Source organism: Leptodactylus fuscus, chromosome 5, assembly GCF_031893055.1.
Source record: "Leptodactylus fuscus isolate aLepFus1 chromosome 5, aLepFus1.hap2, whole genome shotgun sequence".
In the NCBI taxonomy this organism is placed as follows: Eukaryota; Metazoa; Chordata; class Amphibia; order Anura; family Leptodactylidae; genus Leptodactylus; species Leptodactylus fuscus.
The window spans coordinates 196,848,988-197,425,703 of NC_134269.1; the positions used below are offsets into that span (position 1 = coordinate 196,848,988).

The 576,716-nt window shown below is 41.5% G+C and overlaps 2 protein-coding genes and 1 non-coding gene across 3 annotated transcripts; 1 reads left to right on the forward strand and 2 right to left on the reverse strand.

Annotated features, from left to right (window-relative positions):
* Positions 1-202,542: 202,542 nt before the first annotated feature.
* LOC142205368 (U6 spliceosomal RNA) lies at positions 202,543-202,649 on the reverse strand. The gene has a single exon (XR_012716380.1). It is a non-coding gene; the product is annotated as a U6 spliceosomal RNA (small nuclear RNA).
* Positions 202,650-205,774: 3,125 nt separating this feature from the next.
* On the reverse strand, positions 205,775-449,041 carry GABRB2 (gamma-aminobutyric acid type A receptor subunit beta2). Its single transcript, XM_075275026.1, has 9 exons — positions 448,606-449,041; positions 448,422-448,513; positions 447,877-447,944; positions 348,170-348,390; positions 281,240-281,322; positions 215,470-215,607; positions 213,457-213,609; positions 211,300-211,544; positions 205,775-206,533 (listed from the first exon to the last, which is right to left on the reverse strand). Exons 1-9 carry the CDS (start codon positions 448,680-448,682, stop codon positions 206,186-206,188), a joined length of 1,425 nt encoding a protein of 474 aa, XP_075131127.1. The 5' UTR covers positions 448,683-449,041; the 3' UTR covers positions 205,775-206,185.
* A 93,006-nt stretch (positions 449,042-542,047) lies between these two features.
* Positions 542,048-560,644, forward strand: GABRA6 (gamma-aminobutyric acid type A receptor subunit alpha6). Its single transcript, XM_075274992.1, has 9 exons — positions 542,048-542,335; positions 542,522-542,640; positions 542,956-543,023; positions 546,167-546,387; positions 547,745-547,827; positions 550,836-550,979; positions 554,475-554,627; positions 556,159-556,412; positions 560,276-560,644. Exons 1-9 carry the CDS (start codon positions 542,295-542,297, stop codon positions 560,564-560,566), a joined length of 1,374 nt encoding a protein of 457 aa, XP_075131093.1. The 5' UTR covers positions 542,048-542,294; the 3' UTR covers positions 560,567-560,644.
* Positions 560,645-576,716: the final 16,072 nt, after the last annotated feature.

Here is a 576,716-nt window from a genome sequence, read left to right on the forward strand (position 1 = left end):
TGCTGGGACTTCATTGTGATATCTGTCTGTTTCTAAGCTATGGCTTCTGCGGTCTTCAAGATATTTTGTATTTTTGAGTATTTCTTTCTCTTTTATGCCAAATATCTGCTAGTCCTATTATTTTTCTATTTCTACAAAGGGCTGAATGATCTATGCTATTACTATCTTGAAAATAAGGCACAACTTGTCACTGCCAAAAATGTTGTCTTCATGTCTATTGTCAAGAGATAGATTTTAATGACTGTACTCCATCTCATTATTATTAGTCAACCCCTGAAGAAGAGCGGGGCATTCTGGCATTTATCAATCTGTCAGGTCATAAGAAATCAAGAAATATATTTAACTGAATACGTTTCAAATCCTTCCGAAGCCGATTTTATGACCGTTACATCATTTCACATTTTATTTTATCACACATAGGTCAAAGTGGATAATATGTAAAAGTTTAAACTCCCTTATTGATTGTTCAGGATACGATGATATGCAGTATGTCTTCTTGTATATTTAACATATCAGCGTATCTTTTGAAACACGGCTATAGAGTGGTAACAGGAGTTTTAAATGTTATATAGAGAAAGTATAATACTTAAAGGGGTTCTCCCATCTCAAGGATCCTATTTATACTGGTAGCTTATGTAAATTGAAGACTTTTCCTAAATATATTTGCTTTAGAAATTCTGCTTCCTTTGCCTGCAATGTGACCTTATTCCTTCCATTGTTTGCACAGTGTTACTATAACCACGGACCTGGGAGATAGGACAAGTGATGTCACTTACTCAGTGTCAGCAGGACAATCCGTTCAGCTAATTGCACTTTGCTGATAAAGCAGAGTCTGTTATCTCTCTATGTAAATACACAGATAACATTGAGTCCATTGTGCACAAGTATCTGCATATTATCTGATCTGCAGAAAGAGTGTGTGTCCTGTTCAGCAAGGGGAAGGGAGGAGAAATACAGGAAGTGAGAAGCAGACACTGCAGGCAAAGCTGAAACAAGGAGATGGGAAAACCCCTTTAAGTCAGAAGGATTGGGGTGGTGGATTCTGAATATTTTGGTCTATATTAAAACCCCTAAAGTGACAGGGCAACACGGTGGCTCAGTGGTAAGCTGGAGTCCTGGGTTCAAATCCCGTCAGGAACAACATCTGCAAGGAGTTTGTATGTTCTCCCCGTGTTTGCGTGGACTTCCTCCCATTCTACAAAGACATATTGATTGGAAAAAAAATGTACATTGTGGTCCCTATATGGGGCTCACAATCTACATAAAAAAAAACAAAAAAAAACCTAGAGTGGAGGCATACCAGATCAAAATTATTAAGTTAGGCAGCTGCAATAAAATGCGTGGGCAGGCAGCAGCTCATGGACCCACCATGGTAACAAACTGGTTTGACTTGAGTCACCCTCTAAAAGCATTATCCAAGCAGACTCCCCAGTCTTCAACCTCTGTCCTCTGTATGGGGTCCTGGTCTTCACTGCAAAGAGCCCACAGAACTGTAGTGCAGAAACAAGATACAATACATAATGTGTACACAGACCAAAAACAGGACAGACTGGGATAAAGGCAGTTAGCACGCAGCAACAAGTGGAGAAAGGCATGCAGCGACAGGCAGCAGAATAATACTTCACAAAGCTCAAGGCCTAACAGAGATAACAGGCACAGAGAAACAGATATAAAAGGAACAACAAAAAAAGATAGACAAAGAAAGTGGCAACGAAACAACCGAGCACCAGGTATGCAAACAGAACTCAGACACAGAACTACCAAACAGGACATGTAGGCACCAGAATAAAACATGCATGCATGGAAAAACACATCATATTACTCAGCCAAAGAGGGACTAAAGACATGACTTAGATACAAAGATGCAGGCATTGGTAGGAGGAAGTTTAGCAGATGCAACACTAATTTAAGAGACAGGAGCAGGAACAGAACACAGAGATAGAAAAATTAGCAAGATCTCTTAAAAAAAGGCAAAATGACAGCAATGTGTCATCAGATTTGCTCTAGAATGGATAAATATCTTATCTTTCAGTGCCAACATCATCAGTAAGTTAAGAGAAGTCAAATTTTTTTTTTTTTTTTTGCACTTTTTTTACAACTCCCTTTTTATGTAACCATTGCTTTTAACGCTAAAGCCCCACATTGCGGAAACGCAGCTTTATTTGTTGCAGATTTTGCTCCGGTTTTATGAGTCAAAGCCAGGATCGGATTGAGTAGAAAATAGAAGTATAAAAACTTCCTATATATTTCCCATTTATTTTGTAGCCTTTCTTAGTTTTGGCTCAAAAAAATGCAACAAAAGAAGCTGCGTTTCCGCAACATCGGGCCTCAGACAAAAGCTGGGTTCACACACTATGAACTTTGTTTGCAATCTTTAACAAATTAGACATGTGCGAATTATGTCTAAAGGTTTTCGTTAAACCATAAAAAGCACTTACACTTGACTGTCGTCTGGGACATTTCTGGAAAAGTAATGTCCTACCGCTAATGTTTGTCCTTTCGAAATGCATTGCTGTACACCTGATAGAATACACCTTTTAGCAATTGGCATGGCCCAGTGTTAAGTGCTCTATTGATTTAACAGTATACATTGTATCATTCAATTTATTACAGCAATGCATGCCTATCATTCATAGATATTACTAAAGACCGGAGAGAATTTCATCTCCGAACCTGACTTTGTATATCTAACCACTTCATCATCAGATTCTGGATACAGTTGTATCTATTCTAAATAAACTCAGCCATGAAGGGGTTACCAACAATGTTTGGCTCCGTTTATGGCAATGTCACCGTTACACAGTTTACGCCACTAATGGTTTACAAATTTCTAGGCCTCTCTGCAAAAATTTTTTTTTATAGGCTTGATCAATAAATGCCTGTAGAGTTTATTGGCTTCCCATCATATTTTACTGCACTCTAATGTAGGATGATAAAAGTGGCCACAAAAAATAAGATGAGAATAAGTGATCTGAAACAAAAGCTACATTCAAAAATCCATAGAGTTTAGTCTGTTAACGGTGTCATTTTTATGCATTATTACATATCTATTATTCCCGTCATATGGCTCCTTCGAATACCGCCAGTTCATTTCCAGAATAAGAACATTTTTACAAGCTATGTTTTAGATCAAATGAATGAGGAATTTTGCACTGATAGAACAATCAATTTCTAGACTTCTTATTTAGTTGGTGGAAGAATTAAAAAAATCCCACTTATGGTATTTACTACCGTGTTTCCCCTGAAAGTAGGACACCCTCGAAAGTAAGGCATGCGGGATGGGGGTGTGTGTGTGTGCTTCTGTTGAATTGCCTAATATAAGGCACCCCCGAAAATAAGGCATGTCTGGCAGTGGTGGGCGGGGCTTAGTGACGCTTTCATGGGCGGGGGTGGGGCTTAGCGATCCCCACTTCACTGACAAAGCCGGCTGCTGCCTCTGCTGTTGTGTCCACTGTCCCTGCTGCTGTAGGATGAGCTCTCCCAGCTCATCCAAGAGGCAGCAGCCGGTATACAGAAGAGGCAGCAGCCGGCTTTCCTGTGCACACGGAGCACAGAGCACGGCTGCTGTGTCAGTGAAATGGGGATCGCTAAGCCCCGCCCCCCGAAGCCTCGCTAAGCCTTGCCCACCACTGCCGGGACGAACAGCAGCACCAGCGCTGCTAGGAAGATGGGAAAGGTAAGTAGGATACCTTCCCCCCCTCTTCTACACTACCTACAACCGGCAGTTATGCTGACGCTCCGCTAAGGAAGTGCCGGTATGACTGCCGGTTGTAATAAGACGTCCCCCGAAAATAAGACAGGTCCTATATTTAGGGCGACAATTTAATATAAGAAACTGTCTTATTTTCGGGGAAACGCGGTATGTGATTATCGAATCTGGCAGAAAATTCTTTGTGACCCCACCACAGCCTGAAAATGACCATTACGGAAATAAATTACGCTTTTTCACAAAAATTCCGCATTGCTCCTCTTATAGGGAAAACACTAGCATTTACGTAGGTATAATTGATGATTTTCAAAAATGCTAACCTTTTTTTAAGGCTAAGGCCCCACGTTGCGAAAAAGCAGCTTTTTTTTTTCAGATTTTGTTGTATCTTTTGAGCCAAAGCCAGGAGTGGATTGAGCAAAAGGTAGAAGTATAAGAACTTCCTATACATTTCCCATTCCTTTTGTAACCACTCTTGGCTTTGACTAAAAAAAACGCAACAAATTCTGCAACAAAAAAGCCGCATATCCGCAACGTGGGGCCTTAGCCTTAAAATGCAGAATTTCCACTGCAGGTTTTTTTTCTACAGTGTGTGGATGGGATTAACCACAATCCCATGCACTTCACAAGTAATGTTAAATGCAGAGTTTATTTTGCTACAGAATTTCCGCTGCCGACAATACACTGATTTTTTGCCCGGGCCATACATAGTAAATACATAGCAAAATGGACATGATGGTTATGTAAACTATTTTGTTGGCCTTGAGAACATGGGAATTTATTTGCAATTTTTTAATTCCATACATTTTCAATTTTTCTATCCATGTAATCACATTAAGACTTGTTTTTAGTGGGCCAAATCACTTTTTTTTAATGACACCCTATATAATGTATTAAAATATTGTCTTAAAGTGGGATGAAAAGAAAGGGCTAGTTTGCAATATTTTGCAAGATTACGACGATGACAATATGGTATGAATTGCATGTTCACTTTATTCTGCAAGACAATAAGGCCTCGTACACATCTGCATTGATATTCTGCCCACATGAGGAACCCCCCTCCCCAAATGGAATACCGAATGCAACTGCAAAGTGGTGTGCAGTGCAAGCACATGGACCGCATGGACTATAATGGAGTCCGTGTGCTTGCCGCCAGATCTCCGCAGGGATCATGCGGACAGGAAAGTAGTTCACAATCTACTTTTCTTTCTGCATGATTGATGCGGGCAGCACGTGGCAAGCACACGGACCCCATTATAGTCTATGGGGTCTGTGTGCTTTCACTGGCACACCGCCTGCAGTTGCATTCGATATTCCGTTCGGAGGGTCCCCATGCAGACTCCCCCGGATGGAATACCAACGCAGATGTTAACGAAGGGTCGGGTTGTGGCAATTCCATATTTTTATGTTTCAATACTTTTGCATATTTTTTTTTTTTTTTTAGAAAAACATTTGTTCATCTTATTCTGAGGGTCACAACTGTTTTTGCCAGCAATCTCTCCTTTTTTCTTGGTACCATTCTGAGGTACAAATTTGTTAAATTTGAGTTACAAAATTGAATGCATGCTATGAACAACCTTAAACTACAATTCACACCCCATTGGAAAAAATACATTGCATATACCATATACTTGAGTATAAGCCGACCCGAATATAAGCCGAGACCCCTAATTTTACCACAAAACACTGGGAAAACTTATTGACTCGAGTATAAGCCTAGGGGGGAAATGCAGCAGCTACTGGAAAATTTCAAAAATTAAAATGGTCGGAGTTTTTGGGTGCAGTAAATGCTGGGGAAGGGGAGGGGGTGTTTTGGTTGTCTGTCTGCCCCTTCCCTGAGCTTGAGGACTGTTTTTTTCCCCCACTTGGAATTCAGTCTGGCTGAATATAGGGTATCTGCAGTGCTCCTATTAACCCCTTTCCGACGGAACAGGAGCACTGCAGATCCCCTATATTCAGTAGACCGGGCACTGTCAGACACAGGGATACCTAATGTGTATGTGTGTTACAGTCATTTTCCACTTTTATATGTATTCTAGGGAAAGGAGGGATTTACAACTTTTTTTTTTTTTTTAAACTGCTTTTTCCCCCCACTATTTTATCAGAGATTCTATACATTACTATTGCGGCTGGTCATAGACCCCCCCCCCCCCCTTCCAAATTTTTATTTTTTTTTGATGACTCGAGTATAAGCCGACGGGGGCTTTTTCAGCACAAAAACTGTGCTGAAAAATTCGGCTTATACTCAAGTATATACAGTACATCCCTCAACAGAACATTGCAAAACCAAGGGTCTTTTTTGTTCTGTTTTTCTTAAAGCTGCCCTTTTCTTGACATACATCTTGCCATATATATATATATATATATATATATATATATATATATATATATATATATATATATGGTAAAGAGGACACATATAGACTAATTGCACATAAACAGAAAAATAATATACATATCTTAACAAGGGACAGGGGCAGTTTAAGGAAAAATGGAGCCCTGGGCAAGATTAAACATGGGGTCCCCAAATGCTAAAATATTGCACCATTGTCACAGTTACATAATTGTGTCACTACACAAACATATTACCATCATCATCACTAGACTAGGTTTAAATAATACTATAGCGCCATGACCACTACAAGAGGATTTATAAGACCTCTATACTACTACTGAATAAAACCAAAATACAAAGACAAATATTATCAACATTTTGTAACCATATGTTGCAAACTCCCCACCCTGCTGCTAATACTAAATATGTGCTTATTGCTCTGCCCAGTTATTGGCGTTAAGTTCCACATTGACCCCCAAATGCTTTAGAAATAATTGTTTTACAAATACAAGATTAGCACCAAAAGAACCCCCAAAATGGTGTCAAACAATAATTGTGGCCCAGGCACTTATAGAACATCACATAGTAAAAGTGCCCATTATTGCACCTTATTTAACACAATAATAATGACCCTTCTTGTGCACACTACACTATAAAAATGAGCACCCTAATAATAATTAAGGAGGCTGGGGGGTTTTTTGTGTTGGGTTCCAAATGGCATTGTTAAGGGGGCTCAGGACCGCTGCCAGGCCCAGTATCACAGCACAGTCACTGCTTCCAGCTCTGTACATTGTATAGTATCGGCCACAACAGCAGTTCTGAAAAGCTGATCTATGTACTGCCCCAATGTAATGCCCTCCATACAAAAAAAAAAAAAAAAAAAACTATCTTTCCCATTTTCCTAACAGGAAAATAATATATATATATATATATATATATATATATATATATATATATATATATATATATATATATATATATATTTAGCTACACTATCACTATAGCTACATATTTGGATACAGACAGAAAACAACTCAATCTGATCCGAAGTCTCCTAATCTTACCGGCTGGCGGTATTAATGCCACCAACTATGTTGTTGTTTTTATTGCTCTTATTTTGAAGTCTGATAATTACCCAAATTAACGTAATGAAATGTAATTATAAGAACAATAATGTGCGAGGCAATAAAAAAAAGTTCAATATGAATACTTTAAAGACTCGTCTCTTTGCTGCTAAACAGAATATATTAAATACTTTTATCTCATTTGGCAACGCTGCATCTTAATCCTATTTCCACAATAGAATTCTTCATCCACCGCGCAGCTAATATAACAAGTACACATTGAAATGCGGAATTTTCTAAACATTTTGTTCCGAGCACCACTAGAAAGTGACTTCCCCACAGAATAGACTGTTCATATCACAGTGTATAATTCTCATTTGCATGCGTTCAGTGGACTAGACCCACTGTGATCACAAGCGTACGTGAGAAGAAAGCCCTGGTGTGCCGCTTCACTTACCGCATTGCCTAGATTTTCCAATGAATTTGGAAGCAGCGGGAACATTTTTAAGCTGATTGATGCCTTCCCTCAAAGTTTCCATATTGGTTTTATCTATAATACGTTTCGGATTTTTAATTTTATCTGACTTCTATTTAATTAATATTATGTACTGTTAAAAACGATTAGATAAGTTTAATATACACTTGTAAGGAAGAATTCAAAAGTTCCTTTAAGACGTCTATTAGGTCAAAAATGCCTCCCGAACTAAAAATAGCGCTTTGTAGAGACCGTTAATAGGAGCAGAAACATACTGTTGTGTCCACAAATCAATGAAGTCATCCAGAATTAGTCATCGTTTTATGTAACAATGTAACAGAAGAAAGGGTAGTAGCTCAATTCTAGAACCTCTTCACAACTATCCTGTCTTACCACTCACATCTAGTTCACTACTCAACAGGACAAAACTAAGTGCAACACTCAGGAGGGCCAGGGCTGGTATCACGGGTGATATATATCTGATGTGGTCAGATTTCAGGGGGTCCCTGGGTCCCGAAAGTGCACAAAATTTCCTTTTTGATGTCCCCGACTACCCTCCCGCACATGATATCTGACAGTGACAACAGACAACCAGGCTTCGGGGGTAATCGTTGCTTTTTTTTACTAGCAGGACAAAGTAATACAAATGTACATATGGAGGAATTCTTCACATACAATACAGCAATCTTTGTAGGCAGTGTCCAATTAAGCAGGTGATGGAGCTTAGAGCGGGGATGCTTTGGATAGATTAATTAATAGTTGCTTGAGTAGTAACCTTGTATATACTTGTAAAGATGGCCTGTATCCAGGGGGTTAGACCTCAACAACTGGGTACACGTATGTAGAAGAGCAAATACAATTTTTCTTAGCAGCGGGAGATTCTCGATTTCTGCCAGACTAGCTATGGGCTTCTTAAATATAGATTTGTCCCAAAGACTTACTTGGATAGAGATATACATGTAGACGTCCCAGATGTGTGGATAAAACAGGTCCGTAAGCTTAGTGCTTGTAAGATTGGAGCTTCAGAGGAAAACACTCTCTGAGAAAGATCTCGAGTACAGAGGGAGAGACATCTCTGTTTGCAGGGCTGTGGGAGCTGGCGGCCATTTCTCCATGTGCTCAGTCTGCTGGCTGTTTCTCTACACAAAAGCCCAAAGCAAAGCTCCCTACCCTCCTCGAGGGGGTTCTAACTCTACCCCTCTTCCAGGCCAAATCAAGGGAGCTTGATTGATCCGGGAGGCCACCTGATTATAATGGACACACCCTCACATTGACAACTCAAATTACAATGGCAAAGTATAGGCAGGTGTAGTTCACAAAAACATCCACAAGATGGCGCATGCTCTGGAAAAATAGAAATGAAGGAATGAAGGGGGAGTAAATCTTTACCTTATATGCAAATGTCCATACTATCTCGGTCTGCAAGGACTGTTAGAGGGAATTGGACTAGCAGTGTAGCAGTGGTGGCCGTGCGCTCAGCTTGGCTGCATCTCCGGAGTAGCCGAACTGAGCGCACGGCCAGCTCTGCTTCATCTCCGGTGTAGCAGTGCTGGCCATGCACTCAGCTCAGCTGCATCTCCGGAGTAGTCGAGCTGAGTGCACGGCCAGCACTGCTACATCTCAGCATAGGAATGTATTGACCAACGTTAATTGGCTGAATGCCATACAGAGTACAGCATTCGGCCATTCAACGCTGGTTCTGCCGGAGGAGGCAGAGTCTAAGATCGGGCCACAGCAGTCTCCATTCTGGTACGATCTTAGACTCTGCCTCCTCACAGATGAGCCTCCAGAAGAACCAGTGTTGATTGACTGAATGCAGGGATCCTGACGTAATACAGTGACTTGGGCATGTTAGATGCCCCCAGGCATGCTTGCCCTGCTGTCCCAGTTGCATTCCAGGGTGTTCCATCATTTCCTGGGGTGTCATAGTGGACTTGGTGTCTCTCCTGAGTCGAAGAGTGGGATCCCCTGAAATGAGCATTTTTTCCCCATAGACTATGATGGGGTTCGATATTCGTTTGAATAGTCGAATATTGAAGGGCTATTCAAAACGAATATCGAATATTTTACTGTTCGCTCATCTCTAGTCTTGGGCAGTATCTCCACGTTCTCTGGCTCAAACAAACAACACAGTCAAAAGTATCTCAATAAACCTTTTTATTATAGCAGAACGTCATGCATCCGGCCCGACAGATTCAGTTGGTTGTACTTGATAAAGGGCTCTTTAAAACTAGAAACGAGTTGTACTGTTCTGCTATTGAAAAGAATTATCAAGATACTTTCGATTGTGTCATGTGTTTGAGTCAGAGAGCACGGAGGTACTGGCAAGACCTTTCGTCTTCCTATGCTTTTTTTTTTTTTTTCCTTCTTTTTTTTTAAAATGTAGATTGTGAGCCCCACATAGAGCTCACAATGTACATTTTTCCTATCAGTATGTCTTTGGAATATGGGATGGAAATCCAAGCAAACACGGGGAGAACATACAAACTCCTTGCAGATGGTATTTTGCCCTTGGCGGGATTTGAACACCAGGACTCCAGCACTGCAAGGCTGCAGTGCTAACCACTGAGCCACCGTGAGTCTCCCAGTCTTCCTATTCTTGCTGTCTTCTTGTTCTGTTGGTGTATGCCGGTATCTGTGCTACCACTCTCACCTGGGATTCCTGAGTCAACGCAGTGATTGGTGTTGTGACATATTCACAACACCGAAAGGCCAGGGGCTGTCTGGTCTGATCATTGGATCTATACAATTGCTTTTCCTACAATACTACACCATAGTGTGCTTGGTATCTCTTTGGATGTGTTGCGAAACAGACCTGTTACAGTGTCTTTGCTCATTGTCTTTAAAGAGGAACTTTCACCACTTGGGGCACATGCGGTTTTATATACCACTAGAAAGCCGACAGTGCACTGAATTCAGCGCACTATTGGTTTTCACGTTCTGTTTCTTGGTGAAAAGCTATTGTTGCCGATACTGTAGCTCTTCACTGTCAGAAGGGCATTTCTGACAGTCATTCAGGAACGCCCTTCCTCACAACAGCGTCTATAGCGCTGAACTGTGAGAGTGGTGAGGAATATGAATACTGGGGGAAGGGGGGGGGGGGGCGTTCCTCACCGCTCTGCGTCATCGCTGGGTGGTAAACTAGGTGAAAATATTCATTAGAAAATATTCCTTTTTTTAGACTAAAAATACCTAGAAATAATTGTTATCCAGGCAATATAATTGCAGGGAATAATAATCTGAAGATATTAACTTTACGCTAATTGTAGGAGACCATTGTAACCCGGGCAAGTGTGGTGAAGAGCAGTTTCAATTGTCCTGTGTGCGATAGTGTGGCCTTTCACCTGCCGCAATGAAGAAGAATGTTTGTTGAGGTTTTCAGTTTTAATAATGTCATTTAGCATCGCTTGCACGGTGCAAACATTCCTACAGCGTCCTCCTTTGTGACTACAAGCAAATTAGAAATTAACAGGTAAAAAGATGAACTTCAAATTAGGTCTTATAAAATATTCAGAATTAATTTGCTTTCTAGACTTTTTTTTTTTTTATTAGTGGCGAGATGATAAACCACAACAGAATGTAAATTACAAAACTTTTAATTTTGTTCCTGATGAAGCAAATAGGTCCTCTCCCGTGTTCATTAAGATATTACTGAACAGTTAGATATATTCTATGTAGTACTAAAATTCTAAACAGATTGGATGGGGAGTTACACAATTCCCTACAATACAGTGTTTGCTCATGAATTCGCATTTTCTAGATGCCTTGAATACCTGACTTGAAACATATATTGCGTCCCAATATACCCATAAACCTGGCATTCCACAAACAATTCACAACTAACAACTTAGCCCCTTTAATGCCTCTGGGCTTATTTCTTAGGACATTCTATCCCTTTGTCTTTTTTTCGTACTTATGTAACGTCTTGGCTGCACATATGGCTTTTCTAAAGTTGTGGCATTTGATGTTATCTTGTGTAAGTTGTAAAAAAAAAAAAAGTAATTGGTTATATAACAGCTGTATTAGTTACTAGAGATGAGCGAACAGTGTTCTATCGAACTCATGTTCGATCGGATATTAGGCTGTTCGGCATGTTCGAATCGAATCGAACACCGCGTGGTAAAGTGCGCCATTACTCGATTCCCCTCCCACCTTCCCTGGCGCCTTTTTTGCTCCAATAACAGCGCAGGGTAGGTGGGACAGGAACTACGACACCGGTGACGTTGAAAAAAGTAGGCAAAACCCATTGGCTGCCGAAAACATGTGACCTCTAATTTAAAAGAACAGCGCCGCCCAGCTTCGCGTCATTCTGAGCTTGCAATTCACCGAGGACGGAGGTTTCCGTCCAGTTAGCTAGGGGTTAGATTCTGGGTAGGCAGGGACAGGCTAGGATAGGAAGGAGAAGACAACCAACAGCTCTTATAAGAGCTAAATTCCAGGGAGACGCTTGTCAGTGTAACGTGGCACTGACGGGCTCAATCGCCGCAACCCAGCTTTCCCAGGATCCTGAATGGAATACACTGTCAGTGTATTCCCGTATACCCGATATATACCCCCGATACCCGTTCCAACGGTGTGCCCCCCCACCTTCACCCCAGAAATACCCTGCAAGTCCCCTAGCAATAGAATTGGGGCTATATACACCCACTATTTTTGCTACTGCCATATAGTGCCATTGTCTCACTGGGAATTCAAAGAATATATTGGGCTTACATATAACTTCAATTCCAGGGAGAAGCTTGTCAGTGTAACGTGGCACTGACGGGCTCAATCGCCGCAACCCAGCTTTCCCAGGATCCTGAATGGAACACACTGACAGTGTATTCCCGTATACCCCATATATACACCCCAAATCCCCGTTCCAACGGTGTGCCCCCCCACCTTCACCTCAGAAATACCCTTCAAGTCCCCTAGCAATAGAATTGGGGCTATATACACCCACAATTTTTGCTACTGGTATATAGTGCCATTGTCTGACTGGGAATTCAAAGAATATATTGGGGTGACGTGCACCCACAATTTTTGCTACTGCTATACAGTGCCATTGTCTCACTGGGAATTCAAAGAATATATGGGGGTTATGTGCACCCACAATTTTTAATACTGGTATACAGTGCCATTGTCTGACTGGGAATTCAAAGAATATATTGGGGTTATGTGCACCCACAATTTTTACTACTGGTATACAGTGCCATTGTCTGACTGGGAATTCAAAGAATATATGGGGGTTACGTGCACCCACAATTTTTAATACTGCTATACAGTTCCTTTGTCTCACTGGGAATTCAAAGAATATATGGGGGTTACGTGCACCCACAATTTTTAATACTGGTATACAGTGCCATTGTCTGACTGGGAATTCAAAGAATATATGGGGGTTATGTGCACCCACAATTTTTAATACTGGTATACAGTGCCATTGTCTCACTGGGAATTCAAAGAATATATTGGGGTTATGTGCACCCACAATTTTTACTACTGGTATACAGTGCCATTGTCTGACTGGGAATTCAAAGAATATATGGGGGTTATGTGCACCCACAATTTTTAATACTGGTATACAGTGCCATTGTCTGACTGGGAATTCAAAGAATATATTGGGGTTATGTGCACCCACAATTTTTACTACTGGTATACAGTGCCATTGTCTGACTGGGAATTCAAAGAATATATTGGGGTGACGTGCACCCACAATTTTTGCTACTGCTATACAGTGCCATTGTCTCACTGGGAATTCAAAGAATATATGGGGGTTATGTGCACCCACAATTTTTAATACTGGTATACAGTGCCATTGTCTGACTGGGAATTCAAAGAATATATTGGGGTTATGTGCACCCACAATTTTTACTACTGGTATACAGTGCCATTGTCTGACTGGGAATTCAAAGAATATATGGGGGTTATGTGCACCCACAATTTTTAATACTGGTATACAGTGCCATTGTCTGACTGGGAATTCAAAGAATATATGGGGGTTATGTGCACCCACAATTTTTAATACTGGTATACAGTGCCATTGTCTGACTGGGAATTCAAAGAATATATGGGGGTTATGTGCACCCACAATTTTTACTACTGGTATACAGTGCCATTGTCTGACTGGGAATTCAAAGAATATATGGGGGTTATGTGCACCCACAATTTTTAATACTGGTATACAGTGCCATTGTCTGACTGGGAATTCAAAGAATATATGGGGGTTATGTGCACCCACAATTTTTAATACTGGTATACAGTGCCATTGTCTCACTGGGAATTCAAAGAATATATTGGGGTTATGTGCACCCACAATTTTTACTACTGGTATACAGTGCCATTGTCTGACTGGGAATTCAAAGAATATATGGGGGTTATGTGCACCCACAATTTTTAATACTGGTATACAGTGCCATTGTCTGACTGGGAATTCAAAGAATATATTGGGGTTATGTGCACCCACAATTTTTACTACTGGTATACAGTGCCATTGTCTGACTGGGAATTCAAAGAATATATTGGGGTGACGTGCACCCACAATTTTTGCTACTGCTATACAGTGCCATTGTCTCACTGGGAATTCAAAGAATATATGGGGGTTATGTGCACCCACAATTTTTAATACTGGTATACAGTGCCATTGTCTGACTGGGAATTCAAAGAATATATTGGGGTTATGTGCACCCACAATTTTTACTACTGGTATACAGTGCCATTGTCTGACTGGGAATTCAAAGAATATATGGGGGTTATGTGCACCCACAATTTTTAATACTGGTATACAGTGCCATTGTCTGACTGGGAATTCAAAGAATATATGGGGGTTATGTGCACCCACAATTTTTAATACTGGTATACAGTGCCATTGTCTGACTGGGAATTCAAAGAATATATGGGGGTTATGTGCACCCACAATTTTTACTACTGGTATACAGTGCCATTGTCTGACTGGGAATTCAAAGAATATATGGGGGTTATGTGCACCCACAATTTTTAATACTGGTATACAGTGCCATTGTCTGACTGGGAATTCAAAGAATATATGGGGGTTATGTGCACCCACAATTTTTAATACTGGTATACAGTGCCATTGTCTGACTGGGAATTCAAAGAATATATGGGGGTTATGTGCACCCACAATTTTTACTACTGGTATACAGTGCCATTGTCTGACTGGGAATTCAAAGAATATATTGGGGTGACGTGCACCCACAATTTTTGCTACTACAATACAGTGCCATTGACTCACTGGGAATTCAAAGAATATATGGGGGTTATGTGCACCCACAATTTTTAATACTGGTATACAGTGCCATTGTCTGACTGGGAATTCAAAGAATATATGGGGGTTACGTGCACCCACAATTTTTAATACTGCTATACAGTTCCATTGTCTCACTGGGAATTCAAAGAATATATGGGGGTTATGTGCACCCACAATTTTTAATACTGGTATACAGTGCCATTGTCTGACTGGGAATTCAAAGAATATATTGGGGTTATGTGCACCCACAATTTTTACTACTGGTATACAGTGCCATTGTCTGACTGGGAATTCAAAGAATATATTGGGGTGACGTGCACCCACAATTTTTGCTACTGCTATACAGTGCCATTGTCTCACTGGGAATTCAAAGAATATATGGGGGTTATGTGCACCCACAATTTTTAATACTGGTATACAGTGCCATTGTCTGACTGGGAATTCAAAGAATATATTGGGGTTATGTGCACCCACAATTTTTACTACTGGTATACAGTGCCATTGTCTGACTGGGAATTCAAAGAATATATGGGGGTTATGTGCACCCACAATTTTTAATACTGGTATACAGTGCCATTGTCTGACTGGGAATTCAAAGAATATATGGGGGTTATGTGCACCCACAATTTTTAATACTGGTATACAGTGCCATTGTCTGACTGGGAATTCAAAGAATATATGGGGGTTATGTGCACCCACAATTTTTACTACTGGTATACAGTGCCATTGTCTGACTGGGAATTCAAAGAATATATTGGGGTGACGTGCACCCACAATTTTTGCTACTGCTATACAGTGCCATTGTCTCACTGGGAATTCAAAGAATATATGGGGGTTATGTGCACCCACAATTTTTAATACTGGTATACAGTGCCATTGTCTGACTGGGAATTCAAAGAATATATGGGGGTTATGTGCACCCACAATTTTTAATACTGGTATACAGTGCCATTGTCTCACTGGGAATTCAAAGAATATATTGGGGTTATGTGCACCCACAATTTTTACTACTGGTATATAGTGCCATTGTCTGACTGGGAATTCAAAGAATATATGGGGGTTATGTGCACCCACAATTTTTAATACTGGTATACAGTGCCATTGTCTGACTGGGAATTCAAAGAATATATGGGGGTTATGTGCACCCACAATTTTTAATACTGGTATACAGTGCCATTGTCTGACTGGGAATTCAAAGAATATATGGGGGTTATGTGCACCCACAATTTTTAATACTGGTATACAGTGCCATTGTCTGACTGGGAATTCAAAGAATATATTGGGGTTATGTGCACCCACAATTTTTACTACTGGTATACAGTGCCATTGTCTGACTGGGAATTCAAAGAATATATTGGGGTGACGTGCACCCACAATTTTTGCTACTGCTATACAGTGCCATTGTCTCACTGGGAATTCAAAGAATATATGGGGGTTATGTGCACCCACAATTTTTAATACTGGTATACAGTGCCATTGTCTGACTGGGAATTCAAAGAATATATGGGGGTTACGTGCACCCACAATTTTTAATACTGCTATACAGTTCCATTGTCTCACTGGGAATTCAAAGAATATATAGGGGTTATGTGCACCCACAATTTTTAATACTGGTATACAGTGCCATTGTCTGACTGGGAATTCAAAGAATATATTGGGGTTATGTGCACCCACAATTTTTACTACTGGTATACAGTGCCATTGTCTGACTGGGAATTCAAAGAATATATTGGGGTTATGTGCACCCACAATTTTTGCTACTGCTATACAGTGCCATTGTCTCACTGGGAATTCAAAGAATATATGGGGGTTATGTGCACCCACAATTTTTAATACTGGTATACAGTGCCATTGTCTGACTGGGAATTCAAAGAATATATGGGGGTTATGTGCACCCACAATTTTTAATACTGGTATACAGTGCCATTGTCTGACTGGGAATTCAAAGAATATATTGGGGTTATGTGCACCCACAATTTTTACTACTGGTATATAGTGCCATTGTCTGACTGGGAATTCAAAAAATATAGGGGGGTTATGTGCACCCACAATTTTTAATACTGGTATACAGTGCCATTGTCTGACTGGGAATTCAAAGAATATATGGGGGTTATGTGCACCCACAATTTTTAATACTGGTATACAGTGCCATTGTCTGACTGGGAATTCAAAGAATATATGGGGGTTATGTGCACCCACAATTTTTACTACTGGTATACAGTGCCATTGTCTGACTGGGAATTCAAAGAATATATGGGGGTTATGTGCACCCACAATTTTTAATACTGGTATACAGTGCCATTGTCTGACTGGGAATTCAAAGAATATATTGGGGTTATGTGCACCCACAATTTTTACTACTGGTATACAGTGCCATTGTCTGACTGGGAATTCAAAGAATATATTGGGGTTATGTGCACCCACAATTTTTGCTACTGCTATACAGTGCCATTGTCTCACTGGGAATTCAAAGAATATATGGGGGTTATGTGCACCCACAATTTTTAATACTGGTATACAGTGCCATTGTCTGACTGGGAATTCAAAGAATATATTGGGGTTATGTGCACCCACAATTTTTACTACTGGTATACAGTGCCATTGTCTGACTGGGAATTCAAAGAATATATGGGGGTTACGTGCACCCACAATTTTTAATACTGGTATACAGTGCCATTGTCTGACTGGGAATTCAAAGAATATATGGGGGTTACGTGCACCCACAATTTTTAATACTGCTATACAGTTCCTTTGTCTCACTGGGAATTCAAAGAATATATGGGGGTTACGTGCACCCACAATTTTTAATACTGGTATACAGTGCCATTGTCTGACTGGGAATTCAAAGAATATATGGGGGTTATGTGCACCCACAATTTTTAATACTGGTATACAGTGCCATTGTCTGACTGGGAATTCAAAGAATATATGGGGGTTATGTGCACCCACAATTTTTAATACTGGTATACAGTGCCATTGTCTGACTGGGAATTCAAAGAATATATGGGGGTTATGTGCACCCACAATTTTTACTACTGGTATACAGTGCCATTGTCTGACTGGGAATTCAAAGAATATATTGGGGTGACGTGCACCCACCATTTTTGCTACTGCAATACAGTGCCATTGTCTCACTGGGAATTCAAAGAATATATGGGGGTTATGTGCACCCACAATTTTTAATACTGGTATACAGTGCCATTGTCTGACTGGGAATTCAAAGAATATATGGGGGTTACGTGCACCCACAATTTTTAATACTGCTATACAGTTCCATTGTCTCACTGGGAATTCAAAGAATATATGGGGGTTATGTGCACCCACAATTTTTAATACTGGTATACAGTGCCATTGTCTGACTGGGAATTCAAAGAATATATTGGGGTTATGTGCACCCACAATTTTTACTACTGGTATACAGTGCCATTGTCTGACTGGGAATTCAAAGAATATATTGGGGTGACGTGCACCCACAATTTTTAATACTGGTATACAGTGCCATTGTCTGACTGGGAATTCAAAGAATATATGGGGGTTACGTGCACCCACAATTTTTAATACTGCTATACAGTTCCATTGTCTCACTGGGAATTCAAAGAATATATGGGGGTTATGTGCACCCACAATTTTTAATACTGGTACACAGTGCCATTGTCTGACTGGGAATTCAAAGAATATATTGGGGTTATGTGCACCCACAATTTTTGCTACTGCTATACAGTGCCATTGTCTCACTGGGAATTCAAAGAATATATGGGGGTTATGTGCACCCACAATTTTTAATACTGGTATACAGTGCCATTGTCTGACTGGGAATTCAAAGAATATATGGGGGTTATGTGCACCCACAATTTTTAATACTGGTATACAGTGCCATTGTCTGACTGGGAATTCAAAGAATATATTGGGGTTATGTGCACCCACAATTTTTACTACTGGTATACAGTGCCATTGTCTGACTGGGAATTCAAAGAATATATGGGGGTTACGTGCACCCACAATTTTTAATACTGGTATACAGTGCCATTGTCTGACTGGGAATTCAAAGAATATATGGGGGTTACGTGCACCCACAATTTTTAATACTGCTATACAGTTCCTTTGTCTCACTGGGAATTCAAAGAATATATGGGGGTTACGTGCACCCACAATTTTTAATACTGGTATACAGTGCCATTGTCTGACTGGGAATTCAAAGAATATATGGGGGTTATGTGCACCCACAATTTTTAATACTGGTATACAGTGCCATTGTCTGACTGGGAATTCAAAGAATATATGGGGGTTATGTGCACCCACAATTTTTAATACTGGTATACAGTGCCATTGTCTGACTGGGAATTCAAAGAATATATGGGGGTTATGTGCACCCACAATTTTTACTACTGGTATACAGTGCCATTGTCTGACTGGGAATTCAAAGAATATATTGGGGTGACGTGCACCCACCATTTTTGCTACTGCAATACAGTGCCATTGTCTCACTGGGAATTCAAAGAATATATGGGGGTTATGTGCACCCACAATTTTTAATACTGGTATACAGTGCCATTGTCTGACTGGGAATTCAAAGAATATATGGGGGTTACGTGCACCCACAATTTTTAATACTGCTATACAGTTCCATTGTCTCACTGGGAATTCAAAGAATATATGGGGGTTATGTGCACCCACAATTTTTAATACTGGTATACAGTGCCATTGTCTGACTGGGAATTCAAAGAATATATTGGGGTTATGTGCACCCACAATTTTTACTACTGGTATACAGTGCCATTGTCTGACTGGGAATTCAAAGAATATATTGGGGTGACGTGCACCCACAATTTTTAATACTGGTATACAGTGCCATTGTCTGACTGGGAATTCAAAGAATATATGGGGGTTACGTGCACCCACAATTTTTAATACTGCTATACAGTTCCATTGTCTCACTGGGAATTCAAAGAATATATGGGGGTTATGTGCACCCACAATTTTTAATACTGGTACACAGTGCCATTGTCTGACTGGGAATTCAAAGAATATATTGGGGTTATGTGCACCCACAATTTTTGCTACTGCTATACAGTGCCATTGTCTCACTGGGAATTCAAAGAATATATGGGGGTTATGTGCACCCACAATTTTTAATACTGGTATACAGTGCCATTGTCTGACTGGGAATTCAAAGAATATATGGGGGTTATGTGCACCCACAATTTTTAATACTGGTATACAGTGCCATTGTCTGACTGGGAATTCAAAGAATATATGGGGGTTATGTGCACCCACAATTTTTAATACTGGTATACAGTGCCATTGTCTGACTGGGAATTCAAAGAATATATGGGGGTTATGTGCACCCACAATTTTTAATACTGGTATACAGTGCCATTGTCTGACTGGGAATTCAAAGAATATATTGGGGTTATGTGCACCCACAATTTTTACTACTGGTATACAGTGCCATTGTCTGACTGGGAATTCAAAGAATATATTGGGGTTATGTGCACCCACAATTTTTGCTACTGCTATACAGTGCCATTGTCTCACTGGGAATTCAAAGAATATATGGGGGTTATGTGCACCCACAATTTTTAATACTGGTATACAGTGCCATTGTCTGACTGGGAATTCAAAGAATATATTGGGGTTATGTGCACCCACAATTTTTACTACTGGTATACAGTGCCATTGTCTGACTGGGAATTCAAAGAATATATGGGGGTTACGTGCACCCACAATTTTTAATACTGGTATACAGTGCCATTGTCTGACTGGGAATTCAAAGAATATATGGGGGTTACGTGCACCCACAATTTTTAATACTGCTATACAGTTCCTTTGTCTCACTGGGAATTCAAAGAATATATGGGGGTTACGTGCACCCACAATTTTTAATACTGGTATACAGTGCCATTGTCTGACTGGGAATTCAAAGAATATATGGGGGTTATGTGCACCCACAATTTTTAATACTGGTATACAGTGCCATTGTCTGACTGGGAATTCAAAGAATATATTGGGGTTATGTGCACCCACAATTTTTACTACTGGTATATAGTGCCATTGTCTGACTGGGAATTCAAAGAATATATGGGGGTTATGTGCACCCACAATTTTTAATACTGGTATACAGTGCCATTGTCTGACTGGGAATTCAAAGAATATATGGGGGTTATGTGCACCCACAATTTTTAATACTGGTATACAGTGCCATTGTCTGACTGGGAATTCAAAGAATATATTGGGGTTATGTGCACCCACAATTTTTACTACTGGTATACAGTGCCATTGTCTGACTGGGAATTCAAAGAATATATTGGGGTGACGTGCACCCACAATTTTTGCTACTACAATACAGTGCCATTGACTCACTGGGAATTCAAAGAATATATGGGGGTTATGTGCACCCACAATTTTTAATACTGGTATACAGTGCCATTGTCTGACTGGGAATTCAAAGAATATATGGGGGTTACGTGCACCCACAATTTTTAATACTGCTATACAGTTCCATTGTCTCACTGGGAATTCAAAGAATATATGGGGGTTATGTGCACCCACAATTTTTAATACTGGTATACAGTGCCATTGTCTGACTGGGAATTCAAAGAATATATTGGGGTTATGTGCACCCACAATTTTTACTACTGGTATACAGTGCCATTGTCTGACTGGGAATTCAAAGAATATATTGGGGTGACGTGCACCCACAATTTTTGCTACTGCTATACAGTGCCATTGTCTCACTGGGAATTCAAAGAATATATGGGGGTTATGTGCACCCACAATTTTTAATACTGGTATACAGTGCCATTGTCTGACTGGGAATTCAAAGAATATATTGGGGTTATGTGCACCCACAATTTTTACTACTGGTATACAGTGCCATTGTCTGACTGGGAATTCAAAGAATATATGGGGGTTATGTGCACCCACAATTTTTAATACTGGTATACAGTGCCATTGTCTGACTGGGAATTCAAAGAATATATGGGGGTTATGTGCACCCACAATTTTTAATACTGGTATACAGTGCCATTGTCTGACTGGGAATTCAAAGAATATATGGGGGTTATGTGCACCCACAATTTTTACTACTGGTATACAGTGCCATTGTCTGACTGGGAATTCAAAGAATATATTGGGGTGACGTGCACCCACAATTTTTGCTACTGCTATACAGTGCCATTGTCTCACTGGGAATTCAAAGAATATATGGGGGTTATGTGCACCCACACTTTTTAATACTGGTATACAGTGCCATTGTCTGACTGGGAATTCAAAGAATATATGGGGGTTATGTGCACCCACAATTTTTAATACTGGTATACAGTGCCATTGTCTCACTGGGAATTCAAAGAATATATTGGGGTTATGTGCACCCACAATTTTTACTACTGGTATATAGTGCCATTGTCTGACTGGGAATTCAAAGAATATATGGGGGTTATGTGCACCCACAATTTTTAATACTGGTATACAGTGCCATTGTCTGACTGGGAATTCAAAGAATATATGGGGGTTATGTGCACCCACAATTTTTAATACTGGTATACAGTGCCATTGTCTGACTGGGAATTCAAAGAATATATGGGGGTTATGTGCACCCACAATTTTTAATACTGGTATACAGTGCCATTGTCTGACTGGGAATTCAAAGAATATATTGGGGTTATGTGCACCCACAATTTTTACTACTGGTATACAGTGCCATTGTCTGACTGGGAATTCAAAGAATATATTGGGGTGACGTGCACCCACAATTTTTGCTACTGCTATACAGTGCCATTGTCTCACTGGGAATTCAAAGAATATATGGGGGTTATGTGCACCCACAATTTTTAATACTGGTATACAGTGCCATTGTCTGACTGGGAATTCAAAGAATATATGGGGGTTACGTGCACCCACAATTTTTAATACTGCTATACAGTTCCATTGTCTCACTGGGAATTCAAAGAATATATAGGGGTTATGTGCACCCACAATTTTTAATACTGGTATACAGTGCCATTGTCTGACTGGGAATTCAAAGAATATATTGGGGTTATGTGCACCCACAATTTTTACTACTGGTATACAGTGCCATTGTCTGACTGGGAATTCAAAGAATATATTGGGGTTATGTGCACCCACAATTTTTGCTACTGCTATACAGTGCCATTGTCTCACTGGGAATTCAAAGAATATATGGGGGTTATGTGCACCCACAATTTTTAATACTGGTATACAGTGCCATTGTCTGACTGGGAATTCAAAGAATATATGGGGGTTATGTGCACCCACAATTTTTAATACTGGTATACAGTGCCATTGTCTGACTGGGAATTCAAAGAATATATTGGGGTTATGTGCACCCACAATTTTTACTACTGGTATATAGTGCCATTGTCTGACTGGGAATTCAAAGAATATATGGGGGTTATGTGCACCCACAATTTTTAATACTGGTATACAGTGCCATTGTCTGACTGGGAATTCAAAGAATATATGGGGGTTATGTGCACCCACAATTTTTAATACTGGTATACAGTGCCATTGTCTGACTGGGAATTCAAAGAATATATGGGGGTTATGTGCACCCACAATTTTTAATACTGGTATACAGTGCCATTGTCTGACTGGGAATTCAAAGAATATTTTGGGGTTATGTGCACCCACAATTTTTACTACTGGTATACAGTGCCATTGTCTGACTGGGAATTCAAAGAATATATTGGGGTGACGTGCACCCACAATTTTTGCTACTGCTATACAGTGCCATTGTCTCACTGGGAATTCAAAGAATATATGGGGGTTATGTGCACCCACAATTTTTAATACTGGTATACAGTGCCATTGTCTGACTGGGAATTCAAAGAATATATGGGGGTTACGTGCACCCACAATTTTTAATACTGCTATACAGTTCCATTGTCTCACTGGGAATTCAAAGAATATATGGGGGTTATGTGCACCCACAATTTTTAATACTGGTATACAGTGCCATTGTCTGACTGGGAATTCAAAGAATATATTGGGGTTATGTGCACCCACAATTTTTAATACTGGTATACAGTGTTATTGTCTGACTGGGAATTCAAAGAATATATGGGGGTTATGTGCACCCACAATTTTTAATACTGGTATACAGTGCCATTGTCTCACTGGGAATTCAAAGAATATATTGGGGTTATGTGCACCCACAATTTTTACTACTGGTATATAGTGCCATTGTCTGACTGGGAATTCAAAGAATATATGGGGGTTATGTGCACCCACAATTTTTAATACTGGTATACAGTGCCATTGTCTGACTGGGAATTCAAAGAATATATGGGGGTTATGTGCACCCACAATTTTTAATACTGGTATACAGTGCCATTGTCTCACTGGGAATTCAAAGAATATATGGGGGTTATGTGCACCCACAATTTTTAATACTGGTATACAGTGCCATTGTCTCACTGGGAATTCCACAAATAATTTGGGGATTCATTCACCCTACATCTCAGGCTCTTGCCATATTCACCCAGGTTGTCAGTGCTGCACCAGCTCGTTCCCAGACAGCTCGGCCCGAAAAACACGTTACCTATATAGAGGATTTGGACAATGAAGACAACATGTTCTAAATCTAATGTCTGCACCTTCTCCAGAATTAAAATAAAGGCAGCGTTTAACTTTCAAATAGCACTGCACAAAGGAAGAGCTTATCAGCTTGTCTCATGACATGCTACTGAAAAGTTTCATTTGTGTATCTTAATGTAAATATAGTTGTATAAGCTTTTTGGGTTTTAGGCACTGCCAAGTTATTTATTACCACCCGCTCCCTTATAATGATGATGACGCCAAAGTCACTGTGGGTGTTCAGAGCTCACAGCTTTGGGTGACATTTGTCTTGCTCTCTGTCGGTACCAGCTGTCTTTTTGGATACCGTAAAGTTATGTTGACTTTATTAACAGCTATAGAAGCTTTAGCCAGGTTGTGACGGTGTGTAACCCTAACAACACTAAGTGGGATACACATTAATAGTCAGTCTATGTACGCTAAACGTATCACTGAAGTAATTTTTTTTCCCTCTCCCCTAATATAAGAAAGGAACAGACATTAGACCTAGACCGGGGTTCGAGGCTTGAAAAAATCCAGTATTATTTGTTCTTCATGATGTGAAATATGTGTTGAAAAGCAACCCAAGATGAAGTCAGCCATGTGTGCCAGTGTGTTACTTGGCATGCCTTTGCTGGCCCCAACTGTAAGGGTCACTCTCCATTTCCTCCATTTTCCACTCCCCTTCACACCATTTGTGGTGAAGCAATGGGATGCACTGAAGTGCACCCTCTAGCCTCGTGTGGGATAGGGACATCAGATGCCACTCCAACCCCCTCGTCTTCCTCCGCCAGCCAACGGTGCGAAGATGAGAGGAGTGTGCTCTGAATGTTTTCTGCCTAGCAGAGGCTAGTTCTCACTTACGAAAATGGCCCCACTTTGACCTGTATATCAGGCACAATGGTGTAGGTTTCAAAGAAACATGGCACCAACAAGTTGGAAAACGTGGGCCATGCGTGGACCGTGTTTGAGTCTGGCAAGCTCCAGATCTGCTACCAGGTTCCAGCCATTATCACAGGCGCAAAAATGCCAGGCCCCAGGTGTAGCAGGGAAAAAAAAATGCCATCTCAGCCAGGATGGCATCCCTGACCTCGGAGGCACTGTGCTGTCTGTCCCCCAAGCTGATCAGTTTCAGCACGGCCTACTGACATCTCCCCATGCCAGTGTTACAGTGTTTTCCGCTAGTAGCTGGGGTGGAGGTTGCAGCTTCGTAGGGTTTCAGTCTACTCCTGCCATGAATTTTGGCCTGGGAGAGGAGATAGGCCACCCCAGTTTGCACCCGGGGAACAGACTCCACCACATTCACCCTGCCTGTCATTAAAGATAAGCACTGCAGCATCCCTGACCACAGGCGCTTGTCCATGTGTCGGTGGTCAAGTGGACCTTGCAGCAAAGCGCAGAGCTCTGGGCCCGACTGATGTTATGGGACACATGCAGGCGCAAGGCAGAGACAGCACACCAAGAGAAGTAGTAACGGCTAGGCCCAGCATAGGGAGGTGCCCCAGCTGCCATCTGCTGACGGAAGGCCTGGGTCTCCAGAAGCATAAACAAACACCAACATCTCCAGGGCCAGCAGTTTATCGATGAGGCTGTTACAGGCTTGGGCATGGGGGTGGGTTGTATTGTACTTCTGCCTGCAATGAAAAGCTTGGGAAATGTGGAGTGGCTGGGAAGAGGCGCATGATGGTGCAGGCCAAAAGGGCGCATGAGGGTGAACTCCCCAATGTGTCAGAGATAGGTGTGTAGGTGTCCTTGCATCATATACTTGCACCATATTTGGCTTTGGAAGTTAATTTTGTGCCAAAAAGTGGTTAAGACAGCGATCCCTCAGCTACTCCCGTTACACTGTCTATTGAAGTTACCATCTGTGGAAGTGGACCACCATTTCTAAGATCCCAAAGGAAGCAGGCAAGAGATGTGCAGTTCAGAAAAAAAGATGAGAAAATAAGTTTAGGCTGTAGAGCACAGAGGGATCGGAGAGGACAGAGCTGGTGTCGGCCAGGTATTCCCACAACATGCGCCTATACTTGTCCCTCCTGGTGACACTAGGCCCCTGAGTGGCAGTAATTTGTCCAGGGGGGCCATTAACGTGTTCCAGACCTAGGAATAAGTCTTCCAACAGGGTAGAGTTTTGCATGCCTTTGCTTCTACCCACTGTTTTTGCTGCTTAGCTTCCCTCCACATCTACTCTGCTTTCACCCCTAAACATCATCCCAGTTTATGCCTTTGCTTCTACCCAGGTTTTTTGTTGATTTAGCTTCCCTCTACATCTACACTGCTTTAGCCCCTAGACATCACCCCTGTCCATGTGGGGTCGGTGGCCTCGTCATCCACCAACTCCTCTTCCAATTGCGCACTGCCCCCTTACTGCAAACCGCACATGACCACAGCTTGCCTTGATGGCAACTGTGTCTCATGATCCCCACTTAGGTCCAGACAAGTCGGTGGCGGGTCCAAAACCCCAAAATTGGAAGGAAATGGCAGATGCTGCAGTATTTCTAACACCTGTTCCTGGTGCTCGGGCCTGGTCTGTGTTGTACCCTGCACCCTGCTTAACGCATCTGCCATATCCGAAGTTGTGCTGAGCGCATGCTAATGTTTCGTGTCCAGTGCAATGGATGGGATGGGATTTCACATAAGTCTGCCACCCATGGCCACTCATGGTTGAGCAACTGAGGGAGTTGACTTTGACGAACCCGAGGGTTTTGGAGTTGGAACTACATCAAAGGTCTGTGCTGCTCACACACTCTGCTCAACACATGATATGTTTAGTGCCAGCAGTGTGGAGACGTCGCACAACAGCCGTTGTTCCAGCAGGTACAGGCGTTGTAGGAGTGCATAGAGGCTAGCAGCGGCAACTATACACTTTAAAAACTATCCGCACAAGCGCCACACTTTCACCAGTAGCTCAGGAACATTGGGGTACCTTTTTCAAAAGATTAGCAGCAATGAGTTAAAAACGTGGCCCAGGCATGGAATATGTTGCAGGCTGCCAAGCTACAGAGCCAATCCCAGGTTACGGCCATTATCACACATGACAACATGCCTGGGCCCAGGTGCAGTGGCAAAAACCACATTGCCGTCTCATCGAGGATGGCATGACTCACTTTGTAGGCAGTGTGCTGTCTGGCCCCCAAGCTGATGAGCTTCAGCACGGCCCGCTGACGTCTCCCCACACCAGTGTTGCAGCGTTTCCAGCTCGTAGCTGGGGTCAATTTAACAGCGGAGGAGGGTGGTGTTTCAGCCCTCCTCCCAGGAATGTTGTGTGGGGAGACAAGTCAGGCCACCACATTTTGCGACCCGGTCCACGCCTCAACTACATTCAACCACTGTGCCCAAATTGAAAGGTAGCGTCCCTGTCCGCATGCACTTGTCCATTCGTAACTGGTCACATGGAACTTTAGGGCTAAGCGCTGAATTTAGGGACCGCCTCATGTTTGGGGGAAAGTGCTGGTGTGGACGGCACAGTGCGGTGGCGCAGTAGACACTCTGCCCAAAAAGGGCAGAGTGTCCCCCAGCCGGGATTCCAACATCTCCTGGGCCAGATTTCTTGAGATGAGGCCGTTGAAGCCTTGGGCATGTGGGTGGGTTGCGCTGTACTTTAGCATGAAATGAAAGGCTTGGGAGATGGGGAGTTGCTGGGAAGAGGCGCATGATGGCGCGGGCAAAAGGAGAAATGGCAGGAAAAGGTGAGGATAAGGGTGAACTCCCCAAAGTGTCAGAGGCAGATGTGGAGGTGTCCTGGCTCCTGGTCTGGACTGCAGCGCCAGCCCTGTCAACAGTGGAAGAGGCAGTGGCCGCCAGGCCAAACGACGATTATCCTGCGCTTGCTCTCACCCACTGAGCCCAGGGCTTGCCTTCCAAATGATGGCACCCGCAAGAGGTGGTGAGATTCCTCTCCGCAGATCTCCAAACCATCTTGGACTTGCAAATTGCACTAAATTTGTCATGTAACTGACATGTATATGATGAGTCTATCCATTGTCTGTTCATTTTGGTGAAAGTCAGCCTGTCAGCTGACAGACAGCTGTGCTTGTCAGTGATGATGTCACCGGCTGCTTGTACCCCCAGTTTTTGCTGCTTAGCTTGCCTCCACATCCACACTGCTTTTGCCCCTACACATCACCCCTATCCATGCCTGTGCCTCTAGCCATAAGTCTGCCACCCATGGAAACTCATGGTGCAGAAAGTGAGGGAGCTGACTCTGAGGAACCCTTGGGTTTTGTAGCTGGTACTCCATCAAAGGTCTCTGCTGCTCACACACCCTGCTGAACATACGGTATCTAGGGTTAGAGCGTGTGGTGACCTCGCACAACAGTAGGTGCTTCAGGCAGATGTAGGCCTTGCTGGAGTGTATTGCGGCTAGCTCCAGGTACTGTAGACTTGGGAAAGTGGGTGTCCAAGTGCCGCACTTTCACCCTTAGCTCAGCTAATTTGGGGTATGTTTTTAAAAATCATTGCACCACTACATTGAACATGTGGGCCAGGCATGGAACGTGTTGGAGGCTGGCAAGCTCCAGAGCCCTCCAACAAGCTAAAAAACCTGGCCCCAGGGGCAGCGGGGATAAACAAATTGCCATCTCATCCAGGATGGCATCCCTGACCTCAGAGGCAGTGTGCTGTCCGTCTCCCAAGTTGATGAGCTTCAGCCCAGCCTGCTGACGCCTCCCCACACCAGTGTTGCAGCGTTTTCAGCTTGTAGCTGGGGTAAATCTAACAGCGGAGGAGGAGGAGGGTGGTGTTTCAGCCCTCCTCCCAGGAATGTTTTGTGGGGAAACAAGTCAGGAAAATTCTTGAAACGGGAGAGTTTTGCATCTTTGCCCTTGCTGCCTATGGACATCCCTTTGCCTCTAGCCACCATTTTCCCTGCTTTGCTTGCCTCCACATCCACACTGCTTTTGCCCCTAGACATCACCCCAGTCCATGCCTTAGCTTGTACCCCCAGTTTTTCCTGCTTAGCTTGCCTCCACATCCACACTGCTTTTGCCCCTAGACATCACCCCAGTCCATGCCTTAGCTTGTACCCCCAGTTTTTCCTGCTTAGCTTGCCTCCACATCCACACTGCTTTTGCCCCTAGACATCACCCCAGTCCATGCCTTAGCTTGTACCCCCAGTTTTTCCTGCTTAGCTTGCCTCCACATCCACACTGCTTTTGCCCCTAGACATCACCCCAGTCCATGCCTTAGCTTGTACCCCCAGTTTTTCCTGCTTAGCTTGCCTCCACATCCACACTGCTTTTGCCCCTAGACATCACCCCAGTCCATGCCTTAGCTTGTATCCCCAGTTTTTCCTGCTTAGCTTGCCTCCACATCCACACTGCTTTTGCCCCTAGACATCACCCCAGTCCATGCCTTAGCTTGTACCCCCAGTTTTTCCTGCTTAGCTTGCCTCCACATCCACACTGCTTTTGCCCCTAGACATCATCCCTATCCATGCCTCTTCCCCTAGCCATAACTCTGCCACCCCTGGAAACTCATGGTGCAGAAACTTTGGTTGCTGACTTTGAGGAACCCTTGGGTTTTGTAGATGGAACTCCATCAAAGGTCTGTGCAGCTCACACACCCTGCTCAAGATATGGTATTGTAGGGTTTCAGCGTGTGTGAATGACGGACAACAGCCTGTGTTTGGACAGATGTAGGCCTTGCTAGAGTGTTTTTAGGCTAGCAGCGACTCCTGTGCACTTGCAAAAGTGGGCGCACAAGCGCCGCATTTTCAACAGTAGCTTCGGTACATTTGGGTATGTTTTTAAAAAAACTTTGCACCACTAGGTTAGACGTGGGCCAAACATGGAACGTGTTGGAGGCTGGCAAGCTCCAGAGCCGCTACCAGGTTCCAGCCATTATCACAGGCGTAAAAATGCCAGGCCCCAGGTGTAGCAGGGAAAAAAAAATGCCATCTCAGCCAGGATGGCATCCCTGACCTCGGAGGCACTGTGCTGTCTGTCCCCCAAGCTGATGAGCTTCAGCACCGCCTGCTGACGTCTCCCCACACCAGTGTTTTAGCGTTTGCCGCTAGTAGCTGTGGTGGAGGTTGCAGCGTCGTAGGGTTTCAGTCTACTCCTGCCATGAATTTTGGCCTGGGAGAGGAGATAGGCCACCCCAGTTTGCACCCGGGGAACAGACTCCACCACATTCACCCTGCCTGTCATTAAAGATAAGCACTGCAGCATCCCTGACCACAGGCGCTTGTCCAAGTGTCGGTGGTCAAGTGGACCTTGCAGCAAAGCACGGAACTAAGGGCCCACCTGATGTTGAGTGACACGTGCTGGTGCAAGGCGGGGACGCCACACCGGGAGAAGTTGAGACGGCTAGGGACGGCATAGTGAGGTGCCACAGTTGCCATCAGGTCCGGGAAGGCGGGAGTTTCAACAAGCCGGAACGCCAACCTCTCCTGGGCCAGCAGTTTAGCGATGTTGGCGTTCTAGGCTTGCGTGGGTGGGTGGTTAGCGGTGTATTTCTGCCGGCGCTCCAATGTCTGAGAGATGGTGGGTTGTTGTAAAGAAGCGCCTGATGGTGCCTTTGATGGTGCAGGAGAAGGAGATAAGACAGAAACAGGGGAGGATGAGGGAGAAGTCAACAAAGTGGCGGAGGCAGATGAAGTGATGTCCTGGCTCGTCCTCTGGAGTGCATCGCCAGCACTGTGAGCAGAGGCAGTGGCATGAACGGCGGGCGACGTTTGTCCTGCCGTTGCTGCCTGCCACTGATTCCATTGCTTGGATTCCAAATGACGGTGCATTGAAGTGGTGGACAGGTTGCTCTTCTCAGGGCCCCTACTCGATTTCGAGAGGCAAATTGTGTAGACGACACTATATCTGTCCTCGGCGCATTCCTTGAAAAAACTCTACACCTTCAAGAAACGTGCCCTCGATGGGGGAGTTTTTCTGGGCTGGGTACAAAAGGGAACATCTTCGGACATTCCGGGTCTGGCCTGGCTTCGGCAAAGCAGCTGACCTCTGCCTCTGGACATGTCTCTGCCTCTAGCTACCCTTTTTGGTGCTGCACCTGCCTCAACATCCACACTACTTTCCCAGCTTGACATCTGCCTTGTCCAGGTGGGGTCGGTGTCCTCGTCGTCCACCACCTCCTCTTCCAACTCCTGTCTCGCCTCCTCCTCCTGCACAATGCGCATGTCAACTGGCTGCCCTGACAGCAACTGCGTCTCATCGTCGTCGATGAGGGTGGGTTGCTGGTCATCCGCCACCAAATCGACCGGAGATGGAATGGAGGAGACTCTAGTGTTTGAGCATCTGGACACAGATACTCGTCTGTTAGGTCCGTGGAATCGCGAAATGGAGGGGCAGGTTGCGGTACAGTCAAAGGAAGGGAGAACAGCTCTGGGGAGCAGGGACAGTTGGGGTTATTGTTCTGAGAAGATTGGGAATTTTGGGTGGAAGGAGGACAAGACTGTTGGGTAAGAGGAGGTAGAGGCTGACTGGCTGGTGGACAATGTGCTTTAAGCGTTATCCGACAGCCATTGCAAGACCTGTTCCTGGTTCTCAGGCCTACTAATCTTTGTACCATTCAGCCTAGTTAATGTGGAACTTTTGTGCAAAGCGCAGAACTTAGGGCCCGCCTGATGTTAAGGGACACACGCTGGTACAAGGCTCAACTCACCCTAAGTGCCAAAAACACTGCTGGTGCAAGGCTCTACTCATGCCAAGGGCCTCAATCTCTGCTGGTAGCTCAGCTTAAGGTCATGTAACTTTGTTTGGAAGGGCTCATGTTAAGGGCTAGAAAAGTGAATTTTGGAAGGTCTTACCACATCACACACACACACACACACACACACACACACACTCAAAATGACAGTTAAGGGTGAGGGCTTTTGGAATTCCCATTGCCTATTCCATTTGTGGTTGTCATGGGGAACGTGATTTAAAGGGGTGGTTGTTACTGTTTGTTGAGCTTAAATTGGGGTTTGTGTCCATCCATTTGGGGAGTAAAGAAGGTTTCCAGGTATTTTCCCACTTTGATAGAGGTTTTTTTGAATGTGGAAAGTGTGTAGTTGTTAGGCAGTGATGTTGGGGTAATAGAGGGTCTTTGGTGTGTTAGATGCCCCCAGGCATGCTTCCCCTGCTGTCCCAGTGTCATTCCAGAGGTGTTGGCATCATTTCCTGGGGTGTCATAGTGGACTTGGTGACCCTCCAGACACGGATTTGGGTTTCCCCCTTAACGAGTATCTGTTCCCCATAGACTATAATGGGGTTCGAAACCCGTTCGAACACACGAACATTGAGCGGCTGTTCGAATCGAATTTCGAACCTCGAACATTTTAGTGTTCGCTCATCTCTATTAGTTACCTTTGTTTCTGGGGAAAAAAAACTAAATTTGCAACTTTTGTTTAGTGCAACAGCAACCAAAAAATTCCAATGCAGACATCTAGGGTAACCTTTACAGTGTTGGACAAAAGTATTGGCACCCCTGTAATTCTGTCAGATACTACTCATGTTCTTCCAGAAAAAAAGTCAAATCATTGATCATTTTACACAAAACTCCAAAAATGGGCCGGACAGAAGTATTGGCCCCCTCAGCCTAATACTTGGTAGCACACACTTTAAACAAAATAACTGTGAACAACCGCTTCCGGTAACCATCAATGAGTTTCTTACAAGGCTCTGCTGGAATTTTAGACCATTCTTCTTTGGCAAACGGCTCCAGGTCCCTGAGATGTGAAGGGGGCCTTCTCCAAACGTCCATCAAGAGATCTCTCCCCCACAGGTGTTCTATGGGATTCAGGTCTGGACTCATTGCTGGCCACTTTAGAAGTCTCCAGTGCTTTCTTTTAAACCATTTTCTAGTGCTTTTTGAAGTGTGTTTTGGGTCATTGCCACCACCTGTTAGGTGCCTCAGGTAAGTAACAGGTGCTGTTAATTACACAAATTAGAGAAGCATCACATGATTTTTCAAACAGTGCCAATACTTTTGTCTACCTTCTTTTTTATGTTTTCTGTGGAATTATATCCAATGTGGCTTTTTGACAATTCTTTTTGTGGTTTTCCATTGAAGACAAATTAAATGAAGATAATAATACCATTTCTGGAAGAAAATGAGTATTATCTGACAGAATTGCAGGGGTGCCAATACTTTTGGTCAACACTGTATAGCTCCGTGGCTAAGACTGCACACAGACCAGCAGCGGAGCAAAGCAAAGTGAGAATCATTGTTTTTAATGTTAAATTGAGGACATATTGATGGGAACATGATGAAGAGGGGCCATGAAACTAGGGGCAGATTAAGGAGGATATTAAACTGCTGGCAGAGAAAGGGGGGGGGGGAATAAGAGGGAACATGAAACTGGGGGCAGATGGAGGGGGGACGTGAAACTGGGGGCAGGGATGGAGGGGGACATTAAACTGGAGGCAGATGAAGGAGGGGCCTTAAATGGGGGCAGGTGAAAAGGGGCACTTAAACTGGGGAGTACATTAAGAGGGACATTAAATAATGGGGGGTCACTGGAAAAGGACATTAAACCGTGGGAGTTGGCTGGGGTGGGGCTGTACAGCTGATGGGACCATCAGTAATACCTACGGAACAAGTATTTATGGCCTATCCTGAGCATATGCCGTAAAAAAGAATAACCCTGGACAACCCCTTTAATATGCATCGCACGTTTTTTTTTTTTAACTGTAATTTTTATTGAAAGGATTTTTGTAAAATACAATACAACACAAGAGTTTAAAAAATAAAAAACATGAACGTGAAGCAATGCATATGCCATCAAATAGACTGGGAATGTATACACATCACAAAAACCTGAGAGTGGAAATGAGGGGGTGGGGGGGGGGAGAAGGGGAGGGAGTCAGAGACCATTCAAAATACAGTATGCGTCCCAAGATGACCATATAGCCTGGAACACCTCAACAGTAAGGTTAAGTGTGGCTGTCAAGTTTTCCATGCTATGAACATCTTTAACTCGGGCTGCAAGATCAGAGCCAGAGGGAGGAGAGGCACTCTTCCATCGGTGAGCGATGAGAGTTTTGGCTGGGGTACAGAGATAAAGAAACAATTTAGATTGACAAAATATTTTACAACAATTTTCACCTAACACCCCCAGACACAAGGGCAAACAAATTATTAAAATGGGAATAACACTAAGTTTGGTTCCACCTAAGCCTCATAGGAAAAATCATGTGCGGTAAATTTAGCCATTTTTCCCCATGTGAGTGCCCCCTTAGGCGGCGCTGTACCTCTCATGGTGCAACCTGAAGCGACCGCTAGGGCCCCGGGGGAAGGGGGCGCGGCATTTTTGCTGACCTAAGCCAGTCCAGGACAAGCTGTCCTGGACTAGCTTAGTGTCACCGTCTCGGCAGTCCGGCACGGGAAGCGAGCAGTGGATTGAGGAGGCCCTGTGGACGCAGCGCTGTTCCAGCAGCCTCCCCTCACGCTTAGGAGACAGCAGGTCCGCTCTCTGCCTGCTAACGTCGCCCCGCCCCCTTCTCCCTTTCTGTCGTCCGCCTCCGGCGGCAAAAAAGCTAGGTTCACCCCTGCCCTTAGGGTATGTTCACATGGTGGAAAATGAAGAGAAATTTCTCTTTACTTTCTGCCGCCTGATTTTTTGCCGCTGTCTAGACGTAGCCCCCTGAAGATATGGGTCAAATATAATCCTTTAGATGGATTACTTTGTAATTTCCTAATAATTTTAATACATCACAATTCTGAGACTTCCATGTATAGAAATCTCAATGGAAATAAGCCATCAGGGACTTGTTTATCAGAATATTCCATTTCCCAGATATTATAAAACAGCAAATACTTGATGTTCTAGTATCTCACTGATCCAGCTAGGTTTAAGATTATGTACATCAAGAAAATCTTGTTTTTTCAGCACAATAAACAATCTCAAAGATCTATCCAGTTCTTACAGAATCTTACATTTTATACACAGGCTTAAAATACTGCAGTAAAGGTAATGAATCCGAAAAGCTGCATTATATCATCCCTAGTACCCTGTGGTCCAGGTGTTAAGTGTTTTGCTAAATTCTACCAAACTAAAGGGCAATTACCAAATAAATTATTTAAAAAAAAAACCTTTCCCTTCATTCAATATGTACTGGATTTCCTGTCCTAAATCCAATAGAGTCATTTTCCTGCAAGGTTCAATGAAACTGCTCAGAATTCATATTTCAAATGCTTTTTTTCACGTTAGTCAAGGTCATTGATTTTCTTGCAAGACACAAAGCCTTTGATCCATGTCTGTAGAACATCAATGCACTGCAGACATCACACTTCTCTCTGTATGAATAGGTAGTTATACAGCACTCGCATTATGGAATTTCACTGGTCATTTGATAAAAAACCCTATTAACATCAGTCAGGAGTTAACATGCCAAGTGGCGACTATAAGCTAAAATACGACTTAAAGATCTACTTAATCTAAAATACATACTGTTCTGTATAGAAAAGGATCTAAAGAATAGTACAGAGCTGATGGTAACCAGAAGGCGGATGAAAAACCAAGCGATGCTGAAGGTTAGTGGGACTGTCAAACACATACCAGGAACCACAAACTAATACACCGATTAGCCATAGTATTAAAGCTACTGATAGGGATTAGATATATTAGGGTCAGTTCACATTTTGGGAATAATATCACTCCTTAAGGAAGGAGAGATCACCTTCTCAGGTGTATGCAGTCTTACAAACAGCCTTCTTAGCTCCACTGGGGGAGATTATAGGAAAAATATGCAAATCTGTTTCCCAAGATGTAAAAAGTAAAACAGTGTCTATTTTTGCTGCCCTCTAAGGGTAGCTCCCTAGAACATCATGCACGACTTTTTCAACAAGCCTCTGTTCGCGGGAATTACCCATAGAGGGCAGCAAACATAGGCACCTTTTTCCTATTTAAATCTTGGGAAACAGATTTGCATATTTTCCCACAATCCCCCCCAGTGGAGTTAAAAAGGCTTTTTGTAAGACTCCATACTCCTGAGAAGGTGATCTCTCCTTAGGGAGTGAAATTATCCCCAAAACCTGATCTAGAAGTCTTTCTTCTTTGCCAAATCAATTTTACCTATGCTGTGCTGAAGAGATCCAACCAGATCAAAACAGCGCTGTCCACAGCTGGGGTATTGATTTGGCTAAATTTCACATCATGCAACAAAGGCTTGTTGAAAAAGTCGGGCATGATGTTCAAAGGAGCTATCCATACAGGGCAGCAAACAGAGGCACTGTTTTCCTATTTACATCTTGGGAAACAGATTTGCATATTTTTCCCATGGTCAGTTCACAGGGAATTTTTGAAGGCAGATTTTGATGCAGAATCTGCTTCCCATTCAATTCAATGCCACAAGCAGTTTTTTTCCGCTAGCGTTTTTCTTTTCAGCTAGCAGAAAAATAAAGCAACATGACCCATCTTCATGTGGATTCTGCGGTTGAGTCAACTGCAGCGTCCGCGGCTCAAGACTCCCCCATAATTAGACCCATTCAGTCAGACCTAATCAGGAGCGGGATGCCGCAACAGAATGCTAGTGCACTGCATCGGCATCCTCTCGCGGCTACCCGCGCAAAAAAGCCAGCGGCGGAAAAAGAAGAGGAATTTCTTCTTCCTTTTTCGCCTTGTGAACTGACCCTTAGGTGTCAGGTGTGCATTCAGTTCTTAAAGTTGATGGGTTGGAAACAGTATAAAAATGTGAAAGGACAGTCTTTCCATATTAAGTGGCTAGTACATAGCAAGAGACGTCCAAGAATGGAGAACTAGCATATGGGTGACTAAATCATGAGCAACCAAGGCTTATTGAAGAGTGTGGGGAGCGAAGGGTAGCCATTAAGGTTTGCTCCCAAAAGAAAGTATCCATAGCAGGCTTTGCAAAAAAAACACCAAAAAACCTTATAGCGGTTACTCTGTTTCCTTAGGATAGGCCATCAATATTAGACCAGTGGGGGTTCAACACCCAGGACCTATACCGGTCACTACTATCAAGACAGCACGGTTTGCAATATTGTTGACAAATACCATTGAAATCTATGCGTCAGTGCTGCAATACCCTACACTCAACGCTACAGTTTATATGGCGAGTGAGTAGCCTGACTTGCGGTATTTAAAGAATACTGCGAACCATGCTGTCTCGATACCATTGACCTAATATTATTAGACATCTTCTATCAAAGACAATATTGAATGGGTTATTAAAGTTTCTGAACACACAGACCATTACAGTTTACTGCTTAGAAGGCTCCGCAGCCGCAGAGAGGTCAGAGTGACTATATTGACCCCGTTTCATCACCAAAATCCTACAGGAGGTCATGTAGATCGGGGAAATTGAATGACTGGGTGGACATGTTTCACTAACCTAGAAAAGATGCAATTCTTTATAGGCAAAAGGCAATATAGCAGAGAAAGTGAAATGGTTTGAATACTTTTGGTCCTGGCATTCACCTATAAGTTACTTTGTCCCATACGATCTACCTAAACATTGTGTAGGCCATATACACCCCTTGGATTGCAGAAATATTCCTTAATGGTAGTGGTCTTCTTCAGCAGTATAAAATGATTTGCTTTCCTTTACACAGTCAAATTGTTAAATGACAAAATTCATGCTGCTCGCCGCTTCCACTAGAGGGCAGCTTATTGTATTTGAATGCTATACAGCTACAAGGAGTAATCCAGAGGGGATTCCAACATGTATACATGTCAAATCCTTTATTTAGAACATGGTTAAAGTAAATAGCCCAGATCATGGCTGTAGAGTCACTTACATGATTCAGACTAACGATAAGTTCATAGTCATAGGGCTGCTATGAGTATGGTAATTGTTAAGTTTAATCCATTCAATTATATGGCATATTATACAGTTTCTTCTTTGCCATTTGCATTTTTTATTAGATCAGAGAAACCTACACACATTCATGATTAAGTTTTGCTATATTTTAGTAGTATTAAAGTTTTTTTATTTTAAAGAAAAACTATTTTAGTTTATTGGTCTGCTTTAGAAATATTCTAGTATCAAATGCCTAATGAGTAGGGTTGAGCCGATCTTGTCTTTTCAGGATCGATTTTAAAATCCGATTTCCGATCATTTTTCATTCAAACCCGATCTCGATCCCAATTCCGATCCCAATGCAAGTCAATGGGATTTTTTTAATTAATTGGAGATCGGATTTTAAAAGCAATCCTACTCACTATACAACATGGAATATAACAATTGTTAGAATCCACGCTGTGTAGTGAATCACTAAAGTAGCCAGAAGATTTTTTTTAATCCTCTGGCTACTTAGTCCCCCCCTGGTGTCCAGAGATGGCTGGTCCTGTGCCCCGTGCCTTCCTTCTTCGCCTCGCTGCTGCTCCACGCCGCTTTTCTTCCTTCGCTGCCCCCTCCCTGCCAGGTTAGGAGAGTGTGGGCGGGTACTGGGAGGGCAGACGTCACGCCTCCCCGCCCTGTACACGCCCACACTGTCCTAAGTCACAAGCCCCGCCTACCTAGTGCTTTAAACACTAACCTGGCAGGTGGGGCAGCGAGGCAAGAAGAAGGAGGGCACCGGAGCAGCCATCTCTAGAGGTAAGTAGCTGCTAGAGATGTTTAGTTTAGCCTCCCATTTGAATGAATGGAGGCAGCCGGCGCGCAGGGGGTTAAGGCTGTGTGCCAGCTGCTTCCATTCATTCCTATGGAACTGCAACGGAGTCTTCACACTGAGTATACAGCGTATACTCAGTGTGAAGGCTAAGCAAAGCATTGTGGGAAAAGATCACCGATCTCGATCCCACATAAAAAGATCGTGTTTGGAATTCCGATGGCGATTGTGAAATTTTCTCGATCGCCGATCGGAATTTGATCTTTTCCGAACACGATCGCTCACCCCTACTAATGAGATAATGAAGGGAAGGAGAACTCTTCCCCACAGGACAGGCATTTACCCAATAGCTACTGTATCTTATCTGAAACACAGATCTGCTTATTTATCAGCTCAGGGGTCATCGGATTGCTCAAGAAAGACAACCACCATAACGTGTCGTCAAGTGCAGACATAATTGCTTTCTATACTTCACCTTCCGCTCTTACTTTCACATGCAATTAATGAAGACAGTCTAATTATTGCCAACCAGAAGTCAAGCTCCAAGTAAGTGATAATAGTATCAGACTCCGAAGTTTGGAATATCGTGCGTAAAATGAAACTTCAGGACAGAAAAGATAAGTGTAGAAAAAGGCTTAACAAGCTGCATATATCATTTGTCTCATCCATCAAAGAAAGCCACAAAGCTCAAGGATAAGAAGGTACATTATCAGCACCTATTATATGGACAACTTAATTATCATGCAAGTAGAGCGCTGAAGGTTATTGAATTGCCTCGTTCTTGCAGGTTCTCACTGTCAGATAGAGACAGACAAATTGTCAATGTTGCTCCAGAGACACCAAGGATCATAAGTTTTGTTTCAGAGAGTTCCTCAAAAAGAATATAGAAAGCAGATTATTCTGTGTTTCGTCTAGCAGTAAATATCCGGTTATTTATTTGCAAGCATGAGACCACAGTCACAATTTCATTTTATACAGTTTTCTTTCCTCTGTTCTCTTTCGATAAGACAATGATGAAATAGATTGTTGGTGTGGACTTGGAACGTATTCACACAACAGTGAAAAATGACCGTGTCGTGGCTGTTTTTTTGTTTTTAAAGGCTATCAAACAGCCATTATACAAACAATGACAGCAAATGAGCATATGCAGGAATCCATTTCTGCAAAGGGCACAAAAAACAAGTTGTACATTTGTCTGTTTTGATGGACACATGGACCCAATAGAAATCGATGAGCCAGTTTTAACAGACATAAAAATGGGTTGGGTCAAAAAAAGGCCGATGAAATTTATCAGATTTTTAATGGCCTAATAAAAACAAAGGCAAAATGGATAACACAATAAATAAGCACAAAAACAGTCCACAGCCAAATGCTCAAAGATACACAATGGATCTCCAAATGCACGAATATGGTCTACCGGGCAAAGACAAGACCATGGATAATGAAAGCAAGTTGGAATATTCCAATTAAAACGTAACCTTTAATGCTGAAACCATGTAATCCATAAAAAATCTTTCACAAGACACCGAGTATGTATGAAAAAATAAAATTCACAGAAACATACCGGACTGACAAGATTAACAAGACATACTGACCCGCTGACGCGTTTCAGGGCAAAGCTCCTTAGTCATAGCTATAACAAATAACAATAATAGGGTATATATACTCTGGACTTGGCACGTCCATGATTAACCGGTTAAGGACCGCTGGCCGTAAAATTACGGCCAGTGATCCTGGTAACTAAAGACCGGCCGATTGTAAAAATACGGCCGGTCTTTAGACTCCATTTTAGAGGGGATCGCGCGTCCCCCCAGCGACAGTCCCGCCCCCACTACCGGCGCGGGACTTGGTGAACATGCCGGGGACCGATCTGATTGGTCCCCAGTCATGTGATCGCTGTGACAGCAAGTCACAGCGATCCGTTCTATTTACAGTAGTGACGGCTGCTTCTAAGTCTCCTCCTTCTCCTCTTCTTCTTACACTTAGTTTCTTTTGTGAGGAGAAGAGAAGAAGAAGCGATATCTTAGAGCAGCAGCTGTCACAAAACACTATACTTTGTTTCCACTGCCCAAAAACCCATCGATCACCCCATCCACTGCCCAAAAACCCCTAATTCCCACCCCATATCACCATATATATATATATATATATATATATATAAAAAATAAATATATATATATATATATCTCTGTATATCAGATCTAGATAGGGAGATATATCTATATATATATACCCGCCATATAGGTATATATGTATATATATATATATATATATATATATATATATATATATATATCTGTCCCCTGTATAGCGCTAACATATTCTGCGGCGCTTTACAGCCACTGTGCCAAAGAGGGCTAGCAATAATCAGCTCTCTAGTTAAATACATATATATATATATCTACCGTATAAAATATATATATATATATATATATATATATATATATATATATATATATACAGTCCTATGAAAAAGTTTGGGCACCCCTATTAATCTTAATCATTTTTTGTTCTAAATATTTTGGTGTTTGCAACAGTTATTTCAGTTTGATATATCTAATAACTGATGGACACAGTAATATTTCAGGATTGAAATGAGGTTTATTGTACTAACAGAAAATGTGCAATATGCATTAAACCAAAATTTGACCGGTGCAAAAGTATGGGCACCCTTATCATTTTATTGATTTGAATTCCCCTAACTACTTTTTACTGACTTACTGAAGCACAAAATTGGTTTTGTAACCTCAGTGAGCTTTGAACTTCATAGCCAGATGTATCCAATCATAAGAAAAGGTATTTAAGGTGGCCAATTGCAAGTTGATCTCCTATTTGAATCTCCTCTGAAGAGTGGCATCATGGGCTACTCAAAACAACTCTCAAATGATCTGAAAACAAAGATTGTTCAACATAGTTGTTCAGGGGAAGGATACAAAAAGTTGTCTCAGAGATTTAACCTGTCAGTTTCCACTGTGAGGAACATAGTAAGGAAATGGAAGACCACAGGGACAGTTCTTGTTAAGCCCAGAAGTGGCGGGCCAAGAAAAATATCAGAAAGGCAGAGAAGAAGAATGGTAAGAACAGTCAAGGACAATCCACAGACCACCTCCAAAGAGCTGCAGCATCATCTTGCTGCAGATGGTGTCACTGTGCATCGGTCAACTATACAGCGCACTTTGCACAAATAGAAGCTGTATGGGAGAGTGATGAGAAAGAAGCCGTTTCTGCACGTACGCCACAAATAGAGTTGCCTGAGGTATGAAAAAGCACATTTGGACAAGGCAGCTTCATTTTGGAAACAAAGATTGAGTTGTTTGGTTATAAAAAAAGGTGTTATGCATGGCGTCCAAAAAGAAACAGCATTCCAAGAAAAACACATGCTACCCACTGTAAAATTTGGTGGAGGTTCCATCATGCTTTGGGGCTGTGTAGCCAATGCCGGCATCGGGAATCTTGTTAAAGTTGAGAGTCGCATGGATTCCACTCAGTATCAGCAGATTCTTGAGAATAATGTTCAAGAATCAGTGACGAAGTTGAAGTTACGCCGGGGATGGATATTTCAGCAAGACAATGATCCAAAACACCGCTCCAAATCCTCAGGCATTCATGCAGAGGAACAATTACAATGTTCTGGAATGGCCATCCCAGTCCCCAGACCTGAATATCATTGAACATCTGTGGGATGATTTGAAGCGGGCTGTCCATGCTCGGCGACCATCTAACTTAACTGAACTTGAATTGTTTGTCCAAAATACCTTTATCCAGGATCCAGGAACTGATTAAAAGCTACAGGAAGCGACTAGAGGCTGTTATCTTTGCAAAAGGAGGATCTACTAAATATTAATGTCACTTTTCTGTTGAGGTGCCCATACTTTTGCACCGGTCAAATTTTGGTTTAATGCATATTGCACATTTTCTGTTAGTACAATAAACCTCATTTCAATCCTGAAATATTACTGTGTCCATCAGTTATTAGATATATCAAACTGAAATGGCTGTTATAAACACCAAAATATTTAGAACTAAAAATGATTAAGATTAATAGGGGTGCCCAAACTTTTTCATAGGACTGTATATATATACCCGCCATATAGGTATATATATATATATATATATATATATATATATATATATATATATATATATATATCTGTCCCCTGTATAGTGCTAACATATTCTGTGGCGCTTTACAGACATTGTCAGCCAAAGTGTCAAAGAGGGCTCGCAGTAATCAGCTCTCTAGCTAAATACATATATATATATATATATATATCATATAAAATATATATATATATATATATATATATATACCCGCCATATAGGTATATATATCTGTCCCCTGTATAGCGATTATGGCGAGGAGGTTTTATACTAGTGAGGAGGCATACGCCATTCTTTGGTCAGATGCATCAGATGCGTCTGACACTGAAACATTTGCAGACAATGAAAATGACAATATAAGTGTCAATTCCGATATGTCTTCAGGGGACGTTCTCCCTGATGACATTGACTCTTCAGATGGTGAAGGTGCAGGAACTAGCAGTGCGGCAGCACACAGTGACACTTTCCCACTAATTGATGTGCGTTCCCTCCAGTGGGCACCTGCTCCATCTTTTGCCCCTAGAGTCCACCCATTTACTGCATCTCCTGGCATAACAGTGGATGATTCCCAATTTACCCACATGAATTATTTTAGTTTATTCATAAGCGACGACCTCCTCAATGAAATTGTCCTTCAAACGAATTTATATGCCACCCAGTACATAACCCAAAAACCTTCCTCTGCCCATGCCAAAGATTGGACACCCACAGATCTAGTGGAAATGAAAAAATTTTGGGGCCTCACCCTAAATATGGGTATTGTAAAAAAGCCCTCAATCAGATCATATTGGTCAAAAAGTCCCGCACAGTCAACCCCAATATATTCGGCAGTCATGTCCAGGCTTCGCTATGAGCAAATAATGAGGTTCCTTCACTTCAGTGATAATTCACAGGCCCCCCCAAGTGATGATCCAAACCGTGATCGGTTATTCAAACTGAGACCCCTCATAAATTATTTGAACCACTCCTTTTTACAACATTACACCCCAGAGCAAAACGTCAGTGTGGACGAATCCCTCCTTAGTTTTCACGGCAGACTGAGCTTTCGCCAATATCTCCCTTCCAAACGGGCAAGATATGGCATAAAGCTATATAAGCTTTGCGAAAGCAGTTCTGGCTACACCGCCGCCTTCAGAATATATGAGGGACGAGATAAAAAAATTAATTCCCCAGGATGCCCCCCAAATTTTCCCATCAGTAGTAAAATAGTGGTGGAGATAATGCAGCCCCTGCTACACAAAGGGTACCACTTGTATTGTGACAACTTTTATTCAGGTGTGGCCCTATTTAGACACTTGCATTGTGCAAACACAGGAGCATGTGGAACCATGCGCAAAAACTGAATTGGTTTTCCGCAGCAGCTAGTGGGGAAGGGCATACAAAAGGGGGAGTCCTGTTCTTATTCTTGTGAGGAGCTGTTGGCGGTGAAATACAGAGATAGGAGAGATGTATATATGTTGAGCACAATACACCCCACAGGAACAGTGGCAGTGAGGGAAAGAGGGGCCACAGCAGACAAGCATAAGCCAATAAGTGTGTCCGAGTATAACAAACACATGGGGGGGGTGGATTTAAGTGATCAAATCTTACAGCCCTATTTGATAAAAAGGAAAACCAAAACCTGGTACAAAAAAGTGGCCATCTACCTAATACAAATTGGAATTCACAATGCCTTTTTACTTTATAAAAAGAAGGGAGGCACCGACAAATATCTGGATTTCCAGGAAAAAATAATTCACAACCTCCTTTTTGACCCTCAGGACCCCATAGAGAACCCCCAGTCTGAAAATGTCAAACGACTAACTGAAAGGCATTTTATCAGTCTAATTCCCTCCACAACAACACGAGCTAACGTGCAAAAAAAATGCCGTGTCTGCGCCAAAAATGGGCGACGCAGAGATACCCGTTACTTTTGTCCCTCATGCCCCTCACAACCAGGCCTGTGTATTTCTTGTTTTGAGAGATACCACACTGTTGTTCATTATTAGAGCTCTTCCCCAGAAAATATTCCACTTCTAATTTTGTGGTTGCCACCAAGCCCCATTTTTTGCATAAACCTGCAAATTCCTATTGTTATAAACTCTAAATTCCCTAAATTATACCCCTAGATGAATACATTGGGGAACAAAAATACTAATTACATTTTTTGCATCTTTTTCAACATTTCACAAAAAATCTGGATACTCTAAGAAGATGCTAAAGCACTTATTGAATGCCTGCAAACTATTCTAGCAAAATCTGGCCTACAAAATCCAATTAGCGCTCCATCCGTTCTGAGAGCGACCGTGTGCCCGTACATTCGGGTACCAGCACATATGGGGTATTGTCACGTTCGGGAGAAATTGGGTAACAAAATGTGGGGTGCAATTTCTCCTTTAACCCCTTGTGGAAATGCAAAATTTGGGGTAAAGCAACATTTTATAGCAAAAAATGTCATTTTCCCATTTGCTGGGCCAATTCTGTGAAACAACTGTAGGGTCAAAGTGCTCAATATACCCCTTGATAAATTCCTTGAAGGGTCTAGTTTCCAAAATGGGGTGATATTTTGGGGGTTTCCACTGTTTTGGCACTTTGGGGGCTCTGCAAAAGGGACATGATGCCTGCAAACTATTCTAGCAAAATCTGGCCTACAAAATCCAATTAGCGCTCCATCCGTTCGTACATTAGATTACCAGCACATATGGGGTATTGTCACGTTCGGGATGAATTGGGTAACAAAATGTGGGGTGCAATTTCTCCTTTAACCCCTTGTGGAAATGCAAAATTTGGGGTTAAAACAACATTTTATAGCAAAAAATGTCATTTTCCAATTTGCTGGGCCAATTCTGTGAAACTCCTGTAGGGTCAAAGTGCTCACTATACCCCTTGATAAATTCCTTGAGGGGTCTAGTTTCCAAAATGGGGTCATTTTGGGGATGTTTCTACTGTTCTGGCACTTCAAGGGCTCTCCAAATGCAACATGGTGCCTGAAAGATATTCCAGCTAAATTTGCCCGCCAAAATCCCAACAGCGCTCTTTCTGCTCTGGACCTTACAGTGTACCCATACATCACTTTACAGCCACATGTGGGGCATTTCTGTAGTTGGGGGAAAATGCGTAACAAATTGTGGGGTGCATTTTCTCCTTTAACCCCTTGTGGAAATGCAAAATTTTGGGTTAAAGCAACATTTTATAGCAAAAAATGTAATTTTCCAATTTGCTGGGCCAATTCTGTGAAACTCCTGTAGGGTCAAAGTGCTCACTATACCCCTTGATAAATTCCTTGAAGGGTCTAGTTTCCAAAATGGGGTCACATTTTGGGGGTTTCCACTATTTTGGCACCTTGGGAGCTCTGCAAATGGGACATGGTGCCTGCAAACTATTTTATCAAAATCTGGCCTACAAAATCCAATTAGCGCTCCATCTGTTCTGAGAGCGACCGTGTGCCCGTACATTAGGGTAACAGCACATATGTGGTATTGTCGTGTTCGGGAGAAATTGTTTAACAAAATATGGGGTGCGGTTTCTCCTTTAACCCCTTGTAAAGATGAAAAATTTAGGGCTACAGTAACATTTTATTACGAAAAAAGTAATTTTTCATTTTCACGTCTCAATGGTAAAAAAATCTGTGAGACACCTGTAGGGTCAAAGGGCTCACTATACCCCTTGATAAATTCCTTGAAGGGTCTAGTTTCCAAAATGGGGTCACATTTTGGGGGTTTCCACTATTTTGGCACCTTGGGAGCTCTGCAAATGGGACATGGTGCCTGCAAACTATTTTATCAAAATCTGGTCTACAAAATCCAATTAGCGCTCCATCCGTTCTGAGAGCGACCGTGTGCCCGTACATTAGGGTAACAGCACATATGTGATATTGTCGTGTTCGGAAGAAATTGTGCAACAAAATGTGGGGTGCATTTCCACTTTTAACCCTTAGTAAATGTGTAAATTCTAGGGCTAAATGAATATATTAGTGATAGAAATTGAAAAATGTAAATTTGACCTCCATTTTGTTTTAATTGCTGTGAAATGCTGAAAGGGTTAAAAAACTTTCTACCTGCTGTTTTGGATTCTTTCAGGAGTGCAGTTTTTAGAATGGGGTGACTTATGGGGGGTTTTATTACAGAGGCCTTTCAAGTTCCCTTCTGAACTGAACTGGTCCCTTGAAAATTGTGTTTTGGAAATATTCTTGAAAATTTGGAAAATTACTGCTTGACTTGTAAGCCTTATAATATCTGAAAAAATTTAAAGAGTGATTAAAATTTGATTGCAACATAAATGAAAGACATGGTTAATTAGATTTATGAAAAAAATTGGTTGGTATGACTTTCTATTTGGAAGACTTGCAATTTCAAAGTTTGAAAACTGCATTTTTTTCGAAATTTTCGCCAAATTTCATATTTTTTAATAATCAAAGACATAACATACCGACCAAAATTTACTATTGACATGAAGTACAATGTGTTACGAAAAAACAATCTCAGAATCACTTGTCTATGTTAAAGCGTCTCAAAGTTATTGCCATTTAAAGTGACACATGTCAGTTTTGAAAAAAAAGGCCTGGTCTTTAACATACTTTTGGGCCCGGTCCTTAACCGGTTAAACGTAATTGGTACACTTGGTTCAAGAAACAGTTCCACGTCAACAAACATATAAAGGCATGTAAACATATAAATCTAAATATCTACACATTATATACATATAAACATAATGTATGTCCCCTATACACATGCAATTTGTAAATATACATAAATATAAAATGAACGAAATTCATAATAACACAGAAAGAACTCCAGGAAGACAATGATGGACATATACTTTCTATAACCAAATTGGACTCACCAGGAATGAGTTCCACAGAAGAAAAGATTATAAGACGGTGTTGCCGAATTGCATATTAAAAGAGAGCTCAAATCCCCGTTGCTAATGGATAACACTTGGCTATCGAAAACAGACATGGAACAGAATCAAAATGGTTTTAACAATGGACAATTGACCAACCATGTACGCGATGACTTTAACACCATAGGTCCTCAGATTTGGAATCCAATATGAGAGGCAACCAACTTAGTTGTAATGCAGAATATATAATACTTTGAGAAAATCTACAGGGTGTTCCATAATTATGGATACAGCCAGGGTGGGCCATTGAAGATACCCAGTAAAATTTATGTTTCCATTGATGAAGTTGAATCATGGCAGCCTTTGCAGAAGGCTGCCATGGGCGTCACCCAACCTCAAATGTTTCCCCCCTCCCATGTACTAATATGCCATAAACGGTAAGGAGATATCAGCAACCACTTCCAGTTTAGCTGGGTGAATCCATACTTATGGTCCAACCTGGGATTATCCATACTTATGGTCCAACCTGGGATTATCCATACTTATGGTCCAACCTGGGATTATCCATACTTATGGCCCACCCTGTATTGAACCGTGTCTGAAAAGAGTTGCACGGTACCTCAAGAGTGAGCAAAGCAGTAAGGTGGACTATCATGGAGAAAAGTCAGCAGATGTAGAGTTTGCAAAATCATGCATAGTTAGATATATAAAGACTTTAGAAACCGGATTTGGAGATTAGTAGGAGTAGGGGAACTACTGACAAACTAGAATTATCAAACATAGGGCGTAAAACGCTTTGAGACCCTATAACCCAGTATACTTAGTGTGACTGTAGGCCTCAATTCTCAAAGTGTTACAAAACTCTAGACTATAGAAGTTAACTGGACATCACAGTCAGAAACCACATTGTCACTTTCTGGATCCATGGTTGGCATAAACCTTCTTTAGTAGACTTCGGGCATGTGCAAGTCATTTTCAATTAGAACTAGATGGATCTGAAATCATGATCTGATCAGATTGACCCATGTGCTAATAAGAAAAACTCCATCCATACAGTAAGCATAAACAGATGAGCGGCCTCTTTACTTTTGCGTTCACATCCATGAAAAATAACACAGCTATTACAGATGAAATTATGCCACTTTTATCAAAGAATACATTATAAATGAGTCTCTAGTGTTTCTATCATCATACTTTAACAGCACAAATCCAAACAACATTGAGTTGGTTAAGATAACAGTTTCCATAAAATATTCATAAGACATATTTGAAGACATTTGGGAATCGCTGCACAGAGAAAACATATAGCAAGAACTCTTCAGTAGGAAATCAATAGAGGTTCACGAAATTACAGACTCACTAACTGAAGAGAATGAAACAGAAAATAGTATTAGAATGACACGATGATGGCTGTTTTATAATAGTGTCAAAGAATTCAGGAATTTATAAATTGTGAAAATTGTACAAATTTTACAAGACACCATCATTTAGCATAGATATATATATAAGTTATGTTGAATTTAATTCTCTTAATGTTTTAGCTATTAGAAAAAAAAAAGAAAACAAATGCTCCAATGCTCTATTTGCTCCAAAAATGTAAGTTTTTACATGAAAAGGTACAGTCAATATTGTTCATAAATGTGGAATACAGCAAACCACTGGAGCCCAACTAAACTATGACTTGGGGCTTCTGATGTCTCACAACGGGGGTAACTAGCAAAAATTGGCTCAATTCCACCCCAATATAGCGTAGTAACCCCATTGCTGGTCCCATCTTGGTATAAAGCCCCATTTACACACAATATAATGCTCCACAGTGTCCCTTCATACAGTATAAAGTCCCATAATGGCCTACGTACTGTGTAATGTATCATAGTAGCTCGTCCACACAGTATAGAGTATGCTAAAGTGGCACTTCCACATGTTAGGACATCCCTGAGTGGCCCCTATGGTGTTCATTACAAATTTCGCAAAAATTTTGGTTAAACAAAGCCTGAAATCTTTGGGATTTATCCCCCACCCCCCATGAACTATTATTATACTCTAGACTCTTCAAAATCCAAAGTATAGTTAGTAGAGGCCCAGGGGAGGTGACCAAACATAAAAACAGTGTTACTCAGCTCTCCTAGGCTTCAGTTCTCATCTTTGGGCCTCTTCAATGACATCACAGACAGATAAGGCCTATAATTGGGCCTCAGTGATCCCGTGGGTTATACAGGTCTAGTTATAGGCATCAGAGGTTTGTGGCATCATTGAAGAGGATCAAAGCCTGGTTATGGAGACTAGGTTGAGGTCTTTATGCTTTATTACCTGCCCTGGGCCTCTACTTATTTTATTCTGAGGTCTAAAGGGAACCCAGAGTATAATAATAGCAGTTAATTTCAGATGTGTTTGGTTCGAACCTCTAGTTCTCCCACCACCCTACAGTGTAGAGGCCCTCCTTAAAGTGAGGGTGAGGCAAGTATGAGTGTGTACTAATTATCTGCACTTCCTCTGTGGCTAGGTAACTCTAGGGTATGAAAACCCCCCAAAAATATATTATAAATATATTATTCTTCCAATAGGAGAGTTATAACCATCATTTACCAGACATTTTATTGGATGTTTTAAAGGGGTATTCCCACATCGCATACTCACCAGTCTTCACTGCTGTAAAATCTTCTTCCAACCTGCAGTTTAGCCCCGCCCCCAAATTAGTGTGTAGCTCCGCCCACCGCATAGCGTGATCCCGGGGGTGAACCTACCCCTTTCGCAGCCTATTGGGTTTCCATTTTTTAGGTTCCAAGTGGACCTGAGGAATGGAAACCCAATCTCAGGTATAAACCTAGGGTCAATCTGCCTCAAATGGACACTAACAACATATTTAGGCAGAGTGATACTTTATCATAGAACTAGGGTTGAGCGATCGGGATCGGAAAAAAATGGATTCTGATCAGCGATCGAGTAAATTTCACAATCCGGATCGGGATCGGATGGAAAATGATCGAAAATCGGATTTTAAAATCGATCCTGAAATCTCAAGATTGACTCAACCCTACTCCATAAACATAAAGTAACTAGGGTGGAGCGATAGGGATCAGAAAAAATCAGATTACAATCGATGATCGAGTAAACTTCACAATCAGGATTGGCATCAGGATCGGATGGAAAATGATCGGAAACCGGATTTTAAAAACGATCCTGAAATCTCAAGATCGGCTCATCCCTACATCCATCCTGCGTCACCGTGTTTTTAGTGAGTAACGTGTGCGCTGTCCGGTGAAGTCTGTATACAGACACCTAAAGATCTCCTATTCCTTTTACACCAAAGTAAAAGCATAAAACAAATGCAAGTAAATATAAAAAATACAATGTTCTCATGATATTCATAGAGCCATGCAGAAGTGATTGTAAATAGGGCAGATCACGTGCTGTTCCGGCATCTGTATTTAATGGCGTGCAAAATATCCTCCAGCAGGGAAAGCACTCACTACAGTAAATAGCGAAGAATAGGCAGCAGCGGGGCAGCTAATACAAAGAGCACAGAATGACTTTGTTTCAGAAAACTTTGGTATTGATATTTCAGTTAAATGTCAGAAGTATTATGATACAGCTCTTGGTACATAACTAGTGTGACTTATTTTCTGTACAGCATATTGCATAGTGCTATAGGGTTTGGTGATTTCACAGTTTACCGCTTTCTCTGTTGTGTTTTTATCCTTTTACAACCCATTAGGAAATAAGTAACGTATTCACACACATGCAACACATATATAGTGCTCAGAACGTTGTTGCTGCAATGTAAAGTGTCAATATAAGGAAGCAGTTGCAGGATGGTTATTTCAGAGAGTAACTGGAATGTACGGTATGGAGATAATCCACCGTTCAAACATGTTTTGTCAAGGGGGCCACACTGTGGCTCAGTGGTTAGCACTGCAGCCTTGCAACACTGGTGTCTTGGTGTTCAAATCCCGCCAAGGGCAAAAAACCATCTGCAAGGAGTTTGTATGTTCTCCCCATGTGTGCATGGATTTCCATCCCATATTCCAAAGACATACTGATAGGGGGGAAAAAAAAGTACGCTATGACCTCTATGTGGGGCTCACAATCTATAGTATATTAAAAAAAAAAAAACATGTTTTGTCGGGTCTGCTATATTATTAAAACACAGATTAAAGTTGTCTGGGTACCAAGCATTATACCACCTCATACTTACCCATGTAATGTGAAAGTCTAGTCATGGTGTTGCCCACATGCTCTCCAGACCGATCTCTGGCTACCATTGCATCCAAGACAAAGCATGACTTATCACTGAAGAGCATTAGTATCTTGCTGTACAGAGTGACGTAACTAGGAATGGTGGGGCCCGTGGTGAACGTTTGACATGCCCCCTCCCCCCTCCGGGATTCCTGCACACAGTATTATCCCCCATAGTGGCCCCTGTGCACAGTATTATCCCCCATAGTGGCCCCTGCACACAGTATTATGCCCCATAGTGGCCCCTTCACACAGTATGATGCCCCATAGTGGCCCTTTCACACAGTATGATGTCCCATAGTGGCCCCTGCACACACTATTATGTCCCATAGTGGCCCCTGCACGCAATATTATGCTTCATTGTAAACCACCCATGAACAATTATTTTCAGACCCCAGAGTATAATGATTGGAGACCCAGGGGAAGACACAAACATAAAAATCACTGTTACTTACATCTCTTAGGCTTTGGTGCACTCCCCATTGATGTCGTCCATCTTCAATGATGGACCAGATGTCATGTTAGCTGGCTCTGCGTCACGACGCATAATAGGACATCTGGGACATCACCAAATAAGCCAAAAGTCTTCCGGAGCCCAGGAGAAGTAAGTTACAGTGTTTTTTTTACGATCCACTCACCTCTCCTAGTCTTCCGATCATTATACTCAGGAGACTGAAAAGACCCGCAAGTATAATGATAGCAGTGATTGTAGGGTTCATGGGCCTCACTTACCAATCGTGCTTCTGCTCACAGCTCCCTCCGCAGAAGGGGAAATGCTGACAGCCATGAGCAGGAGCGAGGAATGGAAAGTAAATAGGACCCGTCACCAGCTGGAGTTACCACTGCTACCCCAGTAGTTATGTCCTTGTCTGTGACCTGTACTCAAGTCACTGTACAATGGGGGGGATATGAGATGTGGCTATCACTTATTGTCAGAGGAGGACCCTTGGTTGTCTGTTTCCAGCTTTATAATAGAGGCGTAACCTCTTATTATAACCGTACCTGGAATGATACTAAGATTACGGCAAAGAACGGGTCTCTAGAGTAGAGTAAGCCTATTTTGAAATTCACGCGAGAGATGGAGAGCACTCCAGTTTAAAATTGAGCTTGCTTATTTTATTACAAAAGTGATACAATTCATCATAGTCACATACTGTAGAATATATAGTAGAAAAATTCATACATGAATAGGTGCAATGTTTTGGGCAACACCTTTGCCCTTCATCAAGTAAATGCAGTAATGGATGCAGCTTGAAGTGGGCCATATAGATGGGGTCTAAAAGTCGAGCATCGGACCTGGAGGTGGTGGTATGTGTGCTAGGTGATAGATGTACTATATGAATTTTTCTACTGTTTGTATTGCACCTATTCATCTATGTATTTTTCTACTGTACTTATATGTTCTTTGCGCCTTTGATGAATTCTAACTATCACTTTTGTAGAAATTAAAAAAGCAAGCTCAATTTGAAACTATCTGGAGCCCTGTCCATATCTATACCTACAGTATACACCTACTATATTTGGAATATTTGGCGTTCAGCCAGTCCTCCTTGGAATTGTGCACCCAACAAGTTCTCCACCATGAGTGCTGCCTATTGTCCTCTTTTATTGTGAGGCTCAGTGGGAAAATTGCAAGTTTTTAGGATTTTTTTAATATACTGACTTACAACTGACGTGAATAGAAGTAAACCAAAGCTTTGCATATGTTGTGAAAATCACATAGTTATTAAAGGGGTTGTCACCCTCTGATATTGCTAGCCATTTCTGTTGGCCACATGTCAGGCCAGGTTGTTACTCTAGAAGAAGTCTCCATTATCAACCGATGATGTGACCTGATCAGAGGTCATTGGTGGAAGAGAACAGTCACAGCAGTCAGGCAGAGATCAAGAAAAGCTGCACATGGGAATAACAGATCATATTTACAAGCACGGTCAGTAACAATAATGTCAGGTACAAACACCTTAGTGAACTGTATTAACCAAATAGATCTAACTTCAGTGCACAAGACGTTGGGGAAGAGATCTTAAGAAGCCTGTGCCAAGCTAGACATTGGTTTGGAAACAAGACAGAAAAGGCAATGTGGAGGATGCCAAGCCTTGAGACCAGGGCTGGCATCAGCACCCAAGCAACTGCTGGGGCCCCAAGTTCCTGAGGGGTTCCACTCGGAAGTGGTGTAGGGTACGGGGCCAGCTGGAAATAATAGCACTAGCTCTAGGGAGATCTTGGGAGCATAAAATACTGTGTGGGCCACTGCAGAGCATATAATACTGTGTAGGGGCCAGTGCGGAGCATATAATACTGTGTGGAGGTCAGTGCTGAGCATATAATGTTATGTGGGGGCCAATGCGGAATATATAATACTATGTGTGGGCCACTGCAGAGCATATATTGCTGTGTAGGAGCCACTGCAGAGTATATAATACTGTATGGGGGCCACTGCAGAGCATATAATGGATATAATGTTGTGTGGGGTCTACTGCGAGCACATAATGCTGTGTGGAGGCCACTATGGAGCATATAATACTGTGTGGGGGTCATTGTGGAGATTCCTCTCTCATTCTGCCTCCTATTGAATTTAATTTCAGTAGAAAGCTGGGAAAAAAGTGTCCTGCTGGATCTTGCTGATTTAGAGGCCGCAGCTTGAGACTCCCCACTGGTTAGACTCATTCATTTGGGCCTAATCATTGGTGGAAAACCGCAACAGAATGCTGATGTTCTGCCCCGTGAGCTGGGGGAAGAAAATAAAGAATAATCTTTGGCAGATATCCACCTCAAATTCCTCTTTACTTTCCGATGTCCGAACAGGTTGAATCTACTTCTCCTGGAGTGGACTGTAATACAGCAAAAAACACCCAATTTTGATTGTTTTTTGGTGCAGTGAGCATGAGTTACCCTAAAATGGGTTCACTGGGGCTATGTTGCCCAAGGGCCCACACAATCCTGGAGCCAGCCTTGCTTAAGGCCCTAGGCAGAAGGAACTCTTGGACTCTGTCCATGGAAGCACCTCAACAGGGAACTGCAGAAGAGAGCCAGATGGCAACGACAAAGTGAGCAACAATTTGTACTCTCTCATTCTAAATATTGCGATGTACTGATATTTTTGCAATTAAAGAAAAAACATAGAAGAAGGAAATAAAGTAGCATGCAGTATAAACTTGTATCCATTTTACTTTCCAAGTTCTCTGCCCTGTTCCTCAATATAAGAACATAAGTCAAATAAGTTCAGAGAGAACAGATCCCAATAGAATACTGGTGTTTGTCTCCATGCTGGGATAACATTAGTCCATGCAACTTGTAGCTCACCAGGTGCTGTATTGCTGAACGAGAAATCCCAGTATGCCACAGTACAGCAACAGCTGGAGAGCAGCTTTCCGAGCCAATGTTAAAAAGAGAAAACAAAGAAGAAAAGCCCAGTACATCTTTTATTCTTTATTAAGTTATTTATTGATTCCTTTTTGAAATATTATTTTGTGTATTTAATTATAGAACAAGGAATCTCGGAGTGTTCCAGAAGGGCATTGCTTTTCTTACTCTTTGTAATTAGAGAAAATATATGTTCTAGTATGAGGCCTATAGTAAAATCTATTCTGCTAAATATATTTGTTTCTAGGTTAAAAGGTGGCACAATAATTCAGATATGCTAAACAACTGTCATAGACGTAACAGATTAGGTACTCTTCTGAGTATTCTGGTTTCCCAAATTGATGGCCTAGCTAGAATGGAGCAAAGCCATTTAGAGCCCGCGGCTTGAGACTCCCCACTATTTGCCTCCGTTTTTCACATCCGTTAACCGTGTGAGCTATATTGATGCAGAAACGTGTTCTGATTTTCCGCTAAAAACAATCTACTATGTGTGTGATGCATGAACGTTTTGAGTGCTCTAAAGAGGGAGAAACTCTTTGTAATAGAATTTTTCAAAGCAGTGTACTAAATAGGACACATCGACTAGAGTATGTCTGATTTAAAAACTCAATCTAGCTATGCCACAGTAGCTGTGCCACCAGATAGGTCAAGTGCCCTCAATCTAACTCCCCAGTACACTGCCTAGGCTGGACACTGACAAGAGGGGCCTGCTGTGCCACCGGATGGTGTTGGTAAGTAGTTTTCCCCAGGGCACTTCTAGTTGTAGAAGGATTCTCTCTCATCATGAGTCAGTGTGATGGTGTTTGCAATGGCCATGATGGTAATACAGGACCAGGCAGCAATGCAGTTGAAACAGGTTCAACTTTACTCAGCAAACTATAACTCTAACCTTGCAGCTTCCTAATGGGGGTAGTAGTCTCTCACTGTTAAGTAGCAGTTAAAGGGTTGTACCATTTCAAGGATCCTATCTATACTATCTATAGCTTATGTAAATTGAATGCTTTTCCTAAATACACTCACCGGCCACTTTATTAGGTACACCATGCTAGTAACGGGTTGGACCCCCTTTTGCCTTCAGAACTGCCTCAATTCTTCATGGCATAGATTCAACAAGGTGCTGGAAGCATTCCTCAGAGATTTTGGTCCATATTGACATGATGGCATCACACAGTTGCCGCAGATTTGTCGGCTGCACATCCATGATGCGAATCTCCCGTTCCACCACATCCCAAAGATGCTCTATTGGATTGAGATCTGGTGACTGTGGAGGCCATTGGAGTACAGTGAACTCATTGTCATGTTCAAGAAACCAGTCTGAGATGATTCCAGCTTTATGACATGGCGCATTATCCTGCTGAAAGTAGCCATCAGATGTTGGGTACATTGTGGTCATAAAGGGATGGACATGGTCAGCAACAATACTCAGGTAGGCTTTGGCATTGCAACGATGCTCAATTGGTACCAAGGGGCCCAAAGAGTGCCAAGAAAATATTCCCCACACCATGACACCACCACCACCAGCCTGAACCGTTGATACAAGGCAGGATGGATCCATGCTTTCATGTTGTTGACGCCAAATTCTGACCCTACCATCCGAATGTCGCAGCAGAAATCGAGACTCATCAGACCAGGCAACGTTTTTCCAATCTTCAATTGTCCAATTTCGATGAGCTTGTGCAAATTGTAGCCTCAGTTTCCTGTTCTTAGCTGAAAGGAGTGGCACCCGGTGTGGTCTTCTGCTGCTGTAGCCCATCTGCCTCAAAGTTCGACGTACTGTGCGGCGTTCAGAGATGCTCTTCTGGCTACCTTGGTTGTAACGGGTGGCTATTTGAGTCACTGTTGCCTTTCTATCAGCTCGAACCAGTCTGGCCATTCTCCTCTGACCTCTGGCATCAACAACGCATTTCCACCCACAGAACTGCCGCTCACTGGATGTTTTTTCTTTTTCGGACCATTCTCTGTAAACCCTAGAGATGGTTGTGCGTGAAAATTCCAGTAGATCAGCAGTTTCTGAAATACTCAGACCAGCCCTTCTGGCACCAACAACCATGCCACGTTCAAAGGCACTCAAATCACCTTTCTTCCCCATACTGATGCTCGGTTTGAACTGCAGGAGATTGTCTTGACCATGTCTACATGCCTAAATGCACGCCATGTGATTGGCTGATTAGAAATTAAGTGTTAACGAGCAGTTGGACAGGTGTACCTAATAAAGTGGCCGGTGAGTGTATATTGCTTTAGAAATGCTGCTTTGTTTGCCTGCTATGTGAACTTATTCCTCCCATTGTTCACAAAGTGTTGCTATAACCATGTTCTATGTAGTCAGTAACCTGCAGCTTGGCTCTTGTTTTGAACTGGGGCCAAGTTTTAGAACTTGAACTACTGGCCAATCCTGACTACGGCAACCAACTTGGGCATTTACCTGAACCAGTCTGAGCCTTCTCATACAAATAACACTACAAAAATATACAGTAGAAAGAATTTTGGTAATTTTGGTAAATAAAAAACAGTACAAAAAATAAAGGTGCTGGGGTGGAGCAGGCTAAATCATGTTAAGCCAAGGTGATACAATAAATTAGTGTATTATAATTTACTGTGCCAGTGTCTACATGCTGTTCCCTTCACGCCACACACCTTGAACTTCCCGGAGCTTTATTTTCTTCCCTTCTAATGGTTATATTTACTCTTCAGACCTGCCTCCCCCCTGTCACTTGAGATTGGAGGTAGAGAGAGATGAAAGCTTCCATTTGTGCGGCATTTCTGACTTCATGTGCTGTTCAGAACAGGAATCCATTTACTCTAATGTTGTCCCTAATACGCTAGCTGCAGTATTTAACATGATGTATTTTTCTTACTTTTTCTTATCTAACATGTACTAGGGATAACTTATTCCAAGAATTCTATGTACTGTACAAACTGTTGCACAAGGCACTCAAGTGGCTGAAATTATCAGTTTAAGAAGTAGGCTAAGGAAAATTGTCTATTCTATATCCATTCCATTAATTTAATGACATGGAAATGAGCTTTTCCAGTGTGTTACAATGCAATAAAACTAAACCGAATTAGTCATAGCTAGAATAGCTGTTAAAATAAGCTGTATGTTAACCAGTTCATTTCTTAAAAAAAAAAAATCAGTCACCGCTATTAGACACCAATAGATAAAGATTCCCAAAGCCAATCCCATTATTCCTCAAGATTACCTACAGTACAGTGGTTTTTAACCAGGGTTCGATCGAACCCTAGGCCATATGCATGGTTCATTTTGTGTACCAGTAAAAAAAACATATACCTGCCCAGCATAGGGAGGTGCCCCAGCTGCCATCTGGTGACGGAAGGTCTGGGTATCCAGAAGCATAAACGCCAACATCTCCAGGGCCAGCAGTTTTTAGATGAGGCTGTTAAAGGCTTGGGCATGTGGGTGGCTTGCGCTGTACTTCTGCCTGCAATGAAACGCCTGGGAGATGGGGAGTGGTGCAGGCCAAAAGGGCGGATAAGGGTGAACTCCCCAATGTGTCAGAGACAAATGTGTAGGTGTCCAGTATGGTGTAAACAGTGGAAGAGGCAGTGTTGGCAACGCCGGGCGACGATTGTCCTGCGTTTGCTCTCTCCCACTGAGCCCAGGGATTGTCTTCCAAATGACAGTGCATGCAAAAGGTGGTAAGGTTGCTCTTTTCAGAGCCCCTACTCAGTTTAGACTTGCAAAGTGTGCATTAGTAGGCACCTCAGTGGCGGTAGTTTGGCCAGGGGGTGCCGCTAGCCTCCTGTGTGACAATGAAATCATCTTCCACTTCGTCATCCTCCTCTTCCTCCATCAATATATGCTGTGAAGCGGACAGGAGTGTGCACTAACTATCCTGCTGGAATGGTTCTGCTCTTATACCCGACTCCTCAGCGTACAATGTGTTATCCCTGATGGTGATAAAGGATTCTTGCATCACACACAGGAGCGGGATTGTTAAAATCAGTAATGCATTGTCAAAGCTGACCCTCTTGGTGAACTCCTGAAAGACAGGGAGAGATCTCGCATAAGTCTGGCAACATGGAAGAATTTTGCATGAGTGGCTATTACATGGAAAGTCTTTGGCCTTGCTGCCTCTAGACATGCCTCTGCCTCTAGCCACCTTTTTTCCTGCTTAGCTCGCCTCCACATCTACACTGCTTTCCCCGCTATACATCACCCCTGTCTATGCCTCTGCCTGTAGCCACCTTTTTTGCTGCTTAGCCTGCCTCCATATTTATATATCATTTGTGAGTTTTTTTCCTCTCCTGTACCAGAACAAAGGATGAGATTTTTAACTTATACTGGGGGTCAAGGATTGCAAAAATCCTTTATTGTTTGCTTTCCATGATGTGAACTATGCCTTTGTCTCTTGAAAAGCAACCTAACATGAAGTCAGCCATGTGTGCCACTGTGTTACTTGGCATGACTTATGATGAGCTTCTAACCAGCACAGTTAGGGGAATCAGGGTGGATTGAGCCTCTAACCAGAAGAGTTTGGGGGCATTAGTGTGAATTGAACCTAGTAGGAGCAGAACTGTGCAACGCTGATGGTGGAGGAGTATGAAGAGGAAGAATTGTAGAGGGTGAGCACACACATCAAACTTCATGTCAGGGTGCTTGACACTGCTGGACATGAAAATGATGGGTCTATCCAGTGGCTGTTCATTTTGATCAGCATCAGCCGGTCAGCACTGACAGCTGACAGGTGGCTGTGCTTATCTGTGATGATGCCATCGGCTGCGCTGAAGGCATTTTCCGATAGCACGCTGGCATCAAGGCAGGAAAGGACCTCCAATGTGTAGAGTGCAAGTTCCAGCCACAAATTCTACTTGGAGACCCACTAAATGTAGGGCACAGAGGGATTGGAGAGGACAGGGCTGGGGTCAGCCAGGTACTCCCGCAACAAGCCCCTATACTTGTCCCTCCTGGTGACACTAGGACCCTCACTGGTGGTAGTTTGGCCAGGGGGTGCCATTAATGTGTCGCAGACCTTGGAGAGTGTGCCCCTGGTGGGTGTGAACCGTTTGGCAGTTGTTAGCCTGTTGGAGGAATTAGTCTGGCAACATGGGCGAGTTTTGCATGAGTGGCTAGTACATGGAAAATCTTTGGCCTTGCTGCCTCTGGACATACCTCTGCCTATAGCCACCTTTTTTCCTGCTTAGCTTGCCTACACATGTACACTGCTTTCCCCGCTATACATCACCCCTGTCCATTTAGGGTTGGTGGCCTCGTCGTCCACCAACTCCTCTTCCAATTGCTCACTCTCTTCTTACTGCAAACCGCACATGACAACAGCATGCCCTGATGGCAACTTTGTCTCATCATCATCACTGAGGATGGAAAATGCTGGTTGCAGGTCCACAACCACAAAATCATCAGGTGATGGTGGATTCTCCAGTGTTTGGGCATCAGTACACACAAAGTCATCTTGTAGCTCCTGGGATTCAGGAAGAGGTTCAACAGAGGGAGAGACAGTAAAAGGCCCCGAAAAGAGATCCTGGGAGTGGGCAAGGGTGGGATGTCTCTGTTGGGAGGATTGTGCATGTTGGGAGGAAGGAGGGGCAGACTCTTGGGTATGAACACGACTGCAGGTAGTTGCTGACCGGCTGCTGGAAAAGCAGCTGGAAGCATTATCCACTAGCCATTGAAACACCTGTTCCTAGTGCTCGGGCCTGGTCTGCATTGTACCCTGCACCCTGCTTAACGCAGCTGTCACATCAGGAATTGTGATGAGCACATGCTAATGTTTCTTGTCCAGTGGAAAGGATGGGATAGGATTTCACATAAGTCTGCCACCCATGGAAACTCATGGTGCAGAAACTGAGGGATCTTACTTTGATGAACCCTTGGGTTTTGGAGATGGAACTCCATCAAAGGTCTCTGCTGCTCACACACCCTGCTCAATATACGGTATCTAGGGTTTCAGTGTGTGGTGACCTTGCACAACAGCCGGTGCCTCAGGCAGATGTAGGCGTTGCTGGAGTGTATTGAAGCTAGCACCAGGTACTGTAGACTTGCCAAAATGGGAGTCTGGTAAGCTCCAAATCTGCTAACAGGTTCTGGCCATTATCACATACGCCAACCTGAACCTGGGCCCAGGTGCAGTGGTACAAAAAACATTTCCATCTCATCCAGGATGGCATCCCTGACCTCAGAGGCACTGTGCTGTCTGTCCCCCAAGCTGATGAGCTTCAGCACGGCCTGCTGACGTCTCCCCACACCAGTGTTGCAGCGTTTCCAGCTTGTAGCTGGGGTCGATTTAATGGTGGAGGAGGAGGAGGGTGGGGTTTCAGCACTCCTGCCAGGAATATTGGGCGGGGAGACAAGGCAGGCCGCCACAGTTTGCGACCTGGTCCCAGCCTCAACTACATTCAGCCAGTGTGCCGCCATTGAGATGCAGCGTCCCTTGCCATATACACTTGTCCACGCGTCGGTGGTCAAGTGGAACTTTATGCAACTCAGCGCAGAACTTAGGGCCCGCCTCATGTTATGGGACACATGCTGGTACAAGGCTCAACTCACCCTAAGGGCCAAAAACACTGCTGGTGAATTTTGTTCAGTTCCAAAGGACTCTGTGTTTAGATCTGGCTCAGTCGCAGCTCCAAAACATGCCTTTGAAGGCAAGGTTTCCTTTAGTGGCTCCATCTCAGCAGGATGATGATGGTGAAGCTTGGTTAAATCTGGTGTCGGAAGGGAAAGTGGTTTCTGATCTACATCTAAAGTACTGGAGCATGTTGTTTGGACTATTAACACCTGATCAGAGCCCTGTAGAGGTAATGTAGTGTCCGATATTAGAGGACCATTACCAGTAGTAGTAGTTGCAGCCATTTCTCCACCTTTGTGATCCTCTAAATAAAAGTTACCCCCAGGACTTGATGTTTTCCTTTAAATGTTATCAATTTCCCAATTAAAATCAAGGTCAATGTCTGGGTCCTCAGTCCAATCCACTGCATCAATCCAACACTATGAGAGTGATGGTTCTGGAACCACCGTTTTAGGGGCTAAGAATTTTAAAGGGGCTAACACTCTGTTGGTGCAAGGCTCAACTCACCCAAAGGGCAAAAAACTCTGCTGGTGCAAGGTTGAACTAAGTTAAAGGGCCTAAAACTCTGCTGGTAAGAGGCTGAAGTCACCTAAAAGGCCTCAATCTCTGCTGGTAGCTCAGCTTAAGGGCCTCTAACTTAATTTGGAAGGGCTTTAAAGGGGTGCTTGTTAATGTTTCTTTCGCTTAAATTTGGGTTTCTGTCCATCCATTTGGGGAAGAAAGAAGGTTTCCAGGTATTTTCCCACTTTGATATAGGTTTTTTTGAGTGTGAAAAGTGTGTAGTTAATAGGCTGTGATGGTGGGGTAAAACAGTGACTTGGGCTTGTTAGATGCCCCCAGGCATGCTTCCCCTGCTGTCCCAGTTGCATTCCAGAGGTGTTGTCATCATTTGCTGAGGTGTGATAGTGGACTTGGTGACTCTCCTGAGTCGAATGGTGGGTTCCCCTGAAACGAAGCATTTTTCCCCATAGACTATAATAGGGTTTGATATTCGATCAAATAGTCAAATATTGAGTGGCTATTTGAAACAAATAACAAATATCGAATATTTTACTGTTCGCTCATCTCTAATCTTCAGTTGTGTGTTTTCAAGACTTCCACCATTAAAAAATTACCCAAAAATGGGTATTTCTTGCCATATTCACCTGCATATTTGTTGCCGATCTTCCACAGCTTTGCATTTAAAACCTGCAGAGGCAGCCATATGGGGCTAAAATTTGCTTAAATCTAATCCACAATGGTGTTACTATAGATAACCAGAGGTTGGGTAATACTCTTTCTGAGTTGTTGCTCTACCTTGGTACATTGCAGATCTTTGGCGCCTATGCGGGATGTGTGTGCTGGCCCACAAAGAGCCATCATTTCTAAATTCCTACTAGACACATGGTCATATTAACTTAAAAGTTTGCACCACATTAGCACATTGCCCCTCGGTGTATTGAATTTGGCAACTGGCACTCAAGCAATGTAACAAAAAGTTAAATAATGGAGAAGTGTACGACGGGGGAAGCTAATTATTTTGCACTTCAGGCGTATTAGGATTTTATTCAATCTTCTGTTATTTTTATACACACAGTGTGAAGTCTTAATATGGAACTGGGTCATTTGGTACAATAAACAGTATGATTCTACATGAACAAAATCTCTTAACTTCCTTTGGAAAACGGACACTACATTAATCATTTCTATTGCATAGATATAATGGAAATTAAATGGACTACAGATGAAATGGTGCTAAGAGAGTCTTAGGATTTCGGTATTAGGGTGGTTATTGCCAACATTCACTTATATGAACACAACGGCATGTAACATAATAGAGCTTTGAGGCTAGATAATAAATCAACTCAACCAGTAATAGCAATAAACACTCCAAACCCAAATAAAGCAACATTGTGACAAATTGAGTCATCTACATTCTTCATCCTCAGGGATAATGTTCTTATTTCATTGAAGAGCCCTAAACATTCAATGATAAATGGAGACATAAAAAACAAGTCAAATTAATTTTAAGCAGCGTTGGAATGTGTCTAGAAATTAGAATATTGCAAGTAGACATCCACAGCTCTGAAATATCTACTTTATTCATGTGGAAAGATGAACTTTGGCTTGAGTTTAGGATGGTAGATAATACTGATTATGAAAGCGTTCATGAATGATGATCATAAAAGACGTTATGGTTTTCCTATAAAGTGCTGTTTGGCTTAAGGAAAGGCTGTTATTAGATAAATATCTATTTATTTTTGCTCAAAAGACAGACATTCAATGACAATGATTTCAAATTTGGTTAAAAACCTCAATTTGTTTTGAAACTAATTTAATGTTATTTACCCTGCAATTTACTCTCCCCCACTGGGGGTCACTTATAGGCACCAGGGGATATGGGGTAGTTAGCATATTGCTTTATGATAGCTTGCCATAAAACCTTGTTGTGTTTAGAAATCAGCTTAAAGGGACAGTGAATCCTGAAAAGCAAGAATAAACTTGAAATATGCATGATATACACAGTCCAGTCCCATTAATGTGACCACCTGTCAAAATCCAGAATAACCACCTTTGGCAGAGCGGACCGCTGCGAGACGTGCAGGAAGAGAGGGGATGTGATGATGTTCACTGGGATGTTGAGCCATGCCGACTCCAGTGCCGTAGCCAGTTGGGGCATCGATGGTGCGAACAACCTGATCGAGGTGGCCACATAGATTCTCGATTAGGTTCAAGTCCAGGGAATTTGCTGGCCAAGGGAATACAGTAAACTCATCCTGGTGCTCCTCGAACCACCCACGTACAGTGCGAGCTTTACGATACATCGCATTGTTCTGCTGGTAGATGCCATTAACCTAAGGAAAAACAATTCACATGTAGGGGTGAACATGGTCCGCAAGGATAGATGCATACTTGTGTTGATCCATCGTGCCTTCCACAAAGATGAGTGCACCCAGACGGTTGATAACACATGCCTTCTGCCATTGGTTATTTAACATTGACGTCAAAAGTAGGTGGAGTACAGGAGTCACCGAAATTGCAGTTGCTGCCGTACCCTCTTTTTACTCTAATCTGTAGATCATATAGTAGAGATGAGCGAGTAGTGTTCGATCAAGTAGGTGTTCGATCGAATACTATGTTATTCGAAATACTCGTACTCAATCGAACACTACTCGCTGTTCGAAGTTTAAGGTTCGATGCAGAACCAGCGTTGATTGGCAGAATGCTATACATTCTGCCAATCAACGCTGGTTCTTTTCTTACCTTTAGAAGTCTTCTCCGCGCTGCGTCCCCGCGTCTTCTTCCCGGTGGAATTTACTCTGTCTAGGCATCCGGCCTAGGCAGAGCCGACTGCGCATGCGCGGGCATGCCCTCGCATGCAAAGTCGGCTCTGCTCAGGCGTCGGGCCGGGCAGAGCCGACTGCGCATGCGCAGTCGGCTCTGCCTAGGCCCCGATGCCTAGGCAGAGTGAATTGCAGCCGAAAGACACTGCGGGGGCGCTGCGCCGGGAGAAGACTTCAAGGGGAATGCAGCCCGACCGTCACTCGTGGACTTGGTAAGTATAATTGTATTGAATTTTGCCTACCACTGAAACGAGCATTTCCCCCCATAGACTATAATGGGGTTCGAAATCTGTTCAAACAGCCGAACAGTGTGCGGCTGTTCGAATCGGATTTTGAACCTCGGACATTTTAGTGTTCGCTCATCTCTACCATATAGCGCTCAGGTCTGTGGCCTACAAGGTACTGTGATTTGTGTCCTGCTAGAGATAAGTCATCATTCCTGTCCGTGTGGGGATGTACTGTAGACGTGTTGCAGTCATGGTGCCTTGTAGGCTGCCGACATGAAGAGGTTTGGATCCTATAAGTTAAGAACGTTAGTGGAGGAAGCCAGTGGCTTCCTTTTCTACAGTGCATTGCAGATGCTGATACAGTTTGAATTGTCGGTGGATGTTTTTGGCAGCCCCTCTATCCCCCGCTAGCTACTTCTTTGCTTGCAATGCGCCTGGTATAGCCACTCATGCAGAAAATTATATACAATCTTAACTTGGGGTCCCATGTAAACTGTACACCTTTGTAAAATGAATAAACAAGTGAGCTTTAAACAGGACTGGCATCCTAACTAAAAATCCCATTGGTCTACAAACATCCGACTGATTTGTGAAACAAGAAGCTGGAAATTATTAGTTCCCAGAGATTCTAAATCCTAACTCATATTACTTATATCTATGTTGCTAGAGGAAAAACTCCATTTGTCATGCAGAGAGCACCCCATGGCACCCGCTCATCATTCCTTGTTGCATAACTAATCATCAAGAACTGTAGAGCAAATGTAGTCATTTGTGGCCTTTAATTTAGATTAGATGTTAATACATTTCCTATTAATGTTTAATTAATACACATTATACATTTTATTACATTTCAGTCCCCTGGCATGTCATTTATAAACCATGCTATGTTTGACATTTCACAATAAAATCACAAACTCATATCTAGATTGATATATAATGCAAATGTCTTATTAAAAAGTTTCAAAAATAAATTAGTAAATGGTCACAATTAAAGGGAAGGTGTAGTTGGTTGGTTTGGAGACCTTAAAGACACAAATATATCCTATATATCCTACAGTATTTATAGAACATAGGGAGCAATTATATACCTAGTGTAGATATGAGAGATGAGCGAGTAGTTAAATACTCGATATTCGATATTCATTTCGAGTAGCCCCGCAATATTCGACTACTCAAATTGAATATCGAACCCTATTATACTCTATGGGGGGAAAATGCTCGTTTCAGGGGTAGGCAACATTCGATCAAATTGAACTTACCAAGTCCACGAGTGAGGGTCGGGCTGGATTCTCCGAGAAGTCTTCTCCGCGCAGCGTCCCCGCGGCGTCCTCCGGCTCTGAATTCACTATGCCAGGCATCGCACTACAAGAAAATGGCCGCTTACAGTCAAAGCAGCCATTTTCTTGTAGCGTGGGCATGCACAGTCAGCTCTGCCCAGGCCCAATGCCTGGCAGAGGGAATTCAGAGCCAGAGGATGCCGCGGGGATGCTGCGCGGAGAAGACTTCTCGGAGAATCCAGCCCGACCCTCACTCGTGGACTTGGTAAGTTCAATTTGATCAATTGACCAGGTAGGAGAAGAACCAGCGTTGATTGGCCGACTGTATAGCATTCGGCCAATCAACGCTGGTTCTGCATCAAATTTTTCCATTCGATTAGCGAGTGGTATTCGATCGAGTACAAGTATTTCGAATACCGTAGTATTCAATCGAATACCTACTCAATCGAATACTACTCACTCATCTCTAGTAGATATACCTGCACAACACATGCAGCTTTAACGTCCAATGGCATTTCTGGCAACTCTGTGTTTTATGTATTACTAGTAGAATACCCGGCGGCTTTGCTCGCGGAAAACATGTTAAATTTTTGGTTATGGTAAAGTAAAATTTTCAGTATCGCACTGAATTTGACATACTCAGAGCGCTACAGTAAATCTTTTTTCCACTTTAAATATATTATTTTGGCATTTTATTAATTTGTCGTAACAATGATGTGAACAACAACTTATTTTTTTATTTCAACATTTTTATTGATGTTACATATCCAGGACATATTATGTAGTATAAACTATTGCAACTATTTTTTGAACTATTTTTTAGCAAAAATTAAAATTTCTACCCCTTACACAAACATAAAATGTTTACACCAGGGATGTAACCACCGGGGTAGCAGCGGTAGTGGACGCCACAGGGCCCGGGACATTAGGAGTCTCGGCGACATCTGCTACCGCTGCATTTTATTATTTTTTTTAATAGGCCGTTACTGGCTGGAGTTTCTCCAGATGTTAACAGGCACTACTTACTTACTGATCCTGGCCAAACAAACATTATTATACTTGAGGGTCTGAAAAGACCCCCAAGTATAATGACCAGAGCGGCAGAGAGGTAAGGGAACATAAAAAACTGTGTAACTTACCTCTACGGGCAGGCTTCAAGCCTTATTGTGTGACATCCCTGACTTCACATGACCAGGGCCTGCATCCTTTGCGTTGCGAACCAGGCGCTCCGGGTCACTTGACATCCTGGACGTCTTTGAAGATTGTCGCCATCAGTGGAAATTATAGAGAAGCCAGGGATAGGTAAGTAACAGTGGTTTTTTTATGTTTGTATTCCTCCTGGGTCTCCAATTATTGTCCTCTGGGGTCTGAAAAGCCCCCAGAGTATAATAATTGTTCACGGTTGTCCACAATAGGGAATAATGCTGGGTGAAGGGGCCACTATGAGGTATAATACTGTGTGCAGGGCCACTATGGGGCATAATACTGTGTGCAGGGGCCACTATGGGGTATAATAGTGGATGCAGGAATGCGGGGAGGGGGGGCAGGTTGGTCGGGGTCTTTAGCGTGGGGGAGGGCATCTCAAAAGTTTGCGACAGGGTCCCTCCATTCCTAGTTATGCCACTGATTTACGCCCAATTAACAACATAGTGCAACCCTTTACCCTCCCTCCAGTGTAATCTATAAGTAGTTCATGGGCAAAATAATAAAATTGGTTTCCAGTTACACAACTATCTATTGTAGGGCTTCAGTGTTGAAAGCTCCCGGTATAGTCAGCAATAATGACAGTCTTACTATAAGGCAGTTTTCGCCTGACCAGTAAGGCTGCTTGCACACTACATTAACACTACAGTCTACCGTGCCAGGGATTCTACAGCTCCGTAGACTTCTATGGAATCTGCAAAATTCACAGCTTTATGCACAAAGCAGTCTATGGAACAGTTAAATCCATGGCCTGGAGGCTCAAGAAATATACTATAGTGTGCAAGTAGCCACTACGGATACCAGACATGTTGTATTAGTGTATGCGCACGTGTACATGTGTGTGATCCATGTGTATGTATGTGTGTGTGCATGCACGTGTGTGGTTCGGTGTATATGTATGTGTGTGTGTGCGTGTGTGTGTGTATGTGTGTGCATGCATGTGATCCCTGTGTATGTATGCATGTGTGGTTCGTGTATATGTATGTGTGTGTGTGCACGTGCGTGTATTTGTATGTGTGTGCACACATATGATCCATTTGTATGTATGCATGTGTGCATGCACGTGTGTGGTCCGTGTATATGTATGTGTGTATGTGTGCATGTGATCCATGTGTTTCTGCATGCACAGACAAATGTCCACGCGTGCGGTAGTTGTGTGTGAGTATGCATTAGCTCTGTTCATTCATGTGCACAGTGTGCATTCATCTGAGTGTGTTTGCAAGCATGTGTGGTCCATGCATGTGTGGTCTGTGCATGTGTATGTGGTATTTATGGGGTGGCATTGTGGTATTTGTGGGGTGGGGTTTGTGTTGTGTGTGTCTAGAGTGGTCTAGTGTGTGTTGTCTGTGTGATGTTTATATGGTGTCTGTGAAATGTTTGTGTGTTGTGTGTGGTGGTGCAGCCCCTTCAGCAACGACTCTTTGGTGCCGTCGCTATAATCCATCCCTGTCAGTCACAACTGTTATTTTTCCCTCATCACTTTCACTTTTCCCCATTATATGTATAGGGCCTAAATTTAGGGGCCCCAATTTCATGACGAGGGGACGCTAGCAAGATGTAACATGCGCAGTATTCTGCTCCTGTGGGTGGAGAAGCGACGTGTCAAATTTCACCCAAATCGGGTGAGAATTGTGGATTTTTATAGAGCAGACTACTACAGATTTTGAGTTTTATATATATAGACTAGAAGGCATTCTCTTAATTTTGCAAGGGCTTGTATTTACATTTCTGACAATATGTAGGTCTGTATAGTACGGTATGTCCTCACTATGCATTTACATTATGGGGGATAACTGAACAATCATTAAACAATAGATGAGTTTGTGTGTAATAATTGTCAATCATCGCTCTCCTTATATTTAGTAAGTATTTTATAGAACAGGTGGCTGAATTATCATTATATGGGAACTACACAGTCCAGTCACATTAATGTGACCACCTGTCAAAATCCAGAATAATGGGGCCTACACGGTGGCTCAGTGGTTAGCCTTGCAGCGCTGGAATCCTTGGTTCGAATCCCGCCAAGGGCAAAAAACCATCTGCAAGGAGTTTGTATGTTCTCCCCGTGTTTGCATGGATTTCCATCCCATACTCCAAAGACATACTGATAGGGAAAAATGTACATTGTGAGCTCTACGTGGGCTCACAATCTACATTTAGGAAAAAAAAAAAAAAATCCAGAATAACCACCATTGGCAGAGCAGACCGCTGCGAGACGTGCAGGAAGAGAGGAGATGATGTTCACTGGGATGTTGAGCCATGCCAACTCCAGTGCCGTGTCCAGCTGCGCTAGGTTACACGGTTGAGCATCCATGGCACGAAAAATCCGATGGAGGTGGTCCCACAGATTCTTGATTGGGTTCAAGTCCTGGAAATTCGCTGGCCAAGGGAGTGCGGTAAACTCATCCTGGTGCTCTTCAAACCACACATGCACTGCGACCTTTATGACATGTCACGTCCTGCTGGTAGATGCCATCACATGTAGGGGTGAACATGGTCCACAAGGATAGATGCATACTTGTGCTGATCCATCGTGCCTTCCACAATGATGAGTGCACCCAGATGGCTGATGACACGTGCCTTCTGCAATTGGTTATTTAACGTTGACGTCAAAAGTAGGCAGTGGTCACATTAATATGACTGGACTGTGTACTTTGTTTAAATAGATTTTTTCACAATAAAATGTAATGCCTACAATTTGTACATTAAAAGTGATAAATGTAATATTGGTGGTGGTCAAGGTGCTCTGATTTATAGAACTGGAGAAGCCTGTTTCTTCCTATTAGGATAGCTGCTATCTGCGGTCTCCATATTTTCCATACAGATTTATCATGTGGTAGCTTACATGCTCTGCACTGTCTTCTTTACATTCAGTTTCCTAGTGAAGAGGCCCTCCAACGTAAGTTAATACACAGTAGATATACAGTGTACGTATATGTATAATTTTGTTTTTTGCTTCAGAACTAGAGCTACATGTAAGGGAATGTAGATCATGCAGAGATAAATGTTTATGCACTTCTTACCACTAAGCTTAGTGAGGAATTCTACACTCAGTCTTCTAAAGAAAATCTGAAATCTCAATGTATAAACGATGAATATTGTGGACTCCAAGGGATGCATACTAGAGATGGGCGAATCGTATTTGAAACTGCGGTTTTGGAATGAATGGGAGCGGCCGCGTGCCAGCCGGCGCCGGCAGCCGGCACTTAACCCCTTGCAGTTCGCCGGCTCCCATTCATTCCTATGGGAGCGAGGTATTCGAAACTAGAGTTTCGAATAGTATTCACTCATCTGTATTATCTACCTATTAGCAGATTCCCTCTAATCTGCCTATTTACCCCACTCTATCTGATGCCCGATGCTGCAGTCACGTTATTTAAAGTCACACACTTGTGATTTAGAGATGCTTCTGTAGGATTGATAAGTGCCAGCATCTCCATGTTGACATTATTGTCCGGGAGTTACACTGTGATAAGAGAAGCTTTTAGGATTTTTATCATCACTTTTTTTTTTTCACAAAATTGAACTCTTTATAGTGATCATAGTAAAGTGAAACTGTCTTTCCATTCACATTTGCACTAGCAGAACTCGCTCCCCTACCACCCCCTCCCATCTCCTCCTCCTTCCTGGATGTTTGCTCTGTCTCGGCAGGGAGCCTAGCTAGAGATAACACCAGCAGTTTACAGCCCTCTACTATACTAAACAACTGGTTAATTTGCACATGGACTAGAGGTCCAGAAAATAAGCCATATTGAATATCTAACCATATAAAACCTCATTTTTTGTTGAAAAACTTTAGAAATGTGTAGTCCCTGTCATCAGAAGAACTAGGAAAGCAAAGTTTGGTATGTTTACGTGCAATAATATATATATAAAAACAAAAGCAAATTTTAAATTTTTTAAAATTTGATACCATTCTTCTACTTCTAGTGAAAAAAAATATTTTGACAAATAAAGCTAGTTCTTTCAAGTCTTATGTGTCCTGAAAAAAACATTGTCCAAATAGTTGAGAAATGCGAGGCCATTAAAAAGATATTGATGTGTAATGCAATGCATACAAAAGTGCTATATCTGCCCAGGGCATTGGGGCATTAATGATGCTTGGTCTTGAAATGGTTAATGTTCAAGAAAGTTTTGCTATTGGATATTGGAGATTGTCCTATATTTATATTTAAAGGGATATTTCTTCCCGTCTCGTTAGATCATGAAATACAGCTAATAGAAACCATTTGTATGTTAAGGCGCCTAATACATAATCTTATAACGAAATCTAGGAACTTAGCCAACTCATTTGGCAAATAACTGACTATTGCACTAGGGTATAACTTGAAATCAATCTTTAATCATTATACTATAAAAACTAGGAAAAAATTGAAACAAAACCTTGATGACATTCAGTAGGAAGACATTAATGTGTGAAGTGGAAAATAGATAAAAATGAGATAAGTAACTGTCTATTTGGTGTAATTAAAAATGAAAAAGAAGGATGTCAATGGATATTTTTTTATATAGAGGGTAATTCAGACCTCAATTATAATACACTTGCATTGCCCAGGATCTGGTGATATGTCCTCCTTCTTCCTAAAGTCAAGTTTACTCTGTTTCACTAGATAGCTCAATTTTCTCCTGTTATGTCATCTGTACTTTCGGGAGAGTTTTTAGTGGATTTTGTTACATTCTGTGATATCCCACAGAAGATGTTATCAGCTTACATGGTTAGGGCCGGTTCTCACTGCGCCCGGTCTCCGCTTTGCAGGTTTCCGTCTTCTGCCCGAGACACTGGACAGGAGACGGAAACCAGCAGTTAGTTTTCAAATCCATTCATTTGAATGGATTTGTAAAGTGTCCGCCTGTGAGCGCCCATGAGCATCTTCTGCCCTCCATGGCGAAACCGTTTTTTTTTTAACCAGACACAAACTCGGACATGCAGGACTTTGTGTCTGGTTAAAAAAGAAACGGTTTTGCCGCAGAGACCAGAAGACACTGACTGCCGGGTTTCCGTCTCCTGTCCAGCTTCTCGGGCAGAAGATGAAAACCCACAAAGTGGAGACCGGGCATAGGTGTGAACCTGCCCTTAGCTGTCATTGTCTCACCCAAGAAAAGATGGCAATATAAATAACAGGCGATATTGAGGCGATTTTCTTCACTTCAAAAATAACTATTTGCCCAATTTACTCAAAAAGTATTGTGTGGCCCTCCACATCTACTACTGAAGAAGAATTTCAAGAATAGTTGAGGTAGGATGCGCATTTATTGGGTAATAATAATAATAATAATAATAATAATAATAATTATTATTATTATTATTATTATTATTATTATTATTATTATTATTATTATTATTATTATTATTATTATTATATAAAATAAAAATAATAACATACTCGAGTATAAGCCAAATTTTTCAGCACAGTTTTTGTGCTGAAAAAGCCCCCCTTGGCTTATACTCGAGTCAGCAAAAAAAATAAAAATAAATAAAAATATTATTTTTTAAGGGGTGGGGGGTCTATGACCAGTGACTGGGGGGGGGGGTGTCTATGACTACTGAATATAGGGGATCTGCAGTGCTCCTGTTTTGTCAGGAAGGGGTTAATAGGAGCACTGTAGATACCCTATATTCAGCCAGGCTGAATTCCAAGTGGGGAAAAAAAAAAACAGTCCTCAAGCTCAGGGAAGGGACAGACAGACAACCAAAACACCCCCTCCCCTTCCCCTGTACCCAGCAACTACTGCATCCAAAAATTCCGACCATTTTAATTTTTGAAATTTTTCAGTAGCTGCTGCATTTCCCTCCCTTATACTTGAGTCAATAAGATTTCCCAGTTTTTTGTGGTAAAATTAGGGATCTCGGCTTATATTCGGGTCGGCTTATACTCAAGTATATACGGTAATATTTGTACTTAAATTGTGCCAATATATTCCACAACACCTTACAAATAAAAGGAAATATGAACAGACAATATTTGACATTTTCATGACAAAAAAAAATTTGATATCAAACAAGAAGAGTGAGGGTCTTACTCACAAAAGCTTATCATCTATGAGAAAATAGGAGACGTAAGAGGTATTGTTTGGTACAATGATCCAGCCATCTTTTAATAATTCAAGTCATATAACTGGACATATGTCTCAGATAGAAAAGAAAAAAAAAGTTATAGCCATGATACAGTATAACATAATAACTAAACAATTCACATACAACTGTAGAATACATGGACTATCTTGAAAAGAGTTAAAAGGGTTTGCCCACAATTGCAACTTATCCCCTATGCACAGAATATGGGATATGCTTTAGACTGGTGGGGGTCCAACTGTTGGAACCCTACAGATCATGAGAACATGGGTCAGACAATCTACAAGTTATCCTCTCTCCTTTGGATAAGAGATAAGTTACAGTTGTTTTGTTTTGTTTTTTTGTTTTTTTATCCAGGAGTGGATTCAGCAGAAGGTAGAAGTATAAAAACTTCCTTATATATTTCCCTTTTCTGTTGTAGCCATTCTTGGCTTTGGCACCATAATCTCTGCAACGTGGGGCCTCAGCCTTAAATTGTCTCCTATTAGCCAGTTAGTAATAAAGAGACAATAATAACAGAAGTAGTAAACTTAGGGCTAGTTCACACAGAGTTTTTGGCAGCGGATTTTGAGGAGCCTCAAAATCAGTCTGCCAAAACGGCTCCCATTGACTTCAAAGGGAGCCACGTGATTCTTTTTTCCGCTAGCCAGTAGCGTAAAAAAGAAATGAGATGACCTATCTTGCTGCGGATTCCAGGGCTGACTCGTCCGCTGGGCTGAGACTGCCTCCCCCTGGTATGTTCACATGTGGAATTCATTTTCCACCGTATGAACATACCCTTTTTGTCCATTGTAGCTGACATCTTGAATCCAGTATATACGGGGGAATAAATTATACCGCTCGCTTTCAAATCAAATTAAATCAAATCAAACAGGCTTTATTGGCACGTCCGAATAGATATTTGGGATTGCCAAAGCTAATAAAGTATGGGGGGGGGGGGGGGTTGGAGTCAGGGGGGAGTGGTGATTTGGGGTATAACAGTCCGTGGAGTCTCATCTTCCTCTTAGTTGGTGGCCGCTATATGGGGAGGTGGGGTGGGGTTGGTGGTTTGGGGTATAACAGTCCCTGGGGTCTCATCTTCCTCTTAGTTGGTGACCGCTATATGGGGAGGTGGGGTGGTTGATTTGGGGTATAACAGTCCGTGGAGTCTCATCTTCCTCTTAGTTGGTGGCCGCTATATGGGGGTGGTGGTTTGGGGTATAACAGTTCGTGGGGTCTCATCTTCCTCTTGTTTGGTGACAGCTGGACATGTATTGGGCAGCGATCTCCACAGTGGCCTCTTCTTCTCCCAGTAGGATGTAGAGTTTATTACTTGGTGTGTTACGTCTACATAGTGCTTGGATTACAGACCACTGAACCAGGTATTTAGGACATCTTGTTAAGTCACAATGCTGCACAACTTCCATGTCTGTGCCCCATTGTGTTTATTTAGTGATACAGAATATTCCCATAAAAAATTAGACTATAACATAATAAACAGCGTATGTTGTTATGTTGTTGACTAGATGTTTTATGAGTGAAAATCCTCACAATATAATCGTTTTATTACTTTCATTTGCCGCAACGCATTCTTTTCGCTCAGATTTCCAGGGTGTTTTTCGATATTTTCATCCATATTCATTAGTTTCCTCTGTTTTTATTATGTAACTGAATTGTCTATGATTGTAAAGTTAAGCAGCTTTTCCAGGCAAAAAGACACAGCTCATCTGACACAACGCTTATTAAAGATTTATTAAATGAACCTTCTTCTCTGGCTGGGATGTGTTCGTAAATGATCCGTTTACCTGTAAAACAGAAATCCTTTATCTTCTGTTCATAAAAAATATTACAGTATAATAACAACAGTCTTGTGTTATGGCTATGTAATATGCATTGCGACATTATGTTTAGTGAAATATGGACTCACTTCAAATAATAACCTTCTACATACTTTACATGAATAACCAAGCTCTGAAACATAAAGCAAATATCATCCAAGTTCTAGATTTGTTAACTGTATTTGCCTATCTGCATATCAAAAACTAAGTACACACGGGGTTTTTTGGTCAGGATTTTGAGGCTGTATTCACCTCAAAATCCTGACCAAAAAGATGGCTCCCATTGAAATCAAGTTCTTTTTCTGTTTGTTCCATTTGTTCCAAAGTGCTCATTTTTTCAGGCAGATTCGCCTCGCGAAGACGCTACCTCCCGACTAGGCCCATTCATTTGGGCCTAATCTGGAGCGGAGTGTGCACTGCACCGGCATCCAGTCGCAGCTACCCGTATGTTGGTCCTCAATGTTATGTGTATTCATAACTGTGTTGTTCTCTAGTAACTGGGTCTAAGAAGTTATAGCTGACATTTGTATTGCCAAAGAACCAGACAACTATGAGTTAGGTGGAATCTCATCAGCTTGATATCTCTCGTATTGAGGCTTTATTCACACCTCTCCTGCCTTTCTAACCCTATAGATATCAATCAGGGATCTCTCAAAATAAATCAGCGATTCCCTGACTACTCAGGATATAGTATATGTTGCAGATATATGGTGAACTCTGGTGTTCTCAGACCCTCAGGGATTAACTTGGAAATTCCAGTGAGGATCAGCCAGACAACTCAACTCAACTGGTCTGCCCAATCGTTCCTTCCCGGGTCTATGAATCATCTACAGTTGCTTTTTTATCTTCAGAAAAAAACCAGTTCACTATTGTCTCACATAGCCAGTAGCCACAACCTCCAACCTCCTGGATGTGAAGAAATATTACCCACTGAAGGCAGCTTCCCCATGTCCAGTGTGGAGTTGCTTAAGGCCGGGGCCCCACGGGCCGAAAACGCCGCGATTTGCACTCGGCAGAGACGCTGTGGGAAAAATTGCAGCGTTTTACAGTAACTGCAAAGAGGATGGGATTCTTGCAAACCCCACACCCACTTCGTGGTAGAAACCACAGCGCAAACACGCTGCGATTTCCAAAACCGGCCCAGGTTTGCAAATCGCAGTTTGTCAATTATATCGACGGAAATGCTGGCAGTTTACCCGTAGATATAATTGTAAAGGAAAGTCCACGGAGGAAAACTCTTCAAACTTTCTGTTTAAAGCACTGCATGAAGAACCGTGATGCGTTCCTGCCATGGTTTTTCCCGCAGTGCTTTATAGCTGCTGGTCGTCTGTGGGGACTTAGCCTAATTGGAATTTCTGCTGATATTCTTTTGTATGCTTAGAAAGCTTTTGTCTTGAAATGAGCTAGGTATGATGTAAAAGTACCAATTTATCATTTCCAAACATCAATTTTGGGGTCTCTTTGCTGCATTGATCTACACATGAAACTTAATTATTTAAAAAGACCTAAGTAACTAAACATGTACTATATACAGTAGTTTAGAGGAAAGTAAAGTGATAACATTTGAATCTTTCAGTCTTGCAGCAATATTATAAAGCAATTCAGTTGGGATGGTGGACGTCTTTAGTGGCACCTTTACATGCATCACCTTTTTTCAGGAATAGACAGCTTCTTACTTCATTATGGCTTCCCTCTCGAGTTCTGAGAACGCCTGATTTGAAAGCCCCTTTGTTCAAGGGAGCGGTTGAGACATGGAGAGAGTCGACCCATTCACTAGCACATTCCCCCTCACCTCTTCTTCCTGCAGGTCTATTGCCATCCTTGTTAAGTGAATCCACAAAGTTTTGGGTTTTTTTTGTTTTTTTTTTGTAAATTTTGAGCCCCACATAGAGCTCACAATGTACATTTTTCCCTATCTGTATGTCTTTTGGAATATGGGATGGAAATCCATGCAAACACGGGGAGAACATACAAACTCCTTGCAGATGGTTTTTTGCCCTTGGTGGGATTTGAACAACAGGACCTCAGCACTGCAGGGCTGCAGTGCTAACCACTGAGCCACTGTGTCACCCCTTGAATCCATGAAGTTGAGCTGTCACATTTGGAATACTTTGACACAACTTACTCTTTCATCTGACAACGTTAGGGTCCATTCACACAGAGGAAAATGGTGAAGAATTTGGTGTGGAATTTCAGCGCTGAAAAAAAATTTGAAATTTCAAACCAAATTCCTCACCATTTTCTTCCGTGTGAATGGACCCTTAGTCTCTCTTGAGAAAAATGCAGAGATTTATTACCTGAGCTTAGACTTTCTTTTCTCCATCAGCGACATCTCAAACATGTCAAAGACAGATTCACCTCTACCTTTTGTTTGCAAAAATACTAAGGGCCCCTTCACACGGAGTATACGCTGGCTGCTTCTGAACGTGTAAATGTTCCGAATCAGTGGCGTTTAAAACAGGTCCCATTTCTTTCTATAACAAAAAGTAGACACCGAGCACACTCATAGTGCAGATAATCATAAATATTCTGTGGCAATTTGAAAAACCCACAAGTGACAAATAGACCTGATTGGCCTCTCACCTAATGTGACTGTGATCCCGTTCACAGTTACGTTTAGAAGATTGATGACTAGGTGGAGGGAGCAGCACGTCACAGGAACACCAATAGGAAAGGACCAGGTGTGAAAGAAATGTAAAAAACCAAAAGGACCGCGCTCACAGGTCAATAGATTTTATTACTATTATTATTAATAGATCTATTGACCTGTGAGCGCGGTCCTTTTGGTTTTTTACATTCCATTTCTTTCTATGGGAGCCGTCATACGTGCGCTCCCCATAGAAATGAATGGAAAAAAGCAGCCTATTCATTTCTATGGGGAAGGCGTGTCCGATGGGAAATAGTGCTTGTGGGGCTCGCTGCGTCACTTACCGATCCCAGCCCCTGCCAGGATGGGTAAGTACGTAGGGCCCATTACCGGCTGGAGTAACTCCAGCCGGTAACAGCCTATTAAAAAAATAAAAAAACGCAGTGGTAGCGGTTGTCACCGGGCCCCGGTAGTTACGCCACTAATAATAATAATAACAATAATAATAATAATAACAAACTATTACATATTAAATTACAAACTTAAAAAAGAGGCTTTTGAGCCGCAGAGGAATCCTCAGTATTTTTAGTGAATTTCGAGTGGTGGGTATAATAATATACAAGCATTTACTGCTGCTTTAAATTAAAATTATTCACAGTGAAATTTCTGTATATGAGAACTTTGGTAAATAGAAAGGCGATTAGTACAGAAATGGTAGTGGATGTTTATGTAATGAACATGATATGAATAAGCAAAGAAGCGTAACGTATATATTAAATATGGAATATTACATCAGTTATTATACATATTATGCAGCTTTGAAGGCTATAGCATACTTTGTATAATTTAGTTTAACAATTTTTGTGTCTTTTTATAGCACACTACTACTAAATGTTTTTCACATTTCATATTCTTTTTTATTTTAATTTTATTTTTTTCTTTATTTTTTACATTGCATATGTGACAATATGGTTTAGGACAAAAAGAAAAGCTATACAGAATAGAGGGGGCAACTCACCTGGACATAAGGCTATAGAAAAGGCCTGCCTAAATTCTTAAAATGTCAAATTCAGAATATATTATCAATAGGTTGTAAGAAAGACTAGAACATAGTTTGCAGATTGAATTTAAGGGATTTTTATTACTGTCATAAATCTATCTATCTATCTATCTATCTATCTATCTATCTATCTATCCATCTATCCATACAGAGGCATATGATGGCACATTTTGACTTCTTACTGGTGACCACAGCTGGATAGGATGCAGTAGAATAACTTTATATCTGGTCATTGGTTGTATTTGTGTAATTCTACCTGTTATATTGCTACAGGGAATTCAAAGACTTGGTTCTATGACCCTCATAAAGTGGGGGAGATGATCAGTGGCGGACCTGACATCACATCAGTTGCCTAAGCAATTTATTGTCACCTCCAACAAAATGGCCGTGTCCAAAGCTGACAAATAGAGAAGAGCGAACAGTAAAATATTCAATATTCGTTATTCGTTTCGAATAGCATCTCAATATTCAACTATTCGAAGGAATATCGAACCCCATTATAGTCTATGGGGAAAAATGCTTTGTTTCAGGGGAACCCACCATTCAACTCAAGAGGGTCACCAAGTCCACTATGACACCTCAGCAAATGATGCCAACACCTCTGCAATGCAACTGGGACAGCAAGGGAAGCATGCCTGGGGGCATCTAACATTCCCCAATTGGATGGACAGAACCCCAAATTTAAGCTAAATAAACATCAACAAGCACCCCTTTAAATCACATTGCCCATGACAACCACAGATGGAATAGGCAATGGGAAATCCAACAGTACCCACCCTTAACTGTCATTGTGGATGTGTGTGTGTGTGTGTGTGTGTGTGTGTGTGTGTGTGTGTGTGATGTGGTAAGACCTTCCAAAATTCACTTTTCTGGCCCTTAACGTGAGCCCTTACAAATTAAGTTAGAGGCCCTTAAGTTGAGCTACCAGCAGAGATTGAGGCCCTTCAGGTGACTTCATTATTCTACCTGCAGAGTTTTAGGCCCTTTAACTTAGTTCAGCCTTGCAGAAGCAGAGATTTGTTGGTCCTTTGGGTGAGTTGAGCCTTTAAACAGCAGAGATTTAGTTTCTGGCCCTTTGGGTGAGTTGAGCCTTTAAACAGCAGAAGTTTAGTTTTTGGCCCTTAGAGTGAATTGAGCCTTTAAACAGCAGTGTTTTTGGCCCTTGGAGTGAGTAGAGCCTTGCACTGGCAGTGTTTCTGGCCCTTGGAGTGAGTAGAGCCTTTAAAAAGCAGTGTTTTTAGCCCTTGGAGTGAGTAGAGCCTTGCACCGGCAGTGTTTTTGGCCCTTGGAGTGACTAGAGCCTTGTACTGGCAGTGTTTCTGGCCCTTGGAGTGAGTAGAGCCTTTAAAAAGCAGTGTTTTTGGCCCTTGGAGTGACTAGAGCCTTGTACCAGCAGTGATTTTGGCCCTTGGAGTAAGTAGAGCCTTGCACTGGCAGTGTTTTTGGCCCCCAAGGGCTCACTCCAAAGTCAGTAGAGCCTTGCACCTGCAGTGTTTTTGGCCCTTGGAGTGAGTAGAGCCTTTAAAAAGCAGTGTTTTTGGCCCTTGGAGTGAGTAGAGCCTTTAAAAAGCAGTGTTTTTGGCCCTTGGAGTGAGTTGAGCCTCTACCCAGCAGAGTTTGGGGAAATCAGGGTGGATTGAGACTCTAACCAACAGAGTTTGGGGGAATCAGGGTGGATTGAGGCTCTAACCAGCAGAGTTTGGGGGAATAAGGATGGATTGAGACTCTAAGCAGCAGAGTTGGGGGGAATCAGGGTAGATTGAGTCTAGTAGGAGCAGAATTGTGCAATGCTGGTGGTGGAGGAGTAGAATGAGGAGGAATTGTAGAGGGTGAGCACACACATGAAACTTCATGTTGGGGTGCTTGACTTGGGTGGACATGAAAATGATAAGTCTATCCAGTGGCTGTTCATTTTGATCAGCATCAGCCAGTCAGCACTGTCAGCTGACAGCCGGCTGCGCTTATCTGTAATTATGCCACCGGCTGCGCTGAAGACCCTTTCCGAAAGCACGCAGGCGACAGGGCAAGAAAGGACCTCTAATGCGTACAGCACAAGTTCCAGCCACAAATCCAACTTGGAGACCCAATAATCATAGGGCGCAGACGGATCGGAGAGGACAGGGCTGGGGTCGGCCAGGTACTCCCGCAACATGCGCCTATACTTGAACCAGACTGTTGGTTAGGAGGAGGAGTTGAGGTAGAGCTTGACTGGCTGGTGGAGAATGTGCTGGAAGCATTGTCCGCCAGCCATTGTAACACCTCTTCCTGGTGCTCAGGCCTGGTTAGTGTTGTACCCTGCACCCTACTTAATGTGGCCATCAAGCTGGGGACTGTGGGAAGCGCAATGTTTGCTGCCACAGAGCAGTAGGCAAGGTAGACGCTGTTGGTTGAGCGCAACCTTGCTCCACATCTGCATTTCCACGCCCCTGTCCTCATCCCGTCCTCGTCCCCATCCCCTTGCGCTAGCCTTATGCATTTTTAGATGTATAGTAATGCCCTTTTTATGGTCTATACACCGAGGAAAGCTGGTTTGCACGTATATAGCCGGAACTAACTGTTCTGTATTCCTGCTATTTTGTGGGGGGACACCCCTTGAAAAGCTGGTTTGCACGTACATAGCCGGAACTAATAGCTCTGTATTCCTGTTTTGAGGGACACACCGTCCGTGGAAAGCTGGACTCCTCTCCCTGCAGTGTATAGCTCTGAAAAGAGCTGTTGTTTTTCTTCCGTTTTTCCCTACCTACTAGAAGCTAATGCTTATCTAGCCCTGAGCAGATATCTTTCTCTCCCTATCTCTCACTGCAAATCTGACGAATATGGCGGCCGCTGTTCTTATAAATGGAAGGTCACATGTTTTTGGCAGCCAATGGGTTTTTTCTATTTTTTTTTTTCAATGCCTACGTTGTCGTAGTTCCTGTCTCACCTCCCCTGCACAGTTATTGGTGCAAAAAACGCACCAGGGAAGGTGTTCGCTCATATCTACTGACAAATCCTTTAAAGATAATCTCCTTGAATAGTCCTTACAAAGGCTCAATAGTCTCAGTATATACTGGAGTTACCGATTCACTTATTCGGAGTGTAAGGATGATGCAGATGATGAAGTCTAGAAAGAAGTTGAATTAACATTCAGTGCCTTAGTGTACTTTGATTTATTTGTAATGTTACATTTTGCTACATCTTTAGGTTTTTTGCAGTTGTTCTTGTTTGTCATGAAAGTATATTTGGATCACTTGCTCAAGGTTTCTGTCAAAACTTACAAGGAATTAGGGTATCATTGTGGGTATGTACCTCACCCAAATGTAATTATCTGGTTAGTCCTGTGGGTTTTACTGGGTGGTATCCTTTGACATTTCCGATTCATGTAGTAGAGGTGTCTCTGAGCTGGTTGTAAAGGTGCAGTTTGTCAGCAAATATTTGATACTCTGAGGATTTCTGGTTTTTATGTTTATGGTTGTGTGTTTTTTTTTTGTTTTTGTTTTTTTTTTTTGGGGGGGGGGGTTTAGTGCCCATTGAATAGTATTATGCTCTCATTTATTGTTGTCTTTTTTTCTACATTTTGGTTTAATCATTCACATCATGACTAGACCACTTAAATGAACAGGCTGTAGAGCTGGTTCTTGTGTCCTTATGGGAGGGGGGTAGTATTTTAAACCCCAAAGGCACTTTAGAACTGGTCCCTATAAAAATAAGTTTGGGAAATTTTCTTGAAAATTTGAAAAACTGTAAACTTATAAGCCTTCTAGCATCCTAAAATCTAAAATGTGCAAAAATTTCTGCCAACATATAGTATAATAGATGGAGGACCAGGGGATGTGAAAAAAAATAAATTCATTTTTGAGAAGGTGACAGGCAGAGTACTAGAGTCCAGATATATCAGCCCCAGGTTTCTGACATGTGTGGTCCAGGGTGGATCTGGAGTAGGTCTCAGCCCAGGTGTAGATCCTTGGCTCGTTACTGGGCCAGAAAAGGCTGAAGTTTCTGCATTGTGTGCAGTTCCATGAGGTGAAAGGAGGTGTATGGTTCTGTCCTGTAACCCTGAGTCTGGTGAGACAACATTGTGATTGTTTGATTCTTGTGGCTGGTAGTGCGCCACACATATAGTTAGGTTATCAGTTCCATTTAGCTAGTGGCTCAGACGAGCAGGATTTTTTATTTTGTTTTTGCTTGCAGTTAAGGCTGTTTTGCTCATTTTGTGCCTAAAATCAAAGTTTATTTTCTATTTTTTTTCTAAATAAACCAGTTTGCTGCCCATATTGTGTCCCTGTCTTGACTGTTTGGGTCCAAGCCACCGCTTCAACCGAGCCAATTTCCCCACAATACTCATCTCTAGTCAAACATTTACCACTAATAGTCTTTCACAAAAAAAAAGTTCACAGTATCGCATGAAAAAATAGAAGCATTCCGAAGTTATTGCTATATTGAGTGCAACGTGTCAGATTGGAAAATGCGTCTCATCGTTTCAAGTGTCTATGTAGTAGTTGAAGTTGTATTAGTCGGTTAATAGGGCCTTGACTAACTCAAGTCATGCAGATTTAAGGGCACGGCGCACTGTTTGACAACATTGGAAATTATGCAAGAGAAAAATTAAAAATCAAATACTATTTATAGGCCTAAGCTCTTTCTGCAAAATGTGATTACTGGTATAGCAATGGCAAATTGATTCTTCCTTCTCTAATCCTTGGTATTATCATCAGTTTATAACAGGTTGCCGGGTCATCAGTGTGAAATTACAGTATGTGAGGACTGGAATATTAGAAAAGGAAACACACACAGTTGAAAAAAACATACACACAATACAATCTCAGTGCTATTTCCTGCTCCTGCGCTAACTACGGAAGAATTATTTCAAATTTCTAGGATATTGCCAGCATTTGAGATTTTTTTTTCTATAAAATTTCTATAATGTTTTCCTTTCCTTGGCTGCTTTTGAAAAATATAGCTGCCAACATTTATTCAGCCAGCATGAAACATCAAGAGGGTTTCAGAATGTGCTATAGCAGTGAAGTCTGTAATCAAATCCTCTGAACCCTGATGAAACAACGGCTTGAATGCAAACATTTGCAATGCACACAGAATTAGCAAGATTCTCTGCTGGCAGAGATAGGGGATTGTGTCACAGTCACCTCTACTGATGAAGTAACCAAATGACAAAAAGGAAAATGTTCACTTTACTGGAGAATGGAAATACTGGTACTCAGTATAGTATTCTGCGCTGGCTATTAGGACTTAGCGGAAATACAATAAAGCCATTATGACATCTGCCGAGTCATTATTTATATTCTAACAAAATGTACTGATGTTGTTAACGTTGTTTTTGGTCATTGTTTTATGTGCAGATAAAAGCCGACATTGATAAGAACTAAAATCTGGAGTTGAAAAGGAAGAGAGTGCCTGACCGTGTTTATAACGCATCTGCGGGACAGATTTATTCGTCATATTCAGAGTAGGACTATAGGATAGCTAAAAAAAAAAAAAAAGCACATAAAAAATTGTGTGTTTGTGCCATTGTAATTTTACCATTTTTCTAACAACAAAAAACTTTTTTTCAAGGTGCTTTAATATATACATTCCACATAGGCCTCCATTACTTGATTTCTGTCTGCATTTGTGGCACAGACAAGTGTAGGGATCATAATCCACCTCCGCCCGTTCAACATCGGCCGCTCCCCTCTGCCAGTCCCTTCATGGTTACCCATAGCCCAGCAAATAGAGTTCAAAATAATAACTCTAACATACAAAGCCATCTAAACTCTGTCCCCTCCATATATCTATGACCTAATCTCCCACTACCTGCCCACACGTAACGTCAGATCCTCTAAAGACCTCCTACTCCGCTCTGCTCTCATCCGCTCCTCACACAACCGTCTCCAAGAATTATCCCGTGCATCTCCCATACTCTGGAACCTATTGCCAAGACACATAAGACTGACCCCCACAATCACAAGCTTCAAGAAGGCCCTGAAGACTCCCCTATTCAGGAAGGCCTACAACCTCCAATAACACTACTGTCACCACATCACCATCTGTACAGTCCAGTCTCTCCTCCCACCTTCTGTCTCCATCCCTCTTCCCTCATAGACTGTAAGCCCTTGTGGGCAGGGCCCTCTAGCCCACTGTGCCAGTCGGTCATTGTTAGTATTATATTTGTTTTGTGTATCATATGTAAACCCTCAAATGTAAAGCACCATAGAATTAATATAATAATGAAAAGCACCATGGAATTAATATAATAATATACAGCACTATGGAATTAAAATAATAACGTACAGCACCAGAGAATTAATATAATAATGAAAAGCACCATGGAATTAATATAATAACGTACAGCACCAGAGAATTAATATAATAATATACAGCACTATGGAATTAAAATAATAACGTACAGCACCATGGAAATAATATAATAATGTACATCACCATAGAATTATTATTACAGCACCATGTAATTAATAAAATAATGTACAGCAGCATGTAATATTATACAGCTCCATTGAATTAATACAATAATGTATAGCACCATGGAATTGATATAATAATGTACAGCTCATTGAATTAATACAATAATGTATAGCACCATGGAATTAATATAATAATGTACAGCACCATGGAATTAATATAATAATGTACAGCACATGTAATTAATATAATAATGTACAGCACCATGGAATTTATGGTACTATATAAAAAGGCAATAATAATACAAATCTTTTTGCAGAAGATTTGTGTTTACGGACAAGTTTTTTTGTTAACAGTAAAAACCACTATGGTTGTGTGCTGGAGGCCTTTGTGTCTTCTGATCTTATTTAACCACGTCTAATTGATCTCAATTTGTCTGTTGTCTTATATAAATATTTATATTCTATTTCTATTCTATTCTATTCTATTCTATTTCTTATATAGATATTTCTATGAAAGAATGTTATATCATTTTTCTAGGCAATTTTGGTGTGGTCAGACCTTTGGGACCCTGATGAATTAGGTTAATGGACTAAGGTGGCTGGAATGTTATTTTTCAGATTTTTTTTTATTATTTCTTGTTGCTGATGTAGCACCATTGTATTCCACTGCATTGTACAGAGTTAGCCATTATTCATATCAATCCCTGTCCCCAGGTGGGCTTAGCATCTTATATTATTATATCAGATCTAAACAATATATTAACGTATTAGTATACAGGGCCGGCTCCAGGTTTTTATGGGCCCTTGGGCGACACAGCCTCAGTGGGCCCCGTTGTAAAGGAGGTGGGGGAGTTGAGACACTGTGCATCGCAGATGAAGCGAGTGACGTCACGCAGGAGTGTGGCGTCACCAACGCCATACCTCCCAATTTTTAAAGAGTAGAAAGGGGTAAAATGTGCGGCCCCCCCCTCCATCTCTCCCCCAGTTTCATATACACCCTTCATCTGCCCTCAGTTTCATGTCCCCCCTCCATCTCTGTCCCCAGTTTCATCACGTTCTCCCCCTTCATCTGCCCACAGTTTCATGTCCCCCTGTCTCTGCCCCAGTGCCATGCTGTTCCACACCCCCATCTGCCCCAGTGTCATGCCATTCCCCCCCTCCCCTTCATTTGCCCCCCCCAGTTTCATTGGGCCCCCTCCTTCTCTGTCCCCAGTTTCTTGCCATTCTCTCCCCACCCCCTTCATCTTCCACAGTGTCATGCCCCCCCTCCCCTTCATTTTCCCCCCAGTTTCATAGGGCCCCCTCCATCTCTGTGCCCAGTTTCATGCCGTTCTCTCCCCACCCCCTTCATCTTCCCCAGTGTCATGCCGTCCCCCCCTCCCCTTCATTTTCCCCCCAGTTTCATAGGGCCCCCTTCATTATGTTCCAACTGAATTTTTTTTTTTTTTTTTTAAATGTAGATTGTGAGCCCCACATAGAGCTCACAATGTACATTTTTCCCTATCAGTATGTCTTTTTTTGGAATATGGGATGGAAATCCATGCAAACACGGGGAGAACATACAAACTCCTTGCAGATGTTTTTTTGCCCTTGGCGGGATTTGAACACCAGGACTCCAGCGCTGCAAGGCTGCAGTGCTAACCACTGAGCCACCGTGTGGCCCCTCCAACTGAATATTTAATACAAAACAAACACACTCACCTTCCATCACTCACCTTCCATCGCTCCCGACGCTCCTCTCTCCACTCTCTCACTCCATTCATATAAGCTGTGCTCAGCTCCTGCTTTAAAGCTGCGGCCCGGCTTGCGTGTGTAAGCGCGATGTGATGACGTCATCGCGTCTACACACGCACGCCAGGCCGCAGCTTTAAAGCAGGAGCTGAGCTCACAGCTCCTGCTTTAATCGCTTATGTATTCAGCTCATTGGTGTACGACGGGACAGGCAAGTGCTGGGGCGGGCAATTCCCGGGGGGCCCCCAGAGGCTCTGTGGGCCCCGGCACTTGCCCGACTATGCCGTGTGCTGACGCCGGCCCTGTTAGTATATATTGTGGTCTGGGAGGAAATTAGAGAACTGTTAGGAAACCCACAAGGGAGAATACACAGCACAGCATTATATAAGATTCAAGCCCTGGTCCCCAATTCTGCAAGGCATCAGTATTAACCACTGAGCTCACCTGGGATTTGCTTAACTGTAGTTTCACTACTTCTACATGTATTCCTCTAAAACTAGACAAACTAATAGCAAACAAGGAGCTATAGCAACTACTGTACACCTAATGAAACATATATACCTATTCCCTATATAGTCCGTAACTTCTTAGAATGTAATGAAGAATGTAATCTTTTATTAATCCTCCTAATTTAATCATCTAAAGGGCAGAATTGTTTATTACAGGTCATATTAACAATACAATATTCTTGGATTATTGTATCAAATCTTGTAATTTTTTATGGGGTTTTTTTTACGTATAGGAAATAAACTTGATTTTATGTAATTAGAAATGGATTGTGTCTTGCTTTTTATGGACAAAGAGTAAAAAACATGAATGTCAAAATTGTGATAGATTACATTATATGGAAGTAGAGTAGAAAATTATACATTCTATTCCCTTCTTTCCATTCTGTAACAAGAATAAAGGAAATTTCTACTTTACAAAAATTAGTAGTCAATGTGTGAAAAAAGAAGACATTTTGTGATTTATATTATAAAGTATATCATTTAGAACTTGTACTGAATTCATGGTGTGCTGTTAGTGTTAAATACTTTATTAAAATTTGATAGGGTAGTCTGGTTTAGAAACCCTATTTTCAAGTACACTATTTAACCAAGATGTGTAAGGCGCACCTATTAGAGATGAGCGAGTAGTTAAATACTCGATATTCGATATTCGTTTCGAGTAACCCCTCAATATTTGACTACTCGAATCGAATATCGAATCCTATTATACTCTATGGGGGAAAAATACTCGTTTCAGGGGTAGGCAACATTCGATCAAATTGAACTTAACAAGTTCACGAGTGAGGGTCGGGCTGGATCCTCCGAGAAGTAGAGTATTCGATCAAGTAGGCATTCGATCGAATACCACGGTATTCGAAATACTCATACTCGATCGAGTACCACTCGCTATTCGAATGGAAAAATTTGATGCAGAACCAGCGTAGATTGGACGAATGCTATACAGTCGGCTAATCAACGCTGGTTCTTTTCCTACCTTTAGAAGTCTTCTCCTCGTTGCGTCCCCGCGGCATCTTCTGGCTCTGAATTCACTCTGCTAGGCATCAGGCCTGGGCAGAGCCAACTGCGCATGCCTGCGCTACAAGAAAAAGGCCAATTTGACTGTAAGCGGCCATTTTCTTGTAGTGCAGTCAGTTGTCTCTGCCCAGGCCCGATGCCTAGCAGAGTGAATTCATTGCCGGATGACAAGGCGGGGACACCTCATTGGTGTGCATCCTAATTACATCATGGAAGTCAGATTTGCATATTCTTCCCATGTTCGTTTGCAGTGGAGCACTCATGGCTTAATAAGACTCCACACCCTATATGGTGGTCTCTCCCTGTGGAGTGACGATATCCCCTTAACCCTTTTTAGGCTGGTGATAGCATTATGGCATATAAAATCCCTTCACTACCACTACTTCATTGTTACTTAATGGAATGCAGTATGGAAGTTGCTTACACAATGGTGACATTCTATGTATGGATATATCCACTTACCTGATTTCCAGATTGTTTAAGGATTCCAATTTATCTTCAAACCAATTCAACACAATAATAAAACATTCTAAAAAAAATTTTTTTTTCAAAGGTTGCAAATTGCCCTTCCCAAATGGTCAGCCTCACACAGTAAAACAGGATGGTTACCACATCACTTTGTGATACTGATAACTTTTCGTGAAGCCTTGTTATGTTAAGAAAAGCAGCTGAAATTGTTAGTACATACCATCCATTGGTTCCAAAAAAACATCAATATGAGAGGAAACACTGGTCAATTTTGACAAAAGCGCCTCCCACTACAAAAAAAAAAAAAAAAATCCACAACATGGTGATTGAAATATAGAATTTTTAGAAATGTGGTGCACTGAAATTACATAAGCTATTCATCTAGCAGAGAGTTCTGACCATTTTATAAATGAAAATATAAAACCGAGTATTTTCAAGTACAAGACAATGGAGTTCTATTAAAAGGAATGTGCCATGTGAAGTGGGGCCCGCTACTTTTCTATTTAGTGGGAAATGAAGGACGCATGTTTTCTTGACTTAGTCATCTATTTTATAATGCTACAAATCTCATATCAATTCTGGTTGAAAAAAATGCAGTACGTCCAAGTATTTTAGCGAACGATAGAAAATAACAGATCGTTTTTCTCAACTCTGCACTGAGACACAAAATAGACAGCTGGAGAAAACATGAAGGAAATTAAGCTCAGCACAGGCACCGCGGGGCTATAAAGTCTACACCAAAAAGAACAAAAACATAACAGTGGCATTAAAAAAATGCAAAGATTTAGGCACCAGGCAGCAGTAAAAAGAAGCTCTTCAAAATTGTGACCCCTGTGGCCAATGCCATCTGCCACAACAGAGAACCTAAACCTACTAAGAATTACTGGAACCATTTACAGAAATACTTCCGGTCTATAATTATGAACATTAAGATTGACAACAAGATAAAAACATAATACAGCTAGTCCTTTCAGATCCCCGAGCACAGTGGTTTTAAGTGGTCTGGAGTTTTTGTGAACTGCCACAGTATTTTTTATATGCATGGGTTTGATTGAAATTATTTAAAGTATCTTTCCTTTTCTTAGAAACAGTGCCACTCTAAGGGCTAGTACACACAGGGAAAAATGGTTAGGATTTGGACGCAGAATACGCATCAAAATCCTGCCGCCTCCCATTGAAATCAATGTTCCTGTTCCTGTTTGTTCCTGCTCATGGGAAAAAAGAAGTGAGCTGCCCTCCGTACTAGGCTGATTCATTTGGGCCTAATCCAGAGTGGAAAGCCGCAAAGGGATGTCAGTGCACTGCACCAGCATCCCGTCATGGCAGCCAAGATGGAATGCGTTCACGCGGAACCCCGTATGAACTAGTCCTAAGGGTCCATGCACACAGAGTTTTTGGTGAGGATTTTGGCAAGGAAAAAATCTGCTTCAGGAATTAGGAAATTTGACAATTCCACGTTGATTTTCTGCCTCCCTTTGACTTCGGGGGTTTTTTTGCCTGAAGGAAGCTTTTTTTCCACCAGCAGAAAAAATCCGCTAGTGGGAAAAAAAAAGCTAACAGAACCCATAGAACTCTATGGGGAGGCTTTTTTTTTTTTTTTTTTTCCATGTGGATTCTGACATGGATTCAGCGGCAAAATCCTTGCCAAAAAACTCAGTGAGAATGGGCACTTAGATGTAGGTGGCAGCTCAGCCTTCTCTCAAGAGTTCTATTTTTGGCAATAAAACGACCCTTTTTCAACAAAAAATTTAGTAATGCAAGAAAATGTATTCCTTATATTAATAAACAAAGTAAAATAATGACAATTGCATTGCTTTTTAGCTAAATTTGCTGAATCAAGAATAGATAAAGGGGTATTCCCATCTCAAGCATCCTCTCTATACTGCTAGCTTATGTAAATTCAAGAGGTTTCCAAAATACATTGTTACTTTATTTGTCTGGTATGTGAAATTATTTCTCCCATTGTTTACATAGCAGGTCCCTGTCCTGTCCTGTGAGAACAGCTCAGAAGGATGACTCACTGTTCTCTATGAGGGTGAGATTTCGCACTGTTATGCACAACTCTGGGGTCAGGACAATCAGGTTAGCTAGTTGCAGTTTGTTGATAAAGGCCATCTTTATCTCTATATGAAAGCATGAAGATAACAATGAGTTTACTGCAAGTCTGCTCTCTGTGTAAGTATTCTATACAAACCTTTGTAATGTAATATACATTAACTGTGCATAATCTGCATCTATATTAGATATCTAGTAATCATAATAAATTATCTCACTTGGTAAAGGCAATGTCTTTATCTAGTTAGGTACTTCATGGTGTCCTGTTCATCAAACAGTCAAAGCCCATCCACCAGCTTGAAGAATACAGGAAGAAGAAGAAACAGTAGGCACAAGGGGGCAGCGTTTTACAGACCCTGCAGAGTGTATCGGATTCTAGTGAATCCCATCTTCACATTGCAGTGGAAATGATGTGATTTCTACAATCATCATGTTTTAGGAAATCGGATCATGTCAATTATACCTATGAAAATGCAGGTGGTTTCCCTATAGGTATAATTCAAGCAGAAACTTCACAAAAGAAAACTCTGTGAAAAGCACTATGAGAAAAAACACAACTTATTTTTCCCAGTAAACTTTTTTGCCTCATTATGAAGCAGCTTAGTTTCTAATTATGGACTTGGTAACTTCTCTTGTTCTCTCATTGCCACATTCATTCTATGATGGGAATGGATACATTAACAAAGCTGGCATTGTTTTTATATGAATTTAATTTTCTGCCATTCATCCTGTGACATCCATAAAATAAATAAAATAGAACATGTTACATTTATTTTGTGGCTCAGTTTAATTATAGTTTTGAAAAATTATTATTTTTTAAATATAATCCTGTGTGCAGCAATATTTTGAGAGCCAAAACTCTTAAATTTCCCATGTAAGGGCTCTTATTTGCAAGAAAAACTGTAGTATGTTACAACATTTTAAAAAAATAAAAATAAATAAATCTATTTAGTCAGAATATTTTTTTAGTGTTTGGTATATGATTTTTTTTTTTTGATCCATTTTTTTAAGGACCATTTAAGGACCATCGTTACCGATAGAAGAAGAAATCTATCAGGAAAAATAACAATAGATTTGCAATATATTTGGCACAATGAAGATGAGATATCTAACAAAATTTAAATATTTCTAAAATTAAAAAAAATCAAAGATTATAAGAGATCTTCGCTGACTGGCAATGAGCTGGACAGCAGAGTAGTGAGATAAGAGAATTATTAATGACTTTTCTTTGAAGTAGGGCAAAGACCATTGCAATAAAAATGGACTTTAGGGAAAGCAAACAAGTTGATCTTTGATCAGATCAAGCCAGTTGTATGTTTGAAGCCCAAATGATAACTTTAAAGAGATATTCTTAATTGTGTAGAAGAGGATGAAATATACTACATTTTTATTTTAACAGTGCAAGGGTCTGTCATATATTGTGGTCCGATCATACATCAGTGAAATGTATCAGTTTGAGAACTGAACATGATGTCAGCAATATGTGACTCTCACACAGATTATGTGACCCCTGGCATTCAATATAGGTCCTATAGGTCCGTGTTTATAGCACTGCTGTGTAAACAATGGGAGGAATAAAATTCACATAGCAGGCAAACAAAGCAGAATTTCTAAAGCAATATATTTAGGAAAAGTCTTCAATTTACATAAGCTACCAGTATATATAGGATCCTTGATGGATCCTATGGGATAACACCTTTAAGTAACTATGAACATTCTGTTCATGTGTTTTGAATACAGTGAGAGCCTAACTGCGACTGCACAATTACCTTCCTAACACTTCTCTGACCCAGGCAGCGCCGCACCTCCCATGAGGCGACCTGAAGCAAGCGCTTCAGGCGGCGCTATGCCAGCGCCTCAGGGAGGGCGGCATTTTTGGTTACCTTAAGCCAGTCCAGGACAAGCTGTCCTGGACTGGCTTAGCACCGAGCGGTGGTTTGGGGAGGCCACTGGAGCAGTGCTGCTCCAGCAGCCTCCTCTCAAGCTCAGGCAGAGAGCAGGTCGTCTCTGTGCCTGCTCTCTGTCGGCGAATGGCGCTAAGCCCCACCCCCTGCACTTCACCACGCCCCCTCCGCTCCACCACGGGGGAGACTTTCTGTAGTTCGCCTCGGGCGGCGAAAGGGGCAAGTTTGCCCCTGGACCCAGGGTCAACAATTTTGTCTGGCTCTCTTGCTTATCAACCTGAAATAAAATGTTTTCCTATTTGGAATTTACACACAGAAAAGGGGACCATGAAAGACTGAAATGTGGCCCTCCCATATGTGAAGAGGAGGAATGTGGCTAGACACATCCATTTTATCAACAATACTACTGATTTCGGATGGTTTTGTCAATTACATGTTTTGTATATAGGGGGGACTTAACAATCCTTATTGAATTCTATATATATAACTCAAAGATGTTTTCCAGAGCTTGGTTTTTTCACTATCCTACAACTTCTCACAGATCAACTCTTTGGACACCATGAACTATCAAACATTTGGATGGTTCACTGACATTTGATCTCTAGGTATAATAACTAGAGATGAGCGAACAGTGTTCTATCGAACTCATGTTCGATCGGATATTAGGCTGTTCGGCATGTTCGAATCGAATCGAACACCGCGTGGTAAAGTGCGCCATTACTCGATTCCCCTCCCACCTTCCCTGGCGCCTTTTTTGCTCCAATAACAGCGCTGGGTAGGTGGGACAGGAACTACGACACCGGTGACGTTGAAAAAAGTAGGCAAAACCCATTGGCTGCCGAAAACATGTGACCTCTAATTTAAAAGAACAGCGACGCCCAGCTTCGCGTCATTCTGAGCTTGCAATTCACCGAGGACGGAGGTTTCCGTCCAGCTAGCTAGGGCTTAGATTCTGGGTAGGCAGGGACAGGCTAGGATAGGAAGGAGAAGACAACCAACAGCTCTTGTAAGAGCTAAATTCCAGGGAGAAGCTTGTCAGTGTAACGTGGCACTGACGGGCTCAATCGCCGCAACCCAGCTTTCCCAGGATCCTGAATGGAATACACTGTCAGTGTATTCCCGTATACCCGATATATACCCCGATACCCGTTCCAACGGTGTGCCCCCCCACCTTCACCCCAGAAATACCCTGCAAGTCCCCTAGCAATAGAATTGGGGCTATATACACCCACAATTTTTACTACTGGTATACAGTGCCATTGTCTGACTGGGAATTCAAAGAATATATTGGGAATACAAATACCCTCATTTCTTGCTACTGCCATATAGTGCCAGTTTCTGACTGGTAATTCAAAGAATATATTGGGGTTACGTGCACCCACAATTTTTACTACTGGTATACAGTGCCATTGTCTGACTGGGAATTCAAAGAATATATTGGGAATACAAATACCCTCATTTCTTGCTGCTGCCATATAGTGCCAGTTTCTGACTGGGAATTCAAAGAATATATTGGGGTTACGTGCACCCACAATTTTTACTACTGGTATACAGTGCCATTGTCTGACTGGGAATTCAAAGAGTATATTGGGAATACAAATACCCTCATTTCTTGCTACTGCCATATAGTGCCAGTGTCTGACTGGGAATTCAAAGAATATATTGGGGTTACGTGCACCCACAATTTTTACTACTGGTATACAGTGCCATTGTCTGACTGGGAATTCAAAGAGTATATTGGGAATACAAATACCCTCATTTCTTGCTACTGCCATATAGTGCCAGTTTCTGACTGGGAATTCAAAGAATATATTGGGGTTACGTGCACCCACAATTTTTACTACTGGTATACAGTGCCATTGTCTGACTGGGAATTCAAAGAATATATTGGGGTTATAAATACCCTCATTTCTTGCTACTGCCATATAGTGCCAGTTTCTGACTGGGAATTCAAAGAATATATTGGGGTTACGTGCACCCACAATTTTTACTACTGGTATACAGTGCCATTGTCTGACTGGGAATTCAAAGAATATATTGGGGTTATAAATACCCTCATTTCTTGCTACTGCCATATAGTGCCAGTTTCTGACTGGTAATTCAAAGAATATATTGGGGTTACGTGCACCCACAATTTTTACTACTGGTATACAGTGCCATTGTCTGACTGGGAATTCAAAGAGTATATTGGGAATACAAATACCCTCATTTCTTGCTACTGCCATATAGTGCCAGTGTCTGACTGGGAATTCAAAGAATATATTGGGGTTACGTGCACCCACAATTTTTACTACTGGTATACAGTGCCATTGTCTGACTGGGAATTCAAAGAGTATATTGGGAATACAAATACCCTCATTTCTTGCTACTGCCATATAGTGCCAGTTTCTGACTGGGAATTCAAAGAATATATTGGGGTTACGTGCACCCACAATTTTTACTACTGGTATACAGTGCCATTGTCTGACTGGGAATTCAAAGAGTATATTGGGAATACAAATACCCTCATTTCTTGCTACTGCCATATAGTGCCAGTGTCTGACTGGGAATTCAAAGAATATATTGGGGTTACGTGCACCCACAATTTTTACTACTGGTATACAGTGCCATTGTCTGACTGGGAATTCAAAGAGTATATTGGGAATACAAATACCCTCATTTCTTGCTACTGCCATATAGTGCCAGTTTCTGACTGGGAATTCAAAGAATATATTGGGGTTACGTGCACCCACAATTTTTACTACTGGTATACAGTGCCATTGTCTGACTGGGAATTCAAAGAGTATATTGGGAATACAAATACCCTCATTTCTTGCTACTGCCATATAGTGCCAGTGTCTGACTGGGAATTCAAAGAATATATTGGGGTTACGTGCACCCACAATTTTTACTACTGGTATACAGTGCCATTGTCTGACTGGGAATTCAAAGAGTATATTGGGAATACAAATACCCTCATTTCTTGCTACTGCCATATAGTGCCAGTTTCTGACTGGGAATTCAAAGAATATATTGGGGTTACGTGCACCCACAATTTTTACTACTGGTATACAGTGCCATTGTCTGACTGGGAATTCAAAGAGTATATTGGGAATACAAATACCCTCATTTCTTGCTACTGCCATATAGTGCCAGTGTCTGACTGGGAATTCAAAGAATATATTGGGGTTACGTGCACCCACAATTTTTACTACTGGTATACAGTGCCATTGTCTGACTGGGAATTCAAAGAGTATATTGGGAATACAAATACCCTCATTTCTTGCTACTGCCATATAGTGCCAGTTTCTGACTGGGAATTCAAAGAATATATTGGGGTTACGTGCACCCACAATTTTTACTACTGGTATACAGTGCCATTGTCTGACTGGGAATTCAAAGAGTATATTGGGAATACAAATACCCTCATTTCTTGCTACTGCCATATAGTGCCAGTGTCTGACTGGGAATTCAAAGAATATATTGGGGTTACGTGCACCCACAATTTTTACTACTGGTATACAGTGCCATTGTCTGACTGGGAATTCAAAGAGTATATTGGGAATACAAATACCCTCATTTCTTGCTACTGCCATATAGTGCCAGTTTCTGACTGGGAATTCAAAGAATATATTGGGGTTACGTGCACCCACAATTTTTACTACTGGTATACAGTGCCATTGTCTGACTGGGAATTCAAAGAGTATATTGGGAATACAAATACCCTCATTTCTTGCTACTGCCATATAGTGCCAGTGTCTGACTGGGAATTCAAAGAATATATTGGGGTTACGTGCACCCACAATTTTTACTACTGGTATACAGTGCCATTGTCTGACTGGGAATTCAAAGAGTATATTGGGAATACAAATACCCTCATTTCTTGCTACTGCCATATAGTGCCAGTTTCTGACTGGGAATTCAAAGAATATATTGGGGTTACGTGCACCCACAATTTTTACTACTGGTATACAGTGCCATTGTCTGACTGGGAATTCAAAGAGTATATTGGGAATACAAATACCCTCATTTCTTGCTACTGCCATATAGTGCCAGTGTCTGACTGGGAATTCAAAGAATATATTGGGGTTACGTGCACCCACAATTTTTACTACTGGTATACAGTGCCATTGTCTGACTGGGAATTCAAAGAGTATATTGGGAATACAAATACCCTCATTTCTTGCTACTGCCATATAGTGCCAGTTTCTGACTGGGAATTCAAAGAATATATTGGGGTTACGTGCACCCACAATTTTTACTACTGGTATACAGTGCCATTGTCTGACTGGGAATTCAAAGAGTATATTGGGAATACAAATACCCTCATTTCTTGCTACTGCCATATAGTGCCAGTGTCTGACTGGGAATTCAAAGAATATATTGGGGTTACGTGCACCCACAATTTTTACTACTGGTATACAGTGCCAATTTCTAACTAGGAATTCAAAATGCGCAAGGCTCCCGGAAAGGGACGTGGACGAGGCCGTGGGCGAGGTCGGGGGAATGGTTCTGGGGAGCAAGGTAGCAGTGAAGCCACAGGGCGTCCCGTGCCTACTCCTGTGGGGCAGCAAGCATTGCGCCACTCCACAGTGCCAGGGTTGCTTGCCACATTAACTAAACTGCAGGGTACAAACCTTAGTAGGCCCGAGAACCAGGAACAGGTCTTGCAATGGCTGTCAGAGAACGCTTACAGCACATTGTCCAGCAGCCAGTCAGACTCTGCCTCCTCTCCTCCTATTACCCAACAGTCTTGTCTTCCTTCCTCCCAAAATTCCGAAGCTTTACAGAACAATAACCCAAACTGTCCCTGCTCCCCAGAGCTGTTCTCCGCTCCTTTCATTGTCCCTCAACCTGCCTCTCCACGTCACGATTCCACGAACCTAACAGAGGAGCATCTGTATCCAGATGCTCAAACACTAGAGTCTCCTCCATCTCCGTTCGATTTGGTGGTGGATGACCAGCAACCCACCCTCATCGACGATGATGTGACGCAGTTGCCGTCAGGGCATCCAGTTGACCGGCGCATTGTGCGGGAGGAGGAGATGAGACAGGAGTTGGAAGAGGAAGTGGTGGATGATGAGGACACTGACCCGACCTGGACAGGGGGGATGTCAAGCGGGGAAAGTAGTGTGGATGTTGAGGCAGGTGCAGCACCAAAAAGGGTAGCTAGAGGCAGAGGCAGAGGTCAGCAGCTTAGGCGAAGCCAGGCCACACCCGGAATCTCCCAAGATGTTCCAGTTCGTACCCAGCCCCGAAAAACTCCCACCTCGAGGGCACGTTTCTCGAAGGTGTGGAGTTTTTTCAAGGAATGCGCCGAGGACAGATATAGTGTTGTCTGCACAATTTGCCTCTCGAAATTGATTAGGGGCTCTGAGAAGAGCAACCTGTCCACCACTTCAATGCGCCGTCATTTGGAATCCAAGCACTGGAATCAGTGGCAGGCAGCAACGGCAGGACAAAGGCCGACTGCCGTTCACGCCACTGCCACTGCCTCTGCCTCTGCCTCTGCCACTGCCACTGCTGACTGTGCTGGCGATGCACTCCAGAGGACGAGCCAGGACACCACTTCATCTGCCTCCGCCACTTTGTTGACTTCTACCTCATCCTCCCCTGGTCCTGTCTTATCTCCTTCTCCTGCACCATCAAAGGCACCATCAGGCGTTTCTTTACAACAACCCACCATCTCTCAGACATTGGAGCGGCGGCAGAAATACACTGCTAACCACCCACACGCGCAAGCCTTGAACGCCAACATCGCTAAACTGCTGGCCCAGGAGATGTTGGCGTTCCGGCTTGTTGAAACTCCCGCCTTCCTGGACCTGATGGCAACTGCGGCACCTCGCTATGCCGTCCCTAGCCGTCACTACTTCTCCCGGTGTGCCGTCCCCGCCTTGCACCAGCACGTGTCACTCAACATCAGGCGGGCCCTTAGTTCCGCGCTTTGCACAAAGGTCCACTTGACCACCGACGCGTGGACAAGTGCATGCGGACAGGGACGCTACATTTCACTGACGGCACACTGGGTGAATGTAGTTGAGGCTGGGACTGCTTCCCAAACTGGCCCGGTGTACCTCGTCTCCCCGCCTAACATTCCTGGCAGGGACACGAGAAGAACACCCCCCTCCTCCTCCTCCTCCTCTACCGCCTCCTCCTCCGCCACCGCCTCCTCCTCCGCCACCGCCTCCTCCTCCGCTGTTAGATTGACCCCAGCTACGAGTTGGAAACGTTGCAGCACTGGCGTTGGTAGACGTCAGCAGGCTGTGCTGAAGCTGATCAGCTTGGGGGACAGACAGCACACTGCCTCCGAGGTGAGGGATGCCCTCCTCGATGAGACGGCAATATGGTTTGAGCCGCTGCACCTGGGCCCAGGCATGGTCGTTTGTGATAACGGCCGGAACCTGGTAGCAGCTCTGGAGCTTGCCGGACTCCAACATGTTCCATGCCTGGCCCACGTCTTCAACCTAGTGGTGCAACGTTTCCTAAAGAGCTACCCCAATGTTCCAGAGCTACTGGTGAAAGTGCGGCGCATGTGCGCCCACTTTCGCAAGTCGACAGTAGCCGCTGCTAGCTTAAAATCTCTCCAGCAACGCCTGCATGTGCCACAACACCGGCTTTTGTGCGACGTCCCCACACGCTGGAACTCAACGTTTCAGATGTTGAATAGAGTGGTTGAGCAGCAGAGACCTTTGATGGAATACCAGCTACAAAACCCTAGGGTGCCACAAAGTCAGCTGCCTCAGTTTCACATCCATGAGTGGCCATGGATGAGAGACCTTTGTGACATCCTACGGGTCTTTGAGGAGTCCACAAGGAGGGTGAGCTCTGAGGATGCGATGGTGAGCCTTACAATCCCGCTCTTGTGTGTTCTGAGAGAATCCCTGATTGACATCAGGGATAACTCAGATCACACAGAGGAGTTAGGGATAGCATCCGATCCGTCACAGCTGGAGAGTAGGTCCACACATCTGTCCGCTTCACTGCGTTTAATGGAGGAGGAGGAGGAGGAGGAGGAGGAAGAAGAGTTGTCCGATGATGTGATGGTGATACAGGAGGCTTCCGGGCAACTTCGAATCGTCCCATTGTTGCAGCGCGGATGGGTAGACATGGAGGATGAGGAGGAAATGGAGATTGAACTTTCCGGTGGGGCCAGAGGAGTCATGCCAACTAACACTGTGGCAGACATGGCTGAGTTCATGTTGGGGTGCTTTACAACCGACAAGCGTATTGTCAAAATCATGGAGGACAACCAGTACTGGATCTTTGCTATCCTTGACCCCCGGTATAAAAACAACATCTCGTCTTTTATTCCGGTAGAGGGGAGGGCCAATCGCATCAATGCTTGCCACAGGCAATTGGTGCAGAATATGATGGAGATGTTTCCAGCATGTGACGTTGGCGGCAGGGAGGGCAGTTCCTCCAGTAGGCAACCAAGTTCTCACCGGTCCACACAAACGAGGGGCACACTGTCTAAGGTCTGGGACACCTTGATGGCACCCCCTCGCCAAAGTGCCGCCACGGAGGGTCCTAGTGTCACCAGGCGTGAGAAGTATAGGCGCATGTTGCGGGAATACCTTTCCGACCACAGCCCTGTCCTCTCCGACCCCTCTGCGCCCTACACGTATTGGGTGTCGAAGTTGGACCTGTGGCTTGAACTTGCCCTATATGCCTTGGAGGTGCTGTCCTGTCCTGCCGCCAGCGTCCTATCTGAGAGGGTGTTCAGTGCAGCCGGTGGCATCATCACTGACAAGCGCACCCGTCTGTCAGCTGAGAGTGCCGACCGGCTCACTTTGATAAAAATGAACCACCACTGGGTAGAGCCGTCATTTTTGTGCCCACCTGTGTAAAGCACCCCAACATGAAACTCCATGTCTGTACTCAACCTCTCCAATTCCTCCGCATCCTCATACTCATCCACCATAAGCGTTGCACAATTCTGCTAATACTAGGCTCCCTCCACCCTGATTTCCCCCAACTCTGCTGGTTAGAGGCTCCCTCCACCATGAATTTGCCCAAACTGGGCTGTTTAGAGGCTCCCTCCACCATGAATTGGTCCAAACTGGGTTTTTTAGAGGCTCCCTCCACCATGAATTTGCCCAAACTGGGCTGTTTAGAGGCTCCCTCCACCATGAATTGGTCCAAACTGGGCTGGTTAGAGGCTCCCTCCACCATGAATTTCCCAAAACTTGGCTGTTTAGAGGCTCCCTCCACCATGAATTTGCCCAAACTGGGCTGTTTAGAGGCTCCCTCCACCATTAATTGGTCCAAACTGGGCTGGTTAGAGGCTCCCTCCACCATGAATTTGCCCAAACTGGGGTGGTTAGAGGCTCCCTCCACCATTAATTGGTCCAAACTGGGCTGGTTAGAGGCTCCCTCCACCATGAATTTCCCAAAACTTGGCTGTTTAGAGGCTCCCTCCACCATTAATTGGTCCAAACTGGGCTGGTTAGAGGCTCCCTCCACCATGAATTTGCCCAAACTGGGCTGTTTAGAGGCTCCCTCCACCATTAATTGGTCCAAACTGGGCTGGTTAGAGGCTCCCTCCACCATGAATTTGCCCAAACTGGGCTGTTTAGAGGCTCCCTCCACCATGAATTGGTCCAAACTGGGGTGGTTAGAGGCTCCCTCCACCATGAATTGGTCCAAACTGGGGTGGTTAGAGGCTCCCTCCACCATTAATTGGTCCAAACTGGGCTGGTTAGAGGCTCCCTCCACAATTAATTGGTCCAAACTGGGCTAATTAGAGGCTCCCTCCACCATGAATTGGTCCAAACTGGGTTTTTTAGAGGCTCCCTCCACCATGAATTTGCCCAAACTGGGCTGTTTAGAGGCTCCCTCCACCATGAATTGGTCCAAACTGGGCTGGTTAGAGGCTCCCTCCACCATGAATTGGTCCAAACTGGGGTGGTTAGAGGCTCCCTCCACCATTAATTGGTCCAAACTGGGCTGGTTAGAGGCTCCCTCCACCATTAATTGGTCCAAACTGGGCTGGTTAGAGGCTCCCTCCACCATGAATTTGCCCAAACTGGGGTGGTTAGAGGCTCCCTCCACCATTAATTGGTCCAAACTGGGCTGGTTAGAGGCTCCCTCCACAATTAATTGGTCCAAACTGGGCTAATTAGAGGCTCCCTCCACCATGAATTGGTCCAAACTGGGTTTTTTAGAGGCTCCCTCCACCATGAATTTGCCCAAACTGGGCTGTTTAGAGGCTCCCTCCACCATGAATTGGTCCAAACTGGGCTGGTTAGAGGCTCCCTCCACCATGAATTTCCCAAAACTTGGCTGTTTAGAGGCTCCCTCCACCATTAATTGGTCCAAACTGGGCTGGTTAGAGGCTCCCTCCACCATTAATTGGTCCAAACTGGGCTGGTTAGAGGCTCCCTCCACCATTAATTGGTCCAAACTGGGCTGGTTAGAGGCTCCCTCCACCATGAATTTCCCAAAACTTGGCTGTTTAGAGGCTCCCTCCACCATTAATTGGTCCAAACTGGGCTGGTTAGAGGCTCCCTCCACCATGAATTTGCCCAAACTGGGCTGTTTAGAGGCTCCCTCCACCATGAATTGGTCCAAACTGGGTTTTTTAGAGGCTCCCTCCACCATTAATTGGTCCAAACTGGGCTGGTTAGAGGCTCCCTCCACAATTAATTGGTCCAAACTGGGCTAATTAGAGGCTCCCTCCACCATGAATTGGTCCAAACTGGGTTTTTTAGAGGCTCCCTCCACCATGAATTTGCCCAAACTGGGCTGTTTAGAGGCTCCCTCCACCATGAATTGGTCCAAACTGGGCTGGTTAGAGGCTCCCTCCACCATGAATTGGTCCAAACTGGGGTGGTTAGAGGCTCCCTCCACCATTAATTGGTCCAAACTGGGCTGGTTAGAGGCTCCCTCCACCATTAATTGGTCCAAACTGGGCTGGTTAGAGGCTCCCTCCACCATGAATTTGCCCAAACTGGGGTGGTTAGAGGCTCCCTCCACCATTAATTGGTCCAAACTGGGCTGGTTAGAGGCTCCCTCCACAATTAATTGGTCCAAACTGGGCTAATTAGAGGCTCCCTCCACCATGAATTGGTCCAAACTGGGTTTTTTAGAGGCTCCCTCCACCATGAATTTGCCCAAACTGGGCTGTTTAGAGGCTCCCTCCACCATGAATTGGTCCAAACTGGGCTGGTTAGAGGCTCCCTCCACCATGAATTTCCCAAAACTTGGCTGTTTAGAGGCTCCCTCCACCATGAATTTGCCCAAACTGGGCTGTTTAGAGGCTCCCTCCACCATTAATTGGTCCAAACTGGGCTGGTTAGAGGCTCCCTCCACCATGAATTTGCCCAAACTGGGGTGGTTAGAGGCTCCCTCCACCATTAATTGGTCCAAACTGGGCTGGTTAGAGGCTCCCTCCACCATGAATTTCCCAAAACTTGGCTGTTTAGAGGCTCCCTCCACCATTAATTGGTCCAAACTGGGCTGGTTAGAGGCTCCCTCCACCATGAATTTGCCCAAACTGGGCTGTTTAGAGGCTCCCTCCACCATTAATTGGTCCAAACTGGGCTGGTTAGAGGCTCCCTCCACCATGAATTTGCCCAAACTGGGCTGTTTAGAGGCTCCCTCCACCATGAATTGGTCCAAACTGGGGTGGTTAGAGGCTCCCTCCACCATGAATTGGTCCAAACTGGGGTGGTTAGAGGCTCCCTCCACCATTAATTGGTCCAAACTGGGCTGGTTAGAGGCTCCCTCCACAATTAATTGGTCCAAACTGGGCTAATTAGAGGCTCCCTCCACCATGAATTGGTCCAAACTGGGTTTTTTAGAGGCTCCCTCCACCATTAATTGGTCCAAACTGGGCTGGTTAGAGGCTCCCTCCACAATTAATTGGTCCAAACTGGGCTAATTAGAGGCTCCCTCCACCATGAATTGGTCCAAACTGGGTTTTTTAGAGGCTCCCTCCACCATGAATTTGCCCAAACTGGGCTGTTTAGAGGCTCCCTCCACCATTAATTGGTCCAAACTTGGCTGTTTAGAGGTCCCTCCACCATGAATTTGCCCAAACTGGGCTGTTTAGAGGCTCCCTCCACCATTAATTGGTCCAAACTGGGCTGGTTAGAGGCTCCCTCCACCATGAATTTGCCCAAACTGGGGTGGTTAGAGGCTCCCTCCACCATTAATTGGTCCAAACTGGGCTGGTTAGAGGCTCCCTCCACCATTAATTGGTCCAAACTGGGCTGGTTAGAGGCTCCCTCCACCATGAATTTGCCCAAACTGGGCTGTTTAGAGGCTCCCTCCACCATGAATTGGTCCAAACTGGGCTGGTTAGAGGCTCCCTCCACCATGAATTTCCCAAAACTTGGCTGTTTAGAGGCTCCCTCCACCATTAATTGGTCCAAACTGGGCTGGTTAGAGGCTCCCTCCACCATGAATTGGTCCAAACTGGGGTTTTTAGAGGCTCCCTCCACCATGAATTGGTCCAAACTGGGGTTTTTAGAGTCTCCCTCCACCATGAATTGGTCCAAACTGGGGTTTTTAGAGTCTCCCTCCACCATGAATTGGTCCAAACTGGGGTTTTTAGAGGCTCCCTCCACCATGAATTTGCCCAAACTCTGCTGGTTAGAGGCTCAATCCACCCTGATTTTCAAAACAAATGTTGGTGCCAACCTCAACTTACTACAAGGGCCAAATTCACTGCTGGTGACAAGCTCTCCTCACTGCAAGTGCCAAATACACATGTTTCAAGGTGTTTTCCTACTGTCAGAGAGGTGGTATTGAGTGTGTAAAGTGTGTAGTTGTTAGGCTGTGATGTTGGGGTAATAGAGGGTCTTTGGTGTGTTAGATGCCCCCAGACATGCTTCCCCTGCTGTCCCAGTGTCATTCCAGAGGTGTTGGCATCATTTCCTGGGGTGTCATAGTGGACTTGGTGACCCTCCAGACACGGATTTGGGTTTCCCCCTTAACGAGTATCTGTTCCCCATAGACTATAATGGGGTTCGAAACCCGTTCGAACACACGAACATTGAGCGGCTGTTCGAATCGAATTTCGAACCTCGAACATTTTAGTGTTCGCTCATCTCTAATAATAACCCAACTGACTGTATCAGTTTGCTTCACTATTCCAGCTTCCATGACAGCGCCACCAAAAACTCGCTTACCCACTCCCAGTTCTTGCAGGACTTGACAAGACGTTTGACAAACTGAAAACGTAAGGTTGCCCTAAATAATTGGGGACCATGGAAGTTAAGAGGACTAGGGTTGAGACAATCTTGAGATTTCAGGATCAATTTTAAAATCAAATTTCCGATCATTTTCCAGCTGATCCCCTTCCCGATCACGTTTGTGAAATTTGCTCGATCGCCAATCGGAATCCGATCTTTTCCAATCCCGATCGCTCAACCCCAGTCAATGCTTTTCTATGGGAAAAGTCACTTTTGGGATTGAGCCGATCTTGAGATAACCTCCGACCTCGATCCCACTGGAAAAGATCTGGATCGGAATTCCGATCACGATCGTGAAATTTACTCAATCGCCGATCAGAATTTGATCTTTTCCAATCCCAATCATTCAACCCTAAACAGGACATATCCACACTCACTGTCAAATCTAAAAGGATTATATTGGTGATTCAAGCACACATATTCGCTGTCAATTAATTACCGCAACCATCACATTGGGCAGTTATGATGTAACATACCTTCGAGTTACCCTGTTGCTACATAATGACAAATGTATATGTAAACGCAGACCTGGATGTTGAAGACCATATTCTCAGTAAAATGCAAATAAAGCTCAGATTCCATATAATACAAAGTCCAAATACAGTCTGTACTTTATTCTTCATTTTTAAGATCTCTTCTTACACGCAGAAGCTGAAAACCTCAGTTTTAATGAGACTTCTCCCTGTACCATTACCATGACCCATGTCAATGTACACTTAATATGTAACTGTCTATGGTGCAGATTAGATCTAACTACTAAGAATCTGCTTGTCACAATAATACAAAGAAAAGCACGCTACATTTATATTCAAGTGGCGAATGGAGTTCTGTTTAAAACCTAAAAATGTAGATTATATGCATAGAAATGCTTCTTTTAATAACATTGTCTTAACACTGAACATAATCCTAAGGATTTTCACCTCTTCATAAGCCAAATGCATTCCTTTCTGTTAGAAAATTATAATTAAAGACAAGCAAAAGTAGAATAGACACGCCATGATTTCAACGAAACAATTCCATTCTGCAACCTATTAATTGCAGAAAATGCCTTTCTATTAATCTGGTCATTCATTGTTAATTTCTTCCGCACCCAAAGTTGATGTTTATTCCAAATTGTGACCAAGGATAATGAACTATATAGTGGATATCTAAATTAGAAAACCCATTTTATAACCCATTTTCGAAACCTATAATGAAGCAAAGTCAGATAATAGATTGGGGTCTCTTACTTGGAACCTCCATCAATCACCTAGAATAGACAGGTCTGCAAAGAACATCTCCGTCTACTTCACAGACTGCCCATTAAATTCACTGGGTATTTTGCAATTCTATATTTCCCCTGTGGTGGTGGTGCGGTTAGATTGATCACATGATGCTCTGTTCCTTGTCAGGTTACAGTTGAATACTGGCAGTCCATGCAGGTCAAGGACGGCTTGGGATCCACTTCTGTTGCTTTTAATAAAAAGGGATTGTAAAATGACTTCAATTGTTTTTGTATACGTTGGTTGGTTGGAGGACAAGAACTCTTCAGTCCACATTAGGAGTTGGGCTGAATGAAACAATATGTGCAAATGTTTTAGGCAAATATGTGAGTTGCCCCGGCTCGGCCTATGTAGATTCACAGTGCGAGCAGGCCCGACACCGGGGGCGGCAGCGCCTTGAAAAAGGGGAGTTTTAAGCAAAAATGGATGAAAGAAAAATAAAGAAAAATAAAAGTTTGTCGTGACGCCAGTTGGGGTTTCGGCTTGAGGTGAAGCCGGGAACTGTAGGCAGGGCCTCTGGGAATAGGTGGTGATGCAGTGCCAGATGTTATACCCTCCCCAACCAGGGCAGGTCCCAGGGCCGGATGATATATGATATAGGTGAAGAAGGGGAGATTTCCAGGAGGAGTAACAGAGGATCAATGCAAGAATACAGTCCAGACAGGGGTTAACCAAACACTTACAGTTTACTTCTGTAGTCAGCAGGAGATAACAGATGTTACAGGAGGATTCACCTTGCTCCAGTATAGTGAGATGCCAGTCTTTCCTCTTACCACTAGTATGATTCAGCCTTCCATTGCTGCTCAAACTCTCTAATACGTTTCCTCTGGTCCTGGGTTCCAGGAGCTCAGAAGTTAAGTACAACCGGGTAGATCCCCCTTCCGGACAGCAGGTAACACGAGTTCTTTGGGATGCTGGATACACTCACCCCAACTCTGTATGTTACTGAGCCTCCAGGAATCTTGCATTCACTAGGCCTCGGTCCAGTGAGTTTCTCAATTTTCTAAGTGTTTCTCACACTAGTTAGGAATTGATGGTCCTATAACTGTGAGGTCTCATCTCACCTCTGCAGGTCTCCGGCCTCCTGTGCTGTTCCATCACACCATGCGGCTGCAGCACACACTGCACCTCCACACACCTGCTCCTCTCTCCTGCACTCTCTGATCTGGAACTGAAAGAGAGACCCTCTTCCAGTCTGTAGCTCCACCCCTTTTCTCAAAGGGAAGGGATAATGGCTGTGGAACTTTGTGTATGCTGACAGGTTGACTGGATCTCACTATACCTTCACAGTACACAGTGTAGATCACATAAGATGACATTTGCAGTGACCCACTCTGTGGGGCGCTACATATGGAAAAAATTCCGCCCAGTAAGAACTCTTTAAATAATAGAAGTGTCAATAGATTACAAAATGAAAAGAATGAACAAAAAAGAAATCAAAATCAAATTAATATTTGGTGTGACCACTCTCTGGAAGAGGAGAATTCCTAGAAGTGATGATATGACCCCCGTAGAGTCCTGATCTCTGTCTGGGATTACATGAAGAGACAGGCCAGGCCTACATTAACAGATTATGGTTAGTTCTCCAAGATGCTTGTAACAACCTCCTTGTCAGATTCCTTCAAAAATTGTTAAATCTTCTATTTTTAAAGGGATTCTATCATTAGAATTCCCTTTTAAAACTAAATACATAAATACTTAAGAAAGGCTATTCTTTATTATATTATTATTATACCATTATTATTCTGATCCGCACCACTGTTCCTTAGAAATATCTTCTTTCTTCCTTATGCTAATGAGTTTCATCTGTCTTCTTCTCCGTCTCCACCTCTTATCTCACGCTCCTGTTCTCTTCTTCAAAAAGTGCCGACTGCGCATGTCCACCTGCCATTTTTCCTGTGGCCAAACGGGAGAAGCCACAGGAAAATGGCTGACTGTGCATGTCCGTCTCCAAAGGGAGATGAGGAAAAATAACATCACCCGAAAGCTGAAAGAGGTCTGAAGAGGATACTGGAGACCACTGGACACCACGAACTTGTTCAGGAATATTAATATTTCCTGGGTGATGAACCCCAAAAGTTTCATTTTTGGGAAAACTATAATTGGTTAGCTCATCTCTAGGGTTGAGCGATCGGGATCGGAAGAGATCGGATTCCGATCGGTGATCAAGTAAATTTCAGGATCGCGATCAAAATTCCGACCTGATCTTTTCCAGTGGGATCGAGATCGGAGGTTATCTCAAGATTGGCTCAACCCTAAAAGTGACTTTTCCCATAGAGAAGCAATGACTAGGGTTGAGGATTGGGATCGGAAAAGATCGGATTCCGATCGGCGATCGAGCAAATTTCACGATCGAGACAAGGATCGAGATCGGCTGGAAAATGATCAGAAATCGGATTTTAAAATCGATCTTGAAATCTCAAAATCGGCTCAACCCCACTCATCTCTATTAAAGACAGTGCAATTTCTGATGAGTTTAGATAAGACTATAGTCACCTAATTTTAAGATCTTCTTAGGGCCAGATTTTTTTGTATTTTTTTTTTTTTTGTATTATATCCTGATACATAAAACCATAGAAGTCAAAGATGTATATTTAGTTTTTTTCTCATGGCTGTAGACCCATAGCAAGATTAGAATACAAGTCATAGCAAAAGACCACATTGCCTGCCTATGAAATACTCCATCTATTAAGGTGTAGGTGAACTTATCTAGTATATATTATTCTAACAGCAGATGGCAGATAGAAGTGATTTTATTCTTTAGAAAGTCCTTTATGTTTGCATCTCATTGGATCAATGCAGTATTTCCATGATTGAAGCGTCAAGTCGAACTATATAGCTCCAGCCTCTTCTTATCTAATACCTCCGAGGCCTAACATTTAGTGTTTTTTTTTCTAGTACAAGAAAGTAAATCTAGCAGTGAGTATGCCTTATCCTTCTCAGATTCTTAAAATCCTGCAGCAGAAGATTTTACATTTCAAAGGCAATGTACTGTATTTTTCCTTCTCATTTAAGGCGTTTGAACTGTAACTTACATCATGATGGATGGACCTCATTCATGGAAATTAGATAGGGGAACAATGCAATATTTTCTGCCCGTGAAAAATGGATAGATTGTGTCATAATGTGCAGGAATTATATCAGTTCATACTAGGGTTAAAAGGGTTAACAGACATGAAGAATGGGATAACGTTTGGACTGTAGCATACAGCATTGCAGATAGGATATGTTACCATTATTAGGATTTAAAGCTACAATGTAACCACTTCCGTACCGGGCCAATTTGGGTCCACGACCAGACATTTTATTTTATTTTTTTTTGTATGTGCGGTTTTGAGGGCTTTATTTCTGCATCTTTTTTCGGTGACACATAAGGCTTTATTTTTATGTTTTTTTGGTTTTTTTTTGTATGTGTTTGAATTTTTTTATATCCAAAAAAATATAAACAAAATAGGAGGGAAATTGTGTCTGTTTTTCACTTTTTTAAAAATTCAATAACACAAAGTGCTACTGAAAAACTTTATAATATAGTTTTTCTTCTCCGTTACGGAAATTTTTATTTTCTATGGTGTTGTCGGGGGTGGAGCTATAACCTTTAATAATGGATTTTATTGGCATATTATTTTATTTCTTTTTTAAATTATTTTATTTACATTTTTTTAAACTTTTCTATAATTTTTTTTGTCCCCATAATAACAGACCTTTGGGGACATCTGATCACTTTTTTCATTGTTAGGGAGGCTGATTTCCCCTGCAACTGGGGATGGTGTGTTTAGTCTCAGTTGCAGGAGAAATACAGCCTCCTGCACGCTACTATACATCTTATAGAGCTGATCTGGGTTCTTTAGGTTCCAGGAGCTCTTAAAAGATGCTGACACTGGTGAATCATGTGACTGCCGGGTCAGAGGGCATCCGCATCATGGCGGCGCCCATAGCTGTGTATACAGTGTGGACGTAAAAACCCAATGGGTGGTCTGGAACTGGTTGCACTCATCATTTTGAAAGGCACGATGGATCAACATAAGTTTGCATCTATCCTTGTGGACCATGTTCACCCCTACATGTGAATTGTTTATCCTCAGGATGATGGCATGTACCAGCAGGACAATGCAACGTGTCATAAAGCTCGCAGTGTACATGCGTGGTTAGAGGAGCACCAGGATGAGGTTACCGTTCTCCCTTGGTCAGCAAATTCCCTGAACTTGAACCCAATTGAGAATCTGTGGGACCACCTCGATTGGGTTGTTCGCGCCATGGATGCTCAACCGCGTAACCTAGCAGCTGGCCACGGCCCTGGAGTCATCATGGCTCAACATCCCAGTGATCATCATCACAACATCCCCTCTCTTCCTGCATGTCTCGTAGTGGTCTGCTCTGCAAAAGATGGTTATTCTGGATTTTACAGGTGGTCACATTAATGTGACTGGACTCTGTAGAATTACTATTTGACCTGCCTCAACTATAGTGAAATTTGGTCATTCAGCTGGACAGTTCAACCCATAGATGCTGGTTGGTCCATAGATAAGACCATTTTTTTTTCTTTTTACTTTCCATTGATGATTGTTGCATTCTAACAAACTAGATGGCTAGTCTTTCCACATAACATAAGCCAGTATTTTTTATGAGGAATACTCAGGCTGAATGGTCATTTCATCTTTCATCATGTAATCATATGCTCTTTTATGATGCAGAAAATTAACAAATAATTTGCATTTGTTACAGATTTAATTCAACAGAAATATGTACATCTTGGTCTATAAAATCTTTCAGCCATATGAAGGGACATTATTTGTATGGAATTGAAAACAATTTAATCCACATCTCATATTCTTCCTATAGTATCGAAATATGGCTTTGCATATTAAGTATAATAAATACAGTTTTTATATCTCTACAAGACCATCAACCGCAAGTCATTTGCTGAACTAGTAGCTAAATTGTTGAGCATTTTTGGAATATAGACAATCACTCTGTGACTGATCAGAATTAATATCAAATTTTATTTGACCAATGTCCTTATTGTTTCTTTATTGTTATTAAGAGTATTCTGTACAAGCACTGTAGTGCGAACTGTATCTTAACAGAATTGTCTGCGTCAGGCTAATAATTGAAGCCAATGAGCGTTATCATTGGCAACTTGCAAACGAATACCGTCAAGGGGCCACTAGAGCTTCTACACTAGATCAGTGGGGGACTGAATTGGTGATTTGGCAACTTGCAAACAAATACCGTCAAGGGGCCACTAGAGCTTCTACACTAGATCAGTGGGGGACTGAATTGGTGATTTGGCAACTTGCAAACAAATACTGTCAAGGGGCCACTAGAGCTTCTACACTAGATCAGTGGGGGACTGAATTGGTGATTTGGCAACTTGCAAACGAATACCGTCAAGGGGCCACTAGAGCTTCTACACTAGATCAGTGGGGGACTGAATTGGTAGTTTCTGTTTTTGGCAATTAAAGCATTTTCTGTTCCTTTTTTTCTTTACAAAGTTAGACAACCCCTTAAAGGGGCTCTAGCAGCAAAATTATGCCGTATGAGCCCCACATAGTCCCAGCACCGCTAATCTTATTTTAAAAGCTCCCCCCGTTTTAAATAATACCGGAAAAACAATTATAAAATCATACTTACCCATGCACGGTGGGCGGTTCGTGCACTGGTGGACGTCATCTTGCTGTCACGCCTTCCTTTTCTTTCTTCTTTCAGCGATGTCCTCCTGTCCTCGCTCTACCATGCCTTAATCATCTTTTCTTCTGGTGGGTTGTGTTCAAATTCCACACGTGCACAGTAGCGCTCCCTCCGGAGTGCTGCTGCGCACACTCCGGCACCATTTTTGTTATAGTTCTATGTCTCCCTTTTAGAACTCTGCGAGTGTACTGTGCATGCGCAGTACACTCGCAATCTTCTTCATTCCGGAAGAAAAGAAGATCAAGGCGTGGAAGAGCGAGGACAGGAGGACATCGCTGGAAGAAGAAAGAAAAGGAAGGCGTGACAGTAAGATGACGTCCACTAGTGCATGAACCGCCCACCGTGCACGGTTAAGTATGGTTTTATAATCATTTTTAGGGTATTATTTTAAAACGGAGGGAACTTTTAAAATAAGATTAGCGGTGCCTGAATAGCCTTCTTAAAGGCTATTCAGGCATATGTGGAGCTCATACAGCATAATTTTGCTGATTGAGCCCTTTAAAATAATTGTAGACTTGTAGAATTGAAGACTCATGCATAAAAATAGTTGAGGCAAAAAGGGGGTCAAATGACTTTTTCCACTAATGGAAAGAAAGTTTTTGAAGTCAGATTCCACTTTTTGTCTGCAGTAACTCTGTACATGATGCACAAGGTTGTCAAATTTTTTAAATTTTTTTTTACTTCAACAATGAATAAAGCAAAACATCCATCAATTGAAAGAAGAATCATTGGAAAGAAAACCATTATGTTGGGTAGGACAGGCTAGTAATAGGTTCTTTATGTTTACATTTTTTTTCCTTTCATGATCAGAACATCTTGCTAGATTAGGGATGGTTCACACTTGCACCCGGTGTCCAGTTTGTGCATTCTGTCGGGTTTCCGTCCTCAGCCCTGGCAAAACTGGACAGAGGACGGAAATCCAGCAGTCAGTTTTAAAACCTATTCACTTGAATGAGTTTGTAAAGGCGACCGCCGGTGTGCGCCTTCTGCCTGTCAGTGGGGAAACCTTTTTTTTCCAGCCGGACACATAATCCTGCATGTCTGACTTTGTGTCCAGCTAAAATAAACGGTTTTCCCGTGGACAGACAGAAGACGGACAGCGGCAGTCACCTTTATAAACCCATTTCAAGTGAATGGTTTTAAAACTGACCACCGGGTTTGCGTCCCCTGTCCAGTTTCACCGGCGCTGAAGACAGAAACCCGGCGGAATACACATACCGGACACCGAAGACAAGTGTGAACCCCGCTTAACTGGGGCTCCTCCAATGGCGAAATCTCTATCACAATAACTGGTCTCTAGGTCACTTTTTCCTCTATCTGGTTCAGTTTCAAAATGACAGACCACATTTAACAGTTTGCCTATCCATTGTCCTCATCCTTCGACAGACCATAACAACAGAGGGGTGATGATAGTGTCAACCTAGCTTAAAATTATGTCACTACTGTAAATGTATGGCCTTAGCCATCAGTGATTCACCAGCCATGAGGTCATGAGTGTGGAGGAACACACTTCATTATAAGAAGTATTTCCTGCTGGTCCTCAGCAGTGTCACATGACCAGCAATAAGATAGCAGGAACCTATTCCTGTGACAGCCTCAATGTAAGTCTCATAGGAATGAACACTGACTTGTCCATCGATCTGCAGAGGAGGAGGCTCACAGGGACTGAGGATGGCTAAGTGGGATAAATCTTGCACTTGAGAGAGTGCGCATGCTTGCCTGAAACGCGTTGTGCCAATAAAGAAGTTTGTTTGTGAACCTGGGTGAGCGCTGCTTTCTTGCCTGTTCCTTGGAGGAGGCTGGTCCATCCTTGTTGTTGTCCACAAATAAGTGCTGAATTAGGACTATATGGCTGTACATGCCATCTCCATACTATGACATAAACTTATTCTTTAGTGGTTGTGCCACTGACTTTTACAAAAATTAACTCACAAATGCAGCCACTGGTACAATAGCCTTCATTACAGTATATACCATGTACCAATCTAATGGTCCACAGAATCACATTATTTATTAGAATTGCTCCTTTAACATATAGAAGGGTAACGCCCAGCTGTAAATGTATTCATACATACGGAAGAACTCCAGCTCTCTTGTTTTATGGGGAATTCAACTATATAACATGTAAGAAGAGTCGGCGGGTCCTTACTTCATCTAGTTGCCACTTCCATTAGGTTGTACAATATCTTAGCAACAATATCAGGAAGAATCTAAAGATGGAGCCAAGTATTGTGTGTTCTGTGAAGCATTACTTCTTCCTACAGCACTTATTAGCTGAATAGTCTCTTATCACACATATTTGCCTTACCGAAGAATAAAACAGCCATTCATTTCTGAATCACCAAGTAGATATATTTACATACAAATACTATGTCATTTCTTGCTCTCAGCATTCAAGGACTGAATCCTCCTCAGTATTGTATATCAACGTATCAACGGCAGCCATCCAACTAGACAATACTTTATTCATACAATTGACTGTATTTACAGTGGAATGAACATGGTATAGTATCCGAGAATAATTGTCTCCTTACATACACAGAATTGGTTGAGTGAGATTCTTGCATTAAATACACAATTTACATCTAAATTCTATACTGACATTAGCAAGTTATTGTATTTTTTTTCCAGCAACTCTGTGTGTAAGTAATGTGTATTGGCACATTTCTTAGTAGCAATGTATACATATAGGGGGTTTTCTGTTTTTTTAATTTTTTTATTTTTTTTTAATTGGAGATTATTTTATGGAAGAACAAAAGTATCAGAGGATCAAAATAGAACAACCCCCCACACACACACTAAATCTTGGTACATACTATACAAAGATGGATCAGATAGATACAAAGATTCTGTTCAAAAGCAATAACTGGAAGGCATAGAAGATCATAGCAACTTTGATCACGGGGAGATTATCACCATTGGGACACCCAGTGATCAGGAATCTGGAGACCAGCAACTTGCTCTAGGTACTTGAGGGAAATGAAGTGGCTATGTGCATGTGTAGCGCTGTGCTCCATTTATTCTATGAAAATTGCTTGAGATATCTGTTCTAGGAACATCGAAGTTGTCAATGGAACAATTATTATTGTTATTATTATTATTATTTATTTATATAGCACCATTAATTCCATGGTGCTTTACATTTGGGGGTTACATACAGTACACAGAATATACAGGTAGATATAATACTAACAGTGACCGACTGGCACAGTGGGGTAGAGGGCCCTGCCCGCGAGGGCTGACAGTCTATGAGGGAAGGGGGGTAGAGACAGAAGGAGAGGGGGAGACTGTACAGATGGCGGTGAGGTGATAGTGTTATTGGAGGTTGTAGGCCTTCCTGAATAGGTGAGTCTTCAGGGCCTTCTTGAAGCCTGTGATTGTGGGGGTCAGTCTTATGTGTCTTGGTAAGGAGTTCCAGAGTATGGGGGATGCACGGGAGAAATCTTGGAGACGGTTGTGTGAGGAGTGGATGAGAGCAGAGCGGAGTAGGAGATCATTGGAGGATCTGAGGTTACGTGTGGCCAGGTAGCTGGAGATTAGTTCAGAGATATATGGAGGGGAAAGGTTGTGGATGGCTTTGTATGTTAGCGTTAGTAGCTTGAATTCAATTCGCTGGGCTATGGGTAGCCAGTGGAGGGACTGGCAGAGGGGAGCAGCCGATGAAGATTGGGGGGAGAGGTGGATTAAGCGAGCAGCACAGTTTAAGGTGGACTGGAGGGGGGCGAGGGTGTTTGCTGGGAGTCCATGGAGAAGGGTATTGCAGTAGTCTAAGCGGGAGATTATGAGGGCCTGGACGAGCATCTTAGTAGTTTCAGGGGTGTGGAAGGAGCGGATTCGGTGGATGTTTTTGAGTTGGAGGCGGCAGGAAGTGTTGAGGGTTTGAATGTGTGACTTGAAGGATAGATCGGAGTCCAGGGTTACCCCAAGGCATCGGGCTTGTGAGACAGGGGTAATTGTGGTTCCGTTAACTTTGATAGATGGGTCAGGTGGAGGAGCCATACGGGGTGGGGTGAGGATGTTTTCTCCATGTTGAGTTTGAGAAAGCGGGAGGAGAGGAAGGAGGCTACAGCCGCTAAGCAATCTGGAACTCTGGCCAGCAGGTAGGTAATGTCTGGTCCAGAGATGTATATTTGGGTGTCATTGGCATAGCAATGTTATTGAAAACCATGAGATTCTATGAGTTGGCCCAGGCCGAGGGTGTAGATGGAGAACAGGAGGGGTCCTAGGATGGAGCCTTGGGGGACACCTACAGAGAGAGGGCGAGGTGAGGAGGTGGCGTGCGAGTGGGAGACGCTGAATGTGCGGTCAGTGAGGTATGAGAAGATGCAGGAAAGGGCCAGGTCTGAGATACCAAGGGATGAGAGAATTTCTAACCGGAGGGAGTGGTCAACTCTGTCAAAGGCAGAGGAGAGGTCAAGGGCCCACATGTGCCCACATGTGCAATAATGCTCGATAAACATTTAAGGGAACCTTCTGGTCCTTATTCTTGTGATTGCTGGGGGAGCCCCACCACTTGGCCCCCTATCCAGTAGATATTGTATTCTAACAACCCCTTTAGGCTGAGGCTCCATGTTGCAGAAACGCAGCTTCTTTTGTTGCAGATTTTGTTGTGTTTTTTTTTTAGCCAAAGCTAGGAGTGGTTTGAGCAGAAGGGAGAAGTATCAGAACTTCCTATATATGTCCCATTCCTTCTGCAGCCATTCTTGGCTTTGGCTCAAAAATCCACAGCAAAATCGGCAACAAAAGAAGCTGCGTTTCTGCAACGTGGGGCCTCAGCCTTAAAGTTTGGGCCAATTTTTCTTTTTTACTTCATCTTTAGCATTTTTGAGTTGTTATTTTTACCTTTCAATGCTCCTAATATAATATTACTCACTGATTAAAAAAAAATAGCTTATGAGATGCAATGGGAAAAATACAATAAATTTTGTTTGTGTCGTACAAGTGACATGTTATTTGTAATTTGTGGGTCAGTATGATTATATCAATATGGAATTTATACGGTTGTTCTTCCCCCAACCACAGTCAGGCTGTATAATCAACATCAGACTAAGCAAAGATCACTCTGCACAGAGAACTAAATGATCCTGAGTCTTTCTTTTTCTTCTTATTTGCTATGACTCCTAGTATCTTTCTCTATCTGCTATTCTGAGCTTGTATGTGTTCTTTCTTGAAATATATACCTACGGAAACAATGACAGGGCAGAAAGTCTGTAGAGGAAAACTCTGCGGACTTTCTGTGAAAAATGCTGCAGAAAAAGCATGATATGTTTCCGCCACGATCTTTTCCGCAGTGTCTTTTACAGCGATTTGCTGCCTAGGGTTTTAGCCTTAAAAGGATTCTACCATTAATGAACTTTTTTTTCTAATTTCCACATCGGAATAGCCTTAAGAAAGGCTATTCGTCTCCTACCTTTAGATGTGGTCTCCGTCGTGCCGTTCCTTAGAAATACCGGTACTTACCGGTATGCTAATGAGGTCTCGGCAGCAATGGGGGCGTCCTTCTTCTTCATCTGCTTCCTCCCCTTGTCTGTCGTCTTTTTTCTTCGTCATGTCTGCAATTGCGCGCATGTGCAGTACACTCCTCACATCTTTGCCGAACAGAGTGTACTGCGCATGCTCAGTAAGGTCCGTACAGCCCTCCGACGCCTGGATGATTTCACTCACGCGTCGGAGGGCTGTACGGACCTTACTGAGCATGTGCAGTACACTCTGTTCGGGCCCGCAATATTGGGCCTTTAGCCTTACTTGTACTATACTTTCCACCATGACTAGCCATAGCCTAACGCTAAAGCCCCACATTGCAGAAACACAGCTTTTTTTGTTGCAGTTTTTTGAGACAAAGCCAGGAATGGATTAGCAAAAGGTGGAAGTATAAGAGTTTCCTATATATATCCCCATTTCTTTTGTAGTCATTCTTGGCTTTGGCTCAAAAAAACAGCAATAAAATCTGCAGCAAAAAAAGCTGCGTTTTCGCACCATGGGGCCTTAGCCTAAAACTTTTTTAAAAATTTAATTTTAGTCTCCCTAGGTGGAGGAATATACAATTGTTTAATCTCTCATGATATATTGCAATAATTCTCTGTTGCATTATATTATGACATTATTGTTATTTTATTGCAGGTTACCAGAGACTCCCGAGTCATAGACATCCGATTCCCGTAGAGTAGAACTTCTGTACATCAGTCTCAATAGAAGCCTTTGTGCCGTAAAACGTCTGTGTTGCCTTGTTTTGGGTCAAGCATATCCCTGATATTTCCAATTGCTTTGAATGGACTCGGAAGACCATAACTGTGAACAAAATAATTGTATTTGTGTGCAGACACTTTTCATTATTGCTAATTAAAGAGAGTAAATAAAATGTAAGATATAACCGGGATGTTATTAGCCACTGGGGTCGATTCAATTCCGTATCATAATCCAGTAAGGGACATTTCTACTTAATAGGAGTAAATTGCGCTAAGTTAATACACAGGTTTAATAGATACAGATAATTGTATAGATTCTTCCAGCTTTAAAATGACATATATAAGAGAAGTAATACTGGGAGAGGAATAGAGTGTAGGAAAATGTATTTTTAGTGCATTTTATTATGCTAGCTGAAAGCACTATTACATTCGGCTCCTCCACACTATACTAGTAGCCGCAACAGATTCTTAAATGATTGGATGAATTTTTGGCCTCTGGCTATAAATTACTATTTTAACAAAGCTCCATAAAAAACAAATGCATTTTACATAGCAGTATTGAACAGTCACCATGCCCTCAACAAGCTGTTTTATGGAAAAATATGACAGGTGAATGTTAGTCATTTGGAATAATATGACTTTTCTCCATATCAATAACCTATTAGTTTATGCCCTCAAATATATCATTAGAATATCTCAGCAATCTAAAAAATGCAAAATGTGTTACTATAAAATCACACGAATGCAAGGTGGTAGAACCAACCTTCGATGATGTATCGGGGGGCCGTACCCCTTCCTCATGTACGGTGATGCTGACCCTTTTAAGACACTCATTCCATAAGTAGATTATTTATCCATTTACATACTTGGTAATAGCACACAAATAAAATAAGATCATAAATACAACAATAACACACCAATAATATTAGCAATATACAACACTGGAGAAAAGCAATCGTTTATTTCCCACCAGAAACACTGTATCCAATGTAATGATCCATCCAATTTTTTTATTTTGCTGTTCTCAGTAATTCTTTATGCATTATGTTCATCTAATTGAAGTTTAATTTGTCAAGAATTTGTCCCACATACCCCTTCCACCATGACCTTTTCCCCATCACATTGTATCACATGTATAGAAGCCTTTTATGAGCATCTTTGTTCCCTTGGGGGCATAATGTGTGTGATCACCCCAAATTATGGAATTATGACATCCATAATTGAGATAAGCAAAGGTACCCCTTTGCTGATGGTCAATCATATGTCTCCATCTGGGACATCATGTCTCACTCCATCCACCAACACACCACAGACTGTCCAGGAGTTGGCAGATGCTTTAGTCCAGGTCTGAGAGGAGATCCCTCAGGAGACCATCCGCAACCTCATCAGGAGCATGCCCAGGCATTGTAGGGAGGTCATACTGGCATATGGAGGACACACACACTACTCAGCCTCATTTTGACATGTTTTAAGGACATTACATCAAAGTTGGATCAGGCTGTAGTGTGTTTTTCCACTTTAATTTTGGGGGTGACTCCAAATCCAGGCCTCCATTGGTTAATCAATTTGACTTCCATTGATGATTTTTGTGTGATTTTGCTGTCATCACATTCAACTTTGTACAGAAGAAAGTATTCAATGAGAATATTTCATTCATTTAGATTTAGGATGTGTTATTTGAGTCTTCCCTTTATTTTTTTGAGCAGTGTATCTAGAAGTGTAAACCAGTTTTCTATGCTCCTTCTTTTCGTCTTTGCCAAAGTTAGTCCCTTCTTCTTTAATTTTCTCACCTTGATATAGGATCTTATCTCAAGTATGCTTTAAGAAAACGTCTTTGCTGTTTCTTTACATTATGAACATGTAAGAGAATTGCTAGAGGAGCAATTTTCCAGTAGCTGCTGGTGAACCCTGGGGGGAGGGGCACGACAAGACAGTGAGGCCTAAGCTGAATCCACTCATGTCCCTTCCTACCTCTCTTGTCCTAAGCTATTGGTGACAACTGGTCGACAAGCCCTTCCTAGATACATGTGATGACACAGAATTCAGAAAAGACAAACCACAACAAATGGAGGTCAGCTAGCCAAGGGTCAAAACCAGAGAGACAAAGAAGTATGAAATGCACGGCAATGTGCAAGCAGAGGGTGGTGCAGAGACCCGAACAGGCAGAGACGATACACATCATAAGCCTCATATAAACTACAAATCCTTCTTGCACTTTTTAATTGGCTCCTATGAAAACTTCTGAATGTGTGTGGGGCATGAAAACCTTTACAATGTAACATATTGTGTTTGGCGGTGTGTTTGGTATACATTGTGGTCACAAACCCTTCATAGGTGTTCATAAATACGTTTGCACAACTTGGAGCTATGGTTAAACCCATTAAAATCCCCCCCAAGAATTGAATCATCTCATTTGATAAAGAGGTATCCTTTCTTGAATGTAGCAAATCCTTTCTCACGAGGGATATTGTTTATAAACTACCTACACCAAGGATACACCAAAATATACACTTATCTGTTGATCTTCCTCTAATACATGTCCAATAATGATTAGTGTCCTTCAAACTTCTATTATGTTTCTAAACAATTCCCTAAAGTGAGGTGTCCGCATATCTGGCAAGAAGTATGAACAAATAATTAATTGCCAAAACTATGGGATGACAAGATGGATTCCACAACCTTTTATCTATTTTTGGAAGTAAATAAAAATAAATAATATGCTGTCTTTATATGTTGGGAGCAAAGTCCCATCTTTTGTTAGGGAGAGATAATAATAATAATAATAATAATAATAATAATAATAATAATAATAATAATAATAAATTATATAGCACCAACATATTCCGCAGCGCTGTACACTTTGTAGGGTTCAAATACAGACAAGAAAGAGACATTACAAAGAAATATTCACTTCTCACAATGGGACTTAGGTCCTGCTTGCAAGAGCTTACAGTTTAAGAGGTGGAGGGGGTGACGCAAGAAGTAGCAGGGACAGCATCGGAGGTAGTACTGATATACAGTGGTCTGGCCATTTCTGTGATAGAAGTGACTTTCATTACACACATTTAAAGCCTGTATGAGCCATCACTAGTCGTGTCCTTTAACGTGCAGATGGGCCATGGACTTATAAAGCTAGTCTGAAACGGTGTCATACCCTGCGTGGTAATGCTGGAGAGTGAACAGAGAAAGGTTTGTTTTCTAACTGCATGTATGTATCAAGCACTGATGCACAAATATAAAACTTAGCTTTAAATATAATACCCCTAATAAATGTCACCAGGAAAATTATTTAACCTGAGAACATGAATAAAACATGGCCGATTTCACATACCACAAAACCAAACATAGTAATCCCACAGGTGCAGATGGGAAAAAGACACAGCGTGTGACCAAAGTAGATAATACAATAGATAAATGGTTGGATCTTACCAAATCTATGATCATGGACACCAGCTGAGAAGAGGATTATTCCAAGTGATGAGAGGGCTGGTACTGTCCCTATTACACCCTCTACACAATGTCCCTGTATTCCCCAATAACTCGGCCCTAACAAGGGCAGTCTCAAACTGTCCCTGGTAAAAAATGTTGACCCTAAATAGTCCCGCTGTTTAATCTGTCAGATACAGCATGCTAGAGAAGTGGTGCAGCTTAGGATAATTCTTGGATACAGGATTGGGCGATAAACAGAGATAAGGGAGGAAATCTAGGGAGGTGCAACATTAAGAAGAGCCTTGTGGATGAGGGTGATAAGTTTATATTATATTATGGATTGAATAGGCAGCCAGTGTAGTGACTGACGCAGACCGGAGGCATCGCTGCAGCACCTAGACTGATAGATGAGCCTGGCCGCTGCATTCAGAATAGATTGTAGAGAGGAGAGTTTAGTAAGTAGTTACAGTAGTCAAGAACCGATGTGCAAAGGGGCCACACAGTGGCTTATTGGTTAGCACTGTAGCCTTGCAGCGCTGGAGTCCTGGTGTTCAAATCCTGCCATGGGCAAAGAAACCATCTGCAAGGAGTTTGTACGTTCTCCCCATGTACGTTGTGTATCAAAACCACCATTCTGCAGACACGACCCTGATCTATATCATGGAGCATATGATGCAAAGTTTAACTTAACATTCAGTGGCTTTTGTTGACTTCTGTGATAAGATATCAGTTATCAAACTGCAGCACTTTATTACATTAGTACAGTCCAATACTGTATATGACTGTATCTACCAAAGGACCAAAACCCTAAGACAATATTACTGAGCCCTCCATTAACCCACCTCTGATCTGAACTATCATTTTGTATAGCGGGAGAGAACTGATCATCCATGCGGTTTGACTAAAGTAAATCTTTCTTCTTTTTTTTTTCTTTACAGCTGAGGTTTGATGAGCCAAATCATTGTGACATTTCGGAGTAATAACAGACTTACAGAAAGGGCACTTAATTTTAAAGCGCTTTGTCTCTGTCAATACTATAAAATGTTATGTACATTTTCATTGAAATAGTCTTGTAAATAAAGATCCCGAGGGCTGTGAATTATTACTACTTCATCTAAAATATTCAAATGCGTGTTAGATTTTATTGCAGCAGCAAATCTGCAAATATATTATGAGTGCTATTGGTCGTCAATGATAATTCCTAAGAAAGAGAATATTTACCTTCAGCTTCTCCTGGCCAGAAAACTAATTAAGACGTCTTCTGTATTGCGTTACCAGTTAAATAATAACTTTACATTAACAATGATTAGAAAAAGATTGAAAGAACATTCCAGGCAAAACTGATACAATGTAGAAGATTTACCAAACAGAATGCGCCAGAAATATAGCTTAATTTTAAAGGAGGTGTACATTCCTTGACGCAGATTTGTTATGTCTTTAAATATGCACCTTACTAGAGAGTGACTTAGCTTTGCAAAAAGGGGCATGTCCCAAAATGTAGCACGCTGCACTAAGCATACTGTACTGTTTATACTGTATCTATTCCAAAAAAAAAAACACACTATCCGTCCGGTCATCCCCTTCTCCTCTATAATTTTCCGCATGCAGATTGGACAAAATTTTCCATGCAACTGGTTCTCTGTAGATGAGAAAGTCAGAATACAGGGGCATCTCAACTTTCAAAAGTTTATTTCAGTAAAAAAGTTAAGCCCTATAATTTATAGATTCATTTCACATAGACTGATCTATTTCAAGTGTTTATTTCTTTCAATGTTGAGGACTATGACTTACAGCTTATGAAAACTCAAACATTATTCTATCCAAAAATTAGAATATTGTTAAAAAGTTCAATACTGTAGACTCCTGATGTCAAAGTTACAGTCAAAGCGGCCATTTTCTTGTAGCGCGGGCATGCGCAGTCGGCTCTGCCCAGGCCCGATGCCTGGCAGAGTGAATTCAGAGCCAGAAGACGCTGCGGGGAAGCTGCACGGAGAAGACTTCTAAAGGTAGGAGAAGAACCAGCATTAATTGGCCGACTGTATAGCATTCGGCCAATCAATGCTGGTTCTGCATCGAATCTTTCCATTCAAATAGCGAGTGGTACTCGATCGAGTACGAGTATTTCGAATACCGTAGTATTCGATCAAATACCTACTCGATCCAATACTACTCGCTCATCTCTATTCAAGACCCATCACACACAGACGTATCCAGGAATTGGCCTACAACTGTCACACTCCTTGTATCAAGTCACTCATGACCGATAGTCAGAAATGGTCTTACCTGGATTAAGAAGGACTGGACTGTTGCTCAATGGTCCAAAGTCCTGTCTGGAGATGAAATTAAATTTAGCATTTAATTTGGAAACCCAAGTCCCAGAGTCTGGAGGAAAAGTGTAAAGGCATACAATCAAGTTGGTTGAGGTGCAGTGTAAAGATTTCATTCAGTAATGGTTTGGGGAGCCATGCCAGCTGCTGGTGGTGTTGTACAAGTTAAGCCAAATATCCCAAGTCAATATAGCCATCTACCTGGACATTTTAGAGCATTTCCAGCAGGATTTGGCTCCTCTCTAGGGTTGAGCTGATCTTGAGATTTCAGGATCGTTTTTAAAATCCGATTTTCGATCATTTTCCAGCAGATCCCGATCGTGAAATTTGCTCGGTCGCTGATCAGGATCCGATCTTTCCTGATCCCGGTTGTTCAACTCTACTCCTCTCTACTCTGCCAGAAGTACCAATACTAGAGATGAGCGAGTAGTACTCGATCGAGTAGGTATTTGATTGAATACTACGGTATTCGAAATACTCGTACTCGATCGAACACTACTAGCTGTTCGAAGTTAGGATTCGATGCAGAACCAGCGTTGATTGGCAGAATGCTATACATTGCCAATCAATGCTGGTTCTTCTCTTACCTTTAGAAGTCTTCTCCCTGCGCAGCGTTCCCGCGTCCTCTTCCAGGTCTGAATTCACTCTGCTTAGGCATCCGGCCTGGGCAGAGCCGACTGCGCATGTCCGCACATGCACAGTCGGCTCTGCCTAGGCCTGATGCCTAGTATAGTGAATTCAAGGAAGGAAGAGGACGCGGGGACACTGCGCAGGGAGAAGAATCCAGCCCGACCCTCACTCGTGGACTTGGTAAGTAGAATTTGATCGAATGTTGCCTACCCCTGAAACGAGCATTTCCCCCCTTAGACTATAATCGGGTTCGAAACCCGTTCGAACAGTCGAACAGTGTGCGGTTGTTCGAATTGGATTTCGAACCTCAAAACATTTTAGTGTTCGCTCATCTCTAACCAATACCCAGTATCATTCTATCACAGCAATTTACCTGAAGATCAGTTTGGAAAAAACTTTTAGCAAAACTGTAATATTACTGTCTTGGTTTTTACTCTTTATTTAGAAAGAAATGAAATATCTGGGAACACTTTACAATTGAATGGGTCCGCACCCCCGAGCTACCTTCCCCACATAATATATATATATATATATATATATATATATATATATATATATATATATATATATACTATAGCAAACTTTAGGTGCCCCATAATTTCATGCTGAGAGCCCGCAATGAATGAATGACCCTAGGTTAGTGACTCCGACCTAAAAATAATCCACAATACTCAAATTCAGCTAATCTGCTCATACAGTCGTCTTGTGTTCGGGGAGACTTTAGACATTTGTAATCCCATGCTATGTATGACGATGTGAACCTGGGTCACAAAGCCTCTAGTGCTCTGTAATGCCTTGGAAATAACAAATGACTACTGAGGGAGTAGAACTCTTATGATCAGCAGAAAATGCCACAAACAAATCAACATTCTTCAACGTATGAGAATTGAGCAAATGGTATGAAATGAACAGTGACGTCCCTTGTTTTACTCTTGAGAGAACTTGCTGCCGTGATAGACAAACATCTAGGACATTGAAAAAGTATTAATTTGTTTATTTTTAGGCAGAGTGGAAAGAATTATAGAGAACCCAATTATATTTCCATAAGCATGAATGATTAGAAACAGCCAACGCAGAAAATAGATTTTGTGACAAGCAATATAGCTATCAGCGTTCTCTCCATTGCTTCAATCTTGACATAATGGAAGTTATGAAAAATGGGATGTTTTACTGTAGCTTTTGTCTGCCATACCAGCGTTTACAGTCATCTGAATAATAATAATTTTTACAAAGAGCAGAAAGATAAAATACTTTGGAGAGAAAACTTATGTCCCTGACAACAGCTCCGTCTGTGTTATTAAGTTTTACAGTTTTTTTTCTTCATTTTGCCTTTGTATGAGTTTTTCTTCTTGCTGTTGGAAAATTGAACAACTGTAGAGTTTGAGATTTTTTTGTTGCCCTTTTTCATGCCGTGTTTTTCTATGTGATTAATTTACTTAAAAGGTTAAAATATGGCACAAAAATTGTAATTCCTTTGCTGTCAGATATTAGTTTTTTTGGGTTTTTTACATTACCCATGTTCAGGACTTTTACGTTACCCATGTACTTGTCTCATGTTTGTCATCTCCTTGGCACTACATTGTCCACTCCTGGTCCTTTTTCAATCATGTGATGGGACTTGCACTACCTATAGCCATCAGGCTCACATGACCAATGAGACCAATCAGTGAACTGCGTTGCAGGTATGGATCAGTGATATATGTGAGACTGATCCTTCGTTCACATCTGAGTTCGGTATTCCGTTCGGGGAGTCCGCATGGGGACCCCCCAAACGGAATACTGAATGCAAATGCAAGCGGTGTGCTGTGAAAGCACTTGGACCCCATAGACTATAATGTGGTCCGTGTGCTTGCCACCCGCTGTCCGCACAAATCATGCAGACTAGAAAGTAGATTGTGAACTACTTTCCTGTCCCCATGATCCCTGTGGTGATCTAGCGGCAAGCACATGGACCCCATTATAGTTTATGGGGTCCATGTGCTTTCACTTGCACACTGCTTGCAGTTGCGTTCAGTATTCCATTCGGGGGGTCCTCATGCGGACTACCCTGGATAGAATACCGAACGCAGATGTGAACAAGGCCCCTGATTGATTTCAGCAGTCATGTAAGCCTCATGGCTTCAGGTGGTGTAAGCCCCAGTATGTGACAAAGGAGAGAGGGAGTGGACAATGGAGCCCCTGGAGACAAGTGATTATGCCTTTTTATTTTCTTTTACACCTTGCCTGGATGCCCCACGGGTTGCTCCAAATTGTGGACATCCACTATGATAGCTACTGAAATTGAAGATGGACAGGCATGTACTGTTGTGTTTCATTCTCTGCACTATTCTGGGTCTCTTTGCGAATCCCTCTGACCCTGTTTTTCAGAAGTGCTGGTGAGAAAATCACTTTTGATCTATCATTCCCACTTTTATTCTCTCATGTACATTTACTAACGTGCTTGCACCTAGAATGGTGCTCAATGTGCCCCAAATGTACATTGCTTTAGTTGGACTAGTGTGCATCAGAATTTTGGCAAATTTCTGAAGCAAAATGTTACATCTTGTCTTAGGTTAAGGCCCCACATTGTGCAAGTGCAGCATCTTTGACTGCTGAAAAAACGATGCATGATATGGTACCAGCAATGTGAATAAGGTCTTGTTAATCTCATCCACACATTCTGTAAATAAAGGTGAGAAATACTGCGTTTTGAAAAACAATGCAGAGATTTTTTTCTTTATTCCATGTATTAAATCATGTGTAGAGTTGGGCTAAACTTTAAAGTTTTGTTTTTTCTTGGCCTAAAACATAGTGTAGAACATTGGGATCTGTGTGTAAGCTAACCCAATCCACTTTCTGTGTGTGAGTTCTCAATTCGCTAGGGTACATCCCCCATAGAACACTAGATGAACACTTGTTTGCTCAAGAAGGTCACTGAATATAAAACCTCCCAGCTGATTCATCACATAACCCACACACTGATAGGTATAGCTTTCCTATACTGGATCTGCAGCTGCCAGATCCAGCACTAAACTAGTTAACCAGAGATGGTGCCTGTAACTTCATTAAGAAAGGCAAGGAGGTCATATGTACAAACTCGGGCAAGAAGTTTAGAGTGAACCAGTTTATCAACTGTCGGTCACAAGGTCTTGTTTATGTCATCACGTGCTCCTGCGGACTCCAATATGTGGGGAGAACCACAAGGGAGTTCCACAGGAGGATCAGAGAACATGTCAATGACATTGCTAGAAAGGAAGATACATCTGTAGCACGACACATCTGGGAGAGGCATGGAGGGGATAGTAGCAATCTACGTTTCCAGGGTATTGAGGTGGTCACACGCCAGGCTAGAGGGGGAGATTTTGACCGTAAAGTCCTCCAAAGGGAAGCTCGCTGGACCTTTATCATGGATACAGTTGCCCCTAGAGGAATGAATGAATTCATTTCCTATGCCTCTTTTTTATAAGTGCACATCCTACTAGTTCTAGCTGGGTTTGATACTGTGCATTAGGAGTAAGGGGTCCCCTTTCCCTTTAAATCAAAGTTGTTGTGTCATGCTTTACCCTTAAGGCTACCCCCATCATCCGGTTGTTGTATCTATGGGGGGGGGGGATGCCTGGTAGGTAAACGATATGTGCTGTCAGATTGACCCTTAATATAATTTATCTTGTCATTGTCGCTCTGATTAATTGTTGAGTGTCTCTGTATATTCTCTGTGGAGTCCTTTGGTATCACTGGTGTCACTGTCATTGATTGTCACTGAACCAGAGGGAGTTAGATCCGCGATGTTATCCATGTTTGGTGCCGAGAGCGAGTGGCATCTGTGTTATGACAGGGAGTTCCTTTCTCTCCCTGTCATCTGCTAGGGCAGCGTGCGAGAGGGGGCAGAGCCTGTAGGGGTCTGCCGCTCTTGGCGGTCTGTCATTGGCTGGCGTCGGGATGTGGGGCGTGTCTGCTGTGTTAGACACGCCCACCGATGACGCGAAAGAGGGCGGTTCTCCTCCTTTATCAAGAGGGGATCGAGCGCCGGCGCTTCGCGGCTACACATCACAGCCGGCCGGGCGCTCGAATGTACTAGGAGCGTACCTGCTATGCGGTGTTGTCCCAGCAGCTGGGAAACACCGTTTTAAGACAAAAAAAGGAATATTTAGCCTCTGAAGAACCGGCAAGAACCGGTGAAACGCGTCAGAAAATTCCAGCAAATGGCCCTGTATGCCTCTGTATACATTTAGGTGGATGTGTGTGTGTGTGTGTGTTAGGTTAACCAGTTAAGCACCATCTCTGGTTAACTAGTTTAGTGCTGGATCTGGCAGCTGCAGATCCAGTATAGGAAAGCTATACCTATCAGTGTGTGGGTTATGTGATGAATCAGCTGGAAGGTTTTATATTCAGTGACCTTCTTGAGCAAACAAGTGTTCATCTAGTGTTCTATGGGGGATGTACCCTAGCGAATTGAGAACTCACACACAGAAAGTGGATTGGGTTAGCTTACACACAGATCCCAATTAGCCCTTATTGAATTGATCATTTTTATTGTGTGGTTATTTAGGCTTTTAGCTTTATTAATAAAAGTTATATTTTAGTGCACTTTTTCATTTTTTGTTTTGAACTACCCTGGTGCATAACCTTTATATATCAGTTACTCCACTTTACTACTTTTTGATAGCATAGAACATTCCCTAAGTTCTCTGGGACCGGGCAGAGGCCACGAGGGTACGCGTGTGACTTGCAATTGCAGTGCTTTCCCTGAACCTTGACGTAAGCTGGGTATACAAAATATGCAGACAATATTCAAATTTTTCATTCTTTTGGGAAGTAGTGAAAAATTCCCTATTTGAACAATGTTATCATGATCTTCCCCACTTTTTTCACACATCATAGCCAAATCATGGCCATCCACACCATGAATTTCTACCTCCAAATTTCCTCCTAGCTCCCATACCAGAATGAATACCAGTAGTAGTACAAGACACCCTGCCACTACTAACACCACCACCACCAGTTATGTCTTCCTCCTCTGCTTGCACACAATGCTGACTGTATTCATCCATCTCATCAAAAAGAGGAGGAACACTACGCTAACGAGGAAAATAGATTTTTCAGCAAGTGCCCCATCACTACCAGACATCAGTCTGTGAAGGAGACATGGTTGACAGTCCAGAAAGGCCATGCTGTAAAAATGATGTATTATGTAGGAGAAAGAGGAAAACACAGAACCTGGCTGAAGATCACATCACTCTCCAATGCAATATCCTCCTGTGGCTGAGAAGAGTTAGTTAAGTAATCAATAACTTCATCTTCATTATTAGGAAGTACAACAATCCCGCGGCTACTGGCAGTGCCACAAAGACCAGAAGTAGGGTTGCTGTTGCCACCCACATTCTTATTGTTAGTAGTACTTGTACATGTGTTTTCCTTGCCCCCCTACTTTTTCCTGTCCTCTGACCTGTTTTTTTCCAGTCATTTTTTTTACTGCACACACTGTAATTCAAGAAAAGTTATTTTATAGATTAATATATATTAATTAATGCAGATTAATGCATAACGTGACAAAAAAACCTTAAGAAATTATTTGAATATCTTTTTTCAAGTTAACATGCCAGTGTGTATTCGAACAGAGTAGAAAGTAAAAAAAAAAAACATTTAAAAAAATTTCTGAACACAACAACAAAAAAACAAACAAAAAAAAACACTTAAATGGCGGGTATTCTTTTTTGGAGGCTGCAATGCTGTAAATATGAACAGCAGAAAAAAAGAGAAATTATTTGATTTTTTTTCTGATTAACGACACTCCGTTACACTGCGTATTTCATGGTGAGCAGAGTATATAATACAAAACCAGCTAAATAACAAGGTCATTTTTTTTTCAGATTTCTGCAGGTAGAATCAGCGCTTTACTGCTATAACAGCAGTATGAATTTAACTCTTGCTCAAAAAAGCCATTAAAGGGATCCTATCATTCATACTCATTTTTTTCTCACTAATACGTCGGAATAGTCTTAAGAAAGGCTATTCTTCTCCTACCTTTTGATATCTTCTTCACGTCGCCGTTCGCTTGAAATCCCGGTTTTTGTTGGTATGTAAATGAGTTTGAATGATAGGATCCCTTTAATAAAAGATGGTTTTGTCAGTGAATATACTGTGTATACAGATGCTGCTGCTCTATTGCACAACATGCTTAGACAAAATTAGATTTTGACAGGGTTCACTATCCTGTCTGTATATCTGTAAATCTGTATTAGAACAGGAACGCAGCAGTCTCAAGCTCAAACAGCAGCAACAGCTGTATCCTCAGTCTTATCGATTTCTATCACTAATCTGCCTGTGTAATTGCTTGAATCTGACTAAATTCTTATTATTTACAAGCTTTCAGAATGGTCAGCCTGGCTCATCTATGTAAACCCGGGTCTCTAACATGTGAAAATCACTGCATTGGTTGAGTATTTACTGTATAATTCAATCCAACTCTAACGTACATGATGCCAAATATTTGCAAGTCCCTTTTATGCCCTTATACATTTATAACTTCATTTTGCTGCAACAGAAAGATTAAAGAGGGTCAGCAAGGTAAAGGTCAATACTAGGATCCTAGAGGTGAGAAGTCAACTTTATGGTGGAAAAACACCTGCCAGGTTCCCTTTAATGGTCTCTATCAGCAAAAATGATGCTGTATGAGCCCCATATATGCCTGAATAGCCTTTAAAAAGGTTATTCAGGCACCGCTAATCACCGGCATCTTGCTGTCACGCCTTCCCCTTCTTTTTTCTTCCAGCGATGCCCTCCTGTCCTGGCTCTTCCACGCCTTGATCTTCTTTTTTTTTTGGAATGAAGAAGTTTGCTCACGTAGTTCTAAGGGATACTTAGAACTACAACAAAAATGGCGCACGCACGGAATTTGAACACAACGACAGCCGCAGTAGCAGCTGCCGCCAGGCCCACTAATGTCCTGGGCCCTGTGGCAGATGCTACCTCGGCTATCCAGCCCCTGAAGAGCTTATACATCCATCTCCCACTCCTGACTTTGGCTCAAAAAATACAGCAAAATCTAAAACAAAAAATACTGCTTTTACACAACATGGGGCATCGGCTTAGAGCCCTTTACATATGACTATATGAAAGGTTTTTCCCAGATAGCACACTGACCCATTCATTTGTATGGGCCACTACACATGACCGTGAATTATACAGTCACGAGTGCGTGCCGACAACCTGGGCTATAAAATATGGAACAGGTTCAACTTTGTGGCCCTGCTTCCACGTCTCCTATTTAGTGAAGCACGGCCGGTGCACATGGATGACATCTGTGTGTGTCACCCATGTGCCGCTCATTCAGAGCCGCCGGTTAGGATGGTCATGTGCAACTGGTTTTAATCTGCTTCAAGTGGCAACAAAGATGTTCCTGGACATCCCCTTACTGCGAGTGCAATTGGTTCTTGCTAGAGATGAGCGAGTAGTACTTGATCGAGTAGGTATTCGATCGAATACTACAGTATTCGAAATATTCGTACTCGATCGAGTACCACTTGCTATTCGAATGGAAAAGTTTGATGCAGAACCAGCATTGATTGGCTGAATGCTATACAGTCAACCAATCAATGCTGGTTCTTCTCCTACCTTTAGAAGTCTTCTCCGTGCAGTGTCCCCGCGGCGTCTTCCGGCTCTGAATTCTCTCTGCCAGGCATCGCTTGTAGTGCGGGCATGCGCAGTCGGCTCTGCCCAGGCCCGATGCCTGACAGAGTGAATTCAGAACCGGAAGATGCCGCGGGGACGCTGCAAGGAGAAGACTTCTCGGAGGATCCAGCCCGACCCTCACTCGTGGACTTGGTAAGTATAATTTGATCGAACGTTGCCTACCCCTGAAACGAGCATTCCCCCCCCCTCCCCCATAGACTATAATAGGGTTCAATATTCGATTCGAGTAGTCAAATATTGAGGAGCTGCTCGAAACGAACATCGAACCTCGAACATTTTACTATTCGCTCATCTCTAGTTCTTGCCAACCGCTCCCTCTGTTTGAGTGACAGTTCTAGAATCTTCCGGGATACATGCTGGGGTGTTAGGGGTATTGGAAAGCGTTGGCTACAGAGTCGTCTCATTTCAATATTTTGCCTTTAAAAAAAGTGTAATGAGGATTAATTCATTTTACTTTTGAAGTCATTTGTGTTATCTTAAACCATTTGAATCCTTTTATTGTGTTTGTCTCAAAGACAAAATGATGGAACCTAAAGTGCTCAAAAGATACTTTTCAGAAGTTTTCTAAGCTTCTATATGGATACAGTTACTAAGGAAACCCAACTCCTTGGCAACCATGATACATTCTCATCACGTCTGCATTTCAGTTTGTCTCTCACTCAGAAGAGAGATACTGCTGTTTAGCTCAGAGAACAAATGTACAATAGAAATGGTTAGAACCGTCACAAATTTGAAAATAAAATGAGTTTCCTGCATCAATCTTGTCGGAATCTGTTATTACGGTTGTATTTATAATTCTAACACTGGCCTTGAGGATGTCTACAAACTCGCCTCATTGCTAACTACAAACAAGCATTTTGGTTACATCGCTTGTTTGCTGATCTGCAATGCAGCAAACATTCACGAGCAGAAACGGTGTCATCGCGGAACTAGATTTTTTGATCAATGCCCTTCATTGGAAGAGACCGGTTCAAGGTGACATCTATCAAGTCCAAGGCGCGAGTTGATGCCGCTACTGTTATTATATATTTATTAGGCTTTTATATATATTCCTCTCAGTTGGAGATATAGGTCACATATAGATGTGTTGTAGATAGGAGTGTAGCATGTGGGGGATAAACACATTTGAGTGGACCCCCAACCCAGGTATACCAATGAAATCATTACACAGTGACTATATACAGAATCGCAACAGGCACGGCTATATTTAGTCTTGTATGTATTATATTATATTTAAGTTTTTCAGATTATTTTTGTCCCCCCCCCCCTTCCTATTTGGAGCAGTCCTGTCATGACCTGGTTGTTTGTGTATTTTGTTTCAGTTGGGGATTTGATCTGGGCTCCTATTTTCTGCTGGTGGTTGCTTTGCCACTGGACCATCTGGTTATTGGGGTCAGTCCTCTTAGCAGACTTGAGGTTCCAGGAATCGAACCTCAGGTGTTTAATATTGCCATCATCCTATGGGAGGATTCTGGGGCCTTTTTAAGGAAGAGGGCTGGCCCCACATGTTGACGGTTTTCGTGGTTTACACCTTAGGATTCTTGGCTCTAGGAGGAGGATTGTTTTTGGTGAAAGTTCCAACTGATTAGGAAGTGGTGTGAGAGTTGCCTGTTGTGTGTATCTGGTTTGTTCCCTCACACTTCATCTCCACCATATCTTTCTGCTCTGTTTGCCTGGCACTTTCTTGTGGTTTGAGAGGTTTTGGGTTCCAGTGTTCTCCCAGTCTCGTGTTTACCCTTTCCTCACCTCTCCACTGTACCTCTCCTCATTCTCTTGTTTGTTTTTTGTTGTGCTGCGTGTCCGTTGTCCAGCACCTCCCAGCCCGTTTGTCTGTCTGCAGCTGCACCTGGATTTCCGTAGGGGTCACCACTTTAGAAACCCCAGTCCCTAGCTCTCCTATAGCTCTTGCCCTATCTGTCTACTAGGTCTTCGTGCTAGAGAGCCAGGAGTTGTCGGGGCCAAGACTAGCTTGGGGACAGCTGACCACCACCCGTAGGCAGGGCCTAGCTAGCCACCGTAGTGCCAGGGATAGTCTCCCTCCCCTGTTTCCTTAGCGGTGCAACCTACAATCCGGAATCTGGGTCTGGACTCAGACACGAACGTAACAAGTCCACTGTGGAGAGAAGTATAGCCCTCCTTTGGACAAAATGGACCAATCCAACCAATCTTTGGCTTGGGGCAAGAGGAGGAGATGTAGAGCCCCCAGAGCACATCAGAGTAGTCTATATGAGGTCTCATATAGGCGAGTTTGCCATTGCTGAGAGAGTGACTGTTACAGCCTCCGAGGAAAGAGTGGTGGGTTCTTCTAGTAGACTGAGTATATCGCTAAGGCCCTGAGACAGGGAAGAATTGTTGTTAGAACATACAGTCCTATGAAAAAGTTTGGGCACCCCTATTAATCTTAATCATTTTTTGTTCTAAATATTTTGGTGTTTGCAACAGCCATTTCAGTTTGATATATCTAATAACTGATGGACACAGTAATATTTCAGGATTGAAATGATGTTTATTGTACTAACAGAAAATGTGCAATATGCATTAAACCAAAATTTGACCGGTGCAAAAGTATAGGCACCCTTATCATTTTATTGATTTGAATTCCCCTAACTACTTTTTACTGACTTACTGAAGCACAAAATTGGTTTTGTAACCTCAGTGAGCTTTGAACTTCATAGCCAGATGTATCCAATCATAAGAAAAGGTATTTAAGGTGGCCAATTGCAAGTTGATCTCCTATTTGAATCTCCTCTGAAGAGTGGCATCATGGGCTACTCAAAACAACTCTCAAATGATCTGAAAACAAAGATTGTTCAACATAGTTGTTCAGGGGAAGGATACAAAACGTTGTCTCAGAGATTTAACCTGTCAGTTTCCACTGTGAGGAACATAGTAAGGAAATGGAAGACCACAGGGACAGTTCTTGTTAAGCCCAGAAGTGGCAGGCCAAGAAAAATATCAGAAAGGCAGAGAAGAAGAATGGTGAGAACAGTTAGGGCTAGTTCACACGTGGGCAAAGGGGAGGTTTTTGACAGCGGAATTCGCTTCAAAAACCTCTCCTTTAACATGGTGGTCTATGTAGACCACTAGCTTTTTTTTTCCTCCTAGCGTTTTCCGCCTGAAGAAGCGACATGACCTTTCTTCAGGCGGAAAACGCCTGAAGAATTGCATAGAAGTGAATGGGAGGCGAAAACCGCGCGGTTTTCGCCTGCAGTTTCTATAGCACATATAGGAAAAAAAAACCTAGCGAAAACCGCTAGCGAAAACCGCGTCAAAAACCTCGTCAAAAACCGCGTGGAATGCAAAAAACAGCGTCAAAAAAACTCCTCGAGGTTTTTTACCTCGCACAAATAAGCTAGGCGGTTTTCACGTGTGAACTGACCCTAAAGGACAATCCACAGACCACCTCCAAAGAGCTGCAGCATCATCTTGCTGCAGATGGTGTCACTGTGCATCGGTAACAATACAGCGCACTTTGCACAAATAGAAGCTGTATGGGAGAGTGATGAGAAAGAAGCCGTTTCTGCACGTACGCCACAAATAGAGTTGCCTGAGGTATGAAAAAGCACATATGGACAAGCCAGCTTCATTTTGGAAACAAAAATTGAGTTGTTTGGTTATAAAAAAAGGCGTTATGCATGGCGTCCAAAAAGAAACAGCATTCCAAGAAAAACACATGCTACCCACTGTAAAATTTGGTGGAGGTTCCATCATGCTTTGGGGCTGTGTGGCCAATGCCGGCATCGGGAATCTTGTTAAAGTTGAGGGTCGCATGGATTCCACTCAGTATCAGCAGATTCTTGAGAATAATGTTCAAGAATCAGTGACGAAGTTGAAGTTACGCCGGGGATGGATATTTCAGCAAGACAATGATCCAAAACACCGCTCCAAATCCTCAGGCATTCATGCAGAGGAACAATTACAATGTTCTGGAATGGCCATCCCAGTCCCCAGACCTGAATATCATTGAACATCTGTGGGATGATTTGAAGCGGGCTGTCCATGCTCGGCGACCATCAAGCTTAACTGAACTTGAATTGTTTGTCCAAAATACCTTTATCCAGGATCCAGGAACTGATTAAAAGCTACAGGAAGCGACTAGAGGCTGTTATCTTTGCAAAAGGAGGATGTACTAAATATTAATGTCACTTTTCTGTTGAGGTGCCCATACTTTTGCACCGGTCAAATTTTGGTTTAATGCATATTGCGCATTTTCTGTTAGTACAATAAACCTCATTTCAATCCTGAAATATTACTGTGTCCATCAGTTATTAGATATATCAAACTGAAATGGCTGTTGCAAATACCAAAATATTTAGAACTAAAAATGATTAAGATTAATAGGGGTGCCCAAACTTTTTCATAGGACTGTAGAAGAGACAAAAGTGCCCATGAGAAGTTAAGGGGTATCAGAGCCTCAAAACCTAGACCCTACGGTACATGGGTATATAGGGTACCATTTGAGATTTAAGGAGGATTTAATAATTCCCCCGTGTGCACCCTGAAATTAAACCCCCAGATGCCCCTTTAACTTAATAATTAATAATTGCCCCTTTGTGCTTCCTTTGTGCCTCTAACTGCCCCTTAAATTAACTTTGGTCCATTCCCCAGAGATTAATAATACATCATAATGCGCCCTGTATTAATTATGCCCCTGATGCCCCTTCCATCAATATTGCCCCTAAAGTCTCTTCTATTAATATTGCCCCCTTATGTCCTCTTGTATTAATAATGCCCCAATGACCCCTGAGTTCAGTAAGGAACATTAATAGGTGGCCAATACTTATATGACCAATATGAACAATATGAATATAAGTGGGCATTGGGCTAGTAACCCCAAATGCTTTCTTATATTCATATAAGTATTGCCCACCTATTAAACCCTTTAAGGCCCCCTAGTATTAACTATGCCCTAATGTTTCGTAAATATTAGTCCCATGCCTCTAGCGACTTTAGCCCTACAAGGACCCATGACCTCAGACAAAAGCCTCAGTATGCCAGTACAGGAGGCACAATGCAGTAATGTCATTGACACACATCTATGCCAGGATTTAGGTGTCTGAACTGTGGTCAAGGCACCTTGTATGCTACGTAATGGCAATGGCAATGTAGGAAGTAGGAAGTCAATGGCTTTATCCTCTACCATGTTCTCCAACTGTCCTTAGGACACCGGCTTATACAGTTGAAATTGTAGCTTAAGGTTTATGGTTGCCCCTGGCCTACTGACTTTCTGTGGCCCAACCCAGGGCTACCCTCCTCCATTTTTTTTATTTTTTTTTTGACGAAGCGAAGAGAAGCGAAGAAAAGCCATTTTAAGCTATGTAACTTAACCCTTACCATTCCTTACACTTGATGTTTGGTGCATAGTGTAGCAGATTTACATTACTGGTAGATGTATCCAGTGTGCCACGGTATAGCTTGGTCTAGGAGGTCTTTTTTTGTGCTCTAGAATTTCAATTATTATATTATTATTAAAATGATAATAAAACATTATGGCTACCTAGGGGATGGATATGTAGGGCCGTTATTAGAGTAGGGGTTTAGAATAGGGTAGGCTAGGGTATGGCGCTTAATGAATATGTCATTTTAGCAATATTCTGAGTATTTATGTTTTTTATTTATAATTGTAATTATGTTTCGTTGTTACTGTAAATATGATTCTCATTGTGATCATGTTTGTATTTTAGAATTTTTATGAACATGTTAATTTCCCTTTTGGGCTTAATAAGTTTACATGTTATCTTTTTTTAGTCTTAGAAAATGAAATATGTTATGTAATTCTAATTTTTTCTTACTCTATGGCCCTTCCTTTGTTCATACTAATCTGGTGCCATAGGGTTCCTTCGAGTGTGTATATGTATATTGTACCTACTGTGTTTTTACAGTATATTCACATGACACCAGTGGTGTAGCTAGGAATGGCGGGGCCCCGTGGCGAACTTTTGGCATGCCTCCTCCCCCCCCCGACACTGACGCCAAAAACCTTGACCGACCCCCTCCTATGCATTCCTGCGCACTCTATTATGCCCCATAGTGGCCCCTGCACACAGTATTAAACCCCATAGTGGCCCCTGCACACAGTATTATGTCCCTTAGTGGCCCCTGCACACAGTATTATCCCCCATAGTGGCCCCTGCACACAGTATTATCCCCCATAGTGGCTCCTGTACACAGTATTATGTCCCTCAGTGGCCCCTCCACACAGTATTATCCCCCATATTGGCCCCTCCACACAGTATTATCCTCTATAGTGCCCCCTGCACACAGTATTATCCCCCATAGTGGCCCCTCCACACAGTATTATTCCCCATAGTGGCCCCTCTGCATGGTATTATCTCCCATAGTGGCCCTTGCACACAGTATTGTACCCCATGGTGGCCCCTGCACACAGTATTATGTCCCACTGTGGACACCAATAAACAATTATTATAATCTGGGGTCTTTTCAGACCTCAGAGTATAATAATCGGAGACCCAGGGGGAGAAACACATTAAAAAAAAACTCTGTTACTCACCTACAGTCGTATGAAAAAGTTTGGGCACCCCTATTAATCTTAATCATTTTTAGTTCTAAATATTTTGGTGTTTGCAACAGCCATTTCAGTTTGATATATCTAATAACTGATGGACACAGTAATATTTCAGGATTGAAATGAGGTTTATTGTACTAACAGAAAATGTGCAATATGCATTAAACCAAAATTTGACCGGTGCAAAAGTATGGGCACCTCAACAGAAAAGTGACATTAATATTTAGTAGATCCTCCTTTTGCAAAGATAACAGCCTCTAGTCGCTTCCTGTAGCTTTTAATCAGTTCCTGGATCCTGGATAAAGGTATTTTGGACCAACAATTCAAGTTCAGTTAAGCTTGATGGTCGCCGAGCATGGACAGCCCGCTTCAAATCATCACAGATGTTCAATGATATTCAGGTCTGGGGACTGGGATGGCCATTCCAGAACATTGTAATTGTTCCTCTGCATGAATGCCTGAGTCGATTTGGAGCGGTGTTTTGGATCATTGTCTTGCTGAAATATCCATCCCCGGCGTAACTTCAACTTCGTCACTGATTCTTGAACATTATTCTCAAGAATCTGCTGATACTGAGTGGAATCCATGCGACCCTCAACTTTAACAAGATTCCCGATGCCGGCATTGGCCACACAGCTCCAAAGCATGATGGAACCTCCACCAAATTTTACAGTGGGTAGCAAGTGTTTTTCTTGGAATGCTGTTTTTTTGGACGCCATGCATAAAGCCTTTTTGTATGACCAAACAACTCAATCTTTGTTTCCTCAGTCCACAGGACCTTCTTCCAAAATGAAGCTGGCTTGTCCAAATGTGCTTTTGCATACCTCAGGCGACTCTGTTTGTGGTGTGCTTGCAGAAACGGCTTCTTTCTCATCACTCTCCCATACAGCTTCTCCTTGTGCAAAGTGCGCCGTATTGTTGACCGATGCACAGTGACACCATCTGCAGCAAGATGATGCTGCAGCTCTTTGGAGGTGGTCTGTGGATTGTCCTTGACTCTTCTCACCATTCTTCTTCTCTGCCTTTCTGATATTTTTCTTGGTCTGCCACTTCTGGGCTTAACAAGAACTGTCCCCGTGGTCTTCCATTTCCTTACTATGTTCCTCAGTGGAAACTGACAGGTTAAATCTCTGAGACAACGTTTTGTATCCTTCCGCTGAACAACTATGTTGAACAATCTTTGTTTTCAGATCATTTGAGAGCGGGCTGTCCATGCTCGGTGACCATCAAACTTAACTGAACTTGAATTGTTTTTTAACCCCTTAGCAACCTTTGACGTACTATTACGTCATGGACGCGAGGTACTTCGCGCACCATGAAGTAATTGTACGTCATGGTGATTCAGCTAGTGAGCGGGCGGAATCGGAACTGGGTGATGGCTGTTACTGACAGCTATCACCCTTTTCCATAACCTCCGGTCAGTACTTTTACCGATCGGAGGTTTTAACCCTTTGATTGCGATGGTCAAACATGACCACCGCAAACAAAGGGTGCCGCGATCTCCCCCCCCCCCCCCGCCGGCACCCCCCGCGGCGAGATCGGGGGGTGCCGGTATCTGTAATATGTAGTCTGGGGTCTGGTTAGTGACCCCAGACAGCCCTGAGCACTCACTTACCTGGTGATGCTCCCGGCGTCTTCTGGAAGTGAGTCTGTGCCGTCCGCACAGCTCACTTCCTGTTTCTCGAGTGAGACACGTGCAGGCTGTCACTGCAGCCTGTGTCTCAGTCTACAGTAGAGAATCAGTGATTGCATGCATACATGCAATCACTGATCCATGTGTCCCATAGGGACACAAGAACAAGTAAAAAAAAAGTGTAAAAAAAAAATAAAGTATTTGAAAACAATTAATAAAGTTATAAAGTCCCAAAAATCCCTTTTTTCTATAAAAAATTAATTATGTAAAAAAAACACAAAAAATTAATAAAAACAATACATATTTTTTATTGTCGCGTCCGTAACAACCTGTACAACAAAACTGAAACAATATTTAATGTACACAGTGAACGGCGGTAAAAAATAACGGAAAAAACCCGCCGGAAGTAGTGATTTTTCGCCATATCACCTTACAAAATGTGCTATAAAAAGTGATCAAAAAGTCATATGCACCCCAAAATAGTACCAATAAAATGCACAGGTTGTCCCGCAAAAAATTAGCCCTCAACCAACACTGTCAAGCGAAAAATAAAAATGTTACGCCTCTCAGAAGATGGCGATGCAAAAATCACTGATTTATGTCCCCAAATCTGTTTTTGTTCTGCAGACTTAGTATCGCATAAAAAAGTAACATAAATGAGGTATCGCCATAACCGTACCGACCCACAGAATAAAGGTCACATGTTACTTATACTGTACGCTGCATGGCGAAAAATGTAAAAGGTAAAACTCAATACCAGAATTGATTTTTTCTCTTTTAAATCCAGCAAAAAAAAGAGTTAATAAAATGTAATCAGTAAGTTTTAGGCACCCCAAGATGGTGTCATTACAAAATACATCGCATCCCGCAAACAACAAGCCCTTATATGGCCACATCAGCAGAAAAATAAAGAAAATATAGCCTCTACCAATGTGAAGACAAAAACCCGCAAAATCGCCAAATCATTAGAACACAACTGGGTGCGGCAGGCAGGGAATGTATAAGCTGTGCAAGCGAATATCAGGGGACACCCCGGATTTAGAGCTTACGAGGGAAAATATACCAGAAGTGACCCCAGTGTGACTTCCCCAATCATAGGAGCTACTGGGGGTACAGTAGGGAATTTAATGTCTGCAATGTCCTCCGCACCGCTTATATATTCCCTCTTCGCCATCCGCTGTGCAGTCACGTCCGGGATACTAATACTCACTACACCCCCTGATAAATTCTTTTAGGGGTGCAGTTTTCAAACTGCGCTCACTTCTTTGGGGAATCCACTTTTCTGGTACCTTACAGGCTCTACAAACATGACATGGCGTCTAGATACCAAACATCTGAATCTGTACTCCAAAAGCCGCATCGCGCTCCTTCCCTTCTGACCCCCGGCTGTGTGCCGAAACTGCAGTTTATGCCACATGTATGACACATGTATGACACTGGTGTAACCGGGGTAATGTCATATGTGGGTATAAACTGATATTAGGGCCCAGCCAGACACAGAAGGGAAGAAGGTTATTTGGTTTTTGGAGCACAGACTTAGACGGTTTGGTTTTTGGATGTCATGGCACTTTTGCAGAGACTCTAAAATTTCCCCTACAAAATGGGGTCACTTCTTGGGGAATTCCAGTTTACTGGCACCTCCAGGGCTCTGCAAAAACAACATGGCACCCAGAAAGTCCCTCTAAATCTGTACCCCAAAAGCTATAAAGCGCAGTGCTCCTTCCCTTCTGAGCCCTGCTGTGCGCCCAAGCAGCAGTTTATACCCACATATACAATTTTTTTGCCCCTCGGGATCGCCCACTTAATAGTTTTAGGAGTGCAGGTCTCTGACAATACAAAGTGGGTGCAATGCATTGGATACCAAAATGGCATATTTCTTTAAAAATTTCAAATTTTGGGAAGCATTTTTAGTCTCAAAATCATAATACCACTTGATACATTCCTTGACGGGTGTAGTTTCTAAAATGGGGTCACTTTTGAGGGGTTTCTATTGTATTGATACTTTAGGGGCTCAGCAAATGCGACATGGCACCTCAAAACTATTCCAGCAATATATGCCCTCCAAAATCCAAATAGCGCTCTTTCCATTCTGAGCCACAACATGTACCCATACAGCAGATTATGATCCCATATGGGGTATTGCCGTGTTCAGGGGAAATTGTGGGGGGCTCTTAATTCTCTAAGTACTTGCAAAAATTAAAAATATGGCGCTAAATGGACGATTTATTGGAAAAAAAGTAATTTTTCATTTTCACATCTCAATGGTAAAAAAATCTGTGAAACACCTGTAGGGTCCAAGTGCTCACTAAACTCCTTGATAAATTCCTTGAGGGGTCTAGTTTTCAAAATGGGGTCGTTTTTGGGGAGGGGGTTTCCACTGTTCTAGCACTTCAGGGGCTCTCCAAATGCAACATGGTGCCTGAAACAGATTTCAGCTAAATTTGCCCTCCAAAATCCCAATAGCGATCCTTCAGCTCTGGACTTTACAGTGTGCCCATACATCACTTTACATCCACATGTGGGGCATTTCTGTAGTTGGGGCAAAGTGCTTGACAATTTGTGGGGTGCATTTTTTTTTTTAACCCGTTGTGGAAATGCATAATTTGGGGTTAAAGCTACATTTTATAGCAAAAAATGTCACTTTTCCTTTTGTTGGGCCAATTCTGTTACACTCCTGTAGGGTCAAAGGGCTCAGTAACCCCTTGGTAAATTCCTTGAGGGGTATAGTTTCCAAAATGGGGTGACATTTTGGGGGTTTCCACTGTTTTGACACATTGGGGGCTCTGCAAAAGGGACATGGTGCCTGAAAAGTATTCTAGTAAAATCTGGCCTACAAAATCCAATTAGCGCTCTATCCGTTCTGAGAGCGACCGTGTGCCCGTACATTAGGGTACCAGCACATATGGGGTATTGTCGTGTTCAGGAGAAATTGTGTAACAAAATGTGGGGTGCAGTTTCTCCTTTAACCCTTTGTGAAGATGAAAAATTTGGGGCTACAGTGACATTTTATTATAAAAAAAGTAATTTTTCATTTTCACATCTCAATGGTAAAAAAATCTGTGAAACACCTGTAGGGTCCAAGTGCTCACTATACCCCTTGATAAATTCCTTGAGGGGTCTAGTTTCCAAAATGGGGTGACATTTTGGGGTTTTCCACTGTTTTGGCACCTTGGGGGCTTTGCAATCGGGGCATGGCGCCTGAAAAATATTCTAGCAAAATCTGGCCTACAAAATCCAATTAGTGCTCCATCTGTTCTGAGAGCGACCGTGTGCCCGTACATTAGGGTACCAGCACATATGGGGTATTGTCGTGTTCGGGAGAAATTGTGTAACAAAATGTGGGGTGCAGTTTCTCCTTTAAACCTTAGTAAATGTGTAAATTCTAGGGCTAAATGAATATATTAGTGACAGAAATTGAAAAATGTAAATTTGACTTCCATTTTGTTTTAATTGTTGTGAAATGCTGAAAGGGTTAAGAAACTTTCTAACTGCTGTTTTAGATTCTTTCAGGAGTGCAGTTTTTAGAATGGGGTGACTTTTGGGGGGTTTTATTAGAGAGGCCTTTCAAGTTCCCTTCAGAACTGAACTGGTCCCTTGAAAAATGTGTTTTGGAAATTTTCTTGAAAATTTGGAAAATTACTGCTTGACTTGTAAGCCTTATAATATCTGAAAAAAATGAAAGGGTGCTTAAAATTTGATTGCTACATAAATCAGAGACATGGTTAATTATATTTATGAAAAAATTCGGGTAGTATGACTTTCTATTTGAAAGGCTTGCAATTTCAAAGTTTGAAAACTGCATTTTTTTCAAAATTTTCACCAAATTTCCTATTTTTTCATAATTAAAGACAAAACATATCGACGAAAATTTACTACTGACATGAAGTACAATGTGTTACGAAAAAACAATCTCAGAATCACTTGTGTAAGTTAAAGCGTCTCAAAGTTATCGCCATTTAAAGTGACACATGTCAGATTTGAAAAAAGAGGCCTGGTCCTTAAGTCACTTTTGGGCTGTGTCTCTATGGGGTTAAAGAGGAATGGTCCAAAATACCTTCATCCAGGATCCAGGAACTGATTAAAAGCTACAGGAAGCGACTAGAGGCTGTTATCTTTGCAAAAGGAGGATCTACTAAATATTAAGGTCACTTTTCTGTTGAGGTGCCCATACTTTTGCACCAGTCAAATTTTGGTTTAATGCATATTGCACATTTTCTGTTAGTACAATAAACCTCATTTCAATCCTGAAATATTACTGTGTCCATCAGTTATTAGATATATCAAACTGAAATGGCTGCTGCAAACACCAAAATATTTAGAACTAAAAATTATTAAGATTAATAGGGGTGCCCAAACTTTTTCATAGGACTGTATCTCCTGGCTACTACACTATTGGCCTCCGAAGTAGTCCATCTTCAATGACGTCAGACGTCACATGACCCGGGACGCAGGCCGGGGTAATGAGACGTCAGATGACTAGGCCTATGCCTGCCTGGATCGTGGAGAGGTAAGTAACAGTGTTTTTTATGTTTCTTACCTCTCCTGGGCTGCCGATCATTATACTTGGGGGTCTGAAAAGATCCCCGAGTATAATGATAGCAGCGGTAGCGGCTGTCACCAGGCCCCTAATGTCCCGAGCCGTGTGGCAGCTGCCTCTGCTGCTACGGTGGTAGTTACAATCATATGTTCCTATGTAAAACTCCCCTAAATTGAGATGAGCGAATAGTATTTGATCGAATACCTCGCTCCCATAGGAATGCGTGTAAGTGGCCGAACACCTAGGGGTTAAGCACAGTGAATATTTGATGCACTTAACTCCTTGGTGTTCAGCCGCTTACACGCATTCCTATGGGAGCGATGTATTCGACGAATACTATTCGCTACCCCTAAACATTAAATATAAAATTTATCATCAATTTTTTTTTGTAAATTGCGAGAACACAAACAAACACAATCGTGCCAATAAAAGATGGTTTAGGCAAGTGGATATTTTTATCCTAAATGATCCTTTTATGTGATGCACAATGGTCAGCTTGACACTGTCAGTATTACCAGATGAGTTCCTTTTCTCTATTGGATAAAAACGCGTTTAGATTTTTTTTTGAAGGCTTTTCTATTCAGTTCTATTCTAATTGGAATTTTGTATGCCGTCCTTTTGGTTTGTTCTTTTTGTAAAGTGTGCTCAAGATGAATTTACAGCAGGTGTTGGATTGTAGTCATATTTCTTCTACTGCATTAAGCTCAGTCAAGTGGAATGAAGTAAGCATTATCCCCATAGGGTTCACTTGAGGATGTAGCATACAGTAGATATTTCACCATATGGGATCACAGATTTTATATATACTTCTCAGAAGCATCCTAAGATTTTAGCAGCTCAGTGAAAACTAGAAAATACACATCCAAATACATTATTTACCAAAGTAAAATGCTTTCATATGGCTTTGCATGCTTACACTGGTATTCATGTCTGTTTTCTGGCTCATAGAACTTTATAGGATATTGAATATAGGTATATTTGAAGAGGTTGACAAAGACCCTTTATGGATCAGAGCGTAGCAACATGTTTTGGAAGCAGCAATACATTTATAGGATATTTTCACCTGTTTGGATGCCTCTATCCAGGGGCGTAACTTGAGGGGGTGCAGAGGGTGTAGTCACACAGGGGCCCAGGAGCCTTAGGAGGAGCCATAAGCACTGGCATCAGTATTGAGACTGCAGTTTCAACCTGGCCCATAAGCCAAGGAGACCCACAGATTACCCTAACCACAATAAGGTTGGTTAAACTCCTTAGCACCCATAACCATCACTATCGAGAATTCACTATAGGGATGAGGTAGGGAGCCCCGGACAAACGATTGCACCGGGGTACACAAGACTTTAGTTACGTCACTGCCTCTGTATTTTTATTAATGCTATGTCAGACCAGGATTTTCAGATGTATGCATTCCCATATGGATGCATTACTGTTTTAAAGGGGTTATTTCATCTCAATGTTTCAGCAGTCTGTCTGCAGTCTCTTCTTCTCACTTCCTGTATTTCTTCTCCCCCCAGCTTGTTGAACTGGCATGAGAAGTATCATAATACTTATGCAGATCAGATAATATTCAGATGCTTGTAGAGAATGGACTCAGTGTTATCTGTGTGTTTACATACAGAGATAACAGACTTGGCTTTATCAGCAAACTGCAATTAGCTGAACAGATTGTGCTGCTAGCACTAAGTGACATCACTTGTCCTATCTCACAGGTTCATGGTTATAGCAAAGCTGTGTAAACAATGGGAGGAATACGTTCACATAGCAGGCAAACAAAGTAGCATTTCTAAAGCAATATATTTAGGAAAAGTCTTCAATTTACATAAGCTACCAGTATAGATAGGATCCTTGAGATGAGACAACCCCTTTAAGTGTACTTCAAGATACCAAGATACCACATGTTCAAAGTGAGCAGCACATGTCTTAAAATAAAATAAAAAAAAGTCTGTTTTTGCATTTTCAATTCTCAAGCTATCCAGTGCATTACTGGAGTAGCTGCCCACCAGTCGTTATTAAAAGCTCTCAGTGATGAAATGGTATAGAAGTATATGATCTCTGGCCTCGATAGTCATATGTCATACTCAGTGACGCACTGAGCAGTAATGTAGTAGGCTTGACACATGAGTACTGAGATAATTGATAAGCTGCAACGACACATACACTACAGCTGGCGGCACTAAGAAAGACTGACAGGTGGCCATTGGAGCATCTAGGGAGCATTAAGGAGATAAGCACTGATTATTATTATTATTTTATTCATATTTTAATTTTTTTTTTATTTTCTCCAGTGTCTAATTTTAGTTTTGTTAATTATATTTTATTATGTGGAAGAAAAATAACCAAAAAATAAAATATTTACAATTTTTTTAAATTATCTGAGCAAATGCTATAGACTAAAAGGAATAATTTTTGGAAAAAGATTCATTATGTCATATTAAATTACATTATCCTGAGCTTATTTGTCAAGTAGGTGTGGTCTCTCTGTGAATATAGATAGCTGAGCAACTCACTTGACTAGTAAGGCTAGAAACGCGTTAGAGACAAAAATAAAAATCAATGCCTAGTACAGCAAATTGGCGGATTATTTGGAAGATTCATTACCGACGAGGAGTGTGTAACCCAGTGAAATTTTTTCTGGAACTATACCAGCTCCATAAGACAAGGCTAGAATTATTATAGACTTATTGAATGAAATTTAGCTATACAGAATCTTTACCCCTAAAGCTGTATATCAATTTGTCTTTCCAGCCCCAAAGTTTTTGGTTTCTGGATTGTGCTGTATTTAGATGGTGACAGATGATATTTAGCCTATAGGACTCACTGGAAATTCTGCATGTAAGCAATAAATGAAAGCTCAAGCAATGTTATGTGTTGCTGTAAATCATCAGTGATGTGAAAATAATACATGAATTACCGTATATACTCGAGTATAAGCCGAATTCTTCAGCCCAGTTTTTGTGCTGAAAAAGCCCCCCTCGGCTTATACTTGAGTCAGTAATTATTTTCTTTTTATTTTTTTTTTTTTTTTGGGGGGGGGGTTATGACCAGCCACAATATTAATGTATAGAATCTCCCATAATATAGTGCAAAAAAAAAAAAAAAAAAAGATTTAAAAAAAAATAAATAAAAATAAAAGTTCTAAATCACTCCTTTCTCTAGAATACATACAAAAGTAGAAAATGACTGTGAAACACATACACATTAGGTATCCGAGTGTCTGAAAGTTCCCGGTCTACTGAATATAGGGGATCTGCAGTGCTCCTGTTCTGTCGGGAAGGGGTTAAGAGGAGCACCGCAGATACCCTATATACAGCCAGGCTGAATTCCAAGTGGGGGAAGATAAAACAGTCTTCAAGCTCAGGGAAGGGGCAGACAGACAACCAAAACACCCCCTCCCCTTTCCCAGCACCTACTGTACCCAAAAACTCCGACCATTTTTGAAATTTTCCAGTAGCTGCTGCATTTCCCCCCTTCGGCTTATACTCAAGTCAATAAGTTTTCCCAGTTTTTTGTGGTAAAATTAGGGGCCTCGGCTTATATTCGGGTCGGCTTATACTCGAGCATATACGGTAGTCTAGTGCCATGAAGCTTTGAGGAAGACATATGTAAAAATACCAAATTCTACTAATATATGTGCGGAAGAAAATCCAAAATTCTGTCAGCTGATGAGAGATCATTAGCAGAACTCGAATATAATTGGACTGGTGCAACCTAATTTCTGTATCCTAAAATACTAAATTTAGGCTAAAATATTGCACAGTACACAATTTCTAAAATAGTACTGTCGTACAAAATATAATATCATCATCATTGTGACAGCAATGGCAAATCTTATGTGTGTCAATGCAGATGATGACAGTAACTTGGCAAATACTCGGCAGTAAGCTAGCCAATAATACATAAGGACAAATTTAAGTAAAGATGTCATTTCTCCAAATGCAGACAACTCAGTCTAAATTTTTGTTACCCCAGACTCCCGTCAGCTAAGGTTAAGTGATAATGAAGTAAGGGGTTCCTGGGCCAACGGGCTAAGCATATTACTTGAGTGCGATGACTAATGAGAGAAGTCTATTAAGTACAGATCTGCCACATTTATCTCACAGGACTCCATAAAATTTATGTTAATATACATACTGCAGAAACAGACAGAATTGCGCATGCAGGAGATGAAGTGAGAGAGGCGAGGGAAGAAACTAACAGAGTAGCTGGAGGAACTGGCCGACCCTACTCAAGTATTGTAGTCAGACCTACATTGAAAATTGCATAATGGTGAAGGGATCTTAATAAAACTTAGAACAATAGGGATCAGAAATAAAGGAGCATTCTGAATCCCTGTTTTGGGCACCACCAGGTCTAGACTTTTCGAAAAACACAGCTTTATTGGCAAACACAACACCCATCTGGGCCAGGGATAAAGCTATTTACACTTGAAGAAGGGCTTCCCAAAGCCTGAAACGCGTTGTTTGTTGGATAAACACAGCTTTATTGGCAATCGTGGTGGAGCGCAATTCCTTATTGTCCACAACTCCTGGTGTGAGTTTGGTCTTGGTCCATGCATATGTATCTGTCCACACCCTAGGGTGTCAGGGATTTTTCCGCTGTTAACCACTCAGAAAGGAACCCTCTGAATAATCAGTTCCACCATTGTCAACACCATTGGCTGTTTCACAACTCAATAAGGTGATGACCTTTATGGTACGCACTTTATTGGTTTCTTTTAGGTCTAGACTTTGGGAAACTAGAAGATAGTGAGTTCTGGTATAAGTGTAATTGGCTGACTGGTAACAGTTTTTCTAGGAGACCAACGTAGTTCAGTGAAAGTCTCCAGTATTTCCCCTGTATCATTATTATTATTATTATTATTATTATTATTATTATTATTATTATTATTATTTATATAGCACCATTAATTCCATGGTGCTTTACATTTGGGGGTTACATATAATACACAGAATATACAGGTAGATATAATACTAACAATGACCGACTGGCACAGTGGGGTAGAGGGCCCTGCCCGCGAGGGCTTACAATCTATGAGGGTATTATAGGGTATTATAGACCCTACAGAATAGAATGCAATTAAAAACAGTTATTCAAGTGCAGAGCAATAGTTGGGCTGCCGCTAGGCACTCTCAATGGTAAACTACAGTTCGATGGACTACATGCATTTCCCTCCCTTTCCCCTATACTTGATCTGACTAGGTTGCTGGGAAATGTGTGATGTTCTGTGCACCTATCACTTAATGGCATACAATCAGGACATTTCTTGTTTACTTGAATTGCTTGTGTTCATAGATTTTAGACTTCACCTTTTATGCAGGCTCATACTACAACCCCCTGTCTATAGACCAGCTGTTCATTTCCATCCTAGCTACCCACTTCCCTTTCCTACCCCACACTACATGGCACCATGAGTAGTCCACCTTGGGAACTAATGGCACTATACTACTGCAACACTCATGGCTGAAACCACAGCAACCATCTTTAAAGGGGTTGGCCACTTTCAGACCTATATTGAGAGACAAATCTTACCAAATCTCATTGCTTGTATAATAAAAACAGATCTTTGCTTTCTTTATTCATTCTTACTCCCGGTGAATAAACATCAGTCCATGGTCATGTGATATACAGTCCATGGACTCCAGTGCTGCAAGACTAACCACTGAGCCACCGTGCTGCCCCATTATTATTTACTACTCCATTATTTTTTCTGTGAATAAATTGACAAGTGGGTGTTACCTTCCACCTTGTCAAGAGGTTACTTGCCTAGACTGTGTGACACAATTAGAATTTATTGGACAAGGCAGACTGTGTAGGCTAAGACAAATAGAGAGCCATACAAGGATCACCAACCAACTGTGTAAAATAATAATATCAACTTGTCAATGTATTCTTAAACTTCTACTAGAAATAACATAGGAAAGAAACAACACACAGTTCTAAGAAAATATGATCCATGAATGTTAGAGCAGGAATGACTTGTAAGTCTTCGTACTGCCTATGTAGGCACACTCTCTCCCTGATGTGTACGATTATCCCCTGACCCTGGTCTATAGTCTCTCACTCTGTCAAATCAGTATCCCTGCGCTATGCTGAGGAGGTCCAAAAGACCGAAACAGCGCTGCCCATAGCTGGGAATCTGTTCCTTTTGGGATAGAAATACTAATTTGGCAATTAAATCCACATCATGATTAAAAAGACTTTTTAACTGAGTCATGCATGATGTTAAGGATGCTGCCCTCTATAGGGTGGCGTACAGAGTGCACTGTTCTCCTAATTACATCCTGGAGAATAGATTTGCATAATTTTACCCTGTTATCTCATGGGGAATACAATTATTTACTAACACAGATATAGCAGTAGTCGTGACAGGTTCTCTTATACTTAGGTACAGTTATGGGTATATACATGTATGGATCATCAGTTGTGACTGGATACCCCCTTTAAATGAAAATGCCCATTGGATTCTAAATATGAAGCTTGAATGGAAAATACACAGCGATACACAATGTATTACAGCCATCTCCTACGGCTAATTTTACGTCTGTACTGTCAACTGTTTGAGAACAACAGGAGATTGCAGCTGTATAAAAAAATTTAATGTGATCATGCATGAGGAAACATTCATATTTTGGTATCTTGCCCACAAAACACTTGTTTTCTCCTGAATTTTATTATTTAATATTAAAAAAAAAAAAAAACCTAATTTAAATGAATAGAAAGTTTAGAACACCTAAGCCAGAAAAAAAATATTTATACATGTTTATGGAATAGGAATGTCTTCATTTATATTATCGAAAAAACGACCTTGTATAAGTAGTCTTATTATTAAAAAGTTAAAGACTTGGAAAATACAGAACTACAAGAGAGAAGTCACGAGAAGCATAAATACAACCTCATTATTTTCTTAAGATGTCTTGCTTCCCTTCATACAGCCTCATCACTACAGGATTATTACTTCATATGTGTTTACAACTTCAGTTTAATTCAATAATAAAGCCAATGCTTAATTTACCCTGTAGGGGCACTGTAGGAACATGTTACACTTACTGAAATGATTATTAAAGAAAAAAAAATTAAGGTGTGATGCACAGAGGCTGCTGGCCACTCTGCTTCACACACCATGTCTGGTGCTTCCTGTCCCTGGAGGAGGAGGGCCGGAACCTCTGCAATAATCTGCAGGGAATTCCGGTCTCCCCCTGGAACTGGAATGGCACTTCCAGGGTCAGGGGGGTCAGTGGCAGGCTGAAGGCTATTTAGGCCTCATTTTGGCTCCAGCTCTGGGAATCAGCTCTCCTGCACCTCTACTCCTGCCTGTCTGCCTTTTCCCTGCCTTCCTGTGTTGTTCTTGTTTTTGGCCTCTGTGTATGACCCTGCTTGCTTCCTAGACCACCTCTCCTTAACCTGTGATTTGGATACCTCATGATCTCCAGTATATGACCTGGCTCTTCTGATTACTCTTCTGCTGCACCCTCTGTTGCCTCGTGACATCCTGTGTACCGACCTGGCCTATACGACTTTCTTGAGGTGCTTCCGCCATCCCCTGACAATTAATCGTGCTGCACTCATCCCTGCTGACCAGTTCTCCTGTTTCTTCACCCACTTAGGTGAGTGGTTTTCGGGTTTTCTGTACCAATGATACTTGGGGTGTGCTGAGTGTGTGATGCTCTCTGGGCGGCTGCAGTTCTGGGTCCCAGAATTTACCAAGTCCAATTCCACCATCAGGAGCTCTGGCAAAGACCTCTGGGACGTGCTTCCGCTCCGGTTTGGAGAACGTTGAACACTCATTGCTGTTTTGCCTCAGTTTGCAGGGGAGTCTGCTTGTCCGGGACTATTGACTAGAAATGAGCGAGTAGTATTCGATCGAGTAGGTATTCGATCGAATACTACGGTATTCGAAATACTTGTACTCGATCGAGTACCACTCGCTATTCGAATGGAAAAGTTCAATGCAGAACCAGCATTGATCGGCCGAATGCTATACAGTCGGCCAATCAACGCTGGTTCTTCTCCTACCTGTAGAAGTCTTCTCCGTGCAGCTTCCCCGCGGCGTCTTCCGGCTCTGAATTCACTCTGCCAGGCATCGGGCCTGGGCAGAGCTGACTGCGCATGTCCGCTTGTAGTGCGGGCATGTGCAGTCGGCTCTTCCCAGGCTCTATGCCTGGCAGAGTGAATTCAGAGCCGGAAGACGCCGCGGGGATGCTGCACGGAGAAGACTTCTCGGAGGATCCAGCCCGACCCTCACTCGTGGACTTGTTAAGTATAATTTGATCGAATGTTGCCTACCCCTGAATCAAGCATTTTCCCCCCATAGACTATAATAGGATTCGATATTCGATTTGAGTAGTCGAATATTGAGGGGCTACTCGAAACGAATATCGAACCTCAAACATTTTACTGTTCGCTCATCTCTACTATTGACCCATTGTTATTGTACTAGGTTCCTAACAAAAATAAAGAGTATGAAAAAGACTGGTGTATTTCCAAATTTATTTATTTATTTATTTTTTACTCCAAGTAATCCAAAATCGAATAAATATTTAACTATTCTTTGGTTTGTGTGTCTGTAAAATCAAGACAACTAGATTCCAAGAAATTGTGTGAAAGAAAAATGGTGTTAATATAAAAGAGTTAATATACATGATTATTATCAGGAAAATATAAAGAGGTAATATTTGGATATTCGTCATAAAAGATTAACTCGAGAATGTAAAGTCAGTTTCCTGTTGATATAGATTCACTACACGGAAATGGGATCAAAGACCTTATGATGTTCTTGCCGTATTGATAATGCTTTTTTAAAAGACATACTACAGCGCCACAGAAATATTTAACAAACAAAATGATTTCCTGAATACTTTCCCCTTCTTTGTCACGCTTGCAGTGGTGAAACATAAAAGAACTGTAGAAGGCAAACATATGCCTGCTAAGAATAATCACTTTCTACGAGATCTGAACAGGCATCTGGATCTCTCGAAAAAATTAAATAACATTTTCAAAAAAAGAGTGTGCCAAAGTTTAACTTATCTGAAAGCACCAGGATTTCTTTTTCACGGTAATTTCATGACTGCGATACTGTACAAGATGTAGACGACATACCCGGAAAGTTAACAAGTAGAAGTTGCTGATCCTGTGATACAAATATTTAAGCAAATTCATTTTTTAATATATGGAATATTAAATGTCCATGTTATGTACTTTTTTTTTTCTTCATTATATTATCCTATTTCTGGTGAGTATCTACAGTATATTTTCCAATGTTATACAAAGTTTCATAACAGCAATAGATTGTATCAGTGGAGATGAGTGAACCACTTTGGACCAAAAATTTCAATTTCTAAACCAGGAAGTTCAAATTACCTTAAAGGGGTTTTCTGGGTATATATATATATATATATATATATATATATATATATATATATATATATATATATATGGTCTGTTAGTGCAATTAATGGGTTAATAAATGCACATATATACCTTTAGCTGTGTTTTGAGTGATTTCTGGGTGTCTCTGGGAGCTCCTGGTATCTTCTGCATTTGTTTACTAGGTTCGGCTTCCTTCTATGTAACTTCCACACTAACCCCTCTCACCTCACTCCTTCATTCCTATCTCTCTCCCTCTTCCCTCCCTCTATCCCTCCCTCCCATACACAACCCTGTCTGTCTCTCTAGCTATCCCACCCACTATTAGCTCTTTCCAATCTACTCAGCTTAACCCCCGTCCCCATTATCATATCATTACATCCATTCCTTTCTTTCAAACTTCTTCCTGCGGGTGGCCTGTCCTTCTTTTATGACTACCAGTGCGTGCTCTTGTCCCAGCACTGGTGCAAGAGCACGCACGCACGCTCTTAGGAATCCATTAACCTCCTTTATAGCTTTCTAATACAAACACAGCATTAGTAATGTCAAAGTGACAGCAATAGATATGGCTATAGGTAAAATAATTATAATGTGTGGTTAAAAAAAATAAAATAAAACCTAAAAACAAAACAAAGAAAACCTTCTGTTTAAAAACACCCTGCACTAGAGACGAGCGAGTAGGTATTCGATCGAATACTACGGTATTCGAAATACTCGTACTCGATCGAGTACCACTCGCTATTCGAATGGAAGTTTGATGCAGAACCAGCATTGATTGGCTGAATGCTATACAGTCGGCCAATCAACGCTGGTTCTTCTCTTACCTTTAGAAGTCTTCTCCGTGCAGCTTCCCCGCGGCGTCTTCCGGCTCTGAATTCACTCTGCCAGGCATCGGGCCTGGGCAGAGCCGACTGGGCATGTCCGCTTGTAGTGCGGGCATGCGCAGTCGGCTCTGCCCAGGTCCGATGCCTGGCAGAGTGAATTCATAGCCGGAACATGCCGCGGGGACGCTGCACAGAGAAGACTTCTCGGAGGATCCAGCCCGACCCTCACTCGTGGACTTGGTAAGTATAATTTGATCGAACGTTGCCTACCCCTGAAACGAGCATTTTCCCCCCATAGACTATAATAGGGTTCGATATTCGATTCGAGTAGTCGAATATTGAGGGGCTACTCGAAACGAATATCGAACCTCGAACATTTTACTGTTCACTCATCTCTACCTTGCACTATTGGAAATGTTATGCCTATGCAGCATGAACTCAATTATAACACAGAGGAACACCAACCATACTATTAGTGTTGACTATCCCTTATTTAACAAATATCAATGCAATTAAAAGGTCAATTTTTAATGAACTAGACTTATACAAAGGAAAATAGGTAGCGTTGTTAAAAACTTACTTTTGTCAAAGTAATAAAAGCCAAATTATGCCAGAAACATGGCTCTGTTCTTAGTCTGCTTGGACAAACACAGTACAGATTGAGATTATTTGACTCTGAGAATTGGGATTGATTCATGTAGCTGCTGCACAGGTTAGCACAATAGTACACAGAACACAAACTGGATTTGAACTGGACTCTAACAACTTGTGATTGTTTGATGCCGCTGCTATACACATCACTAGCTACACAGAGTCCAATGTAGCTGCTATCTTTAATTGAACAAGTTTCCTTATCAAATTCTTCAAGGGTTGAGCATGACATAAGCAGACTTGTTGGCCTTCGTTAGGTTCCACATCCCAATATTATTAGAGATGAGCGAACACTAAAATGTTCGAGGTTCGAAATTCGATTCGAACAGCCGCTCACTGTTCGAGTGTTCGAATGGGTTTCGAACCCCATTATAGTCTATGGGGAACATAAACTCGTTAAGGGGGAAACCCAAATTCGTGTCTGGAGGGTCACCAAGTCCACTATGACACCCCAGGAAATGATACCAACACCCTGGAATGACACTGGGACAGCAGGGGAAGCATGTCTGGGGGCATAAAAGTCACTTTATTTCATGGAAATCCCTGTCAGTTTGCGATTTTCGCAAGCTAACTTTTCCCCATAGAAATGCATTGGCCAGTGCTGATTGGCCAGAGTACGGAATTCGGCCAATCAGCGCTGGCTCTGCTGGAGGAGGCGGAGTCTAAGATCGCTCCACACCAGTCTCCATTCAGGTCCGACCTTAGACTCCGCCTCCTCCGGCAGAGCCAGCGCTGATTGGCCGAAGGCTGGCCAATGCATTCCTATGCGAATGCAGACTTAGCAGTGCTGAGTCAGTTTTGCTCAACTACACATCTGATGCACACTCGGCACTGCTACATCAGATGTAGCAATCTGATGTAGCAGAGCCGAGGGTGCACTAGAACCCCTGTGCAAACTCAGTTCACGCTAATAGAATGCATTGGCCAGCGCTGATTGGCCAATGCATTCTATTAGCCCGATGAAGTAGAGCTGAATGTGTGTGCTAAGCACACACATTCAGCACTGCTTCATCAAGCCAATACAATGCATTAGCCAGTGCTGATTGGCCAGAGTACGGAATTCGGCCAATCAGCGCTGGCTCTGCTGGAGGAGGCGGAGTCTAAGGTCGGACCTGAATGGAGACTGGTGTGGAGCGATCTTAGACTCCGCCTCCTCCAGCAGAGCCAGCGCTGATTGGCCGAATTCCGTACTCTGGCCAATCAGCACTGGCTAATGCATTGTATTGGCGTGATGAAGCAGTGCTGAATGTGTGTGCTTAGCACACACATTCAGCTCTACTTCATCGGGCTAATAGAATGCATTGGCCAATCAGCGCTGGCCAATGCATTCTATTAGCGTGAACTGAGTTTGCACAGGGGTTCTAGTGCACCCTCGGCTCTGCTACATCAGATTGCTACATCTGATGTAGCAGTGCCGAGTGTGCATCAGATGTGTAGTTGAGCAAAACTGACTCAGCACTGCTAAGTCTCTGCATTCGCATAGGAATGCATTGGCCAGCCTTCGGCCAATCAGCGCTGGCTCTGCCGGAGGAGGCGGAGTCTAAGGTCGGACCTGAATGGAGACTGGTGTGGAGCGATCTTAGACTCCGCCTCCTCCAGCAGAGCCAGCGCTGATTGGTCGAGTTCCGTACTCTGGCCAATCAGCGCTGGCCAATGCATTCTATTAGCCCGATGAAGTAGAGCTGAATGTGTGTGCTTAGCACACACATTCAGCTCTACTTCATCGGGCTAATAGAATGCATTGGCCAATCAGCGCTGGCCAATGCATTCTATTAGCGTGAACTGAGTTTGCACAGGGGTTCTAGTGCACCCTCGGCTCTGCTACATCAGATTGCTACATCTGATGTAGCAGTGCCGAGTGTGCATCAGATGTGTAGTTGAGCAAAACTGACTCAGCACTGCTAAGTCTCTGCATTCGCATAGGAATGCATTGGCCAGCCTTCGGCCAATCAGCGCTGGCTCTGCCGGAGGAGGCGGAGTCTAAGGTCGGACCTGAATGGAGACTGGTGTGGAGCGATCTTAGACTCCGCCTCCTCCAGCAGAGCCAGCGCTGATTGGTCGAGTTCCGTACTCTGGCCAATCAGCGCTGGCCAATGCATTCTATTAGCCCGATGAAGTAGAGCTGAATGTGTGTGCTTAGCACACACATTCAGCTCTACTTCATCAGGCTAATAGAATACATTGGCCAATCAGCGCTGGCCAATGCATTCTATTAGCTTGATGAAGCAGAGTGTGCACAAGGGTTCAAGCGCACCCTCGGCTCTGATGTAGCAGAGCTGAGGGTGCACAAGGGTTCAAGTGCACCCTCGGCTCTCCTACATCAGAGCCGAGGGTGCGCTTGAACCCTTGTGCAGCCTCGGCTCTGCTACATCAGAGCCGAGGGTGCGCTTGAACCCTTGTGCACACTCTGCTTCATCAAGCTAATAGAATGCATTGGCCAGCACTGATTGGCCAGAGTACGGAATTCGGCCAATCAGCGCTGGCCAATGCATCCCTATGGGAAAAAGTTTATCTCACAAAAATCACAATTACACACCCGATAGAGCCCCAAAAAGTTATTTTTAATAACATTCCCCCCTAAATAAAGGTTATCCCTAGCTATCCCTGCCTGTACAGCTATCCCTGTCTCATAGTCACAAAGTTCACATTCTCATATGACCCGGATTTGAAATCCACTATTCGTCTAAAATGGAGGTCACCTGATTTCGGCAGCCAATGACTTTTTCCAATTTTTTTCAATGCCCCCAGTGTCGTAGTTCCTGTCCCACCTCCCCTGCGCTGTTATTGGTGCAAAAAAGGCGCCAGGGAAGGTGGGAGGGGAATCGAATTTTGGCGCACTTTACCACGTGGTGTTCGATTCGATTCGAACATGGCGAACACCCTGATATCCGATCGAACATGTGTTCGATAGAACACTGTTCGCTCATCTCTAAATATTATACATGATCTAGCATCTCAGTAAAATTTACAAAAGCGATCATGTTCTTAGTATACATTTTCATCAACATGCATAAATCCATTAGCCACTTCACAGCAACTTATGTATAATGGGCCACTACTCTACTGGCTGAAGCATCACATGGCTTGGGCTGGAGGTGCCATTTGGGCTCCTCCCTTGCTCTTCCTTGAGGTTGTTCACTATCAAGCACCATTTTAAAGTCTCTCCTTTAATTTAGTATGTGACACATTAGTCAAGAAGATTCATGGATCAAAGAAAATATTAGCAGGTTTATGTTGAGTCTTATAAAGTGATGATTCCATCAAAGTAAAGCTAATGGGCTGAAGCACCACATGGCTTAGGCCAACGTGACTAATGTGTCACATGCTGAATTAAAGGAGGGTCCGTAAAACCATATAATGGTGCTTGATAGATCATGCTTACTTTGTACTATGATGTGCAAAAACTGCTCTTTATAATTTTTATCATCTGCAGCAGAAGAGAAGGATATAGCCCTCCTTATTATTGGACTGCTAGTTCCCTGTCCTTTCCTCCCCAGTAACATGCCCCATTCTAATGCCTCCCAGTATAATTCCCCCACACATCATTTACATTAACAGTGGCTGGGAGTTTACAGATCCCTCAATAGATCGGAGGAGGGACAGGGGGTGGGAGACAAAGGTATGTGTATCACACATTCACTCGATGAACCCTCTTACCTTCCATAAAAGAACATTTTATATGATGAAATTGAGAAACGGTATATTAAGAATAATTCTCAGAATTAAATTGTCTAAAAATATGAACAGCATGTGCAGTAATAATTGTACCTGCAGCATTAGTCATCCGCTTTATCAAGGAGATGGCTCCAAATGTTCTCACGGCAATCTATATATTCCTCGAGGCTCTCCTTGTCAAATTCTATCTTTGTTACTTTTACATACATGAAATAATATGTGCCCTACAAGATGAGAAATAAATTATATGATGGGGTAATTAATCAAGTATGTTCCATTTTATCGTGCCCACTTTAGTTAGTCGTAATTCTCACTGGAGTTAAACAAGTCTAAACCAGAACAGCTTTATTAGGAAAGAAGGTGTTTCAAAAATATCCTAAGAGTCTTGCTTTAAGGGAAGACAGATCCAGAGAGGATGAGAGATTCTTATTTTAATGCGTATGCAAATTGGCTTTAACACTATATGTTAATGTATTGTAATCTGTATGTAATATAATGTAGTATAACTCCTTCATTTTTCAAGATCACAGTAAACATATGATTACGGTTGAGCCGATCTTGACTTTTCAAGATCGATTTTGAAATCCGATTTCCCGATCATTTTCATTCGAACCCGATCTCGATCCCAATGCAAGTCAATGGGATTTTTTACTAATCGGAGATCGGATTTTAAAAACAATCCTATTCACTATACAGCATGGAATCTAACAATTGAAAGCTTTAATTGTTAGAATCCATGCTGTGTAGTGATTAAAAAATCCCCCGGCTACCTAAGTCCCCCCTGTTGTCTACTTACCAGCTGCCGCTACTGATTCGCGCTGTCCTCGCTCCTCTTCTTTCTACTGCGCATGTCTTCAAAGCACCGTATGTGCCCCCACCTCTCAGGCTAGTGTTACTGATGCTGGGAGTAGGCGGGGCTTTTTGTGGCTTAGGAGAGTGTGGGAAGATACAGTACCCGCCCACACTCTCCTAAGCCACAAGCCCCGCCTTCTTCCTAGTTCTGTAACAGTAACGTGGGAGCTAAGGGCGTGCACGGACCAAGAAAAGGCAAGAGAATTTTTTTTCAGCTTCCTAATACATTGTACAGAATAATAAATGGCGGCATCATGAAGAAACATTTGTCCCGCAAACATTAAGACCTCATATGGCTCTGAGAGTGGAAAAATAAAAAAGTTATGGGGTTTGGAGGGGGGGGGGGATCAAAAATGAAAATCGAAAAATGCCTGTGGTGTGAAGGGGTTAAATAAATAAATAAATACATGGATTGAATGGTTATGGGTAGAAATGACAAATCCTAGGATCTGTTCCCATAATTAGGCAGAATTGGAGCATGGGCGTCAAACTTGACTTTAGGTTGATAAGAATAGCTAGATATAGATTCATTGATGTTTTCTTTAAATTGCTTTGACTATTTTAATGATGGCAATATACAACCCAGCAGGATTTAGACATATAATGTAATTTAAGATTACCCACCGCAGCACTAAAGGGATTAAAAAGCATCCTGTGAAATCCAGCATCAGATATCAGCATCTTTCTTACAAACTTAATATTCTGCGCGAGTTGGTGAGTCTTTAAAGTGTTATCTTTGTTTACCGTAGTAAACACATTCCGCTTAACATTTCTATTCCTTTAAAGTTCTCCTAAAACATCTAACAGGTATTTAAGTCATTGGATTCCTATAAAATGTAAGCTATTTCACTATGAAAAGAGAATATGTGACATTTGCAGAATGTATACTAATATATTAGAGAATTGTATAAATATCAGGGCTCTCTAATATACTTCGCATACCCTTTACAAGTGAAAGTTTTCCGATTATAGAGCAGGTGGGAAATTGCTGGGAATTCACATTTGCACATATCATAAAACTTCTACTAGCAAAGGGAATCATTCCAGAATATACTGAAAAAACGCAAAAGTGTTCGAAAATTGTAGAAACCGGTTTTCTGTCTTTTGTGCTTCAATGACAATTATTATTCAGATTTGTTATCATTGGGGGGTCTGAAATCTCATTGGTTTTATACAAAATATTTAGAGATTATTTACTTAAAAATATCCCTATATTATTAGGTTCGCAGGATTTAATGGAAATAACAGACTTTTTTTTGGTTTTCCCTAAATTTTGTGTTTCTTATGGCAAATTGTGAACCATTGCATTGTTGCACCATTAGCGCATTGAGGATGCAGCTACAAGCGCCTAAGGCCTGGTTCACATTTGCGTTCAGTATTCCGTTCAGGGAGTGTGCATTGAGACCCCGTGAATGGAATACCGAATGCATTGACAAGTGGTGAGCTTATGGAAGCACACGGACCCCATACGGTAGGCTATAATGGAGCCAGTGTGCTTTCCACACAGTGTCCGCACTAGTCATGCGGAGAGGAAATAGTTCATGAAATACTTTCCTCTCTGCATGACTCGTAAGGAGACCGCGCGGAAAACACATGGACCCCATTATAGTCTATGGGGTCCTTGTGCTTTCATTGCTCACCATTGTCAATCCATTCAGTAATTCCGTTCGAGGGGGTCCCCAAATGGAATACCATTGATCTTTGGGTTCCCACGATGCCACTGCTACTTCTGTACATCTGACCTGTGCGTGTATGAGCACTGTCATTTTTTGCCATCTTCCCAGGAATTCTGCAAATTCTCTATCTCCAATGTATTGTTTCAGATATAAAAAGAAGACATTTTGTGCTATAATATGGAAAATAGGCTCCACATTATAAATGAGCTATAAAGAAAAGTACAATTCTTTTCTGTAGAGAGCAATGGTAGGATAGTGTAGAATAGTCATAAGGTTTTGGATGAAGAAGAACAGAATTCGGGTAGAGTACGACTATCCAAAGAAGTACAAAGTACCATCTTAAGGATGAGGCCTCCAGGGGCAAAATCGCCTTTCTTCATATCTGGTAAGACATTGTTGGCCTCCAAATTTATTGATATTGTTTAATGAAGTCTAAAACTATGGACTCTACTGTTAGGAGGGGCGTTCCTCACAGACTGTCAGAAACGCCCTTCTGACACTGAAGAGCTATGGTACTGGCACCGATAGCTCTCCACCAGGGGCATATAATGGCACTGTCGACTTTCTAGCAGTATTTAATACCACATATGCCCAAGGACATGAAAGGCCTTCTTTAATCCCTCCTGAGCCAGGGTTGAATAGCAATTTAATAAAGTAAGCCTTTCAAATGATGTGGTCAAATCTAACCATGGCGTATAAAAGGTTAATTGTCCCTGTTCAGAGTTGTCTCCAATAACAGGCAATGCTTGCGGGTTGAATAGAAGGTAAAAGGAATCCAGCTCCACTCCAATTCCGTAAAACATAGCTTTTATTCACGTCGACTTAAAATCCAGGGTGAAATGTAGAAACCCTTATATTCACAAAAAATCCATATCAAATGAAAGGAAGAAACAGCTGACGCGTTTTGAGGTTGTCCTCAAGGTAGTCCTCTTAGCTATGACAAAAAGGTCCTTTACAACCTCGAAACGCGTCAGCTGTTTCTTCCTTTCATTTGATATGGATTTTTTGTGAATATAAGGGTTTCTACATTTCACCCTGGATTTTAAGTCGATGTGAATAAAAGCTATGTTTTACGGAATTGGAGTGGAGCTGGATTCCTTTTACCTTCTATTCAACTTTGAACTCGTCCCATAGCCGATGGGCTTCACTCACGTGCATCACCCATATCAAGTATCTGATATCATATCCAGTTGGACTTTATTTATCTACAGAAGTCTCAAGTAAGTGGGCTGTATATCCTCCCTCCCCTCAATGCTTCTTTTTTGGCAATGCTTGTGGGTCCCTGCTATGGTGCTATGGTGCTATGGTGCTATTTCAGGGTGTACGATGAATATTTGCAAACTCTTTTACAGCTCTATACATAATAATTAGAGATGAGCGAAGACTAAAATGTCCGAGGTTCAAAATCCGATTCGAACAGCCGCTCACTGTTCCACTCTTCGAACGGATTTTGAACCCTATTATAGTCTATGGGGGGAAATGCTCCTTTCAGGGGTACGCAAAATTCGATAAAATTATACTTAGCAAGTCCACCAGTGACGGTCGGGCTGGATTCTCCTTGAAGTCTTCTCCCGGCGCAGCGTCCCCGCGGCGTCTTCTTCCAGTTGGAATTAGTTGGATTCAACAAAATGCTGCTGGAATGAATTTTTAAAGTACACTATGAAGTTTTCATGCGGCGTCTCAGATATACAACACAATATTACAGAGCCAATTGAAGGAAGAGGCAATAACAGAAACAGAGAATTACAGATCTGGGGAGAGTTTAACCTTTTACCTTCCTACAGTATCTGAATTATTGATCTTTGAGAAATTCTCAACCAGGAATAAAAGACATCAGAGCACACGGCTGCTTTTAAAGGAATATTAAATCGCACCGTAACAGCACATGGCAAAGCCGTGTCATAATAGCATGTGAACCCGAGTGAACCCGGTGCCCTTCCTTATTGCTAAGGACTTTATTTATCATCCAACTGGAACAAAGGCCAATGCAAGAGTTAAAGAGCAGCATCTCTATCGAAGGAGACATTCTGAAGGATTTATGAAGCTAGGGGCATCATTTAAAGCTACAGTAACATGTGACCTCTTCTCCGCAGAAGGAGGGTCTTAAATACAGGGGGGAGGCTCATACAGTAGGAAAGTGGGAACTATGCTTATTGCACATAATTCTATATTTTTTTATACTTGTCTTTATTGAAATTTTCAAATTTTCCATGTAAACATATTAACAAGAATTGCATAGAATATTGCACTATGGCCTTGCAGCGCTGGAGTCCTGGGTTCAAATCCTCCCACGTAAAACATCTGCAAGGAGTTTGTACAGTATATTTTCATGTTTGCGTGGATTTCCTCCCATACTCAAAAGACATACTGATAGGGAAAAATGTAGATTGCGAGGCCCACATAGGGCTCACATAGGGCCCACATAGGGCTCACACTCTACATTAAAATTAAAAAAAACAAAACAAAAACACTTGTGTCTTCCCGCTGGGTGTCTGTCCTATTCCACAGGGAAACTGCATAGGGGAATGGGTTTTAAAACTGAAGTCCCCTGTCCAGTTTCCCGGGAAATCCAGTTTCCCGGCGGGCAGACACGGGCGCAAGAATGAACGCCACCTAAGTATTCCAGTATATTTAAAGGGATCCTATCACTCAGACCTAATTTTTTGTAGGTACCACGTCGGAATAGCCTTAAGAAAGGCTATTCGTCTCCTACCTTTCGTCGTCTTCTCCGTGCTGCCGTTCACCTACAATCCCGGTTCTTGTCGGTATGTAAATTAGCTTTCTCACAGCGCTGGGGGCGGGTTCCAGCACTCAGACAGCACTGGGGGCATCCCCAATGCTGCAAGAGAACTCTCTCCAGTGCCGCATCCTCTTCTTCAGCAGCGTCATCTTCAGCATCTTCTTCTGGCAGTGGCTGGTAACTTCTAAGGCCTCAGGCCTTAGGCACAGCAGACTGTGCATGCCCACAGGCCACGAGAAAATGGCCGCTTACAATACTGTGCAGGCGGCCATTTTTCGTTTTGAATGTAGGGTCCAATTCATTGGTAGTTAAAAGAGCTCTATCAGCAAAATTATGGCGTATGAGTCCCACATATGTCTGAATAGACTTTAAAAAGGCTATTCAAGCATCGCTAATGGTATGTTAAAAGCCCCCCCCCACCCCCGTTTTAAACTAAGACCGTAAAATCATATATGCAAATTATACTTACCGTGCACAGTGGGCGGTTTGGGCACTGGTGGTCGTCATCTTCAGTCCCGCCTTCCTCTGGTCTCTTCTTCCAGCGACATCCTCTATCCACATCTTCTTCTTCTTATCACCAGCGGGTAATTTTTAAATCCTGCGCGTGCGCAGTAGCGCTACTGCGCACACTCCGGTGTCATTTTTGTCAATGGCAGTTCGCGATTATACTGCACATGCGCAGTATGCTCATGTAGTTCTAAGGGGAACTGAGCATGCTCAGTATGCTCATTTCCCCTTAGAACTATGACAAAAATGGCACCAGAGCATGCGCAGTAGCTCTCCAGACAGAGTGCTACTGCACACGCGCGGGATTTAAATAATCCCAGCCCATACAGTGGATAGCCCCTCCTAATGTCTGGAATGCAAAACAATGCAACATATAATGTGTGGGTTGGGTTAGTTTGCTTGAGTCTGCAATTTCTTTTCCATTCTTTCCACACAAAAATAAGGAGTGGGTTATCTTCCATAGGGCCTATCAAATTGCCATGAGTTTGGAAGTGAGAGGGTTTGAGCCATCTGTTGGTTGAAATAAGTGTATGTGTAATAGTCCGTAATTGCATCTGTAATTCTACAATTTTTCACAGCTGTACTGTAAAGTAGAGATGAGCGAACACTAAAATGTTCGAGGTTCGAAATTCGATTCGAACAGCCGCTCAATGTTCGTGTGTTCGAACGGGTTTCGAACCCCATTATAGTCTATGGGGAACAGATACTCGTTAAGGGGGAAACCCAAATCCGTGTCTGGAGGGTCACCAAGTCCACTATGACACCCCAGGAAATGATGCCAACACCTCTGGAATGACACTTGGACAGCAGGGGAAGCATGTCTGGGGGCATCTAACACACCAAAGACCCTCTATTACCCCAACATCACAGCCTAACAACTACACACTTTACACACTCAATACCACCTCTCTGACAGTAGGAAAACACCTTGAAACATGTGTATTTGGCACTTGCAGTGAGGAGAGCTTGTCACCAGCAGTGAATTTGGCCCTTGTAGTAAGTTGAGGTTGGCACCAACATTTGTTTTGAAAATCAGGGTGGATTGAGCCTCTAACCAGCAGAGTTTGGGCAAATTCATGGTGGAGGGAGCCTCTAAAAACCCCAGTCTGGACCAATTCATGGTGGAGGGAGACTCTAAAAACCCCAGTTTGGACCAATTCATGGTGGAGGGAGACTCTAAAAACCCCAGTTTGGACCAATTCATGGTGGAGGGAGCCTCTAAAAACCCCAGTTTGGACCAATTCATGGTGGAGGGAGCCTCTAACCAGCCCAGTTTGGACCAATTAATGGTGGAGGGAGCCTCTAAACAGCCAAGTTTTGGGAAATTCATGGTGGAGGGAGCCTCTAACCAGCCCAGTTTGGACCAATTCATGGTGGAGGGAGCCTCTAAACAGCCCAGTTTGGGCAAATTCATGGTGGAGGGAGCCTCTAACCAGCCCAGTTTGGACCAATTAATGGTGGAGGGAGCCTCTAACCAGCCCAGTTTGGACCAATTAATGGTGGAGGGAGCCTCTAACCAGCCCAGTTTGGACCAATTAATGGTGGAGGGAGCCTCTAACCAGCCCAGTTTGGACCAATTAATGGTGGAGGGAGCCTCTAACCAGCCCAGTTTGGACCAATTAATGGTGGAGGGAGCCTCTAAACAGCCAAGTTTTGGGAAATTCATGGTGGAGGGAGCCTCTAACCAGCCCAGTTTGGACCAATTCATGGTGGAGGGAGCCTCTAAACAGCCCAGTTTGGGCAAATTCATGGTGGAGGGAGCCTCTAAAAAACCCAGTTTGGACCAATTCATGGTGGAGGGAGCCTCTAATTAGCCCAGTTTGGACCAATTAATTGTGGAGGGAGCCTCTAACCAGCCCAGTTTGGACCAATTAATGGTGGAGGGAGCCTCTAACCACCCCAGTTTGGACCAATTCATGGTGGAGGGAGCCTCTAACCAGCCCAGTTTGGACCAATTCATGGTGGAGGGAGCCTCTAAACAGCCAAGTTTTGGGAAATTCATGGTGGAGGGAGCCTCTAACCAGCCCAGTTTGGACCAATTCATGGTGGAGGGAGCCTCTAAACAGCCCAGTTTGGGCAAATTCATGGTGGAGGGAGCCTCTAACCAGCCCAGTTTGGACCAATTAATGGTGGAGGGAGCCTCTAAACAGCCAAGTTTTGGGAAATTCATGGTGGAGGGAGCCTCTAACCAGCCCAGTTTGGACCAATTAATGGTGGAGGGAGCCTCTAACCAGCCCAGTTTGGACCAATTAATGGTGGAGGGAGCCTCTAACCAGCCCAGTTTGGACCAATTAATGGTGGAGGGAGCCTCTAAACAGCCAAGTTTTGGGAAATTCATGGTGGAGGGAGCCTCTAACCAGCCCAGTTTGGACCAATTCATGGTGGAGGGAGCCTCTAAACAGCCCAGTTTGGGCAAATTCATGGTGGAGGGAGCCTCTAAAAAACCCAGTTTGGACCAATTCATGGTGGAGGGAGCCTCTAATTAGCCCAGTTTGGACCAATTAATTGTGGAGGGAGCCTCTAACCAGCCCAGTTTGGACCAATTAATGGTGGAGGGAGCCTCTAAAAAACCCAGTTTGGACCAATTCATGGTGGAGGGAGCCTCTAATTAGCCCAGTTTGGACCAATTAATTGTGGAGGGAGCCTCTAACCAGCCCAGTTTGGACCAATTAATGGTGGAGGGAGCCTCTAACCACCCCAGTTTGGACCAATTCATGGTGGAGGGAGCCTCTAACCACCCCAGTTTGGACCAATTCATGGTGGAGGGAGCCTCTAAACAGCCCAGTTTGGGCAAATTCATGGTGGAGGGAGCCTCTAACCAGCCCAGTTTGGACCAATTAATGGTGGAGGGAGCCTCTAAACAGCCCAGTTTGGGCAAATTCATGGTGGAGGGAGCCTCTAACCAGCCCAGTTTGGACCAATTAATGGTGGAGGGAGCCTCTAAACAGCCAAGTTTTGGGAAATTCATGGTGGAGGGAGCCTCTAACCAGCCCAGTTTGGACCAATTAATGGTGGAGGGAGCCTCTAACCACCCCAGTTTGGGCAAATTCATGGTGGAGGGAGACTCTAACCAGCCCAGTTTGGACCAATTAATGGTGGAGGGAGCCTCTAAACAGCCCAGTTTGGGCAAATTCATGGTGGAGGGAGCCTCTAAACAGCCAAGTTTTGGGAAATTCATGGTGGAGGGAGCCTCTAACCAGCCCAGTTTGGACCAATTCATGGTGGAGGGAGCCTCTAAACAGCCCAGTTTGGGCAAATTCATGGTGGAGGGAGCCTCTAAAAAACCCAGTTTGGACCAATTCATGGTGGAGGGAGCCTCTAATTAGCCCAGTTTGGACCAATTAATTGTGGAGGGAGCCTCTAACCAGCCCAGTTTGGACCAATTAATGGTGGAGGGAGCCTCTAACCACCCCAGTTTGGGCAAATTCATGGTGGAGGGAGCCTCTAACCAGCCCAGTTTGGACCAATTAATGGTGGAGGGAGCCTCTAACCAGCCCAGTTTGGACCAATTAATGGTGGAGGGAGCCTCTAACCACCCCAGTTTGGACCAATTCATGGTGGAGGGAGCCTCTAACCAGCCCAGTTTGGACCAATTCATGGTGGAGGGAGCCTCTAAACAGCCCAGTTTGGGCAAATTCATGGTGGAGGGAGCCTCTAAAAAACCCAGTTTGGACCAATTCATGGTGGAGGGAGCCTCTAATTAGCCCAGTTTGGACCAATTAATTGTGGAGGGAGCCTCTAACCAGCCCAGTTTGGACCAATTAATGGTGGAGGGAGCCTCTAAAAAACCCAGTTTGGACCAATTCATGGTGGAGGGAGCCTCTAATTAGCCCAGTTTGGACCAATTAATTGTGGAGGGAGCCTCTAACCAGCCCAGTTTGGACCAATTAATGGTGGAGGGAGCCTCTAACCACCCCAGTTTGGACCAATTCATGGTGGAGGGAGCCTCTAACCACCCCAGTTTGGACCAATTCATGGTGGAGGGAGCCTCTAAACAGCCCAGTTTGGGCAAATTCATGGTGGAGGGAGCCTCTAACCAGCCCAGTTTGGACCAATTAATGGTGGAGGGAGCCTCTAAACAGCCCAGTTTGGGCAAATTCATGGTGGAGGGAGCCTCTAACCAGCCCAGTTTGGACCAATTAATGGTGGAGGGAGCCTCTAAACAGCCAAGTTTTGGGAAATTCATGGTGGAGGGAGCCTCTAACCAGCCCAGTTTGGACCAATTAATGGTGGAGGGAGCCTCTAACCACCCCAGTTTGGGCAAATTCATGGTGGAGGGAGCCTCTAACCAGCCCAGTTTGGACCAATTAATGGTGGAGGGAGCCTCTAACCACCCCAGTTTGGACCAATTCATGGTGGAGGGAGCCTCTAACCAGCCCAGTTTGGACCAATTCATGGTGGAGGGAGCCTCTAAACAGCCAAGTTTTGGGAAATTCATGGTGGAGGGAGCCTCTAACCAGCCCAGTTTGGACCAATTCATGGTGGAGGGAGCCTCTAAACAGCCCAGTTTGGGCAAATTCATGGTGGAGGGAGCCTCTAACCAGCCCAGTTTGGACCAATTAATGGTGGAGGGAGCCTCTAAACAGCCAAGTTTTGGGAAATTCATGGTGGAGGGAGCCTCTAACCAGCCCAGTTTGGACCAATTAATGGTGGAGGGAGCCTCTAACCACCCCAGTTTGGGCAAATTCATGGTGGAGGGAGCCTCTAACCAGCCCAGTTTGGACCAATTAATGGTGGAGGGAGCCTCTAACCACCCCAGTTTGGGCAAATTCATGGTGGAGGGAGCCTCTAACCAGCCCAGTTTGGACCAATTAATGGTGGAGGGAGCCTCTAAACAGCCCAGTTTGGGCAAATTCATGGTGGAGGGAGCCTCTAAACAGCCAAGTTTTGGGAAATTCATGGTGGAGGGAGCCTCTAACCACCCCAGTTTGGACCAATTCATGGTGGAGGGAGCCTCTAACCAGCCCAGTTTGGACCAATTAATGGTGGAGGGAGCCTCTAAAAAACCCAGTTTGGACCAATTCATGGTGGAGGGAGCCTCTAATTAGCCCAGTTTGGACCAATTAATTGTGGAGGGAGCCTCTAACCAGCCCAGTTTGGACCAATTAATGGTGGAGGGAGCCTCTAAACAGCCAAGTTTTGGGAAATTCATGGTGGAGGGAGCCTCTAACCAGCCCAGTTTGGACCAATTCATGGTGGAGGGAGCCTCTAAACAGCAGAGTTGGGGGAAATCAGGGTGGAGGGAGCCTAGTATTAGCAGAATTGTGCAACGCTTATGGTGGATGAGTATGAGGATGCGGAGGAATTGGAGAGGTTGAGTACAGACATGGAGTTTCATGTTGGGGTGCTTTACACAGGTGGGCACAAAAATGACGGCTCTACCCAGTGGTGGTTCATTTTTATCAAAGTGAGCCGGTCGGCACTCTCAGCTGACAGACGGGTGCGCTTGTCAGTGATGATGCCACCGGCTGCACTGAACACCCTCTCAGATAGGACGCTGGCGGCAGGACAGGACAGCACCTCCAAGGCATATAGGGCAAGTTCAAGCCACAGGTCCAACTTCGACACCCAATACGTGTAGGGCGCAGAGGGGTCGGAGAGGACAGGGCTGTGGTCGGAAAGGTATTCCCGCAACATGCGCCTATACTTCTCACGCCTGGTGACACTAGGACCCTCCGTGGCGGCACTTTGGCGAGGGGGTGCCATCAAGGTGTCCCAGACCTTAGACAGTGTGCCCCTCGTTTGTGTGGACCGGTGAGAACTTGGTTGCCTACTGGAGGAACTGCCCTCCCTGCCGCCAACGTCACATGCTGGAAACATCTCCATCATATTCTGCACCAATTGCCTGTGGCAAGCATTGATGCGATTGGCCCTCCCCTCTACCGGAATAAAAGACGAGATGTTGTTTTTATACCGGGGGTCAAGGATAGCAAAGATCCAGTACTGGTTGTCCTCCATGATTTTGACAATACGCTTGTCGGTTGTAAAGCACCCCAACATGAACTCAGCCATGTCTGCCACAGTGTTAGTTGGCATGACTCCTCTGGCCCCACCGGAAAGTTCAATCTCCATTTCCTCCTCATCCTCCATGTCTACCCATCCGCGCTGCAACAATGGGACGATTCGAAGTTGCCCGGAAGCCTCCTGTATCACCATCACATCATCGGACAACTCTTCTTCCTCCTCCTCCTCCTCCTCCTCCTCCATTAAACGCAGTGAAGCGGACAGATGTGTGGACCTACTCTCCAGCTGTGACGGATCGGATGCTATCCCTAACTCCTCTGTGTGATCTGAGTTATCCCTGATGTCAATCAGGGATTCTCTCAGAACACACAAGAGCGGGATTGTAAGGCTCACCATCGCATCCTCAGAGCTCACCCTCCTTGTGGACTCCTCAAAGACCCGTAGGATGTCACAAAGGTCTCTCATCCATGGCCACTCATGGATGTGAAACTGAGGCAGCTGACTTTGTGGCACCCTAGGGTTTTGTAGCTGGTATTCCATCAAAGGTCTCTGCTGCTCAACCACTCTATTCAACATCTGAAACGTTGAGTTCCAGCGTGTGGGGACGTCGCACAAAAGCCGGTGTTGTGGCACATGCAGGCGTTGCTGGAGAGATTTTAAGCTAGCAGCGGCTACTGTCGACTTGCGAAAGTGGGCGCACATGCGCCGCACTTTCACCAGTAGCTCTGGAACATTGGGGTAGCTCTTTAGGAAACGTTGCACCACTAGGTTGAAGACGTGGGCCAGGCATGGAACATGTTGGAGTCCGGCAAGCTCCAGAGCTGCTACCAGGTTCCGGCCGTTATCACAAACGACCATGCCTGGGCCCAGGTGCAGCGGCTCAAACCATATTGCCGTCTCATCGAGGAGGGCATCCCTCACCTCGGAGGCAGTGTGCTGTCTGTCCCCCAAGCTGATCAGCTTCAGCACAGCCTGCTGACGTCTACCAACGCCAGTGCTGCAACGTTTCCAACTCGTAGCTGGGGTCAATCTAACAGCGGAGGAGGAGGCGGTGGCGGAGGAGGAGGCGGTGGCGGAGGAGGAGGCGGTGGCGGAGGAGGAGGCGGTAGAGGAGGAGGAGGGGGGTGTTCTTCTCGTGTCCCTGCCAGGAATGTTAGGCGGGGAGACGAGGTACACCGGGCCAGTTTGGGAAGCAGTCCCAGCCTCAACTACATTCACCCAGTGTGCCGTCAGTGAAATGTAGCGTCCCTGTCCGCATGCACTTGTCCACGCGTCGGTGGTCAAGTGGACCTTTGTGCAAAGCGCGGAACTAAGGGCCCGCCTGATGTTGAGTGACACGTGCTGGTGCAAGGCGGGGACGGCACACCGGGAGAAGTAGTGACGGCTAGGGACGGCATAGCGAGGTGCCGCAGTTGCCATCAGGTCCAGGAAGGCGGGAGTTTCAACAAGCCGGAACGCCAACATCTCCTGGGCCAGCAGTTTAGCGATGTTGGCGTTCAAGGCTTGCGCGTGTGGGTGGTTAGCAGTGTATTTCTGCCGCCACTCCAATGTCTGAGAGATGGTGGGTTGTTGTAAAGAAACGCCTGATGGTGCCTTTGATGGTGCAGGAGAAGGAGATAAGACAGGACCAGGGGAGGATGAGGTAGAAGTCAACAAAGTGGCGGAGGCAGATGAAGTGGTGTCCTGGCTCGTCCTCTGGAGTGCATCGCCAGCACAGTCAGCAGTGGCAGTGGCAGAGGCAGAGGCAGAGGCAGTGGCAGTGGCGTGAACGGCAGTCGGCCTTTGTCCTGCCGTTGCTGCCTGCCACTGATTCCAGTGCTTGGATTCCAAATGACGGCGCATTGAAGTGGTGGACAGGTTGCTCTTCTCAGAGCCCCTAATCAATTTCGAGAGGCAAATTGTGCAGACAACACTATATCTGTCCTCGGCGCATTCCTTGAAAAAACTCCACACCTTCGAGAAACGTGCCCTCGAGGTGGGAGTTTTTCGGGGCTGGGTACGAACTGGAACATCTTGGGAGATTCCGGGTGTGGCCTGGCTTCGCCTAAGCTGCTGACCTCTGCCTCTGCCTCTAGCTACCCTTTTTGGTGCTGCACCTGCCTCAACATCCACACTACTTTCCCCGCTTGACATCCCCCCTGTCCAGGTCGGGTCAGTGTCCTCATCATCCACCACTTCCTCTTCCAACTCCTGTCTCATCTCCTCCTCCCGCACAATGCGCCGGTCAACTGGATGCCCTGACGGCAACTGCGTCACATCATCGTCGATGAGGGTGGGTTGCTGGTCATCCACCACCAAATCGAACGGAGATGGAGGAGACTCTAGTGTTTGAGCATCTGGATACAGATGCTCCTCTGTTAGGTTCGTGGAATCGTGACGTGGAGAGGCAGGTTGAGGGACAATGAAAGGAGCGGAGAACAGCTCTGGGGAGCAGGGACAGTTTGGGTTATTGTTCTGTAAAGCTTCGGAATTTTGGGAGGAAGGAAGACAAGACTGTTGGGTAATAGGAGGAGAGGAGGCAGAGTCTGACTGGCTGCTGGACAATGTGCTGTAAGCGTTCTCTGACAGCCATTGCAAGACCTGTTCCTGGTTCTCGGGCCTACTAAGGTTTGTACCCTGCAGTTTAGTTAATGTGGCAAGCAACCCTGGCACTGTGGAGTGGCGCAATGCTTGCTGCCCCACAGGAGTAGGCACGGGACGCCCTGTGGCTTCACTGCTACCTTGCTCCCCAGAACCATTCCCCCGACCTCGCCCACGGCCTCGTCCACGTCCCTTTCCGGGAGCCTTGCGCATTTTGAATTCCTAGTTAGAAATTGGCACTGTATACCAGTAGTAAAAATTGTGGGTGCACGTAACCCCAATATATTCTTTGAATTCCCAGTCAGACACTGGCACTATATGGCAGTAGCAAGAAATGAGGGTATTTGTATTCCCAATATATTCTTTGAATTCCCAGTCAGACAATGGCACTGTATACCAGTAGTAAAAATTGTGGGTGCACGTAACCCCAATATATTCTTTGAATTCCCAGTCAGACACTGGCACTATATGGCAGTAGCAAGAAATGAGGGTATTTGTATTCCCAATATATTCTTTGAATTCCCAGTCAGACAATGGCACTGTATACCAGTAGTAAAAATTGTGGGTGCACGTAACCCCAATATATTCTTTGAATTACCAGTCAGAAACTGGCACTATATGGCAGTAGCAAGAAATGAGGGTATTTATAACCCCAATATATTCTTTGAATTCCCAGTCAGACAATGGCACTGTATACCAGTAGTAAAAATTGTGGGTGCACGTAACCCCAATATATTCTTTGAATTCCCAGTCAGAAACTGGCACTATATGGCAGTAGCAAGAAATGAGGGTATTTATAACCCCAATATATTCTTTGAATTCCCAGTCAGACAATGGCACTGTATACCAGTAGTAAAAATTGTGGGTGCACGTAACCCCAATATATTCTTTGAATTCCCAGTCAGAAACTGGCACTATATGGCAGTAGCAAGAAATGAGGGTATTTGTATTCCCAATATACTCTTTGAATTCCCAGTCAGACAATGGCACTGTATACCAGTAGTAAAAATTGTGGGTGCACGTAACCCCAATATATTCTTTGAATTCCCAGTCAGAAACTGGCACTATATGGCAGTAGCAAGAAATGAGGGTATTTGTATTCCCAATATACTCTTTGAATTCCCAGTCAGACAATGGCACTGTATACCAGTAGTAAAAATTGTGGGTGCACGTAACCCCAATATATTCTTTGAATTCCCAGTCAGAAACTGGCACTATATGGCAGTAGCAAGAAATGAGGGTATTTGTATTCCCAATATACTCTTTGAATTCCCAGTCAGACAATGGCACTGTATACCAGTAGTAAAAATTGTGGGTGCACGTAACCCCAATATATTCTTTGAATTCCCAGTCAGAAACTGGCACTATATGGCAGTAGCAAGAAATGAGGGTATTTGTATTCCCAATATACTCTTTGAATTCCCAGTCAGACAATGGCACTGTATACCAGTAGTAAAAATTGTGGGTGCACGTAACCCCAATATATTCTTTGAATTCCCAGTCAGAAACTGGCACTATATGGCAGTAGCAAGAAATGAGGGTATTTATAACCCCAATATATTCTTTGAATTCCCAGTCAGACAATGGCACTGTATACCAGTAGTAAAAATTGTGGGTGCACGTAACCCCAATATATTCTTTGAATTCCCAGTCAGAAACTGGCACTATATGGCAGTAGCAAGAAATGAGGGTATTTGTATTCCCAATATACTCTTTGAATTCCCAGTCAGACAATGGCACTGTATACCAGTAGTAAAAATTGTGGGTGCACGTAACCCCAATATATTCTTTGAATTCCCAGTCAGAAACTGGCACTATATGGCAGTAGCAAGAAATGAGGGTATTTGTATTCCCAATATACTCTTTGAATTCCCAGTCAGACAATGGCACTGTATACCAGTAGTAAAAATTGTGGGTGCACGTAACCCCAATATATTCTTTGAATTCCCAGTCAGAAACTGGCACTATATGGCAGTAGCAAGAAATGAGGGTATTTGTATTCCCAATATACTCTTTGAATTCCCAGTCAGACAATGGCACTGTATACCAGTAGTAAAAATTGTGGGTGCACGTAACCCCAATATATTCTTTGAATTCCCAGTCAGACACTGGCACTATATGGCAGTAGCAAGAAATGAGGGTATTTGTATTCCCAATATATTCTTTGAATTCCCAGTCAGACAATGGCACTGTATACCAGTAGTAAAAATTGTGGGTGCACGTAACCCCAATATATTCTTTGAATTACCAGTCAGAAACTGGCACTATATGGCAGTAGCAAGAAATGAGGGTATTTGTATTCCCAATATATTCTTTGAATTCCCAGTCAGACAATGGCACTGTATACCAGTAGTAAAAATTGTGGGTGTATATAGCCCCAATTCTATTGCTAGGGGACTTGCAGGGTATTTCTGGGGTGAAGGTGGGGGGGCACACCGTTGGAACGGGTATCGGGGTATATATCGGGTATACGGGAATACACTGACAGTGTATTCCATTCAGGATCCTGGGAAAGCTGGGTTGCGGCGATTGAGCCCGTCAGTGCCACGTTACACTGACAAGCTTCTCCCTGGAATTTAGCTCTTACAAGAGCTGTTGGTTGTCTTCTCCTTCCTATCCTAGCCTGTCCCTGCCTACCCAGAATCTAAGCCCTAGCTAGCTGGACGGAAACCTCCGTCCTCGGTGAATTGCAAGCTCAGAATGACGCGAAGCTGGGCGTCGCTGTTCTTTTAAATTAGAGGTCACATGTTTTCGGCAGCCAATGGGTTTTGCCTACTTTTTTCAACGTCACCGGTGTCGTAGTTCCTGTCCCACCTACCCAGCGCTGTTATTGGAGCAAAAAAGGCGCCAGGGAAGGTGGGAGGGGAATCGAGTAATGGCGCACTTTACCACGCGGTGTTCGATTCGATTCGAACATGCCGAACAGCCTAATATCCGATCGAACATGAGTTCGATAGAACACTGTTCGCTCATCTCTACTGTAAAGCACTGCAAGCGACAGAGCAATAATAATATTAATAATCAGAAATAATGTTAGAGATCTTTAAGCCGTTATACATGCACATTGATGTCTCAAGTCGTTTGTGCCAAGCATAATCTTAGATTTGGATAGTAATCTTATTAATTTTTAGCAAGTGCCATTTCAGTTTCACCAATTATCAGCAATTTTTTCATTTTAACTAGTTCATGGCAAATTTTTTTTTCATTTCCCTATTAGTTATCACATTACAGTTGACACAATTTAGGATTTGTTAGTACAGGCAAATTTAGCAACTTTTCCATTTGTTTTTCAAAGCCTTAAGGCATATAGCAAACTCCAAGGCCGGGTTCACACGGAGTATTGTGGCTCGTCATTTGGTACGTACACCAAAATAGCAAAAATAGCGCCGCGTGTACGGTACCGGCTCCCATTGAAAACAATGGGAGCGTAAACGGCCTGCAAAAGATCCCGCGGCGTGTACGTACCAAATGACGAGCCACAATACTCCGTGTGAACCCGGCCTAAAGCAGAAACTACACTGATAATGCCAGCCCTGTGTTATCAGTGCAGTGTGTGAGGCATGAAGGGGTGAAAGATCTGGGGTAACAGTGGTACAACAGAAGTCTACAGAGAAGGTTAAAGAAGAACTCTTCTGACTTTTTTATATCAATCATCCTTTAGTCTCTACCTTCTGCTGCCAGTCTATGAAAAGGTAGTCAGGACATAGTCAAACAAGTCGAGTCGGTACACAGGAGGTCACGAGATAACAGAGGGTGGAGCAGAAGAGCTATCAGAAGAGCCAGGTCATACACTGGAGGTCACGAGGTATCCAAATCATAGGTCAAGGAGAGGTGGTCTAGGATGCAAGTAGGGTCATACAGGGAGGCCAAAACACCGGAACACAGTAGGAGGCAGGAGAAGAGGGAGGAATTGACAGAGGCGTGGGGTGAGCTGATCCCAGTGGAAACTGAATAACCAGTGGCGAGCCAAAATGAGGCCTAAAGAGTCTCTGGCCCACCACTCACCCCCTGACACCAGAAGCACCAGTTCTGGTCCCAGGAGGAGACCAGAATCCCCTGCAGACTATTGTGGAGGTTCCAACCCTCCTCCTCCAGGGACTGAACATGTCACCTGAAGCAGAGTGGGCTGGCAGCCTCCATGCATCGCAGCGGAGGCTCCGACCCCACTTTAACAGTTTCTGCCCCTAAACATGTGATTTCTAATGTGCCAATCTGGGGTTGCCACTAATAACAGAACCTCTCTAAAGGAAATGCATTGTCAGAAAATGGCCTAATGCAGTTTTCGCATTGGCCACTAAACCTACTGACACTTCTTGGCATGTACCCTACAAACTATTCCATTCACTTTTCAGCTCATTATCACCACAGACAGGGTTACAATGAAATATAACACCTCTCTTACAGGATTCACAATAGGTGATTGATTTGTGACTATCACTCCCTGTCTCTGCTGAATGACCTAATATATATAATATAATGACCTGATATATATATCAAAGGCAGAGTACTGGAGTCCAGATATATTAGCCCCAGGTTTCTGACATATGTGGTCCAAAGTGGATCTGGAGTAGGCCTCAACCCAGGTGGTTCATTACTGGGCTAGAAAAGGCTGCAGAACCTGCATTGCAGTGCAGTTCCATGGGGTGAAAGGACATTATGTATGGTTCTGTCCTGTAACCCTGAGTCTGGTGAAATTATATTGCGCCTGTTTTGTCCGTGTGGCTGGTTGTAAGCCACATGTATAGTTAGGTATCAGTTCTGTTTAGTTAGTCGCTCAGACGAGCAGGATTATATTTTGTTTTTGCCTGAAGTTAAGGCTGTATTTTGTTTTATTTTGTGCCTGAAGTCAGAGTTTATTTATTTTCCTGTTTTTTCTAAATAAACCAGTTTGTTGCATATTTTGTGTCCCTGTCTTGACTGTTTGGGTCCGTACCACTACTTCTACCAAGCTAATTTCCCCACAATATATACATAGATACATTCCCTTTAAGGAAAAAATGTAAAACTTGCATGGAGCTGAAATATCTAATGTTCTGTGTTATGACACCAATAATATATGGAGCAAATGCACCAATTATTTCTATTCTTGTCTGATAACCAAACATGTTAAAAAGAAGAATAAATGTTGACAATATATTACACGACAATACATTTTGTTCTAAAATAATTCGGAGAACTGTACAATTAGGGTCTCTGCATCTGTTGACAGGTAGAGAGTATCATCGTACAGAGGAGGTTTTACAGGGCCCTGCTCATGGGAAATTACATTCATTCCACAGCATCTACAGACCCTCCAGGAATAAACACAATGTGAAATAAATAGCCTTTAATAACAGTATAGATTCTCTTCTAAACAAGCGGAAAGTAAATCTGGGTCAACGATGGAAAGTGCTGAACATTTTTAGAAAAAAATGTAAATGTAGTAACTCTTTATGGCTTTACATGACAAATTTCCAGAGCAGGAGAGCCCCGGGAGATTCAGTGTAATTTATAGTGGCCTAAATATAATAAATGATCGCCTTTAGCAAACAAACTGCTTTTTATGTGATATGTTGTTGGATTATTCCTCTGTTAGCGGTGCGTGGCAGGTAGAAAAAGTACATGCCGTTAATTGATAATGGGGGAAAAAGTTTCGCTTCGAGTGATATGCAACTATAAATCCTGACATGCCATTTAAAGATTACCATACCATCCCTAGGCAAGGTGTCCATTATAAGCTCGAAAGGAAATGCAGGCTTAATTGTACAGGAAATATTTTTTAAAGGTTGACCAAACTGTCACCAAGCTTTGCATTTCCGAGATGATCAAAGTTCAACTTCTTCTTAAATTTGCAAATTTTCAGATCCACCTAAATAGCCTTTCCCATAAATATGTCCTTGCCCATATGCCCTACTTAAAGGGGTATTCCCACGTTGCATACTCACCAGTCTTCACTGCTGTAAAATCTTCTTTCTTCCTGGTTTCTTGCGTTATTTAGTGGGCAGGGTTTCACATGCAACCTGCCGTTTAGCTCCGCCCCCAAATTAGTGTGTAGCTCTGCCCACTGCATAGCGTGATCCTATGGGGCGGCTGAAGGGCCTGTGATGTCTTCAAAGGTCCTCAAACAACACTATATGCACAATATTGGACTATGAAGTACAGGCAGGAGCAACTCCATTCTGTGTTACATACAGAGACTGCCTGTCTCTGCCATAATGAACACAATTGAATTAGCTAGCCTGATAACTGGGAGAACAGAAGAAATGAAAGCAGCTCCTCTCCCCTATCTGGTACCAGGAATCTAGGTCACGTGGTGCAGACACAAGAATAGCTATAAACACAGGCTGGCTCCCGTGCACTTAGCCTTAGCACTTATTAGACAAAGAAGTGCAATACTGTAATGATCAGCTTTTGGTAAAGGTAATCGAATAAGCCAATACTCTAGTAATGTGTGCAGGTCAATATAATAATATCTATTGATGACAAAGGTATTGATATTCTCTTGAAGTTTATTGGGCACATGAAATGTGCCCTAATGCCATCCTGGCAACTTTGTTAGGCCTAATTTATATTCCATACAAATTCAAGTATATTGAGTGAAAAAAAGCATATCTAAAGAATTTATCTGATCTTTTGGCTAGACTTGTTGACAATATGTGTTTTTATTTTGGTGATCAAAGTGATGATAAAGGACTTAAAGCTGCTATTATCAAACTCCTGGACAATAACTTCAGCATGGAGAATCTTATCACTCAAGGTCCCCATACATGGGGTGGGATTTGTTCTCCCACATGGAGCTCACCACGGACAGTATCCTTCTGTCACCCACCACCTGTACTGGGTCCAGGGGGCTCCGCAGGACAGAGTCTATTTCTGTCCCTGGTTAATATACTGCTCCCCCAGCAGGCCACACCAAAAAAGATGGCTGAACTGCACAGTTGAAAAAGGCCCTAAGAAGTGGCCCCTGGACCCCAAAGGTAGGGTGTGCTGTGACCCTTTCGCCTCCAGGTGATCAACCCAGTCCAGTTTATTATTGAGGAGCACACTCAGGTACTTATAGGTCTTGACTATCTCAATGCATGTCCCTTGGATCTCCACCAGGATCGGAGCACTCATGTGACTCCAGTTGACCTGGGGCAACCACCGTATTATAGCATTTTAATTTTACTCATTAAGGTCATTCTCTTTGCGTAAACTGTTAAGCCATGATTGGAATTTTGAGTAACTCTTTAGTAGACAGCTGGTAGAGGTACACTGTAAGGGGCCTTGTACTTGTGTAATGCACCTTTTGGGGCTTGGTGCAAGATCATCTTAATTTGCAATATGCTTACGTCTTGTTTTCTGTTGCTATAGGGCCCCTTATGGGTAAGAGCGATCACTAGTGCACTAATCTTTCTAATAGTTTTATGGGTTTGGATCAGAGTCCAGAGTGTTACCCATTGCTATAACTGCTGTATGTATGTAAATATGTCATTAATTATTACTCAGTAGGAGCCGATTTACTTACTTGTCATATACTCTGCATATTATTGAGATGATATACAGGTCATACTCCCCTTATTATTATGACCCTGCTTCTTCTATTGAGGCTCATACATGACTATGTTCAACAGCTTTGCAGGTAGTTCTGTCACTGCACAATAGCAATACATAGATACCAGGAATGGCACAACTTCACTTTTTGACCATAAATGTTGAACATATTCTAATGTATATATCACAGCTGCTTATTTATTGATAATGGCGATTGATTATTTATGGACTTTAAGGTTTTTCACTTACTTTATTGAGTATGTATGTGACTAATAAGAGTGTGCTGCTGTGATAAATATCTATTTATGACTGACACTAATTAATTAATCTTAATCTTATGATGACAATTAGGTAACTACTGAAAGTAATATCTACATAAAAAGTGGTCTAAGAACTGTTCGTTATACTGTAAAGCTGTGTCAAAATCTGAAGATTTTTTTTTTTTAAATCCAGATACTGAGCTGAAAATAAAAAATATCAATAAGAAATTTTTAAATTCAACAAAATCAATTTAAGCAAATGATTGGCCAAATGCTATACAGTCGGCCAATCAACGCTGGTTCTTCTCCTACCTTTAGAAGTCTTCTCCGTGCAGCTTCCCCGCGGCGTCTTCCGGCTCTTCATTCACTCTGCCAGGCATCGGGCCTGGGCAGAGCCGACTGCACATGTCCGCTTGTAGTGCAGGCATGCGCAGTCGGCTCTGCCCAGGCCCGATGCCTGGCAGAGTGAATTCAGAGTCGGAAGATGCCGCGGGGACGCTGCACAGAGAAGACCTCTCGGAGGATCCAGCCCGACCCTCACTCGTGGACTTGGTAAGTATAATTTGATCAAATGTTGCCTACCCCTGAAACGAGCATTTTCCCCTCATAGACTATAATAGGGTTCGATATTCGATTCAAGTAGTCGAATATTGAGGGGCTATTGAAAACATTTTACTGTTCGCTCATCTCTAGTCTTTAACACTTTTAACAAAGGATGCTTAATACTTGTATGGATGTCTACCATGTTAATAGACAAATAACTGTAACCAGAAAAACAGTCAGTGGTTCACGGGGCCACACGGTGGCTCAGTGGTTAGCACTGCAGCCTTGCAGCGCTGGAGTCCTGGTGTTCAAATCCCGCCAAGGGCATAAAACCATCTGCAAGGAGCTTGTATGTTCTCCCCGTGTTTACATGGATTTCCATCCCATATTCCAAAAAAAAGACATACTGTTAGGGAAAAAATGTACATTGTGATCTCTATGTGGGGCTCACAATCTACATTTAAAAAAAAAAAAAAAAAAAAAAAAAAACAGTCAGTGGCTAAATACAGTCCTTCCCTGTCCTATCCACGGTCCAGCCTGTGACCGCTATCCTTACTTATGTTATTTTGCAGTATTTTGATGTAGAGTTGTGCAGATACAGGCAGCACAAACTAAAAACTAAATGGACATAGAGACATAGCGCCGATATAGTGAACTCCCACGGGTCAGAAACACCACAATTTGCAGTAAATACAAAGTAGATGGTATTCTTGCAAATCCCATGACCACTCTGCGGTAAAAACCGTGGCGCGAACATGCTGCGTTTTCCAAAACCGGCATGATTTTGGAAATCGCAACATGTCAATTATATCTATAGAAATGCCAGTGATTTCCCCATAGATATAATTGTAACGGAAAGTCTGCGGAAGAAAACTCTATGAACTTTGTTTAAAGCGCTGCGGGAAGAACCGCGATGTGTTGCTGCCGCAGTCGTCCCGTGGGGCCTTAGCCTAATACTCACAAGCTGCTCTTCTAATTGGCTAATGCTCTTCTTATTGGTTAGTGTTCAGATCACAATGGAGATAATATGCCATATCTGTCAGTAAGCAATTTGAAGGCAGTAGAAATGAGCGAACAGTAAAATTTTTGAGATTCGATATTCGTTTCGAGTAGCCCCTCAATATTCGACTACTCGAATCGAATATCGAACCCTATTATATTCTATGGGGGGAAAATTCTCGTTTCAGGGGTAGGCAACGTTCGATCAAATTATACTTACCAAGTTCACGAGTGAGGGTCGGGCTGGATCCTCCGAGAAGTCTTCTCTGTGCAGCGTCCCAGGGGCCCAATAGCACAGTCTGAACCCATCACCTTTACTCCATTGTGACTATTACATCTGTTTCTAACAAGTATATTTTTTTACCTGGCGCCTCATAACATCTGACAGGAGGATGTACGGTACAGTATGATAAATCTGCACATCCACCTTGCATCACCTTTGAGATTAATTAAAAAATTCATCTATCAACAGCTTGCATATACCAGAAAAAAGTACAGCGCCTCCATATCTAAAAATAAATGTACTAATCTCAAGATAAATGAAAGGTCTTATTGCATTTCATTGCAACAGGCGATTCCTTTTTGGGAGAGTAATGCTACTTATTGAGTAATGTGACAGAAGCTCTGACGTATGCGCGGTGCCTTCTAACCTACGGTACATTAGCGCGACACTCCTATTTAGAGACACACAATGATGTCAATGGACTTGTTGGGCAGCAATTAAAATGATGTAGTGCATTCACTTATCAGGATTCGGCTGCAGATAGAACTACGGAGGAAATGTTTAGTATATGAAAGCAGATTACAGCACTGAGAAGCAATTTGGTGATAACATCATGTGCTATTTATGATACGGTCCTGCTACGTATCAGGCATTGATGAAGCAATCTGCAATATGTTACCTTGTATGACATCTCTTACATAGACTAATGAGCCGCTAATTAAAGATCATTGAGTCACATCACATACATAACACACAACCTATCGGAGTTATGTGACGGTACCCACTTAGTTACATTATTTTACATATATCTACGCTGGATTTTGCGTCTTACTAACTTTCCTATAATTAAAAAGAAATCACAGTCATCCAAAGTCACAGTCAACAGCAGTAGTCACGTACAAGCAGTGTAGCCGAAACATATAAGTAATGTATACTTAGGATCTTCTGATGAAAAACTCAGAGGCTGAGAGGAGTGTTAGTTGAATCAGCACTCTTCACAGTGACTTGCCTAACAGTTCCTCCAACTCATCTCCTGGGCTGGTGCAGAGCTGCGGGGGCCTTAGGTGTAACTGATGGTCTTCAACCTCATGGTCTTCAGCCCTTGTTAGCCATGGGGCAAGACTTGTAGTTACAAGGAACAGATCAAATGTAACTTTCCAGTTTACTCAATGCAATAAGGAAACCAACAGCTTCCACAATGATGGAGGGACAGTAGGGTTGAGCCGGTCTTGAAATTTCAGGATCGTTTTTAAAATCCGATTTTCGATCATTTTCCAGCCGATCCCGATCGTGAAATTTGCTCGATCACCGATCAGGGTCCTTTCCTGATCACGATCGCTCAACCCTATTAATGATATATAGATGAATGGGGTTGAGCCGATCTTGAGATAACCTCTGACCTTGATTCCACCAGAAAAGATTGGGATCGAAATTCCGATCGTGATTGTGAAATTTACTCGATCGCCTATCGGAATCCGATCTTTTCCGATCCCAACCGCTCAACCCTAAGGTACAGTTCTTACATATAGGTCCACTGTAAGTATGAGGTGTGCTTTATAGATGGTAGTTCTAGCATCCTGTGCCTTGGTCTCTCATGCTCTTCCTCTGTCTCTTTATAGATGCCAGTTCATGCTCTCTCAACCCAGGATGCCCTTTCCAACCTGTGGCTCGACAGGGTCAGTACTGTGAGCTGTTGCTGCAAAAAATGTTTCTAGTTTCAAAACATAAGATATAGATAGAAGCAGTCACATAACAGTGCAAATATTGAAGTAAAGACCACCAGGATGCTACAAATATGCTGTTTATTTTTTCTCTTAATGCTTATTGAGTGGACAAGGTCTTCTGATCTTCTGAGTTCTGCTTTAGCCCATCAGATGTCTTCTCTTTGCCACTTCCCCTTCCTTCTCAAATCAGTCACACATACACATGGAGGGAGAGAAGCTGAAGTTGCAGCCTCTTAAAATTTTTGAACTTGCCAGTACTAAACAAAAGTTTGTAATTTGTGTAGGACAACCTGTGCTCGGAAGATCTGGACCAGAAGAAAGTATGATGGGATGGAGGGTGGGGGTGGGGGGTTGGTATAGGTGACGTTCCATTTCCCCCCTTCCAGAAATAGAACCTCACTGGATAATCAGGAATTGTGCCTGGGGAAGTCAAGTAATTTATTAGGGGGGGGGGGGGTTAGCTTCGAGTAGAAATAGTAATTTATGTTGGACAACATTGTTAAATACAACATGTGCCACTGCTAAAAATTTTGTCTTTTCACTCTTGGTTAACATGGAACATAATAGTTCATTCCATCATTTGCACATGTTGTTGAAGCTTAATGGTATGCATATGCATTGGAATTTGTTGCTGAATTTAAGGCATATTCTGGTTTGTGTAGGCAGGTGGTGGTAGTGTAAGAATGTAAGGAGGGAATTGCTCATCAGTATAGAAGTCCCAGCAAGTCGTGAGCGGGGCTTTAGGCATAGCATTCCAAGTACTATTGCACTGGCTCCAGACCTTGTCCTGTGTCATGACATGTACTGCACATAATGTACTGACACTGGATGGCATAAGGGATATGTTTCCCCATAGACTAAAATGGAGTCCGAGTGCTTTCCACACGGTGTCCACACAAATCATACAGACAGAAAAGTATGTAACAATCTACTTTCCTGACCACATGACTCGAGTGGAAACCCCATGTAAAGCACACGGACCCCATTATGGTCTATGGGGTCCATGTGCTTTCTCTGCACACTGCTTGCCAATGCGTTTGGTAATCCGCTCAGGGGGTCCCCATGGATTACCAAATGCAGATGTGAACCGGGCCTCACATGGGCTGGATTTTTTGGACTGGAGGACAGGTTGGTAGTGGGAGTTTTTCAGTTACACCACTAATCCACTATGGGTTTTTCCCTAGTCCCAGGTGCCCCCAGGTGAGGCTTCCTAATGTTCATTACTAAGGAAGGAAGCCTGTTTAAAAAAAAAAAAAGGGGGGGGGGCTGACAGAGAGACAAAGCACCCCTGGGATGGTTGGCACAGTTTTGCAGATACTTTTGGTGACATTCTAGTTTGACCTGCTCTAGGTTAGTTAGGTATGCTGGTGTATAGTTAGAGCCGGACAGGCTTAGGTTTTCTTTTGTTTTATTTGCACCTTGTTTTTTCTGCAGAAGCCACTGAAAAAAAGTTTTACTTTCCTACGTTCCTCTCCGTGCAAGGCAGACGTTAAATCACATTCAAATCCGAAGAAGGTTTTCTGCTGTTCTCTTATTAGGATTAAAAGGAGGACAAATGAAGTGAGCTGTGTCACATTATTGTTGTAGTAAATATCGTAAGAGCAGCCAAGGAGATAAGGAATAGCTTTTAGATGTTACATCTAATATATCACAAACTACACAGTAGACATGATTGTCCTTGGGACACATAGCAAAGCTGAGCGTTGGCTAAATAAACTGCTGATTCTGACATGGTTGTTTCCAGTTCAGTAAGTGTGTGTAAATGCCTGCAGAAAATTAAACAAGATGTTAAGAATTTTGATTTCCAGGTCCCAACAGATGGGACATGTTATCCTAATTATAAAGGGCAACTGGGAGGGTATGAGGGAGTTTATCTTATGGAAATGTGTGACAGCTAAGTGAAGCGCATCTTTTCAATTGTGATAGATTTGCATCCAGTGCAAGCAAGCTGTTTTACTGTTGTCTGAATCTCTAGTATATGAACTTCCAACAGTTTGAATTGTCATGTGCTCTAGTCTCAGCATCTAATTCTAGATCAGAAAGCACTGCTGGAATTGGCTCCTATAGATTTTTCTTATCAATAAAATGAAATAATTTTTCAAGGATTAAAAATTGTGCACAAAATATGTTTTGACTCTTAGTTAAGGTATGTTTTGTCCTTAAGCTTTTGATTTACAGAGACACTAAGACCTCCTATTGCACCTTTGGTTAAACATGGCTGCTCTTGTCTATCAGTCTTTTGCAGTTTTTCATGTGGCTCTGGATGGTAACTTGTATCACAATGTGTTGCTATGGACATGGAATTTTTGGAAATGTTCTGTGGTGGTTATCAAGACCTTAAGACAGCAGTAGACTCTTGTTTGCACCTTCTCCTTTTGGCTATATGAGGTAGACATTGGAAAGGTAATGGAGCACAAATTAGTGGGACATTTGATGTAATTGAAGGGAGATGTGAAGGTGGACTCTTCACCTGACCCCCTGCAATTCTGCTATAGGAAAGTGAGACAAATGAATGAAAATTTTGCCACACTTGAACTGAATCCTGGAGCTTACCAGTATGTTTGGATCAATGTAATAATGGAAGTTTTACCTGCAGATTTAAAGGAATTTTACCACTAGAGTCCCTTTTTTTCAGGCCTACCATATTGGAATACCTTTAAGAAAGGCTATTCTTCCCCTACCTTTAGAATTTTTCTCCGTGCCGCCATTCTGGTGATATTCCCAGTTTTCTCCATATGTAACTGAGTCTCCAAACATAACAGGGGGCATCCCCTGTGCTGCCTGAAAACTCTCCAGCCTGCCCTTCTTCTACAGCTGCACGTCCTCCTGCGTCTTCTTCCGTGTAAATGATGCCAGTACATAGCTACTGAGCATGCTCTCTATGCTCTGTACTCCATAGAACTACACAAGCATACCGCGCATGTGCAGTATGCTCATGTAGAAGCCACAGAAAAATGGCCGACAAGACGTGCGGCAACTGCGCATGTCTTCTTGACTATTTCTGTGGCTGCTACACGAGTGAAGTAAGTCTCGCCGGAAGAACACGCAGGACGACGCGCACAACTGTAGAAGAAGAAAGGCATTGTTAGCTAGTCTTCAGACAACACAGGGGACTCAGTTTACATACAGAGAAGACTGGGAATATCACTGGAATGGCGGCGCAGAGAAGAATTCTAAAGGTAGGGGAAAAATAGCCTTTCTTAAGGCTATTGTTCATATCCAGGTATCCATTAAGTGGTGAGATCTGATCTGTTATATAGCTTCAGCTTTAGAAGAGTTACTGAAAAACTAACATGCAAGAGAAACATGGTGGGCATAAAAAGGAAAATATCACCAAATTAATTAATTAATTAAGATCAGATGAAATCTACCACTCTTTTGCAATCTGTGCTTATTCTGAGATTGAAGTTTTTTTTAGTCTAGTTTCTATCATGGGGGCTGCCATCGTGCCCGAGCCTCACCTCTGTTATCAATACTAAGCAATATGCTTTAGAGCATAATCTTGGCCATAGGCAGTAATAGTTTGAACCCACTCATTGTATCTATTGGAGAATGTTCTAGGCATGTTCTGCACAGGGTAGTGGAGTAGATAAGCTATGATATCTCTGTTGTCAACAGATGGCTGATTATGGGTGTTACCTGGAGAGGTATAATCTTCTATTGTAATCCTGTCTGTCTTCTTTATAATGAAAATTCTGCATTGAACTGGCAGGTATCCATCTCTTATTATGCTTAGAGACAATAGTAAAAATTGTAGAATATAGTACTTTTTGAAAAAAAAAAATATATATATATATATATATATAGTGACATGGGAAATTAAAAATAAAATAATCCAAAATTCTTAAAAAAGTAAAGTTTTTTTATGGTGACACAACAAGGCAGTCCAACAGTTGGCACTATATAAGTCTTCACAACTTCCCGCAGAAAGATTCTCTTTAATTTTTTTAGAGGTCCTGCTACAATTGTTCATTCACTTCATTCATCTATAGGTTACCAGTCACACGCAGTTCAGACTTCCGTCTTCAGCTCCATTGTCAGCCACTATACATCTGTAAAAGGTTCAATGGTCTTGTAGAGAATAGCTTTCTGTAAATCCATCTCAACAAACAAGTCACGTTAGACTTCGTGGTCCTTGCCGTCCTTGACTGCCACAGAAGGCTACTCCACTGGTGGCTCACACTGGATCACAACATCTCAACCCCAACTAATCGAATCCATGAGATCAACGCACACCAAACTGTAGTATGGATTCCTTAACTCCAAAATGACTTCCCAAGAACATAATGATCTTCAATGGATTAAGAGTTTTCTTTCCTGTGCCATCCTCTCTAAAATTGAACCCAACAGACAGAGAGCTGGACATGTAGTCTGGATGGAAGACCCAAAAAAGGGGGAAATTTCCATATTTTATATGATAGGTTTCCTGCCCAATATGAGGACAAGGTTGAGGTCTGCGCATAAAGACTGTACATCAAGTGGTGCCAAAGAAATACCATCCAGCCAATTGGTGCAAGTAGGTATTGCCTGTTTGGAGAATAATCGTTCTACCCTCTTCGAGAAAGTACCAGATAAAGGTGGACATAACAGGAAAGTGTGTTGGCGTAATTTGCACCAAATGTATTACGTTTGATAGATTAGATTAGTCTGCTTTGCCCCTATTTTATTCCGCAATTCTCAAATGCAGGGTTTAATATATATCCTCAGTGAACCTGCAGCAAAACAGAATTAAAGTGAAAGAGCTACATTATACTGTGAAATAAGTCATCAGCATATTCAGTGCAATACACATCATCAAATGCACATTAAGGCATATAGGTATATTTAAGTGAGTTTTTTGTGGAAGAACTTGACTGATGGGGTTCATGGTAGGAATCTGTCACCCTTCATTCACATCTGCGTTTGGTATTCCATTTGGGGAGTCCGCATGGGGTTCACACAGAGGTTTTGGTCAGGATTTTGAGGCAAATATATGAAATCAATGGGAGCCGCTCCAGAGTTTTTTTTTTCCGGGAGCCGGTTTGTTCTGGCTCCTGGAAAAAGAAGCAAGGTGCTCATTATTCAGGCCAATTCGCTTCGCGATTCGGCCTGAAGACACTCCCTCCTCCGGACTAGGCCTATTCATTGGGCCTAATCCGCAGTGGAGTGCACGGCTGGATGCCAGTGCAGTGCACCAGCTTTCAGTCAAGGCTACCCGGTTGTTGGTCCAGAACCTGAGGTAGCCTCCGCCTCAGGTTACAGACCAGAAAATCCTGTCTGAACTTACTCTTAGGTTCCGTACTCACGGAGTAACGCGCCGCTCATTTAGACACGTAAACACGTGTTAGAACGCGGTGCTTCAAAACAGATTCCATTGACTTCAATGGGTGCCGGCTTATGCGCGCTACATATTGAAATCAATGGGAGGCTTTGTAACGCCGCTCATTTAGACACGTAAACACGTGTCAGAGCGCGGCGCTTCAAAACAGATCCCATTGACTTCAATTGGTGTCAGCTTACGTGCACTACACATTGAAATCAATGAGAGGCTTTGTAACCCATTGATTTCAATGTGTAGTGCACGTAAGCCGGCACCAATTGAAGTCAATGGGATCTGTTTTGAAGTGCTGCGCTCTGACATGTGTTTACGTGTCTAAATAAGTGGCACGTTACTCCGTGAGAATGGAGCTTTACACTTATACCATTGCAGTGAGGGACCTCTAATGCTTGAGAAAGGGTGTGGTCTTCCAAGATTTTTTACTGACATTGTCCTGGCACTCAGTCCTCTCCTTGCGGTGCATTCTTTCCACACTGATCTGCTTTTTCATATCGTAACTTTTTGATGGATTATTGCTTATTGACACTATGAATAACTGTTGCTCACGTGCTTGTCTAAAACTACAAGAAATATTATGATTTACAACTAAACATTTGTGTTTTTATTCCATCTCATTGGAATAATCTGTTCAGATCCTTCTGCTGGATCTACATACATGTATTCCAGGTTCCAGGTTTGTTTTGTAGGTTCGATATCATTGGCTTGACTACTATAAGTAGCATAATGAAATTTAAAGACATGTTTTTATGTTGCAGAAAAATGAAAGCCTCCTTTAGGCTAAGGCCTCACAGGACAAACGCATTGTGGTTCCTCCCGTAGCACTTTAGACAGAAAGTTCGCTAAGTTTTCCTCCGCAGACTTTTTGTTGCAATCATACCTGTGGGAAACCGCTGGCGTAGATAGAATTGACATACTGCGATTTCCAAAACTGTGCCGGTTTTGGAAATCGTGGCATTTCCTCACAGTGGTTTTTACCGCAAAGTGGGCATGGTATTTGCTAGAATCAGATTCACTTTTCCCGTACTGTAAAATGCCACCATTTTTCCACCATGGCCAAATTGCGGCGTTTCTGTCCCATGGGGCTCTGGCCATAAGCTAAGAGCCCACGTTGCAGAAACACATCTTTTTTGTTGCAGATTTTGTTGCATTTTTTTTAGCCAAAGCCGTGGGTGGATTGAGCAGAAGGAAGAACTACAAGTACTTACTAAAAACTGAAACAAATAAAACTGCGATTCTGCAATGTAGGGCCTCAGCCTTAGGCAGGGTTCACACCAGCGCATAAACTCCATTCAGGGTTTCCATCCCTGAACCCATTTAAAAAATGCAGAGAGAAAAGCGCTGCATGCAGTACCTCTCTCTCCCCAGTTTTTGCCCTTTTCAAGTAGAAACCTGACAACCCCAATTATAGTCTATGGGGTCTGCGAGTTTCCGCAGGTAACCACTTTTATAAGCAGACTAGGTTTTGCAGGTGAGAACCTAGCATAAATGTACAAAAATTGTAGGTAAACATGGTCTTCTTAATGGGGCGATTGGCTCAAAGAAGAAGACTACATTTGATAGATCAAGGGATCGTTAAATTTCATCACTGAAAAAAAAAGTTTTTGATCCAACTCAAACTACAAGGTACTTTATTTGAGCCCTGTGTCAGCCCATGAACTCTAAACAGACCAAACCAACTTTACTATAGACATCATTGGCGTACAGTAAGATACGATTCAGAAATGGTTTGATGTAAAGTTGATGCCAAGTTGGGTTTCTTAAGTAACTCCATTTTATATTTCAATAAATGACATCACAATGTTTGTTTGTTTTTGTTTGTTTTTTTTATTTACTTCTTTATTTGTATCTTTGAATTCAAGAATTACACACTAGCCAACATTGTTATATATTTACATGCTGCAACTGTCTGCAATAAATTCAAGAAAATATCTTTTTATGCGCTACTCATTTACAATCATAGGTTTACTACCCCATTCCTTAGGAGGCTGGCAGTCTCTTTATGAAGACTAAATTGGAATCTAGCTTCTGTTAGCTTTTCGTCTTATCACACCATTGGCGAAAAAGAAAAAAACAACGTTAAGTGCATGTAAGAAAAATGAAAACGTAACCTATAAGGCAATGAGTGCTGCGATACAGAAAAGCTCTGTGGATGCAAATTATTTCCAAAATTTTATTTGTTATTTTTGGAGGCAATAGTGTCAGAGAGGTTATTTAATCTTTCCATGACACAGGAAATCACTTGTGTGTGTTTTTAATCATTGCATAAATAAATGAGGAGTTATTGTATGGAATATTAATAAGTACATTTATAAGGCGCCTATCATCAGAATCCAGCATATCAACCCAGCTCAGCAAAAAGATACTTTAGGGTCTCCTAAAATAAAATGTTGGTTTTTATTTGTGAACTGGTGCCTCTGTTGCTGACCCCCGATTCACATCTGCGTTTGGGGAGACCCCCCCCCCAATTGGACTACCGAACGCATTGGCAAGCGGTTAGGAATGAAAGCACACGGACCCCATAGACTATAATGGGGTCCATGTGCTTTCCATGCGGTCTCCACACGAGTCATGCAAACAGGAAAGTAGATCGTGAACAGACACCGCACAGAAACCACCCGAACCCCATTATAGCCTATGGGGTCCGTGTGCTTTCATAAGCTCACCGCTTGCAGTTGCGTTCGGTATTCCATTTGGGGGTCCCCATGCAGACTCCCAGAACAGATTAATGAATTAAGATGTGAACCAGGCCTGAGATCTCATCTTTTTTGTTAATATGCAAATAAGCTCTTTGGAGCAACACCCTTATAGACTATGACAGCAAAGGAGGCAACATTTGATTCTGGTGATCCTAAACAATCTTTCTGCAGGGCTGGGTGATATGCTGCGTTCTGGTGATAGACTCCCTTTAAAGTTATGGGAAATATTTTTGAAAAAAAAAATTGTGAGACGACTCATCATGGTGAATATTAAGGATTTCTGTATCTAAAAATCTTATTTCCAAGTAGGGGTAAAAATATATAAAATATGGAAGCCCTTATCAGTAACACATTTTAAATGTACTATTGCTTTTTCATCGTATGTAGAGATATATTAAATTTCTAAAAAAAAAATTAAAAAATACTGGAGGTGATTATTTTTTATGCAATCACTCCTGTGCACTGGATATTACTTATATATGTACAATAACACCCTCAGACATAAATACTTGGTGCGAATTCCCCTACTCCTTGCAGACATATATTCACCATAAAATCCTTCAGTAAAAACAGGCAAAATGACTCATTATTATCATCCCAAAATGTTGCTGTATAACTTATGGGGGCATCACAAGAGTAGAATTTTTCAATCACATCTATGTTGTACTGTATATCCAGCATAAGGCTTGGTTCACATCAGCGTTCGGGGTGTCCGCTAAGGAAAAACCGAATGTATTAAACAGCGGTTAGCTAAGAAACCATACAGACCCCATAGACTATAATTGGGTCCGTGTGGTTTCTGTTCTATTTCTGCACAAAACATGTGGAAAGAAAAGTGGTGCTTGCAGTACGGGCCCCATTATAGTCTATGGGGTCCGTGTGGTTTCTTAGCTAACCACTTTTTAATGCATTCGGTGTTCTGTTCTGGGGGTTCCCCAAGCAGACTCCCCGAACGCAGATGTGAACCAGGCCTAAGAAAGGTTTTGCAGTACAAATCCTTACTGCTTCATGCTATATTATCTAAATCAAGTTGGAAACTGAGTTTGGTTACATTTGAGTTTCAAAATTACATGTAAGATTTAGGTGGAATCCACCTTAACTTATATTGAAACATAGTGTTCAGGAAAAAAAATGGTGTTCATCACCATATTCTATCCAGTCCTTGCATCAATATTTACAACGCTCACAAAACCTTCATTGGTGCTAGAAGAAACAGGGCACATGAATTTCTAGTAGTACACTATGCAAAAGATTTAGGAAGAATTTCCATAAATTTTCTGTTCCGAAAATTGTTCAATAGACATGTGCCATGATGGACCACAAGATATTACAATAACAGGTCCAGTTCATATCTGCGTTTAGTAATCCGTCATGCGGACAGGAAAGTAAATTTCTGTCCACATGTTCCGTGCAAACACTGCAACGAAAGCACACGGATCCCATTATAGTCTATGGGGTCTATGTGCTTTCATAAGCTCACCGTTGGTCAATGTGTTCAGTTTTCCATTCGGGGGTAGTTCCTCTGTCCAAACATGTTTGTATTATTAGTATGTTTTATGACGTTTCAACGGACACCATCAAAACATACAAATATCAAAAGCACCTTCAAAAATGTTTTACATTCTATAAGATTTAAAGGAAGGAAGACTTAATAGAAGAAGAAATGCATTGATGAAAATATAAACTTTTTAAGATACACAGGACCATGTTGTATCAAGTGACATATTGTGTGTTAGGTTCTATTTCTGGCTTTAGTTGGTTTAACTTTAATCATTTTAAGGTTTCTTTGAAATACAGTAAGGTGTTTTTTGTTTTTTTTTTTGGGGGGGGGGGGTACAGAAATTTCGAAATGTAAGATTTGAAAACATGTTAATCTGGAAATATTTTACATCCACAAAATACAGGATCCTACTTATATAAAGTTTGAAACAGAAAAATGTATACCACCTAATGAGCATTTTCACCATAAACATTCATGCGGATACAACATAAAAAGCGAAAGATAAAAAATTGCGAGCTTAAAAGTTTCCATCATGTGTTAGTAAAAATATAAATGTATAGAACAAACAAACTTCCTTCTTATTTTAGGAGTTTCATAAATTAAAAAAAAAAAAACTTGTTAAAATAAACCGAACTAAAGAAAACAATACCCAGGACCCCCAACATATAAGTGAGTGCTGCAGCAGCTGATTTGTAAGGGTCTCAGATATTGGACCCCCATAATCTGATACTGATGGCCTATCCTAAGGAAATATCCTAAGTATCAATATTTAATATTAATATTCAACTCCCTTGCATTTATGTTCCAATATTAAACATAAATAAATAAATAAATTAAATTAATTAATTAATTGATTATTGAAATATTATATTTCCATACAAGTTAATTATGTGAGTTACTCTTATAGTTATTTAATTTGTGATGCAATACAATGATAAGGGAGTTTAAGGGAGTTTGAATGAATAAAATAAAAAAAATTAATATTGGTGTACAAGGGCCTATAATAGCAATTAGTATCAACAAAGTGATAGGCCGGTGCCCCAAATCTGCAGATCTGGTGAAACCATTGAAAAAAAATGCTGAGTTTTACAGTCTCAGCAAAGTGGATATGGGATTATAGCGAATCACTTCCCATCTTTGCGGTAAATTCCGTGCAGCAGACGCGCTGCGATTTCCTAAACCATTGCGTTTTGGAAATCACAGCATGTCAATTATACCTATGGAAATACCAGCGGTTTCCCTATAGGTATAAATGAAGCAGAAGGTCTGCTATATGAGGCCTTAGCCATAATCAGCTTTTTTAGGGAAATGCAAATCAGCCTTAAGTGAATGGGAGGCAGCACTGATTTGTGCAGCACTATAGATAGTTATAATTGCTCTGAACATCCTCTAGAATGGCTGTACAATGTTTCCCCTTTAGCAGTGGATGATATTTTTAGCCTCTGCCAATGTAAGCCCACCACCAATGCAACAGAGGATGATTTACATATCCGTAAATAGATAATTATCCCTGCATTGCTCCAATGGTTTAAGGTTACAAATGTATGTTGCTACTCATATTAAAGGGGTTGTCCCATCTCAAGGATCTATCTATACTGGTAGCTTATGAAAATTGAAGACTTTTCCAAAATATATTGCTTTAGAAATGCTGCTTTGTTTGCCTGCTATGTGAACTTATTCCTCCCATTGTTTACACACCGTTGCTATAACAATGGACCTATAGGAAAAGTGAGGTCACTCACTCAGGTTTCTGGTATCATTTCAACTAATTGCAGCTTTCTGATAAAGAGGAGTCTGTTATCTCTATATGTAAACACACAGATAACACTGAGCCTGTTCTGTACAAGCATCTGCAGATTATCTGATCTGCTTAAGTATTGTGATCCTTCTTCAGCAAGAGGGTGGGGATACAAGTAGTGAGAAGAAGAGACTGCAGGCAGCCTGCTGAAACACTGAGATGGGAAAACCCCTATACTATACAATTATTGGTTTGGAAAGTATTTTGGATCTGACAGACTTCTTTTAAATGTTGGGATTGTACAATGAGAAACAATGAAAAAAATAAAACCCAAAACACTAGTGATAAATTACAAAATGTTAGAATTAGATAAAGTAAATTGAGAAATGACTATTTTAGATTTGTGTTCTTATGTATTTACTTCATTTCTATTTAAATATTATTGAATTATTAATAATTATTTTATCATGTGTTTACTTTATATGTATTTAATTATTGCATTATTAATAATTATTTAAAAATTAATCATTAATTATTATGGAAAGGAAGATATAGGTCGTAAAACATGTATCTGTTTGTAGTATATTTCAGTGGGAATCTTTCAGGCTCACAGTTTCGTCTGCTAAATTATTATTAAATTATTAAAAATTAATTGTTTAATTATTAATCACTAATAATGAATAATTTAATTAAAGGGGTATTCCCATAACCCTTGTTCACCAACCTGCAGACTCTGTGCTCTGTTCACTTCCTGGTTTTCTCGGCACATTGGTGGGCGGGGTTTCACTTGCTCTGCTATGTTTGCAATCAGTAATGAGGGATTGGTTGTAAATGCATTACCACAGTATGAAGCTGATGTAGCAGAGCTGGATTTGAGTCAGCTTGCATTACATACAGAGGTAATGGACTCCTTATCTCAGCCCTTATCAGCCAAATTCAATTAAACCAGTGTCAGAAATGCCGGAGCTCTCACCTCCCCCTCCCCTATCTGAAGAGCTCCGTTATTTGTCAGACATACACAGCTCAGAGCTGCTGCTGAGCACTCAGCCCCTCCTTCCCCCCTGAGAGCAGGCAGCTATGTCACTTGGGAACTGAGCAGATAAATCCCGTGGTCATAGACACTAAGTGTAAACAATGAAGTGAATAAATTAAGATAGCGACCAAACAAAGCAGTTTTGATAAAGCAATGCATTTAGGAAAAGTCTTAAATCCACATAAACTAGCAGTATAGATAGGATCCTTTTCATGGGACAATCCCTTTAATTATTAATTATTATTGGAAAGGAAGATATAGGTTGTAAAAAAAATAATAGAATTTGTTTGCAGTCTATTTCAGTGGAAATCTTTTAGGCTCACAGTTTTGTCTGCTTATACCCGCCGACATACATATGGGGTACAAAAGACAGAAAGGTTATGTTATAGACCAGCTTAAATTCCACTAGGAAAGTGGGGTAAATTGAGGTAACAAATAATCTGTGGCTTTATAACAAAAGTTGGGTTCTAATTAAAAAAAAAAAAAAAAAAGCCAATACTAAACCAAACCAGACGAAGGTGAAAACACAAAACCATTATTCAATAAATGAAAGTGCTTTTCATTATATACAATTAAGCTAGAACACTTGAACCGTACTATAGTATATTTCGCCTCGCCAGTAAGTACAAATAAGAAGTTAAAAATGTCTTAAGAAATCTTTGATCCTATTTACAAATGGTCAGCATAAATGGATGCCCACATTGTATGACCTATATACATATAGCAAAATGTAATGCGTCACTACACTTACAGTGTATCTTGATCTATAGAACGCTTTTACCTAGTTTCTAAAAATCGTCATATTTTTGCTTCTCTTGGTAGTTTAAGAAGTTTTTCTGTATTGTTTATTTCACCGGTTATCAGCATTGTTATAAAAATAGGAAACAAACAAGCAATGAATAGTCTATTCTAATGACCGATGCGATGGAAATCCTATAATCCTAAAGTATCTCTTATTGGTTTTTTTTTCTTAATGGGATGTCGAATGCCCAATTTACAAGACATGATAATAGATTTCTTTTAACTCCTATATCACAAACCAAAAATGTTCCTGTATTTTTTATTTTTTTTTAGCCATATAAAATTATTGTTTATTAGCTTATTCCTGTGATCAGCCACCGTTTTGATACATATACGCACTTGGATATGTATAGATTATTTACCTAGCTACATGTCAAGTACTGCGCTAGTAGTTGAGATGCGACATTGTATTTTATGCCCTTCTGGAGCTGTATACAAATCAGTTATGATACGTCTATGGGGTTGGTGTATTAGGTAATAATGATCTATTTGTTGCTATGTAGTTTGTGCTTTTTTTATTCATAAATTAAATAAATGTTCTATATATCTTTAATGTAAAAAAATGTTCTATCATTTTATAACCTCTTTACATACATTTATATCTCTATATATAGTTAAGAAGGTGAAAGGATATAACTATAGACATTGTAAAATAAGTTAACCAGTAATACCCTGCATTTGTATTCAATAGAAACAGAACATTCTTCATGGAAACACGGACACGGGATGATGGGATTTTTCGGTCGGGAGATGCATACTATCATACTTGCTAGCAGTCATTTACAATAAGTATTTACAGACACATCTTAAAGGTTTCTTTAAAGCTGTACCATAAAATAAGTTTACTTTTGGAAAGGTCCTCAGCACATTGCCCTGCAACATGTCGCAAACCTGCTAACAACGACAAAGGTTACCTTAAACTCCGCTCCGACCTTCTAACCATGAAAAACACCTTATTTGCTGGATTGTCAGATTTTATACATTTGTGTTAGCAATTGTATTGGCAATGCGTTTTTTTTTTTTTTTTTCAATACGTCTCGTTTTGCCTGAATGGTTCAGGAAACAGTACGTGCGACTTGTTTCCTGCAGAATATGGCTGTGTCTTTATGTCTAAATTGTGATTGATCCAGCTTTAGTGTAAAGCACATAGTGGCCCCAAACTAAATTCCCACTCTTTAGATGGACACTATAGTCTCATTTTTAAGGCCTGCTATAGTTCTATGCATTTCTAAGTTCAATACGTTCATGTTAAAGGAACACAAAACACAACGGGAAGAAAATATCCCAGTCCTACTTCCCCCAATGTCCTTCTTCTCTTTAATCCTAGTTGGTTTCATATTAAAAAAGAGAAGTATATATATAAAAAATTTTATGTATGTCCAATGGTCCCTCTTCCTCCTTCTTGTAAGACAACTAGCTGGACCAGACACCTCACTTCTAGGCCCTTTCTGCAGTAAGACAAGAGATTGTCAAGCCCCAAACCCTTGCCCATCCATTGGGTAGTCAGTCGAAGATGACACTGGTTAGCAGGAGATTTACCCCGTGTTCTCTGCAGTTTTCCTACAAGACTATTTGTTTCAGCAACATTGTTGCAGACTATCTAAGGGGGCATTCACATGGAGTAAAGCGGCGCTGATTCTTGCACGATAACTCGCGTAAGAACCAGCGCTGCAAAACAGAATCCCATTGAGTACAATGGGTTTCGTTAAACACGCCTAACACATTGAAATCAATGGGATTCTGTTTTGCAGCACTGATTCTTAGGTGAGTTATTGTGCAAGAATCAGCACCGTATTACTCCATGTGAATGTCCTCTAACAGTGAGGGCAATGATACTTCTAGTTTAGTTTTATCATCCATTTTTTAGGTTTAGTGTTCCTTTAAGGCTCCATGCACGTAACAGCATTGCAGATCCATATAATGTTTAAGGTGTAAGTTTAAGCTAAGGATCTGTGCTCCAATGGACAACACATTACACAATAAAGTGGAATGCAAATGTCACAGGGGATGTGACATCGCCTTGTAAAGCTCCTGCCTTTGCCTTACTTGCATAATGATTTAATATCTTCAGTCCCAACAAATACTTTTTTGGAAGCCGCCATTTTGTGATTGTAATCTAAAACAAAGCTAATCACTAAAAAAAAAATCATATGTATAAATGGATATAAATTAGAAATATTGTATAGATCCTATTTGAAAATAGGAAATAGAGAATCTGCCCATTGAAATACTTTCCTTTAAATAAATGGCAAAAATTGATGGGCAGGTTCTGTATAGAAAACAAGTCCAGTTTAATTATATTTAATGGCATCCAACTAGACATCCATAAATATACTGTATGTGTGATATGTAGTTATCAGCTATAAAGTTAACAGTAATATATTAAATATTATTATATAATTAATTCATTAATATTATTAATATATATTTATATATAAATATATATAAATGTATTATTATATTATATTATTAATGAATTAATATTATTATATTATAATATTACACATATGTTTTATATATATACATATATATATATATATATATATATATATATATATATATAAAATATTAATACACATATATATATATATATATATATATATATATATATATATATATATATATATATATATAACAAAATAAATAAATATATATATATATATATATATATATATATATATATATATGCAAAAGAAATAAAAAAAATCAGGTAGAATACATTGAATTTCAAATCTATCTATCCAATATTGCATTTCTATTAGAATAATTCTAATTTAACTCTAGGATTTTGTGCACAAATTTATGGGAATTAATATTTTTAAATAAATAGTTAAATCCATCGACACAAAGTAACAATCTTCCTTTCAGCACTTTAAGAATAGATTTGACTTAACACAAAATATACAAATATGTTTTTATGCAGCAGAAAAATATAGCATGCCTTAATATTCCTTTTGCAATTTCCTTTAATGTGTCTATGGAAGAAGTTGAGATGAAACTAGAAGCCTGTATTAAAGATGATCCCGAATCTTGATCGTGATGCTCTCGAATAATAAACTTGTTACAAAATGTACCCTATGCACAGAGCCCTGCAATAATTCTAGCATGCAATATGTAAGGAGCTGATACAGCCCCTTATCTTAATAAAGCAGGCAAAGCTGATAAATGTGGCACTTGGTTAAGGAAACAGAGAAGCTACAACATGTACATTCTATTCATGAGTTTACATTCCGCCTTTTTTTTCCTATCTAACTTCACATTCTAGTGTACAGTGAATACATGCAGTCCATGAACAGTATGATTCTCAAGCACGTTGCAATACAAGTCAATATTTCATGTTTAATAAAGAAGATGACAATAAGCTGTTTAACGTTGAATCATCTTTAGAATACCATGACCAAAAGCTACAATGTCCACATGCAGAGCGTGAGCTGCCTAATGGTGCGAATAGAATTGGACTAGGTAGGAAATCTGTTTGATAAGGTCACAAATTCATGGCAGCTATTCATAATCTTATTTCTGCTTCGAGTTCAGGAGAATCTGTGACGTTAACGGTATAAAAGACTTACGGAAAAGATTTCACTTCGGACATTGGTCTGACATTGTTGAGATTAAATTACATAAGGTATACTGTATAAAGTGTAGATTATATAATTGGATTGGAAAGATTTTTTTATTTTTTTTTAAATATGGAACACTTCACAAATTTGCAAGTCATCCTTGTGCAGGGACCAGGCTAGTCTTCTCTGTGTTGTTCCTATTTTAGTATCTATGCTGATACAGCGAGCACAGATTGGCATGAATTTAGGCAGTTTTTAACATCTTGGCTCATATAGGGCACACAATCTACATTTTTCCCTATCAGCTTGTATTTGGAGTGTGGGGGGAAATCCATGCAAACACGGGGAGAACATACAAACTCCTTGCACATGTTTTGTCCTTGGCAGGATTCAAACCCAGGGCTCCAGCGCTAACCACTGGGCCACTGTGTTGCGCCCCCCCCCATCTTGTTTTCTTTTGACACTTGGCATATATATTGGGAAAACATTTTGAACAAATGTATGATTCTGACATGTTATGCATATGCCATACAGCTCAAGAAACAAAATTAGCACTGCCAAACAACATGAACTGTACATGCAGGTGTATGCTACCATATCCGCAGTACAAATGCAAAAAAAAAAGTTACAACTGGTGTATATATAAATACACAAAAATTAGGTGCTTAGCCTGAATTTTCATCAAATTGTGAGAGCCTATGTATCAGCGCCAAGGCAAAATCTTTGGAAAAACCCTCCATGATGAAGACTGGTTTCTGTATGCTAGAACTTTCCATATGTTGCTCATTGAATCCTCCCCTTTTTTTTAGGATTTTCTGTATTTTAGAAGCGTAGTATTTAGTCCTATATATTTATCATCCAATTTAAGAAATTCTCCCAGCATAGACACCAAGTATGCATCACACATTTACCATAACGCTGGACAACACGGTGGCTCAGTGGTTAGCCGTGCAAAGCTGGAGTCCTGGGTTCAAATCCTACCAAGGACACAACATCTGCAAGGAGTTTGTATGTTCTCCCTGTGTTTGTGTGGCCTTTCCCCCACACTCCAAAGACATACTGATAGGGAAAAATGTACATTATGAGCCATATATAGCGCTCACAATCTACATACAAAAAAATTACCATAACTCTATTTATTGGGTTATACGGTTCATTATCAACAAGTTACGGTTAATTTTTTTCTTCACCTTATTCCCTTTTATAAAGCAATTCACCAAAACAAAAAACATGTGTTTGCTGTCCAGCATAGGGACATCATATATTTTTGGTTCCTCCATAGGAAATAATTTCGATGAGTTGACTTTCATGTACCAAAAATATGTCTATCCATTCTTGGCCCTTTTAAGATGGTCTATGTTTTCGGTTAAACCTATGGGACCTATTATTGAGTTAGAGTCTGAGCCCCAAAATAGGATTTTATGGTGCCCTGACACCTAAGGTCATCCCTATCCCACAAAAGGATCCTATGGCACCCTGACACCTAAGGTCATCCCTGTCCCACAAAAGGATCTTATGGCGCCCTGACACCTAAGGTCATCCCAATCCCATAAAAGGATCTTATGGCGCCCTGACACCTAAGGTCATCCCTATCCCACAAAAGGATCTCATGGCACCCTGACACCTAAGGTCATCCCTATCCCACAAAAGGATCTTATGGCACCCTGACACCTAAGGTCATTCCTATCCCACAAAAGGATCTTATGGCACCCTGACACCTAAGGTCATCCCTATCCTGATTGTCTTTAAGCAGAATGAATCCTAACATCAATTGCTACAAGTAGGCAGTTGGAGGGTCAACCATTGCCCTTGATGCCTTTTTTAGTGACCTGCCATCTAAATAATACTTTAGGATTATGATATACAATATGGCTTGAGGAACATTTACAGTCGTCTTTAAGTAAATATAACAAGCTAAAAAAAAAAAAAAAATAACGCTAGCAATAATTATCATCTTTCTCAACATATATATATTGTTTTCCGTAACTACCCATAAAAACTATACAACTGCCCTAAAAAAATAAGTTCTCACCATCCAGTTATTTTTTGGTATAGATTATTGATATAAAATTGTTTCATGGGAGGGAGGAAAATATGGAAAATAAAATTAGCGGTGCGGTAGATTTTGGTCTCTGGTATTGAAAAGAAAGTCAATGAGAGGCACAACATTTTTCAAGTTTATGAGTGTAGAAAAAAAGGAAAGCAAGAATGGAAATAAAATATCCTTTAGAACAAATGAATGTGCAATTTTGCAGGCATAGATATGACATTTTTTTTCCGTAGAGAAGGTTGACATTGAACTTAATGAAGGAAAAGTCGTCAATTTCCTTTTAAAGGACAAAAAAAACAACAGTTTGGATCGGGTCAACGTTAATGTTGAACGTGAAACAATAGCGAATATGGATTCACCATTAGCTGCGTTAGTCCTCCATCGCTATAATACCATTGACCAGTATTTTTGCATGTTGTTCTATCGATGCTTTCTCCATTGTTTTTCATCCCGTCGAGCTTTGTTTTCTTTCTTGCTAAACAACCTTTATCGAAATAAACCGATTTTGACCTTTTGACTCGAGATCAACTTTTTCCGAATTAAAAGCTGATATAAAAAAAGCAGCAAAGTCAAATATGTACTCGTATATCTGAAGCAGGATTATATTTCACTTAAGTTCCTTGTAAGACCATAATAAAAACTTGCTTGGATTCTGCTTTTGCCTTCATTGTATCTTTCCTTTTCATTGGATACGCTTTGTGTTTTTTCTGCATTAGGATCGTGTGATTTTTTTTAATTTTTTTTTATGGACTGCGCCACAATGATTGTAAATGTAAATTTCACATCTCATTATGCATTATTATTTATTACAGGCCTGTGATTTCATGCATTTCTGTCTCCATAGAATTTTTAGACAAAAAGACACAGTGAAATAGGAACTCAACTTGATCCCCGTTGAGTCATCGAATGCCAATGGGCGCTAAGGAATACAGATCTCATCGGAGACTACTGCATTTATTACAAAGAGCCGTCCTATTTCATAAGATGATAATCCACATGACATCCGGAGGGTAGTTATAGGGGGACTGGTGCCTGAGAGACCCCAAAAGGCCCTTTTCCATTGAAAAGACACCAAAAACATAAATGGCGCATGATGCTTCGGTTACAGTTTTGCATTAGAGCCGATGAGCTTCAGGTTATACCGCCGTATCAGACTATATTCCTTTGCCAAAAAATAAACAAGAGAAAGGCCGATTTGATCGCATTTGTTCAAAGTCGGAGAGACGAGTATGGGGGGACCATGACGTTAGATCCTTCATGACCTCAGTCAACTCTGGGTAATAGCATAACTTTTCAATTCCAATACTTTCCATTTACAATTATTAGATTTTCAGATGAAAAATCTTCAAAAGCATCAATCAAACCATGCAATGTATGGATGAGTCTGGATAAGTTTAGAAATGACCAATTGCCTTAACAACTCGTTTCAATGCACTTGTGTGTACACCAGGGAAAGCCTTACGTAAAATAATCTTTTCACCAAAAAAAAAAAAAATAAATAAATTTAAAAAAATGAAATAAATAATGGAAGGGTGTTGTCCTAGTTCTAATGAGCCTAGAATGGATCTATACAGCATACAGTAGGATGGTGAGTGCCAGCAACTAAGGTGTTTTAAAATAGCTTGTGTCCTGAATGTTATTTTCTAAGCCCCACTTCTGGTTTCCATATAATCTGAACAGACATCCAGTTCTTGTCTACTGTATGGCTTTTTAGTCTTAGTTCACATAATAGAGCCAGTAGACTACATTGAAGAATGAAAAAACCACTGGAAAGATCATGCGTGACCATCTGTCTATAGCATTTACATCAGTCAAGTCAGGTATGGTTATTTTCAACTGAGATGCACGCCTCCGTAGTCTGCTTTTTTTTTGGACCACGTGTCGTTCTAAGGCATTCCTTCCAAAGCTGTGTCGCGGTAATCCAGCTTTCCGATACTGGATACTGGAGGTATCATAGGCCAGCATAGTGCTTCTTGGATCACCAAGCCCCATTACGGCTTCGGATGCTGCCATCTCGTTTTTAATTTCAAGTGTGCTTAATAAAATATTTTCATGTGGATCCATCTGTAAGTAAGGAGAAAAATAGATTAATTCCAAGGTTGTGTCAATTTCACGTACAAGTCAAGAGGCAAGCAGCTGGCAGGACACCAGGACAAAAGCAATTGGGGCAGGGACTATGCAGCAAGCAAGCAATGTTCAGACAAACAGATCCATCAGATTGGTCCAAACCAACTCTAGTAGTACTGGACGTAAAAACCAGAGCCAGCCTCTAGAACTCTTGGCGTGCCCATGTCACGGCTGAGGCCCTACCACAGATCTCAGTAGTGACTCCGGGTGCATGATGTCACAGAAGAGCGCCAGAGCACCTGGAAAAGGAAGACACAGCGCTCTGGATGCTGCAAGGAGGCCCTAAAGAGATGAGGGAAGGTGAATATAATTGATTTATTTTTATACCTCCCTTGGGCCTACACTTATTATACTTTAGGGTCTGAAGAGTCCCCAGAGTATAATAATTTACTGCAAATGATGTTGCGAGGCGGCTCTTTTATTTAAATCCCAAATTGCCCTGTTTAGTAAAAACCTGAACAATTTGGAATATTCGGGTCAAATCTGATTCATTATGAACTGGTTTGCCCAATACTAATAGCCGCACATCTGATCCTGCATGTCCCAGCAGATGAAATCACCACCAATCCTGCATACACAGATTAATGTTAATGGCAGTAGTAAGGGGGTAAGCTCTTATTTCAGATGGTTCTATAGCTTTCATATAAGTGTACATATATCGAGCGGCAGTGTGCATTTTTGCGCAAAAACTAACGGACCCCATTATAGTTTATGGGGTCCATGTGCTTTCACTTCTCACCGCTTGTCAATGTGTTCGGTAGTCCATTCAGGGAGTCCCCATGCGGAGTTCCCGAACGGATTACCGAACACAGAAGTGAACCAGGCCTGAGATGGCTAAAGGGGTGAAAGGAGGAAGTCAAGCAATTTCTGTCAAACAGCTGGTGTAAAAACAAATCAACGCCTAATACAATCCCAGTTCTCTGAGTTATGTTTCCAAATGTACAACTTGTCATTCCTTAGCTCGGACTATAACAGCAGATGACCTGTTTATGTGTCATCGTGGTCTAAGGGAAATGGAAAGGTGAGACTCCAGTGGTCACAGGAGCACAAAAACTGGGGCACTGGAAATTGAACGTTGCCTGCTTAGAAAAATCTGAATTTTGCACCATGCTGAATGTACAGTCAGAAATTGATGCAAGCAGCAGGAATCAATAAACCCTTCCTGTCAAGTGTCAATGATTCAGTATGGCGGAGGTACAGTTATGACGTGGAGATTAGAGATGAGCGAGTAGTGTTCGATCGAGTAGGTGTTCGATCGAATACTACGGTATTCTAAATACTCGTACTAGATCGAACACTACTAGCTGTTCGAAGTTTAAGGTTCGATGCAGAACGAGCGTTGATTGGCAGAATGCTATACATTCTGCCAATCAACGCTGGTTCTTCTCTTACCTTTAGAAGGCTTCACCGTGCAGCGTCCCCGCAGCGTCTTCCGGCTGGAATTCACTCTGCCTAGGCATCCGGCCTAGGCAGAGCCGACTGCGCATGCGCGGGCATGCCCTCGCATGCGCAGTCGGCTCTGCTCAGGTGACGGGCCGGGCAGAGCCGACCGCGCATGCGCAGTCGGCTCTGCCTAGAACCCGATGCCTAGGCAGAGTGAATTCCAGCCGGAAGACGCGGCGGGGGCGCTGCGCCGGGAGAAGACTTCAAGGAGAATCCAGCCCGACCGTCACTCGTGGACTTGGTAAGTATAATTTTATCGAATTTTGCGTACCTCTGAAACGAGCATTTCCTCCCATAGACTATAATGGGGTTCAAAATCCGTTCGAATAGTCAAACAGTGTGCGGCTGTTCGAATCAAATTTCGAACCTCGGACATTTTAGTGTTCGCTCATCTCTAGTGGAGATGTTTCTTGACACACTGTGGGTCCTCTGATACCTATACATAGGTGTACAAACAATAGAGCTTACCTAAGAAGATCCAACGCACTACTAGATGGTTCCCTCCAGCTAGTTACTAATATATATATATATATATATATATATATATATATATATATATATATATATATATACCCTTACTTACTACAATGGATGGAAACATAAATGGATTAGGTGTTTTACTTCAGTAACTTTTCACTTTTCCAGAGCCCAAATGACTGTATTTTACTAGTTTTCTAACTTTAGAAAACATCCCAGGGGAGATAAATGAAACATTTGCAAATATAATGCTAAGCACATACCCACAGTATTTTTGGTCATGAATACAGATTTAACTGTGTGAAGTGAATAATTCATCTGGCTTGATGAGAATGATAAGGGAGTGTTATGCAGTCAGTGGGTCAGACTTGTTAGCAGAATATTTTGGTATGATTCACCAAGACCCACATGCTAATTTGACGTGAGCACAATCTGCGCTAATTAGACTTAGGAAGAAGTTGCAATATGTACACCAGCACTAAGCTACTGGAAGTATGATGATATGCGGACAGAATTAGAATGCAATATGGTAGTTGTTCGCAGGTGGTGTATTTATACCAATGAATAATGTATTTGTGAATATCCATGAATGGTGTGAAACAAAATAAGTTTGTTTAAACAGGATATGAAGCACGATGTTCCAACACAATTGAATGGCGCCAAGCACAACCAAAGCAAAATATTATAATAGGTTGTAATATGTAGTCCCATTAGATTGCAGTAAATGATAGAATCGTTGTAATGTCTCTGCCTGTTCAGGTCTCAGCCCCACCCTCCGCTCACATGCACGGTACAGGTGGTGTGTGCAGTTTGATTCTTTGCTTAGTGTTTTTTGTTGCACTGTGTGGATACCGCTCTATTACCTATGTAATTGAATTTCCACCACACCCATCTCCTGCATCTTCTTTCCCATTGTTTACCATTGTTAATTCTAGCCTTTCCTGTGTAATTGACAGCCTGTCTTCCAATCAAGCCCAGGGTGAGTCTTTGGCTTCCTTTAAATAGGCCATGAGCCAAACAGGCCATCAGCCCAACAGTGTTGCTGGCTGTTGTGACTCTGTCCTTAGACTTTTTCCCTGCTAAGCTCCTCTTTCTGCAACTATTGTATTACTAAACTCTGACCTTTGGCTTCCCTTGAGGCTATTCTCTTGGATTACTATTTTGTACTGCATTGCTTGACTGTTACCGGACCCTTGGCTAGCTGACCTCCCTTTGTTGTTGTTTGTCTTGTCTGCATTCTGTGTTGTCACTTCTATAGGAAGGGTTTGTTGACCAGTTGTCCTCTGCCGCCTAAGACAGTGAGGCAAGCAGGTGGCGGCAGTGGTGGGTTCAGCTTCAGGCTCACTGTCTTGTTGTGCACCTCCCCCCAGGGTTCCAGGAGCTACTGAGAATTGCTCCTCTAACAATTCCCTTACAACCATTACTGACATTGTAATAAATATTTGAAAGAAGCTGATACAGGTTCTACAACTAAAATAACGCAACAGAAGAAAATAAAATTTTATTGGAGGAATTTAATTTTTGCACAGAACTTAACCTCCAGCCTTATACAGACTATAGATGGCTTCTGCACAGACTACAAAGACTACTATCACAATACACAAAACCCTATTAGAATAGGATGTTCAGCTCCTCATGATAGTAAGAGTAGGCCCAGTCCTGCAGTTCTTACAAGTGGATGTATTTACTTAAATTTACAGAAAAGTAAAGTAAAAAGTGGAACTGTAGCTCGGAAGTTTACAATCAAAAGTAGACAATCACTTATTTTACAATAGGAAGATAAGAGCCTATTGTGATACCAACATCTTACTAAAGGACAACAATATCAATCTCCACTTCCTCTTCTCAGTCACTGACATTAGGAGGAATTTATCATTCCCTCTATGCCGTAAAAATGCCACAATCTGTAGGGACATCTCGGCCCAGCTGATTTCCTAAAGCTTACATCAATTTCCTGGCATGGGTTGGAACAGAGACCTATGTTATCTTCTTTCTGGCGTAGATTTTCCTTCTGTTGAATGGGACCTCTGACATATGAGGCCGCAGCTTCTTTATAAAACTCTAGGCCCCTGCGTCAATTGGTTATTTATTAAGAATTGCGTACAATACACTAATTTTAATAAATTTATCCCATCATGTCTATGGATGATATGGTCATGCTCAGCTCAGTCCTATTGAAATGAATACGATACCGAGCATAGACAAGACAACGTATGGCACTGTCCTTGATAGGTAGTGAAGAAGCCAAAACAATCAATATCAGACTATCCCAAACCCTTTAATCGCTCCTTAGGAAAATTCAGGAGATATAAAAGGATAATGGGGTAGCCCTCCTCTTTGGGACACACACATCTGTATAGAGATGAGCGAACACTGTTCGGATCAGCCGTTCCGAACAGCACGTTCCCATAGAAATGAATGGAAGCACCTGGCACGGCGACCGGCCGCCGGCAAAGTGTACATGCCAGGTGCTTCCATTCTTTTCTAAGGGAGCGTGCTGTTCGGAACGGCTGATTTTAACAGTGTTCCCTCATCTCTAATCTGTACATCAATCACACTATGGTTAGTCTATTCTTTTTTTCTGTGGTTTCTATTGAGTTGAGGGTCGACTTCTACATAGCGGCAGTCGCACAGGACGAAACAGAGTTTCGTCCGCATGCAGTTGCTTCTACATTGGAAATCTAAAACATGTCATTTTAGTTCAATATATATGTAAGTTAAAAAATTCTAGTTAAGTTGATTTAGTTCTGCATCTAGCTTCATTCACTCATAGTATTACATACCTTATTAACTTCCATACGCATCTGTTCGTTGTTGGCACTTGCAGCTCGTTCTGCTGCCTTTTTTTGCCTCTGAGGTCCTCTCCCAAAAAAGATGTAGTTGACCAATGCATATTCCAGCAAGGCCATAAAGACAAACACAAAGCAACCCATGAGGTACATATCAATGGCTTTTACATATGGGATTTTAGGTAGCGTTTCACGAAGGTGAGTGTTGATGGTGGTCATGGTCAGGACAGTTGTGATTCCTAGAAAACAAGATATCAGATTATTTCTCTGGAACGGACCGCTATATAAAGGTCAGAAATGATCAACACAGACAAATCTTTAGTTAGTTAATGGACTAACGTACACTCTAAACTGTAAGTGACCGAACATGTCATTGAGTTTCCACTTCATCACGAGTGGAGAAATAAATATAGATGTCATAGACCCATTACAATTTCATCTTGGATGTTAAATGTCGGAGTAGCAGATAAATTCATCATTACAACAGAATGGTCTAACTTTTATAAGATGTATTAATGAAATTCATTACGCTATAATTGATAAACTTTTTACTTTTATTAACCTACAGCAAGTCTTCACTATACACAGTCCAATCATATTAATGTGACCACCACCTACTTTTGATATCAATGTTAAATAACCAATCGCAGAAGGCACGTGTCATCATCCATCTGGGTGCACTCATCTTTGTGAAAGGCACGATGGATCAACACAAGTTTGCATCTATCCTTGCCGACCATGTTCACCCCTACATGCGAATTGGTTTTCCTCAGGATGATGGCATCTACCAGCAGGACAATGCGACATGTCATAAAGCTCGCAGTGTACGTGCGTGGTTTGAGGAGTATGAGGATGAGTTTACCGTACTCCCTTGGCTAGCAAATTCCCTGGACTTGAACCCAATTGAGATTCTGTGGGACCACCTCGATCGGGTTGTTCGCGCCATGGATGCTCAACCACGTAACCTAGCGCAGCTGGCTATGGCGCTGGAATTGGCATGGCTCAACATCCCAGTGACATCATCACCACATCCCCTCTCTTCCTGCATGTCTCGCAGCGGTCCGCTCTGCCAAAGGTGGTTATTCTGGATTTTGACAGGTGGTCACATTAATGTTACTGGACTGTGTATAACAGTCTGTATCTTAAGTATGCCTTGACTAATGTCTTTCCTTACAGATTTTTCCACCCTAACACTAGGTTCACACTAGTGTTGGAGTTTCCATTCTTCTGGTCTGCTTGGGGACCCCAAAAACCAAAACTCAATCAACTTACAAAATGGTTACCCTCTGAAACACACGGACCCCATAGACTGGGTTTGCGGCAGATTTTTCAACCCAAAAAATTCAAAAACTGCATTTTTGGAGTGGAATGGGGGATGTAATCCTTGAATGCTCACCGAATGCTAATGTGACCTTAACTCAAATTCGGTCAAGTACTTCATTTTTTTTTTTTTTTTTTTTTTTTTTTTTTTTTAATAAAACCATTCAATAAAAATCAAAACGTGGGAAAAATTCTTGGGAGTTTTGCTAATATAATAATACATAACTTTCATTTAAAAAAAATCTCATAATAAAAGCTATCAGGACATTTGTTATAAAGAAAAACAGTCATTATGTTTATATCTAACATAAACGAGTATCCCTGTTGAATAAAGTGACATAAGTCCATCACAATATTGTTTTCTTTAGCTTATGGTCATCAGTTATCACAAGTGGTTGGTGATCCAACCACTGGCGCCAAACACTTATATAACAGTGCTCAATGTTGTTTGCTGCATGGTACCATCGGCATACAAGGACTATCCTCAACCCTTGATATGCCATTTAAAAGTCCCTTACATCTGCAGAAGGGAGATAAAAGTGCCCTCAATAGACTCCATTCTTGATGATGGACTGAGAGCAGGTATTACAGTAGCACCTACATATGAGATAGTCTACAGTCTGATTTGCCGAATGCTTATACACTGTATACCATTCGGCCAATCAACGCTGGTTCTGAATCAAATCTTTACTGCAAATAGGAGTAGTATTCGATCGAGTACGAGTATTTCGAATACCGTAGTATTCTATTGAATACCTACTCGATCGACTACTACTCACTCATCTCTAATCGTAACTATATCTGAAATACGTTCTCATGAACTTTACTTACCTAAGGCAACCCGAGCAGCTGATGCATCATAGTTGATCCAGAAAGAAACCCATGACAGAATTGTGATCAAAATGGAAGGCATGTACGTCTGCAAGATGAAATATCCAATGTTTCTTTTCAGTTTAAAACTAAGCGATAATCGTGGATAGGAACCTGAAACAACCAAACAACACCAATGTGAGTATGACCTGTGTCCGGGACAATAACAGTCAGAAATTCTGGATCGATCCGAATTTGAACCAATATTTAAACCAATGAAAACTACTACAAAAATGGTCAAAATATTACATTATATTATTACTAAGACAAGAAGTGAGCAATATAGTAGGGTGTTGTTTCTTTGTAGTAATCCATAGAGATAGAAATTGGACTTGTGTGTTATCTATTTATTGGCTGATAGTAAGTAAATGTCCTGAGCAAATGAAAACAATATTGTGTCAAATTGTGCAAAAATTTGTGATATTTCACTTTCTCCTCCAAAATAAAAAAGATAGAGAAAGTAAGATAAGAAAACAAACTTCTCTTCTTAATAAATTGCTACTGTGATAAGAATAATGAATGGAGTTGACTGTAACAGTCAAACAGTGCTGGTCTACGCTGTTCATACACAGCCATAGAGCAGAATGGGAGCTACAGAAACAGTGTAGCTCAGCTGTGACACTGTTTCCCTAGCTCCCATTGTTCTCTATGAGAGACATGAACAGCATGACATGAACAGCATAGAGTGCTGTTTAATTATTCCTTTAAGTCCCGCCCTGAAGTTTGGGATAGGGAGCAGTTATCCTCCTTACAATCTCCCTAGATAGGAATACTCTTTTAAGGCTAAGTTCCTATTTTTCAGAAATGCAGCTTTTTTGTTGCAGATTTTGCTGCAGTTTTTTAAGCCAAAGCCAGGAGTGGATTGAGCTGTAGGTAGAAGTACAAGAACTTTATATATATATTTCCCATTCCATTTGTAGCCATTCTTAGCTTTGGCTAAAAAAAAATCACACAGTTGGAATTTTTTCTCTAGATCCCACCATTGCTGAGCAATCAATGCAATTATTTTTGGTTCTCTACTGTCAGGTGGGCGGTGTCAGGAGCCAGCAAGGGACGTAATTCAGAAGTCCACTCAGAGGCGGATAGTGTAGGAGTTCAGAATCACACATCCTGTCATTTCAGGCACCAAAGCTTACTGCATTGATTGCTCACGAACACTGAGGGCTAGATGAAAAATTCCAACTGCAGCAGAAAGAGCAGAGCAATGGCTATTAAATGATGCAAATTACTGGAGTAGGCAAATTTGAAAAGTTATGCCCTACTACACCTGGCATAGAAAGAAATTCACCCAGCGAATAATAATCAACTTTATTATCTTTCATGGTAATAATAGTAGGCTAGGCTTATTAATGTAAATCGTCAACACTATTATAATAATATAATAAAATAATAATAATTATTATTATAATCTACCACATTGCAATATGAAATACTACAATGATTGTACATAATGAAATTGTGAAGTTAGATGACATTTTATTTTTCATCTAACTTTTTAACTTTTAATTTTTCTTTTAAAATTATCAGATTTTTTTTTTTTTTTATAAATTACAAGGTTTTTAGTATTTTGCACTATGATTTTTCTTGCATTTTTCTTACAGTCAACATTAAGGATAAGGTACCGGTAGCTTAAAAAAAAAAAAAAAAAAAAAAAAGCTGCAATAATAATTGCAGCAGAAACGCCATGCGTTTTGTTCCACAGTGTTTTTCATTGCATTTTTGCATAGTTTCCTCCACGTACCAATGTATATATTATTGTTAGCATGAACAAATATATAAGGAAAGTGTGGAAAAACATCATTTTATGGATTTTATCGAAACCTAGGACCACTGGAGTTCTCATTTTTGCTTCCATAACACAATATAAACATATTTTATTTTCACGTTTGTGTTATTCTCCAAAGTATTACATATCATAGTAAAGTATAAATGACAATATAACTGAAAAATACAATATTTAGATTTATGGTATACCTGTGGAGAAAACAACATTTTTGGAGAGCAGCTTGTAGTCAACAATGGAAAATTGTGGCAATTCAATTCTATCAACACCCGTGACAGCATGGTTGCCTCCACGCCAGTAAAACTCAATATCATCAGTAGTGTAGCCATCTGAAATATAAAAATGTATAAATAAAAATATTATTAATTATTATTTATTAATAATAATCAAAACAGATGATAGTACTAGCAATAATACTAAATAGTCCTAAACATCAAACACAATGATATGGTCATTATATATAATATTATATAAGTATTAGGTTGTATATTACAGGGTGGTCCGCAGGTATGGAGACACCTGAATAAATGGAAAATTGTGTTTCGGAGCCCCATCCTTTGTGTGGCTAAGGAGCTGCTGTGTCCAACATGGTGGCCATTTTGAAAACCTTTATCCTGGAAACAAGACTAATTTTTTAAATGGAAAGGGGTGGCAAATTGCACATTGTAGCCCCCATCTTGCAGCCTTTGTCTTTAACAAAAAATAAATTGATAATCCATTTTTTTTCTGTATGTTGTCATGTCATAGTGTACACAGTGATCTTTTTGTGTGCATTATCCCAGTGCTGATATTATAGTGTCCATTATCCAGGTACTATGACATATCTGCATTTATGTAATCTATCCTGTGATATCACAGTATGTATTATCCTGGTAGTGTGGCATCACTGTGTGCATTGTTCTTCTGCTATGACATCATTGTGTATATTATTTCTATACTGTGGCATCACTGTGAGCATTATCTATTGTGAAATCACTCTACGCATTTTCACTGTGTATAAACCAGTGAACCATAAGCCACTCTTCAAGTTCTGAAGTTCCTGTTGAAGGCCATCATGGTAAAGTTTTGGTATGGTACCCAATGGTTACTTGTAGTATTATATCTGCACAGTCTATTGAACCAGGAGCATATGGTTCAGTAGTAGTGGTGTAACTAAAGTCTTGTGGGCCCCGGTGCAATCTTTTGTCTGGGGCCCCCTACCTCATCCCTACAGCGAATTCTTGATAGTGATGGTTACGAGTGCTAAGGAGTTTACTCCCCCTTAGTGTGGTCAGTGTAATCCGTGGGTCTCCTTGGTTTATGGGCCAGATGGAAGCTGCAGTCCCAATACTGATGCCAGTGCTTATGGGCCCCCCTAAGGCTCCTGGGCTCAGGTGCAATTGCATCCTCTGCACCACCTCAATTTACAACCCTTTGTAGCAGTAACGCTACTATTCACATGAATGGGAAATGAGCTGCAATAATATTTGCATATAATTTTGTGAGTCAAATATTGCTATATATGTCATGTATTTTTTTGGGGAAAAAAATTGTATATGTTTTTAAAAAAAAATCTATGAAGAATAAAGCCAAGTCGAATTTTATGCCATTTGAGATTGCTGGTTTTCCTTGAAAGAAATTCCTTTTAACCCCTGCAATAATATAACCCTTTCCTAAAAACAAACCCTTTTAGTGAATTTAATTTCAATTTACAAATTTCAGTAGATATCGGCATATTTTATGTTAAGGTCGTGTTGCCACCACAATAGTAAATTCACCCCCAATGTGGGTATGGCCATTGTCATGGATACATGTACCTATACAAAATTGGAACATTGTAGCCTAATTCTATTTAATGGATTCTTCTATAAATACAGTTTAGCATAATATGACGGTATTATCACTTTACAACCAGTGTAGGTTTCCTATGAATAAAAGCGAGTGAGTCGATAAGTTTATTCACCGCATTACATGGAGAGAATAGCTATTACGAGAGCTATTGTTCTTCATATTTTATGTCAAGCCACTATTACCATTTCTAAAAAGACAGAGCATCCAGCCCAAAAATTGGGTCAGGTTAGTTCTGCATAATTTGTAATGCTGCGTACTATTTGCCAAGACTAATAGCTCTCGCTGGCACATATACATTTAATTTTCAGGTTTCACTCGTGTTAATAAGAAAATGCTTGTTGACTAGAGATCTTCGACAAGACTGTAGCACTTGCTGATTTATTTGTTTTCGGTTTTGTCTTAAGCATGGTATGATGTGCTCCATTGAATTTACAACCCATGCTGCGTTTTATAACAATGAAATTTAAATAGAAAGTACTTTTGCATCTGGCTTGTTCTGACACTTCAGATCTGTGAATCTGTAAAGCTTTATAGCTTGCTGTTTAACATGAGGTAAATCAGATGATGTGACTAGACTTGTCTGCGGTATGCCGATATCCAACATTGTGGGCCTTTCTCAATGAAGGAAAAAGCCATTTTAGGAATATTAGCCCAGGAGCGAAATAACACCATCATTCTATCGTGATAAACTGGATATACAGTATATCCAGGGTTTTCTTACTCTTCTGACTCCTCTCTACTCCACTTTCCGCATGCACCAGGCTTGGTGAAAATGATCCAGTTATTTCTGGACGTCCATACATAGGCCCTGGTGAAGGAACGGTTCTAGGCCTTATCAAGGTTCAACAACTGAAAGCACTTTGCATAGAAAGAGAAGAGAATATATGTGGCCAGAAACAGGGACTGTATTTGATTGCACAGTGTTTTTTTTTTTTTTTTTTTTTTTTGTGCATGCGCTATTTTCATATATTATTATTATTATTATTATTATTAACATTATTTGCACATTTTTAAGTTCTTATCTTATGCATACTTTACACTTTGATGGTGGGTGTCCATGTGTTTGAATGGACTGCAGTGATAAACATATACCTATCCCAATTTTATTTTATGGACTCAGGATTTCAACTGATTTAACTTTAATTTTGTTTTCATTTACATGTTCCTTATTTATCTGCTCCCTTAGCAATAATTCTGCACATGTGGCCGAGGTCCCACTGGCCGGAAACACCACGATTTGCCTGTGGCGGAAATGTCGCGTTAAAAATCGTGGCGTTTTACAGTACATGGGAATACCATGCCCACTTTGCAGAAAATATCGCAGCGTGGACACACTGCAATTTCCAAAACTGTTGCGGTTTCCTATAGATATAATTGTAACAGAAAGTCAGCGGAGGAAAACTCTGTGAACTTTCAGTTGAAAGTGCTGCGGGAAGAACCGTGATGTGTTCACACTGCAGTTCTTCCCGCTGCCCTTTGTTTCCGCCCAGTGGGGCCTTAGCCTAAGAGTTTCAATCCTTCAAATTCATGCATTAAAGGGGTTGTCCCATCACAAGGATCCTATCTATACCTCTTGTTAATGTGGATGTAAGACTTTTCCTAAATACACTGCTTCAGCAAAACTGCTTTGTTTGTCCACTATCTTACTTTATTCAATTCATTGTGGCCACAGCCCTGACTTATCTGCTCAAAAGTCAAGTGATGTATCTGCTGCTCTCAGGGGGAGGGAGGAGGGGCTAAGTGAATGGGAGCCAGCCTGTGTATCTAGCTATTCCTGGGTCTACACCATGTGACCTAGCTTTCTGCTCTCAGATAGAGGAGGGGGAGCTGCTTGCATTTCTGAACTTGTCTTCTGTTCTCACAGTTATCAGGCTAGCTAATTCAATTGTGTTTATTATGGCAGAGACAGGCAGTATTGTGCATATAGTGTTTGAGGACCTTTGATGACATCACACACCCTTCAGCCGCCTCATAGGATCACGCTATGCGGTGGACGGAGCTACACACTAATTTAGAGGCAGAGCTAAACGGCATTTTGCGTGAAACCCCGCCCACCAAATGACGCAAGAAACCAGGAAGAAAGAAGATTTTACAGCAATGAAGACTGGTGAGTATGCGACGTGTGAATACCCCTTCAAGCTAATACATGCCCCCCAAACAGCATTTGATGTCTTTTTGAGGCCCCCCACAGTATTTGACCCTTTTTATAGCTTCCACCCAGTATATGACCCCCTTTTATTTTTTTCTATCAGGATGTCTTTGGAGTATGGGATTACCCAGAGGAAACCCATGCAAACATGGGGAGAACATACTCCTTGGTTAGATTTGAACCCATGACTCCAGCACTGCAAGGCTGCAGTGCTAGCCACTGAGCCACCGTGCCACCTTTGATGCCCTTTTATAAACCCCCCGCCCCAGTATAAAACTACTTTTTAAAGCTCACCTGCTCTCTATGACCCCCTTTTCTTAGCCCACCCCTGCATAGAGTAGTTCCAGTCCTGGACCCCCTCCGCTGCCACCTCCTCCGCTGGTGCTGAAAAATCATTGGGATGTGGTACGTTGAGTCCTGGTGTGCTTCAGCATTGTGAAGTGTAACACCGCCCAGAGGAGGCAGCGGAAAACCAATGGGACATAAACGTGTAAAGGTGAGTAAAATTTATCAGCGGCTTCTTATTGCGTTGACACAATAAGTAGCTTCCGATTACCAAAAACGCTGCCATACACGCGTGTCATAGATTGGCCATCCATGCTCTAGACTAAAGTTGAGGGTACTATAGTTTACATGACAAATTATTTTATATTAATTCTGTCTACATAGTTACATAGAAGATGTAATTTTGCCCCTTTGTCCCTAGATAAAGGATAGGTAAGATCTTACATTATGCCATAAGGAAAAGCTTTATATTCAACAAAATGTAAATAAATTTGTCTTGGATAAGATGCATATGAGATTAGTCATGTGAATCTGATGCATATTACAACCTAATTATATAGACACTTTCCGGTGAGGTTTACACAAAGCAGTAGGCAAGGTTTTCATTTTCACACATTACCTGCTGTCATCTGGTTTCTCATATTAAAAATATACCTTAAGGGCAATTTCTTCCGTAAAACTATTATGGTTTACATGAATAAAGTTGGATCTGGATTTCGGGGGGCAGTTGATATAATAACAGCCAGCTCTAACTTTAGGCTTTGTAGAAAATTTCATGTACAATATAACTAGAAAAAAATATCAAGTTGAAGATCCAGAACAATATTCAATTGTCCTTCCATACAATATTTAATTTGTCTCCAAGTCTAATGACATATCCTGAATATCAAGCATTTACTGTCTCGCATCCAGATATAGTCATGAGAAAAACAAAGTCAACCCTCAGTAAGTTCTAGGATTTAAAAAAAAATCTGGTCCTTAGGTCAATCTCAGATGAACCACAACTGGTATTGGCGGCCGTTTGCTTAGGTTTAGTTCTCTTAAAGTTTCAGCACGGCATTTCATTTGGGTTAAGGTCTGGACTTTGGGCCATTGTGTTACCTTGACTCACTTTTATTTTTGTAGATGATTTAATGTTGTGCTTAGGATCACTGTCCTCTTCAGCCAAGCTATAGCTGTTAAATCAATGACCTCACATTTGGACTCTAGAATACTTTGAGTTCACCATGAACTCCTCCGCCCAAAACATCATCCCTCCCTTTGCTTAGTCTGGTCTTCACTAGAGATGAGCGAACACTAAAATATCCGAGGTTCGAAATCCGATTCGAACAGCCGCACACTGTTCGGCTGTTCGAACGGATTTCGAACCCCATGATAGTCTATGGGGGGAAATGCTCGTTTCAGGGGTACGCAAAATTCGATAACATTATACTTACCAAGTCCAAGAGTGATGGTCGGACTGGATTCCCCTTGAAGTCTTCTCCCGGCTCATCGCCCCCGCGGCGTCTTCCAGCTGGAATCCACTCTGCCTAGGCATCGGGGCCTAGGCAGAGCCGACTGCACATGCGCGGTCGGCTCTGCCCGGCCCGACGCCTGAGCAGAGCCGACTGCGCATGCAAGGGCATGCCCGCGCATGCGCAGTCAGCTCTGCCTAGGTCGGATGCCTAGGCAGAGTGAATTCCAGCCGGGAGATGCCACGGGGACGCTGCACGGAGAAGACTTCTAAAGGTAAGAGAAGAACCAGCGTTTATTGGCAGAATGTATAGCATTCGGCCAATCATTGCTGGTTCTGCATCGAACCTTAAACTTTGAACAGCTAGTAGTGTTCGATCGAGTACGAGTATTTTGAATACCATAGTGTTCGATCGAACACCTACTCGATCAAACACTACTCGCTCATCTCTAGACTTCGCCAAACACGTGCAGTATATTATAAGATAAGATAAGATAATCCTTTAATAGTCCCACAGTGGGGAAATTTCAGTATGTTAAAGCAGTATAGTAATACAGATACAGGATAATACAAAGTAATATATTATGGAAGGAGACATAAGCTGAGAAGAGAAGATATACTAGGAGTCCATAGCAGCTAAGGAACAGAAGAAGAAAGAAGGAAGACTTCATAGTCATAATCATTATTTTATGGTCAAATATCTCCATTTTGTTCCATAGAACATTGTACTAGAATTATTTTAGTTTGTTCAGATGCAATTTTACAAACTAAGCCATACTGTGATGTAATTTTTAGAAATAAGAATAAGCCATACTTATTCAATCAAACTGTGGAAGAGGAAAAATTTCTACTCGGACCTCGCATGAATCCCATTCACTTTGCTGTTACTGTATAACGCCACTGGCAAATCACGGTGTTTCCAACCCATGGGGCCCCGGCCTAACTTGTGAAAAACATATCTGAACATGGCCTTCCAAGGGGACAGGTAAGTTATATATTATTTATGTGTAATTGAAGCAGTCGGTATCCATTCCAGATGAGAATTCACAGAACTCTCATAAAGTTGCAAGTCTTTATTACACCTCATTTATCCAGGCAATAATGAAACCAAACAAATTAATATGGATGATACAACAGTGAGCTGGATCTGGACAGCCAAGGGATAATAGTAGTGCCTGGAGAGAGGACAGTAATGGACAGAGGCATGTTGAACTCGCTATCCATTTTCGTCATGATACCATATCCTGACCTGTTGATGTTTCCTTAAGAATAAGCAACTGGCAATGATCCCAAGATTCCCAGTAAGGTTACCCAACATGTCTTGCCATAAGGCACACATGAATAATAATAGGATTTTTCCTTGACTCACAGGACACTCCATGTCTCTGTCCTAACCACAGGTCAATTTCAAACGAGAGGTCCAACCGCTGGTATCTTGACCCAAAATCTCAATATTGTAGGAAACTATGAGCCTGTCCTAGGACTTTTGACTTTACTAAAAGTGTACAAATGCCCTGTGTGATATCCATTAGGTGGGCACACGATTATCCAGAAAGCAAGGGTAGTGGGCCTTATGGTTGACCAACATGTTTTTGTCCCAAACATTAACCAGCGAGGTACAGTATGAGGTACACGTATGGCCAGTATGCTCTTGAAGGTCAATGCCTAAGGGCTAGTTCACATGGGGTCTTTTGGCAGCAGATTTTGACGCGTAATCCACCTCAAAATCCACTGCCATTAATGGCTCCCATTGTCTTCAATGGGAGCCGCTCACTTCTTTTTTCCGCCAGCTAGTAGGGGAAAAAAGAAGCGAGCTTCCCTATCTTGCCGCAGATTCCGTGGATGAATCAGCTGTGGCGTCCGCAGCACGAAGCTCTGGCCCATTCATCCGGAGCGGAATGCCACGACGGGATCACAGTGCACTGCTGAAAAAAAGTATGAAGAGACAAAATGGCTTTTGCAGTTCTTGCAATAAGGAAGATACAAAAAGAGAGTTCCATTGTTTACTGCGATGTGTCTAAGCATGGAAAGAAGTATCGGACAATACGTGTTATCTGACGTCCCCCCATGCGGCTTATTCCATATACTATTCATCTTTTTGTACAATATGTCCTGAACGGCACAATTCTCAATATGCATATTGTTGCTTATATATATATATATATATATATATATATATATATATATATATATATATACAAAGACAGTAGGATGAGTAGAATATAATAATGAAATGCAGCTCTCATACAGTACCCTGACCCTTTGTTCATTGGATTTGTCACTTTTCAGGGGGTAGAGAGTTATAGCCAACAGTAAAGTAATTGTATTTTACCGCACAATCACAAGCGTTAGGGACGTTTGTTTTTGCTATTACTTAAAAAGCATGTAGGGCAAGAAGCATACGAACACAGTAAGTGGTGTTAGCACACAGTTGTTCCTGAGCAGCTCGAAGCTGTCACTTTAGAAGTAACACTGAGCGGTGTTGAGAGAAAGATGACACATAATAACATCACACTGGATTCATATAGTTATGTGTCATTTGCCATTTATTTGTCATATTGTTATTCTTACTTTACGTTTTTTGTTGTTTTTTTATTAAAATTTCACATATTCTAAAATTTACATTATATATATATATATATATATATATATATAGTGTGTGCGATGGTGACAGGCAGACTGCTGGAATCACAGTATATCTCCCCCAGGTTTCTGACCTATGTGTTGTCCGGAGCAGGTCTTGAGTAAACCTCAGCCCAGGTGTGGGTCCTGGGCCTGTTACTTGGCCATAAAAGGCAGGGCAGATCCTGGGAGCAAGAGGATGAGTCTGGGTTTGTCCTGAAATACTGAGAGTCTGGTGAGACTATACTGTGTCATTTTGATTGTTCATGTGGTTGGTAGTAAGCCACACGTATAGTTAGCTTTTAGCTGTTTAGTTAGTGCTCGGACGAGCAGGGTTTTGTTTGACATTTTGCTTGAAGTTAAGGCTGTTTTTTTTTTTTTTTTTTGCTTGTTCTGTACTTGAAGTGACGGTTTATTTATTTTGCTGTTTTTCCAAATAAATCTGTTTGCACCAGACATTGTGTCCCTGTCTCTGACTGATTAGGTCCGCACCATTGCTGCTACCGAACTACTTGTCCCACAACATAGTTATACTTAATTGTGTCATGCTAATATAGTTAGCATATAGTTAGCTTTTAGCTGTTTAGTTAGTGCTCGGACGAGCAGGGTTTTGTTTGACATTTTGCTTGAAGTTAAGGGGGCATTCACACTACGTATACTGAAACTTATTCTGAACGTAAAACACGTTCAGAATAAGCGGCGTATAAAGCAGCTCCATTCATTTCTATGGGATCCGGCATACGAGCGCTCCCCATAGAAATGAATGGGCTGCTTCTTTCACTATGAGCAGTCCCATTGAAGTAAATGGGAAGTGCCGGCGTGTACGGCTCGGCATGAGCAGAGCTTGTTTTTAGCTGTTTTTCACCATGTGGGGCCTTAGCCTAAGGGATCAAACCATTTTGGCTGAGAGTAGAGCAGGTGGTACAACCTATGACTTACCAGTCTCTGTAGGAAGTAGGAGGAGGCAGTTGTTCTCTTCCTCCCTGTGTTTTGTAAGGAACAGAGTTAGCAACCCCTACATTTAAAGGGTCTGTGAGGAGACTGAGCTAGAGCCCGTTGTGGCTTTAATCCAGTTCCATGAAGTGTTTGGTTCTGTCCTGTAACCCTGAGTCCGGTGAGACTATATTGCTCCTGTTTTGTTTGTGTGGCTGGTAGTAAGCCACATGTATAGTTATGTTATCAGTTCTGTTTAGTTAGTTGCTCCGACGAGCAGGTATTTATTTTGTTTTTGCCTGAAGTTAAGGCTGTATTTTGTTTTGTTTATTTTTTGACTGCAGTCAAAGTTTATTTTCCTGTTTTTCTTTTTCTAAATAAACCAGTTTGTTGCACATTTTGTGTCGCTGTCTTTGACTGTTTGGGTCCGCACCACTGCTTCTACCGAGCTAACTTCCCCACACTATCTACATTCATTACAAGAGGAATTCTGAAAATAGCTGAGCAGACAGATAGACATGCTATGGGATGAGAAAACCCCTTTAATAACACGGTTCCCAACAATTTGCTTTGAAACTGCATAAAAAATTGTGAATTTTTGTTACAAAATCCCCTGAAATCTCTTAATATAATAGGCATGGTATGAATGTGAACATCTGGAATTCACATGTTGTTATGGATTTTACAACAGAATCAGCCATGTATATACACAGCCTTACAGTAAAGAAACCCTTTCTATTTTATGTAAAAGAAGTTTTCAATTCAATAGCTATAGTGGATTGCTATAGTTACAGTCCTGGATATAAATAGATCATTAAATCTATGTAATAATCTTTGATTGATGCTCATTTACATTTTATGTTGTGGCTTATGTTTATAATGTTAGTGTCAAGAGCTTGTTTTGTTTAATAAAAGTTGGTGTTTTCTGTTGGAGTTTTGATCCAGTGGTCTGGGGTCTTATGGTGGTTTCCTTGCTATTAGGCCATCTGCTTGGGCATTTGGTATCAGCCTTTTGAGTGTACCTGAGGTTCTATGGATCAAACCTCAGGTGTGGGTCATTATCATTATCCTATGGGACTATCCTGGGGCCTTTATTAGGAGGAGGGCTGGCTTCCCCAGTCTCAGGGAGGAATATTGTTTGGTAGAATTACAACTGACTAGGAAGCGGTGTGAGTGTTGCCTTATGTGTGAGTCCGGTTTGTCCCTCCACACTTCTACTCTGCCCTGTCCTTCAGTTCTGATTGCCTGGCATTATCTGGTTATTTGTGAGTTTTGGGTTCCAGTTTGTTTTGCCCCAGTCCTGCGTTAACCCTTTCCTTACCTCTCCACTGTTCCTCTCCTCATTCTCTTGTTGTGTATTGTGTTGTGCTGAGTGTCTGTTGTCTAGCACATCCCATCCTGTTTGTTTTGTCTGCACCTTGGTTTCTGTAGGGGTGACCACCTTAGTATCCCCAGCCGCTAACTCTCTTGTAGCTCTCGCCCTATCTATCGGCTAGGCCTTCGTGTTAGAGAGAAAGGAGTTGTCGGGGCCAAGGCTAGCTTGGGTACAGCTGACGACCACCCACAGGTAGGGTCTAGCTAGCCGCCGTAGTGTCAGGGAAAGTCTCGTTCCCCTGTTTCCTTTAGCGGTGCAGTCTGCAGTCCAGATTCTGGGTCTGGGCATAGACACAAACGTAAGAGTTAGCTAAGACTATACCGATTTCCTATGATTTATAGCAGGGCATTTGTAGTCCTGTCATTGGTACTTGACAGTGAAAGTTTTTGCAGTTATTAGCATTGTTGTATTCTGACATCTGTAACGTTGTCATATTTCCATCTAGGGCAGGGGTCAGCAACTCTCCCTAGAAATGAAAAAAATGGTCATTTTGCCATTTTGATTTTTTAATCAATTATGTTCTCCAATGTGTTTAACCTAATGGCAAATTATTTATATTTTAATGATTTTTTTTCCCTTTATTTTTTATTTTTTTTATTTGTATCTCGTATGATCAATAGATAACATATACCTTATGCTACAATATAAATAGAATACAATCTTTAAAATATGCTAGAATATATTACATCCATAAGGCCCTGGCTGCCATAGTAGCGAAACACCCGCAGTTGACCTAACGATTAGCCTTTGCATCTGACAGGTTAAAGGAACATGATAAGACTTTGATCATAGAAACTGTCTGGGCACTTTGAGTAGACTAGCCGCCATGAGCTGTACACAATGGGGCACTTTTATTAATACTGTCTGTCTTTGCACTGTCTTACACTATGAATCCCGTTGTAGATTTATGAATCTTTCATACAGAACTTCATAAATATGGAGCGTTTTTAGAAGCTCCAAAATTCTAAGCCATTTGCTACAGTTCGCCAATAAGCAGTTTTTTATGTTTTTTTTTAAGTTCTTTATTTAATTTTAAACAAAAAGTTACAAGTAGAAAGTATGAACCAGAAGGGAACATCATAGCATGACAAAAAGAGGATAAACATTAATTTATAAGATTAACAAGGACTATTAGAAGAGATAGAAAAATAGGGAGGGTAGAAAACGAGGTATAAAAGAGAGAAAAAATGGGGGGGGACCCCAGGTGATGGTGATGCATGAGTATCAAGGTTCCGCAGCAGGAGGAACACTAGAAGATCAACATCGATGCATATCTCTCTAGATACCACCGATGTGGACCTGATCAAGGAGTGGCAGAGCCAAAAAGTACTCGGTATTCACGAGAGGACTGCAAGTCCATCCAGTACTACCATGTATTGTAGAATGACTCATTAGTCTATTTGTAAAAAATACATACATTTTTTCCATATGTATGAGTTCATTAACCTTAGATATCCAAAGAGCAAGAGAAGGAGACCCAACTTATCTCCATCAGTGCAGGATACAAGCATGGGCAGTCAAAAGTAAAGAGTGTTTATATGGACACACCAGTGATAGAGGAACAGGGCAGGGCCTAGCTGGTGTGACATTTTCAGAACCTGAAGAATAACTCACTTCACTTCGTCCCAAAATAGAGTGAGGGCCTTAATGTACCAAAAGATAGAGAATAGTACTCTCCCCATCTCCGCAACACTAACAGATCGCATCAGTCTGAGGAATCGAGGCATGTACATGGCACACAGTTCCACTGAGAGAACATCTTGAAACTGGCTCCTCGTAGCAGGAGTTGAGGCTTAGTGGGTCAAATCGGTTAAATCTACAAATGTGTTGACCTGATTGCGTCAGGTATAGGCCGTAGTTATATTCCCAATGAGGTAAAAATGGCAAGGACAAGAGTCGGGGGGGGGGGGGGGGGGGTAATAAGAAGCTTAGAGATTACGGAAAGAGAGTGATGGGGAAGGCCAGTACCTGTGCCAGAGATGTTAGTAGTTGTCCTTTTTTCATCTTTCCTTATCTGGATTCATTCCAAGTTCAAGCAAACCCTTTAAACCTTAATGTTACTAGATATTAAAGGTTCATTAGTTGATCAGCTTTTTTTTGTTGCATATTTTATTGTGCCTTTTTGAGCCAAAGCCAAGGTTTGCTACAAAAGGATAAGGGAGATATATAGAAGGCAATTCTACTTCTAACTTTTGTCCAATTCACTTCTGGCTTTGGCTCAAAAAAACGCAACAAAATCTGCAACAAAAAAAAGCTGTGTTTCCACAATGTGGTACTTAAGCCTTAATGCTGAAGTTACTACTTACCACGGGAACCAGGGATTGTGCGCTGATTCCTCTGTTATTGGTATGGTAATGTAGCATATGGCTGTACTTTCTTCTGCTTCCATACTTTCTCCCTTTTCACTATCATGTCTGGATTGATTGTTCATCTTTGGCAGTGTAGTTTATATGGATACCTTGTGTTATTATTTTGAGTATCCCACACTCTCGTACCTTTTATATGTAAGATAAGATAAGATAATCCTTTAATAGTTCCACCATGGGGAAATTTTGTGTGTTACAGCTACATGGATAATACAGTAAGTTCTGCAACATGTTTTTTCTAGCAGACAGCATATTAGATAAATCTAATATGTTCCAATTAAAAGTTACTTTCCTGCTAGTGATAAGGTCAAAGGCCGTGTTTATGACCAAATGACCAGTAATCCTCGGTAACTGTCGTCGTCCTAATTAGTAAGGCTGAGTGCCAGCAGTAAGGAAATGACACCGCTCACAATGTTGGCATTAGTTCCTCTCTTAGCCAAGGAGGAGAAACACTGACGCAGTTTATTTAAGACACCGTGGGGTTAAATAGCAGCAGACAAAGGAAGAGAGATAAGAACAAGTGCTTGTGTTCGTTCCTGATTGGTGTAGTACATCTCAATCACACAAAGAGAGGAAGTTTAAGCAGTTCCATATATCTTCTGGCAGCGAGTCAAGCATGGGGTCTTATCCTAGTTGTAGTCGCCAACTTATATAGCATTATACTCCTGCCTTAAGCATAAGTAACCGCATCTATCATTCAGCTCTTAAGGATAACAATGTTTTTCATACACACGTGCAGGACTGGATCGCATATGTCGGCTTAGCTTGCGGCCACGCAAGCACACGCTTGGCCAAGGACTGCACATGCCGGCATACGTAGCGGCTGCATCAGAACTGGATACTATGCTTCTTTGGTGAGTTCACCGGGAACGGATGCTGCTGAGCCTGGGCCGTGTCTGGTTGTGTGGCATAGGCTGTGATGTAGCAGTGCCAACACGTGATGTAGGGGTAGGTTTGTTGAGGGGTTTGGTGGTAGTGTGGTGGGTTTGGGGGGATTTGGGGTTGGGGGGTGCTGGGGGGAGTTTGGGGGCGTGGTTGTTTGGGGGGGCCTCCAAGGGAGGGGTAACCGGCGGGGGCCAGTACTGCGGGGAGGTGTTAGAGCCCGCAAGCGGGCGGGGCGGCTGCAGTTGCACCACAAGGGAAGGAGGGGCATGGGCGCAGACAGGCATCCGGGAAAAAAAGGGGCATGGGCGCGGGAGCGCGTGCCAAGGGAAAGGGTCATGATGCATTGGGGGGGTAGACCCCAGGTAAGGGGGCGGGGGAAAGTAGTAAATAGGGAGGGGACCCAATGGCGTAAGGAGTGCGGCGGATCATAGCCACCATGAGTTCGCTACATAAACGCGGCTCAGCGCCGCAACCAACCCACAGACGAAGTCGCGGGCACATGCTAGTCTATACATAACAGAATGTACATTGTGTACTATTGCCAGTCTCACCAGCAGAACATTGAGCAGTGTTCTGTTGTCTGAAACTGATGAAAGATGTAGCTATAAAGCTATGCAGGCCTAAGATATCTAACGCGAGAGAGAAGTGCAGTTAAATCTTTTAAATCATATCTACAACCGTATACAAAGTAAGCAGATTTCTTTTGTGATGAATGGTCTTTGTCAACTACTTGACATATAAAATTCAGCGAGTGGCTTGTACTGTGGGAGCTTTTCTGAGAAAACAAAGATAATGAAACATCTACTAGAACATCAAAAAACTTAAGACATATCAAAGTTAAAACTTTATATGGATAAAAAATACAACATAAATACACAAACTTAGAATTCTGTTTTAGAATCTCAAGAACAAAGGATATCTCAAAACTAAAAATTGCAAATACACAGAAGTTTCATACTAAAGTATTGAGTACTAGTATCTAAGCAGTTAAGTCTACTAGTCCGAGACTCAGATCCACCATTATTCAGCTGGTTGAAGAACTTGTGGAACTTGGGTAAGGTCGACTACCTCCTCTCAAGCAGTGAGATCACATTTTTTGGTTACCTGTGTCCTATTCAGATGTATGTGGATGATCGGCACTAGCAGGTATACCCACAATACAAAGTAGAAGATGCCAAGCAACCATCATGGACCCTGAAAATATTTTTTAGAGCCCTGTGTTACACATACAAGAGTAGGTCCTGCAACTACTATTTTAGGATTTGTCACACAGAATACAATTTTTCATTAACAGTACAGAAGGGTCTTTTTTTTCCCCCTTTACATTCAAGGGAAAATCTCAGCCCTCATCTTATTTGCATGGAGGAAGTGACTTCAATTAAGTGTGGCAGAGGGATAGCATTGGACACTCCGGTCTGTGCCTGGATCTTTAAAAGGGGAATTATAGGGAAATTTACTGATCAATGTATGTTTTCTGTTGTCAAATTTTGGTGAGTAAAATTGACACAAAAATTAGCAAGTTTGGATTTTTTTTTTCACCCACAAAAATGGCAAGGTCTTAACAAATGGTGGTTCCTCTCACGGAAGTGCCAAAGTAGGACATGTCTTGGTGAACTCTGATTCTACACTTCTGAAATATACTGGCATCCACTAAATACTTCCCCGAAAACACCAGCGCATTGCCTTAGGGGTACCCCCCAGACCCCAGTGCCCATATTACAGGCAATCTGTCATTGTGTTGTATGCACCGCTCCCTAGATATCGAGTGGCGGAGTCTGAGGTCCCGCACACTATACTACTACTCCTGACTGCTGACCATTAATTTGTGTGAAATTAGAGAAAAAAAACATGTATTTTCACAATTCTCTGTATGGATATTGTTTTCTTTGGCTCGCTGTGCAGCTATATTCTACTGGTATCATTACTACAATTCCAAATTTAGTTTTTATTATGTTTAACTTATTAGTAGAAATTTGATCCTTTAAAAAAAAAATTCTTTAAATTGCCATATTCTTCTTTTTTCTTTTCTTTTTTGGTAGAGTTGGAAGGGACCTCAAGGGCCATCGGGTCCAACCCCCTGCGAGTGCAGATTTTCCTAAATCATCCCAGCTATATGTTTATCCAGATTCCGTTTGAAGATTTCCATTGATGGAGCGCCCACCACCTCCCGTGGCAGCCTATTCCACTCTCTCACTACCCTCACTGTCAGAAAGTTTTTCCTAATGTCTAATCTGTATCTCCCTTTAGTTTCATCCCATTGCTTCTTGTACTTCCTTGTGCTAATGAGAATAGGGGAGATCCCTCTGCACTGTGACTACCTTTCAGATATTTGTAGACTGCTATTATTCTGACACCTCCACGAGTGAGGGTCAGGCTGGATCCTCCGAGAAGTCTTCTCCGTGCCTACCCTGCTCCACTGACTCTTATAGTAAGTTGCACGCAGGATGCAAAAAGATTAATGTGGCAGGTCTCTGGACAAAAAAGGGCCATGTGTCAAAGATCTGTCACATCTATGTCAGTAGATAGATAGGAGAGATAAGGCCACAGGGTTGTACCTGAGAAGGGTCAGTCCAAAACCAAGGACTTTTTAACTGATTTTGACCATTATTATTTACCATTCAGTACAACTCAGCAACTAGTCAACACTAGGCCAACTAGTCAACAACGCCACGTATACGATCCAGGCTCCCATTGAAATCAATGGGAGCTTTTACGGTGCGCAAAGTCTCACACGCCGTATACGTGCCACATCACGTGTCACGTTACTCCGTGTGAATGGACCATTAGGGTCAGTTCACACAGAGTTTTTTTCAGGTGGATTTTGATGCGTAATCTGCCTCAAAATCCACCTGAAAAACCGCCTCCCATTCATGGGAGTCACTAGCAGAAAAAAAAGCGACATGACCTATCTTTAGGTGGATTCCGCCTGGAAAAATCCATTGAAAGCCGAGGCCCCGCGGGACGTAAACGTTGCAATTTGCCTGTGGCGTAAACGCTGTGTTTTACAGTAACTGTAAAGTGGATGGGATTCTTGTCAATCCCATGCCCACTTTGCAGTAAAAACCGCAGCGCGGACATGCTGTGATTTCCAAAACTGGCGTGGTTTTGGAAAAGAAAGCATGTCAATTATATCTACAGAAACGCCGGCGGCTTCCCTGTAGATATAATTGTAACAGAAAGTCCGTGGAGGAAAACTCTGCAAACTTTCTGTTTAAAGCACTGAGTTCCTGCCGCGTTTTTTCTCGCAGTGCTTTATAGCTGTGGATCCCATGGGGATAGCAAAGAAATGGTTGAATTTCACCTGAAGCCTATGATCCAGACTGTACTACTGGACGGTAACCTTTCCCAAAAAGCTTTGCTCTGTTTCTAAGTTTTCCATAAAAGTAGAGCAATTGCATTTTTTTTCTGCCAAAATACAACCTGGTTGCTTGACTTATCACACTTCTGTGACATAAACTTAATATGCTGAGTCCCCCCTATCAAAATAGAAACATGTTTACTGACCAAGGACGAGGATGAAGAAATGTGCTAAAGTTGCTAAGCTGTACTTTAGATGGAGAGTACAGATGTAGCGAGCATTAAATGAACATTCACGGTGTTGCGACACTCATTCATGTAATGCTGGGGCGGCCACACTACAAATAGCATACAAATATTTGGCACACTCCATTCCTGAATATTTATTTAACTCCAATAGCGCTTGCACATCGATGCTGTGCATCCCATCAGGGAAAGGCGATCCTATTCATTCTTGCTGCCGGTTTCACCTGCAGATTTTAACCTTTGCAATGCAAAGCTACAGGGGAACTGCAGATAAATCTGTTGGTCACGGCATAAAAAACCCACCCAATTTCAAGAGGTTGTAACCATGTCAACTTCACATGAAGTGAGACCATTGACATGTGCCATCTCTCAAGACCTGATATAATTTCATAGCAAAGTCAATATGTTCGCTATGAAAGCAAGGCTGTGATGGATTTTGACGGGGCGGTTGCACATGATGGGACACCGCTTATTACTTGTAGGGCGCTCCTTATCACATGTGAAGTGCATTGCTACTGCTGCTCATTCAGTCAGTGAGGCTCCAACATGGTGGCTCGGTGATGGTGCAGCGGCAAGACCACCCGTTTTGGATTCAATTTTACTTTTTTCAATGGGAAGGGGGTCATGTGAAACATCTAACACATGGAAAATTGCACAAGAAAGGCAATGGTGTGCTCATTTTTAACATAGCTTTATTCATTATCAAATTATCCACACGTTTGTGACATGGAGCAACGACAGTAACCCACTAAAGGATCTGCTCAAAGTGCTGCGCATTGTGTTAAATTGTCAACGCGATTCTCTTCTCCCACTCTTGACACAATGAGAGCAATACCGCAGAAGAATTGCTACCACAGGTCTCCATATCTGGGTGTATCCTTACTTATGGCCCACTCTGTATATAAGCCAACATGCAGGATATTCAAAGGAAAATGGGGAAAATCTGTGTGTCCTTGTGTCCTGTAATGGCATAAGTGGATAAGTTTACACTGTACGGCTTAAGATACATACAGTGCTTCAAGTACCCATATGTGAGCAGAAAATATTAGGGCACATTGCTCGGTGTTAGGATTGGGTCCCGCAGGGTTCTCTCTCAGCGCACAGCGCCACCTGCGGGTCAATCTAACTCTGGCCCTTGGCCTCGGGCACTGAGGTGTCTGGTGTGTAAGTCCAGCTTTCGGCCCACTGAGCATGCTCAGACATTTTGGAACCGCTCAGAGGCTAAGTCCCATTTTGCCCATACTGAACATGATCGGTGACATCATGGCCACCGCCCTGTTGGGCGGGGACTAGCCTTTATATGGTGTGAGCCGACACCCGCCCGGTGCTCAAACTTTGACAAAGTACCTTGAGACAGGAGGCTAGGGCCAGGTTCCAGTTAATGGTAGGAGCAGTCTCTAGGGATCTAGGTAGGATTCCTTGGCCCTGCCAGTGGGAATCAGTAGCCATTTAACTCACTTTGTAGCTCCTAGCTGTTGCAGGAGCATGTTTTGTTGCTGACCTGGGGTGAAGGTTAACCCTTGGCAGCCGTGCTGTTTCAGCTGTACTGTGCACCTGTCCAGTGAGGTTAACTGGCAGGGTGTTGGTGCAGCTTGATTCATTGTGTACCGCGCCACATGACTGCCAGTGCAGTTTAACTGGTAGCACACTGTTCAGACCTTACAGCCGCCCATCTGGGCCTGTGGACCTCGCTGCAGTGCCTTGCAGACTAGAGGGTCTGTCATTTAAAAATATTATTTTTAAATATATACACAGAACCGTAACACTCGGTTAAAATTACTCTTCTTACAGCCCCACCCAAAACCTGTTGGGTGCAAAGCAACTTCCTGACAGAGGCCGGGGCCCCACATGGCGTAAATGCTGTGGTTTGTCCATGGTGGAAAAAAATCCCATTTCTAGTGAATCCTATCCACACCTTGCAAAAAAAAAATATGTGTTGCGGACACACTGTGTTATCCAAAAACATCACGGTTTGGAAATCGAGGCATGTCCATTATACCCTATAGGTAATATTGAAACAGAAAATCTGCAGAGGAAATCACAGACTTTTTGTAAAAAGCGCTCAGGTAAAAACTGCAATGCATTTTCCTACATGGGACCAGAAAAATGCACATTAAAATAATTGCCAAAAGTCATCCCAATTGAAACAAGTATTCTGATTACTATGTCCTATCCTAACTGAAACCGGCACCGGAGATGGCATCGCTGCTCAGGTCACCTTGATGTTTCTCTCGTTCAAGAAGCTTGTTTCAAGAAGCTTGTTTAGACTGTTTGCAGACAAAAATGTTATATTGTATATGTCCCAATTACAGGAAGGTGTTTCTAGGCTACAATTATTGATGACCTATAGAGATGAGCGAGTAGTATTCAATCGAATACCTCGCCGCCATAGGTATGCGTGTAAGCGGCCGAACACATCAAATATTTGATGTGTTTAACCCCTTGGTGTCCGGCCGCTTACACGCATACCTATGGCGGTGAGGTTTTCGATCAAATACTACTCACTCATCTCTAAAATTCAGCCTATCCTAAGACTGGATTATCAATATTAGATTAGCGGGGATCTGACAGCCAGAACATCCATCAGTCAGCTGTTCTTAGAAGCTGATACATAGGGAAAGAAACAGAAATGGGACCTAAGCTGCAGTGACTCAGTTCTACCACTACATAGAGAATAGCGCTATCTGCTTACTGCCCTATTCTCTGTTTCTCAGCTGCTGAGAACAGCAGTTCAACAGGGGTGCTATGTGTCGAACCCCTACAGATCTGATGTTAGTGAACTAGAAATTGAAAAAAAAAAAAAAACTCCAGAACTCCAAAACGATTAAAGTATCCAACGATTTTATTTCACATAAATTAAAATCCATTCCAGCCCAGTGGGCACTTTAAACAATGCCACAGCTGGACTGGAATGGTTTTTTATTGATACAAAATAAAGTCGTTGGATACCTTTTTAATATTTTTGAAGTGCTGGAATTTTTTTTATTTTTTTCCAGTTTGTGTGTTTGTGTTCATAGACACTCAATCTGGATAATTTGCTGGTTTCTGAGCCTATGAAGACTGCTGTGCCACATAGGCTTTATTTGGCACAGACGTTGATCACTAGTTACAAGAAGCATCTCTTACTTGTGAAAACTTTACCGATACATATAGTTGGCTCATCTCAAATCTACATCTCTGGACCAGACATTACCTCCCTGCTGGCCGGAATTCCAGATTGTTTAGCGGCCGTAGCCTCCTTCCTCTCCTCCCGCTTTCTCAAACTCAACATGGAGAAAACAGAGTTTATCATCTTCAGCCCATCCTGTATGGCCCCTCCACCTGACCCATCTATCAAAGTTAATGGAACCACAATTACCCCTGTCCCACGATGCCTTGGGGTAACCCTGGACTCTGACCTATCCTTCAAGCCACATATTCAAGCCCTCAACACCTCCTGCTGCCTCCAACTCAAGAACATCCACCGAATTTGCCCCTTCCTCACCCAGGAAACTACCAAGATGCTCATCCAGGCCCTCATAATCTCCCGCCTAGACTACTGCAACACCCTTCTCCATGGACTCCCAGCTAACACCCTCGCCCCCCTCCAGTCCACCCTAAACTGCGCTGCTCGCTTAATCCACCTCACCCCCGATCTTCATCAGCTGCTCCCCTCTGCCAGCCCCTCCACTGGTTACCAATAGCCTAGCGAATTGAGTTCAAGCTATTAACACTAACATACAAAGCCATCCACAACCTGTCCCCTCCATATATCTCTGACCTCATCTCTCGTTACCTGCCCACACGTAACCTCAGATCCTCCAATGACCTCCTACTCTGCTCTGCCCTCATCCTCTCCTCACACAACCATCTCCAAGATTTCTCTCGTACATCCCCCATACTCTGGAACTCCTTACCACGACACATAAGACTGACCCCCACAATCACAGGATTCAAGAAGGCCCTGAAGACTCACCTATTCAGGAAGGCCTACAACCTCCAATAACACTATCACCGCACTGCCATCTGAACTGTCTCCCCCCTCTCCTTCTGTCTCTATCCCTCTTCCCTCATAGATTGTAAGCCCTCGTGGGCAGGGCCCTCTACCCCACCGTGCCAGTCAGTCATTGTTAGTATCTACCTGTATATTCTGTGTATTGTATGTAACCCCCAACTGTAAAGCACCATGGAATTATTGGTGCTATATAAATAAATAATAATAATAATAATAATAATAATAATAATAATAATTAATAATTAATGGAGAAGCCTATTTATATCAAACATGGTACAAGGAAAAAGTATGAAGATGTGGGAAAAGTGGCTCGTTGACTTGGGTTTTGCCTCAAAGGACTTGACCACACTGAGTTTTTCTGCAGATTTTCTATGACTGCTGCTACTTTCAATGCTTAACCATGCGCTCCTTGTAATTGTTTGCTCCTATGAGCTATTTGGCCCTGTCAGTCTCTATTACTTGAATCAATATTGTGTATTTCTTCATTTTTGTATAATTTGTACTTGATTTTAACCCATCCCTCAAATAGAGGTTTGGCTATATACACACGTGGACACAATTGTTGCTTCCCCCCATTTGCTGAAAGAATAACCCACAATGGTCACAGAAATAACTTGAATCTAACAAAAGTAATAATAACTAGAGATGAGCAAACAGTAAAATGTTCAAGATTCGATATTCGTTTCGAGTAGCCCCTCAATATTCGACTACTCGAATCGAATATTGAACCCTATTATAGTCTATGGGGGAAAATGCTCGTTTCAGGGGTAGGCAACATTCAATCAAATTATACTTATACACGAGTGAGGGTTGGGCTGGATCCTCCGATCAGTCTTCTCCGTGCAGCATCCCTGCGGCATCTTCCGGCTCTGAATTCATTCTGCCAGGCATCGGGCCTGGGCAGAGCTGACTGCGCATGCCCACACTACAAGCGGGCATGCGCAGTCGGCTCTGCCCAGGCCCGATGCCTGGGAGAGTGAAGTCAGAGCTGGAAGACGCCGCGGGGAAGCTGCACGGAGAAGACTTCTAAAGGTAGGAGAAGAACCAGTGTTGATTGGCCGACTGTATAGCATTCGGCCAATCAATGCTGGTTCTGCATCGAACTTTTCCATTCGAATAGCGAGTGGTACTCGATTGAGTACGAGTATTTCGAATACCGTAGTATTTGATCGAATACCTACTCAATCGAATACTACTCGCTCATCTCTAATAATAACCAAACTACATTGTTGACAAGCCACAAACTTCTGGGAGAAATTCCTATGGACAGATGACACAAAAATCAAACTTTTTGGCAAGGCACATCAGCTCTATGTTGACAGACCGAAAAATGAAGCATATCTTGAAAAGAACAGTCACTACTGTGATACATGAAGGAGGCTCTGTTATGTTCTGGGGCTGCTTTGCTGCATCTGGCACAGGGTGTCTTGAATCTGTGCAGGGTACAATGAAATCTCAAGACTATCAAGGGATTCTAGAGAGAAATGTGCTGCCCAGTGTCAGAAAGCTTGGTCTCAGGCACAGGTCATGGGTCTTATAAGAGGACAATGACTGGCTAATTCCATCCACACATCACAGAAAATAAATCTGCAGTGGAAATTCTGCATTTTCAAAAACGCTTGCATTTTTGTAAATCACAGTATGTCAATTACACCTACGGAAACGCGGGCGGTTTCCCTATAGGTATAATAGAGGCAGAGGAAAACTCTGCAGACTTAATGTGAAAAGTGCTATGGGAAAAACCGTACACTTTTCGGTTGCGGCTCGCTACGTGGGGCTTTAGCCTTAAAGATTCAGCATTCACTTAACATGTACTGTGAGTGTTGAGAAACGGTTAAAGTATGGTTTTCCCACCTGAGCATTTTTCTCATTCAACATCCAGTTTTAGTTTGATAAGGACGGCAGGAAGACATCATACACAATGCAGTCATTTACTTTTGCTGTGAATTTTTTGCAGGTAGGAAAGATAAGTAAATAAAACAAATTACCCACCAAAAGGGTAGAGCTCCAATTTATCAGAATATGCCAAGCTGTAGCTGGAAGCATAGAGCTTGTATGCGTGCAGAAGGCAGGCATTTAGGTAGAAGGTGGCATGTGATTAATTCATAGAAAAAGTTTACTCATTATCAACTGCTTGCTAGATATATTGCCAAGTTGTGCGGCTGCAGCTGTCATTCTCTCTCCGCTCGCGGGGCTTCTGGAGGCCTAACAAGTCATCATTAATTTGAAGCTAAGACTCTCTCAATATGTAAATATTCCTTTAATCTGCAGTACAGATTCCAGGCAAATGATATCAGAATCACTATCTGGATGTCATATTGGCATACATTAACAGCTACGGAAAAAAAAAGCTGCATAGAAGTCTTGTTTACTTTCAGCAATCTCCATATTTCCAGAAGCTTTAAAGCTGTAAACGCCAATTCAGACCTAAATGTTTCTTATTCAAACACTAGGAAATAGTAGATAAGGATGCAACGATAGGCCGTGAACACATTAGATCATGTGTAGCTTGTTTCTCCAGAGACGCGCTGAACTCGGTTTAGGTTGGAAATGTACAATGGACATCACTTTGCTTCTGTAGTCAAGGAACGTAAGTTCAGGCTCGGGGTTAACTAGTTATGCAGCCCCCAGCCTGGACCTACAGTTTGTATCACGTTAAAAATGCAACGCAATCTGTAGGCAGAAGGTGATAGAGCAGGAGGAACGTATACAGTACTGCGGATTCACTACAAGGCCTTATTTACACGCACTTTGGTCAGTATTTTGCATCAAAACAAAGAGTTGGAACAGAACTAAGATTTTGCTACTGTTCTGTTTTTTCAGCTGGCTCACAGTTCTGGGTTATAAACACTGAATGGGAAACATTGGCATAATACAAGTACATGAAGGGACAGCACAAGGAACTTGTCAGTGACAGTGACAAGGGGACATCCTCTACGTCTGGAGGAGAGAAGGTTTCACCAGCAACGTAGAAGGGGATTCTTCACAGTAAGAACAGCGAGGCGATGGAAGTCTCTGCACCGGGAAGTGGTGATGGTGGATTCACTGAGCAAGTTCAAAGAGGGCCTGGATGCCTTCCTCAAAAAGTAATATATTACCCATTATGGATTCTAGATTTTGGTAAGGGCACATTGATCTAGAGTGTTATATTGATTGCCAGATTGGAGTCAGTAAGGATTTTTTTATCCTGACATGGAACAATTGGCATAAGCCTTATGGGTTTGTTTGTTGTTTTTTTTGCCTTTTTCTGGATCAACACTGTAGGGTTATAGGTTGGACTTGATGGACTGATGTCTTCTTCCAACTTCATCTACGAAGTAACTATGTATCTACTGTGTGAATGGGGCCACACATTTATTCAATTATATCTATGTTTTCAGTGAGGCCTTCTCTACTTGACAAGAGTCAAAATTCCCATGACTATTGCTCTCTTATCATCCTCCCCCCAATTTCCTCCACCTCAGCAGTCTGTCTAATTTGTGATTGGCTGCTTCTCTTGTATGACTGTGTCAGAATCTGTGTGTTAGAACCTCTGTTTCATCATGTGAAGATACTGTTCCAAGGATCTCCACTAGTGGCCGCTATTCAAGTGTCATTATTACTCCTACCACTGGAGGCTGCTGTTCCCTGACTTTTGCCCACAGTTAATGTGGCGAGTATTGCTTCATGACCATGGCCATCTTGTTTCCTGTTTGCGGCCATCTTGTTTCCTGTTTAGGCCTATATATACCCAGAGCATATTATAACCAATGCTTGAGTATTGTGTTTGTTCCCAGTCCTCTAGCTCTGAGGTATTCTTGCTCAGTATACCTTGGCTTATCCTGCTTACCCGCACCGTGTACCGACTCCTGGCTTCACCCGACTACCCGCTCTGTGTACCGACTCCTGGCTTCATCCGACTACCCGCTCTGTGTACCGACTCCTGGCTTCACCCGACTACCCGCTCTGTGCACCGACCTCTGGCTATCCATCAACCAAGTCTCCTCCGCTGTGTCTGCCGTCCTTCCTGGCTATCGGATTCCAGCTGTATCACCAGTATCGTAACAGACTGTATACATATTGTCAGCAGCCATCATTGAATAGGGCTGTCCTCTTATTACTTTAGCACTGTGCAAAAGTTTCAGGCAGGTGTGAAAGGTAAAAATTAAATAGTTTAAATAGTTTATTTTTTTTTTTTTGTCAATTAACAAATGCAAATTGAATGAACAAAAGAGAAATGTAAATCAAATAATTATTTGGATGACCACACATTGACCTCAAAATAGCATAAATTCTCCCAGGTACACTTGCAGACAATTTTTGAAGTAACTCAGAAGGGAGTTTTTTTCCAAACATCTAAGGGCTTGTTCACACGGGGGGCGGTGGGGCGGATTTTGACCATATTTTGACTCGGGGAGCCAAGTCAAAATATGGTCAAAACCCCCCTGCCACGATGTCGCGGTTGCGGCTTCCCGGAGTAGGCTCAAATGAATGGGCTGACACCAGAGGTTGCGGCTGCCAGGCGGAAGCCGTGGATCAGCGAGTCGTGGCTTCCGCCTGAAGAAAGGGCAGCTCGTTTCTTTCCGCGGAAAAAAGAACGCTAGTGATCTCCATAGACCACCATTGTAAAGGGGCAGATTATGATGTGGATTCCGCTGTCAAAATCCACCCCTTTGGCCCCTTATGAACTAGCCCTAAGCCAAGATCTTGACTTGAACAGACTTGATTTGATCTTGACTTGAACAGACTTGCTCAAATCCTTGTGTGTGTAGGTAATCCGAGACAGACTTGCTGATCAGGTGTTTGTGGGGGTAATATCATCACTTCTAAAACTCCTCCTCCAAGGGGTGGTCACACCAAATGTTGATTCAATTTAGAATGACAAAATAACTATTTTTTGCAGCATTTTTACCACACCTGCCTATTCTTTTTATTTTATTTTTTTTTGCTCAATGTTGTATGTTAGGGATGAGTACAGATATACGTAAATGGATAAATGACATGTTATACTGAATCTTTTCTCGCTAATCTACATATCAATCTGCTCGGCTTCTCATTGCTCTATAACAATCCGCCTGAGGATTACACTCTATTTGCTTTGTAACAGGTTCTTTATAACCTGGAAAAAACAGATATTTTGTTTTTCTTCAAATTTTCAATTTCTCTTAGCTATATGAGAATTTTTATTTTGTAGAACGAATTGTATAGGTTAATTGAGTAAATACAATCTACTGAAAAACAGTTTTTTGGTGGGAAGTAATCTGGCAGCCAAAACTCTACATTTATGCAACATGGGACCCCGGCCATAAACCATTCAATGTTAAATGAACAGGGGGCCAAGCAAAAACCTTGGCCCCCCTGAATAAGCTTCAAAAATCCCCCCCCCCCCCCAGCTAAGAAGCAGTGGATTAATAAAGCCAACCAAATCTCACGATTTGAGGAACGGATCAGCTGGACAGGCCATTCTCATTTTTGATACCTCAAGACACACATTCATGGTTTAAGAGATGACCACCAATATATTTCTCTAGAATTCAAGATTTTTCTTTCACCTAGGTCCATAGTAACTCCTACTCATTTCTAACTCTTACCCTCCCCCATAGCTTTCCCCTTCCCCCACCCCTCTTCCACATTACTTGCCTTTCTTTTCCCTCACTTCTGAGTATCTAGTAGAATTGGCTCACTGGGAATTTCGCTCTTACCTTAAACTTATACCGATCCTGAACCAATGCGCCGATTACAAAAAATTATTTTTTAAAAAAAATTTTTTTCTCTTCTACTTGTATAACAAAAATGGATTTTTTTTAATATGTACACTATAAGTTTTTATTCTGCATAGGCTTGTAGTTTGATGATAGAAAATGGTATGTTGTTTTGTGTGCGTTCCAATAACACTCTGTGACTATGACTTACTGCTTTGGTAGTTACAATACTTCTATGATGTCTTTCTCGTTCCATAATACAAATAACAAGAAAATACAAAGACTAATTCTCAAAGTGTTTCTCCTAGTTCTCAAACAGAGGAGGATATATTAGAGTTATATTGTAATTACATTTACTACTCATGATTAGAGATGAGCAAACAGTAAAATGTCCGAGGTTCAATATTTGTTTTGAGTAGCCCGTCAATATTCGACTACTCGAATCGAATATCGAACCCTATTATAGTCTATGGGGGAAAATGCTCGTTTCAGGGGTAGGCGACGTTCGATCAAATTATACTTACCAAGTCCACGAGTGAGGGTCGGGCTGGATCCTCCGTGCAGTTTTCTCCTTGCAGCGTCCCCGTGGCGTCTTCTGGCTGTTCATTCACTCTGCCAGGCATCGGGCCTGGGCAGAGCCGACGGTGCATGCCCGCACTACAAGCAGACTGCGCAGACATGCGGGGAAGCTGCACGGAGACTTCTAAAGGTAGGAGAAAGACCAGCGTTGATTGGCCGACTGTATAGCATTCGTCCAATCAATGCTGGTTCTGCATCGAACTTTTACATTCGAACAGCGAGTGGTACTCGATCGAGTACGAGTTTTTCGAATACCGTAGTATTCGATCGAACACTGTAATATTCGATCGAATACCTACTCTATCGAGTACTACTCGCTCATTTCTACTCCTGATGAGAACTGAAAAAGCCAGCTCGGGGCGACACAGTGGTTCAGTGGTTAGCACTGCAGCCTTGTAGTACTGGAGTCCTGGGTTCCAAACCTGCTAAGGACTACATCTGCAAGGAGTTTGTATGTACTCCATGTGTTTGCGTGGATTTCCTCCCATACTCTAAAGACATACTGATAGGAGCTCACAATCTACATAAAAAAAAGCCAGATCCAATAACCATCATTTCTAATGTATCTCTCCATATACAAATTGTATATTGTAACATGTACAGTACTTTAAAGTGTTAGTAGTGCCAATGTTTCAGTTAAATACCATAACTTTCTACAGTCTGTACAAAGAACACTGAACCATCAATGTTTAACTGGGCTCCTTTATTGTGCTTATCGATATGGATTCAAGAGGTTAGAATAGAATTGTATAGTCCCAGAGAACCTGTTATACATCATCAGTTATAATAAAGGTTTCCTTAGTAGTCTTTTTAGAATTAACAACATTAGATGCCTTTAGCCTTTAGTTATGCTGAGCAGTAGAGCAGCTGTCACGCTAAGGTCCACCTAGGGCATGCTTACCTTCACTTCATGCACCGCAGTGGCCATTTAATTAGACCTTTAAACAACTGTGTCCAAGAGGTGTTTGCTAACTAGACAAGATGCTCTATACACAGGGGCGGACACAGCCAGCAGGGGCTTCCATGTGGATGAACAGTTTAGAACTCCTTGCTTTAGAAAATCTCATCATAGAGCACCCTTTACCCATCATGTATGTCTTCTTATCAGTCTGCTTGTAATTTTTAAGGACACGTTGATCCAGGGTTTTTATACTGACTGGCAGATTAGAGTTGGGAAGGAATTTTTTTCCCCTGAAATGGGGAAATTGGCATGAGCCTCATGGGGATTTTTGTCTTCCTCTGGATCAACACTGTAGGGGACTGTAGGGTTATAGGTTGGACTTGATGGACTGATGTCTTCATCCAACCTCATCTACTATGTATGTAACTATGAAATTCATTAGCTCTGCACATATAGTATGCCCACCCCTTGGTACAGTACACTGGTAGCAGAATTTGTCATTACAGGCGTTTTTATATCATGAAAACTGCTACAATTGTTCAATATATTTTCTGTATCAATTCTCATAGTTTTCTAGATCTCTGTTTGTTGCCATTCATTCTGCTTACTTCTAGTGAATAAAAATCAGCCCATGGTCATGTGATATACAGTCCATGGTCATGTGATATACAGTCCATGGTCATGTGATATACAGTCCATAGTCATGTGATATACAGTCCATGGTTATGTGATATACAGTCCATGGTCATGTGATATACAGTCCATGGTCATGTGATATACAGTCCATGATTATGTGATATACAGTCCATGGTCATGTCATATACAGTCCATGATTATGTGATAATACAGTCCATGATTATGTGATGTACAGCCCATAGTCATGTGATATACATTCCATGGTCATGTACTATACAGTCCATGGTTATTTGATATACAGTCCATGGTCATGTGATATACAGTCCATGGTCATGTGATATACAGTCCATGGTCATGTAATATACAGTCCATAGTCATGTGATATACAGTCCATAGTCATGTGATATACAGTCCATGGTTATGTGATATACAGTCCGTGGTCGTGTGCTATACAGTCCATGTCCATGTGATATATAGTCCTTGGTCATGTGATATACAATCCAGTTATGTGATGGACACACAGTAATGGACATCTGCCTAGTTAATGCCATTTATCTGAAGTGTAATAGATATGTGATAATGTGGCACATCTTTGGTACAAGGTCCTCTCTTGTATCAAAGACATGACATCTCCCATTCTGCACCTCACTTAAGTGGTTCAGGATGGGGATGGCTCAGCCACACATATTTATTATGACTCAAAACAGGAATTATATAGGAAATCTACACCAGTTCCTGACTGGTGTCAATTTACATTTTGGCACATTGGAATGCACCTGATTTATTAAGAGGTCACTGCCGTACTCCTGTTGGGTCATTTATTATTAGAGATGAGCGAACACTAAAATGTTCGAGGTTCGAAATTCGATTCGAACAGCCGCTCACTGTTCGAGTGTTCGAATGGGTTTCGAACCCCATTATGGTCTATGGGGAACATAAACTCGTTAAGGGGGAAACCCAAATTCGTGTCTGGAGGGTCACCAAGTCCACTATGACACCCCAGGAAATGATACCAACACCCTGGAATGACACTGGGACAGCAGGGGAAGCATGTCTGGGGGCATAAAAGTCACTTTATTTCATGGAAATCCCTGTCAGTTTGCGATTTTCGCAAGCTAACTTTTCCCCATAGAAATGCATTGGCCAGTGCTGATTGGCCAGAGTACGGAACTCGACCAATCAGCGCTGGCTCTGCTGGAGGAGGCGGAGTCTAAGATCGCTCCACACCAGTCTCCATTCAGGTCCGACCTTAGACTCCGCCTCCTCCGGCAGAGCCAGCGCTGATTGGCCGAAGGCTGGCCAATGCATTCCTATGCGAATGCAGAGACTTAGCAGTGCTGAGTCAGTTTTGCTCAACTACACATCTGATGCACACTCGGCACTGCTACATCAGATGTAGCAATCTGATGTAGCAGAGCCGAGGGTGCACTAGAACCCCTGTGCAAACTCAGTTCACGCTAATAGAATGCATTGGCCAGCGCTGATTGGCCAATGCATTCTATTAGCCCGATGAAGTAGAGCTGAATGTGTGTGCTAAGCACACACATTCAGCTCTACTTCATCGGGCTAATAGAATGCATTGGCCAGCGCTGATTGGCCAGAGTATGGAACTCGACCAATCAGCGCTGGCTCTGCTGGAGGAGGCGGAGTCTAAGATCGCTCCACACCAGTCTCCATTCAGGTCCGACCTTAGACTCCGCCTCCTCCAGCAGAGCCAGCGCTGATTGGCCGAATTCCGTACTCTGGCCAATCAGCACTGGCTAATGCATTGTATTGGCGTGATGAAGCAGTGCTGAATGTGTGTGCTTAGCACACACATTCAGCTCTACTTCATCGGGCTAATAGAATGCATTGGCCAATCAGCGCTGGCCAATGCATTCTATTAGCTTGATGAAGCAGAGTGTGCACAAGGGTTCAAGCGCACCCTCGGCTCTGATGTAGCAGAGCCGAGGGTGCACAAGGGTTCAAGCGCACCCTCGGCTCTGATGTAGCAGAGCCGAGGCTGCACAAGGGTTCAAACGCACCCTCGGCTCTGATGTAGCAGAGCCGAGGGTGCACAAGGGTTCAAGTGCACCCTCGGCTCTGCTACATCAGAGCCGAGGGTGCGCTTGAACCCTTGTGCAGCCTCGGCTCTGCTACATCAGAGCTGAGGGTGCGCTTGAACCCTTGTGCACACTCTGCTTCATCAAGATAATAGAATGCATTGGCCAGCGCTGATTGGCCAATGCATTCTATTAGCCCAATGAAGTAGAGCTGAATGTGTGTGCTAAGCACACACATTCAGCACTGCTTCATCACGCCAATACAATGCATTAGCCAGTGCTGATTGGCCAGAGTACGGAATTCGGCCAATCAGCGCTGGCTCTGCTGGAGGAGGCGGAGTCTAAGGTCGGACCTGAATGGAGACTGGTGTGGAGCGATCTTAGACTCCGCCTCCTCCAGCAGAGCCAGCGCTGATTGGTCGAGTTCCGTACTCTGGCCAATCAGCGCTGGCCAATGCATCCCTATGGGAAAAAGTTTATCTCACAAAAATCACAATTACACACCCGATAGAGCCCCAAAAAGTTATTTTTAATAACATTCCCCCCTAAATAAAGGTTATCCCTAGCTATCCCTGCCTGTACAGCTATCCCTGTCTCATAGTCACAAAGTTCACATTCTCATATGACCCGGATTTGAAATCCACTATTCGTCTAAAATGGAGGTCACCTGATTTCGGCAGCCAATGACTTTTTCCAATTTTTTTCAATGCCCCCGGTGTCGTAGTTCCTGTCCCACCTCCCCTGCGCTGTTATTGGTGCAAAAAAGGCACCAGGGAAGGTGGGAGGGGAATCAAATTTTGGCGCACTTTACCACGCGGTGTTCGATTCGATTCGAACATGGCGAACACCCTGATATCCGATCGAACATGTGTTCGATAGAACACTGTTCGCTCATCTCTACTTATTATCACTTAATACATATACGCCACTGTGTTCTTCACGCAAAATATCATGGAATATTGAAAAGGACTAGTTTAATGGGACCTTAGTATCGATGACCCATTAATATCAGATTGGTGGATGTCAGACTTTCAGCAAACACAAAATCAGGGCACCATGAGAAGAGCTGATATGGAACATAAGGCAAACTTTCTTTTTCACCCAACAGGGTCCTCATAAAAGTTTATAGACCTCTAAAATAGATGCATAATTGAAGTTAAAGAGGGCTATACAGATAGATAGATAGATAGATAGATAGATAGATAGATAGATAGATAGATAGATAGATAGATGATAGGAGATAGATAGACAGATAGATAGATGATAGAGATATAGATAGTACATAGATGATAGATAGATAGATAGATAGATAGATAGATAGATAGATAGATAGATGATAGAGATATAGATAGTACATAGATAGATAGATAGATAGATGATAGGAGATAGATAGACAGATAGATAGATGATAGAGATATAGATAGTACATAGATGATAGATAGATAGATAGATAGATAGATAGATAGATAGATAGATAGATAGATAGATAGATAGATAGATAGATAGACAGATAGATGATATAGATATAGATAGTAGATAGATAGATAGATAGATAGATAGATAGATAGATAGAACATACATATATGCTGATATTTTATTGTTTTTATGCATCTACAACTGTCAAATAAGCAAAGCAATATGTGAAGCTCCATATCTGTATTTGTTTTTATATAAAGTAACAAATTATTAGCAATGTGTTTACATTTGTCCAAATGTCAACTGGCTGCAATGCTTTAGATAATCCTCATTATGCATAAGACAATGACTTAAAACTAAACAACAGTTGTTTAATAGGATACAGAAACATCTGTTATTCTTAACAGTAGAAAAGGAAATGCCAAATTGGTCTTCGCTTGTTAAACAATCCAGGAGATGTCCCCGTTAATTAGAGGAAACATTAAAGATTCCATAATAAAGAAACCCATAGATAGCATCCCATTGTTTAATCCAATACCTGCCTATTACAGACTATTAGCAACCATTATCTTGGGATATATTTTTTTATAATTTTTTGCATACAACAAAATGTGAGTTTTTTCAAATGTCAAATAAATTCGAAGACGTAAAGAAGCAATCGCTGGAAAATGAAGTTCGGAGATACAAAGTCTTTAGATGAATAAGTTATGCTGAGCAGTAGAGCAGCTGTCAGGCTAAGGTCTACCTAGGGCATGCTTACCTTCACTTCACGCACCACAACTACAATTAATTAGGCATCCAAACGACCGTGTCCAAGAGGTGGTTGTTAACTAGACATCATGATGGCTGCCTGGATATATCATTTAAATACAATGGTCAGCTTGGGTTCTGTTCTTAGCACATTGTGTAAAATGACTTCCTATGTCCATCCGATGCTTAAAGGGGCTTTCTTATGAACATGCTTACATTTAAAGACAATTAAAAGTTGAATATTTTTGTAAATATAAAGAGTTAAAGCAGATTACAGAATTTTAAAGATTTTCTCTAACCAGCTTACTGGTCTTTTGCCTTGACAGTAGGGTTGAGCCGATCTTGAGATTTCAGGATCAATTTTAAAATTTGATTTCTGATCATTTTCCAGCCGATCCCGATCCCAATCGTGAAATTTGCTCAATCACCGATCGGAATCTGATCTTTTCAGATCCCGATCGCTCAACCCTAGTCAATGCTTCTCTATGGGAAAAGTCACTTTTAGGGTTGAGCCAATCTTGAGATAACCTCCGACCTTGATCCTGCTGGAAAAGATCGGGATCGGAATTCTGATCGCGATCGTGAAATTTACTCAATCGCCTATTGGAATCCGATCTTTTCTGATCCCAATCGCTCAACCCTACTTGACAGGGTGCTAATGGATATGACCATACAACAGAGAAAAGAGGGCCGGCATCACTCATGAATGACTAGTGTGGTTCATCTCATATATGCAACAAAGACACATAGAAAGCTAAATAACACTCATCAATTAACAGTTTACAAAATATTTGATCACAAATCACATATACATGTAGACACCCACAAAATTTAGGTGTCTACTCTACCGGGATTAAATAAATACATATAGTTTGGATGTCCAGATTACAGATTATCAATAGTTGTACACGAGTTATGCCTTGTTCACATCTATGTTTGGTAATCCATTTGGGGAGTCCACATGGGGATCCCGCAAATGGAATACCAAATGCATTGGCAAGTGGTGAGCTTATGAAAGCACATGGACCCCATGGACTATAATGGGGTCCGTGTGCTCTCCGTGCACGGAACATGCGGGCAGAAAAGTACTTTGTGATCTACCTTCATGTCCGAATGACTTGCGTAAAGCACAGGACATCATTGCCTCTGGGGTCCATGTACTTTCACTGCACACCGCTTGCCAGTGCGTTTGGTAGTCCATTTGGGGGGGTCCCCATGCGGACTTCCCGAATGGATTACCAAACACAGATGTGAATTAGGCATCACCACTAAGTGTCATACATCACCTGAACTTTCCATAATTTTTAGGCAAGTGCACGTTTAATACAGCAACTAGCATATGGTTACCATAGGTAGGCCACAACACATAATATGATGATCCACAATAACAAATTTTTGACCATAAGAATGACATTCAAAATAATATCACTAATATAAAAATAATGAAGCACAATGTAGCTTTGGCTATCGACACAGCATTGTGTGAAATCACATAGGTCATACAGTAGGTTACCCTGAAATGCATATGGAAATAATCCAATTGTGTAAATCTACAAATGGTCGAAAATATCAAATATACAAAATTTCTCTAATTTTTTTGCAGCGAATGAGAAACCTAAATTCTCATTTACACAAGCTTCTTGGTGAAAAAAAACCTAATTATTTAATACATGGGTCAAAATATTACGACTGCCAAGCCAAGAAAACGATTAAATTGGCTGCCATTTCAATACATGAGAAAAATAGGATAAGAATCTGAAAAATACAGTGTATATTTCTATCATTGTATAAGCCGACATAACAAGAATAATAACACTATGCATTGGGGTTACAACTATTTATTTCTGTATTCAGCTTGATTACAGCTGAGGAAGTAGTAAGTGGCAATGAGCCAGATGCCTAAAAAAATCTTTCGCATGACCATAACATAGAATACGATTTTCAATGGATTCGGTAACTCGAAATCTAATACGCTGAATTAATTCCAATGCACACATTTTATTACTAATTTAATTAATGAGCGCATTTCGGTTCTGGAAAATGACAGCTGATGACTAACTTTCTCTACTTGACAGATTGCATTAGAAGAACATCATTCAGTTCTGCCTGCTTGTACAAGACATTAGATTTAATAATAAGTAACTATTCTACCACCCAATCGATCAGAAACACAATGGAAGTGCAGTGGAGATGGACATCCAAGGGATTACCTTGGTAGATGTAGTGTTCTACAGAAACTATGTCTCACCTTGACTAAAGCCTGGTCCACATCTGCGTTCGGTATTCATTTTGGGAAGTCCAGAGAGGGACCCCCCCCAAACGGAATATCGAATGCATTGACAAGCAGTGAGCTTATGAAAGCACATGGACCCCATAGACTATAATGGTGTCCGTTAGAGATGAGCGAGTAGTACTCGATCGAGTAGGTAGTCGAAATACTTGTACTCGATCGAGTACCACTCGCTGTTCGAATGTAAAAGTTCGATGCAGAACCAGCATTGATTGGCTGAATGCTATACAGTCGGCCAATCAATGCTGGTTCTTCTCCTACCTTTAGAAGTCTTCTCCGTGCAGCTTCCCCGCGGCGTCTTCCGGCTGTTCATTCACTCTGCCAGGCATCAGGCCTGGGCAGAGCCGACTGCGCATGTCCACTTCTAGTGTGAGCATGCGCAGTTGGCTCTGCCCAGGCCCGATGCCTGGCAGAGTGAATGAACAGCCAGAAGACGCCGCGGGGATGCTGCAAAGAGAAGACTGCATGGAGGATCCAGCCCGACCCTCACTCGTGGACTTGGTAAGTATAATTTGTTCGAACGTTGCCTACCCCTGAAAAGAGCATTTCCCCCCACAGACTATAATGGGGTTTGAAACCCGTTCGAACAGTCGAACAGAGTGCGGCTGTTCGAATCGGATTTCGAACCCCGAACATTTTAGTGTTCGCTCATCTCTAGTGTCTGTGTGTTCTCCGCGCGGTGTCCACATGAGTCATGTGGAGAGGAAAGTAGTTCAAGAACAACTTTTCTCTCCGCATGATCCGTGTGGACACTGCGTGGAAAAAAACATGGATCCCATTATAGTCTATGGGGTCCATGTGCTTTCATAAACTCACTGCTTATCAATTCCGTTCGCAGGGTCACCATGCGGACTCCCTCAACTTCTTAGTTTGCTAAAGTTTTTAAAGTTTTTTCCCCTTGATTTTACAGGTTTTGCACATTTTTATACAAATTGATGTTTGTGAAAAGGAAGGAGTATTTTTTAACTTGTTTCTAGAAGGTGGAAGGAGTTGATAGCTTGACAATACCTTTAGCTAGTCTAGATCACTTGAGAAGACTAACCTGAAGGAACAAGTTGGAGTCAGTTGTATTCTAGAGATGAGCGAGTACTATTTGATCGAATACATCCCGGCCATAGGTATTCGTGTAAGCGGCCAAATACCAAGGGGTGAAGCGTATCAAATATTCGGCTGCTTACACAAATACCTATGGCCGGGAGGTATTCGATCGAATAGTACTCGCTCATCTCTATTGTATTCTTCAGTTTAATGGCAGCTAACCCATTTATCCTGAGATACCCCATGCCATTGATCCCCAAAAAACTTGCAGACAAGTAAGATATTAGTGTTTTAGAGATGTCCTGTGCTTAAGACAGAAATGAGTCCTGCATGGTGGCTGAAATTAAGGGCCGAATTTCTGCCCTGGTAAGGGGACTAGGGTCACCCATGTTCACCAGAGAAGAAAGGGACTGAGGATAAGAGTAGCTAGTAAGGAGCAAACCCCACTCCTGTCCATGGTGCAAAGATTGCGCATGTATTTATATGAAATGTTGACACCATGTTGTGTGACTATCTGCTGAACTAAATTGATTCACAAGAGACACCTAATAAACTGACACAAGTCTCCTGCATCATAAATTGGGCCTAACATCAAGGCACCTCAACTTCTGTCTGTGAGAAGACCAACATAAGGATAAGTCTAGAAAAACTACCATCCAAAGTCTGTAGGAAACATGGAACCATTGGAACAGTTACTACACTCACACTCCCACCCTCCAAGTTAAGTATGAATGTGTTCTCGATGGAGAAAGGAGAACACACCACTGCCGGACACCTTTGGAAGTGGGTAATCTCCATTGATAACAAACAATAAGGCATATTAAAACCCAACAGGCCCATCCCTTCAATCCTCTGACATTTAGATGGAAAAGTAGGAACACTCCCATAAACATGAGAACTCCACTGAAATCAGTAAGATTGGCTTGAATTTGTATAAGAACAGACACACATTTGATCCTAAATCTCACCGATGTGAATGGGGTCTACTAATAGCCAGTAGTCTCTGAGGGTTTATAGACAGCTTTAGAATGTTGACCAGCTTAATAGCTGAATTCCTTCTCTTCATCATCTCAGTAGTGGTCTCTTCTTTCTGGTCCTCTCAGACACTCAGAAAATACAACATAACCAATAATGGATGAGACAAGTTACAACTATGCTTAACAGTTGGCTACGTGTCAAAATGGACCAGGACGTAGCCAATGGTAGATCATCCGTGATGCAGGGAGGTGGGGGTTGGAGATTCGGTGAGTATAGCTTTTTTTAAAAATAAATAAATAAATAATTGATTTTTCTTTGGTAAAAATTAAAAATGTACCTGTCATACAACCCCCTTAAGACTTTTAAGTTGTATGTTTAAGTTACAGTAGGTCGAGTACCGTATATACTCAAGTATAAGCCGATCCAAGTATAAGCCGACCCCCCTAATTTTACCACAAAAAACTGGGAAAACGTATTGACTCGAGTAGAAGCCGGGGGGGGGGGGGGGGGGGGGAATGCAGCAGCTACTGGAAAATTTCAAAAATTAAAATGGTATTTGGGTGCAGTAGTTCCTGGGTGCTGGGAAAGGGGAGGGGGTGTTTTGGTTGTCTGTCTGCCCCTTCCCTGAGCTTGAGGACGGGTCGTTGTCTCCCCCCCCCCCCCCCCCCCGAATTTTTTTTTTCTGCTTGACTCGAGAATAAGCAGAGGGGGGCTTTTTCAGCACAAAAACTGTGCTTAAAAATGTGGCTTATACTCGAGTATATACAGTAATTCCCTATTAAACAAATATATGTCACATCAGAGCAGACATGTTTTACTTATACCATGTCCCTCAACTTACGTAGCCTTGCATTATTCCTACTGTACAATATTTAGAGGCGTCTCTACCTCACGAGTACATCTATTCCGATATTCATACCTGCACCATCATTTAAAAGCTTTTGAGAAGAAACATTAAAGAATGTGTGTCATTCACTTATTAGTATAGCCCTTGGTACTTAGCCTGAGGTTATTACGAGTGATTCCCAAGGACGGATAACACATTTCTGTATGGGCATAGCTAGAGGTCAAAGCTGAATTCATCTACATAATTCTTCTTGCAGATAGGCCCATCAGACAGCGATATACCAGTCTGAAAATGAGACACAATAGCCTGGAATCTGGGACACTCAATCAATAATACAAGGAACCTAACTGCTCTCTGTAAAGCCATATAACTACATTATTTCACTTATATTTATGAGTAGTATTGAATTTCGATCTACATTCTTCATCCGACACCGCGCCTTGCCTCATATATTTTGCTATACATTTGCTTTTCCCCGGCTCTTTATCCTTTTCCATTTGGCCGTGGTGCAGAAGTAATGATTGGTACGTCGGTCCTGTTGGGGAGACCATTTAATGGACTGCTAGGATATTTTTTCTTAGATAAATTGCACAGCTTTTGAAGTTCATCTCTGTCTTGTTCAAGAGAATCGTATTTTACTTTGAAATATAAAATAGCACTTTGAAATTATACAGTTTATATAGTTTTTTTTTTTTTTTTTCTCCATTTTATTACAGGAAATGGCGAAGCCTTGATGTGAAATTCCATTTAATAATACAATTGGGATATCTGGTAAACAAACTAGATTAGATTAAAACAAACCTGCATAAAGAGTCGTATAATGGAGATCTAGTTAAAAGAAGGAAAAAAAAACACACAGTAAACATTTCCTGAAATGCCGTATGTTTTCATCTTGCTGAAGAAAGAAGCATTTCACAGAAGATCTTTCACCTCTCCTGACGTGACGGTTTTATTAAATACTTGGATTTCACATAGATAACAATTTTGGGTCTTCTTCTCTCACAACTATACACTGTCTACTAATAAGTATTTGGACACCCAGTAAAGTTCGGCGGAGGTGGAGTTATGGTCTGGGGGGTGTTTCTCCTGGTATGGACCCTTGGTCCCAGTACATGGTAAACTCAATACCGACACCTATTGCACTATTTTAGATAACAGGGTGCTTCCTACATTATGGCGGTTCTATGGGTCGGACCAATGTTACGTCCAGGATGACCACGCCAGCTGCCATGTAGTGAGGTCTACCATGGCTTGGTACAGTGACAATCAGGTTAAATGAGTGGATTGGCCTGCCTAGAGCCCAGACTTGAACCCTATTGAGCACCTCTGGGACGAGTTGGATCGCCGAACTAAGGGGTGCAGCAGCCGACCAAAGTTGGTGAAAGAACTTACCTGTCTTCTCCAAGCCGAATGGAATAAAATAACTCTAGCCGTCATACAAGGACTTGTGGAAAGCCCCGGTGGGTTGAGGCTGTAATTGCCGCTCGGACCACAGGTGTCCAAATACTTATTGGTAGACAATGTATGTTAGACTTTTCCAGTATTTCCTCCTATAAAGTCTATAAATAAATTGACAATTGGGTGTAACTTATCGCCATGTTAATGGGGAGTGTCCCTACAATCAGGCTTTAATTAGTCAGCTTGAGAGTTCATGGACACATCACTAAGTAGGGAGTTTTTAAAGAGGACCTTGGATACCGGCAGTTTTATATAATGCTAAAAAGCTGACAGTGCATTAGTCATGCAGACAGGAAAGTAGATCGTGAACTACTTTTACTGTGCGAAAAGCACACAGACCCCAATGTAGTCTATGGGGTATATGTGCTTTCACTGCACACCGCTTGCCAATGTGTTCAGTAGTCCGTTCGGGGGGGGGGGGGGGGTCCCCATGTGGACTCCCCCGAACAGATTACTGATGCAGATGTGAACCAGGCCTAAGGCCCTAAGTGGCAGGCCACATCCAGAAAGCACTGTGGCAAGAGACATGGCGGAAAAACGTCCTGGTTTTTCCCACAGCGCTTTTCACAGAAAGTCTGCAATGTTATCCTCTGTGGATTTACTGCTTCTATCACATATATATGAAAAACGCCAGCATTTCCATAGGTATAACTGACATGCTGCAATTTGCAAAAACGCAAGTGTTTTTCAAGTTGCAGCATTTATACTTTGGATTATTTTCTGCAATGTGTGGATGGGATTATCCAGAATCCCATCCACTTTACGGATCCTAATGCGGCGTTTACACTATGGGTGGTGCTGGCCTAAAGTAATGAGAAACAAAGTAACTCTTATACTTTAACCTTCTGTTAAATCCACTTCTGGCTTTAGCTGAAAAAACTGCAGAAAAATCTCAGACACAAAATGAAGTTTTTCCACTATAAGCGGGCTAAGTCTCAAAGGGGTTTCTGGGTAAAAAAAAAAAAAAAAAAAAGCGAGTCCGCTGAGGGAAGGATGTAAAGTAAGAAGAATAATTGTTATTCATCTCTTCTTCCATCTCCTATTCCAGGGGAAAGTGCTGGGATCTCTCCATCTGTCTCGAATTCCCGCTCCTCAGCCGTCAGGAACGGTAATTGGTTACAATATAGTAACGCTTTCTAGACAGAGTATTCTCACTGTAATGGCTGCCTTTAGGGTTTCGTCTTTATATTGAAATAGAGGTTTACCAGTAAGGATATTATATGGATATTATATTATGGGTTTTTTAAGCTGAGTCAGTACAAATATCCTATTAATGCACAGATGTTATTAATATAAATAATAATTGGTGATTTCTGCATACCAATGAAAGAGGACATGTGACTGCTATAATGCTTTTTGAGGATAAGGCCCCACGGGAAGACCCGCAGCTATAAAGCGCTGCCAGAAAAACTGCGGTGGGAACACATCGCGGTTCTTCCCGCAGCACTTTAAACAGAAAGTTCGCAGAGTTTTCCTCCGCGGACCTTCTACTATACTTATATCTACGAGGAAGACTCGTTTCTGTAGATATAATTGACATGCTGCAATTTCCAAAACAAGAATCCCATCCACTTCAGTTACTGTAAATCGCCGGCAAATTGCAGCGTTTACGGCCCATGGGGCCCCAGCCTGAAAGGGGACATTGACATGTAATAAAGTGGTGTTGATTCTGCCACGATAACTCGCGGCAGAATCAGCGCTGATAAAGACTCCCATTGACTTCAATGGGTTCTGTCTTCCATTGAAATCAATGGGAGGATTTTTAACCCATTGATTTCAATGTGTTCCGCACGGAAGATGGAACCCATTGAACTCAATGTGACTTTTTTTTTAATCAGCGCTCATTCTAAATCAGCACCACTTTACTCTGTGTGAATGCCCCCAAAGAGGGAACCCAGCCTTGGTTGGTCCTACAAGTTTTGCAACTGGGTTTCTGGTGCAGCACCAACAAGGGGAGTGGAATTGGTTGAAAGGTCCTAGAAACAGCACAGAAGGGGAAACAACCACCAGATTCTTTTTTTCCTTGGTATGGTATCAACTGAGAACATGAAAAAAAAAATCGGCAAGCAATTTTGAATATTACCGTATATACTCGAGTATAAGCCAAATTTTTCAGCCCAGTTTTTGGGCTGAAAAAGCCCCCCTCAGCTTATACTCGAGTCAGGAAAAAAAAAATATTTATTTTTTTTTAGGAGGGGAGGTCTATGACCAGCCACAATATTAATGTATAGAATCTCCCATCAAATAGTGCAAAAAAAAAAAAAAAATATTGAAAAAAATAAAAGTTCTAAATCCCTCCTTTCCCTAGAATACATACAAAAGTAGAAAATTACTGTGAAACACAAACACATTAGGTATCCCTGTGTCTGATAGTGCCCGGTCTACTGAATATAGGGTATCTGTGGGGCTCCTGTTCCGTCAGGAAGGGGTTAATAGGAGCACTGCAGATCCCCTATATTCAGCCTGGTTGAATTCCAAGTGGGGGGGAAAACCCAGTCCTCAAGCTCAGGGAAGGGGCAGACAGACAACCAAAACACCCCCTCCCCTTCCCCAGCCTACTGCACTCCAAAACTCTGACCATTTAAATTTTTGAAATTTTCCAGTAGCTGTTGCATTCCCCCCCCCCCCCAGGCTTATACTCGAGTCAATAAGTTTTCCCAGTTTTTTTGTGGTAAAATTAGGGACCTCGGCTTATATTCGGGTCGGCTTATACTCGAGTATATACGGTATTATACTGCATTGTCTCTGCTATTATATTAAATAAGAATCAGCCAAAAAGTAAGCATCATACGTAACCTAAATAATGAATGTCATTTATAATATCTAACATATCATTTAGATGTGATATGATAACACGACGGTAATAAATTCTTATCTTTTCTCTATATATCATTCTGTAACAGGCTAATAAAAAAAAATATTGAAAGATTGTTTAACCGTAAAGTCAAAAATGAAAAAAAAAAAAAAGAGAAAGTAATACAATGAGTATGTTTCAACAATTTCTTTTTCATAACTGGCAAGCTCCGTTGTATTCCTTGCAGCAAGGATCTTGCTCGGCTTCAAATATGAAAACAGGTCAGAAGGCCAGCTGTTCAATTTATATTCTCTCCTACAAGCCAGAGACCACACTTAAATCAAACAAGGCTTATTTTCCAATATAGTATGCCTATACAGGTGGTAAAACTAATAAAGAAAGTATAGGCTATACACACGGTATTTACTCCCTTACTTTCCCTTGTTTATCAAAACACGTTTTTATGGCGCCAATGGATTTACCGTCTATTTACTCAGGATGTATTAAGGGATGGCTGTACTTTTGGCCCATTTTTAATTCACTAAACAAGTTTTCTTTTATGTATAAAGGACCATAATATACTTTTATTTGAAAATTCATACACCACTACCATAGACATATCATTGTGATAGAAACCGTGATAGTACTTAAAGGGCTATTCCCAACTCGACTATTTACCAACTTGCAGGCTGTGTGCTCTGTTCGCTGGTTTTCTCGGTAAATTGGTGGGCGGGGTTTCATTTGCTGTCTCCCAGACAAAGCCAGCTCTGCTATCTCTCTTCATAGCAGTACATGTTTGCAGTCAGTAATGAGGGATGGTTGTAAAAAAATTAGCACAGTATCACTGGAAGATGCACAATATGAAGCTGGTGTAGCAAAGCTGGATTGGATAGGTGATGAGAATTCCAAATTTACTTGCTACAGGACCACGAGTCAGCTTGCAATAAACTCAGTTTTAGGTCTGTGTTTACATACAGAGGTAACAGACTCCCTGTCTCAGCCCTTATCAGCAAAATTCAATTAGCCAACCTGATAACTGGAAGAGGGAGATAAAGAGCTCAGAAATACAAGCTGCTCCAAGCACTCAGCTCCCCCTCCCTCATGAGAGCAGGGAGCTACGTCACTTGTCCTGGGCGGAGAGATAAGATCATCCCCAGGTCCGTAGTGGTGTAGCCCAAGTCTGCACACAGTAGACTGAATTTGCAGACTGAACAGTGACAATACTACAAGCTGCAACCAATTTTTTTTTTAACCTTCCATGGTTTGTTGATAAGACCTGAAACCTTATCTTATCCCTTATTGTATCCCTGAAATCTTACCTTATTCTTCTTTCAATTGTTTTTGTATTAAAAACAGCTTGACCATATCTGCAGATCTACATTCAACTTATCCTTTTAGTAATTGGTTCAGGTTTTGAGCTACTTCTTTAGCCAAAGCTAGAAGTGGACCCTAATGCTAGGTTCACACCTGTGCCCTGTCCCTGTTTGGGGTTTCCATCTACAAATCCACTTAAGGTTGTAGCCCTACATGGCGAAACACAGCTTTTTTTTGTTGCAGATTTTGTTGCGGTTTTTTGAGCCAAAGCCAAGACTGGATTGAGCAGAATGTAGACGTATAAGATCTTCTTATGTATTTCCCATACCTGTAAAAAACCGCAAACAAAAATCTGCAACCAAAAAAGCTGCGTTTCCACAATGTGGGGCCTTAGCCTAACCTGGCAAACCCCATTACAGTGTATGGAATCTGTGGATAAGTGCTTTTTTAAGCAGATTAGGTTTCTATTTGTGGGGTCCCTAAAAGGACCCTATGATCGCAAACCTGAACGTAGGTGTGAACCTAGCCTAAATTAAATAAAAGTATTTTTTTTTAAATTGATTTTTTCTTCTGTTTTCTAAGCACTTAGACTTTGTTACGTGTGATTCCAGACTAATTGTTATCTAAGGCTATATTCTATCTATCATATTTCTATATCTACTATGTTGTCCACTATAGATGACTATACCTTGGGTTTACTGTTTTCATTATAGATTTCAGTTCATCAAGTGGTCCTCACTGGGGAATAACAAGAAAATTGGCAGAAAACATTCTAATTTACTTTGTTGCACAAGATGAGATATTATAATGGTCTAATATTCTACATTGTATGTAATCAATGTAGAAAAGATTAAAGGCACAAATTGCTCTGCAATTGTGAATTCACTTTCATATTTATTAGGTTTCTAATTTTATGTTGCTTTGTTTTTCAAATATTATTTGTAAGAATATTTATTTTAATTTTTTATCCAGAGATGTAGAGCTACATCATTGTTTATGCCATCAATGGGGGATTACCTATATAATGATAAGGTTAGATAGATAGATAGATAGATAGATAGATAGATAGATAGATAGATAGATAGATAGATAGATAGATAGATAGATAGATAGATCTGTTACACTTCATCCAACACTTTGTTTCTGACAAAATGTTACATATGGCTTATTAAGTCTACATTCACATGTGCATTGAAGTCTCTATTGGGAGTCTTAGGCACGAGTCAGGTAAAAATCCCAGATTAAAAGTCCAGCAAAAATGACTTTTTGGTCCACTGAAAAAATATCAGACCCAACGAAGCCCATTGTAATTTTTCAGTTCTTCTGGCCCTGCGACAAAGCAGAAGAATAGATGGAACAAAGCAGGTATAAACGTAACACAAGGATATAGTCGCACATGTGTAGGCATTTTTTCTGATCAACATAAGTATCCATTCATTTCAATTTACTGATTCAGAAGGAAGCTTCAAGAGATATTCCCATCTCAAGGATCCTATCTATACCGGTAGCTTATGCAAATTGAAAACATTTTCTAAATATATTGCTTTAGAAATGCTGCTTTGTTTGCCTGCAATGTGAACTTATTTCTCCCATTGTTTACACAGTGTATCCATAACCACAGACCTGTAAGATAGGACAAGTGAGATCACTCACTACTCTGCCGGCAGGACAATCAGTTCAGCTAACTGCAGTTTGCTGATAAAGTGAGTCTGTTATCTCTATGTAAACCCACAGATAACACTGAGTCTTTTCTCTACAAACATCTGCATATTATCTGATCTGCATAAGTATATGGTGTCCCAATCAGCAAGCTAGGGGAGGAAGGGGGAAATGGGTAAGAAGTAGAAGCAAACTGCTGAAACTGTAAGATGGGAGAACCCCTTTAATTTTATTCACTGATATGAATGTGTATCATAGATGTATTATATCAATAAATGGATGGCATTCATGCGTCATCTGTTCTCACAGACCCAAAGACATAGAACCTATAGGAAATCAAGTAAATACAAAAATTTGATCTGTTCTTCACATATGTGAAAATTGATACATTGGATTGGTAGATACTGGATTGTGAAGGGCGTTGGGGGGGTAAAAAGTTACCGTCAGGAAATTCCTTTCCATAGAATTGAATCAACTGAAGTTTTCAAAGTTCCATCACATTCTAGGAGTTTAGAATTTGCGTCTCTCGCATTATATGGCAAACACTATACTAATTTACTTGGCTGAAGTTCTTTTATCTCCGCTTCTCACCAATGTGAAATACATATGATTTGATGTAGCAGAAGCCATGGTTTATAAATGGATACTTCGCACAGGAAACCACATTTCGTAAATGCCGGAGTTTTAAGGGCACAATGGTTATAGAGCTCTAGAGTAAATGATGTCTGTTACTGATGATACATGTGGAATCATTTATATTCATATGGCTCAGAAGCAATTTAACAAATGATAGCATTGCACAGGCAATTTTAAACATTACTGAAATAGGTGGGCTGTACCTGACACTAAACTCCGGAGCGAAAATTGTACCATTTGCAGGCATTATAATCTGATTGACCGAAAATTGTCAAAAATCATAAAGAAAATGAAGCTAAACTATATGTCGCACTGTACAGTACCAAGAAGCTACGCATTAGTAAAACATACAGCTATAATACGTAATAAACCATTGGCCATACCTCTCCATCAATCACGTCTCTCAATTTTAGAGAAATAAGAGTACGGAGATACATGGAAGACGTTAGAGAGACAAAGAAGTAACGGAAAAAGATTAAATGTCAAGAAATGTTTGGAATGTTTGATCACTTATGAATAACTTTCGGAGTTGTGTTTAATGTTCCAGTGACCTTGTGTTCTTTATTCTGTACACCTTGGCTGCTTCTTCTTTTCCTTTGGTAAATGATACTTATTAGAGATGAGTGAACAGTAAAATGTTCGGGATTTGATATTCGTTTCGAGTAGCCCCTCAATATTCGACTACTCGAATCGAATATCGAACCCTATTATAGTCTATAGGGGGAAAATGCTCGTTTCAGGGGTAGGCAACATTCGATCAAATTATACTTACCAAGTCCATGACTGTGGGTCGGGCTGGATCCTCTGAGCAGTCTTTTCCTTGCAGCGTCTCCGCGGCGTCTTCCGGCTCTTCATTCACTCTGCCAGACATCGGGCCTGGGCAGAGCCGACTGCGCATGTCCGAACTACAAGCAGGCATGCGCAGTCGGCTCTGCCCAGGCCTGATGCCTGGCAGAGTGAATTCAGAGCCGGAAGATGCCGCAGGGAAGCTAGACGGAGAAGACTTCGAAAGGTAGGAGAAGTACCAGCGTTGATTGGTCGACTGTATAGCATTCGGCCAATCAATGCTGGTTCTGCATCGAACTTTTCCATTCGAATAGCGAGTGGTACTCGATCGAGTACGAGTATTTCGAATACCGTAGTATTCGATCAAATACCTAATCGATCGAATACTACTCGCTCATCTCTAATACTTATACATTAAGAAAACATGGTGGAAGGCTTGCTTTTGTAAATCTAAAACAAGACTTAAACAAGGATTTGCAAAGGGCATATCGACCTCTAAGCAACATAGATATACTGTATATATTAAAAACAAATTAACTTGGCAAACATTGCTTTACTTATATTGCACAGATTCTGAGTCACAGATGAACTGAACATCCTTAAAGTATCTGCTGAATGCTTTAGAAAATGGTCAACAAGGTGAAGGGAAGTTAAGGTTCATTTTTGACCGGGAAAGTTACGTTAGTAAAAGAGATGAGCGAGTAGTATTCGATCGAGTAGGTATTCGATCAAATACTATGGTATTCGCTATTCGAATAGAAAAGTTTGATGCAGAACCAGCATTGATTGGCCGAATGCTATACAGTCAGCCAATCAACACTGGTTCTTTTCCTACCTTTAGAAGTCTTCTCCTTGCAGCTTCCCTGCGGCATCTTCCGGCTCTGAATTCACTCTGCCAGGCATCGGGCCTACGCAGAGCCGACTGCGCACGCCCGCTTGTAGTGCGAGCATGCGCAGTCGGCTCTGCCCAGGCCCGAAGCTTGGCAGAGTGAATTCAGAGCCAGAAGATGCCGTGGGGACGCTGCACGGAGAAGACTTCTCGGAGGATCCAGCCCGACCCTCACTCGTGGACTTGGTAAGTATAATTTGATCGAATGTTGCTTACCCCTGAAACGAGCATTTTCCCCCCATAGACTATAATAGGGTTCGATATTCGATTCGAGTAGTTGAATATTGAGGGGCTACTCGAAACGAATATCGAACCTCGAACATTTTACTGTTCGCTCATCTCTAGTTAGTAACTTTGTGCAGGACTTCAGGATTTTTTTTTTTTCCTTATGGGTGGGTTAGATGGAGTCGATATAAGGAAGATGAGAAGAAAGTTTCAATGGAGCATCATAAGGTTGGAGGAGCATATTTTTTCCATAAGTCGGCAGGGTTGTTTTAGTCTAAGGTTTACATCTGCGATTGGTATTGCACTCGGGGAATCTGCATTGGGACCCCTAGAACGGAATATCGAGAGCATTGACAAGTAGTGAGGTTATGAAAGCACACGAACCCCATAGACTATAATGGGGTCCTTGTGTCTTCTGCACGCTGTCCGCATGAGTCATGCAGAGAGGAAAGTAGTTCATGAAGTACTTTCCTCTCTGCCTTCATGAATTACTTTCCTCTCTGCATGACTCATGCAGACAGCGCCCAGAAGACACATGGACTCCATTATAGTCTATGGGGTCCATGTGCTTTCAGTGCTCACCGCCTGTCAATGCATTCGGTATTCCATTCAGGGAACTCCATGTGGACTTCCCCAACAGAATATCAAACACAGATGTGAACCAGGCCTAAGCCAGAAGTACAAATAGTGCCTTGTGCTCAGAGACTACTGCTATTGCCAACTGCTTATAGGGCATTATACTGCAAATTGTATACAGAGACAGTTATTTTTGCCATTGAAAATGGTCACACTATCTAGAGCCATTTCAGTAATGGAACAATCTAATCCACATATCTGTATGGAATGTAAGACCGGTACTGGATCCAGCACACTAGACCATTCAATAAAACTATTCTTTTGTACGCATCTGTGGAGCGCGGTTCTTTCTTACTGATTATCCATTATTGGATCCAGTACCAGTCTTACATGGCATGTTTATGCACCCGCGGGGTGCCAGGAACCCAGCAGCTCTACACACTACAGAGTGCCCCAGTGCCAGTGTAAAGTTGTGTGTACAACCTTTAAAGGTGAGCCTGCACTTGTTGTATACATTTTTCTTCAATATTACTAATAATGCTACACTACGGGCCGCTCGGTGTCTCTCCTGTTTTTGTTTTTTGACATATCTATATGGGGATGTTTCCCTAGTACATGTATGCATCAGATATGCTCCATATAAATTTACTGTATGGTTGCAAGCTTAGACCTATTGGATAGCTGTCTACATTCACTCCCATAAGAGTTTTGAAGAAAGCTATGTAGATGTGTGACCACATTGAACCTTTTTTGTCATATCTTGTATAAGATAAATGTTTGTTATACGTTTAATAGTTTCTCTATACAAGTAAAATGTGCGAAAACATCTTTAGAATGATGCTTTAAATCTCTACTTTTGCATCCACAGTAATATACAGTCCTATGAAAAAGTTTGGGCACCCCTATTAATCTTAATCATTTTTAGTTCTAAATATTTTGGTGTTTGCAACAGCCATTTCAGTTTGATATATCTAATAACTGATGGACACAGTAATATTTCAGGATTGAAATGAGGTTTATTGTACTAACAGAAAATGCGCAATATGCATTAAACCAAAATTTGACCGGTGCAAAAATATGGGCACCTCAACAGAAAAGTGACATTAATATTTAGTACATCCTCCTTTTGCAAAGATAACAGCCTCTAGTCGCTTCCTGTAGCTTTTAATCAGTTCCTGGATCCTGGATGAAGGTATTTTGGACCATTTCTTTCTACAAAACAATTCAAGTTCAGTTAGGTTAGATGGTCGCCGAACATGGACAGCCCGCTCTCAAATGATCTGAAAACAAAGATTGTTCAACATAGTTGTTCAGGGGAAGGATACAAAACGTTGTCTCAGAGATTTAACCTGTCAGTTTCCACTGTGAGGAACATAGTAAGGAAATGGTAGACCACAGGGACAGTTCTTGTTAAGCCCAGAAGTGGCAGGCCAAGAAAAATATCAGAAAGGCAGAGAAGAAGAATGGTGAGAACAGTCAAGGACAATCCACAGACCACCTCCAAAGAGCTGCAGCATCATCTTGCTGCAGATGGTGTCACTGTGCATCGGTCAACTATACAGCGCACTTTGCACAAGGAGAAGCTGTCAGGGAGAGTGATGAGAAAGAAGCCGTTTCTGCACGTACGCCACAAATAGAGTTGCCTGAGGTATGAAAAAGCACATTTGGAGAAGCCAACTTCATTTTGGAAACAAAGATTGAGTTGTTTGGTTATAAAAAAAGGCGTTATGCATGGCGTCCAAAAAGAAACAGCATTCCAAGAAAAACACATGCTACCCACTGTAAAATTTGGTGGAGGTTCCATCGTGCTTTGGGGCTGTGTGGCCAATGCCGACACCGGGAATCTTGTTAAAGTTGAGGGTTGCATGGATTCCACTCAGTATCAGCAGATTCTTGAGAATAATGTTCAAGAATCAGTGACGAAGTTGAAGTTACGCCGGGGATGGATATTTCAGCAAGACAATGATCCAAAACACCGCTCCAAATCCTCAGGCATTCATGCAGAGGAACAATTACAATGTTCTGGAATGGCCATCCCAGTCCCCAGACCTGAATATCATTGAACATCTGTGAAATGATTTGAAGCGGGCTGTCCATGCTCGGCGACCATCAAACTTAACTGAACTTGAATTGTTTGTCCAAAATACCTTTATCCAGGATCCAGGAACTGATTAAAATCTACAGGAAGCGACTAGAGGCTGTTATCTTTGCAAAAGGAGGATCTACTAAATATTAATGTCACTTTTCTGTTGAGGTGCCCATACTTTTGCACCGGTCAAATTTTGGTTTAATGCATATTGCACATTTTCTGTTAGTACAATAAACCTCATTTCAATCCTGAAATATTACTGTGTCCATCAGTTATTAGATATATCAAACTGAAATGGCTGCTGCAAATACCAAAATATTTAGAACTAAAAATGATTAAGATTAATAGGGGTGCCCAAACTTTTTCATAGGACTATATATATATATATATATATATATATACTGTATATCACAGTACTAGTGTTCTCCAGATTGTAACAGATCAATCCATCCTCATCATTCAATTCTCCTTAATACTTACTTTCATTCACAAAAGCAGAATTGTACAACAGTGTGAGTCAATCTATTGTGTACATAGTACAGAGAAATATAAAGTGGTAATTCACTCCAAGAGGGTCATAAGAGAAGCATTTTATTGATTTTAAAGAAAGCAATAAGCGGTGATAGATTAAACAAGTCCATGAGATTCTAAATTGGAAATAGCTTTCAGCTACGCTATGATATGACTCATAGAATGTAAGCTCTTGTGAGCAGGGCGCTTACGCTCACTGTTTAATATGTTTATTTCTTTTTCATATTGTAATGTCTAAGGCCTGGTTCTGCGTTCGGTATTACGTTTGGGGAGTCCACTTGGGGACCCACTGAACGGAATACCAAACGCATTGACAAGCGTTGAGAAATTAAAGCACAAGGACCCCATAGACTATAATGAGGTCCATGTGCTTTCTGTACGATGTCCGCACAATTCATGCAAAGAAGAAAGTAGTTCATAAAGTACTTTCTTCATCCGCAGGCACTGCACAGATAACACACGGACCCCATTTTAGTCTACGGGGTCCATGTGCTTTCATAAACTCACCACTTGTCAATACATTTCATATTCCGTTCAGGGGATGGACTCCCCGAACGGAATCTTGAACGCAGATGTGAACCAGGCCTAATACTGTTCATTTACCCTCTGATTGCAGCGGAATATGTTGGCACAATATAAAGTAGTTATTATTATGACAAGGAAAATAAGACACTTGTGTACTTCTATGGACTGAGCAGAGCTTTTGGTTACACTATTCCCATTGTTCCTTGCATAGTTGCCCCAAAATTGCCTGGCCAGTCTCAAATTTCCAGAAACAGTACCAGCATATGCAAACATGTCCTGGTCCAAACAGGCTTACAAAATCCCAAGAGGAAGGAAATGTGGTCTGGGGAAAAGTGCAGACAGTTTGGAGTCAGGACAAGGTCTGGAAGAACACGAACTTAAACATTTTCATGCTACCAATGGCTTCAGCAATTCCAATAATAATGTCATACAGTGCCCAACATGAAGCCGTACCGTGGGCAAATACTGATTCTATCTTTAGAATAGGGAAGTGCCAGAATATATTCAGTATTATCTATTTGCATGTCTCAGCATAATGCCCCAAGTCTATACAATGTAGCTAGACCAGTGGTTCTTAACCTTGTTTGCGGTACCGAACCCACCAGTTTTATATGCAGATTCACCGAACCCTTCTATAGTGATAAATCAAATATGATTTTTTTCCAAATTCAAGACATAGGTATATGTTTTTTTTTACTGGTACACAAAAGGAACCATGCATATGGCCTCGGGTTCGATCGAACCCCGGTTAAGAACCACTGAGCTAGACCCAATGCCAATGGTAGGAGCCCCCAGAAATGAAATTGACAAAAGTAAAGTTGAGCACATTTGTAGTCTTGCCAAAGTGTTATTGCAGTAAGTACATTTTATAACATGTATATCCATCATCTGCCTTCTCACCATGCTACAGGTTCTTTCTGAGCCGTACAAAGCAGAAAGCACTAATGGATACTTAGTCCTGTCAATCTTTGTACTAGAGCCCGGGCGAACAATTGAGCTTGTTTTTAGATTTTACCAGCTCTTAGCAGCCCGCTATGGAGCAGAACAGGGATATGTTAGTGACCTAGATACATCAAAGAATGATAAATGATTAAATATGATCACTATACTAATAAGGATATTAGGAGACGAGAATAACCTTTCTATAGTGGCCAGCAATGCACACTTAACACCTATGTTCAACATACGAATATTGCTTTCAGATAATGATACATGGAGATTATTTTTTGGACCAAGATTGAAGTTACGAGTTATGTAGCCACATGAGCAAATAATTCAGGAAATGTAATTCAATCCTTCAGGGAGTCTTTGAATATTTACTTAGTCCAGGGCTTTTAGGCAGCAAATCCAGGCTTATACAGGCTGGTTCCGACCCTTGGTTAACTCATCGGAGCAAACACCCGGCCTCCAGGTTGCTCCGACTACTCCTTTCTAATCCGTTTTTGCCATTATTTATCTATGCTATGGGGCCTTAGCCTTAAGGGATTTTCCAGGCTTTATAACTGATGACCTATCACAAATTGAAGACTGTCATGGGCTCAGCACCTGGGTTCCCCCCCAGTCAGCTGCATGAAACCACTCGCCCCTGCAAGTACTTACTAAGCACAGCACTCTACCTTTGTAGGTTAAGGCCCCACATTGCAGAAAAAATGCTTTTTTGTTGCAGGTTTTTTTTTTTTTTTTTTAGCCAAAACCAGGACTATCTCCAAAAATATGGAAATATTAAAGGAAACATTTATAGCTATGCCTTCTGTTCAATCCAATCCAGTTATGGCTTAAAAAAACAGCAAAAACTGGAATAAAAAAGGCTGCTGTTCTATATATTGGGGCCTTGGAGCAGACTCAATGTGGTTGGTATTTTAGCTCAGCCTAGTTACATGAATAGGACTGAGCTGCTATCAGGCCATATGACCAAAGGATGTGACGACATATAGCCCGTAAAGCAGAAGTGGCGCTCAGGGAATGTTGCTGCCACTAAAACATCTGATTCAAGGGAATTTCAAGGATAATCAATGGATAACCTAAGAATATCTCATCAATTCCCAGGAAACCTCCTTAATAGCCAATCTTACTATAGGCTATCTATAATATCTCACTTGCTTAGCAACATTAATAATGTCAATAATGAGACAATTGTTAGGATCGGGTTTCGCAGGTATCCGTCCCGATGCACAGCGCCACCTGCGGGGCAGTCCGACTCCTGCCCTCGGCCTCATGCAGTGAGGCGACTGGAGTCTAAGTCCAGTTTTCCCCCTACTGAGCATGCTCGGACATTTTGAACCTGCTCAGAGGCGAAGTCCCATTTCGGTCATACTGAGCATGCCCGGTGAGGTCATGGCCACTGCCCCTGCTGGGCGGGGACTTCCCTTTATATAGTGTGAGCCGACACCCGCCAGGTGCTCACACTTTCACTGGGAATTTGTTAATGACAGTAGTTCAGGGCTGGGATCCAGTAGTCAGGCAGGTTGCCAGATTAGGCCTCTGTACCAGTAAATCCTGAAATGTTAGCCCTACACCAAGGCTAGGAGCAGTGGTCTCTGTTCCAGCCTGTGGCGCTGCCAGCATGTTTGGTCTCTTAGTTAGCCTATTTGAACTGTCTATTCCTTTTGTACTCCTAGCTGTTGCAGGAGCATGTTTTGTTGCTGACCAGGGGTGAGGGTTAACCCCTGGCAGCCTTGCTGTGTCAGCTGTATACAGGAGCTCCTTTCCAGTGAGGTTAACTGACAAGGTTTGGTTTGCACCCTGTTCACATTGAGTGCCGCGCCACTGGTAGTGTGCTGTTCAGACGTACAGCTGCCCATCTGGGCCTGTGGACCTTGCTGCTGTATCTTGCAGACTAGCGGTTCTGTCGTTTAAAATATTATTTTTATATATTTACTCAGAACCGTAACAACAATATGAATTATTATTACTATTATTACATATTTATATTATTTTAATAATAATAATAATTATTATTATTATGCTTTACATTTTTAAGTATAGTTGTAAATCACAAGATGACATAAAAGATTTAGCATGTAACAAATAATTAAAAAGGGTAAAAAAACCAAAAAAACTTTTTAAATTTAATATACATTATTTCTACATTTTGTTTATGTGTAGAAGATGAAACATTTAATACACACTTCATTCTTGTTTATTCTTCTCAATCCTTATATATAGTGGTTTGCCGCACAATATCAGGCATTTTTTCCATCATTCTTAACATTCCTGTTGCGTCTCCTAATGTCACCTCCCGCAGTCTTTTTTCTTTGATACGTCTACACTGTATAAGTTAGCATATTTCCCAGCTAAAACAGCCCATAAATTACCTTTCCGCACATTTCTTTAAAAAGATCTTAGTTACCACATTATCACTAATTTATTTGCCCTTAATTCACCTTAAAATGGTGTATTATTGTATCTTAAGACACATCGCTATCGGTAAGAATGAGGTAAACTAATGTCGTCTGTTAGGGTTGAGCCGATCTTGAGATTTCAGGATCCATTTTAAAATCCGATTTCCCATCCGATCCCGATCGTGATATCACCGATCGGAATCTAATCTTTTCCGATCCCAACCCAATCGTCTATCTGATCTGATTCAAGGACAAGGATGTGCAATCTGGGTATAAAGAGTTACTCCCATATGGACATTATGGTTATATCAAAAGTATATGGCATAGATGCCCAATGAATGAGGGTCTCATATCAAGGATGCGGGTCGCTGTCTCCCACTTTGCAGTGAAGGAAGATATGGCCACATATACATAGGTCGCTCTGTTGACTTGTACAGGAGATTTGAATACAATTGTGCAAAGAGCAGTTAAATTTGTAGTTTTATAGGGCCCTACTATAGCTGTGAATGTCTTTGATCTTATGTAGGCATTGGCCATTAAATGTAAAGAAAAATACTGTATATAGTTATATGAGAGTCTAGGTCCGTGATGGTGAATCCATGGCACTTGTGCCAGTGGTGGCAGTTAAAGCCCTTTCTATGGGCTCAAATCTGTGGAGCAAATTGTACTGCATATTAGCCACTGTGGAGCAGATTGCACTGTGTGGGACCCACTGTGGAGCAAATTGTACTGCATATCGGCCACCATGGAGCCGATTGTACTGTGTGTGGGCCCTTCACTATTTTTATCACACAGTATTTGTTTTATAGCAGAAAAGTGATATTATTACAGACCGTTCCGTAATTATCCGCTATTGTGGATCCGCACAGTATTAACCCCTTAAGGACACAGCCCAAATGTATGTTAAGGACCAGGCCTATTTTTTCAAAATTGACATGTGTCACTTTAAATGGCAATAATTTTGAGACGCTTTAATTTACACAAGTGATTTAGGGATTATTTTCTCGTAACACATTATACTTCATGTTAGTGGTAAACACTAATCAATATTTTTGTATTTACTTATTAAAAAAATAGGAAATTTGATGGAAATTTGGAAAAAATTGCAATTTTCAAAATGTGAAATTCTCTGTTTTTCAGGCAGATAGTTATACCATCCAAATACAGGAATAAATATTATCTCCCATATCTCTGCTTTATATCGGCATCATCTTTTGATTGTATTTTAATTTTATTTTGGACGTTATAAGGCTTACAAGTGTAACAGCGATTTTTTCAGATTTACAAGAAATGTAACTGTTTGTTTTTTTTTGTTTTACACTTTATTTTTTTTTAAAAAAAAAAAAAAAACTTTTTTACATTGTTTTATTTGTGCTGCAAGCACACTAGAACCAGTGATCAGAGAGGATCTCTGGTTCTATACTAACTACAGACTGCAATACACGTGTATTGCAGTCTATAGAGAAAGCTAGCTATGCAGATGCATAGAATAGCTTCCCTTCGTCCTGGCATCCAAGGGGTTAACCCTCCCCCCATCGGAGCTCGCTCCGATGGGGGGAGGGATTAAGGAGCAGCGTGTAGCTATAAATTACAGCTAACACAGACTCCTGCTGCCGGCAACATGATTTACAGCCCGGCCAAACCCCTAGGGTGCCATGATCACTATGGATCATGGCACCTTAAGGGTTAAACAGCGGGGGTCGGTGCAATCACCGTCCCTGCTGCTACAGGGGAAGCCTGGCTGTCAGATACAGCCGGCCTCCCATGGAGATCGCACGGGCTCTGCTTCTGAACCCGTGCGATCTCTATCACGTACAGGTACGTGGGAATGCGGGAACTAACCACATTCCCTGACGTACAGGTACGTGATTTAGCGTTAAGGGGTTAAGGTTTAATTGCCATGTTGACACTTTGTGATAAATTAGTGGGTTTTGAGTTGCAGTTTGGGCACTCGGTCTCTAAGAGGTTCGCCATCACTGGTGTAGGTGATATATGACTCATAATATGGTGAGAAGCCTACACTTACATGGCTTTGGGCTTAAAGGTTGAATTTTCAGCTATGAGAGCTATCAGATAAAAAGGCTAATAAGGTATAATATAATTGGTATGGCACCTGTCCAATGTTACTTACACATTGCACAATGAACGTTGTGCATACAAATAGAAAATCCATTGCCAGTGACAATTAGTAGACAAAAAATAAACTGTAAAGTTGTAAGATACTAGTACTTCTAATGTTATAGTCTAAAATAACCTTGGAGAACACCCCAAAAAACCCCATGAGGCTCATGCCAATTGTCCCTTATCCCCTGAAATGGGGCAATTGGCATGAGCCTCATGGGATTTTTTATCTTCCTCTGGATCAACACTGTAGGGATTGTAGGGTTATAAGTTGGTCTTGATGGACTGATGTCTTCCTCCAACCTCATCTACTATGTAACACTGGGTAAAAATACTAGCAGAGTGGTAACTGTTAAACTGGCCAGACATGAAATAGTTATAATGTGAATCAATCTTTGAACATGAACCTTAAACATTAGATATGTACAGTCCTATGAAAAAGTTTGGGCACCCCTATTAATCTTAATCATTTTTAGTTCTAAATATTTTGGTGTTTGCAGCAGCCATTTCAGTTTGATATATCTAATAACTGATGGACACAGTAATATTTCAGGATTGAAATGAGGTTTATTGTACTAACAGAAAATGCGCAATATGCATTAAACCAAAATTTGACCGGTGCAAAAATATGGGCACCTCAACAGAAAAGTGACATTAATATTTAGTACATCCTCCTTTTGCAAAGATAACAGCCTCTAGTTGCTTCCTGTAGCTTTTAATCAGTTCCTGGATCCTGGATAAAGGTATTTTGGACCATTTCTTTCTACAAAACAATTCAAGTTCAGTTAAGTTAGATGGTCGCCGAACATGGACAGCCCGCTCTCAAATGATCTGAAAACAAAGATTGTTCAACATAGTTGTTCAGGGGAAGGATACAAAACGTTGTCTCAGAGATTTAACCTGTCAGTTTCCACTGTGAGGAACATAGTAAGGAAATGGAAGACCACAGGGACAGTTCTTGTTAAGCCCAGAAGTGGCAGGCCAAGAAAAATATCAGAAAGGCAGAGAAGAAGAATGGTGAGAACAGTCAAGGACAATCCACAGACCACCTCCAAAGAGCTGCAGCATCATCTTGCTGCAGATGGTGTCACTGTGCATCAGTCAGCAATACAGCGCACTTTGCACAAGGAGAAGCTGTATGGGAGAGTGATGAGAAAGAAGCCGTTTCTGCACGTACGCCACAAATAGAGTTGCCTGAGGTATGCAAAAGCACATTTGGAGAAGCCAACTTCATTTTGGAAACAAAGATTGAGTTGTTTGGTTATAAAAAAAAGGCGTTATGCATGGCGTCCAAAAAGAAACAGCATTCCAAGAAAAACACATGCTACCCACTGTAAAATTTGGTGGAGGTTCCATCATGCTTTGGGGCTGTGTGGCCAATGCCGGCATCGGGAATCTTGTTAAAGTTGAGGGTCGCATGGATTCCACTCAGTATCAGCAGATTCTTGAGAATAATGTTCAAGAATCAGTGACGAAGTTGAAGTTACGCCGGGGATGGATATTTCAGCAAGACAATGATCCAAAACACCGCTCCAAATCCTCAGGCATTCATGCAGAGGAACAATTACAATGTTCTGGAATGGCCATCCCAGTCCCCAGACCTGAATATCATTGAACATCTGTGGGATGATTTGAAGCGGGCTGTCCATGCTCGGCGACCATCTAACTTAACTGAACTTGAATTGTTTGTCCAAAATACCTTCATCCAGGATCCAGGAACTGATTAAAAGTTACAGGAAGCGACTAGAGGCTGTTATCTTTGCAAAAGGAGGATCTACTAAATATTAATGTCACTTTTCTGTTGAGGTGCCCATACTTTTGCACCGGTCAAATTTTGGTTTAATGCATATTGCACATTTTCTGTTAGTACAATAAACCTCATTTCAATCCTGAAATATTACTGTGTCCATCAGTTATTAGATATATCAAACTGAAATGGCTGTTGCAAGTACCAAAATATTTAGAACTAAAAATGATTAAGATTAATAGGGGTGCCCAAACTTTTTCATAGGACTGTATATGCCAAACATAGACAATGACTATTGGCGATAATATTCCAGAATTTCTTTGACTCCTTAAACCAATACAAGGAACTTGGATCCTATCCTCAGACGCTCAACGTTAGATCCGACTGAAGGAGATAAATGAGGCATCTTTGAGTCCAGTATAAAGTGCAATACTCCGATCATAAAATATGGAGTCCTCCGCATACATACATAACCATGTTGTACTCTATTACACTTTACTTTCTCAGGCCGAGCAAGTGGAAACATCTTCTGAATAATGGCCGGGAGAGATTTATTTTTATGATTTATTACCAGTACTACTGAAGCTCTCAAGTGAACTTAATACTCAGCTGTAGTGGTTGTAAATTTATTTCTACATCAAATATTACAAAAACTCCGGCATAATCCAAGGCATATATTCTAATAAATACAGTATCTCAAGTATTGGAATGGCACTGAAGAATAGGAGTGAACAGTCATTGAAATATTCTGTAATAACTTTCCTAAAGTTATGATTTGCAGTACTTATCTTTTTGTGGGTTAAGACCAACACACAACTCAAGCCCAAGTATGGGTGTATATATACAGTATATGTTATAAATATTGTTTGTTCTGTGCTACATTTGCTTCATTGTGAACACCGTACGTTGTCCATCACCTTTTCTCTTGATGGTTATGTCCAGATGTGTGTTACAGGATGATCAGCTTTTAAAAAATATTTTTTACAAGATGGCCATCCTATGTGAATGGAGTTTCGAGTTGTAGTCTGTTAAGGGTTTACTAGCACGTTGCATTAATGTGCTGTATTATATAAGAAAAAAGTTCAAAAAAGTCAAGCAAGGTAATGGAGGACGAATCTCAATTATTATCTATTTTAGAAATTAACATTAAAGGTTTTGCCAGCTTGGACTTATTCTGTCAGACAGAGCAAGAGCCGATCTTTACGGTATGTCAACATGGTTACTCCTGCTGAGACTAAGAAATTCCTGTGACCTTCTCAGAATTTTTGGTGCTTTTCTTTCTATCTGCAGTTTTTTAAAGTGCTTGGTTCATATATATATATATATATATATATATATATATATATATATATATATATATATATATATATATATATATATATATATTTATTTTGTCAGGGTCTGAGGTTGCTAGGTGGGGTGGCATAGACACACAAGTCCAGTTCCTTTAGTCCAAAACAAGGGTAAAGTTTATTTTCACTCAAAAAGGTAGTGCAGCAACAAAAAGAAACAATACAAAGAATTCTCACCTAGGTTATCTCACCTAGAATCACAGAAATCCAAAAGCCAGTAGAATCATTCAGGACACAGCTCCAAACATATGACCTCTCTGTTTGGCTCTCCAGCCAAGCTCTGCCAAAGACTGCTGCTGGAGCTCACTTCTTAAGCCTTCTTGATGAGGAGACTCTCTGCAGCTGAGTCGCTGCCGGAACATCCCCAATTTGGCTTGAAACTCTTCCATCACACTATCACAGCATACTAACAAAAAACCTTTCAATTTCACCTCCCCACTAGTGGACACACATGCAAAGGGTGGCTAGCGAGTTTAGAAAAATTAGTTTATCTTTTGATACTCTTATGTGGACATGTCCATAAAGTTTGGAAAGTTTTGTAAGTTTGGCTCAGTAAAACCATTAGGGATCAGGGTCTTAACACAGGACTTAAAATGTGGTTGAATTGTGGCCATGGGAAAGTCCGTAAAATTATTGCAATAATGTGAATTTTCAGGAATTGGAATAACAAGTAAAGAATTGTTTTCACCTTAAAGCAAACTTTCCAGTATAATTCACACGAGAATATTGATTTTGACCTACACGGAGGTGTCATATCATTAGCCGCACCATGCGAGATACTACGATATAGCATAATTATCACGCGTAGTACTCCGGAGAAGTAATTCAGTTCATGAATTGTATTGTATTGTATTTTTTTTCAACTTTATTTCTTACCTTTTTCTTTGAATTTAAGTCTTTGTTTCACTATCTCGGTGTTGCTTAGAATTGATAAGCCTCCATAATAACCTCACATTGAATAAAGTAGCGATTCCAAATAAATACAATGCGATGAGCGGAGAAAACCAGTCTGGATTTAAATGATTCCTTTATAGGACAGACATGGATAATATGCCTGCCTAACATAGCTAATCCTATCAAATTTCAGTCGCGAAAGACAATGAGTGAGCCTAGCTTCAGCATTAACAAGTAGTGCTTACAGCAAGATTCCACTACAATTTTCCATGCCATTGTGTTCCGCAATTAACTATTGACTAAAATATATGTTCTCTTGGTATACAAGGAGATAAATGCATGAAATGAAATATAAGCTCAAGTAAAAACCTTGAAAAGTGAAGAAAAAAGATTTCTAACAGGAAGCAACGGGAAGACTCGGAGCAAAGCAAATCAATTGTGACTCACAAAGAGAAGTTTTTCTTGGCAGGTCAATGACGTACATGTGATACGGGTCTTAAGATCACTTCATTGTTATTTCGGCAGCAGTATGTATTCTTATCATCCCAAGTGGTGTTAATATTTAGATATTCATTCGTCATATATGGTAGGTGACTATTTATATGAAGGATAAGTGACATGTTGTTGCAAAGCCTTGTTCAGGTGTCATAGTTATGCGATGTGCGTTAGCAATGTATGTCACCAGAAATAAATGAGCACTATCCAGACTTCAAGAATATGGTTACAGTCACTATTCCGAGTCAGAATTCACTTTGTAGTTCTGGCTTATCTTGAGAGGTCTTATATACCATGGGCCTGTTATCTGCCCTCAGCATGCCTTACTTTCTACCTGTTCTACTCACAAAAGTGATGACCAAGATGGAAACTGGTATAAAGCCACCAAAGCAAGCACCAAAAATTGTGACTTATCTTGCTTGTGTACCATAAAACTGCCATAACATTGAAGATATAAAAACGTGGACAAAATTGTTGGTATGCCTTGTTCAATAAAAGAAAAACCCACAATGGTCACAGAAATAACTTGAATCTGACAAACTGGAAATTGCCAAACTACATGTTGACAAGTCACACAGCTTCTGGGAGAATGTCCTATGGACAGATGAGTCAAAAATTGAACTTTTTGGCTAGGCACATCAGCTCTATGTTCACAGATGGAAAAATAAAGCATATCTTGAAAAGAACACTGTCCTTACTGTGATACATGGAGGAGGCTCTGTTATGTTCTGGGGCTGCTTTGCTGCATCTGGCACAGGGTGTCTTGAATCTGTGCAGGGTACAATGAAATCTCAAGACTATCAAGGGATTCTAGAGAGAAATGTGCTGCCCAGTGTCAGAAAGCTTGGTCTCAGGCACAGGTCATGGGTCTTGTAACAGGATAATGACCCAAAACACACAGCTAAAAACACCCAAGAATGGCTAAGAGGAAAACATTGGACTATTCTGAAGTGGCCTTCTATGAGCTCTGACTTAAATTTATTATTACTTTGTCAGATTCAAGTTATTTCTGTAACCATTGTGGGTTTTTCTCTCATTAAACGAGGGGTACCAACAATTTTGTCTACGTGTGTATTGGCTCATGTCTATCCTGCTTTTGAAATATTCATTATTCAGCTGGGGTAGGTATAAAACCTGGCGGCAAGTGTTCAATTGTCCTGAAGTGCCATTAAATAGAACCAAATATGTATATGGTCCCCCCAGACATAAAGATGCCTTTTGGTCCAATATTTTGCTTTGGAGAGTACATGAGAACCTTGAATGGGGGACACCATGATATAATATTTTAAAACAAATTCCAGCAGCAGAATAACTTCCATTTCCATCATATTAGTCTATCAGTTCTGTGAACAGGTAGTTTGTAGCAAATGATAAATGTTGCAGTCGTGTTAATCTGCTTGTCAAGCTTCTATTTAGCGTAATGATCTACTTTGACTTTCCTGGCAGTTTCTCAATGGTTACTGGATTTTAGAACCAGAATGCTTCATAACAGGGCAATGACAACTAATAATAAGTTCTGTATATAACTCCAACCTTGACTTCTGCCCTATATGTAGCGGTCATTGCATCTCTGGTGAAAAAGAAGGTAGTGCCCCAAAGAGATATCACTTTTATATCACTTTCATCATTTCATCTAGAAAAATTAATTAAATGGGTTAATACAATTTTTCTCCATCCAAATATAAATGCATCTGGCCTTGCTTAGCTTCAGACAAGAGAAAACCCAAAAACTAGGATTTTACTCAACTACTGTAGGATGATGGTACTGTTTGCATTCCATTTTCGGACAGGGATTGTTTTCATTCCTGAACTAATACTAGCCATAAACATCATAGACATGTACTCTATAATGCAGTCAATCGTATGATTAATCCAACCATCATCATACCAGACTGAAGTGGCAAATCAGAATGATACTTCCAAAAAAAAAAAAAGTAAAAAAGACAAATACCAAATTTTTGTGAGTAAGGGGGGCATTCACACGGAGTAACGCCGGGCGTGTATTACAGCCGTACACGCCAGCGTTACGGCAGACTGACAAACACTTCCCATTCACTTCAATGGGAGCGCTCGTAACAGCGGCGTTTACGAGCGCTCCCGTTGAAGTGAATGGGAAGTGTTCAGCAGTCTGCCGCAACGCCGGCGTGTATGGCTGTGATACACGCCCGGCATTACTCCGTGTGAATGCCCCCTTATAGTGACCTTCTGTTTATAAACATGCCCAGCCAAGATAAAACGCAAGGATGTATCTGTATCTTATGTATCTTATGTGTATGTTCTCTTTCTCTTCATTCCTGTTCTTACACGAGACCACTGCAAAATGGTCGACGGACATGTGCAGTCAGTTGTTTCGTTGGAAATTTTGCGGTAGTCTCCTGTAAGATGAGGAGTGAAAAGGAGGAGAATGCTGGACGGAGCAGAAGAAAGACAGCACTGGAATGCGGGCACGCCCGTATGCTGTCGGAGCGCAATTAGCATAAAGAAGAGAATTTTGCGGTGCAGACCTTCAAGATAAAGGTACAAGATGAATAGCCTTTATAAAGGCTATTCATATGTGTTATTAGTTTAAGGCTAAGTCCCCACATTGCGGAAATGCTGCTTATTTTGTTGCAGATATTGTTGCGGTTTTTTGAGCCAAAGCAAAGAATGGCTACAAAAGGAAAGGGAAATATATAGGAGGTTCTTATTCTTCTAGCACTCCTGGCTTTGGCTCAGAAACCGCAACAAAACCTGCAACAAAAGAAGCTATTTCTGCAAACTAAAACTGTTTTTTTAATAATAGAAACTAGAGATGAGCGAGTAGTATTCGATCGAGTAGGTATTCAATAGAATACTATGGTATTCAAAATACTCATACTCGTTCGAATACTACTCGCTATTCGCAGTAAAGATTCGATTCAGAACCAGCGTTGATTGGCCGAATGCTATACAGTGTGCAGCATTCGGCAAATCAATGTTGGTTCTGCAGCAGGCTTGTCTTTGCTAGTCGGGAGAGCTGGCAGCTTGCGGTTATGCGGGAGCTGACATTTTCTCATAGGAATGCATTGACCGGCGTTGATTGGCTGATCAATTGATTCGGCCAATCAATGCTGGTTCTGCCGGAGGCTCATCTGTGAGGAGGCGGAGTCTAAGATCGGATCACAGCAGTCTCCATTTGGCCAATCAATGCTGGTTCTGCAGGACGAGTAAGGGCCGGTTCACATAAGCGCTTGCCTCCCATCTGGAAGGAGTCCCCCCCTGAATGGAATATCAGTGCATGGACCCCATAGACTATAATGAGGTCCTTGTGCTTGCCGCACACTGCCCGCATGAATCATTTGTTATAGTCTATGGGGTCCGTGCGCTGTAACTGCACAGCGTTCCTCCTAAACACTCTCCTCCTGCTACTCATGGACTTGGTGACTCTCCTTTAGACGAATAGTAGTCGAATATTGAGGCTCTACTTGAAGCGAATATCGAATCTCGAATCTCGAATATTTCACTACTCGCTTATCTCTAATAGAAACCTTTTAACACCGGGGAAGGTAAAGGGGCCAAGCAACATGTAAGAAATCTAAATATGTGACACCTTACTGTACCATGACTTGGAATGTCTTTGAAAAGTAAAGTTATTCTTTAAAGTATTCACAATTCAACTTAAAAATGACAAATACTATATCTATATATCTTATATAGTTGTATGGAGAGGTTCTATTCTCTACATGTTTCAGTACAATTGAATGTGGGATCATCCCATCCAAACATACAGTATGCCAAACGGCAGTGTGCAAATGCATTGGAAGATTTTTCCAGCATCTTCACCAACGGTTCCCCATTGGATTGTCGTGAATTTATACGGCAAATTAATAACACAAAATAAAGTTCCTTGTTAAATTTTTCATCAATAATTCAAGCGCAATAGACAAAGAGATGACAAGGAGACAAGGAGTTACTTACAGCTTTCGATTTCTAATGTGCAGTTTTGTTCATCTAGTGGATATCTCCTAAGGTCCATCATGCATGCCGCAGTGGTGGTAATCCTAGAAAGAAGACACCATACAACACAAATGGTAAATTATCACATTCAACGGGCGTGAAATCCATTGCTAATGAAATATAATCATTATTCAATATTTGGAGTAAAATAACACTCATAATTTCAGGATAGGCAAACAGGAAAAGCTAAGGAAAGGAGATGAAGATTATATTGACGGAAAAGTCAATGGCTCAATACTAACGTGTTGTTTTCCAACAGGTCAACATGATCCAGACTTGACTCTCATTATATGATCATTATGTGACAAGTTGAAGTAAAACCTTGTAGACAACACAATGATAAATGTTTTAATGTGAAATAATTAAAGTCTGCGATATGCCTTCAGATATCGCCGTACAACAGACATGTTAATGAGAGCGTTACTCAATAGCGTTCGAGGAGACATGCTTGATTCGAGGAGCACCAAGATGAGTTTACCGTACTCCCTTGGCCAGCAAATTCCCCGGAATTGAAGCTAATCGAGAATCTGTGGGACCACCTCAATCGGGTTGTTCGCGCCATGGATGCTCAACCGCGTAACCTAGCGCTGCTGGCCACGGCACTGGAGTCGGCATGGCTCAACATCCCAGTGAACATCATCACAACATCCCCTCTCTTCCTGCACGTCTTACAGCGGTCCGCTCTGCCAATGGTGGTTATTCTGGATTTTGACAGGTGGTCACATTAATGTGACTGGACTGTTTAAATTAACCCCTACTTTTCTCTCCGCATGAATTTGCATGTCCTTGAACAGAATACCAAATACAGATGTGAACCAGGCTCAGGCTTTGGACAACCAGAATTAAACATTTATTGTGTTAGACCTGGATGCTATTTATCTAGGATCCTGTGTAACCCTGTATATCTGGCTCCTATGTACCTAATTTTTAAGGTGATGTACGTTGCTATTTATTTGATTCAGTTCTGGATTGCTAAGTATAAAGGGAACGGTGCAGAGGTCCCTAATTCCTTAAGTGTCCTATTGACTAGTTATAAAGACGGAGAAAGAATCTCCAGCGATGAAACTAAATCCATGAAGAGAAATGAAACAATGGGGGACCTTTAGCTACGCAGTCCGGGGTATTAGATACACATGCATTCTTTTTGCAGAACAGATTGTACCTTACAGCGCTACCATTTAATATTCTGTACTGAGAAGTTGCAAAAAATATTCAGAATAGTGTAAAAAACAGCGGTTTGACCATTTTTTCCCCAGTTTTTTATTACTTTTTTATGTATTTACTTTCACTACTACAGTATATTGCAATACTAATGTATTTCAGTATATTGAGGAATCCATTTGTGTCTATTACAGGCTGCTGAAAACGCATCAGTCCCATTAGACCAATGGCTGGCATCTTTAGTAGGCTTTTTGGCTGGCATTGTAACCCCTTAGAACCCCGAGATCCCACTACAGGGGTACAGAAAGAAGTGGCAGCCCATCACCATCCACTGAGATATTAAGGTTACTATTAGAGATGAGCGAGTAGTATTCGATCGAGTAGGTATTCAATCGAATACTACGGTATTCGAAATACTCGTACTCGATCGAGTACCACTCGCTATTCGAATGGAAAAGTTTGATGCAGCACCAGAATTGATTGACCGAATGCTATACAGACGGCCAATCAACGCTGGTTCTTCTTCTACCTTTAGAAGTCTTCTCCGTGCAGCTTCCCCGCGGCGTCTTCCGGCTCTGAATTCACTCTGCCAGGCATCGGGCTTGTAGTGCGGGCATGCGCAGTCGGCTCTGCCCAGGCCCGATGCCTGGCAGAGTGAATTCAGAGCCGGAAGACGCCGCGGGGACGCTGTACAGAGAAGACTTCTCGGAGGATCCAGCCCGACCCTCACTCGTGGACTTGGTAAGTGTAATTTGATTGAACGTTGCCTACCCCCGAAACGAGCATTTTCTCCCCATAGACTATAGTAGGGTTCGATATTCGATTCGAGTAGTCGAAAATTGAGAGGCTACTCAAAATGAATATCGAATCTCGAATATTTTACTGTTCGCTCATCTCTAGTTACTGTTGATCACCACATAGGAGGGCTTTAGAGTATTTTCTGACTGCAGGTAGTACCAGATCCTGACTACATAACAGCTATAGAAAATCATGAGGATTTTTTAAAAATAATATATTTATGCACTGTAGATCATAATTAAATTGGTGAACACATTGAAGAACCAGAAAGAAAATATTCTAACGCAATTTAGATTTTACATTTGGATCAGAGTTTGTATTATTCCTGCACTGAACGCTCCTTGACCTTATTCAGCCATTGAGTTACTGTGAATGACAAAGTACCTGTATACACACTTTCATGCTCCGATCAGGCTTTGAGTACAATATGAAGTGGTTGAGGAACATGTGAAATACAGTCTCGTGTTTTTCTGTGATAAGGTAATATATAACCTTGACAGATACTTACATGGAAACAGGATAAAAATAAAAATGCTATAACCAGAGCAGGAATATTTTATGGTTACCTGGTATTGTACAGGGTCAGAAATGGTGAGCCAAATTTTTATTTTTAACAAAACCAAATCAATGGTGACTTGTGTGGGATTAACTAAATTGGCCACCACCACATGTACTACATAGTAAAAATACAGAAGAAACATGGGTCTTGTCAGTCCCTGTGACATTTAGGCACCACCTGACCATCACCAATGGTAGCTGGACACCTTAGGGTAAGTTCACACGGGAGTGCACGGGAGTCTTTTGGTCCGGATTTTGAGGAGGAGGCTGCCTCAGAATCTGGTCCAAAAAATGGCTACCCACGACTGGATGCCGGTGCAGTGCATAACCTGCACCGGCATCCAGTGGTGGCATTCTGCTCTGGATTAAGCAAAATGAATGGGCCTAGTCTGGTGGGAGTGTCGCGAGGTGGACGTCCGCGACTGAATCAGCTGCAGAATCCGCCTGAAGAAAGGGCATGTCTCTTCTTTTTTTCTGCGAGTAGGAACAAACCACTCATGGAAAAAGGAAATGACCGGCTCCCATTGATTTCAATGGGAGGTGGGTTTTTTGAGACAGATTCTAACGCGAATTCTGCAAAATCTGCAACAAAAGTCGATACGTTTCTGCAACGTGGGTTCTCAGCCTAAGGTCAATTTGCATGCGGCGTTTTACAGTACAGGCAAAGTAGATGGGATTCTAGCAAATCCCAAGCCCACTTTGTGGTAAAAACTGCCGTGTGGACAATTATATCTACGGAAACGCCGGCGGTTTCTCCATAGATAAAATTGCAACAGAAAGTGCGCAGAGAAAACGTTACGCAAACTTTCTGTTTAAAGTTCTACAGGAAGAACTGCAATGCGTTCACGACGCAATTTCTCCCGCAGCGCATTATTGCTCCCGTGGGGCCTCAGCCTAAAGACTTTTCATAGACATTTTTAGATACAATTTCAGTTAGTATTGATGCAAACATCTCAGGTAACATTGATAGACTGTCAGATGGACAATTAGCATTCAGAAACAGTCAATGAAATAATAGATTTGGTCAACACATCTAAGTATACAAACTAATGTCTGAATAGGAGATAAAATACATTAATGTAAATATACGACAGCAAGAGGGAAAAGCTGATTTTGAAGCGTTTGTTAAATAATACATAAATGATAACCTAGGAGTAAATATTAATTCCATATTCTTTATTCCTCATCAAAGAATCCAGGATGATCTGTAAAGTCAACAATAACCTACATCCCCTTTTATAAACATAGAATTAAAACTAGCACTCGCTAATTTACAAGATGAAAACTGATTAACTGCGCATAAATTACTTTGATGAATGCTCCATTATTTAGACTGCATGCTATCAAACTGCATGTTAATGCCGAATTAAAAATGCTAACACTACTGAGTGAATCTATTATAAAATTTGTAGCAGGTGTTATAGACGTGGCGAGCTTACTACCAAGAAAAACTCATTTGGTTCAGAATGTTCCTGGAGAAATGATCCATGTATGACTATTTAATAGGGTGCTGTTACTCATAAGAAAATCGCGTTTCCTTCTTATCTCCTGCCGATACTGTATACTACATGTAGCGCAGCCACGAATGTTGAAACCAAACATTGCGGTGGGTGGTTTTTTTAAATCCCAGTAAGTCCCACATTTTCTTGAGCGTGCCGGTACCCCTGAACTCAAATATAGGCCAATTATGAACTGGCATAGATTTTTAGTAAAATTCATGTCAGTTTTCTGGTGTGAGTTATGCAAAAAGGACATACAGGCAGTGGCGTAACAAGTATGTTGTGGGTCCGTGTGCAAACTTTGTCCCACATGGCGGGGCCCCTTTTGATTACAATATGTATAGTGGTTGGGGAACCAGGCTTTCCCCAACCGTTGTCATAGGGGTACTGGGTCCCGTCCATCTCCAACTGGCGGTGGGCCCTGTACCTTGCCGGGCCCGGTCTCGATTGCACTCCCTGCGACCACAATCGTTACGCCACTGCATATAGAGTTAAGAATATGGAGGATTTGGAAGTGCAATGGCTTAGTTTAAAGGGTTAGGTAAAGGGAACCTTTTAAATGTTCACCCCTTGATGACTGCCTACACTTCTATTTGCTAGTAGCTTTTACAATACTAGAAGTAGAAAATATTTAGGATTATCATCCTGCCAAGTGTTATTAGTTAATGTGATTCTGGAAGTGACTTTTTATAATTTGTACATTGTTAATGTTAGCAAACATCATATATACTGGCAATATGTGTAGGGGGGCATTCAAACTTGTGCCCGGTGTCCATCCTGTACTTTTCTGCCAGGTTTCCATCCTCAGCCCCAAGACACTGGACAGGGGACGGCTTCCCGATGATCAGCTCTAAAACCCATTCAATTGAATGGGTTTTTAAAGGTGACCACCGGTGTCCTTCGCTGAAGGGCATTCCTGAACCGGCCCCTGTATTGTCTGGAACACATACAGAGAAAAGCAGTAATATCACTGGAACAGCAGGGCAGAGAACAATTCTAAAGGTAGAGGAAGAATAGCCTTTCTTATAGTTATTCCGACATGATGGTAGTGAAAAAAGGGATTGTAATGATAGAATCCCTTTAAATAAATTCTGTTGCCAACCTATACCACCTACAATTTTGTCTTTTGAGTGTTTATTTACACTGATTCTTTTGTGTCTTTTTTATTATTAGCCCCATTCTGCTTTTATAAGGAATGACTTCTGGGTAGGGTTGAATGATTGGGATTGGAAAAGATCGGATCCCGATTGGCGATCAAGTAAATTTCATGATCGCGATCGGATTTCGATCCCGCCTAAAAAAGATTGGGAACGGAATTCCGATCCCGATCGCTCGACTTACCTGCACAGAAGTGCTGCCGCTCCCCTTTGTTCTCGATCCTCTTCTCTCTACTTTACATGCCAGCAGAGCGCCATGCGCACCCCCGCCTCCCAGGCTAGTGTTACAGGTGCTGGGAGAAGGCGGGGCTTGTGGCTTAGGAGAGTGAGGGCGGGTACTGGGAGGGGAGACGTAAGTGATGCACTCATGTCTCTCCGCTCTGTACCCACCCACACTCTCCTAAGCTACAACAATCCCCGCCTACTCCCAGCATCAGTAACACTAGCCTGGGAGGCGGGGGCGCGCACAGCGCTCTGCAGGCATGTGAAATAGAGAGAAGAGGAGCGAGAACAATGGGGAGTCGCAGCGGCAGCGCTTCTGTGCAGGTAAGTGAATTGGACTAAGTAGCCTGGGGATTTTTTAATCACTACACAGCGTGGAGTCCAAAAATTTAAGCTGTGTAGTGAACAGGATCGTTTTTAAAATTCGATTTTTGATCATTAAAAAATCCCATTGACTTGCATTAGGATCGGAATTGGGATCGGGTTCGGATGGAAAATTATAGATTTTAAAAACGATCCTGAAATCTCAAGATTGGCTCAAGCCTACTGCTGGGTTTCCCTCCGTGTTATCCAAAACTCAGCAACTGTTACTTAATCATGATAAATTGACACTTTGTTATACTGGAAGTCAAACGTGCTGAACAACTGAAAGCCACTTGTACGTTTCTGTATAGTTAACACAAAAAGACAACCTTTCTAGTTCTTTCAAAAAACACCAAAACAAGACAACAAAATTCCAATATCTCTGTATGTAATTCAATTATTATTACCAGGTTTTGGTCTTCATTCTAACATCTAATTTACTAAAATGCTGCTCATGTTACATTTTGTTAGAATCCCTCCATAATATCTTATTCACGTTTTATTGACTTGTAACCTCGGTAGAAGTGTAACTATTATTTCTGCACACGCACTCCAAATTTTTTTATTTTTTTAAATGAAATTTGATTAAAATAAGTTTTATCCGTTTTCAGTGTTTTACAAATGCATCCAAAAGAGAAAATCTGCAGAGAATATACTTTTGGCTCTAGTCAACCTGCTATCTTCATTTCCCACAAGTACGCAGCTCGGCTAACCTAAGTCAGCGGAGCAAAGCGTTTTTTAAATACGAAAAATAAATTACTTACAGATGCCTCCTGTCACAAGGTGCTGTTAGAATCTCAGAGGTCCTTTCACTTATAAGAATAAATTAGTTTGTTCAGGCTCTAAGCAAGGTAACGCCACCTGATTTTATTTTTGCTAGTGTACGCTACATTTGGATTAAACTGGTATTGGAAGATATTGTCATAAAATGAGTAAATGTAATATATAGCGGAACAATCGGGGACCAAAATGGCAACTCAATAATGCTGAGAAAGCACTTAGGTAACTTGATGGAAAGTTACATAACTCACGTTTACTTGCTTACACCAATGGACTATACACTACAAAAAGTCAAGAAACCATCATGGCGCCATATGTGCCCCTAAAGTCTCTTACAGCTTGTAGTGGTATTGCTAAAAATATGTATAGGCCATAAAAGAACAGTGCGGTCATGGGCCACTTGAGAGACAGAACAGGAAATATACTCAAAATGCCTGACACAATTTTACATTTATTACCACTTTCTACGGGAAACTAATAGGCAAGGCCAGTTTTATTGGGAAAATTGAAATAGACAACTTTATTACATTCTCCATTTTAGATGGCTTTTCACATCATTTCAAAAGTTACCTAAAATAGCACTACCATACTGTATTTGAGGAATACTACCATTATGTTGGGTCAATGAAGAGAACACACAACTATCTCCAATGTACAAACTGTACTATGACAGCAAATGACAGGCCTTGAACATAACAGCTATAACATAAGAACTGAAGATGTGGATAGCATTAAAGGAATTCTATCATTAGAATCCCATTTTAAGCCAAATCCATGTCGGAATAGCCTTAAGAAAGACTATTCTTCCCCTACCTTTAGATGTGTTCTCCATGCCGTCGTTCCTTAGATATCCCGATTTTTGTCCTTTAGTTTTCTCACTGCACTGGGGGTGGTCCCCAGTTCTCTAACAGCACTGGGGGTGGCCCCAATGCTGCGAAAAAACTATCCAGCACTGACACCTTCTTGTTCACCTCCTCCATCTCTACTTCCTTGTCCCATCATGTCTCTTCAAAAAGCGCTGATTGCGCACGTCTGTAGCCATTTCCATGTGGTTGAACGGGAGAGTCCACAGGAAAATGGCCGACGGACATGCGCAGTGGGCACAGTCGGCCATTTTCCTGTGGCTGACGGGAAAGAAGAGGCGGAAGAGGCGAACAGAAGAAGGCGGCGCTAGATAGTTTTTTTTGCAGCACTGGAGACACCCCCAGTGCTGCAAGAAAACTAATTAGCATATGGACGAAAACTGGAATATCTAAGGAACGGCGGTACGGAGAAGAAATCTAAAGGTAGGGGAAGAAAAGCCTTGCTAAGGCTATTCTGACGTGGTTAAGAGTATCTCAGCAAATTTTGTGGGTGTTTTAGATATACAGTTACCACCTACCAAAAGTAGTCCAAGAAACAACAACTGCAGGTAACTTGATTATGGAAACCACCAGTTTATGAGACGTGAAAGCTAGCTTAAATGGTCCTATCCTATAGAGAGCCACTGTACAACATATTAATAAAATGGTTAATGCTGGCACCTTAGGGTCTGTTCACACGGCGGAATTTGCCACGTATTTGGAGGCAGATTCTGCCACCGAATCCGGAGCAGATTCCCCCCGAATTCAATGGGAGGCAGAGATCACAGCAGGACGTGGAAAAAAGAAGCTTCCTGCTCAATCTTGCAACGGATTCCACCCGTGGCTCAAGACTCCCTCCTACAGTAATTAGGCCCATTCATAAAGGCCTAATCAGGAGCAGGATGCTGTGATGGAATGCTGATGCACTTATTGGTATCCCAGTGTCCTAGCCCACATGAAAATTCCAGTGGTAGAAAATGAAGAGGAATCTCCTCTTCATTTTCCACTGTGTGAACAGACCTTTTAAGGGGCATTGCGGGGCTAATGTCCTAATGGATCTGAGATATTTAGAAAGAGGAGGACCTACACACTATTAGGGGTGGTTCTCATGAAAGAATTTGTCAGGCAGAATATTTCTGCTTCAGGAATTTGATGCAGATTTTTGAAGCTGATTTTGATGCTTAATCTGAAAATCTGCTTCAAAATCTGCTGCAAAAAACAACTCCAAATTCTGCCTTACCTCAGTTCCAATGGGAGTTTCAATGGCAGAATCCACCTGAAGAATGACTCCCATTGAAATAGAAGAGAGGCAGATTTAATGTAGTAGTATTCCAGAATCTGCCTCAAAATCAGCTAGAAATCCCTTTGAGTGAAAACGGGTTAGGGTCCATTCAAGGAAGAAAATGGTGAGGAGTTTGGTGTGGAATTTCAACGCTGAAAAAAAGCCTCCCATTGACGTCAATGGGTTCTCTTTTCTGCTAGCAATGGGAGGCTTTTTTTCAGCACTGAAATTGCACACCATTTTCCTCCATGTGAATGGACCCTTAATGTTCTAGATGATTTTTCATGTTTAACTAGGCTATTTCTTTAAATTAAACTCTGTCACATAGAACATTAAAACCTGCTTATAATACATAGAAATGTGGATGATTTCCTGACTTCCGCTTTCTTACTTTAGCAGCTAAGAGCATCTTATCAGTATGTAAAAAAAAACATAAAAATGGACAGAAGACAAGACGGGCAAAGTCTTTGATATGGTAATAACGGTGTGCTCAGGAAGCCAGGAAAAAGAAGGCTAAGCTAGAAAGCATGACTAGCTACACTGAATGATTCATTTAATGATTTATTTTATTTGTAGACGAAGATGAAGATTTGTTAAGAATCAGATAATTTTTTGGTATGAAAGAAGGTAAAGTGGTGTCCGCGCTTTTATCTACTTTATGTCGATGCCTTTTTTTTTCTTTTATCTCAAAAAGAATTTTCAGAATATAAAACTTTCCTCTTTAATGTCAGACTCATACTTGTAAATGCGATTCCTTTCTTCTGAATGATGGCATATATTGTACTGTACATTATATGCTATGACTAAGGGCGTCGTATGTTCCTGAACCAAATAAACAATGCTCTTGTTCACAATGATGGATTTTATCCTGTCCTAAATAAAGCCATTGATTTTACTTAGGCTACGTTCACGCTGATCAGTCATAGGATCAGAGCAACGGACTGAAGCACAGACAGAATGAATGATGGGGATGGAGCATGCTTCACTTTTCATTTCAGGCTGGTGCTTTGATCCTATGATAGCTCAGAACAATAGACTTGAATTATAGCAGTGTGGACATAGCTCTAGATGAATTGGACACTAGATTTCCACGTATTTTCTACCATGAATTCATAAAATTTTTATTAATTACATGAGGAACACCTATTCACCAGTTATTTAATATGAAGACTGCTAAAACTTGGAGCATATCACACTGACCAAGCCCCCCCCCCCCCCCATCAAGTTGCAGCATCCCAGAGTGCTACTGCGTTACGTGTTTATCTTGCGTGCCTCTGAGTTGTGTTGGTATGTATCGCCCTTTATGTGCTATGTACTTTGTTTGCAGCTTTCCCTTGTTATTTTCCCCCTCTTTGTTCAAACCTTTCCCTTGGTTCACCCCTGGCCAATCACAGGTCACTTGGCGGGGTTGTAGGAGACCTAAGTCTTCTGGGTGACCGTTGAGGGCTCAGGTCAGTAGTAGCAGTGATCCTGTGAAGTCTATGCTGAACTGTACAGAGAGGACACCAGCTCTGGACCTCAACAGCTACCCATACAGCCCCTAGGAGGAGAAAATATTGCCCCAGGCCCATCTAGAGACAGCCCTGAGTAGTAGGTACTGCTGTCTGGACTGTTGGACAGAGTGCCAGGAGGATAAGTGGAGGACATTGACAGGAGGAACTCATTCGAGTCTAACCTGTCAGAACTCCCTGTATCACTACTATCCCAGCATCCTATCTGGGAGTAGAACGAGAGGAGGAAGAGTCGGATAAGTTTGCCATAGAGCCTGTAACATCTCTGAGCAACCTCCTATAACCAAGGCTGGGGGTTTGGACATTGAGATACTATTACCCACATTTGGGAAACTGCCGTTGTACCTGTTCCAGTTACTGAATAAAGCTGTTTCCTGTTCAAATGCACTACTGGCTCCCTGAATCGTGCTGGTGTAAAGGGTGCAGGTGAATGGCAACAAACCCACTCAGACAACTGAGTAAAACAGGAATGGCTTTACTGATTATGATTCTGGAACACAGCAAAAGACTCTTGAACTATTACAACAGGTTGATCATACACAGGAGGGACGTTTTCAGTATAAGAACTTGGGTAAGTAACAGGAGGGGTAATGCTACAGCCTTAGTGGCAGTGTATCACTTATTACAGTCTTGCAGTGAGCTTCACTTACTGATCCTACTGCACGGCAATGGACTCCCCTGGGGCTCATGCTCTGTCTCTCCAAGACAGTATCTGCATCCTTATTGCACTGGAGAAGCTGGCTGAACACTCCTTTGTCCTTGCACTTCTATCCCAGGTGCTTTGCACTTCACTTTCTTGCACTGGTCTGTGTTGCTCTCCTCCCTCAGTGCAGCCAGTGCCGCACCTCCCATGAGGTGCTCCAGCGGCCGCCCCTCACGCTCAGGCAGAGAGCAGGTCTTCTCCATGCCTGCTCTCTGCCTGTTAAGACGCTCGCTCCACTGGGCCCCGCCCCCTCCGTTAGGCCCCACCCCCTCTGCTCGGCCCGCCCCTTCCTCGGGGGGGGGGGGGGGCTTTCTGACGTCTGCTTCAGGCGTCAGAAACAAATGGTTCACCCCTGAGTGCAGCCATGTACCTGGCTGGGCTGTTCTGCTTCGCTTGGGTCACAATGTCAGACCACACTTGAGCTATATTAACAGACACTGCTTCTGATCCCCAGCACTACAATCTTCTCTTTCTCAAAGACCTTTGTGGCCCAGACTTCCTGTGTCCCCAGCTTTTTCTTTGCCAGGTAACTCTATTATCTCTAGCTTGGAACTGGTTCCCTCAGCTTGATTGGGATGATAGCAGCAAATCTGCATGTTCTAACATTGCAGCTGAACCTCCTGGCCTTACACTTGCCATAATATAAGGGCCCTTCCGAACACCATCACACCGACTCAGAGTGGAGAAGTCTCCTCTATAACTGGAAGCTCCCTGGAGGAAACTAGTACCAACACCATCAGGTAGTGCTGCAGGACCCCCCTCAGCGGTGGGGACTGGGGGCTTGTTTGAGTGTGCTCGGCTTAGCAGGTGGCACATCATCCGCCACTACTACTCCCACCCTCCATTTTCCTCCATCTGGGTAGCGGCAAACTTGTCACTGAAAACAGCAAGTGAGGGGAGATCAGAGCAGGTAAAGCCCTGATATAGGAAATTACTAGAGATGAGCGAGTAGTACTCGATCGAGTAGGTATTCGATCGAATACTACGGTATTCGAAATACTCGTACTCGATCGAGTACCACTCGCTATTCGAATGTAAAAGTTCGATGCAGAACCAGCATTGATTGGCAGAATGCTATACAGTCGGCCAATCAACGCTGGTTCTTCTCCTACCTTTAGAAGTCTTCTCCGTGCAGCTTCCCCGCGGCGTCTTCTGGTTCTTTATTCACTCTGCCAGGCATCGGGCCTGGGCAGAGTCGACTGCTCATGTCCGCTTGGATTGCGGGCATGCGCAGTCGGCTCTGCCCAGGCCCAATGCCTGGCAGAGTGAATGAAGAGCCGGAAGATGCCGCAGGGATGCTGCAAGGAGAAGACTTCTCGGAGGATCCAGCCCGACCCTCACTCGTGGACTTGGTAAGTATAATTTGATCAAACGTTGCCAACCCCTGAAACAAGCATTTTCCCCCCATAGACTATAATAGGGTTCAATATTCGATTCGAGTAGTCGAATATTTTGGGGCTACTTGAAACCAATATCGAACCTTGAACATTTTACTGTTCGCTCATCTCTAGAAATCACATTTTATTTGACATTACTCACAGAAGTCTCTGAAAAGCCATTCTAAATGCATATTCAATGTGTTACATCTGTATTATCCTACGAGGGCAGTGATATCAGTGTGTGAAGTGCTCGAGAAATATATTGGTATTATATACAGTATGCAATTACATGTTGAGGAACGGGAAATGGACGGACATATCTATATGTTAAATGTAGAACTCTAACATAATTTTAATGGATTTTTTAACACTGTAGCTGAAACATGGAGACTGATTCTGCTCTCTATATACCACATTGCATTTTAATGACTAGCGGCAGCATATTGCTGAGGAATTATTAGCAAAATCTTACTTACATATTGATAAAACTTGTCCAGGACTCAGTGGGCTATATTTCATTCTGTTCTTTTTAGAAGAGTATTATTAAGCAGTAAGGTTATTTTTGCAGCCGGCTCCATTAATACGGGTCTTGATTTTCTCGGTCTTTGCTGATTGCAAACTCAATAAACTCATCACAAGAAAACCTTCACCGGGTTATCTGAGTGCAGCGTCTACTCATGTGCAACAAAAAGTCTCGTATTATAAAAGTCGCTTTATGAAATCCTTGTATTATAAAAGTCTCATATTATGAAAGTCTTGTATTGTAATCTCCTAGCATAACAATATTCCAAACATATCATTTATTAGTAGAACATAGATGCAAGATGTTCTATTCAAGTACTATAAGTTCATGGCCATACAGACCTTCCTTACCTGCTTGCTTGGCTGCACCTGTCCAGTGGTTGACTACCCATATACTTTATGCCTGGCCATTTATATCCTCCACAGCATCTTGTATGAAGGGTTTGTCCAGGATCAGGTCACCAAACCAGAACCATGAGCCCTGTAATTCTGACTCCTCTCGTGTATAGTGTAAATCATGATAAACACTGTTTTCTATAGCCATTGCCCTCACTGACCTCATGCATAGATAGTGGCTCTCCCTGACATCATGCAGCCGCTTATAGACACTTTAACCTCAAGGTTTGGTGTCTGGGGAGTTTTGCTGCAGTAGAAGGGAAGGTGTGAAATAAACTCTCTGTGCTATGTATATTATTTAGACCTTTTGGACTTAAGGGATAAGTAGGATGTTCAGTATACTGTAATATCTGGAAAATTCCTTTACTCATTGTGCCAACTGACCTGAGCACCCCGGCATATAGACATGAGAGACACCTAAATCTGTACAGTAGCTTGTTTGTTGCACAGACTAAAAGTGATTGGTGATATATATATATATATATATATATATATATATATATATATACAGAACTATGAAAAAGTTTGGGCACCCCTATTAATCTTAATCATTTTTAGTTCTAAATATTTTGGTATTTGCAGCAGCCATTTCAGTTTGATATATCTAATAACTGATGGACACAGTAATATTTCAGGATTAAAATGAGGTTTATTGTACTAACAGAAAATGTGCAATATGCATTAAACCAAAATTTGACCGGTGCAAAAGTATGGGCACCTCAACAGAAAAGTGACATTAATATTTATTAGATCCTCCTTTTGCAAAGATAACAGCCTCTAGTCGCTTCCTGTAGCTTTTAATCAGTTCCTGGATCCTGGATAAAGGTATTTTGGACAAACAATTCAAGTTCAGTTAAGTTAGATGGTCGCCGAGCATGGACAGCCCGCTTCAAATCATCCCACAGATGTTCAATGATATTCAGGTCTGGGGACTGGGATGGCCATTCCAGAACATTGTAATTGTTCCTCTGCATGAATGCCTGAGGATTTGGAGCGGTGTCTTGGATCATTGTCTTGCTGAAATATCCATCCCCGGCGTAACTTCAACTTCGTCACTGATTCTTGAACATTATTCTCAAGAATCTGCTGATACTGAGTGGAATCCATGCGACTCTCAACTTTAACAAGATTCCCGATGCCGGCATTGGCCACACAGCCCCAAAGCATGATGGAACCTCCACCAAATTTTACAGTGGGTAGCATGTGTTTTTCTTGGAATGCTGTTTCTTTTTGGACGCCATGCATAACGCCTTTTTTATAACCAAACAACTCAATTTTTGTTTCCAAAATGAAGCTGCCTTGTCCAAATGTGCTTTTTCATACCTCAGGCAACTCTATTTGTGGCGTACGTGCAGAAACGGCTTCTTTCTCATCACTCTCCCATACAGCTTCTATTTGTGCAAAGTGCGCTGTATAGTTGACCGATGCACAGTGACACCATCTGCAGCAAGATGATGCTGCAGCTCTTTGGAGGTGGTCTGTGGATTGTCCTTGACTGTTCTCACCATTCTTCTTCTCTGCCTTTCTGATATTTTTCTTGGCCTGCCACTTCTGGGCTTAACAAGAACTGTCCCTGTGGTCTTCCATTTCCTTACTATGTTCCTCACAGTGGAAACTGACAGGTTAAATCTCTGAGACAACTTTTTGTATCCTTCCCCTGAACAACTATGTTGAACAATCTTTGTTTTCAGATCATTTGAGAGTTGTTTTGAGTAGCCCATGATGCCACTCTTCAGAGGAGATTCAAATAGGAGATCAACTTGCAATTGGCCACCTTAAATACCTTTTCTTATGATTGGATACATCTGGCTATGAAGTTCAAAACTCACTGAGGTTACAAAACCAATTTTGTGCTTCAGTAAGTCAGTAAAAAGTAGTTAGGGGAATTCAAATCAATAAAATGATAAGGGTGCCCATACTTTTGCACCGGTCAAATTTTGGTTTAATGCATATTGCACATTTTCTGTTAGTACAATAAACCTCATTTCAATCCTGAAATATTACTGTGTCCATCAGTTATTAGATATATCAAACTGAAATGGCTGTTGCAAACACCAAAATATTTAGAACAAAAAATGATTAAGATTAATAGGGGTGCCCAAACTTTTTCATAGGACTATATATATATATATATATATATATATTTGGGTGTCAATATGCTTACATACAAGGATGATGCCCTCATAATCTCCTGCTTAGGTTACTGTAACACCCTTCTCCACGCCCTCACAGTGATTACTCTCTCCCCCCCTCCAGTGCACTTTAAACTGTGCTGCTCGCTTACTCCACCTCTTCCCCTGTCCCTGTTCTACATCAGCTGCTCCCCTCTGTCAATCCCTTCACTGGTTACCCATTGCCCATAGAGTTCAAAATGCTAACGCTGACATACAAAGCCATCCACAACCTGTCCCCTCCATATATCTCTGACCTCATCTCCCGCTATCTGCCCACACGTAACCTCAGATCCTCCAATGACCTCCTACTCCGCTCTGCTCTCATCCGCTCCTCACACAACCGTCTCCAAGATTTCTCCAGTGCATCCCCCATACTCTGGAACTCCTTACCAAGACACATAAGACTGACCCCCACAATCACAGGCTTCAAGAAGGCCCTGAAGACTCACCTATTCAGGAAGGCCTACAACCTCCAATAACACTATCACCGCACCACCATCTGTACAGTCTCCCCCTCACCTTCTGTCTCTATCCCTCTTCCCTCATAGATTGTAAGCCTTTGCGGGCAGGGCCACCTATTCCACTGTGCCAGTCGGTCACTGTTAGTATTATAGTTGTTTGTATGTATGTATGTATGTAGTTTTTGTATGTAAATTCGCAAATGTACAGCACCAAGGGATTAATATAATAATGTAGAGCACCATGGAATTAATATAATAATGTACAGCACCATGGAATTAATCTGATAATGTACAGCAACATGGAATTAATATAATAATGTACAACACCATGGAAATAATATAATAATGTACAGCACCATAAAATTAATATAATAATGTACAGCACCATGGAATTAATATAATAATATACACCACCATGGAATTAACATAATAATGTACAGCACCATGGAAATAATATAATAATGTACAGCACCATGACATTAATATAATAATGTACAGCACTATGGAATTAATATAATAATGTACAACACCATGGAATTAATATAATAATGTACAACACCATGGAATTAACATAATAATGTACAGCACCATGGAAGTAATATAATAATGTACAGCACCATGGAATTACTATAATAATGTACAGCACCATGGGATTAATATAATAATGTAAAGCACCATGGAATCAATATAATAATGTACAGCACCATGAAATTAATATAATAATGTACATCACCATGGAATTAATATAATAATGTACAGCACCATGGAATTAATATAATAATGTACAGCACCATGGAATTAATATAATAATGTACAGCACCATGAAATTAATATAATAATGTACAGCACCATGGAATTAATATAATAATGTACAGCACCATGGAAATAATATAATAATGTACAGTACCATGGAATTAATATAATAATGTACATCACCATGGAATTAATATAATAATGTTCAGCACCATGTCATTAATATAATAATGTACAGCACCATGGAATTAAAATAATAATGTACAGCACCATGGAATTAATATAATAATGTTCAGCACCATGGAATTAATATAATAATGTACAGCACCATGGAAATAATATAATAATGTAAAGCACCATGGAATCAATATAATAATGTACAGCACCATGAAATTAATATAATAATGTACATCACCATGGAATTAATATAATAATGTACAGCACCATGAAATTAATATAATAATGTATAGCACCATGGAAATAATATAATAATGTACAGCACCATGGAAATAATATAATAATGTACAGTACCATGGAATTAATATAATAATGTACATCACCATGGAATTAATATAATAATGTTCAGCACCATGGAATTAATATAATAATGTACAGCACCATGGAAATAATATAATAATGCACAGCACCATGGAATTAATAGTGTTATATAAATAATAATAATAATAATAATAATAATAATAATAATAATAATAATAATAATAATAATAATAATAATAATAATAGTAAGTCCCATCATATAACATATTTATTAGGAGATTATTGTTCATTGCTGTGTTACGGATATTTCTTCTCTTTTAGACCAGAAATGTATAAAATAACTTTACGTTTCAGCTTAACTCCGAAAGGAGGAGGATTGGAAATTAGATGAACATTATCCTGGTAAATCAACTAATGATATTGGTTTCTCTTCCTGTACATACAGGACTAGTGTTATATATATATATAGCTGAATTATATTTGCAAGGGAAGAATCCACATAATTGTACCCAATATTGAGCAAACTTCACCTTTGAAGTGTCAATGCATATTTTTAGTAGTTAATGTAAAGGAAACCGTGTGCCTCCTGAGCAGGGTCGGACTGACCCGCCGGAGCACCGGGGAATCCCCCGGTGGGCCCCCGAGCCTGACTATTAGTTTTAGCTAAATGCACTTGTCAGGGGCCCGATCGGGATCTTCAGGGGCCCGATCGGGATCCTGACCGTGCCAAAATGGGCCCCTGTAGCAATCAGTGCGAGTGTGTGTCTCTGCTCCCTGCACTGTACACTGCCGTCACTAGCAGGAGCTGTGCTGCCCCTCCCCCACACAGATCGGAGTGTGCAGGGGGACGTCTGCCGGCTGCTGTAAATGAAGAGCTTTCACCACAGACAGACAGGACACAGCCAAATGTAAGTACATTTTTTGGGTAAAATATGTATATTTAATGTGTGTATATTTGTGTAAAGTGCTGATACACTGTGTGAATCCTGTATATTTGTAGATAGGTGTGTGTGTGTGTGTGTGTGTGTGTGTGTGTGTGTGTGTGTGTGTGTGTGTAAATGTATGTTATATGTATTAGGCCTGGTTCACATCTTCTCTTTTCGGGAAGTCCACTGTGGGGAATAATACAGTGTGCAGGGGCCACTATGGGACATAATACTGTGTGCAGGGGCCACTATGGGACATAATACTGTGTGCAGGGGCCACTATGGGACATAATACTGTATGCAGGGGACACTAATGGAGATAATACTGTGTGCAGGGGCCACTATGGGACATAATACTGTGTGCAGGGGCCACTATGGGGAATACTACTGTGTGCAGGGGCCACTGTGGGGGATAATACTGTGTGCAAGGGCCACTATGGGACATAATACTGTATGCAGGGGCCACTATGGGGCATAATACTGTATGCAGGGGCCACTATGGGACATAATACTGTGTGCAGGGGCCACTATGGGACATAATACTGTATGCAGGGGACACTAATGGAGATAATACTGTGTGCAGGGGCCAATATGGGACATAATACTGTATGCAGGGGACACTAATGGAGATAATACTGTGTGCAGGGGCCACTATGGGACATAATACTGTGTGCAGGGGCCACTATGGGGCATAATACTGTGTGTAGGAGCCACTATGGGACATAATACTGTGTGCAGGGGCCACTATGGGACATAATACTGTGTGCAGGGGACACTAATGGAGATAATACTGTGTGCAGGGGCCACTATGGGACATAATACTGTGTGCAGGGGCCACTATGGGGCATAATACTGTGTGCAGGAGCCACTATGGGACATAATACTGTGTGCAGGGGCCACTATGGGACATAATACTGTGTGCAGGGGACACTAATGGAGATAATACTGTGTGCAGGGGCCACTATGGGACATAATACTGTATGCAGGGGACACTAATGGAGATAATACTGTGTGCAGGGGCCACTATGGGACATAATACTGTGTGCAGGGGCCACTATGGGGAATACTACTGTGTGCAGGGGCCACTGTGGGGGATAATACTGTGTGCAAGGGCCACTATGGGACATAATACTGTATGCAGGGGCCACTATGGGGCATAATACTGTGTGCAGGGGCCACTATGGGACATAATACTGTATGCAGGGGACACTAATGGAGATAATACTGTATGCAGGGGCCACTATGGGGCATAATACTGTGTGCAGGGGCCACTATGGGACATAATACTGTGTGCAGGGGCCACTATGGGGAATACTACTGTGTGCAGGGGCCACTGTGGGGGATAATACTGTGTGCAAGGGCCACTATGGGACATAATACTGTATGCAGGGGACACTAATGGAGATAATACTGTGTGCAGGGGCCACTATGGGACATAATACTGTGTGCAGGGGCCACTATGGGACATAATACTGTATGCAGGGGACACTAATGGGGATAATACTGTGTGCAGGAGCCACTATGGGGCATAATACTGTGTGCAGGGGCCACTATGGGACACAATACTGTGTGCAGGGGCCACTATGGGGGATAATACTGTGTGCAGGGGCCACTATGGGGCATAATACTGTGTGCAGGGGCCACTATGGGACATAATACTGTATGCAGGGGACACTAATGGGGATAATACTGTGTGCAGGAGCCACTATGGGGCATAATACTGTGTGCAGGAGCCACTATGGGGGATAATACTGTGTGCAGGGGCCACTATGGGGGATAATACTGTGTGCAGGGGCCACTATGGGGGATAATACTGTGTGCAGGGGCCACTATGGGGGATAATACTGTGTGCAGGGGCCACTATGGGGGATAATACTGTGTGCAGGGGCCACTAAGGATTAGGCCCTACTGAGCAAAACACAGTTAACACTAGGTTCACACCAGCGTCTGGTCTCCATTCTGAGGTTTCCATCTTCTGCATGTAGAAGACGGAAACCTATCGGTTCGAGTCTGGCCGTGAGCGCCGGTGAGTGTTTTATGTTCTCTGCGGCAAAACCGTTTTTTTTTTGTAAACCAGACACAAAGTCCTGCATGTTCGACTCTGTGTCTGGTTAAAAAAAAAAACGTTTCGCCGCGGTGAGCACAAAACGCTCACAGGAGCTTACGGACGCACACTTCATTTGAATGGGTTTGAAAAATGCCTGCAGGGCGGAGACCCCGGGCGCAGATGTGAACGAGCCCTTAAAAACACTTTCTATTTTTTTAAGCACACTGCCGATCGGAGTGTGCAGGGGGAAGTCTGCCTGTCCCAGTGTCTCCCAGTGCGGTCCAGTCCAGCATGTAACTAGCAGCAGAACTGCAGGACCGGAGCACTGGGAACAGATGAGTGTGGGGGTTTTTTTATGTGTACTTTGTTTTTCACCTCCCAGAACTAATTATAAAAAATAAATTATGCTGGACGACCTCTTTAAAGTGTGGGGCATTTGGGGGGAAAATTAAAGGGGTTGTCCAGGCATAATTTTCTATGGTTTATCGTCAGAATAGGCTATAAATGCCTGATCTGTAGGGGGCTGACTCCCAGCCCTCAGACCGATCAGCTGTATGGAGCCACTTCTGGCACCAGTCCTGTACACAATACGGAGCCTGAAGCAGAAAGCTCTGTCCACTGTATATCAGCCGGCACCTTCTCTGCATCTCGCCACTTATTGAAGTCAGTGGGAGCTGAGCTGCAGTGAATCTGCCAGGCAACTATACAGTGGATGAAGCTTTCTGCTCCCAGTCCTGTGTCGTGTACAAAACGAGCGCGGAAACGGAAACCTCTGTGGAGTTCTGCAAAAAGCGCTGCAGGAAAAACTGATGTGTCGGCGCCGGGGGTTTTCCCGCAGCGTTTTTTTGCTGTGGGACGCTGTGTTAGGCCTTATCCTTATAGTGTGGTGTACAGTATATTGAGATGGTAAAGAGGAGCTCTCACCTCCTGGGGCAGGTGTGGTTTAATACACTGCTAGAGAGCTGACAGTGCAATGATTTCAGCGCACTTTCAGCTTTCCCATTCTGTGCCCCCGGTGAGGAGCTATCAGTTCGTAGCTCTTCACTGTCAGAAAGGCGTTTCTGACAGTCAGTCCCTTCCTCACAGCAGCGCCTATAGTGCTGTACTGTGAGAGCGCTATAGGCGCTCAGCGTCATCGCTGGCTGGTAAGCAACGACCCCTCTCATAGTACAGCGCTATAGACGCTACCGTAAGGAAGGGCGTTCCTGACTGACTGACATAACGCACTTCTGACGATGAAGATCTACGGTACTGGCACAGAACGTGAAAGCCAATAGTACACTGAATTCAGCGCACGGTTGGCTTTCTAGCGTTGTATTAAACCTCATGTGCCCCAGTTGGTGAAAGGTCCTCTTTAAGGATTAGGCGCAACAGCAAGACGCAGCTACAAAAACATTTTGGGAAAAAAATTGCAGTGAATCCCAATATATTTTTTTCCACAGTGTTTTTCATTGAGCTTTTGTCCCCAGCACTCCGCTGTCCCCGCCTGTGTCTGTTAGATACAGGATTTCCAGAAATGAGACCTAATTGGTTTCAGAGGTGCAGGACTCCCAGCATGGGTGCATCGGCGCGAGACTGAATGGACACTGGCAGCGGACAACGGAGCAACAGGAACAGGTGAAGGTGCTTTTTATTTATTTTTTTATTTTACACCTCCCTCCCAGCACATGGGTCGCTCCAATTCCTGGACAAATCTTTAAAGGGTTTATCCATCTTTGTAATATTGATGGTCTGTCCTTGGGATAGACCAGGGGTAGGGAACCTTTGGCTCTCCAGCTGCTGTGAAACTACAACTCCCAGCATGCTCCATTCACTTCCATGGGAGTTCCCAGAACAGCAGAGCCAATATGCATGCTGGGAGTTGTAGTTTTGCAACAGCTGGAGAGCCGTGCGTTCCTTACTCCTGGGATAGACCATCAATATTACATCTGTGATGACACAACAGCCAGGACCTCTGCAGATCAGCTGTTCCAGGACAGCGCGGCTATAGGTAATGGTAACATTTCTAGGAGCCACGCTGTTCACTTTCCATACAGTAAGTAGCAATAGGTTTAGGTAGTGCAGTGTTGCACATTGTATGGCGGGTGAGCAGCATGGCTCCTGATATGTTATTACTAGAGATGAGCGAACACTAAAATGTTCGAGGTTCGAAATTCGATTCGAACAGCCGCTCAATGTTCGTGTGTTCGAACGGGTTTCGAACCCCATTATAGTCTATGGGGAACAGATACTCGTTAAGGGGGAAACCCAAATCCGTGTCTGGAGGGTCACCAAGTCCACTATGACACCCCAGGAAATGATGCCAACACCTCTGGAATGACACTGGGACAGCAGGGGAAGCATGTCTGGGGGCATCTAACACACCAAAGACCCTCTATTACCCCAACATCACAGCCTAACAACTACACACTTTACACACTCAATACCACCTCTCTGACAGTAGGAAAACACCTTGAAACATGTGTATTTGGCACTTGCAGTGAGGAGAGCTTGTCACCAGCAGTGAATTTGGCCCTTGTAGTAAGTTGAGGTTGGCACCAACATTTGTTTTGAAAATCAGGGTGGATTGAGCCTCTAACCAGCAGAGTTTGGGCAAATTCATGGTGGAGGGAGCCTCTAAAAACCCCAGTTTGGACCAATTCATGGTGGAGGGAGCCTCTAAAAACCCCAGTTTGGACCAATTCATGATGGAGGGAGCCTCTAAACAGCCCAGTTTGGGCAAATTCATGGTGGAGGGAGCCTCTAAAAACCCCCAGTTTGGACCAATTCATGGTGGAGGGAGCCTCTAAAAACCCCAGTTTGGACCAATTCATGGTGGAGGGAGCCTCTAAACAGCCCAGTTTGGGCAAATTCATGGTGGAGGGAGCCTCTAAACAGCCCAGTTTGGACCAATTCATGGTGGAGGGAGCCTCTAAAAACCCCAGTTTGGACCAATTCATGGTGGAGGGAGCCTCTAACCAGCAGAGTTGGTGAAAATCAGGGTGGAGGGAGCCTCTAACCAGCAGAGTTGGGGGAAATCAGGGTGGAGGGAGCCTAGTATTAGCAGAATTGTGCAACGCTTATGGTGGATGAGTATGAGGATGCGGAGGAATTGGAGAGGTTGAGTACAGACATGGAGTTTCATGTTGGGGTGCTTTACACAGTTGGGCACAAAAATGAAGGCTCTATCCAGTGGTGGTTCATTTTTATCAAAGTGAGCCGGTCGGCACTCTCAGCTGACAGACGGGTGCGCTTGTCAGTGATGATGCCACCGGCTGCACTGAACACCCTCTCAGATAGGACGCTGGCGGCAGGACAGGACAGCACCTCCAAGGCATATAGGGCAAGTTCAAGCCACAGGTCCAACTTCGACACCCAATACGTGTAGGGCGCAGAGGAGTCGGAGAGGACAGGGCTGTGGTCGGAAAGGTATTCCCGCAACATGCGCCTATACTTCTCATGCCTGGTGACACTAGGACCCTCTGTGGCGGAACTTTGGCGAGGGGGTGCCATCAAGGTGTCCCAGACCTTAGACAGTGTGCCCCTCGTTTGTGTGGACCGGTGAGAACTTGGTTGCCTACTGGAGGAACTGCCCTCCCTGCCGCCAACGTCACATGCTGGAAACATCTCCATCATATTCTGCACCAATTGCCTGTGGCAAGCATTGATGCGATTGGCCCTCCCCTCTACCGGAATAAAAGACGAGATGTTGTTTTTATACCGGGGGTCAAGGATAGCAAAGATCCAGTACTGGTTGTCCTCCATGATTTTGACAATACGCTTGTCGGTTGTAAAGCACCCCAACATGAACTCAGCCATGTCTGCCACAGTGTTAGTTGGCATGACTCCTCTGGCCCCACCGGAAAGTTTAATCTCCATTTCCTCCTCATCCTCCATGTCTACCCATCTGCGCTGCAACAATGGGACGATTCGAAGTTGCCCGGAAGCCTCCTGTATCACCATCACATCATCGGACAACTCTTCTTCCTCCTCCTCCTCCTCCTCCATTAAACGCAGTGAAGCGGACAGATGTGTGGACCTACTCTCCAGCTGTGACGGATCGGATGCTATCCCTAACTCCTCTGTGTGATCTGAGTTATCCCTGATGTCAATCAGGGATTCTCTCAGAACACACAAGAGCGGGATTGTAAGGCTCACCATCGCATCCTCAGAGCTCACCCTCCTTGTGGACTCCTCAAAGACCCGTAGGATGTCACAAAGGTCTCTCATCCATGGCCACTCATGGATGTGAAACTGAGGCAGCTGACTTTGTGGCACCCTAGGGTTTTGTAGCTGGTATTCCATCAAAGGTCTCTGCTGCTCAACCACTCTATTCAACATCTGAAACGTTGAGTTCCAGCGTGTGGGGACGTCGCACAAAAGCCGGTGTTGTGGCACATGCAGGCGTTGCTGGAGAGATTTTAAGCTAGCAGCGGCTACTGTCGACTTGCGAAAGTGGGCGCACATGCGCCGCACTTTCACCAGTAGCTCTGGAACATTGGGGTAGCTCTTTAGGAAACGTTGCACCACTAGGTTGAAGACGTGGGCCAGGCATGGAACATGTTGGAGTCCGGCAAGCTCCAGAGCTGCTACCAGGTTCCGGCCGTTATCACAAACGACCATGCCTGGGCCCAGGTGCAGCGGCTCAAACCATATTGCCGTCTCATCGAGGAGGGCATCCCTCACCTTGGAGGCAGTGTGCTGTCTGTCCCCCAAGCTGATCAGCTTCAGCACAGCCTGCTGACGTCTACCAACGCCAGTGCTGCAACATTTCCAACTCGTAGCTGGGGTCAATCTAACAGCGGAGGAGGAGGCGGTGGCGGAGGAGGAGGCGGTGGCGGAGGAGAAGGCGGTAGAGGAGGAGGAGGAGGGGGGTGTTCTTCTCGTGTCCCTGCCAGGAATGTTAGGCGGGGAGACGAGGTACACCGGGCCAGTTTGGGAAGCAGTCCTAGCCTCAACTACATTCACCCAGTGTGCCGTCAGTGAAATGTAGCGTCCCTGTCCGCATGCACTTGTCCACGCGTCGGTGGTCAAGTGGACCTTTGTGCAAAGCGCGGAACTAAGGGCCCGCCTGATGTTGAGTGACACGTGCTGGTGCAAGGCGGGGACGGCACACCGGGAGAAGTAGTGACGGCTAGGGACAGCATAGCGAGGTGCCGCAGTTGCCATCAGGTCCAGGAAGGCGGGAGTTTCAACAAGCCGGAACGCCAACATCTCCTGGGCCAGCAGTTTAGCGATGTTGGCGTTCAAGGCTTGCGCGTGTGGGTGGTTAGCAGTGTATTTCTGCCGCCGCTCCAATGTCTGAGAGATGGTGGGTTGTTGTAAAGAAGCGCCTGATGGTGCCTTTGATGGTGCAGGAGAAGGAGATAAGACAGGAACAGGGGAGGATGAGGGAGAAGTCAACAAAGTGGCGGAGGCAGATGAAGTGGTGTCCTGGCTCGTCCTCTGGAGTGCATCGCCAGCACAGTCAGCAGTGGCAGTGGCAGAGGCAGAGGCAGTGGCAGAGGCAGTGGCAGTGGCGTGAACAGCAGGCGGCCTTTGTCCTGCCGTTGCTGCCTGCCACTGATTCCAGTGCTTGGATTCCAAATGACGGCGCATTGAAGTGGTGGACAGGTTGCTCTTCTCAGAGCCCCTAATCAATTTCGAGAGGCAAATTGTGCAGACAACACTATATCTGTCCTCGGCGCATTCCTTGAAAAAACTCCACACCTTCGAGAAACGTGCCCTCGAGGTGGGAGTTTTTCGGGGCTGGGTACGAACTGGAACATCTTGGGAGATTCCGGGTGTGGCCTGGCTTCGCCTAAGCTGCTGACCTCTGCCTCTGCCTCTAGCTACCCTTTTTGGTACTGCACCTGCCTCAACATCCACACTACTTTCCCCGCTTGACATCCCCCCTGTCCAGGTCGGGTCAGTGTCCTCATCATCCACCACTTCCTCTTCCAACTCCTGTCTCATCTCCTCCTCCCGCACAATGCGCCGGTCAACTGGATGCCCTGACGGCAACTGCGTCACATCATCGTCGATGAGGGTGGATTGCTGGTCATCCACCACCAAATCGAACGGAGATGGAGGAGACTCTAGTGTTTGAGCATCTGGACACAGATGCTCCTCTGTTAGGTTCGTGGAATCGTGACGTGGAGAGGCAGGTTGAGGGACAATGAAAGGAGCGGAGAACAGCTCTGGGGAGCAGGGACAGTTGGGGTTATTGTTCTGTGAAGCTTGGGAATTTTGGGAGGAAGGAGGACAAGACTGTTGGGTAATAGGAGGAGAGGAGGCAGAGTCTGACTGGCTGCTGGACAATGTGCTGTAAGCGTTCTCTGACAGCCATTGCAAGACCTGTTCCTGGTTCTCGGGCCTACTAAGGTTTGTACCCTGCAGTTTAGTTAATGTGGCAAGCAACCCTGGCACTGTGGAGTGGCGCAATGCTTGCTGCCCCACAGGAGTAGGCACGGGACGCCCTGTGGCTTCACTGCTACCTTGCTCCCCAGAACCATTCCCCCGACCTCACCCACGGCCTCGTCCACGTCCCTTTCCGGGAGCCTTGCGCATTTTGAATTCCCAGTTAGAAATTGGCACTATATACCAGTAGCAAAAATTGTGGGTGCACGTAACCCCAATATATTCTTTGAATTACCAGTCAGAAACTGGCACTATATGGCAGTAGCAAGAAATGAGGGTATTTGTAACCCCAATATATTCTTTGAATTCCCAGTCAGACAATGGCACTATATACCAGTAGCAAGAAATGAGGGTATTTGTAACCCCAATATATTCTTTGAATTCCCAGTCAGACAATGGCACTATATACCAGTAGAAAAAATTGTGGGTGCACGTAACCCCAATATATTCTTTGAATTACCAGTCAGAAACTGGCACTATATGGCAGTAGCAAGAAATGAGGGTATTTGTAACCCCAATATATTCTTTGAATTCCCAGTCAGACAATGGCACTATATACCAGTAGCAAGAAATGAGGGTATTTGTAACCCCAATATATTCTTTGAATTCCCAGTCAGACAATGGCACTATATACCAGTAGTAAAAATTGTGGGTGCACGTAACCCCAATATATTCTTTGAATTCCCAGTGAGACAATGGCACTATATACCAGTAGCAAAAATTGTGGGTGCACGTAACCCCCATATAGTCTTTGAATTCCCAGTCAGACAATGGCACTGTATACCAGTAGCAAAAATTGTGGGTGCACGTAACCCCAATATATTCTTTGAATTCCCAGTCAGACAATGGCACTATATACCAGTAGCAAAAATTGTGGGTGTATATAGCCCCAATTCTATTGCTAGGGGACTTGCAGGGTATTTCTGAGGTGAAGGTGGGGGGGCACACCGTTGGAACGGGGATTTGGGGTGTATATATGGGGTATACGGGAATACACTGTCAGTGTGTTCCATTCAGGATCCTGGGAAAGCTGGGTTGCGGCGATTGAGCCCGTCAGTGCCACGTTACACTGACAAGCTTCTCCCTGGAATTGAAGTGATATGTAAGCCCAATATATTCTTTGAATTCCCAGTGAGACAATGGCACTATATGGCAGTCGCAAAAATAGTGGGTGTATATAGCCCCAATTCTATTGCTAGGGGACTTGCAGGGTATTTCTGGGGTGAAGGTGGGGGGGCACACCATTGGAACGGGTATCGGGGGTATATATCGGGTATACGGGAATACACTGTCAGTGTATTCCATTCAGGATCCGCGGAAAGCTGGGTTGCGGCGATTGAGCCTGTCAATGCCACGTTACACTGACAAGCTTCTCCCTGGAATTTTGCTCTTATAAGAGCTGTTGGTTGTCTTCTCCTTCCTATCTAGCCTGTCCCTGCCTACCCAGAATCTAACCCCTAGCTAACTGGACGGAAACCTCCGTCCTCGGTGAATTGCAAGCTCAGAATGACGCGAACCTGGGCGTCGCTGTTCTTTTAAATTAGAGGTCACATGTTTTCGGCAGCCAATGGGTTTTGCCTACTTTTTTCAACGTCACCGGTGTCGTAGTTCCTGTCCCACCTACCCTGCGCTGTTATTGGAGCAAAAAAGGCGCCAGGGAAGGTGGGAGGGGAATCGAGTAATGGCGCACTTTACCACGCGGTGTTCGATTCGATTCGAACATGCCGAACAGCCTAATATCCGATCGAACATGAGTTCGATAGAACACTGTTCGCTCATCTCTAGTTATTACCTTCAACCGCCCTGTCTTGGTATCGCTGGTTTGCAGGGATTCTGATGGTGGGCCCCTAGAAATAATTCCACTGGTGGGCCCTAGACACCCCAGTCCGACACTGCTCCTGAGAGTATACATGGGTGTAGTGTGTATGTTCTATAGTTAGACATGAGACCGTACACAGTTGTATTATCTGTATTTTTCTTGATCATACAGGATGTCTGTGTTATAAAAGGTTGGAACCAGTTTGTTCGGAGGTTACAATTATTCGCGGTAGTTATTGTGTTACCGTATAATAGTTTTAGTTACATATAAAATAGAGGATAACAGTGAACCTCATTGAATTGTTGCGATTTTTCAGTATGGCAGGGTACCATCATAGTCATTGTGTATGGATGGAGTTGTTACAGACCCATTTGTTGTTTGCAAAAAGCAGCTTCAATGGTCAGCTGAGGACAGCTAGATACAAAGGGTGAACGTTGTCCTTTATTCCTGACTTTCTATACTGTTATTTCTCACTGAGCCTTGAGTGTGTGTTACATCTAACATAATTATAATCTATTTAGAGGTAGATATTATTTCAAGGCTCCACCTGGTGAGAAATGTATATCAGTAAGTATGGCAGAAATTCTAGTATGTGAGTTAATTGTATGTTTATAGCTTATAATTAGGGGTTTTAGTAGCAAATAAAATGCAATGTAACGACTCATTCACATCTGCGCCCGGTCTCCGTTCCATACAGGTTTCCGTTTCCTGCACAAAACAGAGCAGGAGATGGAAAGCTGCAGGACTCTTTCAAGCCCATTCATTTGAACGGGTTTGAAAAGTCTCCGGCCGTAAGCGCCGGTGAGCGTTTTATGCTCTCTGCCGCAAAACCATTTTTTTTAAAAAAAACGGACACTGAGTTGGACATGTGGTACACCGAAGCAAGGGCCGAAAAATAGGATGGGAATAGGACCTGTTCTATATTTTGTGGCCCAGAGTTTCGGTCTGAAATTCACGGTTGTGTGCAAGGGCCCATAGAAAAGAATGGGTCGGTGTGCTATCCATGAAATACATGGATAGATTTTGACCACGGCCACGGTCATCTGCAAGGGGCTGTGCATGCCCCCGCCTCCCTAGGCTAGTGTTACTGATGCTGGGAGTAGGTGGGGCGTGTTGTGGCTTAGGAGAGTGTGGTCAGGTACAGGGCAGCATCAGTAACACAATCCTAGGGAGGCAGGGGAGCGCACGGCGCTTTGCCTGCGTGTGAAAGAGAGGAGAGGACAGAGAACAACAGCCGGGAGCTCTGGGGAGCGGCAGCGGTTCTGTGCAGGTAAGTGGGTTGAGCGATCTCAATATTTTTAGGCAGGATCAGAACCCAATCGCGCTCGGGAAATTTACTCGATTCTCCAATCGGGATCCGATCTTTTCCGATGCCGATTGCTAAACTCTATACACGCTCTTTTCCACATTATCAGTGCCACTGTAGACGAATCTTATACACATAAGGAGAGTCACCTGAAAGCAACCCTGACCCATACTCACCATACACAGTCACACTGTTCACATTGAGCAACTGTAAGTTAAGGTATTTTTGCCTTATAACATTCAATAGGTATTTGCACTTGCTCTTTGGGAAAAGTGCTAAGCAAACCTGCAAAAATGCAGCTCAAAAAATACTGCAAAAGAACATGTATCTTTCAATGTTTTTTCCACTGTAGTTTGCATTTTTACCATCCTGCATATAAGTGTATGGGGAAAATCATTATCTAGGGCTGTAGTGGCACTCAGAGTTCTCTGTGTGGGCACCCATCTGTGGAAAAGATTATACGATGTAGGGGCCACTATAGAGCAGATTGTACTGTGTGGGGCCACTATACAGCAGATTGTATTGTCTAGAGGGTCACTGTGGAGCATATTGTACTGTGTGGGGTCACTGTAGAGCAGATTGTACTGTGTGGGGGCTACTGTGGAGCAAGTTATACTGTGTGGGGGCCACTGTGGAGCAGATTGTACTATGTGGGGGCCACTGTGGAGCAGATTGTACTGTGTGTGGGCCACTGTGGAGGAGATTGTACTGTGTGGGGGCCACTGTGGAGCAGATTGTACCATGTGGGGGCCACTATGGAGCAGATTGTACTTTGTGGGGGCCCTTCACTATTTATATCACATAGTATCTGTTTTATAGCAGACAAGTGATATTAGTACAGTCTGTAATACTGCAGTATTTTTTTTCAGCTGCACCTTCGGCAATATGGGGCTTTAGCCTAAGAGCGATATTCTTTTATTTTATTTATATATATAAATATAGACAGAACATACATGTAAAAAATGGGCTTGTAAAAATCTACTTCTAGTAAAGACTCAAGGCTCCCAAAATTACACATTGAAAGTTTTTTTCCTTAATACTGATTAAATTTCAGGAATGATATCTACTGCAGATCTAAATGTTATGTTAATGTATTTCAATAAGCACATTCATTTAGAGACACTTAGCATAAATCATACCTATAAATATTAGGAGCCTGGTAATATAGCTTTATGGAGGAAATGCCTCTTACTCCAGCTCTCAGGACCCTTTGGGGGCAGCAGAATTTTAATATATTCAACGTATTATTATAATAAACAGCATGCATATTCCAAAAAGCAGAAAATAAATCATTTCATTGGATGACAATAAGTTCAGTACACACTTATATGCACCCCAATGGTATACTGAACGCATTGACAAGTGTTGAGCTTATTAAAGCACATGGAACCCATAGACTATAATGGGGTCTGTGTGTTTTCAGCACAATGTCCGCACAAGTCATGCGGAGAGGAATGTAGTTCATGAAGTATTTTTCTCTCCATATGTTCCGTGCGGACACAGCGTGGAAAACACATGGACCCCGTTATAGTCTATGGGATCTGTGTGCTTTCATAAGCTCACCTCTTGTCAATGCATTCGGTGTTCCATTTAGGGGGGTCCCCATGCGGACTCCCCGAACGTAGTTGCGAACCAGGCCTAAGCCGAACAATTAGAAAGAAATGAAGAAGATGAATGACTATATGTAGACATTTCCCTCCACACTGGTTAATATCACGGTTTATATACCGTACAGCATCACACAAATACTACATACAGATATGGTACATGGGAGAACAATAATTTGAAACAGCAAGGTCAAGAGTGGCTATTATTTCCACCAAAATATACACGGCCTAGTAATACGCCACCACTCCAGCATATGTACTCTTGTCATACAGATCATGACCCTACATAAAAACACTGAGCTGATAAACAATACCGCCATAGGGCTGCACGGACATGAAATTAATATCCATTCCTGCCATACTGTTTTAATAAAAATATAACTGTTCTATTCGCGTCTGCTGTGCAATGTATAATGAATATGACCTAATTTTTAAGGAAACTAGGACAAAATTCTTTTTTTGTCAGATCCACACAACTCAAAAACATAAAGTGCTGTGCCAGCATATCATATGTAATTGTCTGCAATACCTGAATGGCACAGAACGGCGTTCACCAACACTGATAAAAAGCTTTACTGTGATGAAATCCTGTACATCCATGTTAACATTAATATACAGGGTTAATGTAGTTGCATGTTCTGGTACAGCACTATATAGATTATAGAATTCTAATTAATATATTTAGATAGATAGATAGATAGATAGATAGATAGATAGATAGATAGACAGACAGACAGACAGATAGATAGATAGATATGAGATACATAGATAGATAGATAGATAGATAGATAGATAGATAGGAGATAGATAGATAGATAGATAGATAGATAGATAGATAGATAGATAGATAGGAGATAGATAGATAGATGATAGATAGATAGATGATAGATAGATAGATAGATAGATAGATAGATAGATAGATAGATGATAGATAGATAGATAGATAGGCAATAGATAGATAGATAGATAGATAGATAGATAGATAGATGATAGACAGACAGATAGATAGATAGATAGATAGATAGATAGATAAGAGATAGATAGATAGATAGATAGATGATAGACAGATAGATAGATAGATAGATAGATAGATAGATAGATAGGAGATAGATAGATAGATAGATAGATAGATAGATAGAAGATAGATAGATAGATAGATAGATAGATAGATAGATAGGACATAGACAGATGATAGATAGATAGATAGATAGATAGATAGATAGATAGATAGATAGGAGATAGATAGATAGATAGATAGATAGAAGATAGAAAGATAGATAGATAGATAGATAGATAGATAGATAGATAGATAGGACATAGACAGATGATAGATAGATAGATAGATAGATAGATAGATAGATAGATAGGAGATAGATAGATAGATAGATAGATAGATAGATAGGAGATAGATAGATAGATAGATAGATAGATAGATAGATAGATAGGAGATAGATAGATAGATAGATAGATAGGCGATAGATAGATAGATAGATAGATAGATAGATAGGACATAGACAGATGATAGATAGATAGATAGATAGATAGATAGATAGATAGATAGATAGACTATAAATGTGAGTGTCAATGATACCATATACTTGCCAAAGAGTAATTGTTATTGACTGTAATGGGGGTGAATAATATTCCTCGATCATACAATTAGTTTGTCGCTGTCTCCATTACTGGACCATGTTCAGAAAAGAACTCTCTCCTGCCTTCTATGAAGTGCATTTTCCCAAATATACAAATGTTACAGCTATTTCTTAGGTTCAATCGAAAGAAAAAAAATGGTTTGAAAGATTGAAATTTTTATACTTCTTTGTGTTGCCGTAAATGATCTATTCACTCTTAGAAGTTACTCCACTGAAGCAAGGCTCTCCTTGCACCTAATATGTTTCTGCCACCTCAGCTTTGTCATTACATCTATTTGATGTGACAAAACAAAATGGCTTATGATTTATCAAAATCTCTTGTTTTTCTTTGAGGCACATTGCAACTAGCAACACATATTTGTATTCTGCATGGATCTAGTTCAACCAATACCTATTAGACATAATAAGGAAATATGTTATACATACTGAGCAGCCAATGGTATCAATTTTAATATGTTATACATACTGAGCAGCTAATGGTATCCATCTACATTATATACAGTGAAAAAACATATACAAAGCACAAGTATATATAAAGTCAGCATCTTTATTTATAAATACTAATCTGGTTTTCAAGAGCTAAAAAATACAAAAAATGCTATAAAGACCAAAATATCAGCATGGTGGTCAGAATTCAGTAAATTAATTCCATAACTAAGTTATAAATTTTGCAATTCTATTATATGTAATTCTATAATCAAGTAACCAAAATGTAAGGCAGCTGATTACATATCACAATGGCATAGAGTGCATAGAGTGGTACGTTCACAAAAAGTTTAGAGGATGACTTATCGAAAAAATTGTAAAAAATGAATAAATACATAAAGAGCGCTGTCATTTCTCCTGTATACTTGATAAAGGGGTGATGGTGGAATCACTGAGTAAGTTCAAAGAAGGACTGGATGCTGGGACCACATGGTGGCTCAGTGGTTAGCACTGCAACCTTGCAGCCCTGGGGTCCTGGTGTTCAAATCCCACCAAGGGCAAAAAACCATCTGCAAGGAGTTTGTATGTTCTCCCTGTGTTTGCATGGATTTCCATCCCATATTCCAAAGACATACTGATAGGGAAAAATGTACATTGTGCGCTCTATGTGGGGATCACAATCTACATAAAAAAAGAAGGACTGGATGCTTTTCTCCGACAGAAGAATATTATGGGTTATGGGTTCTAGATTTTAAAGGATATGTTGCTCCAGGGTTTATACTGATTCCCAGATTGGAGTCGGGAAGGAATTCCCCCCCCCCCCCTAAAAAGGGGCAATAGACATAAAACTCATGGGCTTTTTTACCTTCCTTTTGATCAGCACTGTGGAGGACTGTAGGATTTTAGGTTGGACTTGATAGACTGATGTCTTCCTCCAACCTCATCTACTATCAGTGGCGTAACTAGTAATGGCGGGGCCCCGTGGTGAACTTTTGACATGGGCCTCCCCCCCCCCAACCAACACCGAGGACCTCAACTGATCCCCTCCTCCGCATTCCTGTGCACTCTATTATATCCCTTATTAGCCCCTGCACACAGTATTATGTCCCTTAGTGGCCCCTGTACACAGTATTATGTCCCTTAGTGGCTCCTGCACACAGTATTATGTCCCATAGTGGCCCCTGCACACAGTATTATGTCCCTTAGTGGCCCCTGTACACAGTATTATGTCCCTTAGTGGCTCCTACACACAGTATTATTTCCCATAGTGGCCCCTGCACACAGTATTATGTCCCTTAGTGGCCCCTACACATAGTATTATGTCCCTTAGTGGCCCATGCACACAGTATTATCCCCCATAGCGGCCCCTGCACACAGTATTATCCCCCATAGTGGCCCCTGCACACAGTATTATGTACCACTGTTGACATACACATAAACAATGATTATACTCTGGGGTCTTTTCAGACCCCAGAGTATAATAATCAAAGACCCAGGGGAATAAAAACATAAAAAAACACTGTTACATGTCCCCCGGCTCCACTGCAGTCCTCCGCTGTTGGCCTTCTTCAATGACGTTGGACGTCACATGACCCGGGACACAGGCTGGGTTCATGTGACATCAGACAACTAGGCTGAAGCCTACACGGAGCCTGGAGAGGTAAGTAACACAGTTTTTTATGTTTCTTACGTCTCCCGGGCCTCCGATCATTATACTCGGGGGTCTGCTGCTTCCGCGGTAGTTACGCCACTGTCTACTATGTAACTATGTACTACCACTAGCATGCTAGCATATAGGACTGCTGTTAGCAGACGGTCAGCTCTAAAGGCTATACAAGTAGCAACTGTAACCAGGCCCTGGCACCTGAAGGTGTCCAAAGACCCCCACACAAGAAGACATCTGTACTTTATTACTTTTTTACTGTGATATGCTGTGCATGGCTCGTCTGTGCAAATGGTAAACAGTACTGTAATGTTGTGTGAAAAAGACATTGAACACATTCCTTCAATTTTTCTAATCTGTGTCTTGGAATATAGACAATAGGTTAAGGATCTGAGCAGAAGTTTATTGGAAACGGAAAAAGTCATGATTTCTATTCCTATAGGATCCCTTCTCAGGCTCAGTCTAAAAATTGTTTAATGCTGCATAACACAATAACTTAAAATCTGCACAGAAATAAATATATTCTGTTATCCTATTAAGCAATGTAGCCATTCAAAAGAATAAAAATGTCTCCGAAATCTATGGAGAAAACCAGTGTTTTTGTAAAAACACCATTGAAGACAGTTATAAAAGACTGATGGCACAACAGATCATGGATATTATTATGGCTCAAGAATAATAATGTGTTCTAGCTAAAAAAAAAATCCAATTCCAATTTTGTATACGTAAATCCATATTTCAATAACAATTGTAAGGACATTTTCCATACATAGATTGGTGGTGACGAAAAAGGTACCTTTTATATTCCCTAGATACAGAGGAAGATTGATTATTCCTGTCAGTGGATCAGTGTTACGGTAATAACCTTCCTGGATTTTCTTGAGAACATATAGAACCATTCTAGCTTTGCCTTTCTGCTATCAGTAATGTATGTTTCAAATCATTGTCTAATCCCAGCACAAGGTTATTTTTCCATATTACATAATATTAGATATAGCGGGATCCTGCAGCCATTAGCCTACACAAGCCATCACTATATTCCCACCTAACTTATATGCTACACGAACTGTGTCCTATCCAAAATTCTGTAGCATATTATAACCCTATAAACATACAGTTGTGTCCATCTTTAACTCTAACATGACAACGAATGCCTTTGCAGCGCTGGAGCCCTGGGTTCGAATACAGCCAAGATTGACATCTGCAGAGAGTTTGTATGTTCTCCCCATGTTTGTGTGGGCTTCCTTCGGGAACTTCGGTTTCATCCCACACTGATTTACTTAGGACAGTGTTGACAATATCTCTGTAAAATTCTGTGGAATATGATGGCACTATAGATAAGGACTTCTATTTTCCACTATATGAATTCAATAAACTATCAAGAACTGCAATCCCAATAGAGTACACTTAAAGGAGTTTTCCCATCTCAAGGATTTGGGGTGCTAAAGCAATATATTTAGGAAAACTTTTCCTAAATATATTGCTTTAGACATTTTGTTTTGTTTGCCTGCTTTGTGAACTTATTCCTCCCAACAAAGTGTTGTTATAACCACGGACCTATAGGACAAGTGGTGTCACTCACTCACTGCTCTGCCAGCAGGACAATCAGCTAATTGCAATGTTGATGAGTCTGTTATCTTTCTATGTAAACACACAGATAACACTGAGTCTGTTCTGTACAAGCATCTGCATATAATCTGCTGCTTAAGTATTGTGATCCTTCTTCAGCAAGAGGGAGGAAGGGGGAAAAAATACAGGAAGTGAGAAGAGCAGACTGCAGATGGACTGCTGAAACACTGAGATGGGAAAACCCATTTAATACTCTTAATTTCTTGGCTTTGGCTCAAAAAACCGCGACAAAATCTGCAACAAAAAACACAGTGTTTCCGAAACATGGGGCCTTAACCTAATGGATCACAAAATTGTTCCACAGTGTTTATATTTAGAGAGGGGTAAGTGTACCCTCCATTTCTAAAGTCTGAAATACAACATCTTAGCAATGACAAGCCGTTTCTATACAGGTTGATGAGTGGTGTCAACCATTTACATTCCTATAAATAAATTATAGAAAGAATATTCCATAATGAGATTAAAATAGGAGAATTTAATGGGAATTAGCATTTGTTCTACGTGGACGGCCATGATTAATCTAGTCACTTAGGGGTTTAATTAAGGGATAAAGCAGTTTACTCCATACAGTAATGCGAGAGGGTAATATCTGAGCCGTGAGACATGTAGACAGTTTGTAAATTGTCCAAGACTCTAAACATTTCCTATTCATAATGGAGAATAAACACTCTAAAGAATCTGTAAGTTCATTCTGTTTCCATTTGTATTGTTATCTACCGTGTGTCATGTACAAATGATGCTATCATCATATTCAGTGCGCCAACTATCCGGGTATTTTGTCATTTTTATGTTCAATGTGGCCAAGGATCAATTTGAATAATTGTACTAATTAGTGCTGGGCTGATAGTGCCCATTTATCATATCTCCCAGAAGGATGAGCCACTACTTTACTGCCATTATTAATAATATTTGCTGAAGTTTGTAGATGCCTAGGTTTTACTACACCTTTGTTGCTTGGACTGCAAATAATGTTCTTAGTTCATTAAACCAATGCCGCCTATTGTGGCACAAACAAAGGTGTAAGCAGAACATGATCACAATTATGCCTCAGGTTAATTAGTCCGTGACAAAACAAACATATACGTAGGAAATGTAGATTGTCATTTATAGTATATAGACCAGACAACAAGAAAAGGAAAAAAAGAAAAGGAAAAAAGGGGGGACGAGGGGAGAAGACCACTACAAAAGACAAGGGAAAAAGAAAGGGGAAAGAATGAGGAAGCGGAAGTAGGGAAATTAAGGATAAGAGACCCCATAAAGTACAATATGTGCCCCAGTGGGTCCAGATGGAATGGAAGGCGTTCAGAGTATTATTGAAGTCAGGAATTCAAGGCTCCTCACATCTTTCATTCGAGCCAAAAGCTCAAGACCAGAAGGAGAGTTCACACTCTTCCAGTTTCTGGCAATGACGGTCTTTGCTGCAGTACGAAAAGTACAAGCCTGGATGCCTTGCTGCCTAGGTGTCTAGGAGGGAGGTTCAGGAGATAGGCAAAGGGATCAAGGGGGACCCCCTGTTGGAAGAGGGCTTTTTTCAGAGACCTGACCTCCCTCCAGAAGCCCAGCATAAGGGGACAAGTCCAGAAGATATTGTACGGAATGCCCTATGCATTACCGCAATGCCAAGGCCTCAAGACAATCGTCAGGTTCAAAGCGTGAAGGAGGGTGGGGGTGTGGTACCAATGCATCAGCAGTTTATACTGAGCCTCCCGGAAGGTCACATACTAAGATGACTTCTGAACCCGAGTCCATACATGCTGTCACTGTCTCAGGGAAATAGGTTTACCCACCACCTCCTACCATCTAGACATATAGTGGTGACTAATAGGGGAGCCAGTCACTTGAGAGGTAAGAAGCTGGTAGATTGAGGAGATGAGGCCCCTGGTGGAAGTGTCAGCATGGCAAAATTTCTCAAAAGTCAAGGGGAGTGATACCTTAGAGAACCCATGAAGGTATCAGACAAAGTGGAGCACCTGTGAGTAATGGAGCCACTTGGCAATCAGGAGGTTCAAGTTGGCTGTGAGATAGGCAAAAATCCTGAGCTTCAATGACGCAGGGTAGACCATATCAGTGATCCGGAAGAGGCCCACCTCAGACCACACCTTGACCATAGCAGAAGTCAGACTGTCTGGGTGATGGGGGTTATACAATATAGATACCATTGAGGAGCACAGGACATCAAGGAGAACTTAACACTGCAAGCAGACCAGATATACCTAGTAAAACAAATGGGGCCACGCAGGTAGGGGGAAGGGAGCACAGTGGTGAAACCAACCCACAAAAGTGCATTAGGATGCATAGGTGCCAGCCAAAGTTTCTTGATCTCAACCCACTTGGTATATGCTGGCATAAAAGCCCAAAATGTGATGCAGTGCAGGTGAGCCGCCCAACAGTAGTGTAAAAGATGTGGGACAGCCAAGCCCCCGCACATGTCACAATGTTTTATGTTACTATAAACCTTCATTTTAAACAAAGAGGTCAACAAAACATGTAAAGTCCTGCCTAAGCCCTTTGCCACTCTCCACTATCCTAAGATAGCCCTGCAAGTTATAATTTGATTAAAGGTGGTGTCTCCGGGGTCCTGCTTTAGTTCTATGCTGCCATACTTGGAAATCCAACGCAGCGTTATTACGCCTTTTGTTTATTATATCCTCATTAGAATAATTGGTTGACAGCAATCAATGTCTTTCCATACCACACCTAATTTAAGTTATTTATACAAGCACGCTGAATCCAATTAAATCTATGACATGATGGCTACATGACTAGTGGATTTTTTGTACGAGTTATAGAAGCATATTTGCATACTAATTATGGAATTTGTGTTTCTAAACTGCTTCACTGACACTCAATAAAAAGAATCTTCATATTTCACAGACTTGTTGTCCAGGTAAATGTAATTGTTTATTTAGCCATTAGACTATATTTATGGTGTATATTCATAACTCCCTTTATAGTACAAATTACACGAGCCATAAACAAGTGAACTATTAAATCACCCCATTAACCAGAGACAGGCAGGTCTGTCGAGTTGTTAAAAATCCTATGTGGTCACTTAGGAGTCTGGAAAAATCTGATATTCACCAAAGTGGCCATTATTACATTAAGTTCCAAAAGGCAACTATGTACATACACTGAGTCACTGACGGGTGATTTACTCAAGGTACTTAACTAGATCACTGTAGGAGTAAATAATGCTAAAACATAACTTTTACTGATATTTGTTTAAAATTAGCCTAAATAAAATGATAACACAATTGCAGTATGACTTCACTATTATCAGGCAACAATTACTATTTTTATTGCCTTCCCTATACAGTCATCTACAAAATATCTTTTTTCCCATATGTAGCTCTCAGATAGTATGTTGAGAACCACACAGTTTACCCCCACAGTACAGAGGTACTGTGTCCCACCATCAGGGGCACGGGAATTGCAGTTTTAACTGCAGAGACATCGCTTCCCATAACAATATCCTCCTGATGAGCTAGTTACCCTAGCGAAATGCCGCATAGATGGGGAAAACAGGGACCTCTAAAGTAAATGGGGAGGACCTGGTAACTTAGTATAGTAGAGAAATTGGAGACTAAATAACCCTAGGGCCGTGCTGTATCTGGGCTCCTATGAGGCTGTAGGGTAGACAATTTATTAACACTACACAGGAAGAGATGGAACTATGGCTTGTGGCTAGGCTGCAGTGCTAGGAAGTGCTCCAGACCTTATTACTGGTATACAGTGGATGCAATGCTAAATACAGGCTCCACAATATAGAAATACCTAGCAGCATATGTGAACATCACTGCAAAATGTTGTGATGAATGGAGCTATTTAAGGTCTGGCTGGGACCTGTTGTGCCACAGCCAGCCTTGCATATGTAGTAAATAGACCACAGAGCTTTCATTCACCTGGTGGGAGATGTTGATTGCTACCTGATCAACTGGGTCTCTGCTCTCTGCATTTGTTAGTACCCAGATATCAAGGGGTAAACTGTGTGGTTATCAACAAACTATCTGAGAGCTACATATGGAAAAAAAGATATTTTGTAGATGACTGTATAGGGAAGGCAATAAAAATATTAATTGTTGCCTGATAATAGTGAAGTCATACTGCAATTGTGTTATTTTATTTAGGCTAATTTTAAACAAATATCAGTAAAAGTTATGTTTTAGCATTATTTACTCCTACAGTGATCTAGCTATGTACATACACTGTCTACCAATAAGTAAGATTGGATAACCAGTAAAGTTCTGCAGAGGTGGAGTTATGGTCTGGGGGTGTTTCTCCTGGTATGGACCCTTGGTCCCAGTATATGGTAAACTCAACACCAATGCCTATTGCACTATTTTAGATCACAGTGTGCTTCCTATATTATGGTGGTTCTATGGATCGGACCAATGTTACTTCCAGGATGACGCCAGCTGTCATGTAGCGAGGTCTACCATGGCTTGGTGCAGTGACAATCAGTTTAACCAACTGGACTGGCCTGCACAGAGCCCAGACTTGAACCCGATCGAGCACCTCTGGGATGAGTTGGATCACTGAAATAAAGGGTGCAGCAGCCAACCAAAATCGGTGAAAGAACTTACGGTACCTGTCTTCTCCAAGCCGAATGGAATAAAATACCACTAGCCATCATACAAGGACTTGTGGAAAGCATGGCCCGGAGGGTTGAGGCTGTAATTGCCGCTCGGACCACAAGTGTCCAAATACTTATTGGTAGAGACAGTGTATGGGTTTCCACACTATGTTTATACAGTACCTGTACAATAGCCAACTTAAGTGTGAACTTGAGTTTACATTAAAATGTGAAAACTGTTTTAGGCTAAGGATCCTTGTAGCGGGCTTCAGTAAAAAAAAAAAAAAATAATAATCTGGGAAAAACCGTGGTTTTCCCATAATGTTTTTCACAGAAAGTTCACATATTTTTCCACTATGTTTGGATGACATTTGGTAGAATCCCATCTACTTTGTAGGTAACTTATCACCTCCTCTTCAATTACTCCAGCACTGGGTGAGGTTTCCACAGTAACATTAATGGCACCAGGCTTGGTGGCCTATATACTACTGCCTGAAGATCAAGTTATATCCTTACTTTTACTACTGTATTTATGCCATTTTTGAGTCAGATTCTGAAATTGACTTTGGCCATGTTCTCGTATTACACTGCTGTGTTTGGATATGATGTCTGGTTGCTGCAGGTCTACATACAAGGGTCTCTTTGACAACCCTGCACCTAAAAAATATCAGTAAAGCAAAAAGCTCAGAAAATATCTTCAGGCTGAGGACCTCTACCTTCAAAAGATTATAATAGAAATGTCATTCATTTTATATAAAGCGAAATGTAATTAATTTTAAGGGATCTTTGGTCTTGTCGTTTAATATTTAAGACGGTTTTGATCCCCAACTTACTACTACCATAAAAGATATAACGTAATCTTTATACTTCTTGTTGCTATGATATTTCCTACTGTGTATATATACATCATCTATTTTCAGGAATACACAGATGGAGGAAATTATTGGTTCTCCTTGTTTAATGAAAGAAAAACCCACAATGGTCACAGAAATAACTTGAATCTGACAAAAGTAATAGTAACCAAACTTCATGTTGACAAGCCACAAAGCTTCTGGGAGAATGTCCAATGGATAAAATCGAACTTTTTGGCGAGGCACATCAGCTCTATGTTCACAGACAGAAACATGAAGCATATCTGGAAAAGAACACTGTCCCTACTGTGATACATGGAGGAGGCTCTGTTATGTTCTGGGGCTGCTTTGCTGCTTCTGGCACAGGGTGTCTTGAATCTGTGCAGGGTACAATGAAATCTCAAGATTATAAAGAGATTCTAGAGAAAAATGTGCTGCCCAGTGTCAGAAAGCTTGGTCTCAGTCGCACGTCATGGGTCTTGCTACAGGATAATGACCCAAAACACACATCTAAAAACACCCAAGAATGGCTAAGAGGAAAACATTGGACTATTCTGAAGTGGCCTTCTATGAGCCCTGACCTAAATCCTATAGAGCATCTTTGGAAGGAGCTGAAACATGGCGTCTGAAAAAGGCAGCCTTCAAGCCCAAGACAACTGGAGCAGTTTGCTCATGAGGAGGGGCCAAAATATCTGCTGAGAGGTGCAGAAGTTTCATTGACAGTTACAGGAATCATCTGATCGCAGCGATTGCCTCAAAAGGTTGTGCAACAAAATATTACGTTACTGAACCATCATTTCTGTCCAGGCCTGTGTCATGAGGTTTATTTTTCCAAAAATTCTGTTGTAGAGGAAAGCAATGTCTGACTTTCATTTGTTCATTTTCATAGAATTTTTATTCATTATTACTTTTGTCAGATTCCAAGTTATTTCTGGGACAATTGTGGGGTTTTCTTTCATTAAACAAGGGGAACCAACAATTTTGTCCACGTGTGTATAACTCCTACATTCTCTTATATACAGTAGTACCAGAAGATTATGGGCACACAATATTTAGCACTGCTTTATGTCCTGAGAAGAACCTGGTAAATAAAATAATGTACAACTGTAAATACTGTAAAAAAAAATCTTTGGCTTTCTAGTTCAATCATTTACACTTGGATAACGGTAAGTTTATAATTCCACAGGGTTGTATTAAGTGAAGGATAGGACTGGTTACTACAGAACATAAATTCTGTCAAACAAGCCCCATCAGGATTCCTCAGAAAGCGTTCCAACATCCTGGCATCCTCCTCCCAAACTCACAATGATAAATGAGGAAGGTGCCAGGCAGACACAGCGGAGAACGCCACGGTTGCATTTCTATTTGTGAATGACTGTAAAACAAACATTACTTTAACATTAACAATGACAAGTTCTATTTCTTCGCGATAGGTTTGGCCTTAAATCTGTGATCCTGCTACAAAAATATTTTTATTTTTTTGTCTGTTCAAGCCAAAGGGTATGAAATTTGATAACCTAGATTTAGCAGCGGCCGAGCACCGGTTGACTAATGTTCCAATGTGCTCTAATAAGCTTATCTGTGAGCTTAGTATGGCTATATCTGTTGCCAATTGCTCCCTGATGCATTCTTGCTGTTCGCTTTCTAAAATCTGCAATTAAATAGGAGGGCATCATCCTAGTTAACCCTGGCAATGCATAACCTACATACGTGCCTATCTGTTTCTGTTCCGGAATATCTTATCTGAACCGTTACATTGTGCGGTGATGGAATTCAGGATGCCGTATACGAAAACTAGGTTTATTCAGGTTTGGGATATGCTTGTCAGGAAAATATCACGCAAGGCCGCTTGCCGATTCTCTTGGAATCCCTTTAAGGTTAAAGAGAAAAAAAAGTACATTGCGACATATGAAACGTGAGTTATGATCAGAAATATTGGAGAAGGCTACAATCCTTTCATACAACTTGTGATACCTGTAACCTAACATGTCTGATGCTGAAATGAAAGCCTTGAGGAATGGAGTTCTTTTACTGAGCTCCGGTGCAACTATATACGCAGCCACAAAGACAATATATATATATATATATATATATATATATATATATATATATATATATATATATCCTCTTACTAAGGATGCCCAAACAGAGACTTTGCTCCATAACAATAGTGATAGATAACATAATAATAAGACATTTGGTGCACCGGGGTGGGCTTTGCACCCTGGGAGTTTTGCTCTTGTCCCACACACCCCTACCATCTTCTGTCTGTGCCACACCATGTAGTGAAAATTAATCCTCCCACAATTATGACATCACACATCCTTCTTGCACAGCAATTGGAGTGCTGCCAGTTTGATGCCCTGCCCCCAGTGCACCAAATGCCTCATTTGCAAAGATAAAGTTGCTTTTCTTCAAATCTACAAAAACAACATTGGAAAGTATGTAGTTTGTTACTGTAATGTGCTCTGTAACATGGTGGTGGCAGTTGAATGTGCCTCACAGTGTCTCTCCTGGTGATGTCATGCGCCTGAGGCAGGGGCGTAACTACGGTGGTAGCAGTGGTAGCGGCTGCCACAGGACCCGGGACATTAGGTGGCTTGGCAACAGCAGTTACTGGAGCAACTCTAGTAGGTAACAGGCCCTATTTATTTACCTATCTTGGCTCCTGCTCATGGCCGCCGGCATTTCCCCTTCCGCGGAGGAGGTTGTGAGCAGGTCCCAGGATCGGTAAGTAAGGCTGCGGTCCCGTGACCCCCTTAAACATTGTCATTATACTCAGTCGGGTCTTGTCAGACCCCAAGTATAATGACCAGAGGGCTAGGAGAGGTGAGGGAACATAAAGAAAAATGCTGTTACTTACCTCTCCTGGCTTCAAAAGGCTTCAGGCCTACTTGATGACATCACAGACATCACATGGGCCAGGGCTTGCGTCCTTATGCATCACGACGCAAGCCCCGGCTCAAGTGACCTCTCTTCCACTACTGAAGATGGCTGACATCAGCAGAGAGTGCACCAGAGCCTGAGAGAGGTAAGTAACAGTGTTTATGTTTGTATCCTCCCCTGGGTCTCTGATCATTATACTCTGGGGTGTGAAAAGACCCCAGAGCAAAAAGACCCTAGAGTATAATAATTGATCGTGGGTGGTCCATAATGGGTCATAATACTGTGTGAAAGGGCCACTATGGGGCATAATATTGTGTGCAAGGGCCACTATGGAGCATAATACTTTATGTAAAGGCCACTATAGGGCATAGTAGTGTGTGCAGGAATGTTGGGGGGGAACTCAGTCGATCAGGGTCTTTTGGGGGAAGGGGGTGTTCAGGTGGGGGGCCCTATGTCAAAAGGTCGCCACGGGGTCCCATCATTCTTAATCTCCCAACTGGCCTGAGGTCACTGTGGAAGCCCAGCCACAGGCATCACGGGTGATCCTGGTCACCAGTGGCTTAAAGGGGCTCTATCAGCAAAATCATGCTGATAGAGCCCCACATATGCGTGAATAGCCTTTAAAAAGGTTATTCAGGCACTGCTAAAGTTATATTAAACTACCCCCCCAGTTTTAAAATAATACCCTAAAAAAGAATGTGATCTACTTACCGAACGTGCACGATGGGCGGGCATTCAGGGTGCGCCGTCTTCTTCAGCCACTCCTCTTCTTCCTCCGATGTCCTCCGGTCCCGTCCTCCTCCGGCGCTCGCGAACTGACGCTGCTATAAAAAAAATGGCCTGGGCGCATGCGCATTAGCTTTAGTAGAAGCCGCATGCTACTGCGTATGCGCCCAGGTCATTTTTTTTAATCAATGTCCGTTCGCGAGCGCCGGAGGAGGACGGGACCGGAGGACATCGGAGGAAGAAGAGGAGTGGCTGAAGAAGACGACGCACCCTGAATGCCCGCCCATCGTGCACGTTCGGTAAGTAGATCACATTCTTTTTTAGGGTATTATTTTAAAACTGGGGGAGGGAGGTAGTTTAATATAACTTTAGCGGTGCCTGAATAACCTTTTTAAAGGCTATTCACGCATATGTGGGGCTCTATCAGCATGATTTTGCTGATAGAGCCCTTTTAACTAGGAATGATGGGGGTCCCATGACGAACTTTTGACATGCCCCCTCCCCCCACCTTTTGAAATGGCACCCTCTGCGGAAAATGGCTGTGAAAAATGTGCATATTTCACAGCCGTTTTCTACTACAGTCGTGTGAATCTAGGCTGACATGCTACTTGATAAGAATCTCTAATAAACTGCCCATTTAGCGTGTACCTGTTTCTTGCTTTAGTTTTTTTAAGTACACGGAAACATTGCAATAACTTAACGCCTTTTATTCAATGCTGAGCGCACTATTGTATTGCTTGTGATCTCCAAGATTGATGGTTGCCCTATATCCTGCTCAGGAGGCTGTATCAGCATTTGTAACATCCTGTCCTAACACAAAAGTAATGCCATTACACACTTAAGTCAATATTGAACCACTCCACCTGCAGGCAATGTATCTCTGACTGGAAAGAATTAAAAAAAAAAAATCAATTTTTAGCTATCAAACAAACATATTTCTTTGTTGGGCTATTTTAGTGGATAGATTAGCGAACAAATACTGCAAAACATGAGCAATAGTAAAACTGAAGAACAGGGCAAGTCTTCTAAAGCTCCTGTACTAGGACTTAGGGACACAGGACATAGGGACACCTAGGCCGGACCAGCAGCCAATATCCATGGTAAGATTATATTTTTAGTTGAAAAAGTATGTATATAAATCTAACATTAAAATGGGTGCAAAAGGAATCACATGTACTGCAAAAGTCAGAAAAAAACTTACGCCTGAATCAGCGCTAGTACCGAACTCAAGGGACAATTGTATGGTACTGTTTGATAATATTTTGTCCTTAGGATGTCTATACTCTACCTCCATTTACCTCCAAATTTAGACATAGGCACACAAAGAATTGTCTGAATACATTGTGTAAGAACCCGTATTAAGAAAAGGGTGGCATACTCCATCCAATAGTGAAGTTTTTCCTAGAAGTATCAATATGAGTACACATAGACAACCATTATAAGAACCACCTACAAGAACTCCATGTCCTGTCGTGTAGGGTCCATTCACATTGGATTTCTGTTTAAATAAAGTCTTGCTAAAATTTTCTGACCTTGACCAAAGAATCTGTTACTCTTATCTTGTAAATACTACATTAAGGCTGGGGCTAGAGTTGAGCGATCAGGATCGGAAAAGATCAGATCCGATCGGCGATCGAGAAAATTTCACGATCGCGATCGGAATTCGGATCCCAATCTTTTCGGGCGGGATCGAGATCAGGGCTTATTTCCCACAATGCTTGGCTACTGGCCAATCATTGTGGGAAAAGCTTAGGAATGAATAGAAGCGGCCGGCCGCTTAACCCCGTGCATGCCGGCTGCGTCCGTTCATTCCTATGGATTTACCACAGCCTGCCACTCTTCTGCTTCATCCCTGTTTTACTGTATACTCAGCTGAATATATGGTAAAACAGGGACGAAGCAGAAGAGTGGCAGGCTGCGGTAAATCACTGTGTGCTGCGCTGCTGTGAGCGTGGGGTCCAAAAATTGAATACATTTTTGGACTACATGCTGTGTAGTGAATAGGATCATTTTTTAATCCGATCTCTGATTATTTAAAAAAACCCATTGACTTGCATTGGGATCGGAATTGGGATCGGGATCGAGTTTGAATGGAAAATGATCGGAAATCAGATTTTAAAAACGATCCTGAAATTTCAAGATTGGAAACGCCGCAGCTGCAGCTGAAAATCATGGTGTTTTACTGTAACTGTAAAGTGGATAAGATTCTAGCGAATCCAATGCCCACTTTGCAGAAAAAACCACAGCGTGGACACGCTGCGATTTCCAAAATCAGCAAGGTTTTGGAAATTGCAGCATGTCAATTATATCTACGGAAATGCCAGCAGTTTCCCACTAGGTATAATTGTTTTTTTTTTTTATGTAGATTGTGAGCCCCACATAGAGCTCAATTTTTTTCCCCTATCAGTATGTCTTTTTGGAATACGGGATGGAAACACGGGGAGAACATACAAACTCCTTGCAGATGTTTTTCTGTCCTTGGTGGGATCTGAACACCAGGACCCAGCGCTGCAAGGCTACAGTTCTAACCACTGAGCCACCATGTGGCCTCTTCCTATAATTGTAACAGAAAGTCCGTGGAGGAAAAGTCCACAAACTTTCTGTTTAACGTGCTGCAGGAAGAAACGTGATGCGTTCCTGTTGCAGTTTTTCCAGCAGCACTTTATAGCTGCGGGTCGTCCTGTGGGGCCTTAGCCTAACGCTAAGGCCCCACATTACAGAAACGTAGATTTTTTTTTTTTGTTGCATTTTTTTTGAGCCACAGCCAAGATTGGCTACGAGAGGAATGGGAGATATATATAAAAATCTTATACTTCTATCTTCTGCTCAATCCACTCCTGGCTTTGGCTAAAAAATTTGCAATAAAAAAAGCTGCGTTTCTGCAACGTGAGGCCTTAGCCTTAGACTGAAACCCCACATTACGGAAACACAGTATTTTACAGTACCTACAAAGTGAATGAAATTCTGGCCAATCCTATGCACACATTGCAGATAAAGAACCGCTGCTGAAAAGCTGTGTTTTCAATATGAAAATTGTTGCATGTGAATTATACCTGACGTTTTCCCTATAGGTTATATTAGGTCAAAAATCTGCAGAGTAGCAAACAAAAACGCAGAAAAATAAGCGACGCGTTTCGCTACGTGGAGCTTTAGTTACAAAAGATTGACTCTTCTGTGTTTAAAAAGCTTGCAATATCTATTTTTAAAATATTTCATCAATAAGAAAGCAGACACTTCTATGAAAGTCGTCTGTATGAAGTACATAAAACCCGTCATATGGCTTTTCAAACTAACCCGCTGTGTCTTCGCAAACTCTCTTCTTAATCTCTAATCTCTAGCATTTTGTGGCCTATTTATTCCGTTCTTTTCATTTCCAGATCTATATCCATAAACCTTTTTCTCAGAGTTGTCCTGTCACCACTTGTACCAACAAAAGACCTTTTGCGGAAGAAAATCATTACTTTACGCCATAATATGTTATTGTAGTTTTGCATCCACCCCGCGCTCTCTACTACTACTACAGCTGTATTCTGTCTTCAAGTGTCAGATCCAAAGAAGTTTATATATCCCTTAACACTACTTGTTCTCTTTAGTTATATTTGCTTTCTCTATAAAAACAAAAAAGCTATTGGCTCTCTGTATTAATGTTGCTTTATATCATCAGGGATTGAAACGCGTGAGCTTTTCTTATGCTTCTCCTTATTCTTCCAGAATACTGCAGCGTCTATTTTAGATTACATTTATATTTCATGATATGGAATGTCATTATGTTACAGCAGAATATCCTTAACCCCAATTCCATCATTCCTTCTCACGATGGAACAAAAATAGCGCTATGACCCAGCACAGAAATGGTCAAAAATAATTGGTGGACATCAATGGCTTGAATGGGTAAATGTGCTATACTTTCACAAAATTCTACATGCTATAGTTGTGGTCTAGTTTCTGAACGCAGACAGTGAAGCTAGTGAAATAGGATTGTAAATTTCAGTAAGTAAATCTAAAATTCTCATTAAATGTGAATTTAAATTTTTAAATTTCTTGATAAATTGGAATTTTTATTTTGGAATGTTATGCATAGTGTTAAAATAGAAGCGGACCTATTCAAACTAGAATCTTTCTAATGTTTTCGGGTTCCAGGGTGCTATGAATTTATTACTTCAACCCATTACACAGGCCCTCCATGATCAAAACCATCAAATGTAATCAGAAAACCAACCTCTTCTGGAAAGCTTACAACCTGTACACTAACCCTGCTGCCACTACAATATTGTATCACCCTTCCCTTATAGATGGCCAACCCTCTGTCTTTAGGGCCCCTTACACGGCGTAAGCGCTCAGCTCATTCCGAGCCGTACACGCGAGTGCTTCTAAACACTTCCCATTCACTTCCATGGGAGCGCTCGTAAACCCGGCTTTACGAGCGCTCCCATTGAATTGAATGGGAAGTGTTTAGAAGCGCTCGCGTGTACGGCATGAGCCACGGAATGAGCCAAGCGCTTACGCCATGTGAAGGGGCCCTTACTATATCTCCAATATCCTAACAAGTTTGGGTTCGCAAAGTGGGATATGCAATAAATGGAGAAGATGGGACTGCCCCTTTAAATTGATCTAAATTAACACTTTACGACTTGGGCGCATGTAGCGTAAACACCATGATTTGGCCGCTGCATTCTACAATACCTGCAAAATCCAATATTCTACGGGATTTTGGCTAATCCCATTCAGACATTGCAGAAAAACATTGCAGCGAATATGTTACATGTCAATTATACCTATGGAAACGCTAGTGTTTTTCAGTATCGGGGACCACTGAATGGACTACCGAACGCATTGACAAGTGGTGAGCAGTGAAAGCACATGAACCCCCTAGACTATAATGGGGTCTGTGTGTTTTACATGTGGTGTCCACATGGAACATGGGACAGAAAAGTATTCTGGAACATGTGGACAGAACATGTGGACAGAAAAGCAGATCATCAGTACTTTTCTGTCCACATGACTCGAGCGGACACCATGCGGTAAACACACGGACCCCATTATAGTCCATGGGTCCGTGTCCTTTCACTGCTCACCGCTTGTCAATACGTTTGGTAGTCCATTTGGGGGGGGGAGGTCCCATGCAGACTCTCCGAATCTCTGTGAATCGGGCCTTAGGGTGCCTTCCCTTTGGGAATCGGTGTTTCTGTTGCCAAAATATCAGCTTTTTGTTAGTGTACAAATAAACTCTTTGATGCAACAAAGGTTTTGCCGCTTTCTCTTTAGATAATGACAATGACCTCATTGGTCCAAAGAGCTCATTTACATATTGACAAAACCAGCAATATCTTGAAAACAGTGACACCGATTGACAAGGGCAAAATACCCTACCTTTATATCTGAAAAATGTTGCTTAGTCTGTTGGCAGAATATTATAGAGAAGAACGAGCAGAACAATTTATAAGTTTGTGGGGAAAGATTCAGAATAACCTTCCATTTGTCCATTCATATCTCTGTTCTCTATATATTGAGGAGTCAAGGAGGCGGTCCTATAGTGACTGACAGTCTTCCCTCTTTGACCACCTCCTTGACGTCTTAACATGGAAAGGGCAGAGATTACAAAGGATACATGGCAGGTTATCCGGAATCTTTCCCCATAAGATGATACATCAATCTCTTCAGCTCCTCCTGATTTATAGCCTGCTGCCCACAGATTGAACAGCATTTTCCATGTCACAGGTTCCCTTAAATTCTCCAAGATCCAAAAGATCAATCTCACTTCATCGTAGCAGGATTATGGTGGGCAATACATTAAAGCAGTTTGTTCCCTTCCCTGTGTCATAACAAAACATCCATCAAAAACTTACAAAACAAGTAAATAGTAAGATCGATCTATCTATACAGGTCTATTCTATAAGTACAGTCATCTTGTCACTTCTGAATTGGTTTCTTGGAAACTGATGGCCAGCATGTCCTTCAAATGACAAAGTGACAGCTTTATCATTAGTTTCTGAGAATCCGAATCAAAAGTGACATTCAATAGGTCTGCATTTCTTTAGGAAAAAGGCAGCGGCAACAAAAAAGAAAAGCTAATATCGTTATAGAGATTCATACGTGCGACTGCTGTACAGGTCTGTGTGCTATATACGGCACTCCCATACAATCATTTGGGTCTATAACATACAGTGCCTCCCTGTGCTTTCTGAATCTGCATTCACGCAGAGAATTTTGTAGCGATCTGATAATCTAAGGCCCCATATACAGCAAAAAATACCTCGGAAAAAAACGCAGCAAGTTATTTCCTGCACCATTCTAAGGCTGGGTTCACACTACCGCCACTGTCTGTCCCAGGGTTTCCATAAACCCCGGGGAAACTGGACAAGGGACGGCTTGACGGTGGTCAACTTTAAAACCCATTCATTTGAATGGGTTTTTAAAGGTGACCGCCGGTGTCCGTATATGGCCTCTCCGCCTGGAAACCGACTTTTTTGCAAGGACACAAAGTCATACATGCAGGACTTTTTTTTACGTGGACACAAAGTCCTGCATGTATTACTTTGTGTCCTTGCAAAAAAGTCGGTTTCCAGGCGGAGAGGCCATATACACCAGTATAAAAAAGTTATGGGTGTAAGAATATGACAACTGTTAGAAAAAAAAATAATTTTGGCACAGTTTTGGATTTTTGTTAAGGGGTTAAAATGTAAATAAAACCATATAAATTTGGTATCCCCAGAATCGTACCGAAACATAGAATACAGGTGACATGTCATTTTGGCTGTGCAGTGAACACCGTAAAAATAAAACCGTAAGAATGTCACACAAATGCACTTTTTCTTCAAATCCACCCCATTCTGAATTTTTTTCCACCTTCCCACCTTCTCTGCTCAGGCGTCGGGCCGGGCAGAGCCGACTGAGCATGCGCAGTCAGCCAGTCAGCTCTGCCTAGACCCCAATGCCTAGGCAGAGTGAATTCCAGCCGGAAGAAGACGTGGGGACCCTGCGCCGGGAGAAGATTTCAAGGAGAATCCAGCCCGACCCTCACTCGTGGACTTGGTAAGTATAATTTTATCGAATGTTGCCTACCCCTGAAACGAGCATTTCCCCCCATAGACTATAATGGGGTTCGAAATCCGTTCGAACAGACGAACAGTGTGCGGCTGTTCGAATCGGATTTCGAACCTCGGACATTTTAGTGTTCGCTCATCTCTACTTACTACATTTTACATGTGCATTTTTATACGTGTAATTTGTAGCAAAATGCACGGAGCGTTACTCCGTGTGAAGGCTCCCTTAGGCTCCGTTCTCACGGAGTAATGCGCCACTCATTTAGACACGTATACACGTGTCAGAGCACGGCACTTCAAAACAGATCCCATTGACTTCAATGGGTGCCGACTTACGCGAGCTACACATTGAAATCAATGGGATCTGTTTCGAAGCACCGCGCTCTGACACGTGTATACGTGTCTAAATGAGCAGCGCGTTACTCTGTGAAAACAGGGCCTTAAAGTGTAAACAGTAAAGCTGACGATTTCTAGTAAATATATAGTATAGCATGTATCCTGTTTGTTTGGGTGGCAGATAATTACTTATCTGGATTTAGGTTGGTTTTCTCCCCTTCCAGGATTACACCAGTTTCGCCGGACTCCTTTACTACCACTTAATAACTGTTCCCATTTTCATGAATGTAGTATGGCTACAGAAAATAACATGTGCTCTACCGCAAATGTGTCAGTATCTGCTTAGAGCTTAATTACCACTGAATTAATAATAGCCTGTGGTGTACTAATTAACTATTTCAGGCCTAAGAAGACACATAATGACCTAGATTGAAGTCATTAGTAACTCTAGCTAAATTAACATTTTACTACGGGTGGTGTCATTTCCATCACCGATACCATTGGTATAATGATCAACTTTAAATTTAGCACAAGCACAAAAAAAACCTCCTTTTCAGCTCCTTAAGTTATTATTACTTAGCACTGGGATAAGGAGTTTATGGCTTGAAAGGTTTTCAGTTTTTATTTTATTTCAACATTTATTTACAGCTATTAACAAAATTTGCATCCATCTTTTATTGCAGCTATAATGTTCCATTTTGTCAGTCTGGTCTTCTCAGTCCATTGTTGATGGGTGGAGGAAATCCCAGCCATACGTGAACACTGAGGCCAATCAGCAGCCTCGGCGAAGGGTATGTGATGTCATTATCTGTCTCTTGCTGAGGCCATTGATTGGTCTCAATGGTCATGTGACTGCTGAGGCCAATCAGCAGCTTCAGGGGAACTCAGGAAGAGACCAAAGCAGAAGGACCGAACTGCACTGGGAGGACACCGAAGCGCCGGGGACAGGTAAGTATGTTTTTTTTTCTCTCCCACATCTCCCGGCATATTTAAAATAAAAAAATTTACCTGGACAACCTCTTTAAGCAGATAGAACTGCAGAGAGGGATGTTTTGGCCACGAATACAGGTCCTAACTGAGTAACAGTTGAGATTCTCTGTACAGTATCAAACACTATTGTGAGCCCTTGTGGCCCAATAGTTTGGGACGGAGGCCGTCTCAGGTTCCAGACCAAAAAAACAGGTAGCTGTGACTGAATGCCGGTGCACTCCGCTCCGAATCAGGCCCAATCAGTGGGCCTAGTCGGGAGGAGGGAGTGTCTTCAGGCTGAATTACGAGGCGAATCAGCCTGAAGAATGAGCATGTCGCTTCTTTTTTCCAGGGGCCGGAACAAACGTCTCCTGGAAAAAAGAACTTACCGACTCCCATTAATTTTAATGGGAGCCATCTTTTTGGTCAGGATTTTCAGGCGGATACGGCCTCAAAATCCTGACCAAAAAACCCAGCGAGAACCTACCCTTAGGGTTTCTGGTCTATCACTAAAAACAGAAGAGCAGAACTGTTGTAAGTTTTCCCTCAAACTTACTCTACTCTAGTGACTTCTCTGGCCTGGGGGGGGGGGGGTCACTATCAGCTAAGCCCCACCCACCTTCTAGAAGCATGCTGAGAAACTGCCATCCCTTTTTCACAAACAATACAACAGCATGGAGTTTTCTGACTTAAAAGAATAGTGTAGCACTATATAAAAACTGTGCAAAATCTGAGAAAAACTGGACCCACGTAGCAGCTTTTTTATTGCAGATTTTTCTGCGTTTTGTTGAGCCAAAGCCAAGAATGGCTACAAGAGGAATGGGAGGTATATATAAAGTGCTTATATATCTACCTTCTGCTTAATCCACTCCTGGCTTTGGCTCAAAAAACAGCAACAAAATTTGCAACAAAAAAAAGCTGCATTTCTGCAACATGGGGCATTAGCTTAAGGATAAGGCCCCACAGTGCAGAAACGCATCGTTTTTCGTTGCAGTTTTTTGAGCCAAAGCCAGGAATGGATTGAGCAAAAAGCAGAAGTATAAGAACTTCCTATATGTTTCCAATTCCTTTTGTAGCCATTCATGGCTTTGGCTTAAAAAACTGCAACAAAAAAAAAGCTGCATTTCCACAACGTGGAGCCTCAGCCTAAATGGAACTCTCCGACCGTCGCTAATTGGAGGAGATCACATTTAGGTGCACGACTCTGCACAGACCAGTTGTGTCCTGCACCTGTTAGGGCTGTCAGATCCATACCCTTTGTATTTTGAATCCCATGGCATGTAAATTTTGCAGGATAGAATATAGAACGTATCTAATAGACAGTCATACAGAATGTATTCCTTAGGCGGGAGGAATGTGCTGTCGTCTTCCATATCTTACATTATAAAACGGACCTTCCTGCTTCAACCACATCACTCAAATTAGATTTTCGCTGTTCCCTGGTATCCATATAACGTTGATGAAGCTGCTGACATCTCCATTGCCTGTTACTTTAGGTCACTGGAATCAATAGACTCTTTAATTTCAGATGAGCAGCAAATTATAATGTGGAGTTTATTTGCTCTCTACTCATCTACTTAGGCCGGTATCCTCAGGAGTCGGTGCCTACAACCTTCTAAACTGACTCTCTGGAAATGCGCCAGCGCAAAAGCCAAGCAGAAGACTTTTAAAGACGTTAATATTGTATTATGGAAGCCCCAAGTGACGCCAATGGATTTCACAAATTTTTGTCAATGGTTCTTGATACTCTGCAATTATGCTGAGCACACAGAGCTGGGATCCTTAATATATTGATGAAATAAGCTACTGTCTATATACCACCCTGAGCAAGGAACCTTTATCATACTAAGGGTGCATGCACACTACGTAACGCCGGGCGTGTATGAGAGCCGTACACGCCGGCGTTACAGCAGGGCTGCCGAACACTTCCCATTCACTTCAATGGGAGCGCTCGTAAACGCCGCTGTTACGAGCGCTCCCATTGAAGTGAATGGGAAGTGTTCGGCAGTCTGCCGTAATGCCGGCGTGTACGGCTCTCATACACGCCCGGCGTTACGTAGTGTGCATGCACCCTAAGGCCTCATTATTAGAGATGAGCGAACAGTAAAATGATCTAGGTTCGATATTCGTTACAAGTAGCCCTTCAATATTTGACTACTCAAATCGAATATCGAACCCTATTATAGTCTATGGGGGGAAAATGCTCGTTTCAGGGGTAGGCAACGTTCGATCAAATTATACTTACCAAGTCCACGAGTGAGGGTCGGGCTGGATCCTCCGAGAAGTCTTCTCCTTGCAGGGTCCCTGAGGCGTCTTCCGGCTCTTCATTCACTCTGCCAGGCATCGGGCCTGGGCAGAGCCGACTGCGCATGTCCAAACTACAAGCGAACATGCGCAGTCGGCTCTGCCCAGGCCCAATGCCTGGCAGAGTGAATTCAGAGCCGGAAGACGCCGCGTTGACGCTGCACGGAGAAGACTTCTAAAGGTTGAAGAAGAACCAGCATTGATTGGCCGACTGTATAGCATTCAGCCAATCAATGCTGGTTCTGCATCGAACTTTTACATTCGAACAGCGAGTGGTACTCGATTGAGTACGAGTATTTCGAATACCGTAGTATTCGATCGAATACCTACTCGATTGAGTTCTACTCGCTCATCTCTACTCATTATGTGACTCTACAAATGTAACAATTAAAGGGCAACACTTTCTTGACACTGTTTATGTATTTGCTATGTTTTCTGTAGTGGAGTAAAAATTTAAAGGGATCGTATCACCAATTTTTAATTAAATAAAATGGAGAGATTATATTTCTTATGCAGATATGTGTCGAGTCTAGCACAGAGATATACTTGGCATGCTACATCTAGTGATTCCTGTAGCACCACACATAGTTACATAATATCCCTTTAACAGACTGTGGGGTGCTTCTTCAGGTCTCACATCAAGACTGTTATACAAACTGTTATATGTCTACTATCACGTGTGCTTGACATGACACAATACGCATCACAGAGGCAGCGGCTTACTGATTGGAGGAAGCTGAGCTGGACTCCGCCTGGGGGTGGAGCCTCATACTTATATATTGAGGATAGCAGGAAGAGTCACTGTTAGTATTAATGTGAGCTAGGGCGAGTGCACATGGTATACTAGGGAAAGATGTCCTGTCTGATCTATATGCTATATATTGAAGTCTATCTAGGGTAGGATAGCAGGAGATCTAGTGGATTTAGACCTAAACATTGTTTTCACAGTGATCCACTTATGTCCTGACTGCTGACAAACTTATTACCTAGATATGGATATAGATATGTGGTACTTGGTAAAGCAATAGATGTGTTTTACCAGCATTTCACGTTACTACCAGCCTGCTATTGTAATGGCCACAGGCACCATTGTACCAGCCTGCGATTGTAACAGCTACAGACGCCATTTTTTCCAGCCTGCTATTTTTACAGCTACAGACGCCATTGTATCAACGGTCTAAGTCACTACCACTATGCTATTACAACGATCCACCCATGCTATAGTGGCTGACATTTTCCTAATCTAGAGGAATAACAGATATAATAGCAAGTTATAGGCGGGGTTTGTGAGGAACAATAGACACTGGTTTAGCAATGCCCCAGGTTTGCTATTAATTTAGCTCTATAAGGCTAAGACTGAGTTCACACAGAGTGGTCACAAAGTGGGATATCTGCCTATAGTGAAGCCATTTAGAGCTTGGGATGTGCAAATTAGATGTGAAGTAGTCAAATGGCCTGAGCTCCAAGGTTGACGGGTCAATCAGGTCGGCAAAGTGAAACAAACCTAGTCTTCTCCAGTGGCATAACATATCATGGCCCAGACTTCCCGGGAGGAGTGGGTTATAGAGAAAGGAGGCCATGGACGAGTGATCAGAACAAGAATGCATTAGGATGGATAAGATCTAGCCAGAGATTTTCTATCTCCACTCACTTAGTATAAGCCCAGGACAACGCCCAAAACAGAATACAGCATAAGTGGACCGCCCAATAGTAGTGGAGCAAATGTGGGATCGCTAGACCCCCCTAGGAAAGTCCAAAGGTCATGGAAGAGCCAAGAGTAGTTGACGAAATATAGGGTGACATAGGAGGAAGACAACTGGACACCCAAGAAGTGAAGTGAATGGTCTTTCCACTGAAAGTTGTAGTTACTACAGAGGAGTTTGAGGGTGGAGGCAAAGGATGTTCAGAGGTAGAGCCTCTGTTTTAGAGGGGTTAACCTTGTACCCGGAAAAATGTCCATAATTCCGCAGGACCAACATGAGGTTTGAGAGCGAAATATGGGGGTTTGAGAGGGTTAGGAGCACATTATCGGCAAAGAGGCTGACTTTGAAATCCCGGTCACAGACTGGGATTCCAGTGATATCAGAGTTTTAGCGTATATGGGGGGCCAAAGGTTTAATACAGATGGCAAAGATAAGGAGATAGGGGGCAACACTGACGTGTTCCATTGCGAATGGGGAAGGCTGATGAAGTCGTGTTTGGGAGCTTGACTACAGCAGAGGGGGCAGACTAAAGCACTGTGATTTCCATAAGAAAGGCCCCAGAGAAACCAAATTTCCTGAGGGTGGCAAACATAAATGACCAGTCTAGGCAGTCAAAGGCTTTCTCCGTGTCCAAGGTTAAAAGGGGGGCCAGGATGGTAGAATGATTGGCCACATCTATCAAATCCACAGCCCTCCTGGTGTTATCACCCTCTTGACAACAAGGGAAAAAAAGCCACCTGGTCCTTGTGGATGAGAGAGGGAAGCCAAGCATTCAATCTGTTAGCTAAGATTAAGGTCAGAATTGAGGAGAGCTATGGGCCTGTAATTGGAGCAATCTTGGGGGTCTTCATTAGGTTAATATACTAAAGTAATGTGGGAGTGGAGCATCAACTGGGGTATGGGGGCACCATCAAGAAAAGAATTGAAGAGTTTCTGCAGGTAAGGCAATGGGGTAAATTGAAAGGTCTTATAGTACAAGCAGGGGAAACCGTCAGGGCCCGGGCTCATTTCTCCTTTGCATATCTATATTCATAATAATATAGTAAAGCAATAACGTACAAATATACAGTATTTTTAAATGGGGCAAATTTACCAAGACCGACATAGTAACCTACCCAAGGCAAGTCCTTGCTATATCCCCTCTTTGGAAAGTGGTAAGTAGGGTTGAGCCAATCTTGAGATTTCAGGATCATTTTTAAAATCCGATTTTCGATCATTTTCCAGCCGATCGCGATCGTGAAATTTTCTCGAACGCCGATCAGGATCCAATCTTTCCTGATCCCGATCGCTCAACCCTAGGGGCGAGGGCAGTATAAAAAATCCATTGGGCTGAAATTTTGCATCATAGTTGTTTCAAACGTTGAAACCTCTGCTTGGATTTTTTTTACAAAACAAAAGTATCATATCAGTAATGATAAATTTTGCCAATTTACACTGTATTTGTACAGTATATTAGGTAAAAATTATTCTGCGAGTAAAGCTATTGATGTTGTTTTTCACATTCTCTGTTAGATCTCTTATTATATTATACTGGAATACATTTGTCAGATTATAAACCGTGTTTTGACAAAATTCTTACATAAAACAGTAATAAAATTAAAATTAAGTAATCATAAATTCAAGAAACTGAAATTGCTTTGGAATGGAAATTAATATACATTACAGGCATGTAGATGGAGAATTGATATAAGTATTTATTAGTTATTTATGAGTCCAATGAATAATGACTTGCTATACGCCGATCCTCAGCTGCTTGACACTCTTCAAGCGAAATGGTATTTCAGTCCTATAATAGTAACATGTTCATATACTATATGAACAAAAGTATTGGGAGAAATATACAATGCACCTTGTATAGTTTTTAAAACATACCATTCCAAATGCATGAGCATTAAAGGGGTTGTCCGGGATAATATAAATACCCTCCCCAACCTACTTTCTAAATAACATTATTCATAAAAAATGTATATTTACCTATATCCCTGGGGTGATCATGTGACTGCCCCAGGGATATTTTCTGATAATCCGGTGGCGATCAATTTCCCCATTTCCGGAAACGGATTGTCACTACTACTCCCCCATACATTTCCCTCATACTTACCTATCCACGGCTTCTTTCAGCGAGACGGGTCCTCCTCCTGAACTGGCAGGGTACACTCTCTTCTCCTAGCAGTGTGCGCGCACTGCTGCCGGTAAGGGAGGGTTCACACGGTGTAACGTGTTGCGTGATGTGGCACCTAGACACCGCGTGAGTTTTTTTTCCCATTGATTTCAGTGGAAGCGGGGATTGTATGCGCCGCGCTATTTTGCGGCCGCAAAATCACGGCCACAAAATAGCGCGGCGCATACGATCCCCGCTCCCATTGAAATCAACGGGAGTGTGAACGGCCCGCAAAAGCTCATGCGGCGTCTACGTGCCACATCACGCGGCACGTTACACCGTGTGAACCCTAGCTAAATCAACTCTACGCATGCGCAGTAGAGGTGACGTTGGAAAAGGAGCATGTACACAGTATAGGAGGAGAAGAAGCTATCTCACAGGAAGAAGGGTAAGTATGGGTATGTAATATGGGTCAGGGGGTAGGCTGAGTAGGTAGGGTAGGGCATATAGGATAGCTAAGATAGGAAGGATAGCTAGACAGGGAGGGGATGTATGGGAGGGAGTGAGGAAGGAGGTGAGAGGGGTTAGGAAGTTACATAGGAAGCAGAAGGATGTAAACAAAAGTAGGAGACACTAGGGGCCCGCTAGGTGTCACCCAGAAATCACTCAAAACATACTAAAAAGTATATAGGTCCATTTATTAACCCATTAGTAGCACCCATAGAAATTTTTTTTTTAAATCATTTTTTGCCCGGAAAACCCCTTTAATCCAAAATTGGTCCCTACTTTGCAGCTAAAAAAAACTTAGACTCTACAAGGTTTTGTGGGAATTTTTGTGCATTCATCCAGAAAATCATTGTCTTGAAGGGAGCTCTGTATAAGCCAGTTAAGTTCTATACTAAACTCACCCAACCGAGCCTTTATGGACCTTGCTTTACACATTCGGGCTCAGTCATGCTGGAATGGAAACTGTTCCCACAAACTTTCAAGCACACAATTGTCCAATAATTTTTGGCATTCTGAAGATAAATATGCTTAAGATTTTCTTTCAATCCAACTAAGGGGCCTGGATCAATTCCTCATAAACAACCCCACAGCATTCTTGTAAACTTTATAGACCAGACAGATAATATTCTTGTGGAATTTGGTGGATCCGTACTCACCCACAAGACTGTATGATAATGAATAGAGATGAGCGAGTACTGTTCGGATCAGCCGATCCGAACAGCACGCTCCATAGAAATGAATGGTAAATAGAAGTACCTGGTACTTCTGCTTTGACGGCGGCCGGCTGCTTAACCCCCCGCGTGCCGGCTACGTCCATTCATTTCTCTGCGAGCGTGCTGTTCGGATCGGCTGATCCGAACAGTACTCGCTTATCTCTAATAATGAAGTGTTATTTGTCACTCCACAGAATACAAAGTTTAATGGCAGGACTCTACCTGATGCTTGACCCTGTGCTTGGTGATGTAAGGCTTGCATGCAGCCTTTGAGCCATGGAAACCCATGCCATGAAGCTCTCAAAACATCAGCAAAGTGCCTACAAGTTTTATGTACTATACATCTCAGAACTTGGCAACCCTGCTCTGTAACTTTATGAGGTCTTCCACTTCATGGCTGAGTTACTATGGTTCCTAAAAGCTTTCACGTTCAATAATATCATCGACTCATTGTAAAGGTGGCTTTCTATTACAATACCATTATGGAATTCAGTGAATACTTTAGAACAAGCTGTTCTTTCACAGATGTTTGTATAGTCAGTCTGTATAGGTAGGTGCTGAATATCATACACCTGTGGCAATGGAACCAAATGAAACGCCTTAATTCAATGATTAAGATGGGTGTCCAAATAGTGTATCAAAGTAACATAAAGAAACACAGTATTCAGTTTCCCCACCTATCAAAATTATTAAAGTGTATCTATTACCTATTCCATTTTTACAGTTCCGATCACATTTGCTTACCGGTTTATCTAATAGACCAACATCTTGGTTTTTGTCACACACAACCAAAACCCAGAGAACTATCAAATGATATTGATTATGTCATTGTACTCGTCAATGGGAACGGAAACAAAATCATTGTGAGGATTCTCTGTGACAGTTAAAGGGATTATACCATTAAAACCTTTTTTTTTGTGGATAAGATGTTGGAATAGCCTTTAGAAAGGCTATTTGTCTCTTACCTTTAGACGTGGTCTCCGCTGCGCTGTTCCTTAGAAATACCGGTTTTCACCGGTATGCAAATGAGTTCTCTCGCAGCGATGGGGACGGGCCCCAGTGCTCAAACAGCAATGGAGGCACCCCCACCGCTGCCAGAGAATTGTCTCCAGCACTGCCTCCTTCTTCGTCCACAGCATCATCTTCAATGTCTTCTTCCGGCGCAGGCTCGTAACTGAGCAGACTGCGCAGGCGCACAGGCCACGGGAAAATGGAATGGCCCTTAACAATACTGTGCAAGCGGCCATTTTTCCATGGCCTGTGCACCTGCGCAGTCTGCTCTGTTCAAGGCCCGATGCCTAGAAGTTAGGACTCTGCGCTGGAAGAAGACATTGAAGATGACACTGCGGACGAAGAAGGAGGCGGCGCTGGAGACAATTCTCTGGCAGCGTTGGGGACGCCCTCATCGCTGTTTGAGCACTAGGGCCCACCTCCATCGCTGCGAGAGAACTCATTTGCATACCGGTAAAAACCAGTATTTCTAAGGAACAGCGCAGCGGAGACCACGTCTAAAGGTAAGAGATGAATAGCCTTTCTAAAGACTATTACGACATCTTATCCACAGAAAAAAGGTTTTAATGGTAGAATCCCTTTAATGTCCGTTGCTGTCATATTATAATGGAAGACAGTAACAAACATTAATAACGGTAGTGTAAACTTCGTGTAAGAGTGATTAAAAAAAAGGGGGCCAATCCTAAGTTTTGGTAATCTTAAATACACTACGTTACTTTTTATAACAATACTACATAAAGCTATGAGCCATGGAGCACATTAAATTAAAAGTGTCTTACAAATGGAATTAAACAACATAAAAACATTACAGAATCCATTAATCAATGTTCGAAAGACAATCTAGTTGTGCTAATGGGAAGCCAACTTGTAAAGTAGTGGATATACATTCCATTATCAAAATCAATGAAGATAGCTTAGCTTAATTGAGAATAGTTCAGAGTTCTCTTTGACTTTGACCTTAAAGATTTGTAACCTTAGACTGGATTGTAAGATGACAGAAGAGACACCCTTTCTAATGGTTTAATATACTTAAAGATCCACATGAGTATCAAATAAGATCTGCACTCAATGTCTTATTGAAAGTAAAATGAGCTCCGGCTAAATACACTCATCAACAAAAAACGAAGCAATAAACTGTTGGAACCAAATGATAATTTATGTGTATGAATGTAATGATGATGTATGTGAATGAATACAATATGAAAAAGAAGAGTGAAAAGAAGGCTCTAGTACACTGTTGGATTGTCTCTACCATGGACACGAAATGAAATACATGGAGGCATACAAGTTCCGTATGGTATCCTGTAGGATATTTGCCCACAGATGTTGAAGCTGGGCCTGTAGATCGTGCACACTTGTAGGCTACCAAAGATAGTATCCTAGATGGTTCCATAAAAGCTCAGTTAGCAAAACATCTGGCAACTCTGCAAGCCAAGGAAGTCTAGCAATGTGGTGGGAATCCCTTGCTCTATGTGAGTTGAGCATTATTGTGCCGAAAATGCCAGTTGGAAGCCCTGCCATGGAAGGGAACACATGTGCCTCCAAGATGTCCTAGGGATTACTAATGTTCGTATACTATGGATCCCCAGATCATCACACTACCAGTTGTGGCAGGGTGGTGCTGTATGGCAAAGGCAGGATTGAAGCACTCACCATGAGGGATTCACACTCAAACCCAACTGTTGCCAGATCCTAAAGAGAACTGGATTAATCGCTAAAGAGGATTTTATAGCAGTTCGGGTTTCTTGTACATGACAACACTGTAAGCAAAGGCGACAGAGGCTGAATGTCAATAGCAGGACAAGTAATGGGGTCTATGACACCCAATTTCCTTTTACCAAGCATCTGGAGATGGTCTGGAAAGAGAAAAGCTTGTGTAATGAAGGTTCCACATGTGCCTTGATGATCTCCTTATGTTTTTCAGTGGATCAAACAACCCTCTCTACCCATGGTCTCTATGGACCGTCTGGAGCCTGTTTGCTATGTTTGGCCTCACATAACCACTACTCTCAACTTTATCTAACAGCTAGATTGGAACAGCCTTATTGGCAGGCAATCCCTCAAAGTAATGATCCTGCTTTTCTCAGTCCTAATTCTGTCTGTCTGTCACTCGGGCAAAAATGTCTTCTAGCACATCATGTCTAGCAGTCAACAATCTTTCATCACTACCCAAAAGTAGCCTATTTTATAGGGCAGTAGGGGAAGCATTTTCTCACCATCTTGTGGCAGAACCCAGCGTCTAATGAGACCACACCTGTTACTGTTTAGCTGCCTGGATATAAATGCATGGCATGTTTTACAGCAATCTGACATTTCTATCTGGGGGTGGAGGCTTATATGGACAAGATATAGCAACTTGCACAGCCTATGCCCCGTATAACAAACTGGATAATATATTTCACAAACTACCCAGGTTATTATATATAGATACATTAGATGGCTGGTGATGACACAGAGGCAGGCTGACCACTGTACTCCTGGGTCCTGTCTCCTTACTGTCACTGTGGTACTCACCACATCACCAATCATCTTGTGCATGGAGCTAAGTGGTCCTAGTCTAAAGCAAGGGATAGGAGGCAGATAATATTTGCATTTGCCTATATAGTCTGTCTCAGAATGACTTTTACTGGTGGGCTCTAGGCACCTTAGTCTGACTCTATCGGGATGTGTTAATTTTTTGTTCACGCCATCACAGAGACCCTGAACGGTTGCACATGGAGTCCCTCCAGGTCCATATTACTTATTATAGATGATAGGCACTCCATGTTTCTATAAATGGTTACCACTGTGAAATGGCATTTTTTTTACTTCACCAAAAACGTAATCTCATGTCATCTGAAAGAAATTCATCTCTTTATAAAGAGGTGTAGAGTTACATTATGGAATGATACCAGCGTACAGACAAGGACATATTGAGCAATTTAATTCTGAACCAGAATATGTAACTCATACTTACAGGACCTTGAGTAGAACATTGCGTCTAATGTTTCATAAACATGTATACGTTCAAGAGTTTAGAATATAGTTCTCAATTCAGTTGCTATACCTCTAAGGTTACTAGGTCAACCAGATTTGACCCTTGGCTTTCTACTGGATATGGCTTTTGTCTACTGATTCTGCCTCAGACGACCTCTCCTGGTGTTGACCCTGGACGATTATTCTCTTATTCTGTGTTTGATCTGCCCTGTAACTCAATTGTGGGTTCTGGATTGGTTTCAGTAAGTGGAGAATTTATTATCTGTAGTTATTGGAGATTACAAATCAGAACGTCAAATTTTACAAAGTCCATCTGCCCTTGCAGCTACAGCTAGTGAAGGCGATTGGAGGTCTGTATAAGGCTATAAAACAATAGTATGTGTATATGCGTGTGGAAAATGCTGCAAGGTAAGAATATTGTTTTCAGAAATAGAAGAGTTAATAGTTTATATTTGTCAATTAACAATATTTAAGTAAATAAACAAAATAAATCTAAATCACATCAATATTCGGAGTGACCGCCCTTTGCCTTCAAAACAGCATCGATTCTTCTAGGTACACAGTTTTATTAACTCAGCAGTGGGGTTGTTTCAAGAATCTTGGAGAACTACCATAGATCGTCTGTGAATGTAGGCTTGCTCAAATCCCCATAATCCCAGGCAGATTCAATAATTAGATCCGGGCTCTGTTGGGGGCAATATCATCACTTCCAAGACTACTTTTCCATAGGGATGGTGACATCAAATATTGACTCTAGATTTCGCTTTTATTCATTCACTTAAAGAGGACCTTTCATGTCCTCGGGCACATGTGGTTTATATACCGCTTTAAAGCCGACAGTGCACTGAGTTCAACGCACTGTCGGCTTTCCTGTTATGTACCCCGGGGCTGGAGATATCAGTGCAGTTACCAATACCTCTTCACTGTCAGATGGGCGTTCCTGACAGTCTAGCTGGGGATGCCCCTCCTGACAGTACTGTATGTAGCTCTATACTATCAGAGAGGGTGTTCCTTACTACCCAGCCCCCTCTCCTGACAGTACTCCATAGACTGGCACTGGGGGGGCATTCCTCACCACTCAGCGTCATCGCTGGGCAGTAAGGAACGCTCCTCTGACAGTTCAGTGCTATGGACATTACTGTCAAGAAGGGCGTTCCTCATAGCCAGGCTAGACTGTCAGAAAAGCCCTCCTGACAGTGAACAGGTATCGGTAACAGCACCAATATCTCTTGTACTGGGGCACATAACGGGAAAGCCAACAGTGTGCCAAATTCAGTTCACTGTCGGCTTTCTAACGGTATATAAAACCGCATGTGCCCGAAGATACGAAAGGTCCTCTTTAATTTTTCTTATTGACAAAAATACATTATTGACACTTTTGCAGCATCTTTCCACACATTCCTAAAACTTTTAGTGCTGCCTATGCATCGATGGCACACCAACAACATCAAAGTCTTCACAGTCTTACTTTTCACAGCCGAGAATGAAAACGACTGTCTAAAGTTTTCTTGAAAATCCACATGAAAAACTTTTATTCCCCCAAAGCCATCCCGATAACAGTACATCTTAATGTCAGGCTATTGTATTTAATATGCAAAAGGTTATTATACTCGATAATGAATTTAATGCGCCAACGTCTAAGACCGTGGAATCAAGTAAAAGTATTTGTTGCAGACTGACCTTAGACCGTACAAGACTGTGCCATCGGGATGAAGACGAATCATTCTATTCTTCACCGTAACACCATGCACAAAAGATTTCTTGTCATTTAGAAAGTATGTATCGGGAACCCAGAGCTGATCCGCCACTCTATTGTCCAAGGTCAAATTTAAAGGAATCACTGAATAGGAAAGTCTTTTATCCCTCCAAGCCTGCTGAAAGTACATTGTCAATGTGTAGTCCTAAAAGAGAAAAAACACAGACAATAAGTAATTTTAATACATTTGCACAATGTTATTCCAGTGCGCTGCTTCATCACGCGTTTCAAGGTCTAGAACAAATTATTTAGCTTTCTTCCGTCTGAAATATTTCAACATTTTTTATTTAAAAGTGAATCCATCTACGAGCATTTGGGAGATAATTCCGTGTGGTCTGACAGTAATAAATGTATTTTCACAATCATCTTTTAATTATTGCATTAATAATTACTGTAGCAGGCAAAGCTTTTAATACACAGAGAATGGGATATTCATTCGGCTCTGTCCGCCCGGCAGTACAGATATACCATAGGCAATGAGTAATCTTTTCTATTGCTGGAGTTTTCAGAGTAAAGATAATAAAGAGAACAATCTGCATCTGTGAATTTAATCATACAGCGCTACGTATAATAACCCAATTTTTTTGTAACGCTGTGACAGGAGCCTGGCATTGCTGATCTTGGCACCGTGCTTTTTTTTACAATTATCTTTTTGTCTGTGGCTTCCCATTAGCTTCAGTTGCTGTCCATGTAACGTTCACAGGCTGTTTTATTCTTCCTGTTAAAGTGGCAAAAACCTGAATGGAACACGACGGACTCGATTATATGTTGCCTATTGGGATATCAGTCATATCGCAGCTATAAACTGAAGCCAGAGCTTTTTCATATTCTACCTGCTATACAGCAGTGATACCGCAGGGCTCGAGGGCCTCAATGCAAAATCTATTATGGGGCTTTTACCTATACCTGGTGCCATTTAGAACAGTGGTATACATTATGTGGCATAGAGATCTTTGTTGGCCCCCTCAGGGTCCAGAGTAGGGTTGAGCCAATATTGAGATTTCAGGATCGTTTGTAATATCCGATTTTCGATCATTTTCCAGTCAATCCCGATCCTGATCGTGAAATTTGCTCGATCTCCGATTGGGATCCAAACTTTCTGGATCCCGATCACTGAACCCTAAACTTTATGTTTATGGGGTGTGGTTGAGCCAATCTTAAGATTTCAGGATCGTTTTTAAAATCCGATTTTAGATCATTTTCCAGCTGATCCAGATCCTGATCTTGAATTTGCTCGATTGCCGATTGGGATCCGATCTTTACCTATCACTCAACCCTAGTCCAGAGCCCATAAATGAGGTCTCCATCAAGGGGTCATATATTACAGAGGTTTTGTGCTCTCTAACGGTATGTTCACACGGAGGAAAAGATCGCCTTGTGAATATTTTGCCTGGCTAGCCTTGACAGGATTCCGATGCAGCATCGGCATTCCGTTGCGACATCCCGCTCTTGATTAGGCCTGAATGAATGGGCGTAAGCAGGAGCGTGTCTCAAGCTGAGGACGCTGTGGCTGAATCAGCTGGGGAATCCACAGCAAGATAGGCCATCTCGCTTCTTTTTTCCGCTACTAGCTAGCGCAGGGGTAGGGAACCTTTGGCTCTCCAGCTGCTGTGAAACTACAACTCCCAACATGCTCTATTCACTTCCATGGGAGTTCCAAGAACAGCAGAGCAAGTATGCACGCTGGGAGTTGTAGTTTTGCAACAGCTGGAGAGCCGTACGTTCCCTACCCCTGAGCTAGCGGAAAAAAAAAGTGAGGGGCTCCCATTGAAGTCAGTGGGAGCCATTTTTGTAGGCGGATTTTGAGGCGGATTCCACATCAAAATCCGCCTGCAAAAAACTCCACGTGAACTAGTCTTAATTGATCACATATGCATATTTAAAGGGTCTTATTAATCTACAGACAACTATGGGTCCCCTTAATGGAGGTCCTAGCATTCAGATTATCAACGATCAAATACTTGTAGCACAGAGTAGTTTATGTATACAGGACGGCAGGGAGTGTACACAGAGGTATGTACTATAGACATTATACAGTAAATCAATGAAAGAGGGTTACCAGACAAACAGTCAGTATCATTATAACTCTACAGGGCGGGCCATAAGTATGGATACACCCAAATAAAATAGAAGTGGATGTTGATATCACCTTACCGTTTGTGGTATATTAGTACATGGGAGGGGGGAAACATTTGAGGCTGGGTAACACCCATGGCGGCCATCTGCAAAGCCGCCATTTGGATTCAACATTACATTTTTCAATGGGAAGGGGGGTCATGTGACGCATCAAACACATGGGAACTGCACAAGAAATATAATGGTGTGCTCATATTTAACGTAGCTTTATTCATTATCGTTGAATCCTGTATGCATTGTTTTGGGTGCCCCACATCCTTGATGTTCACGGGAGTACACTATAAGAATGTTAATAAAAAGACCAATTTGTAATTCATTACTAAATAAACTGTAGGTTACTAGTGAAGAGCCTCGCAACGCTCAGTTAGGAGCCATATATCCCTCTTTAGTAAGCAGAAAATGATGACACATCAGACTCGCAGGCATCCTGGGTTTTCATGTAAAATAATTAATCATAGAAAGTTTTAATCACAGCGGTCTAAACTCAGCATCAGTGGCTTCCAGCTCATATAATCTGAAGGGCTGTCTCACATTAATTACACAAATGAGACAATACACAGTTTATGTCACTTTAGACGACCACTTCACATCTAATTACAAGGTATTAAAAGCCGCGTGGATATGTAAACACAAAACGTGACACTCAACGATACTGTGGAAGGATAGCGTAATAACACACCGGCAACGTATGAAAAGGACCGACATGTCTATGTAGTAAATGTTTATTTTATACATGAAATAACAATGCTGGGGTTCCATCCATAAAGTCACAAATGAATTGGCTACTGGATACATTCCCTCTGTCAATAGGGTGGGTCTCTACATAGATTGGCATACAGTATGGTGTGTATGGACACCCTTCAACAACAACGATATGTTCCATCCAGTTCTTAACATATTCATGCATACGGAGGAGAAATAATTACAATGCAGAGTTCTAAAGCAAGGCGCTCCACTGTGCAGGACTACAGTACTGTGTCCTACTGGGCTCAAAAAATATATTCTTATTTACATTTACCATGGTAGTCTGGGCTCACACCTGTAGTTTCATGCAGGATAGATAGATAGATAGATAGATAGATAGATAGATAGATAGATAGATAGATAGATAGATAGATTTTAGTTTAGGCACATAGATCTCAGAGGGCATACCTAAGTTACAATGAGGCATGCACCTGTGGGGAAGTTAGCTCGACAGAAGTAGTGGCGCGGACCCAAACAGTCAAGACAAGGACACAAAATGTGCAGCAAACTGGTTTATTTAGAAAAAAAACAGGAAAATAAATAAACCTTGACTTCAGGCACAAAATGAGCAAAACAAAATACAGCCTTAACTTCAGGCAAAAACAAAATAAATACCTGCTCGTCTGAGCAACTAACTAAACAAATGGATAACCTAACTATATGTGTGGCTTACTACCAGCCACATTTACAAAACAGGAGCAATATAGTCTCACTGGACTCAGGGTTACAGGACAGAACCATACACCTCCTTTCACTCCATGGATTTGCACACAATGTAGGAGCTGCAGCTTTTTCTGGCCCAATAATGAGCCAAGGATCTACACCAGGGCTGAGGCCTACTCCAGATCCACCCTGGACCACACACAGGTCAGAAACCTGGGGCTGAGATATCTGGAATACAGCTCTGTGCCTGTCACCTTCTCACACACCTTATACAAATGAATAGGATCTGAGGACTGATCAGTCTGTTCTTTACTGCTATAACCTCAAGTGTTAATATTGCGAATTCAGTTACAATAGTCCATCTCATCAAGCATATCAAACCAGCAAAATGTTCCGCCTTTTTCCCCATTAAAATGTATGCATCCATTGCCATCATTTATCTCACAATATGCAAATAAGCAGTCTGGAGCACCAAAGGCAGCTGCATTGCTCCTAATAGCTACGCCCCACATTACTCTAATATGTTGGTACAAACAAAACGGGGCCAGGCGGGTTATAAGCATAGCTCCCTGGCCCTGCCACTGAAAGAAAGGAGGGGGAAAGAAAGGGGAAGGATACAGGTAACATATCATTTTGGCTGTCATACAAGGCCTATAACAAAGTCACACAAATGCAGTTTTTCTCTAATTCCACCCCATTCTGATTATTATTATTATTATTATTTTTATTTTTTTTAACACCAGTACATTGTATGGGATATTAAATGGTAGCATTGTGAAGTACAATTTGTCCCACAAAAATTAAGCCCTCTTATGGCTCTGTAAATGGAAAAATAAAATTAAATAAATAAATGAAATAAAAAAAAAAAATTAAAATGAAAAAAAAAAAAAGCTATGGCTTTTGGAAACGGGAAAGTAAAAAAAACAAAAACGGCTGTAGCGCCATTGTAGAAATTATTTGATGAGAAAAGTGGATGTTTTCTAAGCATTAAAAAAAGCGAAAAAATATTTGCAATGTTAATTCCTAGGCTTTTCACATACCATTTTAAAGAAAGAAATGTAGAATCCTATTTTCACACCATTCGGCGTGTGCACAGCATGTTTTAAATTGTGTTTTTCATATATTTATTCAATTAAACAGGTTAAAGAATATTTTTTTTGTTAAAAGTAACATAAGAATGCCTCATTGGTAAGAATGAGCCCCAGCGAGTGAATACCTCCCAGCTGCGGGTTTTATCCATGACTGTGTCATATCTCTGGAAAAAATCATTAGGCTCTTACTTAACCACATTTCTCTCACTGCGGAGATGTAACATTCTCAGTGGGATTACAATCTTGTCTATATCAAAGGTTCCTTCTATATGTGCTCCAGTTTGACTCTTTATAAGGGATTCTTTTTTTTTTTCCTAGGTCTTTGGTCCTCACCATGATTTGTTCTAAGAGAAAGAAAACCTAAGATGAGCGAAGATGAAGCCTCTTATATCAAAAGATTTATCAAGTCCCTTAATACTGTTTGTTGTATTTTATATGAAATATCTATCTATCTATCTATCTATCTATCTATCTATCTATCTATCTATCTATCTCCTATCTATCTATCTATCTATCTATCTATCTATCTATCTATCTATCACTCTATCTATCTATCCATCCATCTATCTATCTCCTATCTATCTATCTATCTATCTATCTATCTATCTCCTATGCATCTATCTATCAATCATTATATAATATTATTATTTATAATATAATTTGTTAATCCCACAATTGTTTTTCATCTTTGACACATTGTAATATCTCTGGGAGGGTAAATATCTCACAAGATAAATTCACACTTTATAGGACCTTTTTCAACCCTGTGGTAGCATCAGCCATCTTCTTCAGAGTGGCCTGCCAGGGATAGATATAGACTTGACAAGCTGGTTAGAAGGGCCAGCTCTGTCCTGGGGAGACCCCTGGACTCAGTACAGGTGGTGGGTGACAGAAGGATACTGTCCATGGTGAGCTCCATGCTGGAGAACAACTCCCATCCCATGTATGAGACCGTGATAGCCCTTGGCAGTACTGTCAGTGACCGACTGCTTCACCCCAAGTGTGAGGAGGAGCTATCGGAGATCCCTCCCCCCAACCGTGGTCAGGCTGTATAATCAACATCAGGCTAAGAGAAGATCACTCCGCACAGTGAACTAAATGATCCTGAGTCTTTCTTTTTCTTCTTAGTTGCTATGACTCCTAGTATCTTTTCTATCTGCTATGAGCTTGTATGTGTTCTTTCTCGTAATATATTACTGTATTATCCATGCTGCTGTAACACACTGAATTTCCTCATGGTGGGACTATTAAAGAACTATCTTATCTTATCTTCTATCTGTGACTCCACCATTAAATACAACACTGACAAATAAATAATTAGTATTATTTTGATGCTTGCAATATAGTTTACAAGAATAATGCTATCTTCTACAGTATATTCAGAGATGGATGCATGTGAGTAAACATATCCATCACTAGGCAATCAGATTAGTGTAAAAGGTTTTCCAGGCTAAAATGATTAATGATGTATGCTAAAATTAAGCCACAAATATCAGATCCGTGAGGCCTGCCACCCCCATTGATAAGCTGTTCTCAGCTACAGAGAATGAAGCACAAAGCAGACAGCTCTGTTCTCTGTATAGTGGCAGAACTGAGTCACTACAGCTAAACTTCCATTCAAATCAATGCCAGCTGATTTGCAGTATCGGGTCTGGCCACTATAAACAGAACAGAGCTGTCCAATTCCTTCTCTATTCTGTGTATCCAAGGCTGAGAAGCGCTGATCAGTGATGGTGTTGAATCCTTAGGATAGTTCCTCATTATTTTTAGCTCAGGAAACACCTTTAGACTTTTACCCCATACAGGGGTATGAATATGGCACTATAATCAGTAAAGGCACATTACCCCTATGGAATACTTGTAGAGAATACTTCATAGGACAGATTTGGATCCTAATAAATTACACAGTATTTACCCATTGGTGTCTCCATATATGGCGGATCTGTCCCCTGCTATGCCCCTTCCAAATTGTTGCCGTATATACTGATGACTGCTAACATACATATAGCATCTAGGTGGCGGACGCTGACTCTTGGTATTTGGACGTACTAAGTCGAGTTAATAAAATTCTGCTCTTTGAGAAAATCAATGCCACTATAAATGATACAAGACCGCAGTTTGATACAGAGTGGTTCCCATGGGTCAACAATTCTGTGGCTCTTGGAATGACATCTCGTCTACAGCTGTGATCACTTAGGTTCTATGGCTTCATTTCTTCGGGTCTACAGGATTTTGGTTATTAGGGGTAGTGCATACCCCTAACTCCTTGTTCATATGCGTTTGCTCCTTTTTTTAACCCCTCAATGCTTATGCTCATTTTGTAGAAATGTCTCAGGTTATTGCTCAACTATGTAACTGTCTGAGATACTTACTATACTAAGTGGGGTTTTTTATATTTATTGTCATGCTCTTTCATTTATTAATATGCTTTAAAACTAAAAAATAAATAAAAATAAATATTAAATTAGTTTCCGATACTGTTTCATGCCACTATATTTCTCATTATTATTAATAGGAGACCACGGCAGATTCACCCCATTAGTCATTTGGAACTTGCTGATATTGTAGCCTCTAAACCCCAAGTAAATTGTTCATATTATTTAAAATAATGTAATTTTATGAGTTTTGTATAACTTACCGTATATACTCGAGTATAAGCCAACCCAAATATAAGCCAAGGCTCCTAATTTTACCACAAAAAACTGGGAAAACTTATTGACTCGAGTATAAGCCTGGGGGGGGGGGGATGCAGCAGCTACTGGAAAATTTCAAAAATTGAAATGGTCGGAGTTTTTGGGTGCAGGAGATGCTGGGTGCTGGGGAAGGGGAGGGGGTGTTTTGGTTGTCTGTCTGCCCCTTCCCTGAGCTTGACGGGTTTTTTTTTTCCCCACTTGGAATTCAGCCTGGCTGAATATAGGGGATCTGCAGTGCTCCTATTAACCCCTTCCCAACGGAACAGGAGCCCTGCAGATACCCTATATTCAGTAGACCGGGCACTGTCAGACACAGAGATACCTAATGTGTATGTGTGTCACAGTCATTTTCTACTTTTGTATCTATTCTAGGGAAAGGAGGGATTTAGAACTTTTAATTTTTTATATTTTTTTTAAAGCTTCTTTTATTTTTCCCACTATTTTATGGGAGATTCTATGCCCGTTACCTGCTGACTCGAGTATAAGCCGAGGGTGGCTTTTTCCGCACAAAAACTGTGCTGACAAATTCGGCTTATACTTGAGTATATACGGTAATTATCCTAACTTTGATGATAAATCAAAGGGACGACCCACAGCCAAAAAGCGCTGTGGGAAAAACCGCGGCGGCAACGCATCACGGTTCTTCTCACAGAAAGTTCGTGGAATTTTCCTCTGCGGACGTCCTGTTACAATTATACCTATGGGGAAACCGCTCAGGTTTCCGTAGATATAATTGACATGCTGCAATTTCCAAAACTGCGTGGATTTTGGAAATCGTGGCATGTCCACAACATGGTTTTTACCACAAAGTGGGTATGGGATTTCTAGAATCCCATCCACTTTGCCTGTACTGTAAAACGCCACGATTTTTTCCCATGGTGTTTCTGCCGCAAGCAAATCGCAGCATTTCCAGCCCATGGGGCCCCAGCCTAAAAGATGAAAAAAAATAATAAAAAATCAGAAACTGATCATCCTACAGTATTTCCTACTGACATCACAAGCAGGAGACAAGACAACCTATACGGAAGATATAGTAGAAAAATCTTTACTAAGGTTTTCGCTTTTAGTACAATTTCTTGGAGGAATGAATACGCCATGCCAGATATTGTCACTTTATGTCATCTTTGCTGCCGCAATGCCCATTGATTTGATATTTAGAGGTCTATTATTTGAGATTGCGCACAGTTGTATTAGGAAAGTCTCATGTGGTTCAAAATTCAATTCAAAATTCTATTTTCGTTAAAAATATAAAATAGAGTAGTAATGGTAATGATGGAGTACTGTACTCGGCTTTCTCCAACAATCCTAGGAAAGTAAAAGGAGAGATGGGTTGTACTTGCTCTACTGTGATAAATTTGGCGCATCTTCTATCTCGGCTAAGTTTATTCTGTCTTTATAATAGATGACATTAGAAAATCTACTCCAGTGTTTTCTAAATGAAAGCTCTCCAGGCATTCAGATACCTACAAGTTGATGATATCTTCACAGTCCCCTTGGTAAGTAACAACAACTTCTTGTCTTTCGGCTGCAGCACAAATTAACTGCTTAGTTACTAAATAAGCAGCCAAGCAGATATATCAAACATTGTATGATCTGCTATGGAGGAGGCAGGAGGTGCTGTATTCTAATATACAGAGCGGATTGTAGTCCATTTACTGGCCATGTTCTTAATATTGGAGTGTCCAATATGTTGTAGTAAACCAAAGGTATTGAAATTGGTGTGGAATTTCAGTGCTGAAAACAAAAACAAAAAAAAAACTCCCATTGACTTCAATGGGTTGCTAGCAGAAAAAGGAACCCATTGAAGTCAATGGGAGGCTATTTTTCAGCGCTGAAATTCCACACCAAATTTTCCTCTGTCTGAATGGACCTTAAGGGATCCCCGAGCTTTTAACCCCCAGAATAGGTACGAGTTGGCAGCCAGGCAAAGCAGCAATGGACGGATTAAAGAAAGACGTTAAGTATGAATCACGACTGTCAAGCTCCAAGGGACAGGATTGGGGTCACTGGGCAAGAATAGAATGCAAAGAAACTGAACTGGCACATGGTTACAGTATAGGGACATTAGGCACAGGAATGTCATCAGATTACATGTAGGGCATTGCACAGGAAAGTAGGCACAGAAATGTTTAGTATGGCACAGAAATGTTGACACGGTACAGGATCATGGTGTAGAATAGAGCCAAGGGTCATCGCCAGGAAAGCAGTTCAGAAACCAGACATAGTATCCAAGGACAAAGACAGGAAATTGGTGAAGAATAGCCAGAACTCTGGTAATATTGCAAGTACCAAGAACACCTTAAATTGGCTTAAAATATAGTGTAGAACACTCTCGGGGATCCTAGAAACTATCTCTATCTATCTATCTATCTATCTATCTATCTATCTATCTATCTATCTATCTATCATCTATCTATATCTATCTACAGTATCTATCTATCTATCTATATCTATCTATCTATCTATCTATCTATCTATCATCTATCTATCTATCTATCTATCTATCTATCTATCATCTATCTATATCTATCTACAGTATCTATCTATCTATATCTATCTATCTATCTATCTATCTATCTATCTATCTATCTATCTATCATCTATCTATCTATCTATCTATCTATCTATCTATCATCTATCTATATCTATCTACAGTATCTATCTATCTATATCTATCTATCTATCTATCTATCTATCTATCTCCTATCTATCTATCTCATATCTATATATCTCTATCATCTATCTATCTATCTCCTATCTATCTACCTATCTATCTATCTATCTATCTATCTATCTATCTATCTATATCCTATCTATCTATCGCTCTATCTATGTTATGTCTAGTTCTCTAAGGCAAACAAAACTGAATTTATGTCAATGTGAAAGAGACCTTATTCTACTCTGTTCTCTCTTCAAACCTTGGAGAAATAATAGATGGAGGCCTTGGATATGAGTTAAAAAAATAGATAAATATAAAACCCATTCATACTCACCTACCATTACTTCTCTTTGGCCTCCCTGCCGCATTCAGCGCTATCCTGGTGACATTCAGCACATTGACATCATCGGCCCAGGGTCACAGCTGAGGGCCGCGATTGGGCCACCAGCAGTCACATGGGCACGCTGAGCATTCATTTGTAAAAGAAAACTAACAATTTGGAATATTTGGTTCCAACTGGGATCAGTACAAACCGATTTGTCCATCTCTAATAGCAACAGTATGCAGGATTAATTATTAACTATTTCTATGCTGCAGTAGGATATCATTGAGAAATAGAGGCAAAAATGCAGGAGTAAATCTTAAACAAATACAGACTTGAACAAGGCCTGGTTTACGCTTGCGTCCAGTGTTGCATTTGGGGAGCCCGCTTAGGGCTCCCCCTAACAGAATACCAAATGCATTGACAAGCCGCAAGCTTATGAAAGCACACGGATCCCATAGACTATAATGGGGTCTGTGTGTTTTCCGTGTGGTGTCTGCACAGAACATGAGGAGATAAAAGTACTCCATGAACTACTTTCCTCTCCGCATGACACCGCGCGGAAAGCACACAGACCCCATTATAGTCTATAGGGTCCAAGTGCTTTCATTGCTCACCGCTTGTCAATACGTTCAGTATTCCGTTCGTGCAGTCCCCAAGCGGACTTCCCGAACGGAATACCGAACACGGAAGTGAATCAGGCCTTAGCCACCAGGATCAAATGGCATCCTGACAACAGAATAGGGGAATGAACAGGACAGGTTGTGACATCCATGTTCCAACTGAGACACATGGAGATAAGTAAAATCTGAAAAAACCTATATGGCTAGCGCGCATGAGCCTCAATCACCCTTTAATAATATGGAGTCATAAAATTGTAGCGCCTGTATATAGTGACAATTTCGAAAGTGAAGATTATTTTATGATTAAAATACAAACTGTATAATATTTCTTAACGAAAATTACCCTCATCTAAAATACATACATTGCAGGCAGATCAACAACAAATGAGAAGCGAGGACCAAATTACTTGTTTGAGTGGTTTATGAAACCAAATCGGTTATTACTACAATCACCGGGAAAGAATAAACCTGCATCTATTGTGTTATGAATCAATAGTCAAAATGTATTATTACCTACAATTTCCTTTATCTGTCTATAGCAGATCCTGCACGGGTCATTTATTGGAATCGCTGCACCCACATAGATATTCAGAGTATTACAACATTTAATGAATATGATGAATGCTCTTCTCTATTTTTGCTACTGTAGCATCAACATATAACAGACAATAGTTCTGTTTCATTGTGTATAATGGGCTTTTAGGCCGCTCTGGGGTAATCACCGAAGCTTTTGCTACTTTTATAATAATCAACTTGTTCCTATCATTTATTTGTGAAAATTCTAAAGCTTTTTCATTATTATATTCTGTTTGCTGAAGGCTGAATTCTACCAGACTACTAGCAAAGCTTATGCATTCAGTAAATTCAATTTATTGTAATTACCAAAACCTTGTTAGGCCTGCATCTCCAAATCTGTGGCTAATGCGATGCCGGGTAGAGTCATTGGTATTTATTTATGCTATTTGCTGGGAAAATTGGGTAAATCGCTTATTCACTAGCCAAGAGTAAATGATCAAATATCTTTGCCTATTGCATGTATTCATCATAGCTATCCAAATACTTCATTAATTGCAAATATTCCTTCTAAAATATTGCACAAATAGCCCTAGAAAAACATATTTAGGTAATATCTTGACATGTTCAATATTTCATTGAATACCTGTGATATAAGAACCTACAGAACAGAACTGTAGTCTTATAATGAATAATGTTTTGGAGAGGATTGTACTCGGCCTAGGCAAAAAATTCTGATGTAATAAATATCTTATGACAGATTAAATATGTTGTCTCACATCACAATCCATTTTGATGCTAAAGCTGGCTTAGCAGTCAGGCCTGGTTCACATCTGCGTTCGGGGACCCCCCCAAACACATTGACAAGCAGTGAGCAGTGAAAGCACATGGACCCCATAGACTATAATGGGGTCCATGTGCTGTCCGCGCGGTGTCTGCATGAGTCATGTGAACAGGAAAGTAGATCATGAAGTACTTTTCTGTCCACATGTTCCATGTGGAATCCACGCGGAAAGCACACGGACCCCATTATAATCTATGGGGTCCGTGTGTTTTCATAAACTCACTGCTTGCCAATGCGTTCAGTATTATGTTCAAGGAGTCCCCATATGGACTCCCCGAATGGATTACCGAACACAGATGTGAACCAGGCCTCAGTTGACTCCCCTAGTCCCACTAACTAGACTACATAGTGGGTGCTGTAGGGGAAAGCTAGTGCTATCTATGTAATACATGGATGAGTCAACTTTTCCAAAGTGAGGAAAACTGTGTACAGTTCTGTGTACAGTACTGTACAGTACTGTGTGAACTCTGCTGTGGCTGATAGTGGCATGGCCCTCTATCTAGAGTCCAAATATACATTGCAGACGGACCGGCCCGTAAATATTTGCAGTTACGGCTTTTCAAAAGAGATGGATGAACCTCTGAGAATTGGTTTCATCTTGGGTTCATCTGGTTTGTTTTGGTCCAAACTTATTCACATAGAACCAGAACTGAAATGATTATACTCTGGGATCTCTTCAGACCCCAGAGTATAAACTGTTGAGGTCCAAGAGAAGTGTATAAAATAAAAATATGCTCACACACCTCTTTTGGGCTTTATCACGGCATCCAGCACTCTCTCAGTGATGTGTTCACCCAGGGTATCTGCTGTGGCCTATGTTTGGGCCTCACTGGTGACATAGACACACAGTCATGATGTTCAGTGTGTCCTCGTGACCACTGTGGCCCAAACACAGGCCTCAGTGGTATCCTTGGGCATGTGATGTCACCAAGGCAGTACCAAAATGCTGCAAAAAGGCCCAAAAGAGGTAAGGGAAGGTTATATATATATATATATATATATATATATATATATATATATATATATATATATATAAAAAATATATATATATATATATATATATATATATATATATATATTATTATTTTTTTTTACACCTCCCTTGCTCCTCCACCCACCCCATAGCATAATAATTTACCATAGTGGCCATTTTGGGATATTCAGGTCAAACAATTTGGGATATTTTGGTTGAGCCCAACCAGGCTTGTTCCGAAGTGGTTTTCCAATCTCTACTGTCCAACTATATAGAAAGGTACTAATAACCATTTTTTTCCTGTAGGATACTCGTAGGTTCTACTATGGAATGATATGGTATATATGGTACATTTAAGAAGATACAAAGAGATGGAATGTCAGAGAGTACAATGGAACAAGAAATAACAAGAAAACCAACCAACATTTCAGAGAACTGAGATAAGAAGTTCAGAGAAATAACAGTGAGGACAAGGATCATTACAGCAAGATCTGGTGCAGAAATATGAAAGAAAGACATTTTAACCTCAAATATATGTGTTGCAAATGTCAACAGCCATAACTAGTAGAGATGAGCGAGTAGTACTCGATCGAGTAGGTATTCGATCGAATACTACGGTATTCGAAATACTCGTACTTGATCGAGTACCATGCGCAGTCGGCTCTGCCCAGGCCCGATGCCTGGCAGAGTGAATTCAGAGCCGGAAGATGCCGCGGGGACGCTGCACGGAGAAGACTTCTCGGAGTATCCAACCCAACCCTCAATCATGGACTTGGTAAGTGTAATTTGATCGAATGTTGCCTACCCCTGAAACGAGCATTTCCCCCCCCACCCCATAGACTATAATAGGGTTTGATATTCGATTCGAGTAGTTGAATATTGAGGGGCTACTCGAAACGAATATCGAACCTCGAACATTTTACTGTTCACTCATCTCTAATAACTAGTAAAACAAGGATCAAGCAGAGAATAACGCACAGAAGAAAACATCAATATACAGGACACTGGTGGAACAATCCGGATCCAGATAGGCAGTGAAAGTTCCAAAGAGTTAGCCGTTGAATTGACAGTCCTGCATTTCATGGACCAAGTAGAAAAATAAAACCATATCTAGGAAAACACTCAATACATGGTTTGACAGTAGGTGCAGAAATCTGAAACTGGCCCTTATTTCCTTCCTTAAATATTTCAATGTGTTGTCGAAAGCTGATTTTTTATTTTTTCCCCCCGAAAAATCCTCATCGCCACCTTCTGCACTTGAAGTTATTTTGTTTGCTCACCTACCAGGCTCATGACTGAACGTCATATCTCTAGGCATTGTGATTAAGCTTTCACATCTCAGAAAAATCAAATGAGCTATTTTCTTCTCACCGAAGACAAATATAGCATCAAGTGTGATTGGATAATCATATGTTAAGATGAAAAGGTTTTCCAGAAAGGTTAAGCTATATGAAGACAGCTGACAACTCGGCACATTATAAACTGCTGTAGATTACATGTTATTAAAAGCATATTATTTAGTTTGCATCTTGTGTTACGGTTACCAATAAACCTTTACTAGCACTAACTTTATTACTATGTTCAAGTAAGGAGCATTAAAGACCCCCTGCATGACTAAATAATACATACAAGGCTGGATTATAGAAAATGACAAAGGGCGCATTCGCCCAATCCTTCGCTACTCAGAGAACAACACCTCCTATATTACTCAAAGGTTTCTAACAGCAAAGAGAGCTGGAATCCAACTTTTTCTGGGTCTATCTATTTATCTATCTATCTATCTACAGTCCTATGAAAAAGTTTGGGCACCCCTATTAATCTTAATCATTTTTTGTTCTAAATATTTTGGTGTTTGCAACAGCCATTTCAGTTTGATATATCTAATAACTGATGGACACAGTAATATTTCAGGATTGAAATGAGGTTTATTGTACTAACAGAAAATGCGCAATATGCATTAAACCAAAATTTGACCGATGCAAAAATATGGGCACCTCAACAGAAAAGTGACATTAATATTTAGTACATCCTCCTTTTGCAAAGATAACAGCCTCTAGTCGCTTCCTGTAGCTTTTAATCAGTTCCTGGATCCTGGATGAAGGTATTTTGGACCATTTCTTTCTACAAAACAATTCAAGTTCAGTTAAGTTAGATGGTCGCCGAACATGGACAGCCCGCTCTCAAATGATCTGAAAACAAAGATTGTTCAACATAGTTGTTCAGGGGAAGGATACAAAACGTTGTCTCAGAGATTTAACCTGTCAGTTTCCACTGTGAGGAACATAGTAAGGAAATGGAAGACCACAGGGACAGTTCTTGTTAAGCCCAGAAGTGGCAGGCCAAGAAAAATATCAGAAAGGCAGAGAAGAAGAATGGTGAGAACAGTCAAGGACAATCCACAGACCACCTCCAAAGAGCTGCAGCATCATCTTGCTGCAGATGGTGTCACTGTGCATCGGTCAACTATACAGCGCACTTTGCACAAATAGAAGCTGTATGGCAGAGTGATGAGAAAGAAGCCGTTTCTGCACGTACGCCACAAATAGAGTTGCCTGAGGTATGAAAAAGCACATTTGGACAAGGCAGCTTCATTTTGGAAACAAAAATTGAGTTGTTTGGTTATAAAAAAAGGCGTTATGCATGGCGTCCAAAAAGAAACAGCATTCCAAGAAAAACACATGCTACCCACTGTAAAATTTGGTGGAGGTTCCATCATGCTTTGGGGCTGTGTGGCCAATGCCGGCATCGGGAATCTTGTTAAAGTTGAGTCGCATGGATTCCACTCAGTATCAGCAGATTCTTGAGAATAATGTTCAAGAATCAGTGACGAAGTTGAAGTTACGCCGGGGATGGATATTTCAGCAAGACAATGATCCAAAACACCGCTCCAAATCGACTCAGGCATTCATGCAGAAGAACAATTACAATGTTCTGGAATGGCCATCCCAGTCCCCAGACCTGAATATCATTGAACATCTGTGGGATGATATGAAGCGGGCTGTCCATGCTCGGCGACCATCAAACTTAACTGAACTTGAATTGTTTGTCCAAAATACCTTTATCCAGGATCCAGGAACTGATTAAAAGCTACAGGAAGCGACTAGAGGCTGTTATCTTTGCAAAAGGAGGATGTACTAAATATTAATGTCACTTTTCTGTTGAGGTGCCCATACTTTTGCACCGGTCAAATTTTGGTTTAATGCATATTGCACATTTTCTGTTAGTACAATAAACCTCATTTCAATCCTGAAATATTACTGTGTCCATCAGTTATTAGATATATCAAACTGAAATGGCTGCTGCAAATACCAAAATATTTAGAACTAAAAATGATTAAGATTAATAGGGGTGCCCAAACTTTTTCATAGGACTGTATCTATCTATCTCGTATCTATCTATCTATCTATCTATCTATCTATCTATCTATCTATCTAGCTATCTAGCTATCTATCTCATATCTATCTATCTATCTATCTATCATCTATCTATCTATCTATCTATCTATCTATCTATCTCATATCTATCTATCCAGTGGCGTAACTACCACGGTAGCAGTGGTAGCAGCTGCCACAGGGCCCGACACCTTAGGGGGCCCGGGCTCACTCACTAGTTAATATGCCAAAAAAATAAATAAACAATAAATTTTACTTTTTGAAGCCTGAGGCCATCTGAGGTGTCGGGTTCCGGGTGGTGGAGAGTCTCAGTGTGCGTCCTGACAGTGGGGGAGGGCTGGAGACGTTGTGCAGGAAGAAGATAGAGCCGGGAGATGGAGTGAGCAGAGCTGAGGACTTATGGAAAGTCAGTGCAGACTGGTGAGTTAGGCTGTCAGCACACAGTACTGTGCTGGCAGCTGCCTGCTGCCTAGGGATGAAGGGATTATTACAGTACATAATATTGTGCTACAGGGGCCACTATAGGGCATAATACTTTGTGCAGGGGCCACTATAGAATATAATACTGTATACAGGAGCCACTATAGGGTTTAATACTGTGTACAGGGGAAACTATAGGGTATACTACTGTGTACAGGGGCCACTATGGGGCATAATAGTGCCTGCAGGAACGCGGGGGAAAAGGGGCAGTCGGCTGGGGTGTTTGAAGGGGGGGCGCCATGTCAAAGGTTCGCAATGGGCCCCACCATTCCTAGTTACGCCACTCTATCTATCTATCTATCTATCTATCTATCTATCTATCTATCTCATATCTATATCTCATATCTATCTATCTATCTATCTATCTATCTATCTCCTATCTATCTATCTATCTATCTATCTATCTATCTATCTATCTCATATCTATATATCTCATATCTATCTATACACACACACACACACACACCCATACATACTCATACATACATACATACATACATACATACTCATAATCACATAGAAAGAATCAATGACATATTGACAAATTCATTCTCCATTACAATATTTACATCAATATCACCAATGAATACATCAAATATCTTAAATATTATGCACAAATCAATAATACATATCAATAATGAATACAAATAGTAAATCTAGTTACATCTCAAACATGTGCCATAAATATATTAAAAAAGGGAGACCTGCACTCACCACAAAAACATCTGCTGCCAATGGCACCCATTCACTTGAGAATATCACTTTTTGACACAATATTACAAAACAATATTGTTATGAAAAGCTAATGCCTATGAGACACACATATCCATCAACAAAGATACATCTGTAAATCAGTGAAAGTGGGGTTACCCGCATGCACTCTAATGTCTATGGCCAAATAAAGTAAGCCATAAATGAACAGAGATAAAGAGGACCTTTCATGCACATGCGGTTTTATATACCGCTAGAAAGCTGAATTCCGTGCACCGTCAGCTTTCCTGTTCTGTGCCTGGTGGGCTGGAGATATTGGCGCCGTTAATTTCGGCATGATCTCTGCCCACTGTCAGAAGAGCATTCCTGACAGTCTAGCTGGGCGGTAAGGAACGCCCCTAATGACAGTATAGGGCTATGGACGAGTACTGTTGGGTGAGGGTGGGGGAGAAGTGTTTCTCATAGCCTAGATAGATTGTCAGGAACGCCTTTCTAATGGTGCGCAGAGACTGGTGATGAAACTAATTAAATCGATATCTGCGTCCCCGGGGCACAGAACGGGAAAGTCAACAGTGTGATGAATTCAGCGCACTGTCGGCTTCCTAGCGGTATATAAAACCGTATGCGCCCGAGGACATAAAAGGTTCTCTATAAAAGAGTCTCAATATGCTACATTTGCTCACCTAGTCTACAATTACTTTTGTGTCATTACCGTCATCACATTGACTCAATTCTGATCATAAACAATCCTAGTCTAGCACCAACCACGATGTAGTCAAGCAATTGACATATTTACATCTACTGTTTATGCTGTGTAAAACAGGTTTATATAAGAAGTATTATATTTCTCCTCGGTACTTTATATATACACAGTACAGTAGACATCGCAACCCCACATACATGTACAAGTGATCCTATGGACATTGCAATTCTGTCCATACTATTACTAACTAGATGGGCGAATTCCATCCACACTCGTCATAATTAGAGATGAGCGAACAGTAAAATGTCCGAGGTTCGATATTCGTTTCGAGTAGCCCGTCAATATTCGACTACTCGAATCGAATATCGAACCCTATTATAGTCTATGGGGGGAAAATGCTCGTTTCAGGGGTAGGCGACATTTGATCAAATTATACTTACCAAGTCCACGAGTGAGGGTCGGGCTGGATCCTCCGAGAAGTCTTCTCCTTGCAGCTTCCCCGTGGCATCTTCCGGCTCTGAATTCACTCTGCCAGGCATTGGGCCTGGGCAGAGCCGACTGTGCATGCCCGCACTACAAGCGGACATGCGCAGTCGGCTCTGCCCAGGCCCGATGCCTGGCAGAGTGAATTCAGAGCCGGAAGACGCCACGGGGAAGCTGCACGGAGAAGACTTCTAAAGGTAGGAGAAAAACCAGCGTTGATTGGCCGACTGTATAGCATTCGGCAAATCAATGCTGGTTCTGCATCGAACTTTTACATTCGAATAGTGAGTGGTACTCAATTGAGTACGAGTATTTCGAATACCGTAGTATTCAATCGAATACCTACTCGATCGAGTACTACTCGCTCATCTCTAGTCATAATATGTTTTCAGTATAAACTCTTTCACCATAAAATATTCTAAATGTATCTGGTTTCCATGGGAAAACTTACAAAAATGACGTATTTGATAATTGGTTGACAGATCTCAAGCAACAGTAAACCGTACTCTGCTGTACGTGTAGAAAATGATCAGAAAATCTCTAATTGTCCTTAAGTGACATTTTCAAATTGCACAAGAACAAATGAACCTGCTCGATGCATTTGCAAAAACCATTAAATTCTCTTTAACTGTAATCCTCTGTAGCTTGCTGATTCACAGGACGTTCACCTAAATGGTCCATTAATTTGTTAGTGACAAACTGATGACTTCAAAGCGCTAATGTATTTTACACAATAAAAAGTCCCCCACGGATATTTTTTCTTAGATTCCGCTATACGGTACTCTTTTGTGGTGGCGTGACCTAATAGAAAACGAAGTTTAAAAAAAAATATAGGTTTGATTTACAGATGGCAATACACATAAATATAGACCTAAAAAAAAGTCCTCCAGTGAGCTTGAAAATGGCCCCTGTGTGGGCTTGTAAGTGGTATAGGATACTAGCGGAGGGTCTTTGTTGTTGGTGGTGAGTATACACCCACATTGGGGTTTCTGGCTGGCATCATTGGGAAGGTCTCCCTGTGGTTGGGGCTTTTTTTTCCTTGATTTATTTGGTTTGAGGGCCCCATATCAACATTACATGCTCTACATGTATAATAGTTATGTAAGGGAATTTCAATAAGAGCAATTCCCCAGTAGCTGCTGGTGAACCCTGGTGGAAGGGGCCTGACAAGACAGTGAGCCCTAAGCTGAACCACTGCCTCTACCTGCTTGCCTCACTACCCTAGGCGGCAGAGGACAGCTGGTCGACAAGCCCTTCCAATATGTAAGTTACAACACCGAATGCAGACAAGACAAACAACAAAAAGGGAGGTCAGTTATCCAAGGGTCCGATAACAGTCAAGTAATGCAGTACAAAACCGTAATCCAAGAGAATAGTCACAGGGGAAGCCAAGGATCAGAGATCAGTAATACAATAACAGCAGAAAGAGGCTCTTAGCAAGGACAAAGTCTAAGGACAGAGTCACAATAGCCAGCAAGCCTGTGTGAGCTGATGGCCTGTATATAGGAAGCCAAAGACCCTTTTATTGAAAGGCAGGCTTCCATTCACACAGGCAAGCCTAGAATTAACTATTTGATGAGCAGAGGGAAACAAGGTGCAGGAGATGGGTGTCGTGGAAATTCAATTACAGAAATAGGTAATAGAGCAGTGTTCCCACAGTGCAATGAAAAACTCTAAGCAAAGAATCAAACTGTACACACCTCCTTCTCCACAGTGTGCAAGCGGAGGGTGGCGCAGCGACCCTAACAGGCAGAGATGTTACAAGTTACCTGTTCTACTTCTGTAAGTTTCCCTAATCAGAAGTTTTGGAAGTTTGCTCACTATTTGTTACAGACATCTGAAGAAGGTAACTTAACTGGATAAGATAAGATAGTCATGCATTAGTGCAGTTACATGGGATCTATGATAGGCCATTAATGTCAATGGAGATTCAACTTTCACTAACCAAGGTGCTGCGATGTTAAGCCATCAATATTGCTTTTCTTGACAACCCCTATAAGTTTACAAGTGCTTTCTCAGGGTTCTCCAGTTTTATCCAACACACCAAAAGTATACTGATTTATTGACTATCTAGAAAACTGTGCCGAGTGTGTGTCATAGATAGGGAAGTTAGATGGTGAAACCCTCTGGGGCAAGGACAAATGCTGGAATAAATTAGGACTATATAACATACAAAAAATAAATGATTAAATACTTTGCAATGGTGAATCTAAAAATAAAAATTAAGTGACTTTTATCCCAGTTGGACTGAGATTTTTTGCCATCACTAGAGTTAACAGTACATCAAGTTTTTTTTTTCTAAGAGGCCATTTGTGAATCAACCCATAACAAATATACCCTGGTGGCAAATGATGTTCCGTTAGGAGAACATTTTCTACTACTGGTTTCTATTCAGACTGGTCTAATGGCTTTCGATGACAGAGGCGTCAAGACCTATCATTATCCATTATGATCCTCCGGGATTTGTCATGATGTGTGTTTTTTCCCCATTGACCTATTATAGGCCTGTAAGGTTTCAGTACATTTTTACTGGATTGAATATGGCAGCTTTCTGACTATAGTACCAATATAGTACCTGACAAAAGTACCAATGGGAATGTGAACAGGAACTAAAGTGTAACCTTCAATCATAAACAAATGCCTTCTTGACACTAGTATGCCTATTCCTCCTCATTTTTGTTCAATTGCTCATGAATTGATGGAAAAAATGTCAAAATTTCTAACAAATGATCTTCCAAATTTATTATCAATATATGAGGAGTCTACATTGATTGTGGTGCATCACTTATCATGGTACTGTTGGATCGATCTTCATAGAAACATATAAGATGGTCCACATGGTCCATCTAGTTTGCCATTATGCTGAAAGAAAACTATCTAGCGCCGCCTTCTTATTTGCCGCCTCCACCTATTCTTTCCTGTTCGGCCACAGGAAAATGGACTGTGGATGTCCATCGGCCATTTTCCTGTGGCCTCTCCCGTTCGGCCACAGGAAAATGTTGATGGACATGCACAGTTGGTGCTTCTTGAAGAAGATGTGATGGGACAAGGAAGAAGAGGCGGAGGAGGCGAAAAAGAAGAAGGCGGCACTGGATAGTTTTCTCGGAGCACAGGGAATGCCCCCAGTGTTGTTTGAGCACTGGGGACTGCCCCCAGTGCTGCGAGAAAACTCCTTAGTATATGGATGAAAACTGAGATATCTAAGGAAGGGCGGTGCGGAGAAGACATCTAAAGGTAGGAGAAGAATAGCCTTTCTTAAGGCTATTCTGATGTGGGTTTAGGTTTAATGGAGCGGAGCTGCAATACCAACCTCAACCCTTGGAAAAAACATGGCACTGTTTATAGTCCTGGTCAACCCCTTTTAGAAAATAGACTTGGAACTAATTTTAATTATTTTTTTTTTTTCCCAAAAAAGACCAAATAGCTTGGAGATAACCAGAAAGATGACCTCTTATTGGCTATTATGGGTAACCATGTATTTTTTTTTATTAGATACTTTTGATAAATAAGGTCTTGTGTTTCAATTATGGATTTCTGTTTTGCTTTGATCTTAGGAAAAGGTGGAAATCCATTGGTCCAGCAGCCCATTGTACTAGGAAAACCCGTAAAGCCCATCGAATGGCACTCGAATATTTAGACTTTACATCATGGTTAGTTTTCGAGCATTGTCTGTAGAGGAAAGTGATTAATAAAATATGGATTTTAATTGCATTAATGAAACTGAACAGTGGTTAAACCTAGGGGGAGCAAAATATTCATTAATTTGATGCTCCATTAGTGCTGTGTAATATTCACTCTGCAACAAACAGAAGCAATAACATTTACAGTAGCACCATAATTAAATAATCAGAAATGTTACATGGGAGACATAATTCTGCCCTAAAACAGCCGCTCCGTTTTCCTTGTTTGTGAACCGGACCAATGCTAATAAGTGAATTTTAATGACCTAAGTATTACAATACCAGGGGTCCTATACTTTAATGAATAAACATAACTTCAGACAATGTGATCTGGTAAATGAATTATCTTCATCATGCCGGATAAACACTATTCCTCTGACCATAATAAACCATGAATAATGAATCTTCAACACATTTTGTGATTCTCTCGGTCTTATCAGATACCTTTGGCTAAGACTGGGTTTCCAATTTATGAATGTGTAACGTGTTTAGAAGAGAATTCGACTAAAACAAAACTAGTTGGCCCAAATTTAAAGGGATATGTTTTATGAATTTTATAATATATTGGTTAATAGAATAGAAAATCATACAGTAAATGTAAGGAAGAGGGCCTTCCAGCAACACAGTAATAATAATACAAGGAAAATACTTACTGAAAAAATAAAGTTAAAAGCATCCACCTAATACCATGATAGGAAAAAAGCGGACACGTGTTGGACATAAAAATATCAGTTCACACAGGAAAGTTCACACAGGGTTTTTTTGGTCCGGAACCTGAGGCGATATTTCATGTATGGTTATGTTGTCATCATTACATAGGGGTTATTGAATGTTTGTGTACTTTACTTTTGTTGAGGGGGTTAACTGTGACCTGTACAGGCATGCCTATATTAACCTGGGGTAGGGTAAGTTCACAAAGAGTTTTTTGGGCAGGATTTTGAGTCCGTATCCACCTCAAAATCCTGACAGAAAAGACAGCGGCCTTGCCGGCGTGGGGGAGTCCCAGGGACATAGGAGACAAAGGGGGCATGGGGGCGCCTGGCCAGTAGGGGACAAGAGCGCGAGAGACGACATCGGTTGGAGGGAGCAAGGCGCAGCTGTTAGGCAGAGAGGCCTCGGGGGTGGTCTAGGACCATGTCTGGCGGGGCCGCGTAATGGGAGGCATGTCAGCGCACAGCAGATTACAACCGGGTGCGCAAGCGTTAATGTCACCGGCTCATCGCCAACGCTAACCCACAGACGAAGTCGTGGGTACCTGCTAGTATTATAAATGTGAAAGTTTCTGTTTGGATGTTTGTGCATTTGTTCCTCAATCACGGAAAAACAGCTGAATCGATTCAAATGAAATTTGGCACATAGATTAAATCATTGGCTACTTTTTATGCCCGTAAATGACATGGCTTCACGACTGTTATCAATTTATGTTCACATACTATATTACACTGCTCTTGCAGCAGCTTATCTCAGAATCTGATAATGTCAGGGGGCCGGAGCCTGACCTCACATGGCGAAGGACGTTCATTGCTAGAGCTCCTTCGCATTGTGTCTTCAACTGCCTCGTTTAGCTATATATAGCCGGACAACATGGGAAAGACGGGCAGAGATCGGTCCCTGGAGCAGCCGAGCACCCCAAAAGTCAGCAAAAAGGGGGATATGCAGTGTTTTCTACGCAAAAAGACACATACTCTGCCAAGGAGCACTCACAAAATGGCTCCAGACTGTAGATCAGACCGTGCGTACCTGGATGAATCAGAGGATTAATGTGCGGATGAGACTGATGGAGGAGACAGTAGCACCATAAACCTGCCTAAGTTATTCCTCCAGAAAACGCTAGCCAGAGCGGTAGCTGAGATAAAAGTAGAAATCCAGTCTGTGGGTCAACGTGTTCTGGCGTTGGAAGATGCATACGCGTCAGTGAGGTTTCACACAGATATCATCCACAAGCACAGAGAAATGATCGATAAATCACTGTTACTCGTGGAAGACCAGGAAAACCGTTCCAGGCATAAAAATGTCAGAATTAAAGGCCTCCCTGAGACTATCCCACCAGATGAACTTTCTAAAATGGCCGACAGCCTTTTCTCTGAACTACTGGGACAAGAAAGAGTTAAAGGAATAGTGATAGAAAGAATACACAGAGCCCTGAGAGCAAAGCCCAAGCAAGGAAAGCTTCCAAGAGACGTGATATGCAGACTATTGTCATTTGTGGATTAATTGGGAGCAAAAGAATCACAATTCATACTCCAGAGGACTTACCTACAATTTGGCAACTACTGGACATTGACCCACTGCCAATCCAATCGTGGCTACCTACAGCTAACATTGAAGCGGTCCCAGACCTTCCACCACTCTCCACCTGGCTTAATGGCGGGAAGAAGAAATCTCCCATAATGAGAAAAGCCCTGTCCAAATTGAGACAAGCTACCACTTGAACTGTACTACTGCACATCAGGTCATCACTTATTCATGGTCAAACTTATCTATCATTTTTTTTTCTGCTGATCTTTAAGTTTTTCCAGTTGTTTATTTAGTCTTAAAGGCGCTTATAGTATATCATTACCGCCTATATATCCATAAGACTTCAGGATACCATTATGGTCTCCAAACTGTTTATCTGCCCAACCTTAGTAATGTTGTTCTAAGCACTTAGTTGTTAAAGTTGTTTTACTACATTCTACTAAATATCTTTAAAATGAGGTAGTCAAGACATGTAACCGATCAGGAATTTCCTCTGCATCCCATTTAGTTCACCTTTTACGATCTTGTGCATTACTGTTGATCCCTAGGACGGTCCTACTGGTCCTCTGCTTGGTCCTATATTTGACCCTGTGGAGGACTAACAAGAGACATTCATCTGGGATCACAAACTCCTACGCCTAGCTTAATTCTCCCCAATTCCCCCTACCTACCTCCCCCCATTCCTTGCCTCTAATTTCCATCTTGCCAAACGCACTCTTTGACACTGAGTGGAAGTAGTTCCCCATTGTACCCCAGTACAATGGCTGCTCCACAAACACCAAGGTTATCCCCAGAATTTCTAACAGCCATAATGTTAAAGGACTACATTCCCCAAACAAACGCCACTGGGTTATGAACTTATGCAAGAAATTGTCATTGGATATATTGCTATTACATAGACCCATTACGCACATGATAAAATTCCAAAGCCACCTAAATCATCCTACACGCAGAGGTTTTACTCTAATAGCACATCATCTAACCCTAAGGGGTTGCCATTGCAATTAAAAATTCCTGCCCTTTTAAAGTTAAGAGTCAACACTCAGACCCAGATGGCAGGTTTCTGTTTGTAAAAGGCTTCCTAGAATCGAGGAAAGTCACTGTGGCTACAGCTTATGTCCCAAACAAAAACCAAGTATCTTGGTTAATTGATACACTCCAAGATCATCTTTTTCTGAAGGCGAGATAATCCTAGGAGGGGATCTGAATATCACCCTTGACCCTTTGGTAGACACGTCCATAGGAAAGTCAGCCATCTCCTAGAGAACCTTACGATGTATCCATGTGGCCCTACAAGACATGCATGTGACACATGGAGATTCTATAATCCCACAGCCAAAGATTATTCATTTTACTCCTCTCCCCATAAGTCACATCAGAGACTTGATTATATCCTTTACTCCAACTCTCTTCTTCCACATATCACCTAATCCAATATTGGTTGTATTAGTATCTCTGACCGCGCCCCCATCACGACCACCTTTATGTTACCTGACTTACCATTGAAACAATGGACCCGGCGACTCAACAAGTCCCTGCTGGACAACCCAGATACCACTAAACAGATTGTAGACTCATTATCCCAATTTTTCGAGCCGAATGACTCACCTGATGTTGGTTCCACACTCCTCTGGGAGTCTCATAAAAGTTTCATTAGAGGGATCCTCATTGCTAAGGCCTCGCTTTTGAAGAAGAATAAACAAAAAGAAATAGATTCTCTACTAGCTCAAATATCTTCTTTGGAGAGAATTCACAAACAGCAGACCATGAGAGATGTACAGGTGGAGATAACAGAATGACGGGAAAATCTAAAGAAATCACTGAATAGCATGACAATAAAACACCTATTATACTCGGAATTACGATTTTACACACATGGCAACAAGGGAGAATCTGATAACGCCAGATCTGTTATCTCTCTGTGTAAACACTCAGCAAACCTTCAGACCATTCTGTACATGCATTTGCATATTATCATCCTGAAGCTATAATAGTCAGTAGTGCAAAAAATGGATCTCCTCAAGGCCCCACGTAGCAGGTCTCAGCAAAAAAGCGCTGTGGGAAAAGCCACGGCGGCAACACATTGTGGTTTTTCCCTCAGCATAAGGGCTAGTTAACACAGGGCCAAAGGGGCAGATTTTGACAGTGGAATCCACGTCATAATCTGCCCCTTTACAATGGTGGTCTATGGAGACCACTAGCGTTCTTTTATCCGCTATTGGCAACTTCTGATAGCGGAAAAAAATAAGCGAGCTGCCCTTTCTTCAGGCAGATTCTGCGGCTTGCTGAGCCACGACTTCCGCCTGGCAGCCGCAACCTCTGGCGTCGGCCCATTCATTTGAGCCAACTCTGGGGTGGGGGAAGCCGCGACCACAACATCGTGGCAGGCGGGTTTTGACCCAAGTCAAAATATGGTCAAAATCTGCCCCACCGCCCCCCGTGTGAACGAGCCCTAACAGTTTCAGAAATCACAACATGTCCACTTTGTATATTTTCCTGCAGTATGGAAATGGGATTTGCTACAAACCCATTCACTATACACTGACTGTATAATGCTGCATTTTTTTTCTGCAGCATTTCCCTACATGGGGCCCCGGCCTTAATCACTTGAGCCATTAAAACAAAATAAAATAAATCACATTCTAAAGTATGGACTGTCCCTTTAATTTATTGTATGAATGAACATAGGTAACGATAGATGAGAAAATACAAAAGACTGATGGGATCGTAGTCATGATTTTTCTATGCTGCAATGCACGGCCTGTGGCGGAGATGCCATATAAGCAGAGGGGTGACGACAGAAGTGCGCCTAATTGTCTCAGCTTACACATCATTAGTTCTAGGGTGACTGGTTCACGGGACAAGATTATTGTTTAATTCAACCACAAATGAGTGTGACTAAATCTGACAAGAAACATGCTCCTCTGTTGTGTCTTCTAGAGTCTTCCCAAGATGAATGCTCATAGAGACTGACAGAACTCTCCTAACTACCACTGGATGTGACAGCCGGAGTAATGAGACCATTCATTTTACAGGATTGTTAAATGGGTTGTGTTTAAGACCCAGAGTAATGCAGTCATATATATATATATATATATATATATATATATATATATATATATATATATATATATAAAAACAACCTAGGACAGATGTGAATATGGGTAAGAATACTGATAGGGCTACACAGTAGTAAATGTTGTGCAGCTGAAGATTACATTGTTGTCCTTCATCCTCATAGACTGTAAGCTCTTGTGAGCAGGGCCCTAAGTCCTATTGTGTGAACTGAATATTACTCTGTAATGTATCTTTTTTGTCTTTCCTTAAACCCTACAATTTCTAATGTGCTGTGCAATATATAAATCAAATTAATTATTTTATATATATATATACATTTTATATACGTTAGGCCTGGTTCACATCTGTATTCAATATTCCATTTGGGGAGTCTACATGGGGACGCCTCGAACGGAATACCGACGCATTGACAAGCGGTGATCAATGAAAGCACGCAGATCCCATAGGCTTTAATGGGGTCCATGTGTTTTCCGTGCGGTGTTGGCACGAGTTCTTGAAGTACTTTCCTTTTCACATGAGTCATGCGGACACCGCGCGGAAAGCACACGGACCCCACTATAATCTATGGGGTCCATGTGCTTACATTGCTCACCGCTTGTCAACGCGTTCGGTATCTGTTCAGGGGGTCCCCATGTGGACTCCCCAAATAGAACACCGAACGCAGATGTGAACCAGGCTTAATTGTGGTTATGGTGCAACTTGCTACTATGTTACTGAACAACCCAAGCTTTAACTGTTCATCTATATACTTGACTGCAGAGCTCTTTACCTCTATATTATACGAACATACTTAAGTGATGCTGTTTTTTTTGCAATCTTTTTATTGTCATTCTTATTATTATTTCATAGGTCACAGCCTATAAGAGAAGATGACCACTTTCTCTTTTCTTGGCATCCAGTAAAATGTAATGGTCACCCTACTAGAGGCTGGCGTATGGTCTTTTGGCAACTAAATAGTTAAAATACAGATAATAAATCCTTCTTACGCGGAGGTTTAACATGTAGCTTATAACTAGCAGAATTTTAGCTGAGGACTTGTGTTTTTACTATGTGTGACATGAATGAATGCCTGGTTTGGACTGTGAAGAATGTCTATTATAGTGAATCAACACTGAAAGAGAATGGAACGCGGTGCCATGGGTCAGTTCACTCAATAATTTTGCAGAGATATACAATACTGTTATGAATAGAATATCCTATAGATCACAGTTTCATGTAATATTTATGAGGTTAGTATCTCTTTACTGGAGCGCAGAATGATAATGTGTTATGCTTTCCAATGCACTATGATCTTTGGTGTATTTACGGAGAATCTAGATATTGTTGCATAGTGTATTAGAGGCCAAAACCTTCACTATGGGTTTCAAATAAATATGTGATTTTTATGCATAGCTTTATATACATATTTATATATTTGCTAATGTATTCGTCATGAACTTGTTATTTATATATTTTTACCCATGTATATTTATGTATATTTTTGGCCTTATACCTGCAACATATATGGATTGTTTACTGTAAATTTATAGTAAAGGGGTTTTCCAGGATAAACTCAAAATTAACCCCTAAACTAAACTCCCTCCCCCCACCTAACTTCTAATTTACTTCAATTTAAAAAAAAAAAAATTGATAATGTATATTACAGGTAATAATAATAAATTACAGGTACATTATTAACATGTCCGTTGCTGCCAGTCATTGTCCTCAGCAGTGTCGCTTGCCTGTATCAGTATAGTCAGTGACTAGCTGCAGTTTGTGACTAGCTACCTTTGTATAGTCCTTCTCTTGGTATGTATTCATTATAATTTTCATATACTTAATTTATAGGATAAATATTTATTTAATTTATTAAATATATTCTTTTTTTAAAGAGGGATTCTGCCCATTATATTTGGCCTCAAATATCTAAACAATGCAATCGCTACCCGGTCCTACGGATTCTCAATTATTTTGAGGTCAGGACATTGCATGAGCCTTTATAAATAGTCAACATTTTGTTCATGAGTAGAGATGAGTGAGTAGTATTTGATCGAGTATGTATTCGATAGAATACTATGGTATTCAAAATACTCGTACTCGTTCAAATACTACTCCTATTCGCAGTAAAGATTCGATTCAGAATCAGCGTTGATTGGCCGAATGCTATATAGTGTATAGCATTCGGCAAATCAACACTGGTTCTGCAGCAGGCTCGTCTTTGCGAGTCGGGAGAGCCGGCAGCTTGCAGTTATGCGGGAGCTGACTTTTTCTCATAGGAATGCATTGAACAGCATTGATTGGCCAAATGTTATACAGTGTACAGAATTCAGCCAATCAACACTGGTTCTGCCAGAGGCTCGTCTGTAAGGAGGCGGAGTCTAATATCGGTCCACAGCAGTCTCCATTGTAGTCCGATCTTAGACTCTGCCTCCTTACAGACGAGCCTCCGACAGAACCAGCGTTGATTGGCCGAATGCTGTACACTGTATAGCAATCGGCCAATCAATGCTGGTCAATGCATTCCTATGAGAAAATGTCAGCTCCCGCATAACTGCAAGCTGCCAGTTCTCCTGAATAGCAAGGACGAGCCTGCTGCAGAACCAGCGTTGATTTGCCGAATGCTATACAGTGTATAGCATTCGGCCAATCAATGCTGGTTCTGCAGGATGAGTAAGGGCCGGTTCACATTATTGCTTGCCTCCCGTCTGGAAGGAGTCCACAGGAGGACCCCCCCGAATGGATTATCAGTGCAACTGCAAGTGCTGGACAGTTAAGCACATGGAACCCATAGCATATAATGGGGTCTGTGTGCTTGCCATACACTGCCCGCACGAGTCATTAGTGGGGGCAGTGTGCTGCAAGCACACAGACCCGTTATAGTCTATGGGGTCCGTGCACTTTAACTGCACAGCGCTCCTCCTAAACACTCTCCTCTTGCTACTCATGGACTTGGTGACTCTCCTTTAGTCGAATAGTGGTTTCCTCTGAAACAAGCATTTTTTCCCATAGACTATAATGGGATTCGATATCCGATCAAGTAGTCGAATATTGAGGCTCTACTAAAAACAAATATCGAATTTCGAATATTTCACTACTCGCTCATCTCTATTCATGAGCCAAACTGGTGTAAGGTCTGTATACTTTTTAAAGAACTGGAAGAATAATTCGCCTTTTCCATTGCTTTTGGCTCCACCCATCAGTGAGGCTTCTGAATTGCTCTCTAAGAACTCTATTAAAGTCTTATGAATGGTTTGCAATTGGTTCGTTGACTATACGTAATGGAATTTACACGTTCAACCCATCCTTTGTGAAGACACACATTCCTTTCCATGAAACGCGTTAGTCTTCATTGTCAGGCGCTCAATGTTACTACTTTGACGCATTCTTAGGAATATATTCCTTAAGTTAGACGCTGTCCATTATAAAAGATTCCTCTCTCAGGGGAGTAATATGGCAACAAACCCCCTAAAACACTGGTAGTACATTTTGTATCCTATGTCACAGCATGTACTGTAATAAGTTTATTCTCTCTGATGTGTCACATAGTGAAGGGAGCTGAAAGCAATAAAGTGAAAAGACAATTTTAACTAACTACACATCATTGCTTTCATGCTGGCTGCCAGGCTGTTGAAACTGATAGGAAGCCCAATTTGCCTTTGGAAAAAGAGAATATACTTACTAGAATAACTTGCAAGAGAATTCTTGATGTTCTGAGATGAAAATGAAATGCGCATTATTATGCTTTATTTGCTACAGGGCGACATAAACTATAAAATGTTCAAGTGGATTTTAAGCCCTTTCTAGATGTGCCCCTGTAAAACCTTAGACGTGCAATGTTGTTTTAATTTTTTTTTATTGTCGATTTTTATTTTTTATTTTACTGGTATTAAAAAAGGAAAATAAACCAAAGAATTTATTAGATAATACAAAACTACTGAAGGTGTCCTAAAAGTCTATGATAGCAATTGTAAAGTTGACTTGGTTTTAGAAATTCTAATATTGGACGATATAGTTGTATCATGGCCCAAGATTACAATGCCATCCTTTACCCATCGAAAAGTTATTGCCCACTGACACATTTTATGCCGCCGCTACCAAATTCTTTCCCATCAGTGTAAAGGAATTCAGGACGAGTCTTTTCTGCAGAATCAATTGAATTCCGGCACACTGAAAGACTCGTACGCATGAACTGAGCGCTTGAGTTTCTGCCATTGTATATCCAGAGGTTCAAGGAAGGTTTTGTCTGTGCTAAGGCGATTTTATCCGAGGTGCAGTAAATATGACTTTATGCAAATGATATATCTATTTTTATTTATTGTCATGTGTCGTGACCAGACCAACCGCATCTTCTATTGAAAACTATTACGAATAGGAAACTAGAGAGTGCACGAATGCATGACCTGATATAGCTGATGCATGGTTCTAGACATATGACCTCTCATAAGCAGCCATTTCAAGGTGGAAGCTCTGTGACATCCAAAGAAACTGGCCAACGGGTGAAATAAGTTTTATTAATAATATATTAATAATTTGCAAATAATCATGTTTCCTACACATTGGTTAGGGAGATATTATTATTATTATTATTATTATTATTATTATTATTATTATTATTATTATTATTATTATTATTTTACATAGCACCAATAATTCCATGATGCTGCATATTACTATATTAATTCCATGATGTTGTACATTATTATATTAATTCTCTGGTGCTATGTCCATTACTATATTAATTCCATGGTGCTGTACATTATTATATTAATTCCATGGTGCTGTACATTATTATATTAATTCCATGGTGCTATACATTACTATATTAATTTCATGGTGCATTACATTTGAGGTTTTACATACAGTACACAAAATATACAAATAACTATAATACGACCAGTGACCGACTGGTACAGTGGGATAGGGGGCCCTACCCACATGGGCTTACAATGTATGAGGGAAGAGGGATAGAGACAGAAGGTGAGGGGAGAGGCTGTACAGATGGTGGTGTGGTGACAGTAGTGTTATTGGAGGTTGTAGGCCTTCCTGAATAGGTGAGTCTTCAGGACTTTTTTGAATCCTGTGATTGTGGGATCAGTCTTATGTGTCTTTGTAAGGAGTTCCAGAGTATGGGGGATGCACGAGAGAAGTCTTGGAGATGGTTGTATGAAGAGAGGATAAGAGCAGAGCGGAGTAGGAGATCTTTGGAGGATCTGAGGTTACGTGTGGGCAGGTAGTGGGAGATTAGGTCAGAGATATATGGAGGGGACAGGTTGTGGATGGCTTTGTATGTTAGCGTTAGTATTTTAAAATCTATTCGCTGGGCAATGGGTAACCAGTGAAGGGATCGGCGGTCGATGAAGAATGGGGGGAGAGGTGTATTAAGCAAGCAGCACAGTTCAAGGTGACTGGAGGGGGTGAGAGTATTTGCTGAGATGCCATGGAGAAGTCAATGTTTCTTGTTACAGCAATCTAAGCAGGAGATAATGAGGACATGGACTAGCATCTTTGTGGTTTCAGGGGTGAGGAAGGAGCAGATTCAATGGATGTTCTTGAGTTGGAGGCGGCAGGAGGTGTTGAGGGTTCTATGTGCGATTTGAACGATATTTCATAGCACCCCTTTTGACCCATGTCTCTTGCCTAGCCATACTAGTTCCCACATAAAGGATGATGATGAGAAATAACCCTGACATAGCTGTCATTATTTGGGACTCTCTTTCTTATGGAAAAGATCTTCTGATTTGACTGTAATCCCAGTCAATGTTTCTTAGAAATCCATTGCATTGACACTATAGCAAGTTTTCCTTTTTACATCCAGTGGAACTTACTTAAATCTTCTATTCCCTACACGTTGGTTAAATTAAACTTGAAATGGCCAAATCCTTTAACTTTAAAGAGGAGATCCAGTTAATTCTCTGAACCCCTAGAGAGGCTTAAAATAATAAACAGGGCATACTCGGAAAGTCTCCATTTAGGTCTTCCAAACAATTCCATTTTCAATTTACTGGGCCACAGAAAATAATCACAAAAGCCTCTGAGGCCTTCTAAGGCAAAATGTAAGGTGAGTCTTTGTGCTTTTCATGGTTAGCAGTCGCTTTGCCTTGTGATTCTCTCATGAATAACATTTGTGCTCAATATCTTTCTAATAGTGAAATTGTTCGGAATGACGAGCTTTAGTATTATTTCTAAGTGCATTTGTTACATTAAAACATTTTTGGAAAACAAAAACTTGTTTTATCAATATGTTTTTGAATCAAGTAGCAAAGGCTTACAAAAACTGTAGTATGTGACAATATCCAGATTCTCCGATGAATGACCGTAGTGCGTTTCAAAGGGCGCTGCATTATAATTCTGTGCTCCAATAAAGGGGCACTAATCTCATAAATATCGAATGGAGGTTGCATCCATATTCTATTCATAACTGGTTTTACATTTCTTTCTGTGTATATGTACCTTGCATCTTAGTGAGCTTTATCCATTTGCATCCCACCATGAAAGCCATTTTATCAACATTACTTACAAAAAATAATGCAGAAATCTGAAAATTTAAGTGACTTGCAATAATAAAATAAATATTGCAATCTATATGAGTTGTTTTTGTTTATATCCGTATTCGTGTGTAATAATAGTCTCAGACTTGTGGTAAGCTTTCATTGTAAGGCTATGTTCTCATCTGTACCGGAGTCTCTAATGGGGAGTGCGCTTAAAACCATCACACCTTGGCTGGTTTCAAATTAAAAACTACAAAAAAGTCCTTGTGTAACCCCGGTTTTAATAGTCGCCTCTCCGTTGCTTGAGTCCCCTGATGGATCCAAATGCAAAACTACTGATTGTAAAGTTAAATGGTACATTCATACCGAATCTTATGCCAAACCTTGCCAAAAATGGTATTAGGATTCAGAGTTGGAAGTTCAGAGTTAAATGGTATTCCCATCTGAAAAAGACTGGGCCGCATACCAAACTTTGGCCCAGTCACTTGGCATAGCACCTCTTTTCCTGGCCCAAAATGGTAAAACGCTTCCATTGTTTGCCCCCACATTCTATAAAACCCCATTTACACACATTATAATGTTCAACAGTGGCCATTCACCAAGTATAATGTTCCACAGTGGCCCCTCCAAACAATATAAAGTCCCACAGTGCCTTCCGTACAATATAATATCTTATAATGGCCCCTTCACACAGTATTATGTCACACAGTGGACTCTCCACAAAGAACTATATCACATAGTAACCCCTATGGTGTTTGTTGCAAATATTTCAAAAAATTTTGTTTCGGCAGGTTCAACAGCCACAAAGTTTTATTATACTCTGACCCATGAAAAGGGTGTAATATTCATGCAAACCCGGCCTATCGGACTGTGTTGCTGGATTAACATGCTTCACCCAGTGACTCTCTTTACTGTACTTTCACCATCTTTGATTTCTTCACTAGGTGCCATTCCATTTATTCCAGTTAGTTGGAATTTTTTCTCTAGCCCCAACTCCAACCCATCATTTCTATCAGTTTTAGAACAAAATCCAACCAACGATAATCCACCAAACAGTAGAGAAGTGAATTAGTATACCGAACAGTAGGGACTACCTACTTATGATGCTATGAGTGGAACAATACCTATTGAAGGATGCAAAGAGTTGGAGTTGGAACATGATGAAAGAAGCGCTTTAATGGTTAAACTACTTATAGATTTTAGAACCCTCTAGTTAGGGTCTTATTTCAATTTCAAAGGGGCAAAGAAGTAAAATGTGTCTCCCATGTGTCCATGTGTAGCTAGAGTACTTTTTTATGGAATATATCATGTCATTGATATTATGTTCAATTTGTTTAGTTAGAGGGTGGAGTCTTCAACGAAAGTGGTCACAGTTGTACCAGTTTGTATAGTAAGGAACTGACTGTACAATAAATATAGTCCATGACTTTTATATGTATACACACACACAGTCCAGTCACATTAATGTGACCACGTGTCAAAATCTAGAATAACTACCTTTAGCAGAGCGGACCGATTACACGGTTGAGTATCCATGGCGCGAACAACCCAATCGAGGTAGTCCCACAGATTCTCGATTGGGTTCAAGTCCGTGGAATTTGCTGGCCAAGGGAGTACGGTAAACTCATCCTGGTGTTCCTCCAACCACGCATGTACACTGTGAGCTTTATGACACGTTGCATTGTCCTGCTGGTAGATGCCATCATCCTGAGGAAAAACAATTTGCATGTAGGGGCGAACATGGTCCGCAAGGATAGATGCATGCTTGTGTTGATCCATCGCACCTTCCACAATGATGAGTGCACCCAGATGGCTGATGACACGTGCCTTCTGTGATTGGTTATTTAATGTTGACGTCAAAAGTAGAAAAGTAGGCGGTGGTCACATTAATATGACTGGACTGTGTGTATATATATATATATATATATATATATATATATATATATATATATATATATACAGTCCTATGAAAAAGTTTGGGCACCTCTATTAATCTTAATCATTTTTAGTTCTAAATATTTTGGTATTTGCAACAGCCATTTCAGTTTGATATATCTAATAACTGATGGACACAGTAATATTTCAGGATTGAAATGAGGTTTATTGTACTAACAGAAAATGTGCAATATGCATTAAACCAAAATTTGACCGGTGCAAAAGTATGGGCACCTCAACAGAAAAGTGACATTAATATTTAGTAGATCCTCCTTTTGCAAAGATAACAGCCTCTAGTCGCTTCCTGTAGCTTTTAATCAGTTCCTGGATCCTGGATAAAGGTATTTTGGACAAACAATTCAAGTTCAGTTAAGTTAGATGGTCGCCGAGCATGGACAGCCCGCTTCAAATCATCCCACAGATGTTCAATGATATTCAGGTCTGGGGACTGGGATGGCCATTCCAGAACATTGTAATTGTTCCTCTGCATGAATGCCTGAGGATTTGGAGCGGTGTTTTGGATCATTGTCTTGCTGAAATATCCATCCCCGGCGTAACTTCAACTTCGTCACTGATTCTTGAACATTATTCTCAAGAATCTGCTGATACTGAGTGGAATCCATGCGACTCTCAACTTTAACAAGATTCCCGATGCCGGCATTGGCCACACAGCCCCAAAGCATGATGGAACCTCCACCAAATTTTACAGTGGGTAGCATGTGTTTTTCTTGGAATGCTGTTTCTTTTTGGACGCCATGCATAACGCCTTTTTTTTATAACCAAACAACTCAATTTTTGTTTCCAAAATGAAGCTGCCTTGTCCAAATGTGCTTTTTCATACCTCAGGCAACTCTATTTGTGGCGTACGTGCAGAAACGGCTTCTTTCTCATCACTCTCCCATACAGCTTCTCCTTGTGCAAAGTGCGCTGTATAGTTGACCGATGCACAGTGACACCATCTGCAGCAAGATGATGCTGCAGCTCTTTGGAGGTGGTCGGTGGATTGTCCTTGACTGTTCTCACCATTCTTCTTCTCTGCCTTTCTGATATTTTTCTTGGCCTGCCACTTCTGGGCTTAACAAGAACTGTCCCTGTGGTCTTCCATTTCCTTACTATGTTCCTCACAGTGGAAACTGACAGGTTAAATCTCTGAGACAACGTTTTGTATCCTTCCCCTGAACAACTATGTTGAACAATCTTTGTTTTCAGATCATTTGAGAGTGGGCTGTCCATGTTCGGCGACCATCAAACTTAACTGAACTTGAATTGTTTTGTAGAAAGAAATGGTCCAAAATACCTTCATCCAGGATCCAGGAACTGATTAAAAGCTACAGGAAGCGACTCGAGGCTGTTATCTTTGCAAAAGGAGGATGTACTAAATATTAATGTCACTTTTCTGTTGAGGTGCCCATATTTTTGCACCGGTCAAATTTTGGTTTAATGCATATTGCGCATTTTCTGTTAGTACAATAAACCTCATTTCAATCCTGAAATATTACTGTGTCCATCAGTTATTAGATATATCAAACTGAAATGGCTGTTGCAAACACCAAAATATTTAGAACTAAAAATGATTAAGATTAATAGGGGTGCCCAAACTTTTTCATAGGACTGTATATATATATAGAGTATATGCTCAGCAATGCTGTAGTAGATGTTAATTTAAAATACAGTAAAATGTTAATATTAGCAATTTTGCAGAATTCTGTTGGTCCAGTATTTTTGTACGATAAATAAAATCATTACAAAAAAATCAAAAATGCTTCAAATTCAAAAAGTTTTTCTACATTTTTAAAATATCCCCAGAATGAATCACATATTACCAAAAGTAGGTTTCTGCTGAAAAACCGATCAATATTTCAGCTTAAGAAATAATAGAATCTTCAATGTAAGGAACGGATGTTACTTTCGTGTCTACCACATTTCATGACCAAACCGAAGTCCTAAATATTTAAGATAAACAAATATCAAAATTCAGTTGGAATAAATTTAGAGCCTAAAAGCAGTCATAAGAGATGTGATCGTATTCCGAAATGTCTGATTAACTAACATTTAAATAATGCATTTTCTAAGATGTCAACCTCCTTATAGACAAACAGCAGGGACAGAATACATTTGAATGAAGTTGAATATAAATGAAACAGGCAAAGTATTTTTCCTTATGAAGGCCTTCGATATATTCTAGCTGCATGCTTGATGTCTTACCAGCAAATGATGAGACCTCTATAGCATACGTATTAATAACCACCGTACTAAATAGCATATTAATATATGCCAATGTTATCACTAGGAAGAATGTGAGATGAATGGCGGAATAGATAGAGACTGCGCTTTTGAAGATTTTATCAAAGTGCCACTAAATAATTTAATGCTACAATGACGATCAGCAGAATTTGATGTGATGTTAAGAAGTTCGCCAGCTTAAAAATCAAATACATTGACAAACCCAGGATGACCCAACATGAATGTCTCAGCAGTGGTATTTCATAGGGGGAAATAGGGAATCGCGGGAAACTGCTAAATCCTGAAAATGTAATGTTAATGTTGTTTGTTTGTCCTTCAGTGAATTGTTTTCAGAGTTGGAGAAGAGTTAAAAAACTAGGCTTACAGCAATGGTCGCCAACCTATATCTCTATAGTTGTTGGGGAACTATAACCCTTCAAATAGGACAATATGATAATGCGATTTAAAAAGGCAGTGCATATTGGGCTAGACAGAAACACAGTTGTACTTCGCATCTTGACGCCTTGATACTGTACATATGGCCAGGGTCTACTCCAGAGTCACATGACCCTCGTGTGACAGAATCACTGTGGCCCACTTATACATTCAACATTCATCAACCCCGTATATAATGCAACTAATATGACACGATTTATGATGTTACCCCCCTCTTCAGATAAACATGTCCAGATTAGAGATGAGTGAGTAGTATTCGATCGAGTAGGTATTCGATCAAATACTACGGTATTTGAAATACTCGTACTCGATCGAGTACCACTCGCTATTCGAATGGAAAAGTTTGATGCAGAACCAGCATTGATTGGCCGAATGCTATACAGTCGGCCAATCAATGCTGGTTCTTCTCCTACCTTTAGAAGTCTTCTCCGTGCAGCTTCCCCGCGGCGTCTTCCGGTTCTGAATTCACTCTGCCAGGCATCGGGCCTGGGCAGAGCCGACTGCACATGTCTGCTTGTAGTGCGGGCATGCGCAGTCGGCTCTGCCCAGGCCCGATGCCTGGCAGAGTGAATTTAGAGCCGGTAGACGCCGCGGGGACGCTGCACGGAGAAGACTTCTCGGAGGATCCAGCCCAACCCTCACTTGTGGACTTGGTAAGTATAATTTGATCGAACGTTGCCTACCCCTGAAACGAGCATTTTCCCCCCATAGACTATAATAGGGTTCGATATTCGATTCGAGTAGTCGAATATTGAGGGGCTACTCTAAACAAATATCGAATGTCGAACATTTTACTGTTCGCTCATCTCTAGTCCAAATGTGTGTCACAAGATGATTAGCTTTTCAAGGGAACAATGTTGTATCATAAAGTGAAATCCTTTATTTGTCTATGTGTGCTTGTGGATTGCAGCTTGTCAAGTATTTTGCTAACATGTCCTGATATTATATTGAATTGGTTTCATTAGAATTTCATCCGTATATCAAGTTTTATTATGGCTAAGTGCAGAAAGAAGATTGAGTATTGACTATTTTTATAGTCATAACCAAATAGAATTTTCTGCATTATACTGATTGTTATAGTTACAGGGAGATATTACTGTTTTCTGATCTTTATTTAGTAATATACATACACACACATATACTCACTATAAATATATATTGATCGTTTCTTTTGCTCTAATGTGTGTGCAGTGGGTACAAGATGAGCATATAGATATGTCCTCCCTTAATCTCCCCTGAGGCCTAGTTCACATCCGGGAATCTGCATGGGGACCCCCAAAAGGACTACCGAATGCATTGGCAAGCGGTGTACAGTGAAAGCACACGGACCTCATAGACTATAATGGGGTCCGTGTGCTTTCCGCACGTAACAGGCGGACAGAAAAGTACTTCACAATCTACTTTCCTGTCCGCATGGCTCATGCGGAGACCACGCGAAAAGCACACGGACCCCATTATAGTCTATGGGGTCCATGTGCTGTCACTGCACACCGCTTGCCAATGCGTTCAGTAGTCCATTCGGTGGGTCCCCATGCGGACTCCCTGAACAGATTACCGAATGCAGATGTGAACCAGGCGTAAGATGAATCTGTTCAGATATGTGTCACAAGATAGCATTTCCAGAATATATTCCAGAAAATGATACGTTATATGTATCTCAATGGGGCTGCACATTGTTTACAGCTTTCATAGAGTTTTGATGACACGATGTATTGAATTTGTTTCATAAGGAAACGGAGTCCCTAACCCAAGTTATTGGCATAGACATCTGTAGGTTTTCTCACTATAAGGTATGGCACTATATAACATGACATTTTATACATGAAACATATACAATATGGAACCACCACCCACCAAGTAATAACATAAAAGAGGAAAAATGACATAAAAAGCACTCCTTGTCACATTCAGATGTGGATTGTTACAACCTTGGTTACAGAATGATTGTCACAGCCGTATTCAATGCAAATGGGTGTCCCCGGTGAGCTAGCGGGAGGAGGAACCATCATTGGGAATTGCATTAAACACTTAAGCAGCAAGGTGGTCACTGCAATTTTCCTTCAATAGTTGGCGCCTGCCATCATGTGAATGAGATGAAAACACATTGAACGTAGAGTAAATTACACACTGGTGTGAATAAGTCACCTGGGTGACATTAAGCAAACATATGCTTCTCTCGGCACAGGAAAAAAACATGCATAATTCAATTTTCTCCCTGAGTACTTTGTATAACACATTGCTCTTCATGAGTAGAATCTACACATCCCATCTGAACACTCACCAACAGCCTTCCTCATCTGTTGCTGTAGAAACACTCTATAAATTTATGTCAATTTTACCCCATTCCATTTAAATAAAAGTCCCCGTTCTTTCCTATCTCTGCCGTAACACTTTGGAATACTATAATCATGTTACAAAGTATGGAAAATATGGAAATAAAGCTTTCATGGGGTGATAAGTGGCGTGTTGATGCGGGTTGCAGAAATCTCTTGATATAGTTGTTGATTAAAATAATTCATTTGCCATTTTAGTTCAGACAAATGCGAACGGAGGAAAAAAAAGGAAGCAGACGGCGAATTAGCTCGGAGAAACAATTGTACTTCTGCTGGAGAGGATTAACATCCAAATGAATACATCAACTTTTCTTAAAATAGGGGCTGAAGTATTTGCTTATAGAGGAACGTATTTGTCAAAGGTGCGCAAATGAGTATGTTTTTTGTCTGCTCACAAAGGAAATCCACAGGTCACCCTCCAGTTTGGTACAGAAGGGTTTAAAGTACATTTACAGGGCTAAATATATGCTGTTATTTGGGTTTCCCCGTCGCCACCAGTCCTAGCACATGAAGAGGCCAAGCAATCTGTCCGCCGGCTTAGGAATTTTAAAGAGGACCTTTTAGGTCCTTGGGCACACGCAGTTTTATATACCGCTAGAAAGCCAACAGTGTGCTGAATTCAGGGTTTCCCATTATATGCCCCTGGTGAAGAGGTATTGATGCCGTTACTGTAGCTTTTCAGTGTCAGAAGGGCGTTTCTGATAGTATGTGAGGAACACCCCTCCTAACAGTAGAGTTCATAGCGCTGTACTGTCAGGGGGAGTGTTCCTTACCACCCCAGCGATGACGCTGAGTGGTGAGGAACCCCCTTCCCCCCGACCTCCTGACAGTCCATAGACTAGTACTGGGTAGGCATTCCTCAATGCTCAGCATCATCGCTGGGTAGAAAGGAACGCCCTCTCTGACAGTACAGCGCTATGGACTCTACGGTTAGGAGGGGCGTTCCTTACAGACTGTCAGAAACGCCCTTTTGACACTGAAGAGCTGCAATAACAGCATTGATAGCTCTTCACCAGGGGCACATAACGGGAAAGCCGATAGTTAGCTTTCTAGCAGTATATAAGACCACGTGTTCCCGAGGACATGAAAGGTCCTTTTAACTTCCACTTCTCTTTGTGTACTAGTCCCAACATATTGATCACCAAACCGTGGAAACAGAGAAGTCCCCTGTGTGGCCAAAATTTTGCTTGTGGCTGTACCAACTACAATAAATATTATGGAAGTACTCAGTACATTATGGGGCAAGTTACATACGTCCTATAACGGAAGACAGCAACAGACATTTATAACGGCAGCATGAACTCTCCCTTATACTCTAAAAGCCAAGAATTCTAAATCAAATGCAAAAATGTGTGAATATAATAATAGCTCTTGTACATTTGGCTTTCTGGTACAAGACTATAAGACGATGAGGGGAGATAATCAATCCATCAATACCAACTGGTCTAGGGTGTTACAGTGAGGTCCAGCCTTTGGTGCACAGCCCTTTCTTGAGTCAAAGATGTACCACATCTCCAGTTCCGAACCTCAGTCACCACTTTGTTTAAATATGGGCAGAGGATTCTCAACCCAACATTTTTTTTTTTTTTTTTTATGTAGATTGTGAGCCCACATATGGCTCACAATGTTCATTTTTTCCCCTTATCAGTATGTCTTTTTGGAATATGGGATGGAAATCCATGCATAAATGGGGAGAACATACAAACTCCTTGCAGATGTTTTTTTGCCCTTGGTGGGATTTAAACACCAAGACCCAGCGGTGCAATTCTGCAATGCTAACCACAGAAGACGGAAAGCACAGACCGGGTCCGGCTGTGAGCGGCGGCGAGCGTTTTATGCTCTCCATCGCGAAACCGGATTTTTTAATCCGGACTGCATGTCCGACTCTGTGTCCGGATTATAAAACCCGGTTTCGCGGTGGAGAGCACAAAACGCTCACCGCCGCTCACTGCCGGAAAGCTTTCTCACCCATTCAAATGAATGGGTGAGAAAGACTCCTGCAGGTTTCCGTCTCCTGCTCTGTTTTATCAGGAAACGGAAACCTGAAGTACGGAGAGGAGAACGCAGATGTGAACGAGCCCTTATGTGGATTTAAAAACTTTTCCTAAATGCATTGCTTTGTCAAAACTGCTTTGTTTGGCCGCTATCTTAATATATTCACTTCATTGTTTACACTCAGTTTCTATGGCGCTTGGAATTATCTGCTCATTTGTCAAGTGATGTAGCTGCCTGCTCTCAGGGGGAGGGAGGGGCAGGGAGCAGCTCTGAGCTGTTTGTGTCTTTTAAGTAGCGGAGCTTCTCAGATAGGGGAGGTGAGAGCTCCAGAATTTCTGAGCTACCTCTGTATGTAATGCAAAGTGATTCAAATCCAGCTCTGCTACATCAGCTTCACACTGTGGTAATTCATTTACAACCAATCCCATGCAAGTGAAACCCCGCCCATCTATGTGCCGAGAAAAGCAGGAAGTGAAGAGAGCACAACAGCCTGCAGGTTAGTGAACAAGTGTCATGGGAATATCCCTTTAAATCAATGCAAAATGTAACAGACACGGCTAGTGTCTGATGCTAATGTCCGCGCAAGATTTTGCACGGACATTAGCATCGGACACTAGCTGTCGAACACCGACTGTAGTGTGAACGCTCCCTTAGCCGTTAAAAAGCTATCACCTACTGAAGACTCTCAATTTGTATTCAGAGTAAATAGTTTAGGAACTTTTCTGGATGTCTACCGCGTTGTATTTTTCACAAGTCCTCTTTTCGAGTATGCAATACTACCAACTTGCATTTTTCTAATTTTCCTTATGAATTTTCCACTTTATAAATTCTTTCCATTTTTCTTTGCGACACTTCCAATTTCACCAATTTTCTTTTGTATTTCCGACAGCCAAAAACTGTAATGCTTAATCCTTTCTTCTCATCATTTCTCAAGTGCTATAAATCTCCTTATCATCAGCCTCCCTCATACACATCTCTCCGCACTTCAGTCCACTTTAATTCATCTGAATTGCCGCTGCCAGATTACTTTACCTTAACTGCCAATATTCCTTTTTGTAGGCAGCTAGTCTGTAACAGACGTGTTTACTCTGTAAAAGGCTTCTGTCTGTTTCCTTATGTTTCTCTGCTGACATAAATAGGCAAGGAATGCACTGTGCACTGTTCCATTGGCTGCTTTATACACACTAGCAATGAGAGCAAATATTTTGACGTCTCATGCTGTGCGTTACGTTGCATGCGGCATCGTATACACAACAAAGATAATTATATCACACCTTACTTATATAAGGTGCTGTTCCATTCTAGAGTGGATAGCGACAAACAGATCCGTCCCCACCAAACTGATCTCCCATTTGGTTAAGTTTCCAATTTGTCTTGAAGCCAATTCAGCAAAAATATCACAACAGTCTAACAAAAACCTTGAAAGGCTCCAATTCACACCTCTCCCACCGGGTAGTCACACATAGACACAAATAGGATAGTTAAAATATCACTTTGTGATATCATGTTGTGTTGAGAAAAGCAGCTTAACTTGTTATACACATATCGGAACTTATCCAGCCAGTAGGGAATGTAACCATCTTTATTTTGCATTAAAACCAATGGGGTTTGCGGGGGTCTAGCTGCTGCTTTGGTCATTTCAAGGGTAATATCAGAACCATAAAACATGCCATGAACAGTATTAAGAGAACCTTAGTGGAATTATTTGATCCTTCATATAGAGGTGTGCTATATACATTTATAGGAAGAATATGCAAATCTGACTTCCATGATGTAATTAGGATGCCAGTGCCTCAAGTATGCACACCAATGCTGACTGAGAATGTGCAAGTCTGTCTTCCATGATGTAATTAGGAAGACACAGTCTCAGTCAAGCAAGCCTATAGAGGGCGCTCCCTTTAACATCATGCCGACCTTCTCAGAGGCCTTTGTTTGCAATGATGTTGGGATTATACCAGATACAGTCTTCTCAGCCAAGGACAGCTGTTTCAATGTGTTTGCATCTCGTCAGCTTGGCGCAGAGAGGACTGATCTGGCAGAGGTGAGAGGCTTAGACAGGGTTAAGGGGATATCGTCACTCCATAGGGAGAGACACCATATATATACCATTATATACATTTATATCACACACACTCTTGCAAGACTAAGGGTAAGTTCAAACAGGGTTTTTTGTTCAGGATTTTGGGGCCGTCTCAGCCTCAAAACCCTGACCAAAAAGACGGCTCCCATTGACGGCCAAAAAGATGGCTCCCGGAAAAAAGAAGGACTTGTTCATTCTTTCAGGTGGAGTCGCCCTCGCGACAACCGCCTGAAGACACTCCCTCTCGACTAGGCCCATTCATTTGGGCCTAATTCGGAGCGGAGTGTGTGTGACTGGATAGTAGATCCCTAGTGGCAGGACTTGCAAAACAGTTTTTAGCGTGAAAAACAAAAACATTTATAATAAAAGTGATTTGAAATAAAAGAGATGTCAAAAAAGCAGATAATGTTCTATCTGTTCATCAGTCTCTGTTTGTTGGCGTGCCATAATGGAAGTCCCATACATATGCATGTGACCACTGCTGACATGGGCCTAGGAGGTTACATATAATACATGCTGGCATGACCGCTGAGGGCACTGACTACACCGGTCACATGTACATATGTGGCATGTCATCACTGCAGGTGGGCATTAGACTGAACACATTAGTTTTTGTTTTTCATTTGCTCAGGTTTCCTTGGCAGACTTTCTGATTCAATTATACCTATATGGAAACCATCGGTGTTTCTGTATGATTGACATGCTGCCGAAACCGTAATGGTGAACAACAAACAGTGGACATAAACTATAGAGGGAAATAAGAGGACGGCACTGGAGATAGATTCAAGATAGAGATCATCTAAAATGGTGGGAAGTAGATTGGGACCTGACTAAGGTTCCCAATCATTCTGGAAAGATAGGTAACACCTTATGGACAGGTCTGTTATTGTGGCCACCCTGTTCTGGTCCAATGAAGGAGGCATTTCCAATATTACTTGGGAAATGCCATTTTTTGCAAATGCTTACCCTACAGTGCTATTATTTGAGTGAAGAATATATCTAGGAGATGAGTTTTCAATCTTTCATATTATAACTGTTCATCCAGTAGTATAAATTGGTCATTGACCTTTGGAAATAAAGAAAATAGCTTGTTATATTGCATTTGTCTGGCAGAACTGAAATGCTGATATTTATTTTCCCTAGATGCTATATGTATGTACAAGGAGTCATACACAGTCTCAGAAATTATAACACTATATAAAATATATATATATATATATATATATATATATATCTTAAAGGGTTTTCCAGACACCCCAAGGGTTTTTATAGTGATGATCTAACCACCTCTGGGGAGTGGAAGCTATAGAGGTGTACAGAGCAGGACATATTCCTATGTGGCTGGCTCTATCCACTATATAGCATTAGCATTGCAGTTCTTTGCATATTATTTGAACGTATGAAAAACTTTTGGGGGTGGCACAACCCCTTTAGGCTGGGGCCCCACAGGATGTAAACACTGCAATTTGCCCGCGGCAGAAACGCTGCGGGAAAAATCGCGGCGTTTTACAGTGCAAGTAAAGGGGATAGGATTCATGGGAAAACGCAGTACGGACACGCTGTGATTTGCAAAGTCGTTGCGGCTTTGTAAATCGCAGCAAGTCAATTATATCTACGGAAACACCAGCGGCTTTCCCGTAGATATAATGTTAAGAGAAAGTCCGCAGAGGAAAACTCTGTGAACTTTCTTTTAAAAGCGCTGTAGAAAGAACTGCAATGCGTTCATGACGCGGTTCTTTCTGGCCCGTGTGGCCTTAACCTTAGGCTAAGGCCCCATGTAGCGGGCCGCAGTAAAAAAGGGCTGCGTGGGAAAAAAGCACCGATAACGCATTATTCCTACAGCACTTTTCAAAGAAAGTGACTTTCTGCTTCCATTAGACCTGTACGGAAACCACCAGCATCTCCATAGGTATAACTGACACACTGCAATTTCCAAAACTGTGACGATTTGGGAAATTGCAGCCTATCCACTCCGCGTATTTTACGTAATGTGTGGATGGGATTTGCCAGAATCCCTTCCACCATGCAGTGACTGTAAAGAGCCATGTTTTTGCCACGTGGGGCCCCAGCCTTAATATTGATGTATAATCATACAATACTGGCCTATGTTCAACCGAGCAGAGTGTATTTTGTAATCTATTAAATGTGTTGTCCATTACTAGATGTTGATGGCTCACACCTCAACAGTACGAGATCTGTGGGGATGCAATACCCGGCAACCTCGAACGATCAGCTACCGCTATCACCTGGTCAGCACAGTATAGCAAACAGACACCTCTGTACACTTAGCTGTGGCCCTACTGGGACCCTGTTGCTAAACTCCTACTCAGGTTTATAGGAGCAGAGGTGCAATAACACTGAACTACCACTAAATAGTGTACAGGGCTATACATGTTGGATGCCCAACAATCTGATACTGATGACCTATGCTACAGATTGATATAAAATTTGATATAAAATTTTCAAATACACTTTCTGTATCAATTCCTCATGGTTTTCTGGATCTCTTCTTACTATCAATCATTTTGTTTACTTTCAGTGGATAAAAATCAGTCCATGGTCATGTGATATACAGTCCATGGTCATGTGATGTACAGTCCATGGTCATGTGATGTACAGTCCATGGTCATGTGATGTACAGTCCATGGTCTTGTGATGTACAGTCCATGATCATGTGATATACAGTCCATGGTCATGTGATGTACACTGCATGATCATGTAATGTACAGTCCATGACCATGTGATATTCAGTACATGGTCATGTGATGGTCACATAGGTGCACAGCCGATCCGAACAGCAAGCACACATTGAAATGCATGGACGTAGCCGGAACGTGGGGGGTTAAGCGGCCAGCGTCAAAGCGGAAGTACCAGGTGCTTCCATTCATTTCAATGCGTGCGTGCTATTCGGATCGGCTGATCCGAACAGTACTCGCTCATCTCTAATCTCTATTAAAATTACACATCAGTGTAATGCCTCATTTCCCCTGCGGGGGCGCTGCAGGAGATTTAAACATCTCCCACCAGGATTCTTCGTGGATTTTTAGCTCATTATTTGGTATACTAGCCCTCAGCTTATTGTTTAGGGACCTTCTTACAAAGAGAGACTCCTTTAAATCCTAGTACTGTCGTCCCTTCAATAAGTATTGATTGTGAATTATTTTACTTGATAGCGTTTTTACCAATCACGAATACCCTTTCTTTGCACAATAATAATTTTGCTTTAGTCTCTTATTCCATATTGATATGTTCTAATAATAACATTGCAGAAAGTGGTTGTTATAGTAACTGGAGGAGTTTGGCAATATCGCAACGCTTTTTTTTCCGTATCATCAGTAATGTCCTACTGGTAGACGTTAAATTTTAATGACTGGCATATTTCCAAGCAATCTTCAAACATGCCCACAATAACAAAGATGTACTCCCTGACGTTTGTTTAATGTCCACAAAAGGTTATCAGGATTTCTTTTCAGGTGCGCTGAATGCAGCTCGCGGAACATTATGAATATATATCGCCGCGTCCCCAGGGATATGTTATTCAGGATTGAAATGATGCCAGAAATGCTTAAATGTCCTTTCACAATGTCATGTGTTCTTTGAAATCCACAGAAACAAAACATGCATCGCAGTATGGCGTGGTGTTATAAAGACCGCCACGCATTTAACTTTCAACTGTACAAACACACATTTAAGCAGCAGGAAGGGATGATCCAAGCTGTTTTATGCTAACCTCATTTCTAAAGTTACGTAAAAGAGAAAATATGGAACGCGAAGATTTTTTAAGAAGTTTCTTCTGACAGTAATTAGATAATGTATATTATTACTTGTATAGGGGTGATGTACTCCGCAGCACTGTCCTATATACCATCACAGTCTTAGATCGTACAAACGCCAATCAGATGTTGTACTTGGTCAGGTATCCATTATTATTATTATTATTATTATTATTATTATTGTGGTTTATTTATATAGTACCATTAATTCCATGGTGCTTTACATACATACACAAAATATACAGGTAGATATAATACTAACAGTGATTGTCAGTGTATGAAGCATACTGTATCAGTCAATAGGAAGGTTGGTTTCTCTTGATTATTTACTTTGCTTACTTGTATAGCGCCAACATATATCACAGTCAATCACTGTCCCATATAGGTGCATAATCTATATTCCCTATGAGTATGCATTTAGGATGTGGGAGGAAAGCGGAGTATCCAGAAGAAACCCACACAAACACAAGGAAAACGTACAATCTCCTTGCAGATGTTGCCTTTAGTCAAACCTAGGACTCCAGCACTGCTAACCATTGAGCCACCATCAAATCTTGAGCCAAAGGCCTATAGATTAATTCCTTGATTTTTTACACAAATATTATATTATTATTATTATTATTATTATTATTATTATTATTATTATTATTATTATTATTGTTATTATATTACTACACAAATAATATATTATTGCAAATATATTATTATACTATATTACATTATATTATATTATTATATTACTACGTAAATATTATATTATTATTATTATTATTATTATTATTATTATTATTATTATTATTATTATTATATTACTACACAAATAATACATTATTGCAAATATATTATACTAGCTGGTACCCGCAACTTCGTCTGCGGTGATTGTAGCAGTGGGTATATACAGGCGTGGGTAAGGTTTTCGTAGTGTGTATAAGGTATGGGATATGAAATGTAAGTTTGTATCTTGTTTTTGATGTAATTCAGAGAATACGTGAGACTTTTGTGTTGACGTTACTTTGTATTTGAGCTGCTATATATACGGTGTTGTGAGAAACTTTACATAGTGACTTTGGGACAGAAGTATTTGAAGTTAACCCTTTCCCGCCGATGGCATTTTTTGATTTTCGTTTTTGACTCCCCCCCTTCTAAACCCCATAACTTTTTTATTTCTCCGCTCCCAGAGTCATATGAGGTCTTCATTTTTGCGGGGCAAATTTTTCTTCATGATGCCGCCATTAATTATTCTATATAATGTACTGGGAAGCAGGAAAAAAATTCAGAATGGGGTGGATTTGAAGAAAAAATACATTTCTGCGACTTTCTTACGGGCTTTGGTTTTACGGCGTTCACTGTGCAGCCAAAATGACATGTCCCCGGTATTCTGTGTTTCGTTACGATGCCGGGGATAGTAAATTTATATGGTTTTATTTACATTTTGACCCCTTATAAAAATCCAAAACTGTGTTAAAAATTTTTTTTTTGAAAAGTCACCATATTCCGAAGGCCGTAACTTTTTTATACGTGCGTGTACGGGGATGTATAGGGCGTCTTTTTTTGCGGGACCGGGTGTACTTTGTAGTTCTACCATTTTCAGGAAATGTTATTGCTTTGATCACTTTTTTTTCAAATTTTTATCAGAATCAAAACAGTGAAAAAACGGTAGTTTGGCACTTTTGACCATTTTTCCCGCTACGGCGTTTACCAAACAGGAAAAATATTTGTATAGCTTTGTAGAGCGGGCGATTTCGGACGCGGGGATACCTAACATGTATGTGTTTCAGAGTTTTTAACTACTTTTATATGTGTTCTAGGGAAAGGGGGGGTGATTTGAATTTTTTATCTTTTTTATTTGTTTTTATATTTTTCTTACTTTTTTTAAAACTTTTTTTTTGCATTTATTAGACCGCCTAGGGGTATTGACATGGGTGGGCGGTGTCGCGGATTGTCAGAGCGGTGGGGGTGGGCAAACATGGCTGCTCCGGAGCGTTAAAAAGCACCTCCTGGAGTATCGTTAAGGTGAGGGGCAAAGTGGTAAAGTATATGTATATGTGATTTGTGGGGTTAGGGGCGATGCTGTAGAGGGCAATAGGAATTTTGTGGCTTGCTATGGTCCAAAGTGTGTGAGATTGCAGAGATGGTGGTGTGAGTTTGGGTTTTGTGGGGGTCCTGGCACAAACGTATGTGCGCTATTGCGACAAAAAGTAGCCTATTGCGCAATCGGGTGTAGTGACTATGTTTGTGGAAAATTTCAGCCAATTCAGTCAAGCGGTTTTTGCGTGATTGAGGAACAAACATCCGAACATCCAAACAACACACAAACTCACAAACCCACAAACTTTCACATTTATAATATTAATAGGATTACATTACATTATATTATTATATTACTACACAAATATTATATTATTAGAAATACATTATTATGGTATACTACAACTATATTATTTTATTATATTACTACACAACTATATTATTACAAATATATTATTATTATTATTATTATTATTATTATTATTATTATTATTATTATTATTATTATTATTATTATTATTATTATTATACAATATTATAGTATTATTATATTACTACGCAAATATATTATTACAAATATTATATTATTATATTATAATTATATTACTATAAAAATATTGGAAGAATATGCAAATCTGACTTCCATGATGTAATTAGGATGCCAGTGCCTCAAGTGTGCACACCAATAGAGGGAGCTGACTGAGAATGTGCAAGTCTATCTTCCATGATGTAATTAGGAAGACAGAGTCTCAGTCAAACGCACCTATAGAGGGCGCTCCCTTTAGCATCATGCCGACCTTCTCAGAGGCCTTTGTTTGCAATGATGTTGGGATTATACCAGATACAGTCTCTCAGCCAAGGACAGCCGTTTCGATGTATTTGCATCTCATCAGCTTGGCGCAGAGAGGACTGATCTGACAGAGGTGAGAGGCTTAGACAGGGTTAAGGGGATATCGTCACTCCACTATGGAGTGACAATATCCCCTTACACAAATATTATAAAGTTTAGTACTTGATGCCTTTTCATGAATATATTGTATACATTTTTTTAAGGATAATTCTTATTTTTTTATGAATTCATTTGGCTTTGAACTTCAACAACAAGGTGAACATTAAAAACTTCATTTACCGAGTAGTAATTTTTAAACCACACGAAGAATGTTTATATAATAGTTGTGCGTAAGTATGTATAAGATGTGTGCATAATATACATAATGTTTGTATAATATACTTAAGTTTGTGCATAATGTACATGTGAGTATTAAATATGTATAAATATGTAAATAATATATGTAATAGTTGTGAATGATGTACATAAATGTGTTTATAAAATATGTAGTATGTGTTTGCCTAATATACATAAGTGAGTATTTAATGTATATAATAAATGCGCATATAACATGTCTAATAACTGCGTGAATAATGTATGTAATAAGTATTTGGCTTTTACAGTAAATATATGCAGTTTCTTTCATTGTTTATATCTGGTAATGTGTTTAAGTAGGCTGCAACCCCATCATACCTTCTAGCGTTTCTACTCATCTGAATGGTGGACTGTTATTGTTGGGCCTGTTGCATTTATTATGTTACCTATGATATGTTCTTTGTGTATGTATTGTAAGCCGATGACCGACAAAATAATGGAGGGGTGTACATCTAGTCCAGACTACTCAGGTGGGCAAGATGAGAGAAAGTCCAGGAATGACTTGTTGAGCATTTTGTTACATGTTCAGTATTGGGCTGGATTTTTTTAGGAATGGCAGGTAGGATTGGCAGTGGGACCTGTCATTCCACACCCCCTCCAGTCCACACATTGTGGATGTTTCTGCAGCGTGTCATCTGCTGTGCATTGTCCTCATCAGTGAGGTTTAAAAGGTCAGCTCCAGCAGCAAGACTTTGGACAGAGCTGGGCTGCAGGGCCAGCTGGAAGGTCACACTGTGGGAGCTGTGTCTTGTACCATTCAATTTGATATTGAATCTGCTATTATAGGTGAGGTAACCTATTTATGTGTTTAGTCAGAGCCTAGCCGGGCAGGTATTTATTTTATTATTATTTTTTTTTCTTTTTCTTTTGCTGCTGCACTGTTTCTTGTGGAGTAAAAATAAAACTCTACCTTTTTGGACTACAAATCTGGACTCTTGTGTCTATGCCACCCCACCTAGCAACCTCAGACCATGACAGTATGTAGCAATATGCATGTTCTGATGGTATGTCTGATGTAATCTATTACAGGGGTTTTCCGGACAAAAAACTTTTTTAAAAAAATGTATTTTAGTGCTATTAATGGGTTAATAAGTGTACCTAAATATCTTTAGCAGTGTATTGAGTGATTTCTGAGTTTCTCTGGGAGTTCCTGGTATCCTCTGCATTTGTTTACATTGGTAGCGTCCTGTTGTCTTAGCCTCAGACCCCCTCCCTGTTTCCCAAGCTAGCCCATGGACTACTAGTTTTTTCTACCTACCTACATAACTAACTGTGGATAACTAAATGTGCGGATAGGATTAGTCAGGTACTGTAAAATGCACTGCATTTTTGCAACATGGGGCCCCGACTTTAAAGGCACACCTAACTAGCATGGCGGCCACATCATTCTGCAGAGGCACTTGATTCTATCTGGTTCAAGCCTCAATGGTCAGTCCTTGTTTTTCAGCAGGTAAATGACCAAAACACACTTCCAGATTGTATAAGAGCTGCTTGACAAAAAATAAAATAAAATACAGTGTGCTAAGTACTGCCCATTGATGTTAATCCAAGGTCTCAGGAGTAAAGAAGAAGCAAATGCTCAGCATACATACAACTACTTCAAAGATGTTGGGAAAGCATTCCCGTTGGCTATTATACTTTATGAAGTTGAATGAGGGAAACCCAACAGTGTATCAAGCTGTTATCAAAGCAGAATGTGCCATTTTCTGAAAAATAAAATATATCATATAGCCAAAAATATTGAGACACCTACAAATTACACCTACAGGGCATGATATCTTACTCTAAATTCATAGCAGTAATATGGAGTTGGTCCTCCTTTTACAGACTGACACAACTATGGCTTTATGGGCCTTGCTTTGTGCGCTAGGATACTGTCATGTGGGAATAGAAAAAGGATGTCCCCAAATTGTTATCACAAATGTGGAAGCATAAAATTGTCCATAATATCATGCTGAAGGTTTATGATCCATCACTGAAACTAAGTGGACTAGACCAACCCTCTTGACCCTCATCTTCCAAGCTTTACTGTTGGCACAATACAGTCAGGCAGTAAAGGGCTCCTGGTATTTGCCAAATCCAAATTGCCAGATAGAGAAACACAAAACTCCATAGAATATGTTGCCTATACCAGAGTCCAATGGTAGCATGCTATACTGTAGAGCACTCCATATGACTGCAAACCCATGCCATGAAGTTTTCGGGGTATAGTTTTTGTCCTGAGTAGAGATGAGTAAGTAGTACTCAATCGAGTACCACTCGCTGTTTGAATGTAAAAGTTTGATGCAGAACCAGCATTGATTGGCCGAATGCTATACAGTCGGCCAATCAATGCTGGTTCTTCTTCTACCTTTAGAAGTCTTCTCCGTGCAGCTTCCCCGTGGCGTCTTCCGGCGTCTTCCGCTTGTAGTGCGGGCATGTGCAGTCGGCTCTGCCCAGGCCCGATGCCTGGCAGAGTGAGTGAAGAGCCGGAAGACGCCGCGGGGACGCTGCAAGGAGAAGACTGCACGGAGGATCCAGCCCGACGCTCACTCGTGGACTTGGTAAGTATAATTTGATCGAACGTTGCCTACCCCTGAAACGAGCATTTTCCCCCCATAGACTATAATAGGGTTCGATATTCAATTTGAGTAGTCGAATATTGAGGGGCTACTCGAAACGAATATCGAACCTCGAACATTTTACTGTTCGCTCATCTCTAGTCCTGAGGTTAATTCCAGATAAGGAAATCTTTTTGTAGGAGAGCAGAGAGAAACATTGTGGAGAGAAGATACCTCCCATTAAGACGGCTCCTCTCCACTAGGTAATGGACTGGAATCCATATCCAGGTTTTGGGTTTGATTATAGTCCTGGGCTCAAAGCTCTAGTCCTGTGTTTGGTTATACCCAAACTCAAAGCCTTAACTCTGTCCATATAGGAGGGTGTGCCTCGCTCTCCTTCCTTCTTCTGATGGTGACTCTGAGCTACAAACACTCAGACTGTGTGGAGGCTTAAATTGGAGACAAGCTGCTAACCTGGTGAGCCTGTGGGATTTTTTTTTTTTTTTTTTATAGATTGTGAGCCCCATATAGGGATCACAATGTACATTTTTTTCCTATCAGTATGTATTTTTGTAGAATGGGTAGGAAATCCATCCAAACACGGGGAGAACATACAAACTCCTTTCAGATGTCTGTGAGATTGTTTCTATCACAAAGATTGTTTTTTTGCTCTTCTGCCACTTGGCTGAATTAAACCGTGTTGTTTTGTGTTGCCCTATGCTGCTGAAAGCCATTTATGTTTGGACTTTGTGAACTCCTCCCAATAAAGCATCAGTCTAAACTTGCAGACCATCCTCCGTGTGTCTTACTTGCCTGGTAACCATCCCTCAAGGTCCCGAACTTACATATTGTATAGCCATTTGTATTACTTCTTAGTTTGGTGACAGTACCATTATTCTAACATGTCTGAACTTTTCACTATGCTATAAAAGTAGAAAGACCATTTCTGTGACGATTCCATGTACAGTGTTGTTTTGAAAAGCTGATCATCTTGTGACACACTTATTTGGACATAGCTATAGAAAACATAGTGAAATACATATCTGTACATGTCCATATATGTATAATGCAAGTTAAACAACTTTTCTAACCACAACTTTATGCTATCCCTATAGTAGTTTTATTTCTATATAACCATCCAGTGCTCTACAGCCATATTGCCTGATGGTTGAAGGAAACCATAATAAATGGATTGATCCTAAAAAGTTTTTATTTTTCTAAATTTTTGGGTAACGTCTGACAAAACAGGTTTGATACCATGTGTGCGTAGTTGTATACAGATTTCCATTTTACCACTCGTCCACTATTACAGTGCATTAAACTGAAGCTAGGTTTCTTTCAGCCATGCAGTAATTCCACCGAAAACATTTGTTCTATAAAAAAAACATTATCTGCTACATTAATAAACCTCTATGAATAAATTTGGTTTTGACTGTGAAAATCTGTTGATGAATTAAACTAATCTGCTTAGTGGAACAGATATAAATGTTATTACATTTTTCGCACAAATGGCAACTTGCATAGCAATTTATTAACTAATTATTACCTTACACTGTCTATAGGAGATTTCAGTCATCTCCAGTTGGGGTATAGGAGAGTATAAGGTGCCCATAACCAGGTTGTGGGGTGATTTAAAGTCATTTGGGGGCATCTAGTCGCCTAATCTCTAGCAGATGCCTGAGATATATTTGTAATTACCAATGCCATAATGCCAGATAAATATATTAGAATGGCACGATTTCAATGTCCAGTAAAATCTCATCAATTCGGCATTACATATACAGAACTCTAATATTCGATCCCTTGTTGCCAACACAAAATTGGAAAGCAAAGTGAAAAAAAAAAAACAGAAGTAGACAAAGAAATATATAAAAAAAATCCTTCTACCTGCAAAACAATGTTACAGTTTTGTGTTCTTTTACATTCTCTTCTATTCTCTTCTATTCTCTTCTATTCTTCTCTTCTATTCTATTCTCTTCTATTCTCTTCTATTCTATTTTCTTCTCTTTTCTTCTCTTCTATCCCATTCTCTTCTATTCTTCTCTTTTCTTTTCTTCTATTCTCTTCTATTCTATTCTCTTTTCTTCTCTTCTCTTCTCTTCTATTATCTTCTATTCTTCTCTTCTCTTCTATTCTATTCTCTTTTCTTCTCTTCTATTCTATTCTCTTCTCTTCTATTCTCTTTTCTTCTCTTCTCTTCTATTCCTTTACAATTGAATTTTATATACATTTCTATAGCTACCCAATAATTTATGGTGTATCCATCTTGTCCTATTGATCCCTTATATTCGTGTATAGTTTGTAGTATAGAGGTGAACGGTTGATATTTTTACAGTACAGCAATATACATCTGGTCAGAACTATATCAGCGAGCAGTGAATTTTATATACATTTCTATAGACGCCCAATAATCCAGAGTATTTGATAATTTATGGTCTATCTATCTTATCCTATTGATCCGAGATAATAGGGGATATGACTGTGTTTATAGTATAGAGGTGAACGGTTTATATTTTTACAGTACAGCGATATAAATCTGGCCAGAACTATATAAGTGAGCAGTAAAGGCAATGATTTGGTCCCAGTTCAAATGAGTACAAGTGCTGTGGGTAACATTGGCAGGAATAGAGATTAGTATATCTTGTGCTTGACCTGACAGATTCACTTGTTTTTATTTCATAACTATACATTTAGTAAATTCGATTTACAATATATTTCTTATGATACCAAAATAACACTTCTTTATATCACATACGGCAATTGGAAAATGCAAGATTTCAAAATATTAGAGGGATTTTCCCATCGCAGCAACCTATTCCCTATCTACATATTGCACAGTTCAGTCACAGAAGAAAGCTTAAGAGAGTAGATTATATGGGTTAATCTGCAGTTTACTTCTCAGAATACGAGGTAACATCATCAGCATGTCAATACAGCAACACACAAGGAACACACACTGGAAGAAAAGGAACTAACTATAGAGGTGCAAAGTGGAGAGCAGACAAGTCTCCATAGCATACCATTACACTGTGTTCATACAATAAGTCTATATCTGTTGTAAATATGTATATACCATCACTACAGGGTAAGGGATAGGAACTAGATTAGTAAGGGTCTGCCCGCTGGTATTTCCACCAATGGTGAGAACAGGGTATTTTCTCCCTAGTGTGAATGAATTGAGGTTGGAAAGAAGCCCCTCATTTCAGACCACTAGACATAGCGCCCCTTTATTTATCTTTAATTCCATCACTATACATGCCCTAACAATCCGTAGCCACAAGGTCTCAACAAGAACATTGTCTTTAAAAGATTGTCAGTATACCTGGAAAGGATATCCCACATACAGTGTTGGCCAAAAGTATTGGCACCCCTGCAATTCTGTCAGATAATACTCGTGTTCTTCCAGAAAATGATTCCAAGCACAAACTCTGGTATTAATATCTTCATGTATTTTTCTTGCAATGAAAAAACACAAAAGAGAATGAAAAAAAAAGTCAAATCATTGATCATTTTACACAAAACTCCAAAAATGGGCCGGACAAAAGTATTGGCCCCCTCAGCCTAATACTTGGTAGCACAACCTTTAGACAAAATAACTGCGAACAACCGCTTCCGGTGACCAGCAATGAGTTTCTTACAAGGCTCTGCTGGAATTTTAGACCATTCTTCTTTAGCAAACTGCTCCAGGTCCCTGAGATGTGAAGGGGGCCTTCTCCAAACTGCCACCAAGAGATCTCTCCCCCCCCACAGGTGTTCTATGGGATTCAGGGCTGGACTCATTGCTGCCACTTTACAAGTCTCCAGTGCTTTCTCTCAAACCATTTTCTAGTGCTGACCTGAAGTGTGTTTCAGTATCCGCACGGAACATGTGGACAGAAAGGTACTTCATGATCTAATTTCCTCTCTTCATGACTCGTGTGGACACCGTGTGGAAAGCACACGGACACCATTATAGTCTATGGGGTCCGTGTGCTTTCACTGCTCACTGCTTGTCAATGCGTTCGGTATTCTGTTCCGGGGGTCCCCATGCGGACTACCCAAATGGAATACTGAATGCAGATGTCAACCAGGCCTTAGTGGTAACTGTAAGATTAAGATGATATTTTTTATTTTTGCTTAGTGTTCCTTTAAAGCCTGCGTCACCCAATTCCCTTTACGTTAGAACAGCTTTCAATACTATGACAACTCTAGCTCAAGATCATGAACAAATTGTATTACTATTTCCATATTGTATACTCAAGGTCATCAGCATTAGTTATTGAATACCTGTGAAACACACAAGCAAGTGCCTGTATATCCCCTTATATATTGTAACGTACTTGTTATATTTATATGCCTGACAAAGCCTTATTATATACACTGTTGGCCAAAAGTATTGGCACCCCTGCAATTCTGTCAGATTAGAGTCTATGGGGTCCGTGTGCTTTCATAAGCAGAGTAGCTATCAACTATCAATGAATATCGCAAAATCCATATATACTTTATTAAACATGAAATGTACAGACATTAAAAAATCTCCATTAAAACATAATAAAAAAAATAATAAAATAACTGATAATAGTAAAAAACACTATAATCAAATTGGATCACAACGTAATCAATCAACACCCAACGTGAGACCATAATACCAACCGGCAACCATAGTAAGTACCCTCACACTGTCCAACACCTTCAGACAGAGTCTTGTCTCTAATATCATCTTTATCCATATCTAGCCTCACATACACAGTATTATGGATAGGGGAGGGGGGGGAGGAGGCTGCTGCCATCTTGTTAGTTGATTTATTGCTTTATATCCATTTGAGAAAAGTTGATTTATAATTGGATTTACAATTTAAGTCACATCCCATTGCCTAGGTCCCACCCCACCATTTGCTCTTCAGATAAACATGGAACAGATTATCAGAAGATTTACACTGCTGGTATGGGGCCGTGCGGGGAAAGGATGCTCAGCACTGAACGCCTCCTGCTGCTTCCTGATGTAGATCCAGCACGTTTTCTTATAACTATTACTAGAGCTAGATCATTGCAAAGAGATTTGTAGAGTTTGCATCCAGTTCACTGTACTGATCCCCGTTAGATGGCAAACAATTTGTTAATTATTATGTAAACGTAGGTGGAAAATTCACAACTGTATAGAGAAGGATTATCAATGTGTTTATACCAGTTGTTTATGTGCCATGATCAAAACCTCTGCAGTATTTCTATGAGAATATGTCAGGGTCATGCGGAAAGGGGAACGGAATCCTCGAAATGCAGATGTGAACACAAATTTTGTTGCACAGTTCTTCGCGTTTAGGCAGTGGTCCCACAGGCTAAAAAAACTCAGTGATTTGCCCAAAGCAGAAACGCCGCAGGAAAAATCATGGCATTTTACAGTACTGGCCAGGTGGATGGGATTCAGGCAAATCCCATGCCCACTTAGCAGTAAAAACCGCCGTGCAGACATGCTGCAATTTCCAAAACTGGCGCGGTTTTGGAAATCGCAGCATGTCAATTATATCTACGGAAACGCCGGTGGTTTCCCCATAGATATAATTGTAACAAAGTCTGCGGAGGAAACTTTCTGTATAAAGTGCTGCGGGAGGAACCACGATTCATCGCCGCCACGGTTGCAGCATTCCGTGGGGTCTTAGCCTTAAACAATTTATGATGCCTCCAATAACATGAAATCACCGGACTGTCAGTATCATTAGTGGCAAGTTGAATGTGCCATGCGATAGAATTAAACAATGTAGTTTGATCTCTTTACAATGCAGATACTTCTTTACTTATTCCTTCATCAAAAAGACAATTTAGCTGCCATTGACACTCATAAGGACTCATGTCCTTCTCTGACCTTCCAGCTTGCTCCTCCTCCCGCACCCCTTCCCCCAACAGTTTCCTTCACGAACAAAACCAACTTGAACTAAAACACCTGAGGTGATGGCAAAGCAGAGAAAACTGTCGGGTATCACAAAGCAAAGCGCGTGCGCGCAAGAGTGACTCGCAGAGAGATCATCAGAGATGATGCGTGGAAGTGCGTGCGCGGAATCGGCTGCAGCAACTTAATATTCTAAAAGAAAAAGGAAGCATTCGGCATTGAATAGAATATCTAGGTAATGTGTGAAATGATGAATCGTTTCTTACATTGCCGGCTAGTTTTAGGCATTCTATAGAATGCCGGATTTCATACTTTGCTGGTAACATATACAATAGGGAATGCAATATTCTAATTAATCTATCACTTTCACTGGGTGTGGATCTTATTCATTGCCATATATTGATTTTCCTTTGTTCTAAACATGTTTTATATCTCCACAATAGTCATGTCTTGGCCATGGTGAACACACTGTGCCCATGTGCCATCCATAATCATCTTTACTTTCCATAGGTAATATACATATGACATGAACTTGTCTTGAGCCAGTTCATTAATGCATAGGAATTTTGCAATTTGCAGATAACACAATGTAAGCATTTTACCCTCTTTTAAAATATATACTTGATGAATACAAAACTCTGTAATGCTTGACGTCCAGACTGAGTAATTCTAAGGTTCAGATGTTTTGGGATATTTGGATGATTGAAGCAAGACTGAGGCAATAGCCGTAGCAGATTTTGTTGCGTTTTTTTGAGCCAAAGCCAAGAATGGCTACAAAAGGAATGGGAAATATAAAAGTTCTTATACTTCTACCTTGTGCTTAATAATCCTGGCTTTTGCTCAAAAAACCGCAACAAAATCTGCAACAAAAGAAGCTGCGTTTCCACAATGTGGGGCTTTAGCCTTCATTTTGATCAGTGTATCTAGTACTGGTTTTCTCTTTGGCTAAGAACTGCATCTGTTACCCTAACAGTAGTATTTATAACGGTTAAAAAGGAGTTGTTAAATAACAGCTAACAATATAACTAAAAAGGGACACATTCTATTTTTGGTTCACGTGAATTAAAATAGCTATCATCCATATTATACTAAATTAGATATACTAACATAGTAACATAGTAGGTGAGGTTGAATGAAAACACAGGTTTATGATGTCCAAACTATACCCTACAGCAGGGGTCCTCAAACTTTTTAAACAGTGGGCCAGCTCACTGTTCCTCAGACCATTGGAGGTCTGAAATATAGTTAAAAAAACAAAAAAATAAAACTATGAACAAATCCCTCCCTACACAATATTAAATGCTCCACAGTAGCCCCCCTCCCTACACAATATTAAATGCTCCACAGTCACCCCCTTCCCACACAGTATTAAATGCTCCACACTAGCCCCCCTCCCCACACAATATTAAATGCTCCACAGCAGACCATGGCATTTGCACATACAGCTGAAAGAAGGGATCATTCACTAACGGGGAATCCTGTATCGGAATCCCCATTAGTGACCGATTAGTGCCAGTAGAGAGGTCTCTGCATGCCCTCTCTGCCATAGGTTTGCCATCACAGCCATAGGAGCTTCATTATAGGTGTGCCCTGCCAGCGAGCCAGAAAAATCTCCTCAGCGGGTTGCATGTGTCCCATGGGCTGTAATTTGAGGAATCCTGCCCTACATTGTTGATCCATCTATACTGCAGGTATATTCTGTCTGTAAAAAATTGTCCTCCGGATACATTTCCATGGGAAACGACACCCTCACATTTCTGAAACTAGTTTGATTCTGCAGCCGTACGGACTATGCCAAGAGCCTCAGCCAAACTGCAATCTCCAGTTGTGTATACAGTTAGAAAAATCTTACATCCTCTTTAATGAATTAATATAAATACAGGGGCAGTTTGTGGCAGGGACCACATTCATCATAGATATAATTACTTCTTCTTTATGTCAGACTTGCTAATTTCCTACAGAGCTCGGAGATCAATTCTACTTTATTCACCATTTAATTTTATTTTAACTCTCGTGATTTGGCAACTAAACCAAAGCTATTTTAAACCCGCAGGAAGCTGGAAAGAAGTTAACAAAGGCTTTGAAATATTTTTGGCTATAAAACAGGGCAGAGTTTAAAGCAAGACATAATACTATAGAATAGTGTTACATTTACTAGTTAGTTGCGTTGATAAATTCATTTATAATAACTAATAGCTATATGAAATTATAAAAACAGACCTGCTCTACTTTCAGTAATAGTATCACTCTCGTATTTGGATTGTGTCTGGCACTGGAGAATAAAATCAATATCGGATGAAGTTAATAAAAAAGAGCAGAAATGTTTTTGGAAAAGGTAAAAAAGCAGAAGTACTTGTTAACCTCTCCAGCAAAAAACAAGCCCTCGTACAGCTACACCGAAGGAGTAAGAAAAACACTGTGGTTCTTTGAATGTTAGGATGAAAAAATTGACACCATTGATTGGTAAATAAGTGAAGAAAGGGTAAATATTATTATTTCATTTATTATATTTGGACTGGCATACTGAATACCAGTCTTCATAACCCTGGTGACGGTGGAAGAGCCACCTGTTAGGAACCTAGTGCAATAATAATGGACAGTCCCGAGCAGCCAGAATCCCCCACACACCGAAGCCAAAACAGCACAGAGTTTCCAACATTCTCCTAAAGGAACCAAGCCCCAGAGGTCTTTGCCAGAGCTCCTGATGGTGGAGTTGGACTTGGTAAATTCTGGAACCCAGAACCACAGCTGCCCAGCGCACCCCAAGTTACAGTGGAATCAGAAAACCCAAAAACCATTCACCTAAGTGAGTGAAGAAACAAGAAAAGCTGGTCAGCAGGTTTGAGTACAGTAGGAATAATCACCAGGGGATGACAGAAACACGGCAGGAAAGTCATACAGGCCGAATCAGTACACCGGAGGTCATGCAGAATCCAGGGGTAGTCAGGACATAGTCAAATAAACTGGGTCAGTACATGGGAGGTCACGAGGTAAATGAAGGTGCAGCCGAAGAATAGTCAGAAGAGCTGGGTCATACGCTGGAGGTCACGAGGTATCCAAATTAGAGGTCAAGGAGAGGTAGTTTTTAGGCAATACACGGAAGCCAAAACACAGGATCACAGAAGGAGGCAGGAGAAGTAGGGCAGGAATGGAAAGAGGTGCGGGGTGAACTGATCTCAGTGGAAACTGAATAACTAGTGGCGGGCCGGAACCAGAATGAGGCCTAAATAGCCTCTGTCCTGCTGCTGACCCCGGAAGTATTGTTCTGGTCCCAGAAAGAGACTGGAATCCCCCGCAGACTATTGCGGAGGTTCTGGCCCTCCTCCTTCAGGGACCGGCACAGGAAACAGAACGGGCCAGCAGCCTCCATGCAGCACAGCAGAGGCTCTAGTTCGGAGTCTGACACCACCTCATTCATAAGGAGACGCCTCTATGCTAGACTCTATGCAAGCAAGTTTCTGACTTTTTTACACCAGATATCCGGCATAAACTACATAATAAATATTCTCCACTGCGTGTCACAAAATGCACCTAGGGATCAGTGTTCTCTGTCGAAGGATTAAATGGCCATATAAATCCCGTAATACACCTTAGGAACTATATCTATAACTTTTAACACAGAATGCAAAAAGCTCAAAATACAGTCCTACACTTTGAGGATTTATACTTTAAATTTCATGTAGAAAATCTCTTTAATGTTTTCCTATAAAATAATTTTGACTATATCTGCCGTTCTGGCAAAAGGAAATCTCACACAGTTGGAATATAGACACCTGCGTAGACTGTTTGAAAGAGCATTGCTTTAGTTGGATAGAAGAAACCAGTCTTGGTCTACTTAAATTGCTAAGGCGCCCAATTGGGAGATCATCTACTTCTAGAATGTTACGTAAAACTGTACGGAGAGGAGAAAGTTGTTCAGAACTAGGTCACCTAAACAAATACCCACTTCATTTCTGTGCAATATAAAGGGATATCGGAAATGTATGAAAACCAGCAACTAAAAAAATGGAACATGATCGGTGGAAAGCCACCATCTTCTTTTATTCTCACAAAACATAAACAATTGTTCCTTGGGCCCACCAGTGGAGATAAAAGCCCATTGTCCATCTACATAGAACTTATAAATGTTCATTTCAATTGATGGGTTATCTGGTATTCATGTTTTCTGTGCTCTCTTCACTAGGGTTGAGCAGATCTTGAGATTTCAAGTTCGATTTTAAAATCCGATTTCTGATCATTTTCCAGCCAATCGCAATTGTGAAATCTGCTCAATCGACGATCAGTATCCGATCTTTTCCGATCCCGATCGCTCAACCCTATTATTGATATATACATGAGTAGGGTTGAGCCGATCTTGAGATAACCTCTGACCTCGATCCTAACGGAAAATATAGGGATCGGAATTCTGAAATTTACTCGATCGCCAATTGGAATCCGATCTTTTCCGATCCCGATCACTCAACCCTACTCTTCACTGCTTGCCATAGTTTAATGGTTTTCTTGCTATTGCAGCTCATCCCCATTCATTTGAATAGGACTGACCTGCAGCATGGCCATATGACCAATGGGTGTGATGCTTGTATTATGGTACACATTGGACACATTATTAATAAATTGTAATAGGTTAGGTATGATTCACATCTGCATTCATTATTCCGTTCAGGGAACCCACATGCGGACCCCCCGAACAGAATACCGAACGCAGATGTGAACCAGGCCTTACTTGTAAATTATTCAATAACAAATAGATCCTACCAGAAAGTATTTGACTGTAAATGGTGTTTGGGGTCCCATTATTGTGTCAGAGTTTGGGCCCACTTACGTGCAATTCAGAAGTGCACTTGGACCACCTTATATATCTAGCTTGTGTGTCCTATGAATAACTTGACTAGCCGAGACACCTCCATCTGTTTTTGGAAAGTTGTTTTTGCTTCTCTGCTCTAAAGAGTTAATATTTGTGGAATTAAATTGAGTTCCTTTGAATTCCGAGTGAAAAAAAAAAAAAATATATGAAAATTTCTTCCGGTAATTATATTCAGTTAAATCTCTGGTAACCTTCCCTTGAAAAATTGCACTTGACACCTATCAGCACCAGAGACTGGAGGCTCCTGGAATGAAATACAGTCCTGTACAGGAGTTATTTAAATGTTATGTACTGAAAATAGCCCAACATTTACACAGTGTATAATAGCAGATTTCTTAATATATCGCTTGCTAGGACCCTATAAAATGAGAGATGGAATTAATTCAAATTTTTCTATTTCTGATCATTTCCTTCTTGGTATGCACCATTGGAGGATTTTTCCAAATAAAAATTATTCCTCTAGATTTAATATATGACTTGTATAGCAGTTGACAATAATAGTCTAGGCCCCATTCATACAACCTAAGGTTTCTTAACACAGTTATTTAGCAATAAAATCTACCAGCGGTATGTACTGATAGGGTAACTGATACATCAACTCCTTCATCCCCACCATTTTAGAGGATGACAACATCCCATGACATACATCTCCAGGTGGCTGCATTAGCTCCAAATTACATGACACATGGACAAAATTGTTGGTCCCCCTCATTTAATGAAAGAAAAACCCACAATGGTCAGAGAAATAACTTGAATCTGAAAAAAAAAAAAAATAATAAATAAAAATTGTTGACAAGCCACAAAGCTTTTGGGAGAATGTCCTATGGTCAGATGAGGCAAAAATTGAACTTTTTGGCAAGGCACATCAGCTCTATGTTTACAGATGGAAAAATGTAGCATGTTTTGAAAAGAACACTGTCCTTACTGTGAAACATGGAGGAGGCTCTGTTATGTTCTGTGGCTGCTTTGCTGCATCTGGTACAGGGTGTCTTGAATTTGTGCAGGGTACAATGAAATCTCAAGACTATCAAGGGATTCTAGAGAGAAATGTGCTGCCCAGTGTCACAAAGCTTGGTCTCAGTCGCAAGTCATGGGTCTTGTAACAGGATAATGACCCAAAACACACAGCTAAAAACACCCAAGAATGGCTAAGAGGAAAACATTGGACTATTCTGAAGTGGCCTTCTATGAGCCCTGACCTAAATCCTATTGAGCATCTTTGGAAGGAGCTGAAACATGGCGTCTGGAAAAGGCAGCCTTCACACCCAAGAAAACTGGAGCAGTTTGCTCATGAGGAGGGGCCGAAATACCTGCTGAGAGGGGCAGAAGTCTCATTGACAGTTACAGGAATCGTGTGATCGCAGCGATTGCCTCAAAAGGTTGTGCAACAAAGTATTATGTTACTGAACCATCATTTCTCTCCAGGCCTGTGTCATGAGGTTTATTAAAAAAAAAAAAATTCTGTTGAAGCGAAAATCAATGTCTGACTTTCATTTGTTCATTGTCATAGAATTTCTATTTACTATTACTTTTGTCAGATTCAAGTTATTTCTGTGACCATTGTGGGTTTTTCTTTCATTAAACGAGGGGAACCAACAATTTTGTCCACGTGTGTATGTGACCCTTGGTGAATGGCCGGCATTGTGTCTCCTGCATCTGTGTGCTGCCAGCCGTTGCCTGCTCTTGGTCTTATGTGCAGTCTCGTGTGTGGGAATGTAAATGTTTAAATAAATTAATGTTACGATTTTGTTGTATTGTGACTAAATAGTGAGTCATGAGTGTCGTGACGGTGTTCAAATATTTGGCAAACAAGTGTATTAGTGTGTCAATATATGAGGTGTGAGTAGGAGTGCGTCGATGTATGTAGTGAGCATGAGCACATTCATTTATGGGGAGAGGGTGAAATTCTCTGGCATTATATACTTTGATAATAGGCTACTTTTATAAAAAAAAAAAAAAAAAAAAGACAAAAATAAATAAATAATATACAGTATGTATATAAAAATGAATAAATATTGGTCATGCATAGCTGAGATTACCGTGTGGTACAATGAACAAGGCTTCGTGCCATGTATAATAAGACATGAATGAACTTTTGTTGAATTATTTTGGTTATTATGGGATATTATTATTATTATTATTATTATTATTATTATTATTATTATTATTTTATAAATTATATTATTTCTAATTAAATTATATTTTGGCTAGAAACATTTGTCAATGAGTTAGGCCCGGTTCATATCTGCGTTCGTTATTCCGTTCAGGGAGTCCACTTGGGGACCCCCCGAACGGAATACCGAATGCATTGACAAGCGGTGTAAGTACACGGACCCCATAGACTATAATGGGGGTCCGTGTGTTTTCCGCGCGGTGTCCACATGAGTCATGCGGAGAGGAAAGTAGTTTATGAAGTACTTGAATTGTGCGGACACCGCACGGAAAACACACAGACCCCATTATAGTCTCCGTGTGTTTTCATTGCTCACCGCTTATCAATGCATTCGGTATCCATTCGGACTCCTCAAATGGAATACCGAATGCAGATGTCAACTGGGCCTTACTGTGATAACTATTACCATAGGTCAGTGCTTTGCTATCTTCATCAATACCACAGACATTGAATATAGTAGCAGGGAGCATTATGCTCAACCATGACTCTATTCCATCTTTTATTTGCCGTCTTTCGGTTGGACGAACCGGCAATCGGTGGGCTACCGGCCGCCGATTTGTCACTGATACAGTTATCACCTATTCAGTGAATATGTTATAGCATCTTCTGTGCGGAATACTGTAAAATCTGTATAAAATAAAAAATCACAGACATAAAGCTCAGTCTTTGCTCAGTAATTTTAATGCACCCTCTGCACAATGTTCTGCCGCTACATTATTATCTCTCCTACCGGCCCTCAGTCCCAGAGATTTGTCTAGACCTGTTCTGAATGTTAGAAGCCATTTCATATCAATAAATTGCATTATGCTTTATAAAATGATGCTCATATCCCATGGGGATGGATCCTGGTTCATACATAGGGACAAATTATCACTTGCTAATTACATTATTATACAGTTTATGTCATCTGCTTAGAACGGATTGAAGAATACCACATTTGCATTCATGTCCGATAATGTGTGGGCAAGTCCTAATGGAACATATGATCACAAAGTAAATGGACTATTTAGGTCAAGGGCTGATTTGTACGCGGGAGATCATTGTAATAACTCCCATAAAGGAAGCTTTTCACAATCTTGGCTCTCGTGGGCTTGTAGTACTCCTATATACTGTGGTAAGATGTAACCTTGTTGGAAATACAAATGATACAATCTTCAAAAAAAAAAAAAATTATGATTAGTGAAGCATTGTTGGATATGTTTTGGAGGTTCGCTGCCTGATCCACCACCAGCACACACACACTAAGCCACCCATAGTGGACACCTGAACGTGCCCTTTAGAGATGAGCGAGTAGTATCATCCTCAGAACTAATGATTATGAGGATGATCATGAGGTCTTCCTCTTTCTCTTCTGTTTTTCCTTAGCTGCCATGGACTCCTAGTATATCTTCTCTTCTCAGCTTATCTGTGTCTACGTCTGTAACATATTACTCTGTATTATCCTGTATCTGTATTACTATGCTGCTGTAACACGCTGAAATTTCCCCAAGGTGGGACTATTAAAGGATTATCTTATCTTATCTTATCTTAGTATACAATCAAATACCTCCCCGCCATAGGTATTCGTGTAAGCGGCCGAACACCGAGGGGTTAAACGTATTGAATATTCGATGTGTTTAACCCCTTGGTGTTTGGCCACTTACACGAATACCTATGGCGGGGAGGTATTCAATTGAATACTACGCACTCATCTCTAGTGCCCTTATGTCAGGGGAGGCCTTAGTCTATACTCCCTTGTGGTCAGATACCACAGTGTAATACTATACACACCCTGACAATCTGACTCTCGTCATATACCTATATATATATATATATATATATATATATATATATATATATATATATATATATATAATTCTAGAGACAAAGACTGAGGCTTTGTTCACACTGTCAGCATTTTAATTGATCCTATACATCAGACATACGCTTGTGACCAGTGCCATGTAGTGTCACGCAGCACTCACTTAGTCCCATTGTGTTATATTTTCTGGTTGCTATCTGTATAGTTAAACATAGACTTCTGCTCTTTTAGCAGGCCCTGGTGGGCAGGAACCGGTAATAGGATGGTGACAAAATGGCTGCTCCAATGGCTGCGGTGCCCAATCTATCTTTTCCCAACCTAATACCCAGTGATACCTAATGACCAATGTTATACAACGGTTGTAAGTTAGGCCTAGTATGGAAGATCACAGGGTTTTGCGACATCTAACAACGCAATTCCACTGTCACAGGTGATGCATCCGTCGCCACCACAGAACCTGTTCTCTAACGCTCAGGTGTCCCATAGGTGTGTGGTATTAGGGAACCATGCCCACCCTGGGTAATCTGGTTGACCCCTGATGTCACTGAGTCACACCACAGGACGACAACAAACAACTTCTCCCACTCTGCGACTCTTAGGCCTGACTCCCTGAATGGAATACCGAACGCATTGACAAGCGGTGGGCTTATGAAAACACATGGACCCCATGAGTCCTGAGGACAGAAAAGTACTTCATGAACTACTTTCCTCTCCGCATGACTCGTGCGGACAATGTGTGGAAAAACACAGACCCCATTATTATAGTCTATGGGGTCTGTGTGCTTTCACTGCAGTACTTTATGCTACAGCGCCATGTGAAACAATAGCACTTAACAATCAAACACAGCGGGCTTATATATTAAAACAGATGATTCATGTATAAGTCATAATGAATTTCTTTGCCTTCAGCCTCTTAATATCGATGGTACATCAAGATATAACTTGCATTTACAAGTTTCCTGGTTCAAATCTGTCATCCAAAGGCATCCGAGCACAAACCTGCCTTGATACCCTTCCCCACTCTGCTCACTTTTTTGAAAGGTGGCAGCACAACAGAAAATAACCAAAAAGTTAGGGGTGACATGGTGGCTCAGTGGTTATCACTGTAGCCTTGCAGTGCTGGAGTCCTGGGTTCAAATCCTACCAGGAACAACATCTGCAAAGAGTTTGTATGTTCTCCCCGTGTTTGCGTGGATTTCCTCCCATTCTACAAAGACATACTGATAGGAAAAAAAAAAAAAAAAAAAAGTACATTGAGATCCGTATATGGGGCTCACAATCAACATTTAAAAAGAAAATAACCAAAAAGTCACATTTTTTGCATCTACTGAATGATATAACAAATTTCCGCTTATATAAATTTGTACCTAAAGTAGAAGACTTACAATATCTAAGATTTCTTTTTGTTTTTTCATTTTATTTAAAAAAAAATAAAATTAGCTACTATATACAATATTTTGGCAAATTGTACAGCACGTAAAGACCTTATAGCATGTTGCTTCAACAATATGCCCATGCCCAGTAAATTAGCCTAAAAATAAGTCTAGAAATTTCTTTTGATAAACTTTTCAATATTGTATCTGTTTTATACATGTTTTACGCAGTTATTCCTTTGTAGAACCGATGGTCCTTGTATTATTTAATAAAACTGATTGTTTTACAATTGTTATTATAACATCCATGGTCCTTCAGGCATCTTAAAACAGTAGGCCTCATCACAGATGGAGACGACAGGGAGTACAGAGACTTACACTGGGATTTCGTGGATTGATGCCAGCAGAACCACCTCAGGATTAATGCTGGGAAGACCAAGGAGATGGTGGTGGACTTTAGTAAGTGGAGAAGTCCCCAAATCCAGTGGAGATCCGGGGGACGTGCATTGAGGTAGTCAGGACCTATAAGTACCTGGGTGTTCTCCTCAATAATAAGCTGGACTGGGCGGATCATCTGGAGGCGCTGCACAGAAAGGGCCACTGCAGGCTCTACCTGCTCAGAGGGCTGAGGGCCTTTGGAGTCCAGGGGGCACTTTTTAGGGCCTTTTTCAGCTCTGTGGTAGCATCAGCCATCTTTTTCAGAGTGGCCTGCTGGGGGAGTAGCATACCAGCCAGGGACAGAAATATACTTGACAGACTGATTAGAAGGGCCAGCTCTGTCCTGGGGACCCTTGTGGAACCATACAGGTGGTGGGTGACAGAAGGACACTGTCCGTGGTGAGCTTCATGCTGGAGAACAACTCCCACCCCATGTATGAGACCGTGATAGCACTTGGCAGCACTGTAAGTGACCTTCTGCTTCACCCTAAGTGTGAGAAGGAGCTATCGGAGATCCTTCCTCCCAACCGTGGTCAGGCTGTATAATCTACATCAGGCTAAGAGAAGATCACTCCGCACAGAGAACTAAATGATCCTGAGTCTTTCTTTTCTTGCTAGTTTCTACGAGTCCTAGTATCTTTTCTATCTGCTATGAGCTTGTATGCGTTCTTTCTTGTAATGTATTACTGTATTATCCATGCTGCTGTAACACACTGAATTTCCCCACGGTGGCACTATTAAAGGCTTATCTTATTTTATCTTAAACATTCTATGACCTATTGTGTTTTATGTTTGGTTCCATAGAATTTCATGGGATCTGAGTATTACATCTGGAACCCAGTCACTGTAAATATGAGTACAATATGCCAACCTCAGAGAGCCCTAACTATAGATAGATCACTAGACTGGATTAGGTAAATGAACATAACCCCCCCCCCTCCCCCATTAAGAGGAGAAGACAATTGTTACTGAATAAAAGGGGTGTTCAGAATAGTCCTCTAGACCCCTCTTGGGTGTTCCACAAATTCAATAACTGTACTTTTATCTCCAGGATTACTAAGACTATAAAGAACATATTATAACATGGCGGTGGTAAAATATCTCAACTACTACCGTTAAAGTAAATCTTCTGGTCAAGTAAAACTGCCGTAGAAAAATCTTCTTTGTCACGCTTTTGCCTTTGCGAGATTAATGATATCATTTGTGTCAATTACGCGACCATACTTCTTTAATGCAAGTCCACTTTATGTTCTTTTTTTGTTATTTATTTTAGTTAAAGTTAATAAGTGACAGGCCCAATAAGCAAGAAAGGCTCTAATTACCTAGAATATGTCATTACAGGAATCATTATTCAGCGGTGGCTAAGAATATATTGTAGAAGATTACCGAGGAAATGGAGTTTCTCCGACCTCCTTATCAGCATCGCTATACGGCCAACCATACTCTCATTGCCTGCGCTGGAAAATACAGGCTCAGGCTTTCCTGCTTTATTAAAATATTTTACAATCAATTTGGGATGTAAATTAATCTGCCAAATCAGTGCAAAGACATTTCCTTCTAGTAATGATCTCTCACAGCAAATGTTTAGAATTATATGCCATCGGGCACCCAACAATTAAACCAAATTTACTGCTCCGCATAACTCGAAGCTCCATGATGACTGGGTATCCAAGTTCCATCAAAGTTTCATGATGGGTCTTTAAAAAAAATTGCAACTAAACAGGAAATTCTGTGTCTTCCTAATCAATATTTCAAGGTAATTATAGGGTAAATGATGGCCACTAATTAAGCAATAAAGGCCGGCAATTCTGTCTCCGATGGTTATCCTGAATTTGATGTTCAGATTATGCAGAATTTATTGTTTACGGTAAGGGGATTATTTTATATCCCGTCATGTGCAGTTTTGCATTCTGGAGCTGGCTGTATAAGGTTCAATGTTCCTACAGTTTTGTTATATACAATGGGCAGAAAAATATTGTGAGCTATAAAATACTGACTTAGGGACTTGATATATTTAAATATAGAGATGAGTGAGTAGTACTCGATCGAGTAGGTATTCAATCGAATACTACGGTATTCGAAATACTCGTACTCGATCGAGTACCACTCGCTATTCGAATGGAAAAGTTCGATGCAGAACCAGCATCTGTATAGCATTCGGCCAATCAACGCTGGTTCTTCTCCTACCTTTAGAAGTCTTCTCTGTGCAGCTTCCCCGCGACGTCTTCCGGCTCTGAATTCACTCTGCCAGGCATTGGGCCTGGGCAGAGCTGACTGCGCATGTCCGCTTGTAGTGCGGGCATGCGCAATCGGATCTGCCCAGGCCCAATGCCTGGCAGAGTGAATTCAGAGCCGGAAGACGCCGCAGGGACCCTGCAAGGAGAAAACTTCTTGGAGGATCCAGCCTGACCCTCACTCGTGGACTTGGTACCCCTGAAACGAGCATTTTCCCCCCATAGACTATAATAGGGTTCGATATTCGATTTGAGTAGTCGAATATTTAGGGGCTACTCAAAACGAATATCAAACCTCGAACATTTTACTGTTCGCTCATCTCTAGTTAAATACATTTCCATTCCCTTGAGGAAAATAAATCAATATTTTTTTTTAAATAAATACATATTTATTAAATAAATAAATAAATAAGTAAGTATATATATATATATATATATATATATATATATATATATATATATATATATCAAAGAGAATTAACATGAATGATCATTTGACAATAGGGTGGTATGGAATAGAGATAAAGAGAGGAGTATTACAGTGTCCCAATGGAAGACTCCTAAAAATAAACAAAAAAATCTTAACTGCTGTTTATCTGTCATTTTTAATTTTGTCACATATGGTTTTCCCTTTACTGTTTTAAATAGGACCTTTCACCACTTGGGGCACATGCGGTTTTATGTACCGCTAGAAAGCCGACAGTGCGCTGATTGGCTTTCACGATCTGTGCCCCCGGTAAAGAGCTATCGGTGCCGGTACCGAAGCTCTTCAGAAGCCTATAGCGCTGTGAGAGCCTCCCTCCCCTCCTGATAGTACTTGTCCATAGATGAGTACAGGGGGAGGAGGCGTTCCTCACTGCTCTTACAGTATAGATGCTGCTGTGAGGAAGGACGTTCTCAACTGACTGATACGCCCTTCTTCACCGTGGGCACAGAACATGAAAGACGATAATGCGCTGAATTCAGTGCACTGTCGGCTTTCTAGCGGTATATAAAACCGCATGTACCCCAAGTGGTGGAAGGTCCTCTTTAAACTTTATAACCTTAAGATGGAGGCTTGGGAATATAGATATACATCCCTTCAACCCTACATTATTATAGTGAAGAAGAGGAAACCAGAGAGACTTCTCTCTCCTAGGCAGTGGTTAAATTGGGCCACAACTCTGTTCCGGCATAACTGCAAAATGACTTTCAGCATTTCGGCATAAATGTGTGCCGGAGCCAGGAGAGGTAAGAAACATTGTTTTTTGTATCCTCCCGGGGTCCTGGGTCTCTGATTATTATACTCTTAGGTCTGCAAAGACCACAGAGTATAACAATTGTTCATGGGTGTCCACAATGGGGCATAATACTGTGTGCAGGGGCCACTATTGGGTATAATATTGTGTGCAGGGGCCACTATGGGGGATAATACTGTGTGCAGGGGCCACTATGGGGCATAATACTGTGTGCAGGGGCCACTATGGGGCATAATACTGTATGCAGGGGTCACTATGGGGGATAATACTGTGTGCAGGGGCCACTATGGGGCATAATACTGTATGCAGGGGTCACTATGGGGGATAATACTGTGTGCAGGGGCCACTATGGGGTGTAATTTATGCTCCATAGTGGCCCCTGCACAAAGTATTATGCCCCATAATAGTGTATGCTGGAGGGGGAAGGGGAGAGTTTAGGTCAGGTTACCTATAAGTAAGGTAGTATAGTAGTGCCCCAACTAGCATTAAAATTGTGGTAGAATTTTTAGATGGGCCTCATTGCTGTAGCTAGACGTCTGAACGTCAGACCAGGTTCAGCAACCTCTCTTTTTTTTTTTTTTTTTTTTTTAAGCCTGCAGCCTTGATAAGTCATTACTCCTCTCATACTTTTCATACTCCTCCCCTACCTTCCTATAGTCCACATTAAGGAAAAAGAGAGCAAGAAAATATAGGGAGAGATCCAACATGTGGGTGGGTACCCAAAAAAAGTGATCATGTATACAAAGTTAGTTTAAAGGGAACCTGAAAGGTCAATTTGATGCACTAAATTACCCAGGTCCTCTTGCACCAATGTCTTAGTATCCCAAATACAGTTGTAACTCACACGCTAGTTTGTGGAGTAAACTTAGATACAATTTTGACGCACTACCATTTTTGTGACAAAATTTTCTACTTTCCTGAACAGTCAGCATGATGGAGTGGGACTTCTATTCCTTATTTCCCATGTACGTGAATATTGTAACCAATGATATTTAAGAGGTTTGTGCCCTCCAATGGTCTGACAAATTTACTTTGCTCTACAAATCTATGCTATCTCTGAGCTGGCACATATTTGAGATTCAGGTCCGTGGAGGAGAGAAGATTTGCCTAATTTATTAAAAAGCATGAGTCTCTCAGCAAATTAGACACATCTTACTTTAATGCAGGAGAGATCAAGATTAATGTAGGAAATGCCAGTCTTTATAAATCTCGTCCAATTTCTTGATATCTTATTGTGATCATTTATTTACGGTTTGGGTAAGTTTCTGGTGACCTTACAATTTTCCCATACTGACATATAACATATATATTCTACTTCATCATATCTATGAGTGATTTATAATTAATAATGTGTTTCTTTCCTTATATGTTTTGCTATAAGATCATATACAATACAACATGATAATTATGTGATATTTAAGTCATTGTTATTTAACCCCTTCTCACCGCGGGCATTTTTCGATTTTCGTTTTTGACCCCTCCACCCCACCCTTCCATAACCCATAACTTTTTCATATTTCCGCTCTCAGAGCCCTATGAGGTCTTAATGTTTGCAGGACAAACTTTTCTTCATGATGCCGCCATTAATTATTCTATACAATGTACTGGGAAGCTGGAAATTTTTTTTACAGTGGGGTGGATTGGAAGAAAAAGTGCACTTGTGCGACTCTCTTATGGGCTTTGTTTTTACGTTGTTCACTGTGTGGCCAAAATGACGTGTCAACTGTATTCTATGTTTCGGTACAATTGCGAGGATATCTAATTTATATGGTTTTATTTATGATTTAATCCCTTAACAAAAATCTAATACTGTACCAATTTTTTTTTTTCTAAAAGTCACCAAATTCTGACACCTGTAACTTTTTTACACTTCTCTGTATGGGCACTGATTGCGAGCATTAGTGCTAGGTGTCTGCTGTATAAAACAGCAGATACTCAGCGGCTATGGCGGCTGCCCGACTCCCAAGAGGCCACCATCTTTAAACATCCGGTATCCACCGTACTAATATGGCGGTTGTCAGAAAAGGGTTAAAAGTGTTGACTGTTGATGAGCTACATCAAACCCAAGAGTTCTAGGCTGGTTCCTGATCAGAACAAGCACCCGGCCCCCAGGTTGCGCCACCTCCTCTGTCGTGTTCACAGTATACCTGTAAATATAATGCTGGGACCACACATGGCATAAACTGCGCAGTTTGGCCACAATGGAAATGCTTCAGAAATCTGGCAAATCCCATCCGCACATTGCAGAAAAATATGCACAGCGGACATGCTGCAATTTCCAAAATCCTTGCTGATTTGGAAATAGCAATATATCAATTAGACTTATGGAAATGCTGGTAGTTCCCCTATAACTAATGAGAACTCTGCAGACTTCCTGTGAAAAGTGCTGCACCGTTGCCACCACTTTTTTTGCTGCGGCCCGCTATGTTGGGCCTTAGGGTAAGTTCACACGGGGATTTTTGGTCAGGATTTTGAGGCCACATCTGCCTCAAAATCTTGACCAAAAAGACGGCTCCCATTGATTTCAATGGGAGCTGCTCAGGTCTTTTTTCTGGGAGTGAGAGGCTCATTCTTCAGGCTGATTCGCCTCCTGATTCGGCCTGAAGACACTCCCTCCACCGGGCTAGGCTCATTCATTGGGCCTAATCTGGAGTAGAAGGCGCGACTGGATTGCGGCTACCCGGTTTTTGGTCCGGAACCTGAGGCGGCCTCCGCTTCAGGTTCCAGACCAAAAAAAAACAGTATGAACTTATCCTAAGTCTATGAAGGGAAGCAATAAAGTGACTCAAAGGGGGACCGGTGTTGTAAGTAAATATTCACAGACTCCCTAGCGAATCCCTTTAAGCATATTAATTACATATACTATAGCTCTTCGATACTGTATCTATTGACATAATTGAGACATAATATCTTGGTAGCCTTATCCTTGTATACTTCTGTAACCCATCAACACAACACTAATGGAGATTACTAGGTAGACAGTAAAAATAATGCCCCCAGTTATGTGTTAATTGTCTTACTAAGTCAGGTTTTTATGGTTTCCATAAACCACTTTGCATGAAATCCATTTTCTCTTAGCGAACAGTTCATCCTTTAAAAGATTCTAAGACGGAAAGGAGATTTGTGATGATAAGCGAGCTACAATGTAAATAAACTGCGGGTAATGAAAAATGTATGCCCCTGCATAAAGCCAGAAGACATGCTTGACGTTCCGATGATGGTAAATTTCCACAATACTGTTAATTCTTTTACTGGTTGTTAACACTAAACATTTCTTTTATGCTGTAAGGGAATACTTTTACTACAGATGATAAAACAAGCGCTTTATATACAGTACAAAGAAGCCATTCATCTTTTTATTGATGTACTGGAGGTTCCTAGGTAATTCTGCAGAAGATTACATAACGGACAGGGTGACCTTGCAGCTAGGTAGTGACGCAAGATATCACAGCAAAACGCTTCCAAACGAATCAATGTGTCTTTGATTCTTCACGGAATAAACCCCTGTGCTTGGACTAAACACCCAGGGTTTAGCCACAGTACATAGATTGCCCTGAACGAACAATAAAAAAAATAAATAAATAAAATAAATCCACTTATTTTTATAATAAATAAGTTTAATATACGAATTTAACCCTTTATAAATTGGTAATTTGGACTTTAAAGGGGTTGGCCCATCTCAAGGATCCTATTTATACTGGTAGCTTATGCAAATTGAAGACTTTTCCTACAAATATTGCTTTAGAAATTCTGCTTTGTTTGCCTGCAATGTGACCTTATTCCTTCCATTGTTTACACAGCATTGCTATAACCAGGGACCTTTTTGACTCTCAGTGGGTGTTGTGTTATCCCTTTCCAATACACTTGACAGTTAGGGCCGTTGGACGTAGATACCACACTCCATCCCTCTTTCACACAGAGAGTACGGCCACAGAGTCAGTTTCTTTAGTACAAGGCACTCGCAAGGTCACGTGAATGCATCACGTGTCCATAGCCCCATTCAAAAATTACCATCCGTCACCATGACAACGTCGGGCCAAATTCCCGCGACGCTGTCACGTGTGCCTCGGCGATGACGCAGTCGAGTACCTCGTGGCTGACATCATCACACTTTGGGCAGACATATAGCATATAGTCCGTCCTGCCCCTCTCCGCCTGCATGCTACCAACGTGCTGCAGAGATGGACTGCTGGCTTCTGGGCTGCGACATCTCCCACTATTTTATTATATCGTACCCATACTCAAGACTTTACCTTCCCACAGGCCCTGACACAGTCCAGGAGAGGCTCCCGACCCCCACCCCGGCTCTCCAAGTGGCCTCGATCCCGGGTACAGTTCCGTGATCAGACTTACCCTTTTTGCTACTGGAACCCAGGTACCTGTATATCCTCCAGGGACGGCCCTCCCTTACCATACTCTATCTTAATCCCGGTGGACAGTACAGAGGGGCGTTTTACACTGCCATCACATCAGTTAGACATACACCAGAGTCATGCTGGTTAATACAGACCTTTAATACATAGCTTCTTACCTTAGGTACCCTATTTTTCTCACTCTCCACTAACTAGGGTCTAGTATACAATTTTGACCTACCCCTAGTGGTATGGATGGGCTTATACTCTTTTATAGTATTCCCTAAATATGTCTTATTCCTCATACCTCTGCCTTTATTTCCCAATGGTACCAGCGGGTCCTATCCCCTCGGTCCAGACAGCTGAAGGAGTCTCCTAGATATCTATCATCCGACTACTTCTTCCAGGCTGACACTGTACTTCTTTTCTGGTGAGTGGGTCTCCATTATTTTCATTTGTATGTATTTCTTTACACTCCAGTTAATATTCCTCTTCCTTGTCAGGGATCAAGATCGAGAGTCTCCATTGTCTCCATTGTACCCTCTAGTCTAGCCACTTTATATTGTGTTTGTACCACCATACCTAGGTCCCTGTGTAAATTCCACAGGGGGTCCCTATGGTGTTGTATACCCAGCCATACTTAGTGATATCTGGTTGTCAATATTGTGACGTGTTTTGTATATTTCTGTATATACATATGTATGTTCATGCTGTATCACTGTATATATACGTTTGTATTCACACTTATGGTGTTTAATGTGGTCTCACACATGATACTGAAATGCTGATTCTTTATGTAGAGTCTGAGGAAGGCTTATTTTAAGCCGAAAACTATACTATACACTATATTGTGTGATTATCATCATCATTTGAATAAATTGAATTTGCATCAAAACCTTTCAGTGGGATCTTCTTCAACCTTATGGACATGGATTGGGACCTTTCCCACTGTATTACAACCCACCTGACATTATGGTTGGATAAATTGGCCTTACGCACAACGAAGTCATGGTCTGGTGTACGCTCTACGCTGCTGATACCACTCTTACTATGACCAGTCATACATGGTAATCTATCAGGGTCATAATTAATGTACAATTATGTAATAATTGCCGTTTTCTTCACTTAAGAAAGGGCAAATCGTCTTCATAAATTAAAGAGTGTAGAGTTTATGAATATGTTTTATCTGTGGAAAGACTTAACATGTGCTCAATACCAATCATTTATGACTCATAAAATTAGTCATATGTGCTTGTTCTGCAGTGTGCCCTACTGACTAAGTCAGAAGAGTCATTTTAATAGCATGTCTTCATACTTGTCAGCCTTTGGCATTTTGAAAATACAGCACATGGCCAAGTTATGAGCTACTATAACTCAACTAAAATGTCATATGTTAAAAAAAAAAGATGGCATTGTACAAAAAGATAAGTAAAATTTTTATAAGATTGTAATGTTAGATTTTTTATCAGTTACATATAAAGCAGCCCTACATGTATGTGTGAATAGATTTTCTGTAGTTGCTTTAAGAAGTCATTCGGGCTTAGCAATTATCAGGTATTAGGGAATTGCCTGTTGAGCAATTGTCCAGTGGCGGCTACTGAAACTTGGAAGGAAGGCAATGAGAGAGAGTGAGTTCTAAACTTGACCCAGTCCTGTCCCTACCTACTTTTCTCAACTACTCTAGGCGGTGGAGGACAACTGGGCGACAGTCCCTTCTCTGCATAAGTGTTACATAGAACAGGTTAAGAAAAAACAACACAGAAGAGGAGGAAGCAAGCCGAGGTCAAACCAGAGAGACAAAACAGTACCAAATCGCAATCCAAAAGATTTGTCAAAATCCAAAAGCGCAGAGGTCAGTAAATACAGTGTAAGAGCAAGGACAAATGCTTAGGTCAGAGAAACAATATCCAGTAAACATATATGGGTTGATGACCTGTTAAAGGAAATCAAGAACCCACCATAGGCTTGACTGACAAATAAGCTGTCAATAACAAGCACAGAAAAGTTAACCCTAACAGTGCCAACACAAAATGACAGAGCCCGGAAGCAGGTAATCATAAGCAGGCTTGCCTCCTGTGCCATACAACGCGGTCAGAGGGCAGTGCAGGAGTACGAACAGGTGAGGACATAACATCAGGACAAGAAAATTTAGTATTAAAGCTAATAAGGAGCTAATGAAAGGATGCACATCGATTTCTAGAACTGAATTCCACAGACCCCATATCATGGCTCACTCAATGCCACCAACAGTCAAACTCAGGCAATCATCATTGGTCAGGTGGTATTAGAACATATTTTGTCACAGAATCAGAATTTTTGATGTGATATGACAGGGTTTGTGTCTTGCTAACCATTTTGTACAGTATGTAAACCTTGCTGTCCATCTGTGGTTAATTTCTGTTGCTGATCAGTTGCTTAACATTACTTCAATTTTCTGTTTTCTCATAAATGGTCATATTATGGGGCAACCTCTTCGCCCCCTACAACGGTACTATAAAACTATAAGGATGTCCAACATGTCCAGTATATAGTACATTTTACTAGAAGCCTATTAGGCCCTGTTTCTGGCAGGACCTAAAAGGCCTCTGCATATGATAGATTAGAGGCCATCCATAGGCCTCCTGGATGCCATTGAAAGCCATCTTCTTGGCACCTTGCAATCATATTGGTGGGCAGTGAGCGCAGGGCATGAGAGAAGAGATCTCCCCAAATAATTTGTATTCCATCATCCCCCTCTATACAAGGAGTTATTGGAAGCCAACGTATTGGCACCTTGCACCATATTGGTGGGGTTGAGTGCAGGGTAAGAGAGTAGGGATCTGAACAAAAAGGATTTTCAGCACGGACCTCTCAGTTTAAATAAAATATAGCTTTTAATTCATGTCCATTAAAAAGAGAAAAAATTCACCATATGCAACGATAAAGATTCAGCCAAGGAAAAAACAAAACTCACATGATTTTCATAGTATGCGATTGTGTAAAGCACCAGTTGGAAGAAGAGGAGCCTACGCGTTTCGATGCGACTGCATCCTACTCATGGCTATCAAAACGCGTAGGCTTCTCTTCTTCCAACTAGTGCTTTACACAATTGCATACTATGAAAATCAGATGTTATTCCTGGCGAGATTCCAACCCTCGGACTCCAGTGCTGCAAGGCTGCAGTGCTAACCACTGAGCCACCGTGTTGCCCCAAAGCTGCCAGAATTTGAGTTACCTCTGACTATAGCAGAGAGCACTCGTTGTATAGCCAGAACCCAGTAGCAATATAGCAGACACTGCTTCATTGACTGCTACACAATAACACCAAACTACCATAGCACAGAGCTTTAATTATAAGAATGGGTTAAAGACTGAGAATACATAATGTATGATACAACATACAAATTCTGATGATGATCTCCAAAAACAAATAGTGTAGCTTTCAAAAATAGCTCAGAGTTTATGTATCAGCTTTGAACTGTTTTGCTAGGGAGGAGGGGGATGCAGCTGCAGTTTGTTATTCATTGTTTCAGTGATACAGCATAAGTGGAGGGGGAGCAGCAGGATGGCGATACACAAAAAACAAAAAATATGCAGGTTAGAGGCAACAATTCAGTGTGAATTATGTGGAATACACATCTACAGCTAAGTGAGTGTGATGTTTTTCTTTTTTTAATGATCATAATGCCAACATTTTGTGTTTCTTAAATCAAAGTGATTTTACTGTATCGCCAAAAATACCGGCTGTTTGCTACATTTTTATTATAAGCTATTACGATTTATTGTTTGTATCTTTCTACTTCCGTGGGAAAAAAAAAAAAACATTCGGCATAGTTGTAGAAATTATGCGCCATTGAGAAAAGCTTTTCTTTCATCAGGTTAGAAATCATGAGCATCTTTTTTGGAGCTTCGGAATATGAACAACATACAATTTTTGGTTTTTACTTGTAATTTTATATTCATGCACTGTTCTCTATCTAAAGCCTGCAGTGCATACTCCAGTTACATACTAAAGAGGGAGGAATTCAAGCAGAAGGTATGTATGAAATATAAATAAGATCTTTCACTCTTTCCAGATTAGTTATTACATATGGATTGCTCAACTTTGCTCAGTTTGTCATTTAACTTAATTATTCAGCAAAGATTATGAAACGTCTTCTCGGGGTTACAATGTGTGAAAACAGTCAATTCAAGACAAATAAACACGATGACATGTAAAACCACATTAATGATGGGACTACAGGATGTTAGTAGTAAAAGGTTTCACTTGACCGGGGTATCAACGATCAGATCACTTCTGTATTATGTAAGCTGGGTTGATTTTCCATAAAAAAACATGGAGTATAGAGATCCTAGTCATGATATGAGCAGTAGTGCAATGTGGAAATATCATATACTAGGACAGGGGTCAGCAACTTTCAGCACTTCAGTTGCTGTGAACTGCAACTCCCAACATGCTCCATTCACCTCCATTTTTCGAACCCGATCTCGATCCCAATTCCGATTTCAATGCAAGTCAATGGGATTTTTTTATTAGTCGGAGATTGGATTTTAAAAACAATCCTATCCTCTATACAGCATGGATTCTAACAATTGAACGCTTTAATTGTTAGAATCCACGTTGTGCAGTGATTTTTTTTTTAATCACTAAGTAGCCAGAGGATTTTTTTTTTAATCCTCTGGCTACTTAGTCCCCCCTGGTGTCCACTTACCTGCAGAGATGGCTGGTCCGGTGGCCAGTGCTCTCGTTCTTCTTCACCTCGCTGCCCCCTGCCTCCCAGGTTAGGAGAGTGTGGGCAGTTTAGGAGTGTGTGGGTGGGTACTGGGAGGGGAGACATGACGTCTCCCCTCCCAGTACCCGCCCACACTCTCCTAAGCCACAAGCCCCACCTTCTTCCTAGCTCTTTAAACACTAACTTGGGAGGCGGGGGCAGCGAGGCGAAGAAGAACGAGAACACCGGGCACCGGACCAGTCATCTCTGCAGGTAAGTAACTAATAGATATGTTAGCTAGTCTCCCATTAGAATGAATGGATGCAGCCGGCGCACAGGGGGTTAAGGCTGTGTGTCGGCTGCTTCCATTCATTCCTATGGAAATGCAGAATGAGCGGAGCAAATACTCAGTGTGAAGGCTAACATTGTTATCTTTTCCCACAATGCCTGGCCAGTAGCAAAGCATTGTGTGAAATAATCACCGATCTCGATCCCACCTAAAAAGATTGTGTTCAGAATTCTGATGGCAATCCTGAAATTTTCTCGATCGCCCTTCGGAATCTGATCTTTTCTGAACACGATCGCTCAACCCTATACACCACCCATAGACAGAAATTATGTAGCTGACCTATCCCTTTACGTTAACCAATCAGAAATAGCGTGTCTTTGATGATCGCTACATGTATCCGGACATGTCTAGCCAATGACAAAAGGTAAGGGAGGTCATATCTGTATATCTGGCTTGAGACAGACTGCATTATAAATCTATGGGGGAGGAGAGAGATATAGAGGCTGAAACAGAAATTTAGGCTGGTGCTATAGCTACCCAAAGTATCAACACTAAAGTACTTTCCTCACATCAGTACTGGTCAGTGCTTCTCTATATACTTGTACATGTATCTTCTGAGTGAGAGAGACAGATATGGGCCAGTGTGCAGTGTACAGTGGCTAGTCACCACCCTCCATCTCAAAAAGAAATGCAAACTACATGTTCCCCCCTCTTCAGGCTCTATAAAATACAAAATATAAAGAACAGAAATATAGCTGCTTATCCTGAAAAATCTGATGAAATTACAATTAAATTCTTTAACGGGGTTGTCATGGCCACATATTTTCCATCCACAGGATAGGGGATAAGTGTTGGATCGCTGGGGGCCCAATTGGCGGGTTCCCCCGGTAATCAGAAGGACAAGGAACCAAAAGTCCACCTAAGGCCTCCTTGTGAATGGAGTACCAGCGCACTTGCATGACCAATGGTCCATTCAGCTCTACAAGTCTGTGGGCGCTGCCAGAGATTACTGTCCCAGCAGTTTTATAGGAGTGAACAGAGTTCTCATCACGCAAAAGCTTTGGCGCGCCATTCACAAGGAGACCTTAGTGTGACTTTAGGTCCCATGTCCTCCTTATCACTGGGGAATCTGGTGATTAGGCCCTTAGTATTTGGACACCTACTCCCTGTCCTGTGTATAGGGGATGAGTGTCCTTAACAGGACAACCCCTTTAAATACTAAGGCAATCTCATATGTGCCCAGAGATAGATGTACAGTACAATAATAATGAATCTCAAAGATCTAGCAAAGGACCCCAGACTACACTTTGGAGCCAACTATCTGAATCCACAGAAATGTACAACACAGAAACACTTGAAGCAGCCGCAACATCATTGATGTAGGGTGAGTCTAGAAGATTATATGATGATTTTCAGTAAGGATCTAAATCTGTATATACAGGGCGCAAGGTAGATCGGAAAAAGCAGTGGTGCAGACCCAAAAAGTCAGAGACAGGGTTTATTTAAGAAAACCAGCAAAATAAATAACCCTTTACGTAAGGCACAAAAAATGAGCAAAATAAAATACAGCCTTAACTGCAGGCAAAATAACGTCAAACAAAATCCTGCTCGTCTGAGCACTAACTAAATAGAAAAATTCTAACTGTATTACTACCAGCCACACGAATCAACCAAAAAAAACCCACTGTATCATATCACAAGGTTCTATGTGGCAGGACAGACCCCGGCACTCCCTCTCCTCCAAGGATCTGCCCTGAAGTGCAGGATCTGCAGTAACAAGCCTTAGGACCCACACCTGGGGCTGAAAACTATTTTTTTTCTTAGTTGTTTTTCTAGGCAGGTTTCTGTCAGATAACTGCAGTCACTTCATTACTTATTTAAGAATGAAATATTGATCATGTGCAGTATAAGGAATAAGCATTACGTACAACAGATAATAAAGCCTTCCAGCCCATGATCTGTGAACCGAGCACCATTACACCCATTTCACACATCTGAAGCTTTCTGGCTGTGTTCACAGAGACAAGTATGTAAGTAAAATATCAAAATGGTCTTGATATTTCAGGATATGCAGCATTGCGACGCCTGCATTGAATGTTCATTACCATAGTAACATGATACTCTCAGAATAGGCTGAGGATTCCATTGGATTCTACTGCATTAAAAGGGAAGACAAAGTTTCACATCTATTGAATACATGCCTTGTTTCTATAGAGAGAAGTCTTACAGAACGAGCATGAAATACATTGCCAAGATATCTAGGTAATTTTGGGAAATATTTTTGATGTTTTCAAAAACATGATGAACGGAAAGGGATCCAGTTGTGGATGGGAAACATCAAGGGCTGGCTCAGAGTAGAAAGACTTTTATTGTACAAATTGATTTCCCTGTCATATTTTATAGGCAGAAAATCTTTGTGATTAACCAGTCCTTTACTTTTCTGCACTTTGAGTACACTGTCTACCAATAAGTATTTGGACACCTGTGGTCTGAGCGGCGCGAGCGGCAATTACAGCCTCAACCCTCCGGGCTTTCCACAAGTCCTTGTATGACGGCTAGTGGTATTTTATTCCATTCAGCTTGGAGAAGACAGGTAAGTTCTTTCACTGATTTTGGTCGACTGCTGCACCCCTTAGTTTGGCGATCCAACTTGTCCCAGAGGTGCTCGATAGGGTGCAAGTCTGGGCTCTAGGCAGGCCAATCCAGTCGGTTAACCTGATTGTCACGGTACCAAGCCATGGTAGACCTCACTACATGACAGCTGGCGTTGTCATCCTGGAACATTGGTCTGATCCATAGAACCGCCATAATGTAGGAAGCACAAATATCTAAAATACTGCAACAGGTGTCGGTGTTGAGTTTACCATGCACAGGGACCAAGGGTCCCAGACTATACCAGGAGAAACACCCCCAGACCATAATTCCACCTCCACAAAACTTTACTTGGTGTCCAAATACTTATTGTTAGACAGTGTAGTTACTAGAGAAGAGGTAGTGGTCGAATCCAAGCCCTGGTACCTAAAAGGGATCCACAGGTCCCAGTACCACTTAACCTGAACATCTGCAATTGGTTGAACTACTGCAACATCATATCTTATTACAGAAGAAAAAAAATTCTTATTGACCTTTCATCAATTTCCATTGTTTTCTAAGATATCAGTTGGCAGCAGTTTAACCAATTGCCAACGTTTGGGTTAACTTGGTTACATCTGTAAACACAATAGACTAATGTCTGCGATACCCACTGATTTTGGCGGGACCATTTTACATTCTAATATGTATTACATTTTTGGCTGATGTCCAATTAAACTAGGATAGGGATAAAAATGATCAGGAATGTTGACTTTGGTCTTATGAGAGATGAAGCACCACCATAGGCGTCTGGCAGTGGCTTCTTCTTCTCTCCCCATTCAGAATACATTTCAGCCTAAATGAACACGTATGACATAGGAAGACCAGGAGGAATACCTGTTGGCCAAACAAGTATTTAGTCAAGAATTATTGAAGGTGTATGGCTACCTTTAGAAAAAGAAGCCAAGAAAGCCAAGAAAAAGAGAACCACTGAGATCTTGTCGTCACTATTACCAAGGTACTGTTAATAGCAATTTCTGGAGTTGCAATGACTAGTTAGAAAGCCTTACACATGTATGTATTTCTGGTGTAGCATAGTTTTTTCTTGTGTATCTTTGTATGATAATTATTTTATAATATTCACATTCTACAAGTTACTATGAATGCTTATCTCATGAAGACAACATGTTTGAGTTTCCATATAATTGAAGCAATGTTTACCTTTCATGAACAATTACATATGTTTATCAGGTACGTACGCCGAAATCACTTTCCTAATAAGTATCTGTTATCAGTATTACTCCCGCTGCTACCCCGCATGCCATCAGCAAACAGGCTGTGTTGTATTGTGCTGAAGAACTACCAGGGGAACCCAAGGGATTTGATTTTCCTGCACTTCACTTGCTCGGAAGCTATAAAGATACTCTTGATATTGAGGAAAACGGAAAAAAGGAATTTACAATATACAACCAATGGAGAACTTACGCTTTAAATGAAATGAAAATACTTGAACTAGAAGAATACAGAAATATAAAGTAAGATCCATTAATAAAAAATTCTAGGCCCTTCTAGTGCATCAAGAACACTTATCCCATTGCAATGACCATTCCATCTTAGCAAAAACGAACAGGAGGTGCAACAGGTCAAGGGCCTTGGCAATAGTGAACCTAATCTGCCACCTACATCTCATGCCATCGCATCTAAAATTTTTATAAATAGGCAAGAACACCAGCATTACTCTTTGTAGTATCTACGGATTTTCTTAGGAAAGCAGAGAATCACATAATACTTAACCATTAACAATAAAAATAACCCAACAATGACCAAGCACACAATAGTCCTGAAGATTGGTATTGGTTTAGGGGGCCACACGGTGGCTCAGTGGTTAGCACTGCAGCTTTGCAGCGCTGGAGTCCTGGTGTTCAAATCCCGCCATGGGCAAAAAAAACATCTGCAAGGAGTTTGTATGTTCTCCCCATGTTTGCATGGCTTTCCATGCCATATTCCAAAAAAAGACATACTGATAGGGAAAAATGTACATTGTGAGCTCTATGTGGGGCTCACAATCTACATTTAAAAAAAAAAAAAAAAAAAGAAGATTGGTATTGGTTTGGGATCTGGCTCTTATCCCTACCACTGTGTCTACCTTGTACCAGCAGCAATCTGTGTGGTTATTCAGCATTCACCATCAATGGTCAAAGCAATATTTGATATCTAAACAATGAGACATTCCATGTCTAGCTTTCTGGTGGATAGTCACACAGGATAGTGGTGACAATAGGGAGAATTTTAATAATCCCCAAGGACTGCCAATTCCCACTGTATACCAGAGTTAAAATTCAAAACACGTTGGTAGCTGGACACCTTACAGTCTTGATGTCATATACACTATGTAAGGTGCTCTAGGCTTGAACACGAGGCATTACAAGTAATGGCGGAAATAGGGAAGTGTCTGTTATTCATCTCATTGTACGATACAGAACAGTTCTGAAAAGTTCACAAATTTTCAAGCACATTCTCAGTGAGCGCCCTCTATTGGTGTACATTCTTGAGACACTGGCTTCCTAATTACATCATGGAAGTCAGATTTGCATATTCTTCCCATGTTCCTTAGCACAGTGGAGCGCTCATGGCTTAATAAGACTCCACACACCTAAATGGTGGTTCTCTCCCTATGGAGTGACGATATCCTCTCAACCCTGTCTAAGCCTCTCACCTCTGCCAGATCAGTCCTCTCTACGCCAAGCTGATGAGATGCAACACATCAAAACAGTTGTCCTTGGCTGAGAGAATGTACCTGGTAAAATCCCAACATCATTGCAAACAAAGGCCTCTGAGAAGGTCGGCATGATGTTAAAGGGAGCACCTTCTATTGGTTTGCTTGACTGAGACTCTGTCTTCCTAATTACATCATGGAAGTCAGATTTGCACATTCTCAGTGAGCGCCCTCTATTGGTGTGCATGACTGAGGCACTGGCTTCCTAATTACATCATGGAAGTCAGATTTGCATATTCTTCCCATGCAAGCAATAGTTAGGAATAGAGACGGGCAAACATTTCAAGATTTGTTTTGTGTTATGATTACTTATGCTTATTATGATTGTATATGTAATTTCGGATGTCTGATGAAGGTCAGTTTGACCAAAAAAAATAAAGCATGACCTTTGTCAAATAAATTGCCATCCTTGGTGTAAAAAGTGATCTCTCCACTGTCAAATCAGACATTGCTTGGCCTAATGGTCTCTGCTGTACCTGAACCCAAGGATCTAGGCAGGACAGAAGAGTGTCCATTATATCATGGCCAAAAAAAACAGAACTCCCTACATAATTGCTTATTAAAACCCTTCATTTCCATTGTACAGATCTACAATTCAGTAACAGTAAAATGTTCCCCATTTCATGGTGGCCAAATTCAATAAAATATATGTTTATAATATTTTTTTTTTATTATAATAATGATTACAGAATAAATATATGATGAATAATTTGCCCAGTATAATATTGTTCATTTAACTGTACGTTCATATAATGTAGAGTACGTTTCGAGTCATCGGTTGGGTCCAGATGACCCTTTTACAACTCTTCACTTAGAAGGTCATCTAGTTTTCCCAAAGATACATTTTCTGTTCCAAACTATGAAATTCATGTGCAATATCCAGAAAATATATCATCCATGGTGTGTTCTCAGCGCTCAACCCTGTCTGTTGATGTAACTATCGACTTTCTGATCCGAGCTGAAGCAGAGAATTGAAGCACAAATAGTCTCAACTGGGGTCCTGGTTTGATATTTCTAACAATACGTTACAAAAAATTCCCTAATTTTGACGTTACTATACTTTTCAAGAGTTCTTGCTGCCTTCTCTGAGAGCAGCATGTAAAAGAAAAAGAAGAGCTGAGCCTTGTCACATGAATACTGTAGTAGGTTAACATGAGTTTTTTTTTCGTTGCAGATTTTGCTGCTGTTTTTTGAGCCATAGTCAGGAGAGGATTTAGCAGAAGGTAGATCTATAAGTACTTCCTATATATTTCCCATTCCTTTCTTGGCTTAGGCTCAAAAAAGCGCAGCAACATCTGCAACAAAAAAGCTGCATTTCTGCAACGTGGGGCTTCAGCCTAAATCAGGGATAGTACGAGTCCCGATTACCCTGCCCATACATAGTGATTGACAGCTTTACCTGTATCAGAGTGTGTAGGGAGTACTGTTACCGTATATACTCGAGTATAAGCCGACCCGAATATAAGCCGAGGACCCTAATTTTACCACAAAAAAACTGGAAAACTTATTGACTCGAGTATAAGCCTAGGGGAAAATGCAGCAGCTACTGGGAAATTTCAAAAATTAAAATGGTCTGAGTTTTTGGTGCAGTAGATGCTGGGTACAGGGGAAGGGGAGGGGATGTTTTGGTTGTCTGTCTGCCCCTTCCCTGAGCTTGAGGACTGAGTTTTTTTCTCCTGGCTGAATATAGGGTATCTGCAGTGCTCCTATTAACCCCTTCCCGACGGAACAGGAGCACTGCAGATCCCCTATATTCAGTAGACCGGGCACTCTCAGACACAGGGATACCTAATGTGTATGTGTTTCACAGTCATTTTCTACTTTTATATGTATTCTAGGGAAAGGAGCAATGAAGAACTTTTATTTACTTTATTTTTTTACTACATATTTTTTAAAGCTTTTTTTTTCACTATGTTATGGGAGATTCTATATATTACTATTGCAGTTGGTCATAGACCCTCCCCCTCTCCAAAAAAAAAAAAAAAAATAGATATACATATATACATTTTTTTTTGCTTGACTCGAGTATAAGCCGAGGGGGGCTTTTTCAGCACAAAAAACTGTGCTCAAAAATTCAGCTCATACTCGAGTATATACGGTAATCATACTGTTTGGACTGTCAGAATTCTCGGAGTCTCTTCTAGGAGTCCTGACAGTATTTACTTTGCTTTTTAATCTGAAACCCTGCTACATATCTTATATATCTCAAACAATTCAGCGTCTTTTTCTCTGACATATTCTGCTATAACTAATTCACTCTGACTACTGTTCAGTCCACCTTGACTTCTTAGACAAAAGCACTTTGAATATTTCAAAGGCTAGGTTTACGCTTGCGCTGGGCTCTCCATTGTTCAAGTCTTTCAGGGGTCACCTATGGACGCCATAAACTATAATTCAATTTTATACTGAACCAGTGAAGAGAAAAGTCCTCAGTGCTGTCTCCACCGATTTCCAGCAGTTTCTGTGGCAGGATCTCCAACAAAGACTTTGGCGCAGATGTGAACCTACCCTAAGGCTCAACACAAAACTGCCTTTTATTCATCTATACTACACGGAATGGAATCGCAACTTCCTAATCCTTATAGTTTTCTTACATGGTGTTTACTAACTCCTTTTCATACAGTTGCTGAAACTGTGGTACAATGGCCCCCTTGGACCATAACTTTTGGGAGTTTTCTGTTCATCAGGGAACTTGACAAGACCACTTTAACCCACAATATAATATGGCAACCTCAGGCTGCCTACTCAGAAACTATTGAAACAGTCTCTGATTATGACTAGAGATGAGCGAGTAGTACTCGATCGAGTAGGTATACTATGGTATTCGAAATACTCGTACTCGACAAAGTACCACTCCCTATTTGAATGGAAAAGTTCGATGCTGAACCAGCATTGATTGGCTGAATGCTATACAGTCGGCCAATCAACGCTGGTTCTTCTCCTACCTTTAGAAGTCTTCTCTGTGCAGCTTCCCCGCGGCGTCTTCCGGCTCTTCATTCACTCTGTCAGGCATCGGGCCTGGGCAGAGCCATCTGAGCATGTCCGCTTGTAGTGAGGGCATGCGCAGTCGGCTCTGCCCAGGCTCGATGCCTGGCAGAGTGAATTCAGAGCCAGAAGATGCCGCGGGGATGCTGCAAGGAGAAGACTTCTTGGAGGATCCAGCCCGACCCTCACTCGTGGACTTGGTAAGTATAATTTGATCGAATGTTGCCTACCCCTGAAACGAGCATTTCCCCCCCATAGACTATAATAGGGTTTGATATTCGATTCGAGTAGTCGAATATTGAGGGGCTACTCGAAACGAATATCGAACCTCGAACATTTTACTGTTCGCTCATCTCTAATTATGACTTTTCAGGTTTTGTGTTTAGATGTATTTAAGTCAGGGATTTGGCCCTCGGCCTCTGAGCTCTGTTTATTGGTACTTAACAAGCACAGTGCCATACATTGTACAGTGGCTACGCCTGATATGACAGCTTAGCCCATCATTTGAACAGTACTGGGCTGCGATCAGGATATGAGACCAATGAACGTGACATCACATGGCCTTTGAAGTAGAAGTGGAGCTCAAGAAGCTTCAGACAGCTAATCCACAGAGGGTCTCGAGTGTCAGAGACTGATGGATCTCCAACTAATCAGGCTGGGGCCCAACGTGGTGTAAACGCTACGGCCAAAGCATTTTACGGTCGCTGTGTGGTGGATCGGATTCTAGCGAATCCCACACCCACACTGCGGGGAAATACGAGCAGCAGATACAATGGGATTTCCAAAGCATCACAGTTTTGGAAATTGCAGAATGTCAATTATACCTCCGGAGACACCGACGGTTTCCCTATGGGTATAATAGAAACAGAAAGTCCAACTTTCTGTGAAAATTGATGTTGGAAAACCTGCAGCCATAACACATGGGCCTGCTACACAAGTAACTATAAAATCGCCATCCTGACATTTCTCTTTTAGTAAATATTTGTAGTCTACATGAAATAAGAATTCTGAAGCATTGTCAAAGAGATTGTCCTTTACTAGCAATTCCCAACAGGGGTGCCTTGGAAGTTCTCCAAGGGGACACAACATTTTGGTTAATATACGTTATACTTTCTAGGGGCGCCCTAATATGAAAAGGTTGGGAAACACGGCCCTACACTGTCTGGCCCTGCCACTTCATCGTTGGCTTATGTGGGAACAAACTTCATCTGCTAAAACCCGCTATTCAACTTATTCCTAAATTTCAAGGAGAATTAATAGAGGAACAGCACAACACATAGTTCCGAGAAAAGATGACCCAGAATTGTCATGTTTTATACTGTATGTCATATAGAAGTATTTCAAGTGTTCAAGTATTTATTACAATAGATTGATAGGCAGTCGCATAACTAGGAATGGCGGGGCTCCAAGGCGAACATTTGACATAGGGCCCCCCAGCCCCCTATCGAAATCCTTACTGACCCCCCATCCCCCCTTTTTTAAAAAATGTTTACTAGTTACAGGGGCCCTGTAGCAACCACTACTTCTGCTACCCTGGCAGTTACGCCCATGTTGACAGGTTCTTTTTACGAGTAGCTATGAAGCTTCTAATTTCACTTTAGTTCTTAGGAAACAAAATATTCCACTTTACTGATCACGTTAGTGAAAATTAAAGGGGATCTCCAACTTCTTTTTTTGATAGATTGTGTGCTGAAAAATAAAAGCAATACAATTAAAACAAACTCAATTTCCAGCATTGACAGCTCCTTGTTTCTGGTTACAGGTCCCGGCTCACAACAGTAATGATGTCTCCTTGGGGTAGCCAATCACAGTTCTCAGCAATGATATCTTCACAAAAGACATGTCACTTCTAAGGCTAGTCACCGGAGGACACCATAGATCTGCCCTCAAAGAAGATGTCACTGCTAACATGTAAACAGAAACACAAAGCTGTCGATGCTAGAAACAGAGGACCTGGGAGAGGCGAGTAAATAAAGAGATGGACATCCCTTTAATTTGTAACAATGCAAGCAAACAGGCAAAGGTGACAGGCAAAGTACTGGAGTCCAGGTATATCAGCCCCAGGTTTCTGACGTATCTGTGGTCCAGGGCGGATCTAGAGCAGACTTTTATGGCCCAGAGCCGTGTCTATAACAGAACGGCCAAACTTTGATCCTTTAGTCAAGGTGAAAGGAGGTGTGTGGTTCTGTCCTGTAACCCTGAGTCCAGTGAGATAATACTGCACCTGATTTGTTCGTGTGGCTGGGAGTAAGCCGCATGTATAGTTAGGTTATCCATTCTGTTTAGCTAGTGGCTCAGACGAGCAGGTATTTATTTTGTGCCTGAAGTCAAGGTTTATTTATTTTCCTGTTTTCTTCTAAATAAACCAGTTTGCTGCACGTTTTGTGTCCCTGTCGTGACTGTTTGGGTCCGCACCACTGCTCCTACCGAGCTAACTTCTCCAAAACAGCTATAGCATGCTATGCTTTACAAGAAATGCCATAAAATCTAAGCCCCATTAACTAAGCAGTATCACCTGTTGACTATATACATTTCTTACAATCCTTGCCTTCCTGATCACTGTGTATATACCTAGGAGAGGCAACATGATGCAGCGCCATTGTCCACATGACCACCAGGGGTTGGGAACTGTATGAGTTGCTGGGTCCTAGAAGACCCAAATCATCTTTACGAGTATAGCTTAGGAGGCTGAATTCCTCCTGTAATGCATCAGCTCCAGTTACAGGGATAATCAGCAGAAAAAATAAGAAAAAAAAAAAAATGGTAAAATGCCTACCTAAAGTCTAATATGACCTCATGGGGGCACAATGTATTGGGCCGCAGCCAAAAAGTGCTGCAGGAAAACCTGCGGCGAAAATGCATTGCAGTTTTTCCCACAACAGTCCACATAATTTTCCTCTGCAGACTTTGAGCTTCGATTATACCTATACAGAAACCGCCAGCATTTCCGTAGGTATAATTAACATGCTGCGATTTCCAAAAACGCAACGGTTTAGGAAACAGCAACATTTCCGCTGTGGATATTTTTCTGCAATGTGTAGATGGGATTTGCTAGAAAATGGGATTTGCTAGAATCCCATCCACTTTGCAGGGACTATAAAATGCTGCGTTTTTTGCTGTAGTGTTTCTTCCGTGGCCCAACTGTGGTGTTTACGCCACATGGGGCTTCAGTCTAAAAGAAATAAAAGAACAAAAAAAAAAAACTCCGTTTCTAGGCCCGTCCCACAAAAATATGTGTCAACTTTGTAAATATTACTTGAAGAAAAAAAACAAAATTAAATAATAAAATATGAGAACAGTCAAGGACAATCCACAGACCACCTCCAAAGAGCTGCAGCATCATCTTGCTGCAGATGGTGTCACTGTGCATCGGTCAACAATACAGCGCACTTTGCACAAATAGAAGCTGTATGGGAGAGTGATGAGAAAGAAGCCGTTTCTGCACGTACGCCACAAATAGAGTTGCCTGAGGTATGCAAAAGCACATTTGGACAAGGCAGCTTCATTTTGGAAACAAAAATTGAGTTGTTTGGTTATAAAAAAAGGCATTATGCATGGCGTCCAAAAAGAAACAGCATTCCAAGAAAAACACATGCTACCCACTGTAAAATTTGGTGGAGGTTCCATCATGCTTTGGGGCTGTGTGGCCAATGCCGGCATCGGGAATCTTGTTAAAGTTGAGGGTCGCATGGATTCCACTCAGTATCAGCAGATTCTTGAGAATAATGTTCAAGAATCAGTGACGAAGTTGAAGTTACGCCGGGGATGGATATTTCAGCAAGACAATGATCCAAAACACCGCTCCAAATCGACTCAGGCATTCATGCAGAGGAACAATTACAATGTTCTGGAATGGCCATCCCAGTCCCCAGACCTGAATATCATTGAACATCTGTGGGATGATTTGAAGCGGGCTGTCCATGCTCGGCGACCATCTAACTTAACTGAACTTGAATTGTTTGTCCAAAATACCTTTATCCAGGATCCAGGAACTGATTAAAAGCTACAGGAAGCGACTAGAGGCTGTTATCTTTGCAAAAGGAGGATGTACTAAATATTAATGTCACTTTTCTGTTGAGGTGCCCATACGTTTGCACCGGTCAAATTTTGGTTTAATGCATATTGCGCATTTTCTGTTAGTACAATAAACCTCATTTCAATCCTGAAATATTACTGTGTCCATCAGTTATTAGATATATCAAACTGAAATGGCTGTTGCAAATACCAAAATATTTAGAACTAAAAATGATTAAGATTAATAGGGGTGCCCAAACTTTTTCATAGGACTGTATATTCTTGTATATCCCATCAGACAATGGTTTTATAAAATTCTCTTTACCAGCATTGAAAATCTGTAATGATTCATGATTCTGCCAAGTCTGAACATAACTCAGATAAACTCTATAAAACCATAATAGGTGGTAACGTTCTATAACCTGTAACTTCTGAAAAAGGGGTCATTTGTTTGGCACAACCCATTTAAGACCCATTTAGGCTGAGGCCCCACATTGCGGAAATGCAGCTTTTTTTGTGGCAGATTTTGTTGCGGTTTTTTGAGCCAAAGCCAAGAATGGTTACAGAAGGAATGGGAACTGTATACGAAGCTCTTAGGCTGCTTTCACACGGAGTAACACTCCGCTCATTCTGACATGTAAACAAGTGTCAGAGTGAGCGCTGTAAAACAGAATCCCATTGACTCCAATTGACAGCGTCTTAGGCGCGATACACATTGAAATCAATGGGAGGCTTTTTAACCCATTGATTTAAATGTGTAGTGCGCGTAAGATGGCACCCATTGAAGTCAATGGGATTCTGTTTTACAGCGCTCACTCTGAGACATGTTTACGTGTCAAAATGAGCATGTGAAAGCAGCCTTATACTTCTACCTTTTGTTCAATCCACTCCTGACTTTGACTCCAAAAACCGCAACAAAATCTGCAACAAAAACAAAGCTCCGTTTCTGCAACGTGGGGCCCCAGCCTTAAGGCCCCATGTTGCGGAGTTGAAGAAACACAGCTTTTTTGTTGCAGATTTTGCTGTGTTTTTTGGAGCCCAGAGAGGATTGAGCAGAAGGGAGAAGTATAAGAACTTCCTCTATATTTGCCATTCATTTTGTAGCCAATCTTGGCTTTGGCTCAAGAAATTCCGCAATTTGGGGCCTTAGCCTAAAGGGATTTTCCCAATAAGTTTATTCCCTATCCACAGGATAGCAGGTACATGTCTAATAAATGGAGGTCCCAGCGATTATGATAATGGGGGGCTAGAAAGTGCTCCTAGTGCCGATTTGGACTTCCAGGATGGTGATCTTCAGCCAAATCAATAAAGTAAATTAATTGGTGTTGGAGCATTTATACCGAAATTCAATTCACATGGGGCACTTGGGGCATATTCAGGCCCCCTTTTTCATGAATGCTGGGAGCCCTGTTGGACTGGTTCCAAGGCGACTGGACATTAATACACCATTCTGTGGATAGGAGGATACATTTCATAAATGAGAACCCGCATTTTTAAGTAATATCAAAGTATCAGGACAGAGTTTCCAATATTAATAGTAATTCATTAAGTATATTATTCAGCCTTCCTTATAGACTCATTTTTCGTGCTTGCTTGGGTGGTCTAGAAACATGGACCGCTACCAGTATATAACATAGGTACATCCCCCTCTCCTATTTACTTCCGATGGTGCCACCAAAAACCCATCAATTTCAAGTGCACTATGATGCTATGATGAAGAATATCGTATAAGAAAAACCTTTTTTATAATTTTGCTGTTTTTTTGAAACCATCAACAGCCATTGCGTTAATATGGTTCATGGTTTACTTGGTTTCAATGAAATCTCCAGGAAAGAACCAATGACATCACATGATCTGTGAAATCTCCAGGAAATCAATCACAAACAGTTAGCACGCACGAAAACACATCAGAGGACATTGGATAATCCCATGTGCAACAGTATGGGAAGGAAATCCGGCATTCTTTAAGATAAAATGATCAAATATCAGATAAAATTGTCAAAATAGTCAAGGCAATTCCAACCACCATGAAAATAGATGTTATTTTATCTATCCGAGCATGGAATCCTTGCAGGGGCTGCCTATGGATTTTCTATAGGACATCTATCTATCTATCTATCTATCTATCTATCTATCTATCTATCTATCTATCTTATTTAGTGTTTAGCATTGCTGTATAAGACATAGCATCACAATACAAAGATCAAGGAAATCCGTTTTCCTCCTGTTAAATAGCAAGCAATAGACGAGTACATGACGGTTACACAATTGCAATATCAGTTTGCTCAAAGTCAAAATGTAACTAATGCACAAAACCACAAAATGATACATTTTCACATGTAATAAAAACATCCCGAAATCTGGAATCAAATCCAATGAAAACTTCCCGGTAAACTTCGACATCCAAGTAGCCCCCTGTGCTAATAGAGTAACAGGGACTTGGATTGAAAGCTAATTTGTCTATGATCTGCAGTGCAACACATGTGTCAGCAGGGGATGCTATTGCATGAAGTCAGCAAGTCAAAAGCTGCATCTTGAATTTCAACTAAGTGGTCACAAGCTACAATCCGCGGAAAGTAACTGTCAGGGACCAGCCAATCTTTACAAATGCTCCAGGAGGCGAATCTCTGCCAATCTCCAACCCGACCAATCAATTCTCCCATCTCTAACGACTGTATTCCCCACCTGTCCATAGGGGCTCCGATAAGCCACCATGTCCTAATAGGTTAGCTATAGTCACAATATCCAGAAGGACAAGGATACGTATTTTGGAAGCACCCGCACAATCACCGTATATCTGTATATCCGCAGCCAGAAATAAGGGGCAGCTATCTGGGTCACTCAAATAGTCACATGCCAAAAAAAATGTCTTCCCTCATTCTCCCAGATAGAAAAGGAAAAGGACTTACCATGTTGACTTCTGACACCATGTCTATACTAGCGATATCTATGTTCATGCCGACGGCCACAGGAGGACCTGTAACCAACAGTAAGGACCACAGTCAGAACTCCAAGAACTTAACTCCTTCATGCCTGCTACAGTTACAGATTGAGGAATGTGCCAAGGCTCCTCGTCCTATCCCATGGGCACGCAGCCCTCCCATCAGCCCCATAAATACAGATTATTTGATCATTTTCGGGCATTGCACAACATTGGCAGCTGCTTGCCAATCTCTACGTGGCCATATTACAGCTGCATTGCAAACTCCTTGAAAGTCCAGTCTCAGATAATAATATTAATCTGCAAAGACTAATGCAATGGGCACAGTAAGCAGGCTGGGCAGATGAAATATTAATAAGAATATTCAGGGCACCGGACATGATGGGAGACACTGGCAGTGCAGTGGACGAGGATGAGGATGAGTCAAGTTTGCTTCAGTTATGGGCAGATCAGCAGGATCATTGCACCTGTACCGCAAAATCTCAATAGAAAACTACAGGCAAAGCAATTTACCTCCAAAATCTGGCCTCAGACGGATGTCATAGCCCTTCAAGAGTCTATCCACGGTCTCCTTAACCAGTGACATATTGCTGGGATCATTGGCACTAGAAGACAGTAAACAGAGAACAGTATAGACATATGTCATGCCAGCTCCCAGTAAAGTCAATGCCCCCCTTTACCCTGTGAAATGACTTACCTCTGTGCACAGACCATTGCAATTATAAGTTGCAGCGAGCAGATCCCCACGTAACCTTTCCTCTTCATTCTCAACATCCCTTTAGCTTTTTGATATGATTTAGGTGAAGAGCAGAAGACATCCAACTTATTGTGACCAGTGCAGTAATTCTGAAGTGCCGCACATGCGCATAGCTCACTACAACATCAAAAAGGAGCAGTGCTCGCTTGCTACAGACATAGGAGCAAACAATGGAAGGGACAGGGGGGGAAAAGTCCCCCCTCCCCAACTTTTAGGCAACCCAGTTACCTCCTCCCACCCTGGCTAAGTGACCCCTGCAGCTGAGCGGGCTCGTCACAGTATTTAGAGCTGAGAATCACTTGTCGTCTGCGTTGTCTGTGCTCGGTGCAGGCAGCAGGACTTGTCTGGATAGATCGCTGCTGCTGCTGCTGCTGCTGCTGCTGACACGGAGGCTGATGTGGGAGTGGAGGAGGGGGGGGTGGGAAATGAACACTGCATCTACCGACCCAGCTATGCAAGCTGCTGGCATCAGAGCTGGCAGTCCCTCACTGGCACAAGTAGGCACCCGGCAGTGTGCAAATATGTAGAGGGACGACTGCGATGCCATGCAGACCAGCCATCGGGGTAATAATAGATACAAGAGGAGCTGCAATCTGTCACCTGTCACTCAGCACAGATTCTAGAGCTGGGGTCCTGTCACTTTAATTGAGAGATTAACCCTTTCAGTAACACACAGTTATGGGTTATTATGATATAGCAATTTATTGGTTGTGATAAGGTGAACGATACATTAACCATAAGGGACATTTGTATTATTATTATTATTATTATTATTATTATTATCATTTATTATTATTAATATTATTACTATCATTTATTATTATTATTATTTATTTATTTTTATTATTATTTATTATCATTAGTATTATTGTGTAGTATTTATTATTTATTATTATTATTATTTTTTATTATCATCATCATTATTGTTTATTTATTATTACTATTATTATTATAAATTTTTATAATTATCATTAGTATTATTGTGTATTATTATTTATTATTATTATCATCATTATTTATTATTATTATTATTATTATTATTATTATTTATTATTATTATTATTATCATCATCATTTCTATTATTATTATTATTATTATTATTATTATTATTATATAGAATAGTTTGATATTAGTTTACAGAGCACTATTATACTGCAATGTGTGTCCTGAGTGTTTTAGTTTATGGGATGGACTTACCCTTAGACCAAGGGTGAACTTATCCTTTTTGCTGCCTGAGGCAAGACATAGAATGACTCCCCCCAAAAAATAATAAATTTAATAAATAAAATGCCTCTAAACTGGGGAATGGGCTGGAGGGGAGGGGGGCTCAGGCAGCAGCTCGAATCTCTTCGGCTGTTCCATAATCGGCAGCCTCCTAAATCCTGCAAGCCTAAATGAACACAGTGGGCATGCTCAGGTTTATGCATTCACAATGCCGCTGCTTGTGAGACTGAACATTAAAGGGGTCTAAAGGCTGGTGCACATGGAGGAATTTCACATAGAATTTGCCAGGCAGAAAATTTCGGCTTTAGGAATTCGAAGCAGATTTCTTCTACTTGACAAAAGCGACACAGGATTTTAGACAGACTTTTAGGAAAGATCACTGGGGTTTTCCAAACCTACTAGGGATAGAAAACTTCACACTATATCTGCCAAGGTCCCATTTTATACCCAACTTTCTATAGGGACAGATTCTACTCTAATGAGTTACCAGGCACCTTTATGGCTACAGGGCAACCAGATCCATAGATTATATACAGTATATATAATATGCTTACCATGAAAAGCAGTATAAACATATTTGCAGTCAGGGCATTCTTTTGCATATATAGCAAGTGACTTGGATCTATTGCTCTCTGATATCAGCCAGGCCAGAATGGTGAGATGCTGACTGTAGAATAAGTGAATACAATCCATTGCTCGGGAAGGAGCTGACTGCAGGATATATGAACCCAATCTAAAGCTCCTGTTATCAGCCAGTCCTGACCAAGCCAGGGAGAGACTGACTGTAGTAATGGAGAATATAATCTTTTGCTTCATGTTATCAGCCGGTTCAGTCCAACCAAAAAAAAAATCAATAAGGCTTATGCTGTGTAGAATGTACCATATTTGTCATCAAGTGTTTCTTACATGACCAGGGAAAATTTCCAAACTTTTTCCAGATGACATTGAAGGCCTCTAATTGCATAGATGGGATCTTCTCATAATACCTCCACCAGGAGGATACCACTATGAGGAGCCTTTCAATCTGTGGCCAATTTTTGCAACTTCCTAAATGGTGTCAACGGTCCACATGTACGTGGTAGCAGCCATTGTATTCTGGATTGCAATACTTCAATTACAAGAAGGATTTTTTAGTGTAGCTGATGACAATTGCTGATGCCAAATACAAGTTTCTTGATATCAAATCAGCACCTATTGTAGTGCTAGGGACTCCTGGGTGCTACTGACATTGACCTTGAGAACTGGGAGATTATATAACTCTATCTCCTCCTAGCCCTCTTCTGGGTACCAATACATTCAGTCCTCTTCATCTTTTGGCACTACTGATGACCACACTGAGACATCGATACCCATGGCTAGATGCTCAGAATAGGGTCAACACCACATTTAGGTGATCACAAGACTTCATGAAGAACATCTTCAGGATCATAGCTAGTACGTGGAGGATCTTCACCTGTGCACTGTAGCTAGATGCCGACACAAAGCTGCCTATGTGCTCCACTGCTATGTTCAGGACTAAGATATCACAGATTCCCAACCCTGACAGAAGTGGGTAATCGTCTGAATCACTACTAGCAAGATGAGACCAGATCTGAAGTCTAATACCATGGCTTGGAAGAAAGTCATAAGGTGTCCTCGGTGTATAGAGCTCATCTGGTGACAAAAGGATGAGATCCCATAGCTAGGAAAATCAATTTCGTTGTCAATACTTCCAATAAGGGACATGATTTTGGATTCAACATCCAATGGCCTGTTCATTATCTGAAGCGTCCTTCAGGTTCGTTCCCTGGTGGAAGCTGTACAGGATGTCTGCTTGTGGGGCAGATGGGCTGCATGGTTGTGAAAGGAATGGCTCAGACCAAAAGGATATACTTAACTTTTTTTTCAATACTTAAGCCCTTTGTCCCTTGGGCAGGAGGAACACCAGTGCTTCATAATGGTAATCTTCTTTTTTTATGTAGATTGTGAGCCTCACATAGAGCTCACAATGTACATTTTTCCCTATCGGTATGTCTTTGGAATATGGGATGGAAATCCATGCAAACACAGGAAGAACATACAAACTCCTTGCAGATGGTTTTTATGCCCTTGGTGGGATTTGAACACCAGGACTGCAGGGCTGCAGTGCTAACCACTGAACCACCGTATGGCCCCTGTAATCTTCTTTTTAGAAGGAGAAGACTCACTCTTCTCAGTCTTGTGGAAGTCCTTTATGAAGTGGTTCTGTACATTTTTCCACTGTCTTTTGACATACTTCTATGCAAAGAAAAGAATCTTTTCTGAAACGATTTCTATACGAAGAATGTACGGACCCATGTCCTCCTTCTCCTCAATGCTGAAGGAGAAATACTTCCAACCAGGCACCTTGTTTAGCATGCAGATCACTCTACATACGGTCCCCCTTATCCCATAGAAATGGCTAGGGCAATGAACCTGCATTAAAAAGAGTGAGAAAAGAATAACTACCAGAATATACAGTAATCTTAATGCTCCACCTACTATATCCACGATACTTACTCAGTATTGTAAGCGGCCATTTTCTCATGACCCGTGGGCATGCGCAGTCTGCTCTGCCTGAGTCCTAGAAGTCTGAAACCTGTGCCGGAAGAAGAGGACGTTGCTGACGAAGATGGAAGTGGCGCTGGAGAGAGTTCTCTCGCAGCATTGGGGACGTACCCAGTTCTGCAAGAGAACTCATTTGCATACCGACAAAAACCGGGATTCCTACGGAACGGCAGCGCGGAGAAGACAACGAAAGGTAGGAGAAGAATAATCTTTCTTAAGGCTATTCCGACGTGTTAATGAAAAAAAAAAAAAAGCATTTGTATGATAGGATCCCTTTAAGGGTGCACCTTATTCATGCCTGAGATTGTCCAAGCCTCTTCAGATCAGGTAAATCAGATGTTGTAATCTGTTTCCTACATTCAACTTGTCCCCAGTGTGAAATGACTAATAACAGAATGCAATAGCGAGAATCCACCATCCTACAGTCAGCCAGTCCCAGGCCTGAAGTGGCTAATAACAGGAGGAGGAGGCAATTCAGAACAAAGCATGGAAGAGCTAAGAACATGGCAGAACTTCCCTTCAGCCCCCTCAGCCTGGTAGTGCCATATAGACAACCCTCTCCCTCTTTCTCCATATCCACAGTGGAATCAGATTACAACAGCTCTGCTGTTGTAATCATAGGAGTATAAAGAGGTGCACAGGGGTAGGGTAAGGCATACTCCATATAACCATAAGGAGCCACTGTATATATCTAGTCTTCCAGTCTGTAACTCATATTACATATGGGGTATACATAGCTGTTAAAGAGGACCTTTCATGTCCTCAGGCACATGCGGTTTTATATACTGCTAGAAAGATGAAGGTCGGCTTTCCCATTACGTGCCCCAGGGGAAGAGATAGCGATAGCTCTTCACCGTCAGAAGGGCGTTCCCAACGGTCTGTCCGTAGCTCTATACTGTGAGCGGCCATTCCTTACCGCCCAGGCATGACGCTGAGCAGTGAGGAACACCCCCCTCCCTCTTGTCAATACTCATCCATAGACTAGAACTGGGGGGGGCGTTCCCCACTGCTCAACAGCACCAACAACTCTTCCCCCGGGGCACATAACGGGAAATCCACTGAATTCAGCGCACTGTCAGCTTTCTAGTGATATATAAAATGTGCATGTGCCTGAGGACATGAAAGGTAAGATAATATAAGATACGGGGGCTCCAAAACTAGATTCCCTTTACCCCCACCTTGTTCCTGATTTTCTGAGCTTCTCTGATGTTGCAGAAATCGGTTTCACTGTAATGATCACAGGATGTGCTTGGTATATGCAGATTATCTTCTATAGCAATTCAGCAAGAAGAGATTTGGGGGCTGCAACTAAAAGTATTAACCAGATGTATATGCTCGCCTTGAACAAGCCTGAAGAGAACTGATAACCTGCAGACCTTGTAACACCTGACAGAGACTATTGGTAGAATACAGGTTTGGTTTATGGCATCAGTTTCTGCAGTGGCTGGGTTGCTTGCATATAACCAAATGCAGAATTTGGTTATAGATAAAGAAGGGTGACCTTCTCATGATTTGTTCTGCGTTCGGGTCCCTCATTCATTTCCAGTCTAACAAGTTTGGTATAAACCACACTTTAAATGGGCTTAAAACATAGTGTAGAACACTGTTAGGGCTCCTGAGAACCCATCTTTCCAATTTCTAGCTCTCTGAGGCACACTGTTATGTCTGTGTGAAAGTGAAATTATTATATTCTTCAGACCCCAAAGAATAATAGGTGGAGGGCCGGGGGAGGTGTAAAAAAATTATATAAAAAAAAACAAACAAAACATTCCCACTCACCTCCTGTTACGTCTTTTAGGTCTCCTCAGAGCATCCAGCACCATCCTGGTGAATGGGCCAGCATCATGACGCCGGACATCAGGAGGAGGCCCAAAAGAAGTAAAGGAAGGTGAGTATGAATGGGGTTTTTTTTTACATTTTTTTCACCTTCCTTGGGTCTCAACCTGTTATACTCTGAAGAGACTCCGGAGTATAATGCGCTGGCCATTTTAGTACGTCCATTAAAATTGTTAAAACCAAACGAATTGGAATATTTGGGTCGAACCTGGTTTGGTCCTATCCGATTCACTCATCTCCAGTTATGGGGAAGTTCATGTTTTTTGATGTGAAAAGTCTACCGGCTGAGTAACATTAAGCTCTTTGGTTTGTTACCGATGTTCTACCATCACAGCAACTTTAGACCTCTTTGTATATGTACAGGTCTATAGATGTGTATACCTGGGATACCTGGGATATACATTGGTTTTGTATAGACTATGTTTGTAGGTAGGTTTGGTGCATGGTCTCAAAACTATTGAACCTTTTTGATAAAATAGTGTTGGATGTTCAATAGAAGTCAACGGTAAAGCTCTCACATTTCTCTTCTGTTAATGAGGACCTTTCATCAGATTGGGCACAGGCAGTTCCATATACTTTCTCGATCTGTGCCCGGGTAATGCGCTATCGGTCCCAGTACCGTAGAGCTTTACAGTCAGAAGGGCGTTCCTGACAGTCAGTCAGGAATGTCCTTCTGCACAGCAGCGCCTATCGCGCTGTACAGTGTGTGCGGGGAGGAACGCCCCTCCCTCTGCTCACAGTGCTCGTCTATAGATGAGTATTATCAGGAGGGGAGGGGGCGTTCCTCCCCAGTCTCACTGTACAGCGCGATAGGCGCTGCTGTGGAGAAGGACGTTCCTGGCTGACTGTCAGGAACACCCTTCTGACTGTAAAACACTACGGTATCGGGACCGATAGCTCTTTACCGGGGGCACAGATCGGGAAAGCCGATAGTGCGCTGAATTCAGCGCACTGAAGGCTTTCCAGCAGTATATAAAACTGCATGTGCCCGATCTGATGAAAGGTCCTCTTTAAGTACCAGCATCCGTTCAAGTCCTGAAAGAGAATGGCACTGAAGTGAGTGTTGTGGGAGTGGGCCAGAGGCTGGAGTGTGTGACATGCAATCAATTCTTCCGCTGCTTTTTGGAACTCAACAAGTCCGCTTTTTGTGCATTCTTGCACTTTTTTGTAAAATAGGCATGCAATGTTCCCACATCATATATAAAATTAGAGAACCTGGTGTTTGGGAAGAATTATGGCAGGCCGAAGACATTTGCCCACTGTTCTGAGACTCAGCTCGGTCACCCCTTTTTTCAGGACCTCCAACATTTGGGGGCAGTTGCAAAGTATGTAGTAATTAGAGATGAGCGAACACTAAAATGTTCGAGGTTCGAAATTCGATTCGAAACAGCCGCTCACTGTTCGAGTGTTCGAATGGGTTTCGAACCCCATTATAGTCTATGGGGAACATAAACTCGTTAAGGGGGAAACCCAAATTCGTGTCTGGAGGGTCACCAAGTCCACTATGACACCCCAGGAAATGATACCAACACCTCTGGAATGACACTGGGACAGCAGGGGAAGCATGTCTGGGGGCATAAAAGTCACTTTATTTCAAGGATACCTGTCAGTTTGCGATTTTCGCAAGCTAACTTTTCCCCATAGAAATGCATTGGCCAGTGCTGATTGGCCAGAGTACGGAACTCGACCAATCAGCGCTGGCTCTGCTGGAGGAGGCGGAGTCTAAGATCGCTCCACACCAGTCTCCATTCAGGTCCGACCTTAGCTAAGCACACACATTCAGCTCTACTTCATCGGGCTAATAGAATGCATTGGCCAATCAGCGCTGGCCAATGCATTCTATTAGCTTGATGAAGCAGAGTGTGCACAAGGGTTCAAGCGCACCCTCGGCTCTGATGTAGCAGAGCCGAGGGTGCACAAGGGTTCAAGTGCACCCTCGGCTCTCCTACATCAGAGCCGAGGGTGCGCTTGAACCCTTGTGCACACTCTGCTTCATCAAGCTAATAGAATGCATTGGCCAGCACTGATTGGCCAGAGTATGGAATTCGGGCAATCAGCGCTGGCCAATGCATCCCTATGGGAAAAAGTTTATCTCACAAAAATCATAATTACACACCCGATAGAGCCCCAAAAAGTTATTTTTAATAACATTCCCCCCTAAATAAAGGTTATCCCTAGCTATCCCTGCCTGTACAGCTATCCCTGTCTCATAGTCACAAAGTTCACATTCTCATATGACCCGGATTTGAAATCCACTATTCGTCTAAAATGGAGGTCACCTGATTTCGGCAGCCAATGACTTTTTCCAATTTTTTTCAATGCCCCCGGTGTCGTAGTTCCTGTCCCACCTCCCCTGCGCTGTTATTGGTGCAAAAAAAGGCGCCAGGGAAGGTGGGAGGGGAATCGAATTTTGGCGCACTTTACCACGCGGTGTTCGATTCGATTCGAACATGGCGAACACCCTGATATCCGATCGAACATGTGTTCGATAGAACACTGTTCGCTCATCTCTAGTAGTAATGTATAATACACAATTCACCTGCTGAAAGAAAGTCAGCCAATCTATAGTTGGTAGAAGTACATCATATAATAGACACCTGTACCAGACTGCTTCTGCAGGAAGACATGAGCAGAGCCATTGTAGTGTCACTTATCATTGTCAGGTTCTGACATTAGATTGTCATGTCTATATGTATAGTTTTTCTTACTGAGAAGCAATGGAGTAGAGGAACTTCCTACAGTATGTCACTTGTACAAGAATGATGGACAGAACTCAGGGTTATATATGCAATTTACTCTTGTTAGATAAGTTTTAAGTGTCTATGCCCCGGAATGAAATCCAGTATACAAATATAACTTACGATCCCATATCTTGTGGTTCTTCACATCTAGTTTACATAGAAGGACTACAGGTATAATCTACAACAGAAGTCATGTAAAGCCATTTATTTCATCCAGCTTGAGGCCTCAATCCCTCTGTAAATTAAACTGTGTGTGTGTGCATATTTAGAGGCCACTTGAAATTGCATGGAATACAGTCATGGCCAAAAGTTTTGAGAATGACACAAATCTTATATTTTCACATGATCTGCTGCCCTCTGGTTTTTTATGTGTGTTTGTCAGATGTTTTTATCACATACAGAAATAGAATTGCAATCATATTATGAGTAACAAAAAGCTTATATTGACAGTTAGAATGAGTTAATGCAGCGTTGCAATATTTGCAGTGTTGACCCTTCTTCTTCAGGACCTCTGCAATTCTCCCTGGCATGCTCTCAATCAACTTCTGGACCAAATCCTGACTGATAGCAGTCCATTCTTGCACAATCAATGCTTGTATTTTATCAGAATTTGTAGGTTTTTGTTTGTCCACCCGTCTCTTGCTGATTGACTACAAGTTCTCAATGGGATTAAGATCTGGGGAGTTTCCAGGCCATGGACCCAAAATCTCAATGTTTTGTTCCCTGAGCCATTTAGTTATCACCTTCGCTTTATGGCAAGGTGCTCCATCATGCTGGAAAAGGCATTGTTGATGGCCAAACTGCTCTTGGACAGTTGGGAGAAGTTGATCTTGGAGGACATTCTGGTACCATTCTTTATTCATGGCTGCATTTTTAGGCAAGACTGTGAGAGAGCCGATTCCCTTGGCTGAGAAGCAACCCCACACATGAATGGTTTCAGGATGCTTTACAGTTGGCATGAGACAAGACTGGTGGTAGCGCTCACCTCGTCTTCTCCCAATAAGCTGTTTTCCAGATGTCCCAAACAATCGAAAAGGGGATTCATCAGAGAAAATGACTTTACCCCCAGTCCTCAGCAGTCCACTCCCTGTACCTTTTGCAGAATATCAGTCTGTCCCTGATGTTTTTTCTGGAGAGAAGTGGCTTCTTTGCTGCCCTCCTTGAGACCAGACCTTGCTCCAAGAGTCTCCGCCTCACAGTGCGTGCAGATGCACTCACACCTGCCTGCTGCCATTCCTGAGCAAGCTCTACACTGCTGGTAGCCCAATCCCGCAGCTGAAACACTTTTAAGAGACGGTCCTGGTGCTTGCCTTTTTGCCAACAATGGAACCTTTCTCCTTGAAGTTCTTGATGATGTGATACATTGTTGAATCTTTCTAGCTGCGATACTCTTCCCTGTTAGGCCATTTTTGTGCAGTGCAATGATGACTGCACGTGTTTCTTTAGAGATAACCATGGTTAACAGAAGAGAAACAATGATGCCAAGCACCAGCCTCCTTTTAAAGTGTCCAGTGGTGTCATTCTTACTTAATCATGACAGATTGATCTCCAGCCCTGTCCTCATCAATACCCACACCTGTGTTAATGGAGCAATCACTGAAACGATGTTAGCTGGTCCTCTTAAGGCAGGGCTGCAATGATGTTGAAATGTGTTTTGGGGGATAAAGTTCATTTTTTAGGCAAATATTGACTTTGTAAGTAATTGCTGTTAAGCTGATTACTCTTTATAACATTCTGGATTATATGCAAATTGCCATTAGAAAAACTGAAGCAGTAGACTTTGTAAAAATTAATATTTGTATCATTCTCAAAACTTTTGGCCATGACTGTACATTGGCTGTGCGTTGCAACATAGAACAACAAAGAACAAAGCAACCTTAGAAGACTATGGGAACATTATCTGTTCCCATAGTCCAATAAGGAGTGCTGTTATTAGGTTGATGCAGAAGAAAACCCAATATATAAAAGTAGTGGATCCGAAATTATCATTTACAGTTACTAGTACGTGTAGTTGCCCCCTAAGTATTGAACAGATGGCTCTATGTCTCCCTCCCTAGCCTGCAAGAGCCATAACTTTTTTCCATTGACTTCGTTGTACGACAGTTAGCAGAACTATAACTATAATTGTTATAATGCCCCCCACTGATAATAGTCTGTACACACATACATAGGTAATGGTATTAACTGGGGGGAGATGGGGCAATATTGCTCTAATAGTACCCTATCAGTGCCCACCCCAGGTAATATGGAGATGGAGATGGAGGGACAATTACCTGTGAAGGGCACTATTAGAGTAATAGTGCCCCCCACAGTTAATAACATCTGTGTGTGTGTGTGTGGGGGGGGCTGTTACTAACTATGGGGGGCCTATAACTGTATTAGTGCCCTAATACTGACCCCTCCACAGGTAATAGCTTATACCCCCTCCCCCCCACATACATGTAATGTTGTTAAATTAGGGGTGCATAGGGGGCCACACAGTGACTGAGTGGTTAGCACTGCAGCCTTGCAGTGCTGGAGTCCTGGGTTCAAATCCCGCCAAGGGCAAAAAAACCCAAACATCTGCAAGGAGTTTGAATGTTCTCCCCGGGATTTCCATCCCATACTCCAAAGACATACTGATAGGGAAAAATGTACATTGTGAACCCTATATGGGGTTTACATCTGTAAACCTGCTGCCGGAGAGAGAACAAAAGGTATATACTGAAACACTAGGCTGCTGATGTGGACTATGTGAGAAGTTCTGCTTCCTACGCAGCAATGAGTAAGAAGAGAACGATATCTACACATGAAGGGGCGTTCAGTGGCCAGAGGAAGCGGGATACTTGATATGACGGTGCTGTACTCGAATCACATGGGAAACGCCCCCCTGAGGTCTGTGCACAGAATTAGCAAAATCATGGCCGCAAGATCATGGCGGCGTATACGATCCAGGCTCCCATTGAAATCAATGGGAGCTTTTACGGCGCTCAAAATATCACACACCGTATACGTGCCAGGTCACGCGGCACGTTACTCCGTGTGAATGGACCCTAACAATAAATTCTGTGTTTCAAAAACAGTGTCCGACAAAAGCTAAACCAAGATAGGGATAGAGTAACCTTTCTAAAGCCTATTGCAACATGTCGTTAGGTAAATATGCCTAAATCTAATGATAAATTCCCTTAAATCGACAGGCATTGTACTTATTTCTTGGTCCAACTATTCTCTAGTGATAGTGGACTTCAGCTGATTTTTTTTTCAGGAGAATGATGGTCTCGGTGTCCTCTGAATCCACTCTGTGGGAGGGGCGGCTGCTTTGCTTGGGATGCTTACAGAGGAGAAACTGGATACTGAAAAAGAGAGAGATACTGAGTGCACTGCTGACCTTGAAAAGTCTATGAGATCGTTTGTACTCTTAGGCGTTTGGTGGAAACCCATGCACAACTGCAATATATAGCTCTCCAGTGCGTCCAGCAGTTGATTCTTTATTCTAAACAACAGTTTTGCAATAAGGGCAATAAGGCTCACTCTCTGTTGGTGCAGTTGTTTCGTGACAAGGTGATCTGGTCCCTCAGGATTTGAAGGATAACACAAGACAGCTTCAACACCAGCCTGAGGTCATTGGTTCCATTTTTTAATGGCTACTACTAGAGATGAGCGAACAGTAAAATATTCGATATCCGTTATTCGTTTTGAATAGCCGCTCAGTATTCGACTATTTGAACAAATATCGAACCCCATTATAGTCTATGGGGGAAAATGCTTAGTTTCAGGGGAACCCACCATTCGACTCAGGAGGGTTACAAAGTCCACTATGACACCCCAGGAAATGATGCCAACACCTCTGCAATGCAACTGGGTCGACAGGGGAAGCATGCCTGGGGGCATCTAACAAGCCCAAGTCACAGTTCTACTCCACCATCACAGCCTATAAACTACACACTTTCCACACTCAAAAAAAAAACAAAAAAAAAAACACAATGAAAGTGGAAAAATACCTGGAAACCTTCTTTCCTCCCCAATTGGATGGACACAAACCCAAATTTAAAGCTAAAGAAAGATTAACAAACAGCCCTTTAAATCACGTTGCCCATGACCACAGATGGAATAGGCAATGGGAAATCCAAAAACCCCCACCCTTAACTGTCATTGTTTATGTGTGTGTGATGTGGTAAGACCTTCAAAAATTAACTTTTCTGGCCCTTAACATGAGCCCTTCCAAATTAATTTAGTGGCCCTTAAGCTGAGCTACCAGCAGAGATTGAGGCCCTTCAGGTGACTTCAGCCTTTTACCTGCAGAGTTTTAGGCCCTTTAACTTAGTTCAGCCTTGCACCAGCAGAGATTTATTGGTCCTTTGGGTGAGTTGAGCCTGTAAACAGCAGAGATTTAGTTTTTGGCCCTTGGAGTGAGTAGAGCCTTTAAAAAGCACTTTTTTTTGGCCCTTGGAGTGAGTAGAGCCTTGTACCGGCAGTGTTTTTGGCCCTTGGAGTGAGTAGAGCCTTGCACCGGCAGTGTTTTTGGCCCTTGGAGTGAGTAGAGCCTTGCATCGGCAGTGTTTTTGGCCCTTGGGGTGAGTAGAACCTTTAAAAAGCATTGTTTTTGGCCCTTGGAGTGAGTAGAGCCTTGCACCGGCAGTGTTTTTGGCCCTTGGAGTGAGTAGAGCCTTGTACCGGCAGTGTTTTTGGCCCTTGGAGTGAGTATAGCCTTTAAACAGCAGTGTTTCTGGCCCTTGGAGTGAGTAGAGCCTTGCATCGGCAGTGTTTTTGGCCCTTGGAGTGAATAGAGCCCTTAAAAAGCATTATTTTTGGCCCTTGGAGTGAGTAGAGCCTTGCACGGCAGTGTTTTTGGCCCTTAGAGTGAGTAGAGCCTTTAAAAAGCATTGTTTTTGGCCCTTGGAGTGTAGAGCCTTGCACCTGCAGTGTTTTTGGCCCTTGGAGTGAGTAGAGCCTTTAAAAAACATATTTTTGGCCCTTGGAGTGAGTAGAGCCTTGTACCGGCAGTGTTTTTGGCCCTTGGAGTGAGTAGAGCCTTTAAAAAGCATTGTTTTTGGCCCTTGGAGTGAGTATAGCCTTTAAAAAGCATTGTTTTTGGTTCTTGGAGTGAGTAGAGCCTTGCACCGGCAGTGTTTTTGGCCCTTGGAGTGAGTAGAGCCTTTGTCAGTTGAAAAGCACTCCAACATGTATTCAGCCATGTGTGCCAGAGTGTTACTTGGCATAACTTGGCTGCCCCCACCGGAATGGTCACTTTCCATTTCCTCCTCTTCCTCCTCCTCCTCCTCCATTTTGCCCCAACCGCGCTGCAGCAATGGGACGCAATTAACTTCCCCGCTAGCCTCCTATGTGACAATGAGATCTGCCACTTCGTCATTCTCCTCCTCCTCCTCTTCCTCCCTCAATATACGCTGTGAAGCGGACAGGAGTGTGCCCTGACTATCCTGCTGGGATGGTTTTGCTCCTATGCCCGACTCCTCAGCGTACAATGGCGATGAGGGATTCTCGCATCACACACAGAAGTGGGATTGTGACACTCACGAGTGCGTTGTCACAGCTGACCTTCATGGTTGACTCATCAAAGACATGCAAGATCTCACATAAGTCTGCCATCCATGGACACTCATGGTGCAGAAACTGTGGGATCTGACTCTGAGGAACCCTTGGGTTTTGGAGATGGTACTCCATCAAGGTTTTCTGGTGCTCACACACTCTACTCAACATGTGGTATGTCGAGTTCCAGCGTGTGGGGACGTTGCACATCAGCCGGTGTTCTGGCAGATGTGGGCGCACAAGCCCCGCACTTTCACCAATAGCTCGGGTAAATTGGGGTACGTTTTTAAAAACCGTTGCACCACTAAATTGAACACATGGGCCAGGCATGGAACATGTTGGAGGTTGGCAAGCTCCAGAACCGCTACCAGGTTCCGGCCGTTATCACACACGACCATGCCTGGGCCCAGGTGCAGCAGTGAAAATCATGTCGATGTCTCATCGAGGAGGGCATCCCTCACCTCGGAGGCAGTGTGCTGTCTGTCCCCCAAGTTGATGAGCTTCAGCACGGCCTGCTGACGTCTCCCCACGCCAGTGCTGCAGCGTTTCCAGCAGGTAGCTGGGGTCGATGTGATGGCAGAGGAGGAGGGTGGTGGTTCAGAGCCCCTGCCAGGAATGTTGAGCAGGGAAATGAGGTAGACCGCCCCACATGTGACACGTGCTGGTGCAAGGCGGGGACGGCACAGCGGGAGAAGTAGTGACGGCTAGGGACAGCATAGCTAGGTGCCGTACTCGCCATCAGGTCACGGAAGGCCTGAGTTTCCACAAGCCGGAATGGCAACATCTCCTGGGCCAGGAGTTTGGAGATGTGCGCGTTTAAGGCTTGTGTATGGGGTTGGGTAGTGCTGTATTTTTGCCTGCGCTCAAAAGTCTGGGAGATGGTGGGTTGCTGTAAAGAGGCGCATGATGGTGCAGGAGAAGGAGCTAAGGCAGGAGAAGGAGCTAAGGCAGGAAAAGGGGAGGATGATGGAGAAGTCTCCAAAGTGGTGGAGACACATGTGGAGGTTTCCTGGCTGCTGGTCTGGACTGCAGCTCCAGCACTGGCAACAGTGGGAGAGGCAGTGGCGGCAACGCCGGACGACGATTGTCCTGCGTTTGCTCTCTACCACTGAACCCAGTACTTGCCTTCCAAATGATGGCGCATGCCAGTGGTCATAAGGTTGCTCTTTTCAGACCCCTATTCAGTTGCAGAGATGCAGCAGAGCTGAGTGTGCAGCATGGTTCAACGCAAACTCAGCACTGCTACATCAGATGCTGCTACATCGGAGATGAAGCAGTGCTGGCCGAGTTCTCAGCTCGGCTACTCCGAAGATGCAGACGAGCTGAGCGCACGGCCAGCACTACTACATCTCCGCAGTCCTGAGTGTGCGTTCAACCATGCTGCACACTCAGCTCTGCTGCATCTCTGTGTGTCGAATAGTCGAATATAAAGCGGCTATTTGAAACAAATATCGAATATTTTACTGTTCGCTCATCTCTAGTTACAACATATCTTTTGGACATTCCCATTCCTGCAACCATTTTAGCACCAGGTGAAAGGGCTGACAAATTATCTTTTATCGCACAAACTTTTGTTGGACTCTCTCTGATATCTACAGTACAAACCTCCATGAACTATGGGCAGTCAAGCTGTTTCAGAACATTCTTACTTCGCCAAGACCTTGATCGTTAGTCGATAGAATTAATCATCCCCTACTGCTTTTGATAATATTTTAACTAGATTGAGATATGCACGCACTATAGACCATCTGATTGCCTCTCTCAATGTCTCTTTGGAGAGGTTTCATCTGATCTGACATCCTTGAGATGCTAATTGGCTGTTTAGGTCCTCCTAAGAGCTCCTGACCATGTGACAGCCGTAGACCACCTTCCTACCCCATCTATTAGCCCCCCATGAAATACTTTCTCCCCCTTTTCCCCTTTGGCGTCTCTCTGTGTGTTGTTTTAATTATTAATTGACGGTTTTTATGTGTTTGTTTTTATACATTTTCAGTGCACTCCACTTTGAATCTCTATTACCTGGTTTTTGAGGACTGTGCGAATTTCTCTATTACATATGTACAATTCTCTCCTATTTAGCTGCACATTGTATACTGATATGTTTTTTTTTTTTTTTTTTTGTTAATCTTCCAATAAGCATACAGAAAACTCCTGGGTTGCTTTCGCAGTATATTTTGGGTACCAACCAATCAGCTTTGCTGCATTTATGTAAATCTGAGCATAAAGTCTATCCCTGTACAATTCAGAATTCATCCAGTGGCTTCTGTCTTCTGTCACGTCATCAATAAACACTACTGACCCAGTGCCACTGGAAGCCATGCATGCCCATGCCATTATACTCCCTCCATCATGGTTTACCATGTGTGCTTTAGATTATAAACCCTTCCAAGACTTCTCCATACTTTCCTCTTCCCTTTATTTGGGACAGGTTTCTCTAAGTTTCATCTGTCCAAAGAATGCTGTTCCAGAACTGGGCTGGCTTTGCACCTTGTGGTGATCCCTCTTCGCTTTATGGTAGACATACCGTATTTTTCGGACTATAAGACGCACTGGACTACTACAGGTTTTAGAGGAGAAAAATAGGGAAAAAAAATTTTCAGGCAAAAAATGGTAAAATATTTAATATATGGGAGTTGTAGTTTTGGAACAGCTGCAAGGCCACATTGACAGGTGACCCTGCAGCTGTACGGGGATGTATAGGGCGTTTTTTTTTGTGGGGCCAGGTGTACTTTTTAGATATACCATTTTGGGAAATGTTTATTGCTTAGATCACCTTTTATTTAATTCAGAGGCAAAACGGAGAGAAAAACCCGGCAGTTTAGCACTTTTGATTTTGACGTTCACTGTACATAAAACTATTAGTAGACCGGGCATTTTCAGACACAAGGATACCTAATGTATATGTTTCACAGTAATGTTATACTTTTATATGTATTCTAGGAAAAGGAGGTGAACTTTTATTTATTTTATTTTTTATTATATTTTTTTTAAGTGTTTTTTTTTTTTTTTTTTTTACTATTTTAATATCCCCCGCCTAGGGGGCTTGAACCTGCAATCATTTGATTGCAAGTCCCATAGACGGCAATACAAGTGTATTGCCGTCTATGGGAGATTCTATACATTACTATCGCGGAGGGTCAAGCCTCGGAGCCTTCATTAGGCTCCCGGCTGTCATCGGAACAGGTCGGCTCCTGCGGCCTCGCCGTGCAGGAGCCGGCCTGCATCACTAAAGGTATGGGGCCGGTGGGGGGGGCTAACTGACTGCCGTTACCTGTGGAGGAGGAGTGGATTTACAGCATGGCCGCGCTACTGCCACCGCTGGTTTTCTTCAGCGGCAGTAGCGCGGCAATCTGCAGGCCCCGGCAGCTAAGACAGTCCCCAGCATCTGCTGTAATAGACCGGCGGATGCCGGGGACTGTCTTAGCTGCCGGGGCCTGCAGTATTGTCACACTCCTGCCGCTGCAGAAAACCAGCGGTGGCAGTAGCGCAACAATCTGCAGGTCCCAGCAGCTAAGACACTCCCCGGCATCCGCCGGTCTATTACAGCAGATGCCGGGGACGGTCTTAGCTGCCGGGGCCTGCAGATTGCCGCGCTACTGCCGCTGAAGAAAACCAGCGGTGGCAGTAGCGCGGCCATGCTGCAAACCCACTCCTCCACCCACATTCAGACTATAAGACGCACCCTCATTTTCCTCCGAAATTTTGGGGGAAAAAAGTGCGTCTTATAGTCCGAAAAATACGGTACATACTCCCTCGAGAGTGTTCTTGGGTGGATATTGTAAAGCTGCTTTTCTTCACCAAGGAATGGATTCTGCAATCAACCCCCACTGTTGTCTCCCATGGATGTCCATGTCCATGGTCTGTTTCACTTCCATTGAAAACTTCTTTGACAGCATGTTGTAGGTTCCCAGGCACTGCTTCCAAATGCAAATGCCAGGCATGGAATCAACTCCAGACCTTTTACCTGCTTAATTGATGATAAATTAACGAGGAAATAGCCCATGCAGTCCATTAAATAGCTTTTGAGATAATTGTCCAATTACTCTTGGTCCCTTGAAGAAGAAGCAACTACATATTACAGAGCTGTAATTCCTAAACCCTCCAATTAGGATGTGAATCCCCTTACATTTAAGCTAAGAGTCTACACGGTAAGCCCATATTGACTATACAACTGTATCTTGAATATATTTAGCAAAGCTTGTCTCACTGTTCAAATATGTCTGGACCTAACTGTATTATCATCATATACTACTATCAGGAAGGCATCCGATAGGTTCCAAATTTATTCTGCAGAGGGACAACAACTCCAAACATACAACCAATGTCATTAAGAACAATTGAAAAAAACATAGACAAACTAAATAGATATATACACACCGACGAGCAAAAGGGTAACAATGTTTTGAACCTTTGGCTTTCAGGCTCCATATCTGTACAGCGTGAAACGTGAGACTACCATCATCTTATAAACAATCATCTTGGCTATCTCATACATACAGTAAATGTGACTTGTGACTATTTGGCATATGATTAGTTATGCAGATTCTTGTCATACAACTGCATTGTTACTGTTTTGCTCCTGGTGATGGAAAGATATTTGTATTCTTGTATACTAAACAATACTAGTGCATTTCAATGAATTAGAATATCATCAAAAAGTTATGGACTGTTGCTCAGTGGTCAAAATGATGAAAATAAATTTTCATTTGGAAGGTCCCAGAGTCTGGAGGAAGAGTGGAGAGGCCGCTGTACACAATTCAAGCTGCTTGAGGTCTAGGGTGAAGTTTCCACAGTCAGTGATGGTTTGAGGAGCCGTGTCATCTGCTGGTGTAGGTCCACTGTGTTTTATGAAGACCAAAGTCAGCGCAGCGTCTACCTGGAAATTCTAGAGCACTTCATGCTTCCTTCTGCCCAGAAGATTTTTGGAGATGGAATTTTCATTTTCCAACAGGACTTGGCCCCTGTCCACACTGCCAAAGATACCAAGACCTGGTTTAATAATTACAGTATCACTGTGCTTGATTGGCCAGCAAACTCGCCTGACTTTAACCCCATAGAGAATTTATGGGGTATTGTCTAGAGGAAGATGAGAGACCCCAGACCCAACAATGCAGACAAGCTGAAGGCTGCTATCATACAACCTGGGCTTCCATAACACCTGTTCAGTGCCACTGACTCATTGCCTCCATGCCACATTGCCACATTCATGCCGCCATTCATGCAAAAGGAGCCCCGACCAAGTACTGAGGGCATTTACTGGACATACCTTTCAATTGGCCAACATTTCTGTGTTAAATCATTTTTTTTTTTACGGTTGGTCTTTTCTAATATTCTAATTTTCTGAGATAATGACTTTTGGGGTTTCCTTGGCTGTAAGCCATAATCATCAACATTAACAGAAAGAAACACTTGAAAAAGTTCACTCTGTTTGAAATGACTCAAAATAATATATGGGGTTCACTTTTTACATTGAATTACTGTTAAATCCCGGGCCGGAGCCTCCTCTGTGGTGCACGGAGGCTGCAGGGCCGCTTTGCTTTCAGCACCGTGTCCGGCGCCTTCAGTCCCTGAAGGGAGGACCAAAACCTCCGCAATAGTCTGCAGGGGTTGTCGGTCTCCTCCTGGGACAGAAAACAGCACTTCCGGGGTCAGGAGGTCAGCAGCGGTCTGGAGGCTATTTAGGCCTAATTCTGGCTCCAGCCCACCACTGGTTATTCAGTTCTCCTGGAGATCAGCTCACCCTGCACTCTTGTCCTTGCCTGTCCTGCCTATTATTGTGTTCCTGTTGTCTGGCCTCCATGTTTGACCCTGCCTCCTATACCACCTCTTCTTGACCTGCAGCTTGGTACCTCGTGACCTACAGTGTATGACCCAGCTTGTTTGACTATGTCTTAACTATCCCTCCTGAATACCGACCCGGCCTGTACTAGTATCCTGCAGTGCTTCTGCTATCTCCTGGTGATCATATGTTTCTACACTAAACCCTGCTGACCAGTTTAATCTGTTTCTTCACCCACCTAGGTGAGTGGTTTCCATATTTTCTTGTTCCGCTGTAACTTAGGGTGCACTATGCATGTGATACTCTCTAGGCTGCTGCAGTTCTGGGTCCCAGAATTTACCAGTCCATCTCCACCATCAGGATCTCTTGTGAAGACCTCTGGGGCCTTGTTCTGCTCTGGTTTGGAGAGCGTTGGATGCTCAGTGCTGTTTTGCCTCAGCATGGAGGGGACTCTGGTTGCCCTGGACTAATTGTCGGTTATATTGCACTAGGTTCCTAACAATTATGAAAAAAACTAAATTTTTTGATGATATCCTCTGTTATTGAGATGCACTAATACAAACTGTTCTCACATTCCCTAATAGGTCAAAGTTATTTGGTTTATTCCCAAGCAAAGGTCACTGGTTGAAATCGAAGATCATGATTTCCCAAGAAAAGAGAAATAGCACCATCCAACTCATCAATAGTGGTCTCTCGGCCAAGAAAATTTGCCAAACTGCATCATTTGAGTGCCATGGCAGTTGGAAGGATAGAAAATGAAGTCTGTCTATCTACCCAATAGCCAAGACGTGGACGTCCAGGCAAAATATTGGAGTCTACAAGTCGGCTCATCACAGAGTCTATCAGTTCTGGCACTGACAAACACGTTCATGGCTCGTACTCTTCGTAATAGTGAGATCATAGATGTCCATGCAAGCACTGAATGGTGATTTTGAGTGATGAGATGAAAGTCAATAGGCTGGGCTCTGATGGGTGCCAATAAGTCTGTAGGAAATAAGGGAAAAGGGGGCTAACAGATTGAGAAATTGAAGGAAGTGTCAAGTCTGCTAGAGGAAGCCTGTTGATATGGACCTATTTCAGACAAAGGTGCGCTGGTGATCTCAATGCTGAGCGATATCTGATTATCCTACAAGATGAATTACTTCATATGCTCAAGTGCTATGGGTATGAAAAGGATGATATATTGTTCTGGCAGAACAATGACCCGAATCCAATGCTGGATTAGCCCCCACGGTCACCAATGAGGTAGTCTCATGTTTAAAGCTGTAGTGAATGGAGAGATATGGAGTCTAAAAGTCAAAAGTTCAAAACATTGTTACCCCTTTGCTAGTCAGTGTAGTCTTGGCAAAAAAAATGGCTAATTTGGAAAACTGAAACGAACAAAGAAAATTTGCTCTGGTTAACCACTTCCGGACTGCCCATAGACTTTATACGTCTGGGAAGTGGTTACCTTGTTCTGACAGGACGTACCGGTACTTCCAGTCAGAACACAGCAGCTGCACGGAGATCGTGCAGCTGCTTTCACTGGGAGCCAGCTGTAACTTCAGCCAGAGCTCCCAGAGAGATGGCAGGGAAGGTTTATTCCCGTCCCTGCCTTCTCCATCGCTGTGTATACAGCGCTCAATGAGCACTATATACACAGCTATGGGCGCCGCCATGATACAGCCGCCCTCTGACCCGGTGGTCACGTGATCCGCCAGGAGCAGCGTCTTACCAGAGCTGCTGGGTCCTACAGGACCCAGATCAGCTCTATATACCATGTATAGCAGCGTTCAGGAGGTTGTATTCCTCCTGCAACTGAGGCTAAATGTACCAGCCTTAGTTGCAGGGGAAATCAGCCTCCAGTACAAAAAAAAAAGTGATCAGATGTTCCCAAAGGTCTCTTATCACCTTAAGGGGACACAATCTGAAAAGAAAAAAAAAAAAAAAAAATATATATATATATATATATATATATATATATATATACTGTATATATATACTGTGTATATATATATATATATATATATATATATAATTAAAAAGTAAAGAAAAATGTAAATAAAATAATAATAATAATAATAATATTAAAAAAAAATACGCTAATAAAACGCCGTTATTAAAGGTTATAGCCCCACCCCCGACGACACCATACAAAATAAAAAGTACCATAACGGAGAGGAAAAACTATATTATAAAGTTTTTCAGTGACACTTTGTGTTATTAAATAAAAAATATAATAATAAATTGAAAACCAGACACAATTTCCCTCCTATTATTTTTATATTTTCCCGGATATAAAAAAAAATTAAAACACATTCGAAAATAAAAACAACATAAAAATAAAGCCCTATGTGTCCCCGAAAAAAGACGCAAAAATTAGTTGACTGAGACGTACGGGAAAAATGTTACAGCCCTCAAAACCGCACATACAAAAAAGAAACGAAAATGTGTCTGGTCCTGGACCACAAATTGGCCCGGTACTGAAGTGGTTAAAGAGAATGAGGTAGTCTCCTCAAAGAAGTGGCCCTTTGGAGAGGTTTCGCAAATATATATATATATATATATATATATATATATATATATATATATATATATATATATTCTGGCTGAGATAGAGGGAGACATACCGCAGACCGCTCCGTGAGTTAGATTTTAATACACTGCACCACGTTGAGCCATCAGCTACAAGATACACTGGATTTCAGGCTTCAGTTTCATTAGCCTGGAGCAGATTTCCCAGCAAGAAGTTTACACTACTTTACACCATTCTGGATACTGCTGGCTGCCTGACATACAGAGCAGGGGACACTGTAGAGAGGATGAGACTCATGCAGCAATTATAACCCATGTCAGGCAATTTGCTTCTTACGCTCTCTATACTGCAAGCTGAGACATGACTGTGAAATTGCAGAAATCATGTTCCTGCCAGAAAAAAAAAAATATTAACACCAGTTTTGTCACTTAAGGTCTAAATACTGTACATATAGAGACATTGGATAAAGTATTTAATTTGATTCAGCCTTATACATTTACAGTTATCTACAATATTTAATCTTAACATCTTATACTAAATAATCATACCAGCTAGAGATGAGCGAGTAGTACTCGATCGAGTAGGTATTCGATCGAATACTACAGTATTCGAAATACTCGTACTCGATCGAGTACCACTCGCTGTTTGAATGTAAAAGTTCGATGTAGAACCAGTATTGATTGGCCGAATGCTATACAGTCGGCCAATCAATGCTGGTTCTTCTCCTACCTTTAGAAGTCTTCTCTGTGCAGCTTCCCCGCAGCGTCTTCCGGCTCTTCATTCACTTTGCCAGGCATCGGGCCTGGGCAGAGCCGACTGCGCATGTCCGCTTGTAGTGTGGGCATGCGCAGTCGGCTCTGCCCAGGCCCGATGCCTGGCAGAGTGAATGAAGGGCCAGAAGATGCCGCGGGGACGCTCCAAGGAGAAGACTGCACAGAGGATCCAGCCCGACCCTCACTCGTGGACTTGGTAAGTATAATTTGATCAAACGTTGCCTATCCCTGAAACGAGCATTTTCCCCCATAGACTATAATAGGGTTCGATATTCGTTTCGAGTAGTCGAATATTGAGGGGCTACTCGAAACGGATATTGAACCTCGGACATTTTACTGTTCACTCATTTCTAATACCAGCATCGTTTTATTGTTTTATATGTGTTTCTCGCATGTTGTGCAACTTTCTCTATTACTTTGCTCCCCATTTTAGATTCCTCAAGTGTAGTATTGCACCCCTTCTTTTTGGTTCAACCCAGACAATCACTGACCTAGGCTAAGGGGTGGAGATTGAGAGTCTCCAGAAACCATTAGTTGAGTCTAGAGCTAGAGGGAAACAGTCAAGACCCACTAAGTCAGAGAAGAAAGTTGTCAGCCCCCTGAAGGGAAAGGAGAGCCATTTTGGAGAAGGTAAGTTTCCAGACCCTCCCAGCTAGGACCCAACAGTATACAGTTGGACAGGGTACCTTGGGACATCAATAATTCTTCCCCCATAGTTATGTTGGGAGAGACAAGATATAGATTTATTGAAGCGGAGAGAAGGCAATTTACCATCTGGGCATCTCTCATCCAAGTATGGTACCAGCCACCGCAATGGACTTCCATTACTACTACTCTCATCAGGAAGATGTGTATCCAATTGCCTCAATAAAGTTACATCTTGGTTTAACTGCACTGCTGTCTCCTGAATCATTCTTGTGCTAACCATCAGGGACCTTCCAAACACCATCAAAAAGATCAGGGAAGGAGAGGACTCCTCTTCAATTGGGAAGTGAGCTGGGGGAAACTACCACCATCATCAAGCACATTGCCGATCCCCTCAACAGTGTACAGTCTCGGAGGTGGGCTAGAGGAGTTAGGTTGTGTGTCCTTGGCCTATTTTTGACATTACAGCTACAACTACTACTCCTATCCGTTCGTTTGTTCCACTGGGTCGCAGCTTCAAGAGTGTACAGAAAGTCAGATACAATATGGGTTTCTTTCTGGAATGTCCCTGCATGCAGGGCACTTTATAAGCTTACCCAATCTGGACCCACTTGCTAAATCTATCAATGCTCCCCTAGTCACACTGGATTTCTTAAATATAGACATCAACAGGCACACTTAGTCTTTCCGTGTGCTTTCATAAGCTCATTGCTTGTCAATGCGTTCGGTATTCAGTTTGGGGGGTCCCCATGTAGAAACGAATACTGAAAACAAATGTGAACCAAGCCTTAGGCATATAGAGAACAACCTTACTCCTGAACTTGTTTTATTACTTAAAGGGGCTCTATCATTGGGAAAAGTCATTGTTAACTAATCACATCCTTGCATAGCCTTTAAATAGTCTATTCCACACCTACCTTTAGTATGTAGATTGCCTCAGTGGTTTCTGAATAAGTCTGTGCACTCCACTCCGGATTAGGCCCAATGAATGGGCCTAGTCCGCAGGAGGGTGTGTCTTCAGGCCGAATCACGAGGCGAAACGACCTGAAGAATGAGCATCTCACTTATTTTTTCGTCTCCTGGAAAAAATACCTGAGTGACTCCCATTGATTTCAATGGGAGACATCTTTTTGGTGAGGATTTTGAGGCAGATACGGCTTCAAAATCCTGACCAAAAATCTCTGTGTGAACTTACCCTTATACTGACTGCCAGATTGGAGTTGGGAAGGAATTTTTTCCCCTGAAATGGGGCAATTGGCATGAGCCTCATGGGTTTTTTTGCCTTCCCCTGGATCAACACTGTAGAGGATTGTAGGGTTATAGGTTGGACTTGATGGACTGATGTCTTCATCCAACCTCATCTACTATGTAACTATGTAACTACCGATGATTAAGACTGGACTACTACAAGCCAGTCTTAATAAAATTTGTCTAATTCAAGCAACGGTGTCCTCTTCCCCTTTGCAGAAAAGTGTTTCTGTGATATTCGGAAGGCACTTGCTTTATTTTACATTTATATACTTAATAAGATAGTATTTCCTTATATAAACTTTAAATTCAGTTTTTTATTTTTTCAAGTACTTTAGCCCCTTGAGATTCCTTGAACAGAAGCTGCACATGGAGTACCCAAGAAAAGTCTCCATGCACTTGGTTGGCCTCAAGCGGATAATAAGTGTGAAACATTTTAAATAACATTTTCTAAGTTTCTTTTCCCAGTAATGTCCAAATATTGGTATATTCTTAAAGCAATAACAATTCTTATTCTTACTTCTTATAGACACTTTGAAATATTTCTACTTTCTGCAGTGGAAAGAAAGTTTTGACTATATTGCTGTACATAATGGAGGAGATATTGATCTAAGGGGATATTCTGGTTTTGGCTATTAAAGATTGTTCTTTCGATAAAAAATCTACACTGTTCCAAAGTGTTTTCTGTATTCATCTTTCTTAGTTTTCAAGATCTCAGTCATTCCATAGGAACTTTATTTGTATTCAAACTTCAGAGAATATCCTTGGGCCCACATTGACTCGATGGAGACCAAAAGAATGCCGCTTTGGCCTCGGTGGGGCTAGCATACGTCAATGTTGGTATAAATTATTATCTCATGTATAGAAGAGTATAGTCAGATCTCACTTAGTGATGGGTAAACTTTGTATTGTTTCCGATTCTAGATCTCCAGGGCAAACACAAAGTAATGTTAAAGTGACAGTAACGTATATGTTTATGGGAAAACTGATGGAAGGCAAGTGAAATAAATAACTTGTTTAACCACATAATGCAATGTCACATTTTAAAAAAAAAAAAACTCCAAAACTTACCCCTGCATTTGGTAATCCGATCGGAGACACCGCATGAGAACCCACCAAACAGACTACTGAACTCACTGGCAAGCGGTGAGTAGTGAGAGCACATGGATCCCATAGACTATAATGGGGTCCATGTGCTTTCAGTGTGTTGCCCGCACGAAACATGCGGACAGGAAAGTAGATCAGGAAGTACTTTTCTGTCCGCATGTTCTGTGCAGACACCGCAAGGAGAGCACACGGACCCCATTATAGTCTATGGGGTCCATGTGCTTTCATTGCTCACTATTTGCCAAAGTGTTTGGTATTGCGTTCTAGGGGGAACCACGAACAGTTACCAAATGCAGATGTGAACCAGGGGTAAGCCTGTTCTGGGAGGAACTCTATAGTAGCGAATGGTCTAATATCAATGTCTAAAACATAACTCCAAATAGTAATTCCAAAAATAAAACCGGGCAGTCTATCTAACAAGTGTACATAAAAGAAAGGACACTATAGCGTGAAAGTAGGGACTCTGATCACATTGAAGCAACAATCCTGTATTTGCTGATACTCATTCAGCTGTGCCTTCATCTCACAAATTTGATCTGTACTAGGAAAGTATGAATTGGGTTTTGTCAAGGTGCCTGTTTTCAACTGCAATATATATATATATATATATATATATATATATATATATATATATATATATATATGGGCAGTATGGTGGTGGCTCAGTGGTTAGCACTACCAGGAATAACATCTGCAAGGTGTTTGTATGTTCTCACTTTTTGTGGATTCATTTACATCAGATTTCCCGACCCTACCCAAATCAATTGCTCCCACAGCCAAAGTGCCAGTGCTGCTGTGAACAGGGAACATGTGGAGTCTGCTCCTATTTAAAGGGGTTGTCCCATAACAAGGATCCTATCTATACTGCTTGTTAATGTGGATTTAAGACTTTTCCTAAATACACTGCTTCAGCAAAACTGCTTAGTTTGTCCATTATCTTAATTTATTCACTTCATTGTTGACACTGTGTTTCTATGGCCCTTGGGATTATCTGCTCATTTCCCAAGTGACGTAGCTGCCTCCTCTCAGGGGGCACAGGAGCGAGCCTGTGTCTGTAGCTGTTCCTGTGTCTACACCACACATGTGACCTAGCTTCCTGCTCTCAGATAAAGGAGGGGGGAAATGAGTGCTACTTTCTTATATAAAACAGTCAAAATCCTAGTGGGATCTGGTCCCTCTGCTCACTAGGATTTAGCTGACTCTATATAGAACAAGTTAAATCCAAGTGTTATACGACCTTTGATGACATCGCAGGCCCTTAAGTCGTCCCATAGGATCACGCTATGTGGTGGGCGGAGCTACATGCTAATTTTGGAGGCGGAGCTAAACTGGAGGTATTCGGGCAGTGTGGCTTTGCATATGAAACCCCGCCCACCAATTGAGGTCGAAAACCAGGAAGAAAGAAGTCTTTGCAGCAGCTAAGACTGGTGAGCAAGGGACATGGGAATACCCCTTCAATTAATACTAGTAGAGCTGCAGTTCCCTGGAATCACCATTAAGCAGTAGAAAGCGTTGCAGTTCCATTTCTCAGCTATCCAAAAGGGTGATCCCCCCCCCAGTTTTATTTAAATATTTTATTAAACAATTTTCCAGATTTTTGTACATGCAGTCACTTAATTATTTGCAATACATTGCAGCACTTCTGTATTAAACTCTATCCAGGCCTAAAAGGTTTTTGTAGGTGAGGGACACAGAGTTCATTTTTTTGTCCTCCAGCTGCCATGGAAACCCCTTGGCAGCCTGCAATTGCATCGCACAGGTAGTTATTGGATAATAAAGGAACCATGACATCTCAGAGATTAACCCTTAAGTACTATCACGGTGTCTATCATAATGTTATGTGTATGATAGTGGTGTATGATACACACCATGATTGTACTTAAGGGTTAAACTGCTTGGTTCTGATCTATGACCAGTCGGGCCAGCTGAAGCAGTAGCCCCGCCATTTGTAACAGTTGCCCTCCTGCTGGTGATGATGTGGGTACAGTGACGGTATAGTACCTTACTTGTCTTGGCGCACTAACTGCGCCTCAATCGTGATAGATCTATCCATCATGGAGCATGAGGAGGTTACACAGGAGATATACTCGTTTGCAGTCATTGGCTATCTGTAAGATTTCTACAAGTTCTCAAACAACCTTGTAGAAATATTGCGGTAAATATATTGTGTTCATATTCATCTGGTAGCCACTGACTTATTATAATTTCACACTTAGGGATCCTTTCATTGCAGCTATGTCAAAATAGCTTGGACCCTAGTTTATATTTTTTTCTATTTGTTATTTTATTTATTTTTTTCAGATTGAAGGACATTTTTATTAACTTGATGTATTGCCTGCCTGAGCCATGGACCCTAACCCTATCATGATGGATTACAACAATTTTAGCCTTTTACCCTTTCTCAGCTCAAAGCATGCTTCCTAAAGTATTAAGTCCCCAGGTATAGTTATATTCATTTATTTGTGGTTAAAAGGCACATAAGTTTTTATGAAAAATCAAAATATCTGCAGGTTTTGTCGTCTGTTCTATGAAGGTATACTCCTTCATTAATGGTTTCCTATTAGCTAATATCCCCATTATTGCTGCAGCACATTTTACAGGGAGCATGTACAATGAGTAACAGTCAACCCCGAATGACTGAGGGTGCACAGGAGCACAAGTGTGAATGCCCTCCCAATGGTATTTTTGCAATTTAAAGGGACTCCGTCATTGCTTGAGTGGCCTCTTCCACTTTGTAATCTAGAGTGAAAAAGACACACCCCTAAAGAAGTAAAGAAGTAAAGAAGACACACCCCTAAAGAAGTAAAGAAGTAAAGAAGACACACCCCTAAATCCTGTTGCATCTAATTTGCATTTGAATAAAACTGTGATTTTTTTTTTTATGAAGCTGCAATACAGAATGAGGAAATCTATGTTTGTAAAGCAAAGAAGCAGCCGTACAAGTTATTGTCATTAATTTGATGCCAATTTTCATGCTGACAGACTCCCTTTTATAATATAATATAATATAATATTTTTTTTAAATTGATTATTTTTTGTTATTCTTTTAATTTTGCTATGTGTATACTTTGTTGCATATGTGTTGCCCTCTGGTGTTCTTTTGAACTGTGTACACCGATTTTGGAATGTGTCTGGGAATTTGTGTCTTTTAGAAAAATCCTTCTTATTCCTTTGTTTGCAATCTGAGACACCTATAGAAAACCATATAGAAAGCCATTCTTGGGTGTTTTTAGCTGTGTGTTTTGGGTCATTATCCTGTTGCAAGACCCATGACCTGTGACTGAGACCAAGCTTTCTGACACTGGGCAGCACATTTCTCTCTAGAATCCCTTGATAGTCTTGAGATTTCATTGTACCCTGCAAAGATTCAAGACACCCTGTGCCAGATGCAGCAAAGCGACCCTAGAACATAACAGAGCCTCCTCCATGTTTCACAATAGGGACAGTGTTCTTTTCCAGATATGCTTCATTTTTCTGTCTTTGAACATAGAGCTGATGTGCCTTGCCAAAAAGTTTGATATTTGTCTCATATGTCCATAGGACATCCCCCCCAGAAGCTTTGTGGCTTGTCAACATGTAGTTTGGCAAATTCCAGTTTGTCAGATTCAAGTTATCTCTGTGACCATTGTGGGTTTTTATTTCACTAAATGGGGACGACCAACAATTTTGTCCACGTGTGTAGTATGTGTCTGTTATATTGGTTAACAATATCTAGTCTGCACTATATCACAATGCCATCTGTATATAGTATATGGTTGTTATATTGCTTAAACTATATCTAGTCTGCACTATATCACAATGTCATCTGTATATAGTATGTATCTGTTATGTTGCTTAAATTATGTGACGCTCAAGAAGTTACTGGTTCCCACTCACGTTACATTGTAACAGATGGTCAATACACCACACGCATTTGTATGTATTTCAAATGTTACATATTTAGATGATAACATTTCTATTTCTTTTCTATTTTCTATGTCACTGCTCATTTTTGTTAACTGGAAAACATGCTTGAAACCTTGCCTGGGAGAAGAATGGTGTATGTTGCCAATTGGGATTAGGTAGTTGCTGACTGTAACAAAGTAGAGGATATAGTTCATGTCTATGGGGAATTTTAATGAGAATTTGTATGCATAGGTTTAAAGGATTGTAGTCATCTCTGTGACAAGTAGTTTTCTTTTTTAGTAGTTTGAAAAATCTTTTAGAGACAGACATGTGTGTATGAAATCTATTTTAAAAGAAGGATGAAGAAGGGAGTCATTTGTAATTGGGGCAAGCAATGTAGAACCCACAGTGAAAGGAACTTTGACCGAAGTGTCCATCTACGAGCCTGCTTCCTTGGGTTTGAAGTTGTAATACGCCCTCTTCTAGTTTAGGTGGCATGTGATCCTTTGATTTAGTATTAGGGTCTTTCCAAAATACCTCTAGTCTAATATAGCAGTGGCTTGCCCTTCCATCACCTCTTACAAATGTATTTAGTTTCCCCGTCTTCCCCACTTGGGAGTCAGGACCTTGATTTTCCCTTTGTAGATATGTCTAACAAACTGATTTGGGATCTCATAGATCACACTTCATTGGAGGGGGAGGAATGATTGAGCAACTTCTTCAACTCTGTGGTTGCTTCAGCCATATTTTTCGGCGTGGCCTGCTGTGGGAGCAGTATATCAACCAGGGACAGAAATAGACTTGACAGGCTGATCAGGAGGGCCAGCTCTGTCCTGGGGAGCCCCCTGGACCTAGTACAGGTGGTGGGTGACAGAAGGATACTGTCCGTGGTGACCTCCATGTGGGAGAATAAATCCCACCCCATGTATGGGACCTTGATGGGACTTGGCAGCACTGTAAGTGACCGTTTGCTTCACCCCAAGTGTAAGAAGGAGCGCTACCACAAGTCCTTCCTTCCAACCGCGACCAGGCTGTATAATCTACATCAGACCAAGCGAAGATCACTCCGCACAGAAAACTAATGATTATGATTATGAAGTCTTCCTTCTTTCTTCTTCTGTTCATTAGCTGCTATGGATTCCTAGTATATCTTCTCTTCTCAGCATATGTTTGTCTACATCTGTAATATATTACTGTGTATTATCCTGTATCTGTATTACTATGCTGCTGCAGCATGCTGAAATTTCCCCACTGTGGGACTATTAAAGGATTATCTTATCTTATAAAATATAGTTCTCCTTTATCCCCATCTCTGGACCCTTTCAACTTAGAGGTGGATTACTCTGCAAACCCACTTCCCTCTATGCATAAGTCTTGCCCACTCATCCATTTAGATAAGGATATGTTAGGGGCAAAAGACCCCCAGAGCTATGTTGTCTGTAGTTCCAAATTAAATAACAGGCCTGGATAGGCTACACCCATCCTCGAAGCCTGGAGAATCACAAAGACACAGCTGGTGGTGTATCAAAATGAATTCTAATTTATTGTTACAGAGAGGTAGTTTTTATACAATACATAAAGAGCAGGTTGGACTATTCTAATGACATGATTGGTTATAACATAAGCTGTGGCACATGACTATTGGCTAAGGCCTACTGTAATCTCCATCTCATTATTGCTATCCAAACTGGGATGGACTTTCTGCATATATCATGGCAAGAGATAATAATCACAGGCTGGTCAGGTCACTCCAGTCTGGGGCTAACATTCAATAGCCTATAGACATCCTGTGTTTACATATTCCTTGAAGACAATTAGTTAGATAAGGATTCATTAACATTCCATTTCCTTATCACCTAAAGAAGGGTTTCTCTTCTTTGATCTTTTGTTTAAAGTCTCAATAGCACAGCCCATAGTGTCTCCATGTTAATTAGTCTAACCAATTCCTTTGTGAGACAAAACTACTTATCTTTGATAGGGACAAGATGGCTGACAAAAGTCAATATCACTGGAAGACAAGTAATCTGGGCCCCCACTTCATGTAATTTATCAAATATAATTTTCAAACAATACTGTTAGCACCCCACAGATATTATATATAAAATTTGGAGCAAGTAATATTTTCACTTCTAGCCTTTGATACAAGTTGCTCAGCAAGTTGTTTTCAGCCCTTCCTAATTTTGGATTGTATGGTGGACCAGAAGAATTGGTTTTATTAGTTATATTAGTTTTACAGTGATTTCATTCAAGAAGTAATGGGATGGCTGCTGAAAGTCACTGATTTCTGGTTCATATAAATCATGACCCAAAAGATTCCTATGGCTGCTGCTAGTCTTGGTTTCCAATCATCCAAGGGTCAATACTGATACTGGTTACACTGACAAGTGAAAGGGAAACATTGGTTTGCACTTTTGGCTTTCAGACTCCATATCTCAACCATTGGCTACAACTTCAAATTTGAGAGTACCATCATTTCACAGACAATCCTCTTGGATATCTCATACATGAATTTGACTTGCAACTATTTAGCATATGATTAGTTATGCAGATTCTCTTCATGTAACTGCATTGTTACTGTTTTGCTTCTGCTTTTTCTTGAATACTACAAATTACAACCTGTATCACATTACTCTAATAGCTCAGTGTTTTTAAGGCTGATTCCCAAGTGAAAAGTCACCAGTTCAAACTGAGGATCAGCCATGAAGAAGATTTCCAAGAAAAAAGGGAAAGAGATCATAAGCCGAGTTATTGATAGCAGTCTCTCAGCCAAGAAAATTGCCAAACTTCATCATGTGAGAGCCATGACAATTGGATGAATACGAATTGAAGTCTGTCCATCCATTCAAAAGTCAAGAGGTGGACGTCCACTCAAGATATCAGTATCAAGTTGACACATCACAAGGTCTATCAGTTCTGGTGCAAGAAACTTAACAGTTGAGGTGGCTCGTATGAAGAAAACGATGATGAGGTGCTGGATTGGCCTATACAGTCTCCAGACATGAACCCAATTGATCACTTGTGGGTAAAGTTAAACAAAAAGCTGTGTTCATATCCAAATGAGTAAACCAGTTGAGTAAACCAGTAAGCACCAACATTGGGAACATGGAAAAGAGGCCTGGGATCAGATTTTGGCTGAGACGTGCTTGAAACTGATCAAGAGCATGTCCAAAAGGTTTTGGTCAGTGTCGAAAGCCAAAGGTGGATTTACAAAATAATAAAAATAAAAATTTAGATTTTTAGGAGTAAAACAGTAACAATGCAGTTACATGACACAAATCTGCATAACTAATAATATGCTAAATAGTTGCAAGTCTAATTTATGTATGAGATAGCCAAGATGATTGTCTTTAAAATGATGGTAGTCTCACATTCTCTGCTGTAGTGGATGGCGGGATATGGAATCTGAAAGTCAAATGTTCAAAACATTGTGCTAGGACAGCAGATGAAGTACTGAGTAAATAGTGAGAACCAGTACTAGGCACATTGATCAAAATGGCGAACACGGCACTAAGCATTCCTCACACCCTGGGCTGCATCAACTCCAACCCCATGGAGGTGTTCATCAGAGCGCCTGATGGTGGGGATGGACTTGATGGCTACTGTCGGGCAGGGTGGTATGGGTCTGCTGGACACACAGCGCACCACAAATCACAGCAGAACCAGAAACTGGAATCTCTTACCAGCAGATCTTCAGAGTTGAGATGTAGGTCTGAAGAACCAGAAGGCAGTGGCGAGTGGTAGTCAGTAGTTGGCAGAAAGGCACCCAAGAGTAGTTGTCCAATCTGTGAGGTCAGCGCAGTGCAGAGGATGATCAAGAGGGAAGGTCAAGCAGGCCAGCTCGGTAACAGGAGAGCAGAGCGGTACAATATCACTTTCAATGAGCAGAGGTCTAAAGGCAAGCTGGGGTGGTCAACAGTAGAGATGAGCGAACAGTGTTCTATCGAACACATGTTCGATCGGATATCAGGGTGTTCGCCATGTTCGAATCGAATCGAACACCGCGTGGTAAAGTGCGCCAAAATTCGATTCCCCTCCCACCTTCCCTGGCGCCTTTTTTGCACCAATAACAGCGCAGGGGAGGTGGGACAGGAACTACGACACCGGGGGCATTGAAAAAAATTGGAAAAAGTCATTGGCTGCCGAAATCAGGTGACCTCCATTTTAGACGAATAGTGGATTTCAAATCCGGGTCATATGAGAATGTGAACTTTGTGACTATGAGACAGGGATAGCTGTACAGGCAGGGATAGCTAGGGATAACCTTTATTTAGGGGAGAATGTTATTAAAAATAATTTTTTGGGGCTCTATCGGGTGTGTAATTGTGATTTTTGTGAGATAAACTTTTTCCCATAGGGATGCATTGGCCAGCGCTGATTGGCCAAATTCCGTACTCTGGCCAATCAGTGCTGGCCAATGCATTCTATTGGCGTGATGAAGCAGTGCTGAATGTGTGTGTTTAGCTCAACTACACCGGTGGAGTAGTTGAGCTAAGCACACAGATTCAGCTCTGCTTCAATCAGCGCTGGCCAATGCATTCTATTAGCTTGATGAAGCAGAGTGTGCACAAGGGTTCAAGCGCACCCTCGGCTCTGATGTAGCAGAGCCGAGGCTGCACAAGGGTTCAAGCGCACCCTCGGCTCTGATGTAGCAGAGCCGAGGGTGCACTTGAACCCTTGTGCACCCTCGGCTCTGCTACATCAGAGCCGAGGGTGCGCTTGAACCCTTGTACACACTCTGCTTCATCAAGCTAATAGAATGCATTGGCCAGCGCTGATTGAAGCAGAGCTGAATCTGTGTGCTTAGCCCAACTACTCCACCGGTGTAGTTGAGCTAAACACACACATTCAGCACTGCTTCATCACGCCAATACAATGCATTAGCCAGCACTGATTGGCCAGAGTACGGAATTCGGCCAATCAGCGCTGGCTCTGCTGGAGGAGGCGGAGTCTAAGATCGCTCCACACCAGTCTCCATTCAGGTCCAAACTTAGACTCCGCCTCCTCCGGCAGAGCCAGCGCTGATTGGCCGAAGGCTGGCCAATGCATTCCTATGCGAATGCAGAGACTTAGCAGTGCTGAGCCAGTTCTGCTCAACTACACATCTGATGCACACTCGGCACTGCTACATCAGATGTAGCAATCTGATGTAGCAGAGCCGAGGGTGCACTAGAACCCCTGTGCAAACTCAGTTCACGCTAATAGAATGCATTGGCCAGCGCTGATTGGCCAATGCATTCTATTAGCCCGATGAAGTAGAGCTGAATGTGTGTGCTAAGCACACACATTCAGCTCTACTTCATCGGGCTAATAGAATGCATTGGCCAGCGCTGATTGGCCAGAGTACGGAACTCGACCAATCAGCGCTGGCTCTGCTGGAGTCTAAGATCGCTCCACACCAGTCTCCATTCAGGTCCGACCTTAGACTCCGCCTCCTCCAGCAGAGCCAGCGCTGATTGGCCGAATTCCGTACTCTGGCCAATCAGCGCTGGCCAATGCATTCTGTTGGCGTGATGAAGCAGTGCTGAATGTGTGTGTTTAGCTCAACTACACCGGTGGATTAGCGTGAACTGAGTTTGCACAGGGGTTCTAGTGCACTCTCGGCTCTGCTACATCAGATTGCTACATCTGATGTAGCAGTGCCGAGTGTGCATCAGATGTGTAGTTGAGCAGAACTGGCTCAGCACTGCTAAGTCTCTGCATTCGCATAGGAATGCATTGGCCAGCCTTCGGCCAATCAGCGCTGGCTCTGCCGGAGGAGGCGGAGTCTAAGATCGGACCTGAATGGAGACTGGTGTGGAGCGATCTTAGACTCCGCCTCCTCCAGCAGAGCCAGCGCTGATTGGTCGAGTTCCGTACTCTGGCCAAACAGCACTGCCCAATGCATTTCTATGGGGAAAAGTTAGCTTGCGAAAATCGCAAACTGACAGGGATTTCCATGAGATAAAGTGACTTTTATGCCCCCAGACATGCTTCCCCTGCTGTCCCAGTGTCATTCCAGGGTGTTGGTATCATTTCCTGGGGTGTCATAGTGGACTTGGTGACCCTCCAGACACGAATTTGGGTTTCCCCCTTAACGAGTATATGTTCCCCATAGACTATAATGGGGTTCGAAACCCATTCGAACACTCGAACAGTGAGCGGCTGTTCGAATCGAATTTCGAACCTCGAACATTTTAGTGTTCGCTCATCTCTAATCAACAGGAGAAAGCACAGTACAAAATCAGAAGGCAAACCAGATGATCATAACAGAGGCACATGGGTGACAAGCAGAAAAGGGAGCTAATTGACTAGGATAACTGTATAGCCAACTACGAAAGCTCACCTTAAATAGGCTTCAGCCCTCCATTTGACCCCAAAGCTCGTAAGTACATGGTTTCGGCTCAGTAGGGGAATGGCAACCCCTGTACACTGCTGCGGAGGTTTCAGTGCACCCCCTGAGACCTAGAAGAAGAGGGTCGGGAGCCGAAGAGAGGGCCAGCAACCTCTGCACACCACATTATTCGCACACCTCCGCAACACATTGTCAATGAGCAAAATGTTTATCTGGTGGTATTAATATGGGATTTTATGACATCAAGGTCTTCTGGAAGACCATCAGGACCTTACAATGATCTCAGGTTCTTTCAGACTCTTTGGATATCATTAATGTGCAGAGCCCTAATATCCTGGGCATTCAATTGAGTGGGAATGATCTCTGTATTTTTTAGACTGGCAAAACTCCATTTCTTTTTTGAGTTGTTAATAATCTGATCAGATATTATCTAGTGCTTGGTTTGGCAGGGATCCCATAGTGCAGGGAAGGCCAAGTGTCCTCACCACACAATTAATGGATGAATCTCTCTCCTACACTTACTCTTCCAGTTCGGGTGTGGTGATGCTAGACTGCCAATTGGAGGGGGACAGCAGACAAATGAGGTTCTTGACCTTCCTCTGTCTGCATGATGGTGTGGAGCAGGTACTATTTTTGGTAGGGCGTATGTTATATAATCATTTAGTTGATACATCAGACTGTAGAGTAAATTTTCTGTACTACACTGTCCGCCCTCATATACATGTAAAGGGGGAGGGAACAGGCATATTTAGGACTCACTGCATATGCATAAACAACCCAGGTATAGATATATTAAAATTTAAGGGTAAGGCTCCAGATAGCGAGCCGCATCCGAAAAACACTGCATCATAAATGCATCATGTTTTTTTTCTGCAGTGTTTTTAACAACTAGCGCTTACAAAAGCGCTAATGTTTTTGAAATCTCAATATATCCATTGCAGATCTTTTTCTGCAACGTGTGGATGGGATTATCCAGAATTTCATTCACTTCACAGGTACTGTAATGCAAAGAGTTTTAGGTGTGCAAACTGGGACCCCAGCTTAAAGGGATGTAGCTTTATGTTAGCTCCCCTACTAGGTAGTTTTACCAGTAGGGACAAGGATGCCGACACTATGCGGTATTATCCTGTCTATGAGATCGTAGTGATAGAGATTTTTCAGGTTTAGTATCCAGGAGGTGCGGTACAGGCCATGTTTTAGCCCGCGCACATTCTCTATTAGATAAGGGTATTTACCTGTTCAGTTGTATACATCACTACTTTGGTCTCATATGTGCGTAGGTTTTATCCATTTTATCCTATCTTATTTATTAAAGGTTAATTTTTAGTCCCCCCCCCCTTTTTTTTCTTTTTGGTATTGGTACTATAGGGGAAACTGTTTTTTGGACTTTTTTCAGTTTGTTAAATTTGTAGTACAAGAAAGTACAAATATGTTATTACTAATTATACATGTACATTACATAAGGTATACATATATAGTCAACTTCACCATGATATGTGAAAAAAGAAGCCCTGTTATGTCTCTTCTTGATGATAGATATTAAAACGGATGTCCCTCCCGTTGCTCACTGATATTGTTACCTCTATTCTCTATCCATTGGCTGTATGCTCCTCCCACTGCTGCGTGCTGCCCAGCTCTTGAAAGGCTAGTGCTCACTGGCCAATGTTTCCCCACCAGATCACAAGTGAACACTGATTATATAAGGCACCACAGAATGCCTGAGCAATTTTGGTTCCAAGTTTGCTCTGAAATAGCTTTCCTGTTCTTGCATCTTTTGTCTACCTACGCTTAATGTGAATGTATGCTGCCTGTCCTGATCTATTGCCTGGATTACCGACTGCGATCACACTCTACCAACCCTAACTTCAGCCTGTATTGTAGACTGCATTCCTGCCTCTTCCCTCAATACCCCACACCAGTGTCTCTTGACCCACTTGAGACAGCTGTCACTCGGATCTGGTCCGATGTGCCTGAAAACATCACAGGTGGGCTGATTTGCATATCCACATAAAGCTGATTATTTCTGCCTTGATTTGTGGTATGAAGGTTTGTATTAAAGGCCCCAGCATTAGCATTAGTTTGTGAAGCAGTTTGGACTTTAGAGATTCCCTTTAATGGTTGAGCTACAAGTGTAGTCCAAAGATTGCATTGAGTTGCATGCAATTTGTGGGCTGCAGCTGTCGCGCAACTGATGAAACTAAACAATGGCACCACAAAAAGTCACAACTCAGCCCTGAGGGTCTGAATATAGAGAAAGAATGCGAGTGCCCTGGGTATACGCACTAGGGATACCAAATATACAGTGTCTATAGAGAAGCAGGACTACCCTACTGCAACAGTTGTTGCTCAGATGCTCTGGCTAAGTACACCATCATCAACATTGTTGCACCTTGGCTGCTTCTTGCTCTGGTCCAATCTCTGAAGGCACAAAGCTCAAAACTATGATGGGTTGGTGGAGCTGAAAGACAGATACTGCTGCTGATTCCTCATGCATGAAGGTGCCCTTGTTTTTATGGATCACAACTGAGATTCTCTCAGGGAAGCTTAATAAAGCATATCTCCAATTAGAACTTCCTATATATTCCCCATTCCTTCTGTAGACATTCTTGGCTTTGACTCAAAAAACAGGAGCAAAATCTGCAACAAAAGAAGATGCATTTCCGCAATATGGGGCCTCAACCTGAGAGTTCACTTGTAAAGATGTGAAAAGCTTAGAAGTTGGGTGGTCAACTTGTGGAGTGAGACACATAGCTGTAGAGAAGCCAGATGGTTATACATATCAATGCAACATTCTATGATGGGAGGCTGTACATGTTGTCAGAGACACACTTGTTCTCTGCAGTGGCCTGGAATCTTGTGGAAGTCCATTCACTATATCCTCGACATATACAACATATACAACGACAAAGAAAGCCTCAATATGGAATTGAGTATCTATATGTCTATATGTCTTTCAGGTGATGCAAAGAGCAGAAGCTCAAAGTGGGCAGGCATGGGATATCAACGTGTTGGCCATGGAAGATTGTGGTGCTGGCCAGAGCGAATATCAAGGGGAACAACCATAGTTCAATTGCACAGTGCTGGCAGCTGCCCATCACACCCAGATCACCTAATATGAAGGCAAATGATAGCAAGATGAGAAAGGATTGCTAAGGATTGCTAAGCAATAGAGATGAGCGAGTAGTACTCGATCGAGTAGGTATTCGATCGAATACTACGGTATTCAAAATACTCGTACTCGATCGAGTACCACTCGCTATTCCAATGTAAAAGTTCGATGCAGAACCAGCATTGATTGGCTGAATGCTATACAGTCGGTCAATCAACGCTGGTTCTTCTCCTACCTTTAGAAGTCTTCTCGGTGCAGCTTCCCCGCGGCGTCTTCCGGCTCTTCATTCACTCTGCCAGGCATCGGGCCTGGGCAGAGCCGACTGCGGATGTCTGCTTGTAGTGCGGGCATGCGCAGTCGGCTCTGCCCAGGCCCAATGCCTGGAAGAGTGAATTCAGAGCCAGAAGATGGCGCGGGGACGCTGCACGGAGAAGACTTCTCGGAGGATCCAGCCCAACCCTCACTCGTGGACTTGGTAAGTATAATTTGATCGAACGTTGCCTACCCCTGAAACGAGCATTTTCCCCCCATAGACTATAATAGGGTTCGATATTTGATTCGAGTAGTCGAATATTGAGGGGCTACTCGAAACGAATATCGAACCTCGCACATTTTTCTGTTCGCTCATCTCTACTAAGCATCACATAGAAATACTATACTTTACCAAATGACTGCCTACAAGTGTACATGAAAAGAGGAGCTGGATGTATATACTGTACTGTAATATACTGTAGGTATACTTTAACATTCGGCTCCACCTTAGATTGATGTTATTTAGCAAATTTCAGGATTATTATGTGAAAACTCTCTTTACCAAAAAAAATCACTAATTTAGAAACTGCAAACAGCAGAAGGTCTCAACAGAGCAATTCAGATGAAAGCAGACTACTGAGTGCCACAATACCAAGCCTGTGGTCTGTAGTCAGAGTGGGAAGCCAGTCAGGGAACTACAAGCCAATTATTGAAGAATTTCCTGGGATACAACAGATTTCAGATAGACTGTTCAAAGTTACCGAAAACATGAAATGTCATCTTTTGCAAGGAAAGGTCAATGACAGGCGTGACTAGGCAGACGCTGGCACACATGCTGAATCGATATATATACACTTTTATACATTAGTGTTTGTTTCACAACCCTTGATGATAACAATATCACAGTTGTGTGCTCAAGTCCAAAGTTGCAGGGACACTCGATTGTAATAACTCAACACTATTCCTGTTCAGAAAAAAACATGGGGGGAGTAAGTTGTACCGGAATATAAATGTTGTGGACATGCAGTCAATTTTAGAACTACAAGCTGACTTTAAAAGAACAAGTCATAATACTATAGTTCATCACCTGAAAATGCCAAAAAAATAAATAGCTTTGTAAGTGAAACACAGACCTCTCATGAATTTAAAGAAAGTTGTATTGAATTTAACTTAAGAAAGGTCCATTGACAATGAGCGGATGACAAAGGTTCCCCCCATGAGTCATTGTCACCAGGTCAGATGTCCCCATGTCATGGTGACAAAAAGGTCATTGGGAGATGAGCGAGTAGTATTCTATCGAGTAGGTATTCGATCAAATACTATGATATTCGAAATACTCGTACTCGGTCGAATTCCACCTTCCCTGGCGCTTTTTTGTACACCAATAACTATGCATGGAAGGTGGGACAGGAACCAGGACAATGTAGGCATTAAAAAAAAATGAATACAGTAGAGATGAGCAAGTAGTGAAACATTCTAAAATTTTAAATTCGATTTGAGTAGACCTCAATATTCGACTATTCGATCAAATACCTACTCGATCGAATACTACTTGCTCATCTCTGTTCTTTACCAATGCCTGTTAAGAAGACTCAAAACAAGGACCGTCTTCATCCCCTAATCTCTACATTTTATTGTTTGTTTGTCACAGACAGATAGCAATTAGAGATGAGCGAGTAGTATTCGATAGAGTAGGTATTCGATAGAATACTATGGTATTCAAAATATCTGTATTCGACCAAATACTACTCCTATTCACAGTAAAGATTCGATTCAGAACCATCATTGATTGGCCGAATGCTACCAGGCAGATGTCTGATTACTGTGCTGTGACTGTAACGAGCGGCACCTGTGTGCTCATCACATGACCATGGACCGTAAATCACATGACCATGGACCGTAAATCACATGACCATGGTCAGAGTTTTATCCTCTAGAAGTAACAGAATGAATGACAGCAAGCCAAAATCTAGAAAACCGAGAGGAATTGATACAGAAAGTATATTGGAAAATTGTATATCTTTTTATTGTACATTTGTTTTTCAATATTGATCTGAAAGTGGCCAACCCCTTTAAGGCTAAGGTCCTATGGGATGTCCCACAGCCAAAAAGTGCTGCGGAAAAAGCGTGGAAGCAACGCATCACGGCTCTTCCCGCAGCGCTTTAAACATAAAGTTCATGGAGTTTTCTTCCGCACTTTCTGTTACAATTATATCTATGAGGAGACCACCGACCCCGGACCACTATGATAACGCAACATACTGGGGCCCCTTTTCATTTACAATACGTATAGTGGTCAGGAAACCAGTCTTTCCCCGACTGCTGTCATAGTGGTCCAAGGCCCCGGCCATCTCCAGTTGGCTGCAGGCCCTGTACCCCACCAGGCCCGGTCGTGGTTGCACCCCCTGCGACCACGATTGTTACCCCAGTGGTTGAGATATTGGTATTGGTTATAAGTTTATTATTATCCTTTGTTATTTAAGGTCCATAATTAAATGCCGTAGCAAATGGTTTACCGTTTCAGAAGTGTTTTCCATGTTTTATTCTACGTTTTTCAATTTTACAATTGAATATGCTTATGATTCTATTATGCAAAGTCCATTTGAATCAATTATTTGTCTATGTAATGCAGGGTAGGTTCTACAGAGAAAAGCTACATCCTGATGATGTATAAAAGATCATTTCTTTTTCTTTCTTTTTTTTTAATTCAAAAGAGTTTTATTGGGGTTTGCAAATTTTACAGAAAAAAAAAGCATAAGACCGTTTTCATGAAATAACAATATTCATGAAGCGAACAATGTTCACACAGGTGACAGAGAAAAGCGAATATTGAGCATTAATATACAAATGGTCAGAAAAGTTACTACGGCTATGAGTTAGCAGACACAAATAAATCTGAACAAAACATGAATGGAGTAAGTGAAAGGGGGGCTGAAAAGGAAGGGAGGAGGGGGCGAAGGGGAGTGAGTAGAGGAAAGGGCAAGATGAAGGAGAGGGTAAGGGAAGTGGGTATGGAGTATGGGCTTGAACTATGAATGTGAGCTGGTGAGCATATGAGAAGTGGCTAGTACATCACAAAAAAGTTTACTGTAAGCAGTCAGTAGAGGTTGTTCGATGGTCCAGGGTCCAGGACAGCTCAGGCTGAGAGAGAGGACTTTCTGTAGGAGATCCAAGGAGACCAGATTTCTACAAAGCGGTTCTGGGTCCTTGAGGACCAGCTCAGAAGCTCTTCCAGTTGATTTCAGCAATTTCTTGTACCGTTGTCTCCCGAAGTGCAATGGGAGGTGGAGTGTGCTGATGCCAGAATCTTGGGATCAAAAGTTTTGCCGTAGTGAGGAGGAAGGTGGTAAGTTGGTCTTTTACTGGGGAGTACAATTTATTCCGTAATTGTAAAAATACAATCTGAGATATGACCAAGGAAGGTCCACTGATTTTCCTAATCCTATCCTGTCTCTCGCCAGAAGGGTTTAATTGCTGGGCAAGCCCACCATAGATGGAGGTATGAACCCTCACTTGCCAAACATCTCCAACATTTCGCCTCATTGGATAGGCCTTTCTGGAGGATCCAATCTGGCATTTTGTACCATCTGGATACAAGTTTGAAGGCATTCTCCTGTAATCTGACACATCTGGAAAATCCTTGAGAGGCCAGCAGGATCTGTTCCACATCTTCATCTGAGAGAGTTATATTCAATTCTCTCTCCCAGCTGGTGATGTATGCTGGTCTATAAAGAGTGGGTGGAGAAACATGTCTATGTAAAAATACTGAAATTTTACGCATCATCTTGGTCTTTGGCAGCTCCCCGCACAGACGAAAGGCCTCATTAAATCTCGACACGCAACGCAGAACATGGGCTTCGTGGAGAAAACTCAAATCCCGGTTGGTGTCGGGGGAATAAAAGATAATTTCTTTGTTGCAGATTTTGCTGTGGTTTTTCATGCCAATGCCTGGAGTGGTTTTAACAGAAGTGAGAAGTATAAGGGCTTCTCTTGACTCTGGTTCAGAAAAAAATATAGCAAAATCCGTTTCTTATAATTGCTTTTCACATTGGCCAAGTGAATAAGGTTGAGCTACAAATCCGGCACAGTCACGTCAAGCCCAAAAACAGTAGTGTGTTGGGTAAGACGTCAAATGGGCGGCTGTTCTTGGTTGAAATACCCACTTTTTGCTGGTCAGTGGCAGGTTCAGACCTACATTGATCACACCTATTTTATGGATCGGCCATCTCTGTTAAGGGTTTGTACACTTTTGCGGTTTCACAATTTGTTTCACATCCATTCTCTCTTTACCGTATCCACTATACGTACAGTTTCCGTATTTCCGAACGCCTTCAGGTTTAGTTCTTGTACTTGTATTTGATTATTTACTGAACACTGGAATGATTTTTAATATCTTATTCTGATATATTTTAATAAACAAAGTGTATAACCTTTTCTTGGTTTTGAGGCATTCATAAAACTTTAATTGCACCTCGGATCTGGAAATGGCTGCCAATTTTTATTTTAAATCAAATTATAGGAACGATACAATTTTTTTTATTGCTGATTTCTGAGTTTGAATCAATAAAAAGACATTCTTAGGTGTAAAGATGAGCTCAGACCTGAATCTCAATCACATTAAATATAATACAAATGGAAAGAAAATTAAATCCCAAAAAAATGTGCATGCTATAGTTACAAGATAATGGGAATTACGGAATTTGCTGCCTATACAAGTTCTGTCTATAGAAGAGCAAGAATAAAAGTCAGAGACATCAACTTATTGGCTGGTCATGACTTTCTGCAGTGAAATCATCTATTTACTGGGAAAGTCTGGAGCACATCCATGCCAAGGGGTTGTACCTGATGAGATAATAATGATGAATAGACTTGCCAGGATCGGCAGCTAGTTGTGGTGAATAATCGAGCAGATTGTGTAGGTTTCATTACATTACAGGACTTGCTTGGGACACAATTCCACTTTATACCTTGTAAGTGCACATTGTTTATGAAAGGGTTCCAATGTTGTCCAACCTACGGAGACACCGATGCAGATGTGAAATTAGCCATATTGGGTATCCTCAAAAGTATAACAACCTGTATAATAAATTTATAACATCAGTGGTTGCCGTAAAAATTTAACTGCAGTAGAACTGATTTTTTGTTTGACCGTGTGGCCGGAAGTAATCCACATGTACAGTTAGCCTTAGTCTGTATTAGTTAGAGCTCGGACGAGCAGGAGTTTTATTTTTCCTTTTGGCTGACGTTAAGGTTGTGTTCAGATAATATTCCTATATTTTTTCATGATGCTACTAACAACATACACACTGGAGTTTAAACAGGTTTGTAGGGTCCCATCTCTGTCAGCATAGTATACTGGGAACCATGGCCGTAGAATTGGTGGGCCTGACCACTCGGACTCCTCTGTTTTAAGACAGCCTGACTCCTGTTCCAACTCCTTCATAAATGACTAAAATCTTTGGTCAGTTGGAAGAAGATAGGATAATTGAAAGGTTAGTGATTGAATTGTATGATAGTAAATATGTAACAAAGTTTACATCTAATTTAATGAATTATACATTAACAATAATTGTATCATTAAAATTAATTACTTAATTTTGAACCAATTTTTTCCAACTCTGACTCAACCAAAAATTGGTCCCATCTTTATCTCCTTGATTCCACAGCCCTGGTCAAAACTGCTGACAGATTCCCTTAAAAACACTTATGCTAGAGTCACACTAGTGTTTGGCTTTCTGTTCTTGAGGACCCGAAATACAGAAAACTAATCTGCTAAAAGGGGTTTTCCCATCTCAGTGTTTCATCAGTCTGCCTGCAGTCTGTTCTTCTCACTTCCTGTATTTCTCTCCCCCCTTCTCCCTCTTGCTGAATGGGACACAGAACAATTATTCAGATCAGATAATATACAGAATGGACTTAGTGTTATCAGTGTATTCACATAGAGAGATAACAGACCAGGCTTTATCAGGAAACTGCAATTATCTGAACGATTGTCCTTCCAGCAAGAGCAGTGAATGGCGTCACATTCCTATAGGTCTGTGGTTATAGCAATGATGTGTAAACAATGGGAGGAATAAGGTCACATAGCAGGCAAACAAAGCAACATTTCTAAAGCAATATATTTAGGGAAAGTCTTCAATTTACATAAGCTACCAATATAGATAGGATCCTTGTGATGGGACAACCCCTTTAAATAATGGTTGCCAGCAGAAACCCGTGGACCCCACAGACTATAATGTGATCTGCTGAGTTTCTGACCAGAAAATGCCTGAAAAATGCCGTGACATAATCGCCGAACAGAGTTCGAACACTGGTGTGAATCCAGCCCTAACCATTTATTTATTTTAATAAATTTTAATTTAGTACTAGAGTAAGAGTTTCTTAAAATTCTTTCCTCCTCCTAAGCCGTAATGTCCATGTTTTACATAAAACCATTTGTTCTTCTTATTAGTAATCACGTACTTCATCCAATGTACACTCTTAATGGTGACCATGTGTAAGATCACACAACCACTTCATGAATAGTTCTATGTTCCTTTCTCATCACCATTAACAGCATTTCTACTGCATCTCATAATCTCAGTTTTCAGTTTTTCACCTTTCACCTGTTTCTATCATATACTATTGAGCCTTGTAATGGACTGTGTTAATATTTTTAAGTATTGTGCTGCTATTTGCATTGGAAATGTTCACACTGAGAAAATACTTGCAGGAGAATGTGGAAAGCAGAGAGTTATAGTTAACAAGGAAGGAATGCATTGATTGATCCCTGAAACTACAAATCCCAAAAGCCTGTCCACAGAGGAAAATAACTGACCGTGGGAAATGAACAGTCAATAATTGGGTACATAAGACATCAGCATTACAAATACAGAATTTTATTACTGAAACTTTTAAGTAATTATAAATTTTCTTGTAAGATGGTGATATGCTGTTTGGTTATATCAACTCAAAAAAAAAAAAAAAAAATCATGAAATTGCATATAACTAAAAATGGTACCAAATAGATACTAAGCTCATCCCGTGAATAAAAGAACTCATTGAGATGTAGCAGAACCTCAGAAGTCATTCTATTAGCCTCAGGATACAACTGTGTGGCATATTCTTGTGCACAGGGGCGGATCCAGGGCCAGGCGAGCCGGGCAACTGGCGCGGCTGGGACCTAACAAAATGGTCCCGGTCGGCATGTCCCGACTCCAACTGAGCTCAGCGTTAAAGCAGGAGCTGAGCTCACAGCTCCTGCTTTAAACGCCTATGTATTTCAGCTCATCGGCGGTAGGACGCCGATGAGCTGAATGCATAGGCGTTTAAAGCCGGAGCTGTCACAGCTCAGCTCCTGCTTTAACGCTGAGCTCCGGGCCTCCGGCATTTGTAGCTGCGATGTGATGACATCATCACATCGCGGTTACAATATGTGTATGAGGGAGAGAGCTGCGAGGGAACGAGGAAAGGTGAGTGAGTGTGTGTGAGTGAGTGAGAGAGAACGTGAGAACGGCATGACACTGGGGCAGATGGAGGGGGAGAACGGCATGACACTGGGGCAGATGAAGAGGGGGAGAGAACAGCATGACACTGGGGCAGATGGAGGGGGGAAAATGGCATGACACTGGGGCAGATGAAGGGGGGAAGAACAGCATGACACTGGGGCAGATGAAGGGGGGAGAATGGCATGGCACTGGGGCAGATGAAGGGGGGAAGAACAGCATGACACTGGGGCAGATGGAGGGGGGAGAATGGCATGACACTGGGGCAGATGAAGGGGGGAGAACAGCATGACACTGGGGCAGATGGAGGGGGAAGAATGGCATGACACTGGGGCAAATGGAGGGGGGAGAATGGCATGGCACTGGGGCAGATGAAGGGGGGAAGAACAGCATCACACTGGGGCAGATGGAGGGGGGAGAATGGCATGACACTGGGGCAGATAGAGGGGGGAGAATGGCATGACACTGGGGCAGATGGAGGGGGAGAATGGCATGACACTGGGGCAGATAGAGTGGGAGAGAACGGCATGACACTGGGGCAGATGGAGGGGGGAGAATGGCATGACACTGGGGCAGATGAAGGGGGGAAGAACAGCATGACACTGGGGCAGATGGAGGGGGGAGAATGGCATGACACTGGGGCAGATGGAGGGGGGAGAATGGCATGACACTGGGGCAGATGGAGGGGGGAGAATGGCATGACACTGGGGCAGATAGAGGGGGAGAGAACAGCATGACACTGGGGCAGATGGAGGGGGGAGAACGGCATGACACTGGGGTAGATGGAGGGGGAGAACGGCATGACACTGGGGCAGATGGAGGGGGGGAGAACAGCATGACACTGGGGCAGATGGAGGAGGGGAGAACAGCATGACACTGGGGCAGATGAAGGGGGGAGAACAGCATGACACTGGGGCAGATGGAGGGGGAGAACGGCATGACACTAGGGCAGATGAAGGGGGGGAGGAATGGCATGACATTGGGGCAGATGGAGGGGGGGAGAACAGCATGACACTGGGGCAGATGGAGGAGGGGAGAACAGCATGACACTGGGGCAGATGAAGGGGGGAGAACAGCATGACACTGGGGCAGATGGAGGGGGAGAACGGCATGACACTAGGGCAGATGAAGGGGGGGAGGAATGGCATGACATTGGGGCAGATGAAGGGGGGAGAACGGCATGACACTGGGGCAGATGAAGGGGGGAGAACGGCATGACACTGGGGCAGAGATGGGGGGGAAATGAAACTGTGGGCAGATAAAGGGGGAGAATGGCATGAAACTGGGGACAGAGATAGAGGGGTGGGACATGAAACTAGGGGTAGATGAAGGGTGTATATGAAAATGGGGGGGAGATATAATTTACGGGTGACTGTAGGAGGATTATACTGTGTGGAATCACATGAAAATTGAATGAGAATGGGTGGAGTCAATATAAAAGTGGGTGGGGCCTAATTTGCAGCGGCGCGCGCTGTTCCCTCTTTCTAGTCTTCAACAGTTGGGAAGTGCAGGTTAGAAGTGCGAGACCCCCAGTAAGTAGGGCCCCGCCAAAATCAATTGCCCAAGGCCCCGCAAACCCTGGATCCGCCACTGCTTGTGCGATATGTTAGATTATAAGGAGTCCACATCAATACTGTCTGGGGGCACCATTGGACAGCAGAGTAATGGTAGATATCTTCTTCAATAAGTCAATGAAATCTTGGGGATAGCTGATAATATTTCTTACCAATGGTTTTTGAATACCCTCTTCCTATACTAAGATATATGCAGGGCTCCTTCACCTGAGATAATCTGCCTCTCTGGGTTGTCCAGTTTATGTATTTTGGCAAACATAGAATATTCCAAGATTCTCAGGCTGTAAATCCAAAATATTTGTAAACTCTGTAGACAGACGTCTGGTAACCTCTGATATATTTTTGAGTTTGGTCTTCACCCAGCTCGGTGTAGTAGCCTATGTCTGTATCTCAGGAGGTAAAATCAAGTATCTTTTCTGGAATTAAAAATATTCTGCTCGGCAATTTATTAGTTTCATTCCTGGGTGGCACAATTTTATATGTAGCAGTTGTGAGAAGGTGACAGGCAGAGTGCTGAACTCTTGATATATCAGCCCCAGGATTCTGACATATGTGTAGTCCAGGGCAAATCTAGAGTAGGCCTCAGCCCAGGTGTAGATCCTTGGCTCATTACTGGACTTGAAAAGACTGCAGTGAAAGGAGGTGTATGGTTCTGTCCTGTAACCCTGAGTCTGATGAGACTATATTGCGCCTGTGTTGTTCGTGTGGGTGGAAGTAAGCCACATGTATAGTTAGGTTATCCATTCTGTTTAGTTAGTTGCTCAGACGAGCAGGTTTTTTTTATTTTGTTTCTGCCTGAAGTTAAGGCTGTATTTTTTTTTGTTTATTTTGTGCCTGAAGTCAAGGTTTATTTATTTTCCTGGTTTTTTTTTTCTAAATAATCCAGTTTGCTGCAAGTTTTGTGTTCCCGTCTTGACTGTTTGGGTCCGCACCACTGCTTCTACCGAGTTAACTTCCTCACACAGTGTAGGAGAAGACTTGTAGTATGGCAGCCCTTTAATTTTTCCTTGCAGATACATAGATAGACTAGATAGATAGACTAGATAGATAGATAGATAGATAGATAGATAGATAGATAGAAGATAGATAGATAGATAGATAGATAGATAGATAGATAGATAGAAGATAGATAGATAGATAGATAGATAGATAGATAGAAGATAGATAGATAGATAGATAGATAGATAGATAGAAGATAGAAGATAGATAGATAGATAGATAGATAGATAGATAGATAGATAGATAGATAGATAGATAGATAGATAGATAATGTCTAGAGTAAATTAGAAAACTTGCATAAACATTGATGAGACTGAACTCCAGCTTCACCATAGGACAGGCAATGAAAAAATCATGTTAATAAATTGGGAAGAAAGAGTAAAAGAATATGTTGGGAAGAAGGACCTAAAAGTCCTATGATTTTTATTTTCGCAGGTGGTACACTTTAATTTTTCGAGAAAATTTTTTTTCCAATCATGATTTCTGAATTCTCACATCCACTTGTCTGAACTAGAATGGTCGTGGATATATCCTCTATGAGGATAGAAAAGGAAAAAGCATTAGTAACAGAACTGCTATGCTCATGTGAATAAGGATCCTAAATAATTCTACAATCTATTTCTGTTGAGGTTTCTATTTTCTTACCCATCCTTCATATTTGGCTTTTCCAAAATCCTGATATGAATTGATGCTTTCCTCCTTGGAAAACTCTCAAGTACATTCTATGCAAATTAGCCCTTTGAAATTTGCATGATTATGACATCTCATTTAATTAAGAAGAGCCAATGGAAGTGCCGGTATTTAAATGGAAATTTAGGATCTTGTTTGGTAAATTTTGCCTTCCTGCTTATTCTGCTGTTCTCCTTTGATAAGCTTCTTACATTTTTTTTAAGACAGTGAATGCAGTTTATGAAAAGCTAAAACAATGTTCTTTGAGAATGACTTCATTGTGTTACCAGATATAATACCGAACCCTAATGACCTGTTAAAGGGATTGATGATTTGGATATTTTTTTTTCTAGACCAGTCATCAGTAGAGATGAGCGAGTAGTATTCGATCGAGTACCACTCGCTATTCGAATGGAAAAGTTTGATGCAGAACCAGCATTGATTGGCCAAATGCTATACAGTCGACCAATCAACGCTGGTTCTTCTCCTACCTTTAGAAGTCTTCTCCGTGAAGCTTCCCCGCGGCGTCTTTCGGCTCTGAATTTACTCTGCCAGGCATCGGGACTGGGCAGAGTCGACTGCGCATGCCCGCTTGTAGTGCGGCCCGATACCTGGCAGAGTGAATTCAGAGCCGGAAGATGCCGCGAGGACGCTGTACAGAAAAGACTTCTCGGAGGATCCAGCCCGACCCTCACTCGTGGACTTGGTAAGTATAATTTGATCGAACGTTGCCTACCCCTGAAACGAGCATTTTCCCCCCATAGACTATAATAGGGTTCGATATTCGATTTGAGTAGTCGAATATTGAGCGGCTACTCGAAACGAATATCGAACCTTGGACATTTTACTGTTCGCTCATCTCTAGTCATCAGTTGTAAGATTGGCTCATCTTTAAAACATCCTTCATGTAATGGATTGCAAACATACAATTCATGCAATATATACATTATAATATATATATATATATATATATATATATATATATATATATACAGTACAGACCAAATGTTTGGACACACCTTCTCATTCAAAGAGTTTTCTGTATTATCATGACTATAACAATTGTAGATTCACACTGAAGGCATCAAAACTATGAATTAACACATGTTGAATTATATACTTAACAAAAAAAGTGTAAAAGAACTGAAAATCTGTCTTATATTCTAGGTTTTTCAAAGTAGCCACCTTTTGTTTTGATTCCTGCTTTGCACACTCTTGGCATTCTCTTGATGAGCTTCAAGAAGTAGTCACCCGAAATGGTTTTCACTTCACAGGTGTGCCCTGTCAGGTTTAATAAATGGGATTTCTTGCCTTATAAATGGAGTTGGGGCCATCAGTTGTGTTGTGCAGAAGTCAAGTGGATACACAGTTGATAGTCCTACTGAATACACTGTTAGAATTTTTATTATGGCAAGAAAAAAGCAGCTGAGTAAAGAAAAATGAGTGGCCATCATTACTTAATTAAGGACAGTCAGTCCAAAAAATTGGGAAAAATTTGAAAGTGTTCCCAAATGCAGTTGCAAAAACCATCAAGTGCTACAAAGAAATTGGCTCACATGAGGACCACCCCAGGAAAGGAAGACCAAGAGTCACCTCTGCTGCGGAAGATAAGTTAATCCGAGTCACCATCCTCAGAAATCGTAGGTTAACAGCAGCTCAGATTAGAGACTAGGTCAATGCCACACAGAGTTCTAGCAGCAGACACATCTCTACAACAACTGGTAAGAGGAGACTTTGTGCAGCAGGCCTTCATGGTAAAATAGCTGCTAGAAAACCACTGCTAAGGACAGGCAACAAGCAGAAGAGACTTGTTTGGGCTAAAGAACACAAAGAATGGACATTAGACCAGTGGAAATCTGTGCTTTGGTCTGATGAGTCCAAATTTGAAATCTTAGGTTCCAACCACTGTGTCTTTGTGCAATGCAGAAAAGGTGAACGGGAGGACTCTACATGCCTGGTTCCCTCCGTGAAGCATGGAGGAGGAGGTGCGATGGTGTGGGGGTGCTTTGCTGGTGACACTGTTGGAGATTTATTCACAATTGAAGGCATACTGAACCAGCATGGCCACCACAGCATCTTGCAGCGGCATGCTATTCCATCCGGTTTGCGTTTAGTTGGACCATCATTTATTTTTCAACAGGACACCTCCAGGCTGTGTGAGGGCTATTTGACCAAGAAGGAAAGTGATAGGGTGCTACGCCAGATGACATGGCCTCCACAGTCACCAGACCTGAACCCAATCGAGATGGTTTGGGGTGAGCTGGACCGCAGAGTGAAGGCAAAAGAGCCAACAAGTGCTAATCATGCCTGGGAACTCCTTCAAGACTGTTGGAAGACCATTTCCAGTGACTACCTCCTGAAGCTCATCAAGAGAATGCCAAGAATGTGCAAAAGCAGTAATCAAAGCGAAAGGTGGCTACTGTGAAGAACCTAGAATAGAAGACAGATTTTCAGTTGTTTCACACTTTTTTGTTAAGTATATAATTCCACATGTTACTTCATACTTTTGATGCCTTCAGTGTGAATCTACAATTTTCATAGTCATGAAAATACAGAAAACTCTTTGAATGAGAAGGTGTGTCCAAACTTTTGGTCTGTAATGTATAATATTATCTTACTAATATCCTACTAATCCTATCCTATCCTTCCTACTAATATTATAAATGTGAAAGTTTGTGTGTTTGTTCCTCAATCATGCAAAAACGGGTTAACGGATTTGAATGAAATTTGGCACACAGATAGATTATAACCTTGATTAAACTATAGGCTACTTTTCATCCCGGTAAATTACATGGTTTCATGACAGTTATGAAGTTAGGTTCACATACTATATTAAATAGCTCTTAGCTGCAGCCTTATCTCAGCCAGGGTTGTTATCTCTCTGTGTAAACACACTTAACCCTCAGTGTGTAGACACATTTGCATATTATCTGATCTGGTCCAGTGCTGACAAAAATGGGCAAACACCTTTAATCCAAATTGGCAGTTTGCCAATTTTTAACATGCCTGGAAAAAGAGAATCTAATTTGTCGCAAACAACAACAGCTATGAAGGAAGCCAGAAGTCACAGAGTTCTTCTCAAGCGCAGCTGAGGGGGATCTTCAATGTCAACAACACTCTCATTATATGGCTTCCTAGTGAGATGCTGAGATGCCAGAACAATCCTAGGCACAGTGCAAGAACGCCGGATCATGCGGATCATCAATGCCAACAACACACTCATTATATGGTGTCCCAGTGAGCTTCTGAGATGCCAGAACAATCACGGGCACAGTGCCAGGAACGAGTTCAGCGGCAGGCCAGCTTGACAGCTGCCGAAACGCTGGAGCAGGCGGTTCATCAACGCCAACAATATGCTCATTATATTGCATCCCATTGAGCTGCTGAGATGCTGGAACAATCACAGGCATGGCATGAGAAATGAGTTCAGTAGCAGGACAGTTTGCAGCTGCCAAAACACCAGAGCAGGCAAGCATCGACAGCAGCAACTTGCTGAATATAGGCTAGTAATATATATATATATATATATATATATATATATATATATATATATATATATATATATTCATGATATATATATATATATATATATATATATATATATATATATATATATATATATATATATATATATTCCTTGAATCTAGAAATATACCAGACATAATAATATAATAATATGGTAGATGTGTTGCTTTAACTTTACTTAAGGATCAGGATGTGAGATTGTATGTTCATATCCCTTGTAGTTAAGGTATACAGCCATTTACAAGACTGATGTGTCCTTACTCTGATCTCTAATACAATAATTTAAGACCTATTTGTTTCTTCTCAGGAAATGAGTCTCTATAAGTTCAATTATCTGTATATGCCCTGTATGCGTGCTACACTTTCCATAAATCATACGGCTCTATATATGTAATGGCGAATCAATAAACACCAAGTGATTGATGGACACAACATCAGTACATAGAAAACTACAGAAAATTAGCCTCATATGTTTCTTTTATAACACTGACCCACTAGATGAGCGCCACCTAGTGAATCTAATATCAGTTTTCATTTACATCTGATGTTTCTTCAACTATCTTGTAAGATAATTAAATTATTAAATAGGGTAACTACAAGTCTATCACTATAAGAACAACATGTAAAATTTGCTTTATACAAACCAGTAACATATTGTATATAAATGTCAGCCCAGGATGAAATATATTATGTAACAGATTCCCTTTCTGTGAAACTTTCATGATATTCTATAGGTCAATGATTGATCATGAGAGTCTATTCCTCTGAAATCCTCCCCCACCTACAGAGCAAAGGGGAAACTGGAGTGTGGCGCCACCTTCAGTGTTATTCCAGACACAGCAACTCACACTTATATGGAATTGTGTCTGATGCTGCAGCCCAGCCCCCCATTCACTACAGTTTTATCAGAGTTGCTAAATGTTCCAGACATCTTATATGCCCTATTTGTGGTATTTTTAGACAACACGCCTGTTTTGTCACCAGCCCTTATATGATGACATCTTTTTAAAAGGACCTCAGCTCTCCTGCAATATCTGCTTCCCTAAATACTTGTAGTGTCCCTGTAAAATTCCACTTCTGTGGCATGTTAGTTCAGAACTGTTCCTCTGTCACTCCAAGACAGAGATGTCGCTGGAGAGTTTTCAAGCAGCACTGGGAATGCCCTCAGTGCTGTTTGAGCGCAGGGGACGCCCCCAGTGCTGTGAGAAAGCTCATAAACTCATTTGCATAATGACGAAAACTTGGAATATCTACCAAACGGCTGCGCGTAGAAGACTTCTAATGGTAGGAGAAGAATAGCCTTAGGCTTAAGGCTTAAGAATAGCTTAGTCTAAGGCTTAAGAATAGCCTTTCTTAAGGCTATTCATACGCATATTTTGTTAAGACACGGTATTCTACTGATAGAATCCCTTTAAGGAATTTACTACGCACAATCACGGTAGCTACCACCAAAAACTTACCTCCATCTTCAGTACATGGCTCATGCAATTAAATAACAGTTATAAAGACCACAAAATCATTTCTATCCACCTTAAATTTTCTAAGAGTTTCATTGTGCTTGTTATATCTCTATCGATTCGGTAATAAGGTCAGTGTTGCAAATACTTTGTTGCTTCTCTCTGCTCATTTACGCCCTGATTCCAAAATTGTAAAAAAGTACAAAATCTACTTCCATTTTTGTGAAAACCATCCAAAACCTGCAGAATTTAATACCCTATTAAATGTTAAATACCCAACAGTAAATCTTTAGCAAAGTGCATAATCTCCCACCCTTGCTTTGAAAATACTGTACAGAAAGCAAAGCGAAGAGGCAATTAAGAGCCATAAATCTTACCCCGCTCCTTAGGTTTAATGGTCTGGTAATTCAGGTCAGATCAGCGGGGCGACTTCTTATTCCTTGGAGAGGGGCAGAATTGTTAATAGTTTCTATTTTGTACTTGAAGTGTCTAAGCATCCATTTAGAGCCCACCTTGCTTAGTAAAGGTTTCACATGGTAAAAAGAACAAAGTTTTCCTCTTAAGTACTTACGAGAGTTCTGGTTACTGTGATATTTGCAGAAGCGGATCTTAAGAAATATTGCAGACATCCTATCTGAATATAATACCTAACGTTCCCCCGTACAATTACATGCTGTGGGCATGCCGACCCGTAGCTTGCTATTATTCTCGGGGAAATTCACGTTGCGTTCATTCTCATAAATGCTAGCTTAATCTATTGTATATACCGCAGATTAATTTCTAACATCTTAATATTTTTTTTCTTTACATCTTCTTGCATGTTCAAGTTCATTATTCTAAAAAGCCCTTCATTTTATACGCTGTTGGCGTGTTCGTATTTTGTGGGTGTTTATACATTTCATTAAATCCTAAATATGTTCAATGTTTTCCTTTAATTGCATAATAATGGCTTGAAGCGGCTTATTTTACCCTGCTGGAGCCCAGTGATAAAAGGAACGAGGCCGGCGACTATTGGGAAAGGCAGACACACTCGTAGTCATCTAGAATGATAAACAATTATAGTATATTCCCCAAAAAGTTTTTTTTTATTGTAGCGGCAATTAAACACCTACATGTAAGACTTATTTTGGAAGGCAAATGTTCGCTGTACAAAAGTAGATTGATGTGTAGGTGGACTTTAAAAGGTTTCCTTAAGTAAGCATAGAGAGGAAGAAGTTTTACGTATGGGAAGATAATGACCAAGGGCCGTGCAAGTACGAGGGAAATCACCGTCATCTATTACATGGCTTAGGCCTGGTTCACATCTCCGTTTGGGGAGTTCGCTTGGGGACCCCATGAATGGAATACCGATTGCATCGACAAGTGGTGAGCAATGAAAGCACATGGACCCCATAGACTATAATGGAGGTCAGTGTGTTTTCCGTGCGGTGTCCGCAAGAATCATGCAGAGAGGAAAGTAGTTATAGAAGTCCCGGTTTTCTATATCTTTGTTGGCCGTCATTCATTCTGCTTACCACTAGCAGATGAAATTCTGACCATGGTCATGTGATGTACAGCCCTTAGTCATGTGATAAACACACATGTGCACAGCTCGTTATAGTCACAGTAATCAAACCTCTGCCTGGTAACGAGCTGTGCAACTGCCTGTGTGTTCATCACATGACCATGGAATGTATATTACATGACTATGGACTGTATATAACATGACTATGAACTGTATATAACATGATCATGGACTGTATATCACATGACTATGAACTGTACATCACATGACCATGGACTGTATATCACATGACTATGAACTGTATATCACATGACCATGGACTCTATATCACATGACTATGAACTGTACATCACATGACCATGGACTGTATATCACATGACTATGAACTGTACATCACATGACCATGGACTGTATATCACATGACTATGAACTGTACATCACATGACCATGGACTGTATATCACATGACTATGAACTGTACATCACATGACCATGGACTGTATATCACATGACTATGAACTGTATATCACATGACTATGAACTTTATATCACATGACCATGGACTGTATATCACATGACTATGAACTTTATATCACATGACCATGGACTGTATATCACATGACTATGGTCAGACTTTTATCCACTGGAAGTAAGCAGAATGAATGAGAGCAAGCAGAGATCTAGAAAACCGGGAGGAATTGATACAGAAAGTATATTGGGAAATTGTACAACTTTTTATGATAGAAACAATAACATTTGTCTCTCAACATTGGTCTGAAAGTGGCCAACCCCTTTAAGTGAGCCTCCATTTCTATCTCTCTAGAATAAGCTATAAAACACAACATTGGTTGTTAGCGACATCTTGCTTTCATGTTGATCACAAACCGGAAATAGAGCTGCCAGGACGTGGAACCAGAATATTAATATTAAGAATATTAACATGTACATGTGTGTCCTAGCTGACCTCACATGACCTAAGATGATTTGAGACAAAGAGCTATGCTAACTCTATTTGTGTCTATGTGTGACCACCCAGTGGAGGAAAGTGAATTGCAGTCTGTAAAGGTAAGACATTATATTGTGTTGGATTGGTTTCAGTACAAATTGGATTTTTTTTTTTTTTTTTGCGATCATAATTTTTATACGATTTATTAATCTATTAATCTTTTACTTATTTTTTGTAGAAAATCTGCTCCAAAGTTCTTTCTAGTAATGCTCTAATGGTTGCTAAGAAGAAGCCATACAAATAACTATATATTTTAAGTATCTAAAGATGTAGGTATTGAAATATTAAGGTGGTTATCGAGTTTATAACACTGATGGCCTATCCTTAAGATATCCTTAATATTAGATCTGTGGTGGTCTGACACCTGGGACCCCCACAAATCCCCCATACCCAGACAGTATTATTTACATATGGCAAGCCACACTGCTCACTCGACTTACAAAATGAAGTTGTGAGTGTAGGAATTGCATCATTGTCCTTTTGGAATCTATTATCACTAGAGATGAGCGAGTAGTATTCGATCGAGTAGGTATTCGATCGAATACTAAGGTATTCAAAATACTCGTACTCGATCAAGTAACACTCGCTATTCGAATGGAATGATTCGATGCAGAACCAGCATTGATTGGCTGAATGCTATACAGTCGGCCAATCAATGCTGGTTCTTCTCCTACCTTTAGAAGTCTTCTCTGTGCAGCTTCCCCGCGGCGTCTCTGAATTCACTCTGCCAGGCATCGGGCCTGGGCAGAGCCGACTGTGCATGGCCCCGCTATAAGAAAATGGCCGCTTTGACTGTAAGCAGCCATTTTCTTGTAGTGCAGGCGTGCGCAGTCGGCTCTGCCCAGGTCCGATGCCTAGCAGAGTCAATTCAGAGCCGGAAGACGCCGCGGGGACACTGCACGGAGAAGACTTCTTGGAGAATCCAGCCCGACCATCACTCGTGGACTTGGTAAGTTCAATTTCATCGAACGTTGCCTACCCCTGAAACGAGCATTTTCCCCCCATAGACTATAATAGGGTCGATTTGAGTAGTCGAATATTGAGGGGCTACTCGAAACGAATATCGAATATCGAGTACTTAACTACTCGCTCAGCTCTAATTATCACTAGAGTTTGTACAGCAGTGCAGAACAATACCGAGAATTGCATTGGTCTGGGGTTTCGGATGTTGACTCCCCGCACCTATAATATTGACAACCTATCCTAAGCTTAACCCCAATGCAAGCACTTTCATACTTCAGATTATAAACTAACCCCAATCCCTATTACATTTTTATTAGACCAAAAAAACAAAAAGCAACAAAAATAATGTACAAATGTACAAATCAGTTAATATTATTTATTACAAAAGTTAAAATTTCGCACTAAAAGGATGAACTCCGTAGTGTAATGCAGCATCACAGGAGAAGGTTAATGCACTTACAATAAGTGTAATGATAATGCTACTGAGCACAAAGTCATAACTCCGTCAATTATCATAAAATTACAATAACTTAATGTGTCTCTGTAAAAGCCGGTTATTTTTACTATCGCTTACCAAAGTAGTATAGAGCAAGATAAAGCGATTAACCCTTTCCTGCAACAGACAATTTTTTTTTTTTTTTTTTTTTACTTCCGATCACAGAGCAGCATTGTACTGGTACATGCTGATACCATTTAATAATCTGTACAATGTACAAAAAAAATCAGAATAGAGAGATTAAAAAAAAAAAAAAAAGTAAAAAATAAAAACAAAAAACAACACATTTGTGCCATTTCCTTATGGCTTTTGTTATTACGGAATACAGTTTTGCAGCCAAAATGACTTGTTGCTTACATTTTGTGGGCCGTTACAATGATGGAAATACCAATTTATAGAATTTTTATTATTCATGTTTTAACACCCTAACAAAAATCCAAAACTATGTTCTGATATATTTTTTTATATTTCTGTATACAGGGTTGTGTATAATAATTTTTTTTTTTTTTTTTGTGGGGCCAATACTTTTTTTTACTTTTACCATTTTAAGGACCGAAATGCCAGGAGATTTTTATGTAGGCACAAAAATCACAATGGTTGGCAGCACATTGCCCCATGTAAACCAGCGGTATACTACTGACAAACACTAATGATTTGTATAAATGCAGCAGACAATCAGATGAACATACGGAACAGACATTCATTGCTGCTGGGACGATTAATGTAAGGGGACCTTTATCCATTCTATGAGGCTAGCTTTAATGCGTATATCAGTGCAAGATAAGATAATCCTTAAATAGTCCCACCATGGGGAAATTCAGTGTGTTACAGCAGCATGGATAATACAGTAATACATTGCAAGAAAAGGACACATACAAGCTCATAGCAGATAGAAAATATACTAGGAGTCATAGCAACTAAGAAGAAGAAGAAAGACTTCAGGATCATTTAGTTCTCTGTGCGGTGTGATCTTCACTTAGCCTGATGTTGATTATACAGCCTGACCGCGGTTGGGAGGAAGGATCTCCAATAGCTCCTTCTCACACTTGGGGTGAAGCAGTCGGTCACTGACAGTACTGCCCAGTGCTATCATGGTCTCATACATGGGATGGGAGTTGTTCTCTAGCATGGAGATCATCATGGACAGTATCCTTCTCTCACCCACCACCTGTACTGGGCCCAGGGGGCTCCCCAGGACAGAACTGGCCGTTCTAATCAGCTTGTCGAGTCTATTCCTATCCCTAGTTTATATACCACTCCCCCAGCAGGCCACTCTAAAGAAGATGGCTGATGCTATCACAGAGTTGTAAAAGGCCCTAAGAAGAGCCCCCTGATCTCCAAAGGCCCTTAGCCTTTCTGTACAGCACATCCAGGTGATCAGCCCAGTCCAGATTATTATTGAGGAGCAAACCCAGGTACTTATAGGTCTTGACTATCTCAATACCCGTCCCCTGGATGTCACCACATCAGGGCACTCCTCCACTTACTAAAGTCCAACCTTCTTCCTGTGACTCCCCACATACACAGTGCAGAAAGAAGTCAACTGCAGCATTTCAAGGCTTTTATTAGCATGTCGTGATCTAAGTATAATTAGTTTTAAGACAAATTGGAATCCGTCACCAAGCTAAAGATTGGGTAAGTGTGGACGCGTCCAAATTTTTCCTAGTAGCAGTGTTTCTAAGGAAGAATATTGCTATAATGTGTGGTGTGATGGAGTATGGCACAATATTCTAAAGCTGGATTTATATGAAATCTGAAAAACCTTTGCAGCCTAAGACTGAGGAATATGGAGATACCGTACAGCAGACCTTGTGGAGTCAAAACTAGGAAAGTTATAGAGAGAATATTTCTAAGACGTGTACATTTAATATATGAAATCTATTTTTCATGTTGATATATTTCAAAGAAAATCTGTAAAGCAAAAAAAAATAAAAATAATAAAAATGTATATATATATATATATATATATATATATATATATATATATATATATGTACAAGCTTTCTACTTAATGTAGCAAATCCCGAAATGTATTTAATTTCCAAATGTAACAATCTGATATTATGTTTGTATAAACAGAAGACTGGAAATTATTAGAATGTTTTCTCAATGTTGTTTGTTGGGTATGGTTATGGCCGTTCTCTAAAACTAAAATACTAGCTAGCAGCAAGAAGACACGAGCAGTGATGTTTAGTGAGTTTAACCCTGTTGATATCCTTTGGTGTGTAGAAGAAATGGTAAAAAAAGGCACATGGTTGCCTTGGAAACACAGAAAAGTTTAGACTTGAAGTTTCAGTCAAGTAGTATTATATATTGATAGCTAATCTATCTATCTATCTATCTATCTATCTATCTATCTATCTATCTATCTATGTATCTATCTAGGCTCAAACAGGCCCACGTGTGGACATGTGAATCCCCGGTGGACCATTCACCATGAGGGGCCTTCAACCCATTTGTCACTTGGCATACTTATTGTACATTTCCACTTCTCCAGAACGTTGCATGGGTTTGCCTCAAATTCCTCTTCCATTTCTTCCCCTTATGGTGGTTCTCTCCCTATGGAGATATCCCCTTAACCCTGTCTAAGCCTCTCACCTCTGCCAGATCAGTCCTCTCTGCACCAAGCTGATGAGATGCAAGTACATTGAAATAGCTGTCCTTGGCTGAGAAGACTGTATCTGGTATAATCCCAACATCATTGCAAACAAAGGCCTCTGAGAAGGTCGGCATGATGTTAAAGGGAGCGCCCTCTATAGGCTTGCTTGACTGAGACTCTGTCTTCCTAATTACATCATGGAAGATAGACTTGCACATTCTCAGTGAGCGCCCTCTATTGGTGTGCACACTTGAGGCACTGGCATCCTAATTACATCATGGAAGTCAGATTTGCATATTCTACCCATGTTCCCCTCTGACGTAAAAATTAAGCACAGCTTTGACTTTCTGCCACAGCCTTTACTTGCCTATTAGACTGAAATGAAGGGTCCAAACTATCGGAGTTTCTCATGGTTGCGGACTCTGCCACTGAATACACGTTAGAATCCAGGGCGAGAAAAATCGGAGGTTGAGAGAAGAATCCATCTCAAAATCTGTACGGAATTCTGCATGGTGGTCTTATGTTATGGTGCTTAAAAGATGGCAATCGGAGTACTAAGGAGACGGCTTGTATAGAGAGTGGGAATAGCTATGGGGGGTTTGCTAGACAAGTGAGGAGCCAAATGTGTCTGTCTATGAAATTCTGCAGAGGCAAGTCGTGGTTAGCAAAAGTCATCATGAAGGCCTAGGCTGGATGAAGAAGGAAGAGGAGAATGGGTTACTACAATAAGATATCACTGGTAAGTTACTGGATGTAACTAAATTCACTTACATGGATGTACATGTAAAAATGTTATCTACCGCTACATGGTCATTGTATGGTGGCATTATGGGTTTTATTCATATCGAATCACTATGTGGTAGTATTATGTCTTCAAGGTCTAGTAATATTATTTGACTCTTGTGTGGTATCTTTGGTAATGTAGCTCTTGTTGTAATAGGTTTTATTCAGTAACAGTATGACAGTATCATGTGTGATGACAATATTTGCTCATTGTATAGTGGTATTATTTGGTGACTGCAGTATAAGTTATGGAATATGTTGCAGTTATATAAATAAGGGTCTACATTCATACTATGTCAGTCCTGATATATATAATGTAATGCAGCGCTGATTCTGGCACGATAACTCTCGTAAGAATCAGCGCTGCAAAACAGAATCCCATTGACTTCAATGGGTTCCATTTAATGCGGGTAACACATTGAAATCAAAGAGTTAAAAAGCATCCCATTGATTTTAATGTGTTAGGCGCGTTAAACAGAACCCATTGAAGTCAATGGGATTCTGTTTTGCAGCACTGATTCTTACGCAAGTTATCGTGCCCGAATCAGCGCAGCATTACTCCATGTGAATGCTCCCTATGTCTTTGGCACACAGTGATAGTTTGCAGGCTGTGAACAGATTCAACGCCCCATCCCTCCATTTTCTTTGTGAAGAGAGAATAGGAGGGCCCTCTGTGCTCACTGAGATAAGTAAGACAGATTGGAATGTTTCTAGGGACGGACTTCCATAGTAACAGTAGAGTGATCAGTAAGTTAGTTAGAAGAGAGACACCTAGTGGCAGGAATTTTATACAGGTTTTCAGGCAGAAACCAGACACATTTTAAGTGAGGGAAAGACAAGTAATGACTAACAGTAAAGAAATCTAGACTGAATCAGAGTAATAGTAATGACTGCTCACTTGGCTGCATGACAATGACAAACATTTGTAATGTGCTTTTCTAACAAAGATTCAAAGCACAGGGAGCATTGTTGTGTAGGGGAATTAGCGGCTTCCATATAAGTGCTCATCCCCAGCAACCACGAGGGTCAGTTGTTTATATGGGGTGCCAATTTTATCAGTATGTTTTTTGGCATGTGGTAGGAAACTGGTGTACTCGCAAGAAACTCACACAAACATGGGGAGAACATACAAATGTTGCCCTTGGTTGGTGTCGAAGCCTAGGACCTCAGCACTGCAAGTCAACAGTGCTGTACATGTCCATATATGTGTTTCACAACTTAAAGGGGTTGTCCCATCTCAAGAATGCTATCTATACTGCTAGCTTCTTTCGATTTAAGACTTTTCCTAAATACATTGCTTTATCAAAACTGCTTTGTTTGGTTATTATCTCAGATTCTTCACTTCATTGTTTACACTGTGTTTCCATAACCACAGACCTAGGGATGATTTTATCTCTCCGCCCAGGACAAGTAATGTAGCTCCCTGCTCTCAGGAGGGGAGGGGGAGCTGAGTGCTTGGGAGCTTGTATTTCTGACCTGTTTATCTCCCTCTTCCAGCTATCAGGTCGGCTAATTGAATTTTCCTGATAAGGGCTGAGACAGGGAGTCTATTACCTCTGTATGTAACACAGACCTAAAATTCAGTTTTTTGCAAGCTGATTCTTGGTCATGTAGCATATACATTTGGGATTCTCATCACCTATCAAATCCAGCTCTGCTACATCAGCTTCATATTGTGCATCTTCCAGTGATACTGTGCTAATTTATTTACAACCATCCCTCATTACTGACTGCAAACATGTACTGCTATGAAGAGAGATAGCAGAGCTGTCTTTTTCTGGGAGAGAGCAAGTGAAACCCTGCCCACCAATTCTCCGAAAAAAACAGGAAGTGAACAGAGCACACAGCATGCAAATTGGTGAACAGGCGAGATGGAACAACCTTTTAAGCACCTTTTCTCAAAACAACATGGTGTCCTGATAGTTCACATGAAGTAATATGCTAATTCTCCCTTTGTGTATACTCTGTGTGTAGCTAGAGGATGGAGGAGTTGCAGTTTTTCAGTAACCATTGCCTCTAGTTTTACTTTTTACTAAATCTACCCAAATTGTGTTAGCAATACAGAAACCTGGAAAATGACTCTCAAATGGCTTCTTCTTAATAATAATGATATGATGGATCAAATTTTTTATATGATGGATCCAATTTTACATATTTTTATATTGGATCCCATTGACTTATGTGTTATGTACAAATGCAGTTTACACTCGGCTTACAGGAAGAAGTCAGGAAGCGTGAGAGCAGAGAGCAGGGCTTAGAGCAATGATAAAGTAGGATGGTTGTCTATCTGGTCGGCAGCAGAAATGACAGAAAAGTACAAACGGGAGCAGTAGTGGAGTAGTCGTACAGAGGTACAGAGCATGAGGCAGAAGCAGGTCCGAAACAATGGTCAAAGCGAAACAGGTACAAGGGAGCCAAATGAGTAGACAGGAGCAAGGTCAAACGGCGAAGCCAGGGGTCAGAAACACAAGAGCCAGGTGCAGAGACAAAAGCCAAACTAACAGGAGAAAAACTAAATAACCAGCAACCAGGTTCAAAGAGGAGTGGCCTACTAAAGACCCGGGAAACAAACAGGTGGTCAAGCTTTAAAGAGGAACACACACCAAATAGAGAAGAGATTGGAAACAGTATTCTGCATATTAGAAGAAATGCATACTTGATGGAATAGAAGCTAACAGCTAGTGTGAACAAACTCTATAGTGTATTTGTTTCATAATAAGAAAATAATATTTCAGGAATTAGTCAGACATAACTTATAGGGACACCAGGTCCATGTGAATGGCTCACATGACCAGTTTGTTAAATTCTTTTTATTTCTCTATGTTATTCCTCAGCACATATTATTTTTTCTATCCTAAATATTTGCTTAAGGAAATCTATAGATAAATACCAAAGCCCCTATAAAGAATAACCCAATTCACTATGGTGTGACTGTACCTTATAGAAAATAAAGGAAAAACGGGTCCATTCATCATTGCCAGCGAGGCCATTGTTTTTCATTCTGAAAATAAATTCCATTATTTCTAGTAACTGCTATTCTTTATATGACCATCATTATTAATTATCTATTTATTTATTTATTTATTTTATTCTTGCAAGTTTGCTCTTATTTCTCAGATTGCCATCATGATTTTTGCTTCCACCTAGTGGTCCATTCTAGTATTACAAGATTTAAAAAAAAACTAAAACACTATTCCACCTCCGTATTATGGATCTATACTGGCATGGACACAATATTTCTAGAGACGAGTAGATCCATAATATGTCTTTCCATGTAGCAGAGTTCAAAACGTACATGGGTACCACAGAGCCCCATAGAAGTCTATTGGTGACATCAGTGGTGTAACTAGGAATGGAGGGGCCCAGTGGTGATCTTTTGACATGTCCCCCCCCCCCCCGACTGACACCAAAGACCTCCATCAACCGCCACCCCCCTGCATTTCTGTGCACACTATTATGATCCATAGTGGCCCCTGCACACAGTATTATGTCTCATAGTGGTCCATGCACACAGTATTATGTCCCATAGTGGCCCCTGCACACAGTATTATGCCCCATACTGGCCCCTGCACACAGTATTATGTCCCATAGTGGCCCCAGTACACAGTGTTATGCCCCATAGTGGCCCCTGCACACAGTATTATGCCCCATAGTGGCCCCTGCACACAGTATTATGCCCCATAGTGGCCCCTGCACACAGTATTATGTCTCATAGTGGTCCATGCACACAGTATTATGTCCCATAGTGGCCCCTGCACACAGTATTATGCCCCATACTGGCCCCTGCATACAGTATTATGTCCCATAGTGGCCCCAGTACACAGTGTTATGCCCCATAGTGGCCCCTGCACACAGTATTATGCCCCATAGTGGCCCCTGCACACAGTATTACGCCCCATAGTGGCCCCTGCACACAGTATTATGCCCCATAGTGGCCCCTGCACACAATATTATGCCCCATAGTGGCCCCTGCACACAGTATTACGCCCCATAGTGGCCCCTGCACACAGTATTACGCCCCATAGTGGCCCCTGCACACAGTATTATGCACCATAGTGGCCCCTGCACACAGTATTATGCCCCATAGTGGCCCCTGCACACAGTATTATGCCCCATAGTGGCCCCTGCACACAGTATTATGCCCCATAGTGGCTCCTGCACACAGTATTACGCCCCATAGTGGCCCCTGCACACAGTATTATGCCCCATAGTGGACACCCACAAACAATTATTATGCTCTGGGGTCGGTCTGAAAAGACCCTGGAGTATAATAGTGCTTGTGGGGCCCGCGGCATCACTTACCGATCCTGGCCACTACCAGGATGGGTAAGTAAGTAGGGCCTGTTACCGGCTGGAGTATTCCAGCTGGGAATGGCCTATTAAAAAAAAAAAAAAAAAAGCAGCGGTAGCGTCTGTCGCCGGTCCGCCAATGTCCTGGGCCCTGTGGCAGACACTACTGCTGTCACCCCGGTAGTTACACCCCTGGGTGACATGTTTCGGCTTTGTAGAACTTGCAATATGCCTATACATAAGCATTGCTAAGATTTCAAGTACCGCAATGTACTCCTTCCTGAAATTTTAGCAGGATGATAAATGGTCAATTTTGTGTAAATGTAACATTTTGTAACGAAAAAGCAATACAAGATGACGGTCTCTTAGTATTTACAGTTGTTTACGATTTTATTGTAGAGCTAAATTGTGGAATAATGTAAAATGACATTTAGAATTCTCAAAAACATACAAACATTATGCAGAATAAGTTCTGTAAATAATCCTAACCGTCTATATGAAAAAAAATATAAAAAATGAACTCCTATGAGAAAAGTAAATGAACTAAATATATGACTACAAGGGGTACGGGTATAAAGTAAAACACATCGAAAAGTGCTGGAAATGAGACATCCAAATTCAGCGGAATAAAGAGAAGCATCGGATTGGAATTTGTGCAGAAGTTTCGGAGTTGTGGCTGAGAGCGGACCGGCTTTTTTCCCCATTTTCAGGTTTTCATTATAGATATGCATCATAAACTAGGCAACCTTTTATGTGCCATCTGGTGCCTCGAATACTGCTGTGTTTAGGAAATAAACCTCCATGTGACTGCACAGTAACTAGCCTCATGAAGAAAAGGTTGTCAACCTTTTAAAATAACATTACGCAATTGTACTGTACATTTCTGCATTCGCAAATGGGATTTTACTTTACAAAGTCTGAGATTCCTATTAACTAGCCGTCGGTCATTTAAAGAGTTGTTCATGGTGAAAACAAATCCAAAAAAATAAAATAAAATAAACGTATATCTTCAAAAAGCACATTTCCAAGCTTTACACATTTATCCGGTGTTTGCTTTTATTTTTAATGTTTGCTTTCAAGATTTATTGGAAATTCAATTTTAATCTACCATTTGGAGTGTATCCCTTGCTTAGAGACAGCCTTTTAAGCTCATGTTGTATGATCTCATAAACTGGTAGAAGCAAAGTAAACTTACCAGATCACCAGATAGGTTTTACTTTTTATACTTCCTAAATATTTAAGGAAATAATAGGATATATGGGGGAAAAAAAGGTTTTAGTTATAGAAACAGTGTTAGATGGCTTTTGTCCGTCATTGCACTTAACCACTTTCGGACCACCCATAGACTATATACATCCGGAAAGAGGTTGCCTAGTTCTGACAGGATGTACCGGTACGTCCAATCAGAACACAGCAGCTGCACGGAGATCGTGCATCTACTTTCACTGGTAGTCGGCTGTAACTTCAGCCGGAGCTCCCAGAGAGATGGCAGGGAAGATTTATTCCCTTCCCTGCCTTCTCGATCGCTGTGTATACAGTGCTCAATGAACGCTGTATACACAGCTATGGGCGCCGCCATGATGCGGCCGCCCTCTGACCCGGCGGTCACGTGATCCGCCGGGCTCAGCATCTTACAAGAGCTGCTGGGTCCTACAGGACCCAGATCAGCTCTGTATGTGTAAAGAACAGTGTGCAGGAGGCTGGATTCCTCCTGCAACTGAGGCTAAATGTAGCAGCCTCAGTTATAGGGGAAATCAGCCTCTCTAACAAAAACAAAAGTGATCAGATGTCCCCAAAGATCTCTTATGACCTTATGGGGACACAATCTGAAAAAAAATAAATAAATAAATAAATAAAATAAAATATAATAAAAAAAATTTAAAAAATTAAAATAAAATAATTTAAAAAAATAAAAATAAAATAATACGCTAATAAAACGCCGTTATTAAAGGTTTTTAAATTACCGTAACGGAGAGGAAAAAGTGTTTTATAACATTTTTCAGTAGCACTTTGTGTTATTAAATAAAAATAAATAAATAAAGTGAAAACTAGACACAATTTCCCTCCTATTATGTTTATATTCTCCCAGATATAAAAAAAACTTAAAACACATTCGAAAATAAAAAACAACATACAAATAAAGCCCTATGTGTCCCTGAAAAAAGACATAAAAATTAGTTGAATGAGACATACAAGAAAAATGTTGCAGCCTTCAAAACCGCACATACAAAATAAACCGAAAATGTGTCTAGTCCTGCACCACAAATTAGCCCGGTACTGAAGTGGTTAAAGGGGATTTTCCCATCTCAGTGTTTCAGCAGTCTGCATGCAATTATTTTCATCTCACTTCCTGTATTTCTCCTCTCTCTTGCTAAACGGGCAGGAGAAGTCTCACAATTAGGGTTGAGTGATCGGGTAAGATCGGATCCCTATCGGCGATCGAGCAAATTTCACGAACGGGATCGGCTGGAAAATGATCGAAAATCAGATTATAAAAACGATCCTGAAATCTCAAGATCGGCTCAACCCCAATCAATTCATGACTTAGATCTAGGATTGAGTGATCGGGATGGGGAAAGATTGGATCCCGATCGGTGATCGAGCAAATTTCACAATCGGGATTGGGATTGGCTGGAAAATGATTGAATATTGGATTCAAAAACGATCCTCAAATCTCAAGATCGGCTCAACCCTACTCACAACACTTATACAGATCTGATAATATGTACATGCTTGTACAGAATGGATTCAATGTTATCTATGTGTTTACATAGAGAGATAACAGATTTGGCTTTATCAGCAAACTTCAATTAGCTGAAAAATTGTCCCGCTGGAAAGATCAGTGTGTGAGTAACGTCTGTGTAAACAATGGGAGGAATAAGGTCACATTACAGGCAACCAAAGCAGCATTTCTAAAGCAATATATTTAGGAAAAGTCTTCAATTTACATAAGTTACCAGTAGAGATAGGATGCTTGATATTGGACAACCCCTTTAAGGACTTCACTTTTAACACTTAAAATGCAACATGAGATATGATCTGCAGCAAATACTTGGAAAAAAGACTTTTTCTATTACATATAATCCCCATATTCATATATATCCCCCGCAGTACTAAAAATAGATGGACCATGAATAGAAACAGTACCGTATGTCATGTTTTGTAATTGTAAGGAATAAATACTGTATATAAACTTACAAATGTATAGTAATGCAAAATTAAGAAAATATGCTCTGAATATTTACCAAAACAATAAGAGTTGGCCAAAAGTAGAAAAAAAGAACAAATAAAAAGGTGCAAATTCTAACACAGCAGATATGTGGATCCACTGTGTCCCTAAATTGATGTGGTTTGGGGTTACCCCCAAGGGCATCTGGTCTTCACTACAGGGAACCATCATGTTGCTATTCAGTATTCTTGGCTCAGTGATGGCTGACTTGGATGGGTCAAGGGATCCCGGCAATAGTCAGGGCAAGCAGCACAGGGTCAATACAGTAAACGGGCAGATGCACTAGCAGGCTTAGCAGGATCTGGAATGAATTAACATCCAGGGGTCAGATAACAGGCAACCAGATCGCAATGTTGAACAATGTTGATGCACCATTTTAGCGAACTAGGAACAAAGGAATATTATTGTGCAAATACCTTCTATAGGGAAAGGTGTCCTATATAACCAAGAAATATAGTGCAGCAGAGGGAGTCAGAATGCAACTACTAGTGTATGACAGAGGGATAGCAGGAGCCTAGCAGTGTGACAGATGTCACAAACCGCTGGCTCTACATACATGTTCTGAAATCATTTTTAACAAAAGATACTATTTAATCCACAAGCACAAGTTATTTTTAATCTAAAAAAATGTCAGATTTTTTTTTAACCTGTGCAAATATAAAACATACCAAATTTATTAATAATGTATCCTGATGTACTACAGTACATATTAAAAAAAATTGAAATTGTTTAAACAAAAAGTAAATATTGTTATTAAAATTTAAAATGCCATAGTACATAGAAGTGCATGAAACTGCCATACTATGCCTAGATATACAGTGTTTAGCTGTGTTCATATGACTAATACATATAGTTGGCAAGTAGTGCATTAGTGTTTACTTTATATACACGTGGACAAATTGTTGGTTGTCCTCGTTTAATGAAAGAAAAACCCACAATAGTCACAGAAATGACTTGAATCTAACAAACTGGAATTCGCCAAACTACGTGTTCACAAGCCACAAAGCTTCTGGGAGAATGACAGATGAGACAAAAATCAAACTTAGGCACATCAGCTCTATGTTAACAGATGGAAAAATGAAGCATATCTTGAGAAGAAAACTGTCCCTACTGTGACACATGGAGGAGGCTCTGTTATGTTCTGGGGCTGCTTTGCTGCATCTGGCACAGGGTGTCTTGAATCTGTGCAGGGTACAATGAAATCTCAAGACTATCAAGGGATTCTAGAGAGAAATGTGCTGCCCAGTGTCAGAAAGCTTTGTCTAAGTCGCAGGTCATGGGTCTTGCAACAGGATAATGACCCAAAACACCCAAGAATGGCTAAGAGGAAAACATTGGACTATTCTGAAGTGGCCTTCTATGAGCCCTGACCTAAATCCTATTGAGCATCTTTGGAAGGAGCTAAAACATGTCGTCTGGAAAAGGCAGCCTTCACACCCGAGACATCTGGAGCAGTTTGCTCATGAGGAGGGGCCAAAATACCTTCTGAGAGGTGCAGAAGTCTCATTGACAGTTACAGGAATCGTGTGATCGCAGCGATGGCCTCAAAAGGTCGTGCAACAAAATATTAAGTTACTGAACCATCATTTCTGTCCAGGCCTGTGTCATGAGGTTTATTTTTATTTTATTTTTAATTCTGTTGAAGTGAAACGCAATGTCTGACTTTCATTTGTTCATTTTCATAGAATTTTTATTTATTATTACTTTTGTCAGATACAAGTTATTTCTGGGACCATTGTGGGTTTTCTTTCATTAAATGAGGGGGACCAACAATTTTATCGACGTGTGTATGCTATTAGATCTGAGCTGTGTAGTTGCTACATATTAGCAGGTCCAAGGTACTATCTGGATTCCCACAAGGAACTCATAGTTTTATGAAATTGTAGCAGATCCTCAGAAAGTACTGGCGAAACCCACAAAAAAAAAATAAAAAAAAAATACACTTGACCTGTCATAGATCTGCAGAAATTTACAGCAAACCACATGTGGATCTCATCCCCCCGGAACAGTCTAAGGGGATGCTAACCAAATATTCACCAATGTATGGTATCTCCATAAATAAAAAAAAAATCAATGTCCAATTACAACATGCTATAAGATAATACAAACTATACACTATTAAATTGATCGACCATGAAGCAAGAACCTGAACAAATAATTTGTATGAATATTTCTCAAATCTTTCCAAAATATGTTCATTCTAAATTACTGATGGTAAATAAAGATGTAACAACAAGCCTGGAAGATAACCCCTCATCCGAAAAAAATAAAAACATAAACAAACCCCTGTAAATTTGCAGGTTAGTATAAATTAAAAAGAGGTTTATTTAGCTATTCAGCGGAGCATAATAAAATTTTACGCTCGAAAGACTACAGTTCTAGAAATTGGCTTACACAATATAGCGGTTCTAAGGGAATGTTAACACTTGCACTTCTGCTTATTTAATGAAGGAGGTGCAATCTACAAGACTTGATGTTCTTACTTTAAGTGACGCTCCATTTAATAGACTACATAAAGAGCAGATATTCTAATTCCTATTCTATTATTCGTTCACATACAAAAAAAAATCCACAGGAGCTATCCAACAATAATAATTTGTCATCCAGTTTGTCTTCTGTAAATGATTGATTGTCCAAAATACAGGTTTGCATTGAATTTACACCTGGTGAAAAAAAAAAAATAATAATAATAATTGTACAAATATTTAATTTTACATTTTGTAATTCCATTCTAAAATATGGAATTTTAATTTTAACTTCTTAAAGAACAAGAGAAATTTCATTTTTGCGTATCTGTTCTTACTGTTGCTCACCTCTCCTGGCTACGGAAGGCTTCAGGCTACTTGCTCAGATGGGCTGGGGCTTGTGTCCTTATGTGTCGCAATGCAAGTCCCTGCTCATGTGACGTCCCACGTCCCATACATCGTTGAAAATAGTCAACATCTGCAGGGAGTGCGCTGGAGCCAAGGAGAGGTAAGTAACCATATTTTTTTTATCTTCCCCAGTCCCTGGGTCTCTGATTATTATACTCTGGAGTATTATACTCGGTCAGTCAGGGTCTTCAGCATAGGGAGGAGGGGGAAGGCTTGGTAGGGAGAGCATTCCCCCTTTAAAAAAAATTCCCAATTTAGGCACTGGTTATAAGTATGCCTTGACAAAATGAATATAGCCCTGGGGCCCTTGGGCTGTCTGTCTGTACAAGATATTTGCTCTGATCACATCACCGGTAGATTCCTCCTTATTCTCAAGTCTTCACATTTGTGCTGCAATGAGAATTGCTCTAATCTCTGTGTCTCTGATCTCTGTATATAGGACAAGGATGTGACTTTGCATTCTCATCATGATGTGACACCTCCCGCCGGTTTATAGTTTGGAGTTTATAACATTTTGAATTTTTCTGATTTTACCAGAAAAAGTAACATTCTGGAATTTTCATGTTTTTGGATCTCAACATGACCTATTAATTTTGTTAAAAACATGGCATTGATGTTGATGTTGTTAGTACTGCCAAGTATTGTGAATTCTCAATTCTGTTGCTAAAACTAAATGTCATAGTTGTTCATCATCTATAAAAAATATCATTTCTATATATGACATGTAAAAAGTAATAGAAGTCAAAATTTTATTGATTTGGTAGATGACAAAAGTAATTTGGTAGGTGCCATGATGCCAAGCACTAACTCTACGCTTGATGAAGTCTCACAATAGTACAGTTTTTTGATGCATATTCCAGATACTTTAAGTAAAGTGTAGCTCAATTAATGCTGATTTCTATGTCTAGATAAGATTTAATTAGTCCTGCCGTAGAGTGCTCGCAACATATTGATCTTCATTGATTTACAACTTTTCTTTAGCCAGGCATTAAAAAAAAAAAAAAAACACTGGAAAATGTAGAGTAGTAAAACATTCCTCTGGCAATGAGTAAGTACATTACAGATACTGTATAAGGTTATAAAACAAGATGAGCATAGTTGGGAATAAGTGTTGGGCTTGTTTGGAACACGTACACCCCCGTTCATTCAAGCCTTATGATTAGAGATGAGCGAGTAGTATTCGATCGAGTAGGTGTTCGATCGAATACTACGGTATTCGAAATACTCGTACTCGATCGAGTACCACTCACTATTCGAATGTAAAAGTTTGATGCAGAACCTGCATTGATTGGCCGAATGCTATACAGTTGGCCAATCAACGCTGGTTCTTCTCCTACCTTTAGAAGTCTTCTCCGTGCAGCTTCCCCGCGGCGTCTTCTGGATCTTCATTCACTCTGCCAGGCTTCGGGCCTGGGCAGAGCCAACTGCGCATGTCCGCGTGTAGTTCGGGCATGCGCAGTCGGCTCTGCCCAGGCCCGATGCCTGGCAGAGTGAATTCAGAGCCGGAAGACGCCGCGGGGAAGCTGCACGGAGAAGACTTCTCGGAGGATCCAGCCCGACCCTCACTCGTGGACTTGGTAAGTATAATTTGATTGAATGTTGCCTACCCGTGAAACGAGCATTTCCCCCCCCCCCATAGACTATAATAGGGTTCAATATTCGATTCGAGTAGTCGAATATTGAGGGGCTACGAACATTCGAACATCTCGAACATTTTACTGTTCGCTCATCTCTACTTATGATTAAAAAAACCTACAATCTTGCAAAAAATATAACAAATAGTCAAACACTGATACAAGTGGGTCCTTATTTGTCTCATGGTATTAATATTAAACATTATTCTAATTTGGATCATTTAGAGCAATTTTTTTTTTCATTTAATTGAATCTAAAACATCAAACTTTTGACCCTTTCATGGGCCTTACTATTATGGCAGATGTAAGGTATTTAACTATGGGGTCCACCAAAGAGCTGAGGTGCTATAGCCATGGGGTCTTTTGCTGGAACCTGGAGGAAATTCCATAGTCAGGGATGACTTTGATCAAGCAAATGTGACCTCAATATCTGGGTGGATACTTAGAATTTTTATTTCATGTTCAGCAATGAGGTGCCTCTCCTGCACTGCCATCAAGGTTGTAGTCATGGAAGCCTGAAGCCTCTGAAGGCTCCCTGGTCCACCATAGTAATGTAGCTATTGGAGTCTGCTGATTTTTTTCTACCACAGCAATTTATTTCCAATCCTCTGGATCCTAACAACAGTTTCTAGGATGTCATGTTCGAATGTCTTCTAAGCCTTGCCAGAAACAGGTCCTAATAGGCATCTACTAAGATGTACAGTATACTACAGTACAGAAGTATTGTAGAATATTGTATAGACAATGAAGCACATTTTAGTCCCTATGTAACTGTAAAAAAGTCTAAGCTTTCAAAAATATTTGGTGCAACGTAAAATATACACAAGTAAACAGGTCATGGTTGTGGTAAAAAGGGTAATAAAAAGGAACACAAAAAAATTAAAGGGGTTGTCCCATCACAAGGACCCTATCTATACTATTAGTTTATGTAAATTGAAGACTCTTCCTATATATATATATATATATATATATATATATATATATATATATATATATATATATATATATAGCTTTAGAAATGCTACTTTGTTTGCCTGCTATATGAACTTATTCCTCCAATTCTTTACACAGCGTTGCTATAACCACGGACCTGTAGGACAAGTTTCATCACTCACTGTTCTTGTCAGCAGGACAATCAGTTCAACTAATTGCAGTTTGCTGATAAAGCTGAGTCTGTTATCTCCCTATGTAAAAACACAGATAACACTGAGTCTATTCTTGTACAAGCCCCGAACAGAATACCAAATGCATTGGCAAGCGTTGACCACTGAAAGCACATGGACCCCATAGACTATAATGGGGTCTGTGTGTTTTCCGCACGAGTCATGCAGAGAGGAAAGTAGTTCATGAAGTAATTTTCTCTCTGCGTGATTTGTGCGCTGAAAATACATGGACCTCATTACAGTCTGTGGGGTCCATGTGCTTTCATAAGCTCACCGCTTGTCAATGTGTTTGGTATTCCATTCGGGGGGTCCCCAAGCGGACTCTGCAAACGGAATACCAAACACAGATGTGAACCAGGCCTTACTCATACCATCCCATTCATACTTCTAGTTTATCTGACTGTCCGGTTGTTACATAACTCGGTCTTTCTATAAATTCTGGGAAACACCGAGAACTGGCAGACAACTGTACAGTTGGGGATTGCTACAGGTGAAATATGGCGACTTTACAATATCAAAACTTCACATCATGGCTTACGGAGCCCTTCTGAATCTGATTTCTCTAACCTACTGTAATCATCACTCATCCATGCCATGCAGCTGAGAAAATGCTATTGTATTTTAGGATGTGTCAGTGGCAATTTTATGTGTGTGAATAAGACAAAAATAAAGTGTGAAGACCAAAATAGTTTCTTCAAAAAAAAAAAAAAGTTTGAAAAGAATTGAGTAATGTGTTCGCAAATGACTCAGCAGCTATAGAGTGGTAAAGAGCAGACATTGTAGCTGACAGCCTATACAGTATATTAATATGTTACATTTTAATTTATTGAGGTATCCAAGAGGACCTTTCATGTCCTCTGGCATTATATAGCATCGATATCTCCGGCACCCAGACACACATCGGCAAAGCTGAAGTGCTCCACCGGTGCCAGAAGACATGAAAGGTCCTCTTTAAAGGGAATCTGTCGTCAAGAGTCCCTATTGAAGTATAAGCACATTTAAATAGCCGGAGTTCACATTGGCAAAATACTTTTTTTCTTACGTCTTTCTTACGTCTTACGCCCACACTTTCCACAGTTGGAGGGGGGTTCTCCACCATCTCGCCATGCTCGTATGATATGCTGAACAGTTCTCTGTCCGATACCAGTTACTTTGGCTATCTCCTTGGTCGATTTGTTGGTCTGATGCAATCCAATGACATGCCAATTCTTGAAGGCGCTAACATCTCTTCCTCTGGTAGCTCTTCCATTGGTAGACATCGCTTCACACCTTTAATTATGATCTGCACTTGACAGGCTACAGCTCAATTATATATTCAAGAATATATGCAAATTACTGTCATGAACAGTTCATAATTAGAGATGAGCGAACAGTGTTCTATCGAACACATGTTCGATCGGATATCAGGGTGTTCGCCATGTTCGAATCGAATCGAACACCACGTGGTAAAGTGCGCCAAAATTCGATTCCCCTCCCACCTTCCCTGGCGCCTTTTTTGCACCAATAACAGCGCAGGGGAGGTGGGACAGGAACTACGACACTGGGGGCATTGAAAAAAATTGGAAAAAGTCATTGGCTGCCGAAATCAGGTGACCTCCATTTTAGACGAATAGTGGATTTCAAATCCGGGTCATATGAGAATGTGAACTTTGTGACTATGAGACAGGGATAGCTGTACAGGCAGGGATAGCTAGGGATAACCTTTATTTAGGGGGGAATGTTATTAAAAATAACTTTTTGGGGCTCTATCGGGTGTGTAATTGTGATTTTTGTGAGATAAACTTTTTCCCATAGGGATGCATTGGCCAGCGCTGATTGGCCGAATTCCGTACTCTGGCCAATCAGTGCTGGCCAATGCATTCTATTAGCTTGATGAAGCAGAGTGTGCACAAGGGTTCAAGCGCACCCTCGGCTCTGATGTAGCAGAGCCGAGGCTGCACAAGGGTTCAAGCGCACCCTCGGCTCTGATGTAGGAGAGCCGAGGGTGCACTTGAACCCTTGTGCACCCTCAGCTCTGCTACATCAGAGCCGAGGGTGCGCTTGAACCCTTGTGCACACTCTGCTTCATCAAGCTAATAGAATGCATTGGCCAGCGCTGATTGGCCAATGTATTCTATTAGCCTGATGAAGTAGAGCTGAATGTGTGTGCTAAGCACACACATTCAGCTCTACTTCATCGGGCTAATAGAATGCATTGGCCAGCGCTGATTGGCCAGAGTACGGAACTCGACCAATCAGCGCTGGCTCTGCTGGAGGAGGCGGAGTCTAAGATCGCTCCACACCAGTCTCCATTCAGGTCCGACCTTAGACTCCGCCTCCTCCGGCAGAGCCAGCGCTGATTGGCCGAATTCCGTACTCTGGCCAATCAGCACTGGCTAATGCATTGTATTGGCTTGATGAAGCAGTGCTGAATGTGTGTGCTTAGCACACACATTCAGCTCTACTTCATCGGGCTAATAGAATGCATTGGCCAATCAGCGCTGGCCAATGCATTCTATTAGCGTGAACTGAGTTTGCACAGGGGTTCTAGTGCACCCTCGGCTCTGCTACATCAGATTGCTACATCTGATGTAGCAGTGCCGAGTGTGCATCAGATGTGTAGTTGAGCAAAACTGACTCAGCACTGCTAAGTCTGCATTCGCATAGGAATGCATTGGCCAGCCTTCGGCCAATCAGCGCTGGCTCTGCCGGAGGAGGCGGAGTCTAAGGTCGGACCTGAATGGAGACTGGTGTGGAGCTATCTTAGACTCCGCCTCCTCCAGCAGAGCCAGCGCTGATTGGTCGAGTTCCGTACTCTGGCCAATCAGCACTGGCTAATGCATTGTATTGGCTTGATGAAGCAGTGCTGAATGTGTGTGCTTAGCACACACATTCAGCTCTACTTCATCGGGCTAATAGAATGCATTGGCCAATCAGCGCTGGCCAATGCATTCTATTAGCGTGAACTGAGTTTGCACAGGGGTTCTAGTGCACCCTCGGCTCTGCTACATCAGATTGCTACATCTGATGTAGCAGTGCCGAGTGTGCATCAGATGTGTAGTTGAGCAAAACTGACTCAGCACTGCTAAGTCTGCATTCGCATAGGAATGCATTGGCCAGCCTTCGGCCAATCAGCGCTGGCTCTGCCGGAGGAGGCGGAGTCTAAGGTCGGACCTGAATGGAGACTGGTGTGGAGCGATCTTAGACTCCGCCTCCTCCAGCAGAGCCAGCGCTGATTGGCCGAATTCCGTACTCTGGCCAATCAGCACTGGCTAATGCATTGTATTGGCTTGATGAAGCAGTGCTGAATGTGTGTGCTTAGCACACACATTCAGCTCTACTTCATCGGGCTAATAGAATGCATTGGCCAGCGCTGATTGGCCGAATTCCGTACTCTGGCCAATCAGCACTGGCTAATGCATTGTATTGGCTTGATGAAGCAGTGCTGAATGTGTGTGCTTAGCACACACATTCAGCTCTACTTCATCGGGCTAATAGAATGCATTGGCCAATCAGCGCTGGCCAATGCATTCTATTAGCGTGAACTGAGTTTGCACAGGGGTTCTAGTGCACCCTCGGCTCTGCTACATCAGATTGCTACATCTGATGTAGCAGTGCCGAGTGTGCATCAGATGTGTAGTTGAGCAAAACTGACTCAGCACTGCTAAGTCTGCATTCGCATAGGAATGCATTGGCCAGCCTTCGGCCAATCAGCGCTGGCTCTGCCGGAGGAGGCGGAGTCTAAGGTCGGACCTGAATGGAGACTGGTGTGGAGCTATCTTAGACTCCGCCTCCTCCAGCAGAGCCAGCGCTGATTGGTCGAGTTCCGTACTCTGGCCAATCAGCACTGGCCAATGCATTTCTATGGGGAAAAGTTAGCTTGCGAAAATCGCAAACTGACAGGGATTTCCATGAAATAAAGTGACTTTTATGCCCCCAGACATGCTTCCCCTGCTGTCCCAGTGTCATTCCAGGGTGTTGGTATCATTTCCTGGGGTGTCATAGTGGACTTGGTGACCCTCCAGACACGAATTTGGGTTTCCCCCTTAACGAGTTTATGTTCCCCATAGACTATAATGGGGTTCGAAACCCATTCGAACACTCGAACAGTGAGCGGCTGTTCGAATCGAATTTCGAACCTCGAACATTTTAGTGTTCGCTCATCTCTATTCATAATTATATCAGGGGTGGAACGGTACCTTGTTGCACAAGGCGACTTTTTTTTTGGCCAGGCAGTGTACCTCTTTCTTAATGTCCCAACAATGTATTTGAATTGTTTTGAGGCCACAACTGTGACTGGGCCATTGCAACAGATTGATTATTTTCTTTTTCATAGATTCTGTTGTTGATTTGGTGCGCTCGGTGTCATTGTCCTGTTGAAATTTTTGGTGTAATAATATTTTGGTATACTGAGTTCATGAGTTCAACTCAACAACTGTAAGATGCCCAAGTCATGTGGCTGCAAAACAAGGTTAAATTATTGCCCCCCACACCAATGGGTTTGACAGTGGATATTAGTAAATGGCCTTATATTTAGATATTTGCTGATGTCTTTCCCCTGGCTGCCATTGTTCCTCCAACAACATAGACAATCACTGCATTGCCAAGAACATTCAAGAACATTGCCATTCATAATACCTTAGAAAGAGAAATATACAAACAAATGGTTTGGTTTTGAAGTTATTAAGACTTTTATAATATGAAAAACTTCCATGTTCTTTCCTTCATTTCAGACGCTTACTTCTCTGTGCGCAATACAGTATTTATGTTTGTTTTGTTGACTTTGAGAACTCAAAGGCAAAGGGGTCAAACTAGAAGCTGTGAATAGATGAACCGAAATGGATAAAAAGAAGAGACATTTCTTTATACCAAAAGAAAAGCCAACACGTATCAAGACAACCGTATCATGACTACACATCGCCGAATATTCTGAGCAAATGACAAAGCAGCCCTGTGTGTACAGTACGTATAAAACATTCAAAATGTTATCTGAGCAGGAGGAGAGGAATTGGCCAAACTTCACACGTTTGGAATCCCTCCACTGCTCAGCAGCACAATTTCTAATTTTGGTTATTCTTGATTCCCTTCAATATAAAATAACAACAAACAAATCCTTTCTCTGTTAACGCTCACAGATTTTTTGATGAAAAATTCTGTTGCCCGAAGTGGTAGCTGAGGGGTTTTCAATAGAAACATCATCTGTGAATGTATCCAAAAAGAAATCAAGCACTGAACATCATCTGGAGTCCTTTCAAGTCTGAACTCTACATAGGAAGATTTAAATAAAGAAAATCCGACTTTCTTTGGACATCGCCCACCTAGTGTACTCTGCTGCCTGAAATAGTACCGAGCTACGAAACCGAACACCAGTGTTAGGAATATTATACAAATAACAAATTGCAGAACAGGAGCCAGGTTTTTTTTTTTTTTAAAAAAAATGATATATTATGACATTTTATACCTCCTTAAGGCAAAGGCACCACGTTGCGGAAATGCAGCTTTTTTTTGTTGGAGAGTTTATTGAGGTTTTTTGAGCCAAATCCAGGAGTGTCTTGAACAGAAGGTAGAAGTATAAGAGCTTCCTAAATATTACCCACTCCTTTTATAGCCACGCTTGGCTTTGACTCAAATAACCACAGAAAAATCTGTAACAAAAAAGCTAAGTTTCTGCAATGTGGCAGGATTCGAACCCAGGACTCCAGTGCTGCAAGGCTGCATTGCTAACCACTGAGCCACCGTTTTGCCCAATCCTCCTCTCTTACTGACTGACCCCCACTCTTTTTCCGACATTCCCCCTCCCTATTTCCCTAGCTATTTCCTTCCACTACACCCTCAGCAGCCATTATTATAATACTAGCTATCCCTAACCACACCTCCCTCTCACATTCACTGCCCCCCCCTCCCATTTCCCCTAGCTAGCCAGAACACGCATGTGAAAGAGCTCATTGCACACACGCCGCTGATGACGCAACCAGAGAGGAGACAGCAAGAAGGAAAGCATGCGGGGTCTGGTGTAGTGAGGGTAGGGGACGGGAAGTGAGAAGATGGGAGGGCTGGAGACAGGAGGAGAGAGAGGGGGGATATAGTATGTGACCCCTGTCTCTGGAAGCGTCAGGATGGAGAGTCACAGGATACTATAAAGTAGATAGTAGACTATATATTTGAGAGGTAATAACCGCAAGACAACTCAAATGGGTCTCTTATCATTTTGGAAAAAATATTCTGGTTGTTTTCTATCTCAGCTCATGTTTCCAGGTTTCCTGTAAATAAGGTACTGATCTATAGGGAGCTAATTTCCAAAAGGTAGCACTGGAGGAAGGATCTTTCTTTTTTCCATCAAGGAAAACTTATTTTTATGTTCCTTGCCCAGAATTTTTCGAAGAGCATCCATGACCTATAAGATTCTGTATAATTGTAAAAATTGGAATGCAAAGACAAACTCCTTAAGGATACATAGTCCTTCCTGACCCATGTCTATGCCCTCTCACCCAGATAAACAGTACTCTGCTCGCCACAGATATCTGTGGATGGGTCTCTTTCATTTTGGAGTAGATATTCTGCTTTTACTTTATTCTAAGTTGATGTCACTAGTAGAGATGAGCGAACACTATTCGAAACAGCCGTTTCGAATAGCACGCTCTCATAGAAATGAATGGAAGTAGCCGGCACGCGGGGGGGGGGGGGTTGTCAATTGGCCGGCTGCCAGCAAAGTCTGCGTGCCAGCCGCTTCCATTCATTTCTATGGGAGTGTGCTATTCGAAACAGAGGTTTCGAATAGTGTTCGCTCATCTCTAGTCACTAGGCTTCCTGAAGGCCATGCACTGATCTATTCCACTAGAGGAAGTTTCCTTTTTTTTATGAAACACATTTCCATATATAATCAGGAATTTATCCAGTTCAAAATATCTTCTAAAGACCCTCACTCATGGACTTGGTAAGTAGAATTTGATTGAATGTTGCATAACCCTGAAACGAGCATTTCCCCCCCATAGACTATAATGGGGTTCGAAACCCGTTCGAACAGTGTGCGGCTGTTCAAATCGGATTTTGAACCTCGAACATTTTAGTGTTCGCTCATCTCTAGTTATAACCAAATCAATTTCTCAGATACGGACGGCACTGTTTCTGTCTGGTTGGACTTCATCAGCGCAGCCTAGAGAGAATTGATTCGGTAGAAGTGAGAAAGCATTAAAGACAGTGTATAGCATTTGGCAAATCAACGCTGGTTCTGCAGCAGGCTCGTCCTTGCTAGGAGCAGGCAGCTTGCTGTTACGAGGGAGCTGACTGTTTCTCATAGGAATGAACTGAGCAGCGTTGATTGGCCGAATTCAGAGTGGATGGTAGTTTAGGAGGGAGGAGGAGCAGGAAAAAGCCTGATAAGTGGAGAAAGAAACATTTTTTCTATATGATATAAAGTTTTTGTTTAAAAGTTGGTGACTATTTAAACACCTTTAGATTAAGCATTAACTGAAGTGCTGCTGAGTTTTGAGATTATAATTTTTATATGCTACAAAATAAATTCAAAAAAGTGGATATGGCCTTAAGACGTACGAGAAATAGTAATAATAAAATGGATTTGTCATCTTTGAAACAAGAGGGATTTCCATGTCGGAAAACCATTGAAAATTTTTGAAAAAATTTGGCAAAACCACAGGATCTATATGAATATCTATTACAATATTACTACCTTTTATGTATTTTGTAATAGATACACATCATCCTAAGCCCATAAGTGGAACAGTTTTTTTTTTTTACATTTTTTAGAGGTTATTATAAATTATACACAGCCACGTAATTTTTATTTTTGGAAGTTCTACATCTACAAATCTTGAAATGAATTATTCAAAAATAATTCTACTAATCCCTAGAATTATCATTTTTAGGATGTTTATGGCTTGAAGTGGTTATCACCAGATGTTAGAAAGCAAGATGTTACAGTTGATCCACTTTTAATGAGAAACTAGAAGACAACTTCTTGCATTGTACGCCGTTTTGCTAACACACATATGCATTTCAAACATTACAAAAGGTCTAAATCATGACTCTTTCTTGAATGATATCTTAATTGATGAAAATCAGTATCTTAAAGCATAACAGCTGTCTTAAATAGCAGTATGAGACAGGCGGCGTTGCAAATGTTCTTTTCTTAGTCAAGTCACAAATCTCCATAAATTACTTATAAATTATATCTGTGCGTATATATATATATATATATATATATATATATATATATATATATATATATATAATATTTTTTTCTTTTTCTTTAAATTTTAACCACTTTTTTTTCACAACTTTTTCTACAATAGTATTTTTTAGCAATAATATTTGAGTAATTTGTAAGTTGTAATTAATTTCAAAGTTTGCAAAAGACCACACTTTATCCTATTGTTTACATATTTATTAGTTAAGAACGGAGAGCGTACATGGCAAAAATATTCCCTAAGATTTTATATTATGCAGCTACAGCTTGCCAGGGTTCAGTCCCTTTGTAGAGCACCATCTCCGCTTCCAAAGCAATTATGGGAGAATATTGTATCACTGATATAGATGAAGTACCTAAAACAAATATATCTCAGACACTGTAACACATAGATGATGTCATGTTGATGTCAAGAAAGAGGCGGTTATCCTCTTTAATATGACACTAAGACTGCAGTTCTAGGTATACAATTCTAGAGATACCATTAGTTGAATACACAATTGAGATTCCCCCTGTGCTCCAAGCACAGCATCGTCATAACCTTCATTGTGTTCGCTCCCTTCTCCTGGCCGTTGTATTCACGCTCCCTCCAATGATGAGCTCCCTTGTTCTGCCTCCTCATTTGCAGCTCACACTCTCACGCATGCGCTGTCAGCTCTGCCACTTCGGGTTCAGGGACAACTGACAGTGCATGTTCCACCGGCTATCTTGGTTTTCATCCTACACAATATGTAATTCTGAGGAGAACAAGATGGCAGACAGAGCATGATAGAGTTCCTTTAAGATCAAGTCAGGAGTGTTACTGGCTTTATATCTCTCACGAGAAATACACCGTGCAAATCTATTCTCTAGGATGTAATTAGGAGAACAGTGCACTCTGTATGCCGCCCTCTAGAGGGCAGCATACTTAACATCATGCATGACTCATGATGTTAAGGATGCTGTCTTCTAGAGGGCGGTGTACAGAGTGCAGTGTTCTCCTAATTACATCCTGGAGAATAGATTTGCATATTTTTTACCCAGAATCCCTAGCGGAGCAGGAATTGTCAGACTTGTAAGTCTCCGTACTGCCTATGTAGGCACACACTCTCCCTGATGTGTACGATTATCCCCTGACCCAGAAATACACCAGAATTGTTAGCAGGGTGAATTGCTAAGTGCTGCCTAACTCCTCATCCGCGATTCTATATTTGGCCCTTTTGAATTTAGCTTCAAACTTTTGGTGCTAGTACAGATGTAATTCATAGGGCAATGTGAAAAAATAAAAACACAAAACACAAGTTTAAAAAAATCAGATATAACCAGTAGGTTTAGCTTTGCCTTCTTTAACGCCTTCCCTCGGTGGATGTTACAACTCTCCAAGCAAGTTCAGTGAATCGGTGATCAGTGATGCCTTCCTTTGTATAAGTGCTCAGAAGTCAAAATCACGATGGGCAACAATCTCTAATGATGATGATGGTCTACTATACCATACAGCTTGCACCCGTTGCCTTATTTTTTTCTTTTAATGTAGATTGTGAGCCCCATATAGGAATCACATTGTACATTTTTTTTCTCTATCATTATGTCTTTGTAGAACGGGAGGAAATCCACGCAAACACTGGAAGAACATACAAACTCCTTGCAGATGTAGTTCCTGGTGGGATTTCAACCAAGGACTCCAGCGCTGCAGGTCTGCAGTGCTAAACACTGAGCCACCCTGTTGCCCCCTACCTGTTGCCTATTGAGTAGAGTCCACTCCTGAGCCTGCTCCATACATTTGAACCAATATTATGAGATATATTCACATTAAATTCCAGAAAGTAGTTAAACATATGAATTCTCTCAGTATTTGTATAGTTTCCATATGTTGCACGCTTCTTGTAAGCGTAGGAATTCTATTTACAGTATTGTGTCCACATTGTTTCCTTACAGGAGTTGTGCACTAATATACTTTTGGTGACTTATAGTTTATCAATAGCAAATTGACTAGGAAGCCAAGAACTGAATCTGAACTGCTCTGCTAGTGTACTGCAATCTCAGTCTAATTAACTTAAAGGGGACCGAGCTTATATTAGCTTTCCCAGAACTGTGCCAATTCCAGTACACTGCCACTGCTATAAACATCAGAACAGCTGAACTCCCCATCCCCATTTGTTATTGATAACCTATCCTACAGTAGGTCATCAAAAGAATACTCCTGGACAACACCTATAAGTTTCAATAGTTTCAGGTTACAATTAGGGTTGAGCGATCGTGTTCGGAAAAGATCGGATTCCGATCGGCAATCGAGAAAATTTCACGATTGCCATCGGAATTCTGAACATGATCTTTTTAGGTGGCATCAAGATCGGTGATTATTTCCCACAATGCTTTGCTACTAGCCAAGAATTGTGGTAAAAGCTAACAATGTTAGCCTTCACACTGAGTATACGCTCCACTCATTCTGAGCCGAGTGTATACTCAGTGTGAAGGCTCCGCTGCGGTTCCATAGGAATGAATAGAAGCAGCTGGCACACAGCCTTAACCCCCTGCGTACTGGCTGCGTCCATTCATTCTAATGGGAGTCTAGCTAACATCTCTAGTAGTTACTTAACTGCAGAGATGGCTGGTTCGGTGCTTGGTGTTCTCTTTCTTCTTTGCCTTGCTGGCTCCTAACCTGCCCACACTCTCCTAACCTGGGAGGCAGGGGGCAGCGAGGCAAAGAAGAACGAGAACACTGGGCACCGGACCAGCCATCTCTGCAGGTAAGTGGACACCAGGGGACTAAGTAGCTATAGGATTAATAAAAAATCCACTGGCTACTTAATCATTAAAAAAATTCACTACACAGCGTGGATTCTAACAATTAAAGCGTTCAATTGTTAGATTCCATGATGTATAGTGAATAGGATTGTTTTTAAAATCCGATCTCCAATCAGTAAAAAAATCCCATTGACTTACATGGGATCGGAATTGGGATCGAGATCGGGTTCGAATGTAAAATGATCAGAAATCGGATTTCAAAATCGATCCTGAAAAGTCAAGATCGGCTCAACCCTAGTTACAATAGATAATCACAACCTGAAACTACATGACTGGAGTGTTCAGGGAATTTTTTTTATTATTTAAAGTTCTGCTAATGGGCCTATAAACATAAAATTCAATAGTTACAGCTCTGTTCTTTTATACATAGGTCATCTGGTAGATGTCACCAGTGATGTCCAGTTTGTGTGAAGGGACCATTGCAGACAATCACAGGACTAAGTAGTGACCTATTCACAAATGCCACATGACTGTTGTGACATACCATGCATTATTCTACATAAAGACAAATAATTTAATATTTGTCCTATGAACAACAAAAATATCCTCATATCACTTATTTCTGAACATAACTGCCAACTAAAAAAAAGAATATAATATTCTAGAAATGACAAATTATTTCTATTGAGCTTTATTATGAACATATTTCTTACCAACGTATGATTTTGATAATGCATTCAAAATCATAATCATATATTAATGTTTTCAAATTAATCACTAGAGAACACACAACAGACTAGATTTGCTGTGTAGACTGGGACACAGTCATCAGAGTCATTTCATTATCATTACAGAATAGGGAATTTATTGACAGGTTTGTTGTTCTCTTGAAATCTAGATACAGTATATCACAGACAGTAATAATATTACAATTAGTAATGTGAATGTGTGAGAAAATCTTGTTGCTTCTCAAAAATTTGCTGTTATAAATAATAATAATAATAATAATAATAATAATAACAACAACAATGAATTCTGTACCATGTATCATACAACTCATAGATATCCTTTCACTTCAATTGGTATCTGAAACATATTTATATATTTATTTTATGTATATCACAGATTCATATATTCACTGTTGAGCGGCAATTACAGCCTCAACCCTCCGGGGCTTTCCACAAGTCCTTGTATGAGGGCTAGTGGTATTTTATTCCATTCGGCTTGGAGAAGACAGGTAAGTTCTTTCACTTATTTTGGACAGCTGTTGCACCCCTTAGTTTGGCGATCCAACTCGTCCCAGAGGTGCTCGATATGGTTCAAGTCTGGGCTCTGGGCAGGCCAGTCCAGTCGGGTAACCTGATTGTCACTGTACCAAGCCATGGTAGACCTCACTACATGACAGATGGCGTTGTCATCCTGGAAGTAACATTGGTTCGACCCATAGAACCGCCATAATGTAGGAAGCACACTGTAATCTAAAATAGTGCAATAGGCGTCGGCGTTTGGTTTACCATGCACTGGGACCAAAGGTCCATACCAGGAGAAACACCCCCAGACCATAAACACCCCCAGGCCATAACTCCACCTCCGCAGAACTTTACTTTATATGAACATGAAAAATTAAATAGAATCAGATGACATCTTGAATAGTTCAGGTACGTGTTTTAACAGAACAATGTAGAGAGAACGTTTGGTGTAAGCCATAATTCTTAGCATAGCATTGCCAAAGAGACATCCACAAAATAAAAGCATCTTTTCAATTCTTAGAATTTTTGATCTAGTGTTCGGTTTCTGCCAAATTAATTTAAACAAGCTTTACCTACATAGATGTCCTCCACTGAGACACTCGGCAGGAATCGCACCATTCTAAATGGATTGCCTTTCAACGAAGAACATTAAAAAACCAGCAATGAAGTTCCAGGGACAATAGAAGAAAAGATAAAAATCGTCTTTTTTCCCCCAAATTGCATAGACTACACTAAACAAGCTATATGCATTTTAGATGAATCTGATGATTGCTTGTGTATCTCTGTTTACTTAGTAATAAAAGCCGTTGTTTTGACTTTAACAATCCCGCTAGTAATTATCCTATTCCTATCTACTTTCAGTGTGACTAAATGTTTGCTTTGTCTGTTTTTAGATTTACTTTTAAGACATCTCAAAATACTGTTTAACTAAGCAGAGTAGTTATAATTTTGTCATCAGTGAAATGAGACGACATATTTTCTTATTGATACTGACACCTTATCTAAAAATATAATGCAAAGTTATGCTGTTTTACACCACCTACTCGACATGTATATATTCCGGGGGTTTTCATGTTTACATCGAACATATTCCTCAACATAGAATATGTAACTTTATGCAATACAGCTATATACGCCACCGAAGTAACATGCATCATAAAACAAGAGAACACCGTACATGAGTACTACATTTTTGAAGACTCCTCTAGCATTGAAAAGTTACTCTTTAGAGATGAGCGAACAGTAAAATGTTCGAGATTCGATATTCGTTTCGAGTAGCCGCTCAATATTCGACTACTCAAATCGAATATCGAATCCTATTATAGTCTATGGGGGGAAAATGCTCATTTCAGGGGTAGGCAACATTCAATCAAATTACACTTACCAAGTCCACGAGTGAGGGTCGGGCTGGATCCTCCGAGAAGTCTTCTCCGTGCAGCGTCCCCGCGGCGTCTTCCGGCTCTGAATTCACTCTGCCAGGCATCGGGCCTGGGCAGAGCCAACTGTACATGCCCTCACTACAAGAAAATGTAGTGCAGGAGTGCGCAATTGGCTCTGCCCAGGCCCGATGCCTGGCAGAGTGAATTCAGAGCCGGAAGACGCCGCGGGGACGCTGCACGGAGAAGACTTCTAAAGGTAGGAGAAGAACCAGCGTTGATTGGCCGACTGTATAGCATTCAGCCAATCAATGCTGGTTCTGCATCAAACTTTTCCATTTGAATAGCGAGTGGCACTCGATCGAGTACGAGTATTTCGAATACCATAATATTCGATCGAATACCTACTCGATCGAATACTACTCACTCATCTCTATTACTCTTTTTAACACCAAAAAGGATACAAAGACAAACAATTTATAAGATAAGCGGGTGAAGCTCAATAGGACTCAGGTGTATTCAAACATGGAAGATTTGTTGTATAAAATATACAATTGCCCAATAACTTTAGGGTTTGAAAAAACCATGTACATGATACTAATGCAACCACTAGGATAGATATAATTTGAAGCCACAAAAATTGATTCAACAAATTTGCCAAGTGTGAACCTTTAAATAGATATACCGATTTTTTTGTGGCTTGGTTTTAGAAAGCTATAGTAATTATATGTACCACTCTATGATATGTGTCACACCGAATTAGGGCGCTATTCACCTCACAACAATGAAACATTTATATAAGTGTACTCTGCATGCTATGAAATGAGAGGCATCTTTGGGCTCCATACATTTCTATGAGGCCTGAATTGGAGTTCCTTAAAGCTCCTTAAAATTACATTGGGCATTTGATAATAAATCAGTTGCTGAATTTTAGATGTGACCAGACATAACCGACTTAGCTAATGCAGTTTCTGATTAAACAAATTCAATACAATGTTAAGACATGCTAATAAAAGTCTTGAAAAGCTACAATACACACCTACCCTACTTCCCTTAGAGTGGCCACATATCATTTTGTGTTAAAAAGCAGGTCCAAAATGCCTTCCAAACCAATAATTGTACCATACAGGGGGCCTTATTAGCAACAAGAGCATACCTTTGTAGCCACAAACCCATGTAGCAATGCAGAGATATTCATATTTTTATGGATACATGCAGAGATCACTTCGCACAGAGAACTAAATGATCCTGAAGTCTTTCTTTTTCTTCTTAGTTGCTATGACTCCTAGTATCTTTTCTGCTATTCTGAGCTTGTATGTGTTCTTTCTTGTAATATATTACTGTATTATCTATGCTGCTGTAACACACTGGATTTCCCATTGGTGGAACTATTAAAGGATTATCTTATCAGCCTCAAAGTGCACTGGGACAGACCCACTTTAACAGATTTGCCTACAGATACTTGCAAATGCTCTGCCTCTCCTTTGAAATTGGTGCCCAATGTCTCCCCTTTTAGTGTGTATGATATTTTCAGTATCTGTCTGCAGTCTTTAGTGGGGTTGAGTGATCGGGATCGGAAAAGATCGGATTCCGACTCAATATTTTCCAGCAGGATCTTGATCGGAGGTTATCTCAAGATTGGCTCAACCCCAAATGTGACTTTTCCCATAAAGAAGCATTGACTAGGGTAGAGGATCGGGATCAGAAAAGATTGGATTACGATTGGTGATCGAGCAAATTTCACAATCGAGATCGGGATCGAGATCGGCTGTAAAATGATCAGAAATCGGATTTTAAAATCCATCTTGAAATCTCAACATCGGCTCAACCCTAGTCTTTAGGCAAATCTGGTAAATCAGGTCCTCCTCTGGTAAATCAGGTCCTCTGGGGATTTTTAAGGCTAATTTGTCTATCCATAAAAAGATTATATGTATTGCATCATTAGTTTATAGTCAAAAAGGTTTGTCTTTACAACTCCAATGGATCCAACATACCAAGCCTAAGCCGATGAAGCAATAGAAAGATCATCTTCTTATGGATATACAAATTAGCCTGCCAAAACACTGTAGGAGCGGACCTTTACCTTAAGATCATGTTGCTTTGAGAAAAAGTGCTAACTTATCAAACACATAACTGGACATTTCCAGCCAAGGACAAGTGACAGAAGACATGGATCAGTTGTTTGAAGGGGCAGTGGTGATCCTTGAGCTCTACTTTTGTTGTCACGTTATTCAGTCTCATGGCCTGATCTCAGCTCAAATAAATAGACTCAACTGCAATACTAAACAAAGCTGCTGCACAAACATACAGCTCTGGCAAAAAATAAGAGACCACTGCAAATTGTTCAGTTTCTCAGATTTTTTTCTTCATTGGAATATTTTTGAGTAAAATGTACATTGTCCTTTTATTAAATAAACTACTGACAAAATGTCTCTGAAATTCACAGCAAAAAAATTCATATTTGCAGCAAATGAGAAATCATCAAAATGATAAAAAACAAGCCGCGCTGTCAGACCTCAAATATTCATAGTCATTTAGAACATTAACTAATGTTTTAACTCAGGAAGAATTCAGAAATCAATATTTGGAGGACTAACCATGATTTTTAATCCCGGCATTCATGCACCTTGGCTTTCCTCCAGTCTTTCACACTGCTTTTGGGTGACTTTAAGCCACTCCTGGCTCAAAAATGTAAGTAAATCTTCTTTGTTTGATGGTTTGTGACTATCCATCTTCCTCTTGATTACATTACAGAGGTTTTCAATGGGGTTCAGGTCTGCAGATTGGGCTGGCCATGACAGGGTCTTGATGTATTCCTCCTTCATCCACATATTGATTGACCTAGCTGTGTGGCATGGTGCGTTGTCCTGCTGGAAAAACCAGTCCTCAGAGTTGTGCCTTCCAATAGAGTGCACATACAATCCTATACGTGTCAGATCTCATTGACCAGAGTGCGCCACCCTGATTCTTTTTAGTAGTCTGTCTATTCTAAGGATAGGATATCAGTTATTTACCTTGGAAAGCCCCTTAAAGGCTCTCAATACTGTCAGTTTCATTCCACCAAATTTATTGAGATTCAAGGCTTATTCATATTATATGAAGTTTATATATCTATTATAACATTCATAGATCCATAAATATGGAGAGTTTCTAGAAGCTCCAAAATTCTGGCTCACCCTGACTCAAATATTTGGTACAAAAATCGAGACAAATATGTGGCATAAAACCAGTAGACAAAATTGGTAGACAGTAATCTTAATTTGCAGGCTGTAAGGAAAAAATATTTGGCACACGCATCAAAGACTCTACAATTCTTGGCATAACATAAGCAGAAAAAGATCATCTCTCGCGTAGTGAGGCAAATACGCGTCGCACGACAGGAATTTTTGGCGCACAAAATAAATTGTTGTAAATTCTTTACACCATTTTAAACTTGGTCTACTTTGAACAGGGAAGCTGCGCTAGATTGGTTCTTTTCTGTTTCATATACGTGTCTAATCCGCGCCCATTGTGGGGCGCATTTTTCAAAAGTGTCTAGCCTGTCGTATTTTCTTTTCTTTCTGGTGCACGCGGTCCATAAATAGGTCATAAATGCCGTACAGTGTGAATAGTGGTGTAGATGTAGACAGAAAAGTGTCGGGGTTGGATTGATATCCCCCACAGTGTCTAGAATTGATCTCGTTCAAATTTCCCATTTTAATAATTTTATACTACTACGGGATAATGACGAGTTAATATCACTTAAGAAATAGAAAAATAAATTCTAAAAATATTAGTATATGTAGAATTATGGGATATGCCGAATTTATAGCCACTGACTAATCTGACAACCTGTAACTGAAAAATGTTCAGATCTTTTTATTTTATTTCTTACAATGAGAATACAACACATTACAAAATGAATCTATAAATTTAATTCAATGCACACGACCGGAGCAAGGGCCATTTCTTTATCAGCGAGATACCGTGGCTTGTCCAGATTTCCTAACGGGTCCCTGCTAATTCTATGCCAAAACTAGCTGTGGATATCTTCCTTCTAATCTCCCATAATGCCTCATTCGATTATTGTCAATGCTCTCCAACCGTGTACTGTCCCTTCAAACATCTAATTCCCTCGGCTGAGCAAGTCAGTGGAGTCTTTGCATTGCAAGGGAAATCAAAGAGCAAAAAGGGGGAGAAAACCTCCATCTGCACATCACACTTCTTCATCAAAATCTAGATGGATTATTGAAAAAGAAAACCTATGGCATGTGAAGCTTACCAGTGGTGACTGGTAGAGAGATTTTACTGGAAATTTTTATCAGCACCGAGGCATGGCTTGGCTGATCTTCTGGATGTATTACATTGCTTTATGGTAAGAAAACTTAGATTAACTTAAGATATATAGTATACAGTATCATGCATGCTTAAATATTCTAAAGAAACTGGTATGAATTCATTAGTGAATAAATGAATGAGATAGATAGATAGATAGATAGATAGATAGATAGATAGATAGATAGATAGATGTTGAAATAAATCTCTATCTATGTGTTCATAGGGCAAATAAAGGTTTTGGAGACTCTTCTGCCAATGATAATGTTTTCTCTGAGAATATCACACGCATCTTGGATCGATTACTAGATGGCTACGACAACAGACTACGTCCTGGATTTGGAGGTAACTTAAAAGTATTGATATGAGTGCAAAATACTGTTAATATACAGTTAAACAATTATATATATATATATATATATATATATATATATATATATATATATATAGTGTAAACGTTTATGGTGAATATAGTGTAAATATATAACTCAGTGTAAATATATAAATATAAGTGTCAATATAAATGTAAATATATAAATCAGGAATATAGTGTAAATGTAAATAAATAAATAAATTCTGCACACATTTTCCAATAATGAGCCATTAATTTACATACAAATCACGTAATTTCATTACTAACAGAATGTAACATTTTTTCAGGTCGTGTCACTGAAGTCAAAACTGATATCTACGTCACAAGCTTTGGCCCGGTGTCAGATGTAGAAATGGTACAAGTTTTATTTAATGGTTTACGTTTTGTGTGTAATTGGGTACGAACGCATATTGTAGTCAATACTTGTAGTTATTGTGTTATCCTTGTATTTTACAACACAGCGGCAGCGCTTAAGGAAACTCATTAGAGCAGATTACTTAGTATAATCTCCTCGTCATTATATGCTACAGAAGGTATTTGTGCCCTATTTCTACAAATGCTTTATATTTCGAGACCAAAATATGTAAACGATTGCGTGATAAAGCAATGATAGTCTTTGTATTATGGTCGAAATTTTTTTTGTTAAAATTGGTTAGAAATCTAATATTTTCAAAGTTATTGTATTTATCAAACTGCCTAGATAATCAACAAAATATAATTATAGACCAATTATAATATAATATATAATAATACAGTATATAAGTAATATATAATATGTAATATCAAATAAAAAATAATAATGTATATGTAATATTTAAATAATAAGAAAATCTAAAATAATATAATCTAAAATAATATAATACAAAATAAAAATCTTGACTTGAATGGACATTCAAGTCAAATTTTTATTTTTTTATAAGAATTTTTATGTGTGTATTTTATGTATGTTATCTGTGTATTTTATGTGTGTATTTTTTATGTATGTATTTTTTGTATTAATACATATATGTATTAATACAAAAAATTCTTATAAAAAATAAAAATTTTACTTGAACATCCATTCAAGTCAAATTTTTTTTTTTTATAAGAATATTAGCACAAGTTTTTGGTAATATAGTCTGACTACCTGCATGTCATGGCTGAAATAAACCATTGATTTACTTTTTACTTAATGTTGCTTTCAAGTTTAGATTGTGGTAAATTATATTTTTTTATATTATAATATTTTTATGTATAAAATATAATATATAAAATATTTTAAAATATAAAATATATAAATCTAAAATATAAAAAATATAAATATAAAATATATATATATATATATATATATATATATATATATATATATATATATATATAAAAAAAAATCTACCTTGAACTTACAAAGTCCTCAAAATATAGCTATATTGATGATCAGTTTGGGCTGGGGTGGTCTACAACTTCATGGATGACGTGACATATAGTCATGTCATTCACTTTAAGTCCATAAACATATACGTTACACTACACAATGATACATGAATGGTTAAAGCAAGCAACAAGTGTTTTATAAGTCTAGCAGGCCTGGAATGTCTGAGTTTACGGACAATTGAGAAGTGCCACATCCATCCCATTAATTATGTATATTTTGCCTGATAGATGTTTATCTATTCATTTAGAAATAAGGGGGTTAGGTTATCTTTAGCTTTATGTGCAGCTACTTTAATTGAAATCAGTCATTCATGAGATCTACCATGATCACAGAGGCCATATATACAAGTGGTGGGAGATACAGTATTATCAATGCATCAATGATTACTATCAGTCACTGACATTTTCCACATTGGTTGGAGAAATCTGTAATTATACTCATTATAAGCTCAAACACTGATCCATCATAGAAAGAAAATGCGAAATTTTGTGTCTGTTCATCGGCGTAACTTGGAATTTATGTTAGTGGATAAGCCTTTGAGCACAGCTATATGGTAAGGGTTACAAAAATATTAATTTATAAACAAGGAGGTGTTAAGTCTTGTGAATGCTAAAAAAAAAAAAATACAATATAGGTATAGAAAAAATAAGATCATAAAATATAGACAAGGAATTCTTATGGTTTTTTTTTTTTTTTTTTCCAATGGTATCCAATGAGAAAGAATGGACTGATGTTTGGCTTTATCAATGGTCCAAATTCATGCCATAAAAATTTAATTTATATTATGTGTCTCATCAAATAATACACGAGCAAATATGGTTCTAACTTAGATATTGTTGCATTTGGAGAAAAACTAATGCTGCAAGTTGATCAACATATGGTCACTTCTGTTGGAAATACCAGCCTAATCATCCCTCAGTAGGTCAGTGGCGTATCGTGAGTACAGCTCACCATGTACTGGCATACTATACACTGTCTACCAATAAGAATTTGGACACCTGTGGTAAAATAGAAAAACAACATTTATTTATATTCAATAGTTGGTAGACCCCAGCAGATGTGTTTCCTTACAGATGGTATTGATCGACACAATACTCCCGGATGGCGGTTGAAACTCCTGGTGTATGTGAGCCGTCGGTTGAGTGCGGTTTCTCTGGCCAGCACTCGTCTCGTCTCTATCTCCCAGTTTCGGGAGTCTGCCAACTCGGGGCACATTGCGACAATCACCGTTCACCCTCCACTTTGTAATCACATAGGCCACTGTCTATTTTGGGTAATTCAGTTTGCTTGCTATATCGACCATTTCTTTGGTACCCGACAATTACCCCTATTTCGAAATCGGACAACTATATTGAACCGCGGAAGGTGAGACACCGCAGAAGTCTTCATTTGCATGGGTGTCCAAATACTTATTGATAGACAGTGTAGATCAGTGTCAGGTAAGAAACCATTGCAGAGAACTTCCCATTGCCATTGGAAGAAACAGTGAATAATCTGTCAAAGGGCAGGAGCAGAAATAGAAGGACTTCATAATGACTTGATCTTTGGTGTAGAACCAAAATGTTTCCAGACTGGCACTATCTTTCCAACATAGTTTAATTCCATGCTAAAAGGATCAGAGTCAAATGAAATTCTATAAAGTGTTAGAATTATATCACCAATTGTATTATATTTGATTAAATTTAAAAATTTAAAATTAATTTGATTAAAAAGGTCAACAGTTATCAAAGCAATACATATAATAAAGATGGTTTGTGGATTTTTTTTTAGCAATTTTTACATGGTATTCTCCAAGTATTATATATTTGCCTATAATTATCATACAGGTTTCCGTTTGCTAATTTGCCTTAGAACATTCAAGCCATCTTGTACTGCTTGATTAAGTTTTTGTTCAGCGAGACGTTAAGTAAAAGGCTCATCCCCCCTCCCCCTCTAGTAGCTTTTTTAAGTAACTGCTTAATAGTAATAGGATTAAAATCATTAAGCAGTGACAGAAGTGTGGCTAACATGCTAGTTAAGTTGTCTATTAAATTACTGGGTCTGGTGTTTTGGCCTGAAACCTTTAATGGTCTTAATTTTCCTTTTAGGAATACACAATGGATGTTTTTTTCCGGCAGACGTGGATTGACGAGCGATTAAAATTTGACGGCCCCACAGAAATACTTAGGTTAAATAACTTAATGGTCAGTAAGATCTGGACGCCAGACACTTTTTTCAGAAATGGGAAAAGGTCAATCTCCCATAATATGACAACCCCCAATAAACTTTTCAGAATCATGCAGAATGGGACAATCCTTTACACAATGAGGTGAGACAATTACATTTCTAACAGTGTTCTCTGTCTGCCTTGGAATCATTTGTATATATTTAAAATGCAATATTTTGCTGTTTCCATTTGACATTTTCACGTGGCACAGAGTAAATCACCCATAAATGTCAAAGCTTAACATGATGTTCAACTTTCGTTGACCTTGATAATTGGTGTTAAAAGAGAGAGCAAAACTAGGTCATCTGGAAGGCATTAATGTTATGGACCACCAATTAATAAATGTATAAGGGGGGAATGATTAGAATCAGTTATAATAGAAAATATACGTACATTGACAGTCACAGACCGTCTTGGCCTAATGGTTCTATGTTTTGAAAAATCAAGATTTTAAGATAAGATAAGATAATCCTTTAATAGTCCCACAGTGGGGAAATTTCAGTATGTTACAGCAGCATAGTAATATAGATACAGGATAATACACAGTAATATATTACAGACGTAGACACACATATGCTGAGAAGAGAAAATATACTAGGCATCCATAGCAGCTAAGGAACGGAAGAGAAAGAAGGAAGTCTTCATAGTCATAATCGTTAGTTCTCTGTGCGGAGTGATATTCTCTTGGACTGATGTAGATTGTACAGCCTGGTTGCGGTTGGAAGGAAGGACCTGCGATAGCTCCTTCTCACACTTGGGGTGAAGCAGACGGTTACTTACAGTGCTGCCAAGTCCCATCAAGGTCCCATACATGGGTGGGATTTGTTCTCCCGCATGGAGGTCACCACGGACAGTATCCTTCTGTCACCCACCACCTGTACTGGGTCCAAGGGGCTCCCCAGGACAGAGCTGGCCCTTCTGATCAGCCTGTCAAGTCTATTTCTGTCCCTGGTTGATATACTGCTCCCCCAGCAGGCCACACCGAAAAAGTTGGCTGAAGCAACCACAGAGTTAAAGAAGGCCCTAAGAAGTGGCCCCTGGACTCCGAAGGCCCTCAGCCTCCTGAGCAGGTAGAGCCTGCTGTTCCCCTTTTAAGATTTACTTAAAGTTTTTAACTAAAAGTCGCATATTTATTATGGATAGAGATAAGTGAACTCACTTCCAGTTGATGGCTCTGAATAGCTGAATAGTGGTACCATTGTCTCCCTGTATTATGTTCCATTTACTGCACTGCTGATGATGCCAACCAAACTTAAACAGCTACCACCACACAGTCAGATATGTCCGGCAGCCTAATCCATCATATCAATCCATGCCATACTGCCACAGCTACAAGCACTCAAACATACTCTGGAACTAAGGTCAATTAATATTGAATACTTGATACTTTCTGTACTGTACAATACAAATATGGCCTAATACAAGAATAACACCAATTCCATTATTATCTTGGTTCCAGGTTGACAATCAAAGCGGAATGTCCAATGAGGTTAATGAATTTTCCAATGGATGGGCATGCATGCCCACTGAAGTTTGGCAGTTGTAAGTAAGATTGATGCAACTTAACCACTTTTATACCAGACCAATTTTTGGTCTATTTTATGTATTTTTTAAAAATATTTTCTTTACATTTTTTAACCTTGTATCCCCATAAGGTCATAATATACATTTTCTTTTTTTAGGGAGGCTGCTTTCTCCTTTAACTAGGGCTGGTACATTTAGACCCAGTTACAGGAGGAATGCAGCCTCTATAGAGCTGACTTGGGTCCTGTATGACCCAGCAGCTCTCATAAACTCTGATCCAGAAGGATAACGTGACCGCCGGGGGTGAGAGGAGTGCCGAATCATGGCGGCACTCATAGCTGCATATACAGCGCTCATTGAGCGCTATATACATAGCGATCAGGGATAGCATGGACAATAATAAACCATCCCTGCCTTGTCTAGGGGAGCTCCGGTTGTAGTCACAGTCGGCTCTCCGTTTCAGCAGCTGCTTGATCTTGTTCAGCTGCTCTAATATGCAAGGATGTATTGGTACGTCCTTGCAGAACCAGAAAGGGACCGCCCAGATGTAATAGTCTATGGGCCATCTGGAAGAGGTTAAAGTGAGTCTACCATTACCAAAATTGTTTGTAAACCATTTATATGCTATAGAAGTGCTGGTCAGATCCCATAATTTTGAAAGTACAGTAGTGCACAAAAGTTTCAGGCCAGAATGAAAACGGCTGGAAAGTAAGAATTAAAAGATTAATATAAATCGAATTAACATTTCATGTGACCACCCTTTGGAGGAGGAGTCCTGGAAGTAATTATATGGCTCCCTAAGTGCCCTGATCTCAACATCATCCAGTCCGTCTTGGATTACATGTAAATACAGGAGGATTTTAGAAAACCTACATCCAAAACTGTGTGCAAGTGTACCTAAACTGTTGCACAGTACTATATTTACAGTAGACAATTAATATAAAATGTATTGCTAAATTTCTCCTATGCAGCTCTAACTGATAGAATTTGATACCTGCAGCCACCACTAGGGAGAGCTCTGTGTACTGGAATGAATACACCCAATGGAAGCTGTGAATATCTCCTTAGACTGAGCTCTACCTAGTGGTGACTACATGAATATTCAGTGAAACGGATGGAAGGCAGGAGAAGAGGATCAGTGCTGGACCCCCTTCCCTGACCTCATTGCAATTGAGTGGTTTGATATTAAAAAAAAATAGTATGTTTACTATTCCACTAATACCCCCTACAACAGCATATATAAGATGTTAAAACAATTTTGGCGGTGGTAGACTGCCTTTAAAAAGTAAGGACTATGGCATAATGATCTATAATTAAGTGGTGCAGATTAAAGGGGTTTTCTATCCCCTATTGCACGTTGCATGCCGATGACCAAACCACAGGATAGGTCATCAGTAACTGATCTGTGGGGTCTGACACTTTCACAATTCCAGCTGTTGTGGGTACAGAAAGAAGCTGCATTGGATGGGGAGTGGATGCAAACTGCTCCTATTCAATAAATAGGAGTAAAGCTGCAATTCCCTCGTAATACCAGTATGGGCTCGTTCACATCTGCGCCCGGTCTCCGTTCTGCAGGTTTCCATTTCCTGCCCAAAACAGAGGCAGGATACGGAAACCTGCAGGACTCTTTCTCACCCATTCATTTCAATGGGTGAGAAAGCTGTCCGTCCGTGAGCGGCGGTGAGCGTTTTATGCTCTCCGACGCGAAACCGTTTTTTTAAATCCGGACACAGAGTCGGACATGCAGTACTCTGTGTCTGGATTTTAAAAAACGGCTTCGCGGCGGAGAGCATAAAACGCTCACCGCTGCTCACGGCCGGACTCGGTCTGTGGTTTCCGTCTTCTTGCATGCAGAAGACGGAAACCACAGAACGGAGTGCCGAACGTAGGTGTGAACCTAGCGTATACAGCGCATAAGACTAGAACGCCACACCGATTGCAGACTGCATCCATTCCCCATCCACTGCTTCAGGGCATTGGAACAGCTAGTCTTTATGGGGTGTTGGTTTTGGATATACACAGATCAGATACTGATAATGTATCCTGGGAATAGGTCACCTCGCCAATATCAAACAGGCACCTCACAACCGAAAATCCCTTTAATGGATTATTCTTATGCACATAAGAATTATTTTAATCATATTTTCCAGTTTATGTTCACACTGGAGTCATGACTGTGACTATGACTATGCTTACATGGTATATCTTCATTTTATTAGAGAGAATAATGCATCATAGAGGCATTATGAGCAAAGCTTAACCAGATTAAGTTCTGGTCACAATGGAACTATGGCTTTCATTTATAGGATCCATGATGGATATGTAAGATTAGTTGAGATAAATCAGATTAGGTGAGTTATACTCTGGTATGATCCTTGTCCTTATAGATGTATAAAGGATCCAAGAGGAGGCTAATTTGGATCCAAGAGTGATCCACTTACATTATAACAGACTTGTACATTACAATATCAGTACATTGAGTTTTAGTTTATATTTGTCCATGGGGTCTCAAGTGCCAAGCTAAAATCTACATCCTATTAATAAAAGCAAATATTTAGGAGAAAGCCAAAGGGTAATTTTAACAAAGTTTTTTTTGACTGTATAGTCCATTGTCATACGGTACATATAGGTACCGAGGCTATACCAATTAGATTGCTTTATCACATTTGATCATTGCCCATATTTATTTATTTATTTTTCTTAATGTAGATTGTGAGCCCCATTTAGGGATCACAATGTACATCTTTTTTTTCCTATCAGTATGTCTTTCTAGAATGGGAGGAAATCCATGCAAACACTGGGAGGACATACAAACTCCTTGCAGATGTTGTTCCTGGATTTGAACTCCAGGACTCCAGCATATCAAGGGCACCCTGTTGCTCCCTCATTGCCTATATTTCAACATTTTATTTTTTTTGTTGCAAAAATACTCATCCATGATGTATTTGTATTAGAAGAATTAGTTAGAATTGTATTAGCGACATGTTGTATTTCTTAATATCAGTATTACTATTCCTTATACACAGACGCCTATCCCAAAAGCGAAATTATTTATACATGGAAGAAAGGTCCTCTGTACTCAGTTGAAGTGCCTGCAGAATCTTCAAGTCTTCTACAGTATGATCTCGTGGGACAAACTGTGTCTAGTGAAACTATGAAGTCTAATACAGGTAATTTGAAGGGAATCTATCCCAAAAAGTAACTTTTTTTAAAAAAAATAAAGCCTGTTATGTGTATATAACATATCTATCTATCTATCTATCTATCTATCTATCTATCTATTTATTATCTATCTCCTATCTATCTATTTTATTTTATTTTTTATTTTTATGGTAGAGTTGGAAGGGACCTCAAGGGCCATCGGGTCCAACCCCCTGCGAGTGCAGGTTTTCCTAAATCATCCCAGCTATATGTTTATCCTATCTATCTATCTATCTATCTATCTATCTATCTATCTATCTTCTATCTATCTATCTATCTATCTATCTATCTATCTATCTATCTATCTATCTCCTATCTATCTATCTATCTATCTCCTATCTATCTATCTATCTATCTATCTATCTATCTATCTATCTATCTATCATCTATCTATCTATCTGTATAAACTTTAGTTTTAGTACATTAAAAGTGTTAAAAGTGTGTGGTCAGGATTACAGAGCAAGTTAACCCCTTAATTCCATGATGAGAAGCAGCTCAGAGATAATGGCTTTCATTAATAATAATAATAATAATAATAATAATTATTATTATTATTATTAGAAAATATCCAATCAGAAACCCGAACATATTAGAAAAAATATTGCGGTTTCAGGTTTTGTTTTAATTAAGAAATTAGATAATGCTTTTGGTATAAACAATAAATATCCCAGCATGAAATCTTTTTTGCTACTAATCCTCTTTAGTGATCCTGCAATACAAAAATAATGCAATATTGATGTGTGTGTGAAGTGGATATTAATACTCACAGATGCACAGGCTTTCTAAATATATGACAAACAGTATGTAGGCTTTGCCTGTCAAGATGTGCATTTTAGATATCTGTCACTCTATGGCATAATGTCTCCATGCCTATATCTCATTAATGTGCATGCATATGACTTGTTATGCAGAAGTCTCCACCACATTCTATGGTATTATGTAGCTATACTACTATGGAAGCATTGCCCTTTAAAATAAGTGTTATACAGGTCGCCATATGGTGTTCCTCAAAGTGCCTATGACTCTGTATTATAGAATCACAGAAATTCAATGTGCGATCATTGGGTTGGGTCAAGGTTCTTTCGTGCCTAAGACAGCTTAAGATAATGAATACAGTAAAATATATCACTGGACATAAACTCTTGTATATCAATATAATATAACCCACCCAAAAATAAAACATAGGAGAAAAAAATGACAAAACCATATATCATCTTTATTAAAGTATAAGCAATAAAATAAAATTTCGATTATCACACAATCATGTTCACCCATGGAAATAAATAGAATCCAAAACTAAAAAGCAAACAAAAAAAATGTACATAGTCCATGTATCTAAATACAACACAGTACTATTATATACAGTCAAAAATAATTTGCAACCACAATACTCATCCTTACTTATGTCTTCACACAATATATTACCCCCACTGCTTCCACACAGTATAAGGTACCATTGTGTCACTACATAGTATAGTGTCCACTTTATTCTCCCGACACAATATATTGCCCTATAATTCCCCACATATTGTAAAATGTCTCATTTTGGCCCCATACAGATGTGTCTTCCCTAAGTGGTCCCTTGGCTCAAAATGTCCAGATATGCAAATTACAAGTTAAGCTGCTTTTCTTAACACAACATGATTTTGTGACATGTTCACTTAAAGTGATATGTTAACTATCTTATTTGTGTCTATGTATGACCAACCATTGGGGAAAGGAGAATTGAAACCTTTCAATGCTTATGTTAGCATGTCAAGAAATTTTGTTGAATACATTTAAAGACAATCTGGAATCTTTAACCAAAATGGCGATTACTTGAGTGTGGACCTAACTGTAGTATAATGCTCCCCCATACAATATAATGCCCTAGTATGCCACCAGATACAGGATACTGCTCCATTATAGATGTCAGTGGGTGAGGACTTTGGGAAGCAAGAAGTGAGCATGGATTTATTACGCAACAATCTCAGGTTCCTAGACCCTCTCTGCTCCAGACGAGCCAGCTAGAATGTCTTGTGTGCACCGGTGCACACAATGGCAGTGCAATGCTGGTGCTGCCATGCTGTGCGATGTTGGTGCCTGGTGTGGATAAGACTTCAGAACTAGGGTTGAGCCGATCCTGAAAAGTCAGGATCGATTTTAAAATCCGATTTCCGATCATTTTTCATTCGAACCCAATCTCGATCCCAATTCCGATCCCAATGCAAGTCAATGGGATTTTTTTTATTAATCGGAGATCAGATTTTAAAAGCAATCCTATTCACTATACAGCATGGAATCTAACAATTGTTAGAATCCACGCTGTGTAGTGAATCACTAAGTAGCCAGAGGATTTTTTTTTAATCCTCTGGCTACTTAGTCCCCCCTGGTGTCCACTTACCTCCAGAGATGGCTGCTCCGCTGCTGTTCGCCTCGCTTCCGCTCCAGCTGCAGTCTTCTCCTCCCTTCGCTGCCCCCTCCCTGCCAGGTTAGGAGAGTGTGGGCGGGTTAGGAGAGTGTGGGCGGGTACTGGGAGGGGAGACGTCACGTTTCCCCGCCCTGTACCCGCCCACACTCTCCTATCCTGCCTACACTCTCCTAACCTGGCAGGGAGGGGGCAGCGAGGCAAAGAAGACTGCAGCTGGAGCGGCAGCAAGGCGAACAGCAGCGGAGCAGCCATCTCTGGAGGTAAGTAGCTACTAGAGATGCTACTTTAGTCTCCCATTAGAATGAAAGGAGGCAGCCGGCGCGCAGTGGGTTAAGGCTGTGTGCCGGCTGCTTCCATTCATTCCTATGGAACCGCAGCGGAGCCTTCACACTGAGTAAATGCTATATACTCAGTGTGAAGGCATTGTGGGAAATACTACCGATCTCGATCCCACCTAAAAAGATTGTGTTCGGAATTCCGATTGCGATCGTGAAATTTTCTCGATTGCCGATCGGAATCCGATTTTTTCCGAACACAATCGCTCAACCCTATTCAGAACTTCAGAGATCAGCGAGTAATCCATAATCACCGCTCATTCCCTGAACTTTATGGAAGTCTTACAAAAATGCTTATTGCACCACCCTCCTAGTCATAGGTGGAGAGGTGGTGCTACATACATTCACCTATCTTCAGACTACCTTTCATCTCAACCTCAGTGAAGGCCAGTGCAGACTTTTTTTTTCTTTGTAACATAACTTATTCGTATTTACAACATTTGTATGAAATTATTAAAATCATTGTGGCTTTATATTTCTCATCAACAGGTGAATATATTGTAATGACGGTACATTTTCATCTGCAAAGGAAAATGGGCTATTTTGTGATACAAACCTATATCCCTTGCATAATGACCGTCATTCTTTCCCAGGTTTCCTTTTGGATCAACAAGGAATCTGTTCCAGCCAGAACAGTTTTTGGTATGACTTGTGTTCAATGGTATATACATCATGTCCATGTCATCTCTCATTTGTCTTCCATCACTTATTTGTTGTAGGTGAATACTCTCAGCAAGTTGTGTTGTTCTATCTCCGAAGAAAAATAGGGTATTACATAATCCATACTTACATCCCATGCAGCATGACCGTTGTCTTGTCTCAAGTTGTGTTTTGGATCAACAAAGAATCAGTCCCAGCAAGGACTGTTGCTGGTATGGATCTTAGACTAGCTATATACCTATGCTAACCATTTGCTATATCAAGAGAATCATTCAAATGCTATACAGAAGTTCAAAAACATTGTTTATTTTTCTACCCAGTCCATTGGCAGTGTCTAGAATTGTATCTAAGTTCCATTAACGTAAAAGGAGTTCTAGAACCAGATACAGCCTATGGAAACAAATTCCAGAACAGAAGGCTCCATCCACTGGTCATCAGTCATGATGACCTCCAATTCAGAATTGAACCCTTGTGTTTACATACAAATAATATAGCTTATTATAATCTCTTCTACAATATTTTCTAGTGAAGACAAGTATACAAATATGTGCGCCCCAGCGGTAAGACCTGCATATATTTGACACTTATGGTATATATACTATATATATGGTAGATAAGCCAGATATATCAAAGATGGAAATACCTCTTTAAGAATAAGCAGCTGTGAAAAGAAGGATACCCGGCACCCATAGTAATGTCCTCAGAGAGAACTTACTAGTCACAGTTGCAGCTCTTACTCGGACACCAGCCTTGAACAAGGTGGTGGGAAACGTGAATAATACAGGAAAAAACCCTGGGAAAATACAGAGCACTACTAGGGAATGATAGATTGCCAGAATAAATTAAACAAAATTGTAAATTTATTGGTTCCCATAACAGTAATAAGGCAACGCATTTCGACAATGGTCAGTTGTCTTCATCAGGCCAATAATAGCAGAACTTCCAGAGCATGGGAACCAACAACCGAGATATTGGTTCCCATGCTCTGGCAGTTCTGCTGCTATTGGCCTGACAAAGACACCTGACTGTTGTCGAAACACGTTGCCTTATTACTGTTATTGGAACCAATAAATTTCCTACAGCATGGTAAGCGACATCTCAACATCCCGGTTGTCGGTTCGCATGTTCTGGCAGTTCTGCTACTATTGGCTTGACGAAGACACCTGACCGTTGTCGAAAAACATTGCCTTATTACTGTTATTGGAACCAATAAATTTACTAGAGCATGAGAACCGACATCTCAACATCCCGGTTGTCGGTTCGCATGTTCTGGCTGTTCTGCTACTATTGGCCTGATGAAGACACCAGACCATTGTCGAAACACGGTGCCTTATTACTGTTATTGGAACCACTAAATTTCCTAGAGCATGAGAACCGACATCTCAACATCCGGGTTGTTGGTTCTCATGCTCTGGCAGTTCTGCTACTATTGGCCTGACGAAGACACCTGACAGGTGTCAAAATGCGTTGCCTTATTACTGACATTGGAACCAATAATGTTACAATTTTATTTAATTTATTCTAGCAAGCCATCATTCCCCAGTAGCGCCCTGTATTTTCCCATTTTTTTTCCTGTATTATTCTCTTTAAGAATTAATATTTTATCATAGTCTCATTTAAACATTCATTCGTTAATTCCTCAATTTCATAAACATAGGAATTATTTTAACACTTTTTTTTTAATGGAAATAATTCAATCAGTTAATGTAAATCTGTGTAATTTTTCTTCATGTTCTTTTGCAGGAATTACAACTGTTTTAACAATGACCACTTTAGGCATCAGTGCTAGACATTCCTTCCCAAAAGTGTCCTATGCCACGGCCATGGACTGGTTCATAGCTGTTTGCTTTGCCTTTGTCTTCTCGGCACTAATTGAGTTTGCGGCAGTAAATTATTTTACCAATCGACAGACTCAACAGGTCATGATGAAAGCAGCTAAAGAATCTGCGCTAGCAGCTGTAGCGGTAACCGCAGCAGCCGAAGGAGAGGTTGTCACGGTAAGACTTGCATTCAATTTTCTTAAGAACTTGTTTGTAGAAATAGAGCCATTGAAGATGTGGTTACTTGATGAGACATAACTTAAAGCTTCTGGGTCCCAATGCAAAATACAGTAACATAGTAATATGATATGATATGAAAAAAGAAACAGGTCAAGGTCAATCAGTTGAGCCTAAAATCCTACCATTTTAACACCAAGTATGTTAAGTTTATTACTAGAGATGAGCGAACAGTAAAATGTTCGATATTCGATATTCGTTTCGAGTAGCCCCTCAATATTCGACTACTCGAATCGAATATCGAACCCTATTATAGTCTATGGGGGGAAAATGCTCTTTTCAGGGGTAGGCAATATTCGATCAAATTACACTTACCAAGTCCACGAGTGAGGGTCGGGCTGGATCCTCCAAGAAGTCTTCTCCCTGCGCAGCGTCCCCGTGGCATCTTCTGGCTCTGAATTCACTCTGCCAGGCATCGGGCCTGGGCAGAGCCGACTGCGCATGCCCGCACTACGAGAAAATGGCCGCTTACAGTCAAAGCAGCCATTTTCTTGTAGCGCGGGCATGCGCAGTCGGCTTGCCCAGGCCCGATGCCTGGCAGAGTGAATTCAGAGCCGGAAGACGCCGCAGGGAAGCTGCACGGAGTAGACTTCTAAAGGTAGGAGAAGAACCAGTGTTGATTGGCCGACTGTATAGCATTCGGCCAATCAATGCTGGTTCTGTATCAAACTTTTCCATTCGAATAGCGAGTGGTACTCGATCGAGTAAGAGTATTTCGAATACCGTAGTATTCAATTGAATACCTACTCGATCGAACACTACTCGCTCATCTCTATTTATTACCCATCTGCAAGGTTATTAATAAACATAAAAAATAAAAGGGAAGTATATTAACCTCTGTGTCAGGCCTGGTTCACATCTGTGTCAGTAATCCATTCAGGTCAGTCCACATGGTGACCCCCCTGAACGGACTACGGAACGCATCGGCAAGTGGTGTGCAGTGAAAGCACATGGACCCATAGACCCATATACTATAATGGGGTCTGTGTGAATTTCCACACGATCTCCACACGGAACATGCGGACAGAAAATTAGTTCACGATCCACTTTCCTGTCCACATAACTCGTACAGACACCACACGGAAAGCACACGGACTTCATTACAGTCTATGGGGACGGTGATCATAGTGTAAGGTCAGCCATATATATATACCTTAAATTATTTTTCACACTTAGTGAGATCTAGCACTGCTTTAGCTCATACCAGAAATTCAAACAGATGTAAAGTATAAAGTTATATATTTTGATTCCGTCACATCTGATTTCTTAAGAAGCACATAGAGGCTACAAGTTTTTCTTCAGACCATCTGTATTGTAAATGAACTGTACAGCATAGAATAGAAATAAAATTAAAGATTTATGTTCCCTATACTAGGGCAATTAAACATATACATTTTGTTTTCTTGAATTATTCATTTACACAAATGCTGAAAAAGCAAAAGAACAGCAAAAAATTTAATGTACGTGGTTTGTGCTATAATGCTATAATTATATGTTTATGTTTAGAAATATATTTCTAATTATTTATCATTTATATTTATATTAAATTTATATTTATAATAATGTTTATATTATAATTATTAGAGATGAACTGGTGAAATATTCGAGATTCGATATTCGTTTCGAGTAGAGCCTCAATATTCGACTACTCAATCAAATATCAAATCCCATTATAGTCTATGGGAAAAAATGCTCGTTTCAGGGAAAACCACTAATCGACTAAAGGAGAGTCACCAAGTCCACGAGTAGAAGGAGGAGAGTGTTTAGGAGGAGCGCTGTGCAGTTAAAGCGCATGGACCCCATTATAGTCTATGGGGTCCATGCGCTTTAACTGCACAGCGCTTGCAGTTGCGCTGATAAAAAGTAAGCTCCCTCGTAACCTGCCAGCTCTCCCAACTAGCAAAGACAAGCCTGCGGCAAATTAACGCTGGTTCTGCAGCAGGCTCATCCTTACTAGTCAGGAGAACTGGCAGCTTGCTGTTACGAGGGAGCTGACTTTTTTGTCATAGGAATGCATTGACCAACGTTGATTGGCCAGTGTACAGCATTCGACCAATCAATGCTGGTTCTGCTGGAGGCTCGTCTGTGAGAAGGAGGAGTCTAAGATCGGACCACAATGGAGACTGCTGTAATGTTTGTGTGTGATGGTGCAGCCCCTTCAGCAGCGACTCTTTGGTGCCATCTCTATAATCCATCCCTGTCAGTCACAACTGTTGTTTTCCCTCAGCAGTTTGGCTTTCACTTTTCCCCATTATATGTATAGGGCCTAACTTTGGGGGCCCCAATCTCATGACGGGGGGACGCTGGCCAGATGTAAAGTGCGCAGTATTCTGCTCCAGTGCGTGGAGATGGGACGGGCCAAATTTCACCCAAATCAGGAGAGAACTGGATTTGTATAGAGCAGACTACTACAGATTTTGTGTTTTATATATATAGATATAATACAGTATATTATATTAAGAATTTAAAATGAAAGCAAAATAGCACTGGGTGAACAAGAATAAAATGTTTTTTGTAGCAATGTTATTATTATTATTATTATTATTATTATTATTACCACATTTATTTTTATCCTTATTTTTCCTTATTGAAGCCAGTATGAGACTCTATTGCTCTATGTGCATTTTGGTCCACAAAAATGAAACGGAACTATGGACCACAGATGGTTTCAGGGCCGAACATGGCGAATAATAATCAAAAATAATGAAGGCCAGAACACTCCTTTGGCCTGCCAAACAATGCAATTAATCATCAGCAGTCACTTCTGAACACTGCAAATAGACCTGGAACAACTGAGATCACTTAATTAAAGAGACAGTTGGCTACTTATTCAACAATTTACTGGTAAAATAAGACAAAAAAGAATGGAAATTTTAGTGACCGTCTGTATGAATATTCAATATTCATTTCTCATTGACAATAATGTGGAAAGTCATTGTCACTCGATTGTTTGTTATATACCTAATAAAAATAAAAATATTAAAATTAAAAAAAAATTTAAAAAAATGTGGAAAGTCATAAAATTTTATAAAATCAATGTTTAAATAAAGTAATAAAAGTAAATACAACGTAACTAGAGATGGGTAAACTGATAAGTCATGAATTGGGTTTGACCTGAATATTTAATTTTTTTAATTACAAAAGGGCCATTTCAGTCAGGAGAAGGCTGGATAGAAATTCCCAATAACAGTCCCCCTATAATGCAGATATGTCTTTACTTTGAGGAGCTCTCATCTTCTTCCCACTCTCTCCTTACATGTCTATGGCAAAGATTGGAATTGTAGCAGAAAGAGGGAAATAAGTAAAGAAACAGAGCATTTTATTAGCTTAGAGGGGTTTTCCCATCTCAGTGTTTCATTAATTTTACCTGCAGTGTCTGCTTTGTACTCCCTGTATTTTTCTCCGCCCTCCTACCTCTGGCCGAATGGGACACAAAACACTTATTCAGATCAGATAATATGCAGATGCTTGTACAGAATGGACTCTGTGCTATCTGTGTGTTTACATAGAGAGATTGTGAGTGACATCACTTGTCCTATAGGACCATAGTTACAGCAATGCTATGTAAACAGCGGGGGAGGAATAAGGTCACATAGCAGGCAAACAAAGCAGCATTTCTAAAGTAATATATTTAGGAAAAATCTTCCATTTACATAAGCTATCAGTATAGATAGTATCCTTGAGATGGGACAACCCCTTTAAATATAGTGTAAAGTTTATTATCTATTTATTATCTATTATTATTACTATAGATTTGTGTAAAATGTCAATTATATAACTAATACTATGTACTATGTCTACAGCATTCTGATTCCAACTGCAACTTGAAGAAAAGAATCAACTCAATGGTCTCTCAAGGAAATGTGTCACTGGACGACAACCTACCATCGTATGATGTATCTTACTGTCCGCAAAGCGGTGCCCCACCTGCAGACTTTTCACAGTTAGGAATGACATCAAGCCATTTAAGTGGAACTAGTAAAATTGACCAATATGCGAGAATATTGTTTCCAGTGGCATTTGCGGGATTTAATTTAGTTTATTGGGTTGTTTATCTTTCAAAAGACACAATGGAAATAAGTAGCAGTGTGTGAAAGGAGTTTAGAGAATTCAAGGTAAGCAGCTGTGTAAGCACATTTATCTCTCACGTTTATCGTCATATTTAATTCATTTTGGCTAAGTTAAAATTATATGGAGCAAGCAAGGAAAAACAGAATTTTTCATTGAACTGTTCTTGACAAGATTGGAAGGTTAATTCACACAAATGTTCATTGGTACCTGTCTAAGGCCTGGTTCACATCTGCATTCAGTATACTATTCTATAAGCCTGTATGGGGACCCCTGAACAGAATACCGAACGCATTGGCAAGAGGTAAACTTCTGAAAGTACACAGACCCCATGAAGTTCGCACGAGTCATGCGGACAGGAAAGTAGTTCATGAAGTCCTTTCCTGTCCGCATGTTCCATGCAGACACCACATGGAAAACACATGGACCCCATTATAGTCTATGGGGTCAGTGTGCTTTCATAAGCTCACCGCTTGTCAATGCATTAGGTATAGAGATGAGCGAACAGTGAAATGTTCGAAGTTCGATTCGAGTAGCCGCTCAATACTCGACTGTTCGATCGAACATTGAGCCCCATTATAGTCTATGGGGAATAAATACTCATTTAGGGGGAAGCCACTATTCGACTCAGGAGGGTCACCAAGTCCACTATGACACCCCAGGAAATGATGCCAACACCCTGGAATGCAACTGGGACAGCAGGGGAAGCATGTCTGGGGGCATCTAACAGCAGAGCTGAGTGTGCAGCAGGGTTCAGCGCACACTTAGCTCTGCTTCATCTCCGGTGCAGCAGTGGTGAGCGCATGGCCAGCACTGCTACATCTTGGCATAGGAATGCATTGACCAGCGTTGATTGGCCGAATGCCATACAGAGTACATCATTCAGTCAATCAACGCTGTTTCTGCCGGAGGAGGCGGAGTCTAAGATCGGTCCACAGCAGTCTCCATTCTGATCCGATCTTAGACTCTGCCTCCTCACAGACGAGCCTCCGGCAGAACCAGCATTGATTGGCCGAATGCTATACTCTGTATGGGATTCGGCCAATCAACGCTGGTCAATGCAATCCTGTGGGAAAAAGTCAGCTCTCACATATCACAAGCTGACAGGGATCCTGACCAGTTAGAGCCCCAAAGATCTGGGTGAGTGACATTCCCACCTAAATGAAGGTAATCCCTAGCTAACCCTGCCAGTACATCTATCCCTGTCTCCCTGCACAGTTATTGGTGCAAAAAAAGCACCAGGGAAGGTGGGAGCGGAATGGAATTTTTTTGTGAGTTTGCCACCTGGTGTTTGACTCGAATCAAACATCTCGAACAGCCTGATATCTGATCGAACATGTACTCGATCGAACGCTGTTCACTCATCTCTAGTTAGGTAATCTGTGTGTGTGTGTGTGTGGGGGGGGCTCCATGCGGATTCCCCGAACGGAATACCGAACGCAGATGTGAACCAGGCCTAAAGGTTTACAAAATGGGCGACCGATTTTTAGGGCTACCATATAAAATGGCAAATGGGTAGAGCATCTGGATTGACTACCATGTCTATCTAGTTCTCCAATATGCATATTTGTGGGCACCTAGGGAATGATCCTATATTTCACCCCAAGAAAAACTATCCATTGATTGTTAAATATAAGAGAACAATATGATCTATACGCAGCCTCTCAAGCCCTTACTGGTATTTATTGACTTTATAGGGAAAAAGGAACAAAGTTCCAACTGGAAGGTATTCATCACATGCAATAAAATAATCCATGTTAGAAACAAAGGTTTGCCTCATTATATGGGGCATTTTTATTGTATAAATAATCCTAGATAGCCTTTATGCACCATCCGGTGGATACTGGGTAGACATCTATCAAAGTAATATGCATAGAGCATGTCAATCCATATGTGAGTCATAGATAACAAAAAATTAAACACTGAGTTATGCCAAATCACAAGGTCAAATCTGCTGTGAAAAACAATGGTATAAAAAAAAAAAGTTCTAGTTATAATGTGAATTCACATTATAACTGGAACTGTATCATGACAGTAATTATTAAATAACAGAAAGTATATGAATTACAGAAGGGAATTACTGTAAAATGAAAGACTCACACAATTAAATGAAAAAAAAAAAATGAAAAATTTATTATACTTAGCTCCAGTGAAGGGAATTGTTCAAATTGCAGTGTGGGGAGACCCGTCCACCGTCTTGTTGCCCAGAAAAATAAAATCAGCAATATCTGGACCTAACCCTAACCCATAAAAAACATATACACAGTGGTCTCACTCCAACTGGTTTGAGCTGACTCCCTTTAGCTAAACACAATAGACCCAGAGGTGTCTGGTGCCAAAGGTGGATAAGCACTTCAATGGGCGAAGGAAGATAAATAAACACTTCAATGGGCCAATAAATATACACTTCAAAAGGCCTCTACCCTGAGGACATCCCCCCAAAAAAAGGTGAACCAGCTGGACTGTCGAAAACTAAATGTCATATCTGTATATAAGCCATATTACACTGAAATGAGACATAAAACTTGAATCCTTCTTACAGTGATGTATTATGCTTTTTTTTTTTTTTTTAATAATCCCTTACCTCATCATTTTAAGAGAATTATAAGAAAGAAAGAAAAAAAAGAGGCCAATGAACAAATTAAATTGGCAAATTTAAAGAATGATATCCGTCCTGTTAAAAATATAGTGATTTTTGGTTACTGAACACAAATTTTATATTTTTGTAGAAGTAAGATAAACATTTTCTGTGTTTACACCTTTTTTGCAAAATGATTTTATCATTTAATCTTCTCTCACTTGACCAATTGGTAGGTTGGATTAATAATTGTATCAATGTATTTTTAATTTTATATTTCAAGATGGTAAAGTTACATTTCTATCTAAAGTATTCAATAACATATGAATTAAGAATGTTGCACTTTGTTATAAGTCAATATTATATTACTTGTATGTTGCATTACATCAAAACATGGCAACAACACTAAAACTAAACACAGGAAAGGATTAATAAGTTGATTCATTCTTATCTAGTGCTAACTAATGTGAAAATCACTTGAAACTGAACAGGGCTGTTTTTTAGGATTCATATACTGCGGACTAATACAATTTGTCAACTGCTTAAAAAATGGGAGGTTTTGTAAATTATTGTTGGTAAGTAGAGATGAACGAACACTAAAATGTCCGAGGTTCAAAATACGATTCGAACAACCACACACTGTACGACTGTTCGAACGGATTTCGAACCCCATTATAGTCTATGGGGGAAATGCTTGTTTCAGGGGTACGCAAAATTCGATAAAATTATACTTACTAAGTCCATGAGTGACAGTCGGGCTGGATTCTCCTTGAAGTCTTCTCCCGGCGCAGCACCCCCACGGCGTCTTTTGGCTGGAATTCACTCTGCCTAGGCATTGGGGCCTAGGCAAAGCCGACTGCGCATGCGCGGGCATGCCGTGCATGCGCAGTTGGCTCTGCCTAGGCCGGATGCCTATGCAGAGTGAATTCCAGCCGGAAGACGCCACGGGGATGCTGCAAGGAGAAGACTTCTAAAGATAAGAGAAGAACGTTGATTGGCAGAATGCTATACATTCTGCCAATCAACGCTGGTTCTGCATCAAACCTTAAACTTCGAACAGCTAGCAGTGTTCGATCGAGTATGAGTATTTCGAATATATATTCGATCGAATACCTACTCGATCGAACACTACTCGCTCATCTCTATTGGTAAGTCATTAAAAAGCAACATTATAAGATCAATGGAACAGGCCGTAGTGGTAGTCTAAAAACTGCATTCTCTCCAAAAAGTAGATCTCTGGTGTCTGGTCCCCACCAATTGGATATTGACACCTAAGAGTACAGATGTGTCCTAATTTGCCTCCTATAAGATAACACTATGCTAATGGATATGTTAACTATCTTATGTGTGTCTATATGTAGCCACTCTATTTAGGGTAGGGGACAGGATTGCGGTAACATCTTCCCATCATAATTGGTCCTGATCTGGTCATCAGTAATTTAGAACTGGAAAACTCCTTTAATTATGCATGTTGTAGGTCAGACCTATGACAGGGTAAGTGCCTATGCAGTTCCGCTAAGAATAGAGTCTATCAAAGGAACTTTTATTGTTATAACTGCCTGAATGTTCTTAATATCTCAACCATCGATTTCAGGAATAGAAAAGTGATTAGGTCTTCTACACTTCCTAAAAATCAAGGTAGCTTGTGGTGCCTTAGTGCTCCCCGAAAAATGTTCAAGAATCTCTTGTTTATGTATTGCAACTGATCCACAGACTTGTGTTCATGCTACTTCTCTTGTCTGTCCTGCTTTGCCCTGTGCGGACGTCAGGAACATTTGAGGACTTCACCAGTTAATAGTAATACTTTGCATATTATCATTTTCCTACAAAGGAAACTCACTGGATCATTAACCAGTAGACAGTTTTACCATTTCTATGTTCAAACCAGCAGTGTGTTGCGATCTTACATTGGTCTCCTCTCTGAGGTCCACCAGTAATTCTTTAGGCTTTACTTTAGTTTCCCTTAAACTTTAGTCTGTATGTGCAGATTTTAAGTTTTTCCCATTAGTTCTAATCTAGATCTAGAGAAGCAATAATAAAGACATCGGTATGGTGTAGAGTTATGAGTTTGCCTTAAAAACTTTAATGATGTTTTGGTTTTTTGTTTGCATTTAATACTGAGAAATGTTACTATTCTATTATCAATGTTTGCTATAAGAATTGTAATAATCATAATAAAATATTTAGTAAATTTTCATGTCGTGAATTCATTTCCATAACAAAAGCCAGATATCCCAGAGAGAAGGCAATGATGGTTTATTAAAGGTAAATACATATTGTACTACCAATGTGTACACAGGGTTCAATGAATACTGTATGTAGAGTTATGCCATGATGCTAATTCCCGCTGCTCATGTGAACTGAGAGGGGATGGGAGGTGCAAGATCTGTTAGGTTTTAGAGTACCTAGACCAGCTATACCTCCTGTAACTGGGGCTAATGTATCAGCACCGGTTACAAGGGAAATACAAAAAAAAAAAAAAAATTCTCCCTAAGGTCTATTATGACTTTAGTTGGGGACTTATGTGTAGAAATAAATTAATAAATGCAGACTCAGAAAACACAAAATTCCAGTAATAGCAATGTGCTGCTGAAAGCGTAAAATCTTTTATTGGTTAAATGACAACGTGTTTCGACACCCAAGCTGGTGTCTTCATCAGGACACCTGGTGGTGGTGTAATGAATAGCAAGCAAGTTTTTTATTCCATTATAAGTTAATAAATAACACACACACAAAAAAAAGAGAAAAAAAACCTAAAACACCACATTTTGTAGACACAAAACTATGTGTCACCTACACAAAAATTATTGTAACACAGAGGAAAAGCTAATAAAAACATGAAAATGTTTCCCAATATAGTCTCACTGGACTCAGGGTTACAGGACAGAACCATACACCTCCTTTCACTCCATGAAACTGCACTGCAATGCAGGAGCTGCAGCCTTTTATGGCCCAGTGATGAGCTAAGGATCTACACCTGGGCTGAGGCCTACTCCAGATCCACCCTGGACCACACATATGTCAGAAACCTGGGGCTGATCTATCTGGACTCCAGCACTCTGTCTGTCACCTTCTCACAATGAGTCTGAGTATATTACCCTATACAGGTAGTCCTCAGGTTACGATGGTCTCGGGTAACGACGTTTTGTAGTTACGACTAGAGATGTGCGAGTAGGTCCTTGCTAGTCGGGAGTGCTGGCAGCTTGCATTTATGAGGGAGTTGATTTTTTTTCATAGGAATGCATTGGCCAGTGTACAGCATTCGGCCAATCAATGCTGGTTCTGCCCGAGGCTCGTCTGTGAGGAGGCAGAGTCTAAATTTGGACCACAATGGAGACTGCTGTGGTACGATCTTAGACTCCGATTCCTCACAGACGAGCCTCTGGCAGAACCAGTGTTGATTGGCCGAAAGCTGTACACTGGCCAATCAACACTGGTCAATTCATTCCTATGAGAAAAAGTAAACTCCCTCGTAACAGCAAGCTGCCAACTCTCCTGACTAGCAAGGATGAGCCTGCTGCAGAACCAGCGTTGACTTGCCGCAGGCTCATCTTTGCTAGCTGGGAGAGCTGGCAGCTTGCTGTTATGAGGGAGCTGACTTTTTCTCATAGGAATGAATTGGCCAGCGTTGATTGGCCAGTGTATCAGCTAATGGCACGGGCCTTAAAACTTTATTACAAATGCAGGAACTTTCTCTGATCTGGTACTTGTCCACCCAGCCAGGATTTTGTGGCCAGGTTATCAGACAGAAGCACCATGTACAGTACATAAGAAGATAACTCGGCCACCATAAGGTATTCATGACTGGATTTAATTACTTATATTTAACTTTTAATTGTCTAGGTTTTAATTGTCTTTTCACTTCAATATGGTTATGCTCATGAGAAAACCACTTTAAATATCTATTATGAAAAGTGAAAGCAACAAAGCTAATGCTAAGAGAAGTGCTAGAAAGGTGTTAGAAAGATGTTAGCGGTTTGACTAAATTCAGGTAGTCTAAGCTCGAATTTGTAAAATGAAGTTGTCCTCATTACAATAAAATGTCTCCCAAGCCAATAATAGTGCTGTGGAGAGAATTTAGAAATATACCTTTGTGGCCACAGACTGAATAAGCAATGCAGATATTATTATTTTTATGGATATGCAAATCACTGTGTAAGTTCATCTCAGGCAGGACGTGATTTACCAGAGTTGCCTACAGAGAACTGTGAAGCAGAAAATGTCAACCATTGTCGAAGAGGAGAAATTGGGCACCGATTCCCGAGGAAGCATTTACAAGTGCACTTCCATGATGCACGTGTTGGCTAATTTGCATATCCATAATTAGTAGAGATGAGCGAACACTAAAATGTTCGAGGTTCGAAATTCGATTCGAACAGCCGCTCACTGTTCGAGTGTTCGAATGGGTTTCGAACCCCATTATAGTCTATGGGGAACATAAACTCGTTAAGGGGGAAACCCAAATTCGTGTCTGGAGGGTCACCAAGTCCACTATGACACCCCAGGAAATGATACCAACACCCTGGAATGACACTGGGACAGCAGGGGAAGCATGTCTGGGGGCATAAAAGTCACTTTATTTCATGGAAATCCCTGTCAGTTTGCGATTTTCGCAAGCTAACTTTTCCCCATAGAAATGCATTGGCCAGTGCTGATTGGCCAGAGTACGGAACTCGACCAATCAGCGCTGGCTCTGCTGGAGGAGGCGGAGTCTAAGATAGCTCCACACCAGTCTCCATTCAGGTCCGACCTTAGACTCCGCCTCCTCCGGCAGAGCCAGCGCTGATTGGCCGAAGGCTGGCCAATGCATTCCTATGCGAATGCAGACTTAGCAGTGCTGAGTCAGTTTTGCTCAACTACACATCTGATGCACACTCGGCACTGCTACATCAGATGTAGCAATCTGATGTAGCAGAGCCGAGGGTGCACTAGAACCCCTGTGCAAACTCAGTTCACGCTAATAGAATGCATTGGCCAGCGCTGATTGGCCAATGCATTCTATTAGCCCGATGAAGTAGAGCTGAATGTGTGTGCTAAGCACACACATTCAGCACTGCTTCATCAAGCCAATACAATGCATTAGCCAGTGCTGATTGGCCAGAGTACGGAATTCGGCCAATCAGCGCTGGCTCTGCTGGAGGAGGCGGAGTCTAAGGTCGGACCTGAATGGAGACTGGTGTGGAGCGATCTTAGACTCCGCCTCCTCCAGCAGAGCCAGCGCTGATTGGCCGAATTCCGTACTCTGGCCAATCAGCACTGGCTAATGCATTGTATTGGCGTGATGAAGCAGTGCTGAATGTGTGTGCTTAGCACACACATTCAGCTCTACTTCATCGGGCTAATAGAATGCATTGGCCAGCGCTGATTGGCCGAATTCCGTACTCTGGCCAATCAGTGCTGGCCAATGCATTCTATTAGCTTGATGAAGCAGAGTGTGCACAAGGGTTCAAGCGCACCCTCGGCTCTGATGTAGCAGAGCCGAGGCTGCACAAGGGTTCAAGCGCACCCTCGGCTCTGATGTAGGAGAGCCGAGGGTGCACTTGAACCCTTGTGCACACTCTGCTTCATCAAGCTAATAGAATGCATTGGCCAGCGCTGATTGGCCAATGTATTCTATTAGCCTGATGAAGTAGAGCTGAATGTGTGTGCTAAGCACACACATTCAGCTCTACTTCATCGGGCTAATAGAATGCATTGGCCAGCGCTGATTGGCCAGAGTACGGAACTCGACCAATCAGCGCTGGCTCTGCTGGAGGAGGCGGAGTCTAAGATCGCTCCACACCAGTCTCCATTCAGGTCCGACCTTAGACTCCGCCTCCTCCAGCAGAGCCAGCGCTGATTGGCCGAATTCCGTACTCTGGCCAATCAGCACTGGCTAATGCATTGTATTGGCGTGATGAAGCAGTGCTGAATGTGTGTGCTTAGCACACACATTCAGCTCTACTTCATCGGGCTAATAGAATGCATTGGCCAATCAGCGCTGGCCAATGCATTCTATTAGCGTGAACTGAGTTTGCACAGGGGTTCTAGTGCACCCTCGGCTCTGCTACATCAGATTGCTACATCTGATGTAGCAGTGCCGAGTGTGCATCAGATGTGTAGTTGAGCAAAACTGACTCAGCACTGCTAAGTCTCTGCATTCGCATAGGAATGCATTGGCCAGCCTTCGGCCAATCAGCGCTGGCTCTGCCGGAGGAGGCGGAGTCTAAGGTCGGACCTGAATGGAGACTGGTGTGGAGCGATCTTAGACTCCGCCTCCTCCAGCAGAGCCAGCGCTGATTGGTCGAGTTCCGTACTCTGGCCAATCAGCGCTGGCCAATGCATTCTATTAGCCCGATGAAGTAGAGCTGAATGTGTGTGCTTAGCACACACATTCAGCTCTACTTCATCAGGCTAATAGAATACATTGGCCAATCAGCGCTGGCCAATGCATTCTATTAGCTTGATGAAGCAGAGTGTGCACAAGGGTTCAAGCGCACCCTCGGCTCTGATGTAGCAGAGCTGAGGGTGCACAAGGGTTCAAGTGCACCCTCGGCTCTCCTACATCAGAGCCGAGGGTGCGCTTGAACCCTTGTGCAGCCTCGGCTCTGCTACATCAGAGCCGAGGGTGCGCTTGAACCCTTGTGCACACTCTGCTTCATCAAGCTAATAGAATGCATTGGCCAGCACTGATTGGCCAGAGTACGGAATTCGGCCAATCAGCGCTGGCCAATGCATCCCTATGGGAAAAAGTTTATCTCACAAAAATCACAATTACACACCCGATAGAGCCCCAAAAAGTTATTTTTAATAACATTCCCCCCTAAATAAAGGTTATCCCTAGCTATCCCTGCCTGTACAGCTATCCCTGTCTCATAGTCACAAAGTTCACATTCTCATATGACCCGGATTTGAAATCCACTATTCGTCTAAAATGGAGGTCACCTGATTTCGGCAGCCAATGACTTTTTCCAATTTTTTTCAATGCCCCCAGTGTCGTAGTTCCTGTCCCACCTCCCCTGCGCTGTTATTGGTGCAAAAAAGGCGCCAGGGAAGGTGGGAGGGGAATCGAATTTTGGCGCACTTTACCACGTGGTGTTCGATTCGATTCGAACATGGCGAACACCCTGATATCCGATCGAACATGTGTTCGATAGAACACTGTTCGCTCATCTCTAATAATTAGATGATTATATCTGCATTGCTTTATTGTTCTGTGGCCACAAAGGTACATATCCTCTCCTACTAAAGTCTCTCGATGGCCCTAGTAGGGGTTTGGGAGACACAGATTTTATATTTTTTATATTTTTGATTTGTATAATTGCTGATTAAAAATATGAATACATAAATCTGCAATTTTTTTCTGTAGATTGTGAGCCTCATATAGGGCTCACAATTAGAGATGAGTGAGTAGTACTCGATTCAGTAGGTATTCGATCGAATACTACGGTATTCGAAATACTCGTACTCGATCGAGTACCACTCGCTATTCGAATGGAAAAGTTCGGTGCAGAACCAGCATTGATTGGCCGAATGCTATACAGTCGGCCAATCAATGCTGGTTCTTCTCTTACCTTTAGAAGTTTTCTCCGTGCAGCTTCCCCGTGGCGTCTTCCGGCTCTGAATTCACTCTGCCAGGCATTGGGCCTGGGCAGAGCCGACTGCGCATGTCCGCTTGTAGTGCGGGCATGCGCAGTTGGCTCTGCCCAGGCCCGATGCCTGGCAGAGTGAATTCAGAGCCGGAAGATGCTGCGGGGATGCTGCACGGAGAAGACTGCTCGGAGGATCCAGCCCAACCCTCACTCGTGGACTTGGTAAGTATAATTTGATCGAACGTTACCTACCCCTGAAATGAGCATTTTCCCCCCCATAGACTATAATAGGGTTCGATATTCGATTCGAGTAGTCGAATATTGAGGGGCTACTCGAAACGAATATCGAACCTCGAACATTTTACTGTTCGCTCATCTCTACTCACAATGTACATTTTTCCTATCAGTATGTCATTCATTTTGGACCTAATCCTAACCAACAAAGAGCACATGGTTGAGGGACTACGGGTAGCAGGGACACTGGGATTCAGCGATCATGCTATATTTGAGTTTGGGGTTGCAAGAAGAAGAAGACCTGAGAAGACACAGACTTCAATGCTCGACTTTAGCAGGGCAGACTTCAAGAGCCTGAAGGCAAGAGTTAGCAGAATTCCATGGTGCAAAATTCTTAAGCACAAAAATGCACATGAAGGGTGGGAAATCTTCCGTAGGGAAATCATTAAAGCACAGGAACTAACAATACCTAGAAGGAAGAAAAATGGGAAGCACCTAAAAATATCAGGATGGATGACCAAAAAATTGCATAACCTGCTAAAAAGGAAAAAGCAAACATACAAAAAGTGGAAGATGGGAACTATACCTAAGGAAGAGTACACAGCAGTCTGCAGACTCTGCAAGACAAGCATTAAAGGAGCTAAGGCTGAACACGAATTGAAGCTTGCAAAAGAGGCAAAGAGTAAGGTAAAAGGATTTTGGGGATATGTTAAAAGCAAAAGAAAAGTGAAGGAGACCATTGGAGTCCTGAAGAATGACAAAGGAGAAACAGTTAACATGGTGGAACAGCAGGTGGAGCTACTAAATTCATATTTTGTATCCGTCTTCTCCCAAGAAACTAATGGAAATATCGACATTAATGGTGATGGAGATGAGGGGAAGGAGGACTCCAAGCTGACTATAAGCGAAGGTCTGGTAAGAGAGCACTTAGCCAAGTTACAGGAAACCAAGTCCCCAGGACTAGATGATTTACACCCTAGAGTCCTGAAAGAGATAGCAGAGGAAATAACAGAACCCCTTGCTATAATCTTCGGTAAGTCATGGGAAACGGGAGTGGTCCCTTTAGATTGGAAAAGGGCAAATGTTGTCCCCATCTACAAAAAGGGGAAAAGGGACGATCCAGGAAATTACAGGCCGGTAAGTCTGACCTCGATAGCAGGAAAAATCTTTGAGCAAATTGTCAAGGAACATTTACTTCGGTACCTGGATGGGAGGGCATTAATTAACCAGAGCCAGCACGGCTTTATGACCAATAAATCTTGTCAGACTAACCTGATTTCCTTCTACAACAAAATCACTGAATGGTTGGACCAAGGGAATGCCGTGGACATAGTATATCTTGACTTCAGTAAGGCATTTGATAAAGTATCACATAACCTTCTTATTGAAAAAATGATTAAGTATGGCTTTGACAAAAAATCAGTTAGGTGGATTCACAACTGGCTTAATGATCGGGCACAACGAGTAATACTAAATGGCTACACATCGAACTGGAAGAAAGTCAAAAGTGGGGTGCCGCAGGGCTCTGTTCTGGGCCCAGTACTTTTTAATATCTTTATAAATGATCTGGACGATGGAATTATTGGGGAACTCATAAAATTTGCAGATGATACGAAGATAGGAGGAATAGCCAACACTAGAGAGGAGAGAGAGTGTATTCAAAAGGACTTAGACACACTGGAACAATGGGCTGAGGCGAACAAAATGGTATTTAACAGGGACAAATGCAAAGTTCTACATCTGGGTAACAGAAATGTAAAAAACATATATAGTATGGGAGGAATAGAACTAAGTGATAGCATAGGGGAAAAGGACTTGGGCATAATAGTAGATCACAAATTCAACATGAGCCAACAGTGCGGTGCTGCTGCAAAAAAGGCTAATAAAATTCTGGGATGTATTAAGACAAGCATTGAATCTAGAGCAACAGAGGTCATTATTCCGCTGTACTCTTCCCTGGTCAGACCACACCTGGAATACTGTGTACAGTTCTGGGCGCCTCAATTCAAGAAAGACATCGATATATTGGAGCAAGTCCAGAGAAGAGCAACCAAAATGGTGGAAGGTCTGCAAACCATGTCCTATGAGGAGCGGCTAAAAGAACTGGGATTGTTTAGTTTGCAGAAGAGAAGGCTGAGGGGAGATTTAATAGCAGTCTACAAATATCTGAAAGGTAGTCACAGTGCAGAGGGATCTACCCTATTCTCATTAGCACAAGGAAGTACAAGAAGCAATGGGATGAAACTAAAGGGAAAGAGATACAGATTAGACATTAGGAAAAACTTTCTGACAGTGAGGGGAGTGAGAGAGTGGAATAGGCTGCCACGGGAGGTGGTGGGCGCTCCATCAATGGAAATCTTCAAGCAGAATCTGGATAAACATATAGCTGGGATGATTTAGGAAAACCTGCACTCGCAGGGGGTTGGACCCGATGGCCCTTGAGGTCCTTTCCAACTCTACCATAAGATAAGATAAGATGTCTTTGGAGTATGGGAGGAAATCCACGCAACCAGGGGGAGGACATACAAACTCCTTGCAGATGTTTTGTCCTTGGCAGGATTCGAACCCAGGACTCCAGCGCTGCAAGGCCACCGTGTTGCCCATGCGATTTTTATTTTTTAAAACAATTATTTACAAAATTTGTTAAAATTCAGACATGAAGATAACATGCCTGAGACACCTTTTCCCTAAAACTGAAATTCAGAAATCTATTTCCTATATATTTTATGTAGTTGCCTTTAAGAAATATAGAACATTAATCATCAATGTATGTTTGATTAATGGCAAAGATCAATGTGTTTCCCTAGTCACTACCTTTTGCACTTTGTCTCTGTCTATTTACAGGCTCTTGTAAATTATTATAGACGCGGTACAAAGACTTAATAGTGTGACATATATGTGTATCCATGTAAGTTTTGCTGAGGTTGCTCTTTTCTGTTCAGCTGATGGATGGCTTCCCAGAGGAAAATCTCTATTTTTGTGTATTTCTGCAGTGCAAACTAGGGTCAACTTTTAACAAATAGGGGCAGGAATTAACAAGGGAATATTATATAAATAGACGTGTAATCTACATGGTATGACAGGCTTACGGTTCGAACGTGTATGACGTTTTGTGCTGGAATTTTGTATTTTACTTCACTCTTGCTTTCTGTTGGTAAACTATTGCTAAATACGTATACACTGCTCAAAAAAGATAAAGGAAACACTCAAATAACACCTCCTAGATCTGAATGAATGATATATTCTCATTGAATACTTTCTTCTGTACAAAGTTGAATGTGATGACAATAAAATCACACAAAAATCATCAATGGAGATCAAATTTATTAGCCAATGGATGCCTGGAATTGGAGCCACTCCCCAAATTAAAGTGGAAAAACACACTATAGGCTGATCCAACTTTGATGTAATGTTCTTAAAACATGACAAAATGAGGCTCAGTAGTGTGGGTGGCCTCTATGTGCCTGTATGAACTCCCTACGACGCCTGGGCATGGTCCTGATGAGGTTGCGGATGGTCTCCTGAAGGATCTCCTCCCAGACCTGGACTAAAGCATCTGCCAACTCCTGGACAGTCTGTGGTGTAACGTGATGTTGGTGGATGGAGCGAGACAAGATGTCCCAGATGTGCTCAATCGGATTCAGGTCTGGGGAATAGGTGGGCCAGTCCATAGCTTCAATGCCTTCATTTTGCAGGAACTGCTGACACACTCCAGCCACATGAGGTCTGGCATTGTCCTGCATTAGGAGGAACCCAGGGCTAACCACACCAGCATATGGTCTCACAAAGGGTCTGAGGATCTCATCTCGATACCTAATGGCAGTCAGGCTACCTCTGACAAGCACATGGAGGGCTGTGTGGCCCTCCAAAGAAATGCCACCTAGACAATTCATGTACCGCATTGTTTTAGGTCTACGATTACGTTTTCCTGGCTATTGCCATATGATTCATTTACAATCATCTAAAAAAGTTTTTAAAAAAAGCTATTAGTGTTGACATCTGTGTTCGACCTGTGTTGGTTCTGTGCTTTCAGAAAGACATCAGTAATGCATGAATAGTGATGTTTTTATTATTGTAGTTCCCTGTAGGCAGCTTTATTACTCTGTGATTGATTCTGATGTCCATAATAATTTTATATAGCCAAACTGTCTCAGCTGGTAAAAGGTCAGAGTTTTTTGCACAGAGGTAATATGTTCTTGTCACTAGAGGCTACTTGTTTTGTGTCTTCTGTCTGTTCAAGGTGTTTGCCTTTTTTCTTATGAGACTCATAAACGAGTGCAAATAGAGTAATAACTCACTCATTGCTAAAGCAAGACTTTATATCCATAGCTGGAAATACAGTGTATCTGAAAAGAGCTTTGGGGATACGAAGGGGATAAACGATGCTGAGTTTAATAGATCTGTATTTTTGACTAAAATGACTATAGATTCTTTACACAGCTAATTGCATTAGTGATCGGCTCTCTTACTAGGATGAACATAGAAGTGATGAGAATTATATAAAAAAAAAATGTCATTGTGTTGTCCCTGTAGGACTATCTTGATTTTTGATTATTTTCTTTTTTTTTTTTAATATTAGCTATATATATAAAAATTTAAATAATAAAAATTTTATTTAATTAATAATATATATATATATATATATATATATATATATATATATATATATATATATATACAGTCCTATGAAAAAGTTTGGGCACCCCTATTAATCTTAATCATTTTTAGTTCTAAATATTTTGGTGTTTGCAGCAGCCATTTCAGTTTGATATATCTAATAACTGATGGACACAGTAATATTTCAGGAGTGAAATGAGGTTTATTGTACTAACAGAAAATGTGCAACATGCATTAAACCAAAATTTGACCGGTGCAAAAGTATGGGCACCCTTATCATTTTATTGATTTGAATACTCCTAACTACTTTTTACTGACTTACTGAAGCACAAAATTGTTTTTGTAACCTCACTGAGCTTTGAACTTCATAGCCAGATCTATCCAATCATGAGAAAAGGTATTTAAGGTGGCCAATTGCAAGTTGTTCTCCTATTTGAATATCCTCTGAAGAGTGGCATCATGGGCTACTCAAAACAACTCTCAAATGATCTGAAAACAAAGATTGTTCAACATAGTTGTTCAGGGGAAGGATACAAAAAGTTGTCTCAGAGATTTAACCTGTCAGTTTCCACTGTGAGGAACATAGTAAGGAAATGGAAGACCACAGGGACAGTTCTTGTTAAGCCCAGAAGTGGCAGGCCAAGAAAAATATCAGAAAGGCAGAGAAGGAGAATGGTGAGAACAGTGAAGGACAATCCACAGACCACCTCCAAAGAGCTGCAGCATCATCTTGCTGCAGATGGTGTCACTGTGCATCGGTCAACAATACAGCACACTTTGCACAAGGAGAAGCTGTATGGGAGAGTGATGAGAAAGAAGCCGTTTCTGTAAACACGCCACAAACAGAGTCGCCTGAGGTATGCAAAAGCACATTTGGATAAGCCAGCTTCATTTTGGAAGAAGGTCCTGTGGACTGATGAAAGATTGAGTTGTTTGGTCATACAAAAAGGTGTTATGCATGGAGTCCAAAAAAAACAGCATTCCAAGAAAAACACTTGCTACCCACTGTAAAATTTGGTGGAGGTTCCATCATGCTTTGGGGCTGTGTGGCCAATGCTGGCACCGGGAATCTTGTTAAAGTTGAGGGTCACATGGATTCCACTCAGTATCAGCAGATTCTTGAGAGTAATGTTCAAGAATCAGTGACGAAGTTGAAGTTACGTCGGAGATCGACTC

Bases quoted from the DNA above. Each gene is read 5' to 3' on its own strand.
- GABRB2 (XM_075275026.1), bottom strand. From the start codon at position 448,682: ATGTTGAGAATGAAGAGGAAAGGTTACGTGGGGATCTGCTCGCTGCAA. The intron at 213,610-215,469 runs GTATACCATAAA...TGGTTGTTTCAG, and splicing joins AAATGTTGTTTTCTCCACAG to GTTCCTATCCACGATTATCG. The intron at 206,534-211,299 runs GTATGTAATACT...CCTTACTTACAG, and splicing joins TGCGTATGGAAGTTAATAAG to ATGGATCCACATGAAAATAT.
- GABRA6 (XM_075274992.1), top strand. From the start codon at position 542,295: ATGGCTTGGCTGATCTTCTGGATGTATTACATTGCTTTATG. The intron at 546,388-547,744 runs GTGAGACAATTA...TCTTGGTTCCAG, and splicing joins ACAATCCTTTACACAATGAG to GTTGACAATCAAAGCGGAAT. The intron at 554,628-556,158 runs GTATGGATCTTA...GTTCTTTTGCAG, and splicing joins CCCAGCAAGGACTGTTGCTG to GAATTACAACTGTTTTAACA.